The sequence below is a fragment of the Lepus europaeus genome, chromosome 2 (assembly GCF_033115175.1).
Source record: "Lepus europaeus isolate LE1 chromosome 2, mLepTim1.pri, whole genome shotgun sequence".
NCBI lineage: Eukaryota > Metazoa > Chordata > Mammalia > Lagomorpha > Leporidae > Lepus > Lepus europaeus.
In genome coordinates this window covers 36,038,753-36,615,468 of record NC_084828.1, presented here as the reverse complement: position 1 = coordinate 36,615,468, position 576,716 = coordinate 36,038,753, and the positions used below count along the sequence as shown (strand labels likewise).

At 38.0% G+C, this 576,716-nt stretch overlaps 1 protein-coding gene and 1 pseudogene across 1 annotated transcript; both read left to right on the top strand.

Moving 5' to 3' along the window:
- Window positions 1–100,818: 100,818 nt before the first annotated feature.
- ROBO1 (roundabout guidance receptor 1) lies at window positions 100,819–554,787 on the top strand. The gene is made up of 29 exons (XM_062206682.1): window positions 100,819–101,235; window positions 174,274–174,600; window positions 388,677–388,834; window positions 420,733–420,853; window positions 420,961–421,099; window positions 424,345–424,472; window positions 450,751–450,875; window positions 453,820–453,991; window positions 469,006–469,211; window positions 470,705–470,786; window positions 470,969–471,137; window positions 471,224–471,390; window positions 475,866–475,987; window positions 476,596–476,827; window positions 478,299–478,420; window positions 483,161–483,332; window positions 488,983–489,180; window positions 493,261–493,287; window positions 494,705–494,747; window positions 503,003–503,157; window positions 506,606–506,941; window positions 508,770–508,877; window positions 512,364–512,508; window positions 517,359–517,607; window positions 529,351–529,757; window positions 533,237–533,389; window positions 544,209–544,517; window positions 552,397–552,593; window positions 553,839–554,787. The coding sequence occupies exons 1-29, from the start codon at window positions 101,181–101,183 to the stop codon at window positions 553,851–553,853; spliced, it is 4,839 nt and encodes a 1,612-aa protein (XP_062062666.1). The 5' UTR covers window positions 100,819–101,180; the 3' UTR covers window positions 553,854–554,787.
- LOC133747621 (large ribosomal subunit protein uL30-like) lies at window positions 305,068–305,811 on the top strand (annotated as a pseudogene).
- Window positions 554,788–576,716: the final 21,929 nt, after the last annotated feature.

Here is a 576,716-nt window from a genome sequence, read left to right as displayed (position 1 = left end):
TAAAGAGTAATATTTCAGGACCATCTATGAACATGTGACTGATGTGTTTGAAGTATTCAATTAACAATAACTCAGAAGAATAATAATAAAAAGAAAAATCATCACTAAGTAATAAGCCAGGTGTCTACTCTGATTAAAAAAAGAGAGATAGTCTATACAGAATTATAATTACACATCTGTTTTATTGTATTACAATCAAGTATACAAACTTAAAATTTAGTTAGCAGTGAGCAATAATTTGAAAAAATAAAATTTCAAGTTCTGTCTTATCATTATTTATAATTTCAAGAAATAGCCTAATTTCATGTAAAGTGTTTTCTACTAATATGCTTTCATAACTTGACAAGCACTGGCTTGAAACACACTTTTTAATTGCCTATTACATAATCTGTCAAATAACATGATATTAAGAGTTCAGAATTCCACAATAAGAGAATCCAGAATCCCATAAAATTGAGAGGTCAGACCTGCGCTGCTTTCCCTACTCTTTGCAAATAAGTGATTTTTGACCTGGCTTCAGTGTTCAGAACATGCTCATGAACAATAAATTAGAATCCCCAGAGGTGGAGAGCAAACATTGGTATTTCTGCTTTAAAGACAGCACATGATAGTACTAATGTGCCAGCCAAGTGGACAATCCCTGTGTCAGCAGAGTGTTCAGGGCACAATCCCCCTCTTTCTGACCCCATTAGAGGTTTCCAACCATTATGAGTTCCCTCACCAAACATATTCTTTGGTAAATTAAAATGCTGTTTTAGATACTCATGTCTTTCATTGTCTTTAACTGAGACAAAATGCCTTAGATAAAACTAATGAATTATTTACCTTGATACTAGAAAAAACAAAGGGAGCTTGATTTTCACAATACTAAATATAATTTTAATTATATAATTTGCATATGTATGTATATTTGCATATTTTCATGTCTGGGTGTTTTATTTATTCTTGGAAAAGTTTTTTGTAGGAGACATCAGATGTAAGGTGATGGGATTCTTATTTGATAATTTCAGATATTTCTTGCCATTAGAAAAATGAATATCTAATCTGACTTTACTCTTTGCTCTTTGGTGTACATCAATGGAAATATTTAAAGACAGAAGAAAATTAGCAAATTCATAGGGTTGTTTGCTTTTGTAAATTGCTTACTCAACAAAGAGCATCCATTTGTTTATACTGGGATCAGCCTTTGCTTATTATGTAATTTCTGTTTAAAACTGGAAATAATGTGCTTGATCTCCCAAGTACATGTAAGCTGTATCTCCTAGGAGTCACCAAGTCTCAGTCAGTTGTGTAAAAATTAATGTAAAATCAGGATCCTGGATCTACTTATGAAGGTAACTCATTCTTGTTTGTGGCCATTAGTCCATACACTCAATTATGTCTTATTTTCTTCTTTGCTTTTTTGATGTTCAATTAATGTATGCAAACTTAAATAGGAAAACTTACCATTAGTAAGTTTGATAAGCTGCACCTGGTATATACAAGCTATATACTGATATAGATTTAATGAGGTTTGTTTAAGTTGAATTTAATCAAACAAGTCTGTTTCACTACACATCAAATAATTTGTTTGATTGAATCTTTCACTTTCTGTCTCCTGGTTTAGTAAGGACAAATCCTTTGATAATTTACTTTTGAGGGTTTTTTCTGTTTGTTTTGTCAACAGATACAAAATTTTTATCCTAGGCCACAAGTAGTGTATAGTTAATAATTTGATATACAGAAGAAGAATCATAAAAATCTCCTTAAAAGAAACCACGAAAGTAATACTCATCACAAATAATGAAACACTTTAATAATCTATCAAGAGCAGAATAACACAGATATCTTTTATGCACTTGTGTCTTCAGACACACACATCTGCTTTAGTGACTCATTCAGTAATAAGTCCCAAACATGTCAAAGTAAAGCAAAAAATATCTGCTGAAGTCTTTGCCAACTACTTTTTTAAAAATTTCATTATTTTTGTCAACCAACCATTGCAAAAAATTTATAACTTCCATATATTCCATCATTTGCTTCTTAATCTTAAAAGTGATACAAATAAAAATGATTCATGTAAACTGGCAAACAGACTATTTGAATATCTAGTAACTGCTTCCTAGAAAGGCTATCTAACATCTTTAACTCATCTATGTGTTCTAAATGATTCCACTGTTAAGACTGAAAATCTCAGATTTTGAGGGCTTTTTGCTGATGATCTGAGCTCTGGGTGTATCATGTCAGCCTGATGCTATAAAAGGGACCACAGTTTTTCAGTAAAATACATCCTCTTAGCTGAAAGTAGGTAGGTTGGAAAAGAAAATTTTAAATAATTACCGTTGGTACGAAATTGTCCACCCTCTGCATCTGCAAATAGTCTCTTTTTTAATTGCATTATACAGTATTAAATGAAAAATGTGGAAATGTGTACTCTATGTGCACTTTTATAGACAAAATTAAAATGCATCCACATATATACACAAATATTGATCAACATTAGTACTGAAAAAAAGGCTCCATAAAGCTGTTCAAGTTAGGTAGGTCAGAGCTCAGAGTACATCCCCTAGAGTGTTATGAGAACAGCTTCAATTAATTGCTAACTCTGTGAACTAAGCAATATATTGGTTCACATGAAATTTTTTTTTACAAAACTCGTTTGCATTCATTGACATTTCATCTAATTTTATGTTTTACAAATTAAATCCTAACACAACAATCTATGTCCCCTTAAAATACTTAGATTCAAGCAAATACATTTTACCCAGATAGTCTACTAACTTGAATTCCCTAATATGATTGTGTTCACGCAGTCCAGACAATGTTGCAGATGTATTAAGCATTCTTAATGCTGCACTATCTACAGATATCTAACTTGAAAACACACATATATGCTGAAGCTATTTCTCTTCTTTCAGATTCTTGTGATTCTCAGATTAGCAGAGCTCTGCCAAAAGTAAAACACTGAAGGATAACCGTGAGGATCTGAGCCTTAAGCAGAAGCAAGTGGGATAACGAGAATCTGTAGGGCAAAAGCCAGTGAGGACTCCGGGCTCTGGGTAGAGAGGCAGTCTCCAAGCAGGTGCTGGTTCTGTATTAACCCAGTCAAAATTAATCATGCCCTTGTTCAGTAACTTCTTTAAATCATCATTGTATGGCATTACTTTTATACATTTAAAATTTTGGTTACAGTGATTCACATAAGGACATGGGTATTGAATCATGAATTGCTAATAGTGTTTGCACTGTCAACCCATGGGATTTGACGGAGCTCATTTGTTGGTACATTTGTTCTCAAACATGGCTGGGCCACCAAATTTGTCTTTTAACTCATGAATGTCAAATAGGCCTCTGTCTTATGTGCTGTATTGATCTCAATTCTCTAAAGCGTTCTCAGGTGCCAGGGTAGCTATGTCTGTGTTTTTGAACGTGATTTCTGGTCTCCAATCACGGTAAAACTGTTTTTCTGATTTTCCCTGGAAGCCACTCTGTCTGTCCACACAATACACAAGGACCTTCACCATATACCTCTGACCATCTGCTGGTTTGGCATAGTGCCTGATTACAGAAAAAAAAGAGAGAACCACTCCTCCCCTCCTCCCCCCACCATGCCAAAGGTGCTAATAACCTCCCGTTTATCCAACCAGCTTTCAAAATCTTGTAAATTATAGATTATCCTGAAAGAAATTCCTTTTCTGTTCAAGAACAAAACAGTGGTGCCTGCAGCTTCTTTTCAAAGGGACCCCATCTGCTAATTAAGAGTTCAAATAGTCTTATCTTGATGTCTCCCTTCAAACTGCCCTTCTGCTTAAATCAAGGAAATATCTTTATTATAGATCTTCCTTGAAAACATAAGGATCAGATGAGCACAAAAGCCCTCAGTGCAAGATGGTTTCAAATGAATGCTTGAAGATGTAGGAAACTTATTGTTTGTCTCTTAGCATAAATTATGTTAGCTTTCTGACCAAAAGTCAGGCTTAATTTATTTTGTTTTTCAGGCTTAATTTAGATAGGATCATGTGAATTCATAGTATGCTTCCTCGGAAGAAGATTTATTCATTGTTTGCAGTTTTTTATTGATCCTCTTGGGCTGCCCATTGTGTCCTTATAGCTTCCTAAGCCATTCACGCCTCACTCTGATGAAACCAGCAAGGAAAAAGAAATAGGAATGTGATTTAGGATAAAGCAAATAAGATATGGATGAGACAGACTTCCATTTAAATTCATTACACAGTTAGCCAATGGATGGCATTGGGAAAATGGCTTAACTGATATATGAAAAGGAAAAATAACGATCACAAAAAGGTAGTGTGAGTTTTCTGAAGTTGCCTCTTTTAAATTTATTGGGTCCAGCATTGTGGCATAGTGGGTAAAGTCAACCCCTGAAATGCTGGCATCCCCTGTGGGCACCAGATTCTGTACCAGCTGCTCCACTTCTGATCCAGCTCCCTGCTAATGGCTTGGGTGTTTGTCTTATTAAACAAAGCAGAAGATGGCCCAACTGCTTGGGCCCCTACACCCATGTGGAAGACCTAGGGGAAGTTCCTCGCTTCTGGCTTCTGCCTGGCCCAGCCATGGCTATTTTAACCACCTGGGGAGTGAACCAGAGGATGGAAGATCTCTTTGTCCCTCCTTTCTCTAATTCTGAGTCTCAAATAAATATTTTAAAAAACAAAAAATATATGTATTTACATATTTAAAAGGCAGAGTGACAGAAACAGAGTGAGAGAGAGAAAGAGAGAGAGAGAGAGTTCTTCCATACACTGCTTCACATAAACTGAGGCCACAACAGCTGGGACTAGGTCATGTAGAAACCAGGAGCCAGGAACGCCATCTGGGTCTCCCACATGGGTGGCAGCAACTCAAGTATTTGAGCATTATCAGCTGCTTCCTAGGCACATTAGCAAGGAGCTGGATCAGAAGCTGAGTAGCTGGAATTTGAACCTACACTCTGATATAGGATGAAAGCATCCCAACTGACCACTTAATTTATATAATTTATATAACTGACCACTGAAATTATATTTTAAAAATAGCTGGTAAAGCACCTGTGAGTTAATAAACACTAATAAATATTCATTCCTATCTATCACCATCGTATTAAAACAATAATGGTGACCAAATGTGTATGGTGTTGTTATTTGATTTTTGTATCCCCTTAACTCTAAGTGGCCATTTCTCAATATTTGAACAAGCAAAGCTTGTCTTGCTCATACATTTATTTTACTTTTAAGACTTTTTGATTTCATGGTATTTCTTACCTATACTTCATTCAGCAACCCGGCATCCCAGAATCCATTTCCATAGGGTCTTGCCCAACTGCTATCTAATTTACTTGTCTCTAATTCATTGCCTGTTCTCTGCAGGGTGATATTAAGTAATATGCATGACTGTGTTATTTCTCATTCCTAGAATGAACGATTCCCTGTTAAAAAGACCTTCAAAAATCATTTGAGAGTTAGGCTAATAATTGAGTTTCAGGGCCATGAATGGCCAACAGGTAAAATAAATAAGTCAATATATACAAATATGTATTGGTCAAACTCTAGTCTGCTGACACCCATTCCACTGTCCTACTATTAACTCCATTCAATCACAGCACTTCACTGTATGAAATGCTTATACTCTATGATGATGAAAATTTTAAATTCATATTTTTAAATAGTGGAAATATATCTTTTTCAAAAATAAATTTAACATCATCTATGGAAATCCAAAGTTACAAACTTTTTTCCAAACTAGAAACCAGTTAAGAACTCAGATACATATTTTTTGACATTCATCCTTTTTCTCCTTCTGGTTTCTTATCTAAAATGACCTTTACCTTCAAGTCTATATCAATGTCCCCTATTCTGAGACTTTACCTGACTTACTCCAAAACAAGATCTTATTTTACCTATTACTGAGCCCCTTGGTCATTCTTGTTTATAGCACTTATCACATAATTGTTATTTTATCTGTCTGTCTCCTTCCCATTCCCTAGATTGTTTGTACCTCTGGGATAAGGTTAGTTCTCATTCATTTCTTTGTGCTTGTGGCCAACACATAAATAGAGTATTTGGTGCTGAATTTTTCATTTTCTTAATTGAATTTGAAAAATAAAATGTAAAATACAAGTGTACTTTAAAAACAGCAAACCAATTGATAAGAAATTTTAATTAAAATGTCAAGCAAGCTTTTTTAAAGTTCAATTAAAAGAAACATTAGAACTTGGAAGAGGAAAAAAGAAGAGTCAATGAATGTGTTTGCATTTTCTCTTAGTTATAAAAACAGGAAAATTAGGAATTTCTTCATTCTTTTCCTGTGGTGCATAATCAGCTGTGTACAGCAAACTTTGTTCACTGATTGTTCAGTATTGAATGGAAGCTTCTTAGTGACTTTTAGGAGACATTTGTGGAGACCAGATCCATATGTAGTTGCCATCTTGGACAGTGAGGATATGAAAATAATGTGAAAGAAAGATAAATAAGTGTTAGTTAACTCAAAAACAAGCCAAAAGGACTCCTTTATGACATTCTTAGGAAAAAGTTATTCTTTGAAATGTGCTATTTTTCTTGTTTACTATATTTTAACAGCTCTGCATATAGATAGATAGATAGACCGACCCTTTTTTCTAAAGGATGAACAGTATTTAGAAGAATCTGAATTTGAGTAATTTACCTTTTTATTTTAAAAGATAACATGCAATAGAAAATTAAGGATTTAAAAAGATATGATATAGAAAATGTCTTAAAATTTATATATATATATGTATATTTATATATGGAGCCCTGTGTAATCTACTCTTAAGGACACATAAAATATTTCATCTGTTTCTTATATATAGTCATGCTACATAGTTTAGAAATTTATTCCCACTGGGTGTAACCTTTGTCGTCTAGATTCAGTAAATGCTTAACAGGCATAGGCCAGGACCATGTGTGTTTTGCTTTAAGGGTAAATAATCTGCACCGAGACAGACAGCCCCTGAGAATATTCCTCCCATATGTCAATATCATGGTGCTTTTTTTCAGCATGCCTAATATATCATGTCATCAGTGTGGTCACAGCAAGACAATGGCAATGAGAACCCAATGTTGGAAGTATTGCCTCTAAAATTCCTCTTAGAATTCAATACTACTTTCCAACTATTACTATTCTGTTCAAGGATTCCTCTCTCTAGAAAAGCCATACCAGGAGCCTCAGTTAATCATAAGGATAACAAAAGTAAGGGATTTACATATTAACCTGTCCACAATTATAGGAGGCTGTACAACTGGAAAGTGAACAGACATATGGGTCATTCCTTGGTCTATAAATTTCATCCGTGTAGACACAAAAGAATATGAGAATGAACAGGCTTTCTTTTTTTAGTTCTCAGTCATCAAGCTATTCTTTTCTAACTTTATTGTCTTCACTTCTCTATGGTGGGTAATTCTTCTTCTTAGGACACTGAAATGAAGAAGCTGGACTCTATTCTTAGGACAACATGCAAGTTAACTTATCATGCTTTGTTAGGAATTCATGTATAAGACTAGGTGAACCATTTTATTATAAACACCACTAGTAGATTAGAACTGTCCTTTTTTTCTACAAGATGAATAGCTTTCATAAAAAATCTAAATTTGTGTAATTCACCTTTTTTATTGAAAAGATAACATGGGCAATAGAATACTAAGGAATTAGAACTATGTGAGGTAGAAAATGTCTTAAAATAAATTAGAAGTAGATTTAAAGACATGTTACTTTTAAATGCTTTCCCTCATAGGTTTTAAGCAATGTGTTTGGTATTTTTTTAATATATAACATTGAAAACATTCATTGACCTCTTGATTATCAGCTAAGTAGCATAGAGCCTGCTGGATTTATGCTCTAGTCCATTATCTCTAAGATGGAGTTTAAAACAGACTGGATACAAATGAATTTTGCTATACAATACCAAAATTGCAAGTGGAAATCAAGTTTCATTTTCCATACAAAAAATACATGTCACACAAGTTGTATCAAATTGGTGCTTTTAAGGCACTTTTCTAGTTTTGTTTTATGTCTTCTTTTTGTTTGGCTTGGCTTTGGTGGACACATGAATTACACTACTTGAAACAAAACATACCATTTCTCAATTAAAAAAAAAGAAAGAAAGAAAATCCAGCACTCTAGCTCCATTTTCTGGATCAGAAGAAGAGATTCAGGGATTAGAAATTCATGGAGAATCCAGATTTTTACTCCAATAATGCACATTCTTTAAAAAGGAAATACTGCTCTCTAAACATAAATAATTTAGAAATAACCTACTTGCAAATTGGCTTCACTTTTTAAAATTCTTACAAGATATATTTCTATATATGCTTATAAACATTACATATTTCTGACAGATTCTATATCATGCTGTCCTTTTCCTATTGGTTGTGCCTATGTAAGTGTCTATTTCATACATGTTTGAAACTTTGCAAGGAAACATTTGTTAATAAGACCAGATTGCAAAGGCCATCAATGGAAAGTGTCCCTTCCCTTTTGAAACTAAAATGGAATATTTCCATATCTAAGTATTGTGTTTTGTAAAGAAATGAGGGGAGCTTGCTGTTAGCTGTATTTATCTAAGTCAGGGGTTGGGAACATCTAGCAGGTGGACTGTAGAAGGCTTTTCCTTGCCTAGGCAATCACAGGCAGTACTCAAAGTACAAAAAATCTATAGCAGGCTAATTTTTAAGCTGGTAATTTTGAATTGCCCATGAAGTATATTATAAATATCTAAATGGCCTTGGTTCCCCACCATCAAAGTCCTAAATCTTACAATGTTGAATTCAAACCTCATCTTTGGTTCTACAAATGTTGTTCCTGCCCCATTCTGACCTTTGATGTTCTCCAGCTTTTCTGAATTCAAGCATATTGATAATAATAAAATTTTCAGTCTTTTCTGAAGTTCTTAAAAATCAATTTCACATATTAAAAATGATATAGACATAGTTGTTGATTAATGATTTGTTAAGTATAGTAAGAAAGTTGATTTACCATATAGGAATCTCATTTTGGAAAACTCTCAAAGCTAGCAAGCCTAACCAGGCAGACTTAGATTTTCTTTTTTAATTGATTTTTTGTTAATATAAAGAGAACAGATTTTATGCATTCCATAGGTATGGTTCCAAGAGGAAAACCACACTTGCCTCAATACCCTGTTTCCCCCCACCCCTCCTCACTCCCTCCTCTCTCTTCTTCAGTTTTTGCAAAGACATAAATTCAGTCCATTCTACATTCACCAGCTAAATTCACCACTAATCATAATATTCATTAAATGAAAAATAGGAAGACCACCGTTCCACAGGAATATAAACAAGGTCTAAAAATGACATTTATATCCCAAAATGTCCGTTTCTTCCCTATGCATTTTTTGTATTCTGTATTAACTACCACAAATCAGAGAAAGCATGATATTTGTCTTATTGAGACTGGTTGATTTCCACAACCATAATGGTTTCCATGTGCATCCATTCTTTTTTCTATAGCTAAGTAGTATTCTATAGTGAGTATATACCACATTTTCTTTATCAGCCGATATACATCTGATTTCATTCCATATCTTAACTATTGTGAATTGAGCTACAATAAATATGGGGCTTAAAATAACTCTTGCATATACTGGTTTCATTTTGTTTTGGTAAATTCCCAGGAGTTCAATGTCTGGGTCATATGGTAGATCTATTTTCATATCGCTAAGGAATAGACATACTGTCTTCCATAATAGTTGTACTATTTTACATTCCCATCAACAGTGGATTAGGGTACCTATTTCTCCACATCAACAGTGGATTAGGGTACCTATTTCTCCACATCTTCACCATTACTTATTGTGTTTTTTTTTTTATTTTTGGATCATATCCATGCTAACTGGGGTGAGATGAAACCTCAGTGTGATTTTTATTTGCATTTCTCTGATGGCTAGTAATCCTGAGCATTTTTTCATCGCATTATGTAATGGTTAATGGATGAATTCAACAGGAAGATATGACTATAGTAAACATATTGGCACCCAATGCCTAGGTGTCTGGCTATTTAAAACAAATGTTAATGGATCTAAAGGGAGACATAGACTCCAATACAATAATAATGGGAGACTTCCAACACCCCACATTCATCAAGGGACAAATCAACTAGACAAAAGTCAACAAAGAAACAACAGAGTTAGTCTATGTTATGGAGCAAATGGATCTAATTGGTATCTAAAGAGCATTTCATCCACAGTTGGAGAGTACACATTTCTTTTCATCAGTGCATGGAACTTCTAGGATAGACCATATGCTAGGCCATAAAACAAGTCTCAGCCAATTCAAAAACATAAAATCACACTATGTATCTTCTCTGACCACATTGGAATGACACTGGAAATTAACAATTTAAGAAACTCTAGAAAATATGCAAACACATGGAGACTGAACAACACTCTCCTGAATGAAGTGTGGATCATAGAAGATATTCCAAAGGGATATAAAAAATTGCTGGAAACAAATAAGGATGACAACACAATGTATCAAACTTATGGGATACAGCAAAAGCAGTGTTAAGAGGGAAGTTTATAGCAATTAGTGCTTAAATCAAGATATTGAGAAGATAACAAGTAAATAATCTAGCAATGCATCCCTAGACCTAGAAAAACAAGACACACTAAACCCAAAATTAGTATGAGAAAAATAATAATAAATATTAGACAGATATAAACAAAATTGAAACCAAAAAAAAAATACAAAAGATCAGTGAAATAAAGTTGATTTTTGAAAAAACAAACTTGATATGTCATTGATCCAACTAATCAAAAAATAAATAGAAAGAGGAGGAATATCCAAATCAATAAAATCAGAGAATATGAAAAAAGATATCACAGAAATAAAAAAAAAATCATCAAGAATTTCTACAAACAGCTATGTGCCAACAAATGGGAAAATCTAGAAGAAATGGATAGATTCCTGGACACATACAGTTTACCAATATTGATTCATGAGGACATAGAAAATCTAAACAAACCAATAACCAAGACAGAGATTGAATCAGTATTAAAAATCCCCTCAGCAAAGAAAAGCCCAGGATGAATGTCTTCACTACTAAATTATCAAACTTTTAAAGAACTAATTCCAATTCTTCTAAAACCTTTCAAAATAATTAAAAGGGAGGGAATCCTCCAAAACTCCTTTTATGAAGCCTGTATCATATTAATTCTAAAAATAGAAATAGATACAAAAAGAAAGATAATCTAGACCAGTATCACTGAGGAACACAAATGCAAAAATCCTCAAGAAACTACCTGATAATTGAATCCAAAAACACATCAGAAAGATCATTCACCCAGACCAAGTGTGATTTATCCCAGAGATGGCTCAATATACCCAAATCAATAAATGTGACACATCACATAAACAAATTGGAGAATAAAACATATGATTTTCTCAATAGATGCAGAGAAAGCATTTGATAAAATACAACATCATTTCATGATAAAAATCTTAAGCAAATTGGATATAGAAAGAACATTCCTTAACACAATCAAGGCAATATATGACAAACCCACAGCCAGCATTTTTTTTTTTTTTTTGGACAGGCAGAGTGGACAGTGAGAGAGAGAGACAGAGAGAAAGGTCTTCCTTTTTGCCGTTGGTTCACCCTCCAATGGCCGCCGAGGTAGGCGCGCTGCAGCCGGCGCACTGCGCTGATCCGAGCCAGGAGCCAGGTGCTTATCCTGGTCTCCCATGGGGTGCAGGGCCCAAGGACTTGGACCATCCTCCACTGCACTCCCTGGCCACAGCAGAGAGCTGGCCTGGAAGAGGGGCAACCGGGCCAGGATCGGTGCCCCAACCGGGACTAGAACCCGGTGTGCCGGCGCCACAAGGCGGAGGATTAGCCTATTGAGCTGTGGCACCAGCAAAGCCAGCATTTCCACTAATGGGAATGGGAGCATTTCCACTGATATCCGAAGCCATACAAGGAAGACTACTTTCACCATTGCTATACTGTATAGTTCTGGAAGTTTTAGCCAGAGCCATTAGGAAAGAAAAAGAAATCAACAGGATACAAATTGGAAAGAAGGAGGTCAAATTATCCCTGTTTGTAGATGACATAATTATGTATATAGGAGAATCAAAAGACTCCCCTAAGAGACTGTTGGAACTCATAAGAGTTTGGTAAAGGTGCAGTCTAAAAAAATCAACATGCAAAAATCAACAGCCTTTGTTTACACAAACAATGCCATGGCTGAGAAAGAACTTGTAAGATCAGTCCCACTCACAACAGTTACAAAAAGATATATATCTCTTGTAATAAATTTTATCAAAGATGTGAAAAATATCTAAAATTAAAATTATACAACATTAAAGAAATAAATAGAAGAAGGCACAAAAAATGGATTGTGTTCATGGATTGGAAGACTTAATATCATCAAAATGTCCATATAACTCAGTGATTTACAGATTCAATGTGATCCCATCAAAATACCAATGACACTCTTCTCAAATCTAGAAATAAACAATACTAAAGTTCATATGGAATCACATATGATATATATATATATATATATATATATATATAAAGATTTTAATAACAAAAAACAAAACCAGAGGCATTACAATACCAGACTTCAAGACATACTACAGGGCAGATATAATCAAAACAGCCAGATGCTGGCATAAAAATAGATGTGTAGACCAATGAAACAGAATAAAAATCTCAGAAATTAATCCACACATCAACCACCAACTAATCTTTGACAAATGAGCTAAAAACAGCATCTGGAGAAAGGACAGTCTCTTCAAAAAATGGTTTTTGTAAAATTGGATCTATGAGTGCAGAGGTATGACAAAAGACCCCTAAATTACACCTTATACAAATATCAATTCAAAATGGACCAACGATCTAAGTCTATAACCTGATACCATTAAATTATTAGAAGAAAACATTGGGAAAATTCTGCAAGACATTGGCATAGACAAAGACTTCTTGGAAAAGACCACAGAGGAACAGGCAATAAAGACAAAAATAGACAAATGGGATTACAACAAGCTAAGAAGCTTCTTTACTGCAAAGGGAACACTCAACAAAGTGACTAGGCAACTGACAGAATGGGAGAAAATATTTGCAATCTATGCAACTTATAAATGATTAATATCTAGAATCTATAAAGAGCCTAAGAAACTCAACAACCACAAAACAGTCCAATTCAGAAATGGGCAAAGGACATGAATAAGCATTTTTAAAATGATGGAATGCAATGGCCAGCAGATTTACAATCTTTATATAAAGACAGTTCATATGTACCCTTCCCAAGACTTGCACATTGCCTAGATTGTGAGCAGTAGGAAGTTGTAAACTGTAGCAGGGGGCATGCAGTGTCTTCAAATGTAGTGGGAACTAAGTGTAGACCAAATTAGAGAATGGCAGTACAAACAGAGGAACAAAGTAGAGAAAACTCCAATCTATTGAGTTAGACTCTGAAGGAGAGTAGTAGGATTCCAGTTTGCTCAATTTTATCAGAGTAAAGTAATCAATTTCATCTCTACTTTGTTTTAACTTTTACCTTTACAAAATAAATGTGAGGTCTTTAAGATCAAAGGCAAGTTGTTTGTACCCGTCAGTTCTACCTACATCTAATATGTTACTAAATAATTTGTAGATTTATCTACAAATTGGTTGGCCAAGCATTGAAAACACTATTTGGGACTACCACATTCCATATTGTAGTTCCTGGATTCAAGTTCCAGATCTGTATTGATTCTAGCTTTCTGTTAATGTTCATTATGGGAGGCAGAAAATAAAGCCTCAAATAGTTGGGATCCTGGAACACATGTGGAAGCCCTTGAATGAGCTTTAGGTTCCTGGCTATAGCCTAGACCAGCCCCAGTGGATGCAATGGATGGGAGATTCTCTCTGCCCCCTCACTTCTCTTTCTCTTTGTCTCTCCCTCAGATAATTTCATTTTTTTATTTTGTAGATTCTTCATAAATGGCTATATAAGTAATTTTAATACTATTAAGTTTTCCTTTAGTTGATGATCTGAAAGTGTATTTATAGTGTATCTAGGTAGACAATCATCAAGAAGAATAACTTTGTATTGCTCTTATTGGAAATTAAAAATTTAACAGAGTGTTACCAACTTCTATTGAGTCATTATATCTGAAATGTAGTGTTTAACGTATATCCTTTGATAGTTCAGGTGCAAACTAATATCAATACGGCATATTAAAATTAGAGAAAAGGGAATGAGAAAAAATTTCCCTGTCAAATTATTTCCTGTTTCACTAATAGTTTTGTAATAATGAGCACTTTTTATTTCCTATTTTCTATAATATCTGATCTATAATGCAAGTGGGAAGTCTTAAGACTGATTTGAATTTCAAGCTATATTGTATTCTTAAAAGTATAAAGTACTAGATTTAAATTTATTAAAATTTGCACTTGTTGAATTTATCTCAAATTCTCAAACTCTTTTATGCTGAGGAAATGATCAAGAGTAGAATTAACCAAGGCCAAAGAAACACTACTATAAATGATGCCTGCAATTGCCAATAAATTTCAAATATATATTTGGAAAAAATATGCAAGTGTATTTAAATGTGCTTCAAGAAATTTAAACTTTAGCTATAAATCATACTTTGAAGTTGGGGAGTTCCTGGAATCTTTAGAAGTTTCTGATAATCATTATTATGTATTTCTCTTTGAGCCTGAAATGAGAATTGTAATACTTTTGTCAGAATATTGAAATTACATTTTGAATTATCCTACTTCATCACATTTTAAGATAAAATTTTTAAAGTAGCTGAGTAGAAATGCATATTTATCTGTGTTCTTCACTATCAACCCTATATATCAATTTCTCACTTGTCATTCATATCATTAACTTCAGGCAGAACTTAAACTTTCCCCATTTTAGATAGATTAGAGATCTTATGAGGTTATCTAATGAATCTACAGTCTTAGATTACATATGTTAGAATCACAAGTGCATAGTTTGCATTCAAAGTGAAGTTGTGTTATCTTGATAAAATTGTGGACAGATTGAGTCTTTTACACTCGGAGTGTAAATTAACAGAGGCTCTTTAGACAACAACATTGCAGTACTTATTCAAACATAAAATTTTTTACATACAATTTTAGCTTCTAGGCATTCATACTACAGATGCATTCCTCATGTGTGCCATGTTACTCATACATAAATGTTCATTATAGCATTTTTGTAGTAGTACTGAAAACAGAAACATAAGGTGAATTTATGATAAATGGTTGAAAACTACTGAATGATATACATTATATTCAAGTATCTGTAGTTTATACCTAATGCTGTCTAGCCATAAAAAATAATCACATAAATCTATATGCATTAAGTTAGGGAAAATTCCAGATACACTTAGTGAAAAGAGCATGACCCAGAACATTATTTTTCAATGCTAAGATTTGTACAAAAAATTAAATACATACATGTATGTGCAATTGAATTGATTATAAATTATAACATATTACAGAATATCTTTCCCAATTTGTTCAATGGCAATTACAGTCTTAATGATTCTGCAGAAGAAGAAATAAAATATAAGGGAAAACAAACAAAAAACCAAAACCATATGAAAAAACTGTTGGTCAATGCGTGACTTTCTCCATATATCTACCTATCTATTTATTTATATCTATCTTTCTTCCATCGTCCACTTCTAATACATTAGCAAATATGGCTTTACCTGCAAAATATATATATATATAACCTGAACATTCCTCAACATTTCGCCAGTTCTCTGATTTAAACCACCATCATTTCTCTCTTTAATTATTGGAATAATTTCACCAGTATTTTCCCTGCTCCTTATAAAGTGTTCTTTATGCTACATATACTTGTTGTATCCTAGCATCCTGGTAATGGGTAGCATTGAAATCTAAAGTTATATCAGGTTGAAATTAAAAATGTTTGATTATTGTAAGGATTCAGCCATTCTTTAAGAGACAGTGTCTAAGATGGACCTTGTGGTCAGTTAAATTTATTCACACAGAAAACAGTAAGAATATTTCCAGGGAGACACCAAAAATCAGAATCCATGGGTAGCACCGGACTCCTACTTCTCAGCCTGTAAAAAAATCAACTCAAAATCAATCAGAGTCATGATTTTAAGGAATCTTATTTCAACAAGATATTTTGGATTTTGAGCCTTCTTGGCATTCTTGACAGGCATTCAAAAAATCAAAGTTTCAAACAATCTGGTCTCTAAATTTTCCAGTAAATCTTGGACTTTGGTTTTTCCAGTTTGGGCCCAACTGAAAAAATCGAAGGACCTATGTCTCTCATCTTATAGAGACACCAACTAATCAGGCTATTTGGATTATATTAGAAGATGTCAAGATGTGATGTGGTACCAGACTTTAAGTTTCTATAATGGAAAATGCTATTAAAACAAATGTTTGAGAATTAAAAAGTCTAATGATCTTGTGTTACTAGACATGATAGTTATCTTAATGGGAAAGCCCCAGAGGCCTAAAGGGTTAAATACTTGTAAAATCCTACAGGTGCTTTCAAAAATACTGTGAAGTAAGCAAGTGCCTCTTCTTGGTTGATGAGTTTATAATTTTAAACATGGCGACTTAAAGTCTTTTGTCATCCATAGTTATATATGATTTGCTGCTCATAAAATTAAAGCCTTGTTGGTTCTGTGTTTAGCTGTCCTCCTATAGGTTCCTATGGACTTTTTCCAGCCACTTTTATTGTATTCAGTACTTTGGGATGGCTCTGTAAACAGATGAAGCCAATAATGTGTTAACAGTACCAACTGAGAGAAAGTATGGTTAACTGAGGTTACTAAAAACAAAAAAGCAATTCAAATCAATTGGCAACCTACAAAAAGATTATAAAAGCTATTATTAAAATTGCTATATTAGTCTATTATGCTATGTTATATGTGTGTACATATTGTATGTCCACATGGGGAAATTTTATTAAGAGTTTTATTTTAAATGGCTTATAGATAAGATTGTCCATAAATTTAAGCTGCTAAAATCAATCAAAGATACATTTTAATTTGTGTGACCTGAATCTGTGTATCATATGTTTTAAACGTGTTGGTAGAAAGAAACTAAAAACATTTTAGATGGTTGTGCTTAAGTTTACTGGCTAAACAAACTACACCATGTTAGATATTTAAGAGGTGTTTTCAAATACATGATTCTTAAAATTTATAGAAGGCATTGGACCTTCTGGTAAATGTTTTCTTAAGTTGTTATCTAATGGTTGAAACGGTTTGCTAAGTATTCATGTAATATTGCTATTGTCAGCAAGCGATCTAGGACTTGCTCCCTCATTTCTCTATTCTAAGCCCAACTTGTTCTTTCATTTCTCTATTCTCTTCAAGGTAGGAAACTAATTCTATTATGAAGGAATCTGTAGGACGCACAATTTAATCTTTAGACCTTATAAAAGAGATGGCTAACATTTTTCTGTAATAGCATAGACAAAATAAGAGCTTAAATTATAATCTCATAGCTAGATTCACTTCGCCATTAGCAAAATATACAGTAAGTAGAAAAAACCTCCCTTTCAGACCAAAGGGAAAGAAAGTTTTAAAGTGAGAATATAATTTTTCTCATGGGCATTGTCTACCTTAGAAAAACTACTACAAAACATGCCTGTGACTATAGACTTGTAGTTCAGGCCACCGAAGATTAGAGATGGGACTTGGGCACTCCCTTGACTTGCATCCTCTGGTCTGCTTTAACACAAACCAGGAAGAAAAGAAAGCTAGGCATCAGAAGCAATGGGTGGCAGGCCTATTAATGGCTGACCTGTACAGTGATCTGCCCTCAAGGAGACCCAACAGGCCAGTCCACTGCAGTGGCTTTCAAAGTGGTAAGCCTGGGCTTCAGCAGAAGTCAGCTTGTGAAGAGCCCTGGCAGCTCTGCCAAGAGTTGGATCACTGGAAATGGACCTGCCCTGGAGTCGAAGGATGCCCAGGTCAGAGCCACAGATCTTATTGGCTCTAAGCTGAAAAGCCCTTCACTCAGCCCAACTTCCAAAGTGACCACTGCAGCTGAGGGGATGGTCAAGTAGGGTCAGCAACATTGCAGGCAGAACTGTAAATTTCTTGTTAGAGATGCCCCCTGCCTTTACCTGGCCAGCTCTCCTCCCAGGCCAGCCAAGTAATGAAAGTCAACAGAGTGCCTTCCCCTAGGAGGTTCACACCTCCCTTAGGATATACCCCATGTGAAGAGATAGATAGGCCTGGGCCTCTGAATTTACAAGGCCTAAAGCCCACCAGATTATTATCAAGCCCCTTCTATCAGGTTCTATTTGCCTCTCAATCAGAAAACTTAATTGTAGCTTAGACAGCACCTTTCTTAGCTCCTCTAATAATGACTCTGTCCTTTGTTCTAGGCCCTGTCTAGTGCACTTGGGCCTCATTCCTTTGTAATCATAACCTCTACTCTACTACCACCAATGGCTCTACTCCCAACCTGTGTGTACTAATGGTCCTCTTCCCCACTTAATGCTGTATAATTGTTCAAACCTGGTAAATGCCACTCTTAGGATCATTGGTTGCTATCCTCACTCTGTCTTTTATGACCTTGTCTAAATATGATCAGAGTCGGCAAACTTGGAAGGCTTCCATAGCCTTGGCAACTCATGACGACAGCCTAGGATGGTTACTGGCGCCATAAACTAGAGTGTCAATTTGTTGTGTCAACAACAGGAGTCACTGTGCACTTGCTCCTCATGTGGGATCTCTGTCCTTAATGTGCTGTACATTGTGATTTAATGCTATAACTAGTACTCCAACAGTATGTTTCACTTTGTGTTTCTATGTGGGTGCAAACTGTTGAAATCTTTATACTAAATTGATCTTCTGTATATAAAGAGAATTGAAAATGAATCTTGATGCAAATGGAAGGGGAGAGGGAGCGGGAGAGGGGAGGGTTGCGGGTGGGAGGGAAGTTATGGGAGGGGGAAGCCATTGTAATCCATAAGCTGTATACTGGAAATTTATATTCATTAAATAAAAGTTAAAAAAAATTTAAAAATTAAAAAAAAAATCAATCAAAGACCTAAATGTAAGACCTAAAACTATGAAACTATTAAAAGAAAACAATGGAAAGACAATTCATGCATCAGTGTTGCGACTTTTTAGATCACCCTCAATAGCACAGACAACAAAGGCAAAACTAGGCAAATGAGATTATGTCAAACTAAAAAGTTTCTCCACAGCAAAGAAAATAATCAACAAAGTATAAAAACTTCTTGAAGAATGAGACAAAATATTTACAAACTATTCATCTGACAAAGAATTAATATTCAAAATACATAAAGAACTCAAAAAGCTCCACCAGAGAAAAATAAAATTTAAAAAGGGACATAAGGTGAGCATTTGGATTAGTGGTTAAGATCCCAGTTAAGATACCCATATCCCATATCAGAGGCCCTGAGTTTAACGCCAGGCTCTGGCTCCTGGCTCCCGCCTCCTGCTAATGCAGATGCTGGGAGGCAGTAGTTATGGCTAAGATGACTGTGTTCCTGATGCCCATGTGGGATAGCTAGATTTAGTTTTCAGCTCCCTACTTCAGCCTTCCTCAGTCCTGGTCATTGTGAACATCTGGGGAGGGGACAGGCAGATAGAAGCATGCTCTCTGTCTCTTGCCTTTCAAATAAGTAAATTTTTTTTTTTTCAAATTGTATTCGTTCCCTTAAATGCATGTAATAGCTGAGCTCGGCTTGACCAAAAGCAGGAACCAGAACTCAATACATACAAGTCTTCCACATTGGTGGCAGGGACTACATTACTTGAGCCATCACCTGCTGTCTCCCAGAGTGTGCATTGTCAAGAAGGTGTATAGGAAGCAAAGGAGCCAGGCCTTGGACCAGGGACACTGATATGGGATATAGCCATTCTAGTAAGCAAATTAATCACTGTGCCAAATGCATGCCCCCTTGGTATAAAGTATTATATAAAGATTTGGCGCCGGCGCTGTGGCTTAACAGGCTAATCCTCCGCCTTGTGGCGCCGGCACACTGGGTTCTATCCCGGTTGCCCCTCTTCCAGGCCAGCTCTCTGCTATGGCCCGGGAAGGCAGTGGAGGATGGCCCAAGTGCTTAGGCCCTGCACCCACATGGGAGACCAAGAGAAGCACCTGGCTCCTGGCTTCAGATCAGCGAGATGCGCCGGCCGCAGCAGCCATTTGAGGGTGAACCAACAGCAAAAAGGAAGGCCTTTCTCTCTGTCTCTCTCTCTCACTGTCCACTCTGCCTGTCAAAAAAAAAGAGAGAGAGAGATTTGGAGGAGAGGAGCTGGTAGACACCAAACTTTGAGGAAGGGTTAGAAGGTAGTGACCCAGGAATGCTGATTTCCTTTGTTGATCAGTTCACACTGTAAGTATCTGATAACATTTGTTCTGTGCCCTATAAAGGTGTACAAGCATTCAGATTTCCTCAGAATATTTTAAAAATATATTTTAAAAAAGAGATAAATGTAAATGCATCATTGCAGCATAGCAGATGAAGCCACCACTTGAGATACTGCATCCCATATGGGTGCTGGTTCGAGTCCTTGCTGAACCCTTTGTAATCCAGCTCCCTGCTAATGCATCTCAGAAGGCCCCTACAGTCCACGTGGGAGACCAAGCTAGAGTTCCAGGCTCCTGACTCCAGCCTGACCCAGCCCCAGCCATTGCAGCCATTTGAGTAGTGAACTAGTAGATGGAAGATAGCCCTCTCTCTCTCTCTCTCTCTCTCTCTCTCTCTCTTTCTCTTTTTCTCTCTCTATCTCTGGCTTTCAAACAAGTAAATAAATCTTAAAAATAGAGAGAGATAAATATTAAGAAGAAAAAGATCTAACATTTTGCCTGAGATAACAAAATATGGCAGGTTGTTTAGATTAATTATCTGCTCTTATTTTTGTTTGTTTATAAGCCTTGGTTATTCATACTATATATATAATATATTAATGTAGTTATAAATGCATACAATTTGTATTAACATACTTCACCAGCATATTTCTCTACTGAAAGCAGTAATTCCAATTTTCTATTATGTGGGTTAAATTTTAACTACATTTTTACAATCTGAATGATTCTGGAAGCAAAAGCATAGCATTTTTACTGGGATAAAAATAGTATTTCCTCTGTTAAATTGACATGCCTTTCCCTTTAAAACATATTTGAAGAACTTTGAATAAGCTCTAAAGCAATTTTGTTGGCTTACAAAATAGTTATTTATTTTAGAGTTTAAAACATAAATTATTTTAAGTGAATTTCTAATTTATTTTGGAGAATATGCAAAAGTGAAAAGAATGGTTATGTTATATGAAAATCTTTCAAAGAATGGGGAATTAAATGTTCCATGTGGATATCAATCTAGTGTACTTGTAAGACAGAAAGAGAACTCTGACTGCACAGTATGTAAGTTATGTAATGCCATGCAACCAATTACCCCCAGACCTAGTAGCTTAAAGTAACAACTGTTTCTTACCAATCGTTAAGTTGCATTTTTGAGAATCTAGGGTTTCCCTGGGATGGTCTGGCTCAAGATTTTATGTGAGGTTGAGGTGAAGATGTCTGTAGGGGTTTCAGTCACCAGAAAGCTTGATGATGGCTGCAGGTTCATCTTCCAAGAAGGTTCATTCACATGGCTGGCAACTGGTTGCCTCCATTCCCTGCTAAATATAATTCTTCAAAGAATTGATTGATCATCTCGAGATGGTGACCGTTTTTCCCCTTCATGGGTTATCCAAGAAAGAGAGAGAGAAAGAAAGGGAAAGGAAAGAAGGAAGGAAATGGCAGTGTCTTTTAAGTCCCCTGGTTTCCAAAGTCACTACCATCTCTTCCTCTTGTTGCTATTTCTAAGAGATATGTCACTATTCCAACTAACACTTAAGAGGAAGATTAGGTACCTGATTTTGAAGGAAGGAATATCAAATAATTTATGTATCTATTTCTAAATGACCATAATATGTATAGAAAGAATATATACTTTAATATTAAATTTTAAGAAATTCACTCACCTGTGAGACTCATGAAGGTGCAGGGAGTACTTATCATCATTCCCCTTGGATATCTCAGTGCAGCTCAGAATGACTGGTTCATGATGGGTACTCATATTGATTGACTGAATGAATAAACTACAAATCTTGGGATTTCTCAACCCCAAAAGTATTATTTGGCGATATCACAACAATGTTCACTTCCTCTTATTTGCCAAATGTGGAATTTCTCCCCCATATCCCTTCAAAAAAATCAGATACATAGTGCAACAAATTCTATGATAAACATTTCTTAAGCGAGCACTACTAATTAAAATTAAATGTTTCTCGTAAAGTTGATAAAAACAAGCTGACTGTCTTCCTTCAGAACTTAATGCCTTCAGCAATATCTTCTTTGGAAAATGTTGATTAATAATTTAAACTCACAGACCTCTAATTTTATCTGCCGCATGCAATGAACAAGATGAGACCTAGAGGTCCTTCTCTGTTTGTACATCAAAGAATGGTCCATGGAGTACTGATAAGTTGCAGGATAATTTTTCTTTCTGATTTACAGTCCCACCATTCTACTGAATCTACTCTTACTAATGTTCCATTGATCATCTCACTGACAAATTCATTAAAGATTTTTCTATCTTCCTTATCTTATTTGCTATTTTCATTTAAATTTTTTCTTACTCCATCCTTCTTGAAGTTAGTTATACCAGCTGAAAAATGTTGTTATAATGCAATAATAAACCACCCCCAAATCTTTGTCACTTAAAATGAGATTATATATATATATATATATATGAATATATATATATAAAGGAATAACCTCATGGGCTTTCATAGCACAGAGACAGGAGAATTTAGTTACATCCCTGCTGCCCTTAATGCTACTGCCCAGAAGTGACCCATCTCTCTTCTGTTTATATGAAACAGCTAGGGCTAATCATAGTCAACGTCAACTTCGGGTTGGGGTGAGGGGAGGTATGATCTTTAAACATTTTTTTAAACATTTCCTCATGTTTCTCAGGCCCTTCCTTCTCTGCTTTCTTGTTTTCTGTCAATTCTTCAAAGCCAGTGTGTTCCAGGCCTTCACAGTCCATAGGGTTTCTCTACTAAAACTTGCTAAAAATGCATATTTTATTAACTGGTACAACTTCTGCATATTATATTATATGCATATTATATTATAATAATTTTATATTATATTTAGTGGTGCTGTCATAAAGATAATTACCCAGAATATAATCATGGATGCCATCCTTAACAATGATACACTAAGTGCACAAATGTCTGAGTCTTTGTCCTGAATGTGGGTAATAAGAGGGTGCATCGTCTGCAGGGAAAAAAACATATTTTTAAAGATTTATCTATTTATTTACTTGTTTATTTATTTGAAAGGCAAAGTGACAGAGAGTAGGAGAGATAGATAGAGATCTGCCTTCTGCTAGTTTACCTCCCACATGGCCACAACAGCCGGGATGGATCAAGATGAAGCCAGAAGCCTGAAAATCCATCTGGGACTCACACATGGGAGGCAGCAGCCCAATCACTTTGGCCATCACCCACTGCTTCTCCAGGCTCCTTAACAGGGAGCTGTATTGGAAGCCGAGTGACCAAGGGACCTCGAACTGGCGCTCCATGGGGAGTGCCCATGTTGCAAGCAGTGGCTTAACCTGCTGCACCAAAATGACAGCTTCAGATAACTTTTCAATAATGATTTAAAAACGACTGAAATTTAGTCTTTTTTATTTTCATCCTGTACTGTTAATTCTAAGCAATGTCAGTGATAAAATATCTTTTTCCTAAAAACTTTTTTGCTGTAAATTGCAAATAATTATACTTACTGCCAAGTTTTAATAAAACCTTCAAATTGCCACATATTTCTTACTTAGATTTTAGTGAGTAATGTGTTAATATGAAAATTAATTCATAAAACACTCAAGTTATACTATCAGCCATCAGTTATAGTGAGCCATGTGGTCTTATTCATACAAATTCATTTCTAAAGTAAATGCTTAAGGCTCAGAATCCTTCAAGCTGTCTTGGAATTTATCTTACAATTCCAGTCCCTGTGGCAACCCATATTCCTGTGTTTAAGCATTTAGAATTACCATCAGTAGCATATTGAGTGAAAAGAAAAGAAAAAACAAAACAGAACTTGAGTTACTTCAAGTCTCAGTCTGTGTGATCCATTAGAAACTAAGTGCATGTGTTTATGTGTATGAATGTGTTTAACATTTAAAATAAGAAAAGAAAATGAACTGCAGGGCATGATTTTGTTGGTATGGCAAATTTTAGTTTATATATGAAATATTTGATTGAATTTGATGATCCTAAATTTGAAATGAGCTCTTTTATTACTAATTTTGATTTAAAGCTAACAAATTAATCAAAATGATAATAATTCTCAACTGCATTATAAGAATTTTGCCAAATATAGGAAAAGGACAATTGACTCTGAGTTACAAATATGTTAGATAAGTATTGGTCATTGGTTTCTGCCTCTCCATTACTGCCTCTCACATCCAATCTTTTTTATTAAACTTTTATTTAATGAATATAAATTTCCAAAGTACAGCTTATGGATTACAATGGCTTTCCCCCCCATAACTTCCCTCTCACCCACAACCCTCCCCTTTCCTGCTCCCTCTGTCCTTCCATTCACATCAAGATTCATTTTCAATTCTCTTTATATACAGAAGATCAGTTTAGTATATATTAAGTAAAGATTTCAACAGTTTGCACCCACACAGAAACACAAAGTGAAACATACTGTTTGAGTACTAGTTATAGCATTAAATCACAATGTATAGCACATTAAGGACAGAGATCCTACCTGAGGAGTAAGTGCACAATGACTCCTGTTGTTGACTTAGCAAATTGACACTCTTGTTTATGGTATCAGTAATCACCCTAGGCTCTTGTCATGAGTTGCCAAAGCTATGGAAGCCTTTTGAGTTCACTGACTCTTATCATATTTGGACAAGGTCATAGTCAAAGTGGAAGTTCTCTCTTCCCTTCAGAGAAAGGTACCTCCAAACAATCTTAATGTCCTAAGTTTTTTTCATAATTTTTCAACTTCTTTGTTATTGGCATAAAGGCTGGTGTAATGAAATTGTGGCTGCAATTATCACTAGGAACTTCTGTATGGAAAGAATTAGAAGCAGAGAGAATTTTAAAACTGTCTTGGATCCAAATCCGTAATATATTTGCAGAATTTTCTGATATTTCAGAAATGAAATTTTACTCCTTCAAATAATAAAAGGAGTGATTCCTTAAGTGGCATCCATATGTTGTAATTCTCAATTTTATATCTTGAATCTATACTTTCCCTCTCAAATATAGACCAGTATATCCCACCATGTGGTTAACTTATCCATTTAGATGTCTGAAAGGATCTCCAAATTAAATGTCTAGTTTTTTTTGTTTGTTTGTTTTGTTTTGTTTTTAAGAGAAAAACCTCTAAACATCTATTCTTTATATGCCTGCTCTTCTGAGTGTTCCCCATCTCAGTAAGTAACAAACCATCTTTCCTGGTGATCAGGAAATACCTGAAATCATTGTTTACCCAAGTACCTTTGATGCTCCCTACATCCAATCTTAAAGTAAATCCTGTTGGCTCTTCCTTCATGTACAAGTGCTCGAATCCAACTACTTTGTCTATCCACACCACACTGATCCAAACCATGGTCATTTCTCCTGCAGGTCTTTGCAGTTGACTTTCAACTGTTATCCTTGTATATGTATTTGTCCCCTTGCTGTTTATTCTCAATCCAGCAAATAAACTGACCTTTTTCATATTCAAGCAGATAAGGTCGCTTTGCCCATAACTCCCACTCACCCTGTAGATCTGATGTTTAACCTCTTTTCTGCCACACTGGCTCTTTGGTTTCAGTCACACCAAAATCCCTAATGTCCCACAAACAACCCAGAAATACTCCCCTCTGAGGGCCTCAGCACTTGCAGTTTCCATCTGCCCAGACTCTTCCCACACATTTGATTTGTTCCTTGATTTATCGCATCTTAGCTGAAATTTCAACACATACAGCAATATCTAATTAAACTGGAAACCACCCCTTTCCTACTTTATTTTTTCCATAGTCTGTGACTGTATAGCACAGTACTTAATTATTCATTTCTGTCCCCTGTGCTAAAATTTGAAATTTATGCAAGTAGGGATTTTATGTATTCTATTTGTCTGTTTACTACATCTTTAATATTAACTGGCACATCATAAGCACTTGCTACAAGTGTTTAATGCTGTATGAATAAATGTATTAAAATATGATTGAATTGTTTTATGTTTTATCTAGAATACAACACAAGAATAACCAACCTACCATTCATTTCTTTAAAAAGTGATGTAAACAAGAATCCTTCCCCTTTCAACAATCTAAAATTAGCATAAATGTAGTTATTAAGACTATGCATTATTTTTATTGCAGTAGACAAATGGATAAAGCATATTAGAGTCCAGACATAAAATGAAATATAAATCAGAGTTTCATATGTGATAAAACTAAGATTATAGATCAATGGGGAAAAGACTTTCCTTTAGATAAATGACATTGGGACTCTCAGCTAGCAACATTACTTGTAGTAATTGGAATCATCATTTATTGAGTGCTTACACTGGGCCCCTCACTAGGCTTCCTTGACCATCTAAATAACTATGTAAAGTAGGTATTCTTATCATCAACTCCATCTAACTGGTAGCCATTCATCTAATGCTATTGGTGATAGACACTGGGAGGGGCAGAATTTTGAGTGACAATTTTGAGTTTTATATTTCTCTGTTAGGATTGAATATTCTACATGAATAACATTGGATACATGACTTAAATATGAATTTAGGAAAACTTTTAAAAGAGATTTTAAATGAAGTTTGGGTTTCTTCATTAGGATATATGTTCTCTTTTGATGACTGTAAAGAGACATTTTGCTTTTTATGGGAAAAACTAAGTATGTTAAACATAAAATCAACTTTAGTAAAGTTGAGGAATAAATATTTACCTAGAATTTTATGTTGGAAAATAAAAGAATCATGCTATTGTCTATTTCCAATTAATTATTTCACTTTAAGTTTTCTCACAAAATCTTTCCAAACTGACTTCTCAATTTTGTTTTTCTTAAGTTTATTAAGTGAATAAAATATTTCACTGAAAAATATACACATACACAACTTAATCTAAGGGAATCAAAATATTTGTTTCTTATCATAAGCATTCCTAAAAATAGAAAGACTATAGTATGGTTAATTATCAGTAACAATTAGTTATTATTATAAGTCAAATAATTTTTCTCCAAAAAAGAATGAGGAAAAATTATAACAATTCTATTTAAAGCAAATGCTATTTGATCTAAAGAGAGACAAAGGCTCCAATAAAATAATAATGAGGGACTTCAGTACACCACTTTCATCAATGCGAAGATCAACTAGACAAAATCAACAAAGAAACAACAAAGTGAATCTCTAGTATTGACCAAATGGATCTAACTGATATCTACAGAACATTTCATCCCAGAGCCACAGAATACACATTCTTTTCATCAGTGCATGGAACTTTCTGTATGATAGACCATATGCTAGTCCATAAAACAGTCTCAACACACTGACCACAGTGAAATGAAGCTGGGAATTAACAACTTAAAAACCTAGAAAGTATGCACATGGATACTAAACAACATGCTCCTGAATAAAGTGGGTCATAGAAGAAATCAAAAATAAAATTTAAAAAATCCCTAGATATGAATGGAGATGACAGTACAATATATCAAAACTTATGGGATACATCAAAAAGAAAAAAAAAAAATGTTAAGAGGCAGTTGGTGCCTGTGTGAAAAAATTGAAAAGGTATCAAGTAAATGATCTAAAAATGCATTTCAAGGACCTAGAAAAGCAAGAACAAACCAAATCCAAAATTAGATAGAAGGAAAGGAATAATAAAAATTAGAGAAGATATATAAATAAAATTCAAACCAAAAAAGATACACAAGATCAATGAAATGTTTATTTTTGAAAAAATAAACAAAATTGATACATCATTGGGCCAACTAACCAAAAAAAGGTAATGGGAATAAAGGAACAAAAGTAAAATTAATAAAATCAGAGAGATGAAAAGGAGATGTTACGACAGTTACCACAGAAACAAAAAGAATCATCAGAAATTACTACAGTTATATGCCAACAAATGGGGAAATTTAGAAGAAAGGGATAGATTTCTGGACACATATAATTTATCAAAATTGAGTCATGAAAAGATAAAAAAAATCTAAGTAGACCAATAACTAAGATGGAAATTGAATCAGTAATAAAGACCTTCCCAAAAAAGAAAAACCCAGAATGGATGGCTTCACTGCTGAATTCTACTACTAAACTTTTAAAGAAGAACTAATCCAAATTACTCTCAAACTATTCAAAACAATTGAAAAGGAATGATTTCTCCCAAATACCTCCTATGAGGCCAGCATCACCTTAATTCCAAAACCACAAAAAGATACAAGAAACAGAACTGTAGACCATTATCTCTGATGAACATAGATGCAAAAATCCTCAACAAAATCCTAGTTAACAAAATCTACACATCAAAAAGATCATTTACCCATATCAAGTGAGATTTATTCCTGGTAGCAGGGATGGTTCAACATACAAAAATCAATAAATATGATACATCACATTAACAAATTGAAGAATAAAAAAAACATGATTATCTCAATAGATTCAGAGAAAGCATCCTTTCATGACAAAAACCTTCAGCAAATTGGGTATAAAAGAAACATACCCCAACACAAGTAAAGCATCATATTTGAATGAGGAAAAGTTGGAAGCATTTCCACTAAGATTCAGAACCAGAAAATATGCCTAATCTCACCAGGACCAGTAGACAAGAGAAAGAAACCTAATGGATACAAATTGGAAAGGAGGAAGTCAAATTATCCCTGTTTGCAGATGACAAGATCCTTTATATTCAGAGATCAAAAAACTGCTCTAGAGACTATTAAAACTCATCAGAGAGTTTGGCAATATTGCAAGGTATAAGATCAACATACAGAAATAAATAGCCTTGTATATACAAACAATGTGATGTCAGAGAAAGAACTTATAAGATCAGTGCCATTAACAATAGCTATAAAAATTTTAATTACCTTCAGATAAATTTAACCAAGGATGTAAAATATTTCTACAATGAAAATTATAAAACATGAAGAAAAAAATAGAAGATGCAAAAAATGGAAAACTCTTCCATGTTCATGGATTGAAAGAATTCATATCAAAATATCCATACTACCTAAAGATTCAATACAATCCTAATCAAAATACCAAAGACCTTCTTCTCAGATGTGGAAAAAAAGCCCTAAAATTCATATGGAATCACAAGAGACCCCGAATTGCTAGAGCAATAGTAAACATTAAAAGTAAAGCTGGAGTAATCTCAGTACCAGATTTCAAGACATATTCCACAGCAGTTATAATCAAAACAGCCTGATACTGGCACAAAAATAGACACATGCACCAATGGAACAAAATAGAGATCCCATAAGTTAATCCCCACATCTGCAACCAACTAATCTTTGACAAATGAGCTAAAATCACTCCCTTGAGAAAGGACAGGCTCTTCAACAAATGGTGTTGGGAAAACTGGATCTCTGCCTCAAGAATTATGAAACAAGACCTCTACCTTACACCCTATATAAAAATCAACCCACAGTGGATCAGAGATCTGAATCCAAGAACTGAAACCACCAGATCACTGAAGGAAAACAGAGGATGCCCCATAAGATATTGGCATAGGCAAAGATTTCCTGGATAAGACCCAAGAAGCACAGGAAATAAAGGCAAAAATAGACAAATGGAATTACATCAATCTGAGGAAACAAACAAACTGAAGAGGCAACAAACATAATGGGAGAAAATATTTGCAAACAGTATATATGATAAATGTTTAAGTCAAAAATATATAAGGAGCTCAAGAGATTCAAAGACAACAAAACAATAAATATAGTTAAGAAATGGGCTAAGGATATGGACAAGCATTTTGCAACAGATGATATACAAATGGCCAATAGGTGCATAAAAGCATGGTCAGGATCATTAGCCATCAGGGAAACGCAAATCAAAACCACAATGAGGTTTTACCTCATGCCAGTAAGAATGGCTATCATACAGAAATTGAAATATGAGAAATTCTGGTGAGTAGGTGGGTGAAAAAGGTACCCAAATACAGTATTGATGAGGATATAAACTAATACAACTATAGAAGACAGAATAGAGTCCTCAGAAATCTGAAAATAGGTCTATCGTATGAACCAGCCGTTCTACACCTGGCAATTTACTCAAAGGAAATTAAATCAGCATACGAAAGTTATCTGTACCCCATGTTTATAGCAGCTCAATTCACAATAGCTAAGAAATGGAATCAACCCAGATGTCCGTCAATTGATGACTGTATAAAGAAACTGTAGTCTGTATATTTATGATGGAAAACTACTCAGCTGTAAAAAAAGAATGAAATCCTGTCTTTTGCAATAAAATGGATGCAATTGGAGACCATTATTCTTAGTGAAGTAAGCCAGACCCCAAAAAACAAATATCATGTGTTTTCACTGATTTGTGACAACTAATATACAGACTACAAAAAAAGGTATATGAATGAAATTGACACCTTGAGATTTGATTATTGTTCACAGACTTAGTCCATACTCTTGAGAAACAGTGGGTTTTCTAGTTACTACTTGTTGTATTGTATTCTTTACTTAGTGGATGTCTAAGCTTATTACTATAAAGTACATTGAAAATATTTCATTGGAAAAATTAAAGAAAGAATAATAAAGGAAGGGGGAGGAAAGTGTTGAGATGTGGGAGGGATGGAGAGAATGGTGGGCAGTATCACTATGCTTTTGAAGCTGTGTATATGAAATACATGAAATTTGTCCCCTATACACGAATTTTAACAAAAAAGACTGAATTTAAAAAATAACCAGTAAGTATCACTACCATATTCAGAATATTGAGCATTTGACTTATGCCAAAATAAAGATCTTTTTGTTGTTGAGTAAATTAAGTTAATGGGAGTCAAAGGCATGCTAACTCATATATCCTGTACCCTCCTTACATTATGTTCACTGCATTTACTTTAAAAGTCCAACAGTCCAGTTTGTACAATTTAAACTTGCATACTTTTAAAATATTTTTGAGAATTTGTATATTGTTATAAATATGAACTCAAAGGGCTACAATTTAACATATACTTGTTTTATTGAATAAAATTAGTTTAAGTCTACATTCTGATATTTTCTCTGAACAAAGTTATAATCCAAAGTGGCCTTAAGACAGTAGCTAAGCTTGATGTCATTGTTGTGAGTAAAATTAATCCCATCAAATTTAACAAGATAATGGACACTTAGAATGAATAATTCTAAATCAATTTAAAAGTCATTCTGTTATACATGGATCACGTAGCAGATATTATAGTGACAGAGTGCTTTCCCATATCAAATAACCCACAGAATTAAAGTCTTGCCCCATGAGAAACAGACCAAATTTAGTGTGAAATTGAACACAACAGTCATGAACACTAGTTGAGTTGCACAATGTGATGCTATTGTTCACTGTGACAGAAGGCGACAGAAAGAACCTTTTTCCTTACTGAAATTGTTGATCTCCCACCAAGGATTGAAGTAAATAAGTTTTAAACATATGCAAATGTGGATACCCTTGGTACCAGGAAATCACAAAAATGTCCAGTTAATTAACAAGTCTTCAGAAAGACTTGTTTTCAGCAGTATATCAACACTTGATAAACACAATTATCAATACTGTCTGGGATGGATTAAAATGAGTTGGGTTACTCAAACTCTGTTATGCCTTTTTTCCCCAAAATGTTCCCTCCATGTCCCTCTTTTTTTCCATCATTAGACACTCAAATCTGAAAGATCACCAGATTATTTCAGCATCCATTTCTACTTCATAGTTAGAAAAAAGAAACATGGATAGGAGAAAAGAGAAGGAAGGATATGAGAGAGAAGTAAAGAAAGGACCAGACGGGAGAACAAAAAGTACGAGGAAGTGAAGAATGGAAGGAGGGAAAGAAAAGGGGAAAGGAACCTGCTGAAGTAGTTCCTGTCGATTTGAGAGAAGGGAGAATTGTTAGGGTCATTGTTCTTTAATAGTGACATCATTAAAAGTTTGGAAAGGTACCTCTATCACATTAAGAAATTGCAGAATGTGGAAATAATTAACAGGAAACAATCTAGCAATCTAGAAATAGTACTCTGCACAGTAAATCAATGCACTTTAGGTTTACATTAAAACTTCATCATTTTTAAAATTAAAATCTTATGCTTAAAGTTAAAGAAAAATTTTTTACTCTCTTTTATAACTTGCTATTCATTTTTCAGTTATTGAACATAGAGTTGTGTGTCTGAATTCTGACATTGCCATATGTCTGGAATTCCCTCTCTACTTAATACATATCAACTCTTCCATTGCTCAAAATGACTAGAAATATGTAATGAGAACTAATGCATAGTAATTAACTATGATTGTCAATCATCTTAGTAATGTAATAAGCAACTCAGAAATGATTAAAAGTATTCATCAAAATGTTTGATAATTCTAAAAATTGTTCATATATTCCTTTTAAAATTCTTCCAAACCTATAGGAAATATGTTAAAACCCCAGGTCCCAAAATACTAATGTGGGAAATAGTGGGGAAAAGATAATACATGAAGAAGTCTCTTTAATATTCATAACACAAGACATTGTTAATAGTTGCCAAAGAAAGAATTTATTCTTAGATTTTTTATATATGTGTATATATATGTTTTTATATGCTCTACATATACAAAAATAAAATGTCTTATTTTCATTTAAAAACACATGTCAGTAAGAAGGGAGAAAGTCTGATTTTACAGAAATGAGGTTTCTTCTCCTTTTCACTACTGGGTAGGAAAAGTGTTGTTGCATTTCCTAGTGATCGCCCTCTAGTGGAGACACTATATTCTGCATATAAATCTATGAAAGGCCTAGTGATTTGCATCATCAGTTTTAACAGCACCTTTTCTGAAGCATTCTTACAGATAATGTAATATGCCCTGTACAAATTTATCCAGATTTTAATGGAATATTAGCTTAAAAGATATCCTGTACTATAATCAAAATGTAAAATATTCACCTTGTAATAATCAATAAGATGATGTTTATGAGGGACCCTCAAAAATTTCTTACAAATGCATAGCATGGAAATGGTATGTCTGCAATTTTAAAAATTTATACACCAAAACAAACTTATTTTAATCCCATTTCCATGAGCATAGTTGTATATTTACAATATGAATGTTTTATATTCTTTTTAAATGCAAGAGCTTCAAAATTTGTTACTTCCTATCCATTTCCTTTTTACAAATAAGTTATAAAAGACTATTAAAGTTTCTAAAGTTATGAAATGAACCCTCATGAAATTCTTACTTAAAAGGAGTACTTAACACATTTCAAGTTTAACCATTTTCTTGATAGAGTAAACCATTGTCACTGATCAGGTTTTAAACTTAATATGTTTTAAACATCAGTTTATTTGTGTTCTTGACATTCATCTTAAATTCATTTAATGATGTTTATTCCCTGAGTGTATTTGTAATGTGTTTTGAGAAGTACTTATGTCTTACAATAGGAATTCCTGTTAGGCTGAGAGGAAACAGTGATACCATATGGAGGAATTTCAACAGCCATATAATCATTTCACAGGCTATTTGAAAAATTCAGCAAATGGTGCCTCTCAATTTCATTATTAGGATATATTGGACAAAGTACCTGTTTTGGCATTTTTGTGCCTTCTAGAGGGAAAGTTTTAAGGAGTTCATTTTCCCAGTGGCATACACTGAACAAAAATATCAAGAATTTTGAACAGAACACAAATTCTGTCCTGATACTGTAGTGTTGTCACCGCTGCTTGCAATAGCATTATTTCCTTTTTATTGTTTTTAAGAAACTACTACCTGAGAGGTACAGAGCGTTACAGAAACAGAGACTGAGAGAGTTAGACAAAACAAGAGCATGCTCATGCACTGGATCATTTCCCTTCTGTCTGCAACAGCCAGGGCCGAACAGGGTCAGAGGAAGGAACCAAGAACTCAATCCAGATCTCCCAGCATGTTGCCAAGGACCCAACTACTTGAGCCATCACCACTGTTTCCCATGGTTCGCCCTAGCAGAAAGCTCGAGTTAGGAGTCAAAATCAGGAGCCTGGAATACAATCCAGGAACTCTCATGTTAGGCACAGGTATCTTAACTGCTATCCCAAAGGTCCATTCCAACATTGCTTCCTTTAATTCTTTGTTACTCTGAGCTTTTAAATGATTCCTCTGTGTGTAAAATCATTATCCTTTGTACATGGATGACATTCCAGATAGCCACGTACACAAGAGCACATCTACTTGTTCATCACATAATTCTGGCTACTGAAGGGCTGGACCGTATTCTACTGATATTTGTACTCCCAATATCTGGCATGTCAGCTGGCTGATAATGTGCTATTTTCAGCTATTGTTAAAATGACTATATTAACAACTACAAAAGATATGACACTTTTTTTCTTATCAAATTAGTTGACTTTGTAGAAGAGCCTTGATTATGGAGAAGATATACTACATTCACCTACAATTACTTAATCAATTTGCTGAAACTTAGAGTAGTGAAGTTATTTCCAGAGACTTAACAACATAAGGTCTGAATTTTTATATTTACAGACACTTCCTTAACATTTGGCTACGTGGTGGTTTCTCTTGTCTTCTTCTATATGATAAGAATTCTATCTTGCTACTTTCCAGCCACCAAAACACAATTGCCATCATCCTCTGAATTAAGAATAGGATGCTATACACTGTTTTTTGCACTATTAAGGTGATGAGCCTTCAAAATTCATCAGTCTCTCTGTTTTGCAGTTCCATTTCAAGGAGAATCCCTGCCTGTCATCTCATTCAGATTCTACTTGCCTGCACAAAATAGTGATTTCACACTGCTGCCAAGCCCTGCCCCTCTGTCCTTTAAACTGACCCTCAGTCAGGTCACTTTCATGACATCATGTGAAACTACCACATAAACTGCACTCAAACTACATAAATTAAATCCATGGTGCAACCATGGTCCAATCATGTATATTAGAGTAGGGTTTTTTGTTTTGTTTTGTTTTGTTTTGTATAGTGAAAGATCTTGCCCAGATCACATCAGTAAATGCCTTAGACAGAATTGTTCATAATCACTGAAATTAGATTAGTAAAGAAGTTATTTAGTTCTCATCACTCATGTTATGTTAAATTAATAATCAAGAGCTCTATTTGTTTGGATATGCAACTAATAGGATGTTGAATTTGGAAGATCTTACTAAAATAATAGCATTTATAATTTGTTAATACTTTATTATTGAAAACTTCTTAAGGATAGATTTCTAACTTAGTGTCTTCTGGTTTCATGGAGATTTAAAAGATTAATAATTGATATTTACTGGAAAGAAACTAACATTTGGTATATTAAGGAGTTTAGCAAATTACCCAAAACCTCAAACTATCATGATAAAATCTATTTCATACCTTGTCTAAATAAGATCGAAGTCAGCGAACCCAAAAGGCTTCCATAGCCTTGGCAACTAATGACTAGAGCCTAGGGAGATTACTGACGCCATAAACAAGAGTGTCAAATTGTTAAGTCAACAACAGGAGTCACTGTGCACTTACTCCTCATGTAGGATCTCTGTCCTTAATGTGTTGTACTATATGAATCAATGGTATAGCTAGTACTCAAACAGTACTTTACACTTTGTGTTTCTGTGTGGGTGCACACTGCTGAAATCTTTACTTAATATATACTAAATTGATCTTCTGTATATAAAGATAATTGAAAATGAATCTTGATGTGAATGGAAGGGGAAAGGGAGCAGGAGATGGGAGGGTTGTGGGTGGGAGGGAAGTTAATGGGGGGGGGGGAGCCATTGTAATCCATAAAGTGTACTTTGGGAATTTATATTTACTAAATAAAAGTTTAAAAAAATAAATAAAATCTATTTCATAAAGTTATTGTAAGAATATACAAAAAGTATTTAAGGGAGGTGTTTGGCCTGCTAGTTAAGATACCAGTTGGGATTCCCACATCCCATATTAGAGTGCCTGGATTGAAGTCCCATCATTGATCCCGATCCCAGTTTCCTACTATCACATCCCTTGAGGGTGACATTTGATGTCTCAAGTAATTAGGTTTCTGCTACCCATGGAAAAAGCCCAGATTGAATTCCTGGCTCCTGGATGGATTCAGCATGGCCCTGCTCTTGTCACTGTGGGCATTTGAAGAAAGAATCAGTAGACAGAACTCTCTATATGGATATCTGATTCTCTCACCCTCCCTCTCTCTGTCTCTGTCTTGCTCTCCCCCTTCTCTCTGTCTTTTTGCCCTCAGATAAACTTTTAAACTCTCATATAACTTTTAAAAATTTTTTATGTATTTAGAAAAATCCTGGCATGTATAAAGCATTTACTAAATTTTAGCTTGTGTTAACCTTCAGAACAATCTGACAAGTTTTATTATCTTCTTTTTGTAAGTCAGAAAACGTAAACAAAGAAAAATTAAATTACTTGCTCATTATCATACAATGAATAAATGATAAAGTCAGAATTCAAACCCAGAAACTGTCTGACTGTGCTTTCAGACAACAAAGTAGACCATAATAATCCAGAAATGTTAAAGTCAACAGCTTTTGCTTGTAGATTCAGCCAAGGCAATTAAATTCATAGTGAAATAAAACTGAAGGTTTCAAGGTGAAAACCACTGGAATTCTCCAGCCTAATGCTGAGATTAGTATAAACTGAAGAATGATTTATGGCAGCAAAATACTCTTCGGTAAGACTCAACCTCTCAGAGTTCAGCTCAAGGCCAGAATTGAAATTCCCTTCATGAAAATCTTTATGTCCTGAGTTCTCTTCAAAGATATCTGTTGCTCTAGATAAGAACCCCGGGAGAATTCCCTTCATCATAGAATTAGGTAAGACACGTGAGCTAAAATGTCTTTCAGTTACACAGTTGAACTGTCTTCTTACGCTTTACAGTAGCTTATTTTGCCACCAATTATCCCATGTAGAAGAAATTAGAGCATTGGGGTTAACTCAGATTGGGCTGTTCCTATCATTACCAATGAGAAAACTTTCAGTTAATAATGAAATGAGCTGATTTAATCATAGTACTCAAAAAATCATGAATGAAGGCTATTTTTTTTTTTTGCTCTGAGTTTTTATCCTTTCAAACATGAAGTGCTTATCTCCAGTTTATTTGCAATTCTCAAGTAGAAAAAAATAATAAGCTTTAGACAGATAAATGCCTACCAACAGATAAATGTACATATGGATGGATACATAGATGCATAGACACATACATACATAGATTCATAAGGATATAGTACAAGAATAAGTTAACTACAAAAATCTCCACAAGTCGTCATATTTGAAAACAACATCCAGTTGTTTCCCTTATAACACTTCTATCTCCTGCTTATAAACTTCTATCTCCTTCTATCTCATGTATTTCATAGGTACAAATCTAAGAAGGTAACCATACTTCCCAGCCAAATATAATGAACCCTTTCAATTTTTTTCTTCACATCTGCTCTTTCCCATCCATTGTTCACAAATAAAGTGGTTTTTTTTTTTTTAAAGTCACTCAAAATAAACTAGAGGCATTTCTCCAATTTTTGTGTAAGGCAATCCAGAAAGCCTCATCAGAAGTCAGCTGTAAGACAGTAAAACAATACACAGCATGGGATAAAGGAGGTTCCATTCCCAGAAAGCTAAACTAAGTTCAACCTGCCTCTCTCCAGACCATTCAAGTTACAAGGTAATGAACCAAGAGGCATGGAAGTGAGATAGTATTGAAGAGAGATCTCAGGGTAATTAATATAATACTGGGTAGACCAGGAAAAGAAACAAGTAATTGGGAATTCTACCCTGTATTCAGCTGGGATTTGGGATGGAACAGAAAGGCTTGGGACCCTTTCACTTTATCCACTATGAACAATTCACATTTGATTTCTTCTATATCACTTCATCAATCCAAAACTCTTATTGATATTTATTTTCTTCAATTTAAGAAAATTCATCTCCATCTACTTGGTGGTGATTACCATATATTGAACTGATTATGATACAATGTATAAGATGCTGTTCTTATGAAAATACATCTTTACTTCACTCTTTTGTTTAAAAGTTTTTATTTATTTATTTGAAAACCAAAGTTACAGAGAGGCAGAGAGAGAGAGAAAATGAAAGAAAGAATCTTCCATCCACTGATTCACTCCCCAAATGGCTGTAACGGCCAGAGCTGGCCTGATCTGAAGCCAGGAGCCAGGAGCTTCTTCTGGGTCTTCCATGAAGGTGCAGGGTCCCAAGTACTTGGGCCACCTTCTACTGCTTCCCCAGGCCATAACAGAGAGCTGGATCAGAAGTGGAACAGCCGGGACTTGAATTGGCACCCATATGGGATTCTGGCACAGCAAGCAGTGGCTTTTCCCGCTAAGCCACAGCGCTAGCCTTACTTCACTCTTAAGTTTCCTACCTTGCACACATGCATGCCTCTCGTGAGCTTCATAAACACATCAGTTTGGACAAACTTTTCTGGATGGCAAAATTCCAGTGAACTGATAAATTGGCTCATGTAAATTTAGTCAAGCTGGGAGTAAGAATGTTGTTTAAATAGAAGATTTATTTATGCTAGCTGTGGGATTTCTTTGTAGTATCCTAGATACATGTATATTCAGTTGAATTAGATAAATCATTTTCCAAAAGCTAAATAGTATTTTAAATTCAATTAGAAGATTTTAAATTTGAGAGGAACACATTGAAGTTAGCTTTTTATGTAACATTTTCTTCTGTACACTTATAATGTTGAACAATATTTTAAAAACATAGTACTATTATTTCACAAAAACATCCCATTTAAGAAAATGATATTGGCCGGCGCCGTGGCTCACTAGGCTAATCCTCTGCCTTGCGGCGCCGGCACACCGGGTTCTAGTCCCGGTCGGGGCACCGATCCTGTCCCGGTTGCCCCTCTTCCAGGCCAGCTCTCTGCTGTGGCCAGGGAGTGCAGTGGAGGAGGATGGCCCAAGTCCTTGGGTCCTGCACCCCGTGGGAGACCAGGATAAGCCCCTGGCTCCTGCCATCGGATCAGCGCGGTGCGCCGGCCGCAGCACGCTACCGCGGCGGCCATTGGAGGGTGAACCAACGGCAAAAGGAAGACCTTTCTCTCTGTCTCTCTCTCTCACTGTCCACTCTGCCTGTCCAAAAAAAAAAAAAAAAAAGAAAAAGAAAATGATATTAATAGTTCCTGAAAATAGTCTTTACTTGAGCAAATGATCAACATAGGAAGAGTTGATAATATAATATCAAATGTCATTGTTTATAGTCTTAGATTAGTTGATCCTTTCATTTTAAGTATCACACATTCTTTATGTGAAATTTCCCCCTTCTTTCCCAACTTGATGAAGAAGCTATACTTTCCATACCGTCACAGAAACTAGATGCCGATGAAATGAGCCAAAGAATTAGATTCCTCATCAAGGCATGACATGAAACTTTAGCCAGGCGGTTTGCACAAACAGCTAAAGGTCTCTTTTGTGTTTGTTAGCACCACTGTGTCAGCTTTCTTGTGTTGGCAGCTTTGGGCTTTTCCGAGGAAAGCCCCAAAGAAAGTTGTTAGCAGCATATATTCTACAGTTCACAGACTCTCAAAAAGAACACATTAAAACAGTTAGAATCCCCAGGGCAAGTGGGGAGATTAAGTAGCCTTCCCCCTCAACAGAAGCCCCAAAGAGACAAAGCTCAGTATTGTGTATTCAGTACACTATCTTTTTCCAGAACTGAACTTTACTATTGTGCTCAAAGATTCGAGTTTACAAAGTGATTGGGGGGCTTTGCATAGCGGTTCACTGGCACCTCCATTGACAGCCATCTGAGTGTGGGAATTTTTTTCAAAAGACTTGATGCTCACTAAATGATTGGCCTATTATATTAATGCAATAGCAGCATCTTCCGCGTGGGGGGGATGGCTGGAGAAGCTTGCACCAGTATCTGTAGCAGTCTCCTTTTTCATAAGAATATAAATTAAGGAGTACAAGAAAAAGTTCCTATCAGGAAAAAAAAGGGGGGGGGGGCTGTTTAGAAGCCAGTTTACAGAGTATGGATACCTAAAGTGTATGTGTTTTTGGAGAAAGATTTCTGAGATTCTCTAAGTTGATTTTCTTTTATGGAAATTTTCAGTTGTTATGGTTTTAAAATGTTTTCACATAAAATGAGGTGTATCTCTTCAATTCTGAAAATCAGATACATGCACTAATCTTTGGCTTCTGATTTACTCTGCTGTATCAGAAAACTTTTTCCTTTGGAAATGGTTATACTAAAATATATCCCAAGGTAAATTGCCAGTTCATGGCCAATACTCTAACAAAGGTTAAGAAAAAGTTGAATACTTAAATAAACATAAATCCTTAATTGCTCTAACCAACTGGGAAGAAACCATATTTGTTTCAGTCACAGAATATTTCGTCCAAAGCTTTTTAATGTACTACTTTGTAAACATGAAGGCTGCATGAATTAGTGTAGCCATGACATTTCCCACAGTTTACATATTACTTACTCATTTCATTGAAGGATCAAACATGTTTTAATAGGCATTTCTAGTAATAAAACTTTATGCAAATGTAGTTTTTATATATTATCTCCATCTTCATACTGATTTTTGCTTTAAGCATTAGTTTAAACCCACAAAATTTAAGGCAGAGTTTTAAATATTGAGAAACTATATTAGAACTATATAGAATTGCATCCTTTTGGAATTCATAAACTATAGGTTAAGTATGCATAAATTTCATACAAATTATGAACATGCATTAAATGTTTTATTATATGAATGGTTAAAAACATTTTCAGGAAAATTTGAAGAGATACTATCCATTTATATTACTAGTGAAGTATTAAACTCCCAGTAAATTACTAGTATTAATGTAACTTATATAAAAGTTAATGCTAAGAAATGAAACACTTCTTTGAAAATAAATTTTTCTTAAAGAAAAGTAAACTACCAGATTATTCTAATATGTATAAAGTTATCAACAATTAATAATTAATTTTCCATTTTTAAACATGTACTTAGTGTCACTCTTTACCACTTTTATAAGCATATCATTGACATTGTCAACTTGGTTCTATAACTGTTCTAGTTTTCTATAATAATTTTATAGTAACTTTTGAAATAGGGGACTTTGCAGATGAAAATCATCACAGCCCAAAGCTTTCATCCCAAATATTTGTTTCTATAAAACAATTTGCTATTGAGGAGCAAGAGTTCAGGGCAGTATACATTTTTGGTGCCAACATCCTTTATTGATTGCCTGGTTTTGGTCCTAGTTACTCTACTTCCAATCCAGCTCACTGCTAGCACACACCCTCAGAAGCAGCATTTGATGGATCAATTACTTGGGTCCCTGGCATCCACTTGAGAGACCCAGGTTGAGTTTTGGGCTCCAGGCTTCAACTTGACCATCCCTGGCTGTTGCAGACATTTGGGGAGTAAACTAGCAGATGAAGAGCGCTTACAATCTCTCGCTGTCCCTCTGCCTTTCAAATAAAAAGAAAAGAAACAAATCAAAAAAAAAATGTTTTAAAGTAATTTGTTTAAATATCTTGACTTTATAAAGCTTCATGCTGTCATTTGGGATTAAAGAAATAGACTCTAACCCAGTTTTGACCATCTTTTAGACAGTGTAAGTACTTTTAAAAGCGAACTACCACCTTATCAAAGTGAATTTGTTTGCAAAATTACATGCAGATTCACTTAATCCTGTGGGTTTTCTTTCTAACATTAGTCACTTTATCAAAATGAGGTTTAATTTTATTGGCAATGTTCAACTTTACTTAAGATTACAAAACAATTAAGTGAGTGAGTTGTAGTCTATTCAAATGATAATTTGAATTCAAGTTTGGGAATTACCATCAATAATGGAACATAAACAAATATATACTAACATATATATGGTGTGTAGATGTGTATATAGCTTTAAAATGCAATTCTAAAAATGGCAAGATCCATATATTTGTAATAAATACTTTTATTCCATTATTCAGTATTGTAGTATTTGATGAAAGAGCTCAAAAACTATCAATTTTCTTCAAATCAAATATTATTTTCTCATTTTTAATTAAATATTAGTTAAAAATTCACACAATTTCCAATTTATGTAATAACTTAAGTGCACAGTTTTATTGAGAGCATTTATGTGTATTTATACCTATTTTTTTGACAGGCAGAGTTAGACAGTGAGAGAGAGACATAGAGAGAGGTCTTTCTTCCATTGGTTCACTCCCCTAATGGCTGCTACGGCCAGCGCCCTGCGCCAATCCGAAGCCAGGAGCCAGGTGCTCCTCCTGGTCTCCTATGCAGGTTCAGGGCCCAAGCACTTGGGCCATCCTCCACTGCCTTCCTGAGCCATAGCAGAGAGCTGGACTGGAAGAAGCATAACTGGAACACAATCCAGCACCCTAACCGGGACTAGAACCCGGGGTGCGGGCGCCGCAGGCAGAGGATTAGCCTAGTGAGCCACGGCGCCGGCCTATACCTATTATTTTTTGGAATATTTCTAGCTCAAAGAGTCTATAGTCTGATAGCTATGTAAATTTGATGTAATAAAATCACATAAAAAGAAAGACAGTATGGCAGTTGTGGGAATGAGAACTAGGGACCAAACACCTGGATTGTAAGTGTAGTTATGTTATGTTTGAAATGATTACTCTTGATTCCAACTTCAATTAGTTTTGTTTTTCCTTCTGTAAAATAATGGTTTTCAGCTCTATCTATTGTCCTTAGGTTACTTTTAGAACCAAATATGAGAATTCATGGAAAATGCTTTATTAATAGTTCTACAAGGATAAACTATTATTTTAGTTTGAGGTGAAATTTTCCATGATTTTTCACTCCTACTTTTGAGTGCTCCATGTTTCTCCATGTATTCTTTAGTTGTTGACTATCAGATCTATTATGCCTTGGAAGTCTAGTGGCACTAGTGCATATTGGGATTTGCCATCACCCTCTGTTGGATACAATGTGCAAAATTCATATATAATTCTGGAATTTAGTTCTTAATCTGAGAAAAGGAGACTTTGAAACACAACCACTGAAGTTTCCAGAATTTACAGATTAACCTCCCAAAAATATCCATTATTTATTTTAACTCTGCTTAAATAATAGTGTACATGGTAACCACTAGAGGGTACCACCTACATATATTGAGCAGTATTATCTGATAGCCTTGAATAGTTCTTTCAAAAGTACAGCAGCCTTTTGATCTTTAATATCATTCATGTACATCCAGAATTAATAATTTTAATTGTGAAATTAAGAATTATTTATAGTTGATATGTTTAGATAAAATGTATTTCTCTATCACAAGTATATAATACAAGTTGATTATGACAGAATTCTAGAAAATTCACTTATCCTTCATTTAGTCCCTTCTTTATGATTTTATTTTATTATTTATTTATGTATTTATTTTTGAAAGGCAGTGTTAGAGAGAGAGAGAGAGAGAGAGATCTTTCGTCTACTGATTCACTCCCCAAATGGCTGCAACAACCAAGACTAAGCCAAGCCAAAACCAGGAGCCAGAAAATTCTTCCAGGTCTCCCACATGGGTGCAAAGGCCCAAGGACTTGAGCCATCCTCCACTCCTTTCCCAGGCACATTAGCAGGGAACTGGAATGGAAGTGGAGCAGCCAGGACTGGCACCCATATCAGATGCTGGCTCTCCAAGTCAGGGTTTTGACCTACTGAGCCACAGTGCCGGCCCCTTCCTTGTGATTTTAGAAAGCAGGAAGATACATGCTAGAATTACTGAAATCAGTAATCTTTCTTGAGCCCAGCTATTAATCACAGGACTCACAAATAATCTAAATACCATGATCCAATATAAACAATGTAAATTCATCTCTGACAATCACCAACATTTATTGACCACTACTTTTCATACACTGAACAACAATAATATAACTTTTCTCTACTTACAGCAATCTTATGAGGTCAGGACTGAGAGAAACACAAGTAACACAGACTTTAGGGCTTTGAAAGCATTAGACTGTCAGAATTTAACACACCTTTCCAACTTCTTTTTTTATGACTCATTAGGTCATCTAATTCTGCTTTAAATTGCAAGTCTATTGGAAACATTACAAATAAAATACAGTCTTTTTCTCCTGAAATTTAAGACACTCTATATTCAATGAACTTGCTTAATTAAAGCAACTAAGTTATTCCTTTGTTGATAATAAACTAATGAACATAAGAACTCCAGATTTCTTTTACAAAATAGGAGTATGCTAAAATGTATATATTTCAATTACTAAAGTTATCTTTTCTGGACATATAACACTGTATTCACTCCTAATGTAATATAAACATATAATTCTGTAAACCTATACATATGTTCATATATGTACATATGAGAGTATTTCAAAGAGTTCATGGAAAATGACATTAAGAGAGATTTGCGTGTAAAAATTTTACAGCTCATGCATGTTGAATTTTCAAAAAGTTCATGAAAAATGCATATGCATGGATTTTAAAATATTTTACACCTTATCTTTTAATTCCATTTTCCATAGACATTTTTAAGATTTATATATTTATTTGAAAGACAGAATAACAGAGAGGCAGAGTCAGAGAGAGAGAGTCTACACAAGCAGAAGTTCGAAACAAGACCCCTTACCTTATTTTTTTTAAAGATTTATTTATTTACTTGAAAGTCAGAGTTACACAGAGAGAGAAGAGGCAAAGAGAGAGAGAGAGAGAAGCCTCCTCACTTTATTGAGTCATTCCTTTGTGGTGCAGAAGCTCCTTAGCTTGATCTGTTCCCATTTGTCTATTTTTTTTTTAATGCCTGTGCTTCAAGTGTCTTTTCCAACAAATATTTACCTATGCCAGTGTCTTGCAGAGTTTCCACAATGTTTCCCTCTAGTAACTTGATGCTTTTAGGTCATAGATTTGCATCATTGATCCATTTTGAGCTGATTTTTATATAAGGTATAAGGTAGGGGAATCGGGCTGGCGCTCTTCCGATCCGGCTCTCTGCTATGATCTGAGAAAGCAGTGGTGGATAGCCCAAGTCTTTGGGCCCCTGCACTCGCGTGGGAGACCTGGAGGAAGCTCCTGGCTCCTGGCTTAGAATTGGCACAGCTCCAGCTATTGCAGCCAATTGGGGAGTGAACCATTTGATGGAGGACCTCTCTCTCTCTCTCTCTCTCTCTCTCTCTCTCTCTCTCTTTCTCTCTGCCTCTCCTCTCTCTGTGTAACTCTTTCAAGTAAATAAATAAATCTTTTAAAAAATAAGGTAAGGGATCTTGTTTCATACTTCTGCATGTGTAGACCCAATTTTCTCAGAACCATTTGTTGAAGAAACTGTCTTTTCCCCAGAGATTGATTTCACCTCATTATTCAAAGATTTGTTGTTTGTAGATGTGTGGATTAATTTCTGAGGTTTCTATTCTGATCCATTTGTCTACATGCCTATTTTTGTGCCAGTACCAGGCTGTTCACATTATAACTGCCCTGTAGTATGTCTTGAAGTCTGATAGAGTGATGCCTCTGGCATTGTTTTTATTATTTAAGATTGTTTCAGCTATTTCAAGACTTTTGTGTTTCCATATGAATATTCATAATGTTTTTTCTAGATCTGAGAATACCGTTGGTATTTTGATTGAGATCACATTGAATCTGTAAATTGCTTTTGTTACTAGACATGTTGATGATATAAATTATTCTGATGCAGAAACATGGAAGTATTTTTTTTTTATTTTTGGTGTCTTCTATTTCTTTTTTTATTATTTTCTGCAATTTTCATTTTTATCATAGAGAAATTTCACTCCTTTGTTAAATTTATTCCAATGTATTTTTTAAATTTTTTGAAGCTACTGTGAATGGTATTGACTTAGGAGTTCTTTCTCAGCCATGACATTGTCTGTGTATACAAATGTTATTAATTTTTGTGTGTTTGTTTTATATCCTGCAACTTGATCAAACTCTTGTGAGTTCAAATAGTCTCTTAGATGAGACTTTTGGATTCCCTATTGTAGAATCATGTCATCTGCAAATAGGGATAATTTGACTTCCTCCTTTCCAATTTGTATCCCTTTTGGTTTCATACTTATTGCCTAAAGGCTCTGGCTAAAACTTCGAGTACCAGAACTATATTGAATAGCAATGGTGAAATTGGCATCCTTGTCTGGTTCCAGATCTTAGTGGAAATGCTTCCAACTTTTCCCCATTCAATATGATGCTGGCTGAGTTTGTCATATATTGCCTCTACTATGTTGCAGAATGTTCCTTCTATGTCCATTTGCTTAAGATGCTTATTATAAAAGGATGCTGTGTTTTATCAAATGCTCTCTCTGCATCTATTGAGATTATCATATGGTTTTTTTTCTTTAGTTTGTTAGTGTGATGTATTACATTTGTTGACTTTTGTATGTTGAACCATCTCTGCATACGAGGGATAAATCCATGTGAGTGATCTTTCTGATGTGTTGTTGGGTTCTGTTACCTAGTATTTTGTTAGGCATTTTTGTATCTATTTTCAGCAGGGATATTGGTCTATAGTTCTCTTTCTTTGCTGTATCTTTTTTGGTTTTGGAATTAAGATAATGCTAGTTTCACAGAAGGAGTTTAAGAAGATTCCCTCCATTTAAATTGTTTTGAATGCTTTGAAAAAATTGGAATCAATTCTTCTTTAAAAGTTTTTTTATAAATCAGTAGTGAAGCCATGTGGTACTGGGCTTTTCTTTGTTAGAAGGTCTTTATTACTGATCCAGTTTCTGTCTTGTTTATTAGTCTAGGTTTTCTATGTCTTCATGACTAAATTTTGGTAGATTTTATGTGTCCAGAAATATATCCAGTTCCACTTTTTGGCACAGAGCTGTTTGTAGTACTTTTTGATGCTTCCTTCTATTTCTGTGGTATCCAATGTTACATCTCAATTTTCATTTCTGATTTTATTGATATGGATCATCTTCTTTTTTTGTCAGTTGGGCCAATGATGTATCAATTTTATTTAGTTTTTCACAAAATTACTCTTCATTTCACTGATCTTTTGTATCATTTTTTGGTCTCAATTTTGTTTTTTTCTTCTCTAATTTTTATTATTTGTTTCCTCCTACTAATTTTGGATTTGGCTTATTGTTGTTTTCCTATGATCATGAGATGCATTATTAGCTCATTTATTTGCTGCCTTTCCAATTTTTTGATGTAGACGCTAATTGCTATAAACTTCCCTCATAACACTGCTTTTTCTGTATTCCATAATTTTTGATAGACTGTGTTGTCATCTTCATTCATTTCCAGGAATTTATTTCCATTTTGATTTCTTCTAAGGCACACTGTTCATTCAGGAGAATGTTAATCAGTCTCCATGTGTTTGCATGTTTTCTAGTTTCTAAGTTGTTAATTTCCAGCTTCATTTAACTGTCCTCAGGAAAGATACATGTTATGATTTCTATTTTTTCGAATTTGCTGAGATTTGCTTCATGGCCTAGCATATAGTGTCTCCTAGAGAAAGTATCATGCACTGATGAAACGGATATGTATTCTGCAACTATAGATGAAATATTCTATGGATATGAATCAGGACCATTTGGTCCATAGTGTAGATTAGCTCTGCTGTTTCTTTGATGATTTTCTGTTTGGTTCATCTGTCCATTAATGAAAGTGGAGTGTTGAAGTCCCCCATTATTACTATGTTGGTGTCTATTTCTCCCTTTAGATCCATTTAAATTTGTTTTAAATAGCCAGGCTCTGCTCTGTTATTGGGTGAATATACACTTACAGTAGTCATGATTTCTGTTGAAATGATCTCTTAATCTCTTTTAATAGTTTTGTATTTAAGTCTATTTATCTGATATTAGCATGGCCACTCCTGCTCTTTTTTAAATTTTCATTGGCATGGAATATCTTTTCCATCCTTTCACTTTCAGTCTGTGTGTATCTTTGTTGGTGGGGTGTGGTTTTTTTTTTTTTTAATTTATTGATTAATTTGAAAAGCAGAGTTACCGAGAAGCAGAGGTAGAGAGATAGAGAGAGGTCTTCCATCTGATGATTCATTCCTTAGACGGCCACAACAGCCAGAGTTGCACTGATAAGAAGCCAGGAGACTGGAGCTTCCTCCAGGTCTCCTACGCAGGTGCTGAGGCCCAAATACTTGGGCCGTCTTTCACTGCTTTCCCAGACCATAGCTAAGAGCTGGATCAGAAGTGGAGCAAGCTGTGACTCAAACCAGCACCCATATAGGATGCTGACACTGCAGGCAGCAGCTTTACCCACTATGCCACAGTGCCGGCCCTGAGGTGTGTTTCTTGTAGGCAGCAAATAGAGGGGTCTTCTTTTTTAATCCATTTAGCCATTCTGTGTATCTTAATTGAAAAATTTAGACCATTTACATTCAAAGTGACTGTTCATAAGTAATGCCATGGTCCTGTCTTGTTTCCATAAATATTCTTCTATTTTGTATTGAGTTTCCTTTGTACTATGCTAGGAGATTTTGCTGCCTTCACGTTCTTTCATTATAATGACTATCATTGTCTGTTTTAAGTGTAGCTCACTAGGCTAAGCCTCCACCTTGTGGCGCCAGCACACCAGGTTCTAGTCCTGGTCGGGGTGCCAGATTCTGTCCCGGTTGCCCCTCTTCCAGGCCAGCTCTCTGCTGTGGCCCGGGAGTGCAGTGGAGGATGGCCCAAGACCTTAGGCCCTGCACCCCATGGGAGACCAGGAGAAGCACCTGGCTCCTGCCTTTGGATCAGTGCAGTGCGCCGGCTGCAGCGCACCAGCCGCTAAGGCGGCCATTGGATGGTGAACCAACAGCAAAGGAAGACCTTTCTCTCTGTCTCTCTCTCTCTCCCTCTCCACTCTGCCTGTCAAAAAAAAAAAAGAATCATTTGCGGGACCAGTGCTGTGGCACAGTAGGTTAATCCTCCACCTGCAGCGCCAGCATCCTATATGGGCGCCGGTTCTAGTCCCAGCTGCTCCATTTCTAATCCAGCTCTCTGCTGTGGCCTGAGGAAGCAGTGGAAGATGGCCAAGCAGTTGGGCCCCTGCATCTGTGTGGGAGACCCGGAGAAGCTCCTGACTCCTGGCTTTGGATGGGCTAAGCTCTGGCCATTGCAGCCATTTGGGGAGTGAACTTTTTCTCTCTGTATCTCCCTCTCACTGTCTGTAATTCTACCTCTCAAATAAATAAATGAAATCTTAAAGAATCATTTGTAAGACTGGAAAGGTGGTGATACATTCTTTGTATTTCTATTTGTTTTAGAGGATCTCTATCTCTCCTTCAATTATAAATGAGAACTTTGCTGTGTACAGTGTTCTATGGTGACAGTTTCTTTCTTTTACAACTTGAACTATGTCTGTCCAATCTCTCCTAGCCTGTAAGGTTTCTGTTGAGAAATTAGCTGTTAGTCTAATTGGAGATCCTCTGAAAGTAATCTGGTGTTTCTCCCATGAACATTTAGAATATTTTCTTTATTTTTTACTGTTGAAAGTTTGACTATAATGCAGCATGGTGAAAATATTTTTTGATTGTTTCTCTCAGGAGTTCTATGGGCTTCCTGTAGTTAGACGTGCCTCTTTTTCTCCAACTTAGGGAGGTTGTCTGCTATTATTTCACTGAATAGACCTTCTAATTCATTCTTTCTTTCCATATGTTCAGGAGCTCCTATGACTCCTATGTTTGGTCATTTGATAGTATCACATACATATTGAACACTATTTTCAGTTTTTTTCTAATTTTTTCATCTTTTTTTGGTCTGGTATATTTCTAAGATTTTTCTTACTTATTGAATTCTTTAATTCTAATATTTCAGTTTGATTTCTCTTCAATATCTTTATCAGCAAAATTTTTCATCCATATCATGTATGGAATTTATTTATCTCATGTGGAACACAAAGCCATGAGGATGTTTTATTGTTTGCTTAAGTCTATGTATCTAGTAAGTGACAGTTTTGGCCACTAGCCATCTGATTCCAAAGTTCTTAAATCTTATTTTTTTAATCTTGTTTAAAATAGCATTACCCAATATATAATTTAGAAAAAAATATATATATTCATTTAGTAAGAGAAAGAGAGAGAGCGTTGGATATAGAGAAAGTTCCCAACTTCTGGTTCACTCCCCCAGATGGCTGCAAAGGCTGGGACTGGGCCTGAAGCTGAGAATTCAATCCAGGTCTCACATGTGGGTGGTAGGAACCCAATTACATGAATGTCACCTCACCGTTGCTTCAAAGGGCCTGCATTAGTAGGAAGCTAGATTCAGGAACTGGAGGCGTGACTCAAATTCAGTCACTGCAATGTGGAACAAGGGTATCTTAATCCCTAGGCTAAACACCCATTCCAGAGTTCTTAATTTTTCAACTAGGCTGCTGCTTATTTAGATATACAACACAAAACAAATGTTTCCAATAGTATCAATTATGCAAATTCTCCTTTCCATTTCTGTTATTCGAATTTACTTTGTTACACTATAGGATAATCAATGAAACCTAAGTTATTACCTGTTCCAGTATCCTAACTGGTATCTTAAGTACCAAGCAAATGCCCACTTGAAAGTATATATTTCATTACTATTTTACATGTAATCATTTTGCCCTGATCCCTCCCTGTAACACAGTAAAACTGATTTTTAAACAATTAAAAGCTTGTATTTATCAAAGTAGGAATGATTATTTTCTTTCAGATTTCTACTATATTTTGATGTCTGCACTCTGAAGGCTGATACACTTCACTGAATTATTGACACATTTTCGGTTCACCTCTCTACCACATTAAAGTTTTTGCTGTATAAATATTTGGCAGGGAATGATGCTGATTTTTAGTAGGGAGCTGATACCAAATGCAAAGTTGATAGGAAACTGTATTCAAGCCCCTAAAGAATTGCATGATAAGGAATTGTGTCAATCCTGAGTAACTTCTTCCTTGGTTAACAATAAGCTTTTTACATGTTATAAATATTCTTGTGCCTATTTCTACCAGCTTAAATTTGTCTACCTTATGTTTGAAGGAGAAAATTTAAAAGTATATTTGTTAAATTTTATCATATGCATTTTTACTTTAACACACTTGCCATAAGACACAAAATGAAAGGTTTCAAACTATTGTTTTTAATATTTTTATTACGAAATTAGTTTTATTTGGACTACAAGACTTCACCAATATTTAGTAAGTAGTTAGCAAATAGCAAAAGCATGCATTTTTGTCAATGCCAGTCTAAAATAAAACAGTGTATGTTTGAACTTGATAAAACACACTAATATTGTTAAACTCTCTTCATTCAAAAAAAAGTATTTATGGGGGCCGGCGCTGTGGTGCAACAGGTTAATGCCCTGGCTGTTGTGGCCATCTGGGAAGTGAATGAGCAGATGGAAGACCTCTCTTTCGATCTCTTCTCTACCTCTCTCTGTAATTCTTTCTTTCTTTCCTTTTTTTTTTTTTTTTTTTTTTTTTTTGGACAGGCAGAGTTAGACAGTGAGAGAGAGAGAGACAGAGAGAAAGGTCTTCCTTTTCTTGTCCGTTGGTTCACCCCCCAAGTGGCCACTACGGCCAGCACATTGCAGCCGGTGCACTGCGCCGATCCAAAGCCAGGAGCCAGGTGCTTCCTCCTGGTCTCCCATGCGGGTGCAGGACCCAAGGACCTGGGCCATCCTCCACTGCACTCTGGGGCCACAGCAGAGAGCTGGCCTGGAAGAGGAGTAACTTGGACAGAATCCGGCCAGCACCCCAACCAGGACTAGAACCTGGGGTGCCGGCACCTCAGGTGGAGGATTAGCCTAGTGAGCCGCGGCGCCAGCCATGTAACTCTGTCTTCTAAATAAATAAAATAAATCTTAAAAAACAAACAAACAAAAAAAAACAGAAGGTCACTGTTAAAAAAAAAAAGTCTTTATGGATATGAAGCCACTACAGTAATTGTGCATAATTTTTCTTTATTATTATCAGTGATGAGAACCAGAATACTTTGAAGCAGAAATAAAGATAGCAGATAGATGAATCAAGGTGCTTGATCTGGAAGTCAAGCAAGGCCTGAGGAAATGAAAAAGAAAAGTGCTGAATTTTTAATTACTCCCAAACCTGTTAAGAAACTTGAGAAATATAATTCTAAAAGGTGGAAGTGTACAGAATCAAAGGGCAATGAGGCTGTATCTGAAGTGTTGTGGTTGAACATGGATATCTGGATTACTACATGGAAGCATTTTCACCAAACTCTTTTACATCTGCTTCAAGGAAGAGAAATATTAGTATTATCCTAATGTTTACTGCTCCCATATTTCTCAAACCATGCTGTAGAAAAGAAAGCTGAATGGAAAAATTGCACTTGCAGCAGACTCTTCTGGAGTATAATCATGCTTTAACCAGGGAGCAAATGCATTGTCACATTCGATCTCTTTCTGTCATTTAGGATGATCTACCTTTGTAAGGCATTAACAGCACAAATGTGCACAGACAGGGATAGATGACATAAAGTGAACTGTGTTTTTTGAATACTAAGAACTATACTCTTTGTTCTCTCTTTTATAAAGCTCTCTGGAGAGCGGTAGCATGAACTGAGATCATATATTTAAAAAAAATCTATGTTCTGCCTGAATATTTATCGAGTATGGTCTTTCAGTACTGACCATAATCTCACCCTGTATCAAAGTTTGCATGGTGAATGAAAGGCTCCCTAAGGTACTGTCCTAAGGAACAGAGGGATAGGCACTGTTTTCAGATAATTGGGAAATATAACTGTGGAAGTCCTGAGATGGAAGCTTTAAGATTTCGTTTATTATCATTCTTGATGGCCCACATACCTATTTGGTGAGGTCTCCCACAGATCTTAGTCTTAGCAATACTTCTATCATCCAGCCTCTATAAACGCTATGGTCTCATACAACTAAGAAAATCTTACTGAGAAATGAAAGCTAAGGATCTGATATGTAACATTTTCTAATACCTTAATACCTTCATTTCTATAGCTTTATTCTTAATCAAATGACAAGCACTAAAAATATAAACATTAATATATTCAAATGTTTCATTTGGGCTCTTTTCCTTAAAACAAATAAAAACCTAGTAGCCAGACACCTAGTTTAGAACAGAATTGTTACCATGCTGTCGAGTTGGCATGGTGCCATTATTTAGATGACTCCTGGAGCCACACTGCAGGTTCGTCATTTTCTTGGATTTTTTTTTTTTATTTTATTTTTGACAGGCAGAGTGGACAGTGAGAGAGAGAGAGACATAGAGAAAGGTCTTCCTTTGCCGTTGGTTCACCCTCTAATGGCCGCCGCGGTAGCGCGCTGCGGCCGGCGCACCGCGCTGTTCCGATGGCAGGAGCCAGGTGCTTCTCCTGGTCTCCCATGGGGTGCAGAGCCCAAACACTTGGGCCATCCTCCACTGCACTCCCTGGCCACAGCAGAGAGCTGGCCTGGAAGAGGGGCAACCGGGACAGGATCGGTGCCCCGACCGGGACTAGAACCCGGTGTGCCGGCGCCGCAAGGCGGAGGATTAGCCTGTTGAGCCACGGCGCCGGCCATTTTCTTGGATTTTAATACTCTTGCAACAGTGGTATCAGTTGATAAGCATCCAGTTTTCAGTATGTCATCTCTCCATAAAAATTCATTGTATTTGATATATATATATATATATAAATAGATATTTAGTGAATTAGCAAATACATCAAGTAAGTCTCATAGAAGATGTTGGCAAATTTGGATTATAGTTAACTTGAATGTATGTAACATCATGTGTTTCTACAATAATAACTCCAAATTTTCCTGAGAAAGGAAAATTGAAGCAAGAAAATGTAAGCAATAAAATTCAGCTAAGATATAAATGTTCATATTTATAACTTCATGTTTATTAATCCTTGAGCTTCTAATGAACTGATTTCAAGTGGATGACAGTACATAAAATTTTTATCCTGTGGCTGAAGCCAATAATAATTGGCAACCCTGTTTTGAAGAATGTTTCACATCCACATCCTAAAAGTTTAAATATTTACAGGAGCTAGGCAGAAATATAACTGAGTGAAACTGACAAAGTCTAAAACAAAAAGAAGGCATGGACACTGGTGTACTTGATAGACCATAAACCATCCACACAAGGCAGTATTTTTTTTTTCTTAAGGTGCCTTTGGATATATCTGCTGAGAGACTATTTAAATGTGAGATTTGTTTCCAAAGATGAGGTAAACAGCTGACGTAGAACGTGAAGATTGCAAAGCATGGAACATTTTTTAGAATAGATGGTAGCTCTGAATTTGCTACAGTAGATTTATTTACTTAAGGAATACATTGAACTTCCATGCGTTCTTTCATCAAACCAATACTTACCAAGAAACTACCCACTAGAATCTGCTGTTGAAATGTCATAGTGGAATAAGCAGTCACAGACTGTAGGTGTGGATGACACACAGATTACAAATTAATATTAGCAAGGATAGGAATAACATGCTGAGAATTTGTTGAAATAATATAAAATTTTTATAAACAATGGAGACTTTTAAGCAATAGACACACTCATAATTAAAACATGTGTGCCACCCATTGAAGAGAATTTGTCACAAAGAGTAGAAACAAAATACTATGAGAGCATCAGAAATCATAAAAAGCTAGTACCCCTGCTACAATCTGGAAAAGACTATAACTGTCTCTAATATTGTCATTTTAAAGGAAGAGAAATTGCCAATGAGATAGAGAAACCATATAGAAATATAAAACTAAGCTATGAGATAACATGTAAAGCCACCACCTGCAGTTCCAGCATCATATATGGGTGTGGGTTCAAGAAATATAAAATTAAAAATAATAAAATAAAAATTATAAAGATAATGAAATATGCATAAATACTTTTTCAAAAATATTTTATTTATTTATTTGAAAGAGAAGAGAGAAGGGAGAAGAGAGGAGAGAGAGAGAGAAAGTCTTCCACCTGTTGATTCACTCCACAAATGCCAAAAGCAGCCAGAGCTGGGTCAGGTTGAAGTTAGGAACCAAGAATTCCATCTGGGTCTACCATGTGGATGACATGAATCCAAGTACTTGGGTCATCATCTGATTCCTCACAGGCACATTAACAGGAAGCTGGATCAGAACTGGAATAGCCAGAACTCAAACAGGTGCTCTGATATGGGATACTGGCATCCAAGGTGGTGGCTTAACTATTGCACCACAAAGCCTTCCCCAGTATAAGTATAATTTTAAACATCAGCCAAATTGGGGCCAATGCTGTGGTGCAGCAGTTTTAGCCATGGCTACTCCACTTCCAATCCAGCGCCGTGTTAACATTCCTGGGAAAGCAGTGGAGGATGGCCCAAGTCCTTGGGCCCCTGCACACACATGGGAGACCAGGAAGAAGCTCCAGGCTCCTGGCTTTGGCCTGACCCAGCTCCAGTCATTGTAGCCCAGTGGGGAGTGGACCAGCAGATAGAAGCTCTCTGTATGTCTCACCTTCTCTCACTCTGTAACTCTGCTTTCAAATAAATCATTTTTTTTTAAAGCAGCCAAATTGAACATTCAGACAAGACAGATACAGTAATTAAAATTAAAACTTTATAAATAGGACTTGGTGGCTAGCTTAACAGTTAAGACGCCAGTTAATAGGCCTGCATCCCATATAGGAGTGCTTGGGTTCGGTTCTCAGTCTGGTTCATGACTCCAGCTTCCTATCAATGCACATCTAGGGAGACAGTGGTGGTGAGTCCAGTAATTAGTTTCTTGCCCATACTGGAGACCTACATTGAGTTCCTTATTTTAGCATCAGACATGGCCTAAACTCAGCCCTTTCAGGCTTTGGAGAGTAAACCAATGGCTGGGAGTGCTCTCCATCTATCTGCCTGTGTGCTTCTTGATTAAATAAATAAATGTTAACTTTTTTATTAATATAAGAGAGATTAGAAATAACTGAAAGATAAAAAGGTATCAATAGGTTTAGGAGACCTATCATACAGCATGATTACTATAGTCAATATTAATGTATTTTACAGCTGAAAAGTGCTGAAAGAATAGATTGCAAATAGTTTCAAAACAAAATATGACTCAAATGTGAAGTACAGGATATCTTCACCACTTTAATTCAGCCATTTCAATGTATATATGATTGTCAAAACATCACAATGTATATGGTAAATATATAGGATTTTCATTTGTCAACTATAACTTAATTTAAAAATAAATTTTAAGCTTATATTCAAAAAATAAAGAACTAGCTACATCGCAAAAAAAAAAAAGAGCAATATAATTCAATCAGTTTGTAGAGTTGTATAAACAAGCAAAAATGAATCAGTCTTAAAAGTTACTTCTTCCCCTTTAACCCACCAAAACTGAAGACCAACCACAAGAGACTATCAATGAAACCCTTTCGATATACATCTCATAAGCAATAATACCCCCTGCCTTTACCTGGCCAGCTCTCCTCCCAGGCCAGCCAAGTAATGAAAGTCAACAGAGTGCCTTCCCCTAGGAGGTTCACACCTCCCTTAGGATATACCCCATGTGAAGAGATAGATAGGTCTGGGCCTCTTAACTTACAAGGCCTAAAGCCCAACAGATTATTATCAAGCCCCTTCTATCAGGTTCTATTTGCCTCTCAATCAGAAAAATTACTTGTAGCTTAGACAGCACCTTTCTTAGCTCCTCTAATAATGACTCTGTCCTTTGTTCTAGACCCTGTCTAGTCCACTTGGGCCTCATTCCTTTGTAATCATAACCTCTACTCTACCACCAATGGCTCTACTCCCAACCTGTGTGTACTGATGGTCCTCTTCCCCACTTAATGCTGTATAATTGTTCAGACCTGGTTAAGGCCACTCTTAGGATCATTGGTTACTATCCTCAACCTGTCTTTTATGACCTTGTCTAAATATGATCAGAGTCGGGGAACTTGGAAGGCTTCCATAGCCTTGGCAACTCATGACGACAGCCTAGGGTGGTTACTGGCGCCATAAACTAGAGTGTCAATTTGTTGGGTCAACAACAGGAGCCACTGTGCGCTTGCTCCTGATGTGGGATCTCTGTCCTTAATGTACTGTACATTTTGATTTAATGCTATAACTAGTACTCAAACAGTATGTTTCACTTTGTGTTTCTATGTGGGTGCAAACTGTTGAAGTATTTATACTAAATTGATCTTCTGTATATAAAGAGAATTGAAAATGAATCTTGATGTGAATGGAAATGGAGAGGGAGCGGGAGAGGGGAGGGTTGCGGGTGGGAGGGAAATTATGGGAAGGGGAAGCCATTGTAATCCATAAGCTGTATACTGGAAATTTATATTCATTAAATAAAAGTTAAAAAAAATACATATCAGAAAACAGTAGAATAATATCTTTAGCATACTGACAAAAATAAATAAATAAATCTATAATTCCATACCAAAGAAAACAATTATTAAAGAGTAAGTTCAGTAAAATATAGTCTTTATTTAATAATATCAAATAATATTATAATATAATATATATAAATATATATTATATATAAGTACATATTATATATAATATATATAAAATAATATTATGCAAGGGGAAATTGTCAGAAATTAATTGGATAAATATTGTGTTTCAAAATAAATATTTCAAATAACAACAACAAAAACAATGTGTTTTAGGTGGTAAAATCAGGTGGTGCTATCATACTTGATAATAACAATATGGAAAAAATGAGGTATTGAGTTTAAAAATTCTAAGATAGCTGTTTCAGAAGACAGACATAATAGTTATCAAATATGCATCTTTAATAAGTAACCAGTAAATGAGTAAAAATAAGGATAAGCAGTAAAGGAATATAAATAGCATGAAAAAATTCAAAACCACTTGGGAAAAAGATGGAGGTACCTCAGGAAACTTGATTAATTTAGAGGTTGCCATTCATCACAATTTTTATATTACTTGGGTCAACCACATCCCATATCAGAGTGCCTGGGTTCAAGTCCTGGTTCCACTTCTTTTTCCAGCTTCCTGCTAACTCCAACTCTAAGATGTAACAGGTGATGGCTCAAGTACCTGGGTCCCTGCCACTCACATGGAAGATCCAAATAGATTTCCAGACTACTAGTTTTGGCCTGGCCCTGCCCATTGTGGGCATTTGGGGAGAAACAAAGCATTTTGAAGGGATATCTCTCTTTCTCTTTAAAATAAAATGAAAATAAATCGGGGCCAGCACCATGGCGCAGTGGGTTAGTCCTCCACCTGCGGTGCCGGCATCCCATATGGGCACCCCTTCTAGTCCCGGCTGCTCCACTTCCAGTTCAGCTCTCTGCTATGGCCTGGGAAAGCAGTGGAGGATGGCCCAGGGCCTTGGGCCCCTGCACCCGTGTGGGAGACCAGGGAGAGGCTCCTGATTCCTGGCTTTGGATAGGTGCAGCTCCGGCCATTGCGGCCATTTGGGGAGTGAACCAGCAGAAGGAAGACCTTTCTCTCTGTCTCTACCTCTCTCTGTCCTTAATGTGTTACACTATGCAAATTAACGGTAAAACTACTACTCAAACAGTACTTTATACTTTGTGTGTCTGTGTGGGGGCAGTCTGTTGAATTCTTTACTTAGTACATACTAAGTTGATCTTCTGTATATAAAGAGAATTGAAAATAAATCTTGATGAAGAATAGGATGGGAGAGGGAGTGGAAGATGGGATGGTTGCAGGTGGGAAGGAGGTTATGGGGGGAAAAGCCGCTATAATTCAAAAGTTGTACTTTGTGGCCGGCGCCGCGGCTCACTAGAATAATCCTCCGCCTGTGGCGTCAGCACCCCAGGTTCTAGTCCCGGTTGGGGTGCCGGATTCTGTCTCAGCTGCTCCTCTTCCAGTCCAGCTCTCTGCTGGCCCGGGAAGGCAGTGGAGGATGGCCCAAGTGCTTGGGCCCTGCACCCACGTGGGAGACCAGGAGGAAGCACCTGGCTCCTGGCTTTGGATCAGCGCAGCACGCCAGCCGTAGCAGCCATTTGGGGGGTGAACCAACGGAAAAAGGAAGACCTTTCTCTCTGTTTCTCTCTCTCACTGTCTAACTCTGCCTGTCAAAAAAAAAAAAAAGTTGTACTTTGAAAATTTATGTTTATTAAATAAAAGTTGAAAATAAATAAATAAAATCTTTAAAAAATGAAAATAAATCAATAAAACTAATGTAAAAAATCAAGGAGTAAAGGGAGAAAAAAGCATAATGGATAGGAAATAAAATGCAAGGTTGTATGAATAAATTCAAGTAGTAATAACATCTCTCATTTGCAAGAATTGTTTTAACAAAATGAATGCTTCATTCAAAAATAGCTACAGTTGTTATCAGAATATTGTGTGCTTATCAGGCAACTGAAGCCCAGAAAGGCTCAGATACACGGTCCAATGCTCTAAGTTGCAGAAGTGGGTTTGAATCCAAGTACAGACTGCAGCCAGATCTGTTCTGTCACCACATATTGCCTCCCTCGCAAATGGAAAGGGAAAGAGCAGCTTGATATGAAATGTAAGTGGCACACATAGGCCAGATTTTAAGAACTCGGTTTCTATGTCAAGAATGTTGGTCTTAATCTGAGAGCAGTAGGAAGTCATTAAATAGTTGTAAACAGAAAACACTCTGAAAAGAAGATTGTCCGGAGGGCTGAAGATCCTAGAGGGAACATCCCAAAGGGCTTGTTGGGCAGCAGAGCATTAGAGTCCAAATAAATATGTGCAATAGAAATGGGATGAGATTTAAACAGGCCTGGCAGAATGTTAAATGTTACACAATCTGAATAGACAGATCCCAAGAGAAAACATAAATAAATGCATTAAATAATGTGATGACATAAAGATATGAATTTTCACAAGCTGAAGGATGGAAATATTAACAAAAATAAAGGACTTTCTCTGTATCTGTCAAACAGAGATATGGGTACATTTTAAATCCGTGTTGAATTCGGGATACTAGTTGTAAATACAGATGACGATATGCTTTAGTAAATTAAACATTAGAATTTTAATTTAGAAAGAGTAAACAAGTAAGTGTTGGCTTCATGTTGTGATATTTGTAAGGTATTTGAGGAAAAACAAAGGTGTCAAAAAGTGAAATGCATACCAATATGAAAATTTTAGGGTAAAAATACATGTACGTGATAATAGAAAAGCAAGCAAGTTTTAAGGAGAGAAGTGAAGTTGGCACTGTCAGTACTACAGACGCTGAGGAAGGTCTGAATAGCCACTGAATTAGGCAAGTAGAGAAACTGCCCATTTCAGAACAATGACTGGGACAGATAGATTAGAAAAGTTTATGGAGCTGATAAGGCAACAATAAAAAGTATAGACTGTTCTTTTGGGAAGTTTCTCAATAAATCAGAGTCTTGTAAGGTTGACAGAAAGTCATGAAAATAAACTGAGAGAAGAGAACAAATGGAAAATGTGAGATAAAGAAAGGTTCATCACTGAGCAGTAATCTTGGAAGAGGGAGTAGATTTAAGAGCCTCAATGAAATTAAATTATGAGAGCTTGTAAGCTTTTTTTTTTTTTTTTTTTGGCCTTTAAACTATGCTTTATTTACCACTTTAAAGATGGACCTTCTACATTTTCCAACTCTTTTACCGTACAAGTTCTGGAACTTGTAAAAGCTCGTGTAAACTAGGTCTACGTTGCACATGTGGAAACAGGACCAATTTCACTGGACATGTAGCTCTCTCCACCTGCTGCACACTGTACATTGCTTTTGCTTGTGCATGAGAAGTCCTTGATATCAAACTTGTACAGATCATTCCATATTTTTTAAAGATTTATTGATTTATTTGAAAGACATAGTTACAGAAAGGCAGAAAAAGAGAGAGAGAGGCGGGGGGAGGGAGAAAGAGAGAGAGAGAGAGAGAGTTCTTCCATCTGCTGGTTCACTCCACAAATGGCTGCACAGCCAGAGCTGTGCCAATCTAGAGCCAGGAGCCTGGAGCTTCTTCCAGCTTCTCCCATGAAGATACAGGGACCCAAGAACTTGGGCCATCTTCTACTGCTTTCCCAGGCCATAGCAGAGAGCTGGATCAGAAATGGAGAAGCCAGGACTCAAACTGGTGGCCATATGGGATGCTGGCATTGCAGGTGGTGGCTTTACCCACTACACCACAGTGCCATCCCTGATGATTCCATATTAAATGAGATTTTTAGTTCAATCTTCTCTCTTAGCCTCCAACCCATCAATTCCATTTTACCCATTGGGATTCTTTTTTTTTTTTTTTTTTTTAATTTTTGACAGGCAGAGTGGACAATGAGAGAGAGACAGAGAGAAAGGTCTTCCTTTTTGCTGTTGGTTCACCCTCCAGTGGCCGCCGCGGTTGGCGCGCTGCGGCCGGCGCACCGCGCTGATCCGATGGCAGGAGCCAGGTGCTTCTCCTGGTCTCCCATGCGGGTGCAGGGCCCAAGCACCTGGGCCATCCTCCACTGCACTCCCTGGCCACAGCAGAGAGCTGGCCTGGAAGAGGGGCAACCGGGACAGGATCGGTGCCCCGACCGGGACTAGAACCCGGTGTGCCGGCACTGCAAGGCGGAGGATTAGCCTGTTGAGCCACGGCGCCGGCCCCATTGGGATTTTCTGCATGGCTGTATTGCTAACACCTTATTTCTTCAAAAAAGTTTGTCAGAAATAAAAATCAAGCTTTGCTGTGTCAGAGTAGTTCCTCCTATCTTTCTGTCTCTGGAAGTGGCAACATAATATCTTTTATTCCTTGCTTCAATCCTGGAGCCACTGTTGACTTTTGTTTTAATTTTTTAATTTAATTTTAATTAGTTGTTACAGATTCAGTGTAATTTGTAGATAAAGTTCTAAGATCAAATATTACCCTCCTCCCCCCTTAATGAAGATTGTTTTAAAAGATTTATTTATTTATTTGAAAGAGTTACAGATAGGCAGAGGCAGAGAGAGAGAGAGAAAGAGAGAAAGATCTTCCATCTGCTGGTTCATTACCCAGATGGTCGCAACAGCCGGAGCTGGGCTGATCCGAAGCCAGGAACCAGGAGCCAGGAGCTTCTTTTGGATCTCCCACACAGGTGCAGGGACCCAAGTATTTGGATCACCGTCTATTGCTTTCCCAGGCGTAGCAGAGAGCTGGATTGGAAGAGTAGCAGCGGATCTTGAACCGGCGCCCATATGGGATACCAGCACTGCAGGTGGCAGTTTTACCCACTACACCAGAGCGCTGGCCCCAATGAAAATTTTATAAGGAAAGAGAGAAGATTTTGGGAGAGTGAAATACCAAGGTATATAAGGGAGAAATTGAAGACACATTGGACAACCATATTTCTATAAATTAAAGCCATTGGCTGAAAAGAAAAAGATAATTACTTTTAAAAATATAGATTTTTTTTTTCTGTGTCCATGACTAGGAATACAGGTTAGAACCCTATGTTTCAGCAATGTTCATGTCATTCATTGCATAGGAATTTTGTGTAATTGGGCAGAGTGTGGGTGGGAGGGAAAAAATGGGCTTTATTCAGTGTAGGCACTTTGGTAGAGTCTCCAGGATTTTCTCTGAAGATCCTCGTATTGTGGTATTCACAGCCTTGTACAGTTTCTTCCCATATTGTATCAACAGTTGTCCATCTGGCCAGTAACATATGGTGAAGTGGTGCTAAGTCAGTTCATAGATAAGCTTATAAAAAGACTATGATGTCAGTATCTGGGGCTTTCTCACTCATATCCCTGCCCCCTCCCTCATCTTGCTCTGGGATTACTCACTCTTGGGGGAGCTAACAGCCATGTTGTGAACAGCCCTTGGGAGAGGCCTATGGGACAAGGAACCAAAGCCTCTGTTCAGCAGCCAGTGATAAAGAGAGGCCTCCCAACAGTCACTGAAGAGAACTTAGAAGTGGACTGCCTAGCACTGGTCAAGTCTTCAGACAATTGCAGCCTCCAGCAACAGTCACCCTGTAACCTTGCAAAAGACCTTAATGCAAACCAGTTGACAAAACTACTTGCAGATTCCTGCTCCTAAGAAATGTATAAGATAAATATTTGTGGTGTTCATTAAATGTTAACTTTTAGTTTGATGTGTTATACAGCAATAGTTAATTAATAAATCTATTATAACCCTCTCTCTTCTCAGAGTTTATGTGGTTCCTCCCAAAAAATTAAAGATAAATTGTAGTTGATTAACTTGAGAATACTGGCAAACATATATCCTAGCAATGCAGTGTCTATATAGTTTAATCTTCTCATCTTACAGAATGTGACCTGAAAGTCACACATGTGTTTCAAGTCAGTCAGTATGTGGTTCAAGCCCCATCTACTCTGCTACCAATCCAGTTTCTCCCTACTAATGTGTCTGGGAGGACATTGCTTGATGATTTAGGTAACTGAGTTGCTAGTACCCTTGTGGGAGACCCAAATGGAATTCCTTTGGCCTGGCCCAGCCATGGCTGTCTGTATGGGCATTTGGGGAGTGAACCATCAGATGAGTGCTCGCTCTCTCTCTCTCTCTCTCTCTCTTTCACACACACACACACACACACACACACACTTTCCCTCCCTCCCTTTGTCTCTGTGTCACTCTTCCTCTCAAATAAATAGATAAATAAGGGCTAGCATTGTGGCATAGCAAGTAAAGCCACTGCCTGCAATGCAGGCAATCCCCTATGGGTGTGGGTTCCTGTCCCTGCTGCTCTTCTTCCAACCCAGCTTCCTGTCAATGGTGGAAAAAGCAAGCAGCAGAAGACGGCTCCAGTGCCATGTGGGAGACCCAGATGAAACTCCTGGCTCCTGTCTTCATCCTGGCTCAGCCCTGGCTGTTGCAGTCATCTGGGTAGTGAACCAGTGGATGGAAGATTTCTCTGTGTGTCTCTCCCTCCTTCTGTGTAACGCTTTCAAATAAATAAGTAAATCTTTTTAAATAAATAAAATGATAGATAAATAAATAATATCTCTTTAAAAGCATCAAATCTTAAATGTTAAAATTCTCTATGGGAAATTCACCATTTTTTTTAAAGTGACCCTACGTTTTTTCAGGAACTGGGTTTTGTTTGTTTTAGAATAGATTCCATGAAGAGTTTAACACTCATTAAAGGTCCTACTTGGAATAGTCAACATTTTTTATACTATGATTATGTGCTCTGCCAACTGCTTAAATTATGAGAGATCTTTGTATTTTGAAAAAACTACACAATGTCACAGAATATTTGAAATTTTTAAAAATAAATTAATTTTATTTATCTGCCTTATGTGTCTACCAGAATTTTTTCCACATATGAAAGACTTTCAAGTCACAGCAAGGAAAACACAATTTTTTAAATAGTACATAGTCAGCCATGGAAGCCTTTTATGTGCTTCCTGGCAATGTTAAAGAAATCATAAAAGCTTTAGTATGGTGACTGTTCCTCTCCCGCTTACTGTTCTTCATCAAGCCTGAATCCTACCTTCATTTCTCCAGCTCCGGAGTAAAGCTGCTCCTTTAAACGTATTCCAGCCAGATAATCGGGTATCTGCTGAGAACAATTACAAGTTTGCTAGGCATGCTCAGGGCTCCCTCTAAAGTCTGGCTTCTGCCTTCTATCTTCTTGAATAATATTCCTTCAAGTGTGATCTACTGGAAGTTTCAAGTGTCTCCCAAGAGCTCATTATTATGGAAAAAAGAAGAACAAAGAGAGAAAGGATGGTAAGTGGGAACCTCCTGCCTGCATTTTTCACTGATAAAAATCAGACTCTATATAATAGATTACTCTAAGAAATATCTTTTTGATGTCAAGAGAGAACATTTCTGCAATTTTGCTAATGGTTGCAGTTGTATTTTTAATATCACGGCAATGAGAGTGTTCTCATTACAAAGTGATTCTCTTGTTTTTCAGTAATTTTAATAAAAGTACCAGAACAGTATTTGTAACCTATTCTTGTAAAATAAAGTGCAGACACAGAGAACCAAGATGAACAAATGCATAACCTAGTGAATACTTACAGGAACATTCATGTAACCCAGGTGAAGAAACAGCATGTTGCCAGCCAGGTCAGAAGCCCTTGCATGTGTGTCTCATTCAAGTCGCAAACACCTCATTCCAGCAAAAATAACCATTGTTCTGGCTTCTACAAAAATCATTGCTTTTATGATTTTGTTACCCAAGTATGCATCCTTAGTCAGTTTACTAAATTTTATTCATAAAAAAAGTGAAGGGTGTACATTTTGGTGCCACTGCTGCCAACTGGGATATCCACATCTCACATTGGAGTGCCTGGGATAGAATCCTGCCTCTGCCTCCATTTCTGAACCCACTTCCTACTAACACAGCTGGGAAGCAGCACATAATGACCAGAGAATTTGGGATCCCCACCACCAGCATGGGTGAACGGGATGGAGTCCCTGGCTCCTGACTTCATTCTGACCTAGCTCTGGCTATTAAAAGCATTTGAGCTGTGAACAAGTGCATCTCTTTGTCTCTCTCTACACACACACACACACACACATTTATATATCCCCCCGTGTTTATGTGTGTGTTCTCCCCGTGTCACTCTTTCAATCAAATTAATAAATTTTTTTAAATGTGCCCTGAAGACACTATTTAGCTACTGATTTCCCTTCTATCCATTTATTTTTCTTGGAAGTATCTGTTAAGGAACTCAAGACATTTGACCTATGCACTTTCTCATGTTGTAGTTAAATAAGTTCCTCTGAACTCAGTATCTTCTATAAACTGACAGCTGAGTCCAGTGGCTTGATCAAACTCAAATGATATGCATTTGACAAGTTATCTGTAAAAGGATGGTATACAATATATAGTTTTCAATCTATATTGACATTAGCTACCTAGATCCATTAATTCTAATGGAGATGAAAATGGTAACATTCTAATTCTGTGTTTCTAAATACACTAGTTGGAAAAAATATTTTAAAGATTGACTTATTCGAAAGTCAGAGGTATAGAGAGAGATGGAGAGACACATAGACAGATCTTCCATCTCCTGGTTCACTCTCCAAGAAGCCACAATAGTCAAAGGTGAGCCAAGCCAAAGCCAGAAGCCAGGAGCTCCATCCTTGTCTCCCACGTGGATGGCAGGAGCCTAAGCAGCTGGACCATCTTCCGTGGCCTTTCCAGTCCTTTAGCAGGGAGCTTGATCAGAGGCAGAGCAACCAGACACAAACCCATGCATGGGATGCCAGCATCACAGGTGTCAGCCTTATCCACTATTCCACAATGCCAGCCCTATTGGAATAATTTTTGAAAAAGAGAATTACCATCATTTATCACTGGTCATGGTACTTTTCACTTATGCAAAACAGGATAAGTGGTACATCCATTGCTTTTATCTAATTTATCAGAAAAAGGATTGGTTTTCAGTCATTCCCAGAGTGCAGCCTCTTAGACTTTTTAAATAATCATGAATCCATAGATTTAAATATATTTGATGAACATGAATCCATTGTAAATCTTATCCTCATTGAAGCATAAATTTTCTCAACTTCAGTCAATAGAGTAATTTTAAATTTCCTCCTACAACCTTTAGATAGGACACTGATATTCATTGATAACATCCTTGTATTTCACTCTCACCATCCCTCCTCTGTCCTTCCTTATTTTTCTTTTTCTTTTTACAATGGTAATTTCAGTTTACTTTATGATCATATGATTGGCCCTCCACTAAATAAGGAATTCAACCATTGATAAGGAGGGGTCCACTCTTCCTCAGGATTATGGACAGGGAAGTAAGTGATAATCAAATCTTAAAATGTCAATTTTGCTTGTTTACATTAGTTTTTTTTTTTTACTCTGTTGTCTATTACAGAACAGGGAAAACAAATAATGTTTCTCATTTTGGGACTGGCTTATTTAATAGTTGTGGTCTTCAGTTTTATTCACTTTGCATAGTTTTTTCATAATATGCATTTCCATGATCTTTTTGAAGACTCCTGTACATAAATATATGTTGAGTCTTATCTTCTCATTTATAATTTTGGTATCTTAATTTTATTGTGCAGCATTTGAGTTGATTTTCTTTCTGTACTTTCAACTTACTACTATTTTTTCTTTGTCTTAAAAATTTATTTGATCTGATTTTTAAAATTTCATTTACTCTAGTTTTCATTTTGAGTTTATGATTGGTTATTTTTATGCCTATATTTGTTTCAGAATATCTTATTCTTAATGGATTTATTACTTCTTTTGTAACTCTAAGAATGCAAAATATTATAAAATTTCTTTCTAATCACACAAAAATATAGCTATTCATTTAGAGTTCCTCAGATTTCTAATTTGTCACACAAGCTCCACTTGAACACAAAAAGCTTTGGTAGTTTCTTTGCTTAATACTCAGGACTTCTACACTTCCAGTTCTTCCTTCCTTTACTACTTTTTCCTCCTCTCCCTGTCTTCATTCTTTATTCCTATGAAGGAGAAATAGGTATACAACTGAGGAAGAACTAGACTTACAAGTGAATAAAAGCTTTCAAAGCAAGGAAAGAATAACCAGAGTTCCACAGATGGCAGACCCAGAATGGCATGGGGAACAGTATAGAGTTCTGGTCATCAAAGCCAGAGTGAGAAAAGTGACCCAACATTTAGGCCAAACAGTACAGAGGTGTGGAAAGCAGCCGTGTCTTGGGAGGGTGATATGGTGACCATGTGTTCAGGAAAGATGTGGTTTTCATTTAAACCATGAGTGAAGAGAAAGTTAAAAAGAAAAGAAGAAAAGTTTGCTTCTCTGGATGCAGTTGGTTAACCAGTGATTCCAGAAACGTGTATGACCAGGCTTCTAATATTGCTAAAGAATGTGTATGTTGGCCGGCGCCTTGGCTTAACAGGCTAATCCTCCGCCTTGCGGCGGGTTCTAGTCCCAGTTGGGGCACCGGATTCTGTCCCGGTTGCCTCTCTTCCAGGCCAGCTCTCTGCTATGGCCCGGGAAGGCAGTGGAGGATGGTCCAAGTGCTTGGGCCCTGCACCCGCATGGGAGACCAAGAGAAGCACCTGGCTCCTGGCTTTGGATCAGCATAATGCGCCGGCTGCAGCGGCGATTGGAGGGTGAACCAACGGCAAAAAGGAAGACCTTTCTCTCTGTCTCTCTCTCTCACCATCCACTCTGCCTGTCAAAAAAAAAAAAAAAAAAAGAATGTGTATGTCTACATGCCTTTGTTGGGGGAGAAGGAAAGGAGATAGATGTATTCCCTTAGTTCTGGTCCATAAAAGATAACATACTTTGTGTGTCTTGGCCAGGCTGGTTCCACTTATGTGGCTTTATTCTACAGTCTCATTGTCTTCCTTTCTTCCAGGAAGTACCTTGTTGTACTACTCAGTATCATCTATGGGTTTAAGAATAGAACAGGACTGGGGAGCTGTATAATACTACATATAAATTCTATTCTAGGATATTTGCAACCTACATTATATGCTATGTGATGTGATTGCTTTAGTGACTTAGTCACAGTACTCTGAATTCGCGGTGATTTTTACTATACTGTCTATAGCTGTGTAACAAATTACCCAAAACCTTAGCGATTTGAAGCAATAATCATTTCTTGCCTCACAGCTTCCACGGCCCAGGAATCTGGATACAGCTGCGCTCTAACACATTAGCAAAGATGACAGTTGTACCCTCAGCTTTATCTCGGGACCACATTCTCCTGGCAGTGCCCTGGATGTGGTTTGTAGTCAGAAGCCATTTCTTAATTTTAACATCATTTGCCATCTGGAGAAGAATTTTCAAAAGTCCTGGAACTTTTTAACAGTTCTTCCTTCAATTTCTCTTTCTTCTCACATTGTATTGTAAGATGCCAAGAAAATACAAGTATTACCTTCAACACTTCAGTTGGAAATCTCCTTAGCAAAATCATCTGGTTCATTAGGCATATTTTCTATTTCCCACCTTAGTGCAGGCAAGAGTGTTCTACATTCTGCACTATGTAACAAATATTCTCTCCTCCTCCAGTTTCCAATTACAAGTTCTCACTTCCGCCTAAACCCTCACCAGCAACATCCTCCAAGGCCAGATTTCTAACAGTCTGTTTCACAGCAACTGAGGTGCTCTCTATCACACTCCTCAACATTCTTCCAATCCCCACCAACTGCCTACTTCCAAAGCTACTTCCACATTTCTAAGAACTTGTTAGGGCAGCACCCTAATTCCATGTACCAGGATCCATATTACTTATCTATTGGTGCATTTAAAAACTGATTCCAAAACTTAAAGCTCATTACAACAAACATTAGCTCACTGTTTCTATGAGTCACAAATATTGGTGTGGCTTCGTGGCTGCCTGTGACTCAGGGTTTGACACAAGATTGCACTCCAGGTTTTTGGCTGAGCTGAAGTCAGTTCAAGGCCAAAGCTTGACTGAAGATCCTTTTGCAAGCTCTCTTAGATGGCTCCTGGCAGTCCTCACGTACTTGCTGAGGGTCTGCCTGTGACATAAGGACCTTGTTAAGAGAGCCTGACCACAGAGGGTGGCTCACAGCATGGCAGTTGAATTCCCTCAGAGTCAGAGAGAGAGAGAGAGTTGCAGAAGACATTCAAGACAGAAGCTGCAGTCTTTTCCGAATCCAATCTTTAAAAAAGCATCCTCATACTGTTACTGTGTTCTATTTGTTAAAAGCAGGTCACTAGATCCAGGCTAACGGGAAGGGCTTACACAAGGCCAAGGTATCTGGAGGTGGGAATCATTGGAGACTATCTTCAAGACTGCCTACCTATGTACGTTTTTACAATAGGACAAAAGGTTGACTGTTAGTGAAAAATAAAGATCTTTTTCTTCATCACAATTCAATAAGGAGGTGGGCTTTTGATTTTCCTTGGGATGCCCACATCCCATATAGGAGCGACTGGATTTGAGTCCAGCTCTGCTCGATTCCATCTTACCACTGACGTATACCCACAGAGTCAACAGGTATTTGGATCTTTGAAACCTATGTGGGAGACTCACATTGAGTCCTGGCTTTTGGCTTTGACTTTGCCAAGCCCTGCTATTGTGGGTATTTGAAGAGTGAATTAAGTAGTGGGATATCTCTCTCCCAATCTCTCTCTCTCTCTCAATCTCTCTATCTGTGCCCTTTAAATAAATAAAAAATAAATAGGTTTTTATGAAATTCAATGTATATCTTATAAAAAGAACCCCCAGACTATAAAAAGCTTTTATTACTACCATATTGATAAGTATTTATTTTAAAAACTTGGGAAAATTTGATAAATAGTGCTTTTACCACAAAGACAACTTTATGAAGCTAGGATATCCCCTGTTGCATAAAATAGTTTCTTCGTTGATATATTAATAAAGTACATTCTGGTTCTTCACAAATTGACATTTTTTTACAAAATAGTCACATTTTATAAATAATAAGGCAGTTTTCAAAATACAGGATTTTGAATAATTCTTCAAGCTTTGCTATTTGTATAATGCTCTTATTTTTATTGCACTTTCTATATATAATTAAACCAACTCTTTATATTTTTGCTTATAATTATTAAGTTCTAGTACAATCTAAAGAGTTTATTAACTGAAAATTTTGTATATGGTGGTGTTCATGAATTTAATAACATCAGAGACTTCAGATCATAAACTCCTGTTTTCAATTTCATTTTTAAAAAAAGTACTTCAGTGTATAATTCTTAATTTCTACTTTTTGTATTAAAAACTCATATCCTTTGCTTTTTATCACTACAATTATGAAAGTTAGGGAAATACTTTGTAATCTCTTCCTAAATTGACTTCTAGTATTTCTAATTTTTTGGTAACTGTTATTTCTTTTGTTTTTGATCCTATTATCATTCTTTCATTTCAAGTACCAGGTCATTTGTTTCATGTACTTATTATTCATTCAGACAATTACTATTCACTTAAGACCTAATTCATGTGGCATGCTAAAATAGGTGAAGGGAATGGAAAATAGTGTTTATGTTTTAGAGAAGAGGGTAATATAAAGATTTCTTTCAATTCTCAGAGCTACAACCTTTTGATTTGAGTATTGCTATGCTCAATTTTCAGAAAGGCAACTGAGATTCATTATTTCCTCTGTCAGGCACCACACAACTTCCAGGAGGAAAAGCTGAGTCTGTTTCATTGTGAACTTCTTGTTTTCATTCTTCAAATTTCCATCAATGGGCATTGGAAACAAATGATAATAAAAGGCCTTGTTTCTTAATTTTCACAATAGTTATATTTATTATATTTCTTGCTTTATTCATTGATGAATTACTTCCAAACCAAATCATAATTTTTTTATGTAGAGGAACCAGACGTTATACTTTCATATCTTCTAGAATGTTGATCGTGTAATATAAGCATTAGTAAATGCAACTGCTTTGCCATTGGCTTTTTGAAATCAATGAGAAAAATATCCTAAGCAACTGGAAAAAAAACAGTTTATTTGTCTTTCATTTCAATTCACTTCTTTAATAAAAAGTGAGGCCAAATATTCAAATAACTCCTCAACATTTAGCAGTAGAGAGTTCCTTTTTCCAATCTACATATTTCATCTCATGTCCTTTCTCAAGGTAAGTTTGAATGCAGACATACCATGATCACATTTGCTGAGCTAGTTTTGTAGGTGAATCATTGTGCTGGATTCCATTGCAAGATGTGTCCATTCTGCTCTGTTGTGCCAGCACAAGACATTTTAAAGAAATCATTCCATTAGAGATAAAAAGGAAACCTTGCCCTGAAAATATTACCTTGCATCTAACTTTGGAATTTGTAACTCTCTGACAAGAGTTCTTTGTGTGCCTCATTTGGCAGTAGGCCTGTTGCTGTATACATTTCTATACTTAACATTTGTTATCAACTTAGTTTGACAGCTTAAATCTAGCATAATGATGGGGAAATATAAACAAATGTTAAATGCACTTTTGCATTCCAATACATTGCCCCCTCCCCCAAATCATACCCTCAAAACCAGTCCTTCACAAGGAATGCAGAATCTAAGAGTTTCTTAAAAATTTATATGATGTCATTTTATATATCTAGTAGTCCAATTTGACACACTATTTAGGTTACCCTAAGCTTAAACCAACTTAGATATGGGTTTTGACCTAAAGTGACCTCATTAGCTTTGCAAAGGATTGCTTCAATAAACACATGGATCATTTTCCAAAGAGAATTTTTTATTATTTAAAAATAGTCATGAAGATCCACATATGTCTTCTATGCCTAAGAACAGCAAATTCAAGAATCATAAAGTTTCAAACCATATAAGGATGTGAAGTTCTGCATTATACTGACTTCTTAGTGTTCTTTGATTCTACATGATTTTTTTTTGTGTGTGTGATTCATTAGGCCAAAGTCCAGTAGACTCCAATGACAAGTTTCTTGCAAGATTTGATGTGTTGCATCTAGTGTTTCTTATTCGTGGTGTTCTTAAATATTAGGTAATTATGCTTATTTTGCCTATTATAAAGTGTTACACTAGCAAAATAATTTGGATCCCTTCATATGGTAGTCTCCAGAAAAGACAGAAGTTAAAAGATAGAAGGGTTACAGGAATTACATTTGGCCTCTTTTATATTATGGATCAAAAGCTAAAAGGATGGCATACTACAAATTTATTATCTTAATTTGTATTTTTTTTATTTTTTTATTTCATAAATGTGAATTTACAAAGTGCAACTTTTGTATTGTTGTGGCTCCCCCCCCAACCTCCCTCCCTCCCGTGGCCCTCCCCTCTCCCTCTCTCTCTCCCTCTCCCATCCAAACCTTTATCGAGTTTCATCTTCAATTACCTTCATATACTGAAGATCAACTTAGTATATACTAAGCAAGGATTTCAACAGGCTGCACTCACACAACCACACAAGGTATAGGGTATTGTTCAACTAGTAGTGTTTTTAAGTTTCATAGTAAAACACATTAAGGACAGAGATGCTACGTGGGGAGCATGTATCCAGTGACTCCCGTGGTTGATTTAACAATTGGCACTCTTATTTATGACGTCAGCAATCACCCGAGACTCTTGCTATGAGCTGTCTAGGCTATGGAAGCCCCTTGAGTTCACCGACTCTGAACTTGTTTAGTCAAGGCCGTATCACAGTGGAGGTTCCTTCCTCCCTTCAGAGAAAGGCGCCTCTCTCCTTGATGGCCTGTTCCTTCTGCTGGGGTCTTGTTCAAGGATGAGAAAGCCCACTGTGGGAGAAAACTCTAACAATATAACAGTGTAACAATAAAATGAAGCTTCAGGAAGCAATTATTGTGACTTCAGATTTCATTATAGAATATTTGTTAAAGATTTATTTATTTATTTGAAGGGTAGAGCTACAGAGAGGCAGAGGCAGAGAGAAAGAGAGAGAAGTTTTCCATACCCTGTTCACTCCCCAAATGGCCACCACAGCCGGAGCTGAGCCTATCTGAAGCCAGCCAGGAGCTGCTGGATCTCCCATGCGGGTGCAGGAACATATGGATTTGGCCCATTTTTCACTTCTTTCCCAGGCCATAGCAGAGAGCTGGATCAGAAATGGTGCAGCCAGGACTGGAACCCGTGCCCGTATGGGATGCCGGCACTGCGGGCAGTGGCTTTACATCCAAAGCCAACTGCGGCCCCTCATTATAGACTTTTATCTCAGTAGTACACGCCCAGTGCAACTAAACTATGGGTTACTTTGCTCATTTTGCGTTTTTTTTTTTTAATTACATAATAGATATGTGATTATATTAATGTGTATTTGCCTAGAGTCTCAATGCCAAACTCTCAGTTTGCACATGCAGAAAGTTTTGATTTAGTAACTCAAGTGGTAAAAGAAATTAATGATTAGTGGCTGGCGCCATGGCTTAACAGGCTAATCCTCCGCCTTGCGGCGCCGGCACACCAGGTTCTAGTCCCGGTTGGGGCGCCGGATTCTACCCCGGTTGCCCCTCTTCCAGGCCAGCTCTCTGCTATGGCCCTGCACCCGCATGGGAGACCGGGAGAAGCGCCTGGCTCCTGGCTTCGGATCAGCCGCAGCGGCCATTGGAGGGTGAACCAACGGCAAAAAGGAAGACCTTTCTCTCTGTCTCTCTCTCTCTCACTATCCACTCTGCCTGTCAGAAAAAAAAAAAAAATTAATGATTAGAATTTGACAGAATTACTTTTTAGAAATTTCAGGTACAGCCCAGCATTGTCGCACAGTAGGTTAAGCCACCACTGTGACATTGGCATAAATTTCAGGGCACTAGTTAAGTCTTGGGTGCTCTGCTCCAATCTAGCTCCCTGTTATTTTGCCTAGAAAAGCAACAGATGGCCCAAGAATTTGAGCCCTGCCATTCATGTGGGAGACAAGGATGGGATTCCTGGATCCTGGCTTCAGTGTGACCTAGACCTGTTGTCCAGATCATTTGAGGAGTGAACCACAGGATGGAAAATTAACCTCTCTCTCTCTCTCTCTCTCTCTCTCTCTCTGTGTGTCTCCCTCCCACCCCCAACAATCGGACTTTCATATAAACGAATTGTTAAAAAAGACATTTGATATACTCTGTTGTTAGAGTCAGAATATCAGTGCCTTTGCCTCACCAATTATTATAATTAAACATTTTTTTAGAAATGCAGTGCAAACATTTTTTTCATTTGGTAATCTCAGAAAGTATCAAAAGCAAGGGTTTTCATGCCATGTGTGAATTTAAAAGCAGACACTGCACTTTACTAGTTGTGTAACTATCATAAAAATATTTATCTTTCCAAGCCTCAGTGTTCTCTCCTGTCTCAACTTTTCATCTTTAAAAGGATAAAGATATTTTGGATTGTTATAAATCTTAAGTTGATATGTATACCATAAGATGAATATATTTGTGTATAGATTAGTACCCAGAGTATTATAGCCCTTCAAACTGTTGTGGAGGAAATCAGGGAATGAGTATATGTATGTATGTCTCTGTGTCTTTACATCTTGCTCTGGGACATGTGTGTATGTGTGTGTTTGGTACCCAGGGAATACAAGTGCTTAGCAAATAGTAATTATTGTATATTTTTATGATTCTGGGATATGATGGATACATGCTAGGATGTTATACAAAGGAGTGAAAGGCAAGAAGAGATGACTGCTACAGCCTCATCTTGTCAGGGTTGCTCTCTCCTGTCACAGACCTGAATACAGAACTGGGAGTATTATTAGCTTTTCTTCATTTCACTAGCCACGCAGCCAAATATTTGGGCCATGATAGGGAGTCACATTCCCAATCCCAGCCCAGAACTGGCACTGTGGGTAACGTTTGCTCTGATTCCACATGGAGGTTTACAGCACTCTAACCTCCTCTTTGTGGAAAGTAAAATGTGAATGACTGTCTTTGTGGGGTAACCATATGGACCTTGGCACAGCAGCTCCTCTTGGAAAAGGCAGATCTGTCCTTGCAGAATTCAGCCAAGCTGTACATGGGCATCTGGTACAAGAAGTTCATAAAAGCTGTTAGAAAACAAGACATCTCATCAGTCTTCTCCTATAAATGGTTGATTCTGCTTCTTTATTCTTTAATTACAGTTTTTACTTGTATCTTCCACTGTCTGACTGCCATGGAATTACAAGTATTAACAAAAATCACTCAAAAACGGCATCCATTAATTTGACAATCATCAACAAGACGGACTGTGGTGTATGTAACAAGAATGTTTCTGCTTAGACTCAATCATTACTTTTAGATGCAGCCATTTTGGCTTCAAGAGATAGGCAGTGGCTCACAAAGATCTGTAGATTTATGATTCAGTTAAGGTTAAAGAGGAATGCCTAAGTCTAGGGGACTGGAACATACTATTTAACAACTATTTAACAACGAGACAATGAAAAAGACACTAAGTCATTCAAGTATTCATTTTACAAATGAAAGAAACAGACACGTGAGAAACAACCAAAATTAGAGAAGAATGCATTAGAGAAATGTGACTACTGTTACATAAACAAATAATGTAAGGTGTTATCAGACTATAAAATCCTAACTTCTCCAAGCAAATCAGCTCTTCCTACAGAAATTATAACAGTGATGGAAGAAGTGGCATCTAACTTGGCATTTAATACCCCATAAGATGTAGAAAGAGAAGCCATAAGAAAAGACATGTCCCAGCATGGAGTGGGGACTCCAATGTGAGAAGATTCAGGAATCTGACAGTTTAGCCAAGGCATATGATGAAACCAAAGGAGGGAAGGGGTTAAGGCATGAGCTGGTCTATTGTGAGTGGCTGGAATTCTTCTTGTAAGCAGTTGGGAGATATTGAAGTTTAAAGGGAAGTATCACATAATTGAATGTTTATGTTGAGAAAGAGATAACTTCGATACAGGCAGTCAGGAGCTAGGAATTTGTAGTTAACCACTGAGGTGGCAAAATAAAAACTAAAAGCTACTGTAATTTTAGGGGGATTTTTGTGCACATCAAAGGGTGTAAAATAACACTGTAATAACAACAGTCAACAAGTATTATATATAATGTTAGCAGAAAGAGGAATGAAAAGAAAGGAACAGTCAAAACAACTGGAGTGCTTATATTGGAAAAGCAACAGTAAGAGCTGTGGTTTTCGTAGGGAGGTAAAGGTGTGATTACATCTTCAGCATTAACTATTTCATAGATATGCAATTTCATCATTTCTGGTAAGCTGGTTGTTTTTCACATTTAGCATTTGCATAGATTGTATTTTGTTTTTATTGAAATGGTATGAATGAGAAGTAGCTAATGATCTACCACTTTTGTGACATTCGATTCATGAGATGATAAGTAACAAATCAGTGATAATTTGACATCTTTTGTGACATTATAGATTTCAATACACATTTTGACCTGTTATCTCATTCGATCTGTACATCATTGGTGTGCAATACAGCCTCATCAATAAAGTGACCATCTAGCTCAAGACTTGCTGAAACTTACAGAGAAAGACAAAGGAGAACCCATCCCTCTTGTCATGTTTTAGTTGCCAATGTCAGCGCTTTCAAGGGTGCTTAGGAAATCTCTTCCTAAATAGAAGTCCTCTGCCAATCTAGATCAGGAAAACTCACATTTCTGTGGTTGCTTATAACTTGCTATTAATATCACTCTAACTTATGGTGTCTATAGGTCATAAACACAACCATGTAACAATAAGGGTGGTTATTTATTGAACATTCCCTGTATATTAGCACATTTTATTTGTATCAAGTATCTCATTCCATCCTCATAGCAATCTTGAAAGGAAGCTGTTATTACCTCTATGTTACAGATGAGGAAGCTCAGAGTGAAGATTGCCTAGGGTCACGTGGTCCTTATGGAGATGGGCATAATTTTAAACCTGTGTCCATTTCAATCCAAAGCCACAGCTCCCTTTTCTGCCTGGCATTTCCTCTCCAAGATGTAGCATAATTCTCCTTATGTCCTGAGCCACAGCAGACATTGACTGATAACTCAACTCAAAAATGACATAGCATTCCAGCTCCAATACTGACTTACAGGAAAAATATAAGCATATTTTAAGGGGAGCATGCATTCCCCAGAAAACAATAAAGGATTCCCAAAAGTGAAATGAAAAGAAAGAAATTACATCCATCTCTACTCTGAGCAGAGCAATTATCTCAATTTTTTGGCATTAGGGACAATTCTGTTTAGAAATCCTTGCACATTAACCTTACCAAAATATGTGAAACATGAGATTGAAATTATTTCTGGACATCATTTCTGGGACATTGTCTAACAAAGAATCTTCAATAAACATTCTACTCTGCTGTAGGATCTTCACAAACTGCAAATTCGGAGCTTTCAGGGTATCTTTCATGAGATTCATTCATTCATCCATCAATTCATTCATTTGAAGGGCAGGGTAACATAGAAAGAAGGAGAGATATAGAGAGACAGAACTTACATCCCCTCGTTCACTCCCCAAATACATACAACAAGGGACTGGGCCAAGCTGAAGCCAAGGGACCTGAAACTGCATCCGGGTCTGCCATGTGGGTGGCAGGAACCTAAGCACATAGGCTATCATCCACTGCCTTCTCAGGTGCACTAGTAGGAATTCTGGATCAAAAGTGGAGTAGGCAGGATTCTAACTGGCACTCTGATAAGGGATGTGGGAACCCTGAATAACAGCTGAAATGTTGCACCACAATGCCTGCCCCTTTCAAGTTGTCATTCTACCCTGGATGGACATATCTGCTAACAGAGGGATATTTCTTGTGTGTGACGAGACAGGAGCTGTACAGAGCTACCATCTCTTTATTCAGGTCTTAGAAAACATAGCCACTTCTAGTCTTTATTTGGGGCTTATAAACCCTTCTACTTTGTGATAGGCAGAGCTACAAGCTGGACCTGGAAGTTGGAAATGTCTGCTTTGACCATGATCTCCTATAATATTGGAAACTTCATTAGAGTTTAATATAATGGGAGGTGCCCCATTGAGGTGCCCCAGGTTTAAGCTGCCCCCTGAAGTGCCAGCATCCCATCTAGGTGCTGGTTTGAGTCCCAGCTGCTGCACTACTGATCCAGCTCCTTGCTAATGCACCTGGGAAAGCAGTGGAGGATGGCCTGAGTCCTTGGGCTCCTGTACCCACGTGGGTACCTGGAGACCTGGAAGAAGCGCCTGGCTCCTGGCTTCAGCTGGCTCCAGCCCCAGCCAGACATTGTGGCCATTTGGGGAGTGAGCCAGTGGATACAAGTAATTCTGCCTTTCAAATAAATAAAATAAGCCATTTTAAAATTTTAATGTAATACTATGTGGGGAGACATTCTTTATGGAGAGTTTGTTTTTTTAAAACTGGGATTTCCTTATAGTTTTAATATTTCATAGGTGAATGTTTACTAAATCTTAAAAACAATTTTTAAGGTATTTAATGCACAGCAGTGAAGTGAGGAAAGAACATTACAGCATCAGCTCATATACAAGTTTACCCTACCTTTTGAGTGGGTGTGTCTTCTTGATTTCAACAGCTGTTATTCCTAATTTATGCTGATTTTAATATACAAAGATGGCAGTCTGAGGAGCAGAGGGTTAGCTGTTTGTGAGATACAATATTTAGCCCAAATCATCAAAGGAAAACAGCTTACCATTCTGTAATAGCCATGGGAAGGACCCCACCCCCACAGTGGTGTACTGTGTTAAGAAGCCACTCATAGATTTAAAGCTCCTTCAATAGTTCAGTAAACATCAGCCAAGTATGTCCTTGTTTCAATTCTGTTTCATATTTTACTGTGTAATAGAAATTAATCTCTACTGATTTTAGATGCCACCGGCTTTGATTTAGATTGCAATGTCTAATTGTATAACCTTAAACTCTTACATTAGAAAGATGCTATAAAGCTGTTAATTTTTTAAATAAAGATTTATTTATTTGAAATGCAGAGGGAGGAAGACACAGATCTTCCATCCACTGGTTCACCCCTCAAAGGGCCATAATGGCCAGGACTGGGCCAGACTGAAGCCATGAGCCTGGAACGCCATCCACATCTGGAGTCCAAGCACTTGGGCCATCTTCCACTGCTTTCCCAGGCACATTAGCAGAGAGCAGGTTTCAAAATGTAGCATCCAGGATTTAAACTGGCAGTCACATAGGATACCAGCCCTAGAGCTGTGAAGTTTAAGAAAGCATATCATGGGGCCCGCGCTGTGGCTCACTTAGTTAGTCCTCCGCCTGCATCCCATATGGGCGCCGGGTTCTAGTCCCAGTTGCTCCTCTTCCAGTCCAGCTCTCTGCTGTGGCCCAGAAGGGCAGTGGAGGATGGCCCAAGTGCTTGGGCTCTGCACCCGCGTGGGAGACCAGGAAGAAGCACCTGGCTCCTGGCTTCGGATTGGCGCAGCGCCAGCCCTAGCGGCCATTTATGGGGTGAACCAACGGAAGGAAGACCTTTCTCTCTCTCTCTCTCTCACTGTCTATAACTCTGTCAAATAAATAAATACTAAAAACAAAGCATATCACACAGCACTTTCTTTGTTCAGAATAGTTTAAAAAATCTTACTTTTATTAGTGTGCAATGGAAGAATAATAAAACTTACAAGTGCTTTTGATTTCTCCAAAGTAATGTATTTAACAGAACTATTTGTTACTCTTTATCTGATAAGAAATAAAACACTGCCACAAGTAACACATTGGCAAGAATGCTTAGTTCCCATTCACAATCAACTTTCTCTAATTAAAAGCTAAATCTTATCATAAGATATGTAAAAATATGTATTTCCAATTTATGTTGAGTGACTTCATAAACTTTTAAGATACCCTCTACAACAAAATCTAGATTTGACTCCAAACTTTTTTATTTTTCTTGGAGTTAAACACATACAAATATACTTCCTCAAACACTTGCACATATAAAAGCAGGCTTTGTCTAGAGTAGTTTCTAAACAACTTGTTTGGTAAATATAATATCTCTGTAATATGTGTAAATTATATAATTATGTGTCTCAATATTTATTCCTTTGGCATGGAAGAAGAATATTTTGTTTGAATTAACAATGGAATATTTTTATCACATCGATCCTGGAGTAACATATTTAAATCGACAATATCTAGAGATTATAACTTTTTCAGACATCGATTGTCAGTTGCATTTATGAAGAAGATTGACTCAGAGAAGAATAAATGTGAACTGTTAGAGAAATTTGTGGAAATATAGGTAAGAATGCTGAAGAAATCACAAAATATTTATTCGGAGAAACTTGATGGTTGTTACTGTATCCTGCAATGTGTAAGAAAACACAGAGACGGTTAATTAAAATTAATTCTGGAAAAGTCAATAAATTTTCTTTAAAACATGTTAAGGGAGAAAATAAGTGAAGATCCTGCTGTCTCCACCCTACTTTCTGATTAAAATCTAGATGTGTTTGACTTCTTTGTTAGATATTTGTTTTCATCTATCGTGTTTAATTCTCATTCCCACAAGAGTTGAAAGAAATTTTTTATATACTCTTTAGAGCCATCCTGATATGTTTCTTTAGAAACACTTCATCGATTTACAGACACAATTTGCTGTGAGAACTCGAGAATCTGTAACATTTCTCTTGATGTGCTGCTCTGGAATCTAAAAACTCAATCCCACAGGCCTTTTTAATCACAGAAAAGTTTTCACCCCTTTTGTGTTCAACTTTTCGTATCCAACAAACTGTAATGTGAGCCTTACCCCAGATTCTGCCCTGGATAATTCAGTAATTCTTAACAGCTGACTTCAACTTAAAATACCGAATTTGGGGCACACAGAGTCCTTCTTTCCTTTGGGCCATTATAAAACTCTACTTTTTCTTCCAGAAAAGAATAAAGGAAACCGATAATTTTGTTAAACTAATATTCTTAAATAACATACTGAACATCATTATCTGATTAATATCTTAGCTATCAATGTTTTTAAGATTTTTATAAGACCATCTACTTTAGAAGTATGAGTCTTAAAGAAAACATACTTATTTTATTTATAGGCATAAAGACTCCTTCCAAAAGCAAAGTATTTCTTTGGGCATGAGATTTAGAAGATGTTTATACATGAAAGGCGGTGTACATTCAACCCTGTCAGACAGGAAGTTGGAATGGAAGCAAGTTAATGTTTAACTTTTTCTGCCACAAAAAACCAGCAAAAGTGGTTATCAAGTGGAAAGTAAAAGATTAATAAACTCACATCAAGAATTTTTTATTCTAGCAATCTTTACCCAAATAAATGACAAAATATATCTATGATATAAATGGACTTTTTATTTATATCTTCTAATAAGAAGAGAGAAATAAGGTAGGAGAGATGAGGAGGGAAAACACTAACATTTATTTTTCATAAACATTTATAAGTTGAGGTTTCTTGCAAGTATAAAGAGGTCAACTTTTGTAGAACCTTATTCCAATGTTTATAGGAAACTCACATTAAGTTAGCAAGAGGTAAGTTGCAAATACTGTATTGAAAGTTCAAGGAAAAGAATACATAGCCTCATGAAATTTAAGGAGAATGTTTAATAAGTACATAAAATAGATTTTTGAGAAATATGTTTATTAATAATATGTGAACATACCCCTAGAGTACCTTACCTCAGATGCGAGAAATTGTGAGACCCTTTGGTGAAGTGCATCAGTGGTCTTGACAGTTTTGTTTATAGTATGCATGTTGTTTCATAAAAGCTGAATTTCAGGTAATTAATAGAATATGTGGTAACAGATTCTTATTATTCCTTAGCGGCAATAATTCAGTCAACTTGTCCCTCAAATTTTTAACTTTCCCATAGAAATTAACAGTGAATTAGTTCTTTAAAAGTAAGGTAGGTTCTTGCCTCAGGCAGTTATTGATTAGGAAACCAAACTAATTTCTTCAAGAACAGGAGATTAAAACAATATTTCTCAGAAAAATTCACAAGAAAGAGAAATAAAAAGAGATGTAATGTAAAAATTGGAAATAGCTTTATTTTTATAGTATTTATATTTTCAATAAAAAAACAATATAAATTAAATAAAATATTTTTAAATTTAGTAAAAATAAACAATAAATATACATTCCCCTTCCTAAAATATCAATTACTGTTATCTTGGTACTTTAAAAAAGTTCATGGCCGTTCTGGTCCCGGTTGCTCCTCTTTCAGTATGGCTCTCTACTGTGGCCTGGGAGGGCAGTGAAGGATGGCCCAGGTCCTTGGGTCCCTGTACCCGATTGGGAGACCGGGAGGAGGCACCTGGCTCCTGGCTTCGGATTGGCACAGCACAGAGCCGGCTGTGGCAGCCATTTGGGGAGTGAAGCAACAGAGGGAGGACCTTTGTCTCTCTCTCTTATTGTCTATAACTCTACCCGTCAAATTAAAAAAAAAAAAAAGAGTTCATGGACATAGAATTAAAAGTTAAATTTATTTTGGTGCAAAAATGTTTTGAAACACATGCATGTGAGTATATAAACATTAGTCATACTGTTAATATTGTATCTTTATTACTTTTATAATTATAAAGTGAATACTTAATAGTATAGAAATGTATAAACTACTTTAAAAACTGTTTACTGATTTTGTCTCTTCTTTCATAAACAAGTTAATATAGATTCCACATATTCAGGTTGCATATATTATTACTTTAAAGTGATATAGAATACATACTATTGTTTCATAATTCTCTTTGCTCAACAATGTAGAAGATACCTTTTCTGTCAGTATCTATAAATTTACGCTTTCCATTTTAATTACATAATGTATACATTTTTGTTTGCCAGTCTTGTGCTAAGCAACTCATAACTTTTCAAGTATTTCCTAGCCATTATGTTAAGACCTGTAATATCCACTAAGTGATATACTATAGTTGGCTTCCTTACTCATTATTTTTGGTTAGAAATTCAGGCCACTTCTAGGTTTTCCCCCTTTGTTCCCACATTATTTTAACGAATGTCATGGACATCTTTTACTATTTATGGAATATCTCCTTAGCTTTCCAGAGTTGCAATTACTGTATCAAAGGACATGATGACTTTCAGAACCCAGTACAAATACATGCCCAACTTATTCTTCATTCTAGAGACTGTAAAGCATTGTAGAAAGACCATGCACTTAGAGTCACCTGGCTTCTGATTGACAGGTGTGTGTGAATTGGAACAAATCCCCCACATCTCTGAATCTCACTGTCCTGTGTTCTTGTGTCTAAAGACGGGAATGGTAAAGCATTACTTTTAATGTTTTTGTTACAATTAAATGTGAAAATTGAAAAATGTGTATTTTGTCTCACTTGTGGGCTACAAAGAAAAAATTATTTTGTATCTTATTCTTATACTAGTATTTTCCAGGATAAAACTTTTTTCTCTCATTTTGTGGAGAATCAGAGACTTCAAGTGACTTACAGATTGAACTGAAAATATACTCTTGGAAAATTTGAGACCTGAAAACAATCTAGATCAGAGGGTTTAGAGTAAATTCTAAAATGCCATTTGTTCCAGAATTGTTTTGAAGTCTTGACTGTTGTTTTGGCAAGGAAAGCATAGGTAAAAATTATACTCTAGATTTGTAGTAGACACTGTTCTGAAGGTAGAACCATAAGGTAGCGCCCATGGGGAAAAAATCCTATTCCAATAACCATGACCCAAGTTTATAAATAGATGTTCCAAAAATGCATATCAAAAAACGAAAGCCAGATTATTTCAGCATATATTGCAGCTGAGAAAAACTACTGAAAATGTTCAATAAATCCCAGGTTCAAAATACCAGGCAAAATCTTGAAAAAGCACTGACAGCCTTGTTTTAAACTTTAACCCAAATATATTTAAGAAAATCCAACATGACTACTTTAATAAGAAAGTGTGAACCTACTGCCACAGCTGCTGAGGTTACTCTTCAGAAATGTTTTTGAAATAAATGTAATCAGGCATTAAAGCAGCATGCAGTACTAAGATGAACCATGCGGAGTTTTTTCTCTATGTACTTTATGCTCCTTGGTGCATTATTACCACTATTTTTATTAAAGAACTTAACACAGCATTGTACACAAACGTTGGTTGTATCATGAGTGAGATGTGAATGGATGTTAGATGAGAAAGAAATAACGCTTTAAAAGATAATAAAATATGCAAAACAAATCACTTGTTTAGTTTTACCAAAAATATGCGAAGAATTTTATTTCAGCTGGATAGAAATATAACTTGAAAAAATAAACACAGTAGATTCATCATAATATCATAAGTATTCCACTTTGTGCCAATAATTAGAATATTATATCATATCTTCTTGCGAAATCTCAAGAATTCCTAGACAACTATGAGTCTCCCAGTTATCACTCTAAAGAACAATCGTGTTATCTTGAGTTAATGAGAGCGTTTAGGGTTAACAAAATAATCAGATGTTTCTGCTAATACAAAAATTAATGAAAAACTTTCAAAGAGTTTTGAAATAAGTAGTTCCGAAGCATGTAATAAGAATATTTTGGAAATCCATTTTTTATTTCCTACTCCTCTGACACGTTGCTTTATTATTTTGACCTGTATCTTTATCTTCCATATTTAGCTTTCTAACCCCCTATGGTTAAGGATCAGATGGGAAGGGCTTATTTATGATTTTCTAGCCAGCAGAGGGCAATAGAGCATTGTATACCAAACACCCTCAGCCAATTGAAACATTTCAGAGGGGAGGTATTCTCTTGTGAACAAGGATACAAATGTAAATTAAAGAGACCTGCCATCAACTTCTATTTCACTAAAACTTGTGTGCTTCCATCTATATACCATGTTTTCAATAACTTATTATAATTAAATTTACTACCTAAAATTGAGCCAAAGAAACATGCATTGAAAAACTATGAAATAACCTAGAAGTAAATGTTATTCAGCCATTGAAGGAAATTTCAAAAACTACAGATTCCCCATATTTACAAGAAAGTTTTTAAAATAGAGAGAAGTTCTATTTCCTCTTTCCTGTGACAGAGTAGGGGGTCAGTTACTTTTGGACAGCAAAACAATCTCTCATCATCTTTATGTTTTTGCAAGCAAATGGTTTACCAGTACATATATTAAGCATCCACTAGTATATCCATTTAAGGTTAATGTTTGAAGTTCACTTTATTATATTATTCATTGTTTTAAAATAATTTTGTGATAGAGTGATGAAGCTTACTTTTCAAAAAACTGTATGAGAGTTAATGGTATACTGCACAATGTGAGAGATATCTTGATTAAAATCTAATTTAAATAATAATGTAATATTTTTCTCAAGGTTAAAATAGTTCTGAAAGTATTTTGTACTCTTTATAGGGTACTCGAAAATTAATTTATTCATTACAAATTACAGTTACAAAGTCAAGAAATCTGGACCTCCCAGATTGGAGCAACTATGATTCATTCTAGAAACTACTATTTCCCTCTCTTAAGTCGTACTTGCCCGCAAATAAACATTAAGAAAGCTCATTTTATGACACTTAAAAATATATATTTAATATCTCCTTTTCATCCTTTTGACTTTGTACACTATATTAGCTGGGTTGTATATCTCTAAACTTACACTGAAATACTATTAAAAGTGGGTTTTTGACATTTTGTTTGAGGAAAAAGATGGAGAAACACAGATTTTTAAAATTCCAAATTATTAATTCAGAGAGGTTTATTCTTTGGTTGGCTTTAAATAATTTTCCATTTATACATATATTACTTATTCAATCATTGTTTTGATACGCAGATGATAATCAGGAACTTTCCTCCTCCTTGTTTAAAAAATTGGGAAAAAAAGTTTAATTACCAATGCATTCAACTTTTTTAAAAATCATATTTATTTGTTGCCACAGCTTTGAAGAGGAGATATACTATGAGAGTATTACCTTAGTATTATCTTAGCACCATTGGACTTCCATTTCAGATAAACCATGACAATTCCAGTGTTAGCTTGCACCCAGTTAAGCTATTCAAAAGTACATCACTACTAATACTATTGATAAATAGTATTAGGTTATAATTACATATTTTTATAATTATATATTACAAACTTCCTTAACAAAAGCACTTTAGAACTGAATTATTTACACATTTAAAAAATACATTTATGATTCTCTGAACAATACTTTAAAAAATGTGTATTTATTTCTTTCTTTATATGAAAGGCATAGTGAGAAAAAGAGAGAGGGCATGTTCTGTCCACTGATTTTGTCCCCAAGTGGCTACAACGCCCGGGGTTTGGCCCAGCCAAAGCCAGGAGGCAGGAATTCCATCAGGGCAGCCCTTCGTGGCAGGAATTCATATCCTTGAGCTCTCATTGGCTGCTTCAGAGGTGCAAGAGCCGGGAGCTGGATCGGAAGCAAAGTGCCCAGGACTTGAACTGGCACTTGGCTATCCAATGTGGACATCTCAAGCTGCCGCTTAAGCTGTTGCACTACAACATCTGCCCCTCTGAACAATGTCTTAAGCAGCAGTCTTACACAATTTCCTTTATTCATTAAAAATAAGTTTTAGTCTTATACTAGTAACTATAAATTTAATCTTGAGATTTTCCAAATACATCTCTTTCACAATAAATCATGACAGTGATAGGCCCCCAGGCATGCATTTAGTTCAATGGTGAAGAAGCCACTTGAGATTGCAACATCTCATATTAGAGTGTCTGGTTTGAGTCCTGGCTCCACTTCAGTCTAGGTTCCTGCTAGTTCACAGCCTTGGAGATAGGAAGTAGGTGATGGCTCAAGCACTTGGATCTCTGCTACCCACACGGACGATGCAGACTGAATTCCTGACTCCTGGCTTGGCTTGGTCCAGCCCTGGCTGTTGTAGGCATCTGGAGAAGGAACCAGCAGATGGAAGATCTTGCTCTTTCTTTCTGCCTTTCAAATGAAATGAAAATTTATAAAAAGGAAGAAAAAAGATGCTTCTTTATAGAAGTAAATGGAAATTTGTTAGAAGAATGGAATTCAATTTTCCTTTTGTGAAATACCAAGCATTTTACAATGCTTTGGGGTATATTTGTATAGAATTTTAAATTTGTCAGTATTCTTGGACAACATAGCCATCTAATAACTTTCAAACCTAACTGCAGCCTCCTTTAAAATATCCACCAACTTATTTACTCTCCCAAGAACTAAACAACATTCATTGTGTATTAAAGCTAGACCAGAGCAGAGTTACTCAACCTTGACACTATTGATGTTTTCAGTCAGATTATTCTTTGCTGTGGGCGAGGTTCTGTCCTGTGCGATGTAAGACATTTAGCAGCATTCTTTGTTTTTATACATGCAAAGCTGGTAGCACCTTCTCTCCCACTTGTAACAGGAACATCTCTAGCCATTGCAGAAGGTCAGTGGAGAGGGTTTGGGGAGGAGGGCAGAGTCACTCCTGACGGAGGATGCTGAAATAAAGCAAATCGTTCAGCTCTTGCCAGCGTCCCCTTAGGAAATGGAGAATGCGCATAAATGAGCCGGCATAAAGGCCCAGATAGTTGTAATACGTATGTGGGCTTTCTTCTTAGTCTTCCTTCTAGCCTAGCTAAGCATTTCTCAGAACTTAGTATATAATATAGGAATGTAAGTACAAAACCAGGCTCAATGTACTTTGATAAAAGCTGATGCAGGCTGGCGCCGCGGCTCACTTGGCTAATCCTCCACCTGCGGCGCTGGTACTTCAGGTTCTAGTCCAGGTTGGGGCACCGGATTCTGTCCCAGTTGCTCCTCTTCCAGTCCAGCTCTCTGCTGTGGCCTGGGAAGGCAGTGGAGGATGGCTCAAGTGCTTGGGCCCTGCACTCGCATGGGAAGCACCTGGCTCCTGGTTTTGGATTGGCACAGTGCGCCGGCCGTAGCGGCCATTTCACGGGGTGAACCAATGGAAGGGAGACCTTTCTCTCTTTATCTCTCTCTCTCTCTCTCTCTCTCACTGTCTAACTCTGCCTATAACAAAGAAAGAAAGAAAGAAAGAAAGAAAGAAAGAAAGAAAGAAAGAGAGAGAGAAAGAGAGAGAGAAAGAGAGAGAGAAAGAGAGAGAGAAAGAGAGAAAGAAAGAGAGAAAGAAAGAAAGAAAGAAAGAAAGAAAGGAAGAAAGAAAGAAAGAAATTTAAAGAAAATAAAAAAAGCTAATGCAATGGGACCAGTGTTGTGTTGTAGCCTCTTAAGCCACCACCTGCGACACCAAGCATCCCATATAAGCGCTAGTTCAAGTCTCTGCTGCTCCACTTTCTATCCTGCTACATGCTAATGTGCCTGGGAAAGCAACAGAAGATGGCCCAAGTGCCTGGGCCCCTGCACCCACCTGGGGGATCAGGATGAGGTTTGACCCCTGGTTTTGACCTGATCTAGCCCTGGCTGTTGCAGCCATTTAAGGAGTCCACCAGCCACTGGAAGATCTCTCTCTGTCTCTCCCTCCCTCTTTGTAACTCTGCCTTTCAAATATAAATAAAATTGTTTAAAAAAAAAAAAAAACTAATGTACCAATGATGATGAACAAGTCAGAAGGCATTACTGTCACTGTGAAGTTTATAAGGCTTACAGGAAAGGCAGGTTTAGAATATGCAGTTTTAAAGCAATTATGTGGGATCATAGTTGTGGAGAAAAAATTTAAGTTGTTGCCCTGGGAGTATTTCACACAGAAACCTGACTTGCAGGAGGAGGTTGGAAATGGAAAGCCTAGGCTTTTCTGAGCAGGACACATTGATCTGAGTCTTAAAAGATGAACAGTAGTCACCCACGTGCAGTCTGGGCTAAAAGACGATTTCTTGGATCTTTTTTTCTTCTACCTTAATCACATGGCATTTATGGGAAAACACATTTAATAATGTCCTAGGAAATATGCATATGTTTAAAGGAACACTTCTATATTAATATCACCCTTTAAGGTATTTTTATTATTGGGAAACATTAAAGGGTACAAAAATTTAGTGTAGTGGATGGTTTGGGTTATTAGATGTTACCAGGTGTTCTGTACATTCAGCATGAGTTAAACAAATCTGGAAAAAAATTACAATTATTTAAAATAGCTCTGATTTTAAAAGTGAAACAAATTACTAATGTCAAGGAATAATGGTATTATTTCTTCAATCAATAAAGTACTCAATGTGGGAATTGACAACTTCTTTAATTATTCTAACTTTATAGTATTTCATATTTCACCAGAAAAGGAAGGATAATTAAATCTTTCAAAATCCTATTACATGGCAAGCCATTTGTGAAATTTGGAAGAAAATCAAGAAATAGGTGATATTAGCCAAAGTCATGTGACTTGGATAAATTAAGATGCACATCCTATGAGGTATCTTTAAAAGATTATGGGAAATGAATATTATTAATATACTACATAATTTCAGAAAATCACACTAATAAACTTGTCCTTTAATTCCATCTTTCCATTAAATTTTTAAAAAAGATTTATTTATTTATTTGAAAGGCAGAGTTACAAAGAGTCAAAGGCAAAGGCAGAGAGAGAGAGAGACATCTTCCATCCACTGGTTTATTCCCCAATTGGCCTAACAGCTGGAGCTGGTAAATCACAAACCAGGAGCCTGAAACTTCTTCCAGGTCTCCTATGTGGGTGCAGGGGCCCAAGGACTTGGACTATCTTCTGCTGCTTTACTAAGCACGTTAGCAGGGACCTGTATTGGAAGTGGAGCAGACAGGATTTGAACCATATGGGATGCCAGCACTATAGGTGCCAGCTTTACCCATTACCCACTATGTCACAGTGCTAGCTCCTCCATGAACTTTTAAAAATAACTTTGAATATCTAGGTTGTTTCTTGCTTCAACTAGTTATATGTATATATCATCACATTATGGGTGCTGTCAATAGTAGTAATATCCAGTGGTGAGCATTGTGACACGGAGGTTAAGCTGCTTCTTGGGATGTGTGCATCTGTACAGAGTGCCAGGGTTCAAGTCCCACCTCTGCTTCCAACTCAGCTTCTTACTAATGTATCTGGGAGGCAGAAGATGATGGCCCAAGCCACCCATAGGAGACCAGGATGGAGTTCCTGGATCTTGGCTTTGGCCAGGCCCAGGCATGGTCATTGTGGCCATTGTGCGGGTGAACCAGTGGATCAAGGATAGATAGATAGATTATAGATATTTCTCTGTTACTTTACCTTTCAAATAAATTAAAAAATAATAACAGCCAAATGTTAAACATATACTCCCAGATGAAAAGAACGATTAGTGAAACAATGAGTTGTGTTTAAGTTTATACTTTTCCCAAAGGTAACTGTTCACAAAAAGCCCATATGTCTTGATTTATTGCCCTTATCAAAAGAAGAGTTTACTTTCTGGTGTGAAATACGAGACCTGTGAAATTCAAGCATACTTGTGAAATACAAACATTTTTGTTTGTTAATCAGTTGTAATGAAAACCAAAGGTAGTCCTTAAACAAACCTATAAGAATCCAGTTGGAAAACGGGGAAATTTTCAGATGTAAAGAACTGTCTAATAGTGCTTCAGCATCTGTCATCTTCAGTTTGTATGTATACTGGTTTTAAATCTATTTAAAAATCTACATAGTAACTCCAGAAAATTGAGTGACTTAAATTGTGGGAAGTACGTATTGCCAATGGAATACTTATAATTAAGATGAAGCTTTCTAATAGTTAACTGGCAAGATTACATCCTAACATGACTTTTAGAAAATCATATTCTGAGTCCCTTGGTAGGAATTGGAAATAAATACCTAACAGTTGGAGATTAGTTACATTTATTTAGTACATATGATGAAATTCTCTTTTACTCCTTTAATGATGATGTTAAAGGATATTTTACGATATGAAAAATTCTTATGACATACTGTTGAGTGAAAAATGTAGGTTTTAAGGCATTTTATAGTATTATTGCACATTGTAATAAGAAACATATATATATATCTCCAGACTAAAAAAGAAAAGGATATACAATAAAATGTTGAGAGCAAATGCAGTTATACCAGAAAGAATTATTGTAAAATTTTGTTGATATTTTCTGAATTTCTAAATATATTATTCCTATATTGAGAAGACAAATAATTAAAATCTCAGCATAAATTATCATATGAATTTAGGAATGTAAATGTATTACTTTTAGCATGGACTCAATAAAATTTTTGGCAAAATATTAACATACTAAATTAGTGAAACTGTTTTTCCTTTGAGGTTAAAACATTGTAAGTAAAAAGTAATATTTAGGAATTTTTGAGAAAATATAATTCATGTATGATGTTTTGGTAATAAGATTGTCTTACTGACTTCAGCAAACATCTGTTTTGTTTTAAAGATCTTCACATGATACATAAATGCAATAAGATATGTACTGTACCAGTGAAATTCTACCTTGCAGGTGTAATGAAGTGGCTTTAAAGTGGTGTATAGTGATAGGAAATTGAGAAGATGAGATTAGATCAAATCAACAAAGGCTTCTGCTTAGAATAATGGAATTGGATGATTTCTTTTGGAGTGTGGCCAGGATACTAGAGAGGGGGTGATTAAACTCTTGGGAAAATATATAATTATCCTTGTTGTTAAGACAGTAGGTTTACATTTCATGTCAATTTTCAACAGCAGTTTGTTTTTCAGCGACAATTGTAGGATTTGGATTCAGAATTTATCCACAAGAACGAGCACCTCCATATTTAGAATGCTTGTCCTCGGTCAAGCCAGGCGGCTATTAAATCCCAAAGCCCCAATTTAGCATTTCATATATGAAATCATTTTTCCTTAGCCATAAAAGAGGAGTATATTAATAGGCTATAAAGTAACTTTGAAATAATCCATGAGGCTACAATTTAATAAATTCTTTATTATGTTTTTATTATTAATTATGATAACCTTGGATATTCTTTTTCCTAAGTTAGTACACCATTAAATATTTAGACCTGCCTTTTATTTATTGACCCAGAAAATAACCTCTAAATAGGAAACTACAAAAGAATTTCAAGGTGTTTTTCAAGTTAACATCATGTTTTTTAATGAACAGATTTAAGTAGTTGTTAGACTGTAGGTGAAATATTATTCAGAATAAACAGAGTAGTGGGTGGGAATAAACATAATGAATGCACAAAGTATGACATAAACCCATTATAAGAACATCAATCCCATAAACATTGCTTGAAAGCATTTTTAGAAAGCAATGAAAAACCAAAAGCATTAAACTGTTTTGTAAAACACATCTGCAGAATTAAACATAATGTAGATTACTTACAAAATAGTCAGTTTGTGTTCAAATTGTAAGCCTATAGAGTATGCCATTCAGCTGTGCAGCTGTTAACTATGATCCCAATTTGAGAGAATTTTAATACATGTTTAGAATAGTATACGTTTGGTTCCAGTTATATCTGGAAAAAACCAAAAAAAAAAGTAAAATTCTATGGTAAGGTATAAATATATATACATCTTTGTTTTCTAATATAATTTGAATGTCTAACAAAACTGCATCTTTTTTCATGCTGCTTCATTAGATTTAAAAGAAAAACTGCTTTGAGCATTTTGGACAAAAAAGAAAAAAGATTTAAAGTCCAAATTTCCATATAGATATAAATCTACAAATGCAAATATACATTCAGAATCCATTTTTTATACCGAGTTCCAAAATAAAACTAGATTTTTGACAAACCAAAATTTTGCACACTGTTACCCTTCTCCAGATAGAATTGAATCTTTTAAAATATAATTACTGGGGGTGGTTTTTTTTAAAGATTTATTTATTTATAATTTGAAAGGCAGAGTTACAGAGAGGGAAAAGCAGAGAGAGAGACAGAGAAAGTGTGTGTGTCTGGGGAGGTCTTCTATCTTTTGGCTCACTCCCCACCAAATGGTTATAACAGCCAGAGCTGGGCCAATCCGAAGCCAGGAGCCAGGAGCTTCTTCTGGGTCTCTAACTTGGGTGCAGAGGCCCAAGCACTTGGGCCATCTTCAGTGGGTTTCCTAGACCATAGCAGGGAGCTGGATCAGAAGTGGAATAGCTGGAACTCAAACCAGCACCCATATGGGATGCTGGCACTGCAGGCAGCGGCTTTACCCACTATGCCACAGCACTGGCACCACGTGGGATTCTAACTTCCTGTTGATGTGCACCCTGGCAGGTAGCAAGTGATGGCTCAAGTACTTAGGTCCTTGCCACCCAAGGTATGAGATCCCAGTGGAGTTCCCAGCTCCTGGCTTCAGTCTGGCCCAGCCCTTGTTGTCGTGGGCATTTGGGGATTGAACTAGCAGATAGGAGCTCTCTGTCTTCTCTTTCTCCATCTCTGCCTCTCACAGATAAACAAACAAATAACATTACTTTAATCAACAACTTTTATTTGCCTCTCACAATTCATTGTATACTTAAAAGTTAATGCTCTAGATCCAGACAAGATTCACATCCAAATTTGGTCTCACATTAGCTGCTTGTTCTCTATTTCATGGTGTATAAAGTGGAATAATAAAAGTATCTGACCTAACAATGTGTTTTTCCTGGAGGACTAAATGACCATAAAGTACTTAGAATGGTTCCTGTAGCACATAATATTATGTGATTATGGACTATTATTATTACTGTTCTATTAGGAACCAGATACAAAAATATCCTTAATGCCAAAAGTGCCAAAATATGCTTATAGATTGCTGATGAGTTGCAAATATGTAAAACTCACCATATTGTAGACTAATAATATGTTATAACTATCACATCTACTGATGTAAATGTTTTTTGTTTTTTTTTTTTTGACAGGCAGAGTGGATAGTGAGAGAGAGAGAGACAGAGAGAAAGGTCTTCCTTTTTGCCATTGGTTCACCCTCCAATGGCCGCTGCGGCTGGCGCATCGCGCTGATCCGAAGCCAGGAGCCAGGTGCTTCTCCTGGTCTCCCATGCGGGTGCAGGGCCCAAGGACTTGGGCTATCCTCCACTGCCTTCCTGGGCCATAGCAGAGAGCTGGCCTGGAAGAGGGGCAACCAGGATAGAATCCAGCACCCTGACCGGGACTAGAACCCGGTGTGCGGGCGCCGCAAGGCAGAGGATTAGCCTGTTAAGCCACGGCGCTGGCCAATGTAAATGTTCTAAAGACAGAGGATCAAAGGTCTCTGATTAACCCATCCTTATGAAAAATGTCTTCTCTAACACTTTAGAGAACTTGGTTCTGGTTATGGATAAACCAGAAGCTAAAGCAGTATTCAAAGGAAAGTCCACTTCTTTTTGTTTTGGTGTTCTCATGTATGGAAAGTTAATCTTGAAAGTCACTTCAAGAATTTTGATTCTGAAGTCATGGAAGTCACTGAGACATCAGATCTATGAGTAATTTTCACAGTTCTGAGTTGAAGTGCATAAATGAACTATGTATGGGGAAAAAGAAACATTAGAACTATAGAAACAGGCTTATTAAAGAATCATTTTAAAAAAAACATTCACACATAGAGAAATGATTCAATCATTAATTCATTCAGTAATTATGGATTGTCTGCTAGGAGCTGGTATGTTTTGGATGCTGGGAATCTAAGAGTAACCAACATTGTCTAGATTTCTTGGACTTCTGTAACATTTTTAAAGGTGGGATGCAGCTAATAAAAACAAATACAGACATATGTAGTATCTTAGATGGGCATAAGTGCTTTGAATTAAAACAAAAATCCACAAAACTAAACAAAGCATAAATGGGGTATGAGATGTATTAAAGGTGTGGATTTTAAAAATAAGTGGTCGAAAAAAGCTCCTTTGAGGCTTTAGGTTAAGGTTTGCATTATAAAAACTTGTGTGAAGGGAGAGTGTACATTTGCAGATTTATGGGGGTGAATATTCCAGACAGAGCAAGTGCAAACTCCCTGAGGCAGGTGGTTGTCTGATTCATTCTACAAGTAGCACAGAGGCCATGGTGGTAGAATAAAGTGAGCAAAAGGCAAATAAATGTAGGAGGAGATGATGTCAGGAAAGGATGGGGATCTGCTCATGTCAGGCCTTTTGGACTTCTGGAAAATCATAGTTGTCATTTGAAGTGAGATGGAAAACCTCTGCACTGAGCAGAGACATGAGCTGACTTAGGATTTCACAGGATCCCTCCGCCCACTTTATGAAGAATGCCACACCCCTGCAGTGGCTTCAGCTCATGGTGTCCTTCAGTCAGAGATACTGCAGGGTTCACTCTAACATATGGAACTTTTCTACCAAGTTGGTACCATACGCATGTTAGTCAGGAAAGCTCATGATCCTTAATTGTCAGGTGTGGAGCATCAGAGGTATTACTATAATCATAGCATAAGATGGACTGAGCAGTGTTTACCAAGGAAACCAGGTTCCTCTGTCTACCCTGCCCTGAGGACTCAAAAGGCTTATCTGCATATCTAATGCTGTGGGCAATCTTTAAATGTGTTGAATCCAAAGTCTCTCAAGCCTACCTTACCATGGAACTCTACTTTTTTTTTTTTTTCCCCTTATGTGCTTTGACTCAAAACAAGCTGGGTTCAAATAAAAGCTCCATGTCTTCTAAGCCTCTAAACTTTGAGTTAATTATTTACTCTTTTAACCCCTTTTCTAAGTTGGGATAACATTAGCATCTCTCAGGATCATGGTGAGAATCAGATGAGTTGATGTTTGTGTAGGGCCCCAAACAGTGCCCTCAATTAATGCTGCTTCCCTATACCCTCTGCTTTATCTATAAAAACTAACCATCTGTTAACATTAAGGAGTAAAGTCTAGTGAAACCATTGCTACTGATATGTGGGCTCCCAGGCTCCATCAAAATAGCTTAGCAGTATAGCACATTTCAGAACACCTGTGAATCTAGGATGTTACAAGGCAAACCCAATCATAGTAATTCCCTAGCAAACTCGAGGGTATCAGAGTTGATGCTTTTTAATGAGCCTCAGTGAGAATGAAGTATATGATTAGATGAGACCAGTGGAGTTCTATCCCACCCTTTCACAATGTTTTTACCAGGTGGTGTTGAAAATCTTGGCTCTAGTGACAGTGCCTTAAATCCTTAGGGAATTGAAGATGAGTCTCTTCTAATGGTTTTTGGTTTGGAACTTACCTGTTCTAAAGGATAGAGGCACAAACAAAAACAATGCTGTTAAAAAAAAAAAAAGTGTCCTATGTACATTTGAAAGAAATTAAGTAGACCAATCTTCTTGAAACACAGTAGATGTTTCAACAAATGTGAGTTTACTTTCCTTTATTAAGATTATTTCAGTTCCCTTTTTTTTTTTATTTTTTTTTATTTTTGACAGGCAGAGTGGACAGTGAGAGAGAGAGAGAGAGAGAGAGAGAGAAAGGTCTTCCTTTTTGCCGTTGGTTCACCCTCCAATGGCTGCACAGCACTGATCCGAAGGCAGGAGCCAGGTGCTTCTCCTGGTCTACCATGGGGTGCAGAGCCCAAGCACTTGGGTCATCCTCCACTGCACTCCCGGGCCATAGCAGAGAGCTGGCCTGGAAGAGGGGCAAGCGGGACAGAATCTGGTGCCCCGACCAGGACTAGAACCCGGTGTGCCGGCGCCGCAAGGCGGAGGATTAGCCTGTTGAGTCATGGCACTGGCAGTTCCCTTCTAATATGGGACTTTTCTTATATATCTAAAATTAGGAAAATATTCACATATTTATTTCAGCTAAGAAATTTAGGCACTAAGAGTTGTAGATATTATTCAGCAATTCCATGTAAAAATTGTTAAACTAGCTCTTGTATCCTGAGGGATGGTATCTTGGAGTAGATAACATAGCCTCAGTGTGTACTTCTTGCCAGATCTGCTCTCCAGATGTGCTAGAATTTGTGGCTTGCATCCCAAGCCCAATCTAAGGCTTCTTAATAAGAAGAGAATACAGAGAGAGATGTGCTAGTTGAATTACCTCTGTTCTCGTGATCCAAAGAAGTGGTATCTGGAATCACAGAGGAGCTGATGGGAGTTTTGTTATATCCTGAGTTCCTGAAGCAACACCCATGAAATATAAAGTCAGATCTGAGCAGCCCAAGGAGAATTATCACCGCTCTAGAAATTTTGCTCTCTAAAAGCTCCTATTCATAAGACTGTTGGAATGTGCTCCTTTCTTATTTCTTCGAAATTCTTAAGGATACATTTTTAAGAATCCTGAATTGTATAGGCTACAAATGAGATAAAAAATCTTTAAATGAATCTTTAGAATCTAGCACTCATTCAGACTATGGTGGCCGGAATAAGGGTCCTGAGTGCGAATTAAGACCCTTTCTCCTTTCCTTGCCCTTTGTTTCCCATCCAGTGCAGAGTGAGTCAGAATTCTATGGGACTGGTCTCAGTTGCCTGTAGGTGTGAAGTGAGCAGGTTTCCTGTGCAAGTGCACACACTTACACTGCACACACACTCACATGGAACATCGGGCATTTCATGCATTCTCCTAGACAATTTCATGTTCAGGAGTAAAAGTGGAAAGGCGGTAAGTTGTTCTGATTCATCCATCTCCAGGAATGTCCTCAGCTGTCATTTCCCCCTCGTCACTTTGCTTTCACTTTTTGGAACAGATGCCACTCTGGCGATGGTTCTGTTCTTTGCAGCTTCCCACAGTAACAGCAGTAAGGGCCTAGTGAATGGGACTCTATTTGCATGTTGCCCCAAAAGCACACTTTTCCGTTTCCTGCAAAGAGATGATGGGCGTTAAGTGTCTGTTTGCTTGATTAAGTGAGTGAGTAAAAGGAAGTAGTGAGAGTTCTCAGGTGCATTAAGTTCCATCACTCATTAAAGATCCATGGTGCCTTCTGAATACAAATTCATGTTTTGAAACGCCACCGTGACTAATGTAATTGACAGACAAAATACACTTTGGATGAGGCAGGAGATGGAAAAAAAAAAAAGACACATGAAGTGGTGATGATGGTCCTCATCAGCCAAGAGTTAGTGTGAGAATGTACTAACTGCTGACTCTCCTAGGAAATAGCATATCCAAGGGTGGAAGAGAGGACTTGGGTGGGTGTTTACTCCTGAAATTGCAAAATGAAACACAGCATTAATATGGTTTCCATATCTTGAGAGATCTTACCAAACTTCCGGAAATTACGGGATCCATACTGGGGAGCAATGGATATATATGCATATATAAAGTTTATTTTTATTTATTTGAAAGGCAGAGACAGAGAGATCTTTCTTCTGCTGATTCACTCCCCAAATTCCCACAATAGCCAGGGCCGGGCCAGGCCAAAGCTGGGAGCCAGGAACTCCATTTGGGTCTACCTGTGGGTGGCAGTCACCCAAGTACTTAATCCATCACTCTCAGGGCACACATTAGAAGGAAGTCGGATTGGAAGCCAAGGTAAGACTCAATCCCAGGCATTCTGATAGGGTATATTGGTGTCCCAAGTGGTGGCTTAACCAGGGGGACCACAATGACTGCCCCTCTAGTTTGTATTTAAAAGTATTCATTCTTTACTGGAAGTTCAAAATCTTTGTTTAAAGTGCATTCAAATGATATGAGGATTTGAAGGATTTTCTCCGCCTCTCCAGACTACCACACTTTAGCTTATTTATTTTTTATTGCCAGGTAAGCTTATCTTAAAAGCACATTTTATTCCAAGAAGAGAAAGTCTATGTTTTTCAGTAAATATCTTTCCACAAAGACCAATCAATATGTGTTTTTCAGCATTTACTGCACATTCTTGTTCTGATTGCTGAAAAGATCTTGGTGAGAGTCTTTGAATTCTTATCTGCAGCCTGTTTACTGAATTTGCAGGCAGCTTTCTCAGGATTAAACTATCTTACTTTCAAAAATAGATGCTGGTAACCAGTTTATTTTCCACAAAATGATGCTCCGAGGTCATGTGTTGGATCAGCAGTAACAAGAGTGAATGTACGACTTTTGCCTTTAAAATTTAATGTTTCATTAGGCAATGCATGGTCTCATAAGAAAAAAAAAAAAAAAAAGGAAAAGCCCAATAGTTTCTACAAAAAAAGAACTCTTCATGTCCCATCCCAAGACAGTGGTAATTCTCCATTTTTCATAGACAACCAAGTAATTAATTATGTTGGAGCTATTTTAGGTTACTTTGCTGATTTGTTAATAAAAATAATAACTCTAAGGATCCATTTCGACCACTTTTTGAGCATTCCACATGGATTAGGTGTTTTACCTACAGTGTCTTATTTAATAGAAAGAAAAATGGATAAATGCAGGAATGAATGAGCGACAGGTGCGCCCGGTTTGTTTTGCTATGGGTGGGTAGGATTTGTGAACACAACCAAGTATCTTCAGAGCCCCTGTTTTATCCTGGCAGGGCCCCAGAGCTAGTAAGTGGCAGGTTGGGATTTCAGGGTGGTGTCTTGGGCATCAAAGCCCACGCCCACTGGTTTCAAAAAGCTGAATGACTTTTCACAACTGCAAACTCTGAGGCAATCAAGAACGTTTTCCACAAATGTCCCTCTTCCATTATTACTACCCCCATTGTTAACTTCCTAATACAACAAGCTCCGGAGTCGAAGGCCAGGATCTCTATCCAAAAGCCTCCATGGCCTAGCCTCAAAGGCCTTACATTGGAGTGCCCCCCTCTCCCTGACTCCACTCTCAATAACTTCAACTTAAAGGACTGGGAAGGTACTGGGTTCAGTACCCACCTACTCACGCAGCCCAGAGTCCTCTGCTCCCAGCTCTAAAGGCCTGTGGCTCCAATTTGTTTGTTTTTCTAAAAATGGGAATGAGGAAGGTTGAGCGTGGAGTTCTTTGAGAGTTTATTCCAATCCCTGGCAGCGGTAAGGAAGAGGTTAAGCTGGACCAGGAGGATTTTTGAAGTCTTTGGCTGGGAGGTTCCATTTGGAAAAAAGGTGCAGGGGAGCTGGGGGTGGCGAGAGAAAGCAGAGAAGTTCTCCGCCGCTTGGATTTTCCAGCCCGGGCAGTTTGATTCTCACCTGAGGGCGCAGTTGGGCACCCGGGGTCTGGGGCTGGAAATATTCTCGAGCAGAACTTGCCTGGCCAACGCCTATAGCGCGCCCAGCGAGGCATGGCAAGGACCGCGCGGCCCCTTTAAGTATTCTCGGGCCGGGGTGGAGAGGGAGGAAACTAGGAGCCGCGGGGACGGTGGGGGAAACCCACAAGCAATTGAGCCCGAGCGGAGGCAGCGTGAGAGCCGAAACTTCAGACACTGCAGCTCCCGGCCGAGCTCCGGTGAGCCGCGGCGGCCGGCGCTCCCGCCCGCAGCATCCTTCCCCCAGCCCGGGGAGGTCTGGGAGTTGCGTCCCTGCAGCTACCACGAGCCAGGGGTGCGGGTTCCCGCCCCCCCAGGAAGTTTGGGCTCCGGCGCAGTTTGGGGCGCTGGGCGCGCGCGCGCCCCGGGGAGCCAGGGACCGCCGGCGATGTTGGGCGCGGCGCGGGGCTGGGGACGCCTGGAAGGCGTGAGCGTGTCTGCGGTCCCGCTGCCGGCCCCGCTGCCCTCGGCATCCCCCAAGTGATGGGAACAAGGGCCCGCCCAGGCAGCCGCTGTCGCCGCACCGCCCCCTCGCTCGCCCCCTGCGCGCGGAGTCACCCAGGCACACCCCCGGCACCCCGAGCCGGCCGTCCGGAGCTGCTGCCGCTACCTGGGCTGCCGCTGCCGCCTGCGCCGCTGGCTGGCCGCTGACGGGGCTCGCCCGTGGACCGAGAAGCACTTTTTGGCCCTCGCTCAGCGGTTCTCAGCGCCCAACTTCGCCGCCGCCGCCGCGCCTGCCCTCGCAGCGGCGCTCGGGCGCACGTTGTGGGGCGCTCGCCGGGAGGCTGAGGCAGCCCGTGGAGCCGGGAAGCCGCACCTCTGCGCCTGGGCTTTGGCTCTTTGTTGTTCGCCGTGGATGGTCCCTGGAAGGGGCTGAGCCTCCTCGGAAGCCCTGGGCCGTGGGGAACACAGCCCTGGGAATTCTTCGTCTGCTAGGGGCTCGGAGACACTGACAAGCGACCGGCAAGGTCCACGAGGAACTGCCCTGCAAACTCCTGGCGGATGGACCCACGTTGCTTATATTAAGCCTTTGTGTGTAGTGTGTGTGGTGTGTGGCTTCGTACACTTGGGGACCCCGTTTCTGCTCCCTTCTCTTGGCATGAGACTGTATGCAGGAGCCACCCGAGGACAATGATCGCGGAGCCCGCTCACTTTTACCTCTTTGGATTCATATGTCTCTGTTCAGGTAACCCCGCGTCTTCTTTCTTCGCCCGCTTGGTCTCTCTTGCTCGCCCCCTCTCCACTTTTCGGAATCAACCCTCTTCCTTCACCCGCACCCCCACCTCCCCAAGTTCAGTTCATTTGTGCATCCTCTCCTTTCTAAGGGCGGAGGGAGCCGTCCCCCTAAGGGACTTTCAAGCAAGAAGGTTCCTAGTTCGCTTTTGGGGATGTCCCTCACCCCCCCACCCCCCATCTTCTCCAAGCCTCCCCAAGCCTCTGCGCAGCCCTCGGCCTCTCGCCAAAATCAGGGCACGCCCAGATTACTGGGCAGACGCACGTTTCAGCACGAGGGTGGGAGGAGGCAGCGGCTGGCGGTGAGCTTGGGCCCCAGGAGGAGCCCATGTGAATGTTGTCCAGCGGCTGGTTCCTTCGGGGAGGGAGGTGTGCGCCCCGGGAGCTGGTCGCCCACAGACTCGCCAGGATTCCTGAACCTGGCCCTCCCGATTCGCCCCTCCCCTTCCGAGCATAAGGGGTTATTAGTAGTTTTATGTAACTAAAGTCTGTAATTAAATTCCATTCTGAAGAAACTTCAGGAAATAACTCCTTCTTAGGGTAGGATCTAAACTAGCCACTGCCTGGCTGGGTTGAGAAAGGAAAACAGGCGGTTGCAAGTGAGTGAAAAGGAGCAAGCAGTTGTGTGGAAATTTCTCCTTTGCCATGGACAACAGGAGGCTGGATTTAAGATTTTTGGTATTAATTGGATGGTTCTGCAACGGTAGATGCAACGTTGTAAGGATGCTGTGACGGGCTCCTTCTGACCTAAGAGTCCAGACTGTATCTATACTTGCAGATAGTTTTCTTACACACTCCCCAGGAAACGTTCACTGTGGGCGAACCAAGCCACGGCTCAACTTTTGTGCCTTTCTTTTTGGTAGATTCTGGTTTCAATCATGGATCCAGTTTCAGGCCCTCAAACCCACTCACACACTCACATACAGACACACACGCAGCACACTGCACCTCAGGGGACTTTTCATAGTTACACACTGAGCTTCAAGTTGCATCAGGGCCTGTAGGTTAGAGTCATTCTTTTTGCATAATTGCTAAAACCATTTTGCAGATTAGTTTGAACTTTTTGTGCGTGGTCTGTGGTTACCATTCATGTTTTGAACCGGGATTTTTACGTAAGCCGAATAGTTAATGGAATATGAAAAGGAATGAGACAGTTGTACAGCAGTGACACTATAGCATATGAGTCCTTAGAAGTTTCTCAGCCTGCGGGATGTGCTTGCTGGCTGAAAGTTACAAAGAGCATTTCCAACCAAACCAAATGGAAATCCACTGAATTGTTATTCTTTTGGGGAAAACAGAAACTGGTATTCCGGCCTTGAATTGTTTATATCCATATATTTTATATGTCACAGTGGATGGATGAGCAAATTGAATTAACTGTTTGGAGCCGCCTTTTCTTTTGCTAGTTCTCGGTTCCCCCTTTCTGTGTGGCATCCTTTTTTTTTTTTTTTTTTTTTTTTTTTTTAGTTTGCGTATCTGAGTGATTGACTAGTACTCCCTGCACACTCCCCACCACCCCCACCTCCAGCCATGGATTCAAGTCTGAAACTTCAAGGTCTGATCCCTCTATTTGCTTCCTCGCTGTGTCTCCCCCTAGTTTAATTTACAGCTTCAGATACCTTTGAGATTTTTGTTGATACACCTTCTTGGTTAAAGTTTATTCACGTGTGTAAAGTGAAGTGTCAGTGTGATAGATGACTGGAGGGGCAGATTACTGAAGATAGGGGGATTAATGGTCATTAGTCACTGTGTGAGCTGAGTTTGTATATGTTGGGACATTTTATCATGGCTGTAGATTAAAGATAGGGTCACACTAATAGGGTATTACTGAAAGCTGGTCATGTCAGTGTGCAAATTCTGTATCTCCACTTGGAGAAATACCTGGGGGTGTGCTATCAGACTAAATAATTTGATTAGTAGTTAGTGTCTGAGGTTTGTCGTTTGAATAGATAGGACACATTTAAAATCTTAGAGCAAAAAGTTTGTTTTTCTAATTTTCCATTTAAGCTACTGATGATTTTTATAAACCCAAGTTTTCCTCATAGGTGGTGCTTATCTACTTTGTTTGCCATGGTACGGGCCAGTGGTGTCTTTGTGAGGTGCTCACTCCTTTTTAACAACCCAAAGCATTTTATCATTCTTCTGATAACTTTCACTCATGCTGTGAATCTGAACTTGGAAGGCCCAGCAAGTTTTGGGGCTGCTAGACTGATTTCATGACTGTGTGCTATTCCAAGGCAACACCATTGATTTGAATAAAGCTTCACAGAACTCAGGTAAGGAACTGGTAACTTGGGCATGCCCAAGACACCTGGTCAGGGAATGAATGAAGTTCGTGAAAGATTGTGTTTCGTGTCTTGCCCCAAGCTTGGATCACAGTCTATCACTTGTTAATGGAGTGTATTTAAGAGAAATGTGGTGAGCTTAGCTAAATCAAAGTGTACTGAGGGGGTCACGTACCTTCGACAAGATTTAACCTGTAAAAGCCATCTATTGGTTGTCAGTTCTTTTTTCTTTTCCTTTCTTCTTTTTTTCTTTTTCTTTTTTTTTTTAAACTGGCTGCCAACTTAGCAAAGTCCTGGAGTTTTCTTCAAACAGATCATAAACTCCATTTTGGTGTGATGATGGCATACTTCACATTGAGTATTATGTTGAAGAGTGTTTGCTTTTTGTTGTGTTTTATTTATTAGCCTAATGCTACAATAAGTACCTGTCTTCATTCTGATAAACTAAGATTTGGGAAAAAGTGGGTATTTATTGGGATAGTCATTTTTATGGCAATGAATTTCTTCAATTAATTTGTCTATCTCTGTTCTTTTCTGTGGATGGCTACACTTTTGGTGGCCTAAGGGGCAGCCTTGAAAAAAATCTGTGATCCCTCAGGAACTAATTCTAAACATTCTGCCTTCATACACTTCCTCTTCTCAAGTCCATTTGCTAAAATCTGCTTTTAAGAGGAAGAGTGATTGAATTACAGTTTAAACTTAGGGTGAGATCTGAATTTCAAATAAAGTGGAAGTTTACTGGTGCTGTCTGTTTTTCTCTCGAGAAGAATTTTTTTTAATGAGTTTCACTATTTGAGCTACTTATCTGAATCTCTGGCCTTTCTCCTTTCCCCTCTCTCCTTCTGGCAAGCTTCTTTGGTACTTCCAATAACTTCTGGTTAGTTTCTTTATAACCTAGTTGGCTTTTAAATCTGGATACCATATTGTTTTTTAAAACATTTTCTTTCCTTACAATGGAACCATGGAGTATTTATGGTTAAAATGTCTTAGAACAGATAGTTTGCCTGGAGTTTTTTCTTAGTCATTGTTGTGACAAATGAAATGTACTTGTGTGAGTTAAACTGGTGCAGAATGTTAAATTTCAAACTAGCAATGACAACTGTTTACTTATTTTTACATTGACTAGATATCTATAATTCAACAGGGCAACAGGAATAAGTTTGGAAGGAAATTTAGGGTAACAGCTTCTTAATGAAGATCTTAAGTAGTTGAATTTTCATTTGTAGACTTCTATATTAGTAAGAGATGCTAAAGTAATACTTATGTTAATTTCTGACTCTTTAAAAAAGTTTAAATTCTAAACACAAAAATTTAAGCTGTCCCACAAGCTTGATTTTGCATGAGAAAATTTTTGGAGCTCAAAGTTGTCATTTAATTTAAAGTTAGGCCTAAGATAATAGATAGAGTAAGCTAAGCAATGTGGAAGTAGAAAGGCAAAAAGAAACCAGAAGCAGGAGTCTAGAGAATTGAGGTTGATACGAAGATCCAGGGTTGAGCTAGTTTTAAAATACAGACAAAAGTGAGGTGGAAGCAGATAGAGCAAATCTGAGTTCGCAGAGCTCACCACCCATGACAGGAAAAGCAAATTTGAAATGCGGATCTCTGAAAACTTGAGATCAGTGTGCATACTGTATATTTAACAACTATATAAACAGTGATATATTTTCCATTTTATAAAATAAAACAACAATTTACACATGCTTAATCTTTAATGAATTTATTGAATTATTTTTTTACGGCTATGTTTTGTAAGAATTTAGACTATTGACTAACTTGATGGCAGAGAGAGGAGTTAAACACCAAGTAGTAACTTTACATCATAACATGTTTGCTTAGATTAGATAAGTAAAATGAAAAGGAAATAATTTAAAAATGAGACTGAGTCCAAATTCTGGGTGACAATAAGAAACTTTTTAACTACTGTAGCTGTGAAGCTGCAACTTCCACTTAACCGAACATTCACTGTTATCTTATTTAATAGTTATCAGACACCCTGGCAGAGATTCTGTTGTTAAATATTGATCTTATTTTATAGTTGTGGAAACTACATCATAGAGAAATTAAGTGATGTGGACAAACAGAGATCTGTACTGAGTTGGCTACAGAATTCCCAAACACTGTACACTTTCCTAATTGAAACAGAAATGGAGAAATTGAATAAGAAAGATTATGGTTCAGTCACCTTTTATTTTAAAGCTTATTCTCCAAATTCTCCTCAACAATACTGTGGGTTGACCATTTGAGGACTTAGAAGGGAGGCATTATTTTCCCTGTTTTTAAGAAAATTACCTTTAAATTTTGAGGTCATCAGAAAATTCTTCACTCATAGCCAGATCACATTCAGCTGTTATCATGTCTGCATTTGCTGGCGTGCTTAAAAGAGGAACCTGAACATAATTCAAAACCTTGTCTACTGGTGATGCTGATGCACAGAGATTCTAAGTTGTATCTTGGAAAATGAGTGCCATTCTCATTCATGCACACTTGAGGATGGATTTTGCTCTGAGTCCCAAGGCAAATGATTGGCATTCATGAAAGGAGAACCTGTGGAGAGAGAGAATCATTTCCCCTGTGGCTGCTCTTACCCTCTGGGTTGGGTGTGGGCTGGAGGTTATTTAGTAGGAGATGAGCCTTCTGCTTGACTGCTGCTCACAGATGACTCCCTTCATGGTTACTGATCATGGAAGGGTTGAGCATCAGTACCCGTTGATCAGCTGGTTGGAAACTGCTTATGCATAACCAATAAAGGTGCCATCCTATGGAGATCAAAAGGTCACCTCCTTTTTTTTTTTTTTTTTTTTTACAGTTCTGGAATAGAGAAGTTTCCTTTTCCCCTTCTCCCTCCTCTTTCAGCACTTTCCTTCCATCTTGCTATTGAAGAAGAGGAAACAAATAGGTTATCTGTAGTGAACAGGGAGATAGCTTTGATCTCCACCTCTGCACGCCTGTCTTCCTCATCCAAGAGGCTGATTCTAACACTGGTAGGTGTCATGTTGCTTTCTTCATGAGAGAGCTCAGCCTCATTTCTCTTGAGCCAAACAGGCTGCAGGCTCTACAAATCCCCTTACTTCCGTGAGTTTGCTTGGCTTCCAAATATCTTATGACATTGTCATTTGGCACATAGAATAATATTTTGAGCAGCATGACTGTGCATATCTTTCTGACTTCTTTCAAGGAGAGAAGTAAGTACTTCTTTGGCATTCCCAGCTGTCCCTGACTTGAGCCAGAAAAGAATATCTGTTTATTTTATTAATTATTTTTTGAGGGAGAGTATATAGAAGGTAAACAGTTATTGAAAATGTTCTTGGATCACGTTGAGTTTGATGTTAAGTAGTCCCTAGCCTTAATACCTGTCACCTAGTCTGACACGCAAATGAAGCGTTAAAAGCACCATCAATGAATACAAGCAAATGTCAGCAGAGTAGTGTGGCACCGTGTTAAGTGGGAATATAGTCTTTCTGTGTCAACTGATTGATTTGTATGCAGTGGTTGACAAAGTATTCAGCTTCATTTCCTAATAACACAACGGATTTTGAGAATCTTTTAAATAAAATTTTTAAAAATTTTATTTGAAAAGTAGATACGTACACACCACCATACACACACACAGACACACACACATATGGAGAGAAAATGAGGGGGAGAAAGATCTTTTATCTCCTGGGTTACTCCATAAGTGCTGGTAACTGCAAAGGCTGGGCCAGGCCAAAGCCAGGAGCATGGAACTCAACCCAAGTCTCCCACACTGGTGGAAGGAACCCAAGTACTTGAGGAATGATTTGCTGCCTCCCAGTGTGTACATTAAGAGAAAGCTGGAATTAGAAGCAGAGTCGACATTGGAAATCTGGGTGCTCCAATGTGGAATGCTGGCATACCAAGTGGCATCTTTAGCACTGTGCCAAATGACCCCACTGCGATCCTTTTTTATTTTTAAAAATATTTTGTTAGCCTTGTAGTTAACTGTATAAGTTTTAGCAGAAAATATATATTTTTAAAGAACTTCTGCTAATAGCAACTAGTAGTTACACTTCCACAGGATGCTCTTGATTGGATTTCACAAAACATTAAGTTAAAAATCTGTGTTCATCTCATCTGTAAAGGACATGGGAGCCAGGACAGTTTGTCCACAGTCAGCCATGGAAGGAGCATGGAATCCTCCAAACCTTCCTCTAAAGTTATTTGGGAGGGATTTGGTTTGAGAGTATTAGAGACATAGTTTGTATCTTACCTCCTTATAGGTTTTCCTTTAAAGTAAGGATAAGTAGTATTTGAGGATTACTGAAAATGTTGCATGTGACTATTTAGTAGTTTAGAAATCATTTCAAGTGTATATGATTTCTTGATTTACCTTAAATTTTCAATGAACATAGCAAGAGACAGAGTTCATATGACTATATGGTTCTTGGTAGCATATTGTTTATGGCCATAATTTATATACTATTATGGAAAATAATATATACTTGGTAAGTATAGTTCTGGATATTAGAAAAGGAAACACAGGCTGGGTTTTAGTTCTCCAGTAAAGTGATGGAGGCCCTTCCATATCATTAAAAATTCCAGTTAGAGGGGCAGGCATTGTGGTGCATTGCATTAAGCCATTGCTGCCTCCACTGACATTCCATATCACAGTGCTGGTTCTAGTCCTGACTACTCAGATTCTCATTCTGCTTCCTGCTATTGTGCCAAGGAAGGCATCAGAAGATGGCCCAAATGCTTGGAATCCTGCCACCCACTTGGGAGGCTCAGATGGAATTCCTAGCTCCTGGCTTCTGCCTGGCACATCCCTGGCTGTTAGGACCTTCTGGGGAGAGAACCACCAGGTGAAAAATCTCTCTTTCTCTGTTTCTCTCTTTCTGTCTCTCTGCCTTTCAATTAAATGCATAAGTAAATCTTAAAAAAAAAAAAAAGAGAGAGAGAGAGAGAGAAAAGAAATTCCAAATAGGGTAGGAAAGGAAAATGTGACCAAAGAACAAAGAATGAGCAAATGAGGCCACACATGTGTGATTTAACATCATATATGCTGATGAGATACACGAAGTCTTAGAATTTGATCTCCAAATTTGAGTCATCTGTATCTATGCTGTATGCTATATTTTCTAGTGTAGCATGTGACTTTTTTCTCTAATAATAGACTTGTGATTTAGCTGAGGAAAATCATCTCTGCAGTTACTGTCCTATAAAATAAAATGTTTTCAGTTTCATTGACCTAAAGGTAATTTTGTTTACTAAGTCTTGATTTAAAAGATAGCTGTCATCACTCTGAAAGTTCACTAAAAAGTGCATGCGCCTAAAACAAAGTGAGTTAGAGCACATTTGTATGTGTTAACTGCACACTTCTAGGTAGTGTTAAGCTAGTTAGTTTAGACGTTTGGTTGGGAAGTCAGTTGTCTCCAGCACATGCAGTGAACAAGTTATGTGAATAAAGTAGAGGTACTTTGTCCATGCTGTAGAATGTAAAACTCATCTGTTTGTCTTCAACATATTTGAAGAGAAGTAAAACTTTTCTAGCAATTTGGTATCAGATTTGGAACTACACCTTTGTTAAATTAATGGACCTACTCAGCAATGTTGTGCCTAAAGCTAAACATATAGAAGGAAAGGAGAGAGAGGTAATATCTATGTGGCTAAGGGGACATTCACTAAAAAACCTTCTGTTATTTATCACCATGAATTCCAGCTGAATAGAAACATCCTAAGAGTTGATTCGGTTTCATGAGAAAGAAAAACAAAAAACAAATTTGTTGTGTTATTTGGCTTTCTTTTCTATTATAGGTCATTATGGATCATACTAATCTCATACATCCATCCATCAGTACTGTATGTGTCTATGTATACAATACTGTATGAATACAGAGCCAGTCCACCATCTCTATCCATGGGTTCTACATTTTCAACCTTAGATTGAAAATATTTGGCAAAAAAAATTGCATCTGTACTGAACATGTATTAACTTTTTTCCTTATTATTCCCCAAACAATACAGTATACTAGCTATTTACATTGCCTTTACATTGTATAAGGTATGATAAGTAATCTAGACATTATTTAAAGTCTGTAGGAAGGTGTACATAAATTATATGCATGTACTGTATTATTTTGTATAAGGACTTGAGCATCCATTAATTTTGCCATCTGCCGGGTGTCATGGAACTTATCCCTCATAGATACTTAGGGATGATGTGTGTGTTTTTTTTTGGTGTTTGTTTTACATGAAAAGGACAAAACACAAATGATTAATTAGGTGACAAATTGGTGCATTGTGGACCCAGTTGAACGCACGGGAAATGAAGGACTAGGAGTAATAATAGCATCTCTGACATTATCAGCACCACGTTCTAACCAGCTGAGCTAACTGGCCACCTGATCTCTGACATTAAAACTGATAAAGTCTAACATTTATAGTGATGGCATCTGCCTGGCAAAGTGCTAACATGCCTTATCTTATTTAATCCTTGAGCAACAGCATTAGGATTGAATGTGTTGCTGTTGTCCTTGTTTTTAGTGTGGGAAATAAAGTTCATGGCCAAATGGAAGCCAGCCTGTGTGATCCCAGAGTTCTTGTTCTTCCCTATTGTACTCACAAACTACCCTATTCTCTCAAAGGAAAAGGAATATATTGAAAGGTTGTAAAATGTATATGTCATAGGATATGACAGTTTAAGATATCTCTTTTTGTGAGGGAACTGGATTGTGCTGCCAACATGTTTTCATTCCTTTTAGATATTAGATTTTTTATGTTCTGCCTCATTGTCTATTTTTCTCTTCTGCTTGTCACATTGAGAATACACAAAAAGGAGCATAGTCTGATATTATACACCATGAAACACTGAAGCCCAAGTCTAACCCCAACAAGTACTTCAGTAGAATTCAGTGCTGTTCAGTTTGTGGAATAAATTTGACATGGGAAAAACCAAATTAAGTTATAAGATAGTTCAGTTGCATAAGTGAATAGAATTTTTCTTATATAGAAAGTTTCATCACTGAGATTAAGCTTCTCACAGGAGCAGATTGTTGAATTTTCATTAATAAGGTTGAAAATAAATGACTTTACTTAGTGATAAGATGTTACTAATAACAACATCCATGGCACAGGCTGGCTTAGAATCTGATTACTATCCCTTCAAAGGTGCATCCTTCTCCAATGACATGACATGTTTTATAGAAAACAAAGAATGGCAGAATATAGCACTAGTGAACATGATCCTGGCCAATGAAAGTCGAATGAGTCTCGGCTAACTATCCAAAAACAATACATAATCCATACTCTTTCAGAAGTAATGTGGCTAGTTTTAGAAATGTTGCCCATTTGTCTTTCTTACTCTTTTATATATATATATATATATATATATATTTATGCCATAACTGTTCTATTATTTCTGTGGTATGGTTTTCTCAACAGAATTTATCAGTCTTGAAAAGTTATTTCTTTTTTTTTTCCTTTTAAAGATTTATTTATTTATTTGAAAGGCAGAGTTACAGAGAGGCATAGGCACAGAGAGAGACAGAGAGAGATCTTCCATCCGCTGGTTCACTCCCCAAATGGCCGCAATAGCCAAAGCTGGAACGATCCGGAGCCAGGAGCCAGGGGCCAGGAGCTTCCTCTGAGTCTCCCACCTGGGTGCGGGGACCCAAGCACTTGGGCCATCTTTTACTACTTTCCCAGGCAATAGCAGAGAGCTGGTTCAGAATTGGAGCATCTGGGACTAGAACTGGCGCCCATATGGGCTGCTGGCACTGCAGGTGGCAGCTTTACCTACTATGCCACAGCGCCGGCTCCCAAAGTTATTTCTAATTTTGAAGATTTCACTCATTTGTTCAAGAGGTAGAGAGCTTGAGAAACTGGGTAAGTAGGCAGAAAGAGAGAATGAACAAACTCCTTTATTTGTGGGTTCACTCCTCAGATGCCTAAAATGGCCAAGACTGGACTTGGCTTGGTCAGAGTTAGGAGCTGGGAATGCAATCCAGGTTTCCTACGTGAGTGGCAGAAACCCAACCAGTTGAGCCATCACTGCTGCGTCGCAAGTTGACATTAGCAGGAAGAGTCAGGAGTTGAACTTTGGCATGCCAGTGTGAACATGGCACCCCACCGGAATCTTGGATTAAATGTGTGTGTATGCATGCATATTTACTACATTTCACCACTTCCATTGGTCTGTAACATTATTTAAGGCATAAGTGACGCCTTCTCAGTCCTTACTGTATACCACTAGTCAAAGGGAATCATATCTAAACCTCTCCTTTATATGAGATCTGGGCTCTTTAAGGTTTTTATTCTATGTCTTAAAATATAGTTCATAATAAATGTATTTCTATGCATTCATTGCTTTGCAGCTTGCTGTTAATTTACTGCTACTTATTTATTATTAATGGAGCTTAATAACATTTTATTCCTTAGTGAACTACTATCAATCATAACAATAATAAAAAATTATTAAGTAGCTGCAACTTTTGTGCTCTTAGATACTAGAAAGAATGTTTCAGAAATGTCTGATAATGTATAAAAGTTTTTAATAACAAGATTCAGGTTGTATCCAAATAGACATAGAAATGAATGTCGTGTTACATTAGTAATTTGTTAGCCTGGTATGAATGAAAAATGTTTTTTATAGGATGAGAGTAGGGAAAATTGCATTTTAAGTACTAGTGAATGGGTTCCTGAAGAATGTTGGGAAAAGTTACGGAGGTAACTTGTTGGGCTAAGGGAACTTTCTTAAGTGGGGCCTGCAGGAATGGTGATTTGAAAAGCTGACATAACCTGCCTGAAGAGGTAGACCCTACCACAATTGCTTACCACAGAAGTGCTCTTATGAGATTGTTATATTTTGTAGGACCTTATTTAAAAATATCATTCTTTCTTCCATTTGCTTATCAGTAACAAAGTATGGGGGACATGCTGCTCCTTGTACTTCAGGGAGTAATAGTGAATAGTTGATTGCTATATAGATGATTTAATAGAGATGCTTGACCACTCTGTGAGCCTTTGTTAAGTAAACTAACTTAAGACCATAAAAAGTAATGCATGTGTTAATTAGCTCAATTTAGCTTTTCTAGAGTGTACACCCATTTCAGAACATCATGTTGTACACCATAAGTATATACAATTTTTGTCAATTAAAAAAGTTAAGAGGGTGGCGCTGTGGCCGAACAGATTAAAGACCTGGCCTGCAGTGCTGGCATCCCATATGGGTGTCGGTTTTGCATTCCAGCTGCTCAACTTCCAACCAACTCCCTAGTGCACCTAGGAGACCTGGAAGAAGTTCCTGGCTCCTAGGTACAGATTGGCTCAACTCTAGCTGTTACAGAAATTTGGGGAGTGACCCAGCAGATGTAAGACCTCTCTACCTCTCTCTGTAACTCTGTCTTTCAAATAAATAAAATAGATCTTTAAAAAAATTAATAAAACATTTTTAAAGGCCCATCAAATGGAAAAATGATAGAAAATATAAATTTCATGGTCTACCCAGAGATTGTGATTTTTTTTATATTCTCTCTGAGAGCGTGGATGGCAATATAGTCTAAGCAGATAATACTTAGATATAGTGCTATTTGTATTACCATTCTTAGAATCATTACCTGTCAAAGAATGACTTGAATGGCACCCCACAACTTCAGCTTTATTCTTCTGTGCTTCTTCCTCCTTTGTAGTACTTTATACATAGAGTTCTCTGCTTCCCTTGTTGCTTTCTGTATCAAGAATTATCTCCTCCTAGTGTAGCTGATTCCCTTTACAATTGTCATAAGCTTCTCTTCCCAGCTGAAAGCCAATACTAATTCCTGTCCCACTGACCTTGATTCTCCCATCCAAAGCTACTCAATGTAAATCTAGTCTAGATTCTGTTTCTTTATTTGAAAACAATTGTTGTACTCTTTCTTTCTTTCTTTTTTTTTTTTTAAATTTTTTGACAGGCAGAGTGGACAGTGAGAGAGAGAGACAGAGAGAAAGGTCTTCCTTTACCGTTAGTTCACCCTCCAATGGCCGCCACGGCTGGCGTACTGTGGCCAGTGCACCGCGCTGATCCGATGGCAGGAGCCAGGTGCTTCTCCTGGTCTCCCATGGGGTGCAGGGCCCAAGGACTTGGGCCATCCTCCACTGCCTTCCCGGGCCACAGCAGAGAGCTGGCCTGGAAGAGGGGCAACCGAGACAGAATCTGGCGCCCCGACCGGGACTAGAACCCGGTGTGTACTCTCTAAATCTGCTGTTCCGCAGGCACAAGTTTCCCATTTTCTTCTTATTTTTTTAAAGATTTACTTATTTTTATTTGAAAGTCAGAGTTACACAGTGAGAGAGAATAGGAAGAAAGAGAGAGAGAGGTCTTCCATCCACTGTTTCACTCCCCAGTTGGCTGCAATGGCCGGAGCTGAGCCTATCCAAATCCAGGAGTCAGGAGCTTCTTCCAGGTCTGCCATGCAGGTGCAGGGGCCTAAGGACTTTGGCCATCTTCCATTGCTTTCCCAGGCCATAGCAGAGAGCTGGATTGGAAGTGGAGCAGCTGAGACTCAAACCAGCGCCCATATGGGATGCCGGCACTGTAGGCGGTGGCTTTGCCCGCTGCGCCATGGTGTCAGCCCCTACCCATTTTCTTCTTCTGATAAAGATTCACTTTCCATGGTTATGTTGTTTTTCTTGTTATTTTTTAGTATCTGTTTTGTCAGGGTCTTCCAAAAGAGCAGCACTAAGTTTGAGGAATCAACGTTCATTTTTAGGATAAAAGGTAGATAACATTTAACTTTGTTCTGATAAAGCCTTTATCTGCAAGTTCTCTCAGTCTCATGGAATGTACTGCTTTTTTACATCAGGAAATTAAATTGTGTCAAGCTAAATACTTACTTTTTCACCTTTATTTCCCACTGAAACATCTTAGAAGTGTTTTTTTTTTTCTTCTTCTTTTTTTCTGGTTTAAAGTCACAGTACTTAATGGGGGAGATAAGCAAAAGAGCATTTATAAGGTTGCTTCTCTTTGATAATATTTTTATAATCGTTGGACATGGAAATGTTTATCCAGAGCCTGTAAAAGAAAGAAGGGCCTGTACTAGGATTAAATGATAGTTGGCTGAATCTTGCCTTGGAGAAGTGTCTTTGTAGACATTTTTTCAAAAGGCATAAATCCATATTCTTAAGAAAAATTGTTCTAGCTGCTAAATGTGGTTAGTTGATTCTAAGTTATTCATCATAATAAAAATATAATGGATCCTCACACCAATTATCACCATTAATGGCTGCAGTATTGCACCATCTATCCATGTAGGACTGTGAACCCCATATAGGACTGACCTATCTGTTGCTGTTTATTCCTACTGTAAATAACATCATTACCACTTTTTGTTATCTTTAGTGTTTTAGAAGCTTTTTACTTTTCTGGTATTTGGCTTTCCTCATTGTATTGTTGCTAGTTAAATGGTTACATAATAGCTTATTTATTTAACCGAAAGCTTATGCCTTTATTGGGAGCTGTTTACATTTTACAAATTACATTTGTTGAGCCAAGCAAAGTGATCAGTTTTAGGGTTTATGTTTATTCTTTCCTCCTAAAGCTAACAAACAAAGAAAACAAAACCACACGCCCTTTGATGAGCTAAGGGTCCCTGATGAACTGACTAAATAAATATATTCTTGAATAAGAAAAGAAATTATCAACACAGTCTGAAGGTTTACTGATTGTCATTAAGAGATGTACTACTGTGTTGCCTATGAATCATAGGTTAAGAAAATACATTAAGGAAATCTGAATCAATAAAAATAAAGAAAATTGAGGCTGTGGATAAATGGCAAAAGTAGTCTTCACCTTCTACAATAATGTATTGCATGATTCTTTTGAAAACTTAGTATCCTTTATGTATGTTATTATTTGTTTATAGATCATTAGCTATTTGACAGAAATATTATCATGAAAGAAGCTTAATCTTAAGGGTCAGTAATCACTATCAGTTGAATACTAACCCAAAATAAAAATAAAGCATCTTTGAAATAATTTACAAATAAAGCATTTTATTTAATTTAGAGAAAAATATATCTCTGCAGTTTGCAAGAATACATTTTGTATTTCTCTGAGGAATCTTGTTCATAATTCATAAATGTTTCTAAAATAACATTTGGAGGATTTCTTTATGAACATTAAAAAGGGTATAATTTGCTCAGTCAAGATATATTGCAAGCCTAAAAATATGAAGAAACTTGCGAACCCCCCCGCCCCCGCAAAGAACCTTGGTGATTTCTCACTAAATCTAAGTAAAATATTCCTAAACATAGAAATTGCTATGCTTTGTTATGTTTCACTGTAAGGTGCATGGAATTTCTTTTTGTGTCTGAACGACTTATCCTGCTGGAATAATATGGCACAGTCCCATTGGGAATCATTAGGAGCATTACTCATGTAAGACATCTATCAGAGGCAGCCCTCCTCATGCTAAATTCTAGAGTGCAGCTCACGAATAATATGAGATGCTCACAGGCATGAGGCAGGGTGTACGTCTGAATGGGAGGAGGTCAAGGCGCGGGCAGGGGAGAGGTCAGAGACGGTAATGTGCCCTGAGCAAAGAGAGCGGATTCATTTGAAGCTGGAAACCATCACCAGCATTTCATTGTCCGCAGGAGGCATGCTTAAAGATGAGCATAATTTGGTGCTTTGACAAAATAGCTTGCCAATCATAACTGATTCTTCACCACTTGAAAAGGCGGCCATGACTTCCACATTTCTTTGGAAATTATTTCTGTAGTTGGTAGCGGCAGCCTTTAAGAGTATAATGGGAACATATTAGCTAATTTGCCTAAGTCTTCCTGATCTTTGTTTTACTTGGGTTTGTGATTCTCCCCATTCTCCTTATATATAAAGATCTGTCTTTCCTTTAGGAACCATGAAAATGGTTTGTTTATTTTCTCATGAGAGACTACCTTGTGTTAGGATGTGTCAGTATTATTGATTTGCCTTTATTGTACATTTGTCTATTATGGAACCAGTTTAACTGAGCGAGTATATTTTCACACCTCCAGCTTTTCAAAATGCTGCACCCTCTATTTGGGAATACTCCATCTAAACCCTTTCTGCCTCTTTCCCTCCCCCATTTTCCATCCCGGTGCCTGTAGGGTCTCCTGAATCAATGCAGGCGTCTACTCTAGAGAGCTTCAGGTGTCCCATCCATTGACTCAGTGCAGATTTGATGGACTTCTTATGTTTCCCTAGGACCCTATGCAAAACTGTCCTTTCCCACAGTCATGCTACATTGCATGTACTACTTATGTACATCTCCTTTCAGACTATGAGTATCTATGTCTAATTCCCACCAGCACATACATCATTTAATGAATTAATACCTGATTGATTCAGTGAATAAAGTAGAGTTGTGAATATTTGTACTTGCATTTGACAGATGTTATACAAGGGATTAATACTCCCTCATCCTCTTGAGTAAAGTCTTTATCTTTTAGAAACAGAACCATGAACAGTTGGAAAGCAGAAATATCAAAATTCCCAAATGCTATCAAAATGTTATCAAAAAAAAAATAAATAAAAAACAACCAAAACTTTTATGGAATGGATGTTTGGTACAGTAGTTAAGATACTTTTTGGGTTGCCTGCATCTCATACCAAAATCCATTGAGTTCAAGTTCTGGCTTTCCTTCTGATTCCAGCTTCTTGCTAATGCTTACTTTGAGAGGTAGCAGGTGATTGATGGCTCCAGTAGTTGGGTCCCTGCCACTCATGCCCTGATGGGGTTTTAAGTCTCTGTTTTCAGCCCAGCCCAACTCCAGCTGTTATGAGCATTTAAGGAGTGAATCAATATATAGAAAATTCCTCTCTCTCTCTCTCCCTCTCCCCCCTTCTGCTCTCCCACTCCCTTTAATTGTCTCTGCCTTTCTTTTTTTTTTATTAATTTTTAAAATTATTTGTACATTTTAAAAAAGGAAGATTTACAACAGGAGAGATTTCTGCCTTTCAAATAAAAAAAAATCTTTGAACAACTTGTGATAGAGATATACAATGCCAGCTTAGAAGTAATTTATAGATGGGGTACTCACTGGTTGTATATTTATTGGATCTTACAAAGTGGATTGACTGGGACTTTGGATGCTTACCTTTGCTTGTAGTTTGTAGGGTTTTCTATGATTTTCTCTGGACTAATTGTGGTTTAGTGAGGGGACATAGCTGAGAATCAGTTTAGGTTGTTGCTGTTTGAATCTGCCATTCAGTTGCTTTTTGCTGTGCCATGGTGAGTTAGTTTCCTCACCTGTCAAATGCAGGAGTTGAATCAGTTGATAGTTAGGTCTGTTCAACTATACATAGTTTTTAGCCTATTAATAACACAATGAGCTGGTGTTATTCGTCAATGAGTTTGTTCCTGTCAATGTGTTTTTCAGTACAGTGTAGTGATTAGAAAGAAGTGGGCTTCAGAGTTAAATACCTGGGTTTAAAATCTGGCCTTGTTACTACTTGTCACTTTGAGTAGGTATGTCAGTTTGCTGTTTACTGATCATTAAAATGGAGATAATATTGACAATCATTTGATAGAGTTGCTGTGAAAATTAAGTTAATTAGTATGTATACATGAAGTACTTGAAACAGTATTTGGTATGTTTTCATTTCTATATTAAGAATGAATTATTATTTTGGTTTATTATTATTTGGTCCATTTATGATCTATAGCAATATGTAAGAAAAAAGTAGGCTAGTATATGATATTTACTGTGTGTAGAACCTGATTTATAAACACCAAACTTAATAAAAAGAATCCCTACATAAAGCCCACACTTTAAGACTTCCTATCAGTGATTAAAAAGCAACAACAAGCAAACAAATAAACCAGGATCCTCCTTAAGAGAAAACTGAGGGTTAATTTGACAGGTTGGATAAAGATTTCTGGGCAGATTTCCATGCCACTGTGCTAGCCTTTTCTATCCTAGAAAAAGAAAATATAATATTGTTTATACTGCACAAACATGCCAGCAATTAGAGACTATATCAAGTTTCCTCCTCCCCCCAATTTTAAAAAAATGTTAATGCCTATAAGAGGATTAAGAGATTTGCAATTTACTGTGAATTATTTTAATCAGATTATAGATCCTCTTTTACTTGGAGCTCAGCCTTTCACACTAGGGAATGGGGGTTTTTATGTGGAGTATGGTTGGGTATAGGCAACAGGAAGTGTGGGGGACGCAGTAAGTATTGTGATGCAAGAACATGATTTTTAGATGAGCCACTGATATAAGCCTCTACAATCAGTATCATTTATGGAATAATATGGGAATTAACTGTTGGGCATCCAGTGTAATTCATTCATTTAATAAATAATTATCACATTTTGTTGTGATGGGCTGCTGGTACTCTAATACTTGGCACTGTCAATAATGAACTGTGTGAACTTGATAATACTTGACATTTATAACCTTTGACTTTCTCAGCAGTAGATTGGGGTAGATAAAATGGAAAAAGGCATGCAAAATACTTTCTTAAAAATACACTGCATAAACTGTAGTAGTTTGAGGCAGAAAATGTGATACAGAAAAAATTGGAGTCCAAATTAAATGCTAAGTTACTGATTCCTGGTATAGAGGGGTTTGTAGCTGTTGTTATTTTTGATAAGATGTGATAAAATCATGGCTTATTGATGGGAGAAATTGCTTATTAAAGTACTTATATTATTCAGTGACGATATGTTAATTTCATAGTTGATCATGTTTCCTATTGATACGACTTCATTTTGTCTGTCTATATGAGCATGTTTTCTAGGAGAGCAGTAGAATATTGAAATAGTGATACTTAATGCCAGGTAAATATTAATTGGTAACACTAGTGCTTGAAGACATTTGAGAAGGATTGCAGATGTTGGGTTCTGTCTATAATCTGTATATTGTCTATAGTTTGTCCCATGCCAAGATTCCCTACTTCTACTTGATTGATGTGGATTCATGGTCACTTTCTCTGGGAAACCTTCTTTGTTTTCCTAACTCAAAGACCATCTTGTTGATACTAATAATCTCACATCTCTGTGACAGAAGACTCAGTGCTGTTTTATATAGTTGAGCATTCCCACTAACTCCCATATGACCTCATAAGTAGTGGGTGCTTAAATTTGCTGAATTGATAAATTCTAAATCAATAATTTTAATCTTCCAAATTATTTTTAGTTTATCTAATGAGAAATAAGAAATCCTCTCCCAAGCTATTGGCATTATTTTATTCTTTTTTATAATTATGTTATATAATATTATTGTATTATTTGACATTTTAACTGTCCTTCATGTTAATTATTTTTCCATAGATAGCTTTGGAAGTTGTCTTGAATACTATGAAAGAGACAGATTTAAAAGTTGAATGGTTTCTTCATGGAATCTATAGTAATAAGCTCTATATTTGAGATTGTGGAAAAACGTCTAGAGAATTCAAGAATTTCAAGTTATTATAAATAGAAATTTAAAAAATTCTCTGATACCATACTGAAACATGGGGAGTTGGCCCTAACAGATAGAATTCAAGTTTTTTTTTTCAGAATACATTTTATTATTGCCAGCTACAGGTTAGAGGATTGTAGACACTGGTGTTGTGCAGATGAATTTAGTTAGGGGCACTATTTGCATAGTTCACATTGATAATTGAGGAAGACATAAGAGCCATTAAAATGTGGTGCCTGCACACACACAGGTAATACAATTGCAAGAATGTAAGAAAGGAAAAATATACTATTACTAGGGTCAGGAACTGAGGAAAAATTGAACTAAATAACTGAGGATTATCCCTTTCCTTCCGCTTGTTTGCCCATCAGACTGAGCAGAAGAAACACATATGAACTTGGATAGACAGAGAAGAGAAATCCTGTTGGGTACTGAAGAAAACAGAAATAATGTGAACTATTATATATGATATAACATATTATAATATGAAATAATATGAAATTGCTTACTGATCAAGTCCCTGCAAAGATAAACTTGTGGGCAGAATATGAAGGTTTTTCTTATTCCATATTAAATAGAGTGGATTTCACCATGTGGTGAAAAGAAAGCCATTAAATGTTTTTAGATAGGGGAGCCCCTGACCTGTGTATTTATGTAGGATAGAAAGATCTCTCAACCAGTAGCAGACAAGATGGATTGGATTATCAAAGTAATAAAGGGAAAGATGATGAGTAGAGACAGCGTCAATGGCAATGAACCAAAGAAGAAAGATAAAGAGGTTTTGAATAGTAGAATCAATAGAGCAGATAAAGTATGTGCAACGGACAGGGTTTCAGGTGACTCTCAGATGAACAGAATGGGAACAAGGACTTCAGGAATAGTGGAGGAAGAGTATATATCAGAGAAACATTGTGAACTGTACTTCGGCAGGTTGACATTGTGATGACACTTGGTTGTGCATCTGAGTCTTCTTTGATACTGAAATGAAGTACTAGAAATGCTAAATAATTGCATGTGAATCTTAAGGGAATTCTGTAATTTAGAAATGCAACTTGGAGAAATCTTTGTATGTATAGTAAGAGAAATTGCTCCAATGACAGGTTTGGGAGTAAAGAAGGAAAAAGAGAGTGCAGGACCTATATTGAAACAAATTCATCCTGCCTGCTTTTGTTATTATTGCTATTATAACTATTCAGATTACAGTAAAATGAGGCTGCAAATAAGATTAGAGGTATAGATTATTGAAGATTAGATTATTAATATAGATTATTGATTATAGATTATTAACATAGATTATTGTAAGGAAATGGTCATTTCTGAATCTCAACTGTCTGTATTTACTTCAGTTTTGAACAAGTTTACTCTTTAAGTAGTTACAATTTCAATAAGCATACTGACTTAGAAAAAATTATTAACTATGGAGTAGTTTCAAGTTATAGTTTAATTTCACAGATATTTGCTGAGTAATCATGATGTAACATTTTCTGGAATAAAATTAGAGATTCAAAAATTTCACAGTGAGAAGAAAACAGAGAAGTCTGGTCCAATGTGTTGTATGACAAAAAATTCAATTGTGTTTATAGATCAGGGCCTTAATAGGATACTTTTCTCATTTTTAAAGAAACTGTTGTCTTAACCCAACAATGCTAAACTACTTACACTCTGAGCTTCTCAAATCTCTCAAAGTGCCATTTCTTCCTCTTACCCTTTGCCTAATTAGCACTTAGCACAAATGAGACAAGTCAAGCATCACCTGCAGGAGGCCGTTTTTAACTCTCAGTCCCTGCACCCTATTTCCTAATTCTTCAACTCTCAGTCAATGCTTCTATGAGCTGCTGCAGTCCTTTGTAGGTTCCTTTACAATAAGACTGTATCAGTTATATTTTAATGGATTTTATGTTGGTTTGCTTCCATTGCCAGCTTTTCAATAACGGGAGGGTATGTAGAATGTCTTTTTGATCTCTCTATGGCTAGAACTCAACATGGTGTCTCATACATCAATGTGAGTGCTTCATTTATGAGCAGACATTTAAAGCCTTGGCTAATGTGAAGCATAAAATATTGAATCAGTATTATAGGGTCATTTGTTCACTTTTCAAGGCTTAAAATGCATCCTTACCACACCAGGCAAAAGCCAAAATTAAAACACAGCAATGGGTTTTCTGTTTGTGTCTCATGGAATTTCTATGGTAATGGTGAGAGAAACAATCAATACTCAAAAAAGATTTATTCCACAATGATGCTGAGGAACTAATTTAAAATTACTCCCTGTTACCTGGAAACCAAAAATGTAGGGTGGATATTATTCCTTTTTGGAAAATCAGAAGTGAGAGAAAGAGACAACCTATCAGTTTGTGAAGCTTAGCACTATTGACTGTTTAGTATAGATAATTTTCTGTTGCCTAGGCTGTCCTAAGCATTGTAGGATGTTCAACATTTTATTGGCCTATATCACTACTTGCTACTAGCATCTCCCTCATTGTGACAGGCAAATGTGTCTCCAGACACTGCCAAGTCTTTTTGGGAACAAATGTTGAGAGCCTCTGCCTTATATAAATTGAAGATACTTTTCAAAAAAGCGCATCTGCCACATCTGCAATTGAGGTAGGTTAATACTTCTCAGGGTACTTCAAAAGGGGCTTTGGAAATTGTGTATTATGAAAAAAGTATGCATGGATTTCAAATTTTTTTGTACCAAAATAAACTTACCTTTTAATTCCATGCCCAAGAAGGTTTTGAAATTCCTTCATATGTGTGCCCAGACATGCTATATTCTCTGTTATTCCAAAAAATAGTATGGTAGATTTTTTTTTTTTTTTGACAGGCAGAGTAGATAGTGAGAGAGAGAGAGGCAGAGAGAAAGGTCTTCCTTTTTGCCATTGGTTCACCCTCCAATGGCCGCTGCAGCCGGCGCTTCTCGCTGATCCGAAGCCAGGAGCCAGGTGCTTCTCCTGGTCTCCCATGCAGGTGCAGGGCCCAAGCACTTGGGCCATCCTCCACTGCCTTCCCGGGCCATAGCAGAGAGCTGGCCTAGAAGAGGGGAAACCAGGATAGAATCCAGCGCCCCAACCGGGACTAGAACCTGGTGTGCCGGCGCCGCAAGGCGGAGGATTAGCCTGTTAAGCCACGGCGCCGGCCCAGTATAGTAGATTTTTATATAACAGCCAACAACCAGTGGGCCTGCCAAGATGCTTTTGTGAAGTCAGGAAGCTCAAAAGTTATATATAGGTGCTTACATGTCTTTGATTTTCACTGAAAGGAAAGTGAGTTTCATGAGTGCACCAGTAAAGCCATTGCCTATGGATTAAATTTACCAGTGAGATCTGGTCAAATCCTGTTCCGTGGAATGGTACTGAGGAGATAAATGTTAACAGGGAATAGGCTGACATGGTAGTGACTGGGGATGGTAGATAGAATAGTCTGGGGATGGTTCTGAAGAGAAGACACATGAACCAAAATCTAAGGAGTAAGGGTGACTGCAGAAATGAGGAGAGTAGTAAGTACAAAGTTGTGAGGTAGGGAAAACTTGTTTAGTTAGAGAAAGAGAAGTAGATTGTTGTGCGAAGTCATCATCCAATAGCCTCCTATGGCAGTTGACAGAGGTGATGGCTTTATTTTTGACATTTTGAAAATGAGGTTTCTCATAAAAATCCAGATGGCTAGCATCTCTCAAAATAGTAGAGGGACTGATAACTTCAGATTCTCCCTTCCATACCGAAGCACTCACTTGGAACTAGAATGGGACTTTAGGCACCTTAGGCAGCCCTCAGTCACCCTGGTTAACAGAGATACTCTTTGCTCATGTCATACATGAACTAATCCTAATGCCAGGCTTGAATTATTCATATATAACTATATGGCTCTGAAGGTATTCAGTTTTCCTTCTCTGATTTAGGGAAATGAGGAACATAGTAAGGATAGTAAGGACTTTGTTTCTTTTTTATTATTTCAAGACGATTAAGATGGTATTAAGCAGAAGAGTCACATGACCTGCTTTAAAAACTGAAAAGGTGACTCAGCAAACTCCTGAAGGATGCATTGTAGAGATCAGAGTGGACACGGGGAGAAGCTCTAAGAGGCTGCTGCAGAGGGCTTGATTGTGGCTGCAGTGGTACCAGGAAGCAGGAGAGGAGTGGTCCAGTTTCACATCCCTGTTTACTGCAAGCACAACTGATAGTCCCCCAGACCATGGTCCCCGCCACATGTGATGAGAACAAGGTTCTTTGCATTTGTGAAATGGAGCAATCCAAAGGCACAGGATTTGAGAATATATATTATAGGTAGAAATCAAGGATCTTCCTGACGAGTTTTCCCAGTGTGGGAAGCAAGAGCAGTTAGGAAAAGGAGAGAATATCATCAGTTTCCCAACTTTGAATTTGGATTTTTCTTTCTACAGTCACAGTTGGAATTTGTTGTAATTTTGCCAGTATTGAAGTCTAAGATGCCCTCGCACAAGACAGCAGAATAGGCACCTCTGGTGTTGAGTGTGCAGCAGCCATTATTTTCCATCTGGTTCTCTAAACAAGTGCCTTATGAAAAGTGTCCTGGAGGGTTGAATGTATGGATTCATGTCTGTGAGGTATTTATAAACACACCATGTGAATTCTTGCCCCTTCTAGCATTTTAATGGCTTCACATTAAATGGGAGGTCATTATACTTTTTCCTGAGACAGTGAAGGGTGATTAACTCCGTCTGGGTTCAACCAGTGTAATTTTAGAGGCTACAAATATTGTTACAAGTCAGGTTAAGGTTTAAAGGTGAAAGTATAGTGAAGCTTGACTGAATGACTTTTACAGCATCCAGTTAATGTACACAAACAAAGAAACTCTTGTTTTCTTTCCATTATGAGTGCAGAGAACAAATGACTGGCTTGTTATAGAGAGGAAAATGTGAAAATTAGGTTGATCTACAATAAAATTCATGCTGTGTGAACCCATTTACTCAGTATTTCAAATGGAAAATTCTTTTTAAAGCCCTGTTTTGCATTGCTGAGACTTAGAAACTTTAGACTCTCCAAGTGATGCCCTTTGTTGAGATAAGACTATCCTAACAAATGGCATCAACAGATTTACTATCTTTTACATAAAGAAGGCAATTTACCTCAATGAAATACACTAGCACACTCTTGGAGGGGAAAACTGCCCTTTTCTCCTCACTGACTGACTGTTTTAAATCCATCCAGCTCCCCTCAGATGCTCCCATCCCTTCCATTCCTCTGAGTAAGTACTTCGGGAAATTGGATACAGCCTTTCTCTTCTCTGGTTGGATTCAAATCTTGGAGACTGGATTCCAGTGAAGCCAATGGTTTTTGAGGCTTAAGATTGCTTTAATTACCCAAGAATGAGATTCAAAGGTTGAAACTTCCTTTTTGACCAGTCTTTAATATTTACATTCATTGCACTTAAATGTAGATGAGATGTGAAGCCTGATGTCTATGTAGACAGATTTTGCTTAAGTAACTGGATTTTTTGAGATCTCTCATGCGGAACTTGGGGTTTGTGATGAAAGCTATACTTCAATATTCTATCCCTTCAAAGAAAAATCTGAGTAATCCATAAGGTGTATTATTTTCTTCCTTCCCTTTTCATAGTTATGTTTCTTTTACATACAGTTTTTGCTTTGGTTTGAATTTCTGTCAAACTATGGCAGAATTTTGTGGGAAAAACATTTTGGCTTGGCAGATTTTGATGTGAGCTTCAAGAATTTAGAGAACATTTTTGTTTTTTCAAAACTGGAATAGAATGTTTGGAAGCCCCAGGATTGGGGGGTGGTGGCCTGAGAGGAATGAACAATTACAGGCAAAGTAAATAACTTTCATTTGCGCTAACCTGTCCTGAGAAACAAAACAAAACCAATGAAAAGAAACCCAGCAGTCTGATGTGACATCTTTCAAGTCATAAAGTTGAGGTGAGGTGAGTAGGTCTAGTTCCTGAGGTCATGGCGGAAATGCAAAGGTCAAGGCTTTGCACTTAGCCTGTGTCAACAGCGTCATGCCCTGATAAGTCTAAGAACTAATTTGATTCGGTTCAACTACATGTATAAGTATATTATGCACCTTCTCTCAACGTAAATAAAAAAGTGTGCAAATGCAAGGTTGTACACCTTTGTATCGCTGCCTAAATTTGATCAAATTTAAGCAATTTACAGCCACAATGGGGGAAAACCTTCTCTTTAAAGTGTGATTTACTCATGATTCAAGTACTGTTGTTAAACCAATTTCTTTTTCTTAAAACTATTTTGAAAGTGTGGGTATGTTTTTATATGGACCTATGAACATCTTACCTCTTAAAACTCAATCTTTGTGTCAATCCGCCCCTCTGCCCACATTGTTATGGAATATATCTGATTCAAGAGCATGAACTAATTTCACATTCCTTGGCTTGACTTCAGTCCTCGTCTGTTCAGAATTGATTTCTTTTGATGATTTTTAGATTTAGTTAAGTTCTGTCCTTGTGGGGATTATAGAAAATTGGGAAAGTCCTACCTAGTATCATGAAATACTATATAAAATAGGATCCAGGTTTTCTGCCTGTCCCTGGCAAAGTAGATGTATGTACTCTCAAATCCAATGCAAATCTTCTCATGTGCTTTGGTCTTCAGGGCTGTTTTAGTTTCCAGTAAAATAAAACAGTTTGATCGACCTCAGAGTTTTCCTTGAACAAGGCCAATTGTTGTCCTGGAAAACACTAGATGTTGGGACATACTACGTGCTTGATCTTCTTGGATGTCTTCTACTCTGAGGTCAATTTGTGATCAGTTTGTGTTTCTAGACCCAACTGAGGTATCTCTTATGCCTGCTCTGATCCTGACTTTAAAGCTGGAGATTGCGTCGGCACAGGCCACGACTCCAATAGTATCTGTATTCTATTTAAATAGTGACCCTACAGGTGTGCAGCACTAGCTGGCAAGTCACAGGAACCTTGACTCATACTACTTTGCATAGTAAGTCAACTAATTTTTTTGTCATGTGAATGGAAATCCCAGTGACATCAACTGCTTTCTGGTATCACCAAGTATTCTGTTTTTCCATGCACTACCTTTTCCAGGGTTCCCATTAACTTAGAACTGCTTCCCTTTTATTAGGCAAAATGGTTCCCATTGGTTACTAGAGCTCCTTGCTTCACTTTCAGCCCAACAAAACAAGTACTCCCCATCAATCTGAGTGAGCCATCTTCAGGGAAATGCCACCTTTGAACTAATAAATGTGCCAGGGAAATGACATAGAGATTGATTTAGCCAGATCATGTCTAAATCTGGATCCAGGATTTGGATTACCTTCACAAGAGCCTTTGGGAAGGAAGACGCACACCACGTTCTCTGTAAAATAAACTTACGCAGCCTTACACCTGGCAGTGAAATTTACACTGCCTGAGCATTCCTGCGTTCCTGTCTGGACTGTTTTCTTTGTAGGTCTGTTGCGGAGGCTTTATTTTTAATTTTAGCTATAACTTTTAATTTGCTTATAATTTTAATTTTTTTAAAGATTTATTTATTTATTTGAAAGTCAGAGTTATATAGAGGGAGAGAGAAAGAAAGATCTTCCATTGCTGGTTCACTCCCCAGATGGCCGCAATGGCCAGGGCTAGAACAGGCCAAAGCCAGGAGTCAGAAGCTCTCATGTGGGTGGCAGAAGCCCAAACACTTGGGCCACACTTTCACTTTTTCCGAGCTGAATCCCAACTAGAGCAGCCAGAACATGAACACGAACATTGCAGGTGGGGGCTTTAGCTGCTGTGCCACAATGCCAGCCCCGTAATTGTAGTTTCCATAAACATACTTCCATGTTCTGTGAAAGAGTTTTCATAGCATGTATTTAGTAGATGTAAGACAGATGCTCCTCAACTTCCTTTGGGGTTATATCTCAGTAAACCCATCCTAAATTCAAATAAGTCAAAATTTCACTTAGTCCCCTGACTCATTGCGCCTCAAAGATTGGTAGCTAGGTACCCAATAGAATAGCAGTTGTTTAACCTAATGGTGAGTTGACCCATATAGCCTTGGCTTCTGCAACAATATCTGTTTCTATTTGTATATCAAAACAATTGTAAATTCATCCATTATAAGAAGATCCTCTGTGTTTTCCTGAATATCTCAGAGTTTATTCATTAGGATTCTCTCCCCTAATTTCTTTTGTGATGCCTGAGTGAACTCCATTTCCTTTGGTGTCAATTTTTAGTTTCTTAAATACCAACTCTTTCATGTCATTCTGCTGCTTTTTCTCATATTTCTGGTAATACGTGCTATATAAAAAGGAACTGTCTGGTTAATAAAAGTTCTCTGCTTTCTGTGTTACAACTCACTCCCATATGGAATATCACTTGGAGTTGCCTGTGAGGTAGGCAAATGTGAGACGTTCCTGGGATCAGCAAGGGCGCCAGCAAGCCAGCTGTCAGGCTGCAGGGTCGCTCAAATTAAAGAGTGAGCGTTATACCAGGTTTCACCTGGGCGATTTGTTCGGTTTCATTGGGAACGGATCAGCTGTTTTTGCTGAGGTAAATGGCAGCTGCCTAATTTTGCCTGCATTTGGAGAGGAGGGGGTGACAAGGAAAAAAATTACCCCTTTTATTATATACACCTTTAATTAATCCTTCCCTCCTTAGTTATCTTTTCACAGCCATTTTCCAGAGTTCCTGCTGACTTTGGGTCTTGATATCCTGGGGTAGTTCTGTCCACTACATTGTCCAGAGTATTTTCATAGGAGAGCGTAAGCTGCAACTCTGTTGAATTCCTCAGTGGATTCCCTCTCTTTCCCCTTCCTCCAGAAATTTGTTAATGCAGATTTCACATTGGTGGTAGCCATCTACTATCTCTGATCATGTTTTCCTATCTCAGGTCTTGATTCTGTTACTTCTGAGCTTTTATTTGTATGGGTTCTTCAGAGAGAGACAGAGGCCAGTGAGTGCGTGAATCTGCCATCTTAATCCATTGCCAGTCTTGTTTGTAACATCCATAATATAATTCAGATATAGATTTTTAAATGTAGGCTGTTATTTCCTGTAATAGTTAATGCAATGGGTTGGAATGCAGTACTTATATTGCCACACTGGTTTAGTAGACCCCTAAAGGGAATAAGAACAAACATTCGTATCACAAAGGCATATTTAAAGTATACATATTCTAACCATATGTGTAAAGGTTTATATTTGCCATTTTGTTTTATCAAGCCTAATCAGAATCATTTATAAATAATTAAATACAGGATTAGTTTATCTTGTCGTCCCTTTGTTTGACAAATATCCCTGGAACCTTAGTGAAGTATGAGCTACTTCTAAATATAAAATTTCCTTAGTTTTATTTAAATAATTTCTGTTTTGTATTTAAGAAAGCTCAAGTAAAGCACAGGAACTGACAATGATGTTTGTGAAGGACTACCTTACTCAGCGTTAACTAAATGTAGACTTGGACGGGGATGGAAGCTGTTTATTCTGTTTGTGAGGTCTTCCATTGGAGATATGGCACTTAGAAGTAATATTAGTGCAGTCAGTATATACTGAAAATACGAATGCACTTGTGTTGCATTGTTGCTCATTACAAATTAGTGATGCTGTGACTAACTAACTCATTTTCACTTTTAACCCGTATTTAGCTGGCAAAGAAAACTGACTTATCTGCAAGAAACTTGCTCCTGATTCATCAAAACATAGGTCTGTGTGGAGTGAAAACCTTTTCACAGGGTCCTTCTGTTGCTGTCCTATTTAACTGCTGGAGCAAAGTCGCAACATAAAAATCTGAAATATTAACTGAAAAATGGTTCATTCTCCTCTTTTTTATGCATCCAATGGAACAAAAATGGTGTATGATCAATTATTAATGATTGAAGGAGAAATCAAGTATATTAGTGCAAATATTCTAGTGTCAATTCTTAGAAAACTTTTAAAGAAGCACTATTTGGTTTAAAAGAAAAGTACAGAGTTGACAGATAATTTCTGCTTCCTTTTTTCCATCCATGCTGTCACTCATCCCCAATGAAGTATAAAAATGTTTAACCAAAGGCAAATACCTTTTTTAATACCTATTACTAAGTTTTATTGTAACTTTCTATAAACTTTCCTGCAGTCTTACTAAATTATTTATTATATCCAATTATATTTATAAAATCTAGAAGAGCAGTAATTTGTATATTAAATTCATGAATGTTCCTGTTCACATGGAAGTACCTTTTTTAGAGGGCTCATAGTGTTTCTTTAAAAAGTAAATTAGTGAGTAATCAACAATGACGATTAATTTATGCAACAGAAGGTGAATCCAAGGCAGCTGTTTCCATACCCCCTGAGGCAGCTAAAACTCGGTGTTAGATCCTAAAGAAGAGAGGGGTTTTTTTCTCCCTCAGGAGAAAGCATTCCTCTGTTAAAAATAATTATCTTACTTTTGAAGCTCTTATCCTAGCATCATTTTTCTTTGGATGCAATAAACAATGAACATTATTTTCCTCATTATTCAAGGTATGTGATATATGATCTTCCCAAATCAATGTCTGTCCTTAGGAAGATAATTTGACTACTATTCAACTGTTATATATTCCAATCACTTTGTTTGCAAAATAATTGCGTGACAATTTTGGAAAAATAATGACCAATTTTGAAGTGTTAAAAGAAATAGAAAAAGACTAAATCTTAACAAGTACAAAACAAGAGATTTTAGGGTTGTAAATTAATGCAGTGACAGAAATATTAGACCAAAGGAAATGGTTTAAAATAGGTGACTTTAATTCCAGTGTATGTGAATGTTTATCTTCCTGAAATATGTCAGTGATTATCTTGGATCCAGTTATGTTTCGTGCCTCCACCAGGTGGGGATAAAATGTCTCTGGAGATAAAAGTAATCTAGTGTGTCCAGTAAGGGAAACAGAGCGCAGAAATACTGGAGACTTGAGAATTACATTGTGCAGTTTCAAGTAGGCATTATTCTTTTTTCCATTTGCCCAGCTCTTCTGCTTTCAAATTTAGCTAATTGGAACCTTCCCCCCAAATTGGACCAGATAGAAAAGACTTGCAGTCGTATAAGATACACATTTCCCTTTGTCAAAGGTTGCCTTCTGCTTCTTAGCTGTATTTAATTAGCATGAAAACTCTGACCAAATAAATTGTAAAATATTGAAATAAATTATAAAAGATTGAAGAAGATAGACAAAGGGCAAGATTTAAAAATTTAGCTCTCAAAGGAAAATGATATTTGGACATTAGTTCTTTGTATAATCACAACTTTCCCCCAAGATTTATTTCAGTATCCTTGATGCTAAAAAAGATAATGCAATATCTTCTTAATCATCTAAAATTATTATGAGGATATACAGAGAGAGTAGCAAACAGATGTGATTTGCCTTCTTATCTTGTACATCAATTACATTTGGGTGCAATTCTCGACATTTAGTGTCTTAAACTGTGTAATAGTCTTACAGAATGGCTCTTGCCTCAAGGACCTTTGTGAAGTCAAGGCGTAGAGATAATGAAAGTGTTTCTGAACTACAAATGTTTTAACAGGATCCTGCCACTTCTTAGAAGACAAAATCTACCATCAGGAAGGATAGCTGGTCCCCTTCAGATGCCAAGGATTTGCCACCCAGATGCTGCCTTCCCTGCAATGTCCTATATTTTATTGAACATGTAATTCTGTGGGTTGTAAGCCTCCCCACCGTCTGTTGTGATGCATCGTTTTTATTTATTGTGTTTTGTAAGGGTAGAGAACAGCCACTGAATTTTACAATACAGATAGCTCCAAGGAAACATTTAAAAAATAAAACAAAGAAAATCCTATTTCTAATTTTCATTCTTTTTTCTTCCCATTTCCTCACTCTGTATTTGTGGCAGGGAAAAAAAAAAGGCTGAATTATTTCCTCCCCAAAACTCAGAGCACTTTGTCCTGTTTTGGGGGAAGAGGTTAAGATTCTGAAATACTGCTGTGTTTTATTGCCAGTAAATGTTTTTACTCACTAGTGAAAAGTTTGTAAATAGGCACTGTTCAAGAAAACAAAGAGATAATAAGTGCTCAGACTTTTCCCTTCAAACTCTCTCTACCTAGTAAACTGCTTTGGTGATCTCAGCCTTTCTGAACAATGGTTGGGATCACAAAACCACTACTCATCATTCAGCCTGCCTGGCATAATTAGCAGCTTCGACTCAAAGAAGACTAAGGGGTGTGCAGAATAGCAGCAGAGCAGCAAAAGCTATTTTTTTTTTCTTGCTTGCTTTCCCTATTCCTCACTATTCAGACCCAAGACTTTGCATATCCCCAAAGGTCGGGGTTGCTGCTCAACAAGTTGCTGCCTTCTGTACCTGTTCTTCTGAAAATGTTTTCTCTGATGTGCCATTTGGAGGACACTCCATTAAAAGTCTAAAAGGAACAGCCGAGTTTGTGCAGCACACTGAGGGAGACGAAAGGTTTTCTGTGCACTCAGTGAGGGCAAGTAGTCCCAACCCATCACTGTGGTCTGCAGTTGATGGGCTTGGGACACATGAATAGCTGTCATTGAGGACTCCAGGCTGGCTGAATAGTATATATTACAAAGCGGTTTGAGAGGCAGGATTTGGCCAGCATGGTTGACTGGTTAGCACCCACAACTCAGAAAGATTGGTTTTATTTTATTTTTTTTTCTTCCTTTCTTTCTTTTCTCACTGAATGGGCCAAGGAAGTATCACCTAGGCTGATAGCAATTGCTAACCACTCCAGCATGGTGCAATGTGCATTAACTCTTCCCTTCCATTGTAGTCATTAAGGACTGCTCCAGGACACCAAATGGCGAGGTGCAGGAGCGAAGCACTCCTTCTAGAGCCCTTCCACTCAGAGGCCAGTCACTCCCTTTTGGCTCAAAGCAAAGGCGTCCTCTGGGTTCTCATTTTCTTGGACCTTTCTGTGAACTCTGTCTCTGATTACCGTCTTCCTCAAGCTCCTGTTGGTTCTGGAGAAGCTGGATGCTGTAACCTTGCTCTTTTCTTTCAACGGCTCTTCGCTGATGGCTTTTCCTGCATGAGATCATTAACGGCATGTTACCCATTAAGGTTTAGTCCTGGACTCTGCAGCCTCCCTTTCTTGTCATTGTTGAGATTTTCCTCATCCACAGGACATGGGTCTTCCGTCTGTACAGCTGATATTTGACCAGGCAGAATTTGTATGTCTTAGTAGCATGGATTTCCTGCATTATGTTTAAATTTCCATCTTTGTCATTATTTGCCAATCTTCACTTGAATATTCCATACCAGTAATAATTAATAGTAATAATCACCACCACCACCACCACAAAAACCTCTTAAGTTTGAAACAATTGTTCTGGGAAATTTAGAAATTTTGATTGTTAAAACTGTGGGGCTAACATCTGGTGAGGAGAGGCGGAAGATGCTGTTAAATTTGGTATGATGTGCACGGCAGCCCTTTATAGCCAAGACAATTTGGCTCAAAATGATAGTAGCAACATATCCAAGAAACTCAGATTAAAACCGCATTATTTTGCTTCCTAGTTTAACCTTCACAGCTCCGACCCTTTGCCTTTTGTGCTAATGGCACCGCTTTCTTTTAGCTTTCCTTGTCGGGAGAGTGCAGTTACCTCCATAGAATGCCCTGTTCTTCCTCATCCTCACTCAACTCAGAACATGAGAAAACCTCTGGGGCAGACAAGAAAGAAGGAGGCCATGTCATGCCCACTCCTGCAGGAGCTCTGAGAGCTGAGCAGCAAAGACAATAAAAGGATGGGTCTGGAAAGCACCAAAAGTTTGATGACATTGACACTTCATTGTAGTTATTTCCCTAACATAATTATTAACAGTCATTTGCCTGTGTAATCTCACTTCCTCTGTTGTGAACCTGATGTATAGGAAAAAGCCTCTTGACTAGCTTCTCTCTCCGGAACCTTCCTTTTCTTCACCTACCTCTTCCTGAACCATCTGGGCTGTGATTTCAGGAGAGCAAGTTTGTCAATGACTTCTAAGTTCCTTAGCCTCATGAAAGAACATGTAGTAAAAAAGGCAAAGAAATTTCTACATAAAAAGGGTCACATAATAATAAAGAAAATAATTCTACATAAAGAACACAGGTTCTAGAGTCAGTCTAACTCAAATCTGATTTCGAAAAGTCTCTATTTCCATTTCTGTAAAATGGGTCTCTAAAACTGAAATATTAGAAAAGTGTAAAGAAAAGCCCAGTACTAATCTTTGACTTTGCTGCCTCCAGAGTAATGTTGCTTGTGCCAAACTGAGCCAGTTGCCTTTAAAATATGCTTTTTACAAAGCTTGCCTTTCACATTTTCAATCGACTTCCATTCTTGTCCCCTAGTCCTTTCTCCCAGCTGTCTTCCAAAGTATCTTAAATATTCAAATATTTATATTCCTGGTCCAGATTCATCATGTTCTTGTCCCTTTCTCCTTTGCTGTACCTGTGTATATCTTCTTGTTAAAGATTTGTGGTTTTTGTTGCTTAGATTTTTTATAATTTCTTTTATTATGCTCTATAATGCCAAGTGTGATGATTCTCTTCTTACAAGGAGACTGGGAGTTCTGATAGACTGTTTTACTTTCCTCTTGCACAAACTGAGTATTTGAATCTTTTTGCAACTGGAATACAAAATGGAAGCATCCTAACTTCTGGGATTAAGAAACAGATTCTGTAACTGTCTCCAGGACTCTTTGTGTTTACATTTGAGCAACAAAGGGAGAAAGATAATGTAAGTGTTAATTTAATTTAAAAGTTGTTTCTGTGTTCCCTTAAGGAATTAGCCTGTGGATGTGTAGGCTGAAAAGGTGAAAGGAAAAGGGGGATGTGAATTTGTTCTTTAGTTGCTATTTAGTTTCAAATGCCATCTTATCAGTTATTTAATTCTAATAGCTGTGATAACCATATTAAAACCTTTCTATGTGATCTTAACTCTTTTTGTTGTCCAAAAGTGTAAAAACTACAAAAAGCCAGCTAGCTATTGGGCTCTCACTTGGAACTTGGTGGAAACGCCCAACTCTTAACTATGTGAACCCTTTCAAGTCAGTGTCTTGAAATACTAGCATCTCTGATATTTCTATAATTTTAAGATTTCTATGCCTTAGGACAAAAATCCAATTTTAATAATCCAGGTACTACCATTTGTGTTGCATGTGTGTGTATTTGCTCATAGATGAAAAAGAATATAGCAACCAAAAAATGGTCCCTATTTCACTACTGTGTGGGGGAAGAGGAAAAAATAACTTGTTTAATGTACAACAGTTTCAGTTTTGCAAGATAGATGAGTTTGGGGTTCTGTTTCACTATGAGTATACACAATACTATTTAATAGTATACTTAAAAGAAGATGGCAAATTTTATATTGTGTGTGTTTTACCACAATTAAAAGAAGAAGCTTAGTATCTGATGTGAGTGTAAATCCACAGCACAATGCCATTCGTTATTGAGTTTTAAGTAGTCCATGTGGGGCATCTCTCTCTTGTTTGAGATGCTGGTGGGCAATCATTTAAGTGAATGATGATAACAGGTAGTTGAAAGATTTAAATGAGATAATTTCTGTAAGTAGCATCATAACATACACAGTTTCTGACCCTTTGTAAATATGAGCCATTACTATTATATGGAGTACAATAAATTAAACTGTAATGTACTATAATTTTTTAATTATATAGAATGGTATAATGATTAAGTGTACAAACAATGTCTAATTACAAGCTGTATGATCTTGAGAAAGTTGAATTTTTTTAAACATTGTGCTCCAGTTTTTTTCATTTCTGTAGTGGATTAAATATATCTATTTCATGTTTTGCTGAAAGGATTACGTAAGTTAATACTTATATAACACATATACTATGTTTTATACAAGTGACTCATTATTTGACTTTAATGACTTAGCAGGTAATAATAGTTTGGATGTTAGTAGTGGTTTATGGCTTTAAATTAGTACATAGTTTAAACTCAATAATTATTCCCAATTATTATCTCTCCTTTTCAGTATTATCTGTGTTGATATATTTTAGCTATATCTTCCAGGGATGTAATCTTTACACATTCCTGTGGACTAAAGTGTTTTGAGGTGATTTATAGAATTACATTTAACTATGTAAGGGGTAAAAAAAGACCTTGGAGACTAAGTTCTATCTGAGAAAAGAAGATTATTTACCACCTTTCAGACAGTTCCTTAGGTAACAAATACTAATAGTTATTAGTATGATGTTTGTTCGTTATAATTGCATACCAGGCTGCAGAGACTTTTACATACAAAACCTTGTGATGAATGTATTTAAATTTTGATGTAAGGAATGTTTCCTTATTTGTAAAGGAATGATTTATTAGAATATATTTATGGGGCGGGCTTGTGGTCTGGCAGTTAAGAGACCACTTAGGGACCTGTGTTCCGTATCTGAATGCCTGGGTTCAAGTCCTGGCTCTGCTTTCTGCTAATGCACACTGTGGATTGGAAAGTGATGGCCCAAGTAGTTGGGTCCTGGCACCCAAGTGGAGACCCGGATTTAGTTCCTACCCTCAGACCCATTGAGCACATATGCTGAGGGAACCAGCAGATGGGAGATCTCTTTGTCTCTCTGCCTCTCTGCCTCTCTGCCACTTTAGAAAATGATTTTAAAATTTATCCTTGGGGGCCGGTGCCGTGGCTCACTTGGTTAATCCTCCGCCTGTGGCGCCAGCATCCCATATGGGTGCCCGTTCTAGACCCGGTTGCTCCTCCTCCAGTCCGGCTCTCTGCTGTGGCCCGGGAGGGCAGTGGTGGATGGCCCAAGTGCTTGGGCCCCTGCACCTGCGTTGGAGACCAGGAGGAAGCACCTGGCTCCTGCCTTTGGATCGGCGCAGTGTCGGCCTTAGCAGCCATTTGGGAAGTGAACCAGCTGAAGGAAGACCTTTCTCTCTCTCTCTCTCTCTCTCACTGTCTAACTCTGTCAAAGTAAAAAAAGAAATTTATTCTTATATACAAGTTTTGAAAACTACCTCCTGTAGTTGGTGTCTCCTGAAGTTTTCACAGCACTGTGGGACAGTGACATGGTGCCAAGCACAAATGAAAGTATGTAAGCTTTTTGTGCTCATGCTTTGGGGCTAGGATGGGGAGAGGCAGGGAATGGTGGCAGTAATCCTCACCTTCTGTCTAGACATCTCACATCCTGCCCAGTCTTAGGGAGATAGGTCACTTGCTTATAATTACAGTTTTGGGCTCTTTGAACATGTTGAATTCTTACTTAATGTATTGATTTGTAAATGTAATTATAGCATGAACTCAATTTGGTATATGTGTTTTGAACATGTGGCGCACCTTGGCAAATGTTTCCTTAAATTATATGCTTGTACATGTATTAAAGTGTAGGAAATTATTGTTTTACTTGTAACACGCTCAAGGTGCATTTCAATAAATATAAAGGAATCCCCTGAGGCAAGGGAACAGTAAGATCAAAAGCTTACTCCATTTTAAAAGGTAGTTTTATTAAGGTTGATTATTAATTTAAGGATTTATTTTTGGTGGGTAAAGTGACTAGGAAGTGTATGCGCCAAAGTAGATCACACCCATTTGCATGTCTGTGTGTGTGTGTGAGTTGATTTTCTTTCTTTTTCCTGTATCCTGTCTTCTCCCATTTGTCCTCCCACCTTTTTCTTCACTATACCAGTGGGCTTTCATGGATGCCCTAAAAACAACTAAGCGCTCCCCCTCCCCCACCACCGCAGTGCTCTGGGGACTGATTCCAAAGAACATAGTGTATTTTAACTCTTTGGTTGGACATGGTGTGTTTTAACTCCTTGGGTTGAAAGCCGAATAAGTAATACAACATCAACAAAAAAAGTCATCAATTTATAAGATGCTAATCTGTCCCAAACCTATGCGATTCCCCATAGATATGTGAGAGATTTTACTTAGTGATACTTTATCAAAAGGTGATCTACATTGCGGAGGAGACAGAAATGTTTTTAACAGTTGCCTTTAAGGAACTGTAAATTTCAACAATTATTCAGTCCATTGCTTTCAGCACCTTTTGTTGCCTTATTAGTGTATAGAACAGCAGGGCTGTAGCAGGAGGAAGAGCCTGTGCATTTTAATTAGCTCCAAAGACAGTGTGAGATAAAAGCCAGGATTTTTGCCTCATTTTTTACTTCACATTGACTGATTAAGGGTGCTATTGTAGGCTGAGCTGGCTTGACCTAATCTCGGTGACCACCCATTTATGGAGGGGAATGGCAAAAACTTGCTCCAGCTTTCTGAATGGGATTAGGAAAACACTAATTAGCAAACCCTGAAAGCCATGAGGCCCATACAGGAACACAGCACCCATCCATAAGAAACAAATGCAGGCTAGGGAAACATTCACCAATTGAACCAATTAATACTTGCATATATTAGGCACTTAGTGATGTGTTTTCCGTTTTCAATGACTTAGCCATGAATAAGAGTCTGATGTTCCTCAAGCTGTACTTGTTGATTAAATAAATACTTCTGGCCTGAAGAGAGATGTCAGAACTTGAAGAGGACTAATGTTGATAGAGAGGTTTGTAAATAGTTGGAGAATAGATTTGAGCTGCCTTTGACCTCAGCTGGGAGGACATCTACAGAACTTTAAAATTAACTCTTTCAGGGTGAGTACAGCCAGATTTTAATTGCTGAGGAGGAAAAGGGTCTATTTGGGGATCACCCAGTCCTTCTGTCTTATGTGCTTCCTTTTAATCATGCAGAATATTATGGAAAAAATCAGAGGCCCTGGAGCAAGCAGAATGAGACCCAGATGTGAATCCTTGTGCTATTAACTAGTATGGAAAACTAGCGAAGGTCCTTCACATCATTGTGTTGCTGTCTCTTTAGCTTCAAAATTGAGAATAGTGTCATCTGTTTTATTAAAACGCCATTGTGAGGCATAAGATGATATGTGTAAGGTCGTGGATGAGCCTGGCGTTCAATAAGGACCCCCAAAGTGCCTGTTGCCTTTATTGTTATTAATGCCATTATTGTTACTTCTCAGTGTTTCAGGCAAATTCAAGCAGCAGTATAAGGAAGAAGTAAACACTGAAGACATCTAGTCTAGATACCCAGTACAAAACAGACAGGAGTAGGGCTTTGTGGCCAAAATGAGATTGGTAGTTACTCATAGATTTCCCTCATTCACTCCTCCACCTCCTCCTCCCTACCTTTGTTGATTTCATTGGCCACTAGATGGAAGCATGCATTTTTATTGGCTTTATATTTTTGAATATATAGGTCATTTATAAAGAAATGAGTACATCTAAAATCAGAATAGCAGACTCATTCAATCTGTTGGTGGTAATGTTTTAAATCTGTAGATTGAGACTCTTCTCTGTAGGAGTGGTCTGGCCACATGCTGCTTATGCTTAATGTGTTGGTAATGTTTAAAAATAACCGGCAGGGCCTTACCTCTTCCTGGTTTAGATGCCACTGTAATTATTTTTGAATTTGTGTACACATTAAAACGTCTTACTCTGTAGATATTAAAAGTTCACAGTGTTAGGTGCTCTCTCTCAGTTTAGAGGGCCTAGCTACATTTTCTGTAAGGTCCTAAATGGTCATAATTACCAGTGAGAGCAGTATCTTTCTCTTTTTTCTTTCTTCCTCTCTTTCCTTCTATCTCCTGAAAGGCAGAGCTAGCAGAAACAGAGGGAAAGACAAAGAGAAATCTTCCATCCACTGGTTCACTCCCCAAATGGCTGCAACTTCTGGAGCTGGGCCAATCCAAAGCCAGGGGCCAGGAGCTTCATCCAGGTCTCCCATATGGATGCAGGGGCCCAAGTACTTGGGCCATGTTCCACTACTTTCCCAGACACATTAGCAGACACTGGATTGAAAATGGAGCAGCCAAGATTTTTATTGTTGCCCATATGGGATGGTGGTGCTGCCTGCAGAGGTTTAACCCACTTTGCACAGCGTAGCTCCCAAGTGACTCCGACATTTCAAGGCGCTTAGTGGAATGTAGGGTGGTGATCCATTATTTTCCTACTGTGGCAATTTTTCAGTTTTGCTTTCAGTTCTTTGCTCTTGTTTCAAGACTTCTCGAATAATTCTAATGTGTGTATTGCATTGAGCCTGTTCTGTTTTACCATTCTTGCCATACCCTGGTATGAAAAATCAATTCCAATTAAACTTGGAATTTAAAAAGCCATAAAAAGGGGCAAATGTTGTAGCACAGCAGGTTTAGCTGGCACTTGAGATGTCTGCATCCCATAGCAGAATGCTTGGTGGAGTCCCAGTTACTCCATGCTTCCAATCCAGTTTCATCCCAATGTGCCTGGAAGGCAGCGGATGATGGACCAAGTACTTGGTTTCCTGCCAGCCATGTGGGAGACCTGTATGGCTTTGCCATGGCCCCAAATCCTAGGTGCTGTGGGCATTTGGGAAATGAACTAGTAGATAGAAAATCTCTCTTTCCTTCTCTGTCAGTGTGCCTTTCAAATAAGTTAATAAATGTTTTTTAAAAAAATGTAAGCCATAATAACATCAAAACAAAATAAAACAAAAGAAAGAAATAGCTGACTACATGTTTTTATGCAATTTATTTACTTATTGTATTTTTTTTTTTTTTTTTTTTACTTTGAGAAGCAGACACACACACACACACACACACACACGGGCCCTCCCATCCACTAGTTCACTCTTTAAATGCCTGGGAGCTTTAAATTCAATTCAGGTCTCCCACATGGGAGGCAGGAACCCAACTACTTGAGCCATCACCTCCTGTCTCCCAGGGTGTGCATTAGCACACAGCTGGAATAAGAGGCAGAGCTGAGAATCTAACCCAGGTACTTTGATATGGGATGTAGGGAACCCAACCAGCATCATAACCACTGTGCCAACCTCCCACTCCTTCACTTTAAGGATTTCTTGAGTAAAGGTCTTTATCTTGCCTTATACCAGAAAATGAGTTTCAAGATCAAAGTTGAAATGTTAGGGAATAATTATCTGATATATCACATGAATGTGGAAACCTGATTATGTTCACCATTAAAGTACTGAGACTTTTCTCCTCCTCCTTGTATTTGTTGGTGAACACCTTAGGTTGTGGAAGAGGCTGACACGTTAATTCTAGTGTTCATAGCATTTCACATTAAGCATTTCTGTGTTTTTTTAATGCATTCATTTTATGCATTGAAACTTTTTTTAAAAAAGATTTTTTTTTTATTATTTATTTGAGAGGCAGAGAGAGAGGCAGAGAGAAAGGTGTTCCATCCTTGGTTCACTCCTCAAATGGCCGAATGGCTAGAGCTGAGTTGAACCAAAGTCAAGAAACAGGAGCCCCTTCTAGGTCTCATACATGAGTGCAGGGGCCCACGCACTTGGGCCGTCTTCTACTGCTTTCTCAGGCCATAGCAGAGAGCTGGATTGGAAGAAGAGCAGCCAGGACACGAACCCACATGGGATTTGGGCACCCATATTGTATACTGGCGCTGCAGGCCAGGGCTTTAACCTGTTGTGTCCTGTGTTGTCATCACTCCACTGTCTTTCTTTGCTGGCTTTAAATGTGTAATCTAAAAATTTTAGCTTTGAAAAATATTTATTAAAAGCTGGCTTTTGTGTGAGACTGTATTGTCTTTCTCACACAATATTTCATTGAAATTATTCCTTTTTTTAAAAAAAAATTCTTAAATCAAGAAGCTAAGATTAAGAAACTGGTGGCCCAAGTTTCTATGACTATGAAAATATCAGAATTGGGATTTTCTCGAAGATCCAAATCTCATTCTCTACCTATTCTTCTCAACATTCTCTGAATAGGACAGGAAGGCAGGATGGTTTTTATTTTTATGAAACCCCTGCTAAAACTGTTACAGAAGCTATTTTTTCTGATTAGATTCTCCTTATCTGCAGACAAAAACACGAAAGTAGAAAGTGTTTTTATGTGCTTACAATATATTCAGCTTGAACCACAATATTTATTTAACTCATTTTTACTCTCTTGGAGTGGGCCTAGAAGAGATTTTAATTTAAATACAAATCATTGGACTTGCTTTATTCTGCCAATAAAGATAGAAGGGAAAATCAGATCTAAGAAACTTGCTTGCACACCTCGGTGTTTCAGAGCAGGACTGGTGTTTATGATTCTCAAATCAGCTCTTCTCTCTGCAGGGCCCCTAACCTGGTCTTCTTTCTATGTCAATGAAAACTCTAATTTTTGTTCCAGGGGCACCAAACTCACCAGGACAATTACTAATCAGGGTGAACTTTCTGGTTCTGATTTAATTTGGTGGCATTAGTAGACATGGCCTTAGGCTCTTGGGGAAGAATTATTGATCACTAATTTTAACTGGATTAAAGATAATCTAATATGCAATTCTATCTTTAAGCAACCAAAATTAAATTGTTGGATCTGTATTTGTATAGGAACATATTCTTATGTAGGTTTTTTTTTTAGGTTATGAATAAATTCTCAAATGTTAAGCCTTAAAAAATAGGAAAAATAGGAATATATATATTGTTAGGGCAAAAAAAAAAAAAAAAGGAAAGAAAATCAGCAGTGGGGCTTTGATAGGAAAACCATTAGATGTGCTCTCTTCACCTGTTAAACCCAGCTGTCCCTTCTGGGATTTGGCTTTTGTGTTCTGAGAACCATTTCAATGAAAATCTAACGAGGAAACTCTAAACTTCTGGTGACAAGAGTAGCCTATTTTACAAACCATGCAGTAACCAGGATCAAGTGTCAGAGTACAAATTCAAGACTCTTTCTCTTTATTCATATAGTGAGTTTTGTGGCATTTCGTAAAACTATCTATGCTTCCATTGCCAAGCTGACTAATCGACTGGTCTGTTAACACCATCTGTCTAAAGAATCCACAGCCGCTACCCTGAGTTTTGGTTCAGTTTTCAATATAAAGACATTCCATCAAGAAAGAAGTGTTTTTTTTTTTTCTTAATTTTCTAAGTCTGAAGTTCTGAATCACATTGGAATTTCCCTTTGTTTCAGCCTCCGTCCCTTCCTCTCTCTCTCTCTCCCTCCCTCTCTCTCTCTCTTTCTCTTTATCCCTTTCCTGTTATCGTCCAAGCATTCATTTAATATTATGTTTCCAAAAAAGTTGAGCACTGTGGACTGTATACGTTAATAGAAATTGTTACGTTAGCCTAAGATATTAATCTAATATAGGATGCTTATAATGTTAGAGAAAAATTAATTGATGTATAACTTAATTTGGTATAAAAATTATCTAGTGATTCCATGGTTTTTCAGAATTAAAATAGAGTATTTGTTTTCAGAAAAGTACTTTTGATATGGTGAATATAGATTCACTTTGGTAGCTCATCTATTTACTCTCATAAGTTTCTTTTAGATCTTTGTTGTATAATGATGATTATACATTTTACGAAGAAAATATAATAGATAATAGCTTTTGAAAATGTTAAACCTTAAAGAAACTAATAGATATGTTTTCCGTAGCTGCCTCAGACATTATTATTTGGAATAAAACTTTTCAGAACAATTCAGAGAACCTATAGGTGGACTTCAAAATGTTTATGGAAAAGTGGAGTTAAAATGCACCTTAAATGTGTTTTTTCCCTCCCCCCAGGAAGATGAAATCCATGAACAGTTTTTTCATAATAAGCATTCCCATGAGCCTTTTGAAGATTCCTCATAGGAATGGATTTCAATATTGTTGTACTAAAGTAAACTAATCTTTTAATTCCATTTCCATGAACTTTCTGAAGTACTCTCATACACATAACTACCCAATATTTATGTAACCTATTTTGTCTGTGTGAAACAAATGATTTAACTAGTACTGCCTCCTCATTTCCCAGTGTAAAATGTGTAGATCTGCCAGAATTCATTCAGTTAGATGTGTAATTAGACATATGTAACAACCTTTAATGATGGCAAAAGAAATTATCACAAGGCTTTCACCTGCAGGCTGTTCATAAGTTAGAGAAAATTATATGCACATGTGACAGATTAAATTATAATAAAAATTTGAGTGTTTGTTGTAGAAGAGGAGAAGACAAGTCCCAGGAAGTGTCCTTCATTGTTATAAGTAGAGGACATGGGTTGTACTGATCTGGCAGAGCTTCAGGGAAGATGAGGAGAAAGTGAATAGAAACTTGAAGGCACTGGACAAGTGGAGAGGTGATAATGTAAAATTTCTGAGATCTCCATGGCAACACAATCCAGGAGAGGCAACCCTGGATTCAATAGGGAAGGTAGTGAGTTAGGACTATTTGGTTGCAAGCAAAATAAACCCATTCAATAACAGCAGGAAAATTCATTGGCTTATGTTCTCAAGTCATGGAAAAATGCATCGGTGGGATCAGACAAGGGACATATGCAGCTAATGACTAAATGCCATGGGTATGTTTCCTTCTCTGCCCTCTACTGACTTTTCTATGGTTGTTTCATTTTTCTACATCACAGACAATTCTTTTGCATCCAAGAGAAAACATGCTTGGCAGTTCACAATCTAATAGCTTTACCTTGCCAGCTCCAGGTAGGAAAATCCCAGGGAGATTCCAGTTGTCTCAGCATTTTGTCATGTTCATTTCTGGACCAGTTATTGGCATCACCAGCCTGGGGCCTCTGCTCACCACTTTGATTTAGGAATAGAACCTGTTATGTGAAGATTGAAGGAAGGTGTACTGGCCAAGGATTCCCCTACCATCATTAAAATACTGCCACCATGATTAGTTAATATGCATTTGAAGAAAATGTCTGTCTGTTACTCATAATTGGGGACTGTGAATAATTTAAATAATTTTTTGAATTAATCCCAAAAGATACTGAATCAGGAATGATAGCCATTGTCAATTTCTTTTACATGTTAGTGAGTTTACAATACAACTATTAGATAGCACAACTGTGACTAGAGCCGTGTAAATTAATTATTGTGTTGTAAAATTGTGAAAGTGGAAAATTACTAAGCTATTCCTAAGTAAACCTGATGATCCATTCTTCGTGGTCATGGAAGAGGCAATGTTATGATTATACTTTGTAGAATTGACCTGGTTTTCTTAGCAGAAATGTTGAAGGAACTGTCCTGTTTATTTAGCAGACCTTCAAAGATATGCTTTTGGCACTGCTTGGAAAATATTCAGACTAAGGCTTTGTTGATGCAAGAAGTAGAAGGAATTCTAAAAATTGCACTGTGGACTGTAGTCAGCTGTGTGAGAATTAACTCATATGACCAATGGCTGGGTTCCTTGACTTGAGTATTTATAAAAGGAATGAGTTTAATAGCCTTTGTGATAATTTAAAGGATTTCCAATGTCAGGACAAAGCATTAGATTTTTATCTGTTTCTCCAATTGTATTGGCATAGAAACTCAACTCTTTGTCCGTTGGACCTCTAGGCATTTTCGCTTGTTTCATGTTGGACAGGTCAGTTATCTCAGGGCTCCCGGGTGGAGACTTATTGGTTTGGCCTCTTTAACCCATTGCACACTTTCAGGGCCTTCTTGTTTGCCTGCATCAGGATAACCTTCACTAATTCTTGGTCATTTTTATGTTATATTCTGGTGGTTCTCTGAGCCATACTTTACTTCTCTCAAAGCAGAATCTCTGAGATAACTAACAACTTCCCAGGTGATTTTATTCATTACCAAATCTGGGATCTATTTTTGTACTTGTAATTCCATTATTACAGTGTCTTGGAATACAGGGACACATTTTATGCAAATCTACACTAGCAATAAACACCCAGAGGGATGGTGAGAAGAGCTTTGCAATCAAGCCCTCTAGATTCTAATCCAGGCTCTGTGACTGACTAAATAACCTTATGTGAATCAGCTGACTCTGTTGTCTGTAGTTTCCCCATGGTAAACAGCATGGCAAAATCATCTACCTGCTGTGGATTAAATGAGATGAATTGTAATATTTCTGGAAGATGACTTGGTCATTACCTGCTAAGATTTCTTTTTAGAGGAGTTTATTTATTTATTTGAGAGGTAGAGTTACAGACAGAGAGAGGGAGAGAGAGAGAGAAAAGTCTTCCATCGCTGGTTCACTCCCCAAACTGCTGGGCCGATCCGAAGCCAGGAGCCAAGAGCTTCCTTCAGGTCTCCCATGCAGGTGCAGGGGCCCAAGGACTTGGTCCATCTTTTTTTTTTTTTTAATTAACTTATTTATTTGAAAGAGTTACAGAGAGAGGGAAATACAAGGATAGAGCGAGAGAGAATGGATCTTCCATCTGCTTGTTCACTCTCAAAACCTGGCTGGGCCAGATTGAAGCCAGGAGTCAGGAGCTTCATCTGGGTCTCACACACAGGTGCAGAGCCCCAAGCACTGGGGTCATCCTCTGCTGCTTTCCTAGGTACATTATCAGAAAGCTGGCCCAGACGTGGAGCAGCTGGGACTCGAACTGGTACCCACATAGGATGATGGCACTTCAGGCAGCAGCTTAACCTGCTGTGCCACAGCATCGGCCCCTCATTTATCATATACTAAGAGACTAAAACAAGATACAAATATTCAGATGAGGAAGTAAGTTGGTGTATAGTTTACTATTTTTCTTTCCTTTATTTTCGTTGACCTTTGGCTCCTTTCTCTGCTCTCATGTCGAGAAGTAAAATTTGCCCTAAAATATAAATTGACATGATAATGATTTATAAGTTATTCCTATTCTCCTTTGAATGCAAAAAGATGACATTTGAAAATTGCAAAAGTATCAGATTAGAAGCATATCTCGTATCTTCTTAGGAATGTTTGAAATAAATTTCACTCATTAATTTAGTGAGTATTTAGCAGTTTAATAACAGTAATTTAACTCTGTCTGAAAAAACGAAATGCTTCAATTGTTGTTTATTTTTAATTTTATGTGCAACGGAAAATTAAGTATGCGTCCATGTGATTTTTATATAAAATAATCATTTTCATATGTTCGGCTTCTGGATTTTTTGAAAGACAAACTTCAGAAAATGTGAGAGCTTCAAGTCTCCACATGTGGTTCTGCCAGACAAGTCACAATAGGCTGCTGTTTCAGGGCAACATATGCACTACTGAGTGGAAATCATCAGTGTGTACATCCCAAGTAGGTTGGCTAAAATTGTCCAGGCAGTGAAATGCACTGTAGATTTATTTGATTCTACTATAATCATAGGCGTTTTCAAATACCTTCAGCTAGAGTCAGGATAAAATATGTTACGGTCAAATTTACTCAGCTCTCATGTTTCCAGGATTCTGGGCCAAGTAGTGAGTGATCTAACCAATGTGTGATGCAAAATAGTTCCTAGGAGAAGTAACTTGAAGTTAGGTTTCAGTTCTGTCTGTAGACTTACAGTACTGTGCTCTTCTGTGTCCCCTTCCATTCTTTATGAATGTTGGGAACTCAATTTTAATATTGGAAGTTCCATAATAGTAGCCATTCCACTTGAGGGAACAAAGGTACTAGGAAAGATTGAATACTTTTTTAAAGAAAGCATGTTTCATTAATCCCAGCAACAGTCTTATTATTTCAGGAAAAATGTTCTCATGTGCAAAAGAATAGATGTTTATTAGTGCCTTGAGCAACGTGACAAGGTTTTGAGATCCACTCTTGTGTACTGAGGCTTTGCAAAAATTCAGATGATTTCAATGTGTTGAAATAGGGTGTGATAGACTTAGGTCATTTACAAAATAGTAGAGCTCAAAGCACTCAGTCATTCTGAGCCTTTCTTTCTTTACTTGTAAATATTTAAAAATAAGGAGGTCATGTAGATTCATTAAAATTAAGGATCTAAGGCACTGACACTTAGTACCTTCATACAATAACATTTGTATATGCCCTTATCAGTAATGAAAAGTTATCTAAAATTGACTGGTATATGATGTGAATAAAATTTTTTTGTTAGACAGGAAAGATGCATTGCACATCATATAATATAAAACTATTTTGTTGAATTGATATACAAGCAGATGCTAAAAAAGAAACAAAACTGAAGTTTGGCTAAACTTGATTCTTTAACTCCTTGTAACTCACTTTTTTTTTTTTTAAAGCAATCAGAGTTTACTTCATCATTGAAGAAATCCGTATCTTATTTTTAAATTTACTTCTTCCATTAACATAAAACCATCTGCTTTTCCTTTTATAACTCCTGCCTGTCACCCTTGCCTCAGTGTCTTGCTAGTACTCAGGGTTCTAAAGAAGTTGATATATCACAGTGGTTTGTCTTGATAATTAAATCACAAGGCTTTTCTGGTGAGATAACAAAACTTGCAGAAAATCTTTTGATATTGTTGTAACAGAACTTTAAAAATAAACTGCGCTTTGGGGCCGGCATTGTGGCATAGCAAATTAAGCCTCTGCCTCCCATATGGATGCTGGTTCAAGACCTAACTGCTTCACTTCCAGTCCAGCTCCCTGCTAATGGCCTGGGAAAGCAGTGGAAGATGGCCCAAGTGCTTGGGCCCCTGCACCAATGCAGGAGACCAGGAAGAAGCTCCAGGCTCCTACCTTCAGCCCAGCTCAGTTCTAGCCATCACGGCCATTTGAGGAGTGATCCAGTGAATGGAAGCTCTCTCTCTTCGTCCCCTTCGCTTTCTGTCACTCTGCCTTTCAAATAAATAAAAAATAAATCTTAAAAAATAAACTGTGTTTCATATGAAATACTACTTTCCCTCTACCAGTAGTTCCTTAGATTTAAATATGTAAGTTTGGTTGCTATTCTATTTTCAAAGTGATTTGCAAATGTGTGACGTGTTCACCTTTGGAACATTACAGCAGATAAAACTCAGAAGAATTATGAATGTACTGGTATATATATTATGAATAATATGAATGTAGCTGGCTTGAAAAAATGAACTGTGTCTCCTCCTCTCTCTCACCCTCTCTCAACCATTCCGTTCCACACTATTCCAAGAGCACTTTCCCATTTTTTCTTGGAAGATAAAGAAATCATTTTATATAATGTTGAAATTTTTAAAAAATTAAAATTATTTGAGAGAAAGGAAGAGAAAAGGAGGGAGACAGAAAACGGGACACAGAGCGAGAGCAAGAGTGACAAGCCAGATAGAGTTCCCTTCTGCTGGTTCACTCCCTAAGTGCCCACAACAGCATGGAGCAGGACCAGGTGAAAACTGGAAACTCATTTCAGGTCTCCCTTGTGGGTGGCAGGGCCCCTGCCGCTTGGACCACCACGTGGGCTTGCTTCCCAGAGTGTATGTTAGCAGGAAGCTGGAACGCAGTGGAGCCAGGACTTGAACCCAGGCATTCAGATATGGGACACCGATGTCACAACACAGTGTCTTAACTGCCAGGCCAAGTGCCCACTCCTGCAATGTTGAAATATTTTATTAGATATGCAGATTTTTGGATTTGTTAACATTGATGTAAGTGATTTACTTTTTGAAATAAAATATGCTAAAAAAATGTGGACAACCTTAGAGCTATCTAACACCACTAATGATGAAGAAGGGGAATCATGATTATGCTTTTGCTTCTAACAAGGTATCGTCAAATGCTATTTTGTCCAAACCGAGAACATTCCCACTTCCAAGTTCTGTCTAAACAAAGAGGACTTCAGAATCCAGTTTTCTGTTTTGCGGCGGAAGTGAAAGAGAGAGAGTATTAGATGTAAGACAAAATCCCCAACATAAAGGCATGAGGAGGGAAGTGAGGGTTTAGTGACAGGAACTAGGCTTGGCTTGGCCTCTTAGGAAGAAGAATGGGAGTAATAAAACAATGCCTGAGCTTCAAGCATGGGGAGGGGAAGAGATGGGAAAGGCTGGCCAAGTTGTAGCTGAAACAACCTGACACGGCTGACTCTGTGAGGATCCAGTGAATAAATGTGTCCTTAAATTTCCCCAGCTCTAGGGAGGCGGTACTGTACAGCTTTTCATCCCTAAAGCTGCACATGGGGCTTTAAGTAGTTTCAGGCAACCATCAAGTATATTGACAGATGGAGTGGATTAAAAGGGAAATATATAGAAAAAATGGCCATTGGGAAGAGGAAGGGAACTGGATATCTAGCATTTATTACATATGTACCAGATATTCTGCTAAGTACTTTGCATTTGGCTGTCGTAACAATCCTGTGAGATAGGAGTTTGTATTCCAGTTTTATTTCATTTTGCAGATGAGGAAATTGGGGCTCAGAATAATGTTGCAAAGATGTGTATAACAATATTAGGACACAGAGTTAAAGATGTAGAATGAAAGACAGAGCTGTATGCAATAATTACAGCAGATAATTGATTTACTGCAGGATTGACAGAGGCACCAGATCTAATGAAGTGTAGCATTTGTCCAGGGAAATTACTTGATACTTACTGGTATTTTAGAACATGAAATAATTTATTTTCCAGTTCTTTCTAGAGATGGAGCTCTATAAAAATGTTAAGAGGTGTAAATGTTATTTAAATGAAAGCAGTATGTTTTAATATTTGAACTCAATTATTTTACAGTACAAATTCATATTTCATGCAACTCAATGTTGCAGTAGAAGCTGAAATAGATCAGGTGATCAGGTGTTGTCCAACTTTAATATGCATTGAAATTACCTTTGGTGCTAGATAGGTTCTTTAGTGATTTGGTTTAGTCCTGAGGAGTCCCCTGATGCTTGAATTATTAACAAGCCACCACTTCTGTAGTTCACAGGTAAAGATTTGTAGATGTAATTATGGCTTTCATTGTGATATACACCAGTGTTTAAGAGTCATTGATATAGGTTGTGATTTTCCCTTTTGCATCTTTATTTTCACCTAATGGTGGATTAGAACTGTATTGTCTAGCACAGTCACCACTTGCATGTTGCTATTTAAATCCATTAAAATTAAATGGAAATTTAGTTTCAAGTGCTCAAAAACCTTCTGTGACTGTGGCAGCTGTAGCAGACAGAGGCCATGTTATAGAACATTTTAACCATCATTGCAAAGAGGTCTTTCTGACACAAAGCTGGGTTAGGGTATAAGAATCATGAAGTTTTGTCCCATTATAGTTGTTGTGGTACGGGATTTCTTTTATATAGTTATCCTTGTTAAATAATACTTTTTAAAGTAGGAGCAGATGCTTTATCCATAAAAATGGCTTTCACAGTAAATATACTTTCATATTAAAGAAACTAAATAACAAAAGTTGCATGCTTAAAGAAGGTGACTTAAATGGCTTGGGCTTGTACTTGGAAAGACAATCATCTGCCGAGTCCTTTGATGTATGTGGGATTTTCCCGCTAAAAATCTTCCTTCAAAGAACAGTTCTTACTATGCTCAAAGAAGTGGGAATGGCCTAAATATTTTACCACTTGGTAAAACAGGCTCAAAGATAATCTGCAAAAATGAGACTACATGGTCTGAAGAAACTCCAAGAGCTTCCCAAACATTGCCATGTTATATCAGATTATGAGTTTCACAAATTCTGTATTTAATGTATGTGAAATTCAATTCACTATTAAATCTTAATTGTAATTGTGTTAGTTTGGTAGAATTTCCCAATCTTATTTAACATAATTTATAAAATTATCAAGTGAAATTATCTTTTGACAATTTCAGAGTGTATGGTATATAGTATAATTATTAATTATAATTTAAAGAGAATAATTCTTGAAAGAATAAAATCCAGGGAAATGGGATGGAAAGAAATTCATCTTCATTTTTTTATTACTATCCTCTATTGAGCTTCAACTTGATTCTTAAAAGATCTTAAGAGATATGTCATTTGTATGTGTGAAGTGTGAAAATACTGAAATTGACAGCATTGGTTGCTTTCTCAACAACACCAATGAAACAATAAGAAGCCCAACCTGACAGGTGTTTAGCCTTTCAGTTAAGACACCTGTGTCCCATTTCAGAGAACCTGGGTACAATTCTAGGCTCTAGCTCCTGACTTGAGCTTCCTGTTAATGTGCAGCTCAAGTACTTCGGACCCTTCCACTCATATAGGAAGGATTGAGTGGATTGAGTGTTTGGCTTCTAGCTTCAGCCCAGCCTAACCTTTGTGGGTAATTGGGAGCTCTTTCTCTCTTTGCCTTGCAAAGAATTAAAACTAAAAAATGAAAGCAAGCAAGAATTCATGAAAGCAATCCTAAGCTGGCTTTCTTCTTATCTTTTAGATACTAAACCTCCAAGTCCCTAGACTGAATTGCATAAATTTTGCCTTTACAGTACTTCTTAAATATTTCATTTCTTTTTCATTTTTATTGTCTTTGTTGTCTCAAAGTTGTATTATGGGGATGATTATCTTCTCAGGCCTGGAATCTCCTTTATTACTTTTCATCTTGCCTAGCCATGTGACTTTAATACTCCTAAATAACATTTTCATCAAGTTACTTTGCTCCTCAAAATATTTTAGGAACTTCTGTGTTGCTAATATGCTCTAATCCAAAAGCCTTTTTGAACATATTTGAATGTCAGCAGTTTGGGCAAAGCTTGCCTGTCAACTGCTATTTCATACTAGTCATTAATAAATCAGGCTGGGTATATTTTCTAAAAAAATTATTATTTGAGAGAGGGGCGAGAGGGAGAGACAGAGAGGGTGAGAGTAGGGGTGGGGAGAGAGGGGGGGGGAGGGGGAGAGAGAGAGAGAGAGAGAATTCTGCCATCTGTTGAGAATTCTGCCATCTGTTGATTCATCCCTCAAGCATGCAGCATGGTCCCTTGGGGCCAGGAACACAATCCACCTCTCTCACATGGCTGAAGGAACTCAATTACTTGAGCCATCGGGGCTGCCTCCTAGGTTCTGCATTAGCAGGAAGCTGGAGTCAAGAGTGGAGCAGAGTATTAAACCCAGGGATGCTGATACTGGATACAGATCTCTCAACAGGTTGTACATGCTGCGCTGAATGCCTGCCTATTTGGCATGCCAGGCTTCATGTTGCCACTTTGTTTCCAGTTCCTCCCTTCTAATCCACATTTGAAAATCGCCTCCACATGTCACTGTTGACCTGTGGAATATGGATTGGATTATATTCCCCAAAATGTTGATGTTCTAACTGCCTATACCCTGGAATGTGACTTTATTTGGAGATAAGGTATTTGCAGGAGCTTGAGAGAGGATGAGGTCATTAGGGTGGACCCTAATTCACTATGACTGTGTCTTACTGAAAAAGGAAATTTGGACACAGGTAGACGTACAGTGAGAATAGCATGTAACAGTAGACAACAATCAGGATGGTGATGCAGAAGCAGCCAAGGATCTGCCAGCCAACCAAGAGCTAGGAGAAAGCCCTTTCTACACTCGTGATCGACTGGGGTATCCCCTTGATTGCAGACTTGTAACTTCCAGAACTGGGAGGCAGTATGTTTCTTGTATAAACTGCTTATTTTGTGGTGTTTTAGTATGGTGACCCTAAGAAACTAGTCCACTGAATATTTTGGTTTTTAAAGTTGCTTGCCTTAAGTATCCTCTTCAACAATCTGCTAGCCTTTTCTTTGAGTGGATCTTCTATCTGGGAAAATGCAAAGATGTTAATCAACACAAAAATCCAAATACTTTAAGGAGCTAAATATCCCTGGCCAGCTCAAGTCATATCCGTGCTTTGGTGTCCAAGTAAAGTCTCATTTCCAGTGTGAACAGAGTCTGCCTTCTTCATTTAACTTTCTGTTCTCTTTTCTCCCTGGAGATCTACAGTGTATACTTGAGTTTTGGTATTTCATTATTTCCTTACTTCTTTGATTTGGTAAACCCCACTCAGCTTTAGAACTCTGATCTTTCCAAGTGTAGAACTCCTAGATTATAGGGGCCAGTACTGTGGTGTAGCAGGTTAACGCCCTGGTCTGAAGCACCGGCATCCCATATGGGCACCGGTTCTAGTCCTGGCTGCTCCTCTTCCAATCCAGCTCTCTGCTATGGCCTGGGATAGCAGTAGAAGATGGCCCAAGTCCTTGGGCTCCTGCACCCATGTGGAAGACCAGGAAGAAGCTCCTGGCTCCTGGCTTCAGATCGGCGCAGCTCTGGCCTTTGCGGCCAACTGGGGAGTGAACCACCGGATGGAAGACCTCTCTCTCTCTTTCTCTCTTTCTCTCTCTGTCCTCTCTCTCTTTCTCTGCCTCTCCTCTCTCTGTGTAACTCTGACTTTCAAGTAAAGTAATAATAAATAAATCTTTAAAAAAAGAACTCCTAGATTATAAGGTTTTGAAGGATAAACTTGTTCTTTATACTCACCCTCCCATCACCAGCATTGCAAGATAATATTTGTGTATGTATATATGTGATACTAGAAGATCACATGTATATGATACCCCATACATGCCTAGAAGATACTAAATACTCAGTATTTAATGCCAGCTATTGTGATTCCTTTTTTTAAAAAATATTAATCTCATAGGATGACTGTTTGGCCTGAATCTTACATTAGAGTTCCTGAGTTCAAGCTCTGGCCTTGGCTTTCACTCCAGCTTCCTCTAGACCCTGGAGGCAGCTCAAACACTTGGGTCCTTGCCACCTATGTGGGAGATCTGGATTCCATTCCTGGCGCCCAACTTCAGCCTGGCTCAGGTTCAGCTGTTGTTGGCATCTGGGAAGTGAACTAGCAGACAGGAGTCTCTCTCTCTCTCTCTTTCTCTCTCTCTCTCTCTCACTCTCTCACTCCCTCCTTCCCTCCCTCTCAAATAAATGAATGCAAGTTAAGAAAAATAATATTAATGTCTGTCAAAATACTTGTCAGCAGAAAATAACTTGAAGTTCTTGCTTGGGCAAGGATAATAACAGGTGTTATTTCACTCAGCCTGTGCTGAGTCCAACATCAAATGAATAGTAGGCGTGAAGAAAAATTTTCACATGGGAAGGCAGTTAAGCAGTGTTGGGCACCCACTGCAGACTCTGTAGCCCGTAACTTTCACTTTGATTTTTAGATTTCTGTGAATTCTTTGGGTGATGTTATGTAATTTATTTACTTCTCTGAGCTTTAGATGAATAAAGATTGATCTAAAATGACAGAAAATTATATTTCTTGCAAAGGTTAAACTATCATCTTGGGCTTTGTATGTTTTGTAGCTCCATTAATCCCACAGAAATCTGCACACATTTTGAACAGTTAAGACACCTCAATGCACATCCTAAACAGGGTCAGAACACCTCTTTGTTTCTTTTACAAAACATTCTACTCCTAATTTTGTATTTAAGAATAGGGTGCTGCTTTGAGATAGAGGGTATAATTTTTGTCAGCTTTGATCATGTATTATCACACTGGTGGTTAATTTTTCTTTGTTTGGAAAATGTGAAAGTTGACAAATTTATCTGTTCTTATTCCAGTTTTAACATGCTATATTAACCTCATTTTATGGATTAAGAAACTGACCCAGTAACTAAGGTTGGAGAGAGAAAAATGCGTGGACCTAGAAGAAAAGTCCAAGCGTTAAATATGAGTCTGCTACCTTCTCTACACCCAGCTATTCTGTGGCAGCAAAGTACATTATGTAGTTTTTCTTAAGTTTAAATTAAGTTTGAGAACATTAAAGAAATTCTGGGTCTATGAAGTAACTTCTTACAAAGTGTAAATTTTTATATCACTGTACTTTTTCACTGCATAATTGAGTGGTTAAATGCCTAATTGTTTTGTTGTTGAGTTTCTTCAGTTCTTTATAGATTCTGGATACTAATCCTTTATCAGTGCCATAGTTTCCAAATATTGTTTCCCATTCTGTCAGTCGCCTTTTCATTTTGCTGAGTGCATTCTTTGCAGTGCAGAAGCTTCTTAGTTTAATAGAATCCTGTTTGTCTATGTTTTCTTTGATTGCCTGTGCTTTTGGGGTCTTTTCCAAAAAGCCTTTGTCTATGCTAATGTCTTTCAGTGTTTCCCCAATGTTCTCCTCTAGTGATTTGATGGTATCAGGTCATAAATTTAGATCCTTTGACCCATTTTAAGTTGATTTTTATAAGGTGTAAGGTAAGGTAAGGGTCTTGTTTCATGGTTCTGCACACGGAAATTCAGTTTTCCCAGCACCATTTGTTGAAAAGTGTGACCTGCCTCCAAGGATTGATTTTTAGTTCCTTTGTCAGAGATGAGTTATTTGTAGATGCATGGATTACTTTCTGGAGTTTCTATTCTGTTCCATTGGTCCATATGTCCATTTCAGTGCCAGTACCAAGATGTTTTGATTGTAACTGACCTGTAGTGTTTCTTGAAATCTGATACTGTGATGCTTCCGGCTTTGTTTTTGTTGTTTAAGGTTGTTGTAGCTATTTGACATCTCTTATGTTTCCATATGAATTTTTGCATCGTTTTTTCTAGATTTGAGGAGAATGTCATGTATTTTCATTGGAATTGCATTGCATCTGTTATTTGCTTTTGGTTATTTGGAAATTTTGATGATGTTAATTTTTCCAATCCATGAACGTGTAAGATTTTTCATCTGTTAGTGTCTTCTCCTATTTCTTTCTTTAATGTTTTTTAATTTTTATTGTAGAGATCTTTCACTTCTTTGGTTAAATTTATCCCAAGTTATTTAACTATTTTTTTTGTGCCTATTGTGAATAGGACTGATATGAGTTCTTTCTCAGTCATGGCATGGTTTGTATATACAAATGCTACTGCATTTTGTGTGTTGATTTTATATGCTACAACTTTTCCATACTGTCTTACGAGTTCCAATCATCTCTTAGTATATTATTTTGGTTCCCCTATGTAAAGGACCATGTCATCTGCAAACTGGGATAATTTTACTTCCTCATTTCCATTTGTATCACTTTAATTTCTTTTTCTTGCCTAGTGACTCTGGCTAAAACTTCCAGGACTACATTGAATAGCAGTGGTGAAAGTGGGCATACTTGTCTGGTTCTGGATCTTGGTGGAAATGCTTCCAACTTTTCCCCATTCAATAATATGCTGGCTGTAGGTTTGTCATAAATTGCCTTGATTGTGTGGAGGAATGTTCCTCCTATACCCAATTTGCTTCAGGATTTTATCATAAAAGGATGTTGTGTTTTATCAAACATTATCTTTTAAAAATTATTTATTTTCATTTTGTTTGAGAGGCAGAGAGACAGGTATCTTCCATCCATTGGTTCACAAGCCAGGAGTCTGGTTCTTCCAGGCCTCCTATGTGGGTGGCAAGAATCCAAATACTTGAACCATCATCCTGTGCCTCCCAGGATGATCATTAGCAGGAAGAAGGTTTGGAAGCAGATGAGCCAGGACTCAAAGCAGGACTCTGAAATGGGATGTGTGCATCTAATGTAGTTTCTCAACTGCCATGTCAAATGCATGCCCCTAAATTTACCTTATAATTGCATTTTTCCTTGAACTTTTTGAAGTCTTGTATTTCAGTAGACTTTTTTCTGATGAGCCTCAATTTGTCTCGGAAAATATGTGTGAATTTTTGTGTATATGTAGAAAACACTTCAAAATGAAATTTCTCTTTCAAAACACTACATTATAAAAATATTATTCTAAAGTAAATAACAAAAGCGAGTTAGAAAAAAACCTCAAAACCCTTTAGCTTAGCTGTGTCACAATTCTAATTTCATTGCAAGCAGAGAACTAGAGAAAACCCCATTCTATTGAGATATCCTACCAGTTATTGCATGCTGAGTAGGAAAAAAAATGCTTTGATAATGTACGTGGGTTCAGTTTATAATTAGAGGATCTAAGAATAACTCAATAATATTCAAGGGTGAAGTGAAAAATAAGGTTTAAAAACATGGTTTTCCTCAGCTAGCATTGAGCAGGAATTAGCTTGTAATGGCATGGGAGATAAGTAAAATAATTAGGTCTATTTGCTTCCTAAAGAGAAGTGGCAACTGATACTTGCTAATCGGTTTAAATCCATAGCCAGCCTTTTAAGAACTGGTGATCACACAGGGCATGACTGAGCAACTCTGCCCCTCAGGGTCTGTGGCCTCTATTCACTTAATCTCCTGCACTCTTTCCACCTTTCCAGGCAAGTTGATTGTTGTGGAAGGCACTGCTTCTGCTCATTCTGTGTTGCATGCCGTTTTGCATACATGACTTTCAGATTTGTTTCCTTGTAATTTGTGTGTGCCCCATAAAATAGTTTATTGTTGACTAATAGTTATGTAAGTACATATGCAGTGTTTCAGTGTACAGTGTCATTTGTGTATCACTTGTATTAACTTTCTCCTTTTAAAACTAAAGAAACAGTGCCTGGCACTATGCTATAGCAGGTGAAACTGCTGCCTGCAGTGCCAGCATCCCATACAGGCTCCATTCAAGTTCCATTTCTTTTTTTAGAAAACTTTTATTTAATAAATATAAATTTCGAAAGTACAACTTTTGGATTATAGCAGTTTTCCCCCCTCATAACCACCCTCTCACCCGCAAACCATCCTCTCTCCTACTCCCTCTTCCATCCCATTCTTCATTAAGATTCATTTTTAATTATCTCTATATACAGAAGATCAACTTAGTATACACTAAGTAAAGATTTCAACAGATTGCACCCACACAGACACACAAAGTATAAAGTACTCTTTGAAGACTAGTTTAACTGTTAATTCACATAGTACGACACATTAAGGACAGAGATCCTACATGGGGAGTAAGTGCACGGTGATTCCCGTTGATCCAGCTCTCTGCTATGGTTTGGGAAAGCAGTAGAAGATGGCCCAAGTCTTTGGGCCCCTGCACCCATGTTGGAGACACAGAGGAAGATCCTGGCTCCTGGCTTTGTATAGGCCCAACTCTGGCCATTATGGCCATTTGGGGAGTGATCCAGTGGATAGAAGACCTCTCTCCCTTTGCCTCTGCCTCTCTGTAACTCTGACTTTCAAATAAATAAATAAATCTTATGGAAAAAAACCTAAAGAAACACATACTCCTATTTTTTTTTTAAAAAATTAGTTATTTGAAGGCAGAGGGACAGAGAGTGACAGAAAGAGAGAGAAGGGTGAGAGAGAGAGGGAGAGAGGGAGAGGGAGCGCAAAAGAGAGATAATTCTTTCATCTGCTGGTTCACTCCTCAAATGTCTGCAAATGCTGGGTCAGGCTGAAGCCAGGAGTCAGGAACTCTATCTGGGCCTCCCTCAAGGATGACAGGAGCTGAAGTACTTGAACTGTAATCTTCTGATTCCCAGGTACATTAACAGGGAGCCAGATTATAAGAGTTGAGTTGGGACTGGAACCTGCATTCCAGTATGTGATGCTGGTGTCCCAAGTTGCTGCTTAATTGGCTATGTCATAATGCCTGCCTAGCTTTTTCAAAGGAAGATTTAATTATTTATTTATTCGAAAAACAGAATGATACACACACACACACACACACCCATAGAGAGAGAGAGAGAGAGAAAGAGAAAGAGAAAGATGTTTTTCTTGCATTCTTGTAGCACTATCATCTAGCACAGACCATGGTACAGTTTAGGCATATATAGGGCATATATAGGCTCTACAAAGGCTCTTCAAAAAAATAACGGAAAGCAGGATTAAACAATGAGTTTTGTTTGGTGTAACAATTTTAAAATCCATGCATAGACATTTTCTATGAATGCTTTGAAGACCTCTTTGGTTTTTGTTAAGTGAATAAATGAATGTTAAAGAGTCACCAAAGGTTATACTGTATTTTCTTCATATTTCTAAATATTTTATTGGCTTTTACTACTTCTACAATAAAATATTTTACTATGAAAATAATATCAGAACAACAAGTAATATTTAGAAACTGCAGAAACTTAAAAGGAAACAAAAGCTACCCTTCTTCAAACAGTCTCTAAGAAATTACATTGATTTTTATTTAAAAAATTTTTAGATTTGTTTATTTATTTGAAAGGCAGAGTTACAGAGTCATAGGGAGAAACAGAGAGAGAGAGAGAGAGAGAGAGAGAGAGAGAGATTTTTCCACCCACTGGTGCACTCCCCAAATGGCAGCATCACTTGAGGCTGTGCCAGGCTGAAGCCAGGAGCTTCCTCTGGGTCTCCCATGTGGTTTCAGGGGCCCAAGGACTTGAACCATCTTATGCTGCTTTCTGATGTGCTGGATTGGAGACGGAGCAGCCGGGCCTAGAACTGGCACCCATATGGAATGCCGGTGCTGCAGTCAGTGGCTTAACCCACTGTGCCACAGTGCTGGCTCTGAAATTGAGAGGTAGAGTCTCCCCTGCCCCACACACAGACGGGAAGAGACAGAGAAAGAGAGAGATCTTCAATTCACTGGTTCACTCCTCAAATGCCTGCAACAGTTCAGACTAGCCCAAGCCAACCTTGGAGCCTGTTAGTCCATCTCATTCTCCCAAGTGGTTGACAGGGACCCAAGTACTTGGGCGATCATCTGCTGTCTTTTCAGACTCATTAAAAGAAGCTGGATCCAAAGTGAAATAGTCAAGACTTGAACCACACATTCCAGTATGGAATTCCAGTGTCCTAAGTAGAGAATTAACCCACTGTACCACATTGCTAACCTCTTTTTAGTTCTTTTTTCTAGCTCCTTCCCCATCCTCTTTCCATCAGTCTCTCTCTCCAGCTAGAATTTCACAGCTTACTCCTCTATAAATCCTTGTTTTTGCACCGCATGTAACTCTGTGTACAGGTTTCAATTCCTTAGGATTCATTTGAAAAAGAGCGCCTTACTTAGAGTGGACCAAAAGCTCTTTATCTCCAAAGTCCTCCAGGGGCATTGTGGTTTCGGGGCTTCTTTCCTTTATGAACTTCATTTTTTTCTGCATCCCAGAAGCAGAAGTAAGGGTTTCCCTTATTTTTTCTTCAATTTAGGGATACAGCTGACTACTTCAAGCACTTGATGTTTGGTCTGTAACGTGTTCTAAATTATTTATAAATGCATACAGGATCATCTGTCTTTTCCTTCTTCCATTATCATTGATCATTCACTCAACAAATGTTTATTGAGCATCTGTTGAGTGCTAGGTGTTGCTTATGCATGGCAGGTTGGCAGGGCAGGGAGATAGAAGGCTTACATGTTATGGTCTAGCTATTTAGTAACTAAACAGAGTGTTTCAACACTATAAATGCTTTCTAAACAAACTAATTATATGGCTCTTTCCCTTCAAAAGTAAGAATTAATAATCCACTCTCAAAGTAGTGACTAAAATTATATTTCCCTTTTAAAGTTACATTGAAATACAAAATGATACATACATGTAGTGATTGTTTGACCTATAATTAAAATACTCTTAAGGATTATTCTTAGTTCATATCTTTTTGCATTAAAATTTTCCCCCTTAGATCAACTGCACATAACTTTATTTTGGAATGATTAATTATTTACTTACCTCTTTAGAGAATCAAGATTTCTGTTTATGTACTTAAAATTCACTATAGCATGTACTTTAGTATACTATTTAAATATTATAACTGAAAATTTAGATTTTAAGATAACATTGGGAATACCGTTTACATTTCCATATTTTGGGTGCCACATGATAAGAATCTAACTCTCAGCTTCCTTTGTCTGAATGTGCATTAGAATCTGTAAAAGCCCAAAGAAATAAGAGCAATGGGAAAGATACAAGTAAGAAAGCTTGCAATTAGTTTGCTAATGTGTAGAAGATTTTCTTCAGAAATTCTTGTTCATGTCAAAAGTACTGACTGAGTTTTTAAAGTGAGTGATGCTGACTGCATTCCTATAGGGATTTCTCAGTAATCCTTTAAAAGGTTATTTTAAGTATTTTGTTTTCCAGAAGTATAATTGTCTCTAGACAGTTATCCTTAAAATTGCAATTCCATACTTTTATCTTGCAGACCTTAACAACTCACCTGTTATCAAGAAAGAATCAAGGCCTCTTTAAAGTTGACACATATATGACTACTGAATTTGAAATAAAGTTGAAAGCTTTATTTTTAGTATTTTATTTGATTTTAGGTTATTTACATATAGCAAATTACAACTATACTATGTTGATCCTAAAAAAATCTAATGCAACTTTTTAGAGGAAGAAATGATAAATATTACTTTACATAATAATTTTAGAAGTCATCCCCCTACGTTTAATAATTATATTCATGCTTGCTTTCAATTTATGACTCAAAGTCTGTTTTTGGACATAAAAAAGTAAGATTAATTTCTAGATAAATTTTTTTCTCTTAGTTTATATTGGGGATATAATTTGTGAAACAAGGTTTATTTTATAAACAAGATTTATTTTATGTAGTTATAAATGTATTTTTGACTTGCCACTTCAGTAGGGAAGTCTACTCATGTCCTATGTGTTGAGGTTATAGTTGGCTCAAATTTATAACCATCTGCTATTTCCATTTTTACATATAAAGAAATGAAGTGCAAATTCATGTTGATTGTAATACCATGCCATTTGTCTAATATGTAGAAAATCCAAGATTATGATTAACTATATTATTTTAGCTTATTCAAAAAAAATCATAGGACCTACCAAATATTGTTTTTTATAATTCAAAATATGGCCCCAGTTCCTTTTTCAGTGAAAATTACAAAGGTCCAATTGGTCCTAATATTTGAAATAAGCTATTATATTTTGTAATAAAAACATGTGATCTGCCCTCAAGGAGACCCAACAGGCCAGTCCACTGCAGTGGCTTTCAAAATGGTAAGCCTGGGCTTCAGCAGAAGTCAGCTTGTGAAGAGCCCTGGCAGCTCTGCCAAGAGTTGGATCACTGGAAATGGACCTGCCCTGGAATCGAAGGATGCCCAGGTCAGAGCCACAGATCTTATTGGCTCCAAGCTGAAAAGCCCTTCACTCAGCCCAACTTCCAAAGTGACCACTGCAGTTGAGGGGGCAGCCAAGTAGGGTCAGCAACATTGCAGGCAGAACTGTAAATTTCTTGTTAGAGATGCCCCCTGCCTTTACCTGGCCAGCTCTCCTCCCAGGCCAGCCAAGTAATGAAAGTCAACAGAGTGCCTTCCCCTAGGAGGTTCACACCTCCCTTAGGATATACCCCATGTGAAGAGATAGATAGGTCTGGGCCTCTTAACTTACAAGGCCTAAAGCCCAACAGATTATTATCAAGCCCCTTCTATCAGGTTCTATTTGCCTCTCAATCAGAAAAATTACTTGTAGCTTAGACAGCACCTTTCTTAGCTCCTCTAATAATGACTCTGTCCTTTGTTCTAGACCCTGTCTAGTGCACTTGGGCCTCATTCCTTTGTAATCATAACCTCTACTCTACCACCAATGGCTCTACTCCCAATCTGTGTGTACTGATGGTCCTCTTCCCCACTTAATGCTGTATAATTGTTCAGACCTGGTTAAGGCCACTCTTAGGATCATTGGTTACTATCCTCAACCTGTCTTTTATGACCTTGTCTAAATATGATCAGAGTCGGTAAACTTGGAAGGCTTCCATAGCCTTGGCAACTCATGACGACAGCCTAGGGTGGTTACTGGCGCCATAAACTAGAGTGTCAATTTGATGGGTCAACAACAGGAGCCACTGTGCGCTTGCTCCTGATGTGGGATCTCTGTCCTTAATGTACTGTACATTTTGATTTAATGCTATAACTAGTACTCAAACAGTATGTTTCACTTTGTGTTTCTATGTGGGTGCAAACTGTTGAAGTATTTATACTAAATTGATCTTCTGTATATAAAGAGAATTGAAAATGAATCTTGATGTGAATGGAAAGGGAGAGGGAGCGGGAGAGGGGAGGGTTGCGGGTGGGAGGGAAATTATGGGAAGGGGAAGCCATTGTAATCCATAAGCTGTATACTGGAAATTTATATTCATTAAATAAAAGTAAAAAAATAAAAGAAAAAAGAAAAAAGAAAAATGGGACCAATGATAAAAAAAAAAACATATATCTAGACTTAGTTATTTTGGTTTTATAGAATAAGCACTGGGGTGTACAATTAGAAATGACTTTTTATTCTGGCTACCCATTGCATTTTTATATTTGTAAGGGGGGAGGAAACAAAAGACTGTTAGGACTTTTCACTTAGTAATACATTAAAAACAGTAGTATGTCTTCTAAAACTTGAAAGTAATACATTTAAGTGCATTTGATGCAATGGTGCTGCTTGGATCTCCTGCAGCCCCTATCAATATCTGGTTAGTCTTCTCCTTTGTTTAGTATCCAGCTTCCTGCTAATGGGCATCCTGGGAGGTAGCAGGTGGAGTAAAATTCTCAACTAAATCCAGTTTGTAAATTTCCTTCCAAATTTTGGGGGAGGAAGCAATTAATTTCTTTCTAAATTAATAAGAATTCAAATATAATTCCAGAAGAGGCTGGGGAGGAGATCATAAAATCAAATGATGATGCTTATGCCAACTTCTGAAACTCTAGATTAATGGTTCCAACACATGGGTCAATGTAATATTATTTTATGCATCAAAGATTGCACTAGCCCATAAAGTGTAGGTATTAAATATCTTCATATTATGAATGAAGAAACTAACATTCAAAAAAGTTAAACCATTTGCCCAAGTTCAAATAGCTAAGTGGCAGAGCCTAGATTTGAGCCTAGGCGTCTGATCAGAATCCAGTCTCCAGTTTTAGTTAGTTTACTCACAGATGCTAGAGTAGTTCATGTTTTTTGTTGGTGTTTTGTCTCCACATTCCCACCTACCCACATAATTAACTTCCTCTGATTTCAATTTCTTTTACTATTGTCTTCACTTATGTGGCTCTTCTTTTTCAATATTATTCTTCTTGATATTTCTGTCTCCTTTCATAGACTTCAGGCTTTTGAAATTGGGGATTATATTTTATCTTTTCTTGTGATGCCAAAGCTTAGCACAATTCATCGTATAATATAATGTAATATTATTTCTTTATACAAAATGGAAGAATATAGTAAACAGATGGATAGATCAATGGAGGCGAGAGTGAGAAAATTTCGGTTTAAGATACACAAATATTGGCTGGCGCCGCGGCTCACTAGGCTAATCCTCTGCCTGCGGCACTGGTACTCCAGGTTCTAGTCTCCATCGGGGCGTTGGTTCTGTCCTGGTTGCTCCTCTTCCAGTCCAGCTCTCTGCTGTGGCCCGGGAGGGCAGTGGAGGATGGCCCAAGTCTTTGGGCCCTGCACCCGCGTGGGAGACCAGGAGGAAGCACCTGGCTCCTGGCTTTGGATTGGCGCAGCGCGCCGGCCATAGTGGCCATTTGGGGGGTGAACCAACAGAAGGAAGACCTTTCTCTCTGTTTCTCTCTCTCACTGTCTAACTCTGCCTGTCAAAAAAAAAAAAAAGATATGCCGATATTTTTGTTTGACAGCTTACAGAAAGTAAAATTCTTTAATTTGTGTTTAATTTGTGTTAATTGGAAATTTTACAAAAGGGCAAAGAGAAAGAATGAACTCAGCTCACGAGCTGCAGTCCTCCAATCCCTTTGGTTATAGGTCAGAGTGAGATCCAAATGAAGCAATTCTGGCAGTTGATGCCCTCGTATCTTCTGTAGTATTTGGGTCCCATGATAGAAACGTCTTAAGGATACTCCTTAAGTATTCACCTTATTAGAAGAGGGAGGCGCATGCAAAATTGCTTTAAAAATTGAATTTTTTCTACTGTCAGTATTTTTCATATCTCTTGGGCACAGCCATTTGATGTTAGGTTCCATAAGATTATTATACAAACATCAGATATTCACTCCTAGAATTTCATTTAGGTCTATTTTGGTATTCATTTTAGATGAGTTTTAATAATGACTATCAGTTAATTATTGTTTTTTTTTTTTTTATTTTTTGACAGGCAGAGTGGACAGTGAGAGAGAGAGAGACAGAGAGAAAGGTCTTCCTTTTTGCCATTGGTTCACCCTCTAATGGCTGCTGCGGTCGGCGCATCGTGCCGATCTGAAGCCAGGAGCCAGGTGCTTCTCCTGGTCTCCCATGCGGGTGCAGGGCCCAAGCACTTGAGCCATCCTCCACTGCCTTCCCGGGCCATAGCAGAGAGCTGGACTGGAAGAGGGGCAACCGGGATAGAATCCGGCACCCCGACCGGGACTAGAACCCAGTGTGCCGGCGCCACAAGGCGGAGGATTAGCCTGTTAAGCCACGGCGCCGGCCAAATTATTGGGTTTATTATAAAGATTAATGAGAAAAGGATATTTTTCCATCTTGGTAATCTTCTTTTTTTTTTTTTTAATTTTTGACAGGCAGAGTGGACAGTGAGAGAGAGAGAGACAGAGAAAGGTCTTCCTTTGCCATTGGTTCACCCTCCAATGGCCGCCGCGGTTGGCACGCTGCGGCCTGCGCATTGCACTGATCCGATGGCAGGAGCCAGGTGCTTCTCCTGGTCTCCCATGGGGTGCAGGGCCCAAGGACTTGGGCCATCCTCCACTGCACTCCCTGGCCACAGCAGAGAGCTGACCTGGAAGAGGGGCAACCGGGACAGAATCCGGTGCCCCGACCGGGACTAGAACCTGGTGTGCCAGCGCCGCTAGGCGGGGGATTAGCCTATTGAGCTGCGGCGCCGGCCTGGTAATCTTCTTTAGGTAGTAAATTATGATCAAGAGAAATTAGGATAAAAGACAGTACCTGAGTAAAATGACATGATCCATTTATCATGTAGTTCTTTTAATATGTTCTGTTCTCCTTTACTGTGTATCATTTCAGGTCAAAGTACTAGTGTTCACATAGACTTAGGACTGTCTTAGACTTATTATTCCAACAGTAATCATATTTGGGAAATGCACATAGTCTCGTAGAAGGTATTTAAGTCTACTCTCTATACAGTGAGTAATTAATGGGTACTGCTTTCTTATTTTTAACAAATATCTCCTTCTAGGATGAAATTCTGTCAGTAAAATTATAGGATCAGTGCCCATGATAGGATTTATGTTAACACTGGACACCCTTCTACTATTAAAAATGTAAGTGGAGCTTAAGTAAAAAGGTGAAGAGGCAAGATTCTTTTAAGAATATAAACTTTCTTTTACATGGATAGGCTTATTATCAGGACAGTTGTATGTATCCCCAGTCACACCTTGGACAGATGTCACCAAATTGCCTATTAATATTCATTGTGTAGTTGTCAGCTCATTGAATTTGTTCGTCTTGTGTTTTTAGTAATTTTACAAGTGTAATTGTCCTGTAAGTTGCTATTATAAGATACATGACACAAATGGATGTTTTAGTCATTTTAAATTTTCTAATTGTATCTCCCAAAGAATATGAGGAAGTCTGGCTCAAAACAAGATTTTTTTTTCATGAAATTAAAACTGTTTTTCTGTCTACTAAGAAACAGACTTGAAACCTTAACCCAAAGACAAATCTTACTGTCTTAAGAGAAAAGACAAATAAACTGGTATAGATAAAAAGAATAAAGTTATACACATTTTATATGCCTTAACAGAATGTTAGCAAGATCGGCCTCTTAACTGGTTACTTGCCTGTGTTTCTATAGAAGTGATGTCTCAGAGGGGGAAACAGTTTACATCCAACTAGGAGTTTGGTTTCCTCATCGTAAATCTCCCATGACTTTGATATATTTCCTTGAAATACTTAGCACTTATGTGTATATCTTTTTCCAGCTGGGGGTGTATAAATATTTAGATATAGCAGTCACTCATGTTTATATTTTATCTTCCAGTGGGGCAGTTGGTGAAGGAATCCTGCCCTGATGCTGGTCTTGCATGAAGTCAATCCTTGTTATATCCCCAAGGTTCTACTAGGGTTCTTGCTGAGGGCGATTGACAGTTATCATCCGGATTCTTTGTTAAAGCCTCAGCTCATCAGACCATTCTGTCTTTTATCCTCTCTTTGTAACTTTTCATCGTCCTATGCAGAATGTGGTTGAAACCTGGGAGTTGGCTTTGCCAATTGCAATGTAAACCTTGACTGTTTTTACATCAAATATGCACTTAATAGCATAACTAGAGTGGTGAGGTACTCAAAATTTGTGATGGAAAAGAGGAAATATTGGGGCCTGTGCTCTGGCACAGTGAGTTAATGCCCTGGCCTGAAGCGCCGGCATCCCATATAGGTGCTGGTTCTAGTCCCGCTCTTCCGATCCAGCTCTCTGCTGTGACCTGGGAAAGCAGTAGAAGATGGCACAAGTCCTTGTGCCCCTGCACCCACATGGGAGACCTGGAAGAAGCTCCTGGCTCCTGGCTTCGGATTGGCACAGCTCCACCCGTTGCAGCCATCTGGGGAGTGAACCATAAGATGGAAGACCTCTCTCTCTCTCTCTCTCTCTCTCTGCCTCTTCTCTCTCTGTGTAACTCAGACTTTCAAATAAATAAACAAATCTTTAAAAAAAGAGAAAATAGTTTTATGAATAAAGAATTAAAAATATTATATATGATGTTACATAAAAGAGGGTACTTCAAGAAGTTTGTGAGAAAACAGAATTAAAAGATGCTTGGGGCTTGGCGCAGTGGCACAGCGGGTTAAAGCCCTGGCCTGAAGCGCCAGCATCCCATATGGGCGCCAATTCTAGTCCGGGCTGCTCCTCTTCCCATCCAGCTCTCTGCTATGGCCTGGGAAAGTGGTGGAGGATGGCCCAAGTTCTTGGGCCCCTGCACCCACGTGGGAGACCCGGAAGAAGCTCGTGGCTCCTGGCTTCAGATTGGTGCAGCTCCAGATATTGTGGCTATCTGGGGAGTGAACCAGCAGGTGGAAGACCTCTCTCTCTGTCTGTACCTCTCTCTGTAACTCTTTCAAACAAATAAAATAAATTTTAAAAAAAAAAGATGGTTATTTTGGTGCAAGAAAATTTCAATTCATGCACAGTTTTTGGTTTTTTTTAATTTATTTATTTGAAAGTCAGAGTTACACAGAGAGAGACACAGAGGCAGAGAGAGAGAGAGGTCTTTCTGTTGATTTACTCCCCAGATGGCCATAATGGCCGGAGCTGTGCTGATCCAAAGCCAGGAGCCAGGAACCAGGAGCTTCTTCCAGGTCTTCCACAGGGGTCAGGGGCCCAAGGACTTTGACCATCTTCTACTGCTTTCCCAGACAGTAACAGAGACCTGGATTGGAAGTGTAGCAGCTGGGACTTGAACAAGCACCCATATGGGATGCTGGCATTGTAAGTAGCGGCTTTACCCGCTACGCCACAGTGCCAACCCCATGCACAGTTTTTTATAATATGCATTTTCCATGAACTTTTTGATTTTACATATATATGATAGTGACAGAATGTACATGGGTACCATTTCTTGGCAGGACGATTGCAGTCACTAATATTTGATGCTTAGAGTGTTTCTCTATATTGTCTGACAGTCTTGTACAGTTGGTTCTCTCTCCTGTCTCTGAGATCACTATCCACAGATTCAAAGTATTGGCTCAAAAATATTGGGGGAAAAAAACTGTGATTTCACTGAGTATGTGCTTTTTATTCTTAACATTATTCCCTGAACAAAATAGCATATCAGCTATTTACTTACATCTACATTTTATTCCGCATTGAAAGTAATTGGGAGGATGTACATAGATTTTGTGCAAATACTACATATACCATTTTATATAAGGAACTTGAGCATCCATGGGTTTTGGTCAAGTAATGGAGCTCTTCCCCTGAGAATGGAAAGATGACTCTTGCTCTTCTCTATTTGGTTTTGGGGTAACACCATCAAAGTCCCTTTTTGAGAAAATGACAGTTACAGTGGGTAGCTGGGTGACTTTTGTCTTAAGTACACTGGTGGATAAAGGCTGGGAACCAGTTATATTGAGTTTTAATTGTACAAAGAATTGTGTAGGATTTGAATTTCTCAGAATATTTAATACTGATAATGTAAAGATGCTTAATTATAAAGCTCACATTTGGAAAAGATGATACTGTACAAGGAAAGCTTTATAACCTCATATATTCATTATCAAATTCCTGAGTTAAGTGACAATGAGATCATTTGGATTACAGGTAGATATTTTATGCATGATGAAAAATAAAATGCCATCAGGTTGAGTTTCATGCTGTTTTAGCATCTACATTTTAAAAGTAAACAATCAAAGCTAACACTTCCAGTGTTGGAAGCAAGAATGGATAATGCATATTTATCTATAGATTTTTAACTAATTAATCCTAATGTGTTTATGGAATATTTGGAAAGAGCAAGGGTTTTGGGTTTAACTAGGATTAAATTCCAGCACTGCTGTCTCCCAGCTTATTCTTGCTTCTCATATGGACCCCAGACATAAGGACACTCACCTGGTGAAGATACTGTTGTGATAAAGGAGGTGAAAGGGAGTTAATGGTAGTTTCTGTTTTCATTCCTTTTCTTCCTCTTTAGACTTGATAAGGAATAATTTATTATGTTTTATAAAAATGATTTCCATTTATGGTTTATATTACTGAGGTTAACCAATCATGCATTATAAATATTAATACAAATTAGAAAATCCCTTTCCTGAAGGTTTTACATTTTAAGAAGCACAGAATTTTTATATTTTTGTAACAATCTACAAATAGTATATTTGGTTGTATAGTCACACAGCATTTTTTGTAACCCTGTTCATTCTCTTTAGATTATTGTAGGCTTAATACAGTATATTTTCTCCTGGGATGTGTTTCTCAGAAGCAGTGTTCGTTGGGATAGCCTACCAAAAAAAAAAAAAAAAAAAAAAAGAGGTGACCAAAGAAGTTTAGGATGTGCTTCTGGCATACCATAATATATATTTGCAAGACTGAAGATCCTGAGAACTGCAACTTTTTTTTTCTTTGTGTATTAACTATTAACAATCAGAGGAAAGGGTATTCCTTGGAGCATTTTTGAAAATTGTCCTTCAATAATATAGAAAGCATTTTTGTTGCTGGGACTTTTATATAATGCTGCTGTAGAAACATTGTGTTGGAAACTTGGGCCTGAGTTCCCTGCTCCCAAAAGTCATATTGGCTGTGGTCCAACTGCGTGGAACTGTAAGTTAGGGACAGAGAGCGCTCAGCAGCACTGCGCTGTGTGGAGCGTGGTTGACCTCCAGGTTCTGTAATTGCCCGTTACTTCCTCTACTCCCTCTCCCTCGGCAGTTTTATTCTTTCCCATGGTTTTCATTGCCAGCTCTATTCTCATTGACAGCTCCAGCTGAGATTTCTTTTCTAAGGTCAGACTTGGATATACAGTTGGCAACTTGTCATTTCCATTCGGAGATTCTAGAAGTACCCCAAACTTGTCTCAAACTGAATTAATCATCTTGTCCACCCTTTATCTTCTCACCAAATCTTAGTCTTTTATTTCCTGGCTTCATTGAGAGTACCTTTCACCCACTACAGAAAACAGTCTCGGAATCTCCCTACCTCTGCTTCTGCTCCATCCTGCGTATTTCCAGTTTCTTCATCCCCTATATTGCCGGTGTTTAGATTTCATTGATTGTTTAAAAAAACATTTTTTTAAATTATTTGAGGGGCTGGCGCTGTGGCATAGCAGGTTAAGCTGTTGCCTGCATCACCAGCATCTGGTATAGGCACAAGTTGAAGTTCCAGCTGTTCCACTTCCGGTCCAGCTCCCTGCTATTGTGCCTGGGAAAGCAGTAGAGGATGGCCCATGTACTTGGGCCTCAGCACCCAAGTAGTTCTGGATGAAGCACCTGGCTCCTGACTTCAGCTTGGCCCTGTTCCGGCCATTACATCCATCTCTCTCTCTTCCCCAATGTCTCTGTAGCTCTGCCTTTCAAGTAGATAAATACATCTTTTTAAAAATTTATTTAAGAGGAGGAGAGGGAGAGCCAGCACACCTCCATTATACACTCTATGAATGCCCACAACAGCTAGGATTGGCCTGGGCTTATCATGAACCAGGAATACAATCCAGGTCTTCCCTGTGGGAGACAGGAACTCATTTATTTGCACCATCATGGCTGCTTCACAGAGTCTGTATTAGCAGGAAGCTGGAATTGAGAACTAGAGTTGAACCCAGGTGCTGTAATGTGGCATACAGACATCTCAGCTGGCAACTTATGCATTAGGTAAACACTCACCCCTCTATTGATTTTCACCTAGTATCTCTGGATTTCTCCCTGTATTTTCCTTTTTGTCTATCAATGTCTAAATTTAGGTTCTTGGACTTTTTCTTCATGAAGGCATGTGTGTCTTTCCACTTCTTTCCTAGCTTAGCCTGGAAAATGTAGTTTCTTTAAACCGAACAACCACATTGATCCCTTGTTTAAAATTCTAATATGGTTTCCTGTTGCCTTCAAAAATGCTCCAGAACTCTGTTGTGAAATACAAAGCTCATCACATGATTTTTTTAAGCCGTTTCTTCTGGCTCATGCTTCCCAGTCTCACATGCACCTGATATTCAGGCCGCCATAACCTACCTGCAGGTCCCCTGAGTGTCTTATGCTCTCCTGTAGCTATGCCTAGGCTGAAACCATTTCCTTCCTTTACATTCTGGCTCAGTCTTCAGGTCTCATCTCTAGTTTCCTGTCTCCAAATACTTTGTCTGACCTGCTCAGGTAGTCTGTGGTGCCCTTGTGTTTTCCTAGCAACCTATGCCACTGTATCTCCCATCTGAAATGGACTCTCAGAATTTAAAATAAAATTTGCTTTAATCAAATATCTATCATCTCAGCAGTTAATCCTCATTAACATTTTCACAGCCAAGGTAAAGGTCAATAATATAACACTATTTTCTGAAGTTCTACAGCACTGGCAATTATGAGTAATCTAAAATCCAATCTAAATTTCACTTGACTCAATGTAGCCTTTGTGGTAGAGTGTGGGTTTCCAAGTTATTTTTTCCCTGATGTTGCTGGTTTCTTTGGCCCTTTCTGAGAGCTTGGTTTCATTTAAAGACCTTACAACATGCTATATACCACTCACTAAAGCTATTTTACAATATTTCACATTATGAAAGTAGCACTCGTTTCAGATTATACTTTTTGTGTCATAGTAGATGTAAGCAAATAATATATCTGAGTTTTATTTTTCATTTATTCATTTTATTAAGAAAACTATTAATTGCATTAGTTACAAATGAATTAAAAGATATAAATAAGCCTTATGTGGAGTTTATGAAATATTGAACAGTGTGGCTGTTAGTTACAATTTAGAAAAATAAAATCTTTTGAAGTCTCTAGAATGCGGGATTCTTGAGCTTCATTCTGCTCAGTTAGGTACTTTTTCCCAACACTTCATTCTTTTCGTTTATTTGATACATATTTATTGAGAATTGGAGTATGCTGAGCACTCAGCTAAGCATCAGGCAAACAACAGGGAGCAAACTCAGACCACTGATAAGAGTAGAGGGAAAGAGACATATTGAAAAGATTAGGCACATAGATTTAAATTATAATTCTGATCACTCTGGCCAGGGGTGGCTTTATATGTTAGGTGTGTGATAACAGCATTTAATTGCTTGGTGAAAGATCAGGGAAGGCAAGGATTTGAAGCATCTGTGGGTGCGGATAAACTAGGATAAGAGTTTTTGGAGCCCAGGTCCTGGGGCAGGCTCTGGCCATGTGTCTGGAGGAAGCACAGTATATGTGTGGAACTAACAGCAGGCTGAGTGAAGAGATCAGACAAAGGAGTGAACAGGAGGAGTCTGGAGACAGAAGGAGTCTGGAGAGTCTGGCTCTTGTGGGCCTTGTTAACAGCCTTATCTGTACAGCAGTAAGTTTATTTTAACAGCCACTGCAGTAGAGGAAGACCTAGGTTGTATTTGCATTTCAAAGCCATCATCTGGATAGATAGAAGGGAAACCTTTTAAGTAGTTTTCCTAAATGTGGTATGAAGGGATAACTGTTGGACCTGGAATGCTTGCTAGCTGTAGCGATCAGGATGAGTAGATTGACTTGGGAACTTTGGGGGAGGATTTAGAAACAGAAGGGGGTGTGTTCAGGAAGACTGATTTCTGTTTTGCCTTATTCTTTGCAATGCGGGCACTATATGAGAGCAAGATTCAGGGCTCAAGTTAAGGGACACCCCGGACAGTTAAATTTAAGAATTCTTTGAGACATTTACATATTTGTTCTATACATAGCAGTAATAAGATAGGGATATTTAAAAATGTGAAGCATCTTTATTTTTGAAATTATGCTTTCTTTGTAAAAAATAAGGTACAGACACAAACATTTAAATAGCATATACATTCAGGGCCTCATTTATTAGGTAATACAGAAGGTGTAAAATGCAGATCTCAATATCTTTTTCTATTTTCTATTGTGCTTAAATATTTAAACTCAGTTATTTAATGTTTCATCTTTGAAGTTATTAAAATGTCAATTACTGGTAAGCAATTATGAAATTATTAGTAGCAACTCTGAGGGAGCTATATTTGTAAAACATCAGGTATAAAAATGTATAGAATGAAAGATGAGACGTAACACTCCATATAAAGGAGAGTTTCATTACATATTTGAATATAAATATTCAGTAGTTACAGCATATGTTTGGTGAAAAGTACTGAGGAGGAGATTCCAGGGAGCCATGCCATTATATGTGATAGTCTGGAAGCTGTTCACCGGTTCTTTCACACATTCCTCTGTAGACACAGGCACCAGACATGGTATAAACAGACAGTGTAATGGGTACTCAGAGGATTTGTGGAGGTGATGTAAGAGAGGACCAGATTTGTAAGGGGAAACGCTGAGAAAGAGAACTTTGCAAGTGGGAGTTCAAAAGGAGTCAGAGGTGGGAAGGTGTAGTCAAGGGGTCCACCAGAAGGATTAGTCAGTACGTAGGGTGGGAGGAGGAGGCCAACACTATAAAGGGTTTGCACAGCAGTGTTAAAGCCTAAGAGGCTTTACCCTGTTTTCAAGTGACAGTTGAACATCTTCTGTCCTTTTCTTCTGCAGGCTCCCGTCTTCGTCAGGAAGATTTTCCACCTCGCATTGTTGAACACCCTTCTGACCTAATCGTCTCAAAAGGAGAACCTGCCACTCTGAACTGTAAAGCAGAAGGCCGCCCCACGCCCACCATTGAATGGTACAAAGGCGGGGAGAGAGTGGAGACAGACAAGGATGACCCTCGCTCCCACCGGATGTTGCTGCCAAGTGGATCTTTATTTTTCTTACGCATCGTGCATGGACGAAAAAGTAGGCCCGATGAAGGCGTCTACGTCTGTGTAGCAAGGAATTACCTCGGAGAGGCTGTGAGCCACAATGCATCGCTGGAGGTAGCTAGTAAGTAAAATCGGCTGTGTTGGGCCAGGGGAGTGGTAGCTGGGTCATTGTCTTGATAAGGGCGGTAAGAAACTAAATCCCGTATCACAGGCTGTCCCTGATTCTATCTATATAGTCTATACTGTTTGATTTTCTTCTCCTCCTAGCCGGTTCTTCAGGTTTAATGGGATTAATTTCGTTGTTGAACTATTTGACTTTTGATTTGGAGCTGTTTTCTGTAGAACATCTTCATTAGATTTTTTTTCCCTCCTTTGTTTCTTTAAAATATAATAAAAATAAGAATTTTTCTTATAAGTAGAATAATGTGTGATATTTTAAATTTATCTTCATTAACAGAAATGTTTTTAAAGGTAGTCAAAGTATGGTTTTAAGCTGTTTCTAATTCTTGGAAATGTATTATACTTCTGTTACAGCTGTATCCAGGAAAAGTATGTATATACTTTATAATTTATTAGGCTGGCTACTGTGGTGGGCCCTAGGAGGAAAACAGGTGTATGTAATCCCCAGGTCATGATGGTTTGGTTTATTTAAACAAAGACCAAATGTATCTCACTTGAAATTACTTCAGTAAGGATTTGTTAACTAAATAAAATTGTTATATCCAGAGTCTAGAAGTAGGTTGTGTTTGAATAAGAATTGGACCAATCTTATTTTCTGTCCACATTCAAGAGATAGTAAAAAATTCAGTTTCTTGAAAAGAATCCTGCTGTGTATATATGAAAGAAATTATGAGTTGCATAGGCATGGGAAAGATGAGTGAAACTTAGGTATGAGTCATTTTGTTTAGCCATATACCATTACATATAAACCTATTTACATAATTATGTGGGTATTTATATATGATATTTTACAAGATGATTGATATTTTAATATAACTTCTCACAATTTTAATTATCAATTTTTATGATACCCAATGTTATGTCTAATATTCAATTTGAATATACAGAACCTTACTATTATAAAATTATATTTTCAGGAAGCAATTTAGGGACAGATTATTCAAACTCAATCATATTATTAATGTGGACTCAGTGCCAGAGAATTTAAATGATTTGAGTACCCTCACAGGGTAATGTACTACTTGTGTTGGAATGCCAAGGATATCTGATAACATGAAATATTATTAAATCGAGCAAAAATTGAAGTGACCATCCTAAACTATAGCAAAAGTAGCGATTCTTGTTTTAAATTACATTTTCTTGAAGTATACATTTATATTTTTCTGTTGATAATGGTCTTATAGTCTTTCTTATAAGGCCTTGATTCTCAGTGAAGGTCTTAGATGTAAATCAGTGAGGTATATGGAAGCTGTAATCACAGCAGGAAGCTATTTTGCTTTTGCTATTCCCAGTTTTAAATGTGGTCCAAGCCAAAGACGTTTAAATGCTCAATTTTTGTGCTTTGATAAAGCCATCATTCACAGTTATGATATTAGCATCTTTGTAACTTTTGACCAATTTGTATTTAAGAGTCATTGGTCTCTGTGGGGATAAAATTAAGTTAATGTTTGAAAACAAATTGAGATAATAAAGAAAAATGACATACATGACCTAGGCCAGCTCTTATTTTTGATAGGTAAGAAATTGAAGACCAGAAGAAAAAAATGAGTGTTCTCTGGAACTATAATTTGTTACAAATGAAGTGTATACAAGTATCAAAGATCATCTTTTGTTTTATTTCTTACTCACATTCTTAATGTTAGAGTTAAAACAAATAAAGCAAAACATTATAGACTTGAAGTTCTACATGCTTACCTTCTAGATCGTTCTTATGACAACACCTCTAGTTTTGCCTCTGAGGATCAAGATACTCTTAACGCACTGGGATTTAGAGAGTTGTCTTTTCTAATCTGAGTTTTTGTAGACATTTTAATGGTACTATGAGTTTCAGTTAAGTTCTCTAAGATAGACATTCCATTACCTTGAAAGACCAGTATGTGAAAAGCTCTCCATTTTAGTGAAGAAGTGTTCTGTCCTGGAATTCAAACCAGACATAAAACCATTATGTCACTTCTCCCAACACAGTATTCAAATCTGAGCCCTTTAGTTCATAATGTAACATTATGTTTTTCATTGTATCTCCAAAATGTTTTCAAGCTCCAAATGAAAAAGTATAATGCAATTCATTGAATAAAATTTAATGTAAGTCCTGCAAAAAATACTCCAAAATGATATTCAGCTGCAATCCATATACATGTAAAGTGAGTAATATATAGATTTGAGATATTTCTTAAATGTAGCTTGGTATTAATAATAATAGTTTGAGAATAAGCATCATTATTCATGATAAGGATAATTGTTTGCAACCCTGAGAAAAGTTTGAGCAGTTTTACATCCAATAGTTTTTTTACTAATTTAATTACAGTGATGAAAAGCATGTTTTTGTTTGGATAAACTGTATTATTTGGGCACAGAGTAGGGGGAAAATTAAGTACCCTGAACTTAGAAAGTGTTTGTATGTTGATAAAGTTTACAAATTAGTATCAAGTAAATTTGTGGTTGACTGTAGTATTAACAGATATACAGTAATTCTATTCTCCTTATTTCAGTTAGTTATTCTAGACAATTGTACCACATTCACCATTTTAAAGCAGACTGTGTGCTAAAGTTAGAGCTAGCTTTTGGACCTTACACAAATAAACAAGGTAGAGATAGAGGGAAGCATGGAGAAGTTGATTAGTTAAAAGTAATGTGATAAGTTGTTTTCCAGTTTTTCCTGGAGAGTATTATTCCATTTTTAAAGTGTTTCCTTAGTTTAGGCATCAGAAATTAAGTAAGAACTGTTGTTATTCTCCTCAAGATTCAGATACAGGAAGACAAATATTGTAACTGATTTTTTTTTCTTTTTTTTAGTGCAACTATAGCCCCAAGTAATAGCATTAACGAAACTGTCTTGAGGCAAGGCAGGTCTCACAGGCCAGTTGTTGGTAATGCTTTTGAAAACATTTATCTGTGTTTTATTTGCCTTTAACCCAAGTTTTACAGCTGTAACAACTGGATTTCTTGGTTTCTAACAATTGTCAATCTGTCAAACACTGAGGAAAAAATGATGGGGAATGCCATTTTAAAAACCTTTCTTTCTGTTTAGAAATGATAATTTATTGTCTGTTGTCCCTTTAATATTTAAATTGGAGTAGTGCATCAAAAGGATTTTATTTATTGGTGAACTTAGGATAATTTATTTTTAGTTTTATTTACACCCTTGTTTTTACCAGGGTGGATCACAGTGCAGAGTTTAGGACAGTACTGGTGCTGATCCTTGCTTTTTTAAAAAAAACTCTTTGTGAAATTTCAATTTTGACGCAGTTGAACTTAAATGATAGGAAATAATAATCCTTATTTCTAAATTTTCCAGTGAGACTGTTTAGAAGTTTGATTTTGTAAGGAAACAATTTTGAATCACAGGTATATTCTTAAAAATTTTATTTTCTTAACAAGCTAAGAATAACATATCTTGATGTGGACATTAAATTACATAATATAGAAAACATCACTGTTTCTGAGACTTATGAAAACTCACTATTGTGTTTTTCAGTTTCAAACCCTGCTTTCAGAAGCAATCTTGCTAACATTTTTTTCCTTATTTTGTATTATTTCCATTTGAGAGTCTATGAAATGTCTAGAAAAATATTCCAGTGGTTTGTTCTCCTACACTTAACATTGCTGTTGATTAAACTTTGAATTCCATGTTACGCCTGGCACAGATTGATGGCATGGTCTTTGACACAACTTATATTTAATAAGTAATTTGATCTTGGATAATTACACTGAATTTTAAGAAAATTAACTTGAACTTTGACTCTCATGCTTTCCAATGTAGAACATGCTTCCCTATGTCATCTGCCGAACACTGTACAGTCAGCATATGGCTATTTGTTTGCTATGTAAGCTGTTTTCTCTTGAGGAAGGGAAATTCCTTTCAGGCAAGGCAAGCATCTGCTGGCTATCTTAGCATCAAAACCATAAAAGTGCACTTTCCTGAAAAAAAATCATTTTATTAATTAAGGACTGATTCTTTCTAGATTTTATTAAATTGAATGTTTTTATTTATTTAAAGAAAAATTTATTTATTTGAAAGATAGAATTACACAGAGAGAGGGAGAGACAGAGATATCTTCCATCTGCTGGCTCACTCCCTGGAGGGCCATAGTGGCCATGGCTGGACCAGGCCCAAGCGAGGAGCCAGGAGCTTTATCCTGGTCACCCACATAAGTGGCAGAGGTCCAAGTACTCGGGCCATCTTCTGCTGCTTTTCCTAGGTCATCAGCAGGGAGCTGGGTTCAAAGTAGATCTTAATGAATTGATTCATTATGTATGAAAACATACATGTGAATATTGTTAATATGGTGACTGGTATGTAGTTACAATTCATATGTAAATTGTTGTTGCTGTTTTCACATTTCTCTCTTTAATTCCATTATGGTCAGACATATGGTCAGAATTTAAGGATTATTTATTCAAACCTCATACCTGAAGGAAGTCTAGATGCTTCTAATGTCAAACATGGAATCAATTTTGACTCCGTTGTTTTTTTTTTTTTTAAAGATTTATTTTATTTTATTTATTTGAAAGGCAGAGTTAGAGAGAGAGAGAGAGAGAGAGAGAGAGATCTTCCATCCACTGGTTCATTCCCCAAATGGCCACAACAGCCAGGGTTGGGCCAGGCTGAAGCCAGGAGTCAGGAGCTTCATCTAGGTAACCCCCGATGGGTACAAGGGCCTAAGCACTTGGGCCATCCTCTGCTGCTTTCCCAGGTGCATCTCCATGTGGGAGACCCAGAAGAAGCTCCTGGCTCCTGGCTTTGGATTGGTGCAGCTCTAGCTGTTGCAGCCAATTGAGGAGTGACCCAGTGGATGGAAGACCTCTCTCTCTCTCTCTCTCCCTTTCCCTCCCTCCCTCTCTCTCTGCCTCTCCTTCTCTCTGTGTAACTCTGATTTTCAAATAAGTAAATAAATCTTTAAAACAAAACAAAACAAAAGACTAACTGGGGATGTTCAGCTCTCCAGACTGGATGTTAATAATCATTGTCGTCTCCTAGATGTGCTCTCCTGGAACAGATTCAATTTAGTAATTTGGGGGTTAAAGGTGACATATTCCATTACCATTTTCATGACTCACTCCTTTTATTTTTTCAAAAGTAGATGATATTCATACATGCTGAAAAGTATTGAGATGATGATTTCAACACTAGTTGATATTTAGCTACCAAGCCCCTGGAGGCTTCCAGAAAATCAACTCAGTACTTTGTTATTTAAAGGAAATTCTTGGCAGTATTTCCTTGTATTAACTGTACTGTCTTTAAAAACTAATAAAATAAAAATATCATCTCTCAAATCTTGTCAGATCACTGCTCCTTTTAATCCTCCTAATTTACTTAGGATTTAAGTGTCAGAAATCTTTCTTACATGCATTGACTGCCTTGAGAATCATTTATAGTTATTTTTCAATTTTTTAAATTAAGTTTACTTAACATGAATACACATCTGTTTAGCATAATTAATCTTAACTAGTATAAAATAATTTAGAGGAAGCTATCATTACTTATCTGTTTCCACTTTTTAATCCATACTTGCTTTAGTATTGGCTTGTCATGTTAGAAGAAAGCACTACTGAATGTGTTTGAGGGATACAAGTTCTTTTGTCTTGGTTACACAATATGGGCATTAAAATGTTGTATTTTAAAAAGCCCAAAATCACGTAAAATATGGAGAATACCAAAATATGGTTTATCAAAAAGAATAATACTACTTTTTCTTAAATACCTCCTTCCCAGCTTTTTGTTTAGCTCCAGCTACTTAGTGGTAAGCTAAAAGAACAGTAGCACTAAAAGGTCATGAGGAAATTATAGACTTGGGCATATCTGAGAAAATGAAAGATGATTAGTATGGCAATATGAGTAAAGGAGATGGCTAAAGGGGTGGGCAGGGGCTACGTTGTGCAGAGTCCTGAGGCTGTGTTAAGGGTGTTGGGTTGTATGCTTGGTGCAGTGAGAGGCATGAAGGTTTTTAAGTGATGGTAGAGGTGAAGTAGGTTGATTTACATATTAATACACCACCCATGTGGTACCTGAGTACCACAGATGTAGAGAATGGACGTCAATCTGGAGGCTCTTGTGTAATTCCATGCAAGAAATGCTGATAATTTGAAGCTGGTGGTTGTAATAGAAGCAGAAAAGAGAGGATTAGATTAGAGATTGAAGATTTGCAAGAGATGCAGTTATTGGTGATGATAAGGTCAAGGTCACTTTTTTATTTTATTTTATTTTATTTTATTTTTTTTAATTTTTGACAGGCAGAGTGGACAGTGAGAGAGAGAGATAGAGAGAAAGGTCTTCCTTTTGCCGTTGGTTCCACCCTCCAATGGCCGCCGCGGTAGCGCGCTGCGGCCGGCGCACCGTGCTGATCCGATGGCAGGAGCCAGGTGCTTATCCTGGTCTCCCATGGGGCGCAGGGCCCAAGCACTTGGGCCATCCTCCACTGCACTCCCTGGCCACAGCAGAGAGCTGGCCTGGAAGAGGGGCAACCGGGACAGGATCGGTGCCCCGACCGGGACTAGAACCCGGTGTGCCGGCGCCGCAAGGCGAAGGATTAGCCTAGTGAGCCGCGGCGCCGGCCCAAGGTCACTTTTATGACTTTCAAAACAATTCATAAATTTGGATTGAAATTTGTGAACTTCAAATATTTTCCAGAGGTTCACCATTCTCCCACTGCCATTAAGGTCCCATTGAATTGCACTTCTCTGTTTCCTTACCTGGAATGTGCTGCCCTTCTGGGTCCACTGGTTACTCCCTTACCATCAGCACAAGGGTTCCCTTCCTCTGGAGCTGTATTGTGCCCAATGCACCCAAACCCCATGTCCTTACTTGTCTTGCTGGGTTCAGCCCCTTGCTGCCTGTGCTCACTTGGTGCCCAGTACACACCTTCAGCATACTATATAGTCTCAAAGAACAACATTTATCTTTGCATCCCAAGTGCCTACTGTTATTCTTGGCACATTGTTAGTGGAGGTATCTATTGTATAACCCAGAAATGTTTTAGTTTATGTGTGTTGAAAGCATAAAGGATCATAATGCCACTTCAAGGAGCAGGCTAATATACTGTTTTCAACCATTCCTGAACCAGTTTCTGTGTAAAGTTAAGTGGTTCATGTGACCTCAGACACTGGTTTGAATGTATAGTACTTAGAATGCAGTCATCAGGTACTGTTTCCCTGAGTGTTTTTTTTTTTTTTTCTTGCATTCAAAGTGCTGGGGTGTTTAAGTGTCTCTTCTGAGTGTAACATTACTTTCCAAATTTAGCTAATCTCCAACAGTATATAAACCTAGTGCCTGTAGAGCCTGCTCCCTAAGTAGGTGACTCCTCTTAGCAATATCAACCTGTGTTTAGGGTCATAATGGCTGGCTAATTGAAAATAAATAGGAATAAACGTGTCCTGGCTGATGAGGAAGCAGTTGCTGCGTTCACAAGGCCTGAAGGACTTGAGGTTACTTGAGACACTTTACTAGTGTAAACCATACCTAGCAACTTTTCTTTCTCTTTTACTTTCTGGGTATGGATCAAACACACAAAATGGTTTTTCTGTAAAACAATATTATTTGTACTGTTGTGTTTTCCAGTAATCTGTATGTTATACAAAAAGTTATTGTCATAGTTAGGTTTTTCATATTTTTTTATTTCTATAAGGTGAACAAATTTCATGTATTTCATATATCAGGATTTAGGAGCATAGTGGAGCTTCCCACCCATACCTCCCACCCACCCATGTTCCTACCCTCCCTGCTCCTTCATTTCTTATTCTTTATTTTAATTTTTACAGTGAATTCAGCAAATAGTAAGAACAAACCACTGTTCCCCAATGGTAGAGACAGGGGCTGTAAACAATGATCAGTTCTCAAAATATCAGTTTCGCTCGTATACATTTCATTTTTGTACTCTATCAATAGTTAACATAGATAAGGGAAAACATGATATTTAGTGAAGCAAATTGGATGAAAAATCACAGGGAAAGTTCAACACAGTAATGTTTTTGAGTTATTATAATCTTAAGCTGTGGTTTGTGGTGGATGAAACAAAACAAAAGACCCAGGTTAGTTAAAATCATGAAAAGCCAATGGAAATCTAAATAATACAATAATGAGGCAAAACAGGGGTAGGAAATAGAAGACACCACGTGGATGATATTGTATTGGTCAGTGCACTGGTAGCACACTTAGGTGTGGGAAATTTGGTGTATTGCAGGCAACAAATGGAATTTTGTTCTTCAAAATGGGGTCCATGGACCTGCAGCATTGGCATTGCTTTGAAGCATGCAGTGTTGGGGGCCTCAGTCAAGATCCCCTGAATCAGACCTATGTTCCTATTTTTGTGCTCCTGTTTTTGTAACATGCCAATGTGATTCATATGCAAATTCAAATCTGAAAGCTCTACCATATATCTTGTATCTTCATTAGCATCGACTTTAAAAAGGCATGGAGGAAGTTTCAGTAACCTTAGAAAAATCAATATGGAACATTAAACTGGAGTTCATAGACCCCTGCTCTTCCCTTAGAGCCAAACACACCCTTTGGCAATATGAGCAGAACATGGTTGACTTTTTAAAAATATTTCATTAATTTTTATTTGAAAGACACACACAGAGGGAGGGAGGGAAGAAGAGGGGGGTATGTCTTCTGTCAGTTGATTTGCCTTCCAAATGTCTACAGCAGGCAGGCCTGGACCAGGCCAAACCCAGGAGCTCAAAACTCCATCGGAGTCTCCCACATGGGTGCATTAGCAGGAAGCTGGATCACAATTAGAGTAGCTAGGTTGGAATCCAGGCACTCCAGTATGGGATGTGGACAACATAACTTCTGTGCCAAGTAACCCATTCCCTGGCTCGTATCACTGCTTCTCACAGTGAGAATAGATGAAAAATATCTTAGGAGTCTTTAAGTAAATTCATGAAGACCTGTATTTACTTAGTGTAATGCAAAAGTGAAATTCTAGATTCTTTATTTAGTCTGCATTAACTAGAATGAACTCTGTAGAAAGCATAGATTTCATTAATAAGCATGCAAACATGCTAGAAGGGTCATTTGGAAGTCATTTAATGTATCCTGCTGACTTTTAGTTTAAATTGCCTAAAGATAATTTGTTATAATAAAAAAGATTCAGAGCAAAAGATTATGTAGCCTCCATCAGCAGTATAACTTACATGTACCAGCATTTGCTAACACAAAGTTATTACTTTAATTTGCTTAAATCCTATTCTTAGCCTAAGTCTTTCTTTAATTTTATATGCTAAATGATAACAGAGGAAAGCTATATATATATATAAATATATATATATGGTGGCTCATATGTTTGAAGACTGTTATTGGGTAGGACCTAATTTTTAATAAAGCATATCTGATGTTTAAGTTTCTAAGTATAATAAAACAATTTCTAATTTCAGTGTCTTAGTCTCTAAAGTGGAAATTGTGGCTTGAGTCACATTTTAAGTTGTGTCGTATTTAACCTAAGGTTCAAGTTGAAGTTTTAATGGTGTGTATGACATTTTAAACTTGTCAAGAGAAATAAAGGTTTATGATCGAGTTATTTAGTATGCCTTAATGAGGCCATTTTTAATCTTATTCAGGAAGTGATGGAGCAAATTTAGACTAAAAGCCAGAAAGAAAAAGAAGATGGGAAGAGACAGCCTCCTCCTGCCAAAGGATTTATGTTCTGTCTCAAGCTCTCTCTTCCACCACCCTGTATCTTTACCGAATAATACTGAACTGTATTGGTATTGAGTTACCCTTCTATCAGATTCTTGTCTTAGACACCAGAAAAATAGGTTAGAAGCCTGCATCTGATGAAGCAGGACATTAGAGCAGTTTGATCCTGTACGTCAGCACTTGTCACAGCTTCCCCTGATGACGCCCCTGAGTTCTCCACAGATGCACGTGTGGCAGTCTTATTGGATCTTGCCTAAGGGAATTCTTAGAAAATATGACTCAGTGTATCTTCCATTGGGACCAGCTCTGAGAAGAAAGTAGCAGTAAGCAATGTGTGATGGGAGCTGGTGGATTGAAAACCTCTGCTGTTCTCTCTATTACTCATAGCTTTTGCCTGAATCACTCAAAATAACCTTAAAATTCAATGTTCAAATTCTGATATTGATAGGCAATTAAGCCAGTTACTTAAACATTTTTCTTTCCTCTTTTTAAAAAAGGATTTACCACTTAGGGCTCCACATGATCTATGAAATGGGTTCTGGTGGACCATGCAGATTTTAATTCTTAAACCCTCCCTCAGTTATAATCATGAACCTCAGGTGAACACATTTTGTGTCCTTCTCTGAGAAGAGTTTTGCCATAATGGGCTCTTTTAACACTACCATAATGGACATTATGGAAACTTTCCATTGTTAGATATAATTAATTCTGTCACTAAGTTAAAACAAATTTTGTTTCTAGCAAACCCACTGTTTAGCATGGGTGTTTGACTTCTCATGTGTGTTTGAAGTCATTTAACCTTTCCATTTCACTTCTCTCTCCTGTAAAATGGGGAATTGAATTCTGCTTACCTTCCAGAGGTTAGGGGAGGATTAAACAGGTTGATTCCTATAAAGTGTACCTGGCTGATAGCAAACACTCCCCATACAGCGGTAGTGCTGTTCTATCTGCTGCTGACTGTGCTAGGGTAATTGTTAGGTTGATCCCTTCCACTTATGTGGCCCCAAAGAATGTTTCTTTTCATTTCAAGAAGGCAAGTACTGAAAAAGGAATCCCATATATGGTTACATTTAGAATAATCTTTCTAGAATGATCACCAGGATTGGTTATCCCCTGATACAAGAGATTTTAAAATCTACATAAATATTTGTGAGAAGATATATCTTCTTCATATATCAGCACATGGTTTGCCTCTCATGAAAAATATTTCTGAGGGTTTGTAAAGCTATTGTTACTGGCATGGTTAGCATTTAAACATTTCACTGTGGCCATTCTAAGTGTATGTTCCAATGAATTATTTTCTGAACTATTAAAAGATAATTTGGAAAATATTTCTTTAAACAAACTTTTAAACGTGTCTGTTCTCCAAGACTTGGGAGTCTTTCAAATTATTAGCAAATGATATGAAACACAAGTAAGGGATTTAAATTATTGCAATTACACACTTATAAATAATGAAAAATATTTTGCATGGTTATTCTGACTTGGTGTCATGTAAAATATCTTGGATGAACGTTAGTACTTTGTAGTCTATGAGGGAAAATCTATTTCAAAAGCATATGTCAGGGTCAGATATATAGTTATCTTCAGTGATTCCATTTTTTGGGGGGGGGGCGGGGAAATAAGAGTTAGAGTAGAATATACTATTCAGTTTCCACTTTTTTTTCCTAGGCATATTTTCTTATGCTTCACCAGCATATTGTGGGACACAACAGGGGTCAATTCAGGATTTCAAATGTAGGTGATTCAAACATGATGTTTCACCAGATTTTGCAAAAAGCCATTTAGCACCATGTGTGGCCTTAGATTTTTCTCTCACCAATATCCTGTTACTCTTAATAGCCTTGACCCCAGCTTTCTAAACTTTGCCTTTTATAATGGATATAATTTACCTCTAGCAAGCATTTGGCATGGTTGTTCTTCTTTGTGATATATTCTCTTTCCCAGACTCTCATGGCACTCAGCTGTATCAAGACTGCATCCTACCGCACAGTAACCAAAGTCAGATAGGTTAATGGCGTAGCTTTCAGCTTGATTCTAGAGATGGGTCATCCAGAGAAAATATGGTGACTGTGTGATTTGCATCTTGTTTATCTGGTTGAATCTTTCTTAGCCCATAGCTGAAATGCTCAGGTATCTTCAGGATATTTTAAGTCTTTTTCTTTGTTTGCTCCATGACTTACCTTGGACAATCAGACCTAGCTCTTTGGATTCACCTACAAACTTTATGCCGAGTCAGTTTCTGTTCTCTTTTCTCTAGCCTAGACTGCTACATTCAGCTCCATTTGAATGTCTTGTTTGGTGCCTCTAGCTCAAATGTTCCAAAATGAGAATTTATCATCTTCCTTCTCATCCCTGTCTTTCCTTTGTTATAAATCACACCACTGTCCATCCAGACCCCCCAACCAGAAGCCAGAGGTTGACTCTTCCCTCCTTGTTTGTCATCTCTTCATATCAGTTGGTTAGCAGCTCTTCCTGTTTTTTTTTTTTTTTTTTCCCCCCTAACTAGCTTTGGAATCTTTCCATTTATTTCCATCACCTTTGCCGTTGTCCTAAACAGAATCACCTGCATTACTCACCTGGATAACTGTCAGATTCTTTACAGGTAAATACCTCAGCTCTCCCTCAGGTTGCTCATTCAGAGATTGTCACTTACTTCTAAAGTCTAAAATGACAGGCAGAGAGTAGAGTGATCCTGGCCAGGAACTTACCCCACTCCCTTCTAGCTGGAAAAAAGTCCTCTGACTGCCTCAGACCTCAGCAGAGCCATCACTTCTTGCAAGGCACGTTTTCAGTTTTTCTCAAACCCCTGAACTGTCACCACAAGTCAAGATTAACCTTACACCCAGCACCTTCTATTCCTTTATCACAGTTAACTCTATGTCCTACTTAAATCTAAACATGATGTATACCTTGTAGAAACTGGTACAGGTCATAAAGTGTGTATTATTACTGAATTTTTGTTAGTACAATATTCTGTACAATGATCCTGTTCATCCAAAAGCAATGCAAATATGTGTTCTTTGTATTTGAGGATCTACAATTTGTATTCCTTATCCAGTAGAAAGGAGAGTCCTATCTGGATGTGGTTTGCCGCAAAAGGTTCCTGCCCTGGGAGCTTGACCCTCAGTAGCCTTGTTGAGAGATGTTGGGAGATGGAACGTTTAAGAGATGGGGTGCCCAAATTTTCCATACATTAGTAAATGCTCTGCTTTTGCCCCATAATTTACCTATGTACAAACAAAATTTTGTGTAGAATGAAGTCTAATTAGAAGGCAAGTTTATGATTTTGCAACTCAGCTAAACTTTTTCCAAAAAACTTCAAGTTTGACAATAATATTTTAATACTTAACAGTATTTTCATTGATAGTTAAGAATATAAATGTCATATGCTTTTAAGTACAGTGGAATTATTTTGTAGAATTTCTACTAAATAGCAGTTACTATAAATGGATATTGAAAATAAAATGTTTGCTGTACATCTATAGAAAATAATACCATTTCCTTCTAAATTGTTTTCAGTTTCTTTTTTTAAGATATATTTATTTATTTGAAGGGCTGAGAGCAGTAGAGACAGATAAGGAGAAATAGAGTAAAAGAGCCTCCATCTCCTGTTTCACTCTTCAAATGGACTCAAGAGCCAGGGATGGGAAAAGCCAAGGTCAAGACCAGAAACTCGGCCTGCACTGTGGCTCACTAGGCTAATCCTCCACCTGCGCCTCCTGCACACCTGGTTCTAGTCCCGGTTGCTCCCCTTCCAGTCCAGCTCTCTGCTGTGGCCCGGGAGTGCAGTGGAGGATGGCCCAAGTCCTTGGGCCCTGCACCCACGTGGAAGACCAGAAGCACCTGGCTCCTGGCTTCGGATCAGTGCGGTGCGCTGGCCAAAGCATGCTGGCCGCAGCGGCCATTGGAGCATGAACCAACAGACAAGAAAGACCTTTCTCTCTGTCTCTCTCTCTCTCTCACTGTCCACTCTGCCCGTCAGAAAAAAAAAAAAAAAAGACCAGGAACTCTATTTAGGTCTCCCACATAGATAGCAGGGGCTCAAGTATTTGGGCCATCATTCTCTGTCTTCCCAGGCACATTAACAGGGAGCTGGATTAGAAGTTAAGCAGCTGAGACTTGAACCAGCACTCAGATATAGGATGCTGGTTTTGCAAACCACTGCAGCACAGTGCTGGCCCCAAATGGTTTCAGTTTTAAAGAAACTTTATTGGAGCCACAAAAGACGCACATACATACAAATTGAAGTATTTTTATTTGTCTGTTACAGGTGTGGTTACAGGTGTGTTTGATGTTTTAGGAACGTCAGGTTCAAATATTTTTTAGTTTTTTTAAAAAAAATAATAGTTGAAGCATATGATTTATTCATGAAATTGTGGATGGAGAAAATATGAAAGTATAAACTTGTCCTGAAATGCTGCAAGTACTGTTATAATTAGCTCAATTCTATTATAGATTTTTTCTTATAAATAATTTATATTTCAGTTTGCTTTCATCTTTTAAAATGGCAATGCATGAAATTGATTAGGTAAAATTGTACCTTTGATTAATATTTAATCTGAAATTATTTTACAGCTTCAAGTTTAGATGAAACTTTGCCACATTTTAGGATGCTAAGTGTATCTTAGAAAACTTGATATACATGTGTTCATAATTATTCACTTGTTGATCATTCAAAAGCATCATTTCTCCAGAGCTGTACATATTTTGTAAATTGTGTGGATATGTATGTAGTGTTAAACCAAGACTTTTGAGGCTGATGGATTCCTAAAATACTTGTACAAAGGTTTATTAAGCCATTATAGATGCTAGCCAGAAAAAGACCAGGTCCTGAGACAACTTTCCATAACTTGAAGCAAGGCAAACTAGCAGTTGGAAAAATGCCCAGTAGGGCTAAAACTATTGAGTATTTTTATAAGGAAAATTTGGCAAAGGCAGGCATCTACACTGAGATAAGAGGGCCAGGATAACTTGAATTGGGAAAAGATTTGAGATCAGAGATCTGTAAGGAAGAATTACTGATATTCCCAGATTGGTTGGGATTCACAGTCTGTAATGTATGGTATCATGAGGGTGTGGTGGCCCTCCTGTTCTATCATGATGGGATTAACTTAAGGTATCAACATATACTTGGGTATATGACAGGGTTCCCAGTCAGTTACTGTAGTGTCCTGGTTGCTAAGCTGTGATATTCAGTAGACATATTTAGCATTTTTGACTTAATTGATGGTGGATTTATTGTGGATAACCCTACCATAAATCCAGAAGCCACTATGTATATGTATGCATGTGTATGTGTGGGTATGTATAACTTTTTCTTTTGTACATGTATGTGTCTACATATATATATGTATATGTATATATGTATACATATGTATATGTATATACATATTTTTTCTTTGCAACTGACAGAATTGAATAGATAAGGACATCATCTTTTATTCCCCCAGAGTTCAGGTCATTTCCCTGTATTATTATGTACATAACTGTTATACATGGAAATATTAACCAATTTGAAAATATTGGTCAGGTCAAACCTTTACTTTGAGAAACAGTTTCCACCATTCACACATCTCTGAGGAACTGGGGTAATCAGTTCATGAAGAGAGTTGCTGGTTGACTGGAGTTCATGGAAGTGTAGAGGCCAAAGGACCTCCTAGTGAGACGACTTTCTAGGGCAACTTGAGTTGTTGAATGAGGGAGTTAGCAAGAGAGAGGAGTACCTTCTTCTGGAAGGAGAAGTGCTACCTTTTCCTCCTAAACACATCATTTCTCTCTAAGGAGGCCTTTGATGGTATATGAAGGTGGAGGCTACCTTAGAGAAGTTTGAGACATACCACAGAAAGTATCATTTCTGATGCAGCTCAAGTGTCTGGAATCTGCCCACAGGTAACCTGTGATGCTGTGGACAGTTACCATAGCCCTGAGAAGGGGGATCTAGTAGAATTTTCTTTTTCATTTTAATATTAAATGACCTGCAACATACACCAAACCAACCAGGAATGGGATAATGTGAATCCTGGTAGATATTTGCCTATCTATTTAATAAGGGATTTGATAGATATTGCTTACCCTTATTTCCTTTCCTAGAATGCTAAAGACAAGGACCTTATTATTCCTGGTCATTGCTGATCCAGAACTGTACCCTGGGATAGCAAAGGTCTTGAAAATATTTGGTAAATGAATGTTCTGTGAGCTTAACTCTTGGAATTGATTATTTAGGGCTTTCATAAGGATGTGATAATGCCTCTAATCCCTTGTGACTTCATTTTCTAATATTGTTCTCTCTCTATTTTTTTTTAATATTGTTCTCTCTCTCTCTTTTTTTTTTTTTTTTTTTTTTTGGACAGGCAGAGTGGATAGTGAGAGAGAGAGACAGAGAGAAAGGTCTTCCTTTTTGCCATTGGTTCACCCTCCAATGGCCGCTGTGGCCGGCTCATCGTGCTGATCCGAAGCCAGGAGCCAGGTGCTTCTCCTGGTCTCCCATGTGGGTGCAGGGCCCAAGGACTTGGGCCATCCTCCACTGCCTTCCCGGGCCATAGCAGAGAGCTGGCCTGGAAGAGGGGCAACCGGGATAGAACCCGGCGCCCTAACCGGGACTAGAACCCCGTGTGCCGGTGCTGCAAGGCAGAGGATTAGTCTGTTAAGCCATGGCGCCGGCCGTGACTTCATTTTCTAATTCATAAATAAGCAGTGTTATTTGTTGTCTTACATAATAATCGGATAATTGAATAAGTACCGGAAAATGTTGGAATTGTCATAGACAACATATAGATAAGACACTGTTATCTTTATTAAATAATCAATGATGTCCTTAGAACTTCTGATTTTTGTTAGGATTTTGTGAAACTGTACACTTATAGTATCTTAAAGTAAGTCAGGAATTAATTTTAGAAAAATAAACAGAAGAAAAGGCAGGGAGAGGAAGGAGCCTTTAAATTTAATCAGCTCTGACTGCTCTGCCTTTGATCTTTCATTTAAAATCATACCATTCTATGAAATTTTCTCTAAAACTATACTTGTTTCATGAGAATTGGTGTATTTTTTGTTGATGTTTTCCATCTTTTAGCTTGAGTGTCTGTCCAGGGTTATAAGGGAAGGTAGGACACGATAATTTTTGGCAGAGATGGAGCCTGCTTCTGGAAGACATGTTCATCCTAGGATTTTCCCGGAGGGTTTTTAAAGGTTGATGATTTAGGGTTGGGAAATCCATTCCTATAATAGGTTAATGCTTGGCTTCTATTTATTTACTTTTTAAATTATTATTATTATTATTTTGAGAAGGAAATTCCAACACTTAATGGGGTTTGGCCAGGAAACAGAAACCCAATCCAGGTCTCCCTTGTGGGAGGCAGGGAACTAATTCCTTCAGTCATTACCTCTGCCTCTCGGGGTCTACATTAAGCAGGAAGCTGGAGTCAGGAGCTGGAGCCAAGAATTGAACTCAGGCACTCTGATATCAGACATAGGTGTCTTTTTTTTTTTGGACAGGCAGAGTAGATAGTGAGCGAGAGAGACAGAGAGAAAGGTCTTCCTTTTTGCCATTGGTTCACCCTCCAATGGCCGCTGCGGCCAGCACATCTCGCTGATCCGAAGCCAGGAGCCAGGTGCTTCTCCTGGTTTCCCATGCGAGTGCAGGGCCCAAAGACTTGGGCCATCCTCCACTGCCTTCCCGGGCCATAGCAGAGAGCTGGCCTGGAAGAGGGGCAACCGGGATAGAATCCAGCACCCCGACCGGGACTAGAACCCGGTGTGCCGGCACTGCAAGGCAGAGGATTAGCCTGTTAAGCCACGGCGCTGGCCGACATAGGTGTCTTAATCCATGTCTAATTGCTAGGCCAAGTGCTGCTGTGATCCTTATTTTTTGAAAAGCATTTTTAGACGTAAATTATTTTCTCATAGCAATTATTCTCTTAACTGGCCTTACATGCCTTTAATCACATATAAACCTAGGTTATCTTTTATACTTGCTTCCATAGATGACTAGAGCTCTTTTGTGCTCCTTTAAATGTTTTGTGTTTTCCTGGTATATAACAGTTTGACAAATTTAACCATTCATGCCAGATTTTATTTCCTGTTTAAAAGTGTGTTTTTGGGCTGGCGGCCGTGGCTCAATAGGCTAATCCTCTGCCTGCGGCGCTGGCACCCCGGGTTCTAGTCCCTGTCGGGGCATGGGATTCTATCCCAGTTGCTCCTCTTTCAGTCCAGCTCTCTGCTGTTGCCCTGGAAGGCACTGGAGGATGACCCAAGTCCTTGGGCCCTGCACCTGCATGGGAGACCAGGAGAAGCACCTGGCTCCTGGCTTCGGATCAGCGCGGTGTGCCGGCAGCAGCGGCCATTGGAGGGTGAACTAATGGAAAAGGAAGACCTTTCTCTCTGTCTCTCTCTCTCACTGTCCACTCTGCCTGTCAAAAAAAAAAGTGTGTTTTTGTACCAATGCATTGTTATATATTTTATATGTAAATATAATAATTTGTATTTTGTTACTTAAAAGTTTTTTTTCAAAATATGTATTGCTTTCCTAAAATTCTGACTTTTAAAATGTAGGTTTATTCTGAGTACAAAATCTTATTATTTCAGAAGCACTCCTTTTGGGACATTTATTGTACTATTGAGAGTCTCTCTTTTCTTAATGATCTGTATTGCACTCAGTGTTTACAAAAACTGTTCATTTATCTCACAGAAGGGGCTAATCAAATTGCTTAAGCACATTCTTGGATGTTTGGAAGCTTTTAAGCACCATAGAGAGAGTACTTATGCTATGGAAATTGTGTTTATATATGTGGAAACCTACCCACAGGAAGAAGAATATTGGCTTTTAAATATTCATGCTAATATTATTAATTTATATTCATTTTATAGATGACTTCGTAGAATAAATTGGGCCTTGGTAAAACCATGTTAGTCTGTTTTTCAACCAAGGGAAGCATTTCCTATGAAAGGTTGTGAGTAATAATAACAGATACTTTGTAAACATTAACTATGAGCCAGCATTGGTTTACATTTATTAATTTACTTAATCCTCATGACAACTCAATAAAGTAAGTATTACTGAAATACAAACTTTCTGATGATGACATTTAAGCTCAGGTAGTTTACATAAATTTGCCCGTGTCTATAATTGTCATAATATTTTACCTCTTGTAGTTATGAGGTTCCTTAATTATGGAGGATTCTTTTTTCTTTTTTTTGCCACAAACTTCTTTAGTTTTTTTGTTTGTTTTTAACTGATTCAATATAGTTCATAGATATATTTATAAGAATATGTTATTTCCTTCATCCTTCCCTCTCTCCTTCACCCTTTTTTTTCTTTTTTGAGATAACAGATTTTTAATTTCTATTAAAGTTAAGGGCTTAATGCCCCACCAGAGAAAAAGTTTAACAAGTAAAAAGCAAAAAGACCCTAGTTTAGAGGGGAAATTGAATGAAAAGATGACCGTTTCACCCATATACAGTAAATGTTAAAGTAATTACAAATTACTAAAGCTATAGTAATTTAACATTCTTAACTATTGGTTTGAAAAATGTATAAAATAAAGATTGACAGACGTATTTGTAGCAATACTGATACACAAAGGGGTTTCTTTTTCTTTTTGTGACTTTTTTTCTCTTTTAATTTTAGCTCCTACAAATAAGGGAGAACACGTGGTATTTGTTTTCCTGTGTCCAAGTTATTTCACTCAACATGATGTCACCAGTTGCATTTTCTTTACCAGTTCATTTGATGATGGTCATCTTTGCTGATTCCATATTTTGATTACTGTGAAAAGTGCTGCTATAAACATGGTGTTACAGGTAGCTCTTTGATGATGGAGGACCCTTAACAATGAATGAGAAACTTAGGACAAGTTTATTTATACATATCTTCTTGAGACAATACTTTCTCACAAAACCACACCAAGAGGTGACGTATTTAATTCTTTCGTAAAAATAACTTGGACATATGGTAATCAGTATGCTCTAAAATATGTAAGTTTTAATTTACATTTTCCTACTTGTTTCAATGATCTATATTGAATCATAGAGAAGACTCAGTAACATGTTCATATTGTTTTACATGCAGTTTCTTTTTGCACATGAAATGCTTGTATTTTTATCCTGGCAGAGTTAATTGGTTCCATACCTTTGCATTTGGAATTAAGCTTTGGCTGGTATGTCTGTGTATTAGACACTGACAAAAGCAACTTCTTCAGAATTAGCATACTCGAAAATAAACTCTCCAGTAACATTTGAGATGTGCTAAAAGGAGGAGTAAAATTAATAGTTGGTGATTGTTCCTTCTTTTTGCTTTTCTTGTCTTTATTAAGGCCTATAATTTTAATATATAACATTTTGCCTCCCACAATGTATTCTATGATGTTAATACAGAGTGGCTTTGGGCAGAGAAACCATTACCTAATAAGGCCTCTTAAAAGGACATGACCATGGAGATCATATCTTTAAGTGATCAATACTGGGATCTTCTGACAGTTCCAATAGGTAATCTTGAAAAGCCCAGACTTTGACCTGGCAATCCATTGAGTCAATAGCTCCAAAGCAGGAGAGCTTCAGTGGGCTTCCATTGTGAGCACAGACTGTTTCCGTTTTCCTGACTTGATGAGGCTGTTCTTTTGCCATGTTCAGCTTTTTTTTTTTTTTTTTAAAGTAATTTATTTTGATTCTACTTTATTTACCCTATTTACCCTCTACCTTTTACGTACTTGGAGTCAACACTTTATTCTTATCTTAAAAAATGAGACTTCCGGCCGGCGCCGCGGTTCACTAGGCTAATCCTCCGCCTTGCGGCGCCGGCACACCGGGTTCTGGTCGGGGCACCGATCCTGTCCCGGTTGCCCCTCTTCCAGGCCAGCTCTCTGCTGTGGCCCGGGAGTGCAGTGGAGGATGGCCCAAGTGCTTGGGCCCTGCACCCCATGGGAGACCAGGAGAGGCACCTGGCTCCTGCCATCGGATCAGCGCGGTGCGCCGGCCACAGTGCGCCGGCCGCAGCGGCCATTGGAGGGTGAACCAACGGCAAAAGGAAGACCTTTCTCTCTGTCTCTCTCTCACTGTCCACTCCGCCTGTGAAAAATAAAAAAAATTAAATAAATAAAAATAAAAAATAAAGATAAAAAATGAGACTTCCTCACCTCTAGCCAGTAAGTTTCAGTGTTGTAAATTTCAGTCTGATCTTAACACTATCTAACCTAGGAGCAAGTGAAATTCCCTGTCCACTTCTTTTCTTTTCTTTTTTAAGATTTACTTACTTATTTGAAAGGCAGAGTTACAGAGATGCAGAGAGAGAAAGAGAGGTCTTCCACCCGCTGGTTCATTTCCCAAACGGCCACAATGGCTGGAGCTGGGCCAATCCGAAGCCAGGAGCCAGGAGCTTCATCCGTGTCTTCCATGTGGGTACAGGAGCCCAAGGACTTGGGCCATCTTCTGCAGCTTTCCCAAGTCACAGCAGAGAGCTGGAGTGGAGCAGCTGGGATTTGAACCGGTGCCCATATGGGATGCTGGCACTGTAGGTGGCAGCCTTACCTGCTGAGCAACCAGTCTGCCCAGCACCCCCCCGCCCCCCAATCCATTTCTGTGGACTCGGGACAATTTAAGCTCAGGGACTAAGTCGCCTGATGGTTAGGTGTAACAGCTACTAGGAAAGTCAAGCACAAATCGAGAAAATTAAATAGCCTAGACAAGTGTATCTGATGGTGGTAGTAATAATTCACTTTGACATGGTAGTTTTAGAGATAACATATTGTCACTGACCTTTTTACCTGAATGGGTAAAGTATTTCTAAGCATATGAAAATCTGCCTTCCATAGTGTTTTCAGTGTGGCGCAGTTCCTTTGCTCCAGAAAGAACAAGACAAGATGCAACAAATTGGTTGCAGAAATATGTGATATGGGCCAGCATTGTTATATAACCATTGTTATATAACCATTGTGGCATAATAGGTAAAGCTACCGCCTGCAACAACACTGGCAACCCATATAGGCGCTGGTTCACTCCTGCTGCTCCACTTTTTTTTGTTGTTGTTGTTCCATTTCTGATCCAGCTTCCTGCTATTTTACCTGGGAAAGCACTGGAAGATGGCCCAAGTGTTTGAGTCTCTGCCACCCACGCAGGAGACTGGGATGGAGCTCCTGGCTCCTGATTTTGTTCTAGTGTTAGCCACTGTGTCCATCTGGGGAGTGTACCAGCAGATAGAAGATTCTCCCTTTCCCTCTCCCTCTCCCTCTCTCTCTCCCTCTCCGTGTAACTCTCCCTTCCCCTCCCCCTCCCTCTCCCCCTCCTCCTCCCCCTGTAACTCTCCCTCTCCCTCTGCTTTTCACATAAGTAAATAAGATTTCTTTATTTTTTCATTTAAGAATCTTTTATGATGGGGAGCATTGTGTAATGTATGAGGTTTAAAAGTGTGCAGGATGTATGGACATACCTTCTGGCACCTTAGAAGACAACAGAGATGACTAAAGAAAAATTCAGGAATTTGAAACTTCAGGTTGGGACGTGTGAGGAGTGGTAGAGAGAGGATAGTTAAGGGGTACAGGAATAAGTTGCTTAGAGGTATAACTTCTGGTGTTCTGTAGCAGAGTAGTGTAGCCATGATTGGTAATAACTAATTTTATATTTCAAAAAATAAAAGATCTTCACAAAGTTTATAGAAATGCTTATTATGAAAAACCTATGCATTGATTTTAAACATTTTTGCACCAAAATAAACTTATTTTTAAACCCTACCTTCCTCAAACTTTTTGAATTGCGCTTGTAGCTGCTAGAGGATCTTGAGTGTTCCCAGCACAAGGAAATGATAAATGTGTGAGGTGATGGATGTGCCACTTGCCCTGAAGTGATCACTGTATGCATTTTTGAAGTATCACACTTTGCTCCATAAATATGTGTAATTACTCTCTGTCCTTTAAAAATTTTAAAAATTGTATACTAAAAAAGTACCTTGGAAAGTTCAAGAAAATAAGTTAGGGTCTAATTAAGCCAGTCTTTTATTTCTTCTGGCTGCCTTATGACAGACCATCTGGTGGTGTTTAATACTCTAAAAAGTATAAAATACTGAACAAACACAGAGTTAGGAAAGGTTGCTACAAACTAACTTGCAACAAAACCCCAAAATTGCCAAGTAATGGATAATTATTCCTCTTTAATTGTTAGAATTATCAAATAACTCCCTAAAACTTGTGTCTAATTTTAATCTAAATTGAACAAAATTTACCATATTTTCCATGTCAGACTCTTTCCTGAATTAATAACTTTTCCAGGCTGCTGTACTTACATCATGGTTGATTTTCTTACTTTTCTGTCATCACATTGAACACTCTGCTTCTTTTATGAACCATAGATATTGCAAAATATCTATATATTTCTCTCTCTCTTTGCAAAGTGCAGTTTTAATTCTGATTACTTTTCCATTTATGGATGTAAATGCCTTCAACACAATTTCGTCTTATAGCACGAAGGAATAAGAATTATTTTATTGATTTTTGTAAATGATTTGCCATCTATATGTGTTCATGTAATACTTGATTAAAAATTTATGAGCAGGCTTTGATGATCATAAAATGATGCTGTAGTATCTAACTTATTTTAAACATTTTATCTGAGAGACAGAGAGAGAGACAGAAACAGAGAGGCAGACAGAACTCCCACGCATTGATTCACTTTCCAAATTTCCGTAATAGCTTGGGATTGAAAGCTGGGATCTATGAACTCCATGTGAGTTACTTCAGTTACTTCAGTCATCACCACTGTATCCCAAAGTACATATTCGCAGGAGGGTGGAATCAAGAGGCAGAGCTGGCTTGAACCCTGGCACTCAGATCTGAGATTTAGGCATCCCAACTAGTATCTTAACAACTAACTAACTGCGTTCCCCATAACCTAATGATTACTGAAAGCCTTTGGGTGAGATAGAACTGTGTTGTCTACCTAAAGAGATGTAAGCATCTCCTAACAATCTTGAGTTTTGCATTGTATTGGCTTCTCTTCTTGAGTGTTAGCATGGACTCATGTAGGGTAGCATAAAAACAAAGAAGATATTTTGTGAATGGATGCTGAGTTGAAGTTGGAAGAAACCTAGATTTTTCCTTCTTGCTTGCTTTTCCTTTTGAGTTCATTGGATTAGAATTGTTACAAGGCCAACTGGCGCGTGGCTCAAGAGGCTAATCCTCCGCCTTGCGGCGCTGGCACACCGGGTTCTAGTCCCGGTCAGGGCACCGGATTCTGTCCCGGTTGCCCCTCTTCCAGCCCAGCTCTCTGCTGTGGCCAGGGAGTGCAGTGGAGGATGGCCCAAGTGCTTGGGCCCTGCACCCCATGGGAGACCAGGAGAAGCACCTGGCTCCTGCCATCGGACCAGCGTGGTGCGCCGGCCGCAGCGCGCCAGCCGCGGCGGCCATTGGAGGGTGACCCAATGGCAAAGGAAGGCCTTTCTCTCTGTCTCTCTCTCTCACTGTCCACTCTGCCTGTCAAAAAAAAAAAAAAAAAAAAAAAAAAGAATTGTTACAAGGCCACATGAATGTGTCTAAGATAAATCCTTCAAGGCTGAGTGAAGAATATGTCCCCAGAGAAATTATCTTACTGCGACATGCTCTGAATTTTTGCCAAGGCCCATTTAAAGGTTCCTGATGGCTATGAGCTTTTTGACACTGGAATTTTAACAGTTTTTCTTTCAGTATGAGTTCTGTTTCTTTAGTATAGCTGAAGAATAATAATGGAAATTGAGATTTTATGAAATTAATCATATTTCTGGATGAGAAATAAGTGAGTTTATCACCCACAACAAATTACACTGTTACCTAAGATGACATCACAGGCAAACAGCCAAAATGTGAACTTTTTAAATTTAATTTTCTCTAATCATTTTAAAAGTCTATGTTATTTTTCTATAAAGAGTTGATATCCCTGTTAATATATAACACTTTAGGCTTTTATAAAATAATAGCCATTTATTAAATAAATTCTGATCACAGAGGTGTCAGTCATTATTCAGAGGAAGTATTTAATAATATAACCTGAGAACCCATGATGAAAATTTTTGATTTCAGGCTTTGTATCTTCTTTGCTAATGCTTAAGTTAGTGAACATAGTTATCAATTCTTATTTGTAGCAACTGGGGTGGATAATAACTTCTGGGGGCAACAGTGTTTGACAAGTTTAAAAATTGTAAATCAGTTATTATAGTGTCATACTTGGAATCATGGTCATAACTTATAAAATACTCCAATTTTCTTTAGATCTTACTCATTATTTTGTTTTTTAGAGATTATTTAATTCATTTATTTTAAAGATTTATTTATTTATTTGAAAAAGGCATAGTGAGAGAGAGAGAGCAAGACAGAGACAGAGAGAAAAGTCTTCCTTCTACAGGTTCACTCCCCAAATGGCCACAAAGGATTGGGCTGACCCCATTTGAAGTCAGGAGCTAGGAGTTTTCTTCAGTATCTCCCACATGGGTGTGGGGTCCCAAGGACTTGGGCCATCCTCTGCTGCTTTCCTAGGCACATTAACAGGGAGCTGGATCAGAAGTGGAACAGCTAGGGCTTGCACCAGCACCCATATGGGATGTGGCTTTACCCACTACATCACAGCACTGGCTCGGACTCATTACTACTCACTACGGTATTTGAAATAATAAGTATAAATGTAATTCAAAAGTTTGTGGAGAATGGAATTAGAAGATAATGCACATTTTTCCATGACATTTTTGACATACTGTCATGTATGTAAAGAGATTACAAAAATAAACAGCCATATCACTTGTTAGTTAATTCCAAAGTTTTTACATTTTAAGAAGATAAGATCATTTTAGAAAAAGAATGATCTGAATGTATTTCTACTTCATTTGTTCCCAAGTAGTGATTTTCCAGTAGAAAAAAAATTTTTTTAAATATATTTATTGAGTTACTTATATGAAAGATAGAATGACAATGGGACACACATACACAAAGATAAAGAGAGAGATCTTCAGTCTGCTGGTTCACTCCCAAATCCGTCCAACATCTGGGGCTTGGATAGTTCAAAGCCAGGAGCCTGGAATTCCATTCTGATCTCCACATGGGTGGCAAAAACCCAAGAAATTGATTCACCATTAACTGCTTCCCACATGCATTAGCTGGGAGCTGGATCAGATGTGGTGTAGGTGGGACTCAAATGGCACTCAGATATGGAATTCGGGCTCAACCTACTTCATCACAAGGTCCACTCAAATCAAATTTTTAATATATATCTTGAATACGTATATATCTTTAGTCATTAAATCTTATATCTCTATAAATGTTGTAGAAAATATTTTCAAAAATTTGTCACAGCTAAGATGCATAAATTGGTAGGAGAAAATAATAGTCAGTATGTGAAATGTGTTATACCAGGTAAAGATCAGTTAGTCTAATCCACACCCAGTAAAGAACTGTTGATCAAATCTTTATTTTTCATTGTGATTTCACATGGAAATAAGCATGGGGGGTTTTGGAATTAGTTTTAAATAAAATTTGAATATAAATATTTTGAGCCCTTAACAAAAACAGAGTCAAACTAAATCATAAAGATCTGGCACTAGTTTTTCTTCTCTCCCTAAACCTTGAAATACGCATATTTTCAGGTTTAAAAAATCTTTAGAAAATTCGACATGTTTCTTACGTTTAATGCCTTTCAGTTCTTGAGTGAATCTGAGTCTAAACCAATGCCAATTTTATGTTTTTGATCATTTTGTCTCTAGGAGCCCAAAGAACAAAGGCTAATTTTGGCCTTGTCATAACAGATGATAGTCTTTTATTTCTTTATCATGCCACGTGCAATGAAGGAATAACAGTCCCCTGGTGGACTTGTATTTTCCATATCCCTTCTGTTCTCTCAGTTTGTCACTGTTTCTGTTTCTATTTTTGTTACAATCAAACACCCAATAATGAAAAAAGGGAACAAGAATATTTACAAGTTTTCTGTGCTGATCTTGAAAGAACAGATGATTAATATGACATTTGTGACAAAAATTGCCATATTCTTGCAACACATCCTACCTTTAAAATGCATTTTCTCCACTTGTACATTTATTTTCCTTTTTACTCAAAGTTTAGTTTAGTTTAAATGAGCAAAATTGAATGCCACTGCTCCAGCTGTTTGCAAGGTTAGTCTTTAGTTAGAAACCAAGCAACTTGCATCTACTAAAAACATTGAGGCATGCTGTTTGTCCTTCTGACCATTAGTTGGAGATTTTGAGGAGTGTTTGGATAGTATCTAAAGCTGAGGCCTTTGTAGCCCTACTAGGTTGTGATTGAACATAGGTATATTTATTAAATATACCCAGTTTTCCAACTGACTCTTAGGGGCTTTCTGACATTAAACTTCTAAAATAAAACCTACTATCTGCACTTAGTGAACTAGGATTTTTATCTTTAAGTCTGCTTAAGTTTGTTATTTTGAGTTACTAGTATTAAATATTTGATAAATTTCTACAAAGTCTATTTGTTTTCCATTTTGTGCAACATAATTTGCATCTTTGTGATTTTCCAAGAGATTTTAAAGATATAGGAAATTATTACAAGACAATATCAAATACAGTACATATTTCTGGCTTATTATACAGTCAATGATTTACACAAATGAAATTTAGAGTGTGAAGAAATAAGGGGCCACACATGAAAAAAAATCTTAGCCTTTATGGAAGATTCTGTTTTCTTACTGCCATTTGTCTCTTTTGAATGGATACTCCCTTGTCCTCAGATAAGATGAAAATCACACCCTTGTCCTTATACTTTGATTACTGAATCTTAGTGCTCAATGAATGAATTGTTCTGACTACAAAACTCAAGGCCTGGGGTAGTTAGGTTTTCTTGGTCTTTAGCCTAAGGTAATATGACCCTCTCTAGAAGTACTTCCCATCTGCACACATAAAAGGACCCTGTCTTTAACCATTACAATAGCTTTCTACTTTCATTTAAGGAAAGGTTGGTAAATCAAGAAAGCTTTTGTAATGTGTCCCTTTAATCTCTACTTGCTTCTCTCTATTTTTATTTCAAAGTTTAATCAGGAATTCTAACATTTCACAAGTTGAAAGGAAATAAAATCTTCCACGGATATAGATTAGAACTAAATAATGTACAAAATATACGTGCAAATATCAGTACACTATTTTCTTCCAAGAGGACTGAGATCTGTAACTATTTGACAATGCAGAGATTATGTTTGAAATTATTTTTCCTTTATAGTGAAAAATGAAGCAGTGGAATCTTAAATGCATCTTTTGCTGTTATCATTAATTATTCTATCATTGTCCTAGGTTATTAATCTTTTGGATTAGTTCATATGAACTCAAGATTGTAAGTTATGAAAGCCAAGCAAAATGGCTCCCTTGTTGGTCTGTTCCTCCGTCAGCTACTTAATGTAAATATCATAGGGTTACAACTTTGGTTTGTGTTTCTATAGTGGATTAGCCCTACATTCACCAACACATAATTTAATATATAATCATTCATACTTCACATACTATTAGCTACATGTTGACTAACCCAAGACACATTATTTTTCTCCATTTGTGCCATTGTAGAAATATGCATTTATTTAACCATCCTCACTTGTTTGTTAAAGACCTAGTAAAAGAGCTGACATAATTGTCAGTACATATTTTATTTTTTAATTATAGGTAATGTTTCTCAGCTATCATATTAAAAAATCTGTGCTGCTTTCATATCATACTTTTCATCAAGTACATTCAATAATGTAATGTTTTGTAAGCAATGGTAGAAAGAAATCGGATGTTAAGAAGGCAATAACCACCATACAGCATTTCAGTGGCTCATAAACAACTCTAGATCTTTATTCTTCAAACTACAGGTAGCAGTCTTTGTGTTAAACATCTGATATTTCATCTTTTTAAAGCAAATTATGCATATATGATTTTATAAATTAATGTGTGCTTTTTTAATGACAGTCTAAGTTTCAATTTATTGCAACATGTAGCCTGAACTATGCCTTAAGTTTTTGTTTCTAGTTAGACTTAGATACTTCATAGTTTAGCTAAAATCGATGATATTATCACAAATATTGTAGCCTGTGCAAGATTTTGAGGACAAGGGAGGAAGTTTAATAAAACAGAGGCTTAGACACTGCTTAAACATCCTATCTTCCATGCTAATCTCCTGTTTACAATGATCCATTAAGAATATTTAATGTTAGACAGCATGCAGCTCAGAATTAAAGAACATATGGGTACAGTTATCCTGGTTAAAATGGCCAACGTGCCTTGTATTGTGTTTGGAAGATAACAGGACAGGTGGTAATCCGTCTTCACAGAGTGGAGACAGCTGGTATTTTCCGTAAACTGAAGCAGTCTTTTTCAATGTAGTCTCACCTCGCAGCTGATATGTTGCTTATTAGTATAATTTAAAACATGCACTGATGTTAAAACCATTTTCTTTTTCTGTCCATTACAAAATGCATCTTATGGTACAGGCAGAAGAAGAAGAAAAAGTACATATGCATGCATACATTTTATTTTCTAGTTTTTGAAATACATTCAGGTTCAATTTAATTCTTTTTTAACTCTAAGATAAAAATTATCTTTAGGCTCTTCTACGAACTACTTTTATTTTGTACTAGATAAGAGAACTCTCTTCCCTGGGTTCTGTATTCTACAAAATTATGAAGTTTTTAGGGAGAATTATTCACATTATCAAGATGTATGTTTTATATTCGTATTTTGAAACTGTTGTTTCCTTGTAAACTCTTTCCTGTATTACACTGAAGAAAGATTCCCTGGACAAATATTGGAATCAAAATAGCCCAATATCTCAGCATCTGCTTGGAAAATGCTTTTCAGTGTTATGGAACATAAAGAAGAATTAAAATGTGGGGGAGTCTAGGTATATTGAAAAAATGTGGTTCTGTGTAGTTTACAGGCTGTATCAGATTCCAATTACCCCCTTCGAAGACAGTAAAAATTTTGACAGGGCCTTCAATTGCAGTGACCATATCAGTTGATTTAGACCATCTCAGAATTCCCCAAAGGCAAGTTCAGGTTAAAGGTCGAGTTACTAGTGCATGACACCTTTTCTCATTTTAGTAAGATCAGGATCAGCAGTTTGCAGCATTGTCCTGGGCATTATGTCCACGTAGTGCACAAGCTGTATCAGTAATGCAGTGCATATCTGTAAAAAGAGGTGGGAGTATTCACTAAGTGGTTGTGAATGAACTAGGTTGGAGGATGCTGTACAGGGGTTAATACTTGTTTACCAAGAAGTAAATGCTGTGACTTTTCCTTAATCACTTAATTTCTTTTCACCAAATTTCATGCCTTATATTTTCATCCAGCAATTCTGTTAAAGAATTGTACAGCTATGTTCCACAAAAGTAGATTTAAAACTACGGATGTGAATTTAACCGATATTTGCTGCAGATTGAATTTTGAAGTTTCTCCAACTATGTATTCTATTATCTATGTTTTCCTTTAAGTTGTTTCATGTCTGTGGTTCTATGTTATCTGATTGCAAATTTTTATTTACATGTGATTGAATAATTGGCATTCCTTATTACAGTAACTAAATTATCTCTTTAACTTAGCTTTCTCCTCAGGGTTTCATTACCCCCAAGAATTTTTTTCTTAAAGCATAAAACAGCATATCTCAAACCTCAGTATATTTCATAATCATAGGCATACTTTGTGAAAACTTGGATTGCAGGGCCTTGTCCCACAGATCTTCTGATTTCTCGATTCTGGGATGAGACCTGAGAATTTGCATTCCTAACAAGGCTCCAGGTATTGTCCATGCAGGTGGTTCACAGACTAGACAAGGAAAACTCCTGCTCTTTTTACTTATTTATTTTAACATTTATTTATTTATTTAAAAGGCAGAAGCAAAGAAAGATCTTCCACCCACTGATTTACTCCTCAAATGGCTGCAACAGCTAGAGCTGGGCCGATCCGAAGCCAGGAGCCTGGAGCTTCTTCTGGGTCTCCCATGTGGGTGCAGGGGCCCAAGGACTTGGGTCATCTTCTGCTGCTTTCCCAGGCCATGGCAGAGAGCTGGATCAGAAGAAGAGCAGCTGTAATACTAACTGATAGAATTAAAAAGGAGAGAACGAGCCAACATGGGAAGGGGGAGACACAGCAGACTCATAGAATGGCAGATGTCCTAAACAGCACTCTGGTCTCAGAATCAGCCCTTAAGGCATTCAGATCTGGCTGAAGAGCCCATGAGGGTATTTCAGGCATGGAAAGCCAAGACACTGTGGCAAAAACAAAACAAAACAAAACAAAACAACCTAAATGAAAGATCTCAGTGAGTGAGATCCCAGCGGAAAGAACGGGCCATCAAAGAAGGAGGTACCTTTCTCTGAAGGGAGGAGAGAACTTCCACTTTAACTATGACCGTGTCTAAATAAGATTGGAGTTGGTGAACTCAAAAGGCTTCCATAGCCTTGGCAACTCATGACAAGAGCCTAGGGTGATTACTGATGCCATAAACAAGAGTGTTAATTGTTAAATCAACAACAGGATTCACTGTGCACTTACTCCTCATGTAGGATCTCTGTCCTTAATGTGTTGTACTATATGAATCAATGGTATAGCTAGTACTCAAACAGTACTTTACACTTTGTGTTTCTGTGTGGGTGCACACTGCTGAAATCTTTACTTAATATATACTAAATTGATCTTCTGTATATAAAGATAATTGAAAATGAATCTTGATGTGAATGGGATGGGAGAGGGAGTTGGAGATGGGAGGGTTGTGGATGGGAGGGAAGTTATGGGGTTGGGGGGAGCCACTGTAATCCAAAAGTTGTACTTTGGAAATTTATATTTATTAAATAAAAGTTAAAAAAAAAAAGGAGAGGTGCAACCGGAACTCAAACTGGTACCCATAAGGGATGCCGGCGCCACAGGTGGAAGTCTAACTCACTAAGTCATGGTACTGGCCAGTGAAATTTAAATTTACAACGACTTTATTTTATAGTGTAATGCAGGATCTTTTATGAACATAGACATACTTTTGATTGTTTCAAACATTGAACATCATTGATTTTGAGTTGCAGATTTCCTATCCTTCATTTATACACTCATTCAAAATAAAGCAGTCCTTTTTTCAGGCAGGGCACAGGTAAATCCACCACGTGGGATGCTGCCATCCCATGTGGGCACTGGTTTGACTCCCGGCTGTTTTACTTACAATCTCCTCCCTGCTAATGGCCTGGGACACACAGCAGAACATGAACCCAAGTGCTTAGGCACCTGCACCCATGTGGGAGACCCAGATAAAGCTACTGCCTCCTGGCTCTGCCTTGGCCATTGTGGACACCTGGGGAGTGAACCAGTAGATGAAACATCTCTCTCTCTCTTTCTGTCTCTCTTTTCTTTTTTTTTTTATTTTTATTTTTTGACAGGCAGAGTGGACAGTGAGAGAGAGAGAGACAGAGAGAAAGGTCTTCCTTTTGCCGTTGGTTCACCCTCCAATGGCCGCCGCGGCTGGCGCGCTGCAGCCGGCGCACCGCGCTGATCCGATGGCAGGAGCCAGGTGCTTCTCCTGGTCTCCCATGGGGTGCAGGGCCCAAGCACTTGGGCCATCCTCCACTGCACTCCCTGGCCACAGCAGACAGCTGGCCTGGAAGAGGGGCAACCGGGACAGAATCCGGTGCCCTGACCGGGACTAGAACCCGGTGTGCCGGCGCCGCAAGGCGGAGGATTAGCCTAGTGAGCCGCAGCGCCAGCTTTTCTGTCTCTCTTTCTGCCTCTCTCCCTCTGTAACTCTTGATTTTCAAGGAAATAAATAAATCTTTAAAAAAAAAGTCTTTTATTTATTAAGGTTAAGGAATATTTTACTACTCACATTGTTTTTTCTTAATGTCTCTATGAAATGTCTCTATTGAAGTTTGACATTCCACTAAGTATATTTTAGAGAATTTTAGGGTCAATAACTTTATTCTTTTATTGTGACATTGCTGGTTTTTTTATGGATGAAAATATTAGAGTCAATTTAAGATGCAAATGCTTAATTAGCAATAAGTGTTTGTAGTTATCCAAATTATTTTTCACATCATTTTAATTGTATAATGCATGATCCTAAAATTAAATGACCATTTTATCAAAATATATTGGTGGTGTAAAAAGACATTTTTCCCCTAAGTTTTTGTCTTGAAATTCTTCTTTTATCTTTGATGTGTCATTGGTATAAATATTGAATACTTTTTTTAAAAGAAAAGGGAAATGAAAATAGCAATTTATTAGTTTTCAGTTTGATGATTTATTAGGAGATTAGTATATTTACAACTGCAAAAATTATTTTGTTGCCAATAAATCAAAGGATAATCAGAAGGTTTCTTGGTAAGCATGTAATTAGAGAAAAGACATTTGTTAGTCTTTTAAGATGCTTCCTGGGTTTAACATGTCTATCTTTTACCTCCAAGGCAAACCTTTGTGTTTGTTTGCAGCTGTTAGGCAAGATTCTCATTCTGTGAAAGTGTAGGACTTGCACCGGCTACATGTTCATTTCTGAACAAAGTAGTAAACATAAAGATTAGAATTCAACACAAGGAACTTCAAAAAGTTCATGGAAAAATGGAATTAAAGATAACCTTAATTTGGTACAATAATTATTTTTGAAGTCCAGGTGTAGTTTTTTTTTATTAGATCCATATTCCATAAAATAACCTAAGATCCTTTGTACTTTCTGTGAACACGAAAATGAATTTTTATGTATGATTTTTTTTTTACAATTCATTTTCTGTTTCTTTAAAGATTTTTTTTTTTTTTTTTTTTGGACAGGCAGAGTGGGCAGTGAGAGAGAGAGATAGAGAGAAAGGTCTTCCTTTTCCGTTGGGTCACCCTCCAATGGCCACCGCCGGCGCGCTGCGGGCTGTGCACCGCGCTGATCCCAAGGCAGGTGCCAGGTGCTTCTCCTGGTCTCCCATGCAGGTGCAGGGCCCAGGGACTTGGGCCATCCTCCACTGCCTTCCCGGGCCATAGCAGAGAGCTGGCCTGGAAGACAGGCAACTGGGACAGAATCTGGTGCCCTGACCGGGACTAGAACCTGGTGTGCTGGCGCTGCAAGGTGGAGGATTAGCCTGTTGAGCCATGGTGCCGGCCTCTTTAAAGATTTTTTTAAACTTCTTTTGAAAGGCAAAGTTAGAGAGAAGGTGAGAAGAGAGAGATTTTCCATTTACTGCTTTACCCCCCAAATGGCTGCAATGGCCCGGGCTGTGCCAGGCCTAAGCCAGCATCCCAGAGCTTCTTCCTTGTCTTCCACATGAGTGCAGGAGTCCAAAGCTTGGGCCATTCTCTACTGCTGTCTTAGGCACGATAGCAGGGAGCTGGATCGGAAGTGAAGGAGCTGGAACTCAACTGGTGCCCATTTGGAATGCCAGCACTGCAGGCACAGGCTTACCGTGTTCTAAAGTTAATGTAGAAATGTATGTCTGTTTAAAGAAGAATGTATTCCATATTTCTAATGTAAGTAATCCAAGTTGGAGTTTGACTCTTCCAAGGCATCAAGAAACTCTAGGTAAAGAGAAACATTCATGTGAAACATCATTTTCTTGTCCTGAAATGTACTTAAGTCACCATGAATTAGAAGTGTGGAACATAATCGCATTTTCTTTCTACCTTACCTTCTGTATACCTGTCATTTAAGCCATTTTTGTAATTAAAGCAATCTGTAAGTTGTTTTCAGCTTCAGGTTTAAGTTTTTAGCTTATTCTCATTGTTTGTAAGGCTCATTTTCAGTCTAACTCTCTCTAACAATGGGTTTTTTAAGAGTAGAGGAGGAATGCTTTGTATCCACATTGAAATACTGACCAAAAAGTCTATTGGAAAGATTTAACAAGCTGTAGAGTACAGTTTGTTCTCATGTTCCATAAGGCCCATGCATGCTCTTCATCTGGATAGCAAAAACCTGCCCTACTGCTTCCAGTTTGTACTTTTCAGTGCCTATAGCAGTCTGGTATAGTGGAAAGCTAAGGTTAACAGATGATATGAGGGCTGCTGTGGTGTCTGTTCAGAGAAAGTGGTAAAGGAAAAAGAACCACAATCAGTGCCCATCACATGGTTTTTCTACTCCTAACCAGCTTTTAATATATTCATTGTAAGTCTCTACTCAAGACTTATTGGTAATCTGCAGTACATATGAGTCATCACATATGAACCCTGTGTTTTGCAAAATTGCATATTTACCACATGGTCTCTGAAATACATTGATGTTTAGCAAATCCTCAGTTTTGAAAATGTACCCTCTGGCCACCAGATAGAGTGGGAAACAGCTAGTTTTCTTGATAGTAGGTTATGTTGGTAAAAATTAGATTTACATAGTAACTAAACACACATAAATTGAATAAGAGTGGATTCTGAGTCTGGAAATATTTGCAGCATGTTGTAATAATTAGAAGATGGGATAAAAACTCATTTTTGCTGAATATTAATCTAGCTATAAATATCTTTCTCCACTGATATAATCTTTACTTCATACAAGTCAGTAAAAATTAGTGACTTCATCAAGTTTTTAAGAAATAACTGGGATGGTAAGATTTTTAACTGCTTAACTTTTCATACTGTTTACTATTTTGAAATCTCATTTCCTTGTATTTACATTATCTGACACCTTATTTGCTTGGTGTAAAGCTTCATTTCAACATGACATAAGGCAGAATGCTTAAAAATTTTATTGTAATTCCTTTTGACTGAATAAAAATCGTTCCCCTTAGAAAAATCTTGAGATTTAAAATGTAGATTTCCTTCATTTTTAATGTTTTCTATGTACCTTCCTTTCCTCTTGATAATCTACATGTTATGAAATAAAAGCATTCTTCTGGGATATTATTTTCTATTGACCATGGGTTTTTAGCTGTCAGACTTGTCATGAATATATTGCAGAAGTGAAGGAATAAAAGTTGGAGAGTAGCATTTGAATTCAAACAGCCTGTTCTGGCTCACAAGTGCAGCGTTTTTTCTTCTGCTTTTTTCTATTATGTATGAATTCCCATCTTGTGTTTGTCAGTGTAACCAGGACTACCATGTGCAGTTGCATAGTTTCTTCACTGCATCAGGGCATCTGTCCAAGGGAGCAAATGGAGCCTATAGTTCAACCAACTCTATACTCCCAAAGCCAGGTTAGCAAGGCTGTAGCTCAAGTACAAGCCTCTTGAACTCTTTTATAATTTGCATAATGCTGTTATGAGCTAATCAGAATCTTGAACACTTCTGTAAGATTCCTTATACAATTCTTGCATTTTATCTTGTTATTATGTTAGATTCATTCTTTCTTCCTCTTCATGCAAGCCAGTAAAAATTTAAAAAGTAAAAAAAAAAAAAAAAAGCTTTTCTTGTTTTTGTTTTTGCATGAATGATTTCCAAAGTGTGATCCAGGGATCTTTTCAGGAGTTCAGATGGTTAAAATCATGCATGGGTATAAGATCCACTCAGGGGCCTGCATTGTGGTTCAGCGTGTTAAACCACTGCTTGAGGTGCCCACTTGCCTTTTTGGAGTACCTGTTCAACTCCTGACTGCTTCACTTCCTGCTAATGCACCTGAGAAGCCAGCAGATGATGGTCCTGGTCACTCATCAAGGAGACCCACGTGGAGTTCCTGGTTCCCAGCCTCAGCCCTAGCTATTGTGTCCAGGAGTGAACCAGAAAATGGAAGATTGTCTGCCTCTCCCTCTTTCTCTGTCATTCTCCCTTTCAAATAAGCAGATATATCTTTTTTTTAAAAAAAGATCAATTCAAAGATCAAGGTAGAACAGTGTTTTTTGTTGTTGTTGTTTTGTTTTTGACAGGTGGAGTTAGACAGAGAGAGGGAGACATAGAGAAAGGTCTTCCTTTTTCTGTTGGTTCACCCCCCAAGTGGCCGCTATGGCAGGCATATGCGGCTGGCACGCTGCGCTGATCTGAAGCCAGGAGCCAGGTGCTTCCTCCTGGTCTCCCATGTGGGTGCAGGGTCCAAGGACTTGGGCCATCCTCCACTTCACACCTGGGCCACAGCAGAGAGCTGAACTGGAAGAGGAGCAACCGGGACAGAACCAGCGCCCCGACCAGGAATAGAACCTGGGGTGCCGGCACCGCAGGTGGAGGATTAGCCTAGTGAGCCACGGCACCGGCCCAGAACAGTGGGTTTTAATAGAACAGATTGCAAAAATTTACTGATGTGATTTCAGAGTTCTTACTTCCACTAACCTTTCACAAACTACCATGTAGAGCGTTGGTGTGGGTGTGAAAGAAGAAAATCCAAATTATCTGAAAAGGCTAGCAAAATACTGCTCCACTGCTCCTTTTCCAACTAAATTCCTTTTTTTTAAGATTTATTTTTTTTTATTTTACTTGAAAGGCAGAGTTACAGAAAGGCAGAGGCAGAGGCAGAGAGAGAGAGAGAGAGAGAGAGAGGAGAAGGTCTTCCATCTACTGGTTTGCTCCCCAAGTGGCCACAATGGCTGGAGCTGGGCTGATTCAAAGCCAGGAGTCAGGAACTTCTTCCAGGTCTCCCAGGTGGGTGCAGGGACCCAAGGACCTGGGCCATCTTCCACTGCTTTCCCAGGCCATATAGCAGAGAGCTGGATCTGAAGTGGAGCGGCTAGGTCTTGAACCAGAGCCCAGTGGGATGGCGGCACTGCAGGAGACAGCTTTACCTGCTACACCACAGCACCAGCCTTCCAACTACATGCTTTAATGAGGTTGAATGGTTTTTTTTTTTTTTTTTTTTTTTTTTGTGACAGGCAGAGTGGACAGTGAGAGAGAGAGAGAGACAGAAAGAAAGGTCTTCCTTTTTCTGTTGGTTCACCCCGTAATGGCCACTGCGGCCGGCGCACTGCACTGATCCGAAGCCAGGAGCCAGGTGCTTCTCCTGGTCTCCCATGGGGTGCAGGGCCCAAGCACTTGGGCCCTTCCCGGGCCACAGCAGAGAGCTGGACTGGAAGAGGGGCAACCGAGACAGAATCCGGCGCCCCGACCAGGGCTAGAACCTGGGGCGCCGGCGCTGCAGGCAGAGGATTAGCCTATTGAGGCAGGGCGCCGGCCTGAATGTTCTTCATACATTTCAACAAGACAACATTGCAAAGGCTGACTGCAGAGGGATACAGAACAATCTAGCAGCCTACTCATTAAACCAGACATTTGAAAAAATCTGTAAAACTTTAAAACAATGAGATTTATGAATCAATTTAGTTGCTTTGGAAAACTTAATATTTTTCATGAAAATGCTATTTATGTTAGTGTTTATTTTAACATAAATTTATACATAATTTGAATTTCCTGCTTTGTAAGTTTTAATAGGCTAAATAGATATAATTACTACAACTAAAAGCACTTTGGAGTCTTCATAAGTTTTTAGAGTGCACAAGGCTCTTGATATCAAACTGCTTGGCAACAACTGGTTTAAGGTATGAGAATGTCTGATGTTGCTCAGTTAGAAAGAATAGTGATGTTCCCAGTATTGGACTGGACGTACATGTGCTCCAGGAGAGTTGCTTATCTTAGGGGAAAAAAGGAGTGCAAACCTCCTGTTTTTCAAGGATCACTTCAGTTTTCACATTTGATTCATCATGAGCCAGCCTACAGGTGCAGATGTGTTGACTCAACTGGGCAAACATGGGGAGAAGGTGCATCATAAAGGCCAATTCAGTGGCTGTCAGGATGGTTTTAATTAGCAGTGAGGCACTGGTGGTCGCATTTTGTGTGCACTTCAAAATGTTAGTTGTCCGTAGAGATGGCTCACAGATGAGGCACGACTTGTGCCTGGTTCAAAATGCAGCTGTGACATACGCTTTTCAAGGAATATGAGAGAGGAGTTTTGGGCAAATGATTCCGTGTGAATCAGGAACTGTTTTATGAGAGATGTTGGACAGCTGGTCTGTTCATAATGAATGTCAGAGAAAGCCTAATATGGCAGGAAGGATCTAAGGATTCTGGAATAAGAATGCTTCTGTTAGTGACCGTCATGTGTGTTTATATATGAAACAGAAGGCAAAAATAAAAACCAAAAAAGTATCTGCGTTTATAAAATTCTTAGACTTTGATTAGAATTGTGATGATATACATGATGAAATAGTTCCTCCATTGTACTTCACCTTAACAGTTACGCTGTTGGCTGTGGAAGGCAATTTATCACAGTGGTTAAGGCACTAGCTTTGAAGTCAGTCAGATGTACTTAGATCCTAATCCAGCCTCCACCATTTACTGATTGTCTGAGCATGGTCAAGTTCTTTCATTTCACTGATGCTTCGTCTCTTCATCAAAAATGAGTCATCCAGTGTTTTGTAAAGGTCTTTTTATGAATATTAAAATATATTTATTAAGTATAGTATGTTGTTCATAGTGAATATTTAAGTATATCATATATGAGGATGTGTTTGTATGAAAATAAGTATATATATATATATATCCAGTGTACTCATCTATCAGTTTGTTTAGTGTTTGCTATCAATAGCAGAATTTCAGTGTTAGAGACCCCTCTGTCTCTCTCTGAAGTTTAAATATGCAAATGTCTTAGATTCCAAAGGTACAGTGTGAAGGCAGAAACCAAATGGTTTATGTTGTGGCTATCTGGTCATTTTCAGATGAAATAATAATAGCTTTGTAGGACTCCTTAGGAAAAAGTACTGAAATCAGTTCAGTTCAGAATTGATGATAAAAGTCTCTCATAATTTAACATTTTCCATTGAATAAGAAACTATAACTCCTTCTGCAACATCTTGATGCTTTAATTGTTTATAAATAAGACAGATGAAACTATTGGAAGTATATAGAAATAAGACCTCAAGTAGATATGACTTTATTATATGTACCATAGAATGTGGTCCATCAGTTGAGAAGAATGGGATTGGGTTTATTTGAAATAAAATGTAATACCCTCTAGCATAATAAGGATCATTTTATTAATTATGTGATTTAAAAGGAATTGTTGAATGAAGATACCCACACTTAGACAAAATAGAAAGTTATTTGTTAATTGCTGTGGTTTATTATTTTGCTTAATTGTTCTAGGAGAAAAGCAAAAAAGCTAGTGTTTGTGTGTGTGTGTGTGTGTACATGTGCACTTGTGTGGGTCTGTACACACACAAGCTCATTGAGCTTGAGTTCTTTTGGATTATTGTTAACATTTTTCAGTTTGCTGCTACATGTAATGACAGCATGATGTTCTGAGCTATCTTGGGAGCATATTTGTCAAATGTGGGAGAAGAAATTCGGTTTTAGTGTAATAAGCTGTATGAATTAGTAGCTGTTGTGAATATTTATAAGGGGCTTATGCCATAGTAAATTCAAATTTGTCACATGGATGATGTAGTCCACTCAGTACTGATATTAATGATTGATATCATCAGTGATAATTTCTAATAAGTAGACTTAAATCAATTGAAGTGGTTTACACACTGTATAGTATACATATATATATAGTTATGTTGTGTATACATATATGCACTTAAATAACAACAATAGTCATCTAACACATTCAGTCCTTTATCTAACATTTACTGACTACCAAATGCTTCCTGTGGAATTACTCTGTTACTTCATGTAACAGTATTCTGAGGTAAGAAAAATCATTGCTCAAGTTTTGTAGATCAGGAAAATACCCTCAGGAAGATTAGCTAACCTGCCAAAAAATTCCCAAATGGCTGAACCTGAATTGGAACCCAAATAGTGTGGCCCAATCCCCTCTAATCAATGTTTTTATTATGTGATTACTCTGATAATGAATCATTTATAAGTCACCTCACAAGACCTACTCTTAAAACTTTTTGTTGTTTCTGTGTTCTTTTAAAGTACATCTAAATTTACTCATTTATAGTTTCCTTAAAAAATGGAAATGAAAGCAAGTGTGGTATCAGATTTTTCGCCTCATCTCACAGCCTTTTATGTGAACTGTGGCTTTGAAGTTAAGCTGGAAGGCAGGTGTTGGGTGCGGGTATGTTGCAGGATGAAGCTTTCCAAAGTAAAATAGACTAAATATGGAGAAGGTATTTAATTGTTTAGTAGCTAGAACGTACTGTTGGCCAAATTGAAAAATCATAATATTTATGGTATATGATGTGTGTGGCATTTGATGTTGTAAAAGGGGATCCAAAAGAATGTGCCTCTTTGAAGATTATATTAATCAAAAGTGGCAAGCATTAATTACATCAGATTCATCATTTTTCCTTATATGTTTGAAGAGAGTTATCTTTTTGTTTCCCCATTAAAGTGTGGCTGTCTGTTCCTGTGAGAATAGCTCTTCAAATCCTGTTATAAACATGTAATTTTTCAAAATCTTTTTCAAACTTGACTGTAATTGTGTATATCTGTGACTTAAGAGAATACTAATTAAGGAAAATGAAACTCTGTAGCTTGGAATACTAGGGCACTATTAGAAAACATGAGAGGTTAATTAATTAACGTGGTTAATACTTTTGCTTTCAGTGGAAATATTAATTTGCTCTCTTAAAACACAAAATGAAAACTTTGCTACATAAATACAAATATGCAATTTGAAGAATAACTAAAGTTATTCTTTGTGTACAGAGGCCAACAGAGGTTTAAGTAAAACAAATCAGTTTAGAGTTTAAAAATCTTTCTTTATCTCCTAAGCTGCATAAGCCAAAAGGGAACTCATTCTTGATGGAGATAAGCGTGGATAAGATGATCCTGTATGCTAGCATGGAGTTTATAATTATTCTTTGATTTCAAACATTTGCATATTGCATTATACGTTTCTGCTTCATCGTGTATTAAAAACATAAGCATACATTTTATTCCTCTTACTTGTTTAGGTCTTTTTATAAAATTATAAGTATTTATTTCATAGAGCCTAGAAAATATTTTACCCTAATACAGCTTTGAAAATGAGCAAAGAGGCCAAAATATCAAATGGCTATGGATTCATCATGGTACAAGTGATTGCTCAAGTTCTGTTGTTTTTTGTGCTGGACTCTAGACTTGGAGATGGTCCTGGAGTTCACTATAAGAAAAGAAATGTAATTTTCTGGGAAGACAATAAAATTTCAAATGCAGTTATCTGGAGAAAACTGCAGAAGACACCTACATTTCATAAAACATGTCTTCCCCCTCTGCCATTAGTACAAAAATGACAGAAAGAAAACAATGGAAAAAGTGGCCACTAGGATGGAAGGATGGGCAATCACAAAGGAGATTAGTGTAGACATCTGATGGGGTCTCATCTACCTGCAGAGTACTGTATTCTGTCAAGAATGGAGAGCTAATGCATCTTCTAAATATCAAAAGACAGGAGCCAATTTATGCCTGTCAGGCCTCACTTTCCACAGATTTAAATCACCCTGTAAGGAACGACACATTACTCCCATTGTAGTCAAATTTCCCTCTTGATTTTAGTCAAAAATAATTTTAAAAGCTTTCTGACAATTTAAAACAGCATTTCAAAATAAATGGCATTATTTGGAAATTCCCTACAGGATATAAAAAATTATCTACAATTAGTAGCAATTTTTAATATTTTTCATGGTTCTCTTTTTTATTTACTACATTTTAAAGTAAAATTTCTTCAAGGCATAGTCCTATCCATTATCAAATCTTTTTCCCTCATAAATGTTGAAGAGTTCTATAAAACTTTTGCTGATTGAAATGAACTTTACATTCTTATTTTTGTTGGCTGAATGAAAGTCCCTGATGATATTTCATTGGTTAATTAACTTCCTAATATTTGCAGGTGTGGCATCTGCTGTACTCTTGATTGTTGTGGCATAATGAAATTGTGAGCTGGAAGACATGAATGTGATATTTCCCCTACCCATTATATTTCTTATGCAAGCAATATATCCTGGTTACTTCAGGTCAGCATGACATTGTGTGCAAAATTGCATACTGCATTGGACCAGATGAGACATTGCCATACGTTGTTCATGTGGATGCAAATTGCCACTTATCTGAAAAAGACTCTTACAATAAATGAACTAGCAATTTCTCCTTCTGTAGTGAGGCTGTTAATGTCTCAATGGATGGATAACGAGAAAGAGACCTATGAGGTGAATACAGGCGTTACATTTCATTTGCTGTTGTGGCTTCTTTTGTAACTTCTGTCAAATTAATACAATGATTTTTTTATTTTCAATTTCCATTCTATAACATGATATTTATCTTGGAGGAAAAAATACCATTGTATTTTATATTGCCAATTGGTTGAAATAGTCTTTTACTGAATATTTTTAAAGACATTTGGAAACATTTTATCATCAACACTCAAAAATTGTAGTTGAACATCTGCATGCTTAAAAATTCACCCATAACATTAATTTTTAAAGAAAATATGTCAGCAAAGATAAAAGGAATGGAATATTTGTCATCTCAAAACTTCTTTTTTGTGTAGCCAAAACTAGGGTCAATTGAAAAATGTCCTTTGAGATTTAATTGTAAGAAATCAATGTGTTTATTAATGTAAATATTTTAGTTAATTTGGCGCCAGCAATTTCATTGAGACCATCATGCAAGTTTTTTCATCAAGTTCACTTTAGAAGTTTGTATTCTTAGGCCTAACAAAACTTTCTAAAGTGTTCAACACAGTAGCATTAAGACCTAAGGGTCTATACATATAGTTTTTGAGAATTATGTACCTAGCAATGATTTTCTGTTTTACATTATATATTTGTACATGCACAAAAGAAATCATGAAGTAATCCTAAATTTAATAAGAACCTCACTGGTAAATTAAAAATTAATTTAGCAACTACTTATTAATATGCTTATATTGATTCTGTCTCAGAAAAGCCTAATTATGTATAGCTGAACTTTCTGTTTTTCTTGTGGTTGAACCTTGAATTTCCATGTCTTCTGGTTTTAGTGTTTGTTTCAGAGGAACAGAGAATATTTTTTCCTGCCAAACTCAGAAATAATAGCCTAATGCATCCATAGTCCCAAAGGCTTTCCTTTTTGGTACTCAGAAAGCTACTGCAGTGCTTCAGACAGTGTTTGTAGACAAGGACACAAAGTGTCAACAACGCTGCTGAAAATTTTCATTTCATAATAAAACTTGCACTCATATTCATTTATCTCATCGACTAAATTTCAACTGTTAACCTATTATACTGGCAACTTCTTAGTGGTTCCCTTTATTCAGTAGCACGTGTGCTTCTTTAAATGATGCAATTATTTTAAATTTATTTATCCTTATGTATTTGAAAGGTAGAGAGAGAAAGAGGTAAGACACACACACACACAAACACACACACATATATATATATATATATACAGAGAGAGAGAAAGAGAAAGAGTGTGTGTGTTCATTCTTTGGTTCACTAAGTGCCTACAACAGTCAGGATAGGGTCAGGCTGAAGCCAGGAGACCAGGACTTAATCAGGGTCTCCCATATTGGTGGCAGAGACCCAACTACTTGAGCCAGGGAGTGCATTAGCAGGAGCTAGAAATCAGGAATGGAGTCATGACTAAAGCAGAGGCACTTTGACATGGGATGCAGGAATCCCAAGAGGTATCTTAACTGCTGTGTCAAATGGCTGCTCCTAGATGATGTTATTTTTAAGGAAACAGTCACTGTTTTGTAATATTAGCAAGAAAGGAAAAAAATAAGGATTAAAGATCTGCAAACGTATGCTATTATGTGCATTTCTTTTGTCATTTACATAAAAGTACAGACTAATATTAGATTTCAAATAAAAGATCTATGTTTTTGAAATGATTTTTCTAATGTTGCTTTGAGTCAATGTCACTTTTATAGTTGATTAAAATATGTTCCAAAAGTAAGATTTCCTCAGTTGTCCTAGGTCCTAGTTATTCTCTATTACAATGCCAAGAATATGTAAACTAGAACCAAAGTGCCCTGTCCATAGTGTAATAATCATGTGTCCTTCCAGGGAATATTGAATTGTGCAGAAGTAACTATTGACCCTGATTTTAAAGCATGTGACTGTTTAATAGCAATCATTTCTATAAATTATCTACTCATATTGTTATAATCTGTTCCCTTTGTGATGTAGGGAATCTATAATTTGAATGACCACCAAGAACATGAGGTCACTTGCATGATGTTTTGTAGGAGCTGAGGTTTCCACTCTCAGCAAATGTACTCACTGGGGCCAGCGCTGTGGCACAGCGGGTAAAGCTGCTGCCTGCGGTGCCTGCATCCCGTATGGGTGCCAGTTCGAGTCCCGGCTGCTCCACTTCCAGTCCAGCTCTTTGCTATGGCCAGGGAAAGCAGTGGAATATGGCCCAAGTCCTTGGGCTCCTGCACCTGAACGGGAGACCCGGAAGAAGCTCCTGACTCCTGGCTTTGGATGGGCTCAGTTCCGGCCCTTGTGGCCATTTGGGGAGTGAATCAGTGGGTAGAAGATCTCTCTCTCTCTCTCTCTCTCTCTCTCTCTCTCTCAATGCCTCTGCCTTTCTGTAACTCTGCCTTTTAAATAAAATAAATGAATCTTAAAAAAAGAAAATATACTCACCTCTTCACAGTGCTATCAGCCTGTGATTGCTTTATCTTTTAAAAAAGAAAAAAGTAGCATTTTTATTCTGTGATTAGGATAGCTTTAGAAAATCCTTTCTGTTTTAAAATCTAGCCAGTTAATGAAGTTGTAACTTAGTGAACACTAAGGTAATAGTCTAGGCACAGAATTTTGGGAATAAATTGAAATGTGAGTGAGAGGAAAATGCAGTGCGTTGCGAGCTCCTGGGAGGTGCCTGGATTTTATGGGCAAGCTACTTGAAAATGTCTTTGAGCTTCCTAGTGTCTCTTTATGCCAACAACCAGTTCATATCCTCTTCAGCCTTTGGCTTCTTTTCTTCGGTTTACAAAGTAGCTGAAAACAGATAAGGACATGAATACAAAGGTAGAAAAATCATTTTGGTAAGATATATATATATATGTATATGTGTATGTATATATATTTAAATTTGTTGATGAAGTATAAAATAAGCACCATACTTCATGTGTTTCTGTTTATTAACTATACTGTGTCATATATGAGTTCACTTACCATATAACTTCTGTATTTGGTAAATATGAGTGAAAAATCTGACATATCTTTCTAGCATCTTTACAGTCCTACTCAAGAACAGGTATCTCTCAGTGACATAGTTCTTCTTGTTGAGTATGTAGAATTAGTAGTTAATGTTTTTATTGAAAAGGAATGATACATTGATTGCTTTGACAATTTTATTCATATATATATATATATATATATATATAAACAGGTACCATGATACATTATAAGAGAGAGAAAAAGAAAACAATGTGGCTCTTTGAAAAAGTTTTCTTGGAGTAGATATTTGGTACCTGGTTAAGATGCTACTTCAGATGCCCATATCTCATCAGAGAGCTTGGGTTGATGTCCCCATTCTGCTTCCTACTCTAGCTTCCTACTTTTACACACTTTGGGAGGTGGCAGCTGATGGCTCACTTGGGTGCCTTCTACCCATTTGGGAGACCCAAATGGAGTTCCAGGTTCCTGACTTTGTCCTGGTCTAGTCCTCCCTTTTGTGGGCATCTGGGAAGTGAACCGCAGATGGAAAATTTCTGTCTGCTTCTCTCTCTCTCTCTCTCGCTCTCTTTGTCTCTCCTTCTCTTCTCTATCTCTTCCTTTCTTTCTCTTTCTCATAAAAATATATTCTTCACAATCCAGATTGCTGTGAAAATAATGCATGTGCAGCATACAAGATCCCTCTTAAAGGTATCTCATTTATTGAAGATGTTAATTAAACATCTTGAGAAGTTCTACAAAGTCAGCCAATGCATACATCCATGAAGTGACATATATGCTAACTACTGTGATATACAGAAACATAGAAGGGCTATGACGTCTTTCTTTTTTTTTATATAATATTTTTTTATTTCATAAATGTGAATTTACAAAGTGCAACTTTTGTCTTGTTGTGGCTTCCCCCCCCCCCAACCTCCCTCCCTCCCGTGGCCCTCCCCTCTCCCTCTCCCATCCCACCATTTATCGAGTTTATGACGTCTTTCTGATGCTACCTGTTCAGAAAATGCTTTTGATATGATTATGGCTCCCAGACTTGTCTGCACACTGGAATCACCCGAGGGGCTTCTAAAAATACTCTTGTGTTCCTCCCCTAGTGTCTGTGAATTAATTGGGTTGAGGTGTGGCCTGGGCTTTGGAATTTTTTAAAGCTTCCCAGGTGAGTGTATTGCTCAGCCAAGTTTTGGCATCACTAGTCTGGGCTGTTGAGGTAGAGAATCAGGATTATATACTGTTCACTTTCATTACAATATCAAATCATTTCCTTACAGGAACATGGCTGTAGATGAATAGCAGAACCCAGTGTGTCTGTGGGAGTATATATGCATGCATGCATATATACTGTAAAGCATACAGCATTCTTGTTTATTTTCATCTTTCCTATTCTGGCCCCATCCAATTGTGAACCAAGAGCTATTTTTGTATAGGTAGATGCATTCACTGTTGGGATTAGGGGTATACCAAGTATGCCCTTCAATGCCCTATGCGTTCTTTTGTCTTTTTCTATAACCTTTTTTTCTGTATGAACAGAAAATGGATAAATATAAGACATTGACCAGGAAAATTTTTATAGTGTCATGATAATGTTTCTACCACTAGTTTAAAATTATTTATTTATTGGAGAGGGGTATGGAAAGGAGAAGGGGAGAGAACAAGGGAGATGGAGAGGTCACACCTTTCTTGATTCACTCCTCAAAAGCCCACAATGGCTAGAGCTGAATCAGGCCTAAGCAGGTAACAGTAGCCAGGAATTTGGAATCTGAGTCCGGTCTCCTGTGTGGGTGGGAGGAACCCAACTGCATGAAGTATCGCTGCTGCCGCCCAGTGTCTGCATCCGCAGGAAGCTGGGGTCAGGAGCTGGAACTGGGAATGGGGCCCACGTACTTTGATGTGGGATGTGGGCATCTCAGTCACTAGACCAAAAGCCTGTCTTCAGTCCACCTTTGTTTAAGATTTAATGAAATGGTGGCCGGCGCTGTGACTCACTAGGCTAATCCTCCACCTGTGGCACCGGCACCCCAGGTTCTAGTCCCGGTCGGGGCGCCGGTTCTATCCCGGTTGCTCCTCTTCCAGTCCAGCTCTCTGCTGGCCCGGGAGGGCAGTGGAGGATGGCCCAAGTCCTTGGGCCCTGCACCCACATGGGAGACCAGGAGGAAGCATCTGGCTCCTGGCTTCGGATCAGCGCAGCTCACTGACCATAGCAGCCATTTGGGGGGTGAACCAACGGAAGGAAGACCTTTCTCTCTCTCAGTCTAACTCTGCCTGTCCAAAAAAAAAATTAATGAAATGGTAACATTTACTGAGCACTTAACAAAACAGCTCTGTCATTTTTTGGTAGATTTATAAAATCTCCATTTTGCAGCTAAGGAAACTTTAAGGCAAAGAAAGAAGACAGTCCTCTTTGAGTACATTCCTTATACCAAGCTAACATTCCTGGAACAATCACCATACCTGTTTAAATAGCTTTCCCTGTTTTAATAGTGAGAAAGAATCATTTGAGCATTATGAATCTTGACAGCTCAGAACGTAATTGGCCAAAAGCAGCTGTTTCTTGTAGTCTTAAGACTCTGAAGGTTTTGATGTCTTCTGTGGCTGAAGATATGTTAAGTCCTGATGAATAATTACTTTTAGCTTACCAGATTCTTTCGATCTTTAGAATTTTGAGTATTGCCTCTTAAGTGTAATATGAATGTATGCTTCTTACTTTTTAGGAAAGTTCCAACTTAGTAAACTTCACTCCAAATATGTCATCAGAAACATGTCAAATGTTGTATCCAGATTTTTGTTTTAAAATATGTGATCATTATTTCTATAAATGGCTTTTGTTTCAAAAGAAATTATGACGAAAATCAAAACAAGCATAACACAACCACTGTTTCCTGTTCAAATGAAGTTTACTTGATTGACTTGTGATGATAATGCCAAACCCTGTCAAAGCACCAAGGATTTTTCTTCCAAGGAAAATGTTGCTTTTTAATTTAATATGCTCATGTTTCATTAAATGAGGATATTCAATTAGGGTAACTGAATGATTTTTAAATTTATTGTTCATTTTATATTAGACTTAGAATTTGTGTTACCTAACAAGGTGTAGTGGGTACACATGGTTTTCTTCTCAAAGAAATCATTTTAAAATATACTTCTTAATCAAGGAATCAGTTTAGAAGTTTAAAGCACTTTGAAAAGCAGTGAATAAAATTGATTATAGTTTCCTCTGCCCTGGACTTTTTCTTCTCTGTCCTCTTCTCTAGTTGAGTCTGTTCATTTCCCTAAGAGTGATACATTTGATCTTCAAGGACAGCCTGGGTGTTTGTAACCACAATTGTCAGGAGCAGGATTTTTCTGACTGCTGAAGGGAACTGATTTGTGTCTGCATTAGCCCTCTTCACACTCCAAACTATGCTTCCCCTTTCCCCTCCATGGCAGCTTCCAAACTACCAGCTTGTTTCATGTCAGATGCGTGTTGGGCTCTGTAATAAATCACTGATGAGCAGCCAGCTCTCTCTGTTCGGAGGTGCAGTCTCTGAACATTGATTAATGTGATTCTTCAGGAAGCGAACAATGGCCAGTGTGCATATGCACAAGACAAACTCATCCACTGCAATAGCTAGCTTTGTTCCATGTGCTCCAGCCTCTCTCCCTGTAGTATTCTCTTCTGGGCTTAGCAGGAACCTCAGCTAATTGATTAAGAGAATCTTTGGGCTGCCTGAGGTGGGCCTAAAACAGGAATGTAATCAGAGGTTTTGAAAGCCTCTATTCTTGTCTTTGGGATTCCTGAAGGCACATATGGCAGCCACAATGAGCTGAACAGCAAGGATTCTTATTTTGAGAAGTTTTGGTGGATTTCAATGATAATTTGATCCTGCTGTATTATTTCATCTTTTTATTTGCCCCAACTGGCTGTTCTGTAGTTGACAGGTATTTTTAAGACAAGACATTCACACTAGAATTTGCCTTCCTCTTTTTTCCCTCTGTGTTAACAAGTCTTCTTTTCATAAGATGTGCTCAGTAACTCATTTTATATTGTAACAGTTGTTCATAAATCCTGAACATCCATGGACAGTTTTAAATAGAGATGATGGAGAAATGCAGCTTAATCTTTTATTGGAACAAAATTTATAATTCGTCATATGAGTGTACATGTGTTAGGCCCACATTGAAGAATATTTAATATGATCTGTTTTTTCAGTTATGTAACTTTTTAAATGTAGTAGAAATATGTTCAGTAACTGATAAACATGGTACCTTGTCATTTTCACTTAGTTTTAAGTTTTTGTGGTTTTGTCAGATGATCTCTGAATGATGTGTTGGCTGAGGGTCACATTACTACAGGTTCCTTTTCACCCATTCCTCTCTTTCCTCTCTCCCCCCTCCCCACTAGAACTATATATTCTTTATGTTTGACCTTTGGGATTTATAAGTAAAATGAATTCTTCTTTTGTACGAGCAAAGAAATTTGAATTTACCCAAGCGATGAAACATTTCTGGCAAATATTTATCTCTGAGAGTTCCAGCAAACACACTAGGAGTTTTATAGATCTTCCTTCCCATTTGGTGAATAGGAAAGCCAAAGAAAGCAAATATGTCAAAGTTCACAATTGATAATTAGTGAAGAAAGAGGCAGCAGTCTTTTGTGCTCTTGTGTCTACTAATCCATGATCTCTAGTCTTCTCTTTTTCTACAACAGGCAAGCTTTTAGTAACAGATCCAAAATCTGTCTTAAAAATCTTAGCTTTACAGACGTCAATTTCTTGTAATGTAGAAGAGTCTACTTCTATGAAATAGGAAAAAAGATGTAATTCTTCACTTATAAAGGAGAGTTTTATTCTCAGAGCGCAAAATAAGTACGCATTGTTTTAAGTTGAAATTCTTTCTCATTAAAATTTATGATGGTTCTTAACTCTGTTTAAGAAATTATTTGGCTCATATTTGTAAACGAGGCATGGGATTAATATGAGTAAATAACCTACACATGAGATCTAGCAGTGCTTCCATGACAAACGCATTCAGAATGTTGACTTCAGATGGTACCACCACATATCCCATTGAGTCGTACTTACCATAGTATGATGACAATGAGCATGAGTAGAATGGGGAAAAACAGAGGTTTTGGCTCATGTCAGAATAAGGTTTCCCTTTCATGACATCCAGGTGACTAGGGTGAGGAAGACATCAATGAGCAGTGGTGGCTACTTGGTAAACAGTAGAGGATTGGGGGGACTAGATAGAAAGAAGGTAGGAGTGGGGGAATACTCCTCTCCTGAGTGTGGAGTAGAAAAGGAATTCCTATGATTAAGTCATTGATTTAATACAAATATAAAGAGAGATCAAACCTATAAGAAGAAATAGTAAGAAAAATCAAAGATGTAGAAACAAGGACTGGCATGAGGTATCTAGGTGGTCCATTTAGGCATCAAATTTTAGCGAACAAAGTTGTTCAAAATATTAACTAAGCATGTACTTTTCTAATCCACCTAACAAAAAAAATTGAAGTCATTTAACTCAGTTGATTTAAAATGAGATTTTTAAATGTTTCATTTGGCACTATGGATTGTGTTGATGATGATGAGAACAAACATTTTTAAAGAGTCATTTATCTTTCATCATTTTTTTAAATTAAAATTTGCTTATTTGAGGTGAGGGGGCAGAGAGAGAGAGAGAATGAGAGAGAGAGAGAGAATGAGATAGAGAGAGAGAGAGAGAGAGAGAGAGAGAGAGAATTCCCATAACAGCCAGAACTGGGAAGGCTGCATCTGGGTCTGCCACATAGGCAGCAGGGAATCAAGAACCTGAGCCATCACTGATGCCTTCTGGGATACACATTCACAGGAAGTTAGATTTGAAGTGGACTAGCCCAGAGTCAAACCAGGCACTCCACCATGGGTTGTGGGTGTCCCGAGTTGTGAGTTCACCACTTTGCCAAATACCCACCCTGCTAAACAGCATTTGGGGTCATCATCGTTAGTGTTCACTGTAATGAGTGCTTCATATATAGATTCCTACAGTTATTCCAGATACTCAATTGCAGCACATATTATTACCCTCATTTTTGATGAGCTATAAGGTGATTACATAATTTATCCAAGTTGTTTATCTAGCCAATGTCAAGACCAGTCTTTTATCTTCAGATCTGTTTTTCTTCCAGACTCCATGTTGTAACCTTTTTCTCACACCTCAAGATCCAAAATTTGTATGTATGTGTGTATTCATTCCCATCCAGGCATGATTTGTGTCACATCTGTTTAGATTGTGAAGCAGATAGTCATACCATTTTATTGAAATAAAACTGCCACACTGAAATTTATAGATCTGAGAATCCAATGAGATGAATACTGATGAATGTATAAACTAGACAACCTCAACTCTATCAAGTTAAAGAACGTGTCCACCATTCTGAAAATTTCTTCATTCTTTTTCTAATTGATCTCTATCATCCCAGGCAACCACTGCCCAGAACCTTATCACAATTCATCACATTTGCTATTCTTTAACTTCAGATAAATGAAATTCTTCAGTGTGTACCCTTTTTTTGTATGACTTCTTTCACTTAACTTGTTAGTGAAGTTTACCTAGGAGTTTACATACATCAGTAGTTCACTCTGTTTTTACTGCTGAGTGGAATTCAATTGCATGAACATATCACAGTTTGTTTATCCATTCTTCTATTAATGGACACCTGGCTTATTTCCAATTTAGGCTATTATGAATATCCTACTAAAAACATGATTCTATAAGCATTTTTCTGGACATATGTTTTCATTTGTTTTGAATAAATAGTTTGGAGTAGAATTGCTGGGTTGTATTTTAAGTGTATGTTTAAATTTATAAAGGGCAGCCAAAGAGTTTTCCAAAGTGACTGTACCGTTTTTTCTTCCCACCAACAGTGCAAGAGTGCTGCTGCATGTCCTCACCATCTGTGGTGTAATAAGTCTTTTTATTTTATTTATTTTATTTTATTTTATTTTTTATTTTATTTTATTTTTTTGACAGGCAGAGTGGACAGTGAGAGAGAGACAGAGAGAAAGGTCTTCCTTTTGCCGTTGGTTCACCCTCCAATGGCTGCCACGGTAGGCGCGCTGCGGCCGGCGCACCGCGCTGATCCGATGGCAGGAGCCAGGTGCTTCTCCTGGTCTCCCATGGGGTGCAGGGCCCAAGTACTTGGGCCATCCTCCACTGCACTCCCTGGCCACAGCAGAGAGCTGGCCTGGAAGAGGGGCAACCGGGACAGGATCGGTGCCCCGACCGGACTAGAACCCGGTGTGCTGGTGCCGCAAGGCGGAGGATTAGCCTAGTGAGCCGCGACGCCGGCCAAAGTCTTTTTATTTTAGCCATTGCTATGATTTGAATGTTTGTACCCTCTAAAATGTATATTGGAATTTAATTAATTCAGTGGTCATTGTAACCCTATTAGGGGTTGGGACACATGAAAGCTGATTCTGCCATGAGGTTTCTACTGTCCTGGGTGAGTTTAATGCCTTCGTTATAAGACTTTTACAAGTTGGCTCTCCTTCTCTCTTGCCATTCCACCTTCTGCCATGAGATGATGCAGGAAGGAGGCACTTGTCAGATATCCGTGCCTTGATCTTAGATGTCCCAGTCTCCAGATCTGTGAGCCAATACATATCTCTTCATGGTGAATCATTCAGTCTGTGTTATTCTGTTATAGTAGCACAAAGTAGACTAAGAAACCCATTCTAGTAGATACTTCTCACTCACTGTGGGTTAATTTGTGATTTCCTGATGTTTCATGGTGTTGAACTTCTTTTTTATGTACTTATTAGCTGTTCATTTATGTTTTGTGAATTGTTCAGGTCTTTTGTCCATTTAGGCAATTCAATAATAGGAAGAGCATCCTTTTTGCAATTTTGTTTCCTATTTCATATTGTTGTAAGCTAGAAACCGCATGCTGCTTTGTTATACTTTTTGCTTTAAAATTTGTTTTTAAAAGAAATTAGAAAAAATGCGTTTAGTTTATTTACATATCTACCATTTGTAGTGCTTTTTATTCCTTCTGTAGTTCAAGGTTTCTATCTGTTGTTATTTCCCTTCAGTCTAAAGAAGATTGTTTAGCACTTTTTGTCATGCAGTTCTCATGGAAGTATATTCTCACAGCTTTTATTTATTTACGTATAGCTGTATTTACTTTTATTTTTAAAGGACATATTCACTGGATATAGAATTATAAGGTGGGATTCTTTTGTTTCTTTTTTTTTTTTTTATCTTTCAGCACTTTAAGGGTTTAGCCTCCTGGATTTTACTGATAAATTAGGTATAAATTCTATCTCCCTTTTTTCTCTAGTTTCTTTTAAGGATTTCTCTTAAATTTTGGTTTTTGACGTCTTGATTATTATGTGTCTAAGCAGACTCATAGGATGGCAGATGTCCTAAACAACACTCTGGCCTCAGAATCAGCCCTTAAGGCATTCGGATCTGGCTGAAGAGCCCATGAGAGTATTGTAGGCATGGAAAGCCAAGATACCATGGAAAAGAAAAAAAAAAAAAAGAAGAAGAAGACCTAAATGAAAGATCTCTGTGAGTGAGATCCCAGTGGAAAGAACGGGGCCATCAAAGAAGGAGGTACCTTTCTCTGAAGGGAGGAGAGAACTTCCACTTTGACTATGACCCTATCGGAATAAGATCAAAGTCAGCGAACTCTAAGTGTAATTTTCTTTTTACCTATCACACTAACATTCATTAAGTTTCTTGGAGCTTTCAGTTTATACTTCTTTCCCACTCAAGGAAAGTTTTCCATTATTCTGTGGAATTCTTTGTGTTCATTTTCTCTCGCTTCTTCATGTGATATTCTTTTTTTTTTTTTAATTTTTTTTTGACAGGCAGAGTGGACAGTAGAGGGAGACAGAGAGAAAGGTCTTCCTTTTTGCCGTTGGTTCACCCTCCAATGGCCGCCGCGGTAGGCGTGCTGCAGCCGGCGCACCGCGCCGATCCGATGGCAGGAGCCAGGTGCTTCTCCTGGTCTCCCATGGGGTGCAGGGCCCAAGCACTTGGGCCATCCTCCACTGCACTCCCTGGCCACAGCAGACAGCTGGCCTGGAAGAGGGGCAACCGGGACAGGATCGGTGCCCCGACCGGGACTAGAACCCGGTGTGCCGGCGCCACAAGGCGGAGGATTAGCCTACTGAGCCACGGTGCCGGCCATGTGGTATTCTTATTACATGCATACTAGATCAGTCAGTGTTGTCTTGCTTATCTATAAAACTCCACTCATTTTCCTTCAGTCTTTTTTCTCTATATTTTTCAATTTGAACAGACCAGTTTTCACGTTCAAGAACCCTTCCATTGTCATTTCTAATTTGTTATTAAGCTCATGCAAACAAATTTGTGTTTCCTTCTCAGTTCTGGAATCTTCTTTGCATTCTTTTTGTAGTCACTGCTTGCCTACTGCATATCCCCATTTGTGCAGTGACTGTGACCACTTCTTCAGCTCCTTTAAAGTTCTTGGCAGCTCATTCTAGACATTGAGATTTGTTCTACCAGAATTCTTATCTGTTTATCAGGATGTTCCTCTCCAATAGTGAGATGTCCAGAAACTTTGTTATATCCAGGATCAGGCACTGGAGCCACTGCATCCTTTTTTGTTTTGCTGAAGAGTGTTTCCTCCGTTAGAATATTAAGTTACATGGTGACGCTCTTAAACTTTGTGGTAGATCAGTATCGATTTTTATTAATATAGATCTTTTTTGATTTTTCTCTTAGTCAAAGATGAATCTCTCATCCTGAGGACATGAGCTTTATTCATAAGATGTAGGTCCTTTCAACTTGGCAAAACGTCCCAATGCTGGACCCAGTGCTTTTGGCCTTTTCATTGATGGAGTCTCTGCACCTTGTTGGGTATGTGTACAGTCATTCAGGAACTGGAGGGAAGATTTTATGCAGATGTCAGATTTCCCGCAGATGTGCCTTTCTCACTTTGGGAATTCCTGCTCCTTTAATTTCTAATCTTTCATTTGGAAGCGAGAAAGGGAGAATGGAGGGGTGGAGTCTCTTCCATCTGATGGCCCACTCCCCAAATGCCTGAAATAGAAGCCTGGAACTCATTCCGTGTCTCCCCCATGGATGGCAGGAACTCAGTTACTTGATCCATCATGCAGTGCCTCCCTGTGCATATCAACGGGAAGCTGCATCAAAAGCAAAGCTGGGACTTGCATCAAGGATTCTGACGTGGGAGACAAGAGCCCCCAGTGGTGCCTCACCTGCTTTCCCAAACACCTGTCCCTCTCTAGTCCCAAACACCTGTCCCTCTCTAGCAGTTCTGATTTCTGTTCTCTCACATCCTGCACTATACAACTGACTTCATGAGTTCTGTGATCATGTTTTTAAAAATAATTTTTCAGTTGTTTGTTTATTTGAGATCTGGGGGAAAGTTGAGAAAGGAAGAGGTACTCCCATCCATTGGTTCACTCTCTAAATGCTGGTATTAGCTAGGGCTGGGCCAGGACCAAAGATGCGAAGGTATGCAGTCCAGGTCTCACACATGGATGACATGAACCTGACTACATGAGTCATTATTGCTGCCTCCCAGGAGCCACATTAACAGAGAGTGGAGTCAGGAGTTTGAGCTGACTGCTTAACCACCTGTGATCACGTTCTGATTGTTTCTGTATGGCCTGGGGAGTTCCTTCAGTACAAAAGCTGTGTCAGTGTATGTCTCCCCAGTGCAGTTCCCTTCTCCTCAGGTGCCATCTTCTTATTTCATGCATCTTTTAGACATTCCTCAATGCTTTCAAAGAGTTATTTCTAATATTTTGTCCAGAGTGCATAATAGTTATCTGTTATGGGTGGGTTAGTCTGATTTAGGCTACTCAGCCGTTACTGAAACTGGAACTGTAAACACATATCATTGGCCCATTGTTTGTAATTTTCTTAACCTCTCCTTACCTTGCTTTAGCAAAATGTTCTCAGTTATATTTATTTCTGAGAGTAAAATATAATTTCATATTTATTTATTATTTATTGACTTATTTATTTGAAAGGCAGTGTCACAGAGAGAGAACGAGAAACACACATACAAACACACACACACACATAGATTTTCCATCTGCTGGTTCACTTCCCCAAAAATTCAGGGCTGGGTGGGGCCAAAGCCAGGAGGTAGGAACTTCATCTGGGTCTCCCAACTGGGAGCAAGGGCCCAAGCACTTGGGCCATCCTCCACTGCTTTCCCAGGGAAAGTATCAGGGAGTTGGATCAGAAGTGAAGCATCTGGAGACTTGAATCATGCCCATATGGGATGCTTGTGTCACAAGCCATAGCATAACCCACAGTACCACAATGCTGGCCCCTCATTTCATATTTAAAGGAATTAAAAACAAAAGCATTAGACTATTTGTTTAGATGGTACAGAAAGAAAACCATTTAATATAAGTGTAATCCACTTATAAAAATTTGATAGTTTAAAATAAAAGAAAACCCTTATGCATATGATTTAAGGGACAACAAAATATCCTGCTGTATTGTACAATTAACTAATTTCACCAAATGGAATTTTCCCTGTATAGTCTGAGGTGCTATACAAATTACCATCTACTAAGTGGCTTAAATAACAAGTGTTTACTCTTCACAGTCCTCGCCTGGAAGTCTACTAGGATAGCAGCAAAGTGAGGATCATGGAAAGAGCCCGCTACCTGGTTGTATCCTTGGAGTATGCAGCCAAGAGCAAGGTGTCTTCCCATCATGACCTGGTCTAAACCTAACTACCTGCCGGGTGTTTCACCTCCAGCTACCACCGCATGGGGAATTAGGGCTGCAATGTATGAATTTTGGAGGGACAAAGCATTCATTCTTTAGCAGAATCCTTTTTTTTTTTTATTTACAAATGGTTACTAAAAATACTTTGGCCAAGAATTTTCTGGGTTCTGACTATATAGCAGTGAACAAAAATACTTTAGGCGGGGGTGTGGGAGAGAATACTAAAGAAGTAGGTGAGATATACAACATGTTAGATGATGGTGAGTTTTGTGGATAAAAGTAAAGAAGTTTAGGGGGTCTAGAGCATGCAGTGGAAATAGAAAGGGTTAAGTTTAGAATAGTCTGGGCGGCCTCACTGACAGAGTGGTATCTGAATAAATTTGACAGTAGTGAGAGCGCCAGGGAGACAGAAGGCAGAACAAGGACACATGAATAAAGACTTAGTATCATTCACTTAAAAAGTGGTGTTTTTCTTTATTAAAAATCGCATTTCTTCTGACCTGATTTCTTTTACATGTGTTACTGTAATTGTTCATCTTTAAACTTTGTGCCTTTCTATAAATATGTCTATTTTTACTGACCGACTTACTCCACTCATCATTTTCCTTGGAGTTATTTTCTGCATGCTTTCAATCCAAAGAGGCTTTTGCTGTTATGAACACACAGTTCTCAAGCAGGAATCAAAACCCCAGATTGTCAGGCTGCCCAACTGGCAATATACATGGCAGTCTCTGTTCCCGCCAAATTGCTGACTTCTAACATTTCTGCCTAACTAGGAAGAAACATCATGTGCGCATCAATCACTGTAAGACTGTGTCTGCCCTAATGAAAATCATGTTTGTGTGCATGTACCCTTGTGCACATGTGTGCTTTCCCCCTAGTCATGGCTCTGTAAAGAAGTCGAGTTGGTGGATTTAGCTTAATTTCAGGGTTCTGTGTAAGCTTGGAAATGTAATTTAATTTTGGAAGAAGGAATGCTTTCAGTCCCATGAGTAGCCCTAATATGCTGCTCTGGCATATACGAAACAGTGTGCTACCCTGGCTCATCCTTAATTCTTTTTGAAATTAATAAAATAAAACAAACTGGCATATTTTGAAAAAAAAAATACTTTCTTAATGTGAATATGGAACAAGGAAAAAACCTCACCATTTTACCAAAGTATTAATACACTTTATAATAAGTTAGTTCATAATCATATGTAATTACTTTCTAGTGGTTTAACTCTTGATGTTGCAGCATCTGTCAAGGTTAGATCTTTTTCTTGCAGACCTGCTTTTTGGCATATGAAAGTATAGGCTCCTACATTTCCTTTACGAGAGTGTGTCTTTTTGCAGAATGCATCATTTGTCTCAAGGAAGACAGCACTGTTGTACTTTTTCGAGGACCCATTGTCTGTATTCTGGTTATATCAAGTAGGACACAAGAAACATCAAGGGGTGAACAGCTATTTTTTTCAAATGACTCACAGGTCTTAAATCAATCTTAATGTAATAGCTAGCTATTTTATAGCTACTAAAGAGAAATTTTATAAGACTCATACAGTTTTTAGTATTTTTGGAAGTTGGTTCCCCATGACCTGAAACAGAGCCAGGGCTCGTTTCTCATCATGCAGTATGCACTGCAAAATTGATCTAAGCTTATATATCTCTTTGAAGTCCAGACAAGAAAGCAACCAGAGGGCTTTATGAAATGTAAAGAACTACTGTTTCAAGGTGGAGAAAGGACTTCTATAATCATGTTTGTTTGCCGACAGTGTTCATTTTGAGGTTAAGATGGTTACTTAATTTTAACTAGAATGAAATTCTAAAAATGTTTGTGTTGAACACAAAAAGGAATATTTGAAATCAGATTTATTTTAAGAATTATATCACTAGATGTTAAAGATTTCAATCTGTTATAACAAAAGGCTAGCAATTTCAGCTTTGTTGTGGTAACTACCTACCAACGTTAAAATCCCATCACTCCATGATCAGACTAGTTATTGAAAACCCTCACACCTATAAAAATTCTAGTTTTTTAAATCAGTGGCTCACCTGTAGTAATTGTTAGCATAAAAATTCCTTTTATTTAATCTCAGGAATGGGCCACTATGACAAATCAGATATAAGGTTATCTAGAAAAACACTTTCTGAGTGATTCTGTGGGGAACTTAAAAAAAAAAATCTTTAAATTCTTACCTGACATAAAATTGTATGTATTTATGGGGTACCCTGTGATGTTTTAATATATTCATGCATTGTATAATGTTCAATCAGGGTAACCATATTTCTGTCCTCAAGCATTTATTATTTCTTTATGGTGAATATATCACCATAAATGCTTTCTTCTAGTTAAGCATACAATGTGTTATCATTTGCCATAGTCACCACAGTCTGGACACCTGAACTTTTTATTCCTATCAAACCATAATTTAGTACCCATTTCTCCCTCTTCCCTACTTTCTTCAATCTCTGGTAACCACCATTCTGTTCTTTGTTTTGATTCCATGCGTGGGTGAGATCACATAGTGTTTGGCTCTCTGTGTTTTGCTTATTTCATTTAATGTTAACAACCTCTGTTCTACCCATCTTGTTAAAAATGTCAACATTTCATCCCTTTTTATGGCTGAATAGTGTTCTCTTGTATATATGCGCCATGTTTTCTTTATCTAGTCATCAGTTGATGGACACTTTAGGTTGTTTCCATTTCTTGGCTATGGTGAATAATGCCACGATAAACACTGGAATGCAGATGTCTCTTCCACAGACTGATTGTTGAAAAATGTTTAACTGATCAAAACTACATTCCCAAAGGAATGAACTGATAATAGGAAAGAATTCCTCTTGCCCCAAATTCCTGTGAATGTGAGTCAACATTTTAAGAAATAATGTCTGAAGTTGTATGCATTTATGCAATGCAATCTTATGTTCTTTCCACTTTTTAGACCTGAAGATGAAATGGTTTCTCGATTTGATTTATTTTATTTTTATTGAGGTAGATTATGGTGAAAACCTGGGAAGAGGCACAGCTTCATATTTGGTGATGCAATGAGAAATAGAAACCACAATTGCAGTGGCAGTGTTCAATGATTTGGTTTAAAACTTTAGGACGGATTTTATCCCCAAGGAATTGGGAGGGTTGAGCTGATTGTGTTCCAATATTAAGCAGCAGCCAGGTGAGCCTGACATCTACGTTACACCATGTAACTATGGTCTGGAAGCAAGCCAAGCATAAATACTCCTAAGCAAGCATAAAAAACCCTTCACAACTGGGTATAAACATAACTGTCCAATTTCTTCTTTTGCCACTCTTCAGTTTTCTCCTCCACACATACTCACAAAGAACTATTAAGTGTACCTGGGTGTAAATAGCTCTCTATTATCTCTTTGTTCTTTTGGTTTTCTGAAATGCGTGCTGTTCTCTGAAATCATCTCGCTCAAGTTCGACTCACATTTTGTATCTGTTGTCCATCCTTATAGCTTAAATTAATCATTCATTGACATTTTTGTGCAACTTTATAGAGCATTGTAGGGGCTGGAGAATTAATGTTGATTGAAGGCCAGTGGTGAATTTCATTCTGTCTTTTCAACAGCCTTTTAAACAGATGAACAGCCTTCCTAATCCTATCCACATACTTTGTTTTTCATGTCCCACCTCTCTCCTTTACACTATGAGTTCTGGTTTTCATTTTATTGTATCTCTATTAATTTCTTTTCTCAACACTAAGAACAGTCTTATTAATTAAGTGACCAAAATTATTTATTGATGAATGTTTTGCAAAATATTGTTTAATATGCATATGGAAATTCACACAAATTAAATGTGTAGAGCTAAATAAATTCTCACAAAATAAGCACACTGATGTAACAGCTATGCAGAACAATCAGTAGGATATGATGAAGAACCTAGAGCTCTTCTTTATCATTCTTCTCTCTCTTGTCCTCCAAGGTCTCATTGTTCTGACTTTTAACACCGTATTTTACTTATATTAATTTTGATGTATTTTTAGAGATTTATAATTAGGAATGTCTTCAAAGAGTTCATGGAAAATATCTCTTATGGAATCCACACTGAAATAACTTGTCTTTCAATTTCATCTTCCCACAAACTTTGTGAAGTAGTCTCATATGTATTATTTTACATATGGGTTTCTACATTGTACTGCATTATCTTTTTGAGATTCACATTTATGGATGTATGAAGCAATTTATGGAGTGAATGCTGTTTGAAAGACATCTTTCTTTATTCTGGAAACATAATTTACAAGTGTCACATTATAGGTTTTATGAGTGAAATGGAATATGTTGGTGATACATGAAACTGAGTTGAAAAGCCTTAAAGTGTAAGTATTATTTATATAGTCAGCTTGTTGTCTTACTGTTTGTCTTTTTTCCTTCCTGCAATAGACAGATAATAAAATTCTACAATTCCAATAATTAAGGTTTACCTCCTCATTGCAGGAAAAGCATAACATAAATATTTGACATAACTATTTGAATTTGTTTTTTAAAAAGAATTAAAAGTTTTATTTATCAAATGTACAAAGATATAAAAATCCAAACTTGTTTGTACTCAAGTGTTGTTATACTCCAAGTGAATAATGAATTACTATCTGAACAGGTTTGCTATCAGTAATACTTATAGGTCTTGAAAATCATTTTACTAATATATAAAATGGGCAGGTTTATATGAACATAATTTTCTTCAATGTAGAGTCAGTGTGGGATCCGTAGCCAGATGGACAAAGTTCAGATGCAGGTTTTTTTTAAGGACCTATTTATTTATTTGAAAGGCAGAACCACAGAGAAAGAAGGAGAGAAAGGGAGAGAGATAAAAAGAGAGAGGGAGAAAGAAATTAATTTTTTCTCTGCTGATTGACTCCCCAAATGGCCACAATAGGCCAAGGCCAGGAGCTAGGAACTCCATTCAGGTCTCCCACTTGGGTGCAGTGGCCCAAACACCCTGTCTAGCTTCTGCTGCTTCTCCAGGCACAGTAGCAGACAAGTAGATTGGAAGTGGAGCTGCCATGACTTGAACTAGTGCTCATAAGGGATGCTAGTGTTTCAGGCCATGGCTTAACCCACTGTGCCACAATGCTGGGCCCCGGATCCATTCTTTCCCTCTTAAAGATGTCTGATTTTGGACATGTGAGTAAATCTGTCTTTCATTTTGCCATCTATAAAATGGGGGTAACCTTAGTATCTGCCTTATAAAGTTTCAAAGATTTAATTATAGAATCTTGCCTGGTACACATATATTCCTAGGTCATGTGTAATTATTATTTGACTTTATCAAAATTAGGATGCCAATACCCTGGCAAATAAAATATGGAGAACTTTTATCTAAGAGAACCCTTCTTGGGGAATATTCAGAATCTTTTGTGACATAACTTGATCTTTATGGAGATGATCTCACAGGTCATTTTATAGATTAGATCAGGTTAGAGTGACCTAACTGGTGGGCCCAGAGCTGTAACCTTTACACTAGAGTACCGTGATGGGGTTGTATGAAAGAGAAACACACATACACACACACACACAAAACACATACATACAACTTATTTTTTCTTTGGTCATTTTTTCAATCCAGAACCTTATCAAATCTTACCTGGGCTATTGCTTTTTCTTTTCTTTCTTTTTTAAGTGTTCATTTATTTATTTGAAAGAATGACAGAGAGAGGGAAGTGGAGAGGGGGAGAAAGAGAGAGAGAGTGGGAGAGAGACAGACAGAGACAGAGACAGAGACAAAGAGATCTTCCATCCGCTAGTTTACTCTCCAATGTCCACATTGGCCAGGGCTGAGTTAGGTTGGAGCCAGGAGCCAGGAGCTTCAATTGGGTCTCCCATGTAGGTTCAGAGGCTCAAATACTTGGGTCATCTTCCACTGCTTTTCCCAGGTCATTAGCAGGGAACTGGATCAGAAGCAGAGCAGTCAGCTCCCATAGAGGATGCCAGCATCATAGCTGGCACCCTAACCGGCTATGCCACAACACCAGTCCCAATAAGTTTAATTAGCTATTTTTTTTTTTTTTTTTTTGCTTTTAGCAACATCTCACTGAAATCCATCTTCCATTGCATTGATTGTAAAAATAAATTTCTAAAATTGAGGCTTATTGGTACCATTCTTCTTATTAACCTATTATGACTCCCTATCAGCCATATAATATAATTCATGTCCCTTTGCTTGGTATCTGCGTGTTCATTTAAATAAACATTATCCAATGGACGCTGTGTAACATAAAGGGAAGGCCTTTCATGAATTGCATGTTTTTTTCTTTGTGTCTTTGTCCTTCCTCTTCTCTTTACTTGAAATTCAAACTTCCCTAGCACACTGTGGCCAGAGACCAGGGCTCCTCCAGCTGTGACTTAGCACATGCTGTGTGATCTGCCTGTCCTAACTGTTCTAGGCCCCTCATTTACAAAATAAAACAGTGAATGATACTCTGAAGTCTCTTCCACATCAAAACACCATGCATCCAAAACACTTCAGTTGTTAGGAGGGAAAGACTGTTTTAAATGGTGCTTGTATCCTGTTTACCATAAAAAACTGTAATATAGTTAAGGTATATTGAATAGGAAAGCATTAACAATATGCTAAAATACTATTGAATTTAAATATATTGAAGACAAGCAAGGATAATTAGAGTAGCAATTGTTGCTGTAGGGGAGAAACTAGAAGCCATGGAAAAATATTGATATGTTATGGACATGGTAAATTCCATTGTGCCATGTACCTACTTTTTCTTTTTTAATAATAAAAAAGTACAAAATTAAGATGTTGAACACCAATATCCAAGAAAAAAAAAGACTCTATTGGCACTGAACACAATGGCTTGTTTCAGTGCTACTTCCATGGAGAAAGAACAGGTGAGAGTCAATATTGGGAAAGACAGAGGTGTTAACTTACAGGGTAAAGAGACTCAGAAATAGTCCACTCAAGTCTTTGGCAAAAATGACTCAGTAAATTAGATACACAGCTGGTGGGGATAGCTAAAGGGATACTTGGGCAGGGGAGGAGGGGAAAGATGGAGGGAGAGGCATTGGAGGTGGATACATTGGCAGCTGAGTGGTAGAAACTGGGAAATAGTGTGTACATTCCTGGAGGTGACAGAAAGATCCAATGGAGGAGAAACATTTGGTAGATATTCTGGCGTGATGGCCGTATGCGTGAAATGTCAGCTCCCAACAGCTTGTTGTATTTTGAAGTAAGAGAGGGTGTGATCTGAAAGATGAGAACAGAAACATAAGGGAAGACAGTGCACAATGGGGTTTTCAGTGTTCAGGGTGTTCATGTGGCCTTTGTAAAGCAGATGAATGTGCCATCCAAGTTCCATCTTTTTAGCCAAAAAGTGTTTACCACTTGGGAACTCTGAGTGACCTTTCTTCACTTAACGATTTCTCCATCTCTCTTACCTTTATAATTTGAGAAATTGAGCATGAAATTTAGCATTCATATTAGACTCATTGGTCACTCTGTACAGATGTATGTAGTCTTGTTTCTAAAATATTTTAATTATAAAAATGCCTTTTTTATAATAGGATTTGGGAACTCTAAAATCAGGAAAGAGAAAAGATGTCTAACACTTTTTCACAAAGAACTACTTTTCTTTAAGTAGATAAAAAACAAGGCTCAAATGTACATAAATATCAAATCTAACGACATCAAATTTGCTCCTGAGTCCATGTGGTACTTATTATTACTCATCTAACAATAATTGAAGAGCAAAAATTCATAACCCCTTTTGGTGTGTTTATTTCATTTACATTTGATCTATAAAGATCATGCCTATTAAAGTATGATATTAAACTGGTAACTTATTAAAAAAATAGAATAACTATACTCTTATTGTATTCCCACAAGCTAATTTCAAAAGGAATTTCTAGTTAAATGACTGGAAAGTATTTCTCTTTCCATCCTTGCCTCTCTCTTTACTGTGAGGGTTTGCTAATAAAATCTTCCAGTTTGTATGCCTGGGGAAGAAGGGTTTCTTAATAGGAAGGAAGAGAATATGGAAAATGGTGGCTTTGGTTGGGAAATTAGCTCATCATGGTTAAATTCAAGAAACAATGTACTTATATAAGATGCCGAGTGTCTAAAAATAATCATACTTTTCAAAATTAGGCAGTCAAGCAAGAATGCTTTTGGTTGTTGCTGTTTGCAATTTTGTGTGGCATTTTTATTATTTCCTTCAAATGTGTTAGTGCCAGATATAAATACCTCCATATATGAGACTAACCCTTTCCACAGTAAAGAGAGGGAGAACAAAGAGTTGTATGTTTGTTGTGAAAAGAGGAGTCTAGGAGTGAATTCCCGGAGGGGCAAGTAGGCTAAGAGGGGCTCCCTCCCATACATCCCCAGCCACTTGGAGAGGCTGCAGTGAGTTGGTGAGATCTCCAGCAGGCTTTTGTCCTTCATACAGCTCAGAATCCTCTCATCAATATTTCTTCCCACTATTAGAGAAACAAATAAAACTCATCTCTGCTGGGATTAATTTGCTGCAGCCTGAAGCAATGAGCCTCCTCTGGCAAGCACTCTGAGCTGAATAAGCAGCATCCCGGCATCTGTTGACAATATGAAATTGTTGCAGCAGCCAATATTCCTAAGAAACGGCCTGCAGAACCCAGAGCATACACTAGTCAAGAGCTAGCAGTCTGACCACTGAAAGAATAGCATATAATTCCAGATTTTGTAAGCTATATTTAAATGAGGGCTTTCTTCTCTTTGGATCAGAATGTGGAGAATCTGTAGACCTAATTTTACTTGAAGAGACCTAGTTATATAGCTGGTTTGGGCTGAAAATGCCTGAAGTTATTTGCAGCTGGACATGGCTCTGTCTTATGAAACCGTGACATAAATAGTGGCTCTTTAGCAGAGTGGTCACTCCTTTTACGGAACACTATGATTGAAATATAAATAGAAAAAATGATCAAGATTTGGCTCTCAGGGTGCCATGTTGGTTGAAAGGGCTGTAGCCTGGACATGGTGCCATGTAGTTGGCATTTCTCTTGAAACATTTATTTTCAGTGCAAAACAATTTTTGTATGTTGGCAACAATTTATGTGGCGGAACTGATCTACTTGTTTATTTTAGTTAGTGAATCTGTGATGATCATGATGAACTACCACATTTTTATTTTATTGTACTTTTTGTACTTTGTGCTATGTGGAGAGGGCCAAAAGGTATCCTCTTCAGTAAGGTTTTGGGAAGATTGTACTTAGCCATCACCCTCTTTTCCTAAGGAGAAAACATTTTTTCATCTACAAAATATGCTCTTCTTTTCAGTCATAAAATAAAACCCCATTTTCTACTCTTGTTTTGTAGACATATTTAATTGTTGGTATCTTAAAGAGTTGTATATATTTCAACCTTCTGATCACAGCTGGTAAGAATGATAGCATTTATATCATATTAGATTGTGTAATCTTTATAGTTGAAAGGGATTTTAATGTAATAATTTTACTAGAATTTAGGTAAGAGAATCAATCCTAACAAATAAGATGGATCTTAACTTTTCCTCATGAACTCAATTTTATCAGTGAGACTTCCATAACTAATAAACCTAAAATTAATATGAAACTTGAATATGTATCACAGGTTCCATTTTATGTATTGTACAGAGTCAGGCCATGTTTATATAATACATCACTCTTGAGTAATGATCACAACTCATTTATTTTCTTTCAGAAACATTGAACGCTATCGTTTGATTTTTCTGTTGTGATTTCCACGTCCAGAAAACTTAGATTCCGCAGTTTGCTGCAGACTGCTAATAGCAGTCTTCTGAAATGTTGTTTTTGAACTTATTAAAGCCTGTTTCATGTGATGCCAAGTTTATCCTAAGGCTTGTGCTGGGGCAGGCGTGCACATCAAGGGAAAGGAAGAGCCAATTCCCGAGGAGTGCAGACAGCTGAATTCTCTGGGGTTAGTTAACACTAGTTGTTGATGCTGAATCCAGAGGGATGCTTCTGACTACATTTTTATTGTTCATTTAATTTTTTTCCTGCAGTGGTCAAGGGGGCATGTGCTTGAACATGTGAGTCGGAAAAGCATCATGGTTCTAATCCCCTAATTAGACTGTCATGCACAGATGGTATTTAGTTCTTTTTTAAAAATGAATGAAAGTGTGTGCTAATGATGTTCATGAATTTTTATAAGATAAAAAAATACTACTAGAATTTTGTTTATATTTGCCTACCCTTCTTTATAGGTCAAACCATGGGTGGAAAGATGCCTGGAATTTAATATAAATTCATGATGCCATTTATGCAGCCAGCTTTTAGGCTGCATGCATGTGTAGGCACATACATATACACACACACATACACACACAACCTGTCATGCACTTATTGCTATTTGGGTAGGGTAAAGAGAATATTCCTCATGTCTTCCACCCTGCAATGTAATATTAGAAGTTATTATAAATATTCACACGAAGTTCCTCAGTTACTAATTTTTAAGTCTAACTTAATCTAAAGGGGGCATTTGCTACATATGCAATTTCTCTACTATGGTAGTGCACAATGAATTAAAGAAAGCATCAACAACTTGGAGGACAAGGCAGCAAAAAGTATCAAATAGCAGCAACACTTAGGCAAATACATAACCCATTTTCCCCCACATAGAAAGGGTAACATCTACTACACAATATCCAGTTACAAACTGTAAAGTTTTTGTTTTGACAATTGAGGTATTTTTTAATCATTTTTGAAATCTGCTAACTATGTATGAAAGCAGATACTTTCACTTGAGTTGAAAAAGGTAAAATGCAAATTGGTCTGTAGGGCCCCACTTGAGTTCATTGTTTTTGAAAATAAATATATGAATTAATAGATAAAATTTTACTCTATTTAGCTTATGTATGATTCTGCTACTGTTTTATCATGAAGAAGGTAATTTATCCATGTTACTTTGGTTCCAAAGGTTAAGAGTTCAAGTGTGTATTATGTAGTAATTTCAAAGTAGATATCTCACAGCTTTTTAGCATCTTCTGAGATCTGTGGCTTTTATTTTTTAAATATTTATTTTATTTATTTGAAAGGCAGAGTTACAGAGAAGCAGAGGCAGAGAGAGAGAGAGAGAGAGAGAGAGAGAGAGAGTCAGTCAGTTTTCCATCCACTGGTTCACTCCCCAAATGGCAGTAAAGGTTGGAGCTGGGCAGATCCAAAGCCAGGAGCCATGAGCTTCCTCCAGGTCTCCCATGTGGTTGCAGGGGCCCTAAGGAGTTGGGCCATCTTCTACTGTTCTCTCAGGGCCTAGCAGAGAGCTGGGTCTGAGATGGAGCTGTCAGGACTCCAACCAGCATCTATATGGGATGCCAGTGGCTTTTACCCACTATGCCACAGTGCCAGCCCTCAGCCTGTGGCATTTTGACACTGGAGTTTTACTGAGTCTTGAGTTTGAGCTGAAAGAAGGGCTTGGGGATATATTGTTTGGTTTGAATTGCAACTAAACTCGAATTACTCAGCATCAAAGTATTGTTTGCTTCTTAGAGTTTTAAACAAGAACATTCCTAAAGTAATAACATTTTAATTGAGAAGGAATAATGGACCTCAAGCAAAAGAAATCTTTATTGGAAGCTGGTAAGGTAGTTTGAGGATGTACATAGGAAACTCGTCACTGTGTGTGTGACTCAAGACTGTCAGAAATCAGAAGTTTGGACGAATATGAGGGCATTCCACAAGTTCATGAAAAATAATAATGGAATTAAAGCATAAGTTGATTTTTGTGCAAAGAAATTTGAAATCCATGCATGATTCTTATTTATTTATTTTTATATTTCATTTATTTTTATTAATTTAATTTAATTTATTTTAGTAATAAATATTTTGCATGAATCCTTTGTATTTTTGTCATTAAAAAAGATTTGTTTGTTTGAAAGGCAGAGTGACAGAGAGAGAGAGGGGTTTTCCACCCAATGGTTCACTCCCCAGAAGATTGCAAAGCTTGGGGCCTTTCCAGACCAGACCAGTCAGGAACCAGGAGCTCCATCCTGATTCCCCATATGGATGGCAGAGATTCAAACACTTAGGCCATCCTCCACTGCATTCCCAAGAATATTAGCAGGGAGCTGGATCAGAAGTAGAGCAGCTGGGACTGGAACCAGCCCTTGGATATGGGATGCTGTCAGAAGTGGTGGCTTGGCGCGGGCACTGTGGTGTAGTAGGTTAACCTTCCACCTGCGGCGCCGGCATCCCATATGGGCACATCCCATATGACCTCTTTCTCTGTCTTTCCTTCTTACTGTCTATAACTCTGCGTCTCAAATAATTACTAAAATCTTAAAAAAAAAAAAAAAAAAGAAGTGTGGCTTAATACCATAGTGCCACAATGCTGGCCCATCTGGGAACCTTTTGAAGACCTGAAGTATGAATGAATTGCAAAAGCTTTTACATTAAAGTAAACTTCTCTTTTAATTCTGTTTCTCCATGAATGTTTTGAATCCCCCTCATAAGTACCAAAATCTTAATTTGAAATACTCCAGGCCAGCGCCTTCGCTCACTAGGCTAATCCTCCCCCTGAGGTGCCAGCACCCTGGGTTCTAGTCCTGGTTGGAGCGCCAGATTCTGTCCTGGTTGCCCCTCTTCCAGTCCAGCTCTCTGCTGTGGCCCGGGAGTGCAGTGGAGGATGGCCCAGGTCCTTGGGCCCTGCACCCGCATGGGAGACCAGGAGAAGCACCTGGCTCCAGGCTTCGGATGGGCATAGCTGCGGCTGTGGCAGCCATTTTGGGGGTGAACCAACAGAAGGAAGACCTTTCTCTCTGTTCCTCTCTCTCACTGTCTAACTCTGCCTGTCAAAAAAAAAAAAAAAATACTCCACTGAAATCAAGTTTTAGTTTGAGCAGATTTAAATTTTCAATGTGATACAAAATTAAAAAAGCCATTGTTGTGGCACAACAGATTAAGCTGCCGCCTGCAATGCCAGCATCTCTGTTTAAGGTCCCTGCTAATGCGTCTGGGAAAGCATTGGAGAATGGCCAAAGTGCTTGGGCCTCTACTTGCATGTGGGAGATCCAGATGAAGCTCCAGATGAGGCCATCTGGAGAGTGAACCAACAAATATAAGACCTCTGTCTCTCCTCTGTAGCTTTGACAAATAAATCCTAAAAAAAAAAGGTGACATCCCCTTACTTTTTTAAAAAAAAGAATCTAGAATTATGTAAGAGCACTAGTTTTACCTTAAACTATTTAAAAATTATTTTTTACTATATCAAAATTCTTTTCTTAAAGCCTTAGTGAGACATATGAATATCCATTTGCTCTTTTTTTTCAAATTTAGTCTAAGCTAGAGTGCTATTAAATGTTTTTCATTCAATCACATTTATTTTAGATAAATTTTTATACTTCTTAGTATTTTATATTAGTGAACTCTAATGAGCAGTGTTCATTGATTTTTTGTTGTTGTTGTTGTTATTCTCTTTATCATTCTTTGTTGTGTGACCAATTTGGTTTTACATCTTTATTTCTTATTCTCAATAGATATAGTCTTGGAGGTCTTAAAATTCTCTGTTATCTGCAGAGGCAGAGAGAGAGAGAGAGAGAGAGAGGCCTTCCATTCACTAGTTCACTCCCCAAATGGCTGCAATGGCCAGAGCTGGGCCTTTCTGAAGCCAGGAGCTTCTTCCAGGTCTACATGGGTGCAGGGGTCCAAGCACTTGGTCCATCTTCTACTGCTTTCCCAGGCCATAGCAGAGAGCTGGATCAGAGGTGGAGCAGCTGGGACTTACAGGTGCTCACATAGGATGTCAGTGATGCAGGTGGTGGCTTAACAGGCTACGCCATAGTGCTCGTCCCTGATATAGTTTCTCTAGCTTGTATTTCTAAAAGTAGATTTGTCTTTGGCTCTTGATCTATTTTATGTTTGGTTATATTCCTAAAATCCTTTCTTTAATTTGTATAAAAATATATCCCTCTTATTGGAAATTTTACAAATGGTACCATTTAACTTAATCGATGAAATTTTTCAAAAGCTGAACATAGTAGATTTTGAACTCTCAAAATACAACAGTTCTCATACTTGGAAATTATTATTTTTTAATTGGCGTCTCAGTTTTGGGTAACCTTTTCACTCCTTACACTTTGAGCTCTCATTTTATTGTTCTTAAAACGCTAGGAAGTTGCTGGTGAATCTTCATTAACTATTCTCTGGCCTATTCCAGTCCTTAGTATGCTGATAGGTTTTTACTGTGACAAATGGTGATTGATTTCAGGTAACGAAATCTGTCACTAAAGAAAAGCAGAGCTCAAATTGTAAAGATTATACATGTGAAGCATTTATTAATCGCTCCTCTTTTTGCTCTTGAGTTGTTAGTTCCTAACATTTGACAGGTAAGGGCTTGATGTTTTTTCACTTTGATTTCTCCTTTAATCTCCATGTGGGACAGATTTTCATGATTCTCTCTGTAACGTTTTGTCTTCCTAAAACCAAATTGTCTGAAAGTTGTGATGTTTGGAGACTGTCAGAGTACTTGGCCTGAATTCTGATGGTTTTTCAATTGGTAACATACCCTTCCTTTTAGTGTTTCTTGGACTAGTGGGACGTTTTGCAAATAATTCCATAAGCTCTTCTGAGCGCATGCATTTTCATTTTTTTCTATGCTAGCTTTATGTTAGTAATCAGTGAAACTAATTTACTCTACTATAAAGTTTCATTTTTTCCCATGAACATTTTATATATGTCATTTATATGATGTCACAATTCCAGTATCTTTATGATTTATTTGTTCACTTTATTTTAGTTCTTTACTTTGCTTTTCCTTTTAAGCTTAATAATTTTCTGTCCCAGTTTTTGTCTGTGTCATTGGATTTTTATACATTTTCCTGATCTGCCAGTCTAGAAAACTGGGAAGGTAGCATGACTTATTTTTAGTGAAACTATACTGATTTCTCATGATTACCTTTTTCCCTTTCTAATCATTCATAATACACTTATTTTAAAACATAAATCACTTCATAATAACTCTCAAATGGCTGCCAAGGTCATTTATGTACAAATTGAAGACTCAATTTATTTTGCTTTCAAACCTTTAAAAATTTTCGTTTCTAAGTTTTGTCATTTGCTCATTTTCCCATGACTTTTCAGCAAGCTTATAATATTTTGGGATACCATGCATTGCAGTTATATACACATCAGATATTCTTAAATTCCTGTTTTAATTTTATGTAGAAAGTTTAATCTGTTATTGAATTTATTGTTGATCATTCTTAAAGTGAAGCTGATGGGGCTTCAATTATAATGTAGTTCTTTGGAACAGAGGTGAATTTCAGAATATTTATTTTAAGGTAACCATTGTTGAAGTAGCAATATTCATCTCATTATTATTTAGCAACAAAAACAGTTTAGTAACTATTGTAGTTTATTAAATGCAGCATAGATTTTGATTTATTACATTATGGAATCATTTCTAGTGGTTGACACTGATAGTAAAATTAATTCACTCCTTAGTTTGATTTTTTTATGAAACTGTACAATTCAGCTTTTTTTTCTAAATAAGTGCTTTTGAAGATATATCATTTTTTTAAAAGATTTATTTATTTATTTGAAAGTCAGAGTTACACAGAAAGAGGAGAGGCAGAGAGAGAGAGAGAGAGAGTCTTCCATCCAATGGTTCACTCCCCAATTGGCCGCAAGGCCTGAGCTGCGCAGATCCGAAGCCTGGAGCCAGGAGCTTCTACTGGGTCTTCCACGTGGGCGTAGGGACCCAAGGACTTGGGCCATCTTCCACTGCTTGCCAAGGCCACAGCAGAGAGCTGGATCGGAAGAGGAGCAGCCAGGACTACAACTGGTGCCCACATGGGATGCTGGCGCTTCAGGCCAGGGCATTAACCTGCTGTACCACAGCACTGGCCCCGAGATTTAGCATATATTACATTTAAATCAGAGATAAACCAGGAAAAGATGAATACCTGACATGTGTTTGACACAGGATTTTCAGTTTTTCTTAATCTTATATTCTTAATCTCTATTGTATTCATTGTTAATAGTTCATATTATAACTATAATGCATGTGAGTATTCAGCATTATTGTTAGTATTGCATATATATATTGGAATGCATATGTATTATATATATGTATTATAATATAAATTATGAAATACATTTAAAATTATTTTACTTACTTGAAAGGAAGAGAGACTAATATACAGATCTCCCTTCTGCTAGTTCATTCCCCAAATGTCTGCAACAGCCAGGGCTGGGTGAGGCTGAAGCCAGGAGCCAGGATCTCAATCAAGATCTCCCACATGGGTGGAAGGGACCCAGCTATTTGAGCCATCATTTGGTTCCTCCTGGGGTGTGCATTAGCACGAAATTGGAATTGGGAGCGGGGCTGAGTTCCCACCCAGGTACTCAGATATGTGGTGCAGGCATCCCAAAAGATGATTCTTAACTGCTGTACCAAATGCCAATCCCTTGTTAATTAATATCTTAAAGTTAGTTTCAGGTTGACTTTTTTATTTATTTACTTAAAAGGCAGAGTTAGAGGGAGAGGGAGAGACACCTTCCATCTCAAATGGCCACAAATGTGGGACTTGGCTGGGCTGAAACCAGGAGCCAGGAGATTCCTCCAGGTCTCTGAAACGAGTGGCAGGGGCCCAAGTTCTTTGACCATCTTTTGGCTGCTTTCCTAAGTGCATTAGCAGGGAGCTGGATCGGAAATGGAGCAGCTGGGACTCAAATTGTCACCCATAAGGGATGCCTGCATCACAAGCAGGCTTAACCTGCTATGCCACAACACTGGCCCCTAGGTTGACTTTTAAAAAGATATAAATTAACGGGTTGGTGTTGTAATGCAGTGAGTTAAGCTGCTGCTTATTACCTCAGCATCCCATATTGGATTGCTGGTTCTAGGCCTGCCTACCCTGCTTCTTACTTTGCTTCCTGCTGATGAACCTGGGAAGATGATGGCTGATGGTCTAAGTACTTACTCCTTTATCACCCATGTGGGAGACTTGGATGGAGTTCCTTACTTCTGGCTTTGGCCTGGCCCAGACCTGGCTATTGTAGGCATTTAGGGAGTTAACCAGTGGATGAAAGAACTCATTCTAGCTCTGCCTTTCCAATCAATAAATCAATAAATCTTTTAAAAATATATGTGGTATAAATTCTTCAAGAGAGTTCTTTTACCTTTTGTATCACAGAGTTTATAGTTATAAAATTATTCAGTGTATTAATGTGGGAGGACAGGTATATATTTATGATCAATAACCTGGTAAGCATTTAGTTAGTGCTTTCTGTGTGCTAGGTACTTGCTAAGTATATTTATAAAAACTGCGAGTTAATTTTTCTGAAAAGTGCTGTAGTTTGGTACAGTGATTGGATATATTTTCATACCTAATCTGATTTAGTATTTTAACGTATGCTTTCTTTAGAACATTCCTTTGCAAATACAAGATGGAAAATACTGTTCTCACACCTATTGCTAGAGCTATAAAGTTAGTAATTAAAGTCATATATCATAGAGAATCTCCCCCTCTAAATTTCCAAAAGGGCATCTGGTAAATGGAGTATGGGTTACAGAAACAGACAAATAGGGTTTGAGTCCAAGCTGTGATACCTTAGATGAGTACCTAAATTTCCAAAGGCTTAGTTTGCCCATGTGTAAAGTTAAAATAAAATAAAAATGTCTATGACAGTCCTAAGTGAGACAATTGAAGTATATAAGTTACGCAACATAAAGTATGGACCTTTGAAGGCATGTGAAAGCAAACAGATGCCCACACAAAAAAACGTAGTTATTAATCTTCCAGCTTTTCTTCCCAGGAGAGTTTTTTTGAAAAATATTCAAATCACTCTTAAGAATATCAGAAGAATAGATTTTTGGTGATATATTCTTACAGTCTAATTTTTTTTTATCGGACCCCGTACATGACATAAACATTAGAAATATCTATTTGATATGAAATATCTGCTTGATATGAAATCCAAATAGATTTCCTATTTTTAATTTACTGAGGTGTAAGAAGAGATTTCCTTGATCCCAAGCATATGACAAATAATAAAACACTTGCGATCACTCTGGGAAAAAAAAAATGGAATTCATGTCTTTGGTGTTGTTTCAGGTAGGGTTTCAATTCATGGACAGAAATCTGTAGAGAATCCAGAAGTGAGATCTAACAGTTTAGTCAGCTCATCTATTTTCCTTCTGAAAGAAGAGATAGGGCAAAATTGGATATCTCCAGAGGGAGATCTAAGTACGGTGGCACAATAAATCCCCCTTCAACTGACAGAGCTACCTGATTTCCCCTGGAGAGCTGAAGGAGGGACGGCGTGCAGGAAGTAGAGAGAAGTGGACTGATTTAGGGACTTAAACATAGCTTTTTAATATATAGAGAGGTGAGTTTTCAATATTTCCCCTTTGACTGCTTTGGTGAGGGGAAAGAAATTTTAAATTTTAAGTAACTATAGTAGGATAATAATATTTTTAATATGTATTCCACAAAGGAAAAGAAAACAATGTGTATCAGCTAAGTCTTATTCAAGCTAGGCTTTTGCTTGCTCTTTAGCAAAAATGGTTCTGTATATTCTTCAGCAATGAGAAATATAAACAGTTTCTAAAAAATAAATAAATATAAATAAATATAAATATTTATAAATATAAATATTTTCTATATAATTTTTTAAAAATTTAAAAGGGAACCCGGAGCTTTTGCTGTGGCTTATCAGGTTAAAGCCATGGCCTGCAGGCCAGCATCCCATATAGGTACAGGTTTGAGTCCGGCTGCTCCACTTGTGATCCAGCTCCCCTGCTAATGCACCTGGGAAAGCAGCAGAAGATGGCCCAAGTGCTTTGGCCCCTGCATCCATGTGGGAGACCCAGAAGAATCTCCTGACTCCTGGCTTCAGCCTGGCCCAGACCTGACTGTTGGCTGTTGTGGCCATTTGGGGAGTGAACCAAGAGATGGAAGATTCTCTCTCTCTCTCCCTCTCTCTCTCTCTCTCTCTCTCTCTCTCATCTCTTTGTGTATGTTTGTGTGTGTGTGTATCCTTGTCTCTCTCTTTGTAAGTCTGCCTTTAAAAAAAAAATCTTTAAAAAAAAGTGAATCCCAACTTAAAATTTGTAAATCTCAGAGGGATGCCTTCTTTCAACATGTTCCTCGCCACTGTAGTTTGTGAAGTGAAGATCAGTGTTTCTGGAAAGATGGCCATTGTGGGACTTTTGGAAGCTGCTATAATTGGGCTACCAAATGAAATAAGACTTTGGAAGGACAATGCCCTGACTTGTCTGGGGAACTTACTGGTAGCGTATGTGTAGCAACCTGGAAACTGACCTGCTTTTAAATGCCCAAACACTCCCATCTCTGTCCTCAAATGTTGCACTGAATTTTGGATTTCTAACTAAGCAGAACTTTTGTCCTTCAGGGTGTTTGCTTAATATAAAGCTAGAGTCTCAACAGAAGTCACTGGTTGTTAAGAAAAGAAAATAATCCTTCCCAACTGTCAAACATCAAATAGAGGGTCATAAACCTCATAACAATAAAAGACATCACTTTTGTCCTTTGGCAGTCCTTGAGGATTCCAGAATAGATTCAGATTGCAGCAGAGGAAGTTGTAACAAGAGCAGACTTGGAAAGTCCAGACCCAAGTTAACAAACCAGACACATGGTTGGGAATCACTTCCTTATCAGTGTGCACAGGCAGTTATGGGAAGGTTGTCTGTGGACCCCCAGGAGTGGATCCACTTACGGCAACATCAGTCAGATTGGTGGGGGATGGAGAGAGAACAGCAGAGGGGTGGTTAAACAAAGAGTCATAGAACAGAGATTTGTTAGAAGTCAGAGAATTCCCCAGGCTAGAAAGGGGGAAACAATGAGATATTAGGTAATGCATGCTCACATCTTGTAAAATAGTTGCCATAAAATATGATTCAGAGAGACCTGGACTCAACCTAAAGTTTCATATTGTTGATAACATACCAAGTGACAAAGCAAAGCTTCTGTGTCTATGATTGATGGGTCATGAATTTGAAGCAAAAGGAGCTGATTTTCTTTCATTCTTGTCCTGTTTTTAATAGAACAGAGCATCAGGAGCATGATATTATTGTGGCAGGTAGATCAGTTCCACGTTCAGGCAGTGGATATAGAACTTCCTGGGTAGGTCTGTGTTACAGTCACATTTTTTAGTAGATGGGGGCAAACTGTTGAAATCTTTGCTTAATATATACTGAAATGATCTTCTGTATATAAAGAGAATTGAAAATGAATCTTGATGTGAATGGAAGGGGAGAGGGAGCGGAAAAGGGGAGGGTTGCGGGTGGGAGGGAAGTTATGGGGGGGAAGCCATTGTAATCCATAAGCTGTACACTGGAAATTTATATTCATTAAATAAAAGTAAAAAAAAAAACCAAAACCCAGCTTTACAAATTCCTTTTTGCTGTAAAACTTAAAACACAGAGAATACCTTTTTCTAATATTCAGCTCTATGAAAGAGCAGTAGATTCTCAAATTTGACTCACTTTCTTTTTAAATATTATAAAAACAGAGTTAAAAAAAAGCTTCACTAATAAAATAGCTCAAAAGCAGTAACTTATTTTTCAGATCAATAATGAAATAAGTGTAACTTCATGTAAATTTAGTAGCATTTTGAATGAAAAAATAGCTTCTTTAAGTGAAATCAAGTGATGCCCCATGAAATTATAATTAAAACTGAAAGCCCCTGAGGCAAATATTTGGCACAGTGCTTAGCTGCTGCCTGGGATGCCTGCCTCCATAGTCTGAGTCCTGGGTTGTAGTCAGGGTCCCACTCTCACTTCCTACATTCGGCGAAAGCACAGTCTGGGGGGCAATAGTGATGGCTCAACTGTTTCAGTTCCATGGTCTTGGCTGCAGCCTGGTCCCATCTCTGCTATTGCAGGCCTTTGGGGAGTGATCCAGTAGGTGGGAGATCTCTGTTTGTCTGAGTTTTTAAATAAATAAACTAAATAAAACATTAAATACAAAATGATTAGCTTTTACCTTCCTTAAAATTTATTAAGTTATAACAAAGATGAAAACCTGAAATATAATTAGATTAAACTTTAATATATTTAAAACTACACAGTAAAAATGAAACTCACATGGAAAATAAAAAGCTTCTTAATTACTGATTCTCGGAGATTTGGGTTCATAGCTAATGTCCAAAAGCTAAATCAGGTATTATACCAGTTTCTCCCCTCTCCAAATATGTACACTCACATGGGCACCAGTATTTTCAAATGACTTTGTTTTTCTTGTTAGAAGGTTGTTCTTAGAAGAAAATAAAGAATCAGGTTTTCATCAATGCAATAACTCATAGTTATGATAACACCACAGAAGCCAACAGAGTATCTCATTGACAGCAGTCTGTCTTTATTCCAGGAATATAAAGGTACCTCCAAAAGTATGTAAAAAAGTAAAGTTAAAGAACAGCTATATTCTGATCCAAAAAAGTTTAAAATCCATCACTCTGTTTTCCATAATAGACATTTTTCTGTGATATTTTTTGAAGACCCCTGGATATGCATGGATTTTGATTGTTTTATGTCAACATAAACTTATCTTTAAAAATATTTTATTTATTTGAAAGGCAGAGTTACAGAAAGATAGAGAAAGAAACTTCTATCTACTGGTTCACTGGGAAGAAGCCAGGAGCTTCATCTGGGTCTCCTACATGGGTGGCAGGGGCCCAAGCAACTGGGCCTCCTTCACTTGCTTTCCTAGGCATATTAGCAGGGAGCTGGATCAGAAGTGGAGCAGCTGGGACTGGAACCAGTCCCCATATGGGATGCCAATGTTGTAGGTGGCAGCTTAACCTACTATACCACAGCATTGGCCCTATAAACTTAACCTTTTAATTTTATTTTCCAAAAATCTTTCTGAAATACTCTCACAAAGTGACGCACCTTCTGTCACTTCACCTTTAAAATAATCTTATGAAATATGTGCTATTTTTATTCACATTTTACAGGAGTGGAAACAGTGTTTATAAAGGAAAGCAAGCTTCCTTGAGCTCATGTAGCTGAGTAAGTGGAGAGCAGGTCCTGAGACTGCTGGACAGTCTTGCTATGACAGTTCTCAGTTCCTCTGCTCAGTGACTTCTCCCGTTAACAGTATTTTGATGTCATCTGAGAAGCTTTGTGCTCAGAGCAAGATGATGGGTTCTAATTGACTCAGTAATTTTGGCAATCTCTTTATCCCTTGCCTTTGAGGAGGGGCTCAGCCATGACTCCAGAAGTTCACAAAGGTAATTTACTCTGGTGCTACTGGGGAATATTGCCTGCCTGTAAGAGCCTTGTTACTCCTATGCATTTCCAACCCCTCGAGGGCATTCTTGTATGGGGGTCCTTTCCTCTGATGGCATTGTTGCGTGAGAATGAGATGCTTGGTCCTGCAGGAGCGATCTTTCCTTCACAAGGGACACAAGTGACAAACATACATGGGTAGAACTGACAAATGAGAGACTGAGACATTGAAGTAATCTTTGTGCATCATTACAAAGCCTGGTCTCAGCAACCTCTGGGGTTCTTGCTGATTTCCTTCATCACAGAGTTCTGCCACTTGCAGGCAAGTGGATGGAGTTCACCCGATCACTCACAAACCACAGCAGAAGCCAGGATGGTAAGCAAGGCTGATGCAGATGAAAAAATAAGAGCTAAGTTGTGAAGACAAACGAAAGACAAACTATTCCTTAAAAAGAGAGTTTTACTCTTTGTTTCAAATTCATAGCCCATATTTTACATGTGTTTTTGTTTTTAGTCGCCACAGTATCAACTTATTTTAAATAGCTGTAGAAAGAAGGGCATTGTGGCTGCTGCATGAGACACAGACATCCTATATGGAGAGCCACATTTGATTCCCAGCCTCTCTGCACTTCTGATTCAGCTTCCTGCTAATGGGCCGGGGAGCCAGAGCATGATGGTCCAAGTACTTTGGCTCCTGCCACCCTAGAGAGAGAACTGAGTAGAGTTCTAATCTTCTGGCTGAGACCTGGCTCTTGAGGGCAGGGCATTTGGGGATGAATCATGAGTGAAAGATTTCTCTCTCTGCCTCTTCTGTCTCTCTGTCAATCTACCCTTCAAATAATAAATAAATCTTTAAAAATGACTATAGAAAGCATCTTAGTATTTGAAAGGGTGACCAAGTGTTAGTGAACTATGTTGAAATTATTTCTCATTGGGGCTGGCACTGTGACACAGCGGGTTAAAGCCGTGGCCTGAAGCGTCAGCATCCCATATGGGCGCCAGATTGTCCCTCTTGCTCCTCTTCTGATCCAGCTCTCTGCTATGGCCTGGGAAGGCAGTAGAAGATGTCCCAAGTCCTTGGGCCCCTTCACCCGTGTGGGAGACCCGGAAGAAGCTCCTGGCTCCTGGCTCCTGGCTCCTGGCTTCGGATCAGCACAGCTCCAGCCATTGTGGCCATCTGGGGAGTGAACCAGTGGATGATAGACCTCTCTCTCTGTCTCTACCTCCCTCTGTAACTCTATCTTTCAAATAAATAAAATAAATCTTAAAAAAAAATTATTTCTCATTACATTGTTTGACTGTAGTCTACATAAACCAGCAACTTTCATGTTTAAAACTTATCAATTGTGGATAGAAAGCAGGTATTATTTTTTGAAAACTTTATCACACACAAAAAATGTTGGTTTCCATGGAGAGACTCAAGCCATAAATTACATATGGGTTTTATTACTGGGTTAAGCCAAACAATTAAAGAGACAGATGAATCCACATCTTTTATGTTTAAAAATATTGGGATAATAAATTTGATAAATAAAGGTTATATCATCTGAATCGGATAGTTAAACCGATTTCATTGAATAATTTATTGCAATAAGAGGTTTCCTTTTTTAAAAAAAACTATAATGCTTGTTTATGATTGATTTCCAACTTCAAAAATTATTTAAACTTTTCATTACTTCTACTGTAAAGCAGTACATTTGTTACAATTTGTTGTTTGATAGCCAAAATTTATTCTTGATCAATACATTAACATCATTTTGCAAAATAAAATAAAGTTTGTAATATAGAAACAGGTTGTTCTTGTTCTACATACTTTTCTTTAAATAAATAAAAGGCTACATAGTTGAAGGGAAGTATTGCCTTTTGACATATACACACCCATTGTTCTTTCTAAGCTTTTGTTCCCCAGCTCAGGCTGAGAATGGGTAATTATATGTAATGGAAGACAGCTGTGATGTACCAAGTGCATTTTTCCCCCTTTTTATCTTGTGCTTCAGTGCATAATTCCCTTCCTGCTTCAGTGTTACATAAGGTTCAATTTTCCAATGTTTATTTTATCCTAAAATTTTAGTGTGAAGATTTTAACAATCAAAATCAATTGTAGTTTTGTTGCTAACTTTAGATAGTGCCTTAAATCATGAATTAAAGTGTTTACTAGACCATTTTCTTAAGGGGGGTGGTTACTGTTGTGTTTCTAAGAAATACTGCCAATAGTTGTGTTTCTAAGAAATACTGCCAATATCTAAAGAAAAGACCAATTTTTGAACCTTACATTAAATTCACTCTTTTCTGTTTAAGTATTTGGTGTTGGATAATATTGTCAACTTTTTTTTTTTGGGGGGGGGGGGGCTTGGTGTTATGTTTTTTATTTATTTACTTATTTTCTCTTTCAATTCCACCTTAGGACTTGACATTGTTTTTGTATCCTAAGAACTCCCAGGTTTTGGTATTATTTGGTAATAATCTTATTACTGAGTGTGTTGTAATGTTTAATTTTGTTCTGTGTCCTTCTGTGCTTTGGTCCTTCTGGTACCTCAATGAAATAGGGATGCTTAGGATATTATCATGTCTTGCTGGTTCCACATGTTCCCAATCCCTCATGCATTTAATTCTCTTCACATACCTTATTCAATCAGTGGTAATTGGGTAATTAGCTACAAATGCTGTCGCCTGTGTAAGAGACTAAGCAATGTCTCATTGAACAAAATATTCTTTCTTTGTACTCATGATTCATTTTTGATTTGCTGCAACTCTATCAGCAAGGAAACTTTCCTCCCCATAGAGACTCTAACAAGCCTTTAAGACAAGAATAGGCAGAGAGGTTCAGCTATTAGTCTCAATTCTAAGGCAAATTGGGTTACTCCACTGTAGTCTGCCTGCACAGTATGAGATCTTAGGAGATGGCAGTAAAATCTTCAGTGGAGAGTTTGATGAATAGCAAGATAAGGGTTCTATTGTGGGCCACTTGCCGAAAATTTGTAGCCAACTTGGCTTTTTAAAATAGCTAGAAGGCATTTCTGGAAGTCTGAAGAGCCCACTGGGTTATTTGGTTTCAACTTCATTTTGATGCAGTGTGTAGATATCCGGAGCAAAATGCCCTTCAGTGAAGAAAATTGCTGTTTCTGGCTATCAGTTGCATCATGATTCCGAAGCAAATAGCTGAGTAAAAGAAAACATCCCTTAAAGACTCGACTGCATTCCTGTAATAAATCACAAGAACATTGGTATCAGCTTTCTTACTCATTCTGCAAGACTATCGTTAAGAATATTTCCAGATGTGTCTTACTGAAGGGAAGGTAATTTTCCTTCACGCACAAGAGATCCTTTCTTAACGTAGAAGGGAAAAAAAAAATCAAACACGTTTTTAGTCCTCTGCAGGTGACAAAATTTCAATTTCCTGTATTCTTAGACTGCTAGCATTTTGCTCCTACCCCTGGGAATGAAGAGAGATATAATCATGAGACTACAAATACTTCCAAGGTAATATAAATGAAGAAGGCAATTTTCCTGTTTCCTGACAAGGTGGCTTCATGGAACAATAATCTGAAGGAAAGAATGCACAGGAATGGAACTGATTGCTTAGGTTTGTGGTAAAGCAGCCATCCCTTGAAATATTCCAGTTAAGGGCAAAGGAATTTTCTTAATGAGGTATTGAACTGCTCTTAAGGATAAATAGAAGCTTCAGTGAAAATAATGTCCCAATTTGTCAAAATTAATGATATACCAAATCTTTCAAGTAGGAATGGCAAACCCTGTGGACATTTTTTGTCTTCTTATTCTAATCACAGTTTTAGTTGGTAGTTAACTGAAGCACAAAAAGCTATTACAGTGTAAAATTCTCCTGTGTAAATTGATGCTATGTGTAGTATCAAAGTGTGTGTGACATCAAGGGAGATCTTACATGTCTAGTGTTATAGACAGTATTTTTTATTCTCTCCCATTATTCCTCTCTTGTCTCTGTATGCATACATGTTACATGCAGCGTAGACAAAGCCAATTCGAGTTATCACCGTACATCTCCATTTTAAAACCCTGTAAGTTAAGCTGTGTCTGCATCTACCAATTCACAATAGGGAATATATAGATGAATACCTACTGAACAGTAATGCGAGTTCTCAGTTCCCCAAATGTATTTTATTCTAATCATCTGGATTACCGTGTGAGTTCATGCCATACATTGCATTATTGCAAATCACTTCTTCTGGTTTGAACTCTATATAATATCATTCTTTGTTTAAGGAGATATGTTATGGCCAAGGAAATGGCGTAGATGGGTAGGGGTAGAAACCAGGTTCTACAGTTCATAAATTTGGTCAACAGAGACAAAATGGGTTCCTTCATGGTAGGATATTAAGAGTCATCTTCTCTCCTGCATTTTAGGCCATGCGGAAAATGATCCAGGAAACATCCGTGGGAAATGCTGCTGTTCATGAACTTTTCTTTTCTCTTTTTCACACACACAAGTTGTTACTAATAAACATAAAATCATTTTCTGAATGTTTCTATTATTTTTGCTGTCAGATGTTTCTGTTCCTTTATAGTAATTTTCATACTCTTCTTTTAATTATCTTTCTTTTTTGTTTGTAAATTGAATTACAAGCACAGTGTTGGTTAGAAGGAATATACAAGTAATATTGACATAAAATAATACAAGAATGATAAATATGTTTTTTTCCAAAATGTGAAATATTTTGAGTTTGTGGGGTGAGCATGAACCAGATTTTCCAAAAAGTGTTCTTGTTATAGTTGAATTTAGCTGTAGCCATCACTGATATGCACAAATATTGATATGCAGTTATAATGATAGCTACATCTTCTATTTGAAAATCATATCCCATATTTGAATGCAAAGCTGAGTCTGTTTTATATTGGAATGTTGGCTTGTCAACCAAGGAGTCTTGTTCTGCTGAGCTAGCAGAGCATTACTATATTGAGTTAGCAAATATATAACAGTGTATTATACAAAGCAGTATGTAATATGTGTAGTAAAAAAGATGGCTCACCAAGCAATTAAGTTTTTGTGTGACATTTTTAGGTTAAAAATGAAACATAAGATTTGTTTTAAAGCCCCAAGTGAATAAAGCATGTGCTGATGAGAAAATGTTTTGCCGCTTTGGTGTTATAATGCACTTGCCAACTGTGTTGAGAATCAAAATAATATAGCATTTTCACTGCAGAAGTGTTTGCTCTGACATTTATGGCAATTTGGACAGTAATTTGTTATTATTTATTTGGCAGGGTTTGTACATTTTGTCCTCATTATTTGTTTACCCTCTAAGTACTACCGCACAAAAGGAACTGTGCTGGACTAATCCAGTTCAAATTAATAAATGAAATGTGCCAATACATATCTTGATCTGAACATTTTCCCATGAGCCAGTTAGGAGAGTGGTGTAGGATCACCAATACCAATCAGATAATAGTCATATTCTAAAGTGAATGAATGGTAAGGCAAGACATTGGAAGTCTCTTTTAGTACAGATATTTTCATTCATTTCAAAGAATTAGTGTTGAAATGTGAAATTTTATCAGATGAAACAAAACAGAAGCCAGTCATTGATTTTTTTAAAAGCATTAGCAATCATAAACATCTTGTAATTAAACAGCATTGTGTGATAGTGATCTTCTTTTCCGTATGTCTCTAGTCTTTTTCTTTTGTTTTCTCCTAGAATGGGGGAGGGCTCTTAAGTGTGTGTGTATTTACTCAGAGTTACATTACAGAGGTGATTTAAAACCAACAAACAAATATCTACAAAATAGGTTTTCCAAGTATTTTTCTTAAAAAGTTGAGAGACATGAAGGTCCTTTTGTGAATACCCTCAAATGTTAAAATGAGTACATTTAATTTAGAAAACATCTATGTACCTCAACCAATTTAAAGAATGAATTTCAAGCTTAATTCAGCTTTAATTTAGAAATTAGGGATTTAATCAACTTTCAAACATTATGTATTGCTTTGTAAAAAGTAACATAATCCTCATTTCCTCTTTTTTCCTGGAAACAATGTTTTATGTATGCTAAGTTGGAGAATTTATTTAAAATTACTAAGGTATGAATAGGCTCCTCATGCATAGACCTCCTGAGGGATGTGCTTTGTCAGTGTATATCTGATTTCTCTCAAATTACATTACTCACATTAAGCAATTAATTTGTTTTCACTTTAATAAATATTCCAAATGCCAGAATTATTTCTTTTGGCTGAGAGTTGGCATCATTTAAGTAATTGATCACCCAAGGCAAGGAAGAGTTCAGGAAAAGGTAAATGACATTCTCCTATATAAGCCATAATGCCAATTGTTTATTTGTTTTGTTTGCTTATTATTCATAGGAGATGGATAAATAAGATTGATTCCTGTAGTTTAAAAGATAATAAATTGACATTTCCTCCTAATGAAGAAAAAGGAAATCTAATTAGATTCCTAATAAGAGGGGAGTTACACCCTAAATTTGTTAACTATATATGTTAACATACAACGCAGGAAACCAAGTGTCTGAAGGATCTTGTCCTGTTAGGGTGGCAGTATTCTGTTAGCATTGTAGAGGCATCAGGTTGCTGTACCAACAGATTTTAATTGCATAACATAAAAACTGATTTCATTCTCAGCTAAAGCAATGTACCATGAATTCTTCCACACTGTCCCAGATGAGACATTTGGCTATCTGACAGTTGCCAAAAACGATCTTGACGGTGGAAAGACCCTCCCAAACTTCATTCTTTCAACTCTTGATAGTTGGACCAGAAATAGCATGCAATGCAACGGTGACTGCATTTGTTGGGTATATTTTGGAATATTTCCCTAGCCTACTAACTGAAAGCAGCTGAAGTTTAACAGAAAGAACATGGTGGACTGAAACCAAGCATATGAAATTTCAGATTCAAAGAATCCCCTGAAATGAAGAAATCATAAAATAAGTGTAATTTTTGGCCTTATTCCTACAGTGACTGGGAGGAACTGTTGGTTCACTGGTAGGGAGATTACCTGCCCCCCAACTCTATACATACTCCCCACTACTAAAATTGCCCACTAGTGAATGACACCAGGCTGCAATTGGAAATCTCTGTGGTGGCCTCCCTTTTTGGCTTACTACTAGCTTGGCTTCTGTGTTCACACTCTTTCCTTACACATAGTTTGTGTATTTCTTGATTGACTAATACTTCTGGAACTAAGTCTAAAAAATCTGAAAGTTTGATGTGAAAAAATCCAAGTGTGGCTATATAAAATATGAAGAGGGTCGAAGTGGATGTTAAATACCCTTACAGCTCCAAACAGATAATGAGACGTTTATATCTCTAGATTGATCATAGGTTGTACTATGTACCAGGTGTTGAACATTTTACCTCTTGTCTCATTTGAAAAGTGCAGACTTATAGAGGCTAACCAATAGCTTTGTTGAAAGAATTAAATGAGGGATGCTGTTCAGAATGTTGCTTGACTCAGAGTAAGCTCTCAATAAGTACTTTCCATAGTCATTATGGTTGCTTATTGATATTAACATGTTGTCGACAAGGCCAGTTATTTATTCTGAAAGCTGGAACTCATAGGGACAGCATTAACGTAAGCTCCATTACATAATGTCTTAAGAGTGCTAGGTTGGTCCTTGACATTTGTCAGTCAGTGTCTCTCAAGGAGCTGAATGAGAGGAAGTGTGGAGGGGGACTCCAGGGAGGGGTGAATCAGAATTAGCTGGAGTAAATGACACCTTGCAGGTCCTGATAGAAACACCATTTGCCCAAGCACTACTCCTGGAAATTGCTGCGAGATTTATGTCTTTTCAAGCATATTCAGAATAGGAAAGAAACTGGGACCATGTATTTTAACAATTTTTTCCTTACTAATTTTGAAGATGTATTTTATTTATTTGAAAGACAGAGTTACAGAGAGAGGTATGACAGAGAAAGAGAGGTCTTCCATCCACTGGTTCACTCCCCAGATGGCCACAATGGCCGGAGCTGTGCTGATCTGAAGCCAGAAGCCAGGAGCTTCTTTGGAGTCTCCCACATGGGTGCAGGGGCCCAAGGACTTGGGCCATCTTTATTTATTGGTACTGCTTTCCCAGGCCATAGCAGAGAGCTGGATCGGAAGAGGAGCAGCCAGGACTACAACCAGCACCCATATGGGATGCCGGCACTTCAGGCCAGGGCCTTAACCTGCTGCGCCACAGCGCCAGCCCCTTCCTTACTAATTTAAATTTACTTAGATTTTCTTTGTGTGATTTTTTAAAAATTCTTCAGAGAAATTACTGCCTTAAATTTGCTTTTTAGTTTTCTTTTCTTTTTTTTTTTTTTTTTTTTTAAGATTTATTGGTTTATTTGAAAGGCAGTTCCAGAGAGAGAGACAGAGAGACAGAGATCTTTTGTCTGCTGGTTCACTCCTCAGATGAACTCAGCTGCTAGGTCTGGGCCAAACCTAAGCTGAAGCCAAAGCTAGGAGCCAGAAACTCCATCCAGGTCTCCCATGCAGGGGGCCCGAGTACTTGGGCCATCTTCTGCTGCTTTTCTAAGCACATTAGCAGGGAGCTGTATTGGAAGTAGAGCAGTTGGAACCCAAACTGGTGCTCGTATAGGATGCCAACGTTGCAGGGGGCAACTCAACCTACTGAGTCACAATGTCAGCCCTGATATATTCATTTTCTGTTGCTGCCAATAGAAACTGGTATTCTAGATTACCATGGGTTTAGCAGTTTAATACAATACAACCTTACCATCTTACAATTCATGTAGGTCAGAAGTCTGAGTGGGCTCAGTTGGGTCCTTTGCTTGGATTCTTATAAGACTTGCATCATGGTGTTGTTAAGTCTGTGTTCCTTGCTTGGAAGCTATAGAGAAGGATCTAATTCCAGGCTCATTCAGCTTGTTGGTGATATCAGTTCCCAGTGTTTGTGGTTGTAGGAATGAGGTCCCTGTTTTGTTCCTATTAATCATGGGCTGGTCATTGCTCCTAGAATGGCTTGTATTCTGTTTCTGGCTTTCCAGATGGCATAGGTGGGTAGATTACCTATCACATTTAGAGACTCTCTGACTTCTCCTTCTTCGCATTTCTGATGCCAAACAGAGAGTTTTCTGCTCTTTGGGAACAGTGTTATTAGCCATGACCTATCTGGATAATCGCATATACTAAGCCTATTTTTTTACATTTATTAACCTAGTTATATAGGCAGAATTACTTTGGACTTTCAGGATAGCATATCCTTTAGTTCTCGGGATTAGGGCATGAACATTTTTGGAGAGCTAGTCTGTTTATCACAGTTGGGCTATAAATCTAAATAAATGTAAGCCATAGGCAACCTTTCCCTGTTCTCTCATTTTTCTTGTTCAAGCAGTTTGTTAAATATCCTAGTATGTTCAAGAAAATCACAATCTAGTTGAGAAATAAAATCTATATACTTCCACTAGATATATGGTACTTAAGAGTGCTGTGAACAAGATGTCTGAATACACAAAGGAAATTGCAGTTGTTTCTAATAGTGAGAAAAGAAGATCAAAGAAAGTTCCCTTGAAGAAGTAGCTTTTGAAGTATATCCTGAAGGAAGAGTTAGAGACAGGTATTATTTTTTGTGTTATGGACAATGTAACATAAGAACAAAGACATTTGCTATTTTCAGGATATAGCAGCAACCTAGGATTCAGGCTAATATGTAAAAAAAAAGGGGGGGGGGAGACTTTGTATAACCAAGCTAAGTTAGAACTTTATAATAGGACTCACTGAATTTTTTAGACCTCAGGAAGCAATTAAAATTAAAGTCTGGTCCAGTCTGTGAGATGTATTGTAAGCAGGACAAGTTGAAAGGCTGCTGTTCAGAAGAGGAATCAAAAGCTAGGAATGTGGTGGTAAAAATGAAAGCAGGCAATGATGTCATTTTCAGGATGGTTGAATGAAGAGTTGGAGTAAATGTGGTCCTGATTATAACACTCCCTAGCCTTGGAAGCCTTTAGGAAGGTTGGTGCTATCTTTTCAAGATAAGGGAGATGCAAAGAAGAATAGAGTTTCTGAGTGAGAAGATATGGAGTTTGAGTTGATGCATTTAACCCATATGGTCATGGAATGTCCAAAAGTAGAAATTTGAGAAGGAAATTAGGAGAGTTTCAGGCAAAAGATATCTACAGGAAATATGATAGTGGAATAGAAGAATGGACATATTCAGTGAGCAAGTGAAGAACAAGAAACCCAGACTCCTTATTGAGACTAAGGACCATATGCATGTGAAACCAAGGTCCAAGCAAGTTATTTGGTATCTCTTATGCAATCACCTAAGATGCCTGAGAAAAACTTCCTAGCAGAGCTAGAGCAGGAGTCTAGGCATGGGAAGCATTTGCTGGAGTGAGGGAAGTTGTAAGTAATACAGGACAGCCAAAGAGAACACATCGGATATTCTGGAAGGTCTGGTATGGGCTAAAATTGTACCTCTGGTTGAGTTGAAGTCAGTCCATTTGGCATGCAAATCACATGGGCTCTGGGCAAGGCAGATAAATCAGGGCTGGTTGCCCAGTACTCATTCCAGCCATCTCGATCTGTGGTTAGGCTAGTTACTTACACTGAGGAATCTCTTTTTTTAAAGCTCATTCATTTTTATGCTTTTATTGTTATTGTTTTATTCATCTCCCTTAGTTTCCTGGTAAAGTTCATTTAGAAGAAAAAAAGGAATGTTTCCTCTGAATCAAGAAAAAAATTATTTGTTTTTGAGAGGCAGAGAGACTAATTATTATTGAGAGGCAGAGAGACTGAGAGAGGAAGAGACAGGGGGTTGGGGAGTGGGGAGTTGTGGTGTGGGAGAGAAGGAGAAAAGGGGAGAGAGACAGAGACAGAGACAGAGAGAGAGAGAGGGAAAGAATGAGCTCTCTCAGGTGCCTGTTCATTCCTCCTATACCCACAATGGCCAGGTCAGGAGCCTGCAATGCAATCCAGTCTCCTGTGTGGGTGGCAGGAACCCAGTCATTTGCACCATCACTATTACTTCCAAAGATGTGCATTAGCAGGAAGCTGCAGTCAGGTACCGAACCCAACTACTCTGCAGATCCCAAGAAAATTTGTAACATCAGTGATGCTAGAAAATGTAGGGACTGTTTTTTGAAGTAGCAATTCTCCCCAAATGTTTTTCCATTCAAAAACTTCGGGAGGTAGTAAAAGTATTGCCTTCTCTCCTTTTTTTCAAAAGTCTCTGTTTCTTTGAAGTTCATTTAAGCCGATGTTACCTCCTAATACCCTTCCTCATTGCTATGATACACTGAAAAAATCCCAGTTTCTCTTCCTCATGCAGTGACAACTTCAGCACCTTGTATGTCATTTTCCATTCTAATGTCTGTCGTCATCCTTAGAGATTTAGACATTGGGAAGAGGGAGAAGAGAAAGGGAAAAGGGCCTTTCCGTTCTCTGACCTACTGATGGATAAGAATCTTTTCCTCACATTCCCTTGGTCTTGTCACAGATCTCATCATTATAAAAAACTAGACTTTCTCCAAAACCTAAAGTTCAAGCTCCCTCTCTCCCTTTCTCTCTCTCTCTCTCTCTCTCTCTCTCTCTCTTTTAAAGACTTATTTATTCACTTGAAAGGCAGAGTTACAGAGAGGGAGAAGCAGAATTGGGGGGAGGGAGAGAGAGAGAGAGAGAGAGAGAGAGGTCTTCCATTTGCTCTGTTTCACTCCCAAAATGGCCACAACAGGAGTGGGGCCATTTCGAAGACAGGGGCTAGGAGCTCCATCCAGGTCTCCTGTGTGGGTACAGGGGCCCAAGGAGTTGGGTCATCTTCCACTACTTTCCCAGATGCATTAGCAGGGAGCTGGATTGGAAGTGAAGTACCCAGGACTCAAACCAGTGCCCATATGGAATGCCGGCACTGCAGGCACTGGTTTAACCCACTGTGCCACAGTGCCCACCCCAAACTCGCTTTTCTTATACTTAATCCATTTTCAGAGCTCTGTTCCCCAACTCTCACTGTAGTTCTTTCCATCTGTGCTATGACCACCCTGACATACTGCTACCTACCCCTTCCTCTTGTGCTACTTTGGAGTCTCTTTCTGGTCTCCCTGCCTTCTTGTGATCCACCCAGGATCCTGCATATCATAGAACACAAGTTCAATGGAGAGTTGTAGCATGAAGGATTGGTTTTTGCAGGTTGAGGAAACAAGAAGTTTTGGATTTTCAAAGCAGTTCCCAGAATACGTCCAGAGGTAATGATCGTCAGATTTGACACTTCTTTCATTTCTGATTAAGTTGTAGAAATCCTGAAACACATGCGAGTATATCATATGTATGTCATACATATGACTATTTATTACTTCAAACAAAGTGCTTTGGACATTCACCTCTCATTCCAGCTTTTTACATTGTAAGAATTTGAGCTGCCGAGACACTGGCTGGCACCAATTAGTCACATTGTTAGGGCCAGTCTATGACAACAGCTTAGGTGATGGCATAGTTCATCAGCAGCAGTCGACTTTTGATCCTGGGGAAGGAGGGATCAGAGTGATGAATGACATGGATGAGAGCCGATTTAGAGGTCTGGGGCCTGTTAGGTTTGTTTCTGATTTCCCCTGGTGTGGCCCGTAAGAGATGAATATTCCCAATTCTGCTTGCTTGCCAACTTTAAATAATTACCTTCTTATCAGAGCACCAGTTTTAAACCCTTGCTCCTCCCTGCTTAAGGTGGAAGATCTGTTTGTAGCCTGAGGAAGGTGGGGTGGAGAGTCAGTGTGGCCACATCAACAGCTGGAAGGTGGAGGCATCTGATATTTCAATCTCAAGTCTGACAATATGTCAGGAGTATTTCCTGTGTTCTACATGACAGTTGAACATTCATCAGAATGATGACCTTGAGGCATTATAAGATTTTCTAACATCAAAGTTTCTGTTATGTTCAGCATTCTCTGTAACAAAAATCATCGAGTTTAGAAAGAAATACAGATTTGAAACAAAAAGAGTGGCTTTTAACTGAAGGCCATAACTTCATATAAAGGTACTGGCCTAAGTCTTGGGCTATCAAAGAGGGAGGCCAAGCTGTGTTTTCCTCTCCTTTCATCAATTACTTCATGTGCAGCCATAGGCCAGTCACCTCAACCTTGGGGTTCTAAATTTTATCATGCATCACATCACCTGCAAGTCTTGAGAAAGCACAGATTGCTGGCCACACACCCTGAGTTTTTGATTCAGCAGGTCTCGGGTGGGGTCCAAGAGTTTGCCTTCCTAAAATGTTCCCATATGATGCTGCCATTGCTGGTCTGGGAGCAACACCTTGAGAATCACTGCCTTAACCTCTTCAAGTCTGTTTTCTCTTACCTAAAATTGGAACATTCAGATCTCACTTCCTTGGGGCTGTTGAGAATGGGGCAAACTTCATAGCAGCACTCACATAATTGGCATCCAGTGAGTGCTAACTCTTTTTTTTTTTTTTTTTTTTGACAGGTAGAGTAGACAGTGAGAGAGAGAGAGACAGAGAGAAAGGTCTTCCTTTGCCGTTGGTTCACCCTCCAATGGCCGCCGCGGTAGGCGCGCTGCGGCCGGCGCACCGCGCTGATCTGATGGCAGGAGCCAGGTGCTTCTCCTGGTCTCCCATGGGGTGCAGGGCCCAAGGACTTGGACCATCCTGCACTGCACTCCCTGGCCACAACAGAGAGCTGGCCTGGAAGAGGGGCAACCGGGACAGGATCGGTGCCCCGACTGGGACTAGAACCCGGTATGCCGGCGCCGCAAGGCGGAGGATTAGCCTAGTGAGCTGCGACGCCGGCCCCTCTTTAATTAATCCTTATGGTTAATAGTCCAAAGCATAAAAATGTAACTTTTCAAAATTATAAGATTTTTAATATCTGCTGATTAACCTACTACAATTGCAAGACATATTCCATTATACAATATGTGGCTCATGTTCAATAAATGAAAAGTGAATCTTGCCTATGAAACTACAGTTCTTCTATGTACACATTCTCAGTATGTAGCACCTTTAATCACCTTCAAGTATTTCCACAAGTTTGTTGCTTGATGGTTACATGACCTATTTAGAATCTAGAGAAACAGTCTCTAAAAGAGTGACTAGTACATGAAAATATGTTATAAATATTATTTATCATCAGGGCTCTAACTTGTGATTTTTAAGCAATTTATTTATTAATTTCAGAGGAGCAGGGAGAGAGCGAGAGAGAGAGCTCCCCAATCTCCTGGTTCACTCCCCAAATGCCTGCAATGGCCTTGGGCTAGTGCCTGCTGAAGTCAAGAGCAGAGAACTTGGTCTAGGTCTTTCACCTGTGAAGTAAAAATTCAGTTCCTTGAGCCATCACCACTGCCTCCCACTCTGCATTAGCAGGAAACTGGAGTCAGAGTTGGAGCCAGGTAAAGAACCCTGGCACTCTGATATGAAACATGGATGTCTTAATCACTGGGCCAAACTCCCACCCATAATTGGTGGTTCTTATGGATATGCATGTTAAAAAAAACACAGAATTGTTCAGTATAATTAGCCTTTTTAGATACTGTCATACAGTTTTGGTAAAATTCAGTAGCATAGTTTGAAATGAATTTTTTCCAATATTAAAAATTATCTTTTGAAGGGCTTTTTAGATTTAGAAAAAACAAGGGAGATAATTTTCAAATGTCTATCCTTTATAGATTATATTGAATGTAGAATTTATTTTTATCAAATGAAGATTATTCTTTAATTGTATGAAATATAGTTAGCAAAAAGATCTTTCCTTCAGTGTGCACTATACATAAAATATATCAAAGGAGATCAGATAATATGATTTATTTTTATTAAGTTGGACTGTATGTAATATCAGGACACAAAAGTAGATATAGACTATATTTGAAATATCTGGAACTCCTACAGTTATTGGTTATATACTAACTGTTTGGAGAATTAATTGTATGTCCTTACAATGTTTGGGTTACCTTGAAAAATTCAGTGACCTTTACATTTATGGTACTATATTTTATCTCCCAAGATGACATTCTTGTAATAAGCATAGGAAAGTTAATCGGCTTCAGATCGCTTCTATATTCTTCTGGTGACATGTTTATTCACTTTGTTTATGTCCTTGTTCTTGGCCTTTTCCCCTGAATTTTTTAAACTGTTTTTTTTTTTTTTTTTTTTTTGCTAGGGTATGATATTTACTGTAGGTTAAATATATTTCCAAAGTTTAGTTCAAGTTTTTGTGTTTCTTATGAAAATTTATAATGAGTCTTAGAAACAGCAACCCAGATTTCCTGTTCAAAACCGATTTTTTATGTTCAAAACCATAGAGGAATTACAACCATTATGTAGATTACTTAGGAAATAGATTTTCCTTTTAGAATGTAATTTGTTATTCCTGAAGCTTAAAAAAAAAATGGAAAGCTCTGGTAGTGTATTATTTCTGAATATTTCCTTGGAATTAACTATGCTTAACTTTTAAATGCTTTCTCTTCTTAGAATAATAAAAACAACATGTAAAAATAATTTTTATCTTGATGAAGTTTCCTAGTTTCATTTCCCGTAGTATTTAAAAAGGAGAAAATAATTCTACAAAGTTTTCACCATTTTATGTTTAGTGAGTAAATTGTTGTGACACTTTGAATTTCTTTTACAATTCTTTGTTTGTTTAAGGCAACTTTTTTTTCCATTTAGTAGTATTTAAAGTAGGCTCCTCTTCTTCACTGTATTCTTCTCTGTGAAATAGTTTCAAAAGTTAAAGAGTTAAAGCTTAGGGGCAGGCATTTAGTTCAAAGGTGAAGATGCCTGTATCTCTTTTCGGAAAGCCTGGGTTCCAGTACACACCCTGCTTCTGTTCCAGCTTCCCTCTAATGTGCACTAGGAAGCAGCATGTGATGGCATAAGTATGTGAGCCCCTGCCACCTGCGTGGGAGACACAGGCTGAGTTCTAATTCCAGCTGGCCAGGCTCCCACTGTTGTGTGCATTTGGGGAGTGAACTAGTCTCTCTCTCAAGCTCTCTCTCTGCTTGCTTTCTCTCTCTGTCTCTCTCTTTCACCCTTTCAAATAAATAAACATAAATTTTAAAATAAGCATAAAATAATGCTACTTGTATCAGTAGTGACACTGCATGTGTCTGAGCAGAGAAGTTTCAAAATACCTAATTCTTTTTTTTTTTAACTTTTATTTAATGAATATAAATTTCCAGTGTACAGCTTATGGATTACAATGGCTTCCCCCTCCCATAACTTCCCTCCCACCCACAACCCTCCCCTCTCCCGCTCCCTCTCCCCTTCCATTAACATCAAGATTCATTTTCAATTCTCTTTATATACAGAAGATCAATTTAGTATAAAGATTGCAACAGTTTGCACCCACATAGAAACACAAAATGAAATATACTGTTTGAGTACTAGTTATAGCATTAAATCACAATGTACAGCACATTAAGGACAGAGATCCCACATGAGGAGCAAGTGCACAGTGGCTCCTGTTGTTGACCCAACAAATTGACACTCTAGTTTATGGTGCCAGTAACCACCCTAGGCTGTCGTCATGAGTTGCCAAGGCTATGGAAGCCTTCCAAGTTTGCCGACTCTGATCATATTTAGACAAGGTCATAAAAGACAGAGTGAGGATAGTAACCAATGATCCTAAGAGTGGCATTTACCAGGTTTGAACAATTATACAGCATTAAGTGGGGAAGAGGACCATCAGTACACACAGGTTGGGAGTAGAGCCATTGGAGGTAGAGTAGAGGTTATGATTACAAAGGAATGAGGCCCAAGTACACTAGACAGGGTCTAGAACAAAGGACAGAGTCATTATTAGAGGAGCTAAGAAAGGTGCTGTCTAAGCTACAATTAAGTTTTCTGATTGAGAGGCAAATAGAACCTGATAGAAGGGGCTTGATAATAATCTGGTGGGCTTTAGGCCTTGTAAGTTAAGAGGCCCAGACCTATCTATCTCTTCACATGGGGTATATCCTAAGGGAGGTGTGAACCTCCTAGGGGAAGGCACTCTGTTGACTTTCATTACTTGGCTGGCCTGGGAGGAGAGCTGGCCAGGTAAAGGCAGGTGGCATCTCTAACAAGAAATTTACAGTTCTGCCTGCAATGTTGCTGACCCTACTTGACCATCCCCTCAGCTGCAGTGGTCACTTTGGAAGTTGGGCTGAGTGAAGGGCTTTTCAGCTTAGAGCCAAGTTTACTTAAGTTTACTGGTTAAACAAACTACACCATGCTAGATATTTAAGAGGTGTTTTCAAATACATGATTCTTAAAATTTATAGAAGGCATTGGACCTTCTGTTAAATGTTTTCTTAAGTTGTTATCTAATGGTTGAAACTGTTTGCTAAGTATTCATGTAATATTGCTATTGTCAGCAAGCGATCTAGGACTTGCTCTCTCATTTCTCTATTCTAAGCCCAACTTGTTCTTTCATTTCTCTATTCTCTTCAAGGTAGGAAACTAATTCTATTATAAAGGAATCTGTAGGATGCACAATTTAATCTTTAGACCTTAAAAAAGAGATGGCTAACATTTTTCTGTAATAGCATAGCCAAAATAAGAATTTAAATAATAATCTCATAGCTAGATTCACTTCGCCATCAGCCAAGTATACAGTAAGTAGAAAAAAAAACCTCCCTTTCAGACCAAAGGGAAAGAAAGTTTTAAAGTGAGAATATAATTTTTCTCATGGGCATTGTCTACCTTAGAAAAACTACTACAGAACATGCCTATGACTATAGACTTGTAGTTCAGGCCACTGAAGATTAGAGATGGGACTTGGGCACTCCCTTGACTTGCATCCTCTGGTCTGCTTTAACACAAACCAGGAGGAAAAGAAAGCTAGGCATCAGAAGCAATGGGTGGCAGGCCTATTAATGGCTGATCTGTACAGTGATCTGCCCTCAAGGAGACCCAACAGGCCAGTCCACTGCAGTGGCTTTTTTTTTTTTTTTTTTTTTGACAGGCAGAGTGGATAGTGAGAGAGAGAGACAGAGAGAAAGGTCTTCCTTTTGCCGTTGGTCAATGTGGTAAGCCTGGGCTTCAGCAGAAGTCAGCTTGTGAAGAGCCCTGGCAGCTCTGCCAAGAGTTGGATCACTGGAAATGGACCTGCCCTGGAGTCGAAGGATGCCCAGGTCAGAGCCACAGATCTTATTGGCTCTAAGCTGAAAAGCCCTTCACTCAGCCCAAGATACCTAATTCTACATAAAACCCGGTCTGTATAACTTTCAAGAACCATTTCACTTGAGTAATGATGATTTAATATTACTGAAAAGTCCACACACTGCCTTAGACTTAGAAGTCTTCCACCTGCAAAGGTCAGTTGTCTGCCCATGTGTTTCTCACAGGGTGGCACTGGTGCACTGGCTTTGGTGAATTCTCCATCATTCAGGTTCTCCCTGACTTCATGGGTGTAGAAACCTGGTTTCTTAGCCATTCAAGAACAGATCTGTTTTTCAGAGTAGAGTCACATGAATCAAACTCATCAAAACTTATTAGTGCCTCAACCAAAATGCTAACTCAAACACTTTTGTCTGCCAAATACCAAACTTTGTTTTTATGGCTGAAATACAGTGGCAGGTTTCCTCCTTGGTGCTGCAGGATGAGTGTGAAAGCAAGTGGCAATGAAGGTCAGATTCAAATGTGTGATGGCACCAGGAATAGTGAAACTAAGGAGATCTTTTTCAAAACAGGTGTCTGATGTGCCTCCAGGATCAAGTCATTGGCATTCTTGTCAATGGACAGTGGTTAGGTGGTCAATCCCAACCACATTTCTCTTGTAGGACCTCCATGTTGAATGTTATTTGGCTGACCATCATTTCTAGTTAAAATTTTTTAAAAGATAAGTTATACCATCCTATCAGAATATAAACAAAAAGTGTTGGTTCCCCTCCACACATCCTATCCATTTGACAAATGTCTTTTGAAATGTTTAATGTTTTGGCAAACTATAGGAGTTGGAATATAAATTTCTAATTCTTATTGTTAGTTAAACTAGAGGATTGTTTGCTTCTGATTGCAAACCTAAAATGAATTTGTGCTTTTTCAAGGAAAAAATTTAAAATATAGAAATTAATAAAGAAGAAAGTGAAATTTATCTATACTCCTGCAACATTGGGAAAGCCCCCCTTCATATTTTGGGTGTGTGTGTGTGTGTGTGTGTAAATAAAAATATTATTCTACTTACTTAATTATATTAGTCAGAGTTTGCTAGAGAAATAGAAGCAATGGGATATACCAGGGGTCTTCAAAAAAAATCTGTGGAAATGTATAGCTTGAAAAACTTTGTATTAATTTCAAAAACTTTTTATTAAAAAATTTAATTCCATTTCCATGAACTCTTAGAAGTATGGTGGTATGTTTATATGTGTCTCTCTCTTCACACACATGTACTCACACTACAACACATGCAAAGGTATTTCAAAAGTTTGTGGGAAAAAGGGAATTGAAAGATAAATTTATTTAGGTGTAAAAAATTTTTCAGAGCCATGTAATTTTTTATAAAGAAATCCATGTACATATCCTTGTGAAAAGGAGGGAGATTTATTTTAAGGAATTGGCTCACTTTGTTGTATAATTGCCAAGACAGGCAAGTCTGAAACCTGCAGAGCAGGCCCACAACCTGGAGCTCCAGAAGAGAGTGCATGTTGTAGTTTGAGACCCTGGGCCATTTGGAAGCAGAATTCTGTCTTCCCAGGGCAACCTTAGTCTTCTCTCTTAAGACCTTTGGCTGATTGGATTAAGTCCGCCTATTTTATGGAAAGAATGGAAAGACTCATAGTCTACTAATTTAAATGTCAGACACTACTAAAAATTACTGTTATAGCGATGTCTTTACTTCTATTTGAGAAGATGTCTGGGTACCCTAACCTAGTCAAGATGACACATAGAATGAACCGTGATAGCGATCTCATACTCACATAAACATATTGTGTGTCTCTCTCTATATACATATTAGTGTGTAATGTAATATATTATGTATGCTACATACTATATATAAACATGTAATATCTAAAATACATACATATTTGCCAAATGTTTGTTGTCACCTTGACTTGGACATCTGATAGTCACCTAAAAAAAGTCTGAAGCTCAGTTTGTCATCTTTTCAAATCTATTCCTTTTTTCTTATCTAATGAGCATAATTGACCCAGATCATTTTTATTATCATCTTATTTCCTGTCTGTTAACCTATCAGCTATCCTATTCCCTTTCAGTGGCCACCATGAATAGAATCTATTGATCAGATAGCTCACATTCCATCACCACCATTTGTCATTGTGTAACTGCTCTCCATCTCTTTGAAACTGTTTTCCACACTGCCATTAGAAAAATCTATTTGATATGTGACCCCAACCTCATCATTTCCTTCCTTAAAATCTTTCAAGGTTTCCTTATTATCTTCATGGCAAAATCTAAGTTCTTTAGCCTATTATCCAAAATTTGTTGTGATTTGATCCCTGCTAAATTCCTTTGTCTCATTTATAGTGCTCTCCTTATCAAACAAAAATCATAGAGCATAGCATAGGGATGACCAAGAACTGAACAGTTGAGCTAGCATTAAAAGTTACAATAGGAATGAATTATAGTGCTGACCACATGTTTTCCTACTTTTTGATGGGTGGGCTCTTACTATTATCTGAATTGTTATTCTCCTGATAAAGAAATTTGCCACTGGAATTATACTTAGGAACAGTTGTAACATATTACAAGCAGTAGAAATGATATTCCATGCAAAAGAGAGAAATCTGTTACATTGATAAAGATTCTCACTTAATTGCAGTCAGATATGTTTCAAAGGTTTAAAGTACTTCTTCCTACAAATCATTTTTGTACTTCTACTTAACACATATTAAATTGCTTTGCTAAATTATAAATATCCTGTAATCCTAAATGAGATCCTTAAATGGTGTTAGGGATTGATAGAAACCATTAAAAATGAGCACACACTAGAAGTTATGTTTCATTTCCTAGGAACTGATTCTAAATTATAATGTGGTTTAAATTTCTGGGAATAGCTATACATATTTTTTAATGTATTGCTTAAATTTATAATATATGAAAATATTATTATTCATAACTTTATTGAAAACTAGTGTAATGCCCATAAGTGTTTACATATTAGGCTTATAATTAATGTATTATACTCAAAAATCACTAAATTTCTGTAGTTTTTTATACTACTGAAAATACTAGGAAAAACAATGTGTTGTTTGACAGTTTATAAATTATTTGGATTAAAAAAGTATTAATCTAAAGAATTCAAAATCTCAACAGAGAGGGCTGCCTTAACTTTTTTCCTATGCTTCTTTTTGTTTCATTTTAAATATTCCTATTAACTTATTCTTTATATTTTTGCTATCTTACATTGGTGAGCATTACTTAGTAATGGTTTGTAATGCTGATGTTCATTTTGTAAAATTGATTTCTTAACTTTATCTGTGAGGATTATTGGAAGTATTTTATAGGTAATCAGAAAGGAAAGAAACAGCTAGCAATTACTGAATGCTCTCTGTAAGCTAGGAACTGTGCTATGTATTCTTCATGGAGTATGATATTTAAACTCCATGACTACCCTGTGGTGAGAAAAGTAAGATCTCATGAAGTTCATGATTTACCCAGATGCCTTAAAAACTTTGGTAAACATTATTTTTAATAGAACAGACAACAATTACATTTTCCTGCTAATATGCATGCATAAACTAAAGGACAAGTGTTTTGAAAAGTTTAAAATTACTTGGGGTAGGCTTTTGGCATAGCTGTTAACATGCTGGACAGGATTTCTTCCTGGCTCTGCTTTGGATTCCAGCTTCCTTCAAATGTGAACCCTGGAAGGCAGCAGGTGATGGCTCAAGTAGTGAAGTCCTTGCCACCTGTGTGGGAGACCTGGATTGAGTTGGTGGCTGGTAGCTTTGGCCTGGCCCACCCCCATCTGTTGTAGGTTTTTGGGGGAGTGAACCAGCAGATAGATGAACTCTCTTTGTCTGTCTATTGGTCGGTGTCTTTGTCTCTCTGCCTTTCAGAAATTTTTTTTTAAAATTTATTTGGCAGGTAGAGTTACAGACAGTGAGAGAGAGAGAGAGAGAGAGAGAGAGAGAGAGAGAGAGAGAGGTCTTCCTTCCATTGTTTCACCCCCAAAATGGCCGCCTCGACTGGTCCTGCGCCAGTCCGAAGAAGCCAGGAGCCAGTTGCTTCCTCCTGGTCTCCCATGCGGGTGCAGGGGCCCAAAGACTTGGGCCATCCTCCACTGCCCCCCCTGGCCACACAGAGAGAGGACTGGAAGAGGAGCAACTGGGACTAGAACCTGGCGCCCATATGGGATCCCGGTGCCGCAGGTGGATGATTAAAGTGAGTCATGGTGCCGGGCCCTCTGCCTTTCAAATTAAAATAAATTGGATAATTTGGAGTTAAAGTTTAAAAAAATAATTAAAAGAGGTCTACTGAAGAGTAAAAATAATACACATTGTTATCCTTCAGTGAGGTGTTTCTCAAAACTTAGAATTTCTTTCCACTTGCAGAAATATCTGGACTCAGTTTATATCCCAGAATCTTTTGAGAGTTCTTCATTAGAATGTATAAATTAATAAACAAAACAGGACAAAAGTATTTTTTAAGAATTATTTTATTTATTTGAAAGACAGATTATAGAGATTGGTAGAGCCAGAGAGAATGAAGTCTTCCGTCCTCTGGTTCACTCCCCAAGTGCCTGCAATGGCCAGAACTGAGCTGATCCAAAGCCAGGAGCTGCTTCTGAGTCTCCCACATGGGTGCAGGGGCCCAAGGAATTGGGCCGTCTTCTACTGCTTTCGCAAGTCATAGTGAGCTGGACTGGAAGAGGAGCAGCCAGGACTCGAACCGGCACCCACATGGGATGCCGCACTGCAGGCTGGGGCTTTAACAGCACTGGCCCCAGAAATACCAGTTTACACTGAGAAAATGTTGGGTACAGTTTATTGTCCTGAATGGTACCCAGGCTGTGAAGCAGCCTTCCTGCTTGAGGTGTCTTCATCATTGCTCTGTCTTCTTACCTTACAGTTTCCTCACCACTTGGGCTGTTTTGTTTTCATAGATCCCCTCCAAATGAGACTTTCTGATGGGCTTTTGCTGCTCTAATATTCATGAGAGATTTTGTTTTATTCTGTATCACATACAAGGATACTTAAAATGTTTCTGGAAAAAATAGAATTGAAAAATGTTTATTTTGGTGGAAAATTATCCATATGCGGTATCTTCAAAAATTTAGGGAGAATCCACATTATGAAAAAAATGCATGCAGTTCAATTTTTTTTTTTGCACCAAAATAAACTTTTCCTTTAACTACAATTTTCTACCAACTTTTTGAGATGCTCTTGTATTTGCTTCAGTTTTTCTTCCTTTGACTTTTGTGTTGACATAGAATGAAGTGTTAAAGATTTATTTATTTGAAAGTCAGAGTTACAGAGAGAGGAAGAGACAGAAATAGAGGATCTTCCACCTGCTGGTTCACTCCTGAGATGTCTGCAATAGCCAGGATTGGGCCAGGCCAAAGTCAGGAGCCAGGAACTTCTTCCAGGTCTCCCATATGGATGGCAGGGACCCAGGCGCTTGGGCCATATTCTGCTTCTTTTCCCAGGTAATTAACAGGGAGCTAGGTCAGAGGTGGAGCAGCTGGCACACTAACTGGTGCCCATATGGGATGCCAATGTTGTAGGTGGCGACTTTACCCTTATGCTACAACACTGCCCCCGATAGTCAATTTTTAAAAATTTTGTGTTATATTATTTTTTCTTAAAATAGCATATTGTCTTAATTTAGATATTCAGAAATAAAGTCTGTTAGCCTATATATGAGACTTTATTTGTTCAACCCAAAACAATGTCCTATGCCACTCCTAAAAGGAAACCCACTTACCCCCCCCCCACACACACACACAGAGTGATGGGCATGCAAGTTTATGGTGTTGCAAAATTCTTTTGAGATGTGTGCCTAGTTTTCTTACAGTATGCATTTTCCAGGAACTTTTCGAAGTGTCCTTGCATGAATCCTTTATGTGTATATATGGTCTGAGGGAGAGAGACTAAAAGGAAGAGCATGAAGAGCCTGTTTGAAAGACATTTGAAAACTGTGAATGAAGCGATAAAAGTTAGGTATTTCTCCTACAAAGGTGCTTTGAAACTCCTCTTAAATCCTTTTATCCTCAGGTGTTTGGTCCCTGATTCTGACAATATCTACAAAAGGAGGACAATATGTAACTTATTTTAAAAATCATACAAAGGCATCATTTTTGGATATATATATATATATATATATATATATATGATTTATTTATTTATTCGAAAGGCAGAGTTAGAAAGGGTGAGGCAGAGAGAGAGAGAGAGATAGCGATATCTTCCATCTGCCGGTTTGCTCCCCTAATCGCTGCAATGGCTGGTGATCAGCCAGGCTGAAGCCAGGAGCCAGCCGCTTCATCTGGGTCTCCCATATAGGTAGCAGGGGCCCAAGGACTTGGGCCATTTTCCTCTACTTTCCCAGGCATGTTAGCAGGAAGGTGGACTGGAAGTGAAGCAGCCGGGACTCGATCCAGGGCCCATATGGGATGTCATTTACTCATGACACCACAGTGCCAGCCCCACTCTTAGATATTTTTAACTTTATGTATTAGTTGATACTCCCTTAATAACTTCAAATCATCAAAAAGAAGCTAACTTGCTTTGTGCATTCTTGAAAGGGCAATAAAGAAAAGCACTTTATTGAGTCAAAAATGTGTAAGTGCTATACTCAGAGGTCTTTTACAGATTTGCGCATTTGTTCATAGATAATTCTACAACGATAGAATGAAGTGAGAGAGATTCTGGGATTCAGAAGATGCTGATTCCTGACAGTCTGCCAGCAAACCTGTGTTTATGGGAATATTTCCTGTTTCCCTACAAGCAAATGAACTGAATTCATTAGGATCCCTCAAACCTCTAGTATGTCAAAGGATTACTCCATTGGACTGCCCAGCCGACATATACACAGGAAGTTCTAAAAAACACGTTTTGCTTAGTGTGTCCAAAGCAAATATCTAAAGAATGCTTCACTTAAAGGCTTCCGGAGCTCTGTAAATAAGAAGTCCATCTTCTGGCTGCTGAGATGAAGCCATCTCCCTCACTGGTTTTCTTTTCCTACCCTACATCCAGTACATCAGCAGGTCTTGTCATCTCTCCCTTCCATGTGTATCCAGGCTCTCACCCTGATAATCCACCAGAGTTACTGTGGTAGACTAAGCTACCGTCATCTTCAGTGAGCCTCTGCCTGGCTCCCAGGGCTGCTGAGCTCCCAAGCCTTCTTGTCTTCTCAAGGCAGCTGGAGTGATCTTTGTGAAGCTCAGGTGGTCTTCTGCTATGAACTCTTGGAGATTTTTCTGTCAAAGCCCAGGACAACCACATGTGATCTCTACCGTCCTCTCTCTGCCTCTCACTTTCCCCCTGGAGGAGCACTTTTGCCCAGCTTGCTGAACACCTGCTGCCTGGAGAGATATGTCTCCAGGTGCCCACTGGGTATCTTTCTTGCTGAAGATTTATGCTGCACAAAAGTCACTAAGACAGGGATTCCCTCACCTTCTCCACAAACGTACTTCAAAACCTGAAAAAAATGGAATTAAAAGATAAATTTATTTTGGTGCAAAAGCTTGTGAAATCCATGCATAAGTTTTTTTTTTTCCATAATAAGAATTTTCCTTGAACTTTTTGAAGATTTCTGTTATGCATGGATTCAAAAACATTTGCACCAAAATAAACATTTTAATTCCATTTTCCACGGACTTTTCAATGTTCATTTGTATTGTATAATAGAGCAATGTGCAGTCTCATCCTATGCTCTGTTACCCCATTACCCTGGTTTACATTTTTCTACTTAGCATTTAGTACCCTAAGGGTGAAGCTATTTCATAAGGGTGAATGAAGATATTTTTTATTAAAGCTGTGATTTAAAATGTCTACTCTTATTAGCAAAATGAAGAACTAAAATTAAGAAGTCTCTCCTTTGGACTTTAAAAGCAGCCTGTAGGCCAGTCTGAACACACACATTTCTTTGGTTCTGGGGAAATCACAAAAACATAGAATATTACCTGTATCTTCTGTGGTATTGCAGTTTGTTTTTCAAGAAGTAGTTGCGTTTTTAGCAGTCAAAAGGCACAGATTGGTTACCTTTTGGCTGGAATAAATACAAAAGAAAATGTCCAAAGGGTGATTAATTACCTAATAATGTTTATAATCCATTGTCAGATTTCTCTTTTCCTAAATGCAGTCCTGCCACATATATAAAAACAATTGTCTATGAAGTGCCATACATTTAATTATCTTAACTGTTTTTTTCTGAAAACAGAACACACTTCAAATGAATGATGTAGAGTTTCTAGACCAAGAAGAACTGGCCTCATTTATTTTCCCCTTTAACTTGCTGTGTGGCCTTGAAGAAGTTACATGCCTTTCACAAGTCTGGGCCCTTATCTTTAAAATAAGTGTAATAATAGGTGTAAACTCTCTTACCTGCTTGACTGGCTTGGTAAGGTTAATAAGATAATGGCTGTTGAGAACTTTGAAGTCCTTTGGAAAGAAGGTGTTAGTAGTTGGAAAGTGGAGTCTTACAGTTGTCAGAGGTGTGTAATTGTGTTGGAGGAGTGCCCAGCTAGATTTGGTCACAGCTTCCCCGACAGATTCACTGAGGCCTGTTTGCTGTCCTTTGACAACTGTTGGGAGATACAGCTTCAGGTACTCGACATGCTGGCACAGTGAATCTCTTGAAGAGCTAGCAGCTTTGCACATCTGTTCCGCAATATCACTAGTAAAAAGAAACAAACTGTGGCCTGTGACATTTCTGGCACCTGGTATGAAGATATGTATTTGCCAAACTCCCATTTTCTGTTACAGTAATTTGAAACTCTGTAGTAGTACCTGTCCAAGGTAAACTTGGTTTCTTAAGAAGTTATATTCTTTCCTCTGTATGCTTTCTTTTAGTCAAGATAATGTCTCAGGAGTGGATATCTTGAAGAATCTAAGAGGATTTCCCCTTCCCTGGCCTTGTAAAAAAACATCATTTCATTTTGCAGCCTGGAGCCTAGATTTGATTAATCGATTTCCCTGTTCTATTTAAGGATTGTTTTCATTAATGCACTTTTCAAGCCGAGACACAGCATTATCGCCTTCTCGATCATTGTACTAAGTGTTGAGATCTGAGCAGACCAGCTGTAGCAGCTGTGTTTCCCCTTGGATCTCAAAGCTCAAAACTTTCATCTCCTTTGCTGTCTCAGCTGCTGGTCTGAGGCTATGGCCTTCTCATAACTCAAACCAGTTTCAAAGCAATGTAAGTAACCTCTTTGGAATGCTTTTGGAAAACCACAGAAAGGTTCTTTAAAAGTGTGCCACTTATATACTTTAAATGAATGTTTCCATTTTAAGGTAATAACAGCATAATGTCAGGAGTCAGCAAATGATATTTAACTACACTAGGAACGTCGTGTGGGCATGTCTACATAGACCAATTAAGCAAAGCAAAACACCAGAATTGTGAGTTGATAAACTTAAAATGCTCTCATGGTTGGAGAATCTATAAATCAAAGATTACATTTTCAAAAATTCTATTTATGAAGTAACTTTCTTTATATGCTTTAAGAATTTTTCCTAGGAAAGAGCTTGTGTGGAAAGATGCTATGGTTAGCAATGAAAATGGCACTGATGGCCTTAACTGCTAAGAAGGCTTGGACTCGCAGGGGAATATCTCAGAGTGGACATTGGTACATGGGAGGTGTATGAGGATCAAATTTTCTTGCATTTTAATACCATTGGTTATAGCAAATCTTGAATGAAGTAAAACATGACTTGGTGATTTATAAGATTAAAAGTCATTTAAGTAAAATTTGGTATTTACCTCCACGTTTGAATATGAAGAAAAGCAATTGGTTTTTATATTTGTCTTGCCCATAGGAAGGAAACTGTGGTTGGAACCTTACTTGTTCTGACCACGTGGCAACTTAACTAAAGGACAACTTCATGATGGAGTTTTGTTTGTAATTACAAAAGAGCTGGCAAATTAGATTTTACATTTATATCTTTCTTACCATCTCCCTAGTGTTTAGTGGCAGGAAGAAGCCTCACTCAAAGGCACTGGGCAAAAGAAAAGAAATCTTTGGGGCTAATTTGAGTGTCTTGTCGATAATATATGAAAATAAAACCAGATTCCATTATTTCAGGGTCTTCAAGCTCCACCTTTACAAAACAGCCACGTAGGGCACTTTACAGCAGTTCAGGAAAAATAATTTGTTCACCTCAAGAGTTCTGAACACATTGTTTTTTGAATGATTTACTGCATGGATTTTGAAGCTTTTCTTCATAATCACTTGTATTACCTTATCTGGAAAGGTAGCTTATTGCAGCCGTCCAGAGCAACTGCCTGTGCTACTGGGGGATTAAAACAGGTAGACATGCCTTCACTTTCCCCTGGGGGCTGCCTAGACAGTACAGGCATTATGCTGAGCTCCTAGTGACCCGCTCTTGAACCTGTGCCATGCAAAGGCAGGTTTGTGTAGCATTTAAAGTGCTCCCCCTTTTAATGCTGTATACTTCCTCAAAATATTTTCTCTGATTTGGTCAGTTTTTCTCCAACAGATATTTTCCCTTTCATTAGGGACTATATATAAGTGGATGCATTTATAGTCATGTGCACATATCACATCCTTTAGTCATGTAAAACACAATAGAAATAAAATGTCAGCAACAAAGGTGAGCCACATCTGTACTTTTAGATTTTATAATAGCCACTTTCAAAGGAAAAATAAAAAGGTGAGATCAGTTTTAATATATGTCACCTCATATCTAAAGTGTTAGCATTTTAAGGTATAATTGAAATAAATTATTAATGATATCTAAACTTTTCTATTCTACCACGTCTTTAAAATATGTGAATTATACACTACAGAAAATCTTTTTCTTAATTCAAAATAAGCTCATGTAGTGAGTACTTTCTAGCACAACTATAATATGTATACAGAAAGACTTATTTTGATCTGACTCATCTGGTACAATCTCAGAAATTCTAATCACGTCAAAGTTTGATCAGTATTTTTCCTTCAACCTTTTCAAGTATAACTTTTATTTAATAAAGTGATCTTTTTATTAGTGATACATATTTTTATTAGTTTATTATTTTTATTTTATATTATTATAGGTGAGGCATGTCTTTTCAAATAGCATTTACCCACAAAGGAAGATACAGTGTTTTGGTGGTACACTTAACCCTAATCCCTCCACTTTCTAAAGACTGTGTTGAAGGAATTTCAAGGTGTTACCCATTTCCAAATGGAAGTTTCATTTGGTAATTACTAAACCACGAAGCCATCTGAACTTCCATATTATTCTCCAAGTGTATCATCTTTTGATTTAGTAGAAAACTCACTGAAAACTTGTATATAAAATATATTAAATGTTAAAGTCTGACTCTAAACTTTAAGTTTGTTATACCTCTGTTTACACTGAGGAACAAGTGGGTTTTCAGGTGAGGTATAAGAGCGGAGTAGATGATCTTGCTCAAGCATCAGGCTTCCTTGAACCCTTTAAATGGTTTGCCCTTTGCTCGTAAATCTTTTCCCATGGTCAACACAAAGCCTAGTATTGATTTATCTGTGAACCATCCTGTCATCTCTGGGCTCAGGTCCTTTGACCTTTTATTTGTTCCTGTAAAATTATGGTGCATCACAAACTTCTTTTCTAATAGGTCTTTTACACTTTGAAAGGCCAAAAGACTCCGTGGGAATATATTAAACAGTTGGATAATCCAGAAAAAGGAGGTTAAAAAAAATAATTGCAGGCAGCTAAAGGTCAGAAAAATCCTTACTGAGTCCAAAAACACAAACAAATCTCTTAGGAGGTAAGGACTGGGAAGGGGAAGGCCTGAGTTTAGTTGAATCCTAACTAAATCCACTTTGAGTTCCTGAGTAAAACAGGTCAAATCCTCATTTCCTTCATAGTGGCTTAGTGGGGAACAAAGGGAATTTTAAATGAGAAGGCTTCTAAGCAATATAAAGGGAACACAAACACAGCAATTTAAAGCACTGTAATGTATCTAAAAGGAGTGATCACAATGTATTTCCTAAAACACTGATATTAATGTAAAGTGGATTGGTGAGGTTCATATAGGCTTCCTTGGTGCTGGTTATTTATTTAGCAAGTAGGTTGGTAAACTGTATAATTGCTGATTTGCACATAAGCTAAGGATGAATTCAGTAGCCTAACTCTTAGTGAAATACATTTGAAATCAAAATTTCAACTCTTGGATTATTATTTATAGCCCTGTCTGCTGAACAAGTCTTTCGACTTTTTGCTTGTTTAACTCTTCATTTAGTCTAGCATTAAGCCTGTGACTATAAGGTAAATTAAAAATATATTATTACAAAATTAAAAAAAGAAGGAAAGGGGGAGGGAGGGGTGGGTAGAGGTATCACTATATTCTTAGAATTCTATCTATGAGGGGCAGGCACTGTGGTGTAGTAGATTAAACCACTGCAGTCTTATATGGACACTGGTTTGAGTCCCGACTGTTCCACTTCCAGTACAACTCCCTGCTTACAGCCTGGGAAACAGTGGAGGACTGCCCAACTGCTTGGGCCCCTGCACCCTCATGGGAGACCTGGAAGAAGCTCTTGGTTCCTGGCTTCTGGCTTTGGCATGGCAGAGCCCAACTGTTGTGGCCATTTGGGGAGGGAACCAGTGGATGGAAAACATCTCTCTCTCTCCCCCCTCTCTCTGTTTAACCCTGCCTTTCAAATAAATCTTTCAAAAATATATCTATGAACTATATGAAATATGTTCTCTGTATATTAATAAAAACATAAATTTTAGAAATTTCAACTGTTCAACTTATGCCATATGCTTTCATTTGACTTGTTGCATTTAACTGCTCATACAGGCCTGTCCTGATGATAATCCCAACCACATACATATTTTGTTTCCTGCAAAGAAATTTAGCTTCTGGAATTATTTTTTTGCTACAAGTCTGTCTATGAAAAACAATGAAAGTTAGCCTAGCATTTTGTATTGTGTCATTTGTTTTCAGATCTTTTCTTAAAATTATTTGGAGAAATGCTTTATTATAGAAGAAAACTTTGTGAGACATGTTCATTTAGAATTTGTTTGTCCCAAGTGATTCTAAAATGCTGCTTTCTATACAAGTATGAACTTTTAAATCCATGCCTACAAAGAGATGCCAAGAAGTTCATGAAACATGCGATTTATGAAAAAAACTGTATAGATTAAACTTTTTTTCATCAAAATAAACCTATCATTTTAAACAAATGGTTTTATTTTACTTATTTGACAGAGAGAGAGCAAAAGAGAGAGACTGATAGAGATTTCACATCTGCTTGGTCACTTCCCATATGCCCCCAACAGTTGTGGCTGAGCTGGGGTTAGTTTTTGACTTCTCTCATCTAGCTAAATAATGAAAAATCAAAAGTTTTTGAAGAATTGAAATAAATAGAAACAGTATACTTGCATCAAGTGTATTAAAAAAAAAAAATCTTTCACCCTTCCTGAACAATCTTTTACTATGATATACAACACTGCTGGAGAGGGAATTACAAATTTAGATTTTTGCCGTGTTGAAGCTAAGTTTCAGTCCACTAATCAATGAATGAATGAGTCACTGATTTGGGGGCCCAAAGACCAGATTATTATTTGTAAAACATTCACATAGTTTGATTTGCAAGAACATTAAAAAGGATATATGGTAAAAATCTCCCTACTATCTTAATTATTCTCCCCAGGAAACCCCCAAATCACTAGCTTTTTAATGAATCCTCCCAGAGATAGTTTTAAACATATAAAAGCAAATACATGCTTATCATACAAATGGTAACATTATACAGCTGATATTAAAACGTATGAAATTATTATCATTTTTATTGTATCAGTATTCAATTGTGTAAGTAGAATGTGCTTTATCCAGTTCCTTCTTTTTAACTTTTTAAATTTTAATTTGTTGTTAACAGATTCAGTATAGTTTGTAAATACAAATCTGAGAACAAAATGATAACTCAGTTCTTTCTTAATAAACGTTTATATAGTTTTGAGTCCCTTTAATGTGTCAAACAGGTAATTTTGTAAGTGTGCATAATCATCTGCAAAATGCATTGTTAACGTTGAGTGATTGGGTAAAAAATACACGCTCCTATGACTTTGTTAGATATTGCCAAATTTTTCTCGCCAGCACTTGTTCTGCCAGCAAAGAAAGATAGTTCCTGTTTTTCCAAAATCTTCTGTAACAGCATTAAAAAATTAGATTCTTTTCCCTATCTGATACATCACTGTACTTTTCATTTATGTTCTCCTTGTATAGATAGTGTGTGAAGTGTGATTTTATGTGTTTGGGAACCATTTACATTCTGTGTGTATGTCTGTGAACAACTTTTCCGCGATTCTCTTGAGAGTGTTTTTCACACTGATTTGTGTGAGTTCTCTCTATATTAGGGAAACTAGCTGTTTTCTGTAATATATTTTAGGAATTGTAAATATTTTCACATTTGTCTTTTGTCTTTTGACTTCGTGATTTTTTTTTTTTTTTTTGCAGTAGAGAAAATTGAGGTCTAAGTAATTAACTTTATTGATTTTTTTTTTCTATTATGGCTCTGGCTTTTGTGACATTGTTAGAAACGCCTTCCCTATGCCAGTGGCATAAATTAGTTCTCCTGTCTTTACTTCCACTCCATTTATGGTCAAAATCAGGTAATTGGGTCAAGGCAGCTGTCAATAATTCTGGGCACTGCAACTGCTTTGCTGATTAATCTTGGCCAGGATACTGTAGAGACCTTGCACTTGTTCTGATTGAAGAAGGGAAAAGGGTCTTTACATTTCCCAAGGGACCTAGCCCCAACATTTTCTGAATCTCCTCTAAGCCCAAATTGTCCAGCAAGAAGAAGCCCTCCTGGAAGCCTGAGTCAGAATCAGGTTCCCCTTCTCACTTGTCCATGGGCAGTGTACACTTTGATAACTGAGAGCTGAATATAGTTTAATTTCATCTGTCTTTTGGTTTGTCTATGATTTTTGCTCCTCATTAGTATATATTATTTCATGAATTTATAACATTGCTTTGTTGGCATTATAATTCATTTTTGATAAGTTAATGTTTATTATTAAAAGTCTTACTCTTATTTTGCATCATAATAGAACTTGATTTTATATTAATTTTTGGTTTCATATTAATTTCAACCTCATGGTTCATCATATATATACAAAGGGATTGAGATTTGACAGAAGAGTGAGTCAATTACCAGCTATGGAGCTTTGCACAATTATTAGGTATGTGACCTCTTGCAAACGTGACCTCATGCTTTGATTTCATCGTCTAAAATGTGGTTAATAACAGTGCTCATCTCAGTGAGGAATGAAGAAAGAAAATCTGGAAGCACTTACACTAATGCATAGCGCTTACTGAAGCTTCAGTAAACATTTGTGATATTTTTAAATATTCTATCATTACTGTTGTCCCAATTATGAAATCCAGGTTCAGACAATTTGATAAAGGGTGAATATGAACAGTAGATGACTGTTATCTATATACTGTTTGTTCCATATGATGGTTCAGTTTTAGTAGTCACTTTTGTATATCACTGATCACACCAAATACAGTAAATCTTTTTCTTTAAAAAAAAAAAAACTGAGACAATATCTATTTCCTTTTGGGTGATCAGGACAGCTGAACATCTAATCCATTCATTTTGGCTCTGATTGTGATCGAAACAGCTGAATCCATCATGCAATGATTTGCTTTGATCATTAAGACAGCCAAAATGAAAGCATTGGCCATGCTGCCTGAGGTCCATTTATTTTGGAAATAACTTTTGACAGGTAAGACATAGTTCCATATTGCCTTCCTGACATTTCATTGATATCTGGTGTGGCTTCTGGTAGCATATTCATCATGTAGCTAATATACTTTTTGTTATCATTTGTTCTCTGTTATCTTAATAAATGTAAACAGATGATTCATGGGGGTGATTCATTCAGAACCATTTTAACTGCAGATGGCCTGAGAAGTAGCAGAGGAAATGGTGTTTTGTGCTTTTGTTGCTAATGGTTGTGATCAGACAAAAAGGGACTAGTTCAAAGGAGAGTTAACTGAAGTGGTGCAGGCAAAAAAAAAAAAGAATGCACAATTTTTGTTTGCTTCCATATTGGTAAGTGTAGGGTTTTCGGTCTGCAAAGATGTAATTTAAATTGGGACTGCTTAAAGTTTCTAAAAATGCTGTTGCCAGGATGAATGTGGTTTTGTTACTAATGAAGTGGCTTTATTAAAATTGTGAAGCAGTTTGTTTCAGAAGGTAACTACTTATTTATTACTGTTTGTCTTTTTCTAGACCCAAAAATATTTCTTTAATTGACATACTGTGATGCACCATTGGTGTTACCAACATGTGATATTGAAAAAAGCACATACAAACTTAGGCCTGGTTGCTGGACTAGGAAAACCAGTACAAGTTTCTGGAATAGGAAAGCCACTGATAACATATATAAATAATACATATAATAATAACATATTTAAATGAACACTTAGAGGTCAATCAAAAATAGCAGCAATGAAACTTCTGTTTTGGATGTTGAGCAACTGTAATGCAATATAATCAATCTTGACTTATTTTTTATTACCTTCTGAAAAATCTGGTGATTTAGATCAATAGATTGTCGGCAGTGATCCTTCATTAAGGTTGAGAACTGAGATGCACCTACAGAAAGATCTCCTAGGATATCTGAATGAATATTTTAATTTGTTTACTACAAACACATAACTAAAAACAGTTGAACAATATGACACTATTCCATAGTAAACATTTAAAAGCTAGGTCTAGTCAAGTTAAAGGAGTGCTGGAAGTGTGCATGATAGGGAGTATAGGATGGGAAATAAGGCTGCAGACCTTCGTCTAAGTGGAAGGATGGAAAATAGTAATAGGCTTTGCAAGTTGTTGAACCAAATAACAATTCACAAAGGAAAGAGCTAGACAAGATTGTTGGTCAACATTGATCCTTCAGTACACATAGATTGCGATTGCTATCAACATGACCTGTAGCGATGATCATGGACAGCTTTTTCTTTTTTTGTAGTTTCTTCTATAATGACCATTTGTGAAGTCAGTTAAAAGGGGGTATGGAAAAGCAAAATTGTAAGTTCTTGTCAATCTGGAATAAACTTTAAATAATATGATTTGAACCCAGGATGTTAGTATGTTAGCTGAATCTATGACTACAGTAGTCTTCAATGGAAGTATGAATGTGTCCAGAACTGTGAACCTCCACATCAACTGAAGTTTTAAGATAGTTTTTAAGATAAAAGTGAAAAGCTTAAGGTTCAGTTCAGGTATATATGCAAACTTGAGGATTTAGTTGAATGTTAATGTTCAACTAATAGATTGAGGGGATGGTCCATATTTATAATCAGGAATTACCTCAATATGGACCATAGTATGTGTTTTTCTACCTATTCATTTGGTATTTGATATTATTCTTTTATTTTAAAGATTTATTTATTTATTTGAAAGGCAGAATTATGCAGAAGCAGAGAGAGAGAGAGAGGTCTTCCATCTGCTGGTTCACTCCCCAGATGACTGGAGCTAGGCTGATCCCACACAGGTGTAGGGGTCCAAGCACTTGGGCCATCCTCCACTGCTTTCCCAGGCCATGGCAGAGAGCTAGATCAGAAGTGGAGCAGCTGGGACTAAAACCAGCGCCCATTAGGGACGCCAGCACTGCAGGCAGCAGCCTCAACCACCATGCCACCGAGTCAGGCCCTGATATTATTCTTTAAAGGTATACATGTAGTTTTGTGTGCATACATATTGACATAGGTGTTTATTGCTTCATATTGGTCCTGCTTATTTTATTATTTATTTTTTATTTTATTATTATTAATTATTTATTTCGTTTTGTATACTTTAAAGTTTATGGCTACAATGAATTAATTATTTTGTGTTTCTTAGTTGGTATAAAACAGGAGAGGAAAATATTTTATTATTTAGTTTGAATACTTTATTATATATTCCCATACATTTCCAGCTGATGTTTTACATTGTCATGTAAGTGTTCATGACATCAGTAACAATAGTTTTGCCATTTATTTTCCAATGTACACACTTGATATATTCCTTTCCTAATTCATTGAATTGAACATTCAGGATAGCATTAAAAATTATGGTAGAATTTTATCTTTCAGAGTTTAATAATATTACCACCTGATTAAATGTTATTAGATATTGATTTATTAGACAGAAAATATCTGTTTTTACATACTATTAAGGAGCTATTTTTCTACTATCAGTAATGCTGTATTAAAGAGAATCGTATTCAACAAAAATTCCCATTGATTGGTAGCATCATAGATATTATTGGGCATATTCTCAATTGTTTGGGGATTTTTAATTGTGTATTTATTAATAAAACTACCTGTATCTTTGCTTTTTAAAATTTTTGCTTATTTATTTTAAATCTTACTTGATAGAGAAAGAGAGAGAGAGAGAATACGAGAGAGAAAGAACCACTCCCCAAGTGGTTGCAACAGGCAAGCCTGGGCCAGGTGGAATCCAGGAACTTGTAACTCAGTTTCAGTCTCTCCTGTGTGTGGCATGAACCCAAGTACTTTAGCCATTACTTGCTGCCTCCCAGTGAGTGCGTTTGCAGAAAGCTCCATTGGAAGCAGAGGAACTGGGACTGAACTAGGCACTCTCATGTGGGATGTGGGCATTCCAAGCAGCAACTGACTACAGCACCTAATGCCACCCACCCAAAACAATTTCTGTGTTGAGCTTTTGTGTTCAAGTTAGGAGCTGATGAATGCCAATTCTCTGAAAAATATATAGGAGATTATGATGATTAAACTCTATTTAACTGTGCAGAATTTCAGTAAACTTATTATTTTAATTATTTTATGTCATTTATTATTTATGTCAGTTCACTTATTATTATAATTCCTTCATATAATATCTGTTCTCACTTCACATTTTTTACAAATAATTATATCATGTTTAGGTTTAGCGCTAGGATGTGATGCATAAATTCTTTCATGTATAGAAGGATGAATGGGGTTGCTTGGCATTTGGGGAGTGAACTAATGGATGAGAGATTTCTGTCTGTGTGTCTCTCTGTCTGCCTTTCAAATAAACAAAATAAATTTTAATAAAATGTAATGGAAAGTTGCATGAATTCCATAATGACTCCTGTTTGTGTTGTTGCTCTGTGGATCACAATTTTGGAGAAGTCTGATGCTTTTCTTTGTTATTGTACAGGTCAACTCATCCCCATTACAACTTAGTTCAGCAAATGGCTATTTTACTATTTTTGGGCCTAACACTAGAAACCACATTCTTATTTTTATTTAACATGATTATTGAATTATTTGGTTTGCAGTTTTCAATTGAAACTGCCCAAGAAGAGTTCATATTTTCTAATGAAATGTCTACATGCCAAGATTCGTTTGGGGGATAGTTTTAAAAGAGAACCAGACTTCTCATTCATAATTGAAATAGGGAAATAAAGGCATTTCTAAGTACTGATTTATAAATATCTCCCATAAAACATATTCTGTCTCTACATGGCAAAATAACAAGGATAAATTGGATTAGACAACGTTGTTCAATTGTGTATTTTATCTTTTGAACTTTCTAGAATTCTGTGTTACTAATTTCTAGTCAATAAATTTAGCCTTACCAATTTGGAATTATCCAATTACATGACAAAAATAGCTGAAGTAAGTTAAAATTTGCCTTTAAGTACTTCAAAAATATTAAGACATAGAATGAAAAATATCAGCCCTAAGATTATAATTAATTAGACTTTTGCTTTTCCAAGGTAGGAATACCTTGGAATTCAATACCTGAATATATGACTAGGGCTCTAAAAATGTTTAATTTGGCCGTCTTACTACATTGAAATATAGAACATTAATATAGCAGTTAGGAATAAAAGAAACATGCATTTCCCAGCTGATTAAATGTGGGAATTTATAATTCCTAAGTTGATATAATTTCTTAGACAGAATGTCTGCATAAAACTATGGGTGTATCATTTCCCAGTAGGATTTTTGCCTAGAAATTACTGCTTTGTAAGGCAATCTTAAGCACTCCCTGTAGGAAATTTAGCGGACAGGATTGTAACGTGAAGAATATAGGCCACTGTGTCATAGCAGTGTCTTCATTCTTTTCATTTGGAGGCATTAATAATGTTGCTTATAAACCCATGGCACTGAATCACTGTCTTTTAAAAATGTCATGTTCAGGTGTCTTGTCTGCCAAGTTATAAATCTCATTTCTGTGCTCTTCTCTGCATCTTTACTAGCAAATGCTTATCTTGGTGTTTTCTTGGGGGCAATTTACTTTTCTATTGATTGCCCTTTGTTCCTTCTAGAAAGCAAAATAAGACAACATTTGGAGAACATTATTAAATATCTAATTCGTGATGACATTACTCACAGATGAAAAAAGTATTTCAGTTCCTTGAAATGTGGGGCTTGAGGGGGTGATTCTAAGGGAACCTTCTGTTCTATGAGTAATGAAAAAACTAGATGACAAAAACATCTGTTTAATATAGAATAGCCATTGATTCATCTTTTGGCTTTATTCTGTACAATAGTCCGTCTAGAAAGTGAAACGGTCCTCTAGAACAAATCTAATGCATTGTTTTTAAAGTGTTATTAGGGACAATGTTTTTACTCCAGGCATTTTACTGTCAAATCTTTATATGCACAAAAGTTTACATTTTTGAAAACATACTTGTGTCCATAATTAAGGGGAAAGAAGGAAAACGTATCCTATGGTAATAGTTTACTATAAAGTGATTACAACATTCTGGAATTAATGATTCAGAGCTTAAATATTGTTAGAATATGCTTATAAAAATGAAGTGCAGGTTTCCCCTTTTGTTTCCCCTTTGGTGCTCAGTTAGTTGTCGCCGATCAGGGAGAACATATGATATTTGTCCCTTTGGGACTGGCTTAATTCACTCAGCATAATGTTTTCCAGATTCCTCCATCTTGTTGCAAATGACCCGATTTCAATGTTTTTGACTGCTGTATAGTATTCTATCGAGTACACCAAAGGGGAAACCTGTTGAAATGAAATGGACACTATGAGAAACGGTGACTTGATCAGCTCTTGTCCTAACTGTTGATGTACAATGTAATACTTTATCCATTTTAGTATTTTTTTTGTTCTAGTACTATGGGTTGAACTCTGTAATTAACACACAATTATTCTTAGGTGTTTAAATTTAACTGAAAAGTGATCCCTGTTAAATATAAGAGTGGGAATAAGAGAGGGAGGTGATGTACAATTTGGGACATGCACAATCAGACTTGCCCCAAATGGTGGAGTTAGAAACATGCCAGGGGATTTCAATACAATCCCATCAAGGTTGCATGTACCAATGCCATCTCACTAGTCCAAGTGATCAATTTCAGTTCACATTCGATGGCTCTGATAGGTCTAAGAGTCAAAGGGATCACACAAACAAGACAAGTGTCTGCTAATACTAACTGATAGAATCAAAAAGGGAGAGAAAGATCCAACATGGGAAGTGGGATACACAGCAGACTCATAGAATGGCAGATGTCCTAAACAGCACTCTGGCCTCAGAATCAGCCCTTAAGGCATTCGGATCTGGCTCAAGAGCCTATGAGAGTATTTTAGGCATGGAAAGCCAAGGCACTCTGGAAAAAAAAAAAAAAAAAAGAAGACCTAAGTAAATGATCTCTGCGAGTGAGATCCCAGTGGAAAGAACAGGGCCATCAAAGAAGGAGGTACCTTTCTCTGAAGGGAAGAGAGAACTTCCACTTTGACTATGACCCTGTTGGAATAAGATCGAAGTCGGCGAACTCAAAAGGCTTCCATAGCCTTGGCAACTCATGACAAGAGCCTAGGGAGATGACTGATGCCATAAACAAGAGTGTCAAATTGTTAAGTCAATAACAGGAGTCACTGTGCACTTACTCCTCAGGTAGGATCTCTATCCTTAATGTACTGTACATTGTGATTTAATGCTCTAACTAGTACTCAAATAGTATTTTTCACTTTGTGTTTCTATGTGAGTCCAAACTGTTGAAATCTTTACTTAATATATGCTAAACTGATCTTCTTTATATAAAGAGAATTGAAAATGAATTTTAATGTAAGTGGAAGGGGAGAGGGACTGGGAAAGGGGAGGGTTGCGGGTGGGAGGGAAGTTATGGGGGGGGAAGCCATTGTAATCCATAAGCTGTACTTTGGAAATTTATATCCATTAAATAAAAGTTAAAAAAAAATAAAAAAATTGTTAAGTCAACAACAGGAGTCACTGTGTACTTACTTCTCATGTGGGATCTGTCCTTAATGTGTTGTCCGATGTGAAGTAATATTACTAGTACTGAAACAGTATTTTACTCTTTGTGTTTCTGTGTGGGTGCAAACTGATGAAATCTTTACTTAATATATACTAAATCAATCTTCTGTATATAAAGATAATTGGAAGTGAATCTTGATGTGAATGGAATGGGAGAGGAAGCGGGAGATGGGAGGGGTGCGAGTGGGAGGGAAATTATGGGGGGGGGGAGCCATTGTAATTCATAAAACTGAACTTTGGAAATTTATATTTATTAAATAAAAAAAAATGAAGTGCAATGTTAATTTCAAATAAGTTAGTTACTTTGGTTGAAATCAAGGCCAGTCCCTAAGGTCAGCTAGTTTGAAAGTTCCCAGGTTGTCATCCAAGGCTAGGAAGAATGTGAATAAATTAGTTATTTTTACCTTTTAAAACTTGTTTTATAGTTTTCAAAAAAATTAACTGATCTCCATGATAGTGATAGCTTTTTAAAAATTTTTTAAAAATTATTTGAGAGGCTGGCACTGTGGTGTAGAAGGTTAAGCAGGTATCCCATGTGGACACTGGTTCATGTTCGGGCTGCTCCACTTCCAATCCAGCTCCCTGCTGATGTTCTTGGAAAGCAGAGTAGGATGGCCCAAGTGCTTGGGCCCCTGCACCCATGTGGGAGACTGGGAAGATGCTCCTGACTTCAGCTTGGCCCAGTCCTAACCACTGCGGACATTTTGGGAGTGAACCAGCAGATGGACAATCTCTCTCTGCTTCTCCCTCTGTATCTCTGCTTTTCAAATAAATAAATAAATAAATAAATAAAAACACTTTAAAAAATTATTGAGAAACAGAGTCAATGATGAGAGAGAGAAAGAGAGAGAGAGAGAGAGAGGCTCCCATAGACTGGTTCACTCCTCATATGCCCACACAGCAGAAGGCTGGAACTTAGTCTGAATCTGATGTAGGTAGCAGGGACCCAACTATTTGAGCCATCACCTGTTGCTTCTGTGTGTGCACTGGCAGGAAGTAGAGCCAGGACTAAAATTCAGGCACACTGATAATGTAATGAAATATCCCAACCAGCATCTTAACTTCTAGGCTAGAATCTGCCCTTAGTAATAGCTTTGATTGTAATGTAGCCTAACACCTTGATGATGAAATGAATACAAATCAGTGGGTATGGTTTGAGTGTGGAAGACTTGGAGATCTATTCTTAATAGGAAAATCACATTATTATTGTATCCTTTTCTATATGCAGTCGCCTACTGTAATGTTACCTCTTGGGCCTCCTCTTTCCCTCACTCTATCAAGTCTTTCTTTCTTTCTGTCCAGTGTCTCATTTCCTTTGAACTTTTTAAAAACGTATCCAAGTTTTTCACATCCAAAGTAGCTACCTTATACAAAGTATATCCCTGGATATCTCTCTCCCTCTCTCTCTCTCTCTCTCTCTCTCTCTCTCTTTCTCTCTCTTTTTCACACACACACACACACACACATACACACAGCCTCTCTCTTTTTTACCCTTCCCTCTCCTTCTTTGACTCCTTCTGTTAGGACATTTTCAGAATTTTGTATACCCTAGTTATTGCTAGTTATTAACATTCAATTCTCTGTGCACTGCTGTATCTCATTCGGTCACCGTCACTGTATTGTACGTCTTCTTAATTAGCTCACTGATGTTCTTCTCTTTGCAGTACATGAGCAATAATTCTCCAGTCCCTATATTCTATTTTGAACTTTTGTTATGTTATCTCATAGGTTCTGCAAAATTTTATACTCTAATGTAGGCTTACTGTCTCTTCTCTCAGCTCATCCCAGAACTGCTGTTTGCCAAAATCTGAATGTCACTCATTGTTTTGTCGTTACCGTTAGTTAATTTTTATTGGTTTGTGTTTTTGCTCTGCACACTCTTCCTAACTAAGGTTGTTAAGGATCTCAGCGTCATATATGCTGCTGAGTTCCCAATTTCTTTTTTCCCTCAGACCTTTCTTTGTAGTTTCTGCATTTTTGCACCCAGCTGTTTCTTAGTCATCTCCACCTTTGTTTATCAGAAGTCCCCAAATCACTGTGGCATGTATGGAGTATTTCCTGTATGCCATGCTCAGCACAAAGTGCTTTACCTGGTACTTCATTTACTCCACACTACAACCTAAGAAAATAACCGAGGTTGAGTTCATCTGTACAGTGAAACTTCCTTTTTCTTCAATGTCTCAATATCAGTTGTTACTGCAACCAGCTCTCTGGTCAACTAAGCTAAATAATTGGGAGTAATCTTTGATTTTTCCATTACTGCATCCCTACCCTATTCTCCACATCTAATTAAATATTAAACACTAATTAATTGAGGAACTAAATTCATAAACAGTTTCTCCCATTCTTATTTTTCAACGCTCTACATGAATCCCTTATGATCGCTCATCTGGATTATTGTAACAGTGCCCTGACTGATATCCCTTTGAAATCAACCGTGCCTCGAGTGTCTACCGTGATCTATCTAGAATGGAAATCTGACCACATCATTTACTTGTTTAAACCTTTGGTTTCTAATTACCTACAGGATAAAGTCCAAGACCCTTAACGTGGACGGGAGGCCCTCTGTTATCTTGCCCCCTGTTAGATCAATGGCTTCCTCTGTAGTCTTCCTTTACCTCCCACCTTTGTTATTGTAAAACTGAACTGTGTTTGGTTGCCTGAATATACCACCTTGTTTCTCTATCCAGTGCATCTGCTTGGGTTGCACTCTGCACATACAGTGCTGCCACCCACTTTTGTGTCCCTTTTTATAAGAAACTGCTATCCTTCATCAGTGCTTCATCCTAGGTGTTCTACCTCCCTAACGTTCCAGTTCATCTGAATAGATTGGGTATCACTGTTCTCTGCTTTCAGAATACTGAAGAACCACTCCTGTTGCTTGTATACTTGACTCTTCCCAAAGTGTTAGCTTTCATTCATCATCAAAGAAATTCATTGAATAAATGAGTGAATGAAAAAAATGAGTGAATGAGTTAGCCTCAAGCATCACTATTTAACAATGAGAGACAGATGTCATGTAGCTCATGAGGTTAATCTTCTTCTGAATAAAGGAAATGGAGGAGATAAACCCTGAGGTCTCTCTTGCTCAGTAATTAATTTTGGCTGTGATGTACTTTAAAGGTAGAACATAGGCACCTGCATAAATATCTTTGTTTACACAAAAGAACAAAGGATGAATCACGTAAAGTACTCTGAGTTTAGAAAGGAACAAGACTGGTGAAGGATTAGCTGGAGGGACCAGTAATTTACGATGATCTAACACCGAATTATCATCTGTGTGCTGCTGAATGGAGAAAATTAACGTACATCAAATAAACAGAAGGGTGTATGAGGATGAGTGAGATTTATTTCCTTTCTCTTTTGGAAATTAAAAACAACTGCACAGATAGGTAAAAGTAGTGTAATTAACCCCTATGTAGCTACTGCCAAGCCTTAACAGTGACTAATATTTTACAACATTTATTTCCTTTATCAACCTCCCCGAATGCCTGCACGCTCATATTCTGCGCACTTTTGGTGAATGGTTGTGAGTGGTGAGATACTCATGTGTAGACTACTTCATAGTCATTTTATGGTGGTTAGGTAGTGAGCTGTCTCCACTGGGTTGTGCCCAACTGAATGTGCTATATATTTTATTAACTATTTAGCAAATGTCAAATGTAGTAGGGAACATTGAGATATAATACAATAGGGATAAATTCATTTATTTTTCCATGATATGAAGTTTATATTCAAAATTCAATTTTAGGGATGAGTGTTTACCCTAGCAGTTAAGACACTCTATACCACATCAGAGTGTCTGGGTTCAGTCCTGGCTCTGGTGTCTGATTCCAACTGCCTGCTAGTATGGGCCTTGGGAGGCAGCAGTTGATGGTTGAAGTGACCGGGCCCCTACCACCCATGTGGGAGATCTGCACTGAGTTCCTAGCTACTGGCTTTGATCTACCCCTGGTTGTTTCTGGCTTTTGGAGAATACTGAATCCATTTCTGTTCTCTCTGTCACTCCTATCTGTCTCTCTCTATGTGCCTTTCAAATAAATAAATTAAAATTTAAAACATATTTAACTGAACCAAGTTATTTTCAGGATGTTTCTATTCATCTGCCTATTTATTTATGGAAGAGCTTTTAATATAATTTTTAAGACAGGTCAGCTTTGCTATTTGTGCTATCAAAGCTGTGGAAGTAATTAGTATTGTTTATAATCAGATTTTCCCATGTGTCTGGGAAGACTTAGTCTGTGATTGTGGCTTTAAAATTAGGATCTGGGGTTACCAAAGCAGAAATCTGGGGATAGTGGTTCATTAGAACATATTCCAGCTATGTTCTGAATCTGTTTCTACATTTATATCCTGGTAATGATTTGCCAGAAATTCATGAGAATTAAGTTCTATTCCTGTTGCCCCTACTAATTATCAGAATGACCTAATGAGTCATTCCATTTGCCCTCCTCCTTTCCTTAATATGAAATTATGGCTCATAGTCTCCAAGGATCCCTTCAGCAAGGGGCAGCCAACATGCATTTGTATTTAAGTGATGAAGTAATAAGGTCGGCAACATCAGCAAGCTCAGTATTGATAGCAGAGCCTCCTGCTTATGGCACGAGTTCCGTTCTAACCTGATGCTGAGAAATCTAGGGACAAACCCTTAAGATTAATTTAACAAGGACCAAGAGGCAGATGAGATACGTAGCAAGAAAAATCAGGATTGGAAACTTGACCAGATCTTAGATGCGAGTCGCCATGAGTGGATTTTATATTTTAGAATTTTAATGAAACTGGATGATCATTATACAATTACACACTTGGGTTGTGTCACCTTTATTTTATATAGCTACACCACATCTATACAGATTTGAAAGTAAAACTGTAAAATTTTCTCATAACTTTGTGTTTTTTCATCCTGTCCACTTTCTCCATTTTTATCTTTCTGGAACCCTACAAAAAGGACAAGTCTTCAAACATTCCAGTAATGCTAGCTAATATTTGTATATTGCCATCGTGAAAAATCTTTGTACACCCTGGCTCTTATTTACCAATGGAAACAAGTCACACAACCAACTTCTAACTACAATCTCTCCTTCTAAGGGCCAGTGAGAACCCCTGTTATCTAAAACCCTCTTCTTATCTCAAGAAGGAGCTTTATGGTCTTTCTCAAGAGTGACAACAGGCACCAATCTAAGAGCCACCCTAGGGAAAACAGAAGTGAAAATCCTTAGATTTTGATGACATGTCCATACTCATGTTATCACAGCTCTCCCCTCATGTTGGAGGTGGGGACAGGCCTGTAACCATACTGTCTAACTCTTATTAACTGCTATGATGTGTTGAGGACAGAAAAATGGATTAGCGGTAAAAGGGTGTAAGACAAATGCTGCAGAGTTAATCATGCACTGTTGTCCCCTTGAATTGTAAATGATGCCACTAATAGAGAAGGAAAAACAATGAAATGTAGTAAGTACATATTTAATCTGTTTACTTTTACCAATATATTAAGAATTGCATGTGCTTCCTGAAATTGACTATTCTTATAACTTTATAATTCTTAGATAAAGGGAGAAAAACCCTTTTTACTCTGTGAAATATGTATTGAAGACTAATTTCTGTTTCAGATATCGTGTTACTTTACTTTTTAAAGACAACATAATTAAAATCAGTTATGCTGTATATTATTGATAGAAACTAAAAATTGTATTTTCATTACTCTGCTAGCAATACTAGAATTTTAGTGTTTTTTCCAGGCAGTGATTTCTTTACAACACCTTACGGGCAAACAACTATGCCTTTAAGTTTTTGAGTTTGGGTTAATGTTGCTCCCTCATCTGCTTAGTGGTTCCCTGAGAAACATTCTACGTTGTTTCCATCACAAAGTTTATTGTGAGAATATTTGAAACTTCTTTTTCTACAGTTATCTAGTTGGTAAAATTCTAGATTGTATGATTTGTACTGCATGTTATTTATAATTGATTTCATGTAATCTTGAGTCAAGAACTTTCCCCACTGGGAAACCACCCATGATAGCAGAAAGAACAGAAAGCACCAAGATGCCTCCCATAGTTCTATACCTGACGAGCTGTTTGACCTTTGTCAAAGTCAGCAGCTTGCTCATCCTCAAAATAAGGAGCTTAGGGTAGAAATAGTCTGAGATCTTTTTAAAGTTTCCAGGCTCCATGATTCTTCATACTCATATGATCAAAATCATGAGGTAGTTGTACTGTGGGATGCCAAGGATAAATTGCATTTAATTCTAATTAAGTTCATACACCTATCATTTTGCATCCATTTGCATGATGGAATCATTTGTTTTAGGGTTAGTATGGTAAAGGGAAACTTGCCTGCCAGTAAATTATTGTTCTTATGCTTGGATACATGCAACATTTTCCTAGGTCATTAAGCACACATTTTCAAATGAAGACTACAGTAATAAATTAATGCATTCTAGCAGTGCAATCTGTTCCACTGACCACCTTTTGCCCTACTGGAAATTCTCTTGAGCTTGTTTGAAAATTGGCCTTTTAGACAAGATAAAACTACATTCTGGAAGACTAAATATGCATAACATGAAACTAAGAAAATGCAACATCAGTGAAAATCAACTTGCAGAAGAATTTCATGCTGAGAAGATGAATAAGGAAAATTAATATTATAGTCAGATTTTTTTAGCTACTGGATAAGCTAATCTGCCCCTTGACTTTCCATACTGAAACTTCTTTGTACAAAAAAGTACCTGACTACAGAGTATGGATTTTATTTAACTAGTTGGATGGTGGTACATCAAAATGCTAATAGTCTCTGGTTTTGGTTTTTCCCAAATTGGGTCTTTCAGCACTATATGCAGGTTAATAGTATGTATCTACTTGACTATGTATTGGTACCCACGTGCTGGTTAACCCCAGTGTAAGTGTTACCTGTGAAAGTCTTTTTGACTAAGTTAACATTTAATTTAGGAGACTTCAAATGAAGCAGATTGCTCTCCATAGTGTGAGTGGGCCTCCAAGTAGTTGAAAGCTTCAAGGGAAAATGAGGCTCCCCCAAGGAAGATGGAATTCTTCCAGACGGTCTTCAGGTTGGAGCAAAGCTTGCCCTTCCTGGGTCTCCAGCCTGTTGGCATGCCCTGGAAATTACAGACCTGACAGCCCCCAAAATCTTGTGAGCCGTTACTTGAAAATGAATCTCTCAGTAGACATACACACACAGACAGACATGCCTATGTGCACACATGCACACAAACACACTTTGTGCTTTTTCTCAGGGGAACCCAATATCAGAAAGACATGATTCCACATATAAAGATTGTGAAGTACAGTGAACCCTCAATGTCCATAAGTTCCAAATCCATGGATTCAACCAGTTGCAAGTCAGAAATATTCAGAACCAAATGTCTGTACTGAGCATGTACAGACATTTTTCTTCTACTTATTCCCTAAACAACACAGTACAACAACTATTTATGTAGCATTTATATTGTATTAGGTTTTATAATTAATCTAGGAATGGTTTAACATATACAGGAAGTTGTCAGAGGTTCTGTGCAAATACTGTCATTTTATAGAAGTGATTTGAACATTGGTAGATATCCACTGATGGCCTTGGCACCAACCCACTACAGATACCAAGGTATAACAATTAGCAAGACTACTGGAGGTCACCTTCTTTATGAACTTGGATTAGTCTCTAACTTTTTGGGTTTCAGATATCTTTATTGATTCAGGAAATATAATGACCTCTGTCATTTATAACTTAATTAAATTCTTGGAAACAAAATATTATGTCAAACAATACACAATCTTCTCTGTGTCCCGAGGAAATTGCAAACGAGGTAAGAAATATTTCAAAAAGTCTAACACATAGTTTGTTTGTTGTTTCTTTTTTTTTTTTTTGCTTTCTTACACTCTGACATTTTTTTTGAAATCTTCCCCCCCCAGAAATCTTTTATTTATGATATGTAAACCATGCATTTCATAAATACAACTTTAAGAACATAGTGATTCTTCCTACCCTGCCTGCGTTCCCACTTGCACTCCCACTCTTCATAGTTTACTCTTTAAAAATTGTGTTTGGCAATAGTTCCCCTAAGTCTCATGTATGTTCTTTTGTTTCTTATCCAATTGAAACAAATGCATATATCGAATTATTCAGTTGAACTTTATACTCCTTCTACATATCTTGGTTAGATTTATAATCATATTTTGAAGTCTATGTTTATTGTTATTGTCAGCATTTAATTTTTCATGTCCTCTTCATTTTTATACAGTAAGAGTAAAATTGAAGTATATATATATATATATATATATACATACATAAGTACATGTGCAAACGTAAGTTAAAATAATAATTGAGATATTGCTGCCTAGAGAAAGATGGTAACTGCCAAATTGAAAATGTCAGTTGCCAGGCAGTCACCCTACAGTTATATCAACTGAGGTCCCCAAATCTCAATACATGATGCTAAGAACAATTAATCAGGAGAGTATATAATGTATGAAAATGTAGGCAGTATGAGAAGAGAATATGCAGAATTGCTGACTATGAATAAGGGCTATGGCTGAGCCAGAGTTAGGGAACAAGAGCCCACCGTATGTAACTGCATCCTTTTATCATCTCTGTCCATAGAAACATCTGAAGCAGGTCAATGGAACTCTTTCCTCTTAACTCCAACAGGGTCTTTGGTGAAGGAAATACCTCTCACATAGCCTGCTCTCAACTTGTACACTATGCACACGTGTATTTCTTTATGATTGATCTCTGACCAACCTCAGGTTTTTCCACAGATGTTGAAACATTGCCTTTTCTAAGGAACTATTCCTTTCATTCCAAAATCATGGCATGTTATGGTTTCAAAATGAGTCAAATTACAGAGTTAAGACCATTTTTTGAGAAAGATGATTCTGTAATGGTTCAATAAACCAAAAGTTCATTTAAGCAATAACGTGCCAGTGTACACTAATTATTCTACATAATATAATGTGCTTTGTATATTCACTGAAGGATTACATGAGATTAAAGGAGTAACTCTTAAACACTAGCTGGTCTTTTCTGAATCCATTACTGCAGCCGAGTTCCTTTATGTCAGCTGATGTGTTTCTGGTAAATTTAATTTGGCTGGAACAACTTCCTTAATGAATTACAGCTGACTTAGGACTTATCAGGGAAAATAGAAAACATTACAGCTACATGGCCATGCAACGAACAGGGATGTGAGTGTGCTGATTCAGAGGTTTTGGGGTATCTGAGATGGTGGGTATTATTCTTTGAGTGAAAAATATTTTATTCCAATAGAAACCTCAGCAAAATGATCCTTGTGGATATTCCAGGCCTTTCAAAATCTTAGTAGGGGTCATCATTCCATTTATTTAATAAAAACCCTTGGGACATGACAGATTTAATTAAGGCTCTGAGATTGAACAGTATCAGCACTTTCTGTATGAGATGATTGTCCCAGAGAGAGTATCACTTTGCAGTTGATATCCAAATCAGATTTCATGAAGCTACAGTCTCTTGAATTGGAAATAGGTCTGACATATAGGTAATGCATTTTGTCAGGTAGGGACCCTGTTAAACATCTTATGAGAAAATGACATCTTCTGGGGTGCATGTACCCAGTCAGTCTCTTCCGGACGATATGATTTAAGGAACAGGAGAAAAAAATCAACAGTTGAAGGTGGGTTTTGCTTCTGTCCTGGCTTTCTACAGAGTGATGGCACAAGCATTTATGGACACTGTCTCTTTGAAGAAAAAGACATTTGGATGTCTTAGAACAGACTTCTGTTGGGACTAGGAAATTTCTAATTCTTTTTCTTAGGAAGATTTTGGTCAGCTTGTCATCAGCTTCCCTGTTCTACATGTTTGGCTTCTGTGCTCTTCATTTTTGACTTCAGCTATTCTAAATCGGATCATTTAATGAGTAACATCATCTGGCTGGAGATCATTTTGCTACAAGGCACATTTTCTGCTGACACAAAACTGGTTTGGCTTTCCTTACATTCTCTGATCCTTACTATCAGGCTTGCAGGTTTTTTTTTTTTTTTTTCGTTTTGTTTTGTTTTTAAGTTTTAACAGTGTCTCTGAAAATGTGAGTGGAAATATTATGACTATGATGTTTTTAAGCTATAAAATATTTACCTATATTCAAAGACAACCAAACCTCAATTGTTTTGTATGTATTTGAAGAAACTCATGTCTTACAATATAGTCTAAATTGGGATTTAATTAGAATTTTATTGAAAAAGGGGTTGATTAGAAATATTTTAAGACAGCATTTAAAAAAGTGAGGTGAGGGGCCAGTGGTGTGGTACAATGGGTTAAAGCTCTGGCCTGAAGCACTGGCATCCCATATGGGCACCAGTTCTATCCCAGCTGCTCCTCTTCCGATCCAGCTCTCTTCTGTGGTCTGGGAAAGCAGAAGATGGCCCAAGTCCTAGGGCCCCTGCACCCGCATGGGAGACCCAGAAGAAGCTCCTGGCTCCTGGCTTCGGATTGACTCGCTCCAGCCGTTGCAGCCATCTGGGGAGTGAACCAGCAGAAGGAAGACCTCTCTCTTTGTCTCTGCCTTTCTCTGTAACTCTGTCTTTCAAATAAATAAAATAATTATTTTAAAAAAAAGTGAGGTGAAAGGAATATCCTGTGAAGGAAGAAAGTCTCATTTCCGCGATGGAACAAAAATATCAGGCAATACATGTAGAAGCGGAGATAAGGGGGATGAATGTCAAATTAGAGGCTTTGTCTTTTCCGGCTGGAACCATGGAGGGTGCCCAAGAGAGGAAGAAAGTTCCTGCTGTGCTAGAAACCCTTAAGAAAAAGTGGAGGATTTCCACGGAGCTGAGGATCAAGCACCTCAGAAAGAAGTTTGCCCAGAAGATGCTTCGAAAGGCAAGGAGGAAGCTTATCTATGAAAAACCTAAGCACTATCACAAAGAAAACAGGCGGATGTACAGAACTGAAATCTAGTTGGTGAGGATGGCAAGAAAAGTTGGCAACTTCTATGCACCTGCAGAGCCCAGATTGGCATTTGTCATCAGGTTCAGTGGTGTCAGTGGTGTGAGCCCCGAAGTCCGGAAGAGTGTTGCAGCTTCTTAGTCTTTATCGGATCTTCAGTGGCACCTTTGTTAAGCTCAACAAGGCTTCAGCTAACATGCTGAGGACTGTGGAACCCTATATCGCTGGGGGGCATCCAAATCTGAAGTCAGTAAATGAACTAATTTACAAGCGTGGCTATGGCAAATCAACAAGAAGTGAACTGTTTTGACAGATAACATTCTGATTGCCCGGTCTTTTGGTAAATACAGTGTCATCTACATGGAGGATCTGCTTCACGGGCTCTATATTGTTGGGGGACACTTGAGGAAGCAAGTAACTTCTTGTGGCAACTTCAAGTTATCTTCTCCCCAAGGTGGGATGAAGAAGAAGACCTCTCATTTTGTAGAGGGTGGAGGGGCTGGCAACAGGGAAGACCAGATCAGTAGACTTATTAGAAGGATGAACTAAGCTGTCTGCTATGCTATTTTTGTAATCTGGTCAGATAATAAAGAACTGTTACAGTCAAATTGAAATACACTGTTGTATTGGTGACTTCCTCTTCCCTTGACTATTGTGTGAATCTGTGTGTGTGATAGAATTTAACTAGCAGTTCCTCACATGCAAAACTAGGGTACACTTTTATTGTGTGAAAAATTTTGTGAGATTTTTTGTTTATGAATAAACGAAAACTTAATTTTTCACCTTTGAATTGTTCTGAGTCAAAAGGGAAACCTTTCTTATAGGCATTTGTACATATTGCCATTGTGTCCATTTGGGGAGTGAACCAACGAATGGAAGATCTCTCTCTCTGCCTCAGCCTCTGCCTCTCTGTATCTCTGCCTTTCAAATAAATTAATTATTTTTAAAAGATTTATTTTATTTATTTGAAAAGCAGAAAGAGAGAGAGAGAGAGAGAGAGAGAGAGAAAATCCATCCACGGTCTCACTCTCGAAACAGCTACAACAGCCAGGGTTGGGTTAGACTGAAGCCAGGAGCCAGGAGCTTCTTCAGCGCCTCCCAAGTGGCTGCAGGGGCCCAAGGAACTGGGCCATCTTCCACTTCTTTCCTAGGCATGTCAGCAGGGAGCTCAATGGGAAGTAGAGCAACTGGAACTTGAACAGGCACTCATATGAGATGCCAGCATCACAGGAGGCAGCTTTACCCTCTAAGCCGGGACGCTTTTTTTAATAGGATCTAAATAATTGGCCTAAATTAATTCATCTTTCATACAGTCAAATCAGGACATAGGGCAAGCCGTTAGCCTAGCAGTAAAGACACTGGTTAGGACCCCACTCATGTCATAATTGAGTGCCCAGGCTCAGTTCCTGGCTCCAGCTCCCAATTCCAGCTTCCTGCAGTTCAGCCGCAGATGATGTAGCAGTGACGGCTTCTGTCAGCCACACAGGAATCCTGGATACAGGCCCTGGCGCCAAGCTTTGGACCTCCCAGCTGTTGTGGGCATTTGGGGAGTGAACCAGCAGTTGAGGTTCTCTCTGTCTTCCTCTCTCTCTCTCTCTCTCTCATATAACTAAACAAACAATGTTTAAAAGTCAGGGTTTTATTCTAGACTTACTTGATTCCAACTCTTACTTTTTAAAAAACTTTCATTATATCATGACTTTTTTTTATATCTGAACTTCCATAATTAAATGCTGAAGTTCCAAATAGTTTAAGACAATATTTGCCATTTAGCATTACAATTATATTTTGCTCCAAGAAAGACAAAATTTTCTAATCAGTTTTGAATATTGCAAAAGTTGCAAACAAATCCATTCCAACTAGATTTTTTTTAAACTTTTATTTAATGAATATAAATTTCCAAAGTACAGCTTATGCATTACAATAGCTTCCCCCCCCTCATAACTTCCCTCCCACCCGCAACCCTCCCATCTCCTGCTCCCTCTCCCCTTTCATTTACATCAAGATTCATTTTCAATTCTCTTTATATACAGAAGATCAGTTTAGTATATATTAAGTAAAGATTTCAACAGTTTGCATCCACATAGAAACACAAAGTGAAACATACTGTTGGAGTACTAGTTATAGCATTAAATCACAATGTACAGCACATTAAGGATAGAGATCCTACCTGAGGAGTAAGTGCACAGTGACTCCTGTTGTTGACTTAACAAATTGACACTCTTGTTTATGGCATCAGTAATCACCCTAGGCTCTTGTCATGAGTTGCCAAGGCTATGGAAGCTTTTTGAGTTCACCAACTCTGATCATATTTAGACAAGGTCATAGTCAAAGTGGAAGTTCTCTCCTTCTTCAGAGAAAGGTACCTCCTTTTTTGATGACCTGTTCTTTCCACTGGGATCTCACTTGCAGAGGTCTTTCATTTAGGGTTTTTTTTTTTTTTTTTTTTTTGCCACAGTGTCCTGGCTTTCCATGCCTGAAATACTCTCATGGACTTTTCAACTGGATCCAAATGCCTTAAGGGCTGATTCTGAGGCCAGAGTGCTGTTTAGGACATCTGCCATTCTATGAGTCTGCCGTGTATCCTGCTTCCCATGTTGGATTGTTCTCTCCCTTTTTTGTTCTATTGGTTAGTATTTTCAGACACTAGTCTTGTTTATGTGATCCCTTTGACTCTTAGTCCTATCATTATGATCAATTGTGAACAGAAATTGATCAAATGGACTAGTGAGATGGCATTGGTACATGCCACCTTGATGGGATTGAATTGGAATCCCCTGGTATGTTTCTAACTCTACCATTTGGGGCCCTGACTGTTGATGAACAACTTAATACTTCATCCCTCCTAGTATTTTTGTTTATTTGTTCTACTTAATACTATTGGTTGAATTCTGTAATTAATACACAGTTATTCTTAAGTGTTGATACTTAACTGAAAAAAATGATCCCTGTTAAATATAAGAGTGGGAATAAGAGAGGGAAGAGATGTATAATTTGGGACATGCTCAAGATGACTTGCCCCAACTAGGTTTTTTAAAAAAAAATGTTTATTTTACTTGAAAGGCAGATATACAGAAAGAGAGAATGAGATATTCCATTTATTTGAAATATAAGTGTCACAGAAACAGAAAAAGTTATCCTCTGGTTCACTCCCCTAATGCCCACAGTAGCTGGGGCTAAGCCAGGCCGAAGCTAGCAGCCATGAACATCTCCAATGTGTGTGGGCAGGGGCCCAAGTACTTGAGCCTTTATGTACTGCCTCACATACACATTTGCAAGAAACTGCATGGGAAATGTAGAATAATCAGGACTTGAATGAGGACTTGAATCAGCAGTCAAAAATCAATGGATCCTAATCCACTGTACCACACACCTGCCCTCTAACTAGATTTTTCATGCTGCTTTTATTTTATCAAATACAGTAAAAATTTCAAGAACTAAAAGGATTCTTTTCAAGAAAGTGGAATATTGAGAACATTTATAATATGTATATATTGTTCTACTTGTAAGCTCTTGCCTCCAATTAATATGAAAATTTGGAAACTTTCTTATCATGCTTACTGGTTTAATTCTATAATTTTTTTTGTTGTTGTTATATTCCTACAGTATGCCAGGCATTGATCTAGGAGAAAGGAAGCAAAAACAAGTAATTCCCAGTTCATAGTTTTGAGAAGCTGGTATACCGAAGCTGGTATCCTGTAGAATTCACCAAGTCCTATCTGTCTCTCATTAACACCCATGAATTGCAACTGTGTAGACTGCTAGCTCAAAGTTCTGGATAGAAGTGCACTGCTATTCCTGTCTCATAGTCTCATAGGATACTCACATGAGAGATACCTCCCAACACACACTCATGGAACTTATCACAAAGCATATGAAGAAGAAAGGAATACCCTTAGAGAGAGTAAACTGGCAGGAATCTACTATAAAAGTTGTAGGGGGAAAATCTGTAGGGATGAGGACGGGTAGGCAGGTGGTTAGCTTGAGACAAGCATGTGCTGGGTAGATGTTGAGAAATCTGGAGGCAAGAAGGAGACCGCAGGGGAAGGTGCTGTAAGCTGAGGCCAGAAATGAAAGCAGGACCAATCCAGACAGGCCGTGTCCTGTGGCAGGTTTGCAGTGCCTGGGTAGGTATTCAAGGGAACGAAGGTCTTTCTGCCACTTAGTTATATATGGATGATCTTTTTAATTTGATAAATCACAGTGAAGGTAGCCTGTTTTGAATTACTTCATAAACATGCTTATCTTGCATTTTCTCCTCTATTCCTTAGTTTTCCTTTTTTGGCCTTAGATTTGTCAACAAAACGTAGTATTTTATCTTAAATTCTTAGATACTTAATTATGTTATAAATATTTGCTTGCCTGATGAGAAATGTTTAAAATATGACATTTTCTGTATTTTCATGGTTGTCTAACATTAAAAGAAAAAGACACAAAAGCATTGCAGAAACTAATGAGAAAATGTAGGAATGAGCATCCCAAGAGCTGAACATGCATCAGCAAAAATTATTTATAATTTTTATTATAATTATTTTTAAAAGTTTCCTTTTAACACAAAAGGCTGAATCTTCACTATTGAAGACATGTCAAAAGTAACTTGATTAAAAACAGCAGTATTTCGCTTTTGCCATTAGAATAAAAAGACTGAATTGTTACTGAAAAGCTATGAAGTGCAGAACTCTGGAATTTGTGGTGAAAGGAAATTGAAAAAGAGCAGAACATTTGGATTCATGTTTCATGAAATAATTTGTGTGACAGAATAGGAAGGCAGTCTGAAGGAAAATTGACATAATTTTTTCCTAGGATTGGGAAAGGCCAGATAAATATGTCACAGTTAACAAATGCACCATTGTGCATGAACAAAATATATTCTACTCAATTTGTAAATATTAATTTTTATTCATTGGAAAATATTTGCATGTTTTTAAAAGCATGACCAAAACTCTCCTCCTTTTCTTCCTTTCCTACTTTAATTTTGAATAGGTATTAAGTTGGACAAGAACCAGGAAGGCAGAAATAAAAAAAAGATTTATTTATTTGAAAAGCAGAGTCAGAGAGAGAGAGAGAAAGAGAGAGAGAGAGAGAGAGGGAGATTTTCTGTCTGCTTGTTCATTCCCCAGTGGCCACAACTGCCAGGGCTGAGACAGGTTAAAGCCAAGAGCTTCATCCGAGTCTCCCAGATAGGGTGGCAGGGACTGAGCACTTGGGCCATCCTCTGCGGTCCCCAGCCATTAGCAGGGAGCTGGTTCTGGAATGGAGCAGCAGGAATATGAGCCGCCGCCAGTGTGGGATGCCAGCATCACAGGCAGCAGCTTAAGCTGATGTGCTACAATGCCGACCCCTACAACTTTCTTAAGAAGTTAATTTATTGGGGCCAGCATTGTGGCGTAGCTGGTAAAGCCTCCCAAGAAGCATCTTAACCAGGAGGAAAAACTCCTGCCCCAGAAACAATTCTGAAGTCGTAGAAACATTAGTTCTTTAGGAAACACCTATTGTGACGTGAACTGTGGAATGTACAATACATAGTATGCACATGGTCTTTTGCAGTGTCTAAAAGCTAGCATTGTTTGGTGTAGAGACTATGTAGAACTGTTCCACCAGATTATATAATCATAAAACTCTCTCCCTACTCTGTTGGGCCAAGCACTGTGTCTTCATGTCTTCTCCATCTTTGTCTTAACTAGAGAATCTTATATAGTCTCTGTGTGCAGAAGATCGTTAGGAATATCTGATTTATTCAAGACTACTGACACAAACAGAATCAGGAATGCAGAAACGCCATCTCTAGCTTCTTCCCTTCATGCAGTGTAAGAACGCTGTAGTTAATCTGTTGGTGCACTGCTCACTCCCCTTTGTACACACTGCTTGTGCGTATGCCAGGGGGTCCCTTCTATAAATCCCTGTCAGTGTTTCTGGAACCCCATGCTCGGACTGCGTGTAGGTGAACTGGCGACATTGCTGGGAATTAGCATTTCCAGAACTAGCCCTCACCCAATGCTAGACATCTTTGTGGATTCTTCCCCCACAGTTTGATGTATGATTATACATCAGCTTCCTCTCCTCTCAGGCAGGACAGCTCTGGAGAGTCTTCCATACTCCGTCCTGCAGGTCCCAACCTACACTGACTGCTTATCAGCAGTGATGATCTTTGTGCACCTGAGCACCTCCTGGGTTGCATCTTTTCTTTCTCTGAAGTCCCACTCCCCTAACAGGTGATGGCACTCACAGCCTTGTCTCAGGATCTGCTTCTGGAGCAGCGAACAGGGGCCGGGGTTCCTGGATTGTGGAATTAGCCACAGATGTCTTTAAGAGTTTGTGGAAAGGCATTGAGTTATGTGGAATCTACTTGAATTAAATTATCCTGCAGCCTTGTCTCTTTGGGCCAAATCAAAATACTCATTGTGTACTGTGATGGGAGGTGGAGGGAGGTATTATTATTATCAGTCTGTGGACAATTAGTTTATAAGCAATTGGAACTCAATTGTAAGCTTCTCTCTAAAATGTATTCCATATGGAAAGCTTGCAATTTAGAGGAGAAAAGCAATGGGTTAAAAATAGGTAAAAGGGCCGGCACTGTGGCTTAACAGGCTAATCCTCTGCCTTGCGGCGCCAGCACACCGGGTTCTAGTCCCGGTTGGGGAGCTGGATTCTATCCCGGTTGCCCCTCTTCCAGGCCAGCTCTCTGCTATGGCCCGGGAAGGCAGTGGAGGATGGCCCAGGTCCTTGGGCCCTGAACCCGCATGGGAGACCAGGAGAAGCACCTGGCTTCTGGCTTCAGATCAGCGAGATGCGCTGGCTGCAACGGCCATTGGAGGGTGAACCAATGGCAAAAAGGAAGACCTTTCTCTGTCTCTCTCTCTCACTATCCACTCTGCCTGTCAAAAAAAAAAAAAAAATAGGTAAAAGAAATTTTATAGATGGGCTATCATAGGACAATCCATCAGCACCATAAAATGCACATATAAACAGCTATTTATACGGTCATATAATTTGAAATTTTAACTGTATTAATTGACATTTTCATATTATGAGGTTATACTTCGTTTACATAATTTGTAAAGAAAAGGAACTTTAGCTGACTAGCATGCATTTGTTTGGAGGGGATTCTGAGTGGGTTAGGTGTATGAAGTTTAACTACAATTAGAATCACACTTTAAGTTAAGAAAGATCACAAAGCAGTGTGTGTGTGTGAGAGAGAGAGGTGGTGAGAGAGAGAGATTTGTATTTTATATTCTCAAAAGGAAAGGATACTAGAGCAAACGTTACAGTTTCCAAATCAGAAAGACATTATGGTGGCATGTTGCCACTGAACTTCTGGTTTAAATGATATGAGTCAGTCTGTTCAGCAGTTATTTGTAGCAGTTTTAATATAGTTACAGACCAGTATATGGAGCTCCTTGGACTAACTGAACCTCTTGGCAAGAGAAGCAATGCATAGATCTAGCCACAGCTGAATGGAATGATTCCAGAGTGTGGAACACAAATTCTGGTGTAGACTCGACCTATCAACAGTGAATGATTTAAGTAAATAAAATCTCAATTAATATCATACATCTTTAGTTACTTACACTATGGCCACATTGATCTCTTCCAAATTTGAATTTTATTAGCTTTTTAAAATACATTTAACAAACATTTTCAATCTTTTTTAAAGTTAGAAAACTTGGGCTTGAATCCAAGTCCTGCTGTTTCCTGTTTGTTCTTGGACAAGTTACTTAACATCTCTAAGTCAGTTTCTGGGGCTATAAAACAGATAGAGTAGTATTCAGCTGATGGGATTATTTGTAAGCATAGATGATGAAACATAAAATATATAATTTACTCCTATACTATATTATATATATTATCCTATGGAGATACTCAGAAAAATTTAAAAGCATTAAACGCAGCAGTGCAGAATGTAAGTACAGAGAGTTTTATTGGAGTTAATTGTTTTCTGTCGTAATGAAATTCGCACCTACTTTGTCAGGTAATACGTACACTAAAATAATATATGTATAAACTCAACCTGACACAAAATAGAGAGATATCTGACTTTGGACAAAATATGACATCACTAGCTTTTAAATCAGATCCTGTTAATGTTTTTAGTAGATTGTGCTCTTTCAATTCTGTTCCAGCAACCTGGGTTCATCATAAAGATCTGTTTATAGAAATGGAAGAATGGACTGAGTCAAAATGGTGTTAGAGGTCGCATTCCATTGGGCAATAAAACGTTATGATGGGGGAGGGGGTTTGGTGTAGTGCTCAAGTTGCCATTTATACCAGAGTACCTGGATTGAGGACCCAGCTCTGCCCCCATTCCTGCTTCCTGCTAACATGCACCCTTGGAGGCAGCAGGTGATGGCTCAAGTACTTGGTTCTCTGCCGCCCATGTGGGAAAATTCAGATTGAGTTCCTGGCTTCTGGCTTCAGCCTGGCTCAGATCTGGCTATTGTGAGCATTTGGGGAATGGACCAGTAGACAGGAGGTCTGTCTGTCTCCGTCTCTCTCTCTCTCTCTCTCTCTCTCTCTCTGACTTTAAATAAATATATAAATAAACAAATATATTTTTAAAAACTGATGATGAATCTAAACTAGGAGACATTTTCCCACCATTAATTTAGGTTAAGGATTTTGCTTTATTACTTTACTTTCAATTCTAATAAGCATCTCAAAAAATTTGTGTGTGAGTATGGGGTAGAGGTTGAAAAATTCACCTAAAATTTCTATGTAAGGGCAAGAAAAAACAAACAAAAAAACCAAGATAGCTCTAATGATAAGAATTAGGCAGGAGGCTGTCTTATCAAAAATAAAAATACTGAATGAGACTGTAGTAATGAAGACAGTTGATATTGGAATCACAACACACAAACACAACATTTGATAGAAATGAGAGCCCAGAGAGATCCAAATGAAACTCCTAGCTCCTGTCTTCGGCCTGACCCAGCCCTGGCTGTGGGATCATTTGGGGAGTGAACCAGTGGATGGAAGATCTCTTTCTTGGGCTTCTCTCTGTAATTCTGCCTTTCAAATAAATAAAATACAAATCTCAAAAAAAATTTAAAAAGAGAAATGAGAGCCTGGCCACAATCATATGAAACTTGACTTATGACAAAACTGATTCTACAGTTTAAGGAAAAATATGATCTCAATATTGAAAAATAATATAGCAAGTTATCTGTATGAGGGAAAGAAAAAAACAGTGAGTGCTTATTCTATATTTTACAAAGAAATTATTTCCAGAGAGATTAAAATCCAAAATGTGAAAAGAAAAATTATAACACATTAGAAGGTAATAAAGAAATAAAACTTTATGATTTTGGATTAATTAAAGATAAGAAAGCACTAATCATAAGGAAAAGATAATTAAATTTAACATTAAAATTACTCTTCAGTTCATCAAAAATATACCATAGATTAAATACACAAGACAGAAATCCAGAGATGTTCATAACACTTGTGACAATGGATGAGCATCCAGAATATATTAATATATTGAATGTATATGTTTGCCATACATACACAAAATGACAAATAGCTCAATAGAGTTGAATAAGCCCTTCCTGAAAACCATAACCCAGTCAAGGCACTTGTCGGGGCTGGTACTGTGGCCTAGTAAGCTAAGCATACACCTGTGGCTCCAGCATTTCCTAATGGGCACAGGTTTGTGCCTCGGCTGCTCCTTTCCCAATCCAGCTCTCTGCTTATGGCCTGGGAAAGCAGTGGAAGATGGCCCAAGTGCTTGGGCCCCTACACCCATGCGGGAGACCTGGAAGTAGCTACTGGCTCTTGGCTTTAGATTGGCCTAGCTCTAGCCATTGTGGCTGTTTGAAGAGTGAAGCAGTCTACTCTCCATAGACCACCAGCTGGGCCCGATTCCCTTCACTGCTGACTCACTTAAATGAGATTGAGGGATTAGAGGTAGGAGAAAATACCCACATGGTGCAGTTGGACCCCATCTTTTTACTCAGTCAGCTGTTCTGTTTGCAAAGCCTAGCTTTTGACATGGTTTCGATGGGAACAGTCCTGCACAGTTTTGATTTAGCTTTGAGCTATGTTTTAATTAAAGCACAGGGGGCTAATGCCTTACAAAACTGAATTATTCCAGAGTCTGGGATAGGATATGAGGATATGAAAAAAAAAATACTCCAAAAGAGGACACCACTGTCTGTCTAGGACTAAGGTGTCTATCTTAATGGATTCCCATCTTTTTATTTATCAGGTTCTAGTTGGGAACCATGGTGGTGGGAACTGTGACTGAAGGAACTATGCAATTGAAATTCTTGGTCATGACTTGCGCTAGCTTTATATTTTAGGCCTACATAGAACAGTATGATCCTAAGCTTACCTGTATTATTCCTGATTCAAAGGTACTGCTTCAATATTTCTGTATTGCTATAATTTTTTGTTATATCCTTCTTAATTTTTTTCCTTTACATGAATTTGTTTTGAATTTTATGGAATGACTTCCTGAACCATATTGGATAGGTCATCTCTTTCCGTCTTCTAATCTATCAATGTAGTGAATTTACATATGCATTTTCCAATGTTAAAGTAGCCTTGAATTTCGGAAATATGACAATTTGATATGCTGCCTTATGTTTTTATGTATACACTCGCTGAATGCAGTTTGCCCAACTTTTGCTAAGGATTTTGTTGTTGTTCATTAGTGTATTGGCCTGCAATATATCCTTTTTTCTTTTTAAAATATTATATTTATTCTTGTTTATTTGAAAGGGAGGAAGGGGGAAGGGAGGAAGAGAGAGAGAGAGAGAGAGAGAGAGAGAGAGAAAAGCAAATGCCTGCAACAGGTGGGCCTGGACCAGGCTGAAGCCAGGAGACTAAACTCAGTCCAGATCTCTCACATGGTGACAGGGACCCTAGAACTTGAGTCATCACCTGCTGCTTCCCAGAGTACCTAATGGCAAGAGGCTGGAATCAGAAGTAGATGCAGGACTTGATCTCAGACACTTGAATGTGGGGCGTGGAAAGCCAAGCAGCATCTTAATCACTGTGCTGAACAACTATCTCTGCATTTTCCTTTTCTCTTGCTGGCTTTGTCCATTTTTGTTTCAAAGGTAATTTGTTAACATAAAATGAGGTAAGAATTATTTTTTCCCTTTTTATTATCTAGAACCATACTCTCAATAAGGTAGCGATTAGATGAATGTATGTCTTGGACGCTGGAATTGTGGCTGGTGTGGACTGGCATGTGCTGTACAATACAATAAGATTCAAAGTCTTAGATTCAAAAAACTACAAGATATCCATCCAATTTTTATATTGACTGTATGTTGAAATAATAACACTGTTGATACTTATGTGACAGCTAGAAAAAATTTAAATTATGCCATGTAACTCACATTATGTTACTATTGGGCAGTGTTCATTTAGAGTATTTCTGTCCTCAAATTCAAAGGCAGAAAAGATCATTGGTACTACCTTTTCCTCCAACTGATAAATAGTAAATAAATTTCCTCAGTAGTAGAAGAGCTATAACTAAAGCACCCTGTACCCTATTTTAAATTTTATTTTTTATTTCAAATACCCACACCTTCAATTTACCAAGAACAAAATTGATATATACTTCAGTGAAGAGCTGGGTGAGCTAATGAGCCTAAGATTTGGGAGAAGTGAGAACATTTAGTTGCATAAAGGAATGAATGAATATTTCTACTGTGGATTGTGTACTAGAACAACACCCATGTAATTAGTGAGTTGTTAAGGCTTAGAGCTAGAACTCAAGTCAGCTTTGCCTGTGGTGTGCTTTCAATCAATGATTGAGAGCTGAGATGAATGTCATTAGCCTTAGCCCTGTGCTTTAAGGAGGCAGTTCGGTCAATGATTACCAACGGACTCTAAAGTCAGATTATCTATTTTGAGACTTCTGAACCATTATTTCTATAATCTTAAGAAAGGCAGAAGGGTACATAGCATAATAATATAACTTTGTGTTCTACTTGTTTGATAAAAATGTGTTTCGATTTGATAGAAGGATTCTGAGAATTCTCTTTGATTTTTTTGATTAATTGGAATTAAGAACATTAATGTTTAAGTATAAAAACAAACTAATTTTAAATGAGGACAATATATATTCATTTTTGTTCTGGATAACTAAAGACTCATCTGTATTCACTTGTGTACTTTTCCTTATTAAATCCACCAGAAATAAAAATCATGTTGTCTTAAAAAAAAAAAAAGAAAACAGAATCAAGAAGTTACTTTCTGCATCACAGGCATTTCACAAACATGAGCTTTCAGTCAGGCACAATGTGAATTTCAAACTTTATAACTCCAATGATTTTCTGTATTTTGTTATCAAAGTGATATATCTGTGTGTTTAAAACTTTTTAATGTGTATTTTTTAGTGTACAAACATTTTCTTCATTGTTGCTTGAATATTTGTAAAACTGTGGTTTAGCTTTGCCAAAGATTAGATCATAAAACATAATTGAGAAAACATCTGTTTATATATTTTGGTTTTGTTAAAGAATCACTTAAAATATTTACATCTGAAATAGTTTACAGTTCATATTTTTCTAAGATAGAAAGGAAATATTATACTTAAACTCTTCTGCTAATTTCCATAAACCTACATAAGTAAGTTAGAAGACATTTCAGAAGTTGGGGCAGGTGTTTGGCCTGGTACGTAAGACACCAGTTGCATTGCATCAAAGCTTGGTTTGATGCTAGTCTCTGGCTCCTGACTCCAGCTTCCTGCCAGTGTAGACTCTGGGAGGCAGCAGGTGTTGGCTCAAGTAATTGCTTTCCTGCCACTCGTGGGAAATCTGGATTGAGTACCCTCCTGGATTTGGCCCTTGCAGGGGCCTGGGGAGTAAACCAGCAGATGGGAACACTCTGTGTTTGTCTCTTTGTTTCAACAACAATAACAACAGCAAAGCTAAGAGAAGTTCAGATGCAAGCTGTTAATACTTTATTCTTGGAGCCAGCGCTGTGGTGCAGTGGGTTAACGGCCTGGCCTAAAGCGCCAGCATCCCATATGGGCACCAGTATGAGACCTGGCTGTCCTACTTCCGATCTAGCTCTCTGCTATGGCCTGGGATAGCAGTAGAAGATGGCCCAAGTCCTTGGGCCCCTGTACCCGAGTGGGAGACCCAGAAGAAGCTCCTGGCTCCCGGTTTCTGATTGGTGCAGCTCCGGCCGTTGCGGCCAACTGGGGAGTGAAACAGTGGATGGAAGACCTCTCTCTCTCTCTCTCTCTCTCTCTCTCTCTCTCTCTCTAACTCTGTCTCTCAAATAAACATTTTTTTTTTTTTAATTGACAGGCAGAGTGGATAGTGAGAGAGAGAGACAGAGAGAAAGGTCTTCCTTTTGCTGTTGGTTCACCCTCCAATGGCCGCCGTGGCCGGCGCACCGTGCTGATCTGATGGCAGGAGCCAAGTGCTTCTCCTGGTCTCCCATGGGGTGCAGGGCCCAAGCACTTGGGCCATCCTCCACTGCCTTCCCGGGCCACAGCAGAGAGCTGGCCTGGAAGAGGGGCAACCAGGACAGAATCGGCGCCCCGACCGGGATTAGAACCTGGTGTGCCAGCGCTGCAAGGCGGAGGATTAGCCTAGTGAGCCGCGGCGCCGGCCTCAAATAAACAAATAAATCTTTAAAGAATACTTTACTCTTGTCAATTTTAACATCTATCATGTGAATAGTTGCAATAATGCATTTAAATAATGGTTAAGGTTGAAACTCAGTTTATTTTAGCATAGATTTCATGCTTGGAAATAAAAATGTAACTTGACTATATTTGCCACATGCTATCAAAGTAAATATTAGTCTAGTGTCTTCTTTTATAGTGAACACTATTCTAGGTGAAGGCATGATAAAAATCCAAAGACCAAAACAGATTCAAATCTGTGCTTTCATAGAATTTATAGTACAGGGGAGGAACATACAATAAATAATATAAGTAAGTAAAATATGTGACTTGTTAGACCTTAAAGGAGAAAAATAAAACAGGAAGAATGGTGGGAAATGCCCATACTAGAAAATTCATTGGATTTTAATAAGGGGATCTGAATGAGCCTCATCGACTAGGTGACATCTGAGTAAAAATGTGCAGGATTTGAATGAGGGAAGCCTGTGGCCACTCGTCAGGCAGAGGCAATGGTAACTGCAAAAGCCCTGACAAAGATGCAGGACTGAGGTATTAGGGAACATCTAGGACTCCAGTGTGGCTCGGGGCTGTGTTAGGTGGACTTATACTAAAAGAAGTGAGACTGGTAGTGGGATACACTAATGATGCAGACAGAGTTCCAGGCCACAATGTGGCTTTTACTCTGTGGTAGGAGAGTTTTGAGTCCAGGAAGAGTGTGAGAGAAATGTGGTTCGGTAGGAGAGTTCAGTGCAGATACTTAGTTTGGGACAAGTGAAGTTAGAAAACCCATTCTTGATTGAGATGCATGGCCCCTAAGACAATCTGTCAGTGTGGTAGAGATATTAAGATGGTTCACTTCCAAGTGCATTTATCAGAGGATTCCTGAAATGCAGGCACCTTGCTGGGAAAGATTTCGTGTTAATATTAACTAGTTCCTGCTGTGAAGGAGTTTGAGCCAGACGTACAAGGGCAATGCATTACACTGTAGCAGAGCTGAGCACTGTGTTCTATGTGATCATGTGAAAATGAGATTTCCTGCACCTTGTGTTGGGCAGACAATGAAGAGGAGGTCAATGCTGTGGGAAGAAAGGAATTAGAGATAATTTACAGGTAGAAAAAGATCTTATTTGAGATTGGTAGAACAAATAAGAGTTGAAAGTTTGGGATGCAGGAAGTAACAGACTAGCATGCAGTCGGTGGCTAGAGAGACAGTAACTAATCTAGGAAACTGAAATTAGTTCAGTCTGCCTGGAATATAGAATTTCAAAGCAGGTCAAGACCTGGAGTAGAGAGGTGATCAGTAGAGAAGCCAGATCATAGAAATGCTCGTCAAACCAGAATACAGATTCTGTTCTGAGGGCAATTGAGAAGTATTGTAGGATTTAGCCATTTCCAGAAGTCTGGAAGAGCAGCTGCAAAGTCAGAAGATCAGAGTAGACACACATATAGAGAAAGAGTCCTATAAGGTACTCTGTTACTTGACTCTTAGATCATGGAAATACGTCCAAGCAGTAAACGTTTTCCAATTAAAGAGAGAATTATAGAAAGTTCCATTAGGGCTTTAAAACTTTCTTGTCTCTAATTATACTAGAATGCGCAGACTTTTTGAACTTGAACCAACTTTACTTGAATTTGTTAATGATACTTTATTACATTTGTTTTAGAAATAAAACTGAAATCCAAATCATTTTGGCACTTTAGCCAGCAGCATGAGTAATTTCATAGAGTAATAGGCTTTAGGGCTTCCATTTGAATCCCATTAAGGATTTCTGTGTAATCTTGAAAGATATTAATAAGCTGTATGGACTGAGAAAGATCCTTAAAAATGAATTCTTTCTATTACCAGCCAGAGAGGCCAATTTCATATAAAGCAAACTGCCCAGTTGCACGTTTGGCTGCACTGGAATCAGCTGGCTCTTTTGTTTTCTGACAGTTTTGCCTTCTTCTGGGGAAGGCTGATTAAAAGTAGGAAAAAAACTGTGTTAAGAACTGCTTTATTTTATTGTTTTAAATCTTATTTGTTTGCTTTCTGATGGTAAAACACATTCACTGTTGTAATACAAGAAGAGGTATATTTGTATCTAGCTAAAGATCACCTAAGATCTTTGAAGCAACAAAAATGGATTACAAGTGTGAGACAGGAGAAATGCAAGGGAATTAACTGATATTGTGAAATTTTTACAAGGTGATAGACTTTTTCTCATGTAAATCAGCATCAGGATAAATCTGTTCAATATTCTACATCAATATAGTCCAGGTTTGGAAGTCAAATTTGTCAAGGCTTTAGAATAAAAATGGTGTTGTTTTACTCAATGCATGTTTACCTACCAATAATAGAGTACTTTATTTTTGCTTTAGCAATTCTTTGGCCAGAGGATTTCTTCCCCAATAGTGTAAAGCATCTTTTATCAATTTCAAAGGGAATTCAGGGAAAAAAATGCACAATTACTGTCATTCATTTTGCTATTTATCCAGAAAATTGATACAATATCTAGTCCAAAGGAAAAGCTTCCCTTCTCTCTTTTTCCCTGTGTAAAACAGGAATGAATGGTGCAGTTGTTGGACAACGGATAACAGTTGATTTAGAATGAACCAGCCAAAAATGTCCCAAACAAATTAATAACATAGAAACATCTGCTGCTGTTTTATTAGAGTTTCACATAAAAACCGAGTTTGCAAGCTGGCGTTTGGAACGCTTTTCTTTACACTGAACTCTTAACGTAACTGCGAAAGGCAATCAAGACCATATGTCTTACATTTTGAGGTCCAAATTTTCCTGCATCTCACTCCAACCTGGGACAGTTGCTTGTAACATGAGTGCTGAATTATGAAACCCATTTTTAAAACCAGGGTTTTTAAAAACAGTATGTTTGAAGTCATTGAAGCTATGGCATTTGCATCTCTCTGCTTTGGTTATTATTACAATTTAATTTAAAAATCTTGTACTTTATTTTTATCCATCATTATTTCAGTGATGTTGGCTTTAGCTCGGCAGAACACCTAAAGTATGTATATTATAGCATTGATTTTTGGATGTTTTGAACCCAGTTACAAGTCAGGAAAAAGAATGATGATGTTTTTCTTTGTGTGGAGTTGAAACCCTATAATAGCTTATGAAATATATTATTTTTGTATATCAAATTTCCTTATTATGTTTTTTCTAAGGTTGCTTAACTCTCACAGAACTTCTGTAGGGAAATGGACAAGTTTTAGTTTCTACATAATGAAAGCATCTTTATTTACTGCTGTTTTGTCACTACATGTGACAGAGAATCATAGTGACAAATCTTATTAATGTGTTTAATGGGGTTAAGTAGTTAATCCAGCTGTTCATTTGATATTAATGCAAATCAGAATATGATCGTCCACTTTCACTTTGTAGTATGGTATACCAGCAAGCCAGTGCCCACTACTATTTTCCTCTCTCCTTTTCCAAGTTTTTACCCATCATAGTTTCACCTTTCACACACACACACGCACACACACACACAAACACACACACACATGGTGGATGCATATAAATATTTAAATTAAGACTTAATAAGTTACAGCCATATGTTCTCATAAGCTTTGGTATGTATACAGCATACTTCATTATTGCTTTGATTCTGACAAGAATGTAAGAAATCTATGTAGTAACTTTGTGTTTTCTGTAACTGTAGTATTGCTTATCACTTGTAATACCGTCACTTTTATTCACATTTAACAATTCTGAAATCCAGGTAAGTTTTGCAGTTGATGGCATTTTTGGATCAATGAAATGTGGTAATGTTTTCCATTGAAAGGGTAAAAAATAACAAGGCATCATTTTGCCTATGGGGGGGGGGAATTCCTTTTGCTCTGAAAGCCAATTTCCTATGTTATTTCTCATCACCTACAGCTTTTTAGTTTCTTTGAGAAATACCTTAGGTTATAAAAAGGATCAAAAATCCAACGATGGGAAAATGTTGCTTGCTTTTGTATAAAATTGCTTAACCTCTAAAATAGCCTCTTCTGAAAATAAAAATAATAACCATAATGAATATAATTTCCTTTTTCTCTTTTATATTCCAGAAATCTTGATACTACCACTCTTTGAACACTCCTCCACTAGAGATTGTTCCGTTAGAAACTCTTAGAAAAGAAACACAGTGTAGATATTAACTGCCTCATTAAAGGATGGTTTATTTATTTGAAAGGCAGAGTTAAAAGGAGAGAGAGAGAGAGGAAGAGATCCACCTTCCGCCTGCTGGTTCACTCCCTAAATGGCTGCAATGATCAGGGCTGGGCCAGGCCAAATCCAGGAGCCTGGAAATCCATTCAGGTCTCCCACATGAATTGGGAATTGGGCCAAAGGAATTGGGCCACCTTCTGCTACTTTCTCAGGAGTATAAGCAGGGAACTGGTTTAGAAGTGGAGCTGCAGGAACTTGAACTAGTGCCCATATGGAATGCTGGCATTGCAAACAATGGTTTGATTTGCTTTGTTTTGATGCTGGTGCCAGATTTTTTATTTATTTATTTATTTATTTTGACAGGCAGAGTGGATAGTGAGAGAGACAGACAGAGACACCCTCCAATGGCCGCCACAACCAGCACACCGCGCTGATCCGATGGCAGGAGCCAGGTGCTTCTCCTGGTCTCCCATGGGGTGCAGGGCCCAAGCACTTGGGCCATCCTCCACTGCCTTCCCGGGCCACAGCAGAGAGCTGGCCTGGAAGAGGGGCAACCAGGACAGAATCGGCGCCCCGACCGGGATTAGAACCTGGTGTGCCAGCGCCGCAAGGCGGAGGATTAGCCTAGTGAGCTGCGGCGCCGGCGTTTTTTTTTTTTTTTTTTTTTTAAAGCAAGGTCTTTCCATATAGACGAAGGAACAGTAGAATATTACATTGTCCTGCTCTAAATCATTGAATGACTATATGTGGAGTTGAGCAATTATAAATCCTTATATAAATTTGTTTTTGACAGACAGAGTGGGCAGTGAGAGAGAGAGACAGAGAGAAAGGTCTTCCTTTTGCCATTGGTTCACCCTCCAATGGCCGCTGCGGCCGGCGCATCGCGCTGATCCGAAGTCAGGAGCCAGGTGCTTCTCCTGGTCTCCCATGGGGTGCAGGGCCCAAGCATTTGGGCCATCCTCCACTGTCTTCCTGTGCTAGAACCCAGTGTGCTGGCGCCATAGCGGAGGATTCGCCTATTGAGTCACGGCGCCGGCCCTTATATAAATTTGCAATTGCTGGTGCAAGCCTTTAACCTAACTGTTCAGATGTCATATCAGAATGCCTGGGTACAATACCAGCCACCACTCATCACTCCAGCTGCCTGCTAAGGCAGATGTTGGGAGGCAGCAGGTAATAGCTCAAGTAATTGGGTTCCTGCTTCCCACATGGGAGACCTGGACTGAGTTTTTAGCTTCCAGGATTGGCCTGGCCCAGTCCCCGACGTTCCAGGCATTTAAGGAAATTAACTAGCAGATGGGAGCTTGCTCTCTCTTTCTCTCTCTCTCTCCCTCTCTCTCTCCCTCTCATTCCCTCTCTTTCTCTCTTTCTCCTTCTATCTCCCTCTCACCCTCTTCCACTTGCTCTTGCTCTGTTTCTCTTTCTGTGTCTCTCTGCCTCTCAAATTAAAAAAAAATAGTTTAAAAAGTGAACAAATTGGCAATTAATACCATTTCAGTCTGTAAAACCACCATATAAAAGAATATCATCTTAGAACTCATGCATATATAAATGACAAATTAAAAGATAATGCTCAGATTCTAATATCAAGTCCACATGTTTTAGTCCAGAAGTGTTTGTTTAAACTCATGCTCTGATGTTGTGGGCTGGCACCAATTTTTCACTGTGCAACAACATCAGTGTCCTTGGAGTGGATTTCTGGATAGTATCAGGAAAAATAATCTTACTGTTAGGCTAATCTGGTTATGTAAGTCCCCTGTGTACAAGACAGAATAAAACATTTTGGGGACTTCACAATTCCTAAAATATACAGTTCAGACTCCTTAGTGTGGTTACTAGTCTTGCCACATCTGGCCCTATATATATTTATCCACAGTGTCATCTCTTAAACCTAGCTACCCATTTATACCAGCAATTACTATTTTTCAAACATACTTTACTACTACGCAGCCTAGGCTCTGCCCTTCTTTTTACAGGCCACTTCTTTCACCATGAAACACTCTCACCAACTCTTATCCCAATTCTTTCGCCTCACTGTTCAATGATCCATTTAGACACCTCCAGGAACTTTCACTAGTACCACGAGTTTGAAACAAGTGTTGTGTTGGTTAGAATGAAGGTCAATTACAAATAACTTCAAAATTGAAGTCAGCAAATTAAAAATGTTTAAACATTTTTTACTGGAAATTCTTCATAAGCAGTACATCATCTCTCTGTGTGTATATATAATTATAATTTTGGCACTCAAGTTCACTGATTAAAGTGAACTTATATCATACTACATACTATGAAATTCTTCCAATTTGTAACATAATATAGTGATTGATCAAAATATGTTATAGGGTATGTTTTAACACACAAGGACCCTAAGATCTAGGTTAAAAATAATATGAGTTTAATCTGAGTGCCTGGAGTCAGTTCCTGACTCTGGCTTCCAATTCCAGCTTCCTGCCAAAGCAGACCTTTGGGAGCAGCAGATGTTGGCTGAAGTTGTTGGGTTCAAGCCATGTGGGAGACCCAGATTGAATCCCCAACTCTCAGCTTCAACCTGGCCCCTTCCTGGTTGTTGCAGGCATTTGGACACTGAACCAGTAGACAGGAGCTTTCTCTCTCTCTCTCTCTCTCTCTGTGTGTGTGTGTGTGTGCATGCGTGTCTGTCTATCTGTCTCTGAGTTGGAAAAAAAAAGTGTGGGTTTAAGGTGCTGTGATGATATTGAATGATATAATGGAAGTTTATTCACTATCACCCAATTAATATATTTCCCGCTAAAGACCTAGTCTAGAAACAAAGATGTATTACTGAATGTTATTAAAATTATTTTATTCTCAAACCCTAAGTTCTATTTGTATTTGAATAGCAGTGTGAGTATATAAAGAACTAAGTTACAGGAATAGAAAATTTTAAGTCCAAGTTTAGAGTTAGGAAAAAAAGATGTATTTCTGTATTGAAAGTACATTATAGAATTATCTATTTTATGATTAACGAATAATTAATTATATATAAGTAATTAAAGAGATTTATAATTCTACATTTTTGGTGGTTAGCATCATTAAGAAACAGAAGAGGAAGGGAAAGCAAATTAGTCATAAGATCATTTCTGTCAAATATGTTGCCCAACCTTTGAAAGTATAAAGAGTTGGGAAAAAATGGATAAATTCTAAATTTCTCTTAATTTGGTGGAAACATTCCCACAGAAAGCTCTAGTAGTGCATGAATGAGAATGTGTTAATTAGGTTGACAGTCTTTCAAGTGGTAGAAAGAGGATAGGACTAACACTGACGCCTTCCAAGCATTTGAAGATTGAATGAATCATTTTGAATCCTGTAAAAGTTCCAGCAGTCAATGGTTACTTGGAAAGGGGCATTTAATAAACAAGCAAAACAGGAAGCTGTAGAAGGGAACAAGCAGAAAGGGCTCTTGTGACCGAAAGAGGGTTTTGAAACTGAACCTTCGAGGAGCTCTTAAAAGCTGAAGAACTACTGAATTTAAAAAGGAAATGTCTGAAGCAGACAGACCCAACCATAGCCATTGGAACTGTTAATAGAGGTACAGCCGTTTTGCCACAAGCCAATGGAATATGTCCAGAGGAAAAGGATTTTGCCAAACCTTGAGTTTTTTTTTTTTTTTTTCTTTTGCTCCAGTGAGTTGACTCAAGGAACAGATACTCAATTTCCCAACCTATTGCTAGATTCCAGACCATTTGTCGATGAGAAGTAATGCTTTCCCCAAAACTCTTTTTCCTTAGCACTGTATTTTCAGAATGGAAGAAATATGATTGAGAGGTACAGTGGGTTTAATAAAAGAGTCTTCTGCCAAAAAAAGTGAAGGAGGCGATGGTAAGGGAGCCCTTTTGAAGTAATATAGTTGTCAAAACATTCCCACTGGCAAAAAACAACTGTTGTGGTTTTCTTTAATTGTGTTGTATACACAGAAGATGTTTTAGAGGAAGAAGGAGGAAACCTAAACTAAAATGCTTGAGATGTAAGATTAGCTTGACTCCATTTTTAATTTTTTAAAAGATTTTATTTATTTATTTGAGAAGCAGAGCTACAGACTGAGAGAGGGAGAGAAAGAAAGAAAGGTCTTCCATCCACTGGTTCACTCCCCAAATGGCTGCACTTGCTAAAGCTGCCATGAGCCAGGAGCTTCTTCCGGGTCTCCCACATGGGTGCAGGGGCCCAAGCACTTCGGCCATCGTCCACTGCTTTCCTGGGCCACAGCAGAGAGCTGGAACAGTCGGAACATGAACTGGCATCCGTATGCTACTATACCACAATGCTGGCCCTCCATTTTTAACTTAAGAGCAAAATCTCTTATATTTTTGACAAGTATGAGAGCTTTCCTTAATATTGTGTTTCTGTTAACTCAGATTTACAAAAGAATTAATAGTAAAAATCCTGGAAAATAAGCAGACAAAATTTCCAAATAGTCCAACATATTAATGAAATCTAAGTATAATCATTTACATCGAAAGATTATCAGGGGGCCAGTGCTGTGGCATAGCGGGTAAAGCTGCCACATCCAGTGCTGGCATCCCGTATGGGCACTGGATTGAGTCCCAGCTGCTCCACTTCTGATCCAGCTTTGTGCTATGGACTGGGAAAGTAGTACAAGATTGCCCAAGTCCTTGGGCCCCTGCAGTCATGTGGGAAGCCTGGAAGAAGCTCCTGGCTTCTGGCTTCAGGTAGGCCCAGCTCTGGCCATTGCCACCATTTGGAGAGTGAAACAGCAGATGAAAGACCTTTTCTCTCTTTCTCTCTCTCTCTGCCTCTTTATAACTCTGACTTTCAAATAAATAAATTAGTCATTTAAAAAATGATGCATAAGAGATTAAATGATCACTAACTAGTCAGAAGTACTGTTGGTTGCAAAAAGTGAGTAACTTAGGCCATTTTTTTTCTAAACTGACATCCTTTATAAAAGTTATTGGTGCCCCATGTTTTTTGTAACCTATCATATTTTGTTATGTTCTCTATTATGAAATTTTCATTTTGTTGATGAGCAGGGACCATATTATTTAGTCCCAAGGTTTTATGGGGTTATATGTTAAATACTCATAATAAAATGTTAGAACATTACTAGGAAAAGCAACAGAATTACATACACACAATACATAGGATGCTCTAAACATTGCGCTGGGCTGTTGTCATATGCATCCCATTTAACCTTCACAGTACTCCTATGAGGGAGGAAAATGAGAGACATTATTAAGTTGACTGAGGAACAAACTTAAGATCAGACAGGTTGAGTAGTTTACTAAAGATACACGGGAAATGAGCAGAGAAGTGGGAATTGGAACCCATGTAAGTCTGGTGCACAAGCTCATGTTGCATCTACATTGATGTATTTTCTTCTAGTAGAGCTAAATGACAGCATAGAGCTCTAAAGCATAATAAAATATTTTATAACACAGAATAAAAATTATCTTTCCATTTTAAACTGTGTTTATTCAGATTACTTACTAACTATGCTTCTTTGGTCAAGTCAGTATGAAAATGTATATACTTTTCTGCAGTTTTTATATCTACAAAATGACATGTATGATATACCTGCATATAGAGAAAACTTAAAATGGAAAAGATACATTTGAAAGAACTTTATTGAACTCTTGAAAATATAAAATCTTGGAGCTGGCGCTGTGGCATACATAGCAGGTAAAGCTGCCGCCTGCAGTGCTGACATCCTTTATGGGCGCCGGTTCTAGTCCTGGCTGTCATTTCCAATCCAGCTCTCTGCTATGGCCTGGGAAAGCAGTGGAAAATGACCCAACCACTTGGGCCCCTTCACCCACATGGGAAACCTGGTCAAGAAGCTCCTGGCTCCTGGCTTTGGATGGGTCCAGCTCCAGCCGTTGCTACTAATTGGGGAGTGAACCAGCAGATGGAAGACCTCTCTCTCTGCCTCTGGCTCTCTGTAACTCTGCCTTTCAAATAAATACATAAATCTTTTACAAATATATAAAATCTTATAGTTAATAATGCTGTGAATGATGATGACACAATGCGGTGGTTCCTTCAATGGCATCTTTCCCATAGAAATCTTCCATGGGTTGAAATTCATAGGATGAATTACCTTAAATAAAACATAATTCTTTAAAAAAAAAAGAAAAGAAAATTCACATATTTGTTAAATTAAAATTAATTAGGTTGGCCCAGTCAAGAAAAATCAGATTATGATGTATCTCTGAACTGTAATCTGTTTCTGTGTTTTTTTTTGTTTGTTTTTATATCAGACAGTTTGATGGACCTGTCAAAGCCTTAGACATATCTTACTTACATATTTGGGGTATTTTTGCTGTAGTTAATAAAGAGATCATTTTTTAAAGCTTTATTTATTTATTTGAAAGTAAGAGTTAGAGAGAAGAGGCAGAGAGAGAGGTCTTCACTCCCCAGTTGGCCTCAATAGCCGGAGCTATGCCTATCTGAAGCCAAGAGCTAGGAGCTTCTTCGGGTCTCCCACATGGGTGCAGAGGCCCAAGCACTTGGGCCATCTTGTACTGCTTTCCCAGGCCATGGCAGAGAGCTGGATCGGAAGTGGAGCTGCCGGGACTTGAACTGGTGCCCATATGGGATGCCAGCACTGCAGGTGGTGGCTTTACCCGCTGTGCCACAGTGCTGGTCCCAAGGGATCATTTTTGTTCTGTATTGTCTCCCAGTGATTAGGAAGGTTCTACAACATGCTGCCTTATGTATTGAAGATCTTGATGTCCAGTTGTGCTCATTTTTTTTTTTTCTTAACTTGGATTGTTCTATCTTGAAAAGCTCTGTCTCTGTGGTCTTTTAGGCACTATCCAAAGTCGCAGTGTTTTGTGTTACTGCGGAAATATTCTGTAAATCGTTTTAGAAAGTGGTAGCAGAATTGATCTAGTAAAGGCAACCTGCTTTTGTAGGAAATCAAGTAGAGGAATTTTCTAATAATAAAATTCTTTTGATTCCTGCTGATTCCAGCACTTAACTGCCTACCAAACCACTCTGCTTCTCATGAAAATCCCTTCCTAATATAACTCCTTAGCTTGTTGAATCATCTGATCTTAATTGCAAAATAACGGAAATAATAACAAGCAAAATGGCCTTCTGTTTGTTGGACCTGATATTTTTAAGACCTCTTTACAGGAAAAGATCAGCATGACAAAATTATCTTTTAAATGTGGCTTAATATAATTACACTAAAAAGTGAACACAGTGATTCCTACAGTGACATCAAGCACTAAAGAAATCATCACCAACCCCAGGAAGCATTTCCTTTTCCTGTTTTTGTCATGTCATATATGCTCACAAGGGAAAATATACCACCACTGTTTCCAGGATATCCTAGTTGTTAAATTATTTAAAATATTAACTGGATAAACCAGTGACTTATAATAAGTATCTCAAATCTATAACTCCAGTTATTTTTAGATTTGTTATCTAATTATCTTCAATTATCCACTTGTTTTACATTTATATAGCTCATTTGCAGCAATTATATAGTTTTCTATTGTAATATTTATAAACCAAACATAGCATTTTCATTGTGTGTGTATGTATTCTGTTTGTGGCAGAATTAGGATAGAATTCTAATAAAATTAATAGAGAAGATACTATTGTAGTTTTGTACTTTTATATCAATATTGAAATAAACATATTCAGTTAAATATTGAATGTATCAGATATTATAGTGGATTCAAGTTAAAATGAATAGAATTTCCTATATTTTAATCTTGGAGTGTTAGAAAACTCTTTTTTTTTAACTGAATATGTGCTGAGCAAATTTTCAGGAAAAAACCATACAAATGTTAAAAGGTAATTCATCCCGTCTGTATTTATTTCTATGGTAATACATCAGTGAACTTAAAAATAATTTTGAGAAGCAGAGAGTGAGGTGGCACACTGGTTCAGTCCTCAGATGCTCCCAGTGGCTGGCCAGGGTTGGGCCAAGCCAAAGCTGGGATTTAGGAACTCAATCTAGGTTTCTCACATGTGTGGGAGGGACCCAATCAATTGAGTCTTCACCTGTTGTTTCCCAGTGTCTGCATTGGTAGGAAACTAGAATTGGGAGCTGGAGCTGGGCATCAAACCCAGGCACTCTGATTGGAACATATTAACTATTATTAACATATTATTAACATATAATTAACATATTAACATGTTAACTAGAGTCTTTTCTGCTAGACCTAATGCTAAACTCCACATCCAAATGATTTTGACAAATAGATTGGAAAAGTCCTTACCTTCATTATATCATCCAGGTCTATAATTTTTGGCTTGCACACCTCATGTTAAGAGTGATAGAATGCCTTACATTAATACATGCTGTAAGTTTGTGTTAAGCTGAGTAGAATAATGTATTGTACGTTTGCCTAATGGAAGTGATGTGACATTCAGTGTGTCAAAGGGCAGAGAATACTGAATTGATCAGTATTCATTACATTCATGACCTATTTCACATGTCCTTGATTAGAGTCCCTCAATTTTATTTTTCTAGACTGGAATAACTTTTAAAAAACTCTGATTGTGTCACTTCCTCAAGGAAGGTTTATATTGTTTTAGTATTAACCAGTGAAAGTAAGCCATCCTATTCTGAACTGGAAGGCTGATAGCTTTTGGGAACCTTTTTTCATTGCAACTTGGTGGGTTTTCTGCACAAACTAAATGTTCATTTCCCTTCTTCAGCTTCGTAAGGAAGGAAACCATTTAATAAAGAATAAGGCAATTGTAATTTCCTCGCTTACCACTGATCAGGTCTTGCCACATGCATGAGCTATCTTGTTGTTGTTATTTGTTTCTGGGCTGCTTTGAAAATCTACTTTTTTCCAAGAAATATTGCAAGTATTAAAAATACAGTTTGCAGGCTGGCGCCGTGGCTCAATAGGCTAATCCTCCGCCTGTGGCACCGGCACCCAGGGTTCTAGTCCCGGTTGGGACACCGGATTCTATCCCGGTTGCTCCTCTTCCAGTCCAGCTCTCTGCTGTGGCCCGAGAGTGCAGTGGAGGATGACCCAAGCACTTGGGTCCCTGCACCCGCATGGGAGACCAGGATAAGTACCTGGCTCCTGGCTTCGGATCAGCGCAGTGCGCTGGCCACAGCAGCCATTGAGGGGTCAACCAACAGAAAAGAAGACCTTTCTCTCTGTCTCTCTCACTGTCCACTCTGCCTGTCAAAAACAAATGCAGTTTGCAAAAAAATCTCGGGAGTGGTATTTGTGGCGTATCAGATTAAGCCACCATTTGGGAAATCTGTACTTTTTTTTTTTTAAACATTTTATTTATTTGGAAGGCAGATGAGGGAGGGAGGGAGGGAGGGAGGGAAGAGAGAGAGAGAGAATCTTCCATCTGCTAGTTCACTCCCCAGATGACCACATGGCTGGGCTTGAGCCAGGCCAAATGAGCCAGGAGCTCCATCCTATTCTGCCATATGAGTGTCAGGAGACCAAGTACTTGGGCCATTTTCTGCTGCTTTGCCAGGTGCAGTAGCAGGGAGTTGGATCACAAGCAGAGCAGCTGGGACTCCATCTGGAGCTCACAGGGGATACCCATGTCATAGACGGTGGCTTAACCTGCTGTGCCACACACAGGCTCCTGGGTGCCCCACTTCTGACCCATTTCTCTGCTAATGCACCTGAGGAGCAGTGGACAATGAGTCAAGTACTTTAGTCCCTGGCGCCAACGTGGAGATGCAGAGGAACTTCTTTGGCTCCTGGTTTCAGCCTGGCCCATCTCCATCTGTTGTAGCATCTGGGGAGTTCACTAGTGGACGGACGATTTCTTTATCTCTCTTTTCCTCTCTTTCTGTTACTCTGTCTTTCTAATAAATGAATAAATATTTTTTAAAACATAAGTACTATATTTTGTTTAAAAACAGAAAAAATGAACAAAATATACTCAACTACAAGGACAAGAGAGAACTGTTAATGACAGCTGTTAGAATGTCATCATAAAAATTTTTTGGACCATGAACAGCACATTTCTACTGTTAGCAAAACATCTGTTCAGAGAGCCTATTTAAAAACCAATTTACAGCAGCTGGCACTGTGGCGCAGTAAGTTAATCCTCTGGATGTGGCGCTGGTATCCCACTTGGGAGCTAGTTCTAGTCCCAGCTGCTCCTCTTCTGATCCAGCTCTCTGCTATGGCCTGAGAAAGCAATAGTAGATGGCCCAAGCACTTGGGCCCCTGCACCCCCATGGGAGACCCAGAAGAAGCTCCTGACTCTTGGCTTCAAATCAGCCCAGCCCTGGCCATTGTGGCCATTTGGGGACTTGAACCAGTGGATGGAAGACCTTTCTCTGTCTTTCCCTCTCACTGTCTGTAACTCTGCCTCTCAAATAAATAAATAAAATCTTAAAAATTTTACAATGTTTTATGAGGCTCTCCAAGAAAATATTAAAATGGGTACCACTGTCAGTTTGGGATAGCCATTACCAGGAGTGCCAACTGCTGCATCACAGGAAAGTATTATAAGGCTGAATCCTTGAACCTAAAGTGAGATTGAGTCTGGATGAGTGCCTTCACGTTGTTTCGTGAGGGCGGGTTGATCATGGTATTGGGAGCATCTCTTGTAGCACAGGGAGGAAAGAAGGGGGAAGCAGGTAAAGACATAAGAGAAGCTTGTGTGATGACCACAGCAGTTCATTCATAGATGCTAAAAAGTGAGAGAAATCCAGAAGAGTAGAGAAGACCAGAACTAATGATCAGGCAGAGAAACAATATAAGAATGCAAAAATCCTTTTTTTTAAAAAAGATTTATTTATTTATTTAAAAGGCAGAGAGAGAGAGAGAGAGAGAGAGAGAGAGAGAGAGAGAGAGAGAGAGAGAAATCTTCCATCTACTGGCTCACTCTTAAAATAGCTGCAACAGCTGGGGCCGGGCCAGACTGAAATCAAGAGCCAGCTACGCTATCTGGGTCTCCCATGTGTATGGCAGGATTTCAAGCCCATTAGCCAGAAGCTGTTTCCGAAGTGGAGCAGGACTCAAGCTGGCACTCTCTCTGATGGGGAATGCTGGTGACCCTGGAGGCAGTTTAACCTGCTACAGCTCAAGCCTATCCCAAAAAGTCAGTTTCTAAAGCTGGAGCAGGGTATAGGCTTGGATATCTATCTGTTCTGGATGTTGCAGGTCAGAATGGAAAAATGGCAACACATACTTGATTTTATGAGCTAGAGAATAGCTCTCACACATCCGTTGTGTTTACCCACAGAAGAAGTTTAAGAAAAGCTGTGGGAATTTGTCAGAAGCTAGGAGCAGAGTCCCAGAAACATCATTAGGCCCAACTCTGTGATACTTAATGTAGCACTCAACTTAACCCAGCAGAAAATCAACCCAGCTGGTTTTCTCTGGCTTCACACAGCACATGTTCCTTCCCACGTGCTTTGTTTTGTGACTTTACTATCTGCCGTGAAAGCTAAAACCCCTCTTCCCAGCTGATCTTCCTTTCTCCATCTTCGCCTCCGCTCACGTCTTACCTCCAAATAAATGCTAAATAAATTCTCATGCATTGCCTCACCTGTAAGACGTCAGTTAGGAAAGTATGAAACTACAATGCACTGCTCTCCAAGGATGTTTCATTGAACTGAAAATTTCCAAATTGCAGTACCTTTGGATTACTTGATGTTTTGACATGTCTGTTTTTCTATATGTTTGCCTGGTCAGAGATCTAAAAATATATGATGAAACCACTTTTGATCTCCTCTGTTGAACATCTGAAAAAGTTTACTTAGCATGTGGTAACAATTTTAATTTGGGAGCATGCTGATAATAAAAAGATGTGTGTGCATGCAAGCATCCACAAGTGAAAAATGAGTTCACATATATTTGTTCTTTGCAGTTAGCTTGCCCAACTGTGTTTTTATAAACAGAACTATTAAGCTTAGGGCTTTGGTGAGTAAACGGCAGAGTAAATAAAGTCTGAGTCAATCAAAAAGTTGATAGCATCTATTCTGACTACCTAGAAGTTGTATGTGTTACTCATCTGCTCTAACATGTTTATTTAACACTTTAGTGAAAATATCATATGCAATGCCTATTAATTAGCCATTCAGAAAAATAACTTTTATCACAACAGAACGTTTTGCAAAAGAAACGGCATTTTATTTAAGTGTAATGGCTGTGAAAAAAGGAAAAAAAGACATTTAAGTCTCTGGAAATGATAATTTACTACATTCTATACTTTAAAAATCCTGCATTTTTCTATATCCTTCTGAATTTTTAGTATGTTTCCTAAAAACATATTCACCAAAACACTACATTCCATAAGTGAAATGTGAGGAAAATAACAGATGCTTCTCAATAGTTGTGGCTGATGATTTACCTAATGCTCATTCAGGGAAATAAAAACTGAAAAGTCGTAAGACTTGATACCATATTACATTATTGTTCCTTAGTTCTTTAAATCACAACAAAACAGTCATTGCATGCACAAACTGGGATCATTTTTTCCCTCAATATTTATTTATTTGAGAGTCAGAAACACACACACACACACACATATATATATATATATATAGAGAGAGAGAGAGAGAGAGAGAGAGAGAGCAAACTTCTATCCTCTGGTTCACTCCCCAGATGCCCCCAATGACTGGGATTGGGCCGGGTTGAACCTAGGAGCCAAGAATCCAATCCAGATCTCCTACATGGGTGGTAGGGACTCAACTTCTTGAGCCATTCCCTCTCACCCAGGTTGTGCATTAGCAGGACGTTGTAATTGAGAGTGGAGCCAGGATTTGAACCCAAACACTCTGATATGGGATGCAGGCAACCCCTCTGCCATTTCAATTGTTAGAGCAGCCAAACACCTGCCCCCAGAGGATCACTTACTTTTATTTTGTATTCTCCCGCCAAGTATTCTGTGATTTGATAATACATATCTGATATTTAGTATATTTCATTTCTATATTTCCAAGATGTATGATTGTGATTTGTCATATTGATTGTCTTTGGGGAAAACTAGAAACTTCCATTTTAGTATAGAATCAAACATCTCATTATACCAAAATTTACTTTATTACTATAGTCATCACCACCCCTTCCCTCCTAAAACACCTCTCAACTTTTTGAGAAGTGGTTTGTTGTTTTCCCTGATGGATGACAGGCACATTGGGGACATATTCAACTTTGTGTTTAGGTAACCAAGCTGTCTGGGAGGATGCTGATAATAAAAAGATGTGTGTTCATGCAAGCATCCACACATGAAAAATGAGTTCACATATATTTGTTCTTTGTAGTTAGCTTGCCCAACTGTGTTTTTATAAACAGAACTATTAAGCTTAGGGCTTTGGTGAGTAAATGGCAGAGTAAATAAAGTAAATAATGAGAGGCTATTGTTCTGTTCCTCCTCTGATGGGCACCAGAGCCTTGCTTACAGCTGCTGGTGTGAGACGCCTTCCTGTTCCATATATGTGTTCATAGTGATCCAGAGTTTTGAAGTGAAGATAATCAGAGGACTGTAAAAATACTGAATCAGTTCCATAGGATGTGAACACTCCAACGTTTGAGCCCACTGATACTTGTTCTGCATTTTTGGCTGTCCTCTGCTTGTCTGCGGCATATTCTAAGACCCACAGTAGGTACCAGAAACTGCTAATAATAGCAAACTCTACATAACATGATTTTTTTTATATATATGCAAGTGTAAACCTATGATAAAGTTTAATTTGTAAATTAGGCATAGTAAGAGATTAATAACAGTAACTAATAAAATAGAACAAATATAATATGGTGTAATGAAATTAGTAAATATGGTCCCTCTGAGAACATCTTATTGTGCTTTAACCTTTCACTTAAAGGGAGCACTTTGTGGCTTTTAATTGGCATAGCCAAATTGTCAGTATCACAACCCCTACATTTTGGGGCCATTATTAAGTAAAATAAGGGCCACTTGAACATAAGCACCATGATGGAGCAATAGTAACAATAGTCAATTTGTTAATACAGGTGGGCAGTTGGTGCCCAACAATGGGTGGGTAGCATATATAGCATGAGTAGTTGGAGAAAAAGGATGGTTTATATCCTAGATGGGATGCAGGGTGGTGCATGACTTAAACTTTGTGAATTATTTGTTTCTAGCATTTCCCATTTAATGTTTTCAGACTGTATTTGGTCATGGGTAAATGAAAGTATAGAAAGCAAAACTATGGATTGTGGGGTTGCAGGTGGGGGTGCTGCTGTACTGTGTGACTGGCCCTAGGCTAAAAGTCGTGAACACATCTATGAGCCATGACAGTGTTGCTCACTTCTGAAAGTTTTTTGTCTTGTGAGAGACTCAAGTAGACATTCAAGATAAAGGGTGAGACATACATTTAGGAACAGAGGCATAGGTTGTTGAGCACAATGAAGGAACACCTGTCCCAGAGTTCTTGAAATTCAGGGGAGACTTTAAGATAAGGAAGAGATAATAAAATACCAGCCAAGGACTACATCAGAGCTCACTAAGCAAAAGCAGAACATGAAATGAAAAGCAGTTTCAGATTGTGGAGAGATGAGCCTACAAAGAATGGAAAAAGAGAGGAAAAGGTGAAATGGAATGCATCAATTTATGACTTTTCAACTATGCTAAAGACTTTGGGCTTTGTTCTGAAGGAAATTAGAAACCATTTGGATTTTTACCAAGGAAGTGACATGGTTTTCAAATAGTCGTGTAGGCAGCATACTCTTATTGAAAGAGACATTAAAGAGGTGGGAATTTGAAGAAACAAGGGGTTTATTGCTTTAACTCAACCAGGAGAAAGGATGGAGGAGTTTTAACAAAACATACTTGAGAGCTGGGTTAGCATGAAAATGAACAGGACTTGGTGGTAAACTGATGTAGATTGGTAGAGGAGCAGGATTTGGAAGAATATAGTATTAGGGGGAAAGGAAAGAGAGGTGACAAGATGAGGTCCAATTTATATACCATGAGTTAAGATACCCATGAAATCTTGAAATGAGGATGTCCAGTTGGCTCTTACTTGGCTTGGGAACCTCCAAATTCTGTGTTTGGTAGTAGTTTGTTACTCTGTAAAACTTCAACAAGGTGTGTGTGTGTGTGTGTGTGTGTGTCTGAGTAGGCATACTCACCAATACTATATGGAGTTCTGGTACTGAATTTCAGCCTCTGATCAAATCTTTTAGCCAGCTATGACTAAAGGAATGACTCTTCAACTGTAGCAAACGGGTTGTTATTATTTTGTTGTGATCTGTTCCAATCATTGCAGAAATAATGACAACATGTGATGCATATCTGCTAGATGACAAGACTTATCTCAAACACTATACCTAAATTATTTCATTTAATCCTCATGATTTTCACACAAGGTAACAGCTATTACAATCATTTATGTTTTATAATGATTTATAATGATTAAAAAAAAAAAAACAGAATGAGGTAGAGCTGTGATTCAAACCTAGACCGTTGTGTTAAAGTCTGTTCGCATTAAACTTAGCCCCAACAATGTATTTCAAGCTGATTGTTCCTTGGCAATTTTTTAAATTTTCATTTCTATTGTAAATCTGTTTTATGTCCAGGTAGCCTTCCCTGACTTCTTGGGTTCTGTCTCTCTTTGGTGATATATCTTCCATATGAGTTGACAATCTTCTCTGAGTCGCAAAAATAGAGACTCTAATTCATTATTTATTTATTTGAGAGGTAGAGAAACAGAGAGAGACAGAGCTACCATCGGCTGGGTCACTCCCAAGTACACACAGTCACCAAAGCTGGATTGGGACTGGAGCCAGGAGCTGGGAACTCAATTCAGGACTCCCATAAGGGTGTCATAAATCAGAAATACAGTTATTTGAGGTAAGATCTGCATTGCCATGAAGTAGGATTCAGGAGTGAAAGCCAAGCACTGAACCCAACCAGTCCAGTGCAGGATGCAGGTGTCTTAACTGCCAGGCTGTCTGCTCCTGGCTCTGGAAACATTTTCTGCATAGCAGACACTTTAAAATCTGTCTTGAAATCTGTAAACTGGCTTTTCCTCCTTTTATTTTTTTTCTTTTCTTTTTCCTTTTTTCTTGTTTCAGGATTGTGATACAGAATTCCAGCTTCTTTTTATAGTTTTATAAATAATTATAAGTTATCTTTGCATTCGTAGGTTTCCCCCTCCAAAAATGTTGTACCAGGAAGCGGCATTTGGTGTAGTTAATATGCCATTTGGGATTGCCTTCATCCCATATCAGCATGTCTGAGTTTCAGTTCCACCTCTGTTCCTGATTCTAGCTTCCTGCTAGTATGTGTGGGAGGCAGCAGAGGATGGTTCAAATATGGTAGGGTCCCTGCCTCCTATGTGAGGGACCTGGACTGAGTTCCTAGCTCATGGTTTTGCCTGACCCAGCTTTGTACACAGATCTCTGTCTCTCTCTGTCCATCTCCGTTTCATAATAAATCAAAAAATAATCTTTAAAAATCAGTAGCTTTGCCAGCGCCGCGGTTCACTAGGCTAATCCTCCACCTTGTGGCGCCGGCACACCGGGTTCTAGTCCCGGTCGGGGCACCAGGTTCTGTCCCGGTGGCCCCTCTTCCAGGCCAGCTCTCTGCTGTGGCCAGGGAGTGCAGTGGAGGATGGCCCAAGTGCTTGGGCCCTGCACCCCATGGGAGACCAGGATAAGTACCTGGCTCCTGCCATCGGATCAGCGCGGTGCGCCGGCCTCAGCGCGCCAACCGTGGCGGTCAATGGAGGATGAACCAACGGCAAAAGGAAGACCTTTCTATCTCTCTCTCTCTCTCTCTCTCTCACTGTCCACTCTGCCTGTCAAAAATAAAAAAAAATCACAGTAGCTTTAAAATAAATTGTATGGGGCCAGCGCTGTGGCATAATGGGTAAAGCTGCTGCTTGCAATGCTGGCATCCCATATGGGTGGGTGTTCGAGTCCCTGATGCTCCACTTCTGATCCAACTCTCTGCTCTGGCCTGGGAAAGAAGTTGAAGATGACTCAAGTCCTTGGGCCCCTGCACCTGTGTAGGAAACCGGAAGAAGCTCCTGGCTCCTGGCTTTGGGATCAGCTCAGCTCTGGCCATTGTGGCCAACTGGGGAATGAACCAGTAGATTGAAGACCTCTCTCTCTCTCTCTCTCTCTTTTTCTCTGCCTCTCTGTAACTCCTGCCTTTCAAATAAAAAAAAATAAATAAAAAAAAACTTAAAAAAAATTGTGTTACCACCTAAAGGAACAGACCTTGGCACTTTCCTCTGCATCTTCCCATTCATAGTATCTTGTTCTTTGAGATCTCAATGAAGATGGTGTTGGTTCTCTGCCTTCTTATTCTTATGTGTACAAAGCTGTTCTTGAAAGCTGTGAAGTTTTTGAAAGATATCTGTAATAAAAGGGCTTCACAAAAAGGATGTTTCACATTTTCCGTTATGGGAAGCAGACACTATAATTTTTGTCCTTGAGATTATGTTAAGAAAGAGTTTATTATTTCTATTGAGAAACAACTCCATAATGAGACTGTGGGGATAATTAAAAGGCTGCCTGGAGTAAGAGTTGGTGCTCTGACTTTTATCATGTTTCATTATTTTTCTTGTGTAATTGGTGAGCTTTACAGAATAAGGTTAAATCAGTACAGTGTTATCTAGGGAAAGTATTGCAGAGAAATGTTATCTTTTTTCAGGCCACAGAAATCTTTCTGAAAAGAAAATATAAGTGATACATGAGTAGTTTGAGCACATGACATACTTTAAGTTAAATAATTTTCAACATGGATTGTTTTGTGTTAGATCTAGTTATAAGTAATATAATAGGCTGTTTATAAAATATATCTCTAAAAAATGTTGAAAATGAGTCATTTAAAGTTGTTCTTCTTTTGAGCTCCTAGAATGTGGTCACTGGGAAAGAATGTCATTGTTACTGAGTTAGTGTTCTGTTCTGTTCAGCACACTGTATCCTGGTTATTTCTATGCCTTGTGACTTGCTTTGCAAAGTAGCACAGGCTTTCCCTTCTTTGCTTGCAAAAAAAGACCCTTACAGCTCTGCCATTCTATACATGTCTATTACACATTGGGATTCAAAAATTCTAAAATAACATTGATGATAGTGAATGTTTATAGAATGCTCACTGTTTATTTTTTTTAACTTTTATTTAATGAATATAAATTTCCAAAGTACAGCTTATGGATTACAATGGCTCCCCCCCCCATAACTTCCCTTCCACCCGCAACTCTCCCATCTCCCACTCCCTCTCCCTTTCCGTTCACATCAAGATTCATTTTCAATTCTCTTTTAATACAGAAGCTCAGTTTAGTATATATTAAGTAAAGATTTCAACAGTTTGCACCCACATAGAAACACAAAGTGAAACATACTGTTGGAGTACTAGTTATAGCATTAAATCACAATGTACAGCACATTAAGGATAGAGATCCTACCTGAGGAGTAAGTGCACAGTGACTCCTGTTGTTGACTTAACAATTTGACACTCTTGTTTATGGCATCAGTAATCACCCTAGGCTCTAGTCATGAGTTGCCAAGGCTATGGAAGCCTTTTGACTTCACCGACTCTGATCATGTTTAGACAAGGTCATAGTCTAAGTGGAAGTTCTCTCCTCCCTTCAGAGAAAGGTACCTCCTTCTTTGATGACCTGTTCTTTCCACTGGGATCTCACTTGTGGAGATCTTTCATTTAGGTTTTTTTTTTTTTTTTTTTTTTTTTTTTTTTTTTGCCAGAGTGTCTTGGCTTTCCATGCCTGAAATACTCTCATGGGCTTTTCAGCCGGATCGGCATGCCTTAAGGGCTGATTCTGAGGCCAGAGTGCTGTTTAGGACATCTGCCATTCTATGAGTCTGCCGTGTATCCTGCTTCCCATGCTGGATTGTTCTCTCCCTTTTTTGTTCTATCAGTTAGTATTTTCAGACACTAGTCTTGTTTATGTGATCCCTTTGACTCTTAGTCCTATCATTAAGATCAATTGTGAACCGAAATTGGTCACTTGGACTAGTGAGATGGTATTGGTACATGCCACCTTAATGGGATTGAATTGGAATCCCCTGGTATGTTTCTAACTCTGCCATTTGGGGCAAGTCATCTTGAGCATGTCCCAAATTGTACATCTCTTCCCTCTTTTATTCCCACTCTTATATTTAACAGGGATCATTTTTTCAGTTAAGTATCAACACTTAAGAATAACTGTTTATTAATTACAGAATTCAACCAATAGTATTAAGTGGAACAAACAAACAAAAAATACTAGAAGGGATAATGTATTAAGTTGTTCATCAACAGTCAGGGCAAGGGCTGATCAAGTCACCGTTTCTCATAGTGTCCATTTCACTCCAACAGGTTTCCTTTTTGGTGCACAGTTAGTTGTCACCGATCAAGGAGAACATATAATATTTGTCCCTTTGGGACTGGCTTATTTCACTCAGCATGATGTTTTCCAGATTCCTCCATTTTGTTGCAAATGACTGGATTTCATTGTTTTTGACTGATGTATAGTATTCTATAGAGTACATATCCCATAATTTCTTTATCCAGTCTACTGTTGATGGGCATTTAGGTTGATTCCAGGTCTTAACTATTGTGAATTGAGCTGCAATAAACATTCAGGTGCAGACCGCTTTTTTGTTTGCCAAATTAATTTCCTTTGGGTAAATTCCAAGGAGTGGGATGGCTGTGTTGTATGGTAGGGTTATGTTCAGGTTTCTGAGGAATCTCCAGACTGACTTCCATAGTGGCTTAACCAGTTTACATTCCCACCAACAGTGGATCAGAATGCTCACTGTTTATTAAATGCTTCTCTGTTTTACATAGTTTAATTTTACATAATCCTGAAAATAATATAATGAAATAAGCACTATGATTATTTTTCCATTTTATTGCTGGGAAAATTGAGGTAAGGACAGGTTAAGTGATCTGCCTATGGTCATACAGGTAGCTCAAGTAAGAGCCATGCAGCTGGGTTCCATAATCCATGCTGTATGCCAATATACTATCCCAGCAGCTGTTGTATTTTTATTTGCTTTATTTCTGTGAATTTAGTATTAGGATTAGAGTATAGATCTTTGGTCATATGTAGACATTTTGGCCTAGTATCAACTTTGAAAATGTCACAAAAGATAATTAATGTGATTGCTCTCTTTTTTTTTAGATAAGGAGTAATACTATAGTCAATATATGTTATATTTAAATATTTTATTTTTTTTGAAAATAAACTTTTATTTAATGAATATAAATTTCCAAAGTACAGCTTATGGGTTACAATGGGTTCCCCCTCCCAAAATTGCCCTCCCACCCACAACCCGCCCCTTTCCCGCTCCCTCTCCCCTTCCAATCACATCATGATTCATTTTCAATTCTCTTTATATACAGAAGATCAGTTTAGAATATATTAGGTAATGATTTCAACAGTTTGCCCCCATATAGTAACACAAAGTGAAAAAAAATACTGTTGGAGTACTAGTTATAGCATTAAATAAGAGTGTACAGTACATTAAAGACAGAGATCTTACATAATATATTTTTTTAAAAAAATTAATTTTCTATGCCATTTCCAATTTAACACCAGGTTTTTCCTTTTTTCATTTCCAATTATCTTTATATACAGAAGATCGATTCAGTATATAATTAGTAAAGATCTCATCAGTTTGTACCCACGCAGAAACACAAAGTGTAAAAATACTGTTTCAGTACTAGTTATAGCATCACTGCACATTAGACAACACATTAGGGATAGATCCCACATGGGATGTAAGTACACAGTGACTCCTGTTGCTGATTTAACAATTTGACACTCCTGTTCATGGCGTCAGTAATCTCCCCAGGCTCAAGTCATGAGTTGCCAAGGCTATGGAAGCCTTTTGAGTTCGCCGACTTCGATCTTATTCCGATAGGGTCATAGTCAAAGTGGAAGTTCTCTCCTCCCTTCAGAGAAAGGTACCTCCTTCTTTGATGGCCCTGTTCTTTCCACTGGGATCTCACTCCCAGAGATCTTTCATTTAGGTCTTCTTCTTTTTTTCTTTTCCATGGTTTCTTGGCTTTCCATGCCTAAAATACTCTCATGGGCTCTTCAGCCAGATCCGAATGCCTTAAGGGCTGATTCTGAGGCCAGAGTGTTGTTTAGGACGTCTGCCATTCTATGAGTCTGCTGTGTATCCCACTTCCCATGTTGGATCTTTCTCTCCCTTTTTTATTCTATCAGTTAGTATTAGCAGACACTTGTCTTGTTTGTGTGATCCCTTTGACTCTTAGACCTATCAGAGCCATCGAATGTGAACTGAAATTGATCACTTGGACTAGTGAGATGGCATTGGTACATGCCACCTTGATGGGATTGTATTGGAATCCCCTTGCACATTTCTAACTCCATCATTTGGGGCAAGTCTGATTGTGCATGTCCCAAATTGTACATCTCCTCCCTCTCTTTTTCCACTCTTATATTTAACAGGGATCACCTTTCAGTTAAAATTTAAACACCTAAGAGTAATTGTGTGTTAATTACAGAGTTCAACCACTAGTACTAGAACAACAACAACAAAAACAACAATAAATACTAAAAAGGATAAAGTATTACATTGTACATCTAGAGTCAGGACAAGAGCTGATCAGCAAGACCCATACCTATCACCTTACACAAAAATTCACTCAACATGGATTAAAGACTTAAGTCTATGACCTGAAACCATCAAATTATTAGAGAGCATTGGAGAAACCCTGCAAGATATAGGCACAGGCAAAGACTTCTTGGAAAATACTCCAGCAGCCCAAGCAGTCAAAAACAAAATTAACATTTGGGATTGCATCAAATTGAGAAGTTTCTGTACTTCAAAAGAAACAGGAAAGTGAAGAGGCAACCGACAGAATGGGAAAAAATATTTGCAACCTATACTACAGATAAAGGGTTGATAACCAGAATCTACAAAGAAATCAAGAAAATCCACAACACAAAACAAACAACCCACTTAAGAGATGGGCCAAGGACCTCAATAGACATTTTTCGAAAGAAGAAATCCAAATGGCCAACAGACACATGAAAAAATGTTCAAGATCACTAGCCATCAAAGAAATGCAAATCAAAACCACAATGAGGTTTCACCTCACCCCGGTGAGAATGGCTCACATTCAGAAATCTACCAACAATAGATGCTGGAGAGGATGTGGGGAAAAAGGGACACTAACCCACTGTTGGTGGGAATGCAAACTGGTTAAGCCACTATGGAAGTCAGTCTGGAGATTCCTCAGAAACCTGAACATAACCCTACCATACAACCCAGCCATCCCACTCCTTGGAATTTACCCAAAGGAAATTAATTTGGCAAATAAAAAAGCCATCTGCACATTAATGTTTATTGCAGCCCAATTCACAATAGCTAAGACCTGGAACCAACCCAAATGCCCATCAACAGTAGACTGGATAAAGAAATTATGGGACATGTACTCCATAGAATACTATACAGCAGTAAGAAACAATGAAACCCAGTCATTTGAAACAAGATGGAGGGATCTGGAAAGCATCATGCTGAGTGAATTAAGCCAGTCCCAAAGAGACAAATATCATTTGTTTTCCCTGATCGGTGACAACTGAGCACCAAAGGGAAAACCTGTTGAAGTGAAATGGACACTATAAGAAGCAATGAACTGATCAGCTCTCGTATTTAAATATTTTCAAATGAATCAGTATTTTCTTGACAAAAATGTCCCAGTGATTTGTAAATATGGGCCATAGAGAATTGCCTGTGTTTAGGAAAAAGACTATTCTGTTTCTGAATGTTAGTTGATGCAGTCCAGTGGATAAGACCGAGGACCCTGCATTTTTAAAAAGGGCTAAATATATTTTCCCCAATTTTTACTTTCCCATCATCTGCTAGTCCTGAAGTATTATACATTTTCAGCATTAGCATTTGGGCTCCATCTGATAGCCTTATTCCTAATTATACAAGAATTTCTCCAGTTGCTACTGCTAATTTATTTGTCGCTCAGTTCAGGGAGAAAATCTTTGCCATGCCAGATATCAGTAGGAAGAAAAAAGATAGGTGAGTCTTATACCTGCAGTCAGGTTCTATGCTTAACAAGTTTCTGTCCTCCTACTCATCATCACTTTACATGACATTTTACAATTATTCTTGAAAGGCTAAGTACACTTAGATGATTCCAATTAAAAGTATGCATCAGAATTACCTGTAGAATTACTTTAAAATACAGGAATCCGCACTTTAAGTCACCAAACTAGTGAATATGACAAGTAACAATTTCTTCTTTTTCCACCTCCTCCTCCTCCCTCTCTTCTTCTTCCTCTTCCTTTTCTCCTTCTCCCCCCGATTAGGAGATTCTGTTATATACCCATTGCTAATGAATAGTGAATTAAAATGAGGTTGTATTTATATCACAATTCCATGGGTTAATGAGTTAATCTTAAAACTCTTGTTTCTTATGTAAAATATTGATATCATTATTTTCTCAGATTGTTTTAATGTTAAAGTGTGATAATATATAAGAAGAGCACATTCTAAATGTTCAGTATATTGTAGGCACTGTGAATGCTGATTTTGATTTGTTTAGTCACTATACGATGTTGAGAGAGGGAAATGAGGCCACTAAAGGATTTGTCCTGAGTGGAGTCCCCTCTTCATGTCATTGTACTGATCAGTGCTACAGTGATGGCATGGCCTGGACAGTAATATTCATTTCTCTTTGAAACACAGACTGCTCATCTCTGCACCCACTGATAGCTTTCTCCTTGCTATTGTCCACCCAGTCCTTGCAGGATTTGGGTGCACTCGACCTCTGACTGCATAATTACTTGTGAAATTGCTTGTTACTGAATTCTGCTACTTCAGCAGCTCACTATCTAATAATGGCATATTAGTAGGTAAAGTAATAAATCATATTTTAAAACCCATAACATTTGCAAGAATGACAGGATGATGAAAACAAAGAAACACATTCCAGACTAAAATTAAAGTCTATGAAGCTATTGTGCTGTCTAGTCTTGTTTATGGAAATGGCACCTACCATCACCACATTCAATTACAAGACAAATTCTATCAGCATCTCTTAGTACCATGCTTCATGCCAGATGGTAGGGCATAGTTTCCCACAATGAGATCTCAGGACTCATGCAGTCCTGAGAAGTTGAAACCACTGCACATGAAAGTCAACTCCCTAGGGCTGAAAGGGGGTTGAGCACATGGCAGACAGATGAAACTCTATGAGGGTCCCCTGTAGCACAGCCTGAAGCAATGGAACATCACAGTGGATAGCTGGAAAACACCTGCAACTGAATGAGTATTCTGGACAGTAATCACGGATGGCTCAGCTCATTTTGAGCTTAACACTTGTCATGTCCTGGAGACAAACTGGCAGGAGCAGATGCAACTGCAGACACTTGCTGGATAATAGCAGCCACAAAAGAACACTGCATATCGATGATTATAATAATTACACAGAACATTGCTACATAGCACTTTTATGTATGTGTTTCTGATCCCAATCACAGTTTTGCAAGAAAGGTAGGGTTCCTTCTATTAAACCATATTTTTAGAGTGGGAAAATGGATAGATAGGAAAATGACATGCTTAATAGCACACAGATAGAAAAAATTGACGCATCAGCAGAGGCAGGAGCAGATTTTCAGGAGTGTGAAGCTCATAAAAATTTCAGAGTCTTTTTTAAGAAAAATAATACAATACCAGAATGGATATTCATAGGTGTTAAAGGAGCTTATATCACTGAAGAACATTCAGGCTTAAACTTTATTACATGCAGGATATATCCACCTCTGCATATTGGTTTTTGAAGTTGGTGAATTTCCCAAAGGCAGGAATAGGAGTGTCAGAACTTAAATTGGGATAGTGAATATTTTGTAGTTTTGTTTCATTTGAAGCAAAGTACTGTTTCTGTTGCACCATGCCCCTCTTTTTAATTAGACAATTTTGTAAATTGGCATGAATTTCTATACTGATGTACAAGATAGGGTAAAAATCATAGAAACCATTAATATTATAATAATTCAGATTCTGTACTCATAATAAACAAATGCAGAAGGAAGAAATGGCAAAAGTGAAATAGATACTGGCAAAAAAGAATAGACAAGCAGGCCTTGTGGATACATCTGCCAGCCATTCTTTTCATCATCACTGGAGGAGCCTTATTTTGATCTTGTGTGTTTCTCTGTTTTCCACAAGACTTAGGGAAGTCCCATCTGCTGGATAACTCCTGGGTAGTTCCCTCTTGGTATTATCCATGTACATGACATTAGTTCGTTTCTGAAGTGATGTTTGCTCCTTGCCAGTGAGATGTGAAAAGAAGAAATATGGGTGCTCCTTCAAGAGGTTGGAATGATGTTTGTCTACCAGCTCTGCCCTTTAATATTATTTCTACATGAGTCCTAGCATTTTAGCAGCTGTCTTTCAACCGGAGTGGAGAAGCAAATGCAAAACGTAACTGTTGGAAAGTAGAGAGATGAAGGAGCTGAGATCCTTAGGACATCGTTAACCTAGAGACTGGACAAGCCCTGGAGCTTATGTACTGAAGGGCTTTCTGTTTTGTGAGTTGCAGATTGAGTCTCCCTAATCTGAACGTCTGAAACACTACAAAACCTTGTAGAGCACTGATAGGAAGCTACACTGTAGAAAATTCTATATCATGAAACTTTGTTTCATTCACAAAATTATTAAAAATATTGTATAAAATTACCTTCAGTTTATATTTACAAAGTGTATTTGAAACATAATGAATTTCATAATTAGACTTGGTCATCTCTTTATGAATATGTAAAGACCTCAAAGTATGAAAAGAAAATCTAATCCATAACACTTCTGGTCTGAAGCTTTTCAGATAAGGGATACTCAGGATGTAATACCTTTTCTTTTTTGATTAGTCCAATAAAGTGTGTAAGGAGTGTTAGCAATCTTGAGCTGAGTGATTTTACCGTCACAAAGATGTAATGCAGTGAACATCAAATTCCAAACTACACTGGAAAAGTTGTGATTCTGGTAAAAGTGTGTTGGAAACAAAGATGGGGGTGGAGTGGGGTTTAAGACCCAGATATTTTAATATGTTTTAGTGTTCTAATACATAGTATTCTAATAAGAAGAAAATTAAAATGGGTCATGGAAGATGTGAGGGAGGTTTGAGAGCCTATCATAACATATAGAATCCTCCAGGTTTTGTCTAAGTTAGGGGTTGTGGACGATGCAGGACAAATCTGAAATTCAGTGGAGATCAAATTTGCAATAAAAATTTAGAAAAAGAAGCTTGGATTTTGTTTGAGTCTTCTATATGGATGTTGAGCTACCCAAGGTGTTGGTACAATTTATCAGAGTGTGAGGAGGATGCATGGCATTGAATTGTTCAAATTCTAACTTAAATGTAGTGAGATGGGCTAACTAGCTGTATGTATGAGTGACTTGAGATTATTATAAAGAGGAGGAGTTTTTTCTTGAGCATATTAGATCAATTATCAGTGAATTCATAAATAAAATATTAGTACTCTCCTAGCAAAGGAAAACTGAGGCAATGAGAGCCTTCTAGCATTCCTGCCGTTTAAAAGGATTTCATTGAAGACGATAAAACATGAAAAGTATATAAGAGATTGAGTATAGAGGGTATATCATGTGTAGTTTCCCAAAGGTTGAATTAAAAAAAAAAAAAAAGACTGGGAATTCCTGAGACTAACTATTGACAAGTATCATTTATATTTTCAAGGTGTTTGTTATTAGTTTGTGAAATAGAATCCATGCCCCTTCATGATGTCAGTCATTAATCATTACTGAGATTGAATCTGTTTTTATAGATTTATTCCAATGTGTTGAGAGATTATGGACAAGTCCCCATTTTTACTCATTAAAAGATTAGCTCATACTGGAACCCTAATTTCATATTTAAATATGAGCCAAAAACTCGCCAGGTCAAAATTCATGCTTTTGAAATCAGAATGCCATCATCACTATCTTATCTTTAATTTTTCTCTTCTTTGCATCATTAAGAGTGGCAGTCTGGCTCTTATTCATTCTGTTCCTCTGAGAAACAAAACCAGTGATGACTTGTTGAATTTTAGTTATGTGTGGTCTGTTTCTCTTGATTTGCCAAGATCAGTCAACACTTATTAGAAATAGATTTCAGCACTTTATTCAGACTTAATAAGGAGGTTTATGATTTTGGATGACAATACTGATCTTTCATATCTTAGTATTTGGCCCAGCCCATAATAGATTAGTGAAATGAATCCACTCCTAATTCTTTTCCTCTAAGTTGTGGAAGCAACTACCTCCTGAATATGATAACCAGTTTATGATATCACTAAAATTTTATAGTGTGGAATCTTGTCTAATTCTTATTGTGATATACTTATAAAGTTACAGTGTTACAGAATGCCTTAGAGACAATAATTTTCTAATTCGTAATTTTTGACATATTATAAATTCAGGATTCTTTTTAGCTTTGTCAGTTTTTCCAATTTGAATAAGAATACCTAATATTTTGGAATTATAAAATCAAAAGTGAAAAAACACCAAATGCGGCATGCACTTCAATTTTTTTTCTTCTTTTAATATACAAAAACAAAAAAAAGCACTACTATGGTATGACCAACTATTAGATAATTTGGAATATTTCAGACTGTGGGATTGATGGGGTTGTTATCAGAGCAATGAATGTATTAAATGTCTCCTAGCAAATAAGGCATATCGTTGGTCTCAAAGTGGGGAGCTGCATTTTGACATGGGAAACTATCATTTTGTTCGGCAACACTGGGTGTTCTAGGTCCTAAAAGTGACCTTTTGAATTCTAATTCTTTAATTTGTTCTGGGAACCATATACATGAGTCTATGAGATGAAAATCACTTGTAGATAATAATAGCTCAATAAATGAGAATTTTACTTTACAACAATGTGAATCAGCAGATAGAAAACAAACCCCATCAGATCAGAAATAGTTATGGTCAATATATACTTTGGATGAATTCAATTTCTTTCATAAATCAGTGTCACCTTGCTTCCAAAAATCAGCGTGAGCTTACCAAAACAAAACAAAACAAACAAACAAAAAACTGACTTACTTCAATGAAATAAATAGTACTTGGATTTGACTATGGTAAACACTGATTTTAAGTTCTAAGCTACGTAAAGATTTTAAGGATGTGGAGAGTCATAATATAGTAATCTTGAAATACTAGTCTAAGCCTACGCAGATACTTAATTTTACTATAGGCTTCTTGTCTCAACAATCATGTTGGTATACTTCATGATTTAAGCCAGTGATTCTCGAAGTATGTCTTGTCTGCACTGTATCTCCTGGAGCTTCCTAGAAATCAGATTCTCAGGTCCTGCACTACAGTAACTGAGTCAGAGACATGAGGATGTGCTGGACAGGCCCCAACAATTAGCAAAGCTGTCGAGGTGCTTCTGGTGCGACATGATGTTTGAGAATCATTAGTTGAAGCGTGTTGGCCCTGGAGTCACACACACCTAAGTTGAAACCCTGGCTTGTTTACTTGCTAACTGTGTGATTTGGATTGAACTGTTTAACTTCTTGAAGACTGGAATGTCACATTTGTAGAATGGTAAAATAGTAATACCTTAGGTATAGTCTTGTCATGAAGATTAAATTCAGGCCGGCGCCATGGCTCACTAGGCTAATCCTCCGCCTGTGGTGCCGGCACACCGGGTTCTGGTCCCTGTCAGGGCACTGGATTCTGTGCCGGTTGCCCCTCTTCCAGGCCAGCTCTCTGCTGTGGCCCGGGAGTGCAGTGGAGGATGGCCCAAGTGCTTGGGCCCTGCACCCCATGGGAGACCAGGAGAAGCACCTGGCTCCTGGCTTCGGATCAGCGCGGTGCGTCGGCCGCAGTGCACCAGCCACGGCAGCCATTGGAGGGTGAACCAACGGCAAAAGGAAGACCTCTCTCTGTCTCTCTCTCACTGTCCACTCTGCCTGTCAAAAAAAAAAAAAAAAAAAAGATTAAATTCAATGGTAATACACAGAATGAGACTTCAAAAAGTATGTGGGAAAATAGGCTCAAATACTATATTGGTGCATTTTTTTTGGTGAAATCCATGCATGGTTTTTTCCCCAAAAATGTTCATTTTCCATGAATTTTTCAATAAAAATATGCATGGATTTCATAAAATTTTGTCACCAAAATAAACTTCTCAATTCCATTTCCACAAACTTTTTAAGGCCCCCTTGTATGTATTAGAATCATCTGCAGTGTACACTAAGCTTTGAGTTATCAATGATTTTAAATGAGTATAAATAATAAGTCTTGGAACTCACTGCAACTTGTTCAAAATGTTGTTTTCATAAGTGTATTTTTTGGCATTTATTGCTTATGTTAAACTTGGTTATAGAATTCAAATAGCAGTTGTATTTCTGTAATATATGAACATCAAACTTATATGACAGAAACTGTTAACTTTACTTTTCAAAAGAGTAGTAGGGAAAAGAATTAGGTAAGGTAGTGAGTCATGGAACCAATTTCAAAGCCTCAAGTATAGGACGTGTGCTCTTTTGTTTTTCTCTCTAATGATCTTGGGTTTTACAAAATAGATTTATTTCACATTTGCCTAACTAAATGTGCTTTTGTTGGAGTGAGAGTTTTATAATAAAAGCTAGTAGTTTTCATTGGCACCTTTAAAATATGCTGATTTTGATTTGCTGAAAACCAACGGCCCCGCCTTAGACTACTGTCTGTTGTGAACTGTGGTGAGCTAACAAGGGAGGTAAGTGCAATATCTGTGATTTGAAAAACATTACTCATTGTAGCTTGCAAAATAAGGTTAAGTGAATGCAAGCACACAAAAGATAAATATGCACAGTTCCATTATTCTACTGCAGTGAAAACCCAAGGTGGACAGATGTGGAAGAAGCTAGGTATGAGAAATGCTAGGGATAATTGGAATCAGGTTACTATCAAGGCAGACTGTTAAGAGGGAAGGTACTCAAAGGAAGGATTTCCTTATTTATCTTTTAGTAAGGAGGAATTAAATCACAGGCAGGATTTGTAAGGAGATTTGTCTAACTGGCAAATACACAAGACAAGTATCTGTGGGAAGTAGGACTAAGAAGGTGAATTCAGTATAAAAAAAAAAAGAAAGAAAGAAAAGAAAAAAAAGCAATACAAAAACCACAAGAAAACAAGGTTAACAAACAGGCCATAGTTCACGTTTTGAGGGCAATAAAGTAGTGAAATGGTAGATGATAGCTATTTTGTAGGGGAAGATAGCAAGCTGATGAGAGCTTATAGCCTCACAAAGAAACATTGCCCACTTCACAAGTGGTTACGATCCCCAGAAATTAAGAAAAAGACTTTGAAGAATTCGTTAATTTGTTAAAAGATTAAAAGAATGAGTAATGTAGGAGTGAGTTTATTCCAATGTGTTCATGATATACCACACTTTAACATAAGATTATAGTCCTAGACTTTATATCTTTGCAGTTTATGCAGAAGCAAAGCTCTCTCTAGTCATTTCCATGAGCACAGCTTGTCAAATGGAGGTCAAACTAGATTTTAGACCCATTTGTCCTTGTGTAGTAAACAGCCTATGCATATGTACATGGTGCATAGCTTTCTGAGTGAACTTTGGCAGTGAATAATCCATACAACTGCTCATTTAGATACTACTTTAATAATTCTTGTAGTACAGAATGGGAGGAAAAATTCATAATTCATAATTATCTAGATGAACATGTTAACATTATTGATGAGAAAATGAAGCTGAGGAACAAGCAAAATTTTCTAAGTTATTAAGTAAGCAGCTCTAATAGTTGTAAATTGCATCAAGATTATTATATAAGAAGTTAAGGAGTGGGGGTAGGTTCTGTGGCAAAAAAGGTTAAGCCTCTGCCTGCAGTGCTGACATACGATATAGGCACCAGTAAAAGTCCCGGATGCACCATTTCCAATACAGCTCCCTGCTAATGTGCCTGGTTAAGCAGTGGGAGATGGCCCAAATGCTTGGGCCCCTGCACGCATGTGGGAAACCCAGAAGAAGCTCCTGGCTCCTGGCTTTGGCCTGACCCAGCCCCAGCTGTTGCTGCCATTTGGGGAGTGAACCAGAGGCACTCTTTCGTTCTCTCTCTTTCTCTCTCTCTCTCCTTGTTTGTGTATCTCTCTCTGTATCTTTTCCTTTCATATAGATAAATAAATCTTTTTTTAAAAAAGAAATTAGACATAAAGCAATTTAATATGTGGAAGAATCAATTTTGACTTGAATAAAATAAATTTGGCAATTTCTGTTGTTAACTATTTTGGAGATCAATACAGTATGCATTTTTGAGGTATGTACCATAAGAGCATCAATGTTCTTGGAAGAAACATATCTATTTTCCCCAATTAACTGTAAAGTTAACTGTTCGGATGGATTTCATGCATTGCCATCACTTAGAATTCACAGATATGAAGTAATCATGCCTTCTATACCTAGACTCTTTTTAAAAAAATTCTTCATTTTACTTATATAAAGAGAATAGATTTAATATATTTCATAGATACAATTCTAAGAAGATACTCATACTTCTCCCCCTTTTTCACCCCTTCCATACCTCTTCCTTCCTTTTTTTTCCTTTAAGTTGTGCAGGAACATACCTTCAATTTACTTTATGCCACAGGCTCAATGCACCACTAACCACAATGTTCAACAAATAAAAATGTAGAAAGATCAATGTTCTACAGGAATTTAGACAAGGGCTACAAACAATAATCAAATCATAAAATGTCAGTTTCATTCTTATACATTATTTTTGTTGTATTCTGTTTTAACTACCACATATCAGAGAAAATATATATTTGTCATTTTTTTGGGTTTGCTTATTTCACTAGGCATAATGATCCCCAGTTGCATCCCTTTTGTTGAAAAAGATAGAATTTCATTTGTTTTTATTGATGAATAGTATTCCATCATGTATATACACCACATTTTGTTTATTCAGTCATCAGTTGATAGATATCTAGGTTGATTCCATATCTTAGCTCCTGTACATAAACATGGGGTAGAGATAACTCACACACTGAATTCATTTCATTTGGGTAAATTTCCAGGAGTGGGATGGCTGGGTATTATGGTGGTTCTATTTTTGGATTTCTGAGGAATCTCCATACTGTCTTTCATAATAATTGTGCTAGTTTACATTCCCACCAGCAGTGTATTTGGGTAGCTTTGCTCCTCATGTCCTTGCTAGTATTTATTATTTTGGATGATAGCCATTCTAACTGGGGTGAAATGAAACATTATTGTGGTTTTTAATTTCTATTTCCCTGATGGCTAGTGATCCTGAGCATTTTTTCACGTCTGTTGGCCATTACGTATTTCATCCTTTTAAAAATACCTGCTCATGTTCTTTGCTCATTTCTTGGCTGGATTGTTTGTTTTGTTGTTGTTGAGTTTGTTGAACTTGTTATATGTCTTGGATATTAATCCTGTATGAGATGTGTAATTTGCAAATATCTCCCATTTTGTCAGTTGCCTCTTCACTTTGTTGAGTGTATCTTTTGCTGTACAGAAGCTTCATAACTTGATATAATCCCATTTGCCCATTTTTGCTTTTATTTCCTGTGCTTTTAGGGTCTTATCCAAGAAGTCTTTTCCTATGCCAACACTTTGCAGAGTTTCCCTAATGTTTTTATCTGGTTATCTGATGATATCAGGTCATAGATTTAGATCTTTGATCCATTGTGAGTTTATTTTTATATAAGTTGTAGGGTAGGGGTCTTGTTTCCTACTTTAGTACATGGGGATCCAGTTTTCCCAACACTTTGTTGAAGAGACTATCCAGATTTTAACTCATTTATCAAAAATTAGTTGGTTGTAGATGTGTGGATTAGTTTCTGGGGTTTCTCTTCTGTTTCATTGATCTACATGTCTATTTTTTGTGCTAGTAGCAGGCTGTTTTGATATAACTGCCCTGAAATCTGTAGACTCAGACTCTAATGTTTCCTTAGGCCATATAACTAAACATTCTAATCCAAAAGTTGAATTAATGCCTGCTTAAACTTAACAGCTGTACTTTTGACCACTTATCTATATTGTCTTATTATGGGTTAGATAGTAAAAATCGTTATTGCTAATATTTTAATTGTTTTTTAGAATGTGGCAGTTGTTTTATTCAGGCTTTTATGAACAATCTCATTTAATTATAGCAGTTAAGAATCAGTGTTCTTAACCCTGTTCTACAGGTGAGGAAATTGATGCATTGAGTGGATGGCTTGATGGTGAATCCACTGTCAGCCTCAAGTACCCAACACCACAGCTCTCACCTCTATATAACTATTTACTGATGTTTTGGTGATACTTATATATGATATGCTAGCATTAGTTGGCCTATTTTAGAAATAATAAGCTTCTTATTTAAAATGCCTTTTTTTTCTGATTATGTGCCTTTATCATACGGTATCATTATATAGAGTTGTTATTGATATTGAATTCCTATGAACAAAAAAATAAGAATTGATTATATATGTAGAAGAAATCTTTGGTTGGTAGTACAGATTGAGCTTGAGCTATTTAATTTAGTCAAATCTTGCTTTATTTTGTTTTTACATGTAGCAAACAACGATCATTCACTTTTTGAATTTCATTATTCCTTCATTATTTGTCAGGAATTAGTGGTTTGTTATTTTTATAATGCCTTATACAATCCCTGACACATAGTATGCAGTCAATAAGTATTTCTGAATGAATTTATTGTGGACATATATTAAATTACTTCTTTATTCTTAGCTCAGTTCCAAATATCAGAAAAACACATAAAAATTAAAATGCCAATTTTAGTCTGAGGATCTCAATATTTAATGGGGACAAACCAACATGTATGACAATACTGCAGTATATAATGTAATGAATGCTCTAGGAAACTTTTAATTAATACCATATAGAGAGATCCTAGAATATATGAGAGGAGAACTCTGTCTTTTGCAAATTAAATGGAAATTTGCCACATAGAAGAAAAAGACTTGTAGACAGAGGAAAGTAAATGTGTACTTGGTTGAAAGGTAAAATATATCATTATAGGATGTAAGGACAGAGAAGGAAGAAATAAGGCTGTCTGCTTTGAAGAGATATAGTGGCTGCATCATACTTAAGGATATATACTTAATTTTTGTAACTTATCTACTTAAATAATGAGTTTGGAATCAAACAAGACAACTTGGAGTCAAGAAAAAATTTTAAAGCAAGGAAGTGACAGGTTCATAGCTGGCATTTCAGAAGATGACTACGGTGGAATAATTACTTGGCCCAGCAAAACTATCAGGCCAGTTGACAGGAATCCAGTTTGTAAACAGATGCATTAAAAGAGTACTGGGGCCGGTGCTGTGGCATAGTGGGTGAGACCACCGCCTGCGGTGCCTGCATCCCATGTAGATGTCAGTTCTGGTCCTGGCTGCTCTACTTCCCGTCCAGCTCTCTGCTATGGCCTGGGATAGCAGTGGAGGATGGCCCAAGTGCTTGGGCCCCCCTGCACCCATGTGGGAGACCTGGAAGAGGCTCCTGGCTCCTGGCTTTGGATTGGCACAGCTGCGGCCGTTGCAGCCAGTTGGAGAGTGAACCATCGGAAGGAAGACGTTTCTCTCTATGCTCTCCTTCTCTCTCTGTGTGGCTCTGATGTTCAGATAAATGAATGAATCTTTAAAATAATAATAGTAATAAAAGATAAAGTACTACAGAATTCACGTCGAAGAATCCCCAGCGTCTGGGTTATGACGTGCCTGCTTAGTGCCTCCAAATTTTGTAAATGTTTGTATTTACTATATACTACTGTATAGCCATCCTACTGTATTTTATGTACACCATATGAAATTTGATTAAACTGTTAAGCATTAAATTAAAAAATCCAAATCCATAGAAGTTCTATGAATATCCTCAGCCAGTGGATGTTTTCTGAACCCTGGGAATGTTGCTCTACATTCCCAGAACAGTTATTTCTGAATTTCTGGGTGTGGGACTACAATGTCTGAATTTTTCTATCTCCTCAGGGGATTTCAGTGTAGCAGAGGATAAAAACCACTTAAAAGGATTAGAGAGGTGATTTCAACCTCAAGCACAAAGAAAACAGGGGAAAGGAATGTTGGTTATATTAGAAACACGCAGAAAATGATTTTGAACTATGCATGGCTTCACCTTTCGGGAGATTTTATGTACTTCTTTGTGTTGTAGTCTATGCTTTGAGTCCATTTGTAGGGAATTACATGATTAGTGTTAATCAAGACAAAGAAGTAGATGAGAATGATTTAATTTGTGAAACTGGGACTGGAATGAAAATGCTTGGTTTGGGAGAAAATTTTGTGGTAAATTAGACTATTATGATATGGGGCTGATTTACAGGGAGGATTTCAGATTGACTTTAGGGTTTTTTGTTTGTTTGTTTGTTTACTATATGCTGAGACATAAAGTACAGAAGAAACAAAAGTGAGTTGCTATCTATTATTTTTCTAGAGGAGTAGTGTTGGTGAAATCCATGCAATGTGGAGGTGGTTATGTACCAAGTAAGTGGGAACTATTCATTTAAAACTTGCAAGAAAAATGTACGCTAGGGTTATAGATCCTGGAGCCCCTGCCCAGCCAGGAAGTACCATCATGGGGCTGAGTAATATTCAGTAAGAAAGGGTATTTAGCAGAAAAAGAAAGGGAGAGACGGAGAATTCAAAAATCATAACCAAAAGGAAAGCATGGATGAAAATGGAATTGAGAAAGTGAAGAAGGAACAGGTGGGGATGCATGGGGACAAGCAGGGGAAGGGAGTGTGGCAGGTACCAAGAAGGACCAGGGCACTGCCTTGGTCCATTTTGCGTTCTTAAACACAATACCTCATGCTGAGAAGTGAGGTTTATTTGGCTCCTCATTATGGTGGTTGGAAAGTCCAAAGCTATGCTGATGTCTGTCATTGATGGCCTCACCCATGGGGAGAAATCACCCGTAAGGAGAGAAAGCAAGGAACTGAGGAGGGGCCAGCTTTTCTCTTCTATACCAGAAGCTCTCTCAGGCGGCCACAAGTAATCCATTGGTGAGGCTGGAGCCCCCAGCCCCAATTACCTCCCACACAGCTCTGCTTCTTAAAGGGTCGACCCCCTCCATACTGCTCCACTGGGGACCAAGCTTCCAGCACATGATGTTTTAGGGGACAAGCCTTACCCAAACCACAACAGATGCTACAAAGGAGCATGGGTGTGAGAGTAATAAATTCTGCACAATAATCACATAGTATATAACCAGAAAATAGACTTTCTGAATAGGACAATTAGGAGGTTTTGAAAAGCTGACTTGAAAAGAGTTTCTTTTTTTTTTTTTCTTTAAGATTTATTTTATTACTCACTTGAAAGGCAGATTACAGAGAGAAGAATCGTCCATCCACTGGTTCACTCGCCAAATGGAAGCAACAGTCAGAAATGAGCTGATCTGAATCCAGGAGCCAGGAGGTTCTTCTGGGTCTCCCACATGGATGCAGGGGCCCAGGCACTTAGGCCATCTTCTACTGCTTTTCCAAGTGTATTAGCAGCGAGCTGGATCAGAAATGGAGCAGCCGGGACTTGAACCCGTGTGCATTTGGGATGCCAGCACAGCAGATGGCAGCTTAACCTGCTATGTCACAGTGCTAGCCCCTGAAAAGAGTTTCAATAGAGTGAGAAAATCAGAAGTTGAGGCAGTAAACAAATTGTGGCGGTGGAGAAAGGAGTAAGATATCAAAGTACCATGAAAGAAAGTGTGAGTGGATGATTTGATATGAGGGGAGATATATGAACATACATACATTTGGAGTGGAAAAATAGTAGAAGCACAAAATTGACACCATTCTTTTTAAAAAATATTTATTTACTCAAAAGGCAAAGTTACAGAGAGAGAGAAAGAGAGAGAGAGAAAGAGATAATCTTCCATCTGCTGATTCACTCTCCAAATAACTGCAAGGGCCGGAGATGGGCTGGTCTGAAGCCAGGAGCCAGGAGCTTCTTCTGGATCTCTCACATGGGTGCAGGGGCCCAAGCACTTGGGCCATCTTCCACTGCTTTCCCAGGTGCATTAGCATGGAGCTGGATTACAAGTAGAGCAGCCAGGGCTCGAACCAAGGCCCAATTGGGAGGCCAGAGCCACAGGCAGCGGCTTTACCCGCTATGCCACAGCACCGGCCGTGACACCATTCTTTGCTGTAACTGAGGCAAGGCTTTTTTTGTACAGTTATTTTTTTAACAGCTTAAAATGCTTTGCATTTTAGAAATTGTATCTTATTTTAGTGTGTTGCCTTAACATGTAGCTGTCTGTTCAATCTCAGTTTAATAAATGAAAAACAAATGTAAAAACATTTTTAATAGAAAATAAAGCACATTTTTTAAAAGTTTATTTTTATTTATTTGAAAAGTAGAGCAACAGAATGAGAGAGGGAGGTGGGGAGAGGGAGAGAAAGAAGAAGATTGATTTTTTTATCCACTGGTTCAGTAACCAAATGCCTGCAATAACCAGAGCTGTATCAGGCCAAAACCATGAGCTAGGAACAGCATGTCAGTCTCCCACATGGGTGGCAGGGACCCAACTTCTTGGGCCATTACCTGTGGCCTTGAATTAGGAGAAAGCTGGATTGAAAGCAGAGGCAGGGGCCCATGCTGGACTCAGAGAAAGCAGTAGAAGATGGCCCAATTCCCAGGCCTCTGCACTCAGGTGGGAGACCCAGAGGAGGCTCCTGGCTCCTGGCTTCAGATCAACACAGCCCTGGCCATTGCAGCTGTTGGGGGAGTAAACCAGCAGATGGAAGATCTCTCTACTTCTCTTTCTGTAAACTCCATCTTTCAAATAAATAAATAAATCTTTAGAAAAACAAAACAAAACAAAACAAAACAAAAAACAGATGCAGGTCTCAATTCCAGGAAGCCCAATATGAGATTCGGATATCTCAAGTGTTTGCTTAAGCCACTGTCTCAAAGTGCCTGCCCAAAGCCAGGGTATTGTTTTGACTCCTGTGTGTGTGTGTGTGTTTGTGTGTGTTAATATAAACTCAGTCAAAATGATTAGGTATGTACTCCAATCCTGGTTAATTCTCTGGATGTGCTTTCAATTTGTTGACAAATATTCCACTTCACTTTGAACTATCCTATACAAAATAAGCTTAAAGTATATCTATCAATTTCAGTAATTATAATAATCAGAAAACAACAAGGTCCCACATAGTGTTTTTCCCAACTATGTCCTGGAGAAAATTTTGGAAGGAAGAAAGTCTTCATGGACCTTCACTACTTCTGTATCATTTCTCTCCTATTTAAAAAAAAAATCCTCAAATTGACATTGCTGTGTACTTTCTCTGAATCCTCAGATGTTAATGTTTGTGAGTGGAATTAATTAAGATAGTTCATGCAGATTAAGATGTTATGGATGCTGTTTTAATGAACTGTTCCCAAGGTCTGTCTATGCATATCTATCTAATTGGGTTAGCACCTATCAGGAGTTCAGTACTCAGCTTTCATAATCAGGAAAGAGATTTTTCTCTCTGCCCAATGTTTGCCAATCTCTTGCTGTTCTTATCAGTCTAACCGTGGGGTGGACATTTGATACCGCAGTTAGGATGCTGATTGGGATGCCTGCTTCCCACATTGGAGTTCCTGGGCTTCAGTCCTGGCTTCCTTGCTGACTCCAGCTCCTTGCACACCCTGGGTGATGGCTCCAGTAGTTGGGTTTCTGCCATACTCTTTGGAGGCCCAGATTGAGTTCCTAGATCTTGTTTTCAGCCTGGGCCAGCCTTGGCTTTTGGGGGCATCTAGGGAGTGATCCAGTGAATGGGAGATCTCTGTGTCTCTGCCTCTCCCTCTCTCTGTCTTTCAAATTAATTAAATAAGTAAATATTATACATCTAACCAAACTCTCAATGCAGTTAATAACAGTAGTAATTATGCCAGAGATAGTATCCATTAATGATTATTAAGCTGAATGTGCAAGTACATTACAATTAAGTATAAGAGCCAATGTTTCTAGCTATTATTCAGGATGCTGTGGACTGTGTTAAGTGAGTCACATATAATAACTTATTTATTCCTCACCACAGTTCTTTGGTAGTGTTTTTACTAATCCTATTTTATTGCTGCCTTTTATATATGAGGAAATTCAAGCACAGCCACTTAAGTAACTTTTTTTTTTATATATATATATTTTTGACAGGCAGAGTGGATAGTGAGAGAGACAGAGAGAAAGGTCTTCCTTTTTGCCGTTGGTTCACCCTCCAATGGCTGCTGCGGCCGGCGCATCTCGCTGATCCGAAGCCAGGAGCCAGGTGCTTATCCTGGTCTCCCATGCAGGTGCAGGGCCCAAGGACTTGGGCCATCCTCCACTGCCTTCCCGGGCCATAACAGAGAGCTGGCCTGGAAGAGGGGCAACCGGGATAGAATCCGGCGCCCCAACCGGGACTAGAACCTGGTGTGCCAGCGCCGCAAGGCGGAGGATTAGCCTGTTGAGCCATGGCGCCGGCCACTTAAGTAACTTATCCAAAGCCATGTACTAAGCAAGTGGAAGAACAGTTTCTCACTCAGATTTCTGATTCCATAGTCTCTGTTCTTAAGCAAGGTACAATCTATATTTATATTTTCTCATTTATAAATTAATTTGCACAGGAAAATACCTATGTCGGAAGATGGGTGTATTTTTGCCAACAATAACCAAATGTTTCCTTGCTTTTTATGGAATCATATTTTTGGTAGGTAAGGGACGATCCTGTATTGGAATTCTGTTAATTTAATTCTTGTTATAGAGAAGTGTTCGTCAGAAGATTAAAGGTTCATTCATTCATTCATTTAACAATACTTATTGAGCATTTACTATTTTCTCAAGACCATATGCTATGGACAATAGCTTTCTTGGAACTGATAGGATATGTGGGGGTAAGGAGACAATAAAAAATGACCAGATATATCATGCTGAATATATAAAGATAAGAATTTGATCCAACAGAAGTGCTTGAAATTCAGAAGAGTAGAATCCTCATAAATGGAAAACTTCCAGTATGGTGTTCTGTGATTGGCTGTCACTCAGTACCATGGATTAAGATGCTCAGATCTCAACCATGGATTAAGATGCTCAGATCTCAAGAGAGAGGCTGAGGCCATCTGCCCCCGACCATAGCTGAAAATGGCTAAAGCAATAGTTAAGATAACTGAGAAGAAAACCACCTTTCAATCAAAGGCCAATGGTTTGGAGACAGTAACTTTGCTGTAAACAATAGGATAGAACTTGGACCAGAGACTGAAGTATAGTGAAATATTGTGATAAAGCACCAAAGAAAATAAGACAAGGTCATTAGAACAGTTAGGAGCACCTTGAAGCTGTGATTTTTTTTTTTTCTCAGAAAACCCAAGGATCTTCGCACATATTTAAAGGCAGGTGCCATTGCCTGTTTTTCTGTAACTTTGACTCTTTGTACAGAGCAGTTATTAACTAACTGGCTATTGAGTGAAGAGCTATTGCAAAGTAATAAGCACAGTCCTATCATGCATGCTGTAAACATTTTACCAGTCTCCTTGTAGTTTAATAATCTTACATATTTTTCTGTTAATAATGCAAAATGTGTTATATAAATAGAATTCAGTGTGAAAAGGAACTTTCCCCAGATTTTGTTTGGACATCTGAAAATGAACATCTGTGCCTTCATACTTGCTGCAATTTTCCACCACAGCAATTACTCACATGAGCTAGTAGGACATAATTGTCCAAGGTTTGTGTTCATCTGGATAATTTAGTGTAAAAACTCCTATTAGATTAAGCTTGCCAAAAGATAGAATTATATTGGATGGTTTACTAGTTAATCAGCTTTGTTTCATGATGGGTACAAATTGGCATCCTGTCAGAGAATATATGCACATAATGCATTTCTTAAAAATATGATTCACACAAGTCAGAAATGTCAGATCCACTAAATGTAAGAGCCTGGGGAAAACTGGAAGAAGTCCATTCTTCAAGTAATCAAAGTTACAGGCAAAATTTAAGTTTTGTCATATGCATTGAAGAGTGTTATCAAATTAGCAGTGGATATTGATTTAATATGAGATGTCTTCTGAAAGTTTGTGGAAAATACATATTATACAGAAGCTATACATGGATTTCAAAACTGATTTGCACTTAAAGAATCTTATATTTAACTGTTTTTCTCTTAGCTCTTTGAAATACTTTTAAACATATTTGGTAAAAGTCAATATTAAATGGAAAATACTAAATACATTTTTCAGTCATTCATACTTAACAATGAGAATAGAAGGTCATTTCCAATTATGTTGACTTATGCAAAGCAAATAGAGTCACTTTAGAAAATATGGATGTTAGTAATTGCTGCTTTTAAGCATTTGTTGAGCAAGCTACATCATTTGAACTGCTTATTGCCTTTTGTTGGTTCTTTCCTATAAACTAATGCTTACCCAGAACATGTTGAAATGAGCTTCCTCTGATACTTTCAAGTGGTAGATTATAGTGTTTTTATTGAAGAATATTTTAGCCAGCATATTTGTTTGCATCATAGAATAACACTTAAGAGTGGATATTTAACCAGTAATTAAGAGGGCTATATCACAAACCTGAGTGCCTGGGTTTAATTCCTGGTTCCAGCTCCTGGCTGCAGCTTCTGGTCAGTGTAGACCTGAGGAGGCAGTGGTGATCGTTTAGGTAATTGGCTTCCTGCCACCCATGTGGGAGACTTAGAGCTTGAATTTCTACGCCTCAGCCCAGTGTCAACCATTGTAAACATTAGGAGACTGAACCAACTATCTCTATCTGTCTCTGTCTCTCAAATGATTTCTTTTCAATTAAAAGATAAATAACACATTTAAAGATGTGTCTAATAAATCAGCCTAGTTTAAAGGACCATGATCCTGAAGACAGTAAAGACAATGAGATTATTTAAATTGTTCACATATTTTACATTGTCACAGATATCATGGCCATGTACAATATCTGAGTCAAACTAACTAACTGGTGAATGCATAAATGAAAAACATGTGGCCGTGGAGTTGGACACACCTTGCTTGGTTAAGCTACTATTCCTTTGACAAAACTAAATTAAGCTGCGGGAAACAAACACCATCTTCTAAGAGTATATTAAGAATTAGATGCGATTACTTAATTTATTTTAAAAAGCAGCTACTGAGCTTATTATTGTGAAAGAATCAATGACAAAATCCAGTTACCCAGTACTAATCAAGGCATTAGAAATAGTGGAGATACAAATATGGAAATGAGACACAGTATGAAATCAGTTCAGTCCTAAAATGAAGGTGTGTATTGTATTCAGGAACCAACCATTTTGTGTACCTGCTGTATGTCAGATACATTTATTTATGGATGTGTAAAGGGAAGGAGATGTAGCTAAGGAAAATGGATGAGCATTGGATATTATCTAGCATGTCACATTAAGCATAGAGTAAATCCACCAACTGAAGTTTTTTTTTTTCCTTTCCATCCAACTATATTTTTCAGTCATTCTATAAAATTATAGATATTAATATTAACATTATGAAATAATCTTGTTTTATCATTTTATTGTGAAAACATATCTCTTAAGGCAATGTTTAAAAATTTCTTAAAAATCTAAATAATCTTCCCATTAATTTTGATAATAATTTAATCATTAAGAGACAAATATGAGGGGTCAATGTTGTGGCACAGTGTGTTGAATTGCTGGGTTCGAATCCTAGCTGCTCCACTTCTGATATTGCTCTCTGCTAATGTGCTTGGAAAAGTGCTTGGGCCATCTTCCACCCACACGGGAGACCCAGATGAAGCTCCTGGCTATTGGTTTCTGCTTGGCCCAGCCTTGGATGTTGCAGGAATTTGGGAAGTGAACCAACAGATGGAAGATCTCTGTCTGTCTCTCTCTGTGCAACTCTATCTTTCAAATGAATAAATAAATAAATATTTTTAAAAGAGAAACAAATATAAGTAAACTGAATAAATATTTGCTGTGTAAGAAAGTTTAATAAGTGTTTTTGAAGCAAGAACTCAGTTTGAAAACTGTAAGTTAGGAAAACAACGTATTCCCTCTCTGGTATTATACTGATTTAATTAGAACACTAATTGCGTTTCTCCATTCGTGTTATCTCGCTGCCTTTCAAATAAATAATATTTTGGAAAGATAAAGTGAAATTATCATTGTCAAATGTGTCCAGAAAATGCTTGGGACAACTTGTATTTCTTTACTACAGGGCTTATACATTTTATCATTTTTACTTATTTGTTTTCATTTAGTTTGGAAGGAGAGAGAAAGAGATATAGGTAGATAAATAGATAGACCTTCCATCCACTGTTTCCGCTTGTCCTGGGTCAGGCTGAAGTCAAGAGGCCAAAACTAGGGGCCGATGCTGTGGTGCAGCGGGTTAACACCGTGGCCTGAAGCACCAGCATCCCATATGGATGCTGGTTCGAGACCCGGCTGCTCCACTTCCCATCCAGCTCTCTGCTATGGCCTGGGAAAGCAGTAGAAGATGGCCCAAGTTCTTGACCCAAATCCATGGGCCCCTGTACCCACGTGGGAGATGCGGAAGAAGCTCCTGGCTCCTGGCTTTGAATCGGTGCAGCTCCGGCCATTGTGGCCAACTAGGGAGTGAACCATCAGATGAAGGACCTCTCTCTCTCTCTCCGCCTTTCCTCTCTCTGTGTAACTCTGACTTTCAAATAAATAAATAAAATCTTTCACAAAAAAAAAGGAGGCCAGAACTCTACCCCAGTTTCTCATGTGGGTGGAGGGACCCAAATACTTGAACCATCACCTGTTACATCCTAGAGTGCACATTAGTAGGAAGCTGGAACAGAAGTGGAGGAGCTGGCATGGGAATAGATACTGTAGTCTGCATTGAAGAATTATGTTAATCATTATTGTATTAAAATATTTACATAGGTGGACATTTGGTGCAGCTGTCAAGATGTCAACCTATCCCATAAATATTGTAATATGATAATAACTATTATAATTCTTCAAAAGGAGACTATGGTATATAAAGTTTTCCAAATATAAATGACTTTATTTTTATAAATACACATAACATTAATTTTAAACTACTGTTTAATGAAACAAAGTTTTGAAAATTTTGCTATAACTAAATCAACATTTTATCTTGAGTATTTTATTAATTTATTTTAAAAAGTATTATATTTAATGGTGGTGTAATTTCCTATGTTAAGAGCAAGGTAAAACTTTCACTTTAGAGTGAGTTATGTGGGTATTGAAAGCTTTAAATTCAAAAATGCCAGGTGTAAAGTAGTGTAACAGCTTAAGGTAGGTACAGAAGAACTGGGCTTGGGGTGCGTGGTACTGAAGCAGCACATTGTGTAAAACCAGGTGTCAGGGAAGCCCTTCCCTGTTCTAATAATTTCATGGCTGCCTGTCACTCTGAGGCAGATGCTGTCTTCCTTCCTAGGTAAATGATTTTCCTACTGCTTCATGCCTTTTTCCTTTGTACAAAATCATTCTGAAAGCATAATTTTTAAACAAAATTATCTCAACTAGGAAGTTGCAAGGAGGAGGTTAGGAAAATTTATTCCGGCAGGCATTTTAATCAAAGAAGTATTTGTTGGAAATGTGGTCAAAAGTGTACTTGGCCAAGTCATACAAGTACTAACTTTATTTTTTTCTCTTTGAGCTCTAGCCCAAGGCTTTAGAAATGAGTTATGAATGTAAATAAATACAAATCAATAGGAGTTCTGTTTTTATTATTTCACTGGGAATTTCTGTACAATTTGAGAGCAACTTGCTGCAAGTTCAGCAGATGATTAAGCTTAACCTTGATCCTGAGCCAGCAAGATTGGCTTACTTTCTATCAGCAAGGGATGTAAATTTACTCGGACACATTTTAATTGGCATTTATGCAACATGTACACACAGATGCTAAATTCATTGACAAATCCTGAGTGCCATCTGTTTAGCTTTGTCCTCTGTTACCACTACAGGATGAAATGAGACTGGAGCCCCTTGACTTTCTGGTGTATTTACCTTACACTATATAACGTTTAGTGAGTGACACTACCTCATTAGTGTGCTATTCTGTTGCTTACTATAATAATCAATAATTTATTTTTTCTTTCATTTTATGCAGACAATTTTTTCCTACTCTTTCCCTTGGTAAACAATCATAAAGTATCTTTTTATAACTTTAAAAACAATGTTTTAATTAAAAGTAATTTCTTAATTCTATATATATAGAATTGAAAATATGAAGTACAAACTTGTTTCTAATAAATTTAATGTAGTTTTAAATTAAAAAATATTTTAAAGTAATCATTTCATCACCCTATGAAGTTTGACTTACAAATAAACTATTCTCTGAAAATTAGTATGTTCTCTCTTCCATATATAATATATATATTATATAATATATATAATATATATATATATATAAAATCAAAACTGCTTAGACCCATCAAAAATAAGGGTGAGTTGGCTTCCTTGGAGAACTTGAAGCAGGCACCAGCTTCTCATCATGGGCAGCATATCTCATGATGGTCAGCATACATGGACTCTTGAAGGAAGATCTGAAATAATCATAGGAAGATTAATGAGGAAGTACTCCTTTTTTTCTGTGGAGTATCTTAATTGTTAAAGAATGAAGCAACAACAGGGGCAGGTGTTTCATCTAGTGTTTCAGATGCTCCTTAAGATGCCTGTGTCCCACAGTGGAATGCCTGGGTTCTTTTCCCAGCCTCAGCCACTGACTCCAGCATCCTGCTGCTGCAGACCCTGGGAGGCAGCGATGATGGCTCAAGCTGTTAGATTTCTGTCACTCACTGGAAGGCCTGGATTTGTGTCTCTGGCTCTATGCTTTGGCCCTAGTCCAGTCAGCCCCAGCCATTGTAGGCACTTAGGAAGTATTTCTCTTATCTTTCAAATAGATAAATAAAAATTAAAATAAAAAGAATTTAGTAACAGCAATAAAACAACAGGTAAAAAACATTAAAAATAATGTAAAATGTACAGTGATTCATTGATGAGGTGCTATGATTTGAATATAAATTACAATTGTATCTTCCTGACATATTAAATCTTTCACTTAAAAAAAAATCACACAAACCATCAAATTGTTTTTTCTACTTTTTCCCATTAAAATAAGTAGCCAGTTTTAAGAGGCTTCTTTTTTTAAACCTGTCATGATGACAGAAGGAAATATTAACTGTATTAGTTAATAAATTAGTTAATAAATTTATTATCCCTGACAGGTAGAGATTATCCTCACATTGTCTTCAACCTAAATTCATGAGCCTAAGAATGGAATTCCTAACCTGGAAAGGTTTTCAATAGTGAAAGTAAACTACCAGGTATAGTATCAGAATTAAATGGTTGTTATGGTTAGTTTCCTCATGTGGCTAATGCTTAAAACAGTGATATTACTTACTGTATTAATATAATTCTCTTAAGTATTGAATTTCTGGGCTGATCTCAGGGAAAAACTATGAAATAAGTGCCCCCTCTTCGTTGAACCAACCTTGATCAAATTTTAATGGAAAGTTTTCCATTAAAATCCTTGGAAGCTGCTTCAGAAATAGTCTTAAATCCATCTCAAATAATTTTTTAAAACAAAAAATTAAGAGCTCTTTGTTATCTTTGGAACTGGTTCAAGTTGTCAGTCAGTAATGATAATTTAATTAGAGGTCACTGGTCTTTCGTAAGATATTTTGGTTATTGTAGCATTAAACCTCACTTAACCTCATTGAATTCAGTTTTTCCATCTTCAGAATGAAAAAAATTTTAGGCAGGCATTTGGAAAAGCAGACAAGCAGCTGCCTGGGATGCATGCATCCCATATTGGAGTGCCCGGGTTCAAGTGCTGGGTCTCCTCTCCATTCTGGCTTCTTGCTAACGAAACCCTGGGAGGCAGGAAGTGATAGCTAAAGAGTTGTGTCTCTGATGTCCACATGGGAGACCTAGACTGAGTTCCTCACTCCTGGCCTGCGCTTGGCCCATTCTTGGCTGTTTCAAGAGTTTAGGGAGTGAACCAGCAGGTGGAAGATCTCTCTGTGTCTGTGTTTGTCTTTCTCTTTCCTTTCAAATTAAATGAAAATCTAAAACAAAAGAAAAAAAATTAATATTTGAGCTAAAAAGATCTCTAAATTCTTTTGAACTAAAATGTTGTATGATTCAAAACAATAAACAAACAAAATAAATGTACAGAATACAGATTAGGTTTCTCTCTCTCTCTCTCTCTCTCTCTCTCTCTCTCTCTCCTTTTCTCTTTCTGTCTCCAAAGAATAAAACATTAGAACAGATATGTTATGATGAATTAAGCTGAAAAGTTATTTAAAAATTTTCTTTGCTTTTTAGATGAAGCATGGTTGTCCATTGAAAACACACACACAAAGCAGCTTTGATTTGCAGCCCTCCTTTTAACTAAGACCGAATCCTTTAACACATAATCATGTCTCTTGCAACTCCATCCTGTAAACCTCATATTGCACATGCTAACCTCAGCCGAGTGAATTGCTTAGATACTCCTTGAGCTTTGATTTCTTTTGGGTACCGAATGCCAGTGTTTGAGGCTAAGGACAGAGGGCAGAAATGGAGTTGCAGGTGGAAATGCAGTAGGAATTGGAGAAGGTGCAGTGGAATGGGTGGTGAATTGGACGAGGAGTTCTGTGCAGTAAAGTCACATGGTGCTTTCCAGTTTGGCAGAAACAATGACTGAGGCTTGGATTTTCAAAGTCTATGACATAGTAAGAACTCAATTATTTGGTCAGAGAATTAAAATAAAATAAAAATAAATTAAAAAGTAGGAGATCAGAGCATGTGGGGCTTGGGAATGAAGAGAAAATAATGTGTTTTTTTGGTAAAGCCATTTGTAGGTGTGTCTTGCTGAATATTCAATATATGTGATCATGGTTAACTAAAATTCAAAATTGGCTAAAATATATTTTAGTTCTGATTGTCATCTGGAAGATTAATATATGACTTTCTTTTTATGATAAAGATAAGGTATTGCATATTTAAGTACTCAAGTTGGAGGCAGTGTTCATAGATTAAGATATTAAAAACAGCTTCAAACTGCAGAGGGGCTTGGGATTGCTGTAAATGTGTTCAATAGTTCATTCCCCAGCCATTAGGATACAAGAAAGAGAAACTACTGAAAATTTGTTTCTTTAGTTTTTCTTCTCTCTCTTGCTCCCTTTAAAAAATTCTTTTATTTTACATTTATTTGAGAGACAGGGCAGAGAGAGAGAGAGAGAGAGAGAGAGAGAAAGAAACACACATTCCAGTCTGCTGGCTTATTCCCTTCATGCTTACACCTGGGCCAGGATCTCAATCCAGGTCTGCCACGTGGTTGGCAAGGACCCGGTTATGTGAAGCATCAGTGCTTTCTCCCAGGGTCTTTATTATCAGGAAGCTTCATTCAGGAGCCAGAGCCAGGGATCACATTTAGGCACTCTGATGTGGAATGCCGGCATCCTAAACTGGTGCCATAACTACCAGGCCAAATGCACTCTCCTGTCTTTAGTTTTAATTGTTAATTTTATGTAACCATAAGATGCCAAATAGGATATTTTAATGACAGTCTTGACTTGTAGCCAGCTCTGATCTCTGTTAGCAATGTGATAACATATTTGTTTTTAAGTATATCCTAGGTCAATTAATTAAGGTTGTAGGAGCTGTCAATTACTTGTACTGTTTGTGTGTAAAATACAGGCATGTCTCTGGTATCAGCATGTGGTCCTGGGTCTTTTTCCATACTTAGTTACTTTTTTGACATATCCATGACCCTTTCAAATCCTGACATTGTTTAGCTTACTGGTTATAGTTCTAAGTTTATTGGACATAATGTTTTGAAATGCCTTTTCTTTGATTCTTTTGTTTCAGACAGAGAAATGTTGTCATTGTTAATGTTTAAATGATTAAACAGCATAAATAGTTTGATTAGTAAAGACAATTAAATTCATGATTCTTCAGATGTTATTCTTACAATCATAAAAATTAAAAATAACTGATTTTTCCTTAAAATGTAGTATTGGCCTTTTTCTTATTTTTTGGAAGTGATATAGGAAATTGTTATGCATAATTGTTTTCTCTAGTTCTAACCTTGTGAACACAAAAGAAAAAATTAAGAAATGCTGCTACATCATTTCATTAGAGACATTACATTAAATGAAATGATCCCAGGTTATTATATGTTTATATAAACTTCCCTTTAGGAATAGAAAATTTAGAACAAATGAAACAAATAAAATAACAAATGGAAATGTGATTAAAAGAGGAACAACAATGTGTTTTTCATTTTATTATTTCCTGACTTTTAGTACTTAGGTCAAAGGGCACTTCTGTGTTTTGCCATTTTCTGAAGCTCATAAATAATCCTTTATATGACTCAACTTTTGCTCATTAAAGCCATGGAATTGTCCCATGATGTCTGTAAATCTAGACCTTCATCTCTGTTAAATCATAGGTCATTGTCGATTAAAACTAATCATGCATCTCAAGTGGACCTTTGTTTACTTACCTTAGGATATCTGTAAAAAAAGCCAAGAAAATCTATTTATACCTCAAAATATTATTTCCATTATTTCCAATTATATATTCCAAAATATATATTTCCATTATGTAGTATTGCATTATTATTGATAGCACCTTTTATTTTTAAAATAAATATGAATCTCTGTTACAAAGAATTTTAATGAAACTGAGCTCTTCGAAATGGAATATATTATATTAAAACTAGAAACACTAAATTAACTTAGCATCACAATTCTTTTAAAAGTCCTAAATTTTACAATTAAATATTTATTCTACTGAAAGGAAATTATAACATAATTTTATAAATCAAACTATAATGAACATTTAAAGTTATTCATTAATATTCATCACCAAGTATACCTTAGTATGTCAAAATTAGCTGTCAATAATTTCAACTAGGAAAGTTATACACTGTTATAATCAGTTATTCTGTATTTCCCTCTAGTAGTTGATGAAGTATGTGTGATTGATTTAAATTGACAGTAACAGTGATCATTTTTTCTTTTTATTTCAACTCTCACTTAGAGAGGTACTGATATTGTAGTACTTGAATATCAAAAAATCCAAACAGCTATTCAGAAATAGGTTTACCAAGATATTTAAACTACAAAAGTTTTATGACAATAAGATTTTATTGACTAGTTATAAACTCCTTGGTTCAGTAGGAATAGAAATACCTTTCAGCACTTAGAAAATAAGGAGATTGAAAAAATAGCTAAGAAAGTAGAAGTTTCAGCTGCTACTTGAGGAAAAACAAAACCTTATACATTTGTTTAATTTACAAGAAATGTTACTGTTCCAAGTGGACCCTGTTAAAGAAGAAAAGCCATCCAACGCTTGCCAGCATTGCAGAAAAACTCAGAGGTTTCTTTGTATTTTTTATTTTATTTGTTTTAGTTTACTGGAGTTGTTAATGGTTTTATAGTTCTTTAAATTGCTTGTAGGGTATTTCCAAAAACTGGACAGTTAACTTGGTCTTAAAAACCATTTGTTGTTCCTCATTATAAGCAGAGATCTTAAAATCTCTAGAGAAAACATTTGGCTGCCTTCAACCGTGGACGGAGTTTTTGCTTATTTGATTCCCGTTTCCCACTATTGATCATCAAGGATTGTAGTCTGATGTACTGGACCTTAGATAATTTATGGAACTCAATAAATATAATAATTACATTTGGTTTGGATTATTTTTATTTAGAGTTTATAATTAAGAATACAACACATGTAACCATCAGCAGAAATTTATTAAATTTAACCAAACTTTGCCTCAAAGAGGTTAATTTCTGTTCATTTATAAGGTCCTAGATGAGCCTGCTGGTCCTTTAACTCCGATTAGAACATGATGAGCTGCTAAGTTCTTGGAACCTAGACTAGTAGAGGCCTTTTCTTTCTCTTTCTTTTTCTTTTTCTTTCTTTTTTTAGTCACAGTGCCCTTTTTTTCAGACTAGGACAGGTTTCCAAGGTATATGGGCATGATAATTTTACTTTTTTCAGATTCTAACTTCCCATAGATATCTTTGCTAAAACTGATTTCCCCGAAAATGTCCTTTCTGTGGAATTCCCCTTTCCCATCTTGGCCTTCGTATCTGCACGTCTTTCATACCATTTGGACTTCCGGAAGTTTCTACCATGCCCTTTTAGAGGTGTTAAAAACCTCAGGGCAGCAAACATAGAAAGAGTCCCACAGTTTCTGTTTCACAGCAGAGAATTGTGGTGTGATGAGCAATAAATAGCAAAATGAAGCTTTCAAGCAGAAAAGTAAGAGAATAAGCTTCCATGGGAATCACAGAATTGTTTTAGTTTTTAATTCAATGTTTGTGCTATTAAGAACAAGAACTTTTTGTTTAAGATTTATCTGTTTTGAAAGTCAGAGTTACAAAGAGAAGATGGGGAAGCGAGAGAGGGAAAGGGAGAGGGAGAGGGAGAGGAAGGGAGAGAGAGAGATCTTCTAGCGGCTAGTTCACTCCACAAATGACTGCAGTGGCCAAAGCTGGGCCAGGCCAAAACCAGGAGCTAGGAGCTTCTACTGGGTCTCCAATGTGGGTAGCAGGGGCCCAAGCATTTGAGCCATCTTTGGCTGCTTTTTGCAGGCCTTTAATAGGGAGCTGGATCAGAAGTGGAGCAGCTGAGCCTCAAATGAGAACCCACGTGGGATGCCAGCATTGCAGTCAGAGGCTTTATCCTCTATACCACAATGCCAGCCCCAAGAATGAGAACTTTTGTGGGAGACAACTTGGACCAGAGGATTTCTTTTTTAAATTGTAGATATTTCTTTCTTTTTTGGAGACACATCCTTTTATTGGCTAATTTCTTGAACCGGAAGTAGTCTTCTGTGACCTCCTTGAGTTGAGATTCTTTACCATGGTCCTTCCCTACCACACTTTATGTTTGTTTGTTTGTTTTCCTGTCACTTTTACAACATCATGCTCGTTCCCCTAGTATCTTGTTATTAATTTTAATTAGGTTGATTTGGTGTCCAGCACTAAAGGCCTCCTCCAACTTGACTTTCTTAGTCTCATCACATTGAGATGCAGGCACAGTGATGGACCTGGTGTATAGCCAAGCTTTGGAGCTTTATAAATTCCAGCATGGATGAGGGTGGTCTCCAGTATGTTTTGCAAAGCGATATTAGTGACCCTTACACCTTCTACAGCAATGCTTCCTTTGGCCATGCTGGAGGCTACATGTCTTAACACAGAGCTTTGTTGCTCCATGAGGCAGGGATAGCAGCGAAAGGGGCAGTTTCTGATCACTGCCTAACAGGCTGGTCCTAGCTCTCCAGCATAGGATTAACCACTTCCATTACTGATTGAGGGTGTTTTGCATATAGGAGACTAACCAGAGAGTGGCACTAAAGTCTTGATTTTTGTAATATGGAATTTGTATGTCCACATGGGAAAATTTTATTAAGAATTTTATTTTAATCAGCTTATAGATAAGATTGTCCATAAATTTAAGCTGCTAAAATTAATCAAAGATACATTTTAATTCGTGTGACCTGAATTTTCCTCTATTGTAAACTTCATTTCCATCATCTGATATTTTAAAAAGATGCACAGCCAAATAATGTTTAAGAATGACTCGTGCTTCAAGATTTTAGTTTAATTGTGCATTATTTACTTTGATTGAATTGATTTATCATGCCAGAACTTTTACCTCTATTCTGATACTTCCTGAAGAGAAATAAATTATGCGTTTTCTAAAATACTGTTATTTGTAAAGACCGCATCCTTAACATGAGTTATAATAGGATATATTTCTCTACTAATTGAATCCTTAGTACCTTTGGTCAGCATTTCTTAATATGGTTCCTGCTATCATCATGAAGAGGTCTTAAACTTTGTCTTTTAAAGAGCTACTGGCTAAATGAACTCCCCTGAAGGGTTGTATAGTTTTTGTGAGAAAGGCAGCTCACATAGCTGCACAATTGTGTGTTTGTTATGTTCTTTATACATTGAGAGCGCTGTTAGGTATTTGGCATTATTTCTCTGAAGCCCCAGACAGCCTGTGATAGGGTAAGATATAAGGAACTAACAGATCTGAACATTGTTATGTTCAGGAATAATATTAGTGATTTAGGGCAGATTGTCACCAATTAAAGGCCTTTTTGTGTGGTTGACGTGTCTCTGTGTGTGCTATTTAGACTTGTTTTTTTTCCCCTATCACTGAACTATTCCTTTGGGTTTGGGGGTAGAATGTTATAATTGGCAACTTTAATTATGCTGCACAAGGATACATTGGTGAGATTTTTTTTTTTTTAAGCCAACAGCTATTTTCCTTGCTTCTCCCCAATTACTGGGGAGGTTTTAATGAGATCATTTTAAACTGTGAGGATTTCTCTCTCTTGAGACTGTTACCATTAGACACTGCTTCTTCTCCTCCCCCAATAAAATGTGAATGCTCCTTTTAGTCCTCTGGTTGAGTTATGATATTGTGGACTGGAGAGAGTAAAGAGGTACCTGGGTGTGATTTTGTTTTTTACAATCATTTTTGTTTATTAGCAAAAATTCTAAATAGAAAACAATCTAGTCTTTTTAAGCACTTTAAAAATTTAGGTCTTCTGCCTGGTATTGTGATATTTCAGCTTAAGCCTCTGTCTATGACACTAGCATTCCATATAGGTGCCAGTTCATGTCCTGGCTGCTCCACTTCCTATTCATTTCCTTGCTAAAGTTCTGGGAAAGCAGCGAAGATGGTCTATGTGCTTGGGCCCCTGCCACCCAGGTGGGAGATGCTCATGGCTCTTGGTTTCGGCTCTGGCTCCCTACTAATGCACCTGGGAAAGCAGTGGAGGATGGACCAAGTCCTTGGGCCCCTGTACCAATGTGCCGGGAAGATGCTCCTGGCTTCAGACTGGCTCAGATCCAGCTGTTGCAGCCACTTGGAGAATGAACCAGTGGATGGAAGACTTCGCCCTGTGTCTCTACCTCTCTCTGTAAGTTGGCCTTTTCAGATAAATAAATAAATCTTAAAAAAAATTTATGTCTTTATAAATAAAGTATCAGATCAACTGCTATGGAATCTAATATTGTGCATGTCCGATAACCCTTAGTACAACTTAGAGTCCATTCATTGGCTGACTTTGTGCCCATTTACACTTGGAGGTGGGAGTGGCAGGAGGATGGTTATATTCCAATGAGAAAAGTTAATGATTTCATAGGCTTTGGTAGTGTGGGCCTTTATCAGGCTATTGTTTTACATACTAGGAATAACATTCCTATACATGTCAGCTCAAAATGACAGTACTTCCTCAGCTGGGTGTATTTTGAAGTGGGCCAAAATTGCAGTTCTCTTATTTTTTAAAGGATTTATTTTATTTATTTGAAAGACAGAATTATAGAGAGAGGTAGAGACACAGGGCAAGGTCTTCCATCCTCTAGTTCATTCCCCTAATGGCTGCAATGGATGGATCTGAGCCAGTCTGAAGCCAGGAACCAGGAGCTTCTTCGGGGTTTCCCACTTGGGTGCAGGGGCCCAAGGACTTGGCCCATCCTCCACTGCTTTCCCAAGTGCATCAGCAGGGAGCTGGATCAGAAATGGAGCCGTGGAGAATTGAAATAGCATCCAAATGGAATGCCAGAGCCGCAGGCTAGGGCTTTAACCCATTGCACCACAGGGCTGGCCCTCTGTGGAGTTCTTTTATAAACCACTAAGAAGACAACCTTGAGTCTGGTTATTTTCTAGAAGGCCAACAGAGGTTAGTGCTGAAAGTCCAGGCTGCAGCAGACAACATTATAAAGGTCCACATCTGAATGTGTGGCTTAATACCTGTCTACTATGTATCTCTATGGTAGCTGGAGAACATAATTGAACCTTTCCTCTCTTGCCTTACCTGTCTGTCAAATGAAGATGACGGCACCTACTGGACATTGACTGTGAACATGACTTGAATTAGTATGCATACATTGAGTAAACAGTGCTGAATGAAATGAATGTGAACTGTTGTTCAAGTTATGTTGTGGCCACTGTTTCTGGCTAGTGACTTCCAAGTCTTTTCTCAAAGACCACTAAACCCAAAATCTCCCGCAGGAAAGGCCCGGATGGGGATGTGGAACAGTACCCTTGATCAATTTGGAATGTTAGATTTTTGTCTAAATTTCAGTTGAACGAAGCATTCTGTGACACCTTCACTAACATACATGTGGAGAGAGAGAGAGTGAGAGAGCGAGAGAGCAAGAGAGCAAGAGAGCGAGAGAGCGAGTGCCTTGAAATATTGTCCCTGAAAGCAATGCCCATACCTAGCTATCTTTTTAGCCAGCACTACTGAACATAATGCCCCATACTTTAATTAAGTAAATGGTTGAGAGAGTCAAAACTAAAGCCCTTAAGAATTAAAAAATTGAGCATACTCCTATGGAATTTTGTGTATGCTTTCAAGAATCCATAAGCTTCTGAAAAATACTAGCTTTCGGATTATTCTGATTGTGGGACAACACTTAAAATGCTGTTGATTTTCTTATCCTTATATTTTGATTTCCATATCCTTTAATATGTTATTAATTCTCTCATCTCTTAATTTAAACTTATTTTATGATAAGCCCTGGGAAATTTTCCCTAATATTTTGAGTTGTCTTCCTTCTCCAAACAAAATAATTTGTAAATTTTTAGCTATAATTTGTTACAAAGTATGGATGCCATCACAGTATCAGTCACTAATGGTTCACATATCATGAATGTTTATCAATATGAGTATTCCATCTTAAGATTATTTAGCTTGAGACTTCAATAGCTCTTCATGGGAATATAATGAAAGTTGACCTATGTCATGGCTGTTGTGTACACCATGTCTAGCCCCTATCCTCTCTGTCTGGCTTGTGTCACATTGCTGTTGATCCATTCTACTACACAGGATCTGAGTTTTTGAAAGTTCCTTTAGAGTACCAGACATCTTCCCTCAACCTGGATTATTTCCTCAACTTGCAGTGCACTCCATTAAGATGAGTTTAACCTAGTCTTGCTTTTCAGGCTTTAGCTTATTAACTGTTACTTCCTCAGCATTCCCTCTCTTCCAGTCTACATTATGTTCCTCATTAATCTCTTACACAACATCCTACCCTATCCCTTCACTACACATGTCACAATTATAGTTGTACAAGCTTCCTTCAGAAAGCTGGTAGAAAACGGAATCAGAAGATAAGTTTATTTTGATGCAAAAACTTTTTGAAATCCATGCATATGTGGGGTCTTCAAAAAGTTCATGGAAATGCATATTATGAAAAAATAACTATGCATGAATTTCAAAAAAGTTTTTGCACCAAAATAAACTTGACTTTTAATTCCATTTTCTAGAAACGTTTTGAAGTGTCCTTATATATGTATGCATGTGTGTATTTGAATAGTGTCTCTATCCCCTTAAGTACTGCGAACTTAGTCCTCTTATCAAGTTAGGTCACTCTTTCCTATTTAATATCTATCTAGACCATAATACATGTGCTGGAAGCATAATACATGTGCTCATATGTCTTGAGCAGTATTCTTGGCACTGGAGGTGCAGAGTAGGTAAAGACAAGTCCTGGGTTCTCACAGAGCTGACCTTCGGATGGAAAGAACCAGATAATAGGTACACAGGTATATTCTTTTGATTGAGGACCCGTTCTGTGCAGGGTGCTGCATAGAAAGTTGGATTTTTTACACGAGTAAAGAATGCACGTCTGTCTTTCCCTAGTCTGGGTCCCCCAGCTCAGATATCCTCATTTGTCTGTGTTTGTTTAACCCTGCCAGGCCACTCCTGAGTGTGACTTTTGCTCTGGCACTTAGAAACCCTCGTCAATGGCATTCTTTGTCCCCTTTCCATTTGTACTGGCAGCTGAGAAATTTGGCAATTCCTTACTTAGTGACTAATAGCAATACTTCTTTGCAGATGTAATGCACCATAAAAATGGTAAGTCTTGTATAAACATTCAATAATTAGCTTTCATAATAACCCTAACAAGATAGAGTGTAAAACTCTCTGTTTTGTATGGAAATAACTAAGTCTTTGTGAATATACCTAATGAAATCACAGGAGAGTGAAATAGTATGTGCTATAAGTCTGAATTTGCTGACTTATGTTTTCTGACTCATAAATGTATACATCTACAAATAATGCCATATGAAATGATGTTCTGTGAATGCAGCATTTTTCATTGCTAAGTATACTTCGTTCGTAATGTAAGGTGTGTAAAATGTAAGCAACTAGTAAGTTACTGACATCTTTATGTTCGAACATACTATTTCGGCAATTTGACTTTGGCAGTACCTTTCTTATGATTTCCCAGATTTTGAGCCTCCTGATTATGAACTGTGTAAAGATTAGTCTTTATTAATGTGTACTTTTGGATACATTTCAGATTTGGACTTGAATCTAGTGTGTCACATTTACCTTCTCTTTGTCTTGATGACTCAGTGTCATTGTAATACCCCAGGGGGCATCCCCTTTGCAATACAGGGGATGTCACTGTGGTGTGCATGTCCCATTGCTGCAGCCCAGCAGCACAGAGAAACATCCAATTGCATTTAAGTTAGCCTGCCTCTCCATTATACATTATCTGAAGACCCAAGTTGTAATGAATTCCTCACATTCTGTTAACAGCTTCTCATTCTTACTGGCTTGTACTCATTTTTAGTTAAGTTTGAGAGATATTTGACATCCATCTGTGCTATAGAATATTTTGAAATGTACAATTATTTAAAAAGAATGTACAGCTTTCCTAGGATAGGGTGTAGGAGTTTTGTGAAACCTTCTGAAATTCCAGTAGTTACGAAAGTAAGTGCTTCTGCCAGCATAATTCTTTGAGGGTCTTAAGCAAAGCATAATATAAGGTTTAAAAATAGAGTTGTGGGGTCCAGCATTGTGATATGGTAAACACAGCTGCCACTTGAGATGCTGGCATCCCATATTGGCGCTGACTTGAATCCCAAATGCTCTACTTCTGATCTAGCTCCCTGCTAATGTCCTGGGAGAAGCAGCAGAAGATGGCATTTGTTTGGGTCCCTGATACCCACATGGGAGATTTGGATAAAACTCCGGCTTTGGCCTGGCCCAACCCTCGCTATCGTTGCCATGTGGGGAGTGAACCAGCAGATGGAAGATCTCTCTCTCTCTCTCTCTGTCTTAGCATCTCTCTCTATAAATCTGACTTTTAAAATAAATAAATCTCTGGGAAAAAATGAAGTATGCTGTATAAAAAAAACTAGTGGAGAATGACTTAATTATTAAAGAATATTTGTAGGTCTACTCAATGTCAAATTGAAAAAAGTTCATATATCTTCTTTAGGAAACAATCATAATTAAATCATAACTTTAGACAGAATTGATGCCAGCATGCATCATTTAAAATGTTTCTTTATATGTATATATATATATATATATTTTTTTTTGACAGGCAGAGTGGACAGTGAGAGAGAGAGACAGAGGAGAGAAAGGTCTTCCTTCTCCATTGGTTCACCCCCCAATGGCCGCTGCGGCCAGTGTGCTATGGCCGGCGCACCGCGCTGATCTGAAGCCAGGAGCCAGGTGCTTCTCCTGGTCTCCCATGCAGGCACAGGGCCCAAGGACTTGGGCCATCCTCCAGTGCACTCCCGGGCCATAGCAGAGAGATGGACAGGAAGAGTAGCAACCCGTACAGTATCCGGCGCCCTGACCAGGACTAGAACCTGGTGTGCCTGTGCCACAGGTGGAGGATTAGCCTATTGAGCTGTGGCGCCGGCCAAAATGTTTCTTACCTTTAGAAAGTGATGGTTGGTATAAGATGGGCTATACTTCATGGGATATTATTTTACATGATATAATTTTGTTTTCCTGCTCAATGTGCATTCATCCTTTTGTTGGAATATTTTTTGTAGTTTGGAATGATTAATTTATTTTAAGGTATGTTAAGGAATTTTGAACTCCAGATAGCTCTTCATTCTTTTGAAGATGCTGAGAGTCAAAAGATAGTAATGAAAATAATTATAGACACTTTTACGATATATTTTCTTACCCAGTTCCAAATGCATATCTCTTCATTCAGAATAACCTGCAATAAAACCCTGTGTTGTAATGCCCTGTGCCAATAAAGTAGATGTAAATGATCTTTCTTGACAGTTGTTGGCATTTTATGTATACTTCTCAGCATGGAAAATACAAGAGTTATAACATCACTGCCAGGCACAGTGTATCCTCAGTATAGATGTTTTAAGTGAAAGAATTATAGTTATTTTGAAATTAAATGACATTTATTTGTGTCAGCATGTATCTTGGCATCCAGACAGAGAATTGGAAGTATCACAAGTGAGTGATATATTCTGTGCTCAAAATTAAAGGTTGGGTAAATGATTAGTAACATTGAAAACAATTAAAATGGTGTATTGCCACAGGGGCGTGCTGTTACTGAGTGTCCAGAGATGTCTTTGAGAATATGCTTCCTCATTTACTTTGTTCTTCAATATCGTCTCCTTTTTAAGGGTTTCATTGATTCTGTTCTTCTCCCTGTCAACAACAGTTTACTATGTGCTAAAACATTTCATTGATAAAGTAGTCCTTTAAGGAAAATAAAATAAATCCTAAAATCGCATGTTTTCTTCTGTTATTCCCAGACACCTACTTCTAATTAAAATATCTGTATTTAATTAAAACACTTGTTATTATACAGCTTGTTCAGTCATTTTGTGTTTAACAGAAGAATTGCTGATCAGAAGTAGCATGTTATAGATATTATAAATAATGAATTCTTATTCCCAGAGTGTTCCTGAAAGTGTGAAGTGGCCGCTTGCAAACATGCAAAATCTGAGGAAATACAAGAAAGAAAAATACTCAAATGATTATGAGGAGGAAATTTTCTCATTTACCTCTGATTCAGTGGAAAGAAGTTGAAGTATTAATTAACCATGATGTCATGATACTTCAGTATTTAGAATGGTGAGCCCTGCAGTAAGATCAGACCAGATAAGTGGCCAGCCTTGCAGAGAAGAATTCCTTATGGACTAGAGATCTGTGTTCTAAGTCCTTTCAAGTTCCTCACTTGTAAAACGAAACTAACAAATTCACTTTATCACAGGCTTGTAATCGGGTAAAATGAGTTGATCCTAGTTTAGTTCCTTCCATAATAAATGTTCAATAGACATCAGCCATTGCTAACATTATTATTATAGTGCTCACATTAACCTTATCATGATTATTTATGTGACATGCCCTTCTCTCCCTGAGGAGCCTTAATTTATTAATTTCTAAAACAAAAAATTTGGACCACACATCTTTCAGGCCCTTACTGTGCTGAGATTCCATGATTCATGAAGCTGGAGAACTCAGTTCCCAGATGTTCACCACATGACTAAGAAACACAATTAATTTAGGAACGCTTGAGCGGGTTGCACAGTCACTGTGAGTCAAGCCTTCTGCAACAATGGAGTGGATTTGTGGGAAATACAGTGGATTAGATGGGAGAATGACATTGTACAGTACAACTATGACATGGCAGGAAAAAACAGCAGGGGGACTGCACTGGAAACCAGGAGTCCTATGATTTTTTTCTGGCAAGTAACATAGGCTAGGAACAAAGTTTCCTGGGACTTGGTTGCTTCTGTGGGAGGGGTTAGATGTTGGCAAACAGTTCTCTGCTTGCTCTGTAATGCTGAATACCTTTCAGATACAAGATTCCCTGAAATGTAGGTAGTTTATAGTTTCCCACAAACTCTCTTAAAGGGTGTTTGATAAATATTATAGTATCAGTGACACTTGGAACAGTTTTTTTGTTTGTTTGTTTTGCACTACCCAGATTTTCCCTTTCTTTCTCTTTCTTCTCTTTCTTTCCTTCCTTTCTTTCTTCCTTCCATTTTTTATTTCTTTTTTTTTTTTTCTGAAAATATGTTTACTTATTTTGATAATTATGGTAAAACAACTATAAAATTTTTCAGAAACAGAAATGACTATAGGCTTTGTTTTGTTTTAAAGAATTAATTTTAGGGCCGGCACCGTGGCTCAATAGGCTAATCCTCCACCTGCGGCACCAGCACACCTGATTCTAGTCCCGGTCGAGGCGCCGGATTCTGTCCCGGTTGCCCCTCTTCCAGGCCAGCTCTCTGCTGCGGCCCGGGAGTTCAGTGGAGGATGGCCCAAGTGCTTGGGTCCTGCACCCGCATGGGAGACCAGGATAAGCGCCTGGCTCCTGCCTTCAGATCAGCGCGGTGTGCCGGCTACAGCACACCAGCCGCGGTGGCCATTGGAGGGTGAACCAACGGCAAAGGAAGACCTTTCTCTCTGTCTCTCTCACTGTCCATTCTGCCTGTCAAAAAAAAAAAAAAAGAATTAATTTTAGGTAAAATTTTTTTTTCAAGACAGAAAACTTCCAGGAGAGTCAAAGATTCAAGGTAGCTGATGTTTTCTTTGTTAATGGCATGGAAACATGAAAAGCTGTTGATAGACATTTGGTGTAGCGATATGATACTGCTTGCAATGCCTGCATCCTATGTTGGAGGGCTTTGGTTCATTCCTGCCTCTGCTTCCAATTCCATTTTCCTGTTAATGTGCATCCTCGGAGACAGCAAGTGATGGTGCCACCCCACATGGGAGATCCAAATTTAGTTCTGGGATATTGGCTCCCAAAGGCTAGCCCAGCCCTGGCTGTTGTGTGCATTTTAGGAATGAACCAGCAGATGGAGATTCATTCTCTCTCTGTCTCTCTGTCTCTGTCTCTCTCTCTCAAATAAATAAATATATTAATAAATAAATAATTTTTAGAAACCTGTTGTGACACATTGAGTATACCAACCTGTACACATAAAATCAAATTATACCAATGTGAAAGAAATGTAATGTTATAATATTAGGGTGAACTGTGGTTTAACACCTTTTTGGATGATATTTACTTAGATACACTATATAAGTTATCTGTTGTTTTCAATTAATATTAAAACTTCTTTCTGGAAATTTAGTTTCAAATTTTAAAACTTCAGACTGTTCAAACTGAGAAATGTTAGAAAACACACGTTCATTAATTGAGGTAGGAGGGGAGAGGTTTTGAACAGATCTGTACCTGGGAATACATACAATATCATTGGGTTTTCTGCCAAAATGCTGTCAATCATGTGAATTTGATCTTTAGTTTTATTTTCTGTACATGTGAATTAACAAAATTGGACTTTCAACCAAAAGTTCATACCATTTTATAATGTGACACATGATGTTTTTACCCAAAAGGAAATATGCAGGATAAGTATAAGGAAGAAAAATTGCTCTTAGAGAAGAGAGAACAAGTATTTTAAATTCATAATTTTCTGCAGGATTGCCTGCAGTCATATGCAATACTAGACTTTTATGTTCTACAGCTGCAAAAATAATTACATAAATATTATCTGAGCAGCAATCTTTAATGGATTACATTTTGTTAGCTTTTCATTACATACTGTAAAAGCCCAAATAACATAATAAATTGGAAAATATCTTCGCTTTATCTGACTTATACTTTCGATATTTTTGTAAGGCATATTATTATTCACTGGTTTTGGAAGTGATCTCAATTTGTAAATAAGATATATTATTACCTAGATGGTTTTAAGCTTACTACATAAAAATATTGTGCAAATTATTCACTTTTATTTGGAACACATTTTTCTTTTGGATGTTTCAAGGATGTTAAAACTTTTCAGAGGTGTTATCATAAGGTAATAATATGATCCAGCAAAAATCACATATGCCTGTGACTATAGACTTGTAGTTCAGGCCACCGAAGATTAGAGATGGGAAACGGGCACTCCCTTGACTTGCATCCTCTGGTCTGCTTTAACACAAACCAGGAGGAAAAGAAAGCTCGGCATCAGAAGCAATGGGTGGCAGGCCTATTAATGGCTGATCTGTACAGTGATCTGCCCTCAAGGAGACCCAACAGGCCAGTCCACTGCAGTGGCTTTCAATGTGGTAAGCCTGGGCTTCAGCAGAAGTCAGCTTGTGAAGAGCCCTGGCAGCTCTGCCAAGAGTTGGTTCACTGGAAATGGACCTGCCCTGGAGTCGATGGATGCCCAGGTCAGAGCCACAGATCTTATTGGCTCTAAGCTGAAAAGCCCTTCACTCAGCCCAACTTCCAAAGTGACCACTGCAGCTGAGGGGATGGTCAAGTAGGGTCAGCAACATTGCAGGCAGAACTCTAAATTTCTTGTTAGAGATGCCCCCTGCCTTTACCTGGCCAGCTCTCCTCCCAGCCCAGCCAAGTCATGAAAGTCAACAGAGTGCCTTCCCCTAGGAGGTTCACACCTCCCTTAGGATATACCCCATGTGAAGAGATAGATAGGTCTGGGCCTCTGAATTTACAAGGCCTAAAGCCCACCAGATTATTATCAAGCCCCTTCTATCAGGTTCTATTTGCCTCTCAATCAGAAAACTTAATTGTAGCTTAGACAGCACCTTTCTTAGCTCCTCTAATAATGACTCTGCCCTTTTTCTAGGCCCTGTCTAGTGCACTTGGGCCTCATTCCTTTGTAATCATAACCTCTACTCTACCACCAATGGCTCTACTCCCAACCTGTGTGTACTGATGGTCCTCTTCCCCACTTAATGCTGTATAATTGTTCAAACCTGGTAAATGCCACTCTTAGGATCATTGGTTACTATCCTCACTCTGTCTTTTATGACCTTGTCTAAATATGATCAGAGTCGGCAAACTTGGAAGGCTTCCACAGCCTTGGCAACTCATGACGACAGCCTAGGATGGTTACTGGCGCCATAAACTAGAGTGTCAATTTGTTGGGTCAACAACAGGAGCCACTGTGCACTTGCTCCTCATGTGGGATCTCTGTCCTTAGTGTGCTGTACATTTTGATTTAATGCTATAACTAGTACTCAAACAGTATGTTTCACTTTGTGTTTCTATGTGGGTGCAAACTGTTGAAATGTTTATACTAAATTGATCTTCTGTATATAAAGAGAATTGAAAATGAATCTTGATGCAAATGGAAGGGGAGAGGGAGCGGGAGGGGGGAGGGTTGCGGGTGGGAGGGAAGTTATTGGGGGGGGGGAAGCCATTGTAATCCATAAGCTGGAAATTTATATTCATTAAATAAAAGTTAAAAAAAAAAAAGAAAAAAAAAAGATCAGTTCGTTTGCTTTATCTGTAAGCTTTGCATTTTATTTGTGGTACATTCTTAATAACTAGTAATATAAACTTAAAAATAGTGAAAGTCTTCATACTCTGTTCTTTTATTATGTGGGAACTAGCTGGGATTTTCAATTCCACAGGGTTAACCTTTGTGTCTATGTATTTTTGTTAATATTGTATAGATTAAAGTTAAAATTATAACAGTTTGGTGAGATATCCCCATTTCTTTTTCCTTGTGCTATACTTTCCAAACATAAGGAAGCAGGCATGGTTTTTGAGACAGTATTTCCCAAGTGTTAACAATATGTGGATTCCCAGGTTGTCGCAATATGCAGATTGAAAAACAGGATTTTGAATGTGTGTAGTGTTTATGCAGATGTATGTATATACTTAGTTGGTCACAGAGGAAGAAAATGTAAAGAATTGCATGAGGAAAAGCTAGGTTTTGGTGAACCTCTAAATTTGAAACCAAAATTTGTGTGATTTTTAAATAATTTTTAACATTATAATACTTCACCCGTTTCCAAATGCCACTTGAATGGAGAGATATGCATTCCAGGACAACATCATAGTAGAAGGGATTCAATACAATACCACTTAAAAGATAAATAATGTCTAGCACTTCACATTTTACACACTCAACAGCTTAATAAACATTCTAAGTACCCTCAAATTAAGTTACTAAACTGATCCATATTTTATTATACATAGGATCAAGGAAAAGGGGGTAGAGCGAAATACCTGTTTATTAGACTTTGTACTGAAGTATGCATCTCCATCGCTGTTTTATGGGGAAATAGATATTAAGTAATGTGTTCCAGATTACATGTCTAGTAAGCATTGTGAAATAAGACAAGTGATGCCAAATAGCTCAGGGACCCTTGATGTTATCAGGGTAGTGAGGACAATTTTACTATATGAACTGTTTGGGAATATATATTTGATTAATTTTCCAAATTTTACTCTGTTAGTTACAAAGTGAACAAGGATGATTGTTATGGTAGATATCAATATTATAAATATCCAGCTGTGACTATAATAATGGATAATTTTATTCTCTAAAATGTAGGTTAATAATATATAAAAATAGTTAGGAATCACTCTCATTTTGAATAGGTTTAAGGATAAAATGAGATAATAGATACCACCCAACTCCCAGCAACTAATAATAATATAAAAAAGCATGCTGTTGTCATCAGTGTTATTTTCTGATACCCACATTTAGACAATGTCAAAAGAAAAACACAGAAAATGATTTTGAATGTGATCACTTTGCAAATATACATAGTGTTTTTTAATATTGAAGATATCTACATTATGATTATAGAGTGTTACATGTTAATTTTAAATGTTTGTAAATTATTTCTTAAATAGTTGCTTGGAATTATTTTCCTGTAATATTTTTGTTTGTATGCTTACATAATTCTTTTAATTACAGAAAGCATCATAATGATGTGTCATATAATACTAAGATGATTCAGTTATATTCAATAGCATAAGGACAAGGAAGCTATGGACATTAGGCAGAAAATAAATGCAAGTTAAAAATAAAGCAAATACTCACTGTGAGGGCACTAAGCACAGACTTGCCCAGTTGTCTAAGAAGAACATCAAATTATCCCTCCTGTGTATGCTCAAGGCCAAATCCTTATTAAATTGTGAATGTCTGTAAGCTGATATATGTTCTTAAAGCTGTAGTGCAGTAGCTGCTTAAATGGTTTATTATAATAAATGTCTCTTTTTCTGAAGTTCAGAGATAAGGACTGGGTATGTATGTATCTTGTTGGGTCTAAGGATTTACTCTTGTTCCTGCAGTATTACGGGATGACTTCAGACAAAACCCTTCCGATGTCATGGTGGCAGTAGGGGAGCCTGCAGTAATGGAATGCCAACCTCCAAGAGGCCATCCTGAACCTACCATCTCGTGGAAGAAAGACGGCATTCCCCTGGATGACAAGGATGAACGGATAACTGTGAGTATTGAGTCCAACAGTGGGAATACCTGAGGGTCTAAACTACGCATCTTCACCAGAGAAAAACAGGAAGATGAAGTAGATTTCTTTTTTTCAAAACTTTTATTTAATAAATATAAATTTCGAAAGTACAACTTTTGGATTATAGCGGTTTTTCCCCCCATAACCACCTTTCCACCTGCAAACCATCCCATCTCCTACTCCCTCTCCCATCCCATTCTTCATTAAATGAAGGTTTGAATTGGCACCCATTTCAGCTCTTCCTTTAAAATAAATATATTTTCACTTGGCCCTGTGTTGACATGAAAATAAGTGGAGAAATGCATGGTATTTGCAGCTCAGTAAAACACCCAGACACATACACACACACACACACACACAAAACAACAACAACAACAAAAAACACTCAGACACCCTATACTTAGGATTTTAATGCCTTAAAGTTAACACTTTTATGTATGATTAACTTGACACTCATAACTATCCCATATGTTACAATAAAAATTGTTTATTAAAGATACATTGGTTATCTAGTATGTTTCCAGAAGGCCTGCTAAGTCACTCCAGTGTTTTTTATGTCTCCCCTTTGTGAATTGCTTGTCCGTCCCAGAGTTTGAAATTGTTTCTGAAGTCTCATTTTGAATGATGGGTAGTGATAAATGTATCTCATTGTATGACTAGATTATTGGATCTCAAAATTCCAGCTCTGATCTAAGTAGACAATTACGTGATCTGTAGTGTTAAGTTACGAAGCATTTTGCTCTTGCCAGCAGGAATTCCATGTGACTTGCTCGCTTGTTCTGTCTTTTGAGGTTTTTGCTAAAGCACCTCAGTCACGAAGATCTCGTTGATTCTGCGATTGCACAGTATTGTACAATATTCCCCTTTATGTTGTCCTTTCTGTAGTGTGCACTCATACCCATCCCCTGGGAACTCGTGAGCCAAGATTTAAAGCCCCCTTCCCCTGAAGAATGTATGAGGAGAAGTTTGGTGCTAAAGATAAAGAACAAAGTTACGACATAGACCACTTAAACTTAACAAATGCTACACTGTTTATAAACACTGAGTTAACAGATTCACATGAAAATTAAATAGTAGGAAAGCCGAAGATGGCTGCAGTACGTAAGAGGTCAGGGAGCTTGAGAGAATATCTAGCACTTTTCAAACTCAAAATGAATTTCTCAAAGGATTTTGATAATTCTAGGGGTTGGGTTGAGGCTGACCCAGCTCATGTGGCAAAGCAAACTCGATGTGGAAACATTGGTTTTAGCAAATGAAGTCAGAAGCACAAGGGAATAGAGCCTGGCAATAATTGCTTCACTTGTTAGTGATAACAGATTTCTTTTGCGTTTATGCACTATCAAGATAATATTATTTGCCCTTAACTTAGTCTGGATAATTTAATGTCCATTATCTATAATTCTCATTTTCCTACCCTAATGATTCAAATGCACTGAAATTGTTATTATCCTTGATTTCCCTCAAGTCTTTCCTGATTACCTATTTGTGTTGAACACAAACTTATAATAATTCTCAGTCCTGCAGAAAGCAGCATTAAACAAAAAACAGTGAGTGTCCTTCTGTAGTTTATATTCTATGAATGCACATTCAAGCAAAGCAAAAAAAAAAAAAAGTAGGATACATAGTATCAAGTACTGTGTGACGTACAGAAAACAAAATGGGGCCAGCGCTGTGGCGTAGTGGGTGAGGCCACTGCCTGCAGTGCTGGCATCCCATATGGGCATTGGTTCCAGTCCCAGCTGCTCCACTTCCGATCCAGATCTCTGCTGTTGCCTGGGAGGGCAGTAGAAGATGGCCTAAGTGTTTGGGCCCCTGTACCCCCGTGGGAGACCTGGAGGAGGCTCCTGGCTCCTGGCTTCAGATCAACACAGCTCCATCCATTGGGACCAGTTGGGGAGTGAACCAGCAGATGGAAGACTTCTCTCTCTCTCTCTGTCTCTCTACCTAGCTTTCACTCTGTGTAACTCTGACTTTCAAATAAATAAATAAATATTTTTTAAAAAACGAAAGTAGTGAAAAGGTAGAGGGAAACATTAGGGTACAGTTGGGACTGAAATTTTAAACAAGCTTGTCAGAGATTGCATCCCTGAAGAATTTAAAGGAATGAACTATGGAAAACAGGTGATCTAGACAGACAGAATAGTAAATTCAAAGACCCTAATGTGGAGCATACCTAACATTTCATTCGAAGAACAAAGAATTAGTGTCTTTTTAACAATGTGAGCCAAGAGAGATTTATAGGAGATAGTGTAGCCAGAGTTTTGGGGAGCAGAAAGCCCCTAACTATAAAGGACCTCTAACTATACAAGAAGGAGCCGAGACCTCACAGCAGAAGACTCAGTTGTCTTGAGAAAACTTTGAAGGGTGGCATTGGCAGAAGATCGGAGATCTTTTGCAGTAATCCAGGCAAGAAAGAAATGGGCGCTTGAACTAGCCTGTTAGAAGTGGAGGAAGTCAGAAGTGACTAGGTTCTGGATATACTGTAAAGCAACAGTTAGCAGAATGTGCTGACAGATTGCACATAGCTTGTGAGAAAAGGTGGAGTCAAGGATTACCTTACTGATTGACCTGACTAATGAAAATGTGGAGATGTTGTCAGCTGAGATGCCACTGATTTTAGGAGATTTAGGGTGGGAAGTACAAGGATACTCCCCAAGATTTATGCTAAATGGAAGTAAAGGGTAAAATTTATTTTGGCACAAAACAAGCATGAAATTCATACAAAGTATCTTTCAAAAGCTTATGAGAAATATATGTTATGAATTACAAAAGTGCACTAAAACTTATTTAATTCCATGTTTCCATGAACATTTTGATGTCCTTTTATATCAGGAGCTTGGTTTCAGACATGGTAGTTTGTAAATACTTATTAGATATAAATGTCAAATAGGCAGTTGGACATATGAGTCAGAAATTCCTAGTTGAGGTTGAGGCTAGAGGAAAAATTCAGTTGTGGTAGACACGCAAGTCCTTGTCGCTGTGGAGCCCTCCCATCGCATAGAGCAAGGACTTGCTTTCCTGCTTCATTGCTTCAGGCAGATCTGTCTGACTGATTAAACTTCAGAGATTGTGAGTGGAAAGCACAGAAATGAAATTTCATTACTCCAGCTCTCTCTGGAGTACAGACTACAACTGCAGAAGTCACAGGTTCTAAGCAGGGCAGCTACAGCATGGAGGACATCCTGATGGCCCGAGCCTGGGAATTCTATGCAGCAGACTTTCCCAGACTTCTGTCTTTCTGTGATTGATATGTACAATGGATAAGTGATACATCTTTTGCCTTTACTTTTTTAATTTGAGAGGCACAGAGAGAGAGAGAGAGAGAGAGAGAGGGAGAGAGGGAGAGAGAGAGGGAGAGTCTGATCGCATTCATTTGTTCACTGCCCAAATGCTTGCAAAGGCTGGGGCTAGGCCAGGGCAGAACTTAGGATCTGGAAACTCAATCTTGCTTTCTCATCTGAGTGACAGGGGCCTAATTACTTGAGCCACCACTACTGCCTCCCAGGTTCTGTGTTAGTGAGAAGCTGGAGTCAAAAGCCAAAGCTGGGAATCAAATCCAGGCCCTCAAATACATCATAACTGTTAGCTTGAATATCATATCTGCCCCAAATGATAAAGCTGTCCTTTTTTGATGACACTGAAAATTTCTTATCACGGCACAACATAGCCTGTAAATATGGGATTCGTTGATGTGCATAGGTTGTTTAAACGCAGGCTTAGCTGACCAAGGGAGTAGATGTATGTAGAAAGGAAAGAGAGCTAGAGATTAGAGCACAGGGAGAAGAGATAGAAAGCACAGTAGAACCTTGTAAGGAAGCAGAGAAAGAGAAAGGAGCAAAACCAAAAGGGCATTGAAGTCAAGACAGTGTTTTAAGGAGATGGCAGTGATTAGTGGATTGCAGCCAACGGATCAAGTGATGTGGGGATCGAGATTGGGCCACTGGACTCAACTGATTGGTGATCAACCATAGATGACCCTCACAAGGGGCATTTCATGGGAGTTCTGGCAATTAAAACCTCCCTGAATCTGTTCACAACAGATTGGAAAGATTGCAGCTCGACGCAGTGTATAGATGACTCTGTTCTTGTTGTACCTCATATAGTAGATAAAATAATAAAGGTGATGGTAGTTGCACATTTTGAAAGGTGTTCGTTAATTTTAAGGTTATGCTTTGTGCAATTGCCTGTGTGTGTTTGTGTGTGTGTGTGTGTGTCAATTTTTTGTGACATTCAAACCTTAAAACTGCTATAGAAAAATTGGATTTAAAAAATCCTTGAAACTTATTACTGTGTCATATATTGAATTGGAGGACATTTTCTGGCTTATATCAAAATGTTCAATTTATTATAGAATCTTCATGTATTTTTGGGATGTAGCAGGATGTGTATCCTTTATTTAAAGAGCATCAGTATCCCCCCCTCCACCCATTGCCTATCAGTAGCTTAGGGTCTATACTCGAACCATCTCCAATCAGGAATCAAACAACTTAGAGTTGTAATAATTTATGACCATGAAATTATGCCAAGATGTTCATGTATAAATAATTTTAAAATCATTTAAATGCTGCCAAAATGATGGCCCACGATAGTGTTCCATATGCTGGAAGTTGTAACATCTGAAACTATTACTGTTTCTCAGACCATCTGTGTGTTTTGTATAAATTATGATTGTTGAACTGATGCAATGCTAGAGGTAAAAAACATTTATACATCCGAGGAAATGAATAGATTAAAAATCAGCAGTTTGGGTTCAAAATCTCTGTTCTTGTTTAGATCATAATTGTTTTTGTTTTATTTTCCTCCTTGAGGCAATACTAAAATTGAGTAATTAAAATAAAAACTTAGAACATACGCAGAATACATGACATAATTTCCAGTGCTTTCTTCCACAATCTAAAACTAAATTCTTAAGAAATGTTGGTTATTAAAGTTTTTATGTGATTCTTCTTTCCTAAGCTTTGTATTCAAATGATTGTTTTCACTTGTATTGTTAATGTACTTTGCCAAATGTGTTGAGTACAGATGAACAGGAGATTAAAGCACATAATATGTTTATGAAAGGCGCTTGAAGATTGCATGGTTATTGCTACAGTTTTGGTTATAGGAGTTTCTAGAGTTCTTTAATGTGGTGACTTTCTTTGTTGGAAATTTAAAGTACACCTCTCCCAGCTGTGAGAACAAAGACACACCCTATAAAACAGGGAAATATGTAATTGAATTGTAGCTGCACCTGTATTTTTTGGTATCCTTACGTCGTTTCTTTTTACACTGACCTGGATTCTGAGCCAAAGTTTAGATCTCTGATGATTATAAGCCATGAATATATAAATAACATTTTCTTATTCTCCTACAAGATAATCGTTTAGAACTCTTTAGACATGTTTTTCTCAGATTAATTTAAAAAGGGTGGTAGATAATGTTTGTGTCTAGTATTCTTTTTTTTTCAGACTTTTTTATATTTAGAGTTAGAAATAGAAGTAGTTTAACTGGAAAACTGGATTACATTGCATTACTTCATGAGTTTGATACTTAGTAATAACCATCAGTAACAAATGAAATTTTCTCATGGAGATGGATGAGGGAACTTCAAGAGTCCTTTGATGTACAGCAGCAATCAGATATACTTTACAAATTGATACATTTCTTTTATTTCTAAATTTTGGAAATATTGTATTTAAGTTCTAAGGGTAGAAAAGGAGAAGGTTAGCTCTGAGACAAAAACTAACACCAAATATTGAAAAACTAATTTCAGGTTTAATTTAAAACTTGAAATTGAATAAAGAAGAAGCTAAACAGTTTAATGGACACCTCAAAATGTTTACCTGAATCTTAAAAGGCCTTAATTATTCATAAAGGTTGTCAGTTGCAAGATTAAGTTGAATAAAAGCAGATTTCTCAATGGAGTGAATAGTCCTTAGCAAAGAGAAAGGAAAAGTTACCGATACCAAAACATTGTGATAAGCTATTAAGTTTATTTGAAAGTTTATTATTTTATATTTGTTGGCTTGGATGATTTCTAAAATAACATTAAATGTATTTGTTTGAGAGGCAGAGAGACAGAGACAGGCAGGGTGGAAGTAGATTCTCATCTGCTGGTTCACTCCCTGAATGCCTGCAGCATCCAGGGCTGGCCAGAGCTGAAGCCAGGAACCAGGGACTCACTCCAGGTTTCCCATGTGAGTCACAGGAGCCCCGTTACTTCAGCAATTTATAGCCACCTCCCAGGGTTTAGTAGGAAGCTGGAGTCAGGAGTGAAGCCAGGCATTCTGATATGGGACATGCACACCTTAAACACCAGGCCTAATGTCCACCCCATGGATTACTTTGTCATCTGTGGAAAAATCAGCAGTTTTTGTGAGTCCCACACAGTCATTCAATGTCCTAGGCATCATTTTCCTCTATTTCAAATTGAGTCTATGAAATGAACATCTTCCTGGAGGTAGCTACCTCAATTGCATGTGTGGAAGTAGAAGGAAATAGCCAGTTTTTAATGGAGGATAGATTAAACTAAGAGTCAATTGATTATTATAAGGAGAAATATTTTCATAGGCTAAACTATGAAAATATCCAGTATTACCTAGGTGATAATTAATGAAACAGGAGCAACTAGATTCATCTCTCCATATCTGTGAGATTCATACCTATGGATTCAACGAACCACAGATAAAAAATTTTCAGAAAAATATTTGCATTTGTCATGCGCATACTTTTTGTCCTTATCATTATTCCCTAAGCAATACAATATAATAGTTATTTATACAACATTTATATTGTTTTAGGTTTGATGAGTAATCTAGGAAAGATTTCAAGTACATGGAGGGGATATTTACAGGTTACATGCAAAAGCTCCATCATTTTATAAGGGAGTTGAAGATCCATGGATTTTGCTATCTGCAGAGTCCTGGAACCAACCCCCAGGGATACTACCGGACAACTCTATATGATTTTCCTTAACATGATAAGAGAGAAACACAGTGATACCATTGTATTAATGAAACACAATGATATTTATATGTGTTTGCATATGAGATCTAATCATTGAAAACTAGGAATTAACGTTTTAAACTGATTAATGAATATTTACAAGTACAATTGCAAAGTATCAATACCTGACAGATAATAAATATGAGATAAGTGCTTATTAAATGTTGCAAGTTAGCATGAAAGGCTATGTATTCAGCCATTCTGCTTAAGTCTATCATGAAAATGATTTTTAAAACAACTACATTTTTTTCTTGTGAACATTTTTCAAACAAATGTGTAAATGTGTAAAATTTTTCAAACAAATGTGGTCGTTGTAGGCACACCAAGAATTTATTAAAGTATAGTAGTAATTGTGCTTTGAATACAATGTGTGTCCTTGTGGGTAGTGGAGGCTTAGTCCTGAGTGACACTATTAGCAGGTGGTGGAACCTCTGTGAGTTTGGACTTATTGAGAGGTCTTTAGGTAATTCGGGGCCTGCTGTTACAAAAGGAGAAAGCTTGGCTCGATTGTCCTCTTTCTCTCTGCTACTGTTTGAGATGTGACTACTTGTTCCCACCATTGTCATCTACTATTTGCCAAGTGATTTTTACAAGAACTGAGCTTGGAAGGTACCATGCCCTTGAACTTTCAAAACTGAGCTAAATATACCTTTCCCCTGTATAAGTTAATTAGCTTAGGTACTTTGTTGTAGTATTGTGAAGCTAATATAGTAATCACAATAGCTATCGTAGATTCAGAACTTCCTGTGTATCAGATGTTTTATGGTACATCACTTTATCCACTTGAAAACTCAATGAATAAGTGATTGTCTTTCCATTAGGGCACATTTATACCTGTCAATTCAGTTTCCATGGGAAGAAGAAAAAGAAAATAATGACAACAGTAAGCAATTTATGTATATTGACACTTTTAATTTTCACAATAATTCTTTCAGATAAATAGTGAAATTTTCACTAATGCACTAGCCATTTTCAGATTGACTGGTGTGCCTTTTGTTCACTTATAACATTTTCCATAGGATTCCATAGGTTTTGCCTAATATATAAGGATTTTGATATGTTATCAATGCAGATTGCAACCCAGATGACAATATCTCTTTGTTTCTAGTATGAGAAGCTATCTTAAAATTGCAGGGATCTAGAGAGGTTATTTCACAGAATGAAGGTAATGGTGATCTTGAAACTGGGCTTGCTATAGTCAAGTTTAGTTCATATGATGTATAGTAATGAAATCTATAAAATAACAAAGATCTATAAAAAAGCTTAATAGTTGCACAGAAATGACACAGGAATGTTGAAGTCCAACTGAATATAATAGTCAAATAAATGAAAATCATTTACTCTGAAGTCTAGAATCTTACCAAGGTTAGAGATTATGTAAAGATGATAATTAACTGTTTGCTATTGGTACTTTGAATAAGGAGGATGTATATTAGAAAGGATATTGTGAATCAGATTCAACCAAATGTGCCTTATAGTTAACAGTATAAGTTGTGGTTTAGCCAGGTCCTAATATCATCAGCCATAAACATTTCAAAATTTATTGCTGAAAAAAATTAAGCAGTTATGAGAAATTATATGAAGATACTAAATTGGGTTGAGAAAAATATTATCAATGTAATGCTTTAGTAATTTTGTATAGCAAGATAAAATGTAGTGAAAACTACATATTAACAACACAATGCAAATAGCAAGCTCTGCTTAGAATCAATTCTGAAATTCCAGAATTGTTTTCCTCTTAATATCCTTCCTGTCATTTATCCTGAATTGTTTCACTTTAATATTTAAACAAGAGATCCTAAAAGATATTCATCTTTTCATGTTTAAAATTCTTAGCCAGTGTGAGGCTTTATGACATAAACAGTTTTGAAAGACTTATGTTAGTCTTTGATAAGTTGTGCCTTGAATTTTCTTTAAATTTGTCGCCTACCTGTCCTCAAAGTAACATTTCACAAGTATTCTGTATGTCTTATAATTTTTTTACTTGATAATTTTCTTCTAAGTTATTTATTTCCATCATAATCCAAACATAAATCAATTTTTGTCAATTTCAACCATTTATCATAGAACTGAGTTAAGAACTTACCCATTATTTGAAAAATGTGGAAGTAATTTCCCATCATCAGTGTGTTTCGCCACAATGAACAAGCATATTTAGTGGCCTTTTTTCAAGGTATTTGCCACAGATAGAATCATTAACCATCTTGGTTTTCCCAGATCTCTCCTGGAATAAGTGCTGTAAATTCTAGTCCCAGGAAACCCCTCAGTGCTGCAAAAACAAGGATAGTGGGTCACCCTAATCTTGTGTGGTTTAAATGAGTAGTCTTGTAGTATGAATGATAATGATTAACAAATCACAATTACACAAGGTGAGTCAAGAATTGTTGAAAATAATTCTGTATCATCGCTCTCATAAGTATATTAAAGGTTTAAAATCAGCAATGAAGTTAGGAGAAAAATTGATAAATGCATTAAAAAATTATTCAGCGCTTCTCATTCCCATGCTGAAGAGTTGGAATTGTTCAGATGGGGTATGTCATCAGTTCTTTTTCGAATCCTTTTCTGTTTCCTGTCTGTCTTTGTAGGTTTCTTTGATTTCCCTTGTTGGTGTGATATTTTGGTAAAAAGCAGCTGACTCACATCCCATCCAAATCCCCAGTGCCTTCCAGATCCTTCACAAATTTGGCATTCAGCCCACTCCTTGCCAATTGCTTCCTTTCCCCCCAATTCCCACATGTCTCCTTCCTAAGCCATCTGCTCCTCCTCCCTTCCTTCGATTAGTGCTTTCGTCTGGTCTTCCAATTTTTTCATTGTTCAATGTCTGTTGCTTCCTTTCCTCCTCTTCTCCCCTAGAGGAAATCAACATACTTAATGCAGCTGATGTCATAGAGCCCCCTTTCCCTGAGAAGTTAAATTTGTGCTTCTGCAAAGTAAATAGGTAGTTCTGTTGTGTGAAGGTCAACGGAAACTGGGGTAGAAAGCTAAAAATAGAGTTTTTTCCTGTCCATTTTACATAAAGAGTCAATGCACATTATGTGTTTTATTTTTAAAATAAATGTTTATTCATGGTTTAAATGTAAGTTAAATAAATATAGTTCCATTATATCAGTAACAGGATTGAAGAAATATGTTAAAAATTTATATCCTAAACTATTTACTTGTCAAATTTAATAACTGAAATGCTGGATTAGTAGACAAAAATGTAGGCTATGGCATTATAAGACCATAGATTTCAACATGTGTTAAATGCATGATCTTATGTAAGATGTTTGCTCTCTATAAATTTCATTGATTCCGTCTGTGTAATGAATTGTCTAACACCTATGTTAGTTCACAATGTCATCATGGAACCCCAATGAGAAAATACATGTTGAATGTCATTGTAAATGGTGATACAATCTATATATTTTAATGGCGGGTTTTCTGTATATCATTGTTGTTAGTATTTATTTCTGAACTCTGCATATATTCAGTTATCAAAAATGTGCTGGAAAAGGAATTTGAGAAAGTTGATGTGCCATATCTGTTCCAGTTTTCACAATTAAGCAAGAAGATTGTATGATATATGAAAAGAGACCAACACTTTGTCTCCACTGCCTAGATTTCTGTCTCTATCTGATTTGCAAGTGTGAGAGAATTTCCAGTTTCCACAGAATCACCATGAATATTTAGTTTAAGTGAACATTATGAGTAAGTCAGGTATTTAATACTGAAATTAAGAAACCGATTCAAATACTTTGTATGCCTTTATTGTGTAATGCAGTACTCAACTAGGGATTCCACAAGAGAATTAAGTTCTAATTCCCTAAGGCATCCACTGTATGAAATGAACCAGCTTTTCTCCCACACATCTAGGACAGTTCGTATTCTATATTGTCCTTAGGGGAATTGAGAAATTCTGTGATTCAGATGAGAAACGCTGATTGCGAAAGACTGGTTAATTTTCCTGAGGAACACCCTGAACCTTCCCACAAACTTATTAATCTATTTAAATAATTAACACTTATGCTCATCATGTTTGAACACTGAAACTAGAAAAAAAAGAAAGCCAAGCATTTTAGAGCTATTTCTGAAGCCAGAGCACTCTTCTTAAAGGATTATGATAAACTAAGGGATTATCAGTTCTCACATATAAATTAGTTTAGAACACAATACAATTATAAACATAATTCCAATGAACTTTTAAAGATTTATTTATTGGCCGGCGCCGCGGCTCAATAGGCCAATCCTCCACCTTGCGGCGCCGGCACCCTGGGTTCTAGTCCCGGTCGGGGCGCCGGATTCTGTCCCGGTTGCCCCTCTTCCTGTCCAGCTCTCTGCTGTGGCCCGGAGTGCAGTGGAGGATGGCCCAAGTGCTTGGGCCCTGCACCCGTATGGGAGACCAGGAGAAGCACCTGGCTCCCGGCTTTGGATCAGCGCAGTGTGCAGGCCGCAGCACGCCGGCTGCAGCGGCCATTGAAGGGTGAACCAATGGTAAAGGAAGATCTTTCTCTCTGTCTCTCTCTCTCTCTCACTGTCCACTCTGCCTGTCAAAAAAAATTATTTATTTGAAAGCCAGAGTTACAGACAGATAGCAGAGAGAGAGAGAGAAAGAGAGAGAGAGAGAGAGAGAGAGAGAGAAAGGGAGGGAGGGAGGCAGGGAGAGGTAGAGAGAGAGAAAGAGGAAGAGGGAGGGAGGTCTAACATCCACTGGTTCACTCCCTAGATGGCCCCTATAGTTGGTGCTTCATCCATCTGAAGGCAGGAGCTTCCTCTGGGTCTCCTACACGGGTTCAGGGGCCCAAGGACTTGGAACATCTTCTACTGCTTTCCCAGGCCATAGCATAGAGCTGAGTTGGAAGTGGAGCAGACAAGACTTGAACCGGCACCCACATGGGATGCCTGCACTGCAGGCTGTGGCTTTACCGGCTACACCTTGGCACCAGCCCCTGCAATGAACTTTTTTTTTAGCTTTTCATTATTCACATGTTAGATGTGCATTTAAAAGCTTGGATATGGAAAGTATGACAGTATTTTTAAGAGTCTTTACATGTGCTATTCTATCTGCTTGCAGGGTTCTGATCTCTACACACTCTTTGTTTAATTCATTTTTCAGGTTTCAACCTAAAGGCTACTTGTTTTAGAAGCACCTTCTGTAAAACACACTGTACATTCCCACACCACATTTCTTCCTGTTATCTGTTTCTTTTCCCTTTACCAAATATTTCTCTTATAATTTGTTGTAAATTGTGTTTTATACATTGTTTACCTAATATACATTTGAGTGAATGACACATGAGAGGCCAACTGTTTTCCTTTTTATAGTAGGAGCTCAATACATATTTCTTTTTTTTTTTTTTTTTTTTTTTGACAGGCAGAGTGGACAGTGAGAGAGAGAGAGAGAGAGAAAGGTCTTCCTTTTGCCGTTGGTTCACCCTCCAATGGCCGCCGCGGTAGGCGCGCTGCGGCCGGCGCACCGCGCTGATCTGATGGCAGGAGCCAGGTGCTTCTCCTGGTCTCCCATGGGGTGCAGGGCCCAAGCACTTGGGCCATCCTCCACTGCACTCCCTGGCCACAGCAGAGAGCTGGCCTGGAAGAGGGGCAACCGGGACAGGATCGGTGCCCCGACCGGGACTAGAACCCAGGGTGCCGGCGCCGCAAGGCGGAGGATTAGCCTAGTGAGCCGCGGCGCCGGCCCACTCAATACATATTTCTTGATAAAATGCTAAATAAGTGAAATACAAGCCAGAAATGTCTTCTAACACATCTATACCTGAAAAGTAGCTGCTGTGAATATATTTACTTTTGTTAATTTTATTTCCACATGCATTTATATGTTCCTTTGTTAATTATCCTTTCCAGATGGAAAGCAGATATCCACACTATTTCTTTTTTCTAAAGCTTGGTTTTGCATTGGTTTAGGAGTGGGAGATACTGCACAGGTTAATGATGTGAGTAAATTGCTGTAAGTGAGACTTGCAGATATCACAGAATTTTAGAGTTGACCTGAGATTCTATCAGTAGGCAAGATCCTGGATTATTTGGATTAAAAGGGAAGCCAAGAACATGGACTTATCTTTTCACATAATGGACTGATGTTGAGTCAGGAGTAAAAGCCATCCCTCACAACCAGAGTTTCTCCTTTTCTGACATTTCCCATGATAAACCAGATCTAAGCAACCCATCTGAAAGATACTTAAAAGTGCTTGGTGATATAGCTTAACAAAAAAATCCACAAGTAGAGTGTTTTACTGGATTCATTTCTTATAGTCTCTCCATTTGTTTTGTACCCTAGACTCAGTATTTCCTGTTTTGCTACTATTATTAAAAATGGGATTTTGAATGTATAGGGCTTAACAACTTTCTCTGCTTATTTATCCATTGAGTACAAACATGGCCTTGTGTGGATTTGATTCATTATTCTGAGCTTCCTGTATGTTGCTAACAACTCATCTGAATTCATCTTAAGTGATTGAATATCTAAGGTTATCTCACAATCTCATTCCAAAAATAAAAATAAATCACAGGAAATTTAGCGTTAAGTTTAATTTATGACATTCTTGGGAAAGGTCTGTTATGGCTAAAGCTCATTTTTGCAGTTGCACTAGCAACTATGCCTTGATCCAGTCTTTCAATTATTGAAAATACTAAGATAATATATCCCTTCCCTATTTGTTAGGACCATTATGAGATTCAAACCACAGTAACTAAAAGTATTTTAAGAAATGTTGATTACAACCTCATTATAAAGTGTTACTTTCAGTATTTCTTTTTTTTCTTTCTTTCTTTTTTTATTTTTTTTTTGACAGGCAGAGTGGACAGTGAGAGAGAGAGAGAGAGAGAAAGGTCTTCCTTTTTGCCATTGGTTCACCCTCCAATGGCCGCCGCGGTAAGCGCGCTGCGGCCGGTGCACCATGCTGATCCGATGGCAGGAGCCAGGTGCTTCTCCTGGTCTCCCATGGGGTACAGGGCCCAAGGATTTGGGCCATCCTCCACTGCACTCCCTGGCCACAGCAGAGAGCTGGCCTGGAAGAGGGGCAACTGGGACAGGATCGGTGCCCCGACTGGGACTAGAACCCAGGGTGCCGGCGCCGCAAGGTGGAGGATTAGCCTATTGAGCCGCGGCACCGGCCTAGTATTTCTTCTTTTTTTTAAACTTTTATTTAATGATTATAAATTTCCAAAGTACAGCTTATGGATTACAATGGCTCCCCCCCCCCCATAACTTCCCTCCTACCCGCAACCCTCCCCTTTTCCACTCCCTCTCCCCTTCCATTCACATCAAGATTTATTTTCAATTCTCTTTATATACAGAAGATCAGTTTAGTATATATTAAGTAAAGATTTCAACAGTTTGCACTCACATAGCAACACAAAGTGAAAAATACTGTTGGAATACTAGTTATAGCATTAAATCACAATGTACAGCACATTAAGGACAGAGATCTTACATGATATTTTTTAAAAATTGATTAATTTTCTATGCAATTTCCAATTTAAAACCAAGTTGTTTGCTGGCGCCGTGGTTTAACAGGCTAATCCTCCGCCTTGCGGCGCCGGCACAAAGGGTTCTAGCCCGGTTGGGGCGCCGGACTCTATCCCGGTTGCCCCTCTTCCAGGCCAGCTCTCTGCTATGGCCCGGGAAGGCAGTGGAGGATGGCCCAAGTGCTTGGGTCCTGCACCTGCATGGGAGACCAGGAGAAGCACCTGGCTCCTGGCTTTGGATCAGCGAGATGCGCCGGCCGCAGCGGCCATTGGAGGGTGAACCAATGGCAAAAAGGAAGACCTTCCTCTCTGTCTCTCTCTCACACTATCCATTCTGCCTGTCAAAACAAAAACAAAAACAATTATCTTTATATACAGAAGATTGATTCAGTATATACTAAGTAAAGATTTTATCAGTTTGCACCCACACAGAAACACAAAGTGTAAAATACTGTTTCAGTACTAGTTATAGCATTACTTCACATTGGACAACACATTAAGGTCAGATTCCACATGAGATGTAAGTACACAGTGACTCCTCTTGCTGACTTAACAATTTGACACTCTTGTTTATGGCATCAGTAATCTCCCTAGGCTCTAGTCATGAGTTACCAAGGCTATGGAAGCCTTTAGAGTTCGCCGACTTCAACCTTATTCCGACAGGGTCATAGTCAAAGTGGAAGTTCTCTCGTCCCTTCAGAGAAAGGTACCTCCTTCTTTGATGGCCCCTTTCTTTCCACTGGGATCTCACTCGCAGAGATCTTTCATTTAGGTTTTCTTCTTTTTTTTTCCCCCAGAGTGTCTTGGCTTTCCATGCCTAAAATACTCTCATGGGCTCTTAGTATTTCTGTCCTGAATTTCAGTTAATGTTCATTCTCCACTGATATTAGTAACTTGGCGAGGTGAGAGATCAGAGATACCTAGACACAGTAATTAAAACAACCCTTTTGAATTAAATAATTAGTGGATAAATATCCCAAGCCCTTGTAAAACCACAGTGTATTCTGTTTTGATCAATTTATGATTTTTTAAAATTTATTTGAAAGAGTTACAAAGAGAGGTAGAGGTAGAGAGAAAAGTCTCTACTGGTTCTCTCCCCAGATGGCTGCAATGGCCAGAGCTGAGGTGATCCAAAGCCAGGAGCTTCTTCCGGGTATCCCTTGTGGGTATAGGAGCCCAAGGACCTGAGCCATCTTCTACTGCTTTCCCAGGCCACAGCAGAGAGCTGGATCGGAAATGGAGCAGCTGGGATTAGAACTGGTGCCCATGTGGGATGCCAGCGCTGCAGGCCAGGCTTTAACCCTCTGTGCTACAGTGCCAGCCCCGTGTTTTGGATCAATTTATAAATGTACATCAAATTTATGAGTCTCTGTGTATGACATAGCTTTAGCATAGTGTGCAGGCTCACTTAAAAGATTTTGTGTATATATGTAGGTTTATATTTGAAAGGCAGAGTGACAGAGAGTTCTTCCATCCACCATTCATTCTCCAAATAGCCACAACGGGCAGGGCTGGGCCAGGCTGAAGCCAGGAGCCAGGAACTCCAGCTGGGTCTCAGATGGGTGACAGAAATCTGAGTGTTTGGGTCATCATCACCTGCCTCCCAGGTGATGAGCAGAAAGGTGGATAGGAAGCAGAGTAGCTGAGACTTGAACTCCATACGAGATGCAGGCGTCACGAGTGCGGGCTGTACAGCTGCACCAAAACACCTTCCTCCTGTAGGCCCACTTTCGTCCAGTCTTCTAAAACGTCTCATCATAATTCCTTATAGAATCCTTATAAATCCATGTAAACTAACTCAAGCACCCTAGAGAGGGTGCAGTTGTGTCTAGATGCTGAGATAAAATAGCAGAGGCCAAAGATTGCCAGAGAAAATCTAGTTTAACAACTAACTTTTGATGGCTGTGGGAAATTATACACATTTATCAAGCTTCCTCTAAATGGTGTAATGTACTTCCATAGGAGTAAAAGTCTTCATTTGTATGAAAAATCTGAATAATCTTGAACATTGTTTTGATTGCTGCATGTTGATTATCAGTATTCTATTAAATCTCTCAAGGTGAGTCTGGTCTTCTGAATTTTAGTTTTTTTCAAGTAGGTTTCCTAAACAGTTTTGAATGTTTTTCCAAAAGTTAGCTCCGGTCAAATGTTAGTTTCAGTCAGAGTAACATTAGACAACGTAGAGGACTGCCTAACAGATCTGCCTAAGCTGCCTTCCATGTGGAATTCTGCCAGCTCTTGAAATTCACTGGGCCAAAACCTGATGGATACATGCTGCTGGTTAGCATCCACAATCCTTCAGTCCAAGTGGACCCTCCAGAAAGCACAAAGTGTCTCAGAAATTCGAGTCATCAGCCAAAAAAGGTTGTAGTTGTACCTCATAATTCAAAGTAATTTTCAATATAATATAGTAAGCAGAAACATTATAACTCTGCAAAACAGAACACACATGGTAAAATGAAAAAGCCTGCAATAGGAATTTGAGATTAACTTGCTATCCCAGCATAGAAGACAGACATACAAATATTGTTTGCCCTTTTATTTTTTCCTTGTGATATATGCTCACTCAGTGCAGCTAAGTCTCTTTAGTTTCCAGGCACTTTGTTGCATCTGATCAGATCATTAAATTTCTCCAAATAGCCAAGGACTAGTGGAATTTCACTACTACTCTCTAGGAGCACTTTGTTTAATTATAGGTTAAAATAGTTTGCCTAATTAAAGACATAATCTCTTGTGGGTTCAGGGATTGTGTTCTAACCAGTTTGTTTTATTTTCAATGTCCTATTACTCACAGATGAAATGTTTCTCTAAAAATATAGTTCTAAAATTTATCTGAAAGCACTGCTTATAAATCTTATGTTTAATTTGAGAAATACTTAAATGGTATCAGAATCCTCTTTGGTAAATTTTCAGTCTTTAAAAAGTTGACATTCTAATGCTTGTAATGTTTGTGTTTGCTCATGATAACCCTGACCATATTTTGTTTCTGTTTACATCAAGCAAAATGTATTGTCATCTTTAAAAAAAAGTTATACATGCAACATTGCCTTTGAATGCAAAAGGCATTATTTCCTTAAGACAGGGTTCAAAATGCAAAGAAAAAATTGGTAAGGCCTTATGTTTTTAAACTAGTTTTCATCTAAGCACTTTAAAGGAGGAAGGGATTTCTTTTCATTGTTCATAATTGGCTAAGGTTAACTTCATTTCTCCATCTTGTATCTAGTACTAGTTTCATTTAAAGTTTCTCTCTCAAAGAATAATCCCACATTCCATGCTGAGGTTGTTGTCTCCTCTAATCTAATGCTGATTCTGCATTTCTTTTGTTTAAAGGCCAGTTGCTTTAACCAAATAGCTATTGGTAACATCTGACCACTTCACTTTTTATCTCCTTAAAGCCGAAGAATTTGATAAATCGTACACTTGTAAAATAATCTGGTGTGCATTAACAAAATTACTACCAGATGGCACAGGTTTTGTCTTCTTAAATCTTACAAATCTAGGTGATCATGGAGCTTTAAAGGCCTATCACATTAGAAACAGGCTCATGTCTAAGTCACCTCAAGAGCATCATCTTGGATGGGAACACTTCAAGTGCAGTTGAACTCAATCTGTATAATGCTAGTTGAAAATAATGGAAATTTGTCTCCTTGAGTGGATAAAGTATAATTTACTATGAAATCCATTATTCCTGATCTCATTGCCTTTTCGCAATCACAGTGTCATTCTTCTCTCACCTAGATTGATCACATCGCCTTACCGCCCCACGTACCACACTGATAAAAGATCATGTCAGATTTCTCCACGTGTAGTATGGGTGCTTATACATACTCTGTTTAAAATTTGAACATGCCGTATTAATAAGTGCAGGTTCATATGGAAATAGCAGAGACCTTCCTCTATATAGGAGCTAATGTGGGATATTTACCTAATTACAGGTCTCCTTTAAACCACATGTGCATCGTGGAGTGTAAGCATGCACAGCTTTCTGCTGACAACTAGATGGATTAATGACAATTGGGTTGAATATCCAGATCTCTTAGGCTTAAACATCGAGAGTGATAGAGACGGGCCCTCAACCTAACTGTCCTGGAGGTCCATAGCCTGCACCTATTTGTTCTTCACAATCTCTCCATTTACAAAAAGATTGGGAATTTGTAGTCTGTGGCATAGGGAGCAATGAAAATACAAGCTGTGGTTTTGTATCCTAAGGGAAAAATAGTCTATGATAGAAGCTGTACTTTGGAGCCATGTGGAATGACCTCCAGTGTGCCTACTAAATGAGCTGGACCAAATTTTTAAATATTTTTTGAATCTTAGATTTCTCACTCAAAAAATAGGGAAGTATACCTACCCTGTGAGAATTGGTGTGTGTGTGTATGTGTGTGTTTATAGTATTTGTTTTATTTATTTGAAAGGCAAAGTTACAGGAGTTGGGAGGGGATTTTCCACTTGCTGGTTCACTCCCTAAATGGCCAAAATGCAAAGGCAAGGGCTAGGCCAGGCCAAAGCCAGGAGCTTCCTCTGGTTCTCTCACATGGGTACAGGGGCCCAAGGACTTGAGCCATCTTCTGCTGCTTTCTCAGGTGCATTAGCAAAGTCTGGATCAGAAGTGGAACAGCCAGGACTTGAACTGGCACCCATATGGGAGAATGTTTTCAAAATTAAACACAATAGAGGCAGGCATTGTGGTACAATGGGTTAAACCACACACACCAACAACTACATTGCGTTACAGGTCCTGTTTGGGCCCCAGCTGTTCCTTTTTCTATCAAGCTTCCTGCTATTGGGCATGTGAGGTTAGCAGAAGATGGTCCAGGTGCTGGGTCTCCAACGTGCTGCCTGTCACATCGGAAACCCGGATGGAATACTGGGCTCCTGGCTTCGGCCTGGCCCAGACTTCCCTGTTGGGGAGTGAATCAGCAGCTGGAAGCTCTCTCCATTCTCTTGCTCTCTCTCACTGTTTCTCTCTATCCATCTCTGAGGCTCTGACTTTCAAATAAATGAATCGGTAAAGAATAAGAAAGGAATATTATATGTGTATATATATATATATATATATATATAACAAGGCCATGTATACAGCAGATGTTGGCCCATCATAACTCACATTAATTATAACAATAATAATATAACAGATTCATTGAAGCAGTTTTTGTGTTTGCTGAGAAAAACATCAAAGACCATTTTTGTATACATAGGACAGGTTTTTTTCCAGGCAGTAGGTTTTTGCAATTGTTAAAGTCTAATTTATAACTTCCAGAGAAGCATCAGAGAATTCAAATGCATTTGTTATTTTTGGTACAAAGTGGTCAGATGTTAAATTTGTCTTCCTCAGGGCAGTATGAAGAAGAGTGGCTTTAACAAAATCTAAAATATGTTTGAGCTCTCAGATTGTAAAAAAATTCTAATAGTGTGCTTTCTGAGTTGGTGCTGTACATTTTAAATGCTAAAGATAGGACAAAATCCTTGCCGTCATCGAAGGTGTATTCTGTGTGGAAGAGAAGCGAGAAGTGTCAGAGCAAGCTTTCTTCATGGATTTTCCTGTGATCTTTAAGCTTTCTACTGACTACTATCACTTCTGCCAGAACCTTTGTCACGCCTTTAATGCTGGAACTTCTGTTTTGGTTTGTGTGCAACCAACCTAGGATTTACAAAATTCTGATTTTCAATTCAAAGTTCCAATAGTACACTTAGGTTGAAAGCAAAGCAAAACACCGGTATCCCTTAATCCTGTTAATAGTATTTGCACTACATCTTCTCTTTAGTCTGTTTCTGTTTTGGCTGTGGAACTGAACCATTGATGATGGAGATTGCCTCAAACAAATAGCACTCTAAGTGATTTTTTGGAATATTCTTTATATGACCATTTTGTTTTCACAAATAACTATAGAAATAAAAGTGAGCAGGATGCACTCATTTCTCTTTTGTTCACAAGTTTATCATTAGTTCTCGAGAAAGAGTGAGAAATATATGTGGTAATCCTGAAGCTTAATGTAGCCCACCAGAAATTTGGCACAGCAGTTAAGAGGCCATTTGGGGCACCTACATCCCATATCAGTGTGTCTCTGTTCTGGTCCCTCCCAGCTTTGCTTCAGCTTCCAAGTCTCCTGGGAGACAACAGGTAATGGCTCCAGTACTCAGGGTCCTGCCACCCACTTGGGAGATTACTGCCTGGCCCAGCCCTGGCTGTCCTGGGCATTTGGAGCATGCACATTCTCTCCCTCTCTCTCTCTCTTTCTCTCTGCCTTTCAAATAAATGAAAAAAGTTTTTCAAAAAGAGAAACTTGTGTAACAGAAAAAAAAATGTTTTAAAAAAGGTCCGCTTGAGCTCCATCTCAAAATTCTCTTCCCTAAATTTGTATTCTATTTCTCACAAGATGAATTAGCCTACTTGCTGCCTCTTAGCAAGTATATACATATGTCTTCTTTTATTTTAATATGTGCACTGTGGGGGGAATGCATGAGTTATTTATCTTCCAATTGTGTGTCCCTTATGAAATCAGACACAAGTATGTCCAATAACTGAGGTAGATTCTGGCATGATCTCGTGATCAATAAGAGGGTAAAGCAACTGGCCATCTGGATATTGCATCTCTGACCCCAGCTTAATAAGCCCCAACTGCTGATTAGTTAGTTAAGCTTGTCACTTGCAAGCTCTGTTTCCTCTTTGACGCTTTGGAATTAAAATACCATACAATGTGAGTAAGAGTTGACTTCCATTTGTAGTTATTTTAGAGATGTTCATACTTGTATAAAATCTTCATTCATAGCACTAAGTGCTTTTGTTGCTTTTTATGTTTGTCAATTTAGTAATGCGTTTCTGTAAAGTCAAATCAGTTTTTTCTGAACTTTTGAATCAAAAAACCCCTTACACACCCAATCTTGATTCAGTTTTTCTGGCCATGGTTGTGTGTCCTGTTTGGAATATAACTAATTTAAATTTCAAGAGTAACAAAGCGTGCATGGTTTCTGGAAAAGGCATTAGCTTAGCAAGGTATTTGGAAGTGAGGGAAATTCTCACGCTGGAGCAAAACTCTAGAGAAGAAATAAGCCTAAGAACCCATGGAGAGGAAAAGGGATTTACTGTTGGAAAAGTATTTTCAGCTGGTGTCCTTGTAACTCAAAAGAGCCAAGAGTTTGAAAATGAGGTTTTCTCCCCTCAAAAACTATGAACATTTTTCATCTTTATTCCTAGAGCACAGTCATAATTCCTCAATGGATTTTTATTTCAGGCTGTCTTAGCAGTGACTGTATGTAAATTCAGAATTATAGCCAGATGGTTGGATGAGGTGATAAAAAGCAAACCTGGTTTTGTGGGAAAGTGAAAATTGCCCTTAAGACTTTGTTTTTACCTTTAAAACAGCAGGACCTTGTTTCATGAGACCTGTGAAGGAAATAATACATTAACTTTGATAGCTATGAGCTAAATTAATTTTTCATATCCATTTTGAATACTACCATGAAATCTACCTAGGTAGATTGCGGTGAAAAACCAATCAATTGTCTTACTTTTTGGAGACAGATAGCCAAGGCTGTTTTACTCCCAAACCACTCTTTATATTGCCTGTGTTTTATAGGACTCACTTTGGAGTTCTAGTCTTAATGGTGCGGGAAGCAGACACCTGGGGAGTCTGTGGAACGCCCTCACTGCTTCATGTGCTCCCCATTTCATCAGCACTCAGCACCTGTCTGGCCCTCCTTTGGAATACCGTAAATTAGCGGGGCGTTCTCTGTTGATTGCTTTAGGCTGCATGCCTCTGACTGATCCAGGTGAACGGGTGTCCCAGAGAAAATGCCAAGCCCAGATTTTCATACTGACTTTGAGCCACACTGAAGCAAGGGAAATAGGTGCATTTTAAGAAAACTGTGTTTCTTCTTTTGGCTATTTCTTGTTAAAATTGGGATTCTTATAAAGGTCCTCTGGTGAGATACCCTAGATAGGTAGAAAGGTACTAATTTATACCTTCAGGAGGAAAATCATCCCCCCTCTTAACTGTCTCTCTGCAGGGTGGCTGCCAGTTGTCTGCAATTAGCAATACAACTCTTCCTGATGCAGCCTATAATCAAATTATCATAGGTGTGCATGTGCAGAAGCAAACAGCCAACTACCAATTTATAAATTGCTATGAGGAAGAAATGAGAAGTTTAGTAGGAAAAATGGAAATAACAGAGAAATGCAGCTGCCGTACAGCAACTCTCCGGGTCTGTGTTCTCAGCTGGCAGCTCACCAAGCTCTGTTGAGCCACGTGTTCCCACTGGGATAATTGCTTTTCCTGCATGAGTCTCTTGTTGCTTCTCTGATGATCGAGTGTGTTTAAACTCCTGGCTGAATTCATGTTGGTTTTCAAATGGTATTGTAAAGTGTACTAGCAAACAAATGAAATTGGATCAGGTTCTCTTGTATGTTTGTAGTCCTGGCAAATATGGGAGGCCAATGGAGAGATCCTAATTGCCCATTTTTCCTCTCATTTCCACTCCTAAGAGAACAGTTAAAAGACCTACAACAAGTTAGTTTTTCTTCTTGTAATGCCGGCCCTTTTGTGAACCAGGAAAAGTGTAGAAAGCCATATGATTGCTGTCAATTCCCCATTCATGTAAGTTCATCTCAAGGCATATGCACCTGCCCCTGCATCCTTTCGTTAAATAAGATGGTTTTGGTGGAAGTATTGTGAACATCATTTACACTTTAAGTAGACTGTTCAATATGCAATGGGCTTTGCTTAAGAATTGGCCTTTAAATGGAAGCGTAAAACCAAGGTGAATACTTTTCTCAGTGTGATAGAAACTGACAGGATCTGATTTTTTTTTTTTTTTTTTTGGTAGGCTGCAGTTAAAAAAAAAAAAAAGTCTTGTAAATATTAGCAGCCTATCCATTTTTTCTTAGTTTGACCCATCTGTGGGTACAATTGCTCTCGCTTTGTGTCAGGGATTCATAGTATACCAGCCGTGGGGACGTGACAACCTTACCGAACCAATTTGAAGGAACAGCATGAAACCAGATCATATCTAATCAAGAGACATGAGTGGGAAGTATTTAAAACAGTATCTCTCCTCTCTCCTCTCTTCCCATCCCCCACTTTTCCTTTTCATCTACCCCCTCCATCTCTCTTTCATCATTCTTCGCCCCCTTCCCTCCCTCTCCTCTCGTTTTCTCTCTGTCTCCCTCTCTACGTCAACCCCGCTTCTCTCTCTCTCTCTCCCATCATCCATATGAACAAGAATGGGATAGGAATAGGAAGAATTTTTGAAAAATTCATAAAAATTCAGAAATGTAATTTGGTTAACACTGGTTTGTTGTTTATCTTAATCTGAAATAAAATGTGTACTTTCAGACTGAAATTTGAAGTCATGTGTATCAAGCATGATGTAATTTTTAAAATATCAATTTTTGACAATATTAATGCAAATATAAAAATTTATGGAAACTTGTACTTAAGAGAAATAGTGAGAGTGATTAGAGTTATGGATACAAATAGTTTTCAGTAAGTTATTTTTAATGGTGGGAATTTATCAAAAATTAGCTTTTAACTAATAACTACATTAAAATTTAAGTTCCCAGAGCCAGCATTGTGTTGTAGCAGGTTAAACCATAGCCTGCGAGGCCAGCATCCCATATTAAGCACCATTTCGAGCCTCTGCTGCTCTGCCTCCAATCATCTCCCTGCTAAGGTTCCTGGGAAGGTGGTGGAAGACAGCCCAAGTGCTTGGGCCCTGCCACCCACAGGGAAGACCTACGTGGGGTTCCTGGCTCCTGACTTCAATCCAGCCCCAATCATTGTGACCACTTGAGGAATGAACCTGAGGATGGAAGATCTTTCTCTCTGTCACTTCCTCTCTTGGTCACTGTGCCTTTTGAATAAAATAACTAAACCTTAAATAAAAATATTAAGTCCCTTGGGGCTGGCGTTTTGCTTAGTGGGTAAAGCTGCTGCCTGTGGTACTGGCATCCCATGAGGGCTCTGGTTCCAGTCCTGGCTCCTCCACTTCCAGTCCAGCTCCTTGCTGATGTGCCTGGGAAGGCCAAAATCCCTGGGCTCCTGCCACCCACATGGGAGACCCCAAGGAAGCTCCTGGCTTCAGATCAGCCCAGCCCCAGCAGTTGTGGCTATTTGGGGTGTGAACTAATGGATGGAAGATTTCTCTCTGTGTCTTTCTTTCTCTCTGTAACTCTGCCTTTCAAATAAATAAATAAATCTTAAAAAAAAAATCTGAAGAGAACAACATCAATTATTGTGTTGTTATTAATCAATTAATGTGTGTCATTCAGAAATATAAAATATCTACATGTACTTTTTTATATATAGCTATTTTATCATAATTATTATAAATTCATTAAATCATTTAATGCTAGTCATGGCTTCTGTTTTAACTGTTCTTGTTTATTCCATGACTTAGCTGGGGATATGAGTAAAAAATATTACCCAGTAAGAACTATCATATTTTCTTTGATATTGTAAGAAATTCAAAATCTGATTCTTTTACTTGATTACGATTTTTTTAAAGTTGCTTTGAGACACTTTGGATTGTGAATCTAATCCTTTGTCATTCGTACAAAGTAATTACACTACCATCAGTGTTTTTTTCTTAATTTAGAATGCAATAAACCATAATTGTTTTTGAGACATGGAATAGCATGTTTTAGAAGATATGGGTATTTTAATCTGAATGGCCTGACATTAAAAATTGCTATCACTCTTGTAGCCAGATTGGGAAGTAATGATATTATTTTACCTCCGTATTCCACTGCCTCACTGCCTGCTCAAAGGAGAGCACCTTTTTTTTTTTCCTGGTTTATCATTGTTGTTGGTAAGTTAATGCCAAATTTTAAGGAAATAAAAGCTGTTATTATTGTGACACTTCTTGATATGTTCCCTTTGAAAGGAGTCTTCAAGGACCCTCCAAAACTGTCCTGCAGCTTCATTCACCAAGGAGAATGTCTGGGGCTGTGAATGGCCATCTGGGTTACCTGCATCTTGTTGTCACTAGGGAACCCTGCAAGGCACTTCTCCTGTAGTTCACTGCAGCTTGCTATCTATTCTGGAGGTCAAAGATACAGGCCGGCTTGACAGAATCACTGTGAAGAGAGATTCTGTCCTAGTAGACTTAGGGGTGAATTGTTTAACCCTGATTCACTTTACAATTCAATACCTCTCATCTTACTTTCTCTGCAAAATAATATGAAAAGGAATCAGTGATTAAAAAAAAAAAATCATGCTTTGCAGAAAAAAATAGTTTCTAAACCCAGATACATTAATTAAATTTGTTGTTTGTATTAATCCTGCTTCTCAGGCCCTTACCACTGTAAATGAATGGTTTCAATCCTTTAATGTTTTAGGAAGTGGTAAAAATTAAGAACTGCACAATTTCTTATTGGTTTGATGGCACCTATGTGTGTCCCATCTGCATTATTTGAAATGTATTTCTCCTTTAACCTTCTAAACCAGTATTCTATCTGTTCATTGTTTTGGTGGTTTTTAAAAATCATGTTTCTAGTAAAGAACACAGATTTTTTGAATGCAAAATCTATTAAAGGAAATGAGATAAATTATATGACAGTTTGGTGGTTAGCAATTTGAGATCATCTTTGAAGCCCTTAATATAATTAGCGGTTTCATGTTTGGTCTGTTGAATTCAAGTCACATTAGGTTAATGTAATTAAAAGCAGAAAAGATTTTGTGTAGCCAAACTAGTTAATTAGCCCCAGTCGGTTTATCATGTTAACCTAGAGGTGTATGGATAACATTGTGGGGGTGATGCTTGAAAAAAATTCCTGTGTAACAGATACTGCAAATCATCTGACTTGCTTTAGGGTAGAAAATGAAGACATACCAAGGAGTTCATTTTGAGTTCATCTGTATCTGTGATTGTGAGCCCTGATTGCAGGGTAAGCTGTATATACCATAGAATAATCAGACCAAAAAGCTGAATTTCTTTTTTTTTTTTTTTTTTGATGAAATGTGCTTCTTTGTGTGCAAAAATATAAGAAAGCTTTTTATCTTGTGTTATAGCAATAAAAATACTGATTGTAGGTTTTTTGTTTTTTTCTGCCAACTTGACATATAAAATGGTTCTCTTCATTTTGGGCAAAAACACCTTCTTTTACTTAATTTTTCCCTACTATCCCTCCATAAACAATGCCATAAATGAGATGGAGACAGTACATAAAGGACTTCCAACTGCTTCAGAAAAAAAAAATTAAGTGGTAGGAGAAAGGACATTTATCTCAAAGAAAATAATCATTTTAGTTTCTTATATGGAGAATTCCTCCTGGTATGCAAAAATAAAATACATAAAATATATTGAGAATTGCCATATCTTAATGTCTCTAAAACATTTTTTTAAAACCCAAGTCAGTTCCTAAGAAAAAATAAAGTTTAAAGATATCTGAGACGTTAAAATTCTGTACCACCTTCATCTCATCTCTCCGCCTCTGTCTCCTTCCCCAAAAGGAGCAAGACCACTGGGACCTTTTCTGTTTTGTTTTGCTTTCATCAAGTATGTATATAGCTGAGGCCCCCCTTTAAGGACTGTCTAGAGCTTATGGAAATGTGGGCCTCTAATGTGGTTACCACTGTGGGCTGGTTAGGTGGATGGTAATGAGGAAGTAAGACCTCGGCCTCGGATTTTTGACATAGGCTAGATGCCAGCATATTGTCTGCAAGCTTAACACGTTCAGCTTCTCCACTCCCCGGATTATGTTAATTGAAATAGTGCGCTGCAGTTCAGTGTTTAACATTGTGTCTGTTCATTATACAAACTAGTTTTTGATAGGTTTACAATTTGGCTGTCACATGCAGCTGCAGGAAGAAACCTGCCAAGAAATATTTCTGAGCTTGTTTTAAATAGTGCTATTTTTGCATTTATGATGTTTTGTGTGTGTTAGACATTTTTCTTTCCTATCTATGTATAGAGAGGAAATGTCATTTTTTTCTTTTTTGGTTTGCAAAGGGATACCTTGGTTTAGAATGTATAAAGTTTCCTCGAATTTACAATAAATATTTTTATGACTCAACATAAAATGGTGATTGTTAATAGTACATACTGCTCAAAAGCTAGTATGGTATATTTGATCAGGATTATGGTGCAATGTTTTTTTCTGTTCTCTGGTTTGTTGAAAATAATAGGCTGTGTACTTAGATTCTGCATGTGTGACTATAGAGAATAGATTTATGGTTTTTGCTTAGCTCCATTTCAATTCAGCCGTTGATATAATGCCAAAATCAATTTGAATTTATAGAAATTGAAGACTGCTATTTTCCTCCCGTTATTTTATTCTATGTTTGCCCTATTTTGTTGTTTGCTCCTTCACTTCTGTCTGTTTCTGTCTCTATCATCTCTGAGGAAATAAGTTTCTCCCAGGCTTGGTGAGGCTTGTTTAGTCTTCCATTTAACTTGTAACATCTACTTTGGGATCCTTAACCATTATTGGCAGTGAGTATACAACAGAATGTTGTATTTTATAATGAAATTGTCTTATTGATAGAGTAGAAGGCTTGTGTGTATGGATTTTTTTAACCAATCTGAGAAGCAGTAGCAATTTCTTCCCAAATGGAATAAATATTTCCTATAGTATCTAATTTTATCTTCTTCCTTTGGTGATATGAAACTGATACATAAAAATTATACATATTGATGGGGTATAGTGTGATATCTTGATACATGTACAAGAGTACTTCCAAAAAGTCAAGGAAAATAGAATAAGAGATGTTTATTTGGGTACAAAAATTTCAAACCCATACATGGTTGATTTGTGACTTTACATTCCCCATGGACTTTTGAAGACCATTCGTATAGTAAGAGATTCAGAACCCATAATCACTTTGCTTTCTTATATATATTTGTAAAGGTTATCTGGGATTCAGAAATATTTAACTTAAAAAAAAACTTTTGATTTTGAGTTTGGTTGTGACGTCAATAATATTAATAAGGATATCTTGATTGGTAAAAAAGAACAATTTAGTTGACCATATTTTGCATTGGTGACTATATCTTTGCTCTTGCTACTAGGAAAAAAAAGGCATTTATATAATTAAAAATAGGTTTCTTGATATGAGAAAATAAGCATTTATCTCATTAAAATAATTTTTCAGATTTTTGATTAGTTTTAGGGTATGCATTAATGTAGAAGTGATATATGCATGAATAGCATTGTTAAATATATACTTTTAGGCATATTTTGATGCAGTACAAAAAACATCTTAAGTATTTGATTCATCAAAAACATTTCCTGAGGAAAATTGACAAGGTGGTACCTTAATTATTAGTGATTGTTTACTTGCAATGATAAAGAAAATATTTTTAAACTTCATAGTATATTTCAACTTACATAATACATTTGATGTAGTTATAAACAACGGTATAAAGCAAGTTTATAAAAAACAGAAACAGTATTTTGATTTACATTCAATACCAAAATCATTGACATGTGCTCCCAAACGCATAATTCTCCTGACAGGTTGAGTTTTATAGTTTACCCAAAACTGAGCCATGTGTAATATATAGTTGGGGCTACAGTTTATAGGGCTTGTACTGTAAACTCCTCAGGACTTTATAACTTTATTTTGGTTCACCTCAGCTGTTGTTTTCCCCCCATTTATCTCAAAACTGGAATTTTTCAATGTCTTAGAATCTCCTAGTAGTCCCCTCATAACTCCTGTTCAGTTCCCTCCTGTTCAACTGTATAGATTACTTCAAAAATATAATAGCACTGCATTATATGTTAATTAGTGCCCCACAGGCGCATCAGCAAGTTCATTTAAAACTCTCCATCCCTATATATTTCAAATTTGTAGAAATTAACCAGTCCCGTATGACATCAAAACTCTAGAAGTAAGTCTGTACAGTTGATAAGTACATGTATTATCCTTGACTCTGATTGTCTACATATTTCAATATAATTTAACATTACTGCTAAAGCTTTGTATTTTGTTATAGATAAAGCATGTTGACTTTCTGACTTTAGATAGTAAATGTTCAAAGCATTTGTTTCTTTATATTTTGATTTAATTTTTATCTATCATTATGTAATTTTTTTTTTTTTTCAGAAATAGTCACCTAAGTGTGCAAGGATATTTAAGGATAGGTGCTGAGACATTGGAGGAGCCTTAATGTGTGTCCTAAGGTATAGAACCAAGATAGAAGTATGTGTCTATGGCTACTTCTTAGATGACTTAGCATCCATTAAAATAGTGGTGTTTGGAACTGGTGTTCTGCTGTACTAGGTTAAGCCTCCACCTGCGGTGTCTGCATCTCATATGGGCGCCAGTTTGAGTCCTGGTTGCTACACTTCCTATCCAGCTATCTGCTAATGGCCTGGGAAAGCAGTAGAAGATGGCCCAAGTGCCTGGGTCCCCCACCCCATGAGGGAGACCCAGAAGTAACTCCTGGCTTCAGATTGGCCCAGTTCCAGCCATCGCAGCCTTTTGGGGAGTGAACCACCAGTTGGAGGACCTCTTTGTCTATAACTTTCCCTCTCAAGTAAATAAATAAAATCTTTAAAATAGGAGGTTTGTTTTTTTTTAACCTTCTTTATTATAATGATTTTATTTCCTCGAGATTTTTGTAAAGTGTTTATGTGAATATTTAAAAACAAGTACATGGTGAAAGGGTAAAATGGATCATCTTGGGAGGATCACGAACTCAAGTTTATTAAACAGCAATTATGATAACAGAGTTGTGAGTTGTGTGTTTATTGTGATTTATACAACTCTTATATTCAAAGACACATCTTGCCTAAAATCTCAGCCCTGTTCTAACTTGCTGTGTGACATTGGATCAATCACTTCCCTCCTATAAAAATTTTATTTACTAAGCAATGTTTGAGTTAGGTCTATACAGGGGAATTTGTTATACTCCTCCACCTCATAGTCCATGGTTAGGGATAGAAAAATGATATTTAAAAGTATAATGAAAACATGTTGTGATGGTGGTCATGGTGGAGAGATGGACACAGGAGAGCCTAGACTTCTGAGATGCTTGTTGCCCAATGTTCTTACTGCAGGGTTATACCAAACAGCAACATTTGAATGATATTTTTACAGAAAGAGCACTTCACAAAATTTATAACAGCATTGTGAGCCAGTAGCCTCAAGTTGTATATGCAAGGGATCTTCAAAAATTTTGTAGAAAATGGGTTTTATGGAAAAAAAAAAAAACTATGCATGGATATCGAAATTATTTTCCTCCAATGTACACATATAATTCCATTTCCCATGAACTTTTGGAAGTACTCTATATAAAAGAATGCTGATTTTAGTGCTGTTTATAAGAGGAAGAGAGAAGTATCCTAAATATCTATCAATTTGGAAATAGTTGGGTAAAACATTCTAAAACTGTAACCATTGAAATTGATGCTGAGGGTCTCTGTACAGTGTTTTCAACAACTGAGATGTAAAAATATCCTCACTTTAATTTAAAATGCAGGTTACATACTTCCTTTCCTCCCTTCTTCCTCTACTTCTTTTTTTTTTTTTTTGCCACTTTCTCTGCTTAATCAGTACACTTTACAAAGTCACTGTGAAGTCAAAACCTGTTTGAGTACACATTGTGGAAGTTATTCTTGACAATACCTTTCTAAGAATCAAAACACTGTAGATATTTATAGGTAACAATTCTTCAATCAAAAGCATGTTAAATTAAGAAGAAATAGTCCAATTTCCATGTCTTAATATTAATTTATATTTATTGTAGGTCTACTTCTTCTGTGGATGTTTTCATACAATTGTAATAATTCTTGCTCAATTAATTGCATGTCCAAGAGTGTACCCGAATGTCACTTTCCAGATGATTTACTAGAATCTGTTCAGAAAAAAGCTCAATCTTTGCTTCCTAAGCTCCCACAAAATTACTTGGAAAGCAGTAATATCTTTTTATTTTTTTCAGAAATGACAGATTTTACTATATTTTTATAGGTAATAATATTCCTCTCAAGAAACTCTGACAAATCTAGTAACTTAAAAACAGTTTAGTTCCACATCTTATAATGCTAGGATGTGCTTTCTTGAAATCACTTATAGCTGATTCACATTTGCATATTAATTATGTCATATGGTTTTAAGAATTTCTTGATTCTTTCTTCCATTTGCTATTCAGGTTATTCATGCAATTTTTTGTGGTTTTCCTTTAATCAAACAATGTGAAAGAACTTGGCTGATTTGAAACACAAATTTCCATTTATTCAGAATATAAAAAACCTTATAAGTAATGTAAATAAGGGAAATATTTTTCTTCCTTTGTATTATATGTTTGGAAATCATTGATTATAAAGCTATAACCTATCAATATAGCGAGTAGTAGACATCAGCTGTTTCATATAGTTATCCATAGACTTAGAATGTAGACTTAATTTATGAAGACCTCTGTCATAGAAGCATAACTAAAGCAATTTTAATTGTATTGACATCAAATTTATTTTATTTTATGTTTTTAAGATACGAGGAGGAAAGCTCATGATTACGTACACCCGTAAAAGCGATGCTGGCAAATATGTTTGTGTTGGGACCAACATGGTTGGAGAACGGGAAAGTGAAGTAGCAGAGCTAACAGTTTTAGGTAAGTGCAGTGTTATCCAATAGGATTACTTTAAAACATATGTCTTACTATTATCTTGGGTTTGTTCATCTTTTACTTTATCTTGAGATGACTGTTTCTCCTTCTAGAGAGACCATCATTTGTGAAGAGACCTAGTAACTTAGCAGTAACAGTGGATGACAGTGCAGAATTTAAATGTGAGGCCCGAGGTGACCCTGTGCCTACAGTACGATGGAGAAAAGATGATGGAGAGCTGCCCAAATCCAGGTACCGGTCAGGGTTTAATGGTGTCATTCACCAACTCTGAATTTAAATGTTTCTCATCAAACCAATGTTCACATGCATACATGCCTTTAGTATAGTCTACCTTACAGATGATCTTGGGCTTAATATATATATATATATATGTATATATATATATATATATTTTACTTTACAACAGAGCGAAAGCAATATTCATTCAGTAGATACTGTGCAATTTGAACTTTCTACATACTTAAATTTATTTGAGATGCAGAGATACAAATAGAGAAGAGCTTCTGTCTACAAGGGCAGGTGCTGGGCCAGAGCTGAAGCAATAAGCTGAGATCTCCCGATCTCATACACATGGCAGGAACCCAGTTACTGGAACTGTCACTGCTCCCTCCAGTAGTCTGAATTAGCTGGAGGCAAAAGTTGAACCCAGACACCCTGATGTGGAATGCAGGTGTCTTAACTGCTAATATCAATGCCCATCCTTGAAATTTGAATTTTGATCTTTCACCTGACTAGGGAATTGTGGTGCAAGACTCTTGAGATGCTGGGCTGCAGCAATGAGCCACTGTTCCCCGTTAGCCTTGTAATCATCAGCATCAACTGCTAAGCTACCATGCACTGTTACATGCATTTCAATTTATAGTATTTCCAGTTTCCAATGGGTTTCTGAAGATGTGACTCCAATGTAGGTTGTGAAGTTTCTATAAATGCCTTCATCAAGAGCCAGGAGTGATATTAGAGATTCTTAGAATCAGGAGATTCCTACATTTGGTCTGAGTTTGATATAAGAAATACACATTCATGACCCAGGCCTGCACAGAGAGCCCTTTTAAAATGTGGTAGTCTTAAAATAGGTTTCTCTTTGGTTCAGCCAGATCACAGTTAATACCAACTTATTGTATCAGGTAGGTAGGAAATTGAGGAAAGGTATCATATTAAAGACATAACTATGAGCCAATTAAAGTTCTTACTTTGTCTTCCCCAGCTACAGTGTCATCGGGGAATGGTAGAAGAGGTCAGAGTTTCCTGATACTGTCGAGTTCTTAAATTGGGTAGGAGCAGAAATACAGGTATTAGGAATCCTTAGGGAATGAAGCAATAAAATAAAGCCTTCAGGTATTGTCAGTAGGCTGTCTTCTATAGTGTATGCTGAGCCCCTGTGTGACACTGGGATTATAGCCATGGCCTAGACATAGTTTCTGCCCCCAAGGAGCTCAGGAAAAGAGACATAAATGTATGCTGCAGGATAGCATTGTCAAGATTTTAGTCCCTCAAAAGTAGACTGATTTGACCAGAAAGAAAGGAATCAGGAGAGCATTCTCAAATGAACATGACACATAAGCAGTGTCTAACTATGTATGAATTAGGTAATCAAGAATTAAGAGTGTTCTAAAGAGACATCACAACATAGATACAAACCTAAGAAAGAAGTTCATGTAACTTGAGTGGTGGAAAGTTTAGTATAGCTAGCACATAGGGTATTTGGTGAGAAGTTATGAAATATCAGGTTAGAAATAGGGACTCTGTGTAATAAAGTATTTTGGGTCATATTTCATGTATATTGAAGGACCAATAAGGGTTAGTATGAACAGGATTACTCTTTTAGAGAAAACAACTTAGTGGGTGTTATTGGTACTATATTGTAGAGATAGGGGAGACTATGGATGTGTGGGTAGGGGCTAATGCCAGGGACACTTTTATTGTAATTGTCCAAGTAAGAGAGGGTAATTGGCTGAGTTAGGGAATGAGATGGAGTTGGGGCTGTATTTGGGGAGATGTTTCTGACATTACCTTGACAACCTGGATAACTTGTTGACACAGAGAACAGATGAAGGAAAATGAGTTAAGTTCTGTTAATAGGAGGAATTGGTTATATTAAGCAGAAAAATGAAACCTGTATTTAACATATTAAATATCAGGTGCTATGGGATGTGAAGTATAACTCATGAGTTGATTGGGAATATGAATTTAGAATTTAGATGAAATAGAGGTTGAAATGTTTATGTGGTGGATAGATATATAAACTGTAGTAGATAATACAACGCAGGGAGACCCTGTAGAGGAAAAAGAGGATGGAAGTGAAAATGGAAATGGAGTGAAGATGATGCAAGGCTGTGTGCTCTGGCATAAGACTGCCTGGATTCAGATTTTATCTCTGCCACTAGCTGCCTGAAGACTAATGCCTTACTGTCATGTGCCTCAGTTTACTTATCTACAAACTACAGATAACCATAATCTTTACTTAATATAATTTTGTAAACGAATTCTCAAAGGTGAACATTTTTTTTTTATTTTTTATTTTTTTTATTTTTATTTTTTAATTTTTGACAGGCAGAGTGGACAGTGAGAGAGAGAGACAGAGAGAAAGGTCTTCCTTTTGCCGTTGGTTCACCCTCCAATGGCCGCTGCGGCTGGCATACCGCGCTGATCCAAAGCCAGGAGCCAGGTGCTTCTCCTGGTCTCCCATGGGGTGCAGGGCCCAAGGACTTGGGCCATCCTCCACTGCACTCCTGAGCCACAGCAGAGAGCTGGCCTGGAAGAGCGGCAACTGGGACAGAATCCGGCTCCCCGACCGGGACTAGAACCCGGTGTGCCGGTGCCGCTAGGCGGAGGATTAGCCTATTGAGCGGCGGCGCCGGCCAAAGGTGAACATTTATAAAATATTTAAAGTCTGAGGTATGAAAATAATCTAATCAGTGGTCACTATCTTCTAAAAAAATTGTTTATTTGAAATGCAGAGAGACAGAAAGAGAAATATCTCCCATTTCACTTCCCAAATGCCTACAACAGCCAGGGCTAGTCCAAGCTGAATTTAGGACTCGCACAGGGATAGCCAGGACCCAAATACTTGAGCCATCACTGCTGCCTTCTAGGGTACACATTATCAAGAAGTCAAATGGAGAGCAGACTCAGAACTTGAACCCCGGCACTCCAGTATGGTTTATGGGCAATCCCAAGTGGCATCTTAAGCACTGCACCAAACACTCAACCCAGACGTCACTACCTTTGCATTTAATGTGAGCGTAGAAGCTTGAGTGAATAAATGCAAGCACCAACTTTAGTAAAAAAATGTAGTTGTAGAAAGCAGTTTAATACATAAGCCCAAATAAATATAAAATAAGCTCTTCTGCCTGCTGACTTAGAGGAACGCCAAGAGATTCTTACATGTGATTGGATGCCTAGACTTATTGTATGCCTAGTAGTAGAATTTTCCAAGTCAAGATTATTTACCTGTACTTTCTCTTGTTTGCTGCTAGATATGAAATCCGAGATGATCATACCTTGAAAATTCGGAAGGTGACGGCTGGTGACATGGGATCATATACCTGTGTTGCAGAAAATATGGTCGGAAAAGCTGAAGCTTCAGCTACTCTGACTGTTCAAGGTATGAACTTAGAAACTTACCAGATAAAATATGATGTTTGAAGAAATATTATTGATTAATCTCCTGAAATGTAAACTTTATCCATTGTTCTAAATATTTCAGATATATTTAATGAAAACATCGCTTTGTCTATGAGAACTCAGTGTTTGTTCAGGAAACTAAAATTTCAGAATAATAGGGAACTCTATCTTGATCAAATAGGGGAGGAGAATGTCCTTTAATTTCTGAGTCTTTAAACATAGTACCCTTCGAATGCTTTAACTAAATGGCAGCTATTGCCATGAAAACTTTGTCTTTGGAGGAAAACAAATCTTCCTGTTATTTCATATCATTTTCGAGGGCCTGTCCATGTTGTAATATGAACAAGGGAAGACTCTTCTGCATCCATTCGGTAAGGACTTTGCAGTCTTTTTCTATGTACCCAGTTCCTGTGACACAAGAGACACTCAGAAAATACTTGTTGAGTGAGCAAATTGCATTTTTTCTTTGCTAGTTTTGGTAAAAATTTGTTTCTCAATGTTACGCGAGCCGGCATGGGTGCTATGTTCTATGGCTCTGAGCTATCAGACAGTCAGTCATGTCCTAATGTGATAGCAGAAATGGGCTTGTCACATCCATTGTATCCATAATCCAGATGTTTTTCATTCTCATAATCTTTCTTTCATTCTTTTCCATGATGTCATACTGATTACTTCTCACCATGTCTCATCTGTGTACTTTCTCCTAATTTTTTTTTTATGGGAAAAATTGCTCATTGTGGAATTTGGGAGGCAGTGACCTTTTAAAACACATTTTATGTTAGAAAAAAATTCCGATTTCGACAGGTATATATTAGTAAACAGGGATTTTGGCCATAAACCACTTAGCTTGTGTTTCTGGATCTAACATTAGCAACATTTGGTGCTGTCAACTTTTCTGAATACTGTCTCTTCTGAGGCTATTAAGAAGAAAAAAGGTGGCTTTTGAGGGAGTGCTTCTACTGTAGGCTTTCTACAAAAGAGCCTTGTGGGCTTTTTATAGTAGAAAAAAAGAATGAAGAATATTTCCTTCCTGTCTCTAAAGCCATTATGTCCCACTTTGGGGTTTTTAGTTCAACCTCATAAAAACAAAAGGAAAAAAAAAGATCAAGAACAAACATTGAATTTCTAAAGTCTCCACTGCTTCTCTTTCATCTACATTAGACTTGAACTCCACGTAAGGCTAAAACTGTGAGAAAAGAAAACCTCTTTACATTTACAGAAAGCATAAATTTAAGAGATGTCAAATCCAACTTCAAAAGCCCTCCAGGGGGAGTGAAAGTAGCCAGGATGAATACAGACGTGAGAAGGTGTGTCTACCGCCGGCAGTTGTGGCAGGGAGGTTGACTGTCTATCACATTAGTCAGTGAAATATGTTTCACTTTGTGCTTTAAAGTCTTTACCCGGGTAGCCTGATGCTTTGTAACTAAGAGCCATTCTGCTTGTGTATACGGTAGACATAGAAATCAAAATAGAGTTTCTTCCTGCAGTTTTAAACTCAGTTCCAGACAAATTCAGCCATGTTTTCCATATGGAATTCTGGCTTTTTAAGCCTAGCTTTCAGTGGAAATTGCAATCAAATTATCAAATGCACAAACTAGTTGATGAATTTAGACATTCTAATTCCAACTACATTGAGTTTTCTATAAATTTATTTTTATTTATTTATTTATTTATTTTGACAGGCAAAGTGGACAGTGAGAGAGAGACAGAGAGAAAGGTCTTCCTTTTTGCCGTTGGTTCACCCTCCAATGGCCGCTGCGGCCGGTGCATCGCGCTGATCCAAAGCCAGGAGCCAGGTGCTTCTCCTGGTCTCCCATGGGGTGCAGGGCCCAAGGACTTGGGCCATCCTCCACTGCCTTCCCGGGCCATAGCAGAGAGCTGGCCTGGAAGAGGGGCAACTGGGATAGAATCTGGCGCCCCGACCGGGACTAGAACCCAGTGTGCCTGTGCCGCAAGGCAGAGGATTAGCCTGTTAAGCCACGGCGCCGGCCAAGTTTTCTATAAATTTATGAAAGATCTATATATATTTAAGAGTATATTTTATACGCAAAAAATACACATATCAACACCAATGTTAAAATATCTTTTACATATTGTAGTAATTAAATACAGTATCTTAAAGAAAGTAACATTTCCCAATTGCAAATGATAACTAAGAAAAAACTATTCAAAGGAAACTTGAGAAGTTAGGTCCATTTTCTTCCTTTGGGATTGAATATAGAAAAATACTAGGCACTAAAAAGGAAACTAATCAGAAATTACTCCATTTGGTAGCAGGAAACAATTACATTAAGATATTCGGCAGTGTAATTGTTTTTGATTTCTGTGTTTTATGCGTGGTTCATTTTAAAAGACACTTTTGGAGTCAATATTAGCTTAAAAAGGGTTTTTCTCTTCCTCACTCATACAAAGAGTATTGAATTTGGTAAATCAATGTGAAGGCGACAAAAATCTTATGCTGCAGGTAGAAGCTATGGGAAATCATCTTACATAAGGGAGAGTATTTGATATTCACTCCTGGAACAGGTATAATTAATTCCAACATCTTGAAAAAATGCTGATTTGCAAATTAGTTCCTTTTTTCCATGTCCTGAAATCACATAATCTGTAATAATATGTGTAATACACATACCTGTATGTGTATCCTGAATATTTCTTTCTTAGCACTAGGGGTTTCTATGGTGTTTCTACTTGTGTATTCTTCACAGGGCTTAACATGGTACTAGACAGCTATTGAGCACTTTGTCTAATAAATACTTAAATTTGAAATATAAATAGGTATGCCACGCTCTTATTTGAGTGGTGGTAGAAAGGGCACAAGCTAGGGGAGAAACAAGTAGGGTCTGGTGACTTTGGTGCTGGTTGTCAGTAGTAAGCTCAACTGGATTAAGTTTGAAGATTCCCATTTATGATTGCAGCACTCTTGTGGTTTATATTTGAAAGGGAGCAGAGTACTAACTCTTTTACTATCTATGTGTATTTCATTATATTGTCTGTGCACCTTAAATATATATTATCGAATGTAGTAAACATAAGTACTAAGGGAGTGGAGTAAAACCTAGAGCTGGAGAGGTTTCCTAAACTTACCTGAAGTTATTCGTTAAACAAACAGATTATCACACCTGACCTCTGTAGAGTCTGATGTAGGAAGCCTGGTTTGGGGCACAGAAATTTATCTTCATTTTTGTTTTTAAGCAAGCAAGCCCACAGATCCCAGGGGTAAGGAGTTACTTGATGAACTGAGAGAAATAATAAAGGACTTTAAAAATTTTTCATTACACTTTGGGGTTTGACAGAGGTGGAAGAATTATATGTTGCAAGGTGTGGTTTGGCTAAGAGCATGAAAATCAGAGTCACAGTGAATTTAGTTGATCTATTTTTGTGGATTATCACTGTGTGATCTAGACGAGGCTCTTTAAACCTCTGGAACCTCAGATTCCAAATGCTTAAAATGGTATAGTAATGCCAACCTTTCAGTATTTTTATAAGAATTAAATTATATTTGTACAAATTATATTTGTATTAATATAATTAAAGTCTATATTAATAATTTTATATATAATTTAACAATTTAATTATATATTGCATTAAAATATATTTGTATAATTATATAGGCAGTAAATGCTTTGTAAGTGAAGAGCACTATAGTCATACAAGTATTATTATTAATAGCTTTGTTGTATAGTTTTAATAACACTGACAATTCTAGGAAAGCAGCTCTTCTTTTTTAAATGAGAAATTTGAAGAATTCATAGTCATGATAATTTATTATGAAATTAATTATTATAAATGATTTCAACTATAAAAAATACATTTTCTTTGAAAAACATCTTTCCAAAACATTGGACTCTTGTTCTTGCCATGAAAACTAGTGCAGAATGTGTTGAAGCTTTGTAAAATAAATAGGTAAATTAATGAAAATTATAACCATATGGCAATAGGACTGATTCCAAAAGATTACATTTTCTGAGCAGTGGAACATCTTTGCTACAGAAAAACCACTCAGCAGAGGATTTTTTACCTCTGTGCTGATTTCATTACCTCTGACCACGAGTTTTGCACTTTTTCAGATTCTCAGCACTCTGATTGACCTTTTCTATAAAACAGGAGTATTCCCTTGCAATTCATAATGAGACGAGTAGGAGTATCACTGAACAAATATCTGCAAATATCTGTCCTGGTCACTTTGAAACTTCTATTACCCACTTCAAAACTGAAATGTGAAATATGAGTTCAGGTCCAGTGTTGTGGCCATGGGTTAAACCACAGCCTGCAGAGGCCGACATCCCGTATCGAAGCACCAGCTTGAGTCTTAGCTGCTCTGCTTCTGATTCAGCTTCCTGCTAATTTGCCTAGGAAGACAGCAGAAGTGGGTCCCTGCCACCCACATCTGAGGCCCAGATGAAGTTCTGGGCTCCTAGCTTCTGCCTGGCCCAGTCCTGGGTGTTGCAGCCATTTGGATAGTGAACAAGAGGATAGAAGATCTCTTTCTCTCTATTTCTACCTCCTCTGTAATTCTGCCTTTCAAATAAATAAACCTTTTAAACAAACAAAAAAACAAAAACTGCAAGTCATTGCCCCTGTAAAAGCTATGTCACATCCATATCTGGTACTATAGCAATTGAATTACTTCTCTGTGGGCACCAGATACCAAAAACAAATCAAAATTTTGAGCTCATTCAAAATATCAATTATTTAGTAATAATGGATTTTACTTGGAAAAGAGGGGAGTTGTATTAAAATTCAATGATTTAGGAAATTTCAGGCTGAAAATGTATTCTGCCTGGTTTAGTCAGTAAGATTATACACATCCTTTATCTTGCAAATTAATTTTGTTGTGGCGTTCAAGCTAATTGTCAAACAGAGACAACTGTGAAACTGTGCAGTAATTTGGTCTATTGAAGAATAATTAATGTTTATTACATGACCAATAAAACCTGGTAAAATAATGCTCTTTAGAGTAATTATAACAGGGAAAAATGTTTCTGCTTAGCTCCCAGTTAGAGAAAACTCACTTAACCTTAGCCCATTATGCCGTCCTTCTCTGAATTAATCAAAGGTTTTTCACCTATCAACTTAAACCATCAGGTGTTGTGAGATTTACACTTCACGTTTGCCTGCAGTTCAGTTTCCCCACCATACGTATCACATTTACACATCTCAAAGATTCTTTGTGTACTTCAAATACACACAAAATCCAGCATCTTTTTAAAGACATGTCACGTCAATTTTGATTTATTACATTGTTGTACTTCAACTTTAATGTCTCAATTTGACAAGTGTTGGGATTACTGGCTCTGTCTTGGTAGAATGAATTGTTTTCAGAACCAGTATTTCATATTGCATGTCGCCTCATCTTTTAAAGGAAAAGATATATACTGTGGTATTTATAACCATTTTATAGGTTGTGACATACCTATAAAGCATAAAACTCTAACCAGAAAAAAAAAAATAGATGCATAGGGGCACCCTGCCAGGTTTTTAAAGTGTGTATCCTTGAAACTGTTAAAATTTATGCTTCCCCTTAAAGGTATGGTCACAGGTTTGTTTTATATTATTTTACTCTGTTAATCTAAACCCTTTAGGTCTTTATTAGATACTTGTCGGTTGGGCCTTGAGGTTCATCTTGGAATCAGATGATAGTTAACTTATTTCACTTATGTTTATTTTTGAATCAATTCAGGTTTAATTTTAAAGGTGAGAGCTTTTTTTTAATTATTATTATTCTTTGGTTGATGATAGGCTTAAGGGAGGGTAGGATGGGAAGTATCTCTATGCTCCTAAATCTGTATATATGAAATACTTGAAATTAGTTTGCCTTATATAAATTTTAAAAAAATGAAAAAAAGAAGAAAAGCATGGTAGGTACCACTTTAAAATACTTAGAGAACAATAATATTATGCATTATATTTTCATTGATAACAAACCCTGTAACATGTATAAGGTATTGATTTACGATGACAATCCTGCTAATGGCCTTCTCAATAATTCCCTGTCTGACCAGCATGTTCACATAGCAAAGATCAATGAGAAATATATTTATATATAATTTAGGTTAAGTATTGAGTTTCTCCCATTTCTAGTTTGTTCTTAGCTTCCATGATTTCTTACTATTCTTTGCTTCTCCTGCTCATTGCTTAAACAGGGCATGCAAGGGGGAATTTCTTTTTTAAAATTTATTTATTCATTTGAAAGTAAGAGTTACAAAGAGACAAGGAGAGGCTGAGAGAGAGATCTTCCATCCGCTGGTTCACTCTCCAAATGGCTGCAATGGTCGCAGCTGGGCCAAACCAAAGCCAGGAGCCAGGAGCTTTATCCAGGTCTCTCACTTGGGTGACAGGGACCAAGTACATTGGGCCATCTTCTGTTGCTTTCCCAGGTCATTAGCAGGGAGCTTGATCAGAAGTGAAACAGCTGGGACACAAACCAGAGCCCATATGGGTTGCCAGCGTCTCAGGCAGAGGTTTTACTTGACACGCCACAACGCTGGCCTCCTGGAGGGAATTGTTAATCTTTCCACTCTCTGCACATCTTCCCAGATAAAACAGCTGTTATTACTATTGCAATTCGATTTCCAAAGTAAATCTGTGACTCTATCAACAACGATCGGATTCCTGTCACTGGGGCCCATCAGTCACAGAAAACCAAACTGTGAATGGACTTCCCATACACCAGTTGCTTGCCAAGCAATCAACTCTTATCTCGTGAAGTTGAACCATTCAGAAACTCTAATCCCAGTTTTGTTTCTCTGTTACAAAAGAAACTAAAAGACGTCATTCCTCCAGATTCCCTTGAGACCCGCATGCTGGGCCAAACATGGGAAGCTTTACATTTAGATCTCTGTTCACACCCTACTGCACTCCTCCCTAAGCTTCTCAGAAGACCAAGTTATGCTTTGAAGCCCCCCAAACCAGTTGCTTTTTTGCCCTTTCTGCAAGCTCTGTGAAAAGAAGAGGCTGGTGCTAAGCCAGGTGATGTTTCATTGTTAGACGAATGAGATTTCTGTGGAATTCCTCCCTGCTGCAAATGTTGTTATCACCCAGCTTACTTTTTTAATCTATAAAATATGCTAGCAACTTTGTTGCTAGCTCTTTAAATGTATTATGGTCCTACAATAGCAACGGTGAAATAAAACATCAAATGGATGCTCATTGTATTCTGCTCCATTGTTATTTCGTATGATGCTTCCCATAAGCATTTATGGCAAGTAGACAATGAAGGAACACAGCGCTTTCTCATTAGGACTGATTAGCCGGTGACAGCTTCTGCAAGACTGAGCCTTAAAGTGTGTGATTGACATGAAACAAGGGAGACACAAAGGCAGAATAGAAGGCCCTGTGCTGTCTTTTGGCTGACTTAATTGCTACTAATGGGATGCTTCCTAGAGCCTCGCTCCTAGCTGTTAGTGAACAACCTGCTTCAAACAGGAAGCTTTCCTGAGTATCTAGGGCACTATGTTTTACCATTGACCCTGAGTTACTGTCCCAATAAACTAGGATTTGAAGAGTAATTACAATTTCAGAGAAGCGAGAAGCAACCTGTCAAGAGATTTGCCTAAGCTTTTTAAGTTTCTGCTAACCCAGACTGTAAGTATTAATTTACCGGACATAATAGTGATGCAGTGGGGATAATCAGGACAGGCATGAGAAGTGGAGTCATCTCGTGTTCTCTGTCATAGTTGTTGACAATGGCAAGCTGCAGAGATACACTGAGGAGACACAGCTTCGGGTAGGGGTCATCTTTTTCTCTCCCATTTTTCCCATACCTTGCTCATATTCAATCAGTCAACCCAAAGTTCTGCTTATTTTGCCTTTTAAATAGCCCTCAACTCTCCTGCCATCTTTCCATCGCTCTAATTCAGGACTTTCTCATCTCTCAGTGCAGCTGCTTACTTTGAACCCGTCCCCTTGCCTCCATCTTATCTAGAGAATCTGTGATTCACACAGAAGACCCATGGACCTAAACAACAAATCTAGTGATACCGGGCTACTCAAAGCCTTTGTAAGACAAATGGACTTCAAAATAAGTTTATTTCGGTGAGAAAAACTTTTGAAATCTGGGAGTGTTTTTTTTTTTTTTTTCATGACACTCATTTTCTGTGAATGGTTTGAGGATCCTTTGTATTCATTTCTTTCATAAAACTTTGTCATGGGTCTCATCTGTCCGGGATAAGATCCAAAATACTTAATGGTGCCGGCCTCCGCTCTTGCTGCTCGCTTCTGTCTAGAATGCCAAATTTATATTTTTTTTCATGCCTGCACCACCAGGGAGGCTAGCTTTGAGCTTTTTTGATATGTGAGCTGTTTGTTCTAAAATGCCGCACACCCAGCTGCCCTATTTTCTACTTGCTAATTTCTTCAATCATTTGACTCAGCTTGATATAAGCATCCTCTCACAAGCTTTTCACATACTCCCCATCTCAGTGTGAGTTAGGGATGCTCCGTTCATATACTCCTCAGTACTGCCTACTCTGCCTGTCCATGCGTTCCTCAGGGATACACTTTACTTGGCCTTCTTAGACTCCTTGCTCCCTGCAGTCTCAAAGGTATCCATTTTAGCCAAGACTCTCCAGAGAACCAATGGGAAATATATAGATAAATCAGAAAAGATTTATTATGGGAATCTACTCTCATGGACATGGGGGCTGAGAAATCTCATGATTAGCCTTTGCAATCAAAGAACTTGATCAGGTGGTGTCATTCAGTAAAGTCCAAAGGGAGGAGAGAACTTGCCCTTTGCTTATGGCCTTGTCTAAACACTGATGGAGTTTGTGGATTCAAAAGGCTTCCATAGCCTTGGCAGCTCTTGTCAAGAGCCTTGGGTGATCACTGACGTCATATATAAGAGTGTGAATTGTTAAATTATCAACAGGAGTCACTGCACACTTACTTCTCATGTAGAATTTCTGCCCTCAATGAGTTGTATTATGAGAGTTACCTGTAAAACTTGTTCTCATTTTATGTGTGTGTGTGTGCAAATTGTTGCATCTTTACTTATGTGTGTAGAGTCAGTCTTCTGTGTATAAAGTTAATTGAAAATGAATCTTGATAGAGAATGGGACTAGGAATGGGAGAGGAAAGAGGAGGTGGGGTGGGAGGGTGGGTATGGTAGGAAGAATCACTATATTCCTAAAGTTGTACTTATGAAATTTGTACTCATTAAATAAAAAGTTTCTTTGGGGAAAAAAAGGAAACTGGGGGGAAGAAAGTCCTGTTTTGTAAATTTGTCATTTCCATAAATAGGTTTCACTATTTTAACTTTCTATCAGCTTATGAGATCTTTGTGTGAGAATCATATAACTTTTTGGAGCTGCTATATCTAGATATGAAAGAAGTAATGAGAGAGAAAAAGAACTGAGTCCTTCAGTTCTGAATTTTCTTTTTAAAAGTAAACTTCATTTACATCATTTTGTGGCACAGTTTTCTTAAATTGTTAACTTTACAAAAGCTGTCAGTATAATAGTGCACTGTTTCTGACCATTAACATGGCTGTTTGACTCAAAGCCAAAACTAATAGTGTCAAGGGACCTTTATGCAGGTTCAAGTTAGGTTTACTATAATCTAAGATCCAGGTTAAGAACTGTGAGTTCATCAACATTCTGATGAAACACATAATATGAGACCCACAGAGCTTTATGATGACTTTATCAACCTTGATATGTTTGTGATGCTTTTCCCAGACTCTGACAAGATATAGTAGATTCAATCTTTGGGGAATGACTCTTTTAATGACATACGGCAATAATCCCCAGAGGCTCAGAAAATAGTACTAGTGGCACTAGAGTAAACAGTGCATTTGGGGATATAGTGTTAGTGTCTGCTATCAGCCAAGAGGTTTAATGAAGTCCTACTGCAGAATTTAACAGGAGGGAGATTTGTGAGAATGGCTTCTTGTTCTAATGGTTCTGATCCAGTGGCAGAAATAGCATGTTGAGCTTCATCCCTGCTGGATTTTTTATGCTGTTTGATTTGATTGAGATGCAGTGACATTTTGGCCTACGATTCCCTGCCATTTTTTTTTCCTGGAGGAATAAAAAAACTGTGTGTGTTCTTATAGCTTAAAGAAATAACCATGTTAATCCTAAAGATTGCTGAAAATATGACATTCTCTTCAAATTTCTTTCATTTATTCATAAAGGATTTAGGTTGCTTTCAATTCCTTCAAATAAACTGATATAAATCTTAAATACTATTCAGAAGAAAAAGCTTTCACTATATGGCCTTCCTACAGAGTGTTTGAAACACTCTCCGTTGTAGGTGCCGGGTAAACACAAAATAAGTAGGGCAGTCAGGTACAAGAAATGATTGATACATAAGATGATTCGGTGGCCAATAATGACACACATCACACCAGTAAATAGCACATCATGGATCTTACTGTGATTTATCCATCTGCATTAACAGTGACAGGTTTTCGCATGGCCCAGTGACATAGACGAACTGAGCAACCACCTTTAGAAACTAACATTCTGAAATAAGGGAATCAGTATGGAAATGTATGATTCATTTGTGTGGATCTGTAAAATGTGAATTGCTCAGCCAGAGAATAAAATCTGGAGAAGGGAGTTATCTGTGTGCTCAGTCATTAATAGCTAGTTCATTTTAAAATGTTAGATTTCTGGGACGGGTTTAGTGTTGCAGTTAAGACCTTCTTTTTTTTTTTTTTTTTGTTTTGTTTTGTTTGTTTGTTTGACAGGCAGAGTGGACAGTGAGAGAGAGAGACAGAGAGAAAGGTCTTCCTTTGCCATTGGTTCACCCCCCAGTGGCCGCTGTGGCCAGCGTACCACGCTGATCCAAAAGCAGGAGCCAGGTGCTTCTCCTGGTCTCCTATGCGGGTGCAGGGCCCAAGCACTTGGGCCATCCTCCACTGCACTCCTGGGCCACAGCAGAGAGCTGGACTGGAAGAGGAGCAACCAGGACAGAATCCGGCGCCCTGACCGGGACTAGAACCCGGTGTGCTGGCGTCACAGGTGGAGGATTAGCCTATTGAGCCCTTCTTTGTGATGACTTCTTCCCATGTTGGTGGTGCCTGGGTTCAAGTCCTGGATCTGCTCCTGATTCCTGCTTCCTGCTAATGCATATATAACCTGGGAAGCATCATTTGATGGCTCAATGCCAAGATCGTTGCTACCCACCTAGGAGACCAGGAGTGAAATCATTACACGAGCTTTGGGATGGCTCACACCTAGCTGTTGTGGGCATTTGGCAAGTGAACTAGCAGATGGGAGATCCCTCTCTCTTTTTTAAATTAAAAATAATAAATAAATGTTAGATTTCTTGCCAACAGTCTTAGCTAGTTTTAAGACTTGGATTAATTTTATGAGATTATGTAACTTTTAATGGAAAAGAATTGATCCTGAGCCAATGTTACTGCATAGCTGGTTAAGCTGCCATATACCCACTGGTTTGTGTCCCAGCTGTTCCACTTCTGATCCAGGTCTCTGCTGATGGCCTGGGAAAAGCAGTAGAAGATAGCCAGGTCCTTGGGCCCTTACATCCATGTGGGAGACCCATATGGGCTTCCAGTATCTTGGCCTTGGCCTGCACCAGCCTCAGCCATTGCAGCCATTTGGGGAGTGAACCAATGAATGGAAGATTCTATGTCTCTCTCTCTCTCAATCTGTCTCCTTCTCTTTCTTTCTCTCTCTCTCTCTCTAAGTAAATAAATCTTTAAAAACATGGAACTAATCCTAAAATAGTTCACATTGACACACTATGAAGTGCTTCAAAAAACTCATGGGAAATGGAATTAAAAGGTGAGTTTATTTGGTGCAAAAAATTCTGAAATCCATACTTTTTCATATAATATGTTTATGTGTTTGGACTTTTTGAAGACCCCTCTCCCATACATGAGTTTTAAAATATCTTTCAACAAAATCAACTTATCTTTTAATTCCATTTTCCACAAAATTTTTGAATAACTCTTATATGTTAAATATGTTTAAGTCTTTTACTTTTAAACAAGTAAGTCATGCAGTGTAGTAAAAACAGCAAAGATTTTCAGAACTGGAAAATCCTGAATTCCAATACCTCGTTTTTTCTTAGGTGATGTGTGACTTTAAAAAAAATTACTGAATCTTCATTTTCCTCCTTTTTCAAAATCAGAATATTGAATTATCCCTTACAAAGTTGCTGAGAGAGTTTCTAATGTATTATCTGACACCCAGCTAACACTGATGGCTCTTTATTATTTAACTGAGGTGGAGAACATTTAAACAATTTATGCAAGATCCAGACCTGATTACTTTTGAATCTTGATCCAAAGTATTTTAACTGTCAGTTACTGAGTAGTGTTATCATTATACCATCATGTACCTTCCCTACAGATCCTCCAGGAAATATGCCATCTAATGACAGGCATCCTAAGTTTTCAAGTCAACGTTCTTGAGCACTTCCTAGGTACAAAACAAGACCGCACACTGAAGCATGTCTTAATGGAGCCATGGACCACATCTTCACAGAGCTTACTAGAGCTTAGTGAGATATTTACAGGATCAGCAGCATATGAACAGTGGACTCCTAAATGCTTTCACCTGGGGTATAGCAACATGATTGTCATTTGTTCAACATTTTAGCAAATATTTACTGTGTGAGTAAGTTTTAGGGAAATAACAGCCAAGAAAACATTTAAATGCTTGCTTTCAGGATCATACAACTTAGGCAACAGAAATTTATGAAATAATCACACAAATGTATGATTTTAAGCTAAAGTGCTCTAGGTGAAAAGTTAAGGTTGCTATGATAGTATACATCATCTTGATATAATTTAATGTCAAATTTAGAGTTAGCTTCTTGAAGTTTTGCTTAAAATTGAGATTGAAAGGATGAGGGGAATTAAGTGAAGAGGAAGATTCTAGCGTCAGGCATAAAACAATTGGACATCAGATGGAGCATGGAACGTTCAAGGTCAAAAAGACTTCTGGTGCTAGGTCAGGGAGATGGAGGAGGAGAGGTAGAGTGAGAGGACACTGAATTATTACATAATAAGGCCATGTGACAGATTTAGCGCTCTATTTTAAGAGCATTGGACTATATTGAGGGATTTTTAATAAAAAAAATCCATAATCAGACTAGTTTGTTTTGATGTGGTTTTTTGTTTTTGTTTTGTTTTGTTTTGTTTTGTTTTTATTTTTGACAGGCAGAGTGGACAGTGAGAGAGAGACAGAGAGAAAGGTCCTCCTTTTGCCGTTGGTTCACCCTCCAATGGCCGCCGCGGTAGGCGCACTGCGGCCTGCACACCGTGCTGATCCGATGGCAGGAGCCAGGTGCTTATCCTGGTCTCCCATGGGGTGCAGGGCCCAAGGACTTGGGCCATCCTCCACTGCCTTCCCGGGCCATAGCAGAGAGCTGGCCTGGAAGAGGGGCAACCGGGACAGAATCCGGCACCCCGACCGGGACTAGAACCCGGTGTGCCAGCGCCACAAGGCGGAGGATTAGCCTAGTGAGCCGCGGCGCCGGCTTTGTTTTATTTTTTAATCATTCTTTCTACTTTAGGAGATTGGATTGTTTAAAAAAAAAAAAAAAGTAAGATACTTGTTCAGATGATCCCTGTTGGATAGCTTGGGCCAGAGTGGTGACAGTAGAGAAGAGGGTGAATGGAATGGGGAAACAGAAATAAAAGCAATGGGGATGGGCATTGTGGTATAGAGGGGAAGGCCACCACCTGCGAGAGCAGCATCTCACATGGGTGCTGTCAGGGCCATCTGGGGAGTGAACCAGTGGGGGAAAGATCTCTTTCTCTCCCTGTCTCTCCCTCTTTCTCTGTAACTCTTACAAAATAAATAAAACACATCCTTAAAAAAGGAGAAATAAAAGCAATAGACTTTGGTAATGGACTATAATTTGAGGAAGAGGGAGAGGGACAATCTAGGTCTTTTCTGAGTACCTATAATATGTAATGCCTTGTGTAAGGTACTTGGAATATACAGTAGGAATGGAGAAGGAATAAATATTTGTTATTATTGGATAAGCTTTAAATTGAGTGGATAATCTAGAACAGCATTTCTAAGTCCTAGCACTACTGATATTTTGGGCCAGGTAATTCTTTGTTATTCGGGTAAGTGGCTGTCTTGCACACTCACAGATATTTATCAGCACCCTGGCTGCTGTCCACTTGGTGCCAATAGTTCTGCATCTCCTCACTGCCCTCTACTTTAACCCTGACAACCAAAATTGTCTCTAGTACCACTGTTTTTTTTTTTTTTTAGAATAATGTGAGTTATTTAATTGGAGGCTAAAAGTTCACAGTATTTTATGTATCCATTAAATATATTCTGAAAATGCACCCCTAATCACACAATTTTTAAGTCTGACAAGTTGAAAGACATAATGACAGGCTTTTATCTTAAACTCAATCATTTCCCCCAAAAGAAATCATGCCTAGTATTAAAATATCCTAAGAGTTTTTAATTGTTAGAGATATTATCATTCATGTGTAAGTATGCATAGGATATCTTTAGCATACCAGTGACTGGGTTTTGTCAGCTGAAATGTAGATAGCTTCACTACTTGAAACTTGAGTGTTCCCATATTTTAATAAAAATGTGTTTCTTCCCCAAAGTCTTATAACTTACTACTTTACTGCATTCATGTTCTTCCAGAATATGGCATTTATAAATCTGGTATGTCAGATTTATTAATTGAGCCCTGCTATTCAATAGTCACTATAGATGAGAATGAAAAATAATCACATCAATTTAAGGATTTATTGCAATTTAGCTACTAGTCATAAAAACTAATGTCTATGTATTAGCACTATCCCATAATTAAGATTATTTCATTGTATTCTATTCAAGAAATCTGCTACTCCTTGTGTACCAACAGAATTAGTGCTAACATAGATAAATTTGCCTAACTATAAAATCTTCTACAGTCATTTTCGTTTCTTCCCACACAAAAATGTATGGTATAGCGCTAATGTTGAAGAATCTCAATACTTTATTTAACTTGTAAGGATGAACAAGAATGAACTTGAACATATTTGTCATTGTGCTTCAAAAATTGAGATAGCAATGTGGAAATTCCAAAATTCTAATCATAATATTTTAGTTATATATGCAAACATTTTACTTTCTTGAAATTTTCTAATATCTCCTGAATATATTGAAGGATCTCTGTATATAAATCATCAATTTAAGAATAGATTATCTGAAAGATACTTTTGAGGACATTTTACTTTAGTAATTACATTTTCTTTAGTAAATCCATGTGTGTGTGTGTGTGTGTGTGTGTATATATATATATGAAGGGAAAATATTGGGACAATACCAGTTATCTTGCATTGCCACTAAATGTCTACTCTAAAAATCATAGTGTAGAAAGTATTTTAAGATTCAACTTCCCTATCCCTTTGCCAAACCAGACTATATTTAAACTGGTCTGGCCAAATGGAAATAAATCCCATTTTTAAAGACCTCTAGAGACATCACAATTGGCAACAAGTCATGGTTCACTGCCCTTTGCTGTTAACTGCTTCTTTTCTTTACTTTCACTAAGTTGTTCATGCTACTATTAGGCCCATTATCTTTGGACTAAGTAGTTAGCAAAATCAGCTAGGCCCTGTATTTATTTGACCTAATCTGAAGACTTCTTAAATATATGGCTAATTTAATTTATTCAGATCAAGAAAGTCTTTTCTTCAGCTCCTGTTTTTTGTTTTGTTTGTTTCTTTTCAAACATTTATCAGCTTTCTGACTCAGGTGTCCTGAATCAGACAGTAGGCAGAGAAATATGAGGAATTTTTCCTTCTCTCTAAACTCTGTCCTTCTTTCTGCTCCATCTTCTTCCTGTTTTCTTTCTCCTCCTTCTACTTTCCTTCAGCTTTTAGCTTCTCATTGTTACCTAACAATTATTGTATGAGCAGTGTACACTCACAATGTAGACGAGTTCAAAATAGGCAAATCATCTGGAGCCCTTTCCTGTCTCATTTTAAAAAGGAAGAAAGGGGCCGGCGCCGTGGCTCACTTGGTTAATCCTCTGCCTGCGGCGCCAGCATCCCATATGGGCACCGGGTTCTAGTCCCAATCAGGGCACCGGATTCTGTCCTGGTTTCCCCTCTTCCAGGCCAGCTCTCTGCTATGGCCCGGGAAGGCAGTGGAGGATGGCCCAAGTCCTTGGGCCCTGCACCCACATGGGAGACCTGGAGGAAGCACCTGGCTCCTGGCTTTGGATCAGTGGAGCTCTCTGGCTGTTGTGGCCATGTGGGGGGTGAACCAATGGAAGGAAGACCTTTCTCTCTGCCTCTCTTTCACTGTCTAACTCTGTCAAATAAATTAAAAAAAAAAAAAAAGGAAGAAAGTGTTTTCTGCCAAGTGCTGTGTCAGTGTGTGGGTATGCACCTCTGTGAGGGGAAGAGATTAAATCCTCTCAAATTTGTAAATAGATTCTTTAAAGGCTATTTGTCAATTATTGGATATTTTTATATCTGGAAATATTGTTAGAGAACTATGCTGTTTTGCATTCAGAAGACATATGAGAATTGCATAGCTACATCATTTATTGTTATATAAACATATACTTAATAGACTTTATATTATTCCACTTCCCCAGCAAAAAGATATAATCTAGGTGAAAACAGTGTTTTTTTTTTAATATAAACTCAGCTTCATGGCAAATTGTTTAATTCCCTCTACTTTCCAAAATTCCTCCAATATAAAAAATTAGGAGCTGTTACTAGAGAGTTTGTATAATGTTGCTGTTTAAAAAAATGAAATAGCAAATATTAATGTATTAAAATATATATTCACATTTAAAAGTACTTTTATCTTCCTATGAAATGTTTTTAATTTTCTCATATTTCCAAAAACATGACACTTTCATTCTGTTTATAATGACTTTGTATGATGGAATTATTAAAATTCACCCTTAAAATTATTAAAGTTCACCCTTAAAAATTATGCTACATTGTAGCTAGATAAGAGTAAGAAGTTATCCAATTTTTTAAAAAATTATTTAATTTGGGATATGCTCAATCGGACTTGCCCCGAATGGTGGAGTTAGAAACATACCAGGGGATTCCAATACAATCCCATCAAGGTGGCATGCACCAATGCCATCTCACTAGTCCAAGGGATCAATTTCAGTTCACAATTGATCACACTGATAGGTCTAAGAGTCAAAGGGATCACACAAACAAGACAAGTGTCTGCTAATACTAACTGATAGAATAAAAAAGGGAGAGAACGATCCATCATGGGAAGCGGGATACACAGCAGACTGATAGAATGGCAGATGTCCTAAATAGCACTCTGGCCTCAGAATCAGCCCTTAAGGCATTCGGATCTGGCTGAAAAGCCCATGAGAGTATTTTAGGCATGGAAAGCCAAGACACTCTGGGGAAAAAAAAAAAACCTAAATGAAAGATCCCTGCAAGTGAGATCCCAGTGGAAAGAAAGGGGCCATCAAAGGAGGTACCTTTCTCTGAAGGGAGGAGAGAACTTCCACTTTGACTATGACCCTGTCGGAATAAGGTTGAAGTCGGTGAACTCTAAAGGCTTCCATAGCCTTGGCAACTCATGACTAGAGCCTAGGAAGATTACTGACGCCATAAATAAGAGTGTCAAATTGTTAAGTCAACAACAGGAGTCACTGTCTACTTACTTTTCACGTGGGAAGTGTCCTTAATGTGTTGTCCAATGTGAAGTAATGCTATAACTAGTACTGAAACAGTATTTTACACTTTGTGTTTCTGTGTGGGTGCAAACTGATGAAATCTTTACTTAATATATACTGAATTGATCTTCTGTATATAAAGATAATTGAAAATGAATCTTGATGTGAATGGAATGGGAGAGGGAGCGGGAGATGGGAGAGGTGTGAGTGGGAGGGAAATTATGGGGGGGGGGAAGCCATTGAAATCCATAAACTATACTTTGGAAATTTATATTTACTAAATAAAAAATAAATAAAATTTAAAAAATAAATTATTTTGAAAGATAAAAAATGATTTATTTACTTGAAAGGCAGTTACAGACACAGAGAGAGAGAGAGAGAGAGAGAGAGAGAGAGAAAAGAGAGAGATGCTTCCATCTGTTGATTTACTCTCTAAATGACTTGCAAGACTGGAGATGAGCTAGGCCAAGGCCAGGAGCAGAGAACTCCATCAGGATCTCCTGTATGGGTGAAAGGGCCCAAGTACTTGAGCCACCCTAGGTGCATTAACAGGGAGCTGAATCAAAAGCAGAACAGCCAGGAAGAACTTGAACCAATATCCATGTGGGATGCTGGCATTGCAGGAGGCAGCTTAACCCACTGTACCACAGTGCTGGACCCCCTCTGGGATTCTATTGCACAGTAGGGTGACTTTGTACAATGTTAATGTATTGCATATTTCTCTATAAAGAAACTAGAAGATAGGATTTTAGATATCTTCACCATAAAGAAATGTTGAATTCTTGAAAAGATGAATGTACTCACCTGAATTGGACATTACACGATGTATATATTTAGCAAACAGGTCCTTAATACTCCATAAATATACACAATTTTCTCTTGTCCATTAAAATCACTTTTTAAAAAATGTAAAATTGAGGGAAAGTTATTACATTAATTTTCAATGTAAAATTGTAAACTTTTCAAGTAGCTTTAAATTTGCTTTATTATCATCTGTTGGTATTCCATATCCTTTTAAAACTATAGTTAATTATTCTTAAAATATTTTTAATATCTTAAGGAATTCCTTAAATTTTTCTGTGTTTATGTGTGTGTGTGTGTGTGAGAGACAGATTTTTGAAGTAATGAGTTTAGGTTAAACAGTTTGATTGTGTAAATATGAAGTCAAATCTGTTTTGAGCTGTCTTATTGTGTATAGTTCTCTGCTAACTGATTAACCAGTAGGAAAGTTTGTAAGAGACCGGAGTTAGTCAAGAGGCCTGTAAGCCAGTCTTTGGTTAGCCATGTGTGACTTTGAGAAAGTTCTTTAACAGTTTAGGTTCTCTGTCTCCTTATCCAAAAAGAACAGGGTTGTTCTGATAAGTTCTAAAGTCACTTCCAGTGCCAACATTTTGCAGTTTTATTGTTTTATTAGAGGGTAGTGCTAGTCAGGCTTTTCCTCTTTCTTAGCAAGAAAAGGGAAGTGGCAGAGGTGCTGTGAGCCTTTGAAGCAGAGAGAAAAGTTGAGGGGAGTTTTGAGGTGGGTAGGAGTGAAGCTACCCATAAACTATGGACTTCCCAGGGTAATGAATGGATGGGATGCAAGTTTCTGAGCTTTTTTCCCTTGTTCTTTGTGACATCCTCAACAACAATAATTGGCAGTGCCTGTTTCATAGAAGGTCCCTGCTCTCTGTATGGAAAGCAAGTCCATTGGCCTGGCCCTTGAATACACGAAGAGAAGGGGAGACTATGGGAAAAGTTGAAAGAAATCACTATAATTATTTTCTTAGCGGAGAAAGTTGGGGATGACAGTTTCCTTCAGCATGGTGAGAGGGTTTTCTGTGGTGGATGTTTTTGGATTTTATTTGTTTACTGAAACTAGGACAAATGAAAGAGGGGTTAATTTGTACACAGACAGGTTTTCCTTTAGATAAGAGGATTCATTTTCTGATAATCACGGTTGTTAGAAGCTTAAGTGATCATTCAACATAGAGTCTTTTCAAAAACCTCTGATGTTCAAAAGCTTCTTTGTAGGATGATCTTAACATTTGAGGTCCTTAAACAGAACATACAGTGCTGCCTAATATCATTCGTTATCAATTTGATATGCAAATGCATTAGCCTGAAGTTTTTACATTAGATTTTAACTAGTAAAAATATTCTAACCCTATATCTTGATTGGCTGGTTAAAACTATAAGGAAGGAAAAGCTGATTTAAAAAAAAAAAAAATTAGGGGCCAACATTGTGACATAGAGGATTCAGCCTCTGCCTGAGACACATCCCATGTGCATGCGGGTTCGAGTTCTGGCTGCTTCATTTCCAATCCAGCTCTCTGCTAATGCACCTGGGCAAAGCAGTGAAAGATGGCCAAAGGACCTGGGTCGTACAGCCCACATGGGAGACACAAAAGAAGCTCCCAGCTCCGGGTTTCACCCAGCCCCAAATGTGACCATTTGGGGAGTGAACCAGTGGATGGAAGAGCCTCTGTCTCTCTTGTCTATCTCTCTCTTTCAGTAACTCTACCTTTCAAATAAATAAATAAAACTTAAAAATAAAAAACCTTTTTATTTATTCATTTAAGTGAGAGAGAGAGAGAGCGAGCGAGCGAGAGCACAACCGACTAAGAGCTTTCGCTGCTTGTTCACTCCCCAAAATGCCTACAACAGCCAAGGCTGGGCCAGACCAAAGCCAGGAACTGATAACTCTTCATGGGTGGCAGCGACCAAATACAGTTTGTGGGCTACAACCTGCTGCTTCCCAGGGTAGACAAAATAGGAAGCTGGAATTGGAAACATAGCAGGGACTTGAACCCAGGCACTCTAATATACTGTGGTCATCTCAAGCAGTGTCTTAACTGTTGTACCAAACAACTGACTCCACTTTTGAGATTTCAAAGGGGCTATTTACTGGTAATTTACTTGTGTTCCATTTATTGTGTACTTTTGAAGCATTTACAAGATTTTAAGTTATTAATATTAGCTGAAATATTTAGGAATCGTTTCTGTAGTCTCTTATTTTCAGACTTTACCTTAACTAATGAGATCAAATTTATTTTCATAGATTGTGAGATAATTCCCCAACTTTTGTCTTTTTCAAAGCAAAATTCTGTTTGTCTTGTGTAGTTCTTTTTACCATTTTATTTTAAATGTATCAACCAAAAATTGTGAAGTAATAATTAACATCTTGTATTAGTATATTTATCACAATTAAGGAAGCACACCCAGTGTCCCCTGATTTTTTTAACCCGAACTCCATTGATAGTTCTTTAATATTTCTTCATATCTTTTGAAAAACATCATCTTTAAGGTGTAAAGAAATGTAATCATTTCCTATCTGTTCAGTTACTGGTTTCGACTCCAGATGCCAAGCTAGTGAGTGCCACTATAAACATGAAGCCTGGGTAAATAAGAATTTTTTTAACCCTTCTGACCAGAATGCGTGGGAATTCATTTCACTCATATTCAAGGGAACATGGGAGTTAACATTACCATTAAATTTAGTCTCTGTAGCAAAAGTCTGCAAAACAACTTTAGTTCCTGTTTTATAGCTGTATCACTTCCCAGCGGCAGTCATTGGCATTGTTTTAAACCACAGGGAAGTCTATTAGATGTAATTCATTCTGACTTGTTGAGAGATATGGGAGTTACATATTTGAGTGAATTTATTTGTGAGATTCTGCTGGGCTCTTATGAAGAAGTTTTCCGTTTGACAATAATTACCTTTGCCTCTAAAGTAAAGAGAGAAACAAAATATTTGTTTTCTAGTATTTAAAATATGTATTACTTGAGCTTTCTATATTAAAATCTCCAATATTTTAGCACTGAAAACACAGAATGTAATTATGACTTATAGACATGATTATAAAGTTTTCGCTGATCTCATAATTTATTCATACTTTTTTCTAGGCATCTCACTAAAAATATGTAAAAATGTAAATGCATTTTCATCATTTAATAGCTATCTTATTCAATTTATGATCATAAATGAACAGCAAAATTCAGGTTACATTCCTGATATATAGAATCATAATCTGTGTTTTTGCTAGCTATGGGAGTAATTTTTGGGCTTATTAATTATGAACAGCTTCAGTTTAATGGAAAGAATATCATAGGCAGCATGAACCTTTTAAAAATTAATCTGATGATGGAGTATGGGAGATAATACTTCTTTATCCTTGATTAAGATACTCAATTTTGACTTCTATGTAGCTATAGCAGCTAAAATTTATAACATTTTTAAACCCATTATACATGTACTTATCTAACCTGTCAAAATGTAAAATCATTGGAAAGTGTTCTGTAACTCTGGAATTTAAGCATAGTAAAGTTTTTAAGGTTAATTTCTATTTTTCTTAAGTTAGGATTATACTTAAAATGCTAATAAGTATGCATTCATGGATACTATGTGTCATGTATCCAAATATTAAAGTGTTCTTTATTTTAAAAGAAGTATCACTGTTGTCAAAGCTTGTTACTTTTTCTATTTCATTTTATGTTTCTTTATTTTTATTTATTCCATGTTTTCTTTTTTGTTTTAGTTGGTTCTGGTAAGTTGACATTTTATTGGCCATCTTCTAATCACCGTGTCACTGTGACTGGAACTTCTCTTCCCCTTTCCATCCATACCCTTCCATGTCCTTCAACCAATCAGCCTCCATGTTTCACTTGTCATTGGCCACAAAGACAAACTGCACAGAATAAAGTCTGCAGGAAGTATGGGTAACTGTGACAAAGAGGAAAGGTAATGGGGTTGCTAACTTTATTTCTTATTAAATGATGTGTGCTGTGCATCCTTGTGTTTCTTCTCTCCTGTAATAAGTGATGAGTTGTCATTTTGGTTAAGGATTATTTCAGATGTTTCTTTAAATTTTCAGATTTGTTTACAAACCCATGTCTGTCTGAGTTTTTGTGATGATGGTCCAATAATAGTCATCAGAATCCCATTGATGTATATAGCCCTGCACTTGGGACTTAACTCTTGCACTCATTTTCATTTCCATGTGTCATTTTATGTAAGAAATAACCATATGATATATCTGAGATTTATTACAATTTGCTTTGCTAAAACTTTGAGCCTATGTAAATGAAGAGCCATCAAGTTTCTAAGCACTTACTTGGGGTTGGGGGGTGGAATCCATTCATTTGGTAAGGATGCTAGAATATCATTTTAAGAGAATTTTGCATGAGTATGCTAACAAGTATGCTAAGGAATAATATTGACCCTAAAAGAATATCTTTCACTATTGTTTAAAAGTTTATATAAATATAATAAAAGTGACATTTCCTATTAGTACAAGATGTATTGTTAAATAATCATAATGTATTTGTAAAAAAAAAGTTTTCTACCATATACACAGAACTGTAGAGGATTAAAAATTTAAGTATAAAAAATAAATAAAAATAAAAGATGAAAATGGAGTTGAATATTCATGTAATATAATTTTATCTGTATTATTATGACCTGTACAGTTTTAATGATTCAACAACAAAAATTCCTGGACAGATTAAAAACTCTGTTAACAGAATAATGAAAAAAAAAAACTTATCTATGAGAAATGCCTAAAATCAATCTTAGAAATCAAAAAGAAATCAAAAAGAAAATATAAACATATTAACATAATATCTGAAACAAATGGAATACTCATGAGGTTATATGAAGAAAGTGTTTACCTTCTTAACTTCAGTAATATAAGAATGTACATTAAGAAAAGAATATTTTTAGTTTGGCAATGTTAACACTCAGTATTTGTAAGGCTTGGCAGAATAGGCAATCTGAGTTCTGTTAGCAAAAGTATCAGTTGATAAAAAACATCCCTGAGTACAATTTCACTATACTTGTTATTATGTTCTTGATCTTTGCATATTTTCAGACCCTATAATTTACCTCTAGGAAATAATATTGGGTATATTTGTGAGAAGGATATTGATCTTACTAATATTTTCAATAATGAAAATGATAACTAATCTAAATTTAAAGCAATAAAGATAAGTTAAATAATTTAAAGTAATTTACACATTGATTTTTATAGTCATTAAAATGATATTGTAGAAGAATATTTTGGAGCAATATGATCAAATTTTCATGATAGACTTAGGAATAGCTTTTTTTTCCTTCTGTGCAATTGTCCAGTTTTGCAACAAACACTGAATTTGTGTGCTATTGCTATCATGACTGTTAAAAGTTGTAACCTTCAAAAAACATCCAAATATATATTTGCAACCATCAAGTAAGTACATACAATGAATGATCTCATTCTAAAATGATAAGTAATGATGATAGTAATAAAAAGAAGCATATTTAGTTTTAGTCCTTTAATTTTTTTCCCAAGAGATATATCTACACTTGATATTTAATATACATATACAAGATAATTTTTAAAAATATATTTTTAAGACATATTTTGTGACTGATGTCACTGTTGATGTTGGCTTGAGACTGTGCCTACGGAATATAATAAATTCATTTCCAGGCAAATATCCTGTGTGGAAGGATTGCTTCAGGATAAATGTAGTTAACATAAGGGTTTGTATTGCTTGTTCCCAAATAGGTCTTTGAGGTTTGAGGAAAGCTGGCATTTTATAAAAGAAACAAATTCTGGCATACATTCTTAGACATGCTTCTGAGATTTAGAAAAGAGACCACCCGAATTTTACTTGACTAAGTGGTTTGAACATTTATATTTTCCTACTCAGATTCCCTGCATATTGGAAACTCATATTCTCCCACTCATCTAATTAATCATTTGGTTTTCTTTCATTGAAACAAACCAAATTCTAGTCTGGATTTAGTTTGCTATCCAGTCAGTGCCTTCAGTTTTTTGGTCTGATTTCTGTATCAATTATTCTAACCCATAACTGAGGAATAGAATGCTCCCGTATGGATTTGTACTGAAGGAGAATCCTCCAGCAGTATTGCACATGCCTATTATTATACCTAGGTAATGACAGTGTTTGCTAAATGCATGAGTATGCCACTCAATTACAATCACAGTTTTTTAAAAAAATTATAAGCTAGAACTTCAGTGTTACCAAATTGAACTTAAACTACATGTCCTAACTTCATATTTTCTTCTCTATAAGTTAGAGGACATTTGAAAGCATTTGACCTGATTTTCCAGGTCTCCTATAATTTTCTAGTCAAATGGTATAATTTCTACTAAACCTCAATTTTTGAAAATAAGGTCATGAAGAAAACACACTAATCTAGAAGTTAGATGATCTAATTACTTTCTTCAGTTCTGGCAATATGTAGTTGTAGACAAGTCACTTTACATTTTAGTTTTTTAAAACAGGTTTTATAGTTTAAATACTGCTAATTGCAAATTAAATAACCTTTAATGTCTCTTTATGACTTAAATGTACAAGTTTCCTGAGTGAAGAACATGTCAGCTATTTTTATTAAAACATATAATGTTTATGAATTTGTGTGTATTACATATTATTCATATCTATTAGATGCAGTTGACCAGAAAATATTCAGCAAAAGTATTCTTTGAAATACTGACCATCATTAACAAAGAAGTCATACTCTTGTGAGCAGAGTGGTGACATTTGTAAACATAATCTAAACAGAATTTTTCATTCATACTCACTTTAAGGAGTTAATCTAAGTGACTGACATAAGTAACTGAAAATACTTTCAAAGAAAAAGTTAGAAATAATGGCAGAGTCATCAAAGTGGATTAGAACAACGTTGTCCTGTATAAACTGTGAAACATCTGGCTTGACATGTTCCTTCAGTTCAATTTGAGTTGGGACAAGAAAGAAGAATAATTAGGTGTTCAGACAGCTGATAAGAAATGAATTTGAACAGTGTAAACAGTAGGTAAAAAAGACTTACATTCAGTGCCTGTTTTTCCATACACAAGGCTCAGCCAAAAACAGACTTTTTTTTTTCTTTTTTTTCCTTGGGTGGCTCCATCAGCACACCTAACATTTCAGCTGCCATTGAGCTCCATGTAACTGACACAATTTTCTGACACTGTATTTACTGTTGGATGAAGTGGCCATTTAAGTCTGTATAAATCAAACAGTTTGGGCAGAGCTGGCAGCATTTATAATGTCAGGATGAGCAGATGTTTCAAATTTGCCCTCATTTCCATATATATTCTGTTTGAACATGCCCTTCCCTATGTAAATGAAGAAGGCATTCGACTCCACTATTGCTCTAAATTCATTTCTATTCAAGTAATTGAACTGAAGATTTTTAAATGGCTGTAATTTGCATGGTAGCATTTCAGGACCTTTTGAGTTAAATTAAAGTAATTTTAGGATCTGCCTGCATCTGCAGGTCCTTCTGTATGTGATTAAAGTTCATTCACCTTTAAGCAGCACTAAATAAGAAAAGATGATATGCACTCATACAAATTTCAGGTATACTCTGAGGTGAAAGGTCAAATTGTAGCTCAAGAATTCCTTTAAATATGAGGGTTAATCAAAGAAGGTGAGGCAATATAAAAAAAAAAAAACTCTCAAAACAGCCCTTTCATTCATTAAGTATGTCCTTAACAATTTCATTTTAAATTATGGATGTCAGTGGATGTAGTGTGGCTTTTGTGTATAGCACCTTGTATAAAGCAAAGGCATAGCATGGTATATCAGGAAATTGTCTAAATTAGGAAAATAGCTATTTGCTTCCAATTCAGTGTCATTTGTTTCACTTTCTTTAGAGCCTCCACATTTTGTGGTGAAACCCCGAGACCAGGTTGTTGCCTTGGGACGAACTGTGACTTTTCAGTGTGAAGCAACCGGAAACCCTCAACCAGCTATTTTTTGGAGGAGAGAGGGGAGTCAGGTATGACCTTTTTCTCATTTTTCAATTAGCAAAGTGGCAAATATATGAGAAGAAATGCCAACATTTTACTTGTTCTTACAGCTGTCACATTAAAAGAACCGAGAAATTGTTGCATATATAAACATATGGTTTTAATTTTATTAAGATTTATTTATTTGAAAGGCAGAGATACAGAGACAGAAGGAGAGAAAGCAAGAGAGAAAACAAGCTTCCATCCACTGGTTCACTCACCAAATGGCCTCAACAGCTGGGGGTTTGGCCAGAATAAAGACAGGAGCCAGGAGATTCCTCCAGGTCTCTAATATGGGTGCAGGGGCCCAAGGATATGGGCCATCTTCTGCTACCTTCCCAGGCACATTAGCAGGGCGCTGGATTGGAAGTTGAGCAGCCAGCAGCTGGGACTTGAACCAGCACCCATGTGGAATGCCGACACTGTAGGCAGAGGCTTAACCTTCTACTCCACAACACCAGCTCCAGATTGTTGTAATTTTTGAAGCAGTCTTCCCCTCCTGGGTCTGGAACACAGGATCATATATAGAAATCATTGTTTTGTCTTGTAATCTCACCTTTATTTCCAATTTAGCCACATTTTTTAAAAGAGTAAACTACATTTTTTCCTAAACATATTTCATTTATCATTTCTATTATTTGGGTATCTGGAAATATATTTGAGAGGTTTATATACATTTAAAACAGAGGTGATAATTATTCAGTGGAATTTCTCTTAAATCCTTGGAAATCCAAGTGTCTTTTGAATAATCAGCTATATGAAATTCTCTTTAGCATAGCTGTCATGTTAAATAGGATCCAGTATATTCTGATTATTTTTTGACTAGTATATATGATTGCTGATGACATTAAATAGTATTCTCTAGACATTTTATGAACAAAAGGTTGCTGTAGACATTGAAACCAGAATATGGAAATCTGTTTTTTTCAAACTATAAATCCATTGCCTGACTTGGTTTAACAACCAGAAAATTTTAAGGTATTGTTTTAGCTCATCTTAATTACTTGCCTCCTTCAATAAAGTAAAACATTTCTTTTTACTTGTTTTTATTTTTCGTTAAAAAAAGATTCTTATTTAGTCTTTTTAAAGATTTGCTATTTTATTTGAAAGTCCTTTCCAGAGAGTGTGGGAGACAGAGAGAGAGAGAGAAACTTTACTTCTGCTGGTTCACTCCCCAAATGACTGCAATGGCCAGGAGTGGGCCAAGCCAAACCCAGGAAGGAAGAGCTTCTTTCAGGCCTCTCCCATGGGTGGCAGGGGCCCAAGCGCTTTGGCCATCTTCTGCTGCTTTGCCAGGTGCATTAGCAGGGAGCTGGATTGGCAATGGAGCAACCAGGACTTGAACTCTCACCCTGAGTTGCAGGCAGCTGCTGTGCGCACTGCTCCACAATGCCAGCCCCCCTCCTTTATTTTTAATGTACTTATTCCTGATCTCTTTTATATTTGCTCATATCATTCCTGGGGGCTGTGTTTCATACTCTTGCTCCTAGCGTGCTCTTATAAATAGCCAACAGGAAGTTCAATTACTAGACTCAGCAGTTTTTTTCTAGGCAGTGCCATTAAGTTCATTTTGTTGGCAAATATTACTTGGTTATTGTATATAAACAATCATTTCAGTACTGATATCTTGATGAATTCTAACATATTCCATTTGGACCCAAAGGACTAAATTTGATGACAGCAAATTAAGGACCGGAAGAGCAAAATATTTTAATAGGATAGGAGGAATTGGAAGTGCATTATAGAAAAACATCTGTGTTGTAATAGTAAACCCACTAGACTTTCTTACTAGACTTTATTTAAATGCCTCACTTAAATCTGTTTATAAGTATATATTTATACTATAAATATAAATAAATATTTATACTATAGATAAAATTTTAGAAATATTTTGGTTTAGTTTGTTACTAGACATATATCCATAGTATGCTAAGCCTTTAAAAAATGATTTATGTGTAAATAAAAAGTGCAAAAGAGTTTCTTAAAGAATCAACTTATTTGGCTAGGAAAAAAAATCAATGTTCTTTATGTCATGAAAAACAATGGTGTAATGTATTATTTTGCTTGAGCTATACATTCTAATATGCATAATCTTTTGATGTAACTTAATGTGTGAATTTCAAAAAAAAAATTCCTAACTGATATTCTCACCATTTAACAGAAAAAAAAGATATGTTGCTGTCAGCAGTTTATATACGTTATTGAACATTAGTAATAGGTACCTAACAGAAATGCTTCTAGTGGGGCCACAACAGTAGCATTGATTTTAATTTGTCAGCATTTATTTAAATTGTAATTTTGTTTACATATTAAAGGTCTCAATGTGTGAGGCAAGGCTTTTGTCTTAGGTTTAAATATGAAAATACCTCCTCTAATAATACCTAATATCCTTATAAGTCTAATATTGTTTGAAAGCTGATAAAAACACATATAAATATTGGGAGTTTATTTAAATTTTCCATGACCTAATTTAAGGTGATGATATTAAATCCTACCTCTGTTTAATAATATTTTCAGTCATGTGTTGTGTAATGTTTGAGTCAATCATGATATCATATATGGTGGTAGTCCCATTGGATTATATTTCCTAGGGATGTCATATACATCACTGTTTGTGTTAAGTGCACTGTGAGATTCACAGAATGATGAAATCACCTAATGGCATGCTTCTCAGAGTGTACTTCCTTCACTGAGTACTTGATTGTACTTGTAAGTATGCACATCTATGTATGTGGATATGGGTTGGAAGAATATTTAGCTCATTCTTACACATATATATGTCCATATATATATATGTGTGTGTGTGTGTGTGTGTATGTGTGTATACATTTATATTTGTATTTATAAATGTGTATATTACCAATGCCAAAATAGTAGAATGAATTTGGTAATTAACCTGTTTTTATTCTTTCCTCCCCAAATTCTGGATTCTAGAATCTGCTCTTCTCATATCAGCCACCACAGTCATCCAGCCGGTTTTCAGTCTCCCAGACTGGTGACCTCACTATTACTAATGTCCAGCGATCTGATGTTGGTTATTATATCTGCCAGACTCTAAATGTTGCCGGAAGTATCATCACAAAAGCATATTTGGAAGTTACTGATGGTAAAGTAAAGCATTTTATTTCAAAATGCCCAAATTTGTTTTAGCATCTAAAGAGAGTGCCTGTAGATGTTTACTTTCAACTTTGCATTCCTTCTTATGGCCATTTTGTTGTAAAACCAAAGAGGGTATTGATGGAGTAGGTTTAAAATTATTCATAGTTTAGCTCAAATGTACTATCTAAATCTCTGACGTCAAGTCACGTAAGTTACTATTGAATGCCTGTGCGTGGCCAGGTTCCCATCTTAGGAAACAGAAAGCAATTTTACAGTCTGTCTCTTGTGTAATTACCGTCTCTCTCTGTCCTGCCAATTAAGGACGTAAGACACAGTGCTCACAAATCCAGAATCTAGAAACCTCTAACTCATGATAATTCTTGATAATTAGCAAGCTTGCTTTTGTAATGTGATGTTATTCCATTTATCACTTCCCTAAATATGATCAGTTAATGCCAGACATGTTATAAAAACATGATGCTAGGCCGGTGCCGCGGCTTAATAGGCTAATCCTCCGCCTGTGGCGCTGGCACACCGGGTTCTAGTCCTGGTCGGGGTGCCGGATTCTGTCCCGGTTGCCCCTCTTCCAGTCCAGCTCTCTGCTATGGCCCGGGAGTGCAGTGGAGGATGGCCCAAGTGCTTGGGCTGTGCACCTGCATGGGAGACCAGGAGAAGCACCTGGCTCCTGGCTTCGCATCAGTGTGGTGCGCCGGCCATAGCGTGCTGGCTATGGCGGCCATTGGAGGGTGAACCAACGGCAAAAGGAAGACCTTACTCTCTGTCTCACTGTCCACTCTGCCTGTCAAAAAAAAAAATGATGCTGCAGAAAATCTCCAAAGCATAAGCTAGAGAGCAGTGATAAATTGAGAAGAAGAATATGGAGGAGGAGAAGAAGGAAAAAATGTTAGTAAATAAATATATAGACATTTATTAGATATATATCCATTTGTATGCAAGTCTATGTATTTATTTCATAATTTTATGTATTTTAATATATATACATACATATATGTATGTATGTATATATGTATGTGTATATATATATATATATACACACACACACACACACAAGAGGACTTCAAAAAGTTTATGGAAAATGGGAGTAAAAACAAATTTACTTACTCTGATGCAAAAAACTAAAATCCATACATAACTTTTCTTAACTCAGAGTTTTTCATAATTTTCTCTGAGCGTTCTGATGCCTACTTGTATATACAATTTCAAAACCTTTTTGCACAAAAATAAACTTACATTTTATTTCTATTTTTTCACAAGCTTTTTGAAGTACTTTCACATATATTATGTGTGTGTATATAATTAAGAAATTATTATAGAGACCAATATTTTGGCACAAGGAATTAACCCACTGCTTGCAATGTGAGCATTCTATGTCAGATTGCTAATTTTTGATGTCTCCGGCTTTGTTTTTAATGTTTAAGACTGCTTTGGCTATTCAGGATCTCTTGTGTTTCCAAATGAATTTTAGGATTGCTGTTTTCTAGATCTGTGAAAAACGTCCTTGGTATTTTGATTGGGATCACACTGAATCTGTTAATCCCTTTGTGTAGTATGGGCATTCTGATTATATTAATTCTTCCATTTTGTTTTGTCTTTGATGTCTTTCTCTAATGTATTCTAATTTTCATTTTAGAGACCTTTCACATCCTTAGTTAAATTGATTGCAAGTTATTTAAAATATTTTAAAGCTACTGTGAATGAGACTGATACCAGTTCTTTCTCAGCCATAGTGTCTTCTCACTATACAAATGCTATTGCTTTTGGTATGTTGATTTCATAGCCTGCAACTTTGTCCAACTCTCTTATGAGTTCCAATAGTCTCTTAGTGGAGTCCTAATACTTCCAGAACTATGTTGAATAGGAATTGTGACAGTGTCATTTACTTTCCAGGTTTTTATTGATAAACAATGACTAGGTCTTCCTGTTTTCCCACATATATTCCTGTTGTTTGTTTTGAATCTCCTTTCTTTTCTTACTAGGAGTTTTCTGCCTTCACACATCTTTCTCTGTTTCTGTGCGTAGTACATCCTTAAGTATCATTTATAAGGCTGGCTGGGTGGTGACATAATATAAATTTTTGCTTGTCTTGGAAGATCCTTGTTTCACCTTCATTTGTAAAGGAGAACTTCACTGGGTAAAGTGTTCTGAGTTGATTTTTTTTTCCTCAAAGAAACTTTTATTTAAGGAATACCAACTTCATGCATTTCATAAGTATAATCTTAGGAATATAGTGATTCTTCCCATCGTACCCACACTCCCAACCCGCCTCCTCCTCCCTCTCCCATTCCCACTCCCATTCCCCACTAAGATCCATTTAATCTCTCCAAGTCTGTAGGGTTTCTGTTGAGAAATCCTCCATCAATCCCATTGGAGTTCATCTCTTATACATTTTATGGTATTTCTTTATCTTTTACTTTTGAAAGATTGACTATAATGTGGTATAATGAAAATATTTTCTGATCATGCCTATTTGGGGTTCTATGTACTTCCTCTATTTGGATGTCCACATCTTCCTTCAAATTGGAGAAATTTTCGGCTGCTATTTCACTGTCTAATGAGGTCCTTTGCCCATATCTTAACTGGATTGGTTAGTTTTTTTGTTCAATTGTTTTAGTTGTCTGATATATTCTGGATATTGATCTCTTATCAGATTAGGTAGCTTGCAAACATTTTTCCCATTTATTGGATGTCTCTTCACTCTGTTGTCTTTTCCCTTTGCTCTACAGAAGCTTCTAAGTTTGATATAATCCCGTTTGTCTAGTTTTGTTTCTGTTGCCTGTGCTTTGAGGGTTTTATTCAAGAAGTCATAACCTAGACAAATGTCTTGAAATGTTTCCTCTGTATTTTCCTCCAGTAACTTCATAGTCTCAGGTTTTAATTTATATCATTGATACCTCTTGAGTTGATTTTTGTATATGGTGAGAGATATAGGTCTAATTTTATTCTTCTGCAGACATACATCCAGTTTTGCCAGTACCATTTATTGAAGAGATACCTGCTTTTGATACTATAGACAGTTTATTCTTCCAATCTATAAACAAAAGATTTTTTCAATTTTTAATGTCTTCTATTTCTTTCTTTAGTGTTTTGTAATTTTCATCATAAAGATCTTTGACCTCCTTGGTTAAATTTATTCCAAGATATTCAATTATTATTGAAATTATTGTGAATGAGATTGATCTTAAATATTGATTCTCAACCTTGGCATTGTCTGTGCATACAAAGGATATTGATTTTCTCTGCTGATTTCATATCCTGCCACTTTGCCAAACTCTTTTATGAGTTCCAATACTCTCTCAGTAGTCTTTTCAATCCCTTATATATAGGATTATGAAATCATGTAATCATGCAAATACTGATAGTTTGATTTCCTCCTTTCCAATTTGTATCCCTTTGATTTCTTTTTCTTGCTTAATGGCTCTGGCTAAAATTTCAGGACTATATTAAATAGCAATGGTGAGAGTGGGCATCCTTATCTGGTTCTGGATCTTAGGGGGAATGCTTCCAGCTTTTCCCAATTCAATAAAATAAATGCTCACAATGGTTTGTCATAAATTGCCTTGATTGTTCTGAGGAATGTTACTTCTATACCAAGTTTGCTTAAGCCTTTTCATCATGAAAGGATGTTCTCTTTTGTCAAAGGTTTTCTCTTTATCTATTGAGATGACCATATGGTTTTTGTTCTTCAATTTGTTAATGTGATGTATCACATTTATTGATTTGTGAATGTTGTATTTGATTAGGTAGTATTTTGTTGATAATTTTTGCATCTATGTTCATCATGGAAATTGGTCTATAGTTATCTTTCTGTGCTGTATCTTTTTCTGGCTTAGGAATTAAGGTGATGCAGGATTCATTGAAGTTTGGGAGGTTTTCCTACATTTTAAGTGTTTTGAATAGCTTGAGAAGAGTTAGAATTACTTCTTTAAATGTCTGGTAGAGTTCATCAGTGAAGCCATCTGGTCTTATGTTTTTCTTTACAGGAAAGGTCTTTATTACTGGTTTAATTTCCATCTTGGTTAATGGTCTGTTTAGGTTTTCTGTGCCTTCATGACTCAGTTTTGGAAAATTATGTCTAGAATCTATCTATTTCTTCTAGATTTCCCAATTTGTTGGCATACAGCTCTTTCTAGTAATTTCTGATGATTATTTTTATTTCTGTGGTATCATTACATTTGCTTTTTCATCTCTGATTCTATTGATTCTTTTTTTTTTTTTTTGGTTAGTTGGGCCAATGGTGAATCAACTGTGTTCATTTTTCAAATATCCAGCTCTTCATTTCACTGATTTTTTTGTGTTGTTTTTGTCTCAGTTTTGTTTATTACTTTTCTAATTTTAATGATTTCTTTCTCCTAAATTTTTGTATTTTTTTGTTGTTATTCTAGGTCCTTGAGATATATTGATAGCTCATTTATTTGGTGCCTTTCCAATTTCTTCATGTAGGCAATGATTATTATAACCTTCCCTCTTAACACTGATTTTGCTATATGCCATAAGTTAGCTCATTCAGAAATACATGTTGTTCAGTCTTCATGCATTTCCATATGATCTAGAGATTCTTGAGTTTTTGATTTCCAGCTTCATTGCATTGTGGTCAGAGAACATGCATGGTATGATTTTGATTTTTTTGAATTTACTGAGACTGACTTTATGGCCTAGCATATGACCTATCCAAGAAAATGTTCCATGCACTGATAAGAAGAATGTATATTCTGCAACTATGGGGTGAAAAGTTCTGTAGATGCCAGTTATGTCCATTTGGTCCATAGTGCCTATTAGCTCTGTTGTTTCTTTGTTTATTTTCTCTCTAGTTGATCTGTACATTGATGAAAGTGGGGGTGTTTAAGTCCCCTGATACTGTGTACTGGAGCTATGTCTCCCTTTAGATTTATTATCATTTCTTTTCAATAGTCAGTGCCCTGTAATTTGGTGTACATTATGTATAGTTACATCTTCCTGTTGAATTGATTCCTTAATCATTACATAGTACCCTTCTTTGTCTCCTTTAACAGTTTTTGTGCTAAAGTCTATTTTGTCTGATATTAGGATGGCAATACCTGCACTTCTTTTTGCTTTCTGTTAGCATGGAATTTCTTTTTCTGTCCTTTCAGTTGCAGTCTGCAAGTCTTTGTGGTGAGATATGATTCTTGTAGGCAGCAAATAGATGGGTTTTGTTTTTAGTTCCTTTGGCCAATCTGTATCTTTTAAGAGGAAAGAGTTGAGGCCATTTACCTTCAAAATCACTATTAAGAACTTAAATAATAATCTCATAGCTAGATTCACTTCGTCATCAGCGAAGTATACAGTAAGTAGAAAAAAACCTCCCTTTCAGACCAAAGGGAAAGAAAGTTTTGAAGTGAGAATATAATTTTCCTCATGGGCATTGTCTACCTTAGAAAAACTACTACAGAACATGCCTGTGACTATAGACTTGTAGTTCAGGCCACCGAAGATTAGAGATGGGACATGGGCACTCCCTTGACTTGCATCCTCTGGTCTGCTTTAACACAAACCAGGAGGAAAAGAAAGCTAGGCATCAGAAGCAATGGGTGGCAGGCCTATTAATAGCTGATCTGTACAGTGATCTGCCCTCAAGGAGACCCAACAGGCCAGTCCACTGCAGTGGCTTTCAATGTGGTAAGCCTGGGCTTCAGCAGAAATCAGCTTGTGAAGAGCCCTGGCAGCTCTGCCAAGAGTTGGATCACTGGAAATGGACCTGCCCTGGAGTCAAAGGATGCCCAGGTCAGAGCCACAGATCTTATTGGCTCTAAGCTGAAAAGCCCTTCACTCAGCCCAACTTCCAAAGTGACCACTGCAGCTGAGGGTGAGGTCAAGTAGGGTCAGCAACATTGCAGGCAGAACTGTAAATTTTTTGTTAGAGATGCCCCCTGCCTTTACCTGGCCAGCTCTCCTCCCAGGCCAGCCAAGTAATGAAAGTCAACAGAGTGCCTTCCCCCAGGAGGTTCACACCTCCCTTAGGATATACCCCATGTGAAGAGATAGATAGGTCTGGGCCTCTTACCTGACAAGGCCTAAAGCCCACCAGATTATTATCAAGCCCCTTCTATCAGGTTCTATTTGCCTCTCAATCAGAAAACTTAATTGTAGCTTAGACAGCACCTTTCTTAGCTCCTCTAATAATGACTCTGTCCTTTGTTCTAGACCCTGTCTAACGCATTTGGGCCTCATTCCTTTGTAATCATAACCTCTACTCTACCACCAATGGCTCTACTCCCAACCTGTGTGTACTGATGGTCCTCTTCCCCACTTCATGCTGTATAATTGTTCAAACCTGGTAAAGGCCACTCTTAAGATCATTGGTTACTATCCTCACCCTGTCTTTTATGACCTTGTCTAAATATGATCAGAGTCAGCAAACTTGGAAGGCTTCCATAGCCTTGGCAACTCATGACGACAGCCTAGGGTGGTTACTGGCGCCATCAACTAGAGTGTCAATTTGTTGGGTCAACAACAGGAGCCACTGTGCACTTGCTCCTCATGTGGGATCTCTGTCCTTAATGTGCTGTACATTTTGATTTAATGTTATAACTAGTACTCAAACAGTATGTTTCATTTTGTGTTTCTATGTGGGTGCAAACTGTTGAAATCTTTATACTAAATTGATCTTCTGTATATAAAGAGAATTGAAAATGAAAAAAAAATCACTATTGATACATAATGACTTGGCCCTGCCATTTTGCCATAAATATCCCTATTGCTTACTTTGGATTTATTTTGTACTTTTACTGGGGGATTTTCTGCCTTCACATTCTTACATACTTGTGGCTGTCTTTCTTTGTTTCTGTGTGTAGCATGTCCTTAAGCATATTTTTTAAGGATGGACAAGTGGCAACAAATTATTTCAATTTCTGTTTGCTATGAAAGGTTTTTATTTTACCTTCATTCATAAATGAGATCTTTGCAGGTATAGTATTCTGGATTGGGAGGTTTTTTTTTTCCTTTTAGATTTGGGCTATATCTCGCCATTTTTTCCTAGCCTGAATGGTTTCTGATGAGAAGTCAGCTGTGAGACTAATTGGAAATCCTCTGAAATAATATGGCATTTCTCTCATGCACATTTTAGAATCTTTTGTTATGTTTTACTGTGAAAAACATGACTACAATGCATCATAGTGAAGATCTTTTCTGGTCATGTCTATTAGGAGTTCTATGTGCTTCTTCTATTTGGATGTCCCTTTCTTTCTCCAAATTGGGGACACTTTCTGTAATTATTTTACTAAATAGGTCCTCTAGTCCATTCTTTCTTACCACACCTTCAGAAACTCCTAGGATATATATGTTGCATTATTTGATAGTATCCCATAAATCTCTAGCACTGTTTTTAAGTTTTCTAATTTCTTCTTCTTCTTTTTCCTGTTCTTTTTTTCCAAAGATTTGTCTTCTAATTCAAATATTTTTTCTTCTGCCTCACTGAGGCATTTTAATTTCTCCTTAAAATCTCAATTTCATGGGAAGAATTTTCAGTTATGTTATGTATGGTTTTCTTTTAAAAAAAGGTTTTTTTTTTTAATTTATTTGAAAGAGTTACAGAGAGAGGTAGAGCTAGAGAGAGCAAGAGAGAGTTATTGCACCCACTGGTTCACTCCTCAGATGGCCACAACTGCTGGAGCTGTACCAATCTGAAGCCAGGGGTCAGGAGCTTCTCCCAGGTCTCCTATGCCTCTGTGGCTTAGTAGAATGTCTTCACTTTCCATGAATACAGAGATGTATAGTGGGTTTGGAATGAGAACTCTGGTCAGTGCTCCAGGATGGGACAGATATCCAAGGTAACACCCATGTTGAGTATGGTAGATCTCAAAGCCCAGGTAGTAGTTCCCAGTATGTTCTGTACCACCACTTCCCAGCCAGGCTTGAAGTCAGTGGGGACTGTGGATTGTCCCTCCACTAGAATCTCTGGATCACACGCATACACAAGAGCCACTGGCTGAATGTTGCTCTCTCCCCACCACTGCCACCAGTACTGCTGAGAAGCTGGCGTCCTGTCTCAGCCAGTTGCTGCGTGCACTCACAGTCTTCTGCAGCTCCTGCCCAAACCCAAAATGGTGTTTGCCCCTCCTCAGCCAGGCAGCAGGCACTGTTTGGGTAAGTTGGGGCAAGATAAGTGTGCCCCCTCTACATTCACTGGGTTTGTGGGCAACTGCTAGCTGTCACTTACCTTATAAGATTTATTTATTTATTTATGTGAGGGGCAGAGTTACAGACAGAGAGAGGGAACGACAGAAAGAAAGTTTTCCATCTGCTGGTTCACTCCCTAAATGGTTGCAATGACTGGAGCTGGGCTTATCTGAAGCCAGGAGCTAGGAGCTTCTTCCAGGTCTCCCACATGGGTGCAGGTGCCCAAGCACTTAGGCCATCCTCTGCAGCTTTTCCAGGGATGCCTGTACTGCAGGCTGCGGCTTTATCTGCCATGCCACAGCACCAACCCCAGCATATGTACTTTTAAACTATTATTATTTAGGCTGGCGCCGTGGCTCAACAGGCTAATCCTCCACCTAGTGGCGCTGGCACACCGGGTTCTAGTCCCAGTCGGGGCACCGGATTCTGTCCTGGTTGCCCCTCTTCCAGGCCAGCTCTCTGCTGTGGCCAGGGAGTGCAGTGGAGGATGGCCTAAGTGCTTGGGCCCTGCACCCCATGGGAGACCAGGAGAGGCACCTGGCTCCTGCCTTCGGATCGGCGCGGTGCGCCGGCCGCGGTGGCCATTGGAGGGTGAACCAACAGCAAAGGAAGACCTTTCTCTCTGTCTCTCTCTCTCTCTGTCCACTCTGCCTGTCAAAAATAAAAATAAAAAATTAAAAAAAACACTATTATTATTTAATTGTGTAGATCAAGTGCCTAATTATAAAACTGAATTTTATATAGCAGCTTAATAAATCTATTTGTTATTTTTTAACAGTTGATTGATCATTTTAAAATTTTATGTACAAACTGTCAACTGCCAACAAGGAAGTTCTGTTTTTTTTCTCTTAATAAGTATACTTTTCATTTGTTTTACTTACCCTACATTATTACCTCCAATTTAATGAATAAAGCTCTAAATCTGTTCTTTCTATATTAGTAAAAAAATTTTTAAAAATGAAAGCTCTTAATACTGTCTATGACACATACTATAAGAACACTTGGTCCAATAATTTAGAGTGACCTAAAATGTTCTTACAGCATCTTATATACATTACAGCTATTAAATCATGGCTGTGAAGAACATGTAATGAACTCAATAATGATTCATACAACTAATATATAGAAAAAGTGGAATATAGAGTTGCACTTACATTTATAATTGCCACTTTGTTAAATACAGGTGTTTTTTGTTTTCTCTTTTGCTGAAGTATGCACACATATGTCACTTTATTCTTTCTGTATGCCAAGTGGCATGATATTATTATGAATTCCTTTTATGCGTATATCTGAGGCTAAATCATTAATATGACTTTTACTAAACTAAAAAACAAAAATAAAACTAAATGAGTTTGAGATTCATCCCCAATAGCCAATTCACCCTCAACAGTACATGTTTCACCTTACAATCTCTGGGAGGATTTAAGATGATTTTTATTTTGCTGTGGTGGCACCATTTTTTAAAAAATTTTCTTTCTTTGGAATGCATTGATAGTATACAAATAACTACCAACTACGGACCCAACCTTGTAATTACTGTGAGTGCTGACAATGTCAAGAGGATGATTGGTAAGCAAAGTGCATAATTCTGGATACTATTTGACTTTAGCTCCTTGACCTTCTTTATTGTTTGCAAACAGAACAAAGGCCGAGGCAGAATCAGATATGAGGCAGAGAGTAGAAGCTGTCTTTCAAATGTTGCTTCTCTGTAACTGTGGCTTGTCCCTAACAGCACTGCACTTGGGAACCTACAAATGCATGTTAGGCATTTAATTTAAAATGTGTTTTTCTTTTTTTCTAGAATATACGAATAAAGTTAATGATTATTAAATGAGATAGAAAATTTAAAATCACTTGTATTTATCTCTCAAAAGCAATAGCTACAGAATGCAAAGAGTGTTATCTTCTACTTAGGAAAAAGAGATTTGTCAGTTACTATTTAATTTGGACAAGTCACTTGAACTTGTCAAATTTCAGATCCCTGGTTCCTGAAGTGGGATAATAAAGTTTTACAGCCTAACTCTTAGAGATTTTCAAGATATCATGTTTGAAGGCATTTTGTAAATGGATAACACTCATGAAGTCTAACTCTGACACTAGTATATAAATGTAAAATGTTTATTCGTGAACAAGTTTGTGTTCTCTTTTTAGCTTAAAACTATTTCTTAAATATTACATAGACTTCATGATCATTATTTTGTGGGTGACAAAATATATTCTGGTAATGTACCATCATTTGGGAAAAGGATAATTCTTTTACTGAATGTAGCGAAAAGATAGGTGAACTTGTGCACAGTCTGCTGTAGCGTGATTACACCACTTGGCATACTGTGTATACCATCTCCACTACTCCTGTTATACTTTTCTTTAAAAAAAGATTTATTTTGTTTGTTTGAAAGTCAGAGTTACAGAGAGAGAGAGACAGGGAGAAAGAGAGATCTTCCACCCACTAGTTCACACCCAAATGGCCAGGATGGGCCAGGCTGAAGCCAGGAGCTAGGAGATTCATCCAGATCTCCCATATGAGTGCAGGGGCCCTAGACTTGGGTCATCTTCTGCTGCTTTTCCATGCATATTAGTGGGGAGCTGGATAGGAACCAGAGCCCATGCGGGATGCCGGCATTGCAGGAGATGGTTTGACCACCTGCACCACAATGCTCTCTGGCCAGCATGCTATGGCCGGCACACCGTGCTGATCCAATGGCAGGAGCCAGGTGCTTATCCTGGTCTCCCATGCGGGTGCAGGGCCCAAGCACTTGGGCCATCCTCCACTGCACTCGCTGGCCACAGCAGAGAGCTGGCCTGGAAGAGGAGAGACCAGGACAGAATCCGGCGCCCCGACCGGGACTAGAACCCAGTGTGCCGGTGCCGCAAGCAGAGGATTAGCCTGTTGAGCCGTGGCGCCGGCCCTACATTTATTCATAATAGGCAACTTAATCAACTTTTCTTAGTTCCAGGAACTATGATTAGAACTTTCTGGAATGATTTAAAATTTGAAACTTTTATTTTACCAATGAAGAAACTTAGAGAATTGTGAAGCTGAAGCAGGGAATTCCCAAGTCATTACCAGTAATAAGTAGCAGAACCAAGTTATAAAACTGCATTGTCCAAGGCTGCCGCTGTGGCGCAGTGGGTTAAAACCCTGTTCTGAAGCGCCAGCATCCCATATGGGTGCCAGTTTGAGTCCCGGCTGCTCCTCTTCCGATCCAGCTCTCTGCTATGGCCTGGGAAAGCGGTAGAAGATGGACCAAGTCCTTGGGCCCCTGCGCCCAAGAGGGGGACCCGGAGGAAGCTCCTGGCTCCTGGCTTCGGATCGGTGCAGCTCCGGCCATTGCGGCCAACTGGGGAGTGAACCAGCGGATGGAAGACCTCTTTCTCTGTCTCTACCTCTCTCTGTAACTCTTTCAAATAAATAATAATAAATCTTAAAAAAAAAAACCCTGCATTTTCCAATATGGTAGTCATGTACACATTTGTCTATTAAAATTTGAATTTAAATTACTTAAATAAAATGACAGTCCAATACCCTAATCTCACTAGCTGCACTGAAGTGTTCAGTAGCCATGTATGGCTATTGGTGGCTGTATTGGGTAAAGTGGTTATGTAGCAGCCTCATTTGTCCGCACTGCATCTTTCTGTCTCTGTCCACTTATTTTGTTAAGCATTTCATTTTCTTTCATCTTTTATTTTACTGCCCAATAATCCATTCCTACAATTCCAGTGTAAGATATTAGACTGTAATTTAAGGTTTGTCTCTTAAATTACAAGTTTAGATCTGGTTCATAAATGCATTATATTCTATGATATCTATAATTAAGTATTTCATTTGTTTTTTATTCTAATCCATTACAACAGCAGAAGATTGCTCTTCTGTGCCTAAAAATGTGAAACTGCTTTAATGCACTCTTAAATTGTTCAGCTCTGGTTTAAACATTAGTTTTTTGCAGAAAAGTACAAGTGGTTAATATATGTGTCTAACATCTTGCAATCACCCAACTGCTTTCTTATCCATTATTCTATTTACATCTTTGTAGCAATCCCCTCTACTAGTTAAAGTAAGTATAATTATCCTCATTTTACATATAAAAAATAAGCATTAGAGAATGTAAGGAATTTACCTAAAGACATATGGCAGTTGATGGAGCTGAACTTTCTATTGCTTTACTTTTGTTAACTACCAAATGGAAATTGTGGAGAAATAAATGACAGAGAAATAAGATCATTATACTAGGCTGGGATGGTGTGGGTGATGTTAAATATGTAAATATTAAAGAATTGTAGGAATAAAGAACACTGAATGTATCCCTAGATATTGGATTATTTCCAAATATAACAAGACTAACAAATATAAACCACACCTTTTCTGATTCAGTTATGGAAAAGCATACTGTTAACTAATTTGATTAATGTCTAAAAATACACATCTCTTTATTTTATAATCAAGGGAACACAGGTGGTCTTATAAAAACCCCAATACAATAAAATACTATCATTCTTTTTATCACACTTTGGAAAAGGGACATCTAATTTGTTTTTAATCAGTCTCAACAGATAATATAAGAAACAATTTAAAATTCCAAGCAGAGGAATCATTGGCTTACATTTTCAACTGTGAAGTTTCTAAAACACTACTGCCATGTTTCAGACTCCAGCCTTTTAACATGACCCTGGGGATTAGTAAATTTCATAGTTGTAACCAAGGAAGATAACTTGAAGAGTAGAACAAAAATTCAGTTGTTGATTTCACTGCATTGCTTTTCTGTTTGTGTTTTTAGTTTCAATGCACAAAACTAATAATTGTTGCAGGATAAATGAGAAACAAATTGACATCAGCTTGTGAAAATCTTCAGGCAATAAAACTTTGAACATGATACATTCGGCTTTGGAAATTATTGCATCCAAAATGCAGTGACTCTGGCAACCAGATTTCTTTCATCAGGCAGCTTTTTGGACTCTTCTTGTATTCATTTGTTTATATTTTTAAAAACTTAGGTAACAGTCATAATTTTAAAGTTAATAATTAGAGAGTTTTTTAGATTTTTTTTTTGTTCCTTTTTGACAGGCAGAGTGGACAGTGAGAGAGAGAGAGAGACAGACAGAAAGGTCTTCCTTTGTTGTTGGTTCACCCTCCAATGGCCGCTGCAGCCGGCGCGCTGTGGCCGGCGCACCACGCTGATCTGATGGCAGGAGCCAGGTGGTTCTCCTGCTTGGGCCATCCTCCACTGCACTCCCGGGCCACAGCAGAGAGCTGGCCTGGAAGAGGGGCAACCAGTACAGAATCCGGCACCCTGACCGGGACTAGAACCCGGTGTGCCGGCGCCACAAGGTGGAGGATTAGCCTGTTGAACCACGGCACCGGCTGTTAGATTTTATTTATTTTTAATCATTAAACATCTGTGAAATTTTACAGAAGAGCTTTTCCATTCCTATAAACTCTAATATGAAAATACAGTTGTTGCTAAATTCAATACCGTGTTAAAAAGATAATTGTAAATCAATCTACCAGTATTGTATTTTGGCCCTATTCCAGTTTCATTGACTTCATCATAGTTTGATAATTTTCATCTAGGTATATTTAAATAGAAAGAATTTTTGGGCTGGCACCATGGCTCAATAGGCTAATCCTCCACCTGTGGCGCCGGTACACTGGGTTCTAGTCCCGGTCGGGGCACCGGATTCTGTCCCGGTTGCCCCTCTTCCAGTCCAGCTCTCTGCTGTGGCCCGGGAGTGCAGTGGAGGATGGCCCAAGTGCTTGGGCCCTGCACCCGCATGGGAGACCAGGAGAGGCACCTAGCTCCTGGCTTTGGATCAGTGCGGTGCGCCAGCCGCAGCGCACCGGCCACAGTGGCCATTGGAGGGTGAACCAACGGCAAAGGAAGACCTTTCTCTCTGTCTCTCTCTCACTGTCCACTCTGCCTGTAAAAAAAAAAAAAAAAAAAAAAAAAAAAAAAAAAAAAAAAAGTTGAGCTACAAAGACACAGGGAACATAATTATATTAATTTGTAAATGAAAATCCAAGGCAGCTTTATGAATCTAAAATAGTCAAACAGGCTAGTATGGTAGCATTTTTTTTTTCTGTTGGACACAAAACAGTTATCAATGTCAGTTTGATTTTGGTTCTTCTAGTACATGCTGTCTGATGTGTTTCATTATGCTACTTTTTTGTTCTTGTGGGTGCTTTATCTTTCTTTTTTTTAAAAGATTTATTTTATTTATTTGAATGAGATTTACAGAGAGAGAGACAGAGAGAAAGGTCTTCCATCCACTGGTTCACTCCCCAGATGGCCGCAATGGCCGGAACTGCACCGATCCGAAGCCAGGAGCCATGATCTTCCTCCCGGTCTCCCATGTGGGTGCAGGGGCCCAAGGACTTGGGCCATCTTCCACTGCTATTCTGGGCTACAGCAGAGAGCTGGATCGGAAGTGGAGCAGCCGAGACTAGAACCAGAGCCCATATGGAATGCCAGCGCTTCAGGCCAGGGCTTTAACCCACTGCGCCACAGCACTGGCCCCATGGGTGTTTTTCGTATTTTAAAGTCTACAGTGTACAGCACGTAATTCTCACTACTGTACGTCTACTTTACCATCCAATCCTTACTTAGTTCCTGAACTCGTCATTGAAAGGGGTTCCTTGGCAATGCAGCAAGCTCAGGGATTGGCCATTTGAAAGGCATACGTTGTATCTCATTTCAGTATTCTGGACCAGTGCATCACGTAATGCATTCTGAATAATGCATGTCTCCTGCTTTAATTACTTGTTTAATTATCTTTAGTTTGTTTTAAAGCCTAGAGCAACTGCTGTTGCTTGGATGATTAGAAAATTGCTTCCAGTTGCAGAAATCTATTTCCTGTTGTTTCTTCTGGCAGTGATTGCGGACCGGCCTCCCCCAGTCATTCGCCAAGGTCCTGTGAATCAGACTGTTGCCGTGGATGGTACTTTAGTCCTCAGCTGTGTGGCCACAGGCAGTCCAGTCCCAACCATTCTGTGGAGAAAGGATGGAGTCCTTGTTTCCACCCAAGATTCTCGAATCAAACAGCTGGAGACCGGAATGCTGCAGATCCGATACACTAAGGTAACTTGAAATGACACCTCCAGCTTCCTGTTTTATTCCATTTGTTCTCTAGTAACTGCTGTTGAACGCTTCACTTTTAAGATTAATGAAATGCTAAATAAAAGTGTTAATGTATGTTTAATTTGTTGATTTATTTTTCCAGCATTCTACTGTGTATGTTTGAGAGAAGTATAATTTAGCCCCTACTAAGCAGTAAAAGGGTATATGAAGGCGAAATAAAGATTTCTCAGATGTACTGAAGAAAGCAAATGGGAATTTGTTTCAGAAAAAAATACCTTCCAAGTAGTTGATGAAGTCACTGTAAAAGGCATTTCAAGATACATTCCAGTACTTTTTTATGTGCAATGTACTGGAATATTCTATTGTATTTGTTCAGCATTTTGCAATTACAGAATACTATACTTGCAAACAAAAGCTATAAAGCAGTGTACACACTGGGTGTACCCTTCAAATGAGTGTTAAATGGTGAAAAGCCCACAGGTTTGTAGGAACAATTTAAGGATTTACTCAGGCCATCACATCCTATACCTGTTCTTTCAGGACTGTGTGTTTTGTTTTGATTTTTCTTTTTCTTTCTTGGGTCAAGATCAGACAAGCTCCTGAAGCATATGAAAGAATCATTTTGACAGCAATAAACATAAATTTCAATTGCTGCATTGCCCTTGGTGGGTGGCTTCTTTGGAGTTTGGGATCAGCATCACAGTTTATTTTGTGTGCCACAGAAGTTAATTTGCTTTACTTCTTTGTGACAATTATCGTGACTTTGTTTGTAATGTTCCAATTGAGATGACAACATTCTTGCTTTATCAAATCCACTTGAAGGCAGAGCTGTTAGCTGAGGAAGAGGTCGATGGGTTTACTATGCTGCTGATTTTCAAGTTGAACTTCTGGCCTCTGTTTTCTGGGAGCAAAAAGAGAGAGGATTCATTCCAGCTTTGGTTTGGCTTTAGACTTCTTAAATTGCCTTAAGTTGTAGGCTAGCAAAATTAGGGGAGAAGGAATAAATACCATAAGGAGATGTTCCTTTTTTGCCCATCCTCTTTCTTTAAGTATCTGCTTATTTCGCCTATTGGTTTGGTGTTAACTCTGATAAAATATTACATAGCAAGAAAAGTCACTGCCTAAACTCTATCAACCTTGCTATGTGTCTTACTAAATATAAAAAGCTAATTCAGCAATAAAGATAAACTCTTTGAATCTGATGAGTTACTTTATTGTTTTTGTCCCTGATACTGTAAATAATGTTAATGCAATTAAATATTACATTTTTATTATGCAATTGGAATAATCATTTAAAATCTCTAGTCTTCTGTCATCATATGGTATTTTCCTTCACATTCAGTAACATTATATTCAATTAAGATGAAGTTTCTGCTTAGCGAATTTTAATGCAGTTATCCATATTCATGTGGCATATACAAACCTGTAATTGCTTTTCCAGTCCAATGAGCTCTTGATTGTCCCAAATATTTATTTCCCGTCTGCCTTCTCAGCTGGGTGACACTGGTCGGTACACCTGCACCGCATCAACCCCCAGTGGTGAAGCGACATGGAGTGCTTACATTGAAGTCCAAGGTAAATTAGAATCTTTGCCTTAACATAAAGCTTAAAACGCAGTTGTTTACTTACTGGCAAATTGATGAAGTGAGTGTCCTCATCCATTAGTAGATGTATAGTTAGTTATGTTATCTACATGTATATGCTTATCTATATATGGATAAACATTTTCCTTTTCTCTTTTTTTTCCTGTTTGCTAGAATTTGGCGTTCCAGTTCAGCCTCCAAGACCCACTGACCCCAATTTAATCCCCAGTGCCCCCTCAAAACCTGAAGTTACAGATGTCAGCAGAAATACAGTAACATTATTGTGGCAACCAAATTTGAATTCAGGAGCAACCCCTACATCTTATATTATAGAAGCCTTCAGGTAGAATGAAGCAAATGTTTCCTAGATGTTCTTTTTGGGATTTAACCATTAAATAGGCGTGTTCTAACTTGTGTATCTGTCCTTAGCCATGCGTCTGGTAGCAGCTGGCAGACCGTAGCAGAGAATGTGAAAACAGAAACATTTGCCATTAAAGGACTCAAACCTAATGCCATTTACCTTTTCCTTGTGAGGGCAGCTAACGCATATGGAATTAGTGATCCAAGCCAAATATCTGATCCAGTGAAAACACAAGGTAAATATTGATTTCCTTAACCTTGCAACACCTGTTTATCTTTAGATGTCATAACTATACAGGCAAACAAACCATGGTTACTGCATGAGAGGATTGTGTATTTACATTCTGTTGTCAATTAGTGTAATTATTTTATAACACACAACACAGTGTCTATAAACTTCACTATTTTCTAGACTAAGCATATAATGATAACAGAGAAATGTTTCTCATAAAGTCAAAAATCCACTGAAATAAATATTCGGTGAATAGTTTGCATTGTAATCAGTTTATTGATTTTAAATGTAATTGCATGTGCATATGAAATATTAATCATCTTGTAATTGTATTAAAAAGTGAGTAAACTTTATGTTTGCCCTCAGTACTCAAAATCTTTTTGGTGAATTTTCAGAATTATAACTCAAATCAGGTAATACTCTTGAAATCCCACAGATGTAAGAGATATTTGGAAACTCCGTCTTAATCCCTCTGTCCAGTCAACCTCCTCTAAAACATGGAGAAGATACTTCAAGTCTCTGCTTGTTGGCCTGTCTTTCATTGTGAATTATGTGAATATGAGATATGAAAATTTTTAATGGAAAATACCTATATTTTGTTGAAAACTAGGCTGAAGTGACAGAAGAAAGGAAAAGCAGATAGGTTTAAAGCCACTTTTAGATATTTGGAATTGGAAATGTTCATTTGGACCACATTATGTGTATACTTTTTTAGAAATCATTTTGCACTTTTAACAGGCAGAATATTATGTCCTATATGCTCTGTCACTCACTCATCCTATTATTTTAATGCTCTAATTTGAGTAAAATTTAAATATGAGGCTACTTCAAAAACTTCTTGTAAAATAGAATAAAAGATAAGGTTATTTTATTACCAAAATTTAGAAATTCATATATATGAGGGTTTTTCCAAAAGTCATGAAAAATACATATTATAGAAAAGCTATTCATTGATTTAAAAACTCACCTTATATCAAAATACAGTTATCTTTCAATCCAAATTTTCCATGAACCTTTAGTATATATTTAATTTTCATATCATTGCAATTAAAATGTGCTTGTTCTTAACATTAGTAAGCCAAGTTAATTCTACATTGTAGAGACTGAAACTTTATTTTTTTTAAATTTTATTTATTTATTTATTTATTTATGATAGGCAGAGTAGACAGTGAGAGAGAAAGACAGAGAGAAAGGTCTTCCTTTGCCATTGGTTCACCCTCCAATGGCCGCCGCGGCCAGCGCGCTGTGGCTGGCGCACCACGCTGATCCGATGGCAGGAGCCAGGTGCTTCTCCTGGTCTCCCATGGGGTGCAGGGCCCAAACACTTGGGCCATCCTCCACTGCATTCCCTGGCCACAGCAGAGAGCTGGCCTGGAAGAGGGGCAACCGGGACAGAATCTGGTGCCCCGACCGGGACTAGAACCCGGTGTGCGGGCGCCACAAGGCGGAGGATTAGCCTATTGAGGCGTGGCGCCGGCCCGAGACTGAAACTTTAAAATTACTTTTCTCAACATGTAGAGGAATCATCATTCTCACTTGAATTAATATTCTCAAAGGAAATATAAATTATTATAAAGGTAGAAACAAGTGATGCACAAATTGACAAAGTCTTCAACTAGTTTTCTTCTGGTTTAGGAGTGAGTTTGCCAGCTATGCTGCATGTTTTGTCTTTTCTGGTGCATAAACAATGTTTCCAGAAGGACTCCGTTGCAGAATTCACAGAGAAAGCAAAAGGAGTTGTAGGACATGCCCACATCTGTCTCCTGGTGTGTGAACTCAACACACCCAAAGCCTGTATTTGCTATGATGAGTCACTCACCGGGAGTTTTCATATACCTGGAGCCTGCCCTAAGGCAGTTTGAGGTTTTCAATATTCCTTATGTATTTGTAAAGAATGCAGACATAACAGCTCTAAAATGAATTGAACCTTTTGCTCCCAGTACAGGGGTCTGATTCCAGTATATTCCTACAAAATTTTTCAGTGACAACTGCTCTTTGCTGCTCTGTCATGTACTCTCTGAAGTATATAAGGGATCTTCAAAAAGTTCATGGACATATAGATATTATGAAAAATTTTGCATGCATTTAAAAAATGTTTGTACTGAAAAAATCTATTGATCCTAGTATTCCATTAACTTTTTTAAGAGTTTCCCTTTTACACCCTCACTTGTGAGGTAGTTCAAAGTTTATTCAAACATGAATTTAGGTCTTTCCAATATTGTAGTTACCTTGCCTTTGTACATTCAAATGACATGAATGGATGTCAACTGGAAGAAGGAAAACGTAGGCCAATGGTTATAAAATTTGGAAATCAAAGAGCAGCCCTTCATTCTACCTGCGTATGCCTTTGAGCAAGCTAGTCAGCCAGTGAGCTTCAGCTGCCTCACTTATAGAATGGAGACAGTATACTCATGCTTCAGGATTGTACAACTATAAGTAATAATTATGTAAGTATAAAAGATTCTGATTTTATGCAATTTTGTACCATAAGACTCTTGTTATTAGATTTTAATTACTTTGTTTAGAGTCTAGATTAAACATAAATGAAGTTCATAAAATTTGCACATAGCACAAAATCGAGAAATGTGTGAATCAGAATTAACTATATCTTGGAAATACTAGAGTGAGAAGCCAGCTCTAACATGATTAAGATTAATGGAGCAAATTAAAATATCCAGTGCTTGAATTTGGTTTAAAAAATTAGCTATAAATGGATAGGGTGAAGACACCAGGCTTAAGGGCAGTATGTGTGAGTGTGTGGCAAAGCTTTGGCAGCTCTGCAAACTCAGTGTTTGAAGTCAATTAAAACACCCTTTGGAAACAACTGAGAGATGTAGTTGCCAAAAGAACCAATGTCGTCTTACCTGGCATTAACAGAATTATGTTTGGATAAAATAATGTTCCTCTTTTTACTCTGAACTGGTCAGATCACGAATGGAGTCATGTGTCTGAATGCTGCCATGATTAAATTGATTAATCTTAGTTAATTGATTTGTAAGGCACAGAGAGACAGAGAGAGGCAGAGATCTCCCATCTGCTGGTTCATTCCTCAAATACATGCACGAGGCAGGCCAAAGCCTGGAGCTGGAGAGTCAGTGCATATCTCTTATATGGGAGGCAGAAAGCCAAATATTGAGCCATAACCTGCTGCCTTCCAGGGTGTGCATTAGCAGGCAGCTGCAATTGGAAGCAGAGCCAGGACTGGGACCCAGGCTCTCTGCTATGGGATGTGGGTATCAAAATTGCCTGCTTAAACTCTGTACCAAATGCCAGTCCCCCAAACTCTACTTTTCAGATGGACTTTTGAGAGTCGAGAGTTGGTGGAATTGCTTGAAAAGCTCATAGGAAAAGCAATTCAAGGACTGTAGCATATTTAGACCAGACAATAATAACGTTAGCGTATGCTTGCTATCTTCTCATGAAGACGCCAAATGGAAAACAAAACCAGTAAAAGGATCGACTCATAAAGTTCTGAACATTACATTGTTCCGTACCTTTTGATTTTACTCTCTGATGTGAGACTTTCTACAGTAATACTGTATAGAGTGCTGTTGCCAGCGTGGTTAGACTTGCTAGGGAATCTAGCAGTGTTCATGAAAAGGATTCCCTGGCAAGTTTACCTCAAGCCAGAGAAGTTGGGGACTGGGCTAGACATGTTGGTGGCTAATGGTTGTTATTCCTGTACTTAAGGGCACTTCTTCAAAGGCAGTTTCATACATTCAAACCTGTGACAGTTTAACCTTTACCATATTGTTGGTCTTCTTCACCAAATTTGGGTGTTCTTTAGATTAAGCACTTTATATTAAAACTACTTTGCTGTGAAACACTAAAATAAAGCATCATCAGTTAAGAGATATTAAGTGGTCTTCTCTCATGGTTCTTACCAGATTTGTTTAATTGCACTTTCACAGTGACTGCTCTACCCACCGTGGGAGCCACCAACTGAACATAGACTTTACTTAGGAAGATCAATTCCTGCTTCCCAGCTTCTCTTTGTGCATGCTTTTCACTTACCTCATGTCTGTGCTTTCATTACCCATCCGCTCTGCCGTGATTTCTGGCTCTTTTCTGTCTTGTATCGTTAGGATCGCTACAAAAGGTTATGACAGACTCAGAGGGGATTGCACCGGTGCCCCACTCTCAGCAAGAAAGTGATCATTACCTGGTGGGAGGATCCATTGAAGCTACTATTTGCCATTGTTACCATTGCCACCTGCTCTTTTGGGCATTCTTCAGGCCCTCTGCTTGCTCTTTTTCTCTCCAACCCCTCCCCCCCATCCTGTTCTGTGTGTTCCTGTTCTCTTGGTCCTGATAAAAAATTGAAGCTGTTCCATTTTTATTCTGTATAACAGGCTGGCTTTGTGGTCCCAGTGCTTCTTCTCTGGGAGTTGCTCTCAATAAAAGGGTAGATTCCCCCAGCTCTCAGGCCATCCTGTCACATTGCTCAGGGCCTAACACAGTCTTCCGGAATTGTTGCAGATGTTCCCCCAACAAGTCAGGGGGTGGACCACAAGCAGGTCCAGCGAGAACTCGGAAATGTTGTCCTGCACCTCCACAACCCTACCATCCTCTCCTCCTCTTCCATCGAAGTGCACTGGACGGTGAGTTGTTGCTGCTGCAGCGTTTGTTCGTGGTTTGATTAGGCAGATGCTTTCTATGAGATAATTGTGCTGAGAATGTAACTGTGGGCCACTTTTACACTGTGATGTTCCTGTAATGTACACATGGTTTATGTTGGGAGATCTGGTCTGGCTTTAAGTAGAAAAGTTGTATCTTTGGGCTGATTTTGTTTTTTTTTTTTCTCTTCTGCTACCATAGTGAACTTTATCAGCCCCAGGGGGAACACACTTTGTGATATGGCCATTATTACATGACCTTTTAAACTTCAGAATAATTCCAAGCAGTGTTAAGTAGGCTTTTAAAATCAGAAAGTAGTAAAACACATTTTCCTCCCTCGTTCTCTTGACCCTGGCCTGTGTCTTGATGAAATGTCTCCAAACTGCCAGGAGGCCTCACATTTTTGCATGTGATACAGAAATGAACATTACCTTATAAAAGATGGAGTAGTTTTTTAGTATTCTATTTTATGAACTTGAAAAACAGGTGAAGACAGATTTTTTTTTTCCGTTTTGTCAGATTGACTTTTCACAGTCCTCCAATGAGCTGACCAAAAGCTCTGATTGCATTTCTGTGTGTTACTTTTTAACAGGTGGACCAGCAGTCTCAGTATATCCAAGGCTACAACATCCTCTACCGGCCTTCGGGAGCCAGCCATGGAGATACAGACTGGTCGGTGTTTGAAGTGAGGACCCCAACCAAAAATAGCGTGGTTATCCCTGATCTCAAAAAGGGAGTCAACTATGAAATTAAGGCTCGTCCCTTTTTTAACGAATTTCAAGGAGCAGATAGTGAAATCAAGTTTGCCAAAACCCTGGAAGAAGGCAAGTGTGATGAAGTGTGTGATTTCTGTGTTCGGTTATGTATGTGTTAGGCTTCTGTTAACTTCCTTAAGATTGCTAAAATAATAGTGGCATTAATTATTGACTGTCTTGATGATGAGCATTTAGTGTTCTTTCTGAGAGAATTTGTTTCATTGGAACAACTACCAAAACCAAAGTGTTATGATAACTGGCTGGCTTCTGTCATGGACTACATAAAAATTGTGTAGATGTGAACTGTGTATTACTTATTAGAAGAGAAAGTGTGTATTTAATTACTCCTGACTTCAATTTGCAGTTAAAGATGGTATAGCTTAAAAATTTGTCTTTCCATTTATTAATCAAATGTTAGTTTGATTAATGAGTTGTAGATAAAGAGAGTATGATCTTGGTCTGCCCAGGACTTCACTGTGTTAGCATTTTCTCCATAGGTTTCAGGGCTCTGGAAACCCACAGTTGTAGACAAACCAGTATGGCTGGTCATGCTATATAACTGGATATTGAAAAGTAGTATTTACATACAGGTTAAAGGAACAACCCAACTTTTCCCCAATTTGTCTTTGTCATTTACTCTATTAATCAGGGGTGGGGAACATTTGGCCCGTGGGCCATATAAGGCCTGCAAAATTATTTGTCTGCCCCTGCCAAGGCAACCACTGGTGGAACTTGAAATTTAGTTAGTCCATAATATCCATAGTAAGCTTATTAAAAAAAAAAAAGAAGAAGAAGATTTGAAAGAGTTACAGCAAGAGAGGGAGATGGAGAGAGGACTTCCATCTGATGGTTTGCTCCTCAGATGGCCGCAACAACTGAGAGTAGGCCACACTGAAGCCACAAGCAACCAGGAGCTTCTTCCAGGTCTCCCACCTGGGTTCAGGGACCCAAGAACCTGGGCCATCCTCTGCTGTTTTCCCAGGCACATTAGCAGGGAGCTGGATGGGAAGTAGAGCAACGGACACATGAACCGGCTCCCATGTGGGCTGATGGCGTCACAGGCGGTGTCTTTACCTGCTATGCCACAGCACTAGCCCCAGCCGGCTAATTTTTAAGTTGATTATTTTGTATGGCCTATGAATGGTGTTGTAAACATCCAAGTGGCTCTGGGCAGGAGTGAAAGGTTCCCACCCCTGATATAAATGACAGTGAATGTGAATGATTATTTTTCGTTTTCATCCTTTTGAACATTTTTTAGGGAAAATGTAAGATTAGGGTTACAGGAGAGGAGAAACAGGGATTGTCCCGGAATGTTTTCTGGGGGTCATCTATATAACATGACTTATTGAAAATTCATAACAACAACGGGTCAGCCATATTGATGGAACACTTTAGTAGCCTGGAACTTTTCAGCCGTAGATGAAATACGTCTTCAATGCAAAGGCCTGCGTTAATATGTCCGTGGTTACTGTTAGACAGTCCATCTTTTTGCTGTCACTATTCTCTGACACACTCTAATCATTGTTAAATGATGTCCTAGCACCCAGCGCCCCACCGCAAAGTGTGACTGTGTCAAAGAACGATGGAAATGGAACTGCCATTCTTGTCAGTTGGCAGCCCCCTCCTGAAGACACTCAGAATGGAATGGTCCAAGAGTACAAGGTAATCCGCCAGAGTTGCTTTAAAGAGAACCCTCCACTGGGAAGGAAAGGAAAGCTGGCGAAATTGTTTATGGGTGTTTGGCGCCATCTGCTGGTCCAAGCACCTGCATGTAAAATTATTTTCCAAATGCTTTCATGTTGTTTATTTATTGATTGTGTTAGTAAATGTTTTGGGTTTATTTTGGAGGGGGTGGAGTGGCAGGATCAGAAAAGCCTTTTAAAAATTTAATTTAAAAAACAGCATCAAACTGCTCACAAAATTTCTCACAAGCAACAAATACTCATGTTAATGCAAAGGTTCCCCTCTAGAAGGCAGCTTAAATTTTCTTGCAGGATTCGATTGCCCTGTGAAATTCACTGTGAATCACGTTCTATCATTTTTTTAATCTTTATAACTTTGTAACTTTAAGTATAAGTTGGGAAAATTTTTTTTCTATCAATCTTATTTTAGTGTCCAAACACAACGTGTCTCAGAGAAGATCTCTTATAAATTCCCAACTGAATGAATGCAATGATTCCAAACCATTATTATTATTATTATTTTTGACAGGCAGAGTGGACAGTGAGAGAGAGAGACAGAGAGAAAGGTCTTCCTTTGCCGTTGGTTCACCCTCCAATGGCGCACCGCGCTGATCCGATGGCAGGAGCCAGGTGCTTCTCCTGGTCTCCCATGTGGGTGCAGGGCCCAAGGACTTGGGCCATCCTCCATTGCACTCCCGGGCCATAGCAGAGAGCTGGCCTGGAAGAGGGGCAACCGGGACAGAATCCGGTGCCCCAAGCGGGACTAGAACCCGGTGTGCGGGCGCCGCAAGGCGGAGGATTAGCCTAGTGAGCCGCGGCGCCGGCTCCAAACCATTATTTTTATCAGTGAAGTCTTAACTCTATTCCGTTCATATCGATGCTCATGTAGGTTTGTTTTAATAAGATTTTTTCAGGCCTCCCAAGGTATATCACAAACTAACTTGGAGATGTTCAAATTATTCAGAGTGTGCTTGAGCTTATCTTTGTAATCAATGAATGTTATAGGATACTCTTAATGAGCTATGATAAATAAATAAACAATAGATCAAATCAGGAAAGCTTTAATAGAAAATAGATTTTGTGTGTATTTTTAGCAGTCGTATAAACACACTACATACTAGAATTTTAACTGCAAAGCATGTACTTCTTTAGACACTGATTTATGTTTCTGTGTCGCCTATTTTTCTAGATACTAGCTAAATTATATACTTAGTAGACAATCTCTTATAGGTGGGGTAAGAAAGTTCAAGGAAAACGCATGGTATGAAACAACTATCAGTAGATGTCAATTTTTTTTTTGCACCAAAACATACTTGTCTTTTAATGGCATTGTTCATGAACTTTCTGAAGTACCCTCACTGTGACTATTTTAAAATCTGCCTGTTGATATGAAACTGATGTTAGAAAGGTGACATCTTGCCCTCTTCAGTGTAGGGGATTTTTTTCCAATTATTTTTTTTTTTTCATTTCCGCCTAGCATCAAAATCACTTGTGGGATCGTTTTCCAAATCTCAGTGTCTGGCTCCCAGGTCAGAGATTCTGACTCTTGGTCCAACAGCGTCCCCTGCACGAGTATCTAGACAGTGCCTTCCTGGGTGGTTCTGATATGCATCCTTAAGATGATGAATATGCTTTGAGTAGCAAATTAATTTTTAAAAGGACCAGGGACACTGAACTTAATTTAGCTATAACATTTGATTTTAAAATGACTTTGACTCCCATATTGAAAACCACTTTATGAAATCTGTAGATGCTGACTGGGCTACATCTTTTGAAAAGTATTTCAAATGCTGTCGTTAAGTGCACCGTGTCTGTTTCAAAGTGTTCCAACTAAGGTTTTTTAGCATAAGCAAATCATTAGAAGGTGAAAGAGTCCACACTTTTAAGCCCTTTCTTATGAGTTTCAAGGTTTTATCTGTACTGGGAAGTGACAAGATGCTGTGTTTCAGTCCGGAAAAATAGTCTGTTAGAGAAGATTCTTACGGATTTAAAATGAGGTGATGTGTCAGCTCTCCAGCAAAATTGTGTAATGTAGGCATTTTCCCCTAAGAGTCAAAACTCATTTCTCTCCTGAAGAAATGTGAGAGGGTGGATTTCACTTAACTTCATGGTCAATTTAAAATAATAAAATGCCTTTCAGAACCTGATTGACTGGTACAAAATCAGTTTGTGGCTTTGGTTCAGCTGTGTAATGTAATTGGGGAAAAAATGCACAAAGGAGTCTTTATTTCCAAATGGTCAGATCCTGGTATAGCGTTTGACCATTTGCTGCTGTTATGCAATGTAATTATTAAAATAAGATGAACTTTCAAAGAAAAAATATATGGGTTATTGCCCAAGTGATAGAAGACACGGGAAGCCTTAGATTTATCGTAAATACCCTTACCTCTACAGTTAAAAGACGGTAGCCTGCTTGAAGAAAATCCTGCATATTGCTTTAGGGTATTATAAATGACACAGAGTGTGTTTTACTACTCTGAGAATCATTATCTTATGGGAACTGAAGCCTTGTGTTGTTTTGTTGGACATTGCAAGAGATATTCTATCATTAACCCTTCAGTGAAAGTAAAAATAAGAATCACAGTGCAATTCAAAATTTTTAATTTCCTGAAAATAATTTTCTTTCACAAGTGTCACTATTGGAAGGAATGAAATATTCAGTAACTTTTTTTGTTTGTTTTTTGCACCAAGTACGTATTGAGATTCTTTATGATCTCATGTATCTTATGGAATATTAATGATTTTCATTTAAAAATACCAGGATTTCAAAAGTTTGTGAAAATGGAACTAAAAAATACTTATATTTTGTTGCAAAGATTTTTTAATCCATGCATAGGTTTTCATAATATGCATTTTCCTTGAAGTTAATTAAAAACTCTTGTATATGCATAACTTTCTAATTGTTTTGCATCCAAATAAACTAATCGTTTAATTCCATTTCCCACAAATTGTTTGAAGTACCTTTAAGACCAGAATGCTAGTTTCTATCATTGATAATATTTCTTTTTTTAAAAAAAGATTTGTTTATTTATTTGGAAGTCAGAGTTATACAGAGAGATGAGAGGCAGAGAGAGAGAGGTCTTCCATCTGATGGTTCACTCCCCAATTAGCTGCTAACGGCCCGAGCCATGCCAATTTGAAGCCAGGAACTTCTTCCAGGTCTCCCTTGTGGGTGCAGGGGTCCGACAGCTTGGACCATCTTCTACTGCTGTCCCAGGCCATAGCAGAGAGCTGGACTGGAAGTGGAGCAGCCGGATCACGAACCAGCGCCCATATGGAATGCCAGTGCTTCAGGCTAGGGTGTTAACCCACTATGTCACTGTGCTGGCCTCTCATTGATAATATTTCAATATACCATAGGCCACATAAAATGGTAGGAGAGTCCTCACTTTTTTAAATTAATTTATTTATTTGAAAGACAGAATTACAGAGAGAAGGAGATGGAGTGGCAAAGAAAGAGAGAGAGAGAGAAAACTTCCATACACTGGTTCATTCCCCAAATGGCCACAACTGCCAGGTCTGGGCTAGACTGAAGCCCAGGAGTCTGGAACTCCATCAAGGTCTCCCCCATGGGTGCAGGGGACCAAGAATTGGGCCATTGTCCCCTGCTTCCAGGCACATTAGCAGGGAGCTAGATGGAAAGTGGAGTAGCTGGGACTTGAACCAGCACCCATATGGGATGCTGGCATTGCAGGCAGCAGCTTAAACCACTGAGCCACAATGCTGAACCTAGGTCCTTCCTCTTTGGGTTCCATTTTATTTTTGATAATCACACTTGTAGTTATTGATAAGTTCTCCTTCCTTTTACATGAATTGCTTTTTAGCTCGATGATATCAGTGCCAGGGCCAGGTAGTTTTAGCCCAGGGAATAAGAAAGTCAAATCAGGTCAGTCTGCCACTCATCTTGTGGCTAGAATGAAAATGTTGAAAAATGAAAGAGAATTTGTTGTTCTTTATCTGGATATGCAGGGTCCTTATTTTTGTTTTTTATTTTATTTTTTTTCCTTTTCTTGCAAATAATTTCTTGATGTTAAAAGAAAAAGAACAAAACCTAGTGATGTGGGGTGATACAGGACCTAGTGATATCAGATAACAGGAATCAGTATCTTCAAGCAGAATTTATAGGCACATCTATAGAATCCATTAAAAGTATATAGATAGGACAGGCACTGTGGCAAAACAGGTTAAACTGCTGCCTGCAACACAGACATCCAATATGGCCACCTGTTCACCTCCCAGGTGCTCCACTTCCAATCCAGCTATCTGCTAATGGCCTGGGGAAGCAGCAGATGGTCCAGATCCTTGGGCCCCTGCACCTACGTGGGAGACCCAACTAAAGCTCCTGGCTCCTGGCTTCAGCCTGGCTCAGTCCTGGCTGTTGTAGCCATTTAGGGGGTGAAATGATATATAGGGTGGATGAAAGATCTCTCTCGCTCTCTCTCACTCTCAATTCTGCCTTTCAAATGAATAAAACACATCTTTTAAAAAATGATAAAAGTATATAGGAAAGGATAGTAAGGGCTTGAAGCTACTACCAACATGAAGCTGGACAGGAGGAGTCTTCTCAGAACTAGATTTTAGGGGAAAACGACTTTTGAAACTTTCAGCTGGTTCCAGATAGATGTGAGCTCTCTGAAGGCCTGAAAATGTGATCTGTGGTGATCTTTATTCTGATTGACATCCTTTACCAGCTTTGGCGTTCATTCTGTCACTCTTGCAGGTTTGGTGTCTGGGCAATGAAACACGATACCATATAAACAAAACGGTAGATGGATCCACGTTTTCTGTGGTCATTCCCTCTCTGGTCCCTGGCATCCGATACAGCGTGGAAGTGGCAGCCAGCACTGGTGCTGGACCTGGGGTGAAGAGCGAGCCACAGTTCATCCAGTTAGGTGAGTGTGGGCACAGGTCTGGTTGACAGTCTGGCTTGGAGCCCCTTGTCCTGCTTTGATGGTTTTGCTAGTGACCAAGCCCTGGTGCAATTGACCAAGCACTATTTGTTACGCTTTTATTACAGAGAAAATGGAATGTGGCTTACAGCTACAGTAACAATGTTTGTACTACTTTTATGTATATGTAATATATGTGTGTATATATATATATATATATATATATATGTAACTACTGCATTTAACCAAACCAACCATACATTTTAGATGATAATTTAAAGGAAAAGGCTATTCCACTGATTTTTATTTCATATATTCAACAGATAGTATTACTTGAGCACTAAAACTACATCATGGAACAAGTGAGATTGCCTTTCCCTTCATGTAGCTTGCAGTTGTTTGGATTTGAAAAAAGAATCTTCCATACAAAATGTTCTGTAGATACTAGAAGTATATAGACACGTGTAATTTATAGTCATAATAGTGTCTTTAAAATTGTAATAGTTTTTTAATAACAAAAGATAAAGTGAGATGTAAAAGGGCATTGAAACATGCTAATATGCTAATTACCTGGCAAGTTAAATAAAATATATGTGTCAAAAATATTTATATGAATAAAAAAGTCAGACATTTAGAAGGCTTGTACTTCAATTCATTATAGATAATATGGCATGAAAATAAAATACAAAATCCTAAGTGATTACTAGTAAAATCTAGACTATAAACAGTAGCAAAGCAAAAACAAAATAAGATTATATTTAAAAAGTAGAGAGAAAGGTCAGATATTAAGAAGGGGTATTTAAGGCACATTTGGTTTTGATAAACTTTGTTGCTGTACATGAAGAACTTCACATTCCTCTTGAAAACTGTTATGGCTGTTTTATTTGTTAAGACAGTGCTAGCATATATAAGAGATATACTTGTAGAATCTCTGTGTCGCAACGCAGTAGCGTTTACTGCAAGTCAGGTTGTGTGTGGGAGCCGGGGGTGGGGACCTGTTCCACGTACACATTGAAGGCCACAGCCTGGCAAGGCAATGTGTCTTTAATGTGGGACTCCAAAGGTTGACCCTGGGCCATCAGAAAGGAGGAAGCAAACAACAGTCTATGGGAGGGTTTCATTGTTTCAGGATTGGAAATGGTGTGCATTCTCTCTGCCCAGTGTGATTGTAAGCACCACGAAACAACATTGCTGTCTGGGAAGCTGCCTCCCAGGTCTTCATGGGGAGAGTCCTTTCCCCTTCAAGTCTTTAGTGGAGAACTTGCTTTCTGTGTCACAACTGTGGGCTAGAATTTGATTTTTGGATTTTTCTTTTGTGTTTTTTTTTTTTTAAGATTTATTTATATTTGAAAAACAGACTGAGAGAAAGAGAATCAGAGAAAGAGAGAGAGAATCTTTCATCCACTGGTTGATTCCTTAAATAGCCACAATGACGAGGACTGGACTTGGTCAAAACCAGGAGCCAAGAGCTTCATCTATGTCTCCCAAGTAGGCGGCAGGGGCTCCACTGCTTTCCCAGGCGCATTAGCAGGGAGCTGGATGAGAAATGGAGCATGGGCCGGTGCTGTGGCATAGCGGGCTAAGCCTTTGCCTGAGTCAGCGGCATCCCGTATGGGCGCCAGTTCATGTCCTGGCTGCTCCTCTTCCAATCCAGCTCTCTGTGGTAGCCTGGGAAAGCAGTAGAACATAGACTAGGTGCTTGGGCCCCTGCACCTGCGTGGGAGACCAGGAAGAAGCTCCTGACTTCAGATCAGCCCAGCTCTGGCTGTTGCAGCCATTTGGGGAGTGAACCAGTGGATGGAAGTCCTCTCTACCTGTCTTTTCCTCTCTCTGTCTGTAACTCTACCTCTCAAATAAATAAATAAATCTTGAAAAAAAAAGAAAAGGGAAGTAGAGCAGCCAGGACATGAACCAGCACCCACAAGGGATGCTGGTGACAGAGGTGGAGGCTTAACCTGTTTTGCTACAATGACAGCCCCTATCTTTTGCATTTTAAACCCTTTAAAACAATGATAGCTGCAGGGGTTATTTCAAGCAATACAAGGAAACTATGCAGAATATTGCTTGATGCATTTATTACAATGTTATATAAGCTTTGGAGGAGACAGTTTATTTTAAGGAAGTGGTTAATATTTAAATATTGCCCACTTTTGTGAAATGTCAGTATGAATTTATTAAAATTGAAATTGCCCATTGTGATGACCCTATGGATAGTTGGTACTGTTTATCTTTTGGAATAGCATATCATTCTGAGTCTTGGTTTTTGGAAGATGGAAAAAGGTCCATGTGCAGTTTTGTTGATTTAAGATTTTAATTGTAGGATTTAAGGGGTCAAATTGGTTTTCTTGAAATTATAAGTGTGTTCCCGTTTTCCATATCTTAGCATGGCCTCAGCTGCAGGGAGACAAAGGCTGGGATGTGGAGTGGCTGATGTAATTCATTAGTCACACTACACTTTATTCTGTTAAGCCCATCTGGTCGCTTGCATGGAACCTCTCTTGGCTGTTTCCATAAAAATCTGAAGCTCCCCAACTCAACCTTGCACAAACAGCCATGAAATCTATAAACCCAGCAGATACAAAGGGTGTGCGGAGAATAAGAATAGGTCTGCGTGGTGAACTCTCAGAGGCTGAAATGCGCTGAGGATGACCAGAGATAAAAGGGTCTGGAACATGAAATGAAACGTTCCGTCAACAAGCAGGGCAAGGCAGGTGACTGCTTGTGAAAATAGGCTTTTCAGCCTTAAGCATCCATGGAAGAAAACCTGGAATTCTGTGCAAGGAAAAGCACACACACACAACACACACACACACAAGATGGAATTTAGCCACCTCATATTGAAAGGAATGTTGTTTTCCCAAAGGCCGTTTTCTTCACCATTGAATGCTGCTTATTTTTTTCTGCCTGTTGTCTCATCTGGATACAATATCACTCAACAAGAAAACAGAATCGGCAGAAACAATATTTATTTTTCTGTTTAGGAAATGTTCCTATACAATGAGTTACACCAGTTCTTTTCTGGAAAAAAATGTGTTGTTGAACTGGAAAATATGTCTGCCTTGAAGCAGATTGTGTGAGCAGTATTCCCTCTCATTTGGTCTTGAAGCCTCTCTGTAGAGTGGCTGTAAAATCCGGCCCTGCCCTGACAGTACTGCAAGGGGTGGGACTATGGTGCTTGATCCTGGCAGACAGTGCAAATGCCCAAGTGTCCGGCCCCTGAGCATGTGTCCCTCTCTCAGGAAACTTGCTTATTCTGACACATGCCCTTGTAGCTCCATTCTGGTCTGTGTCCAGTCCATTCCTGCTGGCCATGACTTAGAGCAGAGTCAGGAGAGGCCAGTATGTTGGTCAGAAGAGTTACAGAGAACACAGCACAGCACAAACACACACATACACACACACAAACAAACACTAGAAGAGATTATTTGCTACTAGCAGATCAGCAAGAGGAGAGGCATACAGAGAAGGCCCAAGGAGAAGGCCACTGTGGCAGTGTGCTCAGCCAACAGGTTGGGGGTGGAGAGAGATCAACTGTGGGCCAAGGTCTTCATTGGCAATCAGGGCCTCAACCCAGGGTTTCTCCTGGGGAGTCCTAATGGGTGGGGTCACCCTGTGACTGCAAGTTTGTCACTGCTGCACATCGGTACAGTGCATGTGTTTTTGGGGCGTCAGTCAAGTCAGTTGTTTTGAGGCTGCTGTAGTGGCACAGCTAGTTAAGATTCACCTGTGAGGCTGGCATCCCATGTGAGCACCAGTTCTTGTCCTGGCTGCTCCACTTCCCATCCAGATCCCTGCCAACGTGCCTGGGAAAGCAGCAGAGGATGATGCAGGTATTTGGGACCCTGCTGCCCATGTGGGAGACTCTGGTGCAGCTCTGGGTACCTAGCCCAGCCCCAGCCATTGCTGCCGTTTGAAGAGTGAACTAGTGGGTGCAAGAGGTACCCCCTCCATCTCTTTATATTTCAAATATATATATATATATATATATATATTTTTTTTTTTTTTTAAAAAGTAGTTTATATTCACATGTCCCATAGGGAGATGGCTACCAGGAGGAACATGAGCTGGGTATCTGGACTGACTATATGGAGAAACATAGAGGAGGCAGAGAACTACAAACTATGTCGAGAGTGACCAACCCTGTTTCTGGTGTGATCAAGTTAAACTCAGATGTGAAATAGATTCTGAGGCAACATGAAATTATAAGAATTTGCTATAAGAATCCCTTGAGAGTCATATGATTCAATAATTATAAGAAATCACCCATCTGAATAAAATGGGCAGACAACTTCCTGTTTCAACATTTTGTGGGTGAGGAACAACAAAACGGCAGATACCGATGAGAATTCTGCCCATTGGGCATCGCCAGGGTTGGCACTCGGCACCAATAGATGGGATACTGCTAGATGATAGGGCCTGCAGTTTCCTTTAAAGACTTTGCCAATTGTTGTGTGTAATCTGATGTAATGGGAGCTTGAAAAATCATCTTCGTAGTTTGAAAACATAAAGGTGAAGTAAGTAAATTTTACTGATCATCTATTCCATCAGTTTGTAATTCTCAAATCAAGATGGATTTCAAAAATAGGTCTTTTGGACTATTCAGAACACTTGATAATAATACTTTTTCATATTTAATGCTCTTTTCTTATGCCCATTGCTGGTCACAGTTGTTATATTAAAAGAAAGATTCTTCATAGCTCTTTCCATGGTTACATTATCTTAAATTTTCATTGTGTGTTAATGATCATAAATTCTATAGACCTGTTTGAACATAGATTCAAATAATGTGTTTCTAAGACAGATAAAGATCTTATGAGATAGACTTGGGGAAGGGACACACACACAGATACAGACTTTTTATTAGTATCTATCTTATAATGAATAAAAGACTATATCTTTCCCTTTTTAAGAACATATATTTGAATATTTCTGAAAAAAATTGTCTTTTCTTCCCATATTTATCAAAACCCTTTATTTTTTCTATGACCTCATTAAGATATTTCATTTGTAACATTATATTTTTAAAAATTTTTCTCCGTAGTTGACACCGTATTGTGAAACTTAATCTATATAACAATATGCAGAGTTCCTTGGAATACAAGCAAAAACAGAGCTGGTTACTTTGCATAGCAGAAAATGCCACTGGGTGCATCTGCATGCTACATTGCAAATCCTGGGTTTAATTCCAGACTCTGCTCCAAATCCCTGCTCCCTGTCAATGTGCATTCTGGGAGGCAGCTATTATAGCTCAAGTAGTTGGGTGTCTGCCACCCACATGGGAGACCTCGTTTAAGTTCTTGACTTTTGGCTTTGGCATGACCCAGCCCAGCCTATTGCAGGCATTTGAGAGGAGACCAGAGATATATCCCCACCCCACCCCTACACCAGACTCTCTGCCACTCAAAAAGGGTGGGGAAAAAAAAGAGCAAAGCAGTTACCATTGTCTTTGTTTTTAAGTTCAGTCCCATAAGTATAGTTTGAAAGTATCCTGAGCTTTTTAAAATTAATAATGGTAAGTGGTGCAGAATGAAATGCAGTTCATTGTTGTTCAAACACTAAAAGAATAAAGCAGCAGCCATTTGATATCCTAGGCACATGCTGGCATTACCATACTGAGTTGTAAACCCAAATCAACCAGAAGTTGGCTTTTCAGATTCTCACGGAAACCCGGTGTCCCCTGAGGACCAGGTCAGCCTCGCGCAGCAGATCTCAGACGTGGTGAAGCAGCCGGCATTCATCGCGGGCATCGGGGCTGCCTGCTGGATCATCCTCATGGTCTTCAGCGTCTGGCTCTACCGGCATCGCAAGAAGAGGAATGGACTCACCAGCACCTACGCAGGCATCAGGAAAGGTGTCAGCTGTCCTACCTGTTTCATATTTCACCATGTTCATAAAGCTCTTCTGTAAAGATGTAAAGATTTTAAACGTGCTTGGGTTTTTGTTGTTGTTGTTTTGTTTTGTTTTGTGTGTGTGTGTGTGTTTTGTTTGTTTTGTTTTTGTTTTTGCAGCATTTACACACCAGGGGTCTTCAAAAAGCCAACAGGAATATGCATTAAGACACGACTGTGCATGGATTTCAAACTGTTTTGCACCAAATTGAACTGAACTTTTTATTCTCTTCTCCGTGAACTTTTTGAAGCATCCTGGTGTGACATAGACTTCCTCAGGGTTTTAAGGCCCGGTTCCTTTAAAATAGGTTTCAGCTAGGAGGGTCTAGACCTGGCTGCTATACCAGTCCCTGTTCTCTTAGGATATTAATATACTGATTTATATTATTGAGGAAAAGTTTTAATATCCTGATCATAGGAATTATCGATGCATGCTTTGACCTATGTCACCCAGTTTTAAGGGAGACATTGTTGCCCTTCATGGAGCAAAAGGGAGAACACCCCCTGAATATTTTCATTCATAAAACAGCTTTCTGCTTGGTGCGTGGAGAATGCATGTCTCCATGATGTGCTTTAGTTAGCAGAGAGCAGAGACTGAGGAACTTCTTTATTGTTCTTTTCTTCCAATTTTCAAAAATGATTTCCTTAATGAATGTTTGCTGTGCTTCTCAGCCAGGTCATTTCTCTGGCCAAGTCACTGCTTGCCCGTGCCGGAATATGTCCAGGCAATCACAGGACAGTCTGGGCCAGCAGCCTAAAGTAGTTGTGCTCTTGGTGACCAGAGGCCATGGTCCAAAGGGGTCAACACCAATCCATCACCAATACTGCACCCATCAGTCATTGTGCCTGCTGCCTGTGGTCTGGCAGGAGCCTCCTCATACACAAAGATTGGCCTTAGCATTGTCATGCTTAAATACACTTTCTTCAGACACATGCCCTATCTCGAGATGAAGCCAAATGTTAGCATCCCTGCCTGTGAAATGGAAAATGAGGGTCTGCTTATTGCAGAGAACTGGTGCTCATCACGTGAGCAAAGCAGACCAATGTCTGACCCACGAGATGCTGTGTGAAACTCAACACAGGGTAGGGGTCTGTGGGTGTCTGGGCGGTGGAGTGGGGAAGAGTGGGGTGTTGGGGTTGGACTGTGTTTCGAAATCTGATTTGAATAAAGAATCTGACTAACTCACAAATAGATACAGAGTCTCTTGAATCCTCCAGCCAAAAGACCTCCATCATCAACTCCATTTTGTAAATAGCCCGTCAGTGAGATCCTGTTTCTTGTCACAATGAGGTGTCATACCTGTGTGATTATAACCACTTAATGCTGCATATTGTCTTGATGTCTAAAAATGAGACATGAAATCCTTTTTTTTTTTTTTTTTGCCCCAGGATTACTCCTTTTCCTTTACTAACGTACTTGGAGCATGCGGACAAATGCCTATGTGCTCTTTCTGCAGACCCTGTTAAACTAATACATCGTCCTTCCAACTAGCTTGTGTTTCAGCAGAAATCACAGAACATAATCACAAATGTAATCTGATGAGCACTGATTCTGCCTTCCTCACCTCGTCTTCTTGGCACGTTTTCATAAGTCTGTTTCTGTGCAATTAAACGGAAGTTCATCCTGAGACCTTGAGTTTTCTATGTCACAAGAAAAGCAGGGGAACAGGCATTTAGCCTGGCATTGCAGACACCTGCCTCCCACATGAGAATACTTGAGCTGAGGTCCTGACTTTCACTCCTGACCCCAGCTTCTTGCTAATGTCGACCCTTGGAGGCAGTGGTGATGGCCCAAGGGACTGGGTTCATGCCACCTATGTGGGAGAATTGCACTGAATTCCCTGCTCCAAGTTTCATTCCTGACCCAGTCTTGGCCATTGCAGGCACTGGGGGACGTGAACTAGTGGAAGGGAGGTTTCTGTTTATCTGTTTCTCTCTCTCTCTCTGTCTCTGTCTCTCCCCCTCATCTCTTTATCTCTCTCTCTCTCTGCCCTACAAGTAAATGAATTAAATTGAACAAACAATACTGATGACTTTAAGATGAAAGCAAGTAAAATATTTACAATACACAAATGTAGAAGAGCCTATTGACCTATAAAGCATGCAGCCAGAGTGTAACCGTGGGTAATGGTGGATATTCTTAACAAGTCCTCCCCTCCATGGAGCTCTGGGTGGGATGTCTGCTGGACACCTGGTACCCCCTGTCTGTTACATTCACTTATTGTACCAGCATTGCTGGGGACATAGAGAGTTTATTGTTATGGGAAGCTTTGAGAATTACGTTGTTCTTTGGTGTGCTAGCAGCGAAAATTTCATTTAGACTGACCTCTTTTCATCTCTTCTTCAATTCCTCCAACTGAGGGTAGCAGTGAGGAAGAAGTCATAACAAGGACCTTTCATATTTTCCTCGTGTCCTTGCAACTGCCAATTAACGTTCAAGCACTCAATTCTTGCGTGAATAGCTTTAGTTTCAAGTGTACCATTTTTTTTTTATGAAGACTTGTTACTGGGGCTCAGAATTTTTGAATGTAGCTAAATTACATGGACCCTCTGAAAAGAACTGACTGAAAGAAAACACAATAGAATTCTTCAGGCAGGGGCCTCCGTGCTGCCAGCGAAGGCCAGCGTATCAATTGGTCCACCACATGGATGTCTGGGTTTTTGTTCTTTGTAGTACCCTCTGGGATAGATGGTTTGGTAGGAAGTGGCCAGGGTAGAGGCTGCTCCAGCCTTCCAGTTTGAACACCCACCTGCTCTTGTCCCAGAGTGAAGTTCTCAGCCATGTTCAGATGGGAAGTGGTAAATATATTTTCAGCAGTTTTTTGACACATGATACTTAATCAGTTTTCTAGTTTATGCGTCTTCAGGAGTTGTTAAAAGCAGACTTTCAACTTCAAGGGAAGAATATAGATTCCCTTGCTTTCCTTACCAGGGCAATGTTTACCTTAAATTAACGTGAAGAGACTGGAAAATAAGTCAGTATCCTCCCTCAATGAAATGATGTGGAAATTGCTCTGGTGTTATCCAACACCCCGGAATGGCAGAAGCTAGGAGGAGTGGGGGAGGAGAGGCTGCTCGTTTTGAGGTCTGCAGTTCAATTTCAGGCATTATTGATTAGATTAAGATTTATAACTGCAGAGCCAGTGAAGGTTTTCCGAGGGTGTTATTGTTCTATTGTTTAGCTTCTGGTGTGGCATTTAAAAAATAGCCTACTCCTAGAAATCTTCCAAATGCAGACAGCAACAGAAAAATTTAAATCTAAAGCTGCATTTATTTCTGTCCATTCACAGATTTCCATGATAATAAAAATGAAGCATTGCCCTGTTGATGTAAAAATGGCAGGCATTCCTTGTCAGTGAAACAGTTTGATTTTATGGTTCTCTTTGTTTCTTTCCTTCTTTCCTTCCTTTCTTCTTTCCTTCCTTCTTCCCTCCCTCCCTCCCTCCCTCCCTTCCTCCCTCCCTCCCTCCCTTCCTTCCTCCCTCCCTCCTCCTCCCTCTTTTCTTCCCTCCCTTCCTCCCTTTTTCTCTCTTCCCTCCCTCCCTTTCTCTTCCCTCCCTCCCTGTCCTCCTTCTCTCCTTCCTCCCCAGGCCCCATGATGAATACTTAAGTGCCCCCATTAGTCCACTTTAATAAGCATTTACTTTCAGATTTCTAGATAAAGTTCCAGCAAGACCCTGATAATACTTGTTTAAGAATCCATCATCCAGTGTTTGGAAATGATTAATAGCAGAGCATTCCTGTTGGTGCGAAAGCGGGGAGCTAAATCTGTGTTGCTAAATGCAAGGTCATCCGCAGGCTAACCCAGCACAGCTCCCCAGGCGCGCTGGGATGTCAGACACTTCAAAATGGTACCTGTAGAGGCAGGCTGCTTTCGTCAACCCCAGATTTGGTTTTATTCATATATCAGAGTGTCAGAACAACGGACTTAGCTATTTACATTTGTTTTATGTTCAGCTGTCTGCTTGATTTATACTAATGTGATATGTTCCCTTTCTTTCTTCAGCTTAATAACTGGTTTATATTTTGTTTTGATTTTTCAGTCCCGTCTTTTACCTTCACACCAACAGGTATATATTTGCACTTACCCTCCTCCTTCCCTTTGGTAGTTTGGCATGTGTTATACTATTGTGTTTCTGTTTTTATTTCATTTTTCTGCCATAAGTTGGGGGAAAGGACATAAAATGGAATACAATACTTCATTTATCCATGCCAGGCATGTCTTTGAAGTGGAAACGGTTGGCCTTGCTTTCCATCCATTGGATGCAATTGTTTGTTCACAGCTCCACACTGCATCTCAGCCTTGTTTGCATGTGTTTCATTAAGCAGACACACTGCTTCTATCCTCAGCATGATTTAACATGCTAATGACTTTATTGATTATTTCATACTTGGCAGTGCATTTTTCCCCCTTAACTTCAGCTTTCAGATTTTCCAACAAAAGTTTCTCTCCTTTGTAATCCTCTGTCAGAGAATCAGTATTCTTAAAGATAACCAAAATTCCAGCACATGTGAAACATAAAACTTTTCATTATCCCCCAAGTCAAAATCCTAATATTCAGTTCTATTCATTCTCTTTCAAAGTAGGGCCTCTGCTCTTGGATCACCCCTGGTAGAAGGTGTACCTGAAGTTATGCCTTCCCGCATTTAATCCAGTTATTCTAATCACTGGGAGCAGTTATCTCTCCCTAGCAGACTCCCAGTTTGGAGTTTTTCTAAGTAGCAGAATTTGGCAGCTTTTAGAAACACATTTCTTCCTAGAAAACATGTCTCTGTTTACAGAAAAGCTAATCTTCTTAACCTCAGGCCTAACTATGTGCAAATCTTTGTTGTTGGTGTTGTTATTGTTATAGCTAAATTTTTATGGCCAAATTTATTAAGCTAACAATGCCTTCAAGAACAATACAGTGAGTTTCAATTATAGATACATGTCTGATGTAAATACAATGAAAAGGTTTCTGAAACTCATAATAAAAAAAAATCCGATGCATTACTTAATAGTCACAGCTTGGCATGCATAGTTGTGTGTAGGAAGAAGGTTTAACATTTAGCTTTGTCTTGCTGGTACTCAGGCTTCTGAGACAATAGTCCACTAGAGGTTTCTTTCTGAATGTAAGATGACACATACAAAATCATGAAATTGTATGATGTAGGAAATTCCAAACAGAGAAAGCTATGGGAATGCTAATGTACAAATATGTAGGAGTCATATTTAAGAGGATTGTACTGAACTTTCACTTTTGCCTAATTCTCAACCATGTTGGAACGCTAAGAAAATAAGAGTGATCTGTATTTCATTCTTAAACATTTTTTAGAAAGTTACCAAGTGACTAAGAAATCTGGTATGTCCTGTGATGGTTGTTGTGATGCTTCTGTGTAGGAAGGGAGAAAGAATACTATATAGAAGATATGCTCATGAATGCAATAGCTTTCAGTATATAAGCATGTCTTGTAACTGTTCCTTTTTCTTTTTTTGTAACATTCTAGTAACTTATCAGAGAGGAGGAGACGCTGTGAGCAGTGGAGGGAGGTAATTGTCTCACTTGTTTTTGTCGATCCTAAGGGGAATAGCAAATATTTCTTATTGTGTTTCTTCCTGGTATCACTTTCTTTGGGGTTTAATTTAAAGGTGAAATTTCTTTATGTCCTTTAAAAAAAAAAATCTGTATTTAGTTAATGCTGTTGGACCAAACTTTAGACTCAAATGCAGATATTGGTAAGGGCAGTTGCATCTCAAGTAATGAGCACCAGAGGGAGCACTTGAACCAAGAAAAACAGACTTGCTGATTTAGCAAATGATTAAAAGGTGTTAAAGTGATTAAGCTGTGGCATTTATGAAGATTAAGAAATATAGTTAGTTAACAGATAATATCAAAGAAAAAGTGTTCATTTGCAAACCTGCTGAACACAGCAGTTACTCATACGTTGTTGCAGGTTATGTTTGTTTGTTCTTGTGAAATCAACATAGTTCACATTTCCATTCATAGTGAACTATGTTGAGATAAAAGAAGAAATCTAGGTAGCTTGTTAACAAAGAGCCTTTTTCCATATTCTAATTGAAATGAACCTTGGTCCTAGATTTATGATTTTTTTGGTAATTATTATTCAGTGAACTTTAATATATTCACAGAGAAATCACAAATTGATGTGACAGGCGGCTTAAAGGGGCTGAAATAAGGTATAAATTACGTGAGCCAACCTTCAGGATTTTCCACAAAAAGGATTGTTTTTCCTCAAAAAATAGTAACATCTGTCTTAAGCTGTAGGAAAAAAAGAATCTCCAACCTAAATGATTTTCTAATTCAAATTCGATTAACTTACTGGGTGTCCTTCTTGTATAGTTAGTGCTTGCTACTAGGCGACTAAAATGAGGAGTGTGTTAACCCTGAATCCCACAAACATATCATCTGATAGGAAAATCATGGAATTGAGTAGAATACAAGTATAACAAAGAGCAGTTAAATAGTGATAATTTTCTTTAGCCCATGCTGCACCAGTTTGGCAAGAATCGCTAATGTTTTCTTTCCCAGGTACTGCCAGCCTCCTATTGTCAGAACTGTGAAACACAGGCAGCTGCCGGAAGACCCCAAACCAGGGAGATCTTCATCAGGAATAAAAGCACTTGCTGTAGCAATTAAAGCAGAATGTGTTTTTTGCATCTGGGGGAATCCTATCTAAATCACAACTCAGGCATTCATGAAAGAACCTTTGGCATGATAACATTTTCTTGAGGGTAGATGTAGAATGCCTGATTATTCAACCACCTCTCTACATGTGAACAGTTGGGACTGTGGACCTCAGCTTTGCTATCCATCAAAGCATCGGAAAGTGCTCACTGAGCATCTTCTATGTGTTCTTTCCTAGCCTCTGTGCATGCAAGTGTGTGCACATGCTCACACACAGGTGCAGACTCAGACAATACCAGCCTGCTTCCTGCCGTAGTGAATTCACAGGCCAGATAGACCAAATCGTCACATTGGAAACAGTGGCTGAAAAGTATAGCTAGCAAGTCACGTTTCTATGGTGGGACTGAAAAGCTACATAGTACCTGAATTGCCTATCTGGGAAGCTCACTATATGACAATGCAAACATAGGCTTTTCTACACAACAGTAGAATCCACAGTGAGACTGATTTATTTAATAAGAGTAAGTGGAAATGATTGCTTTCTAAGATGAGATGATAGAAGATGCTGGCAAGTTAGAGGAAGGTGTGAAATAAAGATCTTAAAGATAATTTTAAATGTATTCTTTAAATATGTTGAATACCTACTATGTGACAGATACTCTTTTTAATTGCTTGAAATGCATCACTTAGCAAAGCATTTAAAAGTTCCTGTCCTTGTGGACCTTACATTTTAGTGGGGAGACAGAGATGAACAATCAGCATCTTTTTAAAAGTCAAGCTGTCTTGTATCAGCAGCTAATAAGGGTTGTGGAATAAATAGAGCAGGAGAGAAGCAAAGAAACATAGAGGTGCATCAGGAAGAAGCCTCATTCCTCATTCCTATTTGTGAGGGTAGGGTGTTTGAGTCTATTTTGTGATCCAGTGGGGGTAAGAGGATAGTAGTGGAGTACATGTCTGCATGGCCTTGTCTCATGTCCATCTCTTACAAAGTGATTTCCCTTGTGTATCTCATTGGCCCTCCCACATCACTTGACGGACGATATACAAACCAAAGCCTCTAGTCATCCTCTCTACCTTCTGCATCTCGTTGATGTTCGCTCTGGCCATCTGCACTATCTCTAATAGTCTCACTTCAAGCCCTTGTTCTCCTTTTATCTAACCTATGACAAAAAGTTTCCAGCTGGCCTTTCTTCAGCTTCTTTATGAGCATTACATCCTGCCCAGTGCATTTGCCCACTGAAACCAAAATGATCTGATGAAATGCAGATTGGTCATGTCTTTGAGCTGCTGAAAATCCCACTTTCAAGAGGACCCAGCATGATTAAAATCTCAAATCCCTCACTCACTCAGCTTTGCATGTAAAACCCACACATCTAAGGGCTTTGCAGATTTGCTTCATAGGTATGTCTGTGCCATACACTGCAATCCCCTGTCACCCACCTGGCCTTTGCCAATGTTGGATTCTCTTCGATGTCCCTATTACACTGCACATGTTTTATGCCAGCCTGGGATGATAGCCGATTGCCCTTTGTTTATTGAACTTTACCTGCCATATCCTCCATGAACTTTGTGCTGTGAGCTCCTATAATTAAGCACCTAACAAGAGGGAATGCAATTCTTTTGTTTGTATCTTTCTGGCTTTTGGGCCAAATCTAACCTACCACCTGTTTGTATAAACAAAGTCTTGTAAGAATGTAGCCATGCTCATTTGTTTGCATATTTCCATGAGTGCTTTGGAGCTGCAATGGTAAAGTTGGGTAGGTACAGACAGGTACCATATGGCCTGAGAGCTGTAAAAGGTTATCGTCTGGTCCTTCACCGAAGGAATGTGTCGACCCCTAGGGTATATGATTGCCTCTGACAATAGGATGTGAGATTGTGGAGTGCAGACATGGCATGATCTATCAATGAATGAAATTTTTATAATATAATAAATGTGATTCAGTGAATGACAACATTAAATTCAATAAATCACGGAAGATTGATTTTTGAAAGATGTCATCAGTAAGTATCTAAGAAAGGCATGAAGGAGCGAATGATTAAATGATTAAATGGATGTTCGAAGACATGTTTAGTTCTTGATGTCTTATTTTTAAAAAAAGATTTATTTATCTATTTGAGAAGCAGAGTTACAGAAAGAGAGTGAGTTTGTCTATCTGCTGGTTCACTCCCCAAATGTCTGCAATGACCGGAGCTGGGCTTATCTGAAACCAGAAGCCAGGAGTTTCCTCCTGGTCTCCTGTGTGGGTGCAGGGGCCCAAGCATTCGGGTCATCTTCCACTGCTTTCCCAGGCCACAGCACAGAGCTGGATCCGAAGTGGAGCAGTGTTGGGACTTAATCTGGTGCCCATATGTGAGGCCAGCACTGAAGGCAGAGACTTCACCTACTATGCCACAGTGTTGGCCTGAAGTCCTTCATGCTTTCAGAGACCATATTTAGGGCTGTGTGTTTCCTCTACTATAGGAATAGGTTATCTCATACTCTCTAATAATTCTTAAGATTATGAAGTCAGTTATTCCCAGACAACAGAGAATGAGGATTGTGTTAAGCAGAGGGACCTTTTCCCAGCTGGAAAAGGACAAAGAACATTGACATTATCCAGGGCGAGGACCGTAGAAATATTAAGTAGCTGTTCCTAGTTGTTGAATTTTCAACCTCAAATATCCTGGCACCTCTTGTGAAAAAAAACCTACTTAGAATCTACACCACAGCATAAAGCATGTCAAAGCAGAGAAAAATCTGAAAAGGGGGTGGAAAAGTGAGACTCGCCTCAGAGGGAATGCCAGTGCCACATCTCTTGTCAGTGGGAGGTGAGAAAGAAATATAGCTCACACTGTACTTTTCTGTCTCACATTGGATGTCTTAGCTCTATCCCCAGGCTTTAAAACTCATCCAAGTGGGAAGAGGAGACAGCCTACAGCCTGACGACCCCTTCAGCCAGGTTTTGCCACCAGTTTTCCCAGTTCCTGGACCCTGAAGTATTTTATTTTGTGGTTGTACAATTCAAATCGTTTTTCTTGGAGTGCTTGATTGGAATAACTTAAGAAAGACAAGATGAAGGATTAAAGGTCATTCCCAGTGATGATTAATGTACATATGCCTTCTTATCCTTCATGACAAAATCTATCCCTTAAGAGATGACAAGGGTACCTCAAAAAGTTCATGGAAAAGGAGTTGAAGCATAAGTTGATTTTGATGCAAAGAAATTTTGGAATTGCACATGCTCAGATAGGATAACATTGTTTAATAGTGTTTTAGATGATTGTTCATCACTTTAACCAACATATTTTTTTTGCTTCTGCTTCATATGTTACTGTTGGACAGCTAAAATCGGTCACATACCACACTAGGAAAGGCTAAACGTATAAAAGGCAGCCTAAGGAATTTTTGGTTTAAAAAGAATAATACACATAGGGCATTTTAGTGTTCATTTGGGCACGTAACCATGACTCACCTTTTCCCTTAAATAATTAGCATTCCCAACTCAACTCTAAGCAGAAAACTAGGATTTAAATTGTTAATCCTCCTTGCTGTTGGAAATCACCCATATGTATGCAAAGTTCTCTCAGCCTCTGATGACAGCAAAGCATTCACTGAGAAAGTGTTTTTCAGAGGGAATCGTAATAGCACAGAAATATTGTCTGTTCCTTTAGAAACATGCGAGTCAGACTGTGGAAAATTTCTACTTGACCCATACATCAAACAACCCATAACATCTGTACAGTGTCCAATGTGGAGTTTTATTTTAATAACTTCTACAGTGATAACATTCATGGTTTAAGTGCAGGGAAAATGAAATCAGAAAGCTAAAGATGACTCGATGAAGAATTTCTGTAACTAACATCTATTTCAAAGACTCCAGATATCTCTCACAGAGCTTGCATTTAAATGTTTAGAATTTCAACAGCTCGGCAACATTACTCTTCAAAGCATGTTCTTATCGACAATTTTAATAGTCTGTTGGCTCAGTCTTTAACAGCTTTATCCTGAATTTCAGGACTTCAGATAGTTTCTCCACTCTTCCTTTTTTTTTTAAGTATTAAGGATTTTATTCAGTGAGAGAAATGCAGAGGAGAGTGAGGGCTTTATCCATGGGAGAAAGAGAAGTCTAGAGGCTGAAGTTGGGGTCCATACCAAGCAGAGAGCAGGCCAGGAGCCACGTGCAGTGAGCATGCAGGAAGGAAAGCAGGGAGCGGGCGGCCAAAGGCCATAAAGGCATGGACAGCAAGAGCAACAAACAGGGAACAAAAAAAGGGAGGAGCCCACTCTGTTCCAGGCCTTTTACCCACTTCCAAAGGGGAGTGGTTACATAGCCTGATTGGCAGGTGGATGTACAGGTGGGATCAAGTAGGGGTGTGAGATCACACAGGGGCTCACAAATCGAATCAAGTTTATCCTCTCTGCTCGCCTACATCATTCTCCCCTCAGAGAGATTTCAGTCCCTTAATCTTAAGGGATGTTGAAGGGCGTAGAATCGTCTTATCTTCTATAGCTGCTTCCTGCTTCTGAGGGGCATAGCACAGGCCCTGCCTATCCTGGGTCTTGGAAGACTCTATCTCATCTAAAAAATTCGCTTTATGAGCTGGAGTGCTTTTAGACACTGCCAGTGGCTGTGTCCCCTGCATGGCCAGTTATTCCCAGAAGTTGGTGAGTTCTGAAACATATGTTTGTTAATTAGCATAAGCAAAACCTGGAACAAAACCAATTGTGAGTGGTGTGCCTCTTAAGATGGAAAAAAACATATCTCACATCTCCCAGATAGTGGGTGGTGATAGGCTACCCTTATGTAATTATAAACCCATTTAGCTTGAGCATAGAGGGTTATAATAGAAGAACCCATTAGGAGTTTTATTGTCTATAACAGTTCCCAGAGAGAATCAAAGAAAAGGTAGGTACCGCATGTCTGCCTTAAGGTGCAGCAGTCATGATGTGATGAAAGCAAATGCTTTACTTTTCCTTTTGCTTTTTGAAGAGGTGCTTAAGATCTCTGATTGGCTTACAGGAATAATCAGGTGTGTCTTTTTCAGTTCACCTGTGAAGATGTAAGAGGTAGAAATATAACCCTAATTTTACTGAGTAGTCATGTTCAGTAGCACCTGGTAAAGTCCCTTCCATTTAAGCTGTAACTGATCTGAAGAGGATCTTTCTATGAATGGCTTGTTCAGGAATTCCTAATGTTGGAGCCTTTGTTAAAAGCTCTTTAATTCCTTGGAACACTTTTTGTGGCTCCCCTGTCCAGCACAGTGTGTCTGTGTCAGGGCCTTTTAATACTTTATACAAAAGCTTGGAATCCACATCCTTTTATTAAGAATATCTGAGTGCTTTAGGAGATTTCCATACTCTCCATCATATGTATTTATATCATTCTAGATCCAAGGGTGGACTCCGTGGCCAGACTGCCTGAGTTTGAATACCAGTTCTACTGTGTGTTCACTTTTATGACTGTGCACAAGTTTCTGACACTTTCAGGTGTGCCAGTTTCTCACCTGTAAAGTTGCATAATACCAGCCCCTACCCTTGTAAAGTTGTGGTGCTGACTAAACGCATGAGTTAATGCATGTGAATAAATTCAGAATAAGGCCTCACATTGAAAGCAAAAAGTATATACATTCATTTTACTGAATAACTATATGTGTACACACATGTGGATATAGATGTTTGAATTACGAATCCATATTCTTCAAAGTGAATTATTGCTTAAAATCACCATTATTTGCATAATAAACTTCCTCAGTTAACTACCTAAAAAAAAAGGAAAGATTTACTTGAAAGGCAGAGTTACAGAGAATGAGAGAGAGGGAGAGACAGAAAGAGAGGTCTTCCATCCACTAGTTCGCTCCCCAAATGACCACAATAGCCAGAGCTTGGATGGTTTGCAGCTAAGAGCCAGAAGCTTCTTTGAAGTCTTCCATGTAGGTTCGGGGGCCCAAGCACTTTGCCGTCTTCTGCTGCAATCCCAGGCACATTATCAGGAAACTGGATCAGAAGAGGAGCACTCGAACCTGTGCCCATATGGAATGCCAGCATTGCAGGCAGTGGCTTTACCCTCTATGCCACAGTGTTGGCACCCTCGGTTGACTACTTATGTGACATAAGAGGAACTATGAAGGGTGAAATATCAAATTTTTGCTTCCCAGGTAAATGAAAAGCCTTGTTATTGCACTTTAACAAAGAAATCACAGTTGAGCATGAAGCAAATGAAACCACAAAGAAAATCCTTTTATGGAGTCTGTAGCATCAGTCTGTCTGTTGGAGCAGCAAATCATACATTGTCACCTTATTCACTGATTTAACACATTGAATCAATGTTGGCCAAGGCCATGAAGCATTGCCTTTATGAACTCCAGCCTGAGTCCCTTGTACCAGTGGTCAGGGACTCCCATTCATAACTACTGATGCACTTTGCATTCCCAATGCATTGTCAAAGAGGATTACCATCTGTTATTTTCCTCTGCCTCCCATTGAAAAAAAAAAAAGAACACTAATATTTCTTTCAGTGCACGATTTTGTTTTACCAGATTTAATTCAGTAGCTTTCCTTTGCTTATGTGGGGACTCAGGGCATTTTAAATTATCACCATCAGAAAAACGTTGACAGGCTTCCAGAACTATGCACTGAAACATTGGTGGGGCTCCGGGCAAAATGTCGCAGAGCCACACACTCTATTTCAGGGACACTGTTTTGAAGAAACCCATATGAATGTGCTTGATAGGAAGGCTACATTGTCTACGTAGAGGAGCTTGTTCTGTTTTTCGGTGATGGTGTGAGAAGAGTTGTACGTTTTTGACTGGGTCAAAAATGAAAGCGTGGAAAACTGCCTTTTCTAGGGCATTTGTCAAGCCACTAAACGACTCAAATATGTATGTGTTTATACTTTCAGATTCCATGTTTGCTTTTCAATCATGATGACTAAATGAGGAGAAGGTTGTGCATGGCACAAGATCTTAGGTGTAAGCTCTTCCAGTTTGCAGTTATTTCTGGGTAAACTGCAGCAAACCCCAGAACCTGATAGTACAGTGGCCTTGACTGTGAACAAAAGGAATCCCAACATCGCTCAGCATAGTTTACCCAGCTGGTTGTGAGAATAAAGCGGTGAAGATTGTGTTGGCGTTGTTTTCTGTTTACATCCCCTTTGCTTCTCTATGCTTCTTCCCATAGGCCAGGACTGCTCAACATCAGTGAACCTGCCACACAGCCATGGCTGGCAGACACGTGGCCAAACACCGGCAACAACCACAACGACTGCTCCATCAACTGCTGCACTGCAGGCAATGGGAATAGCGACAGCAACCTGACAACCTACAGTCGCCCAGGTTAGGGACACAGGGAGGCCAACTTGGGGCAACCTTTTATCATGAGATACAGAATAGCACACTGGCCTGACATGTCTTTTCCCATCCCTAATCCTCCATACCTTACCTTTTATGAAGAAAATTTTTCTGCAGCGTGAATTTAAATTCTAGAATGGACAGCAAATGAGGAAATCTGAAGTCATTTCCAGATATTTATCTTTTTAAGAATGCACATGGTTGGCCGGCGCCGCGGCTCAATAGGCTAATCCTCCGCCTTGCGGCGCCCGCACACCGGGTTCTAGTCCCGGTCGGGGCGCCGGATTCTGTCCCGGTTGCCCCTCTTCCAGGCCAGCTCTCTGCTGTGGCCAGGGAGTGCAGTGGAGGATGGCCCAAGTGCTTGGGCCCTGCACCCCATGGGAGACCAGGAGAAGCACCTGGCTCCTGCCATCGAATCAGCGTGGTGCGCCAGCCGCAGTGCGCCAGCCACGGTGCCCATTGGAGGGTAAACCAACGGCAAAAGGAAGACCTTTCTCTCTGTGTCTCTCTCTCACTGTCCACTCTGCCTGTCAAAAAAAAAAAAAAAAGAATGCACATGGTTATGACGTTTAATTGTAATTAATTATTTATAATATTCAATTATTTTCAAAATTTGGGGCATAGCAAATCAAAAGGTCGATAAATCCATGAAGTGAACCAAAATCTCTTTTTTCTTTCAGATTTATTTTTTATTTTAGAGGCAGTTATAGACAGAGAGAGGGAGAGACAGAGAGGTCTTCCATTTGTTGGTTCACTCTCCAAATAGTGACAATGGCTGGAAGAAGGCTGATCTAAAGCCAGGGGTGAGCAGCTTCCTCCAAATCCCCAATGTTGTTTTAGCAGCCCAAGTTCTTGGGCCATCTTCCACTGCTTTCCCAGGTGCATAAGAAGGGAGCTGGATCAGAAGTGGCACAGCTGGGACTCAAACCCACACCCATATGGGATGCCAGCACTGCAGGCAGAGGCCTAACCTACTGCACCACAGTGCTGGTCCCAAACCAAATTCCTTAATAACAATAGTAAATCTACAATAATAATAATGACAAAAGTTTTAAATGAAAATTAATTGACAGTTTAAGTCAGATTTTGTAGTATAAAATTCCCAAGGATACAAGAAATATGTCTTTTACAGGAATGTAAAATACATTTTTTCCTATTATGTATTTTTGATTAAGAAATATGGGTAAGTTTTAAATTACCTTGCTAAAATTTTGTGCTAAACCATAACAAGAAAAAATGGATGTGGAATATACAAGATTTAAGTTAATGAAATGAATGAAAATAACAGTCTTCTTAAAAATTTTTCTGACAAAAATCCAATATTCACGTAAGAAACATTAAAAGAATTCTAAAGAATCCAAATATATGATTATGGAAGTAATGTAACCCATGAAGTTAAGGAACGGGGAAGGAGGAGATGATGTTTAAGTAAAGATGGTATGCCCTGTAAAGAATAAGCCTAGACAGTCTGTATGTGTACCCTTAAAACAAGTCCTGTGTCTCCATTGAAAATAGATATGACAGGACCGGTGCTGTGGCACAGCAGATTAAAGCCCCTGCCTGCAGCGCCAGCATCCCATGTGTGCACCAGTTCAAGTCCTGGCTGCTCCACTTCCAATCCAGCCCTCTGCAACATCCTGGGAAAGCAACGAAAGATGGCCCAAATCCTTAGGCCCCTGCCCCTGCATGGGAGACCCAGAGGAAGCTCCTGGCTCCTGGCTTCAGATCAGCTCAGCTCTGGCTGCCGTTGTGGTCTTTTGGGGAGTGAACCAGCAGAAGGAAAACCTCTCTCTCTCTCTCTAACTCTGCCTTTCAAATAAATAAAATAAAATCTTTAAAAAAAATGTATATGACATACCTATGTACCCAGTGTATGTCCTCCAAAGTTCCATATTCTAGTTGTCTAGAAAGGCAAATAATCACATAATTATAAGTAAGAGAAAGACTGTGTTGTTACCTGTAAGGGAAAAAAAAATGGTGATATTCATTAAATTGCTAGGTCAAACTGTGTTGTCCAATATGATAGCCACTGGCCACCACTGACCTTTTACATTAAATTATTTAAGTAAAATACAATTTAAAATAGAGTTTCTCATTTGCTATTCACTTTTCAAGTGCTATGTAACCACCTGTGATCAGTGGCTACTCCATTGGACAATACAGAGAACATGTCCAACATCTCAAGCATTTCTACAGGATAACATTTACATAGAAAGATTGGCAAAGCCAAATCAGAGTGCCAGAAACCTAATACCTTTATAATATTTATTAAACACTATTAAACAAAACTTAATACCTAGAAAGACCAGGTAAATCAAGTATCCCTGATTCTTCATCATGTATGGTTGAAATGCACGGTGGTTAAGTTCAGTAGGATAGAGAATTTATAAATTTGCTTAGGAATATATTCATATTTATATCTTCAGTAGCAAACATGTTAGTTAATCATTTCCTATAATATCCAGTTTAAAAATAATTCTCAGAGTAATCTGTTAGTATTGGTGATAGTTTTAAATTACATGAAGAATAGTATTTTATAAATTTGATTACTTTTTATTAAAGAATGTTCTAATTTATGATGACTTCAGTCCTTCCTGCTGTTGCAATGCTTTTGACTGTAGATTTGAAGTATGTCTCTATGTATTAGTCACTTAATTCCCAAATAGTGTAAGGAAGGGAAAATTAGAGTGCAAATGAGATATTAGACATAGTAGGTTCTAGTTCAGGCTTTATTTGATTAAATGACCCTGGTTACTAAGATTCATTTTGCTGTCATTATGATCATGTTATACTTCTTGAGGTGTCATTGTGAAACCATGAAAAAAATGATTTTATAGCATCTTTCTTGATAATAATAATTCTACATAACTAAGAGAAGAACTAACAAAGTTCTCCTCAGCTACTGTTTACTACCAGTTTACTGCTGTTCCTCATATTTTTTTGTCAAGTTACTTTATAAAATGTTGACAACTCAAGAGCTTTGATCTGCGGGTTGAGTTTTTTCCCCTTTGTCGGAAGTCTGAACTCCATATGCTTTGTTCTGTTGCTTTAACAACTAACTGGTGGCTTCTGATAGTTCAGTAACCCAAGACCAGAAAATTTAAAATTGACACTGATGATATTCACACCTATGTTCTTTTAGTGAGATCATTAGTAATGAGGTCGGTAAAAGAAGATTATGTTAAGTTCAATGAATTATTTTCTGGAACAAGCAGAAGTTCAGAATTACTCTCTAAACAGATTCTGTGTACCCTCTAGTTTTGTTTTCTTTAGAAAGTACATAGGAAGAATAGGCCCTGTGTATTGGTCTTCTTTAAGTCCATGTGTACCTAACCTAGCAAGTTTACTGTGTCTGGAAAAGCTACTTAGAAAGAAATTTAAAACAAAGAACCATTCAGAATGACGTTTTCCTTTTCCTCTCCATTGCACATAGCTGATTGTATAGCCAATTATAACAACCAACTGGATAACAAACAAACAAATCTGATGCTCCCTGAGTCAACTGTTTATGGTGATGTGGACCTTAGTAACAAAATCAATGAGATGAAAACCTTCAATAGCCCAAATCTGAAGGATGGGCGTTTTGTCAATCCATCAGGGCAGCCCACACCTTACGCCACCACCCAGCTCATCCAGTCAAACCTCAGCAATAACATGAACAATGGCAGTGGGGACTCTGGCGAGAAGCACTGGAAACCACCTGCTCAGCAGAAACAAGAGGTGGCACCGGTTCAGTATAACATCATGGAGCAGAACAAGCTGAACAAAGGTGAGAAGCCGCGCATTCTCCCACATTCACTTCTTTAGTTATCCTCTTAACCCTACAGTACAAGATGCTGCAACCTGGGTGAGAGTGGCAAGTCAGATAATTTCTTGGGTTCCTGACGTTTTCTTATTTCTTTGGTTTCAAAAGTTCCAGTGTCAAGGCATTCATTAGCACGACAATAACCCTGGAAAATTGATTTTATAATAATATATAAGCATTTTCAAATGGTTTTGAGATTAATTTAAATTTAATAGTAGGTGAGGAATTGCTGAGGACAGACAATCTTTTATTCATAAGGCAGGTGTCCAACCACCACAATACCTCACATTTTCCATAAATAGACCATCCCATTCTTTCCACTTGAGGATGGAAGATAATTGGTTCTACATGGTCATATAAACGAATGGCATTTTTATATCAAACTGAAGAAAAATAATTAAATTAAACTTGAACTGGAGAAGTGGTTCAATTTGTTGTATTACTCTTACCTTATGTGGTTGCTAAGACTGGTACAATGTATAATTTTAGAACCTAAATTTCTTTGGTTGACCTGATTGATGTCTGTCAGTATAGAACCTAAAGTAAATGGAGTTTAGAATTAACTTGAAGCAGTGGAATAGTATTTGATGGCCTGAGGGGAATGTTTCTCTATTGTAATGTGTCTGAGTTGGAAGAGATAGGTATTTGATATCTTTGTAGTCCTTTAGGCTACTACTCTAATAACTTGACTAGCAAAGTTACATCTCCAGGAAAAAAGGTATTGCTCTAATTTGGGGCAATGTTGTACAAGTATCCAAGTAAGAAATATATTTTATTGTAGATAACTGGAGACATGGACTCATGGGTACACATGGATTTCAAAAGTGTTTTGTAGCAAAATGAAATTATCTTTTAATTCCATTTTTCACAAACTTCTTGAAGTATTTTCTTTAGGCTTGAGTTCAGAATGCTTTCTTCAAAAATATAACACTTTAAAGATGGAGATTACAAAAAGATAACTTAAACATTTCCTTTGATTATGTTTATATTATACTTTTTAAATTGCCAACAAAGTCATCTAGCCTCTTCCCACGTTTAAGAAAGCAGTTGATTGGTATAATGACCTAATTTAATAAATATTTACTGAGAGTCCTGTGTAAGTTCATGACAAAGACTGACAGAGATGAATAGGACAGTTTTTGCAATCATGGAATTTACAACACGGATTCAAACTATTGTCCCGTTATTCTTCCATAGTGTGTGGTTTTACGCTGGACTTTGGAAAGCTCTGACAGTCCTTTGTACAAATATTTCCGATGTTTATACTGCTTGTAAGCAGATTTGGTATGTCGGACTGTAATAAAGACCCTGGAATGCAACTAGACTGACAGATGATTACTGAGTACATTCCAGTGGTGAGCTTATCATTTGGATTTTCACCTTTGTCTAAGTAAGCAGAAGCATTTCTGGGGCCAATTGAGACATTTTGTTTCCTTATCTTGGATATAGTTTGTATCAGATATAATCTCGCTGACAAGTTTCAGTTTTAATTAATATTGTATAGTAATTTATGTTCTATGATTTGCAGACATAACAGTTTTATGATTTCTTATTGCTCTAATTATGTTGTATAACATTTTAAAATTAGATATATTATATATATACTTTATATAATCTTCATGTGAACCCTAAAACTTTTTTATTTCTTGACCATCTGAATGTAAAAATAAAAGAGAAGCTAAACAAATGATCTAATTAGTTTCTTCAGTTACTCAGACATTCAAATAGAAATATGAAATGCCCCACAAAATGAGAATAAATGTTTAAATTTTTTTCCAACTGAAATGTCTAGATTATCGAGCAAATGATACAATTCCTCCAACTATCCCTTACAACCAATCGTACGACCAGAATACAGGAGGATCCTACAACAGTTCAGACCGGGGCAGCAGTACGTCTGGTAAGTAAGAAGAACCAAAGAAAAATTCACCCTCTCCTATTAAACAGATGGTACTCCAAGATTAGGAAGTGAGTGTCAGTGGATTGGCTACATAGGAGGCATGTCTAATCATTTTATGTGATTTGAATGCCAAGCATGGGTCTTGTCTCTGCATCCTGAAACACTGTCCCCTGGCTGAAATCTTTATGTTCTGCTTGGTAACAAAAACCGAGCATCCTATTTTCTTCCTTATTAATAATGAGCTTTAGAAAAGCCAGAAGCTTGGGCTCATCTTGAAAAGGAGTGAAACTTTTTTTGTGGGGGCGGCCGGCTTTGTGGTATAGCAGGTAAAGCTGCATCCTGCCATGTTGGCATTCCATTTGGGTGCCAGTTCATGTCCTGGCTGCTCCGCTTCTGATCTGGCTCCCTGTTAATGTGCCTGGGAAAGCAGCAGAGGACAGTCCAAGATCTTGAGTTCCTGACACCCACATGGGAGACCTGAGCTCCTGGCTTTACCCTGGCCCAGGTGTGGCCATTGCGGACATTTGGGGAGTAAACCAGTGGACGAAAGATTTCTTTCTTTCTCTCTCTTGCTCTCGCTCTCTCTCCCACCCTGTATGTGTGTGAGTCTTTCTTGCTAACTCTTTCAAGTGAAATTTTTTTTTGAGATTTGTTTTATTCATTTGGAAGGCTGAATTACAGAGAGAGAGAGAGAGAGAGAGAGAGAGAGAGAGAGATCGTCCATCTGCTAGTTCACTCCTCAAATGGCTGGCAATGACCAGGGCTGAGCCAGGCCAAAACCAGGAGCCAGGAGCTTCTTCAGGGTCTCCCATATGGGTGCAGGGGCCTAAGGACTTGGCCCATTTTCTGCTGCTTTCCCAGGTGCTTTAACAGAGAGCTGTTTTGGAAGAGGAGCAGGTGGGAATTGAATTTGTGCCCATAAAGGGTGCCAGAGCTGCAGGCTGTGCAGGCTGTGGCTTAACCCACTGAGCCACAGAATCTCCTTTTTTTTTTTTTTTTTTTTTTTTTTTGAGCAGGCATTTGTCCTATGTGTCAAGGTATTGGTTAGGGCATTTGCATTCCGCATTAGAATACCTAGGTTCAATTCCAAGCTCTAGCTCCTGACTTCAGCTTCGTGCTAATGCAAGCCCTGGGAAGCAGCAGGTGATGGCTCAAGTAATTCGGTTTTCTGCTCCGGGTTTTGGCTCCAGCCATTGTGGGCATCTGGAGAGTGAACCAGCAGACCCGGAAGCATTGTCTCTATCTCAGTCTTTGTTACTCTGTCTCTCAAATCAGTGAAATTTTTAAAAAACTGCTTTCCTCATCAGTCAACAAGGAACTAAAAATGTTGCACACATAATCCACTAAATATGTTACCATCTGAAACTAGAATTTTAAAGCGCATCATGTTTGAGTACATTTGAGCAGAATCAAAAGCCTAAGAGACAGTAACATGAGCTCTTGATCCAATAGGAACCTGTCTCAGTTTATGATTTCTCTACGGTCCCTCAGTTCGTGCTCTGAAACCTCATAAAACAACCTCCCAACCTCAATCTGTAAGTGCCTTGGAGGCCACACTGAGGCCGCTTTCCTTGGTCTTCATGCTGTTGCAGCTGTTTGCCAGCTGTTTTCCTGATAGGGGCTGCAGATGGGAGCTTGCCGGTACTTCAGTCCTGTTTTTCTAATTAAAGGCAGTTCATTATTAGAGCTAACATGTGGCAAGTCACAGCACAGTGAGAACAAAACCACTGATCTGGAGTCCAGCATCTGGCTCCAAGATCAGTGTGAAAACGGCACCTGCCAGCAACTGGGTTAAACTTGTTGCTAGGTGCTTTTAGCCAAGTCTGTCTACCCCTCTCCCATAATGAATATTGCATTTGCAGCTTTGCTTAACTAAAGTCCTTTAGTTTGGCATTTTCTGATCCGTGTTAAATGGGTTCCTATTTGAATTAAAGGATCAGGAAATGTTTCTCTTTGTTTTTCCTTTTTAAAGTTATTGCATTTCCTTTATTTTTTATGAAAATCTTGAATGACTTTTTCTTTTTTAAACATGAGTAAACTATAAGAGGAAAATTTTGATGTTCTGCTTTTGAGTAAGCCATATTAAAATATTTTAATCATTGATTATTGTATGCCATTTCATCTTTGAATCATTAGCAACTTACAGAGAAAATCATTTTGTAATGGGAAAAATTATGACTTTAGGTTGCAAATATTCAATTGACCTTCTCCATCCTCCAGGTTAGATACCTACATCTTGATGTTTTGCTGCTGTTTATCATTTGGTGGGTGTTCTGTGAATAGCTGGTAAAGTGGTATAGGGGTGTGAATTATGGCGGTAATTAGGGCAGAGAGCAAACCAAGTAAATGACATGTAGGAGAGATCTGTGATGTTGGACCTCTCAGGAATGTAGCCTTGTTCCAATGGATGTGCACTGGGAAATCAAGAGAAAGATGCTGGTTAATGTTAGCAGGGCAGCTGAGTGGCAGGAGGGAGCATAGAGACATGCAAGCAGAGGGCTGACAGGCCTCGTTTATTCATAACAGCCTGTCCCTCAACCCACACTGGGTGCAATAACATAGCAGAGCAAGAACATCTGGTTTAACACACACTCCCATTTGACTGAAAATTCCCGAGTGAGTTAGAAAAAATGCTGAGACCTGTTTCATGCACCATGTACCTTGGGAAAGATAATTATTGACTCTTTGTTACATCCATCTGAATCTCAAATGTATCAGGGAGGAACTGTTTTATTTTGAAATATCTTTGGCCCAAAGGTTTCAAAAATGAATGCTCTAAAATGCACCACAACCTGTTTTTAAAGAAGAGGCCATATCTCTCAGATCAGAGCCCTGGAACACTTGAATAATTGGACTGTTTCAGATTACTAACAATGTTTGAGCAACATCACTTTACTATCAGTCATAATTTTAGAAACAGTGGCTGAAAACCCTTCTGTCTGTTTTTACAAATTGTTTCCCCGCTTCTTTTGTCATTTGTTTTATTAATTCTTCCAGCAGTTATTTTCATGCATTTGCCTTTGTGAGAGTATGTGCCTAAGACATTTCAATGGACAAGTACAAATTATATATATCCAGTGATTTAATGCAACAGTGGAACTCTAATAGATCGTATCTATATCATATTGTACTTTAGGTTCCAGCAATTAAATAATAGAAAGGCACTCCAGAAAATATGTCTACAGCTCATTTGTTTTAGATGATAATCCATAATGCAATTAATTGCAGTAGGAAGATCACTATTAATGATATGACTTCTAAAATTCATTTATGGTTTTATTGGTTTTTTTGCTATGTGTTTTGCTGTTAAATTTGGCAGCACTTTTGCTTCTTCTATTGTGTAGAGTTCTGTTTAAAATTAACGAAGAATGTTTCTATACACAAATATGAATTATAAGGTTCTACTTATAGAAAACTATTCACTTGTGAACAATAGAAAGTTTTAAAGGCCAGAAATAAGAGGTGGATATTTTCTGTCTTTTCTAGGGAGTCAAGGGCACAAGAAAGGGGCACGGACACCCAAAGTACCAAAACAGGGTGGCATGAACTGGGCGGACCTGCTTCCTCCTCCTCCAGCGCACCCTCCTCCACACAGCAATAGTGAAGAGTACAGTGTCTCTGTAGATGAAAGGTAAGAGGAGCCTCAGCCCAGATGGAAGTGGTATAACATGCCTGCTTACATTCATATTAAGTACAAACAGACCCTCACGTAAAGTGGTTTGACTTAACAATTTTCTTTTTATTTTCTGATGTTCCGACAGCAACATACATTCAGCTAAAACTGCACTTCATGGGGCTGGGATTGTGGCACAGCAGGTAAAGCCACTGCCTACAATGCCAGTTTTCCATGTAAGTGCTGGTTTGAGTCCTGGCTGCTCCACTTTCCATCCATTTTCTGGCTAATGTGGCTGGGAGGGCAGTGGAGAATGGCCCAGGTCTTTGGACACCTGCCACCCATATGGGAAATCCAGATGGAGTTGCAGGCTCCTGGCTTCAGCCTGTTCATTGCAGCCATTTGGGGAGTGAACTGGGGCATGGGAGTGCTCTCTCTCTCTCTCTCTCTCTCTCTCTCTCTCTCTCGTCTGGATTTCAAATAGGTAAAATAAATATTAAGAAAAGAGACTGTACTTCAGATTTTGACATCTGATCTTTCCTTGGGCTAGTGATACAAGGTTCAATACTCTCATGATGGTGGACTGTGGTGGTAGCCCACAACTGCCAATCAGTTTTGTGAGCATGAATCTAAACACACAATACTCTAAGTATACTGTGTTGCTAAGCTGGGATGTTCTATAGGTTCAGGGTTTTATCTGCATTTTACAGACGTAATATTTTCAGCTTCCAATAGGTTTATTAGGATATAGCCCCAGCATAAGTCAAGGAGTATTTGCCAAGAGGAGACTGACTTCTGAATTTGTTTTGGTGTGAGAAAATTTTGAGATCTATAGTTTTTTCTTAATATACATTTCTCATAAATTTTTAAGACCCCCTTGTGTGTGTGTAATCATGCATTTGCATGAATATATGAGCTCAGGTATATATAATGTATATGTACATATAATCATGTATAGTCATGCCTCAGTGTTCACACAGAATAGATTCCAGGACCAAAATTTATGGATGTCAGGTTTCTTATATAAAATGGCATAGATTTGCATGTAACTTGCACACATTCTTCTACATATTTTAAGTCATCTGTAGATAACTAATAATACCTAATAGAATGTAAATGTTATATAAATAGAGAATATACAACAATGACACAATACAATAATGACAAGAAAAAACTATCATATATGTTCAATACAGAACCAATTTCTTTTCAAATATTTTTGCTCCATTGTTGGTTAAATATGCAGATCTGAACCTATGTATGTGGAGGGGATGGCTGTGTATATGACATTGGGATTTTCAAAAATTAGAAGTTCTGTGACATATGTCTGATTTTCAAGGAATAATTGTGTGGATTTATACCACAGCTATAGCATCCTGAAAATGATTGGTTCTTAGATATTATCACATTATGCTAAAACTGTAGGAATTTACTGATTGCTTCTTCACAAGCATTTCACAGAGAATCCACATGACAGCAGTTGGGAAGTTTGTGTGCTTCTTTCTTATCCCATAGTCTGTAGAAATAGTCTTGATAATGCTAAGTGAAATAGAAGAGCTATCACTAGTGTGACCAAAGGAGAATTCACTCGACAGAATTAACAAAGAGAAGTTAAGTCTACCTGAGAAATCTAGTCTTTTGCCCTGGTATTTTAGAAAGAAAGATATTTTTCATTAACTCTCTGTACAGAAACAATGTTTTGTGAAGTGCTTGGGCCCCTGCCACCCACGTGTGAGACCTGGCTGCTGGCTTCAGCCTGGCTCAGCCCTGGCTATTGCAACAACTTGGGGAGTGAACCAACAGTTGGAAGTTCTCTCTCTCTCTCTCTCTCTCTCTCTCTCTCTCTCTCTCTCTCTCTCTCTTCTCTCTCTCCCCTCTCTCTGTATCTTCTGTCCTCTCTCACTGTAACTCTGACATTCAAATAAATCAATACATATTTTAAAAAAAATTTAGGGAGAAAAGTGTTTTAAAGTTCCTACCCACAGACAAAATTTTTCTGCTTCTGTTTTCTAATAATCTTTTTATAAAATGTCTTTTTAAGTAAAATCTTAAGAAAAATACTTACAGGTGATCATCATGATCCACAGTGGTTCTCATCAACACAGCTGCTAGTGAACTGTTGCTTCCAGGGGAAATACAGGATCATGTTCCTTTGAGTGTCTGATCTTAACATTTTTCTTAACTCATGAATACATAACCTTGTTTTGTGTGTGTTTACAGATACCTTCCCTAGTATACTTTTATTTTTTTTAAGATTTATTTAGTTATTTGAACAGAGTTACAGAGAGGCAGAAGCAAAGAGAGAGAGAGAGACAGAGAGATCTTCCATCTGCTGGTTCACTCCCAAGATGGCCACAATGACCAGAGCTGTGCCAATCTGAAGCAAGGATCCAGGAGCTTCCTCTGGGTCTCCCACATGGGTGCAGGGACTCAAGGACTTGGGCCATCTTCTGCTGCTTTCCCAGGCCATCTGAGAGAGCTAGATCAGAAGTGGAGCAGCCGGGACTCGAACTGACACCCATATGGGATGCCGGCACTGCAGGTGGTGGCTTTATCTACTATGCCACAGCCCCTTTTCTAGTATACTTGATTGACTCAATAACATGGAACTTGTAGCCAACTGCACTGTAAGTTATTTCTAAGCAAAGTTTATATAGAGAGGCATTTTCTCTAAAAGGCACATCATGGCCTTCTTCTACTTAGCAACACTACACATCAATTCAGCACTTCCTTTGGGGGCCATTTTAAACTGAGAAATCACCCATATAAAGCAAAATAAGCCATGAAATGCACAGTGCTTACATTGTGCAAGCTGACATAAGAAAGCAGGGTGTCATCTTGTTTAACCTTAGCTGGGAACATGTACTTCAGGTGACTCAAATTTTTGGCCTCTTTTTGGATATCTGGGAACAACCATGAAAGTGCCACATGTGTTGTTTTAGGGGTTATTTATAATAAATTTTGCCAATTTAATGTCTTCTCGAATATGGAATCTACAAGTGATGAGTATTGGCTGTTTTTTAATTTATTTGTTTGATTTTTTGAGAGAGGGAAAGAGCGATCATGCGCGTGCTGTTATCCACTGGTTTAAGTCCCAGTTCTCCAATTGCCTGCCGTGGTTGGGGAACTGAATGAAGCAGGAGCCAGGAACACATGTCAGTGGCAGGAACCCCGTTACTTGAGCCATCACCTGCTGCCTGCCTGGGCCCATTTTAGCAGGATGATAAAATCAGCAGCTGGAGCTGAGAATGGGTGATATGGGCATCCTAAATCGGCTATGTTTTAGAAATTCATTTCATAGGCAGTTTTTTAAGACTTATTTATTTATTTATTTGAAAGGATAACAGGGAGAGGGGGAGACACACACACACAAGCACACGCACACACACACGGAGAGAGAGAGAGAGAGAGAGAGAGAGAGATCTTCCATCTGGTGGTTCACCTCCCAGATGGCCGCAATGGCCGGGGTGGGCCCAGCGGAATCCAAGTGCCAGGAACTTCAACTCGGTCTCACACATGTGTGGCAGGGCACAAGCATTTGGGCCATCTTCCACTGCTTTTCCCAGGCCATTAGCAGGGAGTTGGATTGGAAGTGGTGCAGCCAGGACACAAACGGGTGCCCATTTGGAATGCCAGCATTGCAGGCAGCAGCTTTACCCACTATGCCATGATGCAAGTACCCTTAGGCACTTTTAACACAGTGTTTATTGCTATTTTCATTTATGAAAAGGACTAAGATGAAGCCTGATCAAAAATGTAAAGAAAAAAAGAAAGAACTAACAGCAACTTTGCCCCAAAGAGAAGACTAATCCTGACTAGAATGAATGGCGAATTTTTGAATTTATGACATTTGTTCTCGACTTTGACAAATAAGAAAGTTCTCAATTAAGAGAAGGTGATTTTTGTGGCCATTGGGACCACGCAGAGTCGTGGAGTCCTTCAGAGCTAACAGGACACACATGGTAGAGGGTGAAAGAAGCTGGTAGGACAAATGCAAGCCAGCTTATGCAGATGTGTGAAACTCTTGCCTTAATAATTCATATTTTATTCTCTAAGCAATTCAAGAAGTATTTATTACTTTTGGGCAAATGAGTGGCCCAAGAGTGGTGTGTATCAAAGGAATTTGGGAAGCACTGAGAGAGGATAAAGAAGGAAGGAGTGACTGGAGGCAAAATGTCATAAAAGAGATGATGCAGGACCTACCTGCTATTCTTATCAATAAACATATTCCCTTCGCAAGATGCTTGTCACTGGTTCCCAGATCCATCTTGGTCCCTACACAGATCTAGCAGAGGCACTAAGGGGCATTTCATCATTTAAGGATATTGAGTTTTTCACTCACTAATCCAAAATGCAAACCAACTACTTCATTTTTGTGCTTAATGGAAGAAATAGTGATCAATTATAGTTCAAAGGAATGTATTAGACTACATCAGTTGATTTGCAGTATATCTCTCCCTGAAAGGATTTTCAAAAGCAATTCTTCTCTGCGTCCAGAACTCCATCTTTGAGTCCCCTGCCAATCCCTTCTTTGAATCCAGTTTCAGAGACCATGTTGAGTTGGAGGGACAGAATATACCAAACACATTTGAGATATCCTCAGTTAAATATGTGAAGTGGATTTCTTTATTGCATGACTTCTCAGACCCTGTAGTAAACTACTGTAATTTATAGTCTCTTGAGGCAACAAAGTGCATATGTAGTAATTCATCAAGCTTTGTGTCATTGAACTCTAACAACATCTTTTTAAAATGACCCAGCATATTCAGATTTGAAAATCAACTAAAAGAAGACAGACTACTTTCTATACAAGTGGCTTGTTTGAATAATCTGAAGTAAAGTCTACGTGTCCTTATAATTTGTTTTAGCTATGACCAAGAGATGCCATGCCCTGTACCCCCAGCAAGGATGTATTTGCAACAAGATGAATTGGAAGAAGAGGAAGATGAAAGAGGCCCCACTCCCCCTGTACGGGGAGCAGCTTCCTCTCCAGCAGCTGTGTCCTATAGCCATCAGTCCACTGCCACTCTGACCCCTTCCCCGCAGGAGGAACTCCAGCCCATGCTACAGGACTGCCCAGAAGAGATTGGCCACATGCAGCACCAGCCTGACAGGAGGTACATTGTCATTGTCGCTAGTCTCCTTAGTCTCCTTTGCTGATCAATGCAATCATTTCCACTCCGTAGTCATGTTTATTGAATGTGAACATTGAAATAATTTTCATGTCACATGAGCCTTTTCTTAGAGTGTCATCCAACAGTAAGTCCAAATTATGAACATATCAAGTGATGTTGTTGATCATTACAGTAGATTAATTGACCTACATGAAATTACAGCTGTAAAATTACGTATCAATTCTCACCCACTCAAGATAATTGCATTCATAAACACATGAAGATCTTGCATATGTTTTACTGATCCTGTAATGTGGTATTATGCTGGGTGATTTTATATTTTATTTTTCTTTATGCATAGGTAAGGCACTTCTTTGTTCTGTGGAAAAATATTTTTTTCTCCACCCTTTTAAATTACTTCCATGTAATAGTTTGTTCTTTCACAGCTGTGAGTAATGTTGCAAAAGAATGATTTTGGTATACTTATTTTATGTTGACCACAGATATCTTTATTTCAGTTTCTGTATCAGGTTAGAATCCTCTTATCCAGGTCTCTAGACAGTTTGTGGATGTGTGATTGTGATGTGTGTGTATGTGTGTGTGCACATTTGACTTTTTAAAATCCATGTACTGAATGAGCCTCACCCATGCATTTATGTTATATATGACTTCACTTGTCATTTCAACCACATAAAAGCCATTACTGCATACTCTTAGCTCTTCTCCACTGTTGCTGATTTTGTTTGTACTATGTTCTTGCCCTAGACACGTAAAACATATTACTTTCTGTATTCATAATACCCTTTGAAACTTAGTGTGTTACTTGCTTTAGAAGATTTTCCTTCAGTATTATTGAATGAATAACACATGTTGGCTTCTGCTTCTTGAATTTTACTCTGTAGATTAAAGCACAATTTATGTTTGTTAACTATGCTATCATCAAGAAGTTATTACCAAAATTAAATCATATATTTCTTAAGTAAAGGATTTATTTGTTTATTTATTTATTTTAAAAACAGAGCTGTAGAGGGAGGGAGAGATGAAGTGGGGGCCAGGGAGAGACAGAGAGACAGGGAGAGGAAGAGAGAGATCTTGCTTCCATTGATTCACTCCCCAAATGGCCATAGTGGCCAGGGTTGGGCAAGGCAGAAGCCAGGAAGCAGGAGCTTCATCCAAGTCTCCTACATGGTTACAGGGGCCCAAGCCACTGGGCTGTGTTCTGCTGCTTTCCCAGGCACGTGAGAAGGGAGTTGGTTAAGAAGTGGAGCAGCTGGGACTCAAGACGGTGCACATATAGGATGCCAGCATCACGGGCAGTGGTCTAACCTGTTGTGCCACAATGCTGGCTCCTAAATTTACTCTTTACATTTAAGAGGTACTTAAGTCTTCTGTTTGACAAGGAGAAAGTTAGATTGTCAATGACTTAAATGTAATATCCATGGGACTTGGTGAAGATTGAGAGAGAATAAAATGTTTCTTTTTCCTATGCAGACTATCCTACTACTCTTTTTTTTTTTTTTACTTCTGAAATAACAGCATTCTTTCATCTGCTCAAATTATGTATTTGTTCACCACTCTCTTTTTTTCAAGATTTTATTTGAAAAGTAGAGTTACAGACAGTGAGAGGGAGAGAGACAGAGAGAGAGGTCTTCCATCCGTTGGTACACTCCTCAAATGGCCACAATGGCCGGAGCTGCACCAATCCAAAGCCAGGAGCCAGGAGCTTCTTCCAGGACTCCCATGTGGGTACAGGGGCCCAAGGCCTTGGGCCGTCTTCTACTGCTATTCCAGGCCACAGCAGAGAGCTGGATTGGAAGAGGAGCAGTCAGGACTAGAACCGGCACCCATATAGGATGCCAGAGCTGCAGGCAGAGGTTAAACCTACTGCGCCACGGCACAGTTCACCACTCTTCACTGTGTTATCAGTGGTACCCAATATCGTCTTACTGATTTGCCTATTATTTTGTCTTCCTTATAAATCCTTTCCACCTTCCTTGAAAGCAAAAATCATTTTGCCTTTTATCCTGACATTTTAGCTTCTTCCTCTTCATTCTATCTTTCCTTCCTTCTCTTCACTGTTAACTCTGCTTCTCTTTGATTTACCTATTTCTTTCACTCCCCTTCTAGTTATTTGTTCTCGTACTGCTCCGTATTGTTTTTAACTACTTCCACCTTCCTGCTTCCATTTCACTCCTCAGCCCTCGACATCTAGCTGATACTATTTTGCTTCAGTCAGTCTGATGAAAGCAACTTCCGAATGCTCAAATCTAAAGCTTCTGTCTTTACTGTTCTTAAGCTTTCTGCAACAGTGGCAATTTTAGAATGATTTTGAGAATCAAATGACATAATTTATATGAAGTACCTGAAGGGGGTAAGTAATCAAAAATATTTATTCCCTCCTATCCTCATTCTTATGGTATCATGCCATTGCTTGGTTCACCTGTTAACTTTTATTTTCTGATGGTTGTCAAATTCATTTATCCATACCAAAATTTTTTCCTGACTTCTCAATGGTATATTCTCTTAGACATCTTGACATGTTCACATCTAAATTCTTTGCACCAAAACTGTTGAAATCTTTACTTAGTACAGAGTTGGCCTTCTGTAAAAAGTTAGTTAAAAATGAATCTTAATGAAGAATGGGATGGGAGAGGAGTAGGAGGTGGGACTGGAGTGGGGGTGGGAGAGTGAGTTTGGGGGGGAAGAACCACTATATTCCTAAAATTTATACTTATGAAATTTGCATTCATTAAATAAAAGCTTTAAAAAATAAAAAAAATAAAATACCTGACTTTTCTCCTTTATACCTTGTCCAGCTTTTGTGGCTGTCTTGTTCTGAATTATCAACCATTATTTATTTGACCAGTGTACTAAAAATAGCCAAGGGAATAGGCCAAACTATAAAAGATAGCTTTATCATTTTGCAATCCTATCGTCTAATTTTCTCTCTTGTCTTCCTGTCATTCCATGGGTGAAGTTACTCACCAAATTCCTTCCAGTCTCGCTCAAAAATAGCTCTTGAGTTGCTTTGTTTTCATTCCTACAACTGCTGCAGCAGGCTGTTGGTCCTTATCCCTTGAAATACTTCCATATCTTTGAACTGGTCTCCACCCTTCATCTCTCTCCCACTTTCTGTTCTCTCTCAATCTCTCATTGCACACAGGAAGTCTGATACTGTTTCTCCATTTGGAGTCAATACTTATGGTATAGCCCAGTGTTCAAAGGTTTTCACAATCCATTTCTCTCTTCTTATCTTTTCTCCCCAAGCCCTTCACATTCACTCTTCCTAAATGAGTTTGTTTGAAATCTTTGAATTTAGCTTAAAAACACTAATATCAAGGTCTTAGGCTGCTTTTTGATTGTCTGACAAGAATTCCCCATCTTTCCAAGCCCCGCTCAAATGGTGTTCACTCTGTGAAGATTTCCTCTGGTTGGCAAAAATCAACCATATTTATACTTCATATGTCTGTTGCCATGCTAGTCAGTTTTCTTGATGCATTAGAATTTGCTATTTGTATTTCTTGTCCTGCCATTTAAATGACAAGCTCTTTGAGGACAGAGCTCATTATGTTTTTGAGCTCCACAGAGCTTTCTTCAATAAGTAATTAATGAGTGGCATTTAATAGTGCAGTAAAATTTGAAGTTGACCTACCTGCAACTATTTTAGAGTGATAAATACTTATATGAACTTTAGGTAGACATATGTAATTGGGAAATACATTAACTACTTGCACTTGCAACAAATTTGTCAATGTTCAGCCTTTCACAAAATGGATTTTCAATCTGTAAGGGTATTATTAGTTTTATTTCCAGGATTATTGCCGGAAATAACACTGGCACTAATAAAAAGTAGATGAATGCCCATTAAAAAACAAAATAAGGTTACACTGAGATAAATAAATAAATAAATAATTAAAATGTCAATTTTCACTTGTCAGTTAAAAGTATTTATAATTTTGGAAATAAATGGAAGGATTACATTATAAAAAAAATAAATAAAACAAAACAAAAAACCTCTCCGGAGTTGAACTTTTGCCTAACAATTAAGATGCCCACATCCTACATCAGAACATATGGGTCACATCTCCAGCTCCAACTCCTAAGTCCAGCTTCCTGCTAATGTAGACCTTGGGAGGCAGTGCTGATGGCTCAAATATTTGGGTCCAGACCACTCACATGGGGAACGTGGGCTGAGTTCTCTGCTGACCCTGGCCGTTGTGGGCATTTGGGTAGTGAACCAATGAATGGAGGCTTGCCTTTCTGTATCTGTGTTTCTCTGTCTCTCTTTCTGGCCCATTAATAAATAAAGAATTTTAAAACCTATTACTGTCTTTATAATGAATGTATGTTCTATACGTTTTATATAAAAAGTTTGAAAATACATATAAACAAAGTGGAAAATATAAACTTGCCAATGACCTATATATTAAAAAACAGACATAGTTAAGATCTTAGAGTAAATATCTTTCAGTTCTTTATCTATATATATATGTATATATATGTATATATATGTATATATATATGTATATTCACAGTGCTTGATTTTTTTTTTTTTTTTTGACAGGCAGAGTGGATAGTGAGAGAGAGACAGAGAGAAAGGTCTTCCTTTTTGCCATTGGTTCACCCTCCAATGGCCGCTGCGGCTGGCGCATTGCGCTGATCCGAAGCCAGGAGCCAGGTGTTTCTCTTGGTCTCCCATGCGGGTGCAGGGCCCTAGGACTTGGGCCATCCTCCATTGCCTTCCCGGGCCACAGCAGAGAGCTGGCCTGGAAGAGGGGCAACCGGGATAGAATCTGGCGCCCCGACCGGGACTAGAACCCGGTGTGCCGGCGCCGCAAGGCGGAGGATTAGCCTGTTAAGCCACGGCGCCAGCCTCACAGTGCTTGATTTTTGATATGCCAATGTTATTTTACAAAGCACTCTTTTCACTGACCCTGTACATTTTTCTGTATTGATAATTTTTTATTTAGACACATATTAAGTGTGTACTGTGATCCTTTTTACCATTCCCCCAGTGTTGACTATATGTGTTATAAACATCTTTTTGACATTATATACAATGTTGTGACTTTGATCTTTAGTTAGGTTCTGGAACAAAGCCTCTTTTGCATCCCTAAACCCATTTGAATACCTGCTCCACTGGTGGATGAGTTCTGTTTCGTATCATCCTGCCACTTCTCTAATGATGCACTCATTATAGATTGCTATTTCTCTACAGATCTCATTCCAGAGCTGTAGACTCAAATATCCAAGTACTTGTTCCTGCAGATCTTTACTGCTTCACTATCCTTCTGAATGGCACATGTAACTCCAGCCATAAATGCACTTTCCAGGTTCCGACAGCCATTTTCTCTCGCCTGCATTACAGTAATATTCAGCTAAGTGCTCCTGTTGCCTTTAGCCTTGCCCTTTCTTCAGTCTAATCCATTGCCGCAGACTGTGCTGAGGCATTTTCATAAATGCAATGCTGATCAAGTCTTTCCACTGTTTAAATTTCTCAATGACTTCCCATTTCCCTTAAAATAAAGGCGAGACTCCTTAATGTAGCAATCAAGGCCCTTTGTGATCTGACCCTGTGTGCCTCTCCAAGCTTACCCATCGCCACTCCCCCATCACTGTCTGTGTTGTCTTCACTCTCAGTTTCTTCCAGTTCCTGGAATGAGCACACTTCTTGCTCACCTCAACGTCTTTGCATATGCTGTCTCATCTTCCCGTAATACCATCACCCCCTCTCTTTTTGGAGCTGACACCTCTGTATCCTTTAGATGCAAGATTAAAGGGCTGATTCTTCCAGGATCTTTTCCTGACGGCCTTACCCTGGAATAAGAGCCACTTTCATGTGCTCCCACAATGCCCTGTATGTTGTCTGTCATGGCACTTCACACTGCATTATCAAAGTGTGCTTTCTTCGTTGTTAGTCCTCTCCACTGGGCTACAAGCCCCTTCAGACAAAGGCCATATATATTTTATTTAACTAAATTCCTAACACAGTGCCCGAGTTCCAGTTTGTACTGCTGTGTAACAAGCTACTAAAGAATCGTTTTATTTAATTCAAAATCCCATGAGTAAAGAATTCGGAAAGGATGAAGTGGGGCAGTAATCTCCGATCCACAATTTCCCTGGATGTTTGGGGCCAGGGGATGCTTTCTGAAGTTACTTTCTTCTGCCATCTGTCTTATGTCACAGAGCCCCTTGGCCTCTCATCTCACAGAGTCCCCTTCTTTAGACCTGACCAAACAGCTGACATTTCTCCTGACATGTAGTGGCAGAGTAGTGGTGCTCCTTACCTGGAACCAGGCCTCCAAGAAGTCAGGAAGAAGCAGCTCCCAGTCCATTGAAGAGTCTGACTTGGAGTTGGGTCACTGTCTTACTTCTACCACATTCTACTGGTTGAAGCAGTTACAGGCTCCCTTCAAGTTCAAGTGTATAGCACTAAACTGCCTCCTTTGATGGGGAAATTGCAAGTTCTTACTTGAGGATAGCATTTAGAATAGAAGCTACTCTTATGGACATTTGGAAAAATACAGTCTGATGTGGCAAGATATGTAGTTAGGTGGTGTTAATAAGGGTGCCTTAGGGTTCTTAGGGTTGAGTCCTTGCATGTCTTAGAGTATAACACATTTCCTAAATAGTTATTGCTTGTGATCTCTTTGGTCTCAAAATCTACCAGAGAGCTTGAGTACGCACAGAGTAAATGTTTACAGAATAGATACATTTATCACCTTTATGTTTATGGGTTAAGGGCATTTAAAAGGTAGTGTTATACATATTAACTTTAAAATAACTGGTCTAAAACCATTACAACACTACAATATTAATTAGATAGGCATTAAGAACTTGCATTACTATGGATACATTACATTTAACATTTTAATGAACTTCTAGAGCATTTCGCTTTTTTTTCTAAAACTAAGGAAATAGTGGAAAACGTAAAAGGACCCTTTTTCTCTTTTTTTAGGCAACTATGAAAATAATATAATTAGATTAAATAATATAATTTAACATACATTGTTTCAAAAAATTCTGGTACTCATGAGCTTGCTGCAGTTGGTATAAAGTAAAAAAAAAAAAAAAAAAAAAAAAAAAATTTTCCTGTATGGAATAGAGAATTTACTGATATTCTATTAAAACAGTCAAATTAAATAGGATGTAGTTGGAAAGAAAAGAAATGAGATAGCAAAGGTAAATTAATATCTTGTCTGTTTACAAACTGGATAATAGTTCATTATATAATGAATTGACTCTGTATCAGTGTTAGAAAAAAAGAGCTCCAAGTTATGGGTGGATAATCCCCTTTTGTCTTCTGCCTGTAAATGCTGTATGGTGCATTGTATCAACAGCTTCTTTCATAAATTAATGGTAGCATTCCCTTTTTCTCTTGAACATGTTTATGAAGGCATCGTTTTTGCAGGAGCCTAGAGTGTTGTGATCCGCAGTCATATGCTTGTACGTTATTTCAGAAGTCGTTGAAGCCCCTGAGGGGCAGAATTTTAGAGGGTGGAGGTTCATTTGCCGTAAGTCCCACTTGAGTGCAGCATCTTGAAATAGCTTTTGTTTTCAAATAGAATATATTACATATTTCAAACTGTACATGTTTATCACACATTCCCTGGGCTTGCCTTATTTACAGATGGTTTGAATAAATTTTTCTGTGTTTCCTCAGCTTTTGCACAGGGTGGTAGTAGTTAAAAACCAGCCCTTGTTTAACATGAAGATATTTTTACTTTACAGAATGTGAATTATCCAAACACAACAATCTTGGAATCCTTTCATAGTGAAGTTGCCATTCTACATCCATTTACTGATGGTCAAAATAGTCCCCTTTGAGCTAATAAGTCTTCATATGTCTTTTAAAAAAGGAGTTTCTTGTGGTATTTTGGACGTGCATGGTGACAAATGCTGTAAATTAACTTTTAAGTATGGTATTTTATTGCATTCCAAATTAAACAATGGCTTTTCTCCTATGTGTGTAACACACTCCACATTGAAGCAATTATCCATTTTAATCCCCTAAATAACTTCAGCATTGGCACATTTTTTGTATTTCTTCTAGTGCCACACACAAACACATTAAAAGCCACCCAGAAATGAAAAATAATACAGTATGTTAGACAATTCTGTGTACGTAGATGTATATACATACACATATAATTATATATACTTACATGTGTGTATGTACTCACACTATAATGTAGTATGAATGCAGCATATATCGCTCCTATCATACATTCATATATATATATACATATATATATAGTAATATATACTTTTGTCTCTGAATATGTGTGTATGTGTAATACCAATCCTAGAAGGAAGGTCATAGCTGTGGAAATAAAATTAAATTTAAATTTTGCATTTGACACAAACTAGCTATACTATTTTAGGAAGGTCCTTAATTATTCTGAATTTCAATAACCTTGGGTGTAAAATAATAATTTAAAAAGTAACTCAAGGTTTGATTTCACTTCCTTTGTCAAAGATAAGATGGTTGCAGATGCATGGATTGATTTTTGGCGTTTTTATTCTGTTTCACTGGTCTACATGTTCTATTATTTGGCCACTATCATGCTGTTTTGATTAAAGCTGCCCTGTAGTATGTCTGTTTGGTACGGTGGTTAAGTCACTGGTTGGCTTGCTCTTATCCCATATTGGAATGTTTGGGTTCAAGTCTCAGCTTCACTCCCAATTACAGCGTCGTGCTAATGTGCAACCTGCGAGGCAACAGGTAATGACTCAAGAAGTTGAGTCCCTGTCAGGCATTAAGAGAACTGGATTTTTTTCTAATCTTCTGGCTCAGCCCTAGCTGTTGCAGGCATCCGAGGAGTGAACCAGTGGTGGGATATCCTTCTGTGTTTGTCTCTGTCTCTTTCTCAAAAAAAAAAAAAAAAAAAAAAGAAAAAAAAAAAGGCAACCCAAATATCATGAGAATTAAATGATTTAGTTGTTTAATTGTAGTATTTTAATAATTTGTGATGTTTTCCACTTGCATTAATGAAACAGGTTTACTTATTCATTGGGATAAAACACAGAAAACAGTTTTTTTAGATATCTCCTGAGACAATAAAAACTGCCATGTTGAACGTAATTTCCCTCTCTGTAGTAAGGATCTCACAAGAAGCTATATGGTTTTGACCTTAGTTAAGTCCTAAGGTTTGGTTTGTTTGCTTGCTTTCCAGTCCTGTTGATTTCCAAGGTTAATTATGCATTCTCAGTCATCTCTTGCAGAATGTACTGTCTGCTGCTGGTGGTGGTTGGTGGTGGTGGTGGTGGCAGAGAGAAGGAGACATCTTCCACCCTTAACCTCCTCCTGCCTCCTGCCTTTTCTAGATGTTAAACCAAAGAAGTAGCAAAAAAAAAATCAGGCAAACCAAAGAACCACTCTTCTCCTTAATTACCTCTAATGACTATTCAGTTCTCTATGAGTCCCATGGAGTAAGGGTAGGGGCACTAGCACCAACTTCCCTCACTGATGAGGGCCCCAGTTCTGGTCAGCATCTCCAGGCCTGTGTAGTGTTTGAATGATTCAGCAGTATCTTCAGTGGCCTCTAAGACATTTCCATACATGCCCTATCTTTCCTAGCTTCCCAATCTGTGGAGAGTACAGATAACGCTCGATCCTCATCTCAGCTACCTCCATCAGTGCTCAGCTTAGTAGGCTATCCACTTTATGTCTCCAGGGTGCAACATTTTGCTGAGTTATTTTCATGACCCCTCCATATTTTTGTCTTCCTTTACGTCATCTCCTCATTTTTTTTAAAGATTTTTTTTTTAATTTATTTGAAAGGCAGAGTTACAGAGATGTAGAGCCAGAGAGAGAGAGAGAGAAGTTTTCCATCCACTGGTTCAGCCCCCAAATGGCCGCAATGGCCAGAGCTGAGCTAATCTGAAGCCAGGTGCTTCTCCTGGTCTCCCATGCAGGTGCAGGGACAAGGACTTGGGCCATCTTTCACTGCTTTCCAAGGCCATAGCAGAGAGCTGGATTGGAAGTGGAGCAGCCAGGACTGTTACTGGTGCCCATATGGTATGCCAGCACTGCAGGCAGTGGCTTTACCCACAATACCACAGTGCCCACCCCCCATCATGTTTTTAACCTTGCTTAGAGTATTGAGACTTTTGAGCAGATCACTGACTTAGTCCACTTCCTGTTGCTGTAGTAGAAAACCTGAGACTCAATGATTTGTAAATAATAGAGATTAATTTTATCTCATAGTTCTGGAGTATTATGGGAAGTTTTCAGCTTCTGTTGAGGGAAGAGGTGGAAGTTCAGCTTCTGTGAGAAGAGAAATGGAAGTCCCTGCATCTCTCAGCGCAGTTACATTGGGAACCAAATTTCAACAAGAGTTTCTGATGGGCAAACTGTATTCAAACCATGGTGCTCACCAGCTGGTACTCCAATCAACATCATTTTTTGTCTTCCCTTTTGGCAGGCATTCTCCTAATTGAGGGATTACAGTCATACTCTATATCCATGAGTTCCACATCTAGTGATTCAACCAACTATGGATTGAAAGTATTTGAGAAAAAAAATGATGTTTGAACATATACAGAGTTTTCTTGTCATTCCTTAGACAAGTATAACAACCTTTTATGTAGCATTTACATTCTGTTAATTATTTGAAGAAACTACTCATTAATTTAAATACTTATTAAATTATAAATAATTAATTAATAAATGATTGAAAGTATACAGAAGCACATATGTTATGTGCTACTTCCCCGCCATACTATATAAGAGAATGGATCAAGGGGAGTTTTTCAGGGGGGGGGGGTTCTGGACCTGATCCACCATGGATACTGAAGGATGTATTCTCATGATTCTCCTCTCAAGAACAGCTTCTTTCCACAAACCTTGATTTACTCTGAATGCAAATGCTGTCTCCCTCCTCAGTCATCTTATTGTCAAGTGTCAATAGAGGGAATCTTAACTGGTGCTGTTCAACAAGACTGTGAAAACATGATTGAAAGTAGTCATTGGAAACTCTGTGAACTTGGACTGTTGGATGCTACTTCATTTTGTACTCAACTTTGATCCTTAACTAGTTGTAAGACATCAGGAAACTACCATTAAACATTTTGTTAAACAGGTAGATGACAATAGTAGTTAAAGCAATAGAGTTTAAGATAGCTAATAAAATTTTGTGAAACTCTTGAGTAAATCAGTAAATCTTGACTGCCATAGTCTTTTTTAATAGAATAAAACTAAAGAATATTGTGTGATATGCTGGATATATGGCTTTTTTTAATCTCATGAAATTCTCATCTTTATTATGGTGATGAATGGTTCCATTTGCTTGGAAAAGTAGAAATGGCAATGATGGAAAGTGAAGGGAATTTATGGAGCTGACTATTTCAGGCTTGATGTTTATTATCTTTCTTAGTACTTAACTATTGGCAATATTTGAAACTCTGTGACCAATATATAGGTGTGTGTTCCCAAAATAAGCATTACTTTCTTCTTTTTAATTGAATATAATCCAACTGCTAAAACATACATAGGTGAGTATATTTCTATTAAACTTGAATCAAAAGGTAGCCCAGGAAAGTCTCTGGTTATAAGATACTATCCTAAAAAAAAAAAAAAAAAAAAAAAAAAAATCAAACATAGACCTATGGTGATTTCCAGGTTTTTTTCCTATACAGATTAGCTCAACTGAAGCAAAGTTCAAGTGCATAGACTTGTGAATTTCTTGTCCTTTTGTGTCATAAACAATGAGTTAAGCCACATTGTTTATTCGTCTTCATGCAGACGACAGCCTGTGAGTCCTCCTCCTCCCCCACGGCCGATATCCCCACCACACACCTATGGCTACATTTCTGGACCCCTTGTCTCAGATATGGATACCGACGCACCAGAAGAGGAAGAAGATGAAGCTGACATGGAAGTCGCCAAGATGCAAACCAGAAGGCTTTTGTTGCGTGGTCTTGAGCAGACCCCTGCCTCAAGTGTTGGGGACCTCGAGAGCTCTGTCACTGGCTCCATGATCAATGGCTGGGGTTCGGCGTCCGAGGAGGACAACATATCCAGCGGGCGCTCCAGCGTTAGCTCTTCCGACGGCTCCTTTTTCACGGATGCTGATTTTGCCCAGGCGGTCGCAGCGGCAGCAGAGTATGCCGGCCTAAAGGTGGCACGCCGTCAAATGCAAGACGCGAGCGGTAAGCCATACAGTTTTCACCAAAGTGGAACAGAAAAGTTATTGTGTGTGTGCTAGTGGATGATGATCTCCTATCATCTTGTGTCTGCTAGTAAATGCCACTGTGGTTATTGTCTTTGCTGCCTGTGGAAACCAAGGTCCATGGATACGTCTGACTCCAATTTTCTTTTTTTCTTGAAAAGACTTTCACAGTCACCCATCTTATTTTAATGTAAATTTCTATATAATAAAAGTGATAGGAGGCTACTTAAGGAAGTCCTCATTTTTGGGGTAGTCATTCACCTGTATGTATAGTAGTCATGTACCAGTGTGTATACTTACACATATTCAAATAAAAATGCATACTTCTTTTACACATATTGATATAATTTCTTCAAGGTGTGCATGAACTAATGGAAGTTTTTGTTATTGTTTTAATGCAGAAATTTACCCAAATAAATAAATGTGTTGTGATAACTTACCATATTTAATTAGGAATTCTCCAGGAGAAATAGGTAAATATTCAGGTAGGATACTCAGCCATTGAAAACTGTGCTATTTCTCCTGTCTGTCTTCATGTCTTCCCAAATTTGAATGTTAATTTAATTAACAAAATAAAAAAGTGTTTGTAATATGTGTATATTTTCAAGCATAAATGTTTCATTAATTGGGAAAGTAAATTAATTCACATTCTTGCTGTATTTTCTGTTTTCCTGTTTCATTGCCAGTAGTTCATTTTTAATTAACATATATCTATTATTATATTTTAAATATTTTTTACTTGTCTCTTTCTCCTACCAACCCTGTTTAGAAAGTATGAGAAAGAATTTAAATTGAAAGCATTTGGTATTTTCACACACTTTTCATTTGTGTACATAAAATGGATACATATGCACCCACATCCATTCATATACATATTGTGGGCATGTGTATTTCTTGTAGCCAAAAAAATACGAAGAGTATCATAAAATATTGTAAAATATATATTTTAGAGAAAGAAAGAAACAAATCCATATTTTTTTCATTCAGTCACTATCAGTTTGGTAGTTTTTCATATTCTCTTGATATACTAGGATTGATTCTTTTCTTTTCTCTTTTTTTTAAAGATTTATTTTATTTGAGAGTTGGAGTTACAGACAGGGAGAGGGAGAAACAGAGAGAAAGGTCTTCCTTCCATTGGTTCATTCTCCAAATGGCCGCAACGGCCAGAACTGCGCCGATCTGAAGCCAGGAGCCAGGAGCTTCTTCCTAGTCTCCCACAAGGGTGCAGGGGTCCAAGGACTTGTGCCTTCCACTGCTTTCCCAGACCACAGCAGAGAGCTGGATTGGAAGTGGAGCAGCCGGGACTAGAACCGGCACCCATATGGGATGCCGGCACTGCAGGCGGAGGATTAACCTACTGCGCCACAGCGCTGGCCCCAGGATTGGTTATTTTCTACTAGTGAAGAATATATTCCGAGGAGCAGGCATTTGGCCGAGTGGTTAAGAGGCCACCTGGGACACCTGCATCCCGTTTTGGAGTGCTTCAGTGCAAGTCCTGACTGCACTCTGAAGCCCCGGCTCCCTCCTGATTCCAGTTTTCTGCTACTGTGCGCCCTGTGAGGCAGCAGATGATGGCACAAGGACCTCCCGTGTGGGAGACCCAGATTGGGTTCCTGAGTCCCAGGTTTGGTCTGGCCCATCTCAGATTGCTGTGGGCATTTGGGAAATGAACCAGTGGGATGTGAGACCTCTATTTGGCTCTCCCTCTGCCTTTCAAAAGAGAATATATCCAGAAATAATGTAACTCATGAAGTCATCTCTATATATTATTTCTCAAGAATGTTTTTCAGGAAAATATATCTACAATCTCTAAACTTATTTCTATAAAGTATATTATTTATTTTAGCCAGGTCTACATTTTATGAAATTCAACCCAGTATCCTTTTCTGCAGTAGCTAGTAAATGTAATAAAATATGCAAACTAAATTATATTTTAATAGATAAAGAATATCTAGCTTTCTATATAACATTTGTATCTTATTTTTTCATCTTCCATGAAATAAAAATAAGTAAATGAAATTAAGCATCTCAAACCATTGCATTCAGATTGCACTTTAGGGTATGTTTCAGTTCATTAAACCAACGAAACATAGAAATAACATTGAAAATTCATCTGTAAATGCCCTTATGCCTCAGGGTCTATGAACAGTAGATGATCTTACACAATAGAATGAAAAATGGGTTCAGTCTCAGCCCTAATTCTCTGTTTTCATGGACATGTAACTTTAATCCTAATAGTCTCCATCATAGCTAAGGAGAGTTTGGTTTAATATTTTATTATATTGTAATTTAGTGGCGCTTCTGGTTTTTCTTTGACTCATAATTATAATGAACTGAACATGCATTGGCCTCTGCCTGTTTTTTTTTCAGGAAATAATGGTACTATCATGTGACTTGAAGTTAATATGAATGAATAATCCAATCACATTGCTTCTCGCTTGGCTGCATTAATGTCTGTTATTTAATATGCTTCAGTTAGTGTCTTTAAGCGTGTTGATTTCACTATATGTGGCTTCTCCTAGTTACAGACAAAAGACATGTAGTCTAGCTTTAATTTGAAGTTCCTGGTAGAGTAATAGAAGGTTCTGGATTTGTGCCTGAATTTGCTAGAAATGCAAACAATAAAGGTCAAGCAGAAGATCAGTGCCACTAGGGAGTTAATATGTTGATTGCACCTGTTGTAACACAGCATCTATGTGAGATGACTAGAGAAATTGAGAGTGCTGAAGTCGATGTCCCATGGCTGAAAGCACTTGTACCTGGGGATATTGCACCTGTAAATGCAAATAACCTCAAACTACCTCTACCACTACCAAAAAGAACAAAAGTCTTCAAGAGGTTGCCCAGATATTCAGCACCTTAAAAAACCTTGAGATAGAAAAAGGGGGCAGGTAATGTGTGGAAAGCCAGATATGTGACCTCGATCGATTTAGGACCAGCTGAACAGAAGATATTACGATATGAAGAGTCTGCCTTCAAAGAATGCCACAAATACATATTTAATTAAAACAGGAATATGATTAGTACTTTTATTCTTACAACACACATTTCTGCAGCACTCTGGTTCTTGCTTCTCTAGAGAAAGCAATAAACGTTGAATGCGTTATGCGAAGAGTGGATTCATAGTTTTGTTCAGGAATAGCATTTCAGTGAAACTAGTTGCAAACATAGTTGAGAGTGTTTCTCTTTAATAAATAGGTATAATTAATTTTGAAAGAACAGATTTCAGAACTTTACTGTGATATTTAAAGAAAAAGCCTGAAAACGTTTTGTTTTGTTTTGTTTTGGTATTTTCTTTGGCGGATAGATTGATAAGCACATTAACCAGGAGCCTATTCTTTGCTAGATTTGATTAGTTTCTTTTTCATAAAGATGGTGCCGGTTTTAATGTTTTTCGTTGTTCCCGTGGTGGTTAAGATTCACTGCTGAGTTTGGCTCTGCTGTTTGTTCTTACCTCAGGCCGCCGCCATTTTCACGCATCTCAGTGCCCGCGGCCTACCAGTCCTGTGTCTACCGACAGCAACGTGAGTGCTGCTGTAGTGCAGAAAGCCAGACCGGCCAAGAAACAGAAACACCAGCCAGGACATCTGCGCAGAGAAGCCTACACAGATGGTAAGTCCGCTGAAACGGATGAAAGCATCTATGAATCTCGCCTGTGTGCCCTGCCTCTCCAGAAAATGCACCCACTGACGTTAGAAATTACACTAAAAATTCATTTTCACTGTCATGTGCCTTACAGAAGAGATCGACTTCCACATCTTGTCAAACATCTTGAGTCCTTGCAGTTTATTTACAAACACTGTGCACCTCTACTGTTGTTGAAAGGCTACTGTAGAGTTTGAAGCAAATGGACATGGCTGTAGAGGAATGGGATAGGAATAACTTTCAACAGATTTTTCCTCCCAAGTGTCCTCATTTTTTTGCAATTTTGCATGCAAATTGAAGTTACTAAACTTGTTGGAATGTTAATTCTAGCTGGAGTGGTGTTATCTGGTGCCCTGAAAGGCAAATTGAATCACCTTTCTTCATGCCTTCACACGCAATGCCAACGCTCACAGAGGTAGTGCTTGTGTTTCCCCGGGGAGCATGGGAGGGCAACCCAAACACCCTGATGTTGCCTAGAGAAAGCCTTTAATGAAAGTGCCTCCGGTGGCCCAGCATTTATTAAACCGTCACCTTCTCATTTTATAAAGCAACCCCACAGGCTCCGTTGGAAATTCATGTAAGATAAATTCTCTCAGACTCACCCTTCTTGTCAAGTTTTCCAAGTTTGCTAATGGGGTGGGGAACAAGAGTGTCACTGGCAGAGTTTCCCCACCTCCTGGTCCTGGGCGTCCACAATCTGATTAGGACTTTCATTACCAGTCAGCAATTTTTCAAAGAGGGCATTATTTGCCATTATCATATGAAAGCCCAATATTATAGATCCTTATCCAAGGTTACAAGGAGGGCTTTCTGAGGTGCTTCTCCCTGTGATTTCTGCCACTTGACAGAAAAATTTAATACAAAGCTCACAGCATGATGAGCACAAGTAATTTTGCAATGAGTGGCTGTCCATGCTGTTATCTGTACTGTATTCTGAGTAGTTTGCTCTCACCAGCATCTATCTAATATTAGACCACATTAAATACTGGCATGACACAGGGCACCTGGGCCCTCTGGCATCTGCCCAGGACTCTTTTGTCAGTGAAACTGAGCTGTCAGAATATTATCTGATTTTTAGGGGTTATTACAGTGGCTTTGTGCATGGTTGCATCTGTAAAGGGACAAACACTAGGTGCAAATCCCCCAAACTCTACTAGCAATGGTGCATTTATGGGACCCCCTGTGATGGCATTGTACAAGTTTTATTGCTGTTTTATCAGTTTTTATGATCTTGAAGAGAGTGCTTCTAACTGGAGAACTGACTAAACATTATGTCTGGATGTAAACACATCTAGCTTGAATGCATCAGGGAGAAAAATCTGGCCTACAGCTTTGTGTAGATCTTGCCATCTCTTATTTATACGTGTTTGCAGGGGAGTCTGGCATTGCACAGTGCTTTGAAAGAGTGCTTTAAATTAATGTACACATGCCAAGTTAAAGAATATAGCATCACAGTTATAAACTGCACTATCCTTAAAAATTGTTACCTACATTTATGGCCCTGCATTCTGCTGTACTTATTTCACTGTATTTAATAATTAAATTCTAGGTAATCCTTGGATAATAACTATAAATTGAATAATGAAGCACAGAAGTTTTTTTTTTAATTTCAGAAATACCAAGGACATATATTGAAACATTTGTAAAACCAAAAAGTTCACAACAAATATTATTTGGATTCTTCATTTTTCATTTCATACAAATGATCATGCAAAGTTATCACAATACATTCTGCAGTTTAAAAGCCAGAAATTATTTTTTCTAAGCTGAAAAAATAGATAAAATGGAGAAATGACTAAAACTAATTTTTAAAGATTTATTTATTTATTTGAAAGGCAGAGATATAGAGGAGAGAGAGAGAGAGAGAGAGAGAGAGAAAGAGAGAGAGATCTTTCCTCAACTGGTTCACTCCCCAAATGGCTACAATGTCCAGACTAGGCCAATTCAAAGCCAGGAACCAGGAGTTTCACTGGGAGCTCCCACATGGGTGTATGGGCCCAAGCAGTTGGTCCATCATCTACTGCTTTCTTAAGTGCATTAGTAAGTAACTGGATTTGAAGTGGAACAACTGGGATTTGAATCAGCTTCCATATGGAATGCTGGAATTACAGGCAGAGGCTTAACCTTCTGTACCACAGTGCTGGCCCCGAATTAATTAAAGCTATTTTTAAATTACAGCTTTAACTTCCTAGCAACATATTGAAACCAATCACCTAAAAGTTAGGCCTGTTACATTTAGAAGTCTAATTTAATTCTGGATCCTTCCTGTTAAAAGAAAACCATAGGCTGGCACCGTGGCTCACTTGGCTAATCCTCCGCCTGTGGCGCCAGCACCCCGGGTTCTAGTCCCGGTTGGGGCGCTGGATTCTGTCCCGATCGCTCCTCTTATAGTCCAGCTCTCTGTTGTGGCCCGGGAAGGCAGTGGAGGATGGCCCAAGTGCTTGGGCCCTGCACCCAAATGGGAGACCAGGAGGAAGCACCTGGCTCCTGGCTTCAGATTGGCGAAGCACTCCTGCCATAGCGGCCATTTTGTGGGTGAACCAATGGAAAAGGAAGACCTTTCTCTCTGTTTCTCTCTCTGTCTAACTCTGCCGTCAAAAAAAAGAGAAAAAAGAAAACCATAACAAAACTATATGTTACTTTCTACCTATACCATAATCCATATTGATTAATTAAAATCATATAAGTGCAGATCCTTTTTAATGAACCAAATAAAAGAAATTGGCCTACCTTTTATTGCAGTGGTTATAATATGGAAATGAGTCATTTTCTCAGAAATTATTTGCTCAAATTTCTACACTGCATTAAAAAATATTCACAGACCATTTCATAAAGAACCTCAGTGGCAGACACAATGTGTACAATTTAATAAAAGAGAGAAGAGGTTGGAGAGGCAGAATTTAAAGAGCTACCAGTTGTTAAAATGTAAATTAAACATTTCAGTAAGATATGGAAGGTTTGCATGTTTTTGTTTCATTTCGTTTTTTGAATTTTGCTTTTTTATGACTCGAATTTCCTTGGCAGAGTTTTTGTAAACTATGTAAAGAATTGGAGTGAAGCACTCATGGCTCCTACTATGTATTCCTGCTTCCTGCTGGTGCAGACCTAGGGAGCAGGCAGGTGATGGCTGAAATGATTGTTCCTGCCTCCCACATGCGAGGCCTGGATGGTGATCCCAGCTCCTGGCTTCAGTCTCGGCCCCCTCCAGATGTTGTGACCATTAGGGGAGTGAACCAGTGGTTGGGAATTCTGTCTTGCTGTCTCTGTCTCTCTCTCTTTGTGCCTCTCAAGTAAATAAAAACTTGTTACAAACTGGTGACTATGTCTGTATTGATAGAAGTAGTTTCTGATGATCCTTGTCAATCAGTCCTGTACTAGTTTGCTAGCACTGCCCTCATGAAATACCAGGGACTTGGGGCTTAAACCATAGAAAGGTATTTCCTCAGAGCCAAGGAGCCCGGAAGTCCAACATCAAGGAATCAGCAAGGTTGGTTTCTTCCCCCTTTAACTTCAGCTGGTCTTTCCTACGTTGTCTGTCCTGATCTCCTCTGATACAAAGACACCCATCGTGTTGTATTACAGTCCATCCTCATGACCTCATTTTAGCTTATTACCTCTTTAAAGACTACGTAACAGTCACAGTCTGACGTACTGGGTTTTAGAACTTCAACATATGAATGGAGACGGGGTACACACGCCATCCAATCACAACACACCAGCCCCTAACACATGTGTTGTGGTCATCCCTGGCTCTGTGGGAAAATAGAAGGCTTCAGAAGTACCCATGGTGTCCCAGGAGCACAGCAGAATTCTGCTTGCTCTATGCTCTAATTAGTTATTTATTTCATATTTGCTGCTTACAAGTTTAGTTCAGATGAGAGACTGAATTAAAATATATGAATATTTATCAGTGGAAGTCTTACTGAGTTAAAGAACAAGTGCATTTCTAGAACTTTCTGATAGATTATTTCCACCCCTTCTTTTCAGCAGTTCCAGTGCATTTACATACTTGATTTAAAAACCAAATCCATGTTATTTCCTCAGCCCTACTTTTCATAAATTATAAATTCACCATCTTCTTTGAAATTATGGTATTTTGACTTGATTTATCATTAACTACAAGGTCTTGGAACTTTAAGCAGTTAAGTGACTAGAGAGCCGGTCCCACACAGTTGAATGCTGTACTGATAGAATTGTCTGCATGCACATGTTCCTGTGTGTTACTTGACATGTGTTCTAGTCTGCTATGTGGAGAGTCTTGTATAAAGAATGAGTGTTAACATGTTTATGTAGGCAGTCTTTAAATAGTCCTTGGAAATGTGTATTATAAAAAAACTATGGTTGGATTTGAAATTTTTGTACCAAAATAAACATCTTTTAATTCTATTCTCCGTGAACTTTGTGGAGCACCCCCATAAAGAAAGAATATGTAGATGTATGTATACAACCAATCCATCATCCCATTTATTAAGTCCAATTGGAACTACTCAGGGCATGAATTGGCTGCAATACTTACTGTGCTGTGAAATGTAGGATTTTTATTATGATAATCCCTGGTTTGACTTAATAATCATTTTATAAAACCTAAAAAAGAATTTATTTAGCAATCTGTTTACATAAGAATCAAACTTCCTTCTAATTGTCAACTAGATGCAGTAACAATTAAATACAGAAATAGTTCTTAAAATCACCCCCTGAGGGCCGGCGCCGCGGCTCACTAGGCTAATCCTCCACCTTGCGGCGCCGGCACACCGGGTTCTAGTCCCGGTTGGGGCACCGATCCTGTCCCGGTTGCCCCTCTTCCAGGCCAGCTCTCTGCTGTGGCCAGGGAGTGCAGTGGAGGATGGCCCAAGTCCTTGGGCCCTGCACCCCATGGGAGACCAGGAGAAGCACCTGGCTCCTGCCATCAGAACAGCGCGGTGCGCCGGCCGCAGCGCGCTACCGCGGCGGCCATTGGAGGGTGAACCAACGGCAAAAGGAAGACCTTTCTCTCTGTCTCTCTCTCTCTCACTGTCCACTCTGCCTGTCAAAAAAAAAAAAAAAAAAATCACCCCCTGAGTTCTCTTCCCCTCTCTACCTGTGTTGTAGATAGCACCTGTGTAGAACATCTTTTATAAATGTTGTTTAAAGAGCCTTATAATCTCAACAGTTTGTATGATTTTATGACAGTGGTAGTCATCAACTCTGATAGCTGATAAACCCAAGCATTGTGGGAAATGATGATAGAGGTGGTTGGTCATCTGCTCTTTGATAGCCTGAGTTTGTAATCTGTTTAATTTCACAGGAAACAGACAATGCAAAAATGAGTACACAGTCTTTCATTTCCTCTACATCCAGTGATGCTTTGAATCAAACTTCTCTCCTCCCCTTATTGCAGTCTCAGTCTTAATGTGAACCTAAACTCTTCTGCTTTGGGTCTCTTGGTGTAGGCCACTCTTAGAGTTTGTTTTCTAACTCTGTTTGTCTTTACTGAACAAGTAGCAGATGTGCAAAGACCTTCATCATACTACTTATTTCTAAGTATTATTTTTCAAAAAATCCATTCAAATAGTGGACAAAGAAGGAAAACCATGCACTAATGACAATGGCAATATATGCTGCAAAACAAAAGTCTTTAGTTTGGTAGAATGGGGAAAATTAGTGCTGCTGGCTGTACTTTGACCACTGTTTTGGCTAAAATGTGTAAGCTCTTTATATGTTTGTAGAACATTGTAGAACCATGAAAACCTACAACAACAACAACAACAACAACAAAATGCAACTAAGTGATCAAGTTATTTTTTTTTTCAGAAATCCCAGTCACCTTTATTTATATAAAAGTATATTAAATAAATTATGTCAATATGTATAAACAGAATCCATACAAATGGAAAAATCCCCATATACAAACCTTTTTTTAAAATTACACAAATACTAGAACAGCAACAGGAGTCACTGTGTACTTACACCCCATGCGGGATCTGTCCCTAATGTGTCGTCTAAAGCCAAGTGATGCTATGACTGGTACTGAAACAGTATTTTTATACTTTGCGTTTCTGTGTGGGCGCAGACTGATGAGGTCTTTGCTAATTATATACTGAAGTGATCTTCTGTATATAAAGAGAATTGGAAATGGAAAAAAAAAAAAACAACCTGGTGTTAAAATGGAAATGGCATAGAAAATTAATTATTTTGAAAAAAAAAATTATGTAGGATCTCTGTCTTTAATGTGCTGTACATTGCTATTTAATGCTATAATTAGTAATCCAATGGTAGTTTTTTTACTTGATGTTGCTATATGGGCAAAATGTTGAAATCTTTACCTAATATATACTAAATTGATCTTCTGTATACAAAGAGAATTGAAAATGAATCTTTACATGAATGGAAGGGGAAAGGGAGCGGGAGGGGGGAGGGTTGCGGGCGGGAGGGAAGTTATGGGAGGGAGGAAGCCATTGTAACCCATAAGCTATACTTTGGAAATTTATATTCATTAAATAAAAGTTTAAAAAAAATTACACAAATATATATAATATTGACCATAGAAGTTTTAAGTGCTTTAAATCATAAACTCTAGGAAGCTTATGTAGCAATCTTATAAAAATATAATTAGCTGTCGAATGTTTAATTCAATATCACTTATGTCAATTAAAGTGCTAAACTGTAATGCATACTTTGGGGAGATGCCCAAAATAGAAGTCTCCTGTACTTCACACATGAATATAAAAGTTTGCCAATTGTCTTGAATTCTCAAAATACTCCACCAAGAAAAGAAAGAACACCAACACACGAGAAGGCAGAGTTCAGAGAAGACCTAGAAAAGTAGGCCCAATTTCCATTTCTTTTTCCCACATTACCCAAAGTCAGCTTTTCAAGAGTTCTCCCAAAGCCCACCCAAGCTACTTTAAGGCATTTGTTCCTTAGCTTGTTCTTGGCTGACCTGGCTTCTTCTGGAGTACAGCATGCACCACGGAAGGCAGGACATGAGCAAAAGGAGCTGTGGTGTTACAGTCATGGAAACACACTGGGATTGGCTGCACCAGTCATTACACTCCCATGTGACTGCTGCCAATGTCCAAGCCACCGTGCCAATTACCACAGCAGATCACAGGAAGAGCTATTTGAACCCAAGGATCTTCACACTCTCAGATTCTCATTTTTGTCTTTCTATCTCCTATTCTCTTGGATGTCCTTGGTCACAGTGCAACACAAATGGGCAGCAGCTGGTACCCCCAGCGGTGCTCTGTTCAGGTGATGTTCTGTAGGGAGCTCTCCTCCCTGCTGGGCCCTGCCCTCACCTTTTTGCACTTGTAGACAGTCACAGCCAGGGCGACGAATTGATCACTTTTATAAAGGGTTCCTGAGCAAAACAGCTGGTAGTGAGATGACAACTCAAGCTTTCTACTTTTAAAGACAAACCCAAGGACTTCTAGTACCTTTGTACAACTACACAGCTGAAAAAAAAGTACAGTCTATTTATGTTAATAAATAAGGAAGGCTGTATACTGTCTTAGACCTTTTATCAATCTACCACATTTGAATGGGCAGTCAGGTGCTATATGCAGAACCAGGTGTGGCCATTTTACATATTCCTTGACCAGAGTGATTCTCCTTGGAGCTGTGCAGCTTGGCGGATCTGCTTTATGCACATAAATAAGGTCAAGAATGATCTATAGAACAGGATATTTAGCCTGGCAGTCAACACACCTGTGTTCCACACTGCAGTGCCTAGGTTTAATTCTCAATTCTGGCTCCTGACTTCAGCTTCATGCCAGTGCACACCCTGGGAGTCTCAAATTATTGGGTTCTTGTCCCTCTTGTGGGTGAACTGAAGTCCCAGGCTGCTGCTGACTCTAGCCCTGGCTCAGCCCCAGCCCAGGCCTGGTCCAGCCACAGTTGTCACAGGCATCTGGGAATTAGTGGGTAGCAGGTCCCTTTCTCTCTCTCTCTCATTCTCTCCCTCTCCCCCAAAACTGCCTCTCACATAAGAAGATAAAACAAGAATTTCAAGAAAGAAAAGATGATCTATAGGAAACCATTCAAACTGATTATCTCATATAATCAATATTGATGATTTGAAATGGAGGTGGAAGCTACCAGAGGTTGTACTTTTTTTTTTTACATCTTTTATTAAAGATTTATTTATTTGTAAGTCGGAATTACAGAAACAGAAAGAAGAGAGAGAGAGAGAGAGAGAGAGAGAGAAATCTTTCACCTGCTGTTTCACTCCCCAAATGGCCACAATGGTTGGAGCTGGGCCAATTTGAAGTCAGGAGCCAGGAGACTCTTCTGGGTCTCCCACGTGGGTGCAGGGTTCCAAGCACATGGGCTATCTTCCATTGCTTTCTGAAGTGCATTAACAGGGAGCTGGATCAGAAGTGGAGCAGCTGGGCCCTGAACCAACGCCTATTTGGGATGCCTACACTGCAGATGGCAGCTTAACCCATTGCACCACACAGCCAGTCCCAAGGGTCCAACTTTGATATCTGAAACACATTTGCATAAATTGGCATGATCCATTTCAACACTCCCTATTCTCAGACCTTTGAACAGTTTGGTTTGCTACATATACGCTAATTACACGAAGGCACAAAAATTGACCTGCCAATTAATTAGTTAGGAGAATGAAAAATTAAGGGACTTTCTTTGATGGCTATATTGTTTTTTTGTTTGTTTGTTTTTTCATTTTCAATTCTCTTTATATACAGAAGATCAATTTAGTATAAAGATTTCAACAGTTTGCACCCACATAGAAACACAAAGTGAAACATACTGTTTGAGTACTAGTTATAGCATTAAATCACAATGTACAGCACATTAAGGACAGAGATCCCACATGAGGAGCAAGTGCACAGTGGCTCTTGTTGTTGACCCAACAAATTGACACTCTAGTTTATGGTGCCAGTAACCACCCTAGGCTGTCGTCATGAGTTGCCAAGGCTATGGAAGCCTTCCAAGTTTGCCGACTCTGATCATATTTAGACAAGGTCATAAAAGACAGGTTGAGGATAGTAACCAATGATCCTAAGAGTGGCATTTACCAGGTTTGAACAATTATACAGCATTAAGTGGGGAAGAGGACCATCAGTACACACAGATTGGGAGTAGAGCCATTGGTGGTAGAGTAGAGGTTATGATTATGAAGGAATGAGGCCCAAGTACGCTAGACAGGGTCTAGAACAAAGGACAGAGTCGTTATTAGAGGAGCTAAGAAAGGTGCTGTCTAAGCTACAATTAAGTTTTCTGATTGAGAGGCAAATAGAACCTGATAGAAGGGGCTTGATAATAATCTGGTGGGCTTTAGGCCTTGTAAGTGAAGAGGCCCAGACCTAGCTATCTCTTCACATGGGGTATATCCTAAGGGAGATGTGAACCTCCTAGGGGAAGGCACTCTGTTGACTTTCATTACTTGGCTGGCCTGGGAGGAGAGCTGGCCAGGTAAAGGCAGGGGGCATCTCTGACAAGAAATTTACATGATTCTTAAAATTTATAGAAGGCATCGGATCTTCTGGTAAATGTTTTCTTAAGTTGTTATCTAATGGTTGAAACTGTTTGCTAAGTATTCATGTGATATTGCTATTGTCAGCAAGCGATCTAGGACTTGCTCCCTCATTTCTCTATTCTAAGCCCAACTTGTTCTTTCATTTCTCTATTCTCTTCAAGGTAGGAAACTAATTCTATTATGAAGGAATCTGTAGGACGCACAATTTAATCTTTAGACCTTATAAAAGAGATGGCTAACATTTTTCTGTCATAGCATAGCCAAAATAAGAGCTTAAATAATAATCTCATAGCTAGATTCACTTCGCCATCAGCGAAAAAAACCTCCCTTTCAGACCAAAGTGAGAATATAATTTTCCTCATGGGCATTGTCTACCTTAGAAAAACTACTACAGAACGTGCCTGTGACTATAGACTTGTAGTTCAGGCCACAGAAGATTAGAGATGGGACACGGGCACTCCCTTGACTTGCATCCTCTGGTCTGCTTTAACACAAACCAGGAAGAAACCCCAGAAGCAATGGGTGGCAGGCCTATTAATGGCTGATCTGTACAGTGATCTGCCCTCAAGGAGACCCAACAGGCCAGTCCACTGCAGTGGCTTTCAATGTGATAAGCCTGGGCTTCAGCAGAAGTCAGCTTATGAAGAGCCCTGGCAGCTCTGCCAAGAGTTGGATCCCTGGAAATGGACCTGCCCTGGAGTCGAAGGATGCCCAGGTCAGAGCCACAGATCTTATTGGCTCTAAGCTGAAAAGCCCTTCACTCAGCCCAACTTCCAAAGTGACCACTGCAGCTGAGGGGATGGCCAAGTAGGGTCAGCAACATTGCAGAGGTTGTACTTTCAAGTGTAAGCCCCTTGTAATTATGAATTTTTAACCATGTAAATGTATATTCAGTTTTTACATCTAAAAGCAAATTTTATAATACCAAGCATTTAATAGGCATTGTAAAAATGCCTTTTAATTGATTCATCCTAACATTTATACATTTTTCTTCAAATGTGAAAGTATTACAATTTCTAAAGATATGGACTAAAAACATAGCTATTCTAATAATTACCAAATCTCTGTATGTCTGGTTTTGATCTCTCTTGAAATTCTGATTTTTGTGTACACCTACCTATTATACATCTGTATTTTGATACTAAGAATGTGTTAAAATCATTGTTCTTCTTATTTCTTGGTTGCCTTTAATTGTTTTGTTTCATGTAGGATGCCGTCTCACAAATGTGACTCCAATGACAACTATAACATTTGATTATTTTATCACTGGCAGAATTTTATAGTATTTCAACTATTTCTTTTTAGATCTTCCACCTCCTCCAGTGCCACCACCTGCTATAAAGTCACCCACTGTCCAATCCAAGGCACAACTGGAGGTACGACCTGTAATGGTGCCAAAACTCCCTTCTGTAGAAGCAAGAGCAGACAGATCGTCAGATAGAAAAGGAGGCAGCTACAAGGGGAGAGAAGTGTTGGATGGAAGACAAGTGGCTGATATGCGAACAAATCCAGGGGATCCCAGAGAAGCACAGGAACAGCAGAATGATGGGAAAGGACGAGGAAACAAGGGAGCAAAACGAGATCTTCCACCAGCAAAGACTCATCTCATCCAAGGTACTGATATAGTCAAGCAACAAATAAATATGAGTTGAATATGTATTCACAGGACACACAATGATGCACTAAAGAACCATATAAAAGTGATGTTTGCTTTCTAACTGGGGAGACAGGCACATACCCAACTAACTGTGATACAATTCATTCCAATATGTGGCATTATACAAGGCTTCCTGGAGAAGTGCCACTTCAGTTGGATTTTAAAGGAAACATGATTTCAAAAATTTAAATAGGGACAAGGAGATATCGGGTATGGGAAATATGTTTAGAAAAATGTATGAAATTATAAAAATTAGTATGGAGAAAAATGGTTCCCAATTTGACTGATAAATAGGATGCTTGAGTCCAGGAACAATTGGTAAAAGATAAAACTAGGAAATTGGTTCATTCAAATTGAAAAGACTGGGGCATTACAAAGGAGACACCAAGATGGCAGAATAGGGAGGGAACTTATTGCTCTAGTCTAGGGGAAAATAGTTGGGAAAAGCAAGGAGAGAGTGCAATCTCAGGGAAGAATTAGGGAGAAAATGGCAAGGGAGATTCCACACAAATTGGACACTGTGGGTTTATGTGGAGACTGTGGATGTACACAGCTCAGGACCCTTAGCACCAGCTTTGGAGAATGAGGTGAGAGCAGACTGCAGCAACACAAGCCACTGGCGATAAAGCTACAGGAAGAGCCTGGCATGAGTCCAGCTTGGAACCAAGTGGGGGACTGTATACTTACCAACCTAGAGGAAAAAAGAGGGGCCATTTCTCCCCAACCACCCAGCACCAGCATCCTGTAACTAGCCAAAAGAGCTGCTCCAGTTTATGTCCACGTGCTCAGAAATCAGCCAAGAGGAGATGGCTGAGTCTGACTGGGAGAGTTTACAGGGCTAGGTGCTCGGGACTGTGGGAGCTTTGTGTGCCAGGACTGTGAAAACACTGTGGCTGTGTGGGCGGGCACAGGGTGTGGCTGGGTCTTTGGGTAGTCACTGTGGGTGGCTCCACTCGATTCCCTGTTGAGGGTCATTGCTGCAGGATCCATGCTCATATCAATCAAGGACTGCATGGATCCTTTGCGTTGTTCTTGTGGAAGCATGAATGAATTTTATTCCCACTGGGGCTAATGAGCAGGCATTGGTCTCCTTGGAGGAAGGGAGATCAGCGTGAGATTTACCATGCCCAATTTGGGTGTCACCCAGGACACTCCCTTCACCTTGGAGCACTGAAGAGTTCCCTGGCCACACCCAGCACACACAGGGTATTCACTGAAAGAGCAGACATTCCACTAATCCACCAAGGCATAGTCCAATGATAAAAACTATCACAGGAACAAAAAAAAAAAAAAAAAAAAAAAAGACCAACAAGTATCTCCACAAATGTCTAAAAATAAATGCAGTAATTCAAGAAACAATAATAAGGAAGACAACATGACTTCTGCAAAGGAACACAACACTTCAGTACTAGAATGTGAAAATGAAGAAATTGAAGAAATACCAGAAATAGAATTCAAAAACTTGATCATAGGATTACTTAGAAGTAATCAGGAGCAAATCCACGAATTGAAGAAATCCATAGATGACATGAATAAATATTTTTCCCATGAAATTGAGATTTAAAGAGAAATCAGAATGAAATGAAGAATTCAATAGATCAAGTAAAACAATAGACTCAATGAGGCAGAAGAAAGAATATCTGAGTTAGAAGACAAATGGCTGGAAATTTTATAGCCAGACCAAAAACAAAAGAAGAAGAAGAAATTAGAAAACTGAATAACAGAATCAGAGACTTATGAGATACTATCAAATGACCCAACATACAAGTATATGAATTCCTGAAGTCATGGAAAGAGAGAATGGATTAGAAGGCTTTTTTAGTGAAATAATTACAGAAAACTTCCCTAATTTGGAGAAAAAAAGGGATGTTTAAGTACAAGAAACACATAGAACTCCTAATAGACATGACCAGAAAAGATCCTCATCATGACAAATTGTAGTCAAACTCTCCACAGTAAAACATGAAGAACAGATTCTAAAATGTGCATGACAGAAATGCCAGATTACTTTCAGAGGATCTCCAATTAGACTCACAGCTGACTTCTCATCAGAAACCCTACAAGCTGGGAGAGAATGGCGAGATATATTCTGAGTCTTAAGAGAAAAAAAAATGTCAACACAGAATACTGTACCCTGCAAAGCTCTCATTTATGAATGATGGTAAAATAAAGACCTTCCATTGCAAACAGAAATTGAAAGAATTTGTCACCACTAGAAGATGCTTAAGGATGTGCTACATATAGAAACACAGAAACATGGTCATCACTATGAAAGAAGGTGAAGACAGAAAATCTCCCAGTAAAAGTACAAAGGAAATCCAAGGTAAATAATAGGAATATTTATGGAAAAACAGCAGGACCAAGTCATTACTTATCAATAGTCACCTATAAATGGCCTCAACTCTCCAGTTAAAAAATACAGATTGGCCAAGTGGATTAAAAAACAAAACCCATCTCATTGTTGCCTACAAGAAACACATCTCACCAACAAAGATACATGCAGACTGAATAGTGAAAGGATGGAAAAAGATATTCAATGGTAACAAAAACCAAAAAAGAGTTGGTGTAGCCATCCTAATTATCAGACAAAATAAACATTAACACAAAAACTGTTAAAAGAGATGAAGAAGGGCACTATGTAATGATTAGGGGATCAATTCAACAAGAAGATGTGACTATAATAAATGTATTTGCACCTAATTACTGGACACCTGGCCATTTAAAAGAAATGTTAATGAATCTAAAGGGAGACATAGACCCCCACACAATAGTAATGGGGGTTAGGGCCCGCACTGTGGTGCAGTGGGTTAAAGCCCTGGCCTGAAGCACCGGCATCCCATATGGGCGCCGATTCTAGTCCTGGCTGCTCCTCTTCTGATGCAGCTCTTTGCAATGGCCTGGGAAAGCAGTAGAAGAGGGCCTAAGTCCTTGGGCCCCTGCACCCATGTGGGAGACCCCTCAAGAATCTCCTGGCTCCTGGCTCCTGGCTTCAGATTGGCACAGCTCTGGCCATTGCAGCCATTTGCCTCACCTCTCTCTGTGTAACTCTGACTTTCAAATAAATAAAATAAATCTCAAAAAAACTTCCTAAAAATAGTATTGGGGGACTTTAGTTCCCCACTTTCAGCAAGGGACAGAAAATAATTAAAGAAATAACAGTTAACACTGTAGACCAAGTGGATCTAATGGATATCTACAGAACTTTCATGCTACAGTTGTAGAATACGCATTCTTCTCACCAGTGCATGGAACTTTCTCTAGGATAGACCAGAGGCTAGGCTATAAAGCAAGTCTCAACAAATTAAAAAAAAAAAATTGAAATAATCTTCTCTGACCACAATGGAATTAAGCTGGAAATCAACAACTCAATAATCTCTATAACATATGCAAACTCATGGAAATGAACAACATGCTCCTGAATGAACAGTGGGTCATAGAAAAAATCAAAAAAGAAATTAAAAAAAGGGATGTAGGTGTCCCAAGCAATGGCTTACGCCACTGCACCATAGCACCCACCCCTCTTTTGAGGAATGATAATTCTCTTCCTACTCTCAATAGCATTTCAGAAAAAGAAATACAAGAAAATGAAAATTATTTAATGAGGAAGTCAGAAAGAGTGATAGGAATGAAAATCACTGTATTTGAATAGATACAGTTTGGTGGTAAGAATTGGCATCAGCGTATTGTTCTGTTTATTATGTGCATCTGATCATCAACATACTCTTTTTCAGCCTGAAGGCAGATTTACTTTTTTCTGTGACTGAAGGCTGAACTAATCCAGGCATATACTCAACAGGGAAGTCATGAGTAGAATGTACGTTTTTGTGACCACAAAATCATTGGTGACATCACCACAACACAAAGTTTACAAATCTATTAGCTTATTTGCTCAATTAACTAAAAGTTGATCTGGCTCTGAAGTTTTGACTCATGGTGACCACACTCCAAATATTGATTCATAAATAGAATGTCATGGTATAAATTATGAAGTTTCTATCTGGCCAGAAATATGGACCAATGTCCTGTTCATAAACAGTCTGCCTCCGAAGAAGATTATAGAAAATTATGAGAATCTTGGCATTAAAGAATCACAAATAGGTGAAATTTATTTTAGATCAATCTTCAGAAATTTAGTATGGTATCTTTTGGGTTATAAAAATATTTGTGACTAAAAAAAACTAAGACTGGACCCATTAATCTGAAAACAAGTAACCCTGTTCTTTGGACGACACTGAGATATGCTTAGCAGTTATTGTATGCCATGTATTCCCAAATTCTTATTTAAACCATAACCCTGTGTCTGTCATTAAATTATCATTTCTATGCATTGCTGTAGTTTTCATCCTCACAGTTCAGTTTGCATTATTTATAATGAAAGAGGCACACTGATTTGCATGTATAATGAATGGTTATTTTTAATTAACGAAAGTGGTCTTCTAGACTCTGATCTTTTTGCTGACATTTACTTCAGCTCAATTTATTTCTACATATATCAAACACCTATTGTGTTATCAAGCGTTGTAATAAGTCCTGAGATTTAGTGTATGCATGAAACTTGACCTAAAGGAGATTTGGGAGCAAGGCAGGGCAGGGCAGGGCAGGGCAGGGGGTGGGGGGCAGGGGGCGAGGAGAGGAGAGGAGAGGATCTACAGATTCACAGGTATTTTCAATATCATAGTCAAGGTGCCAGAATACTTGAGAGTCCAGAAGAGGGACAGTTAGCTCAACGTTTTATGAGATGCAGTGTAGGAACCGTGTCTTATATTTCTTGATCTTTACTGGTAGAAATGACACATAAACTGAGTGTTTAAGGATGGGTGAAATTTAGCTCAGGTAGAAAAGGTACATCATTAGGCCGGTGCTGCGGCTCAATAGGCTAATCCTCTGCCTGCGGCGCCGGCACACCGGGTTCTAGTCCCAGTCGGGGCGCTGGATTCTGTCCTGGTTGCTCCTCTTCCAGTCCAGCTCTCTGCTGTGGCCCAGGAGTGCAGTGGAGGATAGCCCAAGTCCTTGGGCCCTGCAGCTGCATGGGAGACCAGGAGAAGCACCTGGCTCCTGGCTTCAGATCAGTGTGGTGCGCCAGCTGCAGCGGCCATTGGAGAGTGAACCAACGGTAAAGGAAGACCTTTCTCTCTGTCTTTCTCTCTCACTGTCCACTCTGCCTGTCAAAAAAAAAAAAAAAAAGAAAGAAAAGGTACATCATTTAGATGGAGAAGTCAGCATAAAAATCTACAGGATCCCTTTAAGAGACTGTGATACATTTAGTATTACAGGCTAATTAAGGTGATCAAAGATGAAGCTCTTGAAATAAGTGTAGGTTTATGTCATGAAGGAACCTGTAGGTCATCCAACAGGACAGTAACTGAGTTTGACAGTTTAGAGAGGAATAGCTGCAGAAGCAAAAGACATACTGATGTTTGTGATACCCAGACAAGAGATGTAAGAATATAAACCAGGCTACAGAAGCAGAGATACATGACTTAGAAAATTCAAAAAACTTTTTCAGTGTCAAAATCAGCCTTACCATTGTACGTAATTTTTTTTGCTTCAAAAAACTCATGGAAATTAGGATTAAAAGATGTTTATTTTAGTGCAAAACTGTTTTGAAATTCATCCATAAATGGCCTTCAAAATGTTCATGGAGATATATACTATGAAAAACTTTGCAAGCATTTAAATTGCTTATACCAAAACAAACTCATATTTTGAATTCATTTTTCCATGAACTTCTTGAAGATCTTGCATATTTGAATATATGGACAGGATACACTAGATGGATATGGAAAGGATATTGAAGTAGAGGAGTGAACCTAAAAAATTCTGATTGTACATCTTGCATAGCTTAGCGATTACTGATGTCATTAGATGTAACGGAGTGGGAGGAAATTTCAGGACAGTGGGTATGATGGAGACAAAGTTCAACGGGCTGAGTTTGAGAGTTTCTCAGAAGGAATTTAGTTGGGCTGGAGTCTTCAGTTCTGCATGTAGTTCAGAAGTTGAAAGTATAAGTTAATGATTTATCATGATGAATATAGCTACTAAATGCTTGCACCCATTCACTCAAATATATTCACTGATGACTTGTCATATGACAGTCTGGGAGTTTACAGCATGCACAGCAGGAAATCCGTACTTGTCCCCATGATAGTTATAGGCTAAAAAAGGTTTACGATCTGTGAGAGTGGATGACATCACCAGGGTGAATGTATCACACGTCCAGACACACCCACACATTGTACTAAAAGTGGAAACCTACAAGGCATCAACATGTATTAGGTGTTTTATGTACAGAGTTCATAAAGATTGGACAAGAAGGAAAGAGAAGTAAAAGCTAAGACAGTGATAATGTTTAGACTGATAAAGGGCAGTAAGAAGTCCAAAGATGTAGAGACTGAAACATGATTAGCTTTATTAACTTTCTCAGTTTCTTAGTAGTAATGTGGCCATAAATAGGTGACAGTGGGATGTAGAGTGAACTGGTGTTATGAGACCAACATTAAGTCCAATTTGCTTTTCAAGAAACATGAGTGAGAAGTGGGGAAAGAAAGTGTTGATTCATGTAGATTACTTGCTTAAGGGTAGAGTTTTTAGCAAGAGGGATTTTATCATATTGTAGTTTGAAAAAACTAAAGTTAAAAGAGAGAAAAGAAGTTGATGAAACAGGGACAGAAGATGAAGGTCACAGGAGCAGTGAGAAGTGAGAAGTGAGGTTCCGGGGGTAGTCATCCTCATGGACAGTAAAGCTCCTGCATATCAAAACTGTCATTGGGGTGAAAGTTGAACTGAAAGGGTTGGAAGAAAAAAGGTGCCACCAATGAGGGCTCTACTGGCTTCATAAATAGATGCCTTGGGCATCACAAGTAAAGAATATTTCTGTAGAAGAATAGGGGAGCAATGATTTAGAACTGGTGTAGGTGAGCTAAAGACAAGCCTTTCAAATCCTTACCCTTGCACTAGAGAGAACATTCCTGGAAACTTCATGAAAATAAGTATCATTCAGTCTATGTGGATAGAGGAGGAGCTTTCAGGGGAAGAAAACAAAATGTTAGAGGGGTTAGTGTTTATATATATATATATAATATATATATATGTATATATTTGGTGACCAAAGGGTAGAGTGGACAGACTTTGGAAATGCATGATGCATCAGTAGAAGTGGTGTCACATTTAAAGCAGCACAGGGATAGACATTCAGGAAACAACAATTAACTGGAGTGGCTTTTTTTTTTTTTAAAGTATCAACAATGACAGACTTCTGAGATTCAAAGCTCCACAATGTATGTATGATGTGGAAATGAAGGTTCAAGTCTCACTGTCTGGAAAGTCAACCAGGGCTTGGGTCTATCTTGCAAGTAGGAGACTAAACTGGTTCCTAACAGTTCCTTCTAACAGCACTATTATAGTTTACAAAGTGGTTTCACTGTCTGATCTGTTTTCATATCAACACTAGATACAGATTCTATTATCGCTTTTTTAAAATTATAAAGTGGAAACTAAAGCCTAAAATAATATGAGATGACACAGTTAATGATAGAAATGGAAGCCACGTCTGACTCTTTGTTTTGTTTACCTCCTTTGGTGATATGGGTCCCAGGTGAGTTTGAGATGGACAAAATCTGATGAGTGGAATCAATCCAAATCTTCAGCCAGTACTAAGAAAACAATAGGCTTGTTATTTTAATTTTAAAAAGATAGTGTTGCATTATTCATTATGCTTATAAGATGACCTCATTTATTCCTCAAAATCACTGATACTTCCCCAATCAGAATGACAGATAAACAAGAATAAAAGCATGCAGTTGTTTTCACACGCATTTATTATATTTCATTACACAGAGGATATTCTACCATACTGTAGACCTACATTTCCAACATCGAATAATCCTAGAGATCCAAGTTCCTCAAGCTCAATGTCATCAAGAGGATCAGGAAGCAGACAAAGAGAACAAGCAAATGTAGGTCGAAGAAATATTGCAGAAATGCAAGTACTTGGAGGATATGAAAGAGGAGAAGATAATAATGAAGAATTAGAGGTATTTCTATTTTTCCCAAGTTTTCCAACAATAGACTAAAGTTGTCTATCAGCCTCAAAAATTAAAACATCCATAGCTGTGTATGAATGTTATTAATTTATCTGAAACTTTTCAGTAACCTAATATATATGATACCAGAAACTGAACTGAGAATTTAAGGATTTTTTTGAAATGTATTTCACAATTTAAACAGCAGTTTCTTTGTAGACATAAGGTTCATATTCAATTGCAGATTGTCAGATAAGAAATACTTGAAAATGGCAAAACATTGTCGATAAAGCAGAGCTTTTGGTCTAGATATATTATAATTCATGATGCTAAGAAGATAAAATAAGGTGAAAGATATATGATGTGACTGGCCTTTATTGGCCATCTTAGTCATCTCCAGGGTTAATTTGGCTGATATAGCCAACTGTCTTCCACCTTCACTCTTTTGAAAATTGGAATCTAGCCTGTAACATTGACCTTCTCAAATAGAGGAATACATCTTTGGTCTAAGATATCCTCCGTTACTGGAATGGTTAGATAGCGATTCAAAATGTAACTGGTAGTAAGTCGTACCAGATTATAAAATTTCTTCCTATTTTAAGATTGTGTTTTCTCTATTTTATAAGAAACAAGTTGACAAATTTCTCTTTACAAATATAGTTAATCATACGTAAATTTTAAATGACTGTTAAACTATATGTTTTTATTGTAGAAAGTGAAAAACTAGCAGTAATTATATCTAATTGAATTTTTATACAATACAATGTATTTTGATTTTATGATTTGGAAAAAGAAGCTCTTTGTTCCTGCAAATGCTGTTAGAGAAGTGGTTTTTCAAGTTTATTATTTTTGTTTTTTAAATAGAAGAACCATTTGGGAGAACAAAAATCATTACTGTTAACTCCAATATTTCAAACCAATAAAATATAATGAGGAGTTGGGGCAGAGGGGAGTAGAGAGCTCAGAGCTTTCTCAGAGCCTTAACCCTATCCATCCTGCAAAAGTGAAATAATGCTACTCTTTCTCCTTTCTCGATGCCCTGAACCTACCCTGCCACACCGAGGCACTGTGTAGAACACAGTTTAGACCACCTATGGTTGACAAATGAATTAGTTGCATTCAGCATTTTCCTCTGTATTCCAACAAATGAATGTAAAAGCACTTTAAATTTAAGCTTTAAGCATAAATTCCTACAAATAATTATAAGACAATACTCCAGATTCATTTTCATGTGTAACAATAATTATTCTCTTACAGGAAACAGAAAGCTGAAGACAACCAGAGAGGCTTGTGGGAAGTAACATGAAAATTATCACTCAAGAAGCCTCATGTCTGATGACACATGATGCCAGATAAAATGTTCAGTGCAATCAGTGTACAAATTGTCGTTCTTATTCCTCTTATTGGGATACCATTTTAAAATTTTTATTGGGTTTTTATTGTTGTAGTTTGATCCCTAACCCGTTCTTCTCACTGTTGGAACAAACCATTACTCCTTCCTTCCAGCAAGGGAAGTTTATTGACTTCTTGTATCAGTCAACAGCCAACAGGAGACAACAAAGCAGTTCCTTTGCATTTTGCCCCTGAGATATGGCATTGCACTGCTTATACACCAAGCTAATTTATAGCAAAATATTGATTGAAGATAAAGTTGTCTAATCAACCTCATGCCAAGGGCTCTCAAAGTATAATCTTTCTATAACTAACTGCTAATGCAAATTAAAACATACTTCATTTTAACATGATTTTTAAATCCGTCTTTCATACCACCCTTTGCTGAAGAAACTAAAAATACAGCAAATGCAGAACTGAACAATTTGAATGGGGTAGAAACATTGTAAATATATACTCTTTTCAACCCCTGGTGGTACTTTATTTTGTCTTCATTTCAATCACTGAAGTATATTCTTATGGAAAATGTACTTTTGGATAAGTAGGGCTAAGCCAGTTGGATCTCTGGTTGTCTAGTCATTGTCATAAGTAAGCCTAGCAAAAACCTTCTTCTATTTTTCAATCAAAAAGCAATTATAAGAGCATATTACAAAAAAAGGATGTTTTTAATGACCATTTGAGTAAGGACATCCCTATCTTAACTGGCCTAAATTTCTTCTGGTAGTGTCAGCTCAACTTTCAGAAGTGCCACTTAAGGAAGTTTGATTTTTGTTTTTATAATGCACTGTTTTTAATCTTTTTTTTTTTTTTTTTTGGTTTTAAAAGCACAATCACTAAACTTTATTTGTAAACCATTGTAACTATTAACCTTTTTTGTCTTATTGAGAAAAATGTTGAGAAGCGTTTTTAACCTGTTTTGTTAATGCTCTATGTTTGTATTTGGAATATTTGAATGATGACAGATGGTGAAGTAATGTGCATACTTTATTGTGGGTCATGAACCAGATGGTTCTTACTTTTCCTGGACTTAAGGAAAGAAAAAAAAAAGGTTTAAGTTTGTTGTGGCCGTTGTCAAAACTTATGAGATATCCTTATAAGCTCAAATAGAGGCAATACTTGCTTTTAATTGCCAAATGATGTCCTCTGACTGTAGATTTTTATGATCTTTTTTGTCATTATATAGATTTCATTGACATTATAATTGGTGCTATTTGACAAAAAAATACTACACTTATTCATACACAGGTGTTAAGCCTGACCCCACTGGAAAACAAAGCCAAACAAAACTGAACCACAAAAAAAGGCTGATATTCACCAAAAACTAAATGTGTTCATTTAGATAATTTGAAAAAGTTCCATAGAAAGAGTGTGCAGTACTAAGGGAACAATCCATGTGATTAATGTTTTCATTATGTTCATGTAAGAAGCCTCTTATTTTTAGCCATAATTTTGCATACTGAAAATCCAATAATCAGAAAAGTAATTTTGTCACATTATTTATTAAAAATGTTCTCAAATACATCATTCTTTCTTGTGTTGATTTTTTTCCATTGTGTGCTGATCAAATTTATTCCATTTAATCACAAAGTCCTTATGTCTGAACATTTCACCACTATTTTACTAGATAAGTAGATATTATCCATAAGATATATGAACAGCCAGGTTTTATTTTTAAGAAAAATTTTCATTTGATTCCTCTAAAAACTAAAGATGAAAGATGAATTAAAACCAGGAACTTTATAGTTTGGTAAGATAGTAACTAATTAATATTAAGGTTACTATTTTTGTTCATGTATGTGTATCTGAATTTCAGTTAACCTACTTCAAAAATAATCAGATTCAACTATGATACATTTGATTTGTAAAGGTTGAACCACCTTCTGTCAAAAAGAAAATTATGGAAATCTAAAATACTTATCAGTAGCTATCTGCTTTCCTGTTACAAATGTGTGTGACATTTTTACAAAACCTATCATAAACCAGTTTGTAGATTATTATTCATTAAAATCAACTTATTCAAATAGTCAACTGTGGATGGATGAGATGGGTATCATGTCTTGGAAATGCCAAGAGCAACAGAATCTAATGGAGCCTTTTTCCAATAACATCTACATTGCTTTTTTGCCTAGGTGTTGTTTTTATCAGAATTTGGAAATCTAAAGGAAAAATTAGGAAAAAAAAAAGAGAGTGGTGTAATTTGAAATTAATTTTATAAAAATGAAATTTTCACCATATGTATGTAGAGAAATAATTCTACAGGTCAGAGAGTCAGTTTCCAAGCTATTTCAAGGGAAAAAATAATGGAAGGATATGTTTGATTACCTAATTTTTCTCTTTCCCTTGGTAGGTTGACAATAAATAAGTTAGTCTCTTTATTTATAGAACATGATATACGTTCAAGTAAAGTACATCAAAGGCCTGGGTTTGAGTCCCAGTTTTGTCATGGCTATGTTTCCTTGGACATGTTACTTAACCTCTACGTCTCAGGTACTTCACCTGTAAAGTCAATAATACCTACCTCATGGAGCTATTGTCATGATTTAGTACGTTAATGTATATGAAATGGACTCTGTAAACTCGGAAACTGATACAAGATATTGTTACTTTTATGGACTGAAATTCATTACACATGCAATCCCCACTTTACATATACAGTTTTTGTTCCTAAAAGTTTGCATGAAAGTCAAAGAATAAGTGTGGTGCAAGAATGAAGAGTTTCCATTTCCAGTGAGTAAAATTCACTGTGAAATACCTGATTGTGGAATAAATTCTTGGTGTTTTTGTTTGTTTCTTTGCTTTTGAATTCAAGGTCCACACATTGGGAGGGGGTATAATGTTTTCAGCACATTTTTCACAATGTAGGGATGTATCCAGGTCACTTGAGTTCTCAATAAAGAGATTTAGTATCAGTTTTGGCTTCTCTTCTGTCATGTGGCAGAAAATGTCTTAATTCCAGGTGAACTCAATCACATCTGGCTTTCTTGGTCATTTCAGATACAGACTGGATTTTCTCTTCCTTTCCTTCTCTACAGAGTGGTACCTAAACTCTAGAGACTTTGTCCATGTGTAGAAAATATAGATAGTCAAGAGAGAGGGGACATTTGGCATTGCTGTTGTCCAAGGTTCCAGTGATGTCCATTTGTTAGAACCCTTACTCTGTACCCTCTTCTAACCTTGATGGCCCTTGTTACCCAATGACCCTCTCCCAGTATTCCTAAGACCTTTGATAGAATGTGGATGTAGGTAGCAGCAGATGAGGTGTAATGGAGTTTGTATGCCATGCCGTGGGTCTAGAAACTGGGGATGGGACATTTAGTTGAAGATGTACACATTTGGGGCTCACAAGATACCAATGTTTCTCCTGTACCATTTGCAACATTTTGTGTTGATTGAAGAAGCAGTCAAGAACTACTTCCGCTGTTTGGAAGAAATAAGTCCAGTAATTTGCACTTTGGAGACAGTCTTCATTTGTATTAAAAATAGCTTGAGGGGAAGACAGTTGTCCTAACAGTTCTGTTGCTGGTAAGACAACTCTTTCCCTTATCTAAGTACCTGGATTTGAGTATAGACTATAGCTCCTGACTCCAGCTTTTTGCCAAGGCAGACCGTGGGAGGCTGTGATGATGGATCAAGTAATTTGGTTCCTGCCACTCAAGCAGGAGACCTGGATTGTGTTCAGGGCTCACAGCCCCAACTCTGGCCCAATGCCACCCATTACAGGTATTGTAGGGAGTGAACCAACATTTGGAATCCCTCTCTTTGAACCTCTCTGTCTCTCCTAATCTCTCTCTGTTAATCTCTCTCCCTCTTTCTGTCTTTCTGCCCCTCAAAAGAATATTTTGATAGCCACTGCTCTGACAAATGAAACATTAACATTACTGTGGTGCATCTGGAATTGAAATCTTAGTTGTTAACGTCTTAAAATCATTTTCAGCCAGCCAAGGTAATGATGATGTATTCAATCCTGGCTGCTAAAAAAAAAGGTATGTCTCATACAAACAGCAAGAAAATGTCAAACTCTTTTACTTACTTCATTAATATAGGAAATGGCAAGAAGACAAAAAGCAGTTGAAGAGCAATTGTGGCAGAAGATTATATATGTCTCAGTTAATTGACTTGCTATACCCCAATGCTAGTTCTACTGGGCTGGAGAATCATAACAGATATTAATAGTTCTACTGGGCTGGAGAATCATAACAGATCTTTGTCTTTAGATTATATAACTACTAACTGTCAGGGCTATACATTTATAATTTGCAAATTAGTAGTCAAAAATACATTTGGGTAATTTATAGTAACCTGGAGATCAGATAAGAGTCAAACAGTGACTTACTCTTATCTGTTTCTCCAGAAGCAGAGCCGGAGGCAAAGAGTTGGATGCAAGTAGCTTAGCTGGGACTCAAGATGAATGAAAGAAAAAGTCAGTATGTAGGTCTATCAAAGTAGGTGAAGATGCCTTCACCGTGGACCCTGGCTCTCCTGAAAAGCATGCAAAGTGCTTTCTGGACCCTTTCAGTGAAAAGCTGGTGCTTGCTTCCCATTTGTTGCAGGCAGTAGTTGCATTTGTTGCAAGCAACAGTGGGCAGACCAGGTATAGGTGTGACAGGTGTTTGAGATGGGAAGATGCCATGATGAGATGAGCCTGAGCTTAAAGGAAACTATCAGCCACTGAAAGCTGTCAAAGGCGTCTGCTATAAGCAAGATTATTGAGAAATGTTTTTGCATGGTACCAAAAATTCAGCCATCATCAATTTACCTTTTCCAAAAATAAATTCTTTCATAAATTAATTACATGAAATAAATTTATTTCAATATAAAATTAATCAGAGATACTGAAATTACTTCCACATTGATGGAGTTCTTAGCCATTTTGTCAATTGTTGGTAATGTGGATATTCAATTTATCATATTCTGAAATATTTTTGTGACATTTAATAGATTCTAAAAATTTTTACAATAGTGAGGCAAAACAATAATAAGGAAAACATCAGTGAGATGTGAATTAGACTCTAGAAGAATAACTACAATTATGCATTTTATGGCAAAGCAACAAAACTTTATAGTACCAAAGAAAGAAAAGTATCCACAATAAATTAAAGTGGTGACTCCTAATGCACACTAACACACATTGCAAATGGAAGCAGGGAAAATTACCAGGTCCCTCAGAATAACATAATAAATGTCAAGCTAAGTTGAGTATGGTATAGCCAATTGATATGTTACACAAAGTTATCACTGAGGCATTATTTCCTGACTAAAACTGGTAGCATTATCATTGGGAAATATAAAGCCATTAACTTCAATGGCGTCTGACCCTTGACGAGCTATTGTTATATTTATTCAAGTTCATTGTCTTACTTTGACACAAATTGTTTACTGTTATGGACTGAACTTTTCTTCCCTGAATTCACATGTTGAAATCATAACCCTCAATGTAATGGTATTAGGAGATGAGAGCTTTGGGAGGCACTTAAGTTATAAGGATGGAGCTTTCATGAGTGGAATCAGTGCCTTTGTTAGAGGGATCCCATTGAGCTCTTTTTTCCTTCTTGACCCAGAACAATGAAATGTGAAATGCTGGCAGTCTGCAGTGCAGAAGAGTGCCCTCCCAAGAACCCAACCACACTAGAAACTTCATCTTGAATTTGCAGTCTCTAGAAATGTGAAAAACGAGTTCTGTTTATAAGCCACTCAAGCTATGATTCTCTGCTACAGGATCTATTTTATGATTTCAGGCAGGTACTTTTTTTTTTTAAAAAAGACATTTTTATTTATTTGAGAGAGAGAAATATCTTTCTACCACTGAGTCACACTCCCCAAATGGCCACAATTGGTGGGGTTTGCCAGGATGAAACCAGGAGCCCAGAGCTGCTGCTGGGTCTCCCACGTGGGTGCAGGGGTACAAGGACTCGAGCCATCTTCCTCTGCTTTCCCTGATCCAGCAGAGAACTGGATAAGAAGTGGAGTATTTGGGGCTCACACAGGTGCCCATATGGGAAAACGGCATTACAAATGGTGGCTAAACCCATTGTGCAACAGTGCTTGCCCTAGGCAGTTTTTGTTTTTGAGGGAGGGAGGGAGTATCATTATCTTAGAATTATATCTATGAAATACATGAAATTGATTCTCTTTATAAGTTTTTTTTTAAAAACGGAAGTAGTAAATGTACCAAAAAAGTAAAATTTTTAGGTTAACCACTAACCCTACATATAAACTTAATCTTTAAGCTTTTAGAAACTCTCTTCCCATTTGGGAAAAAACTGATTGCTTCATGTTTGGGTATAACAGAGTTTTCATTGCCTCCAGCTCAAGAGAAGGATTTGCATATCCTGCTCAGCTTCTGGAGTTGACGACAGCAACCAAGTAAGTAGGACTTCTTTCCGTACCTTGTAACTCAGGGATCACCTGCACTTGCGGGTGCCTTCCTTACAATGTTTTAATCCTCACCTGGTGCCCAAGACTGGTCAGGGCAGGAAGGGACCTCAATTCTAAGTACTGAACAGTGATCAGTATGGGTTCAGACTCCCTGCAGGTGGGGTTTTAAATACCTGCAGAGTTTCAGAATTCAGAATTCCTGGAGCCACTAGATTGTTCTTAATTGCTGACCTTTTTCTTTTATGGGATTAAAGCAGGTGCCAAATGCCAAATGGTGCTAACAGGTCTTCTTTTGGATGACAATTGTTCAAGTGATCAGGGGCTCTGCAAAAGTATTTGCCATGGCTGCCAGGCTAGGGCAACTCTAAACATAGGAAGGGATATATTTTTTAGCCAACTTAGTGAAAATCTGAGGCTTTTTTTTTTACGTATGAAATGCCTGCCTTACGTTCTCTGCAATGAGGGAATTTGGAGGGTATATATTTAGAATGTTGCTTTCCTATTCTTTTCAGTGTTTCTACATCAGTCATCTCTAATGTGACTCTTTTGGGTGTGTCTATGTGTGTCAACGCAGTAAATAAAGTTAATGATTCTTTAAACAAGTTTTGTTCTCAAACCTAGAAGACAAAAATATGCAACATGTTAATGAAGCTTGGGAAGTGGAAGGCATTTGGAAAAAGCTATTCTGGGTTATACCACAGGAAGTAAATTATGATTTAGCAGATTACTGAAGAAAAATGAGTCATTTATTGTGTATTTTGTGATTTTAGTATATAATGTGATTGAATTTTAGCCAAAATTTGTGTGGAATGTCTAGTCTTAATCTCTTTTGACAAATGAGGAAACCAAGTTTTGACAGGTGGAAATTGATGAAATTCAGAATATTCTCTTCATATTCAAATATAAATTGTGTGGATATGCTTCCTGCTTCAAGTCTAGTGTTCTGTCCAGCAATTAAAACTGTTAGGAACCAGGAACAGCAAATATCTAATTTCATTCCGAAATGAATTATAACTAAAATGTGAAGGCAAAAATAGCATTCTGGGAGTGGGAGGAGGGATGCCACTAAAGAAGCTATTGCCAAATATTTAAAACTGACATTATCTTTAGCTAGCATCTGAATCTTAAAATATCACATAGACTGCTACAGGCCACTTTTAAAAACAAACTATAGGCCGGCGCCGCGGCTCACTAGGCTAATCCTCCGCCTTGCGGCGCCGGCACACTGGGTTCTAGTCCCGGTCGGGGCACCGATCCTGTCCCGGTTGCCCCTCTTCCAGGCCAGCTCTCTGCTGTGGCCCGGGAGTGCAGTGGAGGATGGCCCAAAGTCCTTGGGCCCTGTACCCTATGGGAGACCAGGATAAGTACCTGGCTCCTGGCTTCGGATCAGAGCGGTGCACCGGCCGCAGCGGCCATTGGAGAGTGAACCAACGGCAAAAAGGAAGACCTTTCTCTCTGTCTCTCTCTCTCTCACTGTCCACTCTGCCTGTCAAAAAAAAAAAAAAAAAAACTATAAATGATAACTTCCAAGCATTGCAACTTCACATTTATACATGTACAAGATATGAGATCTCACATTAACATACACAATATGAAGTTAATCAGAATTAAAAGGATTAAATCTTCCAAATATACTTAACTTTATTTTTATCACAAAAGAACTTGAGACACTGGTTGATTTTTTTTTAAAGATTTATTTGAAAGACAGAGTTACAGAGAGAAGTAGAGCCAGAGAGAGAGAGAGAGGTCTTCCATTCAGTTGGTTCACTCCCCAAATGACTGCAACAGCCAGAGCTGAGCTAATCTGAAGCCAGGTGCCAGGAGCTTCTTCTGGGTCTCCCACATGCATGCAGAGGTCCAAGAACTTGGGCCATATTTTACTGCTTTCCCTGGCCATAGCAGAGAGCTGGATAGGAAGAGGAGTAGCTGGGATTTGAATCGGCGCCCATATAGGATGCAGGTGCTGCAGGCTAGGGCTTTAACCCATTGCGCCATAGCGCCGGCCCAAAGTTTATATATATATTTTTAAGTATGTTGCATAAACCAGCAATTCCATAGCTCCTTCTTATGCCTCTCTATGGAAAAGCAAAATATTTTTTTCCATCTGCCTTTTCAAAGTGAGCTAACATATTTGTAATAATAGTTTACCACTTGGGTATTAGAGACACTTTGGGGAAAAATAAGTCAAGAAAAATAATAAATTGCTTAGAATAATTATCTGCCTATGAATATGATTAGAATATATTCAGATGCTAATAAAACTTCTCAATTCTTTAATATCAACAATTGTTAAGTCTCACATGGTTCAAGTGTGCAGAATTAATCATTTTGAACAATCTTTCTTATCCTACTTTATAGTATCCAAACTATCAGACTATCCTAAACAAGTGGTCAGCTCCAAAAAGAAAAACAAAAATATTTAGTTAAGTTGCTCATCACATTTATTTATTTATTTATTTTTGGAGAGGCAGAGAGAGAGAGAGGTCTTCCATCTGATGGTTCACTCCCCAATTGGCTGCGATGGCCGGAGCTGTGCTGATCCGAAGCCAGAAGCCAGGAACCAGGAGCTTTTTCCGGGTCTCCCATGCAGGTGCAGGGGCCCAAGGACTTGGGCCATCTTCTACTGCTTTCCCACCTTAGCAGAGAGCTGGATTAGAAGTGGAGCAGCCAGGACTAGAACCAGCACCCATATAGGTTGCTGGTGCTTTAGGCCAGGGTGTTAACCTGCTGCGCCACAGCGCCAGCCCCTTATTCACTCCCTTTACTCTAATGTCCAGCTAGGAATTCATCCATTCATTCAGCAATCTACCAGGCATCTACCAAACACTAGGAAAAGGGACAAGCTCTGGAAGTGCTCACACGTACTGAGAAGCAGATAACACGTACACAACAGTGTGAATAATGCAATGCATGCATTTACAGAGCGTTAAAGGAGCTTGTGGAAACTCTAAACATGAATTGAAGACTTGCTTGGGACAGGAAAGCTGAAAAGGAAGTCGTCAATTTATTTCTGACATATAAAGCCTGGTGTCTCAAGACTGTGTTCCCTTTTACTTAAAGAAATAAAATGTAGAGTACATTTAAAAATTAAAGTAGATTTAAAGGAATCAAAAAAAGCATAATTATAAATAATGTTGAGAAACATGACTTGGATTATTTGCTTGTTTTTATTGGTCAGTTCCCATCATTCTTCAACTAAAACATTTTTAGTATCACACAAACCTAATGAATTCACCAATAGCATCATAAAAGAATGAACTGGTAAAATACATTAAGAGCACCTAGGGAGTAAATTGTTTTATAATTAACTTAGCATTTATATAAACAAGAGTATTAGTAATAAGGTTTTAGAACATAGGATACAGATGTAAAATACATAAAATTCAACTCAATGAGGCTAAGCAATAAAATAAATTCATGGTGTAATGGTATTGAAAAGTACAACAAAAAGGCCTTGTGTGAACATGGATCAGTCAAGGCCCTGACTCTGTTGTCCTGGAATTGCTTTGCTGCCCTTGGCTCCACATATTGCTTTACTTCCCAAGGTGTTACCAAGATGGTCCTAATAGACATTCTCAAGCCACACATGATAAAATTCAGAGGCAAGGAGACAAAAGTTAGATAACTATTCAAAAACCTGTAAACCTATTTCAGTTATCTGGGTGGTTGTCCAGAGAAATAGCACGTGCTATCTGCTTACGCCTGGGTTTGCTAAGACACGTGAAGTCTTCCACGGTAGTGTATGGATCTGTTACCCATGAAGTATGTGCTCTATTTTTTTTGAAGAGAATAGAGACTGTGAAAGCACCCAATAATGAACAACACACACATCCATTTATACTCACAAATGTAGTTGTTTATACACAGCTTATGTAGTGGTTTTTAATTTTCAATTAATATTTATGTATTTGAAAGGTAGGGAGAGAGGGGAGAGAGAATTTTCCATCCTCTGTCCACAAAAGCAGGGGAGGGCCAGGCTGAAGCCAGGAACCTGGATCTCCTTTTGGGTATCCCATATGGATTTTAGGGACCCAAGTACTTGAGTCATCATTTGCTGCCACCTAGGTATGCATAGCAGGAAGCTGGATTAGAAAGAGTATAGCTGGGATCTGAGCAAGCCCCTCGGATATGGGATGCAGTCATTCCAAGCACGGCTTAACTTACTCCTCCACAGCACCCACTCCCATCCTTGAACTTTCAAGCAGGGTCATGAGACTTCATGAGCAGTTACGAAGATGTCCCAAAACAAACCACACTGTTTGTGCCTTCCGCTCCAGACCCATAGAATCTAGGAGAATGAAACTCATGAATGATACTTTATACTATTATCTTTAGGGTGGTTTGTTATGCAGCAATAACCAGAATTACCTAAATGTCTCCAGTGAATAGAGAATCCATAAGCAGAAAGAAGCAAGATCTGAAAATAAAGGGCATTGCAGGCATTTAAGCAACAATATATGTAATGAGAGTGGAGGATAGTGATTTTTGAAACAATGATGATAAACAAAATGTTTGTATTCTATGCCTAGTGTCACCTTTCATGACATCTATTGTCCAACTGTAAGAAATCTGCTGCCCCCAATACACACATCAAGTCACTATTGCTCAGGTTTTACTTTCTAAGCCAGAAATGTAATACCCCTTTCCCTTGATTGTATGTGCAAAGAAGCTACAAGTGTTTTGATTTTGGGGATTTTTTTTTTTAATTTATTTATTTATTTGAAAGGCAGTTATGGGGAGGGATGGAGCGGGGGGGGAGAGAGAGAGAGAAAGAGAGAGAGATTGATTTACTGGTTCACTCCCCAAATGCCTGCCATGGCTAGAGCTGGGCCAATCCGAAGCCAGGAGCTTCTTCCAGGTCTCTCCTTGTGTGCAGGGGTCTATATCCTTGTGTCATCTTCCTCTGCTTTCCTAGGTGCATTAACAAGGAACTGAATCAGAAGTGGTGTAGCCAGAACTCAAAACAGTGCCCATATCATATGAGATGCTGACAATGCAGGCGGCGGCCTTAGCTGCTACACCACAGCACCAGCCTCACAGGTGTTTTTGACAGAAATTCACAAGTTCAGCCAACAACACTGGCTAATAGCCAGGACCAAAATCATTCACTTAGATCATAACAATCAAGTATTTGCTCTCGTTCTCTCTTTCTACCTTTAATCTTTTGGTTTATTCTTCATTTGTAACTTTATTATGTCAAGAAAAAATGAGTAAAAACAAAAATAGAAAGTATTAATTTTCAATTCCTCCTAGCAGGAATAAAAGCTTCATAGGAAAAATGATTAAAATTTGTATTTTCCTGCTTCTTCACAGTATGTACAGAGCTGCAGTCTACAATATATTTTCAACCATATTTTAATATGTGCTCTTCCCCATACCTTAAATATACTAGTTTGCACATGAGACAATGGAGGCCCAGCTAAGTTAAACAGGCTGCCCGGGTACATGCAACTAGGCTAGGATCACATAATATGTGTCACTATAGATTTCACTTAACAAACTTTATAGTTACACTCTGCCTTTATTTGTAATTTACATTTTATATTCTTTTATGATTGCTTTATATACAAAAGCAGAATTTTATGGCTGCATGAGATTCTTCATAGTGTATCAGCTGAATTTACTGCATTACCAATTTCAAAAGGATACATATTTCAATATCTCCCTCAGTTAATTTCTCCAAGACCTCATCTGCTTGCAGGTGTTAGATTTCTAGTCTTTCCATCTTAAGAGTTACTAGTGATTTCTTAGTCCAAACAAGATTTACTGAGGCATGAAATTCCAAGGGAGAGAGAGAGAACAGGGGACTGAAGAGTTTAATGTCACCATTCACTTTTGGCATGGGTGTCAGTGCTGTAACTAGTCTGGCATAGTTGTTTATGAAGACCAGGTGTTACTTACTGCCCCTCTAGGAATCTATCCAAAACACAGTACCTTCTCAGATTCAGTTTCAAAGAAATCAATCATTTTCTAGATTGATTCCATAAAGCTCCCAGAACTAGTAACATGTTGACATAAAAACAGGTCATTCCCAAGAAACTTCAGTGGTTGAACCAACATCTCCAGTCCTCACTTTCCATAATCTCTAGAGGCTTATTTTCCTTTGTCGTTAGACCTTTGTCTAGAGTTATTTTGGTTCACAAAAATATTTGCAATGTTTATAAAGTTAATGAGTTCTCAGTACGACAGCCAGAATAATTCTTCTAAGTGTATTTTGATCATCATTCCTCTCTTTCAAAACTTCCTTGGCTTTCTGTCTCACTCAAAAGGCCAACCAGCATAAGACCTCATCCCAATTAACTCCCTCTTACTTTATCACCTATATTTGCTCTCCTGTTTTATGACCTCTTTGCTGCTCCAACAATAAATCAGGTAAGCCACATCTGTGGATATTGCATTTGAGAATCCCTGAAATTCATAGGAGATAGCCCTAGCTACCACTATGACTCACTTCCTTTCTTCAACTCTTCTTTTTAATTAATTTCATTTATTGGAAAGGCAAACACACACACACACACACACATCTTCTATCCACTGGTTCACTTTCCAAATAACCACAGCAGCCAGGGCTGGTGGAAGTCAAACTAAATCTAAATCTCCCACATGAGTGGCAGGGCTCCAATATTTGAGCCATCGTCTGCCTCCCAGGTTGCACATTAGCAAGAAGACTGAATTGAGAGTAGAGCCAAGATTTAAACTCTGACTCTGTTGTGGGAAGCAGATGACCTAAGCAGTGGCCCTTTACTTTAGTTATTTTTTTTAAATAGCATCCTCTGTGTATACTTTCACCTAGCAAACCCTATCTCCTTCTGCGTCAAGTTTTTTTTTTCCCCCATACAGATGATCATTTTAGGATTTTCCTCATTTTGATTTTTTAAAGACCTTTAAAGATTTTTTATTTATTCATTCATTTGAGGGGCAGATAGAGTCAGAGAGATATCTCATTTGCTGGTTCACTCCCCAAATGCCCATGACAGACCTAGACCAAGCAAGAACACTCTCTGGGTCTCCTACATGACTGGCAGGGACTTAATTACTTGCCTCATCACTGCCACCTCCCAGAGTATGCATTAGCAAGAAACCGGAGTTGGGAGAGGTGCCAGAACTCAAACTTAGTTGCTCTGCTATGGGATGCCAGCATCCTAAGCAACATCTTCACCTCTAGTCCAATGTCTGCACTGGGTATTCCTTTTCTTTTGCACCTCAGCAAAGCTGCTTGACAGCAGAGACGATTGTATTTTGGTCACAGTGCCTACATGAAGCTTTGTATAAAACTGGTGGGGAAAGACAATAACTGTAACTCAGCAACAAAAAGAAATGATTTAAGGCAAAAATTTTATTCTGGGACTGGCCACTGGAGGGGGAATCTTAATTGTGCCAATGTAGACTAAGTAGACACCCATTGTCCTAGTAAAGGATTAGAAAGTCTTTTTATGTGCAGCTTACAAAATGCTATGACTCTTCCGAACAGATTTAAGAAAGGGAAGGGCAACTATTCAGCAGTCCCTATACTGTCTGGGTGGAAAAGAACAGAGATTCAGTCTCGGCTCCCTCCAATAAGTTAGTAAAACCCCCTCAAATGGACCCTCACCCATGCACATACTTCCTTCTCTCATTATGCACTAAGATTTCATTACCTGTCATGATTACTCTTAAAAATCCTACCATATTTCCTTTGTCCTCACTTTTGACTGTCATTTTCCAAATCTCCAATTCCTGCCCCACCCCTCCACTGTCAAGGCTGAGACCAACATTTCAGCTAATGAATCGTGCTTTAATTTCAGTAGAGAAAATGAAAAGGGAAGAGAATTTTTCCCACATCTTCTATCAGCTACCAATAACCTTGTATTAGTAATCACTCCCTCTACATCCAGTTCTGTTAAAACAGATGAATTCTCCCTACTCCCATTTTAACAGCAATCCTTTGACTTGCCCTCTGGGAACCACCCCCTTCCATACAACTTCTTCATACAGCATTTGTTCTCTCAGTGCCTCTTTATAATAATCATTTTCTATAGTAATACAAGTTGAAAAAGATGCAATAATATCTTCATTTATCTCCACCATCTGAAATAGCCCTTACCTTCCTCACCAATGACTTCCATGAGCAAAACACAATGGTAAATTCTCAGTCTTTGTCTTACTTCATCTGTGAATGGAAACTGACACAGTTAATCTGTAATCTCTCTTTCTCAGATATAATCACATACAATCTGTTGGTAAATTCTTTGTCTTAAAATGTTTCCAGGCACTGACCTCTGTATTTCTTCTGTGTTGTTACCCAGATCCAACCACTTTTGTTCTCACCTGTGATTGCTTCCTAATTGTTCTCCCCCACTTTGATCTCTGCCTTCCACTCAGCCTATTCTTGACCCAGCAGCCAGCGTAAGCATGCTGAAAGGTAAGTCAAATCTATTACGGCTCAAAACTGTCAATAATGTCCCAATTCATTCAGAGTAAAAGCCCCAGTTCTTGTAATGAATCACAAAAATGTATCAATTTGCTTCTATGGCCTTTGTGGGGAACAAAAAATAATTTTCCTTCTACTCCTTGGCGGGGCTCACTGTGACCCTTGAAACATTAAATGGAGTAATAAGAGAAAAACATGTGCAAAGTTATTAACATGTAAGAGTATATTTCATATATACATGAGAGATACCCAGGAAGTGATGTGATAATTCTTAGAGGCAGCTTAGAACTCCAGCTTATGTAGTATCTTTCACAAAAAATAATTCAGCAATAGAAAAATAATAAAACAAAAGTAAAGGACCCTGAGTCAGTAGGGGTTGCAAATCATGAGAAAGTAAGTATATGGGAATGCCAGGGTTCAGATCACAGTGTCCCAGAGTATGGCACCTTGGTTTTTTGAGTTATTTATTTTTAAAAAAAAATATGATTTGCCGGCGCCGCGGCTCACTAGGCTAATCCTCCGCCTTGCGGCGCCGGCACACCGGGTTCTAGTCCCGGTCGGGGCACCGATCCTGTCCCGGTTGCCCCTCTTCCAGGCCAGCTCTCTGCTGTGGCCAGGGAGTGCAGTGGAGGATAGCCCAAGTGTTTGGGCTCTGCACCCCATGAGAGACCAGGATAAGCACCTGGCTCCTGCCATCGGAACAGTGCGGTGCGCCGGCCGCAGCGCGCTACCGCGGCGGCCATTGGAGGGTGAACCAACGGCAAAAGGAAGACCTTTCTCTCTCTCTCACTGTCCACTCTGCCTGTCAAAAAAAAAATATATGATTTATTATTTATAAATAAATTTAGAAGACAATGAATGAGAAGGAGGCAGAAGGAGAGGGAGGCACTTTCATCTGCTGGTTCATGTCCCAAATGAACATTGTAGCCAGGGCCCAGGTCAGGCTGAAGCCCGGAGCTCAGAACTCCATCTGGGTCTCCCACAGGGGTGGCAGGAACTCAAATGCTTGCGCCATCATCAGCTGTTTCCAAGGCTTATTACCAGGGAGATAGATTGGGAGGGGAGGAGCCAGGACTCCAACCAGCACTCTGATATGGGATGCAGGTGTCCGAAGCAGCTGCTAAACCCGCTGGTCCACAACACCAGCCCCTTTGCTAGTACTTTAAGCTGAAGGACATCAAAGGTTCTCAAGCAAGCTTCCTCTGGCTTTTTCCTTATCTCTTATCCTTAAACCCTTTGTTTCCCCTAGAGCAAGTCAAAGAAACAAAAATTCATGTTCCACAAAACAGGTAATAGATACTACAACCCCTGACCTTCAGAGAAGCCATAAAACTTAAAAAGAGCACTCTCTCCCTTTTCCCTTGAAGCCCCTCATTCCAGAGAGATCTTGCTGCATATCTGGAAGAAAGGAATGCTCCTAGGAGAGGCCAAACCAATCTGAATGGACAGACCTTGCTTGGTTTTCTTAGTCTATTACCACTAGATAGAATTTTTTTATTCATCACACATTTCTGCATCCTAACTAAGCATGCAAATAGAAAATTTTCTTTGGTCTTTATTCTTGAAGGTTTCCTATCACATACTGTTATCGGAGACAGACACCTTAAAAGTCCCATCTGGGAGTGCCATATGACATGGAAGCATGGGCTGCCAATTATATTACTGGGTGCCTATTAATAGATTTGTGATATTAATAAGCCTTGTGGGTTCTTGCCTAATATTCAGAGAAGAATATTGACTCTGGCATATAATATTTACTGGCATAAATGACTGAGGCAGCATGATAAGTTTTTAAGCTTTTTATTCAGTGAGAGAAATGCATAGGAGACCGAGGGCCCTATCTAAAAGAGAGAGAAATCTGGATTCATACCGAGTACCAGGAACTAGCCATGTGAAGGAACATGTGGGCCAGGAAACATAGAGCAGGTGGCCCGAAGGCCACGTGCCCGAAGGCACACCAAGAGCCTGCAATCGTGAAAGACACAAAAGGCCACAAGGGCCAAAAACAGCTAGGCAAACCATGTCCCAAGCCTTTAATTCATTTCCAAAGGGGCGTGGTCAATTAACCTGATTGACCTGTGGGCACACAGGTGTGGCCAGGTAGGGGCACGAGGTCAAAAGGCCATGGTGAAGGCCTTCCAGCTCACAAACCTGATTAACTTGATCCTGTATTCCTGCATACAACAACATCACTTTGATTTAATAAATTTGTTGTGTTTTTCTCTTGTTAACATTTGTGCTTAGAAAATGATACTCTATAGTGCTTCGAATGTTGAAAACGCCTCATGTTCTCTCTCCCCAATTCCTCCTTACTTCTGATCCTCTTTCTCTCCCACAGAATAGAAGGAGTTAGCCCCAAAAAATTCTCTTATTCACCTAAAGACCAGTTCAGGAACACAATTGTCTTCAATCTTCCTACTGCACTTTCACTAACAAGAAAAAATCAAAGTCAAAACAGAGAGGAGACTAAAAATCTCACATCCACCTGGAAGGCAGTAGAACTTGGACTCAGGGCATGTTTGCTTTCCTGTGCTCATCCACATGCACTAAAAAATCTCTCATCACACCTAACCCATTAAGTCCCAAGTTTTCAGTCCTGTGAGTATTTCAATGCCATAACATTTATTTCAATGTTAGCTTACGTGGTATATTGATTGCCCAACTTGTCTTTATCAGTGTCCTATATATGGGACAGCCTCTAGTGCAATCCTCTCCCACTCCCCTGGATTATCTGTCTTTCCAGGTTTCCATCTGCCCATACTCTGGTTGTACTCATTACAGACTTCTTTCAGGATCTCTGAGGGTTCAGATGCTTCTAGAAACAGTAATGCTGTCAGAAGGTACAGGCCTGTTCTGGTGGTACCCAAACCTCAAATTTTTCTGGTGAAAAGTGATCTGAGCATTCAGATTGCTTAGTAAGTCACATCTCAAAAGAGGAATGGACATTCAGGCATTTGAAAAAGCTATGTTTGAGGCAGTCTTTCTTGATTCCGCAATCCCAAGATTGCAAGAAATATTTTTTTTAAGATTTATTTATTTATTATTTGAAAGAGTTACAAAGAGAGGCAGAGCCAGAGAGAGATTGAGAAGTCTTCCATTCGCTGGTTCACTCCCCAAATGACCACAATTGCCAAAGCTGAGCTTATCCGAAGCCAGGAGCTGGGAGCCAGGAGCCAGGAGCTTCTTCTGGGTCTCCCACATGGGTGCAGGGGCCCAAGGACTTGGGCCATCTTTACTGCTTTCCCAGGCTATAGCAGAGAGCTGGATCAGAAGTGGAGAGGCAGGGACTTGAACCGGCATCCATATGGGATGCCGGCGCTGTGGGCCAGGGGTTTAACCCACTGTGCCACAGTGCTGGCCCCTCTTTGAGATTTTTCCAGAAACTCCTGTGACCATCATGGTTCTTTGAGATAAGAGTGGCTGGCAGTTTAAGACTTTGTAGTAGGTATGTCCAGTCTTGACCAAAATGTCCACAGGTTTCTTCCCTGCAGCGAGTTCTGTGAGGTTCCCAGTGGGAACTATCCATTGTCTGTATCTATGGAGGAAGCCCCCAAGACCCATCATTCTTCATCACTGTCAGCTGAAGCATCTGTAGCCTCCTCTTCAATGTAGTGTGTTGGGAAAATTCTTTGTACAATGCCTTCCTATTTACAAGAAGCATAGTGGTTTCATCCTAATTTTGGTGTTCCCCTCTCCAGTGTTTGAACATTTGATGTGGAGTGGGAGTGAAATTACTCATGGTGTCTTTTGTTTGGTGTAGTGGCCCCTGAGTAAGTCTGTTGCTTGTACAGTGCCATGCTGTCAATTCCCACAGTGCTCTGTTCTTTGTGTATTGGGTCTCTATTATTGAAAACCTGAAAACAAATCTCCACCAGTTAGGACATTTGCATTTCCAATCATTCCTCTCATTTTTGTAATCTCCTCCTGATGGCTGGGGAACGTTGTCTGATAACTGTTATGTTCATTAACCTCATGTTTTCTTGGAGATCTGGATCAATATCCGTATACTGTTGGGAAGCTTAAAAAATTCCCTCCAGGAAGGCAGAGGGATTTTCCTGGGTTCCCTGTTGAATCTCTCGGTTCTTAAATTGTTTTTGCTTCAGTATTCCTTCTTGCATACTGATAACCAGACACTAGCTACAGTGATTTAGCTTTACCTGATTATCTAGGTCACTTGGATTCCAGGTAGATGTCGTACTGAAATTGCGAGGCCATCAGGGCCATGGTTGTTTGAATTTATCTCATGAAAGCAGTTCCGATTCCTGTCAGGCCTTTTCTGAAACTGTACTCTGTTGCAGAAAAGCATCACTTTTTTTTTTCTTTTTTAAAGGTTTACTTATTTATTTGGAGGAAGAGTTACAGAGAGAGAGAGAGAGAAACCTGAGCACATGCACACACACACACACCTGCAGATCTTCCATTTGTCGATTCACTCCCCAGATGGTCACAACAGCCAGGCCTGGGCCAAACTAATACCTGAAGCCTGGACCTCCACCTAGGTCTCCCATGTGGCTGTCATGGGCGCAGGCACACTGGCATGGAGCTGGGTCAGAAGTGGAGCGGCCAAGACTCAAACTCATATGGGATGCCAGCATCTTAGGTGTGGCTTAGCCCCCTGCGCCACAGCACTGATCCCACCATCTTTTTCCTCTTCATAGGTTCATAACTGAATATTGCCTAGTTTGCAGAATGCAACCCAAATGATTGTCACCTGGCATCCTCCCAGCATGTTCTACAATGATTGTTTATGGGAAAGTCACAAGAAGTCTGCTCTATGGCCTGGTGTGGGGTCCACATGTGCTGCTTGTGGAGGTAATTTCTCTACAAATTACCAAGGAGCTGGGTTGCCTCTCCAGTGTCTCAGGTTTTTCTCATACACTTAATGAGGCATGGAAGGGCTCAGAGAAGTGGGGGATGGATCCTTTATCTTTGCCCCCTAAATGAGATACAGGTAGGAGCCTCTGACCCAGAAGGAAGGTATGTGCTTCGATAGAATGCTGTACCATGCTGACACCCATCATGGGCCAATGTCCCGATACCCTGCCAGACTGTGAGTTGCCTCACTACACACTCTTGGGTCAGGGAGAATCATAGTGACTCTTATCTTTGGAGTCTGAAGCCTCTCATAAAACCTTAGTCAAGGTTTTGTTTTGTTTTGTTTTTAGTTTTTCTGGCTGCCCAGGACTCACCTTTTCTTACTCTACAGACAACATGAATCGACACAAACCATAACAGACCTGGACAAATAACACATATCCAGTTCAGACTACCTGGAGTTTCTCTGTATAAAGCACAGCCCTGCCTCTCATTATCCAGATTAGGGATTCACACCAGCAGGACTCTGGGTGGAGCCAAATGCGGCTCTAGAAGAACCTGGGAACCAGAGTCGAGGCCGGAGGTGATACTGCTCTTTTGAGATCTCTTACCAAGAGCTGCCTTGTTCAAGAAGCAGTTTCTTTTATCAAAAGCAAGAAGGAAGTGTGACGAGGCTCAAACTACTGCTAAGTAAGGTGAACCCATGGATCAAGCCAGTATTCTGATCTAGGTGGTTTTCCGTTCAGTCCTGGTGGTGGGAGACATCATGACGCTGCAGCGGTGTGACCACAGGAAGCAGCCAGAGGACCTCAAGTTCCTTCTGGGTCACCAAAACCTGTTATCACGCAAGTAGGTTCATTGCCCGATGCTCAAAAAGCCAATCTGTGATGCCAGTCTCTGGGGAGAAGAAAGGCTTCATCTCCTTGGCTCCCCTACATGGAGAGATGTAAAACTCAAATCTGTCTCCCTGACTAGGGCTCTGGGAAAACTTTCATGGGGTCAGTTAAGACCACGTGTGGACCTGTTGACAGGGTAATTCCTGATTGGTGGTCCCATGGCAGGCTCGTGTGTGTACTGCTACGAGGAAGAGTCCAGTCCAGAGATTTGTCATCTAAGGCCCCTTGCTTCCTAAAGCTGTCCGACTCTTCCTCTTCTCATTTTCCAATGCTGGGCTCTGTGAGGGGTTAGGGTGTGCACGGCTTTGGTTCTCTAAGTCATAATCCTGCTTCTCTGGCATGTGAGGGCCAGCTGATAAACTTTGGTCTAGTTGAAGTTGATTTAGGCCAACTTAGTGGTGAAGCCTGTAAAAAACGGCTTAAGCAACAGTGATTTAATGTGACTATTAAGGCGAGAAACTATTTTTAAAGACTAGGACAGGAAAGGTTTTGGGGAAGGAGTGAGGAGACACAGCAGGAGACTTTGTCAAGAGGAGACCTAATTAACAATCTGATTTCATATCCACTCTTCCTCATGTCTGCTGTAAGAAGTTTCATGTTTGATTTTTTGACTCTCCCTTTTTTCATGATGGTTCCTGTGTTGCCTAAAAGTTACATTAAGTAAGTATATTTGGTTTCTTCTTGTTAGTAAAAGCGCCCTCAGCTCTGAATTAAGAAAGGGAAAGAAAAAGATTTTTAGTCTCTTACCTTACACAAGTATAAGAACATTGTATATTCATTCACTTAAAAAAAGAGGAAGGTTATTAAAATGGTTAAAATGGTGGTTTAGTAACATTATGAACAGATAGAATTTGGAAAAGGAGAAATAAGAATCTGGCACATGTATCTACTTCAGGTAGGCCATCTTGTGACAAAAACATATGGTCTGTATTCCTTGATACCTAGATTCAAAGATGGATATTTCTCTCTCTAGCATTGCCAATTGGTTTTCTGTTTGCCTTCTCTGATTTTCAGGTTCTTGTTGTAAATAAGGGATTGTTTTAGAATATTAATGTCATAATAGGTAAAATCTCTAACATAGAATCTGGCATATTATTTGCTTAGTATCTATAAGATACTCAGTCTGAGCTTATGGATCAACTTTTCAAAGTATCTTTCTAGTATGAATTTCAAACATAATTATCTCTGATAAAGAAAATAGCAGTATTTCAAGTTAGTTATTTAATCAAGTTTTGCTTCTATAATTTTTTTTACAGCCACTTCTCTTGACCACAAAATGTTCCCTATAGAGATAATGGGCTCCTCACAGTTTTAGTATTGAATCTGGAGCATGGTGGCTCTAAAGACCACAGTGAGGATCAGCTGTTTTGTGGCAAATTTTAGTGTTATCCATTTTGGCCTTCATGAAGAAAATAGGATTGGGATCACATTCCACTGTAGGGAGTCTTCCTAAATGGCTAAATAATTCAATAGGTGTTAGCTGGTGGATAGAAAGAACATGGATGAGAAGATGAAAGGAAACTCACATGCAATTTATGCGAATAATTTGTGGAACTAAAGAACAAGGAGTGAAACAGAAAGGTGATCAAAGGCTAGCAAGTCCCAGTAGTAAGTAAAAAAAAAATGAGAAGCCAAATGTTAATCATTACACTCTTAGACTGGTAAGCAATGGGTGTTGCATACCCAGAACTCTGCCAAAATCAATTGATTTCTTTAGAAAGCTCATTTAGCCCTGTCTGTCTGTAGTCTAGGCCACTAGCCCCTTTTCCAGACACCGAAATAAAAGGAAAAAAGATATATTTTACTGATATTGGCACTCAAAATAAGTAGAATGAAGCTACTAAATTCAGACTAAGGGGAACTATTTGAAATGAATGATTGCAAGTAATTTTCTGTTTCTTCATTCTACTTTGCAACAGAAAGATTTGCTCTATTTGTAACAATGTTTTCCTCTATTCCTCACCTACTCTTTCTTTTCCTGTCTCCTGCCTTCTTGGATTTGGGGATTTTCATCTTTTTTTATTTACTCCATGACAAATCTTCTGTGTGAATGTAGAAAGAATAAAATACATTCAGACTCGTGGAAGTGCCAATACTCATATTCACTCACAGACTTCCTTGTGAATTATATTTAAATTCTTTGCTGACAGGGTCAAGGAATGTTATAAAACATTCTATGATTGCTCTTCTTTAAATCAAAATTGAAATATGTTTATACCAGGGTATCAAAACTAGCAAGAATTCTGC

Coding starts and splice junctions, on each gene's coding strand:
- ROBO1 (XM_062206682.1), top strand. CDS start 101,181: ATGATCGCGGAGCCCGCTCACTTTTACCTCTTTGGATTCATATGTCTC. Junction 471,391..475,865: donor TGATCCAGTGAAAACACAAG/GTAAATATTGAT, acceptor GAATTGTTGCAG/ATGTTCCCCCAACAAGTCAG. Junction 493,288..494,704: donor TTTTACCTTCACACCAACAG/GTATATATTTGC, acceptor GTAACATTCTAG/TAACTTATCAGAGAGGAGGA.